This window comes from Colletotrichum lupini, chromosome 3 (assembly GCF_023278565.1).
Source record: "Colletotrichum lupini chromosome 3, complete sequence".
Classification (NCBI taxonomy): domain Eukaryota; kingdom Fungi; phylum Ascomycota; class Sordariomycetes; order Glomerellales; family Glomerellaceae; genus Colletotrichum; species Colletotrichum lupini.
This window is the reverse complement of record NC_064676.1, coordinates 5,517,102-5,976,557: the sequence shown is the minus strand read 5'-3', so window position 1 is coordinate 5,976,557 and position 459,456 is coordinate 5,517,102. Positions and strand designations below refer to the sequence as shown.

Below are 459,456 nucleotides of genomic sequence, written 5' to 3'. Positions count from 1 at the left end.
GTTGTATTTTACTCAGTTGAACCGAGACATCGGGCCCACGGTAATGAATATCTACACAAGGTGCTATCAAATCGATCGAAGCCAAGTATGCTTCTGTTCGCATGGCCCGATGGAAGAACTTCTGATATCATGGCTTTCTGAAAATATTTTGGTGATGCTCATTCCACGGGCACCCTCGGAGATTAATGATGTAGCAATGTCTGTATGAAAAGCTGAATTTCGGGGGCAATGCAATCGTATGAGTTGAGGAGGTTGTGTCGGTTTCTATTTCCCTGTAGTATTCACCTGCAATGCGCCGACACGAGTCTTGGAATACGTAGACCCACTGCATCGGTAACCTTTGTGCCTATATACCAGTTCTAGACTCAATCTACTCAGCCGCCCATGTTTCTCGTTCATCTCTCAGTGTCCAATCAAACCGTGCGCGCACGTATGCAGTCGTTGCCCCAAAACTCGACCTCCGCAACGCTGCCGATCAGAGTCACCAATGTGCGCGGTTGACAGTTGCCACCATCTCCGTTCGGATGGTGGGGAAGGGGGACTTGGACAGCAAGTAAATGAACTACTGAGAACTGAGATCGCTACCGGGATCTTAGATCTCGGGTCCGAGACGATCGTGGTCTAGGAAGCGGGAGCATAAGGGGTCGTCGCACCGAGCCTCTCCTCAGTCTCTCGCCACCAACGCTTGTTGGACAAGAATCAGGAGAGCGCCACAATTTGTCGTTCGTGGCGGCCGCGCCCGGGACGCCGTCTCTTCCCCACCGAGTAGTAACTTCGGGGGAAGCGTTGCGGCACGGTAGCACCAGGTCCTCCCTCCCCCCAGCAATGTCCGATCTCCCGAGAGTCCTCAGTGGTCAATGAGCACTAATCAGATACCCGAAGAAAAGAAGATGGGCGGCAAAACTGAGATTAGGTTGGGAAACAAAGCTTCTTCTTAGCGCGCTCCCTGTATCTCTGCAGTGAATCCGAACAAGCGGTCTTCTACATAGGTAGTATGCTTTCTCTGCCTCGTTTGTGGGCAGTTACCCAGATGATTTGGGGGGGGGGGTAAAGGCAATGCGACAGCCGACTGAGTTTAGCAACGCCGATCTCAAGATCGGGCTTACTTGCTTGTGTGTGCTTGGCAGCTTTGACCAGGGGAAGGCTATGGGGTCGGCCCTGGCAGCCCATGTGATATGAATACCACTGTTTGCCGGATCTGCAAACTTCCAGTTCGTCTCCTCCTACAAAGAGGGGATCCCGGCCAACAAACGACGTTTGCCATGTTTGTTCTCTGGTGGGGGCCTTTGGGCTAGATGGATGGTTCCAAGAGCACAATCCAAAGCGATTGCAACAGGTGATTGGTCGCGACTTGTCGACGTGAGTGTGCCAGGACAACCCTAAGCTCCATTCGCGTCGGGAAGAGCCCGCAGTGCAGACAAGCCACAGCAAGAAGTCGTAGTGCCCCGATTGGGCCACGACCGTTGCTTCGCCACTGGGCCAACGGGAAGATTGCCTCGATCCTGGTCCATCCGTGAGATCAAACTTTTGATCTGTCACAAAACTGACGGGTGCCCTTGGTGCCTGTCAAGTTTGCTCCGACCCCAATCTCCAGTTTCTCCCCCAATCGAATAGAGGGTGGGGAATGGCGCAAGCAAGGCCGTAAATAGTCTGGTCCAGTAGAGAATGACGAGTAACCTCGTTACTCGCTCCGCATAGGTGAAAACCAGTCGCCTGCAACAGATTAGCTACCAAGCGCCATGCGAGAGCTCCTCACGTTCTTGCGAGGGACAGACGTTCGCGGAGCAGAAGCACCGGGGCAAGTGAAGGGCCACATGGGCAACAGGGGGGTAAGTCTTGTTGGCACGCGACAGCTCGAGTTCACCAGCAGACAATACTGTCTGTGTCGCCAGGGGATGGCTTCGCCTCCGGTCCAATGGTCTAGGTCTTGGTGGGTTTACTGCTTTTCGAATTACACTCCCCTCCATGTCGTGCGCGTGGTGCCCGAGGCGAGGGTCTAGGCGGGTAGATCCACATCGATGGTGAATCGAGGCATTGTGAAGGGTATCGAATGAGATTCTGCTAGATCTGCATAAACTGTGAGATGCGGAAAGATGGTGTTGGGAATGGGAATTTGACAGGTTTCCAGGCTTCGCTATGGTTTTGGACCGCGAATTTGATCGAGGATACCATCTCCCCTTTGTTTGTGGCAACTTCCAAGTGGCTGGAATGGGCGATCAAGGTGCGGTCGGGAGTTGCGACGGGCGAGAAAGGGGCGGCGACCCTGCACGAAGGGTCCTTGTGTGCTCCCGATCCACGCTAGCGATGCGGCTCGCGACGGTCGGGGACTCGAAGCTTATTCCACAGTCGACTGGTGGCGTTACTGATTGGCTGTGGGTTTCCGGGTAGCGCCGGTGAAGTAGAGGTGTCCAGAAGCCGGTGTCCGGTGCTCAAGACGGAGCTGCCGGTGTGGATCGCTCCGTGCTATGGCCCGTCCTTGTAGTGTTTTCCCCGTCGACGATGCCCGGCTGCGCCGCTTGACGGCCGGCCGACCCCATCCAAAACGACGACTGTCTTACAACTCTGGAAGAATGCTGTGTTTCGCCGTCGGCACTTCGAGGCACAACTGCTGAGGGCCAACTAACGTCATACCGCTGCAAAAAGGTCGAGGACCGGCGAGGGGTTTTTGCAAAGAAGAATCAGGGTTGCATATGGCAATGCGAGTCTGCCTTGATTTCCGTCATAATCGTGGGTCGTGGGATTTGTGTAGGTGGACTTCTATGATCGCCGGACCCTGAATTCCGAGGAAAGAGACGCAGCGGCATCCTGCGCCATGGACAGGCGTGCCTGGCTGACATGCGGAGTCTGTGTCCGAAAATCGATAATGATCTTCGAACAAGGTAGCGACACCTGCAAATCTGGCCAGACCAGTCGTGAGCGTCGGTGGCGACTTTGAGCAATGGACAGCTGAACAACTAGCTACCTACCAACTATATACTGTGTAAGAGAGAGTCAGGTCAGCAAAGAGTGTCACACAGTGTCGGGCTGTCCTTGTCCTCGAACCACCTCCAGGCTCCGAGGGGGGCGTGAAGCAGTCAGGGGTGACGTGCCCTTGGTGTCAGGGTTGCCCTGCGTGTAGCTCGGGAATGACGGAAGAGGGGAGTGTCTATGACCAATGAGCAGCCATCAAGTGGGGACGGATGCACTTCCAGCGGTTCTGACTGGTCAGGGCAATTACACCTCCGAACCTGGCCCAACGGGCGACTGGATGTGAATGTGAAATGTGAAGGGTACCCGTACATACTACGGAGTACTGCGAGAGGTATGCACAGTGGGCAGTAGGTTTTGAGGGGTCGGGGGGTGATCCAAGGAAAATGGAAGAAGGAAATAGAACTTGCGGGATTGATAACTGATGATCGTGTCCGACGTCTCTTTTCGGAATGAAGACGGCCTTGTCCACAGCGGTGAGCTGATCCTGATGCGACAGGCCAATAGATTCTTGTTCGAGCATCGAGTTTGCAATTGTGGTTGGCTGATCCAAGACCATGGCCGTATGTGGTTGTAAGTGTGCGAATCTATCCCTATGCTAGACAATACTGCGCCGCAAGGTATGTTGTTAGGCGAAGCCGTTTCCGTTGAAGAACACTGTGAATCGGCGATGAAGAATTGTAAGGGAGGTCATGCATTCGCGCGCCATGATGAAAAAATTGAGCCGAGAATTTTGGATTTGCGTAGTTGGAATTTTGGGAGGGAAACGGTCAGATAATACGGTAAGCTGGCATAGTCGGGCTGGTGCCCGTGGCCACCGACTGCGTCGATGACACAGCAAAAGCAAGATCGCGGCTTCATGATAATGCGGACTCCCCTTGACATGACTGGTCGTCTGGCGGCCCGTGTGCTGCATGAGTATTGGCTGCCGTATCTCACTCGCGAACTCGTGGATTTCATTTTGACGAATGAGAGCGAGCTTTTGCGATATTCGAATGGATCATGATGGCCCTTCGTTGCTCTACCACAGTATTGTCCCGACTTGTTCGTTGCCCAAGGTGGACGCGGACCGGGATGACGAACACGCCCTCAATCGCGCTGTCCTTTTGTCCAAAGCGCGAAATATGTTTTGGCCGAAATACCCTTCAAGGTTGTATACACATTTATCTGTGTGAGGGTTTGATGCTTCTATGCCGTTCATCTTCAGTTGGATCGTTCTACTCGGCTCGAGATTCGTGGGGTGGTGGTTGTGGTTGTAGGAAGTCCAGCGTTGTGAATCGCATTTGAACCTCAAGCGCAACGAGACACGCCCAAGGGAGTGGGTGTGGCGTGACGTAAGCGGTGCCTTCTCAATCCGTCTTGGCCTAAAAAAGTGACATGGTGGCTGGGGATGAATGTCACTCGTTGCTGCCTCGGCCACGAGCATGGCATGTCACTCGCTGCGCTGTGCTCGGTCCCAGTTGTAGAAGCTCCATGAAATTTCTGTGGGGGTACCTACCAGTAGGTGCCACGGTGTGCAGCTGTGCACGGATGGCTGCAACCGCTGTCAATAATCTACGGAGTACGGAGTACGTGGAAGGAGAAAAAAGCCTTCACTACCTTATGGAACGCTGGATGCATGCTACCTATCGGAACCATGATGCTGGTGTCGCTCTGCAGTTCAAAAGCCACTGAAATGATTAGGAGGACGTAGCTGAGTCTACCCGTCCTCTCGTCCTTTTGATTCTAGTCTACAAGAGCGATTTGGAAGTTGAAAGAACCTAGGTAGGTGGGTAGGTAGCCTGTAACGGCCGGGATCTTACCTTACTCTTGCTGTGGTAAAATGCAAGGTAGGGAGGTACCTGCCACCGCCTTCAAACCAAGGGTCTCGACAGGGGGCCAGGCGCGACCAGCGACCTGTCTGGTAATGTACCCGGGCAACGAGGAGAGAACCAAGGTAGAAAGAAGGTTTTTTTTCTCATGTCCCGACTTTATCTGCTCGACCTAATTGTTATGGCTGTCGGCGTTTACATACTGGCGATTGCCACCCAAGTTGACGATGCACATGGAGATCCACGTGACTAGGATGGCGGGCAATGTGTGTTCGGAACAACAAGGTCTTGAAGATGAAGGCTCGGACTAATGCAGAGGAAGGAATGAAGCGCCGGTGGCAGTCTGAATTCTCGAAGGGGGTGCGGAGCCGGAGGACCTTCCCACGCTTCCTTACTTGTAAGGTGCACCACCATCCAAAGTTGCCCAAAGGCCCAGGTGCGTCCATCGCCCTTTCCAGCCCTGCGGTGGCCTGCCACCATTGTCTGGATTGTGTCTGGACTCTGCAGGCAGTGTCGGGGGCCGGCACACACCACAACCACCAACCCACTGAGACGACACCAGTGACCAGCGACCAGGGCAGCAAGAGCAACTGTCCTCGGGTCTCGTTATTGGCACACCCCCCTTCCCCTCTGCCAAAAAGACGCTGGGAAGCCACACCCCTACTCTCCGCGGTAACTAGCGCCCCACTTGCCTCTTCGATTGACTCTGATCCCGAGAACCCTGTCAGGTCCTGGAGATCAGACCAAGCAGCTTGCGAGCTGCTGTGGGTCCATACCTTGTCCGCCCCGCACCATTCAACCAGCGACCCGACCGACGTGAACGTGCCCTCACCCCATACATTTTGGCTCTTATCCCGGCGACAGACATGTTTTTCTTCCTCGAGCCCTGGGCTCTGCATTTGCCATTACCCACAAGTCAGACGCCTGCCCTGCCCTGCGTTGCCAACAAGAGATACTTAGCCGTCCTGCGAAACGAATCGTCTCTTCAAGTTTCTTCCCAACAAGACCGCTGTCCTTCGAGGAACAAAGTCGCGGCCTCGGTGACAAAAGGTCACGAGAGCGGGCTGCTCCTCTCGAACCACCAACACCAACACCACTTACTCTCTTCAACCCTCACTCAGAGCTGAGCTTCTCAGCTTTCGCGACACATCGCGAACTGCGCGGCAGAACGACAAACGGGCCGTGGAAACACATTGCTCCTCAGGATTGAAATTAGCTGCAGTCTTACACTGTGCGTGTTTCTCCTCTTAACGTGAGTGCTACCCTCTCACCGTGTCGGCTTCTGACGGAGGTTGTCGTCATACCTTTTTCCCAGCATTCGATCGATCGATCGATGCCTCGACCAATCACAGCCTACCTGCCCACTTGACATATACACTCTTGTACCTACACAATTTCAGGGTCCAACACTGGAGCGACTATCCAACACCAACTAATACACAGCCTACAAACAGTATCCTCCCGAAATCCAGCATCAACATTCCCCCCATCATCCACTTCATCGAAGTGGTCACTACCGACAAAACGGCTTGCACAACGACAACCCGAACTCCGACTCCATGTCGCCTGAATACTTCGCATAGCAACGCGAGCACCGACGCAGAATCTGCCAATTCAGCTAGGCGTCTTGAGGTGCCCAAGATGCCCGACGCCCAGTTTACGTCTGAAGGCGGGCGCCCACCGAAGTCGCCGAAGGGACACCCGCTACCACGCCGAAGTTCGCCTGAGCATTCAATCACACTGCGCAACCACCGATTAGCACACGAAGCAACTGAGAAAGCTGCGTTGACGCGAGCCCTGGCCGCTGCCAGCCCGGAGTCGTCATCATCACCTAACAGACAGTCTTCTGGCGAGAGCCACAATACCGGCCCTAGCGACCCGGAGAAATGGTTCGATCAAAATAATGAGAATCCCACGACAACGTATGCTGGCGCAATGGACGGTAAGCGCCCTTGAGCCGCCTTTTTGGGAGAAGGTCTAACTCAAGATTCAGTCGATCCCCCGTTCTTTCAGAAAGAGAGCGATTCCTCCAACGACGACGCGAAACCCTCCGCCTACCCGACGCATCTGAGACCACCGATGAACGGAATGATGATTGGGGCCAACAAGCCGAGTGCCACGCACAGTAGCAGCGCTGACGATTATCGAAGCGTAATCGACGATTTGACGGTTGAGATCAAGAGGCTGAGGGACGAATTGAAGCGTTACAAGCAAAAAGGACCAGAATTGATGAAGAGAGACAAGTTGTTCGAAATCAAAGTCCATGGGCTTCCCAAGCGGAAGAAGAGAGAACTGGAGAGTACATTACGCGAGTTTGCATCTGGCTTGGAGAGCAGTACCCCCAGCGCCGAAGCTTCATCGTCTCGAAAGAAGTCGAGGCACAACACTCATTTGCATTCAGGTTCTGGTTACGTTTCGAAGCATGCATCGTCTTCTTCAGGCTCTCACTCGAGACCGGTTGACAGTGCATATGCCTCGATGTCAACTGGGGCAAACTCATCTGGCACACACCTCGCCCGGCCATCCATTAGCTCCAGAACCAAGACATCGGACCAGAAGGTGGAGAATTACCTGAAGGACATTCCGGAGGGATTATACCCGCGACATATGGTTTTGACGGAAAAAGACCGGAAGAAGTTGATTGTTCGTCGGCTGGAGCAGATCTTCACGGGTAGAATCAGCGGACGCAATCTCGCTCGTCCGCAGCCCATGTCCGCAGCAAACATCGCCTCATACGCCCCGATTATGGTGGAGCCGACAACCGGCAACACCACCACTCATCACGGGCCCTCTAATGTGCCCGCCGGATACCTCGAGCCTTCCCGCGAGGCTCCCATACTTGCATCCGACGGGAAGAAGAATGTCGCCAAAGATGGTGAATCATCAAACTCGAATGGCGATCAACGGGATTCTGGTGGCAATTGGGCGACCGCGGCAGATGCAAGCAGCACTTCGCCGCCGGATCCGCCGCCGCCAGAGCAGCGTCCCACCAGACCGCTCGATCTCGACCCGGATCGCATGCAAAACCCAACCGCCAATATGGACTACATTCGCCACTTGGGCCTCGCCCCTCCCCATCTTACGGCGCTGATGAGCGATGGCGATGTGTCTCCGGATGCTGATGGCTGGGTTTACTTGAACCTGCTTTGCAATATGGCTCAATTGCACATGCTCAACGTTGCCCCCGATTACATCAGGAGTGCAGTGTCTGAGAAGAGCACGAAATTTCAACTTTCACATGATGGTCGGAAAATCAGATGGCGCGGTGGTACTGAGGGAACCAAGTTCAGTAGCGACAGCTCAGGTAATACCTCTCAGCTCAGTCGCTCCGACGAGTCCGACGAGGCACAACTAGACAACCAGAGCAAGAAGCGCAAACAACGCTCGGGGAAGAATGGTTCTTATTCCACTTCATATGGTAAGAACTCGTCCGACCAGTCGAAACCGGAGTATCCAATCCCATCGGCGGATACTTTCCACTACAAGCCAATGTTCGTGCACCAATCGTCGTCTGCCGAACAGACTTCACTGGATGATGTTGGCTCGTCATATGGAGTTGTTGAAGATAGCAACAACGGAGAGTCGCGATGGGATGGATCGGGATCCTCGCGCCGCAAGAGACGTCGTTTGGATGGTGCCATCATTTACTACAGCGGTGCTCCATTCTGTACCGATCTCTCTGGCGATCCTGGCGATGCGTCCCCCGCGTCATACATGACCTCATCTGGCCAGGACCAACAGCTTTCCTCTAGTGCTGGATTCCTCAGACCTGATCTCCCTCGTCGCACTGAGTCAGGCTCGGCGCTCCCGTACCGGCCGCTCGTTGAAGGCCGTAAAGCCCCAAGTGTGGCTGTCACAACAGAAAATGGTTCAGACGAGAGTGATGGTGGCATCGAGGCCGATTTCCCCTGGTCTAACGTCCCTCAAGATGCTGTGAGCAGCAAGCTGGACGCTTGCGGTCTGGGTGGTGTTATTCCCGATGACCACTTTGTTGTGGTCGCCACCACGAAGAGGCCGAAGGTGGATGTGAAGCAGGAAACGACGATCAGCTTAGAGTCTGAGGAGTTTTCCAAGTTAATGAGCAGAATCACATCGCCGCTTGGGTCTTCCGGGTCCCAGGCACAATCAGCAAAGTCCGAGGGTCTCAAGAAATCACCGATCAACATCGAATACACGTCTAAATCTATTCGGAAGCTTAACCCTACGCCTCTGCCGCCGCCGGGTCTCTACTTCGACTTCGACAGCGACAGCTCTGGCAGCTCCGACGATGATGATGACGAGTCCAACTCGGACGATGATTCAAAGGTAGGGGGCGTTGTAAAAGCTCACGCCCCTACTTTTGACAGACAGTATCCTGACGATGCACAGATGTCGAGCGGCGACGAGGGCGACAGCGAGCCGGAAAATGGAGATGAGATGGCAGGCGTTGTAGAAGATGAAGATAGCGGAGCCGACTTTAAGATTCCAATTCCCCCTCGGGATCTCCGTCGCACCAGTAGCAGCAGTGCGGTTGCGGCCGCCGGAACTGCCAGAGGTCGCAGCAATAGTGCTGAACTTCCGGTTGCCGCGGGCAGTTCAGCCGCCACTGCAGGTGGGGCGGAGAGTGGCTACAGCAGTGGCCGGGAGGAGAGCGGTTCAAGTTGAGGAGAAGGTGCGTTGAGCGAGCTGAGCAGAAATGGCTTGTGTTTGGAAGAACAAGCCGGACTGCTGTCGGAAGTGCATCGCGTGGCGCTTGGTTCATTGGGATAAATTGGCACGATATATCCCTCATCATGTTGGAAACCATTGTTTCATCCTTCGTCCGTTGAGGTTTTTGAAAAACAGCGAACACAGCCAGTAGCAGGCACCTTCGAGGCGTTTTTCTCTTCAGCGATTTAGTTAGGAAACCAACTCAAATGATACCCGAATTCACTTAAATACCTGGCCTCGCTTCGTTGACTTTGCGAATGCTGGAATGGACTCAAGTCTGGACCATTCTCGTCTTCGGCCCGTGTATAACTCAACTAAGGGTCTACTCAGGACGCTTCTAAGGGAGTAGTCCTACGAAGTCAGGCTAATTGATACATTTCATCAATGTTCTATTTTACTTGCGCATTCGCCATCTTCTTGAACCACATGTCGATGCCCTGCCCCGGATGATACGGGTTTGGCTACCAATGCGTTCGAGGTTCTGGACCCCAGCCTACTAAGGAGAGCATGAAGACTTCCTAGGGCTTGGGGAACAAGAAACTTTCTGGGGCTCAGCTTGTGGTGTTTCTCTAGTGGCGAAATATGCAAGTTCTGTAGGATCACGGATTTGATCTGCTGAGCGTCGATCCAGGTCGGTGGGATGGGCTTGGTTTCGTCATGCGGTGTAACCCGACGCAGCCTACAGCCTTTCACGTTTGCGCGGTGATGGTATGATGGAGCGCGAACTGCGGCCTAGAGAACGCCCGGAACCCAAGGGCCCAGGACTTGATAGGCAGCGAAGTGTCTGAAACTCTTTGGTGTGTTGTTTCCTTGAAGGTGGCTGTGGGTTTTGGAAGGAATATGGCAACAATGCCACGCTGTCTGACGACTCTTCCCTTCCCCGGATCCCCCAGAACGGCGCGTCTTGCCGCACCCGCAACGCTGTATTTCTAACTTTGTCTTCCCCCACAAGGCCTCTGTGATAGTTTTATCTCGATAAGCGATGAACTGGACTTACCTTGTAGCAAGCCAGAAAAAAGTCCCATTCGCAATCATGACGCAACGACAGCAGCAAGTCGCTCAAAACGTCACCAGTCGGTACTTGAAGAAGGCTAGACTCCAGCAGCTCCTTGAGAAGATCTTCCCGGGGCACACTGATTTTGAGATTGAGGTATGTATGCCTTGCCTTGCCTTGCCTCGCCGCGGGGTGCGTTCGATCGAGAATGAGATTTACTGAGACTTTGCTCTGCCACAGATGAGGGATGACGTTTGGCATTTCAAGGCGCCGAAGGAAGTTGATGCCGTATGTCTTTTCTTGCTCGAAGCCCCCCTTCAACGGGGAAAGTCTTGTTTCGGGAGTCCGATGCTGACGAGAATTACAGGACACGATAGAGTAGGAATCTGCCGGATACTTTCGAAATTGGAAAAAAAAGAAAACATGCTGACGAGAGTTGAAAGTGCGGTTCGAGATCAATGACTTTGACCGATGGGGGGGAGTGAGGGGATGGTGGTCCAGGGGATGGATGGGCTGTGCAAGCATAGTGACATGCCAGCAAGCGTCAGCATTGGCTAGAACTCAGGAGGAACAGGCAGGCAGGCGGCTGATCGCCCTTGGGGTAGACAGTTCTCATAGCCTCACAGTGGAAGCAGATCAAAGTACATGATAAGCAGCAGAAAGCAGCATACCGCCAACATCCTTTCCTCCTTACATGTGCATCCTTACCTCAGCCTTACCTGCTACACCGGCGTTGGCCTGCGACGTCCATGGCGCCGACGCAACAAGAGTGCTTCGTCGAAGATGTCATCGAGCCCATCCGCATCTGCGGCGTAACGCGCCTGCCAGCGGAGGGCGGTAGTGATGGTGAGGAGGAGAGGGTCGCCAAAGTCAAGCACCAGCAGCGTGCCATCGCCAACTTCGACGAGCTGAGCATATGCCTAGACGACATACAGAGCCGCAGCGAGGAGCATGTCCATCATTTCATGTACGTTTTCATTCTAGGCCGTCATCGTTATCGTTGCGGGAGCCCTCTGAACTTCCTAGCCTTGCTAACGTCATGCAAAAGCTCAATCTGCCAGCGCAACTCATGGAGGCCTCTACAGATCACCCTCCCCATGTTCGAGCTCGTCATGGAGAAACTCAGCTTGAACAGCTCGTTGCGGGATATCGTCTCGTGCTTCTACACGCGGAACATGAACGTGGAAGAGGTGTTTTGTATGCCGTATACCGAGCGGCGAAAGGGGTCCGTGGTCGGTGTGTACATGCTTTCGAGTTCCCCAAGACCCATCTTACCGGAAACATGACGCGGGACTGATAATCTGACAGAAGTATCGTACACAATTCGATACCCCGAGTACAAACCCGAAGAGGATACGTGGGTGATTCGTCAGACGGGTGTATACCACCGCTGCGACGCTGCGTCCCGTCAGAGTCTCTTCGTCATGATCAACCCGACGCCGAACTCACAAGCCAGCGACCGAGCCATCGAATGGCTCTCGGGCAGGAATAGCGCAGCAGGCTCCGAGACCGAGACACACGATCATGTCTGGCTGCATAAACTCGTCTTCGAGACATATCTGCCCGCGTGGAGGTTCTACATTGCTTCAATGGAGCGGCAGTTTCTACCGTTGGTGAGAGATTCGATTCCATGAAACGCGCCTTCAAGTTAACTCTACGAGTCTAATATTTGATGCTACAAAACAGTCATACAAAACACTAATCAACTTCATCGACGAACCTACCACAATGAAACCAAGCCATCTCACAAAGCTAGCCAGCCTCGCGAACCGGTTCCAGACAATCTCATCAATCTTGGAATCGTCCGAGGAGACGCTGTCGGAGCTATCTGCCCTCTGCACCCACCGTCTGCTGCTGCCAAAGGGATCACCCGTGAAGAATGCAGACAACGAAGTAGTACAAGAATCAGCATCAGAGTTTGAAAACTTCCGCCGCCAGTGCAGAGCCTTCTCGCGGACGGCGACGGACCTGCACCACCGCGCGCAAACGACGTCGCAGCTGCTGGCCAACACGCTCTCATTCCGGGAACAGCTCGATTCCAGGAAGCAGAATGAGAACATGTTGAGATTGAATAAGTCGGTGGTGTTTATTACTACACTGACGCTGCTTTACTTGCCGCCTTCGTTTATAGCTGTGAGTGTTTGCTTGCCTGCCTGATCACCCATCCCTCCCTTCTCTCCGTTGCCCGGACGCTCATGGTAGCTTGCTAAACCCTTTACGTGACAGACATTCTTTGGAATGAACTTTTTTAACATGGACACTGTGACTGGCAAGATTGTCGGCAGTCCGATGATTTGGATATATGCGCTCTGCTCTGTAGCGCTCACGACGCTAACCTTTGCGACGTACTACACGATGCGTGAAGGAAGCTACCTCAACGCTAAGATATTGGAGATGAGAGACCTGGACTGGCGCAGGTTGTTGTATCGTAGGCAGCACGACGACAAGGACGTCGAGTTAAATAGCCTGGAGGTTTAATCAGGTGGAAGACCCCGGGCCTGCGGATGTAGCGTGGCTGCCAGGGAGGTTGATCTCGAAGACGGCGTGCCGACTGGGTCCCACAAGGGCAGTGACGAGGATATGTCTGCTGCCGTCATCGCCAACGATGTTGCCGGTGAACTCGTCGTCTTCAGATAGACTGGGTAGCTGAGCCAATTCGCGAACAGACACCGGGCGTCCCATCTCGGGTATTACGATCTCAAGCAGACGAATCCGACCACCATCTCGTTTGATTCCCAGTGCGAAAATGGCATCGTTGTTCTGGTTGACCATGACTCTGAGGATGCGGTAACCTTCAATGTTGTTGGGGTATCGGGATCGCCTCGTCGGTGAGTTAGATGAGTTCGCTAGCAGATCAACGGTGAAAAGACGGGTTTCTCGGGACACGATAATACAAGCTGCCTGTTGGTGTAGACCAGCAAATGTCGTGAATAGACTTGAGCCGTTGCTCTCTTGGCTCTTGCGAGACGGAATTGGGTCAGTAATATGGCTTCCCTGGTGATATAGATACAAACAACTGGGGGACTCACCCGCGGCTCGATGGATACTTCCTCTATATCTCGTGTTGTCAGAGAATATGAAACAACAGGCATGTGATGTATGTCGTCGTCTCTAAGGTATGGGCGAATCGCCGCGTAGCAGCGGTTCTGGCTGGTGAGTGATAAAGACATCACGTCTTCGGCAGGCCAGTCGAGTGCGACGAAGCGGCCCAAAAAGTTTCTGCCACTCTGTTCTATCTCATATCCCTCTGAGATAGATCCCATCCTGATCTCGCGGTCAGCCACCTGATTACGAATACTGGCAAGTCAGACGCAAGTAGATAAGCGTAGGAGACTCACTCTATCAGATCCTCGATTCTCACATGGAATATGGATCCCGATAGGCTCTCGTCTTCCTGGTTCTCCACTACGAAGACCAAGTTCTGTTGATCGGTTGACATCGCCATGATGTATACTTCCGGAACGGTTGGAAGCCGAATGTGCCAATGGTTCTGTGGGCTTGAGTCGGCTGGAGCCCCTTGCCCTAGATCGAATATGTAACACTGCCAAATCGAAGGTCAGCGGCATGGATAGGAACTCTAAAATTGAAACCTACGTTGAAGATGTTACCCGTGGTTGTGGCAATCAGATATCTGTTAGTCAAGCAAACAGCTTTCCAAAAACGGCTCGTCGATCCCAAAGACTCCAAAGAGTGATCCCCGAGTACCTTTAGGAATTCTCCATCTTCGTTCTCGGCAGAACTTGGGGCAAAGAGTGAAATCTTGCTGTCGCTCCAGTACGCGATCATACTTCCATCCGGTGACACCTTGCAACCCTTGAACACATCAGAATTGTCTCGCGGGATGCGCCATCTTTGCACAATCTGCTCCATAGAGGATTTGGGCCTGGAAATCGGTTAGCACTCTGTTTCGAGTGACTTCAATGATGCTCATAGCTCTACGTACGGTCTCAAAGACTCTGAGGAAGATTCGAGCCGATCAATCTCCTCATACGCGTCGAGCGTGCGTCGCAGCATATTTTCGACCTCTTTTGCGCTGCATCTCTTGTTCTGATTAATCTTCAATACTTTGGACCCGAGGAAACTGAGCATGCTCCGGACTGCATGATGTTCTTTCACGCTTCTCGCGGCAGCTTTGTGAATTAGTTGCTTGTGAACATTCTTTACAGCCGAATGCACAGAAGTGCGTCCGAATGATTTGACGTGGAAGAAGACGTCGTAGCTTGCATCGATGCCTCTACGGTTTTTGAGACGGTTCGTCTCGTAATTGTCGATGGCGCTCTTTCCGCCCTCGAGATAAACGAAGAGGACGCTCAGAATGCAGCCCAGTGACCACACGTCGCTTCTCGTATTCATGACTTTACCCTCACGGAACGACTCGGGTGGTAGATACGTCCCCTGGCCGCGTCGATTCTGTGTTCCTGACATTGTCCTCTGCTGCATATCGCGTCGTTTGGTGAACCATTTGGCGATATCCTTTTCTTCCTCACGGCTGGTGTGATGTCGAATTTTGACCCTTGACATGCCAAAGTCACTCAACTTCCAGATATAGCGGGGCCCGGTCCCATCGCCATTGCCGCTTTCTCGAAAAATGAGGACGTTGCTCGGTTTCAGATCCATGTGGTAACAGACGATCCTGTCGAGGCCGGGCGTCTGCATTTCTTCGTGAAGAAACTTGAGACCGTTGGCGAGACCGATTGCGGACCGGATGAAGCCTGCCCTGTTGATCGCTGTCTTTGGAGCGTTCGAACCGTCTTTTTTCATGTACGCTCCCAGGTCGCAGACCGCGAGCGGCATGAAGAGGCTGTACGGCGCCGGGCTGGCGCCCGTTGGGTACTCGATGTTCAACGTCCCTAGATTCTCCATAATGTTCTCGCAAGTCTTTGACAAGCTGAGAATCATCTTCATGATCTCGCCTTCCTCCCTACTTTCAACATCGGAATCCGAAGACGACCTGACAATGTAGTCTTTCCGAGCCACCCATCGTTCCCTGTTGTCATTTCTGCGGCGGTCTTCGAAATGCCCCTTGGCAATCTTCACCTTGTACACTCTTCCAAATGAGCCCGAGCCCAGAAGCTCCTCTTCCACGTACGGTAGGCGCTGGGTATCACCGTCTTGTATCGTAGTCTCCTCTCGTTGCCGAAGCACCACCGTACAGAATAGGGCCTGCGATCCATAGAACTTATCGGCTGTCGCCTCGTCCCCGTCAAAGAACTCCGTCAAGCTTTGACGGTCGGCTGGTAACGAACAGACGCGCCTAGAGATCTCACAGCCCTCGGGCGGCGGCCACTCGAGAACAGCAGCTAGCTTCTCTGTGAAGTTCCTGGCTGCCTCTATACGACAGCCGGCGAAGACTAGTATCGCGAGGAATTTGTGTAACTCCCTACCCTGTACATTCTCAACAAATTGGTTCTCTGTAATGGAAAATCGGCGTTCATTGGGAGTCTCTCCGCCGATCAGGCTGCGGAAAAAGAGTTGGAGATAGTGCGGGCTCAAGACACTTTTCGGTGTCTCGCGGGTGGCGAAACGTAGACTCTCGCTGTTTTTCCGCTTCAGGTGCCCCAAAAATAAATTGTGAACCTCGTGGCACAAGTCAAGGTACTCATGAGAAGACATGGTTTGTACCACAAGTGTCTTATCGTCATAGAGGCGGCGTTTGCATGTTCGCGGATCCCCCCTCCCGGAATTCTGAATGAACGAGGAACTTGGTGAGTAGAATCGGTCAAGGAACGAGAAAAGTCAAGAGTGATCCTCGAGTGAACTGCCGTGTTGGATCGAGGAGGGTGACATTTCAAGTGGTGCGGCAAGAACACACATCATCTGCAGACTGCAGCCGGTTCATCAGGCGGCATGCAGAACGAGGCAACTGCTGACTGCGCCCAGGTTGGCGCTGACCGCGTGCCGCACCCCAACATCGGTGCTTGCTTATGGCTTTAACACTCAATGTTCCGCTGTTCCGGACGTGAGGTGCAGCATTGAAAGCTAGCTGGGGTCATGGAGGTTGGGCACTTAGAACCGAGAAAAATGATAGCCTGCCATCTGAAGTTCAATGCTCTCTACGAAGATACTCATGAGATGAAATATTGTCAAATGTGAGAATCCTGAGACCAAGCAACATGTGAATATGGCATTTCACCAGGTGTCTCATTTCACTCTCGACCATACGTACCTCTGTTAAGTACGGTCATCGATAAACCCGTCAGTACCTTCTAATTCCCTTCTTTTCCTCTTGCGCCTTCTCCTGCGCCTGCGCATTAATCTCAATCGCCTCCTTCAGCTTCGCAATCACCTCGGGCTGATTGCTAAAAGCCCTCAACAGCACCTCATCCAGCTCCTTTTCGACCTTGCCAATGGGCTTGACACCAGGTTTCCTAGCCCTTGCATCGTTCGTCAGTCCGCCCCAGCGCTGCGTGAAGGCGACAATAGACTGCCTCAGCAGCTCGTCCAGCTGCTCGCTCATGTCCTCGACCGTCAACGTCTTGGCGGTGACAGTCGCCGCGCCTGCCGTCGCTCCTCGGGACCAAAGGGAGCCGCCAATGATGTTGCTGACGAAACCCACCCAGTTCTGGGGGCTGAGGTTGTCCCAGATGTGACCGAAATGTTGCATGGCGGCCGTGTCGCCTCGGATGTCTCCGATTTCTAGAGAGACGAGCTCGTTTTTGATGATGAGGAGGTTCTTCACCATGAACAGATCGGCGTCCGTGCCTGCCTTGATGGATTTGATCCGCGCCTCGGCGCGTTGTAGTATCTGGATAGTTTCCCGGACGATCTTGAAGATGACCTGGCTGTTCTTTTGCTGTGGGATGATTAATTTCACTCGAAATAGTCGATATCCGGGGGCTGTAAACTTACACTTCGTTCCTTGGGCATGGCTTGGTCATACTTGGCCAAAAGCTTGAGCGCTTGCTTAACTGGGGGGAAGGCATTTGAAGAAGAAACGCCGCCGACCGCTGGGCCGATAGTAAGAGACTCATCCTTAACCGTGGCCTTGGCGATCGTCTTTGTGATCTCCGCCTCAAATGCGTTGTCTGTGAAGACCCATAAATGTTCGGTCAAGAGTCTGGCACTGAGTTCACGGCATTGACGCGCGAAGGGAGATTCTTCCTCGTCGTAGTCGAGAACCAGATACTCATTGGTCAGCCAGCCGACCACACTACAGATCGTGTCGAGATCCGCAGTCTGTAGTGCAGCATTGAGATTGGCGGCCAACTGGACGAGATTCGCGGGGTTGACGAGCGACCTCTGGTTAGACTTGAGAACCCCATATGCCGACTCCGGGTCGGAGCTCCACTGTAGATCCAGACCGAAGATTTTGGCGAATAGATTGGCTTCATTGAACGCGCGTTCGAAGCTCTGCTTGATGTAATTCCTCGAAGCTGTCTCGACGGAAAGATCTTTGATCTCCTTTTTGAACTCGTCCTGGTCGTGCTGCACTATGGGCTTCAAGTCGCGGTCTCGAACAGCCAGGTAAGAGCTGAAGAGATTGCTCGTGGTATTCGAGTAGATGTCCTTGGCAACGCCAGTGATCGGAAGCCCGTATTCGTCGTATACGCTGTTGATCACTTTGTGGATATTAGGGATTAGAGAGTAAGAATCAAGAATCATCTCCTCAAAACGCCCGTATGCCAAAGCATGACGGGTGGCCTCGGACTTGGTGCCAACAATCTGGCTTGCGATCTCGGAGGAGATGCTCTCCAGTCTATTGGTGAAACCGACTTCGAGAAGATGGAGTGCCTTGGTCAGCAAAGCCTCGTATCGAGCCAGATAGGACTCGGCGTCACGGTACGTCGTCTAGATTTGTCAATCAACCTCGATTCGCGAATACCCTTCATCGCAGAAATACTCACGTGTTTCGACATGAAGCCGATACAAGAATCTAGGTTCCTCAAGATCTCGCCGAAAGATTCATCATCAACCAGACGTCCAGCGCCAGGAGCATTGAGTCTCCTAGAGACATTATCGAGGTATGCGTAGAAGTGAAGATCAGTGCCGACCTCGTCTGCAAGTTTCTCGAGCCTGTGCTGTTCCGACAATAGGTCCTCGCACTGCGACTGGAACGAACTCGTCTGTGCTTCGACGGATTGGAACGATTCAGACAATGTTGTCAACAGCTTGAGCGCTTGGTTGGTATCGTCGATGAGCATGTCGAGATGCCGTTCGGTGAGCGTCAGTTGGTCCTTGTATAGTCTGCTCTAGTGATCAACAAGGGCAAGTTTCGTGCGTAGCTGGTCCCTACTCACAGGTATTCTTGCTGACTAGCCTCAAGCAGTTCCCCCTCGTACTGGCGATGAACCGGGCGAGGTTCGGTCTTGGATTCGGCAACGTCTGTCGCAATATCTAGCGCATCCCATGTCTTTTCCTTCTTCCGCCTGCGCCTCTTGTGTTGCTCATCCTTAGCTAATTGGGCCCGAACGACGTGGTAGAAGTCCGAATAGGACTTTGCGCGGCGCAAGACCTCGGCTTCCGGGGGTGTGTTTCGGTCTTCAATCTCTTCGAAGATTTCGTCGAGAGCCTCTGGCGCATTAGAAGCTTGGGAAATACCCTTATGGTAACATCAAGTGTCAGCACGCCGTTGCGGTGGTGATGGTTATAGTGACGGTAGTGGGGTTTGGGAGCTAACATTGGACTGTTGCAACAGTGACTCTTTGCGACGATGGCCTGGTCCTTGGGCAGCCGTGCTAGCTTTCTTGGCCACCTCCGGCACGAAGCTGTACCAAGAATCGTCGTACATCGTAGCTTCGCCTCAAAGTCGTGGAGGGGCTTCCGGGACTGGGGTTGAGAGTGAAGGGAAGCTCTGGCGTGAAGAGGGCCCCGATATGGCGCCGGGTCGGTGGCTCCCACCACCGCTCCAAACGGGACAGCTCAGCTCCCTTGGGCGTAGACTGGGCGGAAAATCATTGGCCCCAATTGCGAGCGGTTGGAGCTCAGAGGTACAAAGTGGGGCCCGCATGCTCACCCGCAGCGGGGCGCACGGTCCCTGCACTGGCAAGGGTCCGGGAAAGTCTACTGAGCAGATTAAGCTAAGTGCTGGGCGAATCGAAGTTTTAGTTTTCGTTGATGACCTCACGACCTGTAAGCGACTACACCTCACCTCACCTCACTTCACTTCCTCACCCAGGAAGAGCCTATCTTTCTCATCTCACTGGAATCCTTTACTTAATGCTCTCATCATCCCAAAAATAATTGCACTGATACCATTCTGTCCAATCAACTCTCGTGAGCCCGAAAATGAAGGCTTACAGGGCAGCTGCACGCAACGCAGGCACTTCTCTTACAGCTCAGAGATGCGCTGCTGTAGCTCGTCGCTACGCCAGCTCCGGGCCTCGCCGGGCTGGTGATAGGTCGGGCATGGGCAAGGGAAAGGCATTGCTTCTGACCGCAGGAACTGCTGGTGTCCTGTACTACGCCGACGACTACTTCAACGGACCCCTGAAGCAATACTTTGGCTCCGAGGTTGAAAAGGAATCACCCGACGTGCGGAAGCCAAAGTACCAAAAGGCCGAGATCAAGTTTGAGGAGGCGAGGAAGGCGGCCCAGTCAAAGGAGGAAAACCGCGATCTCATTAGCTCGCAGCATCTCCAGGTCAAGCAGAGCTGGGAGAACCCGGGCGTGTATGCCTGGGGAAGCAACGTTGGCAAAGTGATTGACCCACAATCCAAGGAGACTCTCGTCAAGCTCCCGAGACGGATCAAGTATTTCGACGGCCAGCTGCTGAGGGACATCAAACTGTGTCAAGATTTTGGCGCTGCTGTCACGGAGAAGGGCGATCTCGTCCAATGGGGCCTGGGCTTCTCGAATACTGATCCTTCGCCCGTCGAGACGCTCAAGGGCAAAGACATTTCCAAGATTTCCATCTCCAACGACCGCATCATCGCACTCACCTCCAGCGGATCAGTATACTCGGTCCCGGCATCAAAGACCGGCCTCGCAGCAGGAAAGCAGTTACAGCAGCCTCAGCAGTCATCATCATCCTGGATCCCCTTTTGGAGCTCGCCCGAATCTCAGTCCGTCAAGGCCAGAGACCTGACCCCCAAGAACCTCGCCTGGGGTGAGAAAGTAACAGACATCAGCAGCGGTCTCCAGCACAGCCTCCTCCTCACCTCAAAGGGCCGCGTCTTCTCCGCGGCCTCGAGCACGGCAGAGTACCCCTCCAAGGGCCAGATGGGCATCCCCGGCCTGAGCTGGACGTCCCGCCCGGCCGGCCCCTTTGACCAACCCCAGGAGATCACCGGCCTCTCGGGCTTCTCCATCGCCAAGATCGCCGCCGGCGACTTCCATTCCGCCGCCCTTGACAAGGACGGCAAACTCTTCACATTCGGCGACAACACGTACGGCCAGCTCGGCCTGCCGGCGGACCAGGGCTACCAGAGAGTCGACGTCCCTTCCCTCCTCCCCACCGCCAAACTCTACGTCAACACGGGCCTCGTCCCTACCATCACTTCCATCTCTGCCGGCGGCAACAACACCTTCTTCACCGTAGACGCCACCGAAGCCGTCAACGAGAACCCCTTCGCACCAGCAGCGTCCGTCACCGGCGACATCGCCCCCGCCCGCCGCATGCCGCGCGTCACGGCCGACTTCTGGGCCTGCGGTCAGGGCGTCTACGGATCCCTAGGCACCGGCAAGTGGACGCACGTTACCCCGGGGCCAGCAAAAGTGAAGGCCCTCTCCTCGCTCTTCGAGTTCGACGAAAAGGCCAACCGCATGGCCCCCATCCGCCTCGCCAACGTCTCTGTCGGCGCGACGCACGTCTCGGCGACCATGGACAACGTCACGCGGACGGGCGCGACAACGCGGTCCTCGGACAATGACACCAACTGGGGCGCCGACGTGCTCTTCTGGGGCGGCAACGAGCACTACCAGCTCGGCACGGGTAAGCGCAGCAACCTCAATGCGCCGGCGTACATTGGCGCCCTGGACGGTGGGGCAGGGGACGCCGTCAACGGTCGCGGGGGCGAGGTGCACCGGTTCCAGCTCACGCCGCGGCAGACGGTCCGGCTGGGTAAGGACGGCAAGGGCAGGAAGGTTAGTCTGGAGCAGAGGGTGGAGTGTGGGCGGTTCGTGACGGCCGCGTACTCTGCTGTTTGAAGAGGCTCTTTGGGGTGGGTAGAACGACGAAATGGGCTTCAAATGGGCGGCTATTGTGGCATGTTTCATGACTTTTGGCCGGGCATCGTCGTCGTCGTCGTCGTCGTCGTCGTCGTCGTCGTCTCTTGATTCGGCTACCAACGCACGAATGAGAGGGGCGCGATGAACTGTACTATTAGGTATCGGGTGGCTATCACAGCTTGTAAGGATATAAAACCTTGTAATTACAACTATAGGAAGAGGGGAGATACAGGGAGAAAGCTCCAAGGCTTCCTCGGAGACCTTCTCAGAAACCATACTCGGGTCATCCGCGGAGCATCTCGTCGATATATCGGAGAGACTCTATATTCCCCGCATCGAAACGCGCCAGAAATCTTGGCAAGGAAATTCAACTCACACTTTATCGCAATCTTTTGACAAGCTACCTACATGTACCTCGATCCGTGTGTTGGACCCGGGGTTTTGCCGTTTATCGGCGTTTATGCTGCTTCTTTTTGTCTAGCGCAGGATGGTGAATCATCTGAAGTCTGGTCTATGGCTTGGCAGGTGGCTTCGAACCACGGAGAGAAGGGGGAAAAGGGGGGGGGACCGCTGTTCAGATTTCCGTTCCATCGAATGATGTCTATCTATCTACCTGTCCGGTTCAGAAGAGAGAAATCTTCGGGTTTGCTGGTCAGACGCTGTGGACAGGTATTGAGTCTGGGTTATCCGAGAATCCGTATCCATGTCATATTCACACAGTCATAGTCATATTCATTGTAGCCGTCGACCCTTTGTCCTTTTGACGCGCGTTACCTGTCAGAAATGGAGTGGGTGGTCTATCGGATACACTCTGGCGGCGCAAGAGAAACTCTGCCGGAAAGCTGAGATGACGGCGGTCCCAAGCAGGTGTGTTGTAGGTAGTGGTGTACTACACTTACCTCAATAGCCGGGTCTTGGCAACGCCGGCTTGAAGAAGTGACAGGTTCTCTCCCATCAGTCGCGGAGGAAGTTCTACCCGAACGAGACTTCTTCCAGAAGGTCTTAGTTGCATTCCAGGTTTATGACTCGATGGAGGACATACTCAACGTAAGCCAGTCAGCTACTCAGCTGAACAAGAGCGATACTCAATACGTCGACAAGTTGAAAGAATCAACAACGTTTTAAGTTGTAGGGATGAATGCTCGCAGCTAAACTTGGCACCTTGCCTTCCCTTTCCCTTCCCCTCGTACGGGCCAATAACCCGGATGCGACGCGACGACATGACTCTCTCGCACCCTCCCCCAACAGCTGAACACGAAAGGTCGGCAAACCCCCGAACCAACACGATCCCGCATACGCACAGCGGGAGAGACGGGAGCGGGGAGGGTGCGCGTTAGTCGTCAGCTGAGGCGGGCGGGCGGCGGGCCATTAGGATCTATTATCCCGTAGGTAGCGCCACCCAGAACAACGCTAGAGAGAAATGCGACGTGCCTGACTCTGACATGCCCAACGGCCAAGAGGGGGGCACGGGGGGCTAGGCTACTAAGTTGCTGCAGCTGGCCTGCAGTAGCAAGCGTGGCGAGCAACGGTTTCCTGGTGCTACTCGGTATCCGTACTCCGTACAGACTTTATTCAACGAACTTGCGTTAGCCGGTGGAGAGAGAGTTGGCCAACGCATTGAGAGGTAGGTATGTATGTATGTATGTATGTGTTTCCGTACAGATACGTATGCACATCGGGCATCTACCTTATCTGTAAGGTACGGGCGGCTGATTCGATAGCGCGTCCAGGTGATCGGCAGACTCTCAAACTCTAGAAACCAGATATCGTCGGGCGCAGGCCGGACAAATGGGACGATCCGAGAATGGGACCCGATATTTCCAATAAGCGCGCCTCTTACACTACAACCAAGTTCTGCAAGAGAGGTAAGGTTTTACCTAGTCGCCTAGGTTTTTAGCGGCAGCGGCCGTCAGCCGTCATGGGGGAAAGGTAGACTCGCTGGCTCGAAGCTTGATTCTCTGCCGTGTTAGAGCTTCACTCAGCTGGAAATTCTAGCACAAACGCGGAGGGTGACAAGAATACGGTAGGTATGCATCCGTCTTCCTTCATGAACCGTGGTAGACGGAAATGCCGACGGTGTAACCGTTCAAAACTTGCGTGGCCCCCTTTCCGTTTCGAAGCGCGGTTCGAACCTGACAGAAACCTTGAATCAAAGGCAAGAACCTGCTGGGTTCCTCGCCTTGCCTTCCATTGCCTGGGAAGGTGGTACGGTGGAACGGTGGAACGGTGGCAGCAGCCTCAACAGCGGGCAGGCACGCACGCAGTGCAGCGGTGCTTCCAGTTCCTCGGGACGCGGCGGCAGGGCGGGAGGCTAAGGCAAAAGAAAACAGTGGGCCGTTCCCAGGTCTCTCTTTCCATTTACACAGCAGTGTACTTTCGCAGGCGGAAGGGGCAGGGACAAGGGACCCCCCCCCCACCCCGCCTTCCAGAATGACTACCTCAGTATAGCCTGTAAGGTAGGTACGTATCCGTTAGAATTCATTGGTCTCCCGAGGATTCGGCGGACCAAGAAGCCGTGCACTGGCTGCCCTGCCCGAGATTGCAGAACATGGGCAAACGTTCCAATGTTCGATCCAGATGTCGTTCATCCCCCTGCTCTGCTGCCACCCCCTGTTACAATGGCGACTTTGCATCGCCGGTTCGACCTTTGATCCATGGAACGCTGATTCGGCTTCGATTCTTCTCGCCCAATCGATGTCCTCCCCCCGTCGGTTGCCTTCCTTCGGCGCGGAAACAGGGCGTTGCAACGGGGGGAGTGGACTTTTACCTACCTTTCTTTCTTTTTCCTTACGCAGGAGGACTCCAGGGAATCACCCAACATCTGGACCGTCTTACCGCGACCTCCTATTCTTTCTGTCAAGGACGGTGTGTTTGCGAGTCTGTATGTACGCCTCATGTTGACACCTCTTCCCATCGTCTCCCACTTCTCTGCTACTCTGCTTAGCTGCTAGCCTTAGCCGTCTGCCGCTCCCAGGTTGCTAATTCGCGTTCCGCCGTGGGGTGGGACACTTGGACTAGGTTCGCTCCCAGTTCCCGGGGAACCGACAAGGGGAGAAATAAAGAGAGAGAGGGAGGAAGAGAGCATCTTCGTTGGAGTACCCGTAATCCGAACGGATACCCGCCTTTTTTATTATTACAATCAAAATTTCTACCTTCTTCTCATCGTGGCAATTTCCTCTTCGGAGCCCTCCTCGGGTAACGGGTTCTCTTGTTTCCATCTACTGCTCTGTATCTCTCTTCTCTTCATCTTTCCTTCCTTCTTTCTCGTCTCTCTCAAGTCTTTTCAAGAGATACTACTATCCGCGTAGCACTACTACACCTTGGTCACCCATAACAGCAACAAAAGACCACGCTACCCTGCATTTCTGCCCATCTGGCATCTCCTGACGGGCATCCTTCGGCACGTGCCTCCCGAGTGACACAACCACACAACCAAACTCGGACTCGTGACGCACGAACTTTCCCACTCCCCCTCAGAGGTCCATCCATGCGACCACTTTAGATCGCCAGGAACGACACTTTTCATCTTTAGTTTCGTTCCGTTCCGTTCTCTCCTTACCACCACCCACCACTACTACTTTATTATTACTACGGACCACTCTTCTTCTTCTTCTTCTTTAGCTCCATACTCCGTACTTGCTGTTTAATTATCACGACGCCCAACGCACGACTCTTCCTCACAACAAAACTTCATCCTTCAGCCACCCCTCTCTCTCACGCTCTCACACAGTCTCTCTGACTCTAACTCTCTCACACGTGCATAAACACACCTTACACACACACGCACACACGTCCATCCCCTTTTGGACGACACAAGCCAACCAACAAGAAGGACGAAATTCCCCTTAATACTCCGAACGTCTTACCCCAACCCGCGCTTAAAGCTGCTGCTGGGCCGCTTGCTTGTTGCTCGTTAAGGTACCTCACGGAGTACTTGCTGCAGCTGCCCGACCTGCTGGGCCGCCCCCGAATTCCAAAAAAAGTAAGACTTTCCTGTAGGGTGCCCGCCGTGTGCCGCCCTTCGCCCGCGCCCTGCCTGCCAAAAAAAACCCTGACGACATTCCTGCCTACCTCACAGGCTCACGGCCATAGTACATAACCAACCCGAACCCTTCGCGCCACGCCCCCAGCCAGCCGCTGCAAAACCACAACTTCACGCTCGTCAGCCTCACTGTTGAGCAAACGTACTCCCTTCTCGTTGCCTTGCGTCTCGTCGCTTTCCCACCGCTCCATCCGACTCGTCCACTTCGCTTCACCCGACGCTCCTTCGCCACGTCTCGTACTACGGTAGCTGGGTTCAAAATGGACCACCTCCCCAAGTTTCGCAGAAAACCAAAGATCCCGACAATCTCCACCACAGACGTAAAGACCTCTCCGTCCCGAAACGGCATCGACGAACAACAGCCGCCTCAGCAAATATACCCTTCCACAACCGTCACCGTCACTGGCGGCCGGTCCCCGACCCCGACCAAGCCCGGCCTGCGCAAGTCCGCTTTCCGCGGTCTGCACCTGCGCAGCTCCGGCAAGCGCTTACGATCCCCTCCTCCGGCCTCCCTGCCGCAGTCGCCGCCCCCCGCGATCGTCTCCCACGACGGCATCACCTCGTCCCCGAGGCCAAAAGATAAGGATGGCAGTGGTGGTGGTGTTGGCGCTGGCAGCAAAGACGACTCGGCCTCGTCCGGGAAGAGCAGCCACGAAAGCTTCAGGCCCAAGCCGAGAATACCGGCCTTCTTGAACCTTTCCGTACCAGGTACGAAACCTCCGTCTCGTCGCAGACTGGGAGGCGCCGGTCGGGAACTAACTGCTGGGATCCCTGCAGATTTAGACAATAAGTTCCAGGAGCTAGTATGGCAGGAACGCATCCGTCTGGCTGCCGGCATGGCTCCCAATGCTGACGAGACCACGAAATGGGGCTCTTACAAGCAGGTTGACATGCGCAGAGGCCTGCAAGATCGTTACTTCAACATCAAGCCCTGGAACCACAACCGCATAAAACTGCGCGTGCCTGCAGAAGAGCTCGACTACGTCAACGCCTCGACGATATCCCTCTCTTCTCCCTCGAATAAGGAGCTCCCTCCCTTGCGCTACATTGCGATGCAGGGTCCGACAGAGAACTCCCTAGACTTTGTCTGGCGCATGATTGCGGAGCAACTCACAGATCCCGTCGTCATCGTACAGCTCACCAGCTTCTACGAGAACAACCAGGTGAAATGCTACCCTTACCTGCCAATGGACGAAGAGCACGAACCCTGGGTCATCAACGAGATGGACGGCTGGAGCGATGGCTGGAGCGCTACGCTGACCTTTGACTCTCTCCTGTCCCTCGAGAACGGCGCCATTGAGGTGCGCAAGCTCCTGCTGCGCGTAGGCGACGAGGAAGAGGACCGCATAGTCTGGCACCTACTCTACACCAAATGGCCCGACTTTGGCGTCCCCGCCGTCGACGACTTGTCCAGTTTCTTCACGCTCATGCGGCTGTCGCGCGAGTACAACACGACCTCGGAGAACCCGCGCATCATCCACTGCAGCGCGGGTGTAGGACGAACGGGCACTTTCATCACTCTGGAGCACTTGATGCGCGAGCTCGACGAGGGCGCGCTTGACGACTACGATGGTGCCGGCGAGGGCGACGACCTTATTTTTGCGACCGTCGATGCCCTCCGCGAGCAGCGCCGCAGCATGGTCCAGGCTGAGTCGCAGTACTTGTTCCTGTACCAGGTGCTGCGCAAATTGTGGCAGGAAAAGTACGATGTCGAGGACAGTGACGGGGACAGCGAACCCGCAGCTAAGAGGCTGGAGGTTGAGGACTCGTCGACCGATTGAGTGACGCATGCCGGGTTTACTTCACTTGACGGAAGAGGAAGACGACTGGATTAACGGCCGGGGATGAAGCACGGAGATACCCCTTTTTTTCTTCTTATGGAAAGGTTGAAAGGACATAAACAATTATGATTTAATCGGCAGACTGTGGCGGCATAGCATGTGTAATTTCGATAACTTGTATACCAAAGCAAGCAACAGCATTACCAGGCGTTATGATTTGGGAGAAAGGGGGAAAGGGGGGGCCAGCATTGACTGAGCAGGAGGAAGCAAGCGTATATGGCCCGGTGATGGAAATTGTAGGAGTATTCTGAGGCGATGAGGGAGGTTCAATGATTCCGGGTCATAACCAACGGCTCCAGGTCGACGAAGCCTCGAGGGCAGAAGAGAGTCCAAGAAGGACTTCGAGTTATGATGGTATTTTCGTGACGAGAAGGAAAGAGATATCATAGGAGTAGTTGCGGTTTACGTGAGCCCCCCGTCCGCCTAGAGCGGACCAGATGGCTACCTATGAAGTACATATATACCCTTCCTCTATAAGAGCAAGAAAAAGGAGCATCACCATGAGAACGCAGTCTGTTGCGAAAGTGTGTGCAGAGGTTGCGCTGATAATGGTCCCAACAAAGTTAGGTTAGCTTTTTCCCCCTTTTACCATTGGACTGCTTTTACTATTATCGCGCGTTTGTTCCAATGAAGCTCAGCATAATCTGCAAATGTGTAGAGGCAAGCAATGGGACGGACGAAACGCCATGGCCCCAATGCGGTCCAAGAAAAAAACCACACTCAACCTAAGTCAGCGCCTTGATATTCTGACGTCCCAAGGTACTGTATGTAGTTTGACCCGACCGGACATCATCTCACATAACTTGGCCCATCTTCCCCCAATAGCTGGAGTAGAGAAGGGATCAAGTTTATTCAGCTCGAGCGGCCTCCCTCTCATGATACCCGGCTTACAGCTGAAATCTAGTAAACTGGGCCACGCTTCGTTCCATTCATTCCAATTATTTCTTACGTTCCTTACCTCACCTCACCTAATCCTATGGACCAACCACAAAAAGGCAACTCTCACTAACCGGTAGGATCCGGATAGAAGGGACAGGGTCAAAGAAAAGAGGCAAGGGGGAAAGGGGGAGGGGAAAACATTGAATTCTTCAGCGAAAAAAAGCGGGCGATCGGCTTCGATTCCTGGCGCTTCTGGTGTTCCCTGATTTATGATAGCTCGTATTTCCACGGAATCGGCCGTTTTCTTTCGCAAGAGAGAGGCGATGGACGGATGTGATGTGATGGGATGGGCCAGGCTTGGGGGGGATGGAGTGATTAGTAGTAACGACAACGACGGATTCACATAACTTGTCCCCGGGTTGGCGGGTTGTCGCCATGTCGCCGAATCCGAGGCATGGAGGAAGACATCGTCTAGCATGGCTGCTACATCTCGAAGGCGAGAGGGAAGAGGAAGCCAACATGATGATGTCGGACCGACTTCAGACGTACCAACCCTCGGCCGGCAAGAGACCTCGGGATGCGATGGAAATCCTGCCCCCCCAGTCTGCGCCTCTGTGCCCCTGAAGGGCAGTGAAGAAGCGACTACTGCAAACGGTCAAACCCCAAAATCACGTTTCCCCTTGTCCCCGGCGTCGATAGCGAGGCGCTTTGCGCCCGTTTCACGCCTTCATCGACAACTCGACATGGCATGTCACCGTCACATGGGGGGGAAGGGAGAGCGGGCGGGAATGACATCCTTCCTCCATAGCGCTGACCGGTTCCGGGGACTCCCGTCTCGGTGTGAGATTTCGAACCGGGGTTGTTGGTCAGCAGCCCTCCTCTTTTCTGCGTCCGGGGTTGGGGGTCGTGGGACGGCACAGCGGTAAGGGAGGGTGGAGGGGGCGGCGGCCGTCTCTGCGTCTCTGGGGTATCTGTATGGAGTTTTTCGCGAAGAAAAAGGATGAGCGTGGCCCAACCCACAGCATTCTCCTGCGAAAGTTGCCGTCGTATTGTGTGATACGGAGTACAGAGTACAGGCATTAAAGATGACAGCGCGCTCAGCGGGCGGGCGAGGCCGCGCAGTATCTTTACCTCATGCTACCATGTGATGGTGACGGGAGAAATTAAGACTATGCCAGGCAGTCAGAGTGTAATGGCCCATGGGATCGCCATGACAGCATACTGAAGTACCTAGCCAGCAACATCAGCCAAAAATCAGTATCCACGGTTGATGTTTCGATGCTGGCAGAACACGAATGCTCGGCCGTCTGGGAACTTCAGTGAGCATGATCAATGGTCCGAACTTTCTCCTTGTGATCAATCCCAAGAGAAAAGAGTGGCCGGGTAAATCGAGGCCCATGAACCCAGCCAGCTCGCTGGGATTGCGAATCCTTGTCTTTTGCAACGGCGGATGATGAGACCCTTGCTAGACTTATTTCAACCAACGTTCCGGTCACCGGAAATGAAGCAGAAAACAAACTCTGGTGTGGACATGCTCGGTGAACATACGCCGAAGACTTTCTACTGAGCATTGGGTATTATCCTCCCCATCGTGTGTTGGCTTTGGTGGAGACCATTTCTAGCGCCCGGCTGGTGGTCAATTGTAGGTGTCTCTTGGCCGGTTTTAATGGACACAAGTGGAAAAGATGAGATGAAAGATGCCTTGATGGTCCGATGTGGACCTCGGGAGTGCGGACGATGGAGGCATTTCGGACCGGCGCGGCTAATTGAGGGCCGGTTTGTCTTGGTATTTCCAGGGTGTCGTTGTGACCGTGCCGCCGTGCTTGTTGGAGGCTGCGAAAACATCGATTACTTTGAGACTTTCCGCTGTCAATTATTGGCACTAAAGAATAGAAAACCACTTGTTTCTCGAAGCGTAAGACTGCGACTTTCAGAAAATGCGTATGCTGCTCTGGCCCGGTAGTTGTGTGACCGTCGTTGGAACCCTCGCTTCTTCTCGAAAAGGTGGTGAAAGTTGGCGCGTTCCTTCAGCCTTCGGAAGTGACCAATGTTGAGAAAGGCTCGAAGAAGATGAGCTATACTGTAGTGACATCCTGTGCCGTTGTTACACGGCAGAAAGCACGGAGCATGTCGGGCTACTTGATGCGAGGTGCAGCGCAACTCATCACAAGTTACAAGTTACAGCGGTAGGGGGGTGGGCAGACGAGACGAACCAGCAAATGAGTGGTCCTTTGGAAAACCCCAGATAATAATATGCAGCTGGCGCACGGAAGCACGAGTTGGAGGGGGCAGCCGGCTGTTTCCTTTTGCTCGCTGCGGTTCAGCCAGCGCATGTGTAAGACAGTCGGCCAGCTTCCTTCAGCTTGCGTGCAACGCCTTGGAGGTCCAGTTCTGGGAATGATGATGTAGAGAATGCTACCGTCATGTGTAGGTTGACGTCCAGTCGCATGCGCCGTCAATTCCAGCGTGGTATGGGCCATCCAGAGATGTCTGTGCGTTTTCCTTCCCTCATGACTGGCATAGAACGGCGCCGGTACGCTCACCGAAGCGTGGGCCTGACACATGGTAGCGGCGCATTGAGAGCTGCAAGGTTGGACGGCCATACCGGCCAGAACGAGCATTTTTCCCGTTGAGGACCGAGAGCGAGTCGATCTCCTAGACCCCGGGCTGCCCAAATGCTGCCACGCGTGGTGGCTTACGCTACATCCCGCTACCGGCTGCTGCTCTGAAAAGCGAGTCTTTTCTAAGTCAATCATCATCGTGAGGGACTGGGGCCTGCTAGAAGATGGGCGAGCGCAAAAAAGGCCAAAGCGAGAGATGAGAGTAGAGCGGATTCCGATTGAAGCAGTGTTTGCGTGTGTATCCAAATTCTGTACCTGCTTGAAGTGTCCTGGTAGTGTAGACAATGGCAGTCTTTCGATGCCTACCATAAGTCTTTCTGGATTCTTAATTCCGGATCACGGACGACACTTTCCGCGAGGGCCGGATCATACAGCTTGAGCTCAGTCAGGCTAAGCGCTTAAGCGTCGCGCAGGTTTTGTAACTTAGCCCTCGCCGCGGCGGGGCCACGGAAGCTTTCCCCAGACAACTATAAGGACGAAAATCAAGGTCGGCGGAAGATTGGAGCGGTGGACATGACAGCAGAGGCGTGTGAGTGAATGTGTGTGTGTGTGTGTGTGTGTGTGTGTGTGTGTGTGTGTGTGTGCGTGTGGATGCAGGCTGAGGATGGTGTGGGTGAGATGAGTTGGCCCAACGGGCGGCAGTTGGGACCAGAAGCGAGGCTGTATTGGGACAAGAGGAGGGCAAGGCTCCATACGGCAGGGGTGTTCGGTCGTCAGGAGAGAGGCCACGATCCGTGATGCAGGTTGCGAGGTGTCTTGGATGGGTGGTGTTGAGGTGAGGTCAAGTTGAGCGGTGAGACGACGTGTAATGAGGGAGCGTAGAAGCATGCCAGAGAGACATTGGGGTGAGATCGAGTCGGGACAATTCCTGTCAATTGTCTGATGTTCTGATTTGTGGATAAGAGAAAGCATGAAGTCGAGATAAGCAGTCCAACTGTGACTTGTCCGGCAGCGCAGGTAAGGGGATCCGGGGAAAGGTAATTGCAGTGGACTGACAGCTGCGAAAGGCTTGTGTCGAGTCTGAGCGTTGCTTTCCGACCAAGCGTAAGACTTCCTACGGTACATCTCTCGAGTGTTGCTGAATCTACCAAACTTTCGCAGCGGTCTCTATTGTAATAGCCGGCAGTCGCGTGTGGATAAGATTTGGAGTAGTAGAATGATTTGTGAAGAACCGGAAAATGGTGATGTTGGAAAGACTAGAGAGAGTCCGGCCCGAAGCGACGGCGCAGCTCAGCTGAGCTGATGGATTGTCTGCCATGTAAGCCCGCCCCAAAGTAAGCGGTGACGAGGGGAATGAGGCTCCAATGCACGTCTACACCGCCGTAGCAGTATGCAGTATGACGGAGACTGCCAATATACGTAGAAAATGTGTCGTTTACTCTCCTAAGCTCAACGACACCACAAGTTTTCTTTTGTTCCCATGGGTGGCCCAAGTCTTGGTCCATGTTTGGCACGGTGAGAGACAGAGTCAGTCGGGACCAAGGACCAGGATACCGGTTCAACAATCACATGCTTGGCGTGGGTATTATATTCATACCCCAAAGATGATAGAGGGTCTTTGCCAAACAGGGGTTGATACTGGGATCAAATGACAGGTCCGGATCTGAGCGTGATGAATGGAAACACAAAGAATCGCTATGCCGCCGTGCTGGCGAAAAGACTTGGGATGGCTGGATTGAGTTTGCAGGCCCCGGCGGAATCTTGTCGAGTTTCCGCAGTGTGTACGTAGACTACGAATGTGTCGGACATGTTTTCGTCTGGTGTTTTTGATACGTGAAATCTCAATGTCCTTTTGCGGCCGAACGAGTCAAGGAAGAGGGCGCTAGTACATAATGCCGCCGGTAATGTTTCCGGAGCTGCGTAATGAGCCAGGAAGAGACTCAGGAGAGACAAACGCTGCCCGTTGGGTCTTTGCTGGTTAGGGTTAGCGCCAGCCGCGTTGCAAGTTTGTAAGTGAAGAGTGAAAGGAAGACTTGCATGGCAGGCCGCAGACCAGCTTTGCGTTTCCTCCCTTATCCAAAATACGGGTACCTAGCTAAGATCACGATGACAAGGCGATGCGGTCAGTCGTGCAAGTCGAGAGGCAGCAGTGACAACTGACAGCTTGGGGCTAAGCAGGGCTAAGGTAGGTCGAAGGGAATCAGGAAGTGCTAACCCGAGTGCTAGACCACCTTGGGCACATGTAGCTAAGGTAGGTAGTCTGGCTGTCATTCTCTGGCATTGGGTAAGGTGGATGTATCAAGGATCAGGATGAGGTATGGACCGAGAGACGGAGAGGCCAAGACAAGCTTGGCCGGTTCCCGGTCCCGAGGCGAGTTGTGACCGAAACACTTGAGTTTGGATAACTGAGATGTGCAGCGTGTAATGGAATGGAGCTGCAAGGTGAAGTCCTGTACAGTACCTAGTAAGGTAAGGTAAGGTATGGAAGGTAGCCGGACATCTGGGACCCTGCGTGCCTACCTTACATTACGCCTGCGCCTGCCGAACTTTGCTGCACCTGCTCGTTTGCATTCGCACCACGGCACCGCTCTTGCACTTTGCACCGATGAAGCGGTGCTGGCGATCCGGTGGCGTCCAATGGCAGGCCCCAGTTGGGTCCATCAGGTTAAGATTGAGAATTTAGGAATGTGCAGATGCAAAGCTGTACCTTCCACGTGAGCTCTGAACCTGTCAGGTCTGGCTGAACGGAAGGGGCGAGTGACGAGGTCCTGGACCGCAGTCCGCAACTCCCTCCACCCCGTACCTTACCCAAGGTACGGACCTGAGGTACCTTGAGGTAGGTAAGTCTGTGCGAGAAAGAGCCCCGCATTACCTCATCCCCTCCTTCCCGACTCTCACTCGTGCGAAACCAAACCCCAGACTGATGCGCAAACTCGACACTCGAGAGGGAAGGAGCCCTTTTGGGTGAGATGGGATCCAAATTTTCCATCGCGACGACAAGACAAAATTGACAAGGTCTCCCATTCTCTTCTCCTCACTTGCCCCGTTCATCTACCAAGACCCCTACGATATGCCGGAAGCAACTTTTGTGACTTGGGTTGTCTGGGGGCGGTCAGCAACTCAGCGTGCGCCTACGCCTGCCGCCTGCCTCGGTCGACGCCCAAGTACCCTGCATCTGAACACCCAGAAAGGGAAAAAGAAGGAAGAAAAAGAAAAAGTCCACCAGGAAACGACAGAAACACCGAGAGCCCAAACGGAACAAGCACCACAAGCCTCGATCCCCCTTTTCTGTGCCTGCGAAGTACACTACTCGGCCGATGCCCGTGGCAGGACACCAAAGTTATTGGAGGTACTCCGTACTCCGTACCTCAACTCGTGTACGGATACAGCTCACGTTCGTTTTGCCAAGCAGCTATTTTCATCCACTTCACTCACTGCCGTCCTCGGTCCCGTCATCACCAAGTATCCACGGGGTATCCTCGCCCGCAAACCCCAAGCCAAATCGACTTTGTCTTCACCTCCATCTCCATCTTGAAAACAACTCTGCGAGCCATTCCGACCCTGTAGTGGAGCAGACCAGGACCTTGCCCGAAGCTCGAGAACTTTCAACTGCCTGCCTACATGGGGACGCAATTGACAACGTCACCAGAAAACCCGCCTTTTTTCGTTGCCCGTGCCATCGTCCTGCACCACTGCTTTGCACCTCACTCGCGGCCGTGCACCGTCCCTGGGCCCCCAGTCGAAAGTTCCAGCCCACCCGCTGGAATGCTTCTGGAAGATGTGGACAATTCTACCCCTCGTTTGAATTCCTTCCACTGCGCCAAGTCACATCCTAGCAAGCCTGCCACTCGCGGTCCAACGGGGTCTTTGCTTGCAGCCCTCCTGTCCGCTATCCACATCCGGCCGACAGGGATACTGCTTCTTTCCGATCAGGGGGGACACTGAGAGACTGGACTGCTACGGTGCTTCTCAGTCCAGTCAGCTGCTTGCGGTTGCGTCGGGTTTTGGCCCCCCCCCCCCCCCCCCGATTTTGTCGAGAAAGGAAGAGGAGAACAACAAGACAACCCCGGTTTCCCACCGTCGGGTCGGGCAACAATAGACAAGAGGAAAAAGAAAGCTGAACCAGGTCAGGGATATTGGGCTCGGGATTTCTTGGAACGTCGAGAATCCCGAATACCTGCTCAGGAACCCGGGACGCAGAGAAAGCACTGTTCCCTACGAGGCTACAACCACCCATGGCCGCAACGGAGAACGTGCGGAGTTTATTTGGCTCTGTTATGTATGCTCTGCCCTACTATTGCTCGCCGCTCGTGGGGAGGTTTGCCCGACTTATTCGCGAATAGCTACGCCGTGAATTACTCCGGTACGGTACTCGGGATCCGTACACTGGGGACGGGGTTATTGTTGAATTTCTTTCTCAAACCGCCTTGCGATTCATAATCGCGATTTTCGGAACTTGACCCTACCCTAGCGCCTGCAACCCCATTACCTTGCGGCCCGTATAATGCCTCAGTCAGTTTTGTCCCCTCCCCTCTCATTTTTGGATCAGAGACGTTTGACGGAGCAGTTGCACCACAACGGCGCATCTACCTACATGAGCGTCCGCAGCAGCTAACGTGCGGTCAAACCATGCTGGACATGCCTAGAAACGAATCAACCACTCGCAATTCCCGGCATGCCTTGGCCTCTGCGACCCCTACTCCGCCGCGAATCTCTTTTGGATGTTAGCGCACGGCTATAGAGCAACGCTTTACATACGAAGAATTCATTGTCTCCATTGAAACGTCCCCATTTCCCAGCAAGGCTTCAGAGTCCGTCCCCACTGGCACGCGACGATAAGACGGCTCAGACTTACTACACACAAAGTAAAGTGAGAAACAATGAACAGCAAACCATAGGAATTCGTCAAAGACTCAAAAAAGACTCAAGAATAGCTCAGATAGGCCGAGATTCCGTTGGCCACGGTGGGTCTTCCGAGTTCTAGAGCGAGTCAACAGCCCGGCCCCATTGTCCAGGTCGTCCCACGTCTTGGTCTTCTGGGCCCGGGTCTCTCGTCCATGGTATGGTGGTGTTTCCTCGTTGCCATGTCTTGGAGTCCCTGGTCGTCGCGAGTACTCCATAGCAGTTGTGTCTGAGGTCCCAGTCCCGAGCTGTCGGCAGCGACCCAAGGCCAGGTACCGATCAACTACGGAAGACCATCTGAGTGGATGAAGCCCACGATAATCGTAGGAAAATATTCATCATCTACCTTGTTGTGTACTGCGTATGCCACGGGGGTTGTTTATTTTCCCTGACGTGCCCCGCACATGAAGAATCGCCTTGACTTTTTCTCCCCCTCCCCCCTCCACAGGGCCACATCCATCCCACTCGATGAATGAAGAAGTAGGTGATGTGGTAATAACTAGACTGAGATTGCCGTGGCCGCCGACCCGTTGAGGTTCTCGTCCTCGTCTTTTTCTGGTGTCCAAAAACCATCTTCAGCCACTCAGCATTGAGTCATTACTAGTGCGCGTGTCATTGTCAACCACCATTCTCAAACCCCCCATCGTTGATTAGACGTGTCGAGATTCCATCGTCTCTGTCAGGAATATTGGGGTACCACTGCTAGCATATGGGACTACGCAGTAGCTCAAGACGTCGTTCACCATCTCCCGTCAGTCCCGCCGTTGGTTCCCATCGAGTCTGGCCACCAACCTCAGACTCAGACTGGGTTGCTTTACTGGCTGGCATCACCAACGACCAACCATACCAACTGTGAGCCGTCCCATCATTCTAGCCCGGCGGGCAAGACTCCAGAAGTCGCTAACACGTCCATCAGCATCGAAATCGCCCTGCATCGCGTCCCGCCGGGACTTCCCACCCTTCTCATACGACAACGAACCTGCGCTTTCCGGGAACCCCGCCCATCGTTGCTCCTTAGTCTGGGTCTGCGTCTTCTTAGCGTTCGCAGCAACAGCTCTTTGAGAGGAGAGTAAGCAGATCGATCACTTGTTGTCCTCGTCCTCATCCTCACCAGTGAATAAAGGTACCTTACCACCACCGTGTATGAGGTAGCAAGCGAAGTAAGTACCTTACCCTCCGGTGGTCGCTCGCTCTTTTCATCTCGGCACCTCATCGCAGTCGCACTTGCACTTACTTGCCTTTACCTTGGGGATCGTGGCTACTGCATCCGCACCGCACACCTCTCTCACACCCACTTATTCACACACCCACTTTGGACTCGCCTCTGTCTCTCTTACACACTCATTCTCGTTTACTCTTTCAACTCACTCCTCACTTGCTATTCTTTTTCCTCACACGCATACACACACACACATACACACACATACAGAGGAGGCACAAGGTGTGCGCCCACACACACGCAACTTATTATTGCCGTCTCATCCATACACCTTTTTTTCGAGAACCACCACTTTGCTTTTCATTTTCCTGCTCCGACTCGCCGTCTTCAAGGCTTCCTCTTTCTAATCACTTCTCATTCTCTCAGCCTGCGATCCCTCCATCCCGCGTGGCACCCAAAAAAAATCGCCCCCAAACGGAAGACCAAAGTGCAACAACCGACCCTTGCTGGGGTTCCTTACGACTTCTTACAACAGACGACACAGCCTTTTTTTTCTCTTCCCCCCCCCTTCTGGGCCTGGGCGTTGATTGCGCTCATCTCTTCATTGGCGAAACACAAACACGACCCGGATTCGGCCTGGGGAGAGGGAGTACGTCATGACATCCATAGTAAGTTGGTCTTCTCTCAGTGTCTCTCCTTATTGCTGCGTTACGCTGCCTCTTTATCTTTTCCCACCACCAAAAAAAGGGCCGGCCTACCCATTTCCCATGGACCATGACCACACACCTCGGCCAATCTGGATTGCAGCATTTCCTGCTGTCCCTGGCCGTCAAACCTGACCGACCGTCGTCATGTTATTGGAGAGAGCCGCTCGTTCACCGCCTCACCGCTTCCCGCATATCAGTGCACATCCCCATCCTCCTCGTCTTCCCCGTCGCTCCCAGACACTCAGACAAGCCCGACACGAGACACCGGCAATCAGGATAACATCCCCCACGACCGGGGCCCTGCCTGTTGCAACCGGCCTCACCTTGCCCAACTTCTCTACTCATCTCATCCCATCCTATCTACTCCCATGTCTCCATACGCCTCTACGGAGTACGGATACTCGTCCCCTAATTAGCCACCCCTCCATCTTGTCCTCCCCCATCATTTCCAATGCCCAATTCTTATTCACCACCACCCAGACCCCCTTTGAACTTCCCATAAGAAAGGGAGACTGCGCCGCCATGGCCTCTCCCATGCACCCTCGCCCTACTTTGCCTCTCACACGTATAACTCTACCCTCGGGCGCATGACACGACTCGCTCTCATATTCTTTCGTCTTCTCTCACCTCTACGGCTGATATAAGCTGTTCCTATACCTCCTCGCCCCTTTCCTGGCATTGGCATGGCTACACTTCTTGCTTGATATTCCTTCCCCCTCCACCTTTGGCAGAGTATCTCTCTGTTGCCAAACACACCCAACTCTCAAGGCTGTTGTACTCTCACGATGCGTGTCCCGTCGTTTGAGCACACCTTCGCCACTCCTCGCGAACATCCTGCAACCATGAACCAACAACCACCAGAGTCGCTGTCGCTAATGACCGGCCTCCAGCTATGTCTCGCTCACTACTGTGACCAACATGGTCCGACCCCGCTTATGGTCACCGAGGGCCTGCCAGTCCCATGCACAACATGCTTCGATGATGGCGCCGCTGGTTATGCCGATCAAGATCAGCTCCGACCCCGGACCAGCGCCCCAGCACCGGCTGGCTCTCTCAACCAGACCGTGGCCATGTCGGATGCGCTGCGCAAGATGCACCTCAACTCGCACCGCAGTTCGTCTCTACCTGCTTCCGAAGCTGAAAACCAGATCCCGCGCGCCGCCATGCTTCGCGCCTCTTCAGCAAACTCTACCACGAACTCGCCAGCTTCCCCTCTGTCGCCCTCCGCAATCGAGACCCCACCCGAAAGCCCCCGCCGGATATCGGAGCAGCAGCAGCCACGACGAGATTCGAGTTTTCGCCGAACCTACGACGACTACGTTACGAAGCGCGCCGGCCCTTGCGAGAATTGCGCGCTGACGCTGCCGCAACGACAGGGCGGCAAGGATAAGAACGACTTGAAGGCCGAGCGTGGTCCCACATTGCGCACTCGCGCTCCTTACGCCAGGGTATACGGACAGGCATCGCCGCCTACTTCTCAAGCATCTTCTGCTAGTGACACAGATGGAGAAAGCCAACCCGAACGAATGCACCGAAGGGCAACGGGCTCTACAACAACGCGATCGAGCATGTCATCGGGCAGGCATGTCGGCCACACACATTACCTCGACTACACCTCGACCCACGAACCTCTCATCCCAGCTTCCTTCTCGATAGTGCGATCCTCGTGTCTGCGAACCCTTTCACTGGAGACACTACCCCGCGCCCCAGCAAACCCAACCCCTAGTGCATCGCCGCAGTCAAGCAACATGCCAGCCTTTGTCACGACACACAGCGCTGGGGCAGCAGCTTCTGGTGGTCCCATATTCTTCGGCGACCCAGTCAACGGCTACACAACAGCCTACATCTTTCGCATTCCAGATATGCATGCTCGCGGCCACAAGCGTGTGTATGCATTTCTGGCTCTTAGCACACACAAGGAGAGACTGGCGATGAAAACATTTGGTTTCATGGCTGCCGCTTTCCGTGATCTTGCTTCATGGATTCAGCAGTTGGCGGAAGCTGAGGCAGAGAAAGCTGCCGAAGCCAGCCCCCTTGGAGGCCCGCAACACCACAGCTCGTATCCGACGATGATCAAGCCTGAACGCGAAGGACAAGACCGTGGTGGCAGCAGCTTCCTCACGGGAGGTGGCGGCTTCTCAAGGAGAATGGGCGGTGGTCCCGGCGGTGTCTCACTCAAAGCTCGAGGCCTTGCTGAACTTGTCGGCATGCCCGACTTCTTTATTGAGCTGCATGCCAAGTTTGTGAAGCTTATGCTCGAACTTGGCGTTGCGCTGAGCTCTTAGGAGCTGTAACAGTTGCAGCACATATACGTTCACAACACAGAATCGCTGCCTTTGTCATTGACTTGGGCAGTAGAAGACGCGATTCGTACGAAACATACCAACATACAAATCACATACAACTATGATGCGGCGGGCTTAGGCCGGACCTCAGACACGGTAGCCAGAACCAAAGCAGTAATGGGTAATGATAATTCTAATTACCTTGCCCACTACTCGAAGAGAGAGGAGAGGAGGGGAGGAGAGTGATTGCAGCGGGACGACGGATATACCCCACAAATGAGATGGTTGGCATCTCATTTGCATTAGGACTTTTTGCATTAGCGAACGGCAGCATCGCTTCCTTATCCTTTTTCAAGCGGTTTTCACGACTAAGCAGGCAGGCTGGGCATGATTTTCATAGACATTGGGATCCCTACTTTTTTTTCACTTTCTAGCCATGGCTTCATGATTCACGGGTTTTTCTTCATGTTCTTCCTTTCCCCAGATTCCCCTCGAGAGTAGCGACATTAGACTTCACAACGGAAGCTTCCAGGCTCACGTCTGTGGCAAAAACAGGCAACAGAGGGAAGGAAAAGAAAAAGGATAATGGGAAAAGGACAAACGGCAAACAAGGGGAAGAAGGGAAAAGATTTCCAATCAATAGATGGGGATTATCGGATCCGGAAAAGTATTGGGGAAAAGGGGTTAAGCAAAATTCAGAATTATCACCCTGATGAATTTACCATACTCTATTGACGATATCGTAATCCATTCTGACCTTGTTCATACTTGGTTTGCGACCTGTTTCATGAGAACAGTAACTCTAGAGAGGACTTCAATATATAACGGCAATCAAAGTAAGGTAAGTAGTTGCAGTATACTTTATACATAATTCATAATGGGGGGCAAAAAATTTACATGTAGGCCGACTGATACGGCAACAAGATCGAGAAGGAAAGGTGATATGTGATGTAATGCTTTGTTCCTATCAAGTTACTTTTATCGAGTGGACCCTCCTCTCCCTCCCCTTCCTCCTTTCGATAAGGTAGGTTCTGTTCCAGCCGGCCAGCCATCCGATTTGAAGGAAACCTGACGTTCTCGGCTGATACCGAGTGGAGTCCCGGTGTGTGTGTGTGTGTTTGACGTTTCGCACCGCTCGCCCGCCGACCAATAACCAACGACCGGCCCTCTGATTTCTTCGTCTGGGGACAGTTCACATGGGCAAGTTCAGTTTTGAACACTTTTTTCCATTGTTCAATGTGTCGGTTTTATGAATTTCTCTCCTTTTTTTCTCTTTTGCGCGTTTTCGTACCTCTCCCATAGACGTAGACACACACCTATTTCTTCATTTTTGAAACAGTATGAGCTAGGTAATCAAGTCATCGACACCAAACTTGTAGTATGGCGCTTATATATATTCCCCTTTGTATACCATGCCAGACGGCTCACACTCTGGGTTACGTCTGAGATAGGGTCTGTTGAATCTCACTCCAGCTTTTGTTTAATGAAACGTTCAGGTGCTATTTGAACTTCCGCTCTTCTGCTTCCAACAATCGTCGCAAGGGGTCGGAGGCAGCTAGCTAAATGTCGGTGTTGGGAGAGGCACATGTAGTTGAGATTCATGTCTTACAAACCCTGATTTATGAGATCCGTAGAGCTGCACCGCATACTCAGGGGCCTCTGGTGATACTGGCGGAAATTCATAGACAAAGGGAAGCACTCCTTTAGGTCACAGTCACGAGCACGCATTTCCCAGCACACGAGTGAAATGGGTTTGAAAACCAGGTTGAAACATAGTGGCGGCAACGCAACTTCTTTATCGAGTGTATTGTATTGTACAACGCGACGCCAAGTCTCGCTCCCCGAAGCCTTGTAAAGTCTATCCCTTGCCTTCCCAGCCGTGCCCTTCGTGACATTACATTGCCAGCCTGGCAGCGAGCTCTGTTCGTTCCCCCCACGATGCGCCGTTTCCGCCTGCGCCTTCTGCCTCGGAGAGAGCAGTCGCTTATTTGTAGAAATCAAACTTGTTCTCGTCGCTCGTGCCCTTGACCTGGCTTGAGTAGGCATCCTCCAAATCGCTCTGGATGATGTTGTAGCGGTTCTTCCGCACGGCACGAAGACCGGCCTCCTGCATGATGGCAGCGATGACGGCACCACTGAGAGGATCGTTGCGAACAATCAGGGAGTCCATGTCGACCTCGGGGGCCAAGCTCATCTTGCTGGCAATGGTGGAAAAAATAAGACGACGCTCGCGTCTGTCTCTCAAGCTAGGGAACTCGATCTTTCGGTCCAGCCGACCGGGACGGAGAAGGGCGGGGTCGAGGGTGTCGGCTCTGTTCGTGGCCATGATGACCTTGACGTTGGCGGTCTGGTCGAAACCGTCCATCTGGTTCAGAAGCTCGAGCAAAATACGCTGAACTTCACGATCGGCACCAGTCTGCGCATCGAAACGTTTCGTCGCAATGGCGTCAATCTCGTCAATGAAGATGATGGCGGGGGCGTTCTCGCGGGCCATGCGGAAGACATCGCGAACCATACGAGGACCCTCACCGAGGTACTTCTGAACAAACTCGGAGCCAACAACACGAATGAAGTTCGCCGTCGTGGAGTTCGCCACAGCCTTTACCAGCATCGTCTTTCCCGTTCCCGGAGGACCGTAGAGCAAGACACCGCGAGGGGGATCGATACCAATCTGCTTGTAGAGGTCGAAGTGCGTCAATGGCAGCTCGACAGCCTCGCGGATCTCCTGCTTCTGCATGTCCAGACCACCAACATCGGCGTACGTCACATCGGGCTTCTCGTCGGCGCCAAGCATGGCAATGGACGAGTCGGCTTCGGGGGGGAGGATGTCGACGAGGGCGTTGGAGTGGCGGTGGAGGGCGACGGAGGAAGAGGGCTTGAGCTTCTCGCGGTCGAGGGTGGAAAGGATGCGGACGACATAATTCGAACCCGTGGATGACTGTACGATTCCGGTGCTATGATGAGTTAGCATTGTTGAGCTCGAAGCGGGAGCTGTCTGCGGGGGTCTGCATACTTCTGGTCGATGGCCTCCATAAACTGCCCAATCACCAAAGGAACACTCTGGATTCGCTTGATCTCCTCTTGAGCCCGGACAAGCTCGCGCTTCAAACTCCTACGCCAGCGGGTCAGCAAACCAGATGACACGCAGTGATCGTGCGAGTATCGAACCTCTGCTCATCCTTGATATACTCCTCCTGCAACTGGATATACTCCAGTTGTCTCTGCAGCTTCTTCAATGTGGCATAGTCGTCACCTCCCTCCGTCGCGATGCCCTCAAAGTTCTCAATACTAGGGATTGTTGAGGGAGCTGTCTTCTTGTGAGGGGCGACTTGGTTGGCCGGGTTTTCCACCAAGACGTCACCCATTGTGTCGGATATTTGATGGGTGTTGAAGGCGTGGAATAAGGGGTTTCGTTACTCGAGATGCCTCGAAGTTCGTAGAGGATGTGAGTTCGCGGACAATAGGCGGTGTCGTTGATGATGGCAAGGTTGTTGATTTCAAGCTGGGTGGTGGTGGTGCTTGCTTGCTCGAGCTTGGCTGTAGGCGTCAATCGGATACGCATGCAGCGCAGCCTCTCAGCCCAGCCCAGCTTAGTCAGGAACCTGGTCGAAGCTCCAAGGTCACGTGCTGGTGGGATACCAGGCAGGCCCCCACTGGACACTCTCTGGTTGATTGATTGGCTCAGCAGATGACTTGGAGCAAGGCGAAGTGCCTGCAGCACGTTGCCCAGACTGGAGGCAGCGACGACCTCCGATTGGCCTCGAGTGGGGACGCCTGCCCCCATGTACTGTGGAGACGGCACAAGATCCCTGCCATGATGATGTGAGGGTCTCTCCCGCAATTCCACTGTTAGAGTCGTCGGTGAGTGTCACCGTCGGTCCTTAGCACGGCCTGCTACTCCGGCACCTATCTCTTATCAACCCCCCCATGGGATGATGTGTTCACCGGCCGGGTGCCCCGTTGGGCCTTCGTCCAGCAAGCCGACCTAGCACTGTACAGTCACAGGCACTCCTTCTCTCCATTCTCGTACCTTTAATCCGACTTCTGACTCCTTCAACATCTGCTTCACTTTGACGCTGCACTGCTTCTCTACCATACATGACCTGCCTTCCGGTGTGCGTTCTCTCGTGCTTCTCCTTGATCTCTCTGACTGCTTTCAATCACTCTTGAACTTTATCGTCTCATCTTACTTGGGGTCTTCCCGCTGTTCCCCTCCGAAACTACATACATCATGTCGTCGTCAATTGCAATCCCGATGACCCCGTCGTCGGCCAACACATATCACCACCACCAGTCACCCCAGGTCCGGGGTGCTGCTAGCTCTTCCTCGTCGACATACTCCAGTTCACCTCAAACATCTTCCCCGACTTCCGTTCAGAAGCGAAAGATGGTCCATGAACGTCGTCCTAGCCTTCTCAGTAAGTTATCCCACTTTACTCTGAAGCTACACAGCCCGGGCCTGCAGCCTTGCCCGACATGCCTGTCTCGGACTCTGTACATGTCAACTTGGGACCTTTGCTCACATCACGGACAGGCTCCGCCTTGTCGAAGCAGGAAAGCACCGTTATCAACATCGGCGAACCAAACGGAACTCCCCGCCTTGTAAGACCACTATAGTCCTCCTCAGGGAACGAATGCTAACAGGCCATCCAGATCACCTACCTCTCCTCGAGCCAGGGCTTTGCGTGGAACCCAGGTGAGTAAAGGTTGTCCCGGCCTCTCCTCCCATTACTTGCTGACCACTTTGTTCAGAGATCTTCCTGCCGTCGTATGTCGATTGTGACTACACCCCGCTCGAGAACCGACGGGAGCCCGTACACGAGATTGTCCTTAGCGACGAGGAGATCAACAACATGTTTCCCCAATAACGGCGTCCCTCAGAGACGGCCATGACGCTACACATGAACATCTACGTCCTGAGCGCTTAGACCGACGATTCTCACGAGATACATTTTCTTTCCACATCACGGCGTCCGGCCACGACCTGTACCCCCTCGGACTCTTTTATATCATTTTATCAGACTGCTTTACGAACGAACCACCAAGGCAAATGGGCCCATGTTCGATCCGGATACGAACGTGCATGGGAGTACACCAAGTGGAAACACAGTACAAGTCGCATTTCCTTCTCGACGTCGAGGAGCTATTAGTGACACCGGCCTTTGGGAATCATCGGGGGAGTTGGGATCGTTTTGGCGAGACGGGTTTCATTGTCTCAAGTTACATTTCTTATCTGTTTGTTGCCGTTTGCTTTTCTTTTGGATTGGGGCGTTCCATGGGATTGCAAGCACATACCCTCCTCGATCGTGTACTATGCCGCCTTTACCGCCTCTACCGCGGTTTTCCCTTTTCATTGATTTTCCACCAGTTCCATAGTTCAATAAGGTAGTGTCACATGGACACTATACAAGTCAAAAGCCGTCCGCCACCGTGATCTACACAATGTCCTGATTTATGGCGTACATTTGAGCCTATCAAGCATGTTCCTGTCTCTCTTTCTACGAGAGTTTGGGCAGTAGGGTAGCGCAAGCCGGCCAGGTACCACGTCAGGGTCCACGGGTACCGTCGGAGTAATTGGGCAGACCAGCCGATAACCAACCACCTGCCTTGCAGTCACTCCATACGTGCATGCCTTACTGAGAGCCCAGTAGTCGCAATCATTGAATAAGTGCAAACAGTATCATGTTGATCTTCGAAAATCGCTGAAACGGGCCCTCTTCAGCTTCTGACTCGAAACCTCAGGTCTCTGGTCACCGTTAGCCCCCCTTCTCCCGGCGCACTGTCGTCGGTGTGGCCTGTTTGGACGCCATTCCGTCCCAGATGGCGTTCTGGGAAAGAGGGTCCAGTTACCTTGGGTTGGCTCCAGACCAGCGGAAGACCGCCAGTACCGCAGGCCCGGCGCTACTGTGCTGTACCTTCACCGCACGCACCCGAGGACCGACAACGCCATGGCACCTAAACCCCTTCCAAGCAAAGCAAGCTCCGCTTTCGCCGTGGGCTTTGCCCATCTTGGGAAGGGGGGGAACCCCACGTTTGTGACATGGGAGTATGGGTGGTGTAAGTGCGATGATGGTCTTTGGTCCTTTGGCTTTTCCCCGTTGCTTGTCGGTAACACTCAGAACCATGAGGAGATAAGTGAGACGTGATGTACACTCTGCGAAAGAAGAACAGCAAGGTAAGGTAAGGAAGGTCTGGGACAGATGTCCCGATTCTTTCCCTTGCTGAGCACCAAGGTGTGCCGCACCGTGCCGGTTATTTATTTCTCACCTTGATAGGTGACGCAAAACAGCGTTTACCCCAGCTGCATCAACCAGCTGAACCATCCCGTAAACCACCGCCCCGCAATTTTCTCATTGTAAGTGTCCGGCGTACCTCCATATGTACGGGATAAGAAACGCAGTCTTGAAAGACCTCGAAACTACCCCTTTGGTTTTGATTTCGATGGTGCGGTAAAATTGTCTACCCTCTGTGCTCCTCCCCCCATGCAGGTCCGTCCCAGTTTCGCAGTCATAGCGTCGAGATGCATCAACCCAGACAGACGGACAAGGGGACGGACGTCCAGCAAGAATGCCAAGTTTTGAGAGTACCTACCGCCGTTCAAAGTCGGAAAAAGAGTTTGGGCCATTTTGCCTGCGTTGTGCCACCTATATAGACAGGCGCTCCTCAGTCTGTACGACATAGCATATCCGGTTCGGCCGGGAAGCATAAGTTGTTGGATGAATGTGTATGGGCAGAGAAAGTTTGTGATGCTATTTTGAAGATGGTAGCCCGGCTGATGCCGCAAACACACACACCGTCCCGACACCGAACCGGTCGTCATTCTTCATGTCTCTCATATATTGACTATCGACGTCGATCCCTTCTCGCCCATCCCTCTGAACAAGATCCGAACCGTGGGACTGCTGCACCTCGTGACCTTGGCGGATGATCCCATACTCTCTTTTCTCCCCTTACAGCATTCATGCAATGCATGAGGGTAAAGCTGTACGTAGGTAAAACTAAAATTGGGGAGGGTTTCTTTTCTGGTGATGCTTGTCCCGCACAGTGCCACCGCCCATCATTCCCTCTCAAAGGTGAACGGAACAGGTCTACCTTACTGGTCTGTGTTCCACACCGAACCATTCGCTGAACCTCTTCGGAGCGACTGTCCGATCTCGGCAGTTCTCGGGGTTGGGTCGCTGGCGTTGCATTGGGATCGATTCGGTCATTCAAGGTCGGTACCTAAGGTAGTCTGGGCAGCGTCACATGCTGATAAGAAGATAAGATAGAGACGCACTAGCCTCTGATAAGCCCAGCTGGATGGTGGGAGGAGCACAGGTCAGATCGGAAGACGGGCTCGACGCGCACCGATGGGGCGACCGCTGACCGGGGTGAGGTGGTGTCGAATGGAACTGGACCGTCCCGTCGTCAAGCAAACCAGGCGCAAGTAAACATCCACACCGAGGACAAACACATCCCACCACGACTCAACACCCCACCACCCACGACGCGCCAACACGCGAGACCAATCGAACTCGAGCAGTCTCCCCCTCCGAAAGGAGCAATTAAGAACTCTCAATACAGACCGCCCTCCCCAAACCCACTAGGATCCCACTCGAATGTGTTAGTGAAGAAGGAAGAAAAAGAGTGAAAGAAATCTAAGGCCCAAAAAGGAAGAAGGGGATAGGAAACGGAAACGAGGAGACAACTATGGAGGACGCACATAGGAAAATCGAACTGCAATCCCGCGACGACCTCGCGTACCTGCTCACCAACGTCCGGCGCGCCGCGCAGGAACAGCTCGACAATGCGTTTCCGCACATCGAGGGCAGCAACGCGCAAGAGGACGAGCTGCGGGCGCCTATTGAGCGTCTGGTCAACGAGGTGAGGCTACTACCCCAGACTCTCCCCTTTCTCTTGTCTTGTCTCGGCGAAATCTTGCACGACCCTCATGTTCTTGCTTCGAGATTGCCCCTCCAAGGCACGAGAAAGCAAAGGCAGAAGAAAGCGAGCCACACCAACCCCCAAGAATCTCGCTAACGCAAAACTCCCCCCCGAAAACACAGTACATCAACAAAACATTCACCTACGCAGCCCCGAACCTCTCCATAAACGGCATGGATACCGACCCGTCAACCTTCCTCTCCAACAACACGCCCTCAGACGAACCAGAAGAAGCCTACGAACCCTGGGACGCCCGCCTCCGCCAGCGCGTCGAAGACCTCGCGCGCGAAGAAGAAGACCTCCTCAACGAAATCGCCGCCCTCAAAAAATCCGTCCCCGGCGCCATCGCTACCGCGACGACAAACGAGTTCAGAGCCGCCGCGGCCGCAGACGAGGCCGCTTTCGAGGCTGTCAAGAAGGCGAAAGAGGACGAGGCGAGGGAGATGGAGGCCGAGGTGCTCCCGCTCGAGGCGATGGAGAGGAGGGGCGAGGTGAAGGAGGCGTTTGGGGGCGCGGTGGGCGGGTTGGGGAGGTTGAAGAAGACGATGCCTGCTACCGTTGCCAAGATGGAGAGGGCGAGGGTTGCTGGGGAGTATACCGTTACGGAACGGTCGTGAGGCAATTTTGACGAGGGGGTGATTCTTTTACTTTATGGGAGTTGAGGCGTTGGGAACTTATACCACAACAGTGGGCATCCTGCCAGACGGCCGATGACCCATGGACAGTGCTTTTTACATGTGCTGATTGCAGTCTAATAAAGTCTGGAAAGCATAAAGACGATGGTCTCTCTTTTTGCGAAAATGCCATTCAATGGGGTCCACTGATCAAAATGAAAGTATGTATAATGTGAAATAGCAAAGGTTGCCAGGATCAACACGTGTATGAGCGGTTCTAAGAAAAGATGCTCTTGTTTTTAGGTAGCCACCCCCATCTCCCACCCAACCCAGTGTCTTTCTTCACCTCAGGACACAACACCACATTTGTCAACGCCTTCTCTCTAACTGCTCATCCGGCAGCGCCACTCTCAAATGAACAACCTCAATTCCAATGCACGCAATTTCCTAAAACGGCAACATTTATGCCGCAGCAGGAGCCTTGGCGTCAGCAGTAGCAGCAGCCGCAGGAGCAGCACCGCCGGCAGCCGGAGCAGTAACGGTCTCACCGCCCTTGTTCTCAATGACGTCGCCGCCGGCAGCAGCAGCGGCCTTGGCCTCGGGCTTCTGCCACCAGGGCTCCTTGGTCCACTCGGCCTCGTGCCACGGGCCGGCGTCGCTGAGCTGGCAGCCACCCTGGCACTCGCACTTGCCACCGAGGGACTTGGGGAGGTTCTCGGCGGGAATCTGGTTCAAAAGCTCCTTCTGGTAGCCGGAGCCAAGGATGTTGATCTTGGAGACGGTGACGGGGTCGAGCCAGCCCTTGACGACGGACCAGACGGTGGAGAAGCCCCAGGGAGCGTTGATCATGTAGAGCTTGCCGAGACGCTCGGGGTAGTAGTTCTGGGAGACGACGGAGGCCTGCTTGACGTAGCTGTAGACCTGGGGGACACGGGTGATGGTGACGCCCTTGAGGTCCATGATGGTGCAGCACGTCTCGACGAGGTGGTTGGACTTGCGGGAGCAGGCGGGGAAGCGGGGGTCGGCGCACTTCTCGTACTCGACGGCCAGATTGGTCAACATGCGCTCGGCGGTGGTGATCTTGTACATGGCGTTCAGGTCGATGCCACCAAGCTGCTCAACGTAGACGGGGCGGCCATCCTGTGAAGCAGTGCGTTAGTGAGTGACTTCACCGAGCAAGTTGTCTCTTTCTTATGGCGGCGTACCTTGTCGGTCTTGTGGTAGTACTGGGGGTAGAACTTGAACACCTCCTCCTTCTCGGGGTATTCCCAGGTCGGCACGGTGTTGTCAAGCTTGGTCGTTTTCCGCCAGGTCTCGAAGTCGACGAACCTAAATCATACCCGTCAGCTACATGTTGCACGATCTGATGTGGAAGACAAGACACCGCTTACATCTGCTTGGCGAGGTTGACATCGAACTTGCGGGCGCGGAGGAAGCGCAGCTATAATTCGGCTGTTAGTAAGGTGCTCTGGATGTGGAATTCGCAGGCCTCCGAGTATTGGGTGTCTGCCACAGGATGGGAGGGAATACCAGAGTCAGGGTGTCGAGGCGCTTGTCGTAGCCATCCGACTCAAGCATCAGGCGCAGCTGGGCAACCTGAGCCTTCTGCTCGGGGGTGAGGTGGCCAGGGTGACCGTTGGCCGCCGTCGGGGCGACGGTCGGGTAGTCGTACTGGTCGTACTTGGGATCGAGTTCTTGCTGGGACATGGTGGGGGTTTTGTTCTAGGGTCTTCTCGTTGACGAGGAAAGAAGATCGGTGTAGCTAGAGGGATTTTGCAGAGCCCTCCAAAGAAAAAAAAGAAAAGAGAGAGGGAAAAGGCGGGGTGGAGGAGAGGTAATGGGATTCGGAGACAATAGGACAACAGTAACAAGTTATTTGTCCTGAAGAAAGTTGCCAACCAGGATTGTAGGTGTTTAGGAGAGAAGAGCTGGTTGTGGGGAAAGGTAAGGGAAAGGAAGATCTCTAGCGGGAAAGTAGGGGAGGCTTGGGAAGTCGAATTAAAGTGAACCTGCTGGCAGAATGCCAAAAATCGTCATAGCGACCGGTCCCGCACCGCTGTTGCCCCTGGCTGCCCCTCACGAATTGGGCTCTCCCGTCGAACCTAGCCGGCCGTCTACACCGCACTTACGCAGCTACGGATACGCACCCACGGTGCCACGCCTGCCACGGCACCCGCATCTTATTAAGATAACAGCCCGGCCTTACGTAATGATCTGGATTCCCACCCACGAGCAACCGGAGCCGCTGTAGATTGGTGCAGTCTGCCACCTCATGCCCAACATCGTCTCAGATCTTAGCTTGCGGGCGTTGTTCTCGATTGTCATGATTCGGTCACGGTCAGCTGCACCGGGCCAGCACCAGTAATATCGAGATGGCGGCTGATCCAATGGCTAAAACTTTCCTTACTAAGTTTAGCTAACCTCGGACGGATTTCTGACAGGTTGGCCTCCAGTGATTAAACATCATACGTGCATAGCTATGCTGTGACGCTGTATTGGTAGTCTGCGATCTTGCACAGCACTAACAAAAACCTCCTAGTTCGCCTTCGTGATCGTTACCATGGCATAAAGGGGTATCGACAATCGAAAGCCTTCAGCCACGACCTCGAAATTAAATCATCTACGGTTGCGTGACCCTGGTCGGGATTCGTAAGCCTACAGGGCCATCGCTTGAACCAACGGCCCAATGATCCGGATCGTGTTGTGTAAAAACATAGCTGCGGGTTTATGCTGTGCTGTGAAATTGCGGTTGTGCAAGAAATGGCAGAACATCAAGTTGTTTTTGGTTTGGTATCGAGCTTTTCGCCTTTCAACTGCCAGCCTTGTCCTCGTCCTTTTCCTTCTTGATATCCTTTCCTTCTTCCTTGTCTTTCCGCTTTTGAACCACCTCCCAGTTGTATACTCTCGCGATGGCGACTTCCATAGTCTGTGATTGATTAGTATGCGCGGCCAAGCCCGTCTCGACTGGGTGCCAAATGTTACCGTGATCTGCTCTCTCAGGAAATCCAGGTCCTCCTCGCAGTTTGATAAGCTCGTTTTCGCCGTTGATAGCTTGGACTCGAGTAGAGTCTCGGCTTCGTCGACGGGATACGACAACATAACATTTGCCTGCTGTACAGTCAGCCAGCTTTTCAAACCCATAGCATCGTCTACTGCGGAGCAGTCATTGTCATACGCCTAGCCAAATGTACACCTCTTCGGTGGGCGGGATCTTTGCTTTGGAGTAAAGCGTGTCGTTCAGCTCGAACGTCGTCTCGATCGGTTCATCGTCGTCCTATCTCTTTTGTCAGCGCCTCCTGTCGATAGATGCATCCGTGAGCGGCTAGTCACCTGTCTGAGCTTCAGAAACCGTACAGAGTCAAGCGTCTTCTGTATATCGGGAATCTTGTCGTTCAGTCCAGCCATCCTCTTCTGAAGATTCAGCTCCATGAACTGGTATTTCCTGCGCAAAAGAATGATGTGTTACCAGCTGTTCCCCATGTGCCTAACCTGGCCCTGCCCTTCCCGGTAGCCTCGTTCGATGCGTCGGACTGAAGTTCTGGTGTGGCATGACCAGCCCACCTGGCGGGCGGGTGAGCGGGCACGTGAGCGACTCACGAAATCATCTCCTGGAAGTTGCGCATCGTCGGTTCGACATCTTCGCGGGTGGTGACGTAGTCCTCGACCTTGTCGACGAACGGCGCTTTGGGGATACCTCGAGGGTTGCTGGGCGTGGCGTCCTTGCTGTGGAGGTGGTTGAAAAAATATGGTCAGCTTTGTGCGCGGCAACGAACGAGTTCGGGTAGACATACACAGCCGTCTCCGGCTTCTTTCCCGCTGCCGACATTGTGAAATTGAGCTGATGTTTGCCTTCAGCGCATCTCTCCGATGTTGGTAGGAACTCGCGATTTTTCGTAACGGTGTGGAGGGGGAGCTGCAGTGACGGTACTGCCCAATCTACGGTGGCCTGTTCACCGAGGTGAGGGGTCAAGGTACATGTTTGGTGGGGTAGCTACCTCACCTGAGCCAGCTCAACCTTGGGCCAGGTAGCTGTCACCGCTGACTACTTTCCCTTATTACAGCAATCGCCAGCCAACTATTTGGCATTCATTATAACGGTATTCCAAAATTTGGCAACAAATGACAGACGAAGACGAATGCAGGACTCCCACGCATGGTAGGAGTTGAGTACGAGTTTAAGGCATGCTTCAGTACTGACACTCGACACTAGCCCCTAGCATGGACTAACTTAGAACATTAAACAGCACATGAGGAATTGGCGAACCAATTTACATCTCGACAACGGAGCTGATCTCACAAAGATCACGCAGGCTTTGGAGGATGGCGGAAGGCCTCGCCGACCTCATAACCGCGCTGTCGCGCTTAACCAGCTTACTCATCAAGGTGAACCCTCACCACCGCCGTAAACAGCTTAGCAACAGCACGCCATGACCGCCCTGCATGTCCCCACAGACAGCTCGCCTTATCTGTGTCTGGGGGGTGGCTTGATAAATAGTCTCATTGAGCTTAAACCGGGACAAGTGGTCGCCGATTTCCCTCTCAACCCTCACCGACGAACTTCACCTCCTACGCATTCCCCGAGACCAATTGTCTTCGGTACGCCCTCTAGTCGGTCGACTCAATCTCGAGCTGTGAGATTCACTATCGTTGACAGTCGGAGTTTCCCCAACGGACCTTTTCAGGGCGCGCACCGATCAACGGTAGCGGGGCACAGGCATAGAGAGTGAAGCTCGGCAAACAGACCGAACAAACGAAAAGGCTAGACACGATGGCGGACGCGGCGGTTGAGCCCGAGGTTGTGGGCGGTGCTCTCCAGACGGCCAAGGACCTCTTTTCTGGCGCCGCGGGCGGTGTTGCCCAGGTCTTGCTCGGTACGTTTTTCAATTGCGCGGAACAACTAGAGGGAGAGGGTTGGCGATGAGATGAGCTTGAGATGCCTTTTTTTTGGAGCCGACTTCGGAATCACAGCCGAACCTCGCACAATGGCGACCTCAAGCATTCACCACCTCATTCTCACTCACTTCGCCTTCATAGAACTTTCATGAAGCTCTGGAAACGATCAGAGTTCCAGAAACGTGAAATCAATTGAGAAAAAAGCTAACACCCCGCAGGCCAACCCTTCGACATCGTAAAAGTCCGCCTCCAAACCTCAACAACCCCGACAACGGCCCTCAACGCCGCAACCCAAATCTACAAAAACGAAGGCGCCCTCGCCTTCTACAAGGGAACCCTCACCCCGCTCCTCGGCATCGGCGCCTGCGTCTCCATCCAGTTCGCAGGCTTCCACCAGGCCCGCCGCTTCTTCGAGTCCCGCAACGGCTCCACGGGTCCCCTCTCCTACGCCCAGTACTACGCCTCGGGCGCCTTCGCCGGCGTCGCAAACTCGGTGATCTCAGGTCCCATCGAGCACGTCCGCATCAGGCTGCAAACCCAACCCCACGGCGCCGCCCGGCTCTACTCTGGCCCCCTGGACTGCGTCCGCAAACTCGCCTCCCACGGCGGTGTGTTGAACAACGGCCTCTACCGCGGCGAAGCCGTCACGATCCTCCGCGAGGCGCAGGCCTACGGCGTGTGGTTCCTGGCGTTCGAGTGGATGATGAACGCCGACGCGCGGCGCAACAACATGGACCGCAAGGACATTGCGCCGTACAAGATTGCTTTCTACGGCGGTCTTGCCGGTGAGGCGCTCTGGCTGAGCAGTTATCCCTTCGACGTGATCAAGAGCAAGATGCAGACGGACGGGTTCGGCAAGGAGCAGCGGTACAGGTCGATGCGGGACTGCTTCGCGCAGACGTACCGCGGCGAGGGGCTTCGCGGGTTCTGGAGGGGTATTGTGCCGACGCTGTTGAGGGCTATGCCTGTCAGTGCTGGCACGTTTGCCACGGTCGAGTTGACCATGCGTGCTATTAGCTGAGCATCTCTCTATTTGGAATGAAACAAAAAAAGGTGGGAGACGGAATGGGTGAAATAGGGTCATCTATCTTGAGATTCATTTACTAGAATATGCACACGCTGGGGTTTTGGCAAAATAGAATCAATCAGGGTCATGAATTGTCAAGGATCTAGCATAACAACTTGCGACGGTATGGCATCTGTAATATATCAGTGCCTAGCATCATTTTTGTCTGTGTAGATCTGAGTCTGCCTGCTGCAAGGAAATTTCAGACTATTCCTTGTTTTCCACCCTGCGCTGCAAAATATGCCTAGCATTCGCGGGCGTGAGCGTGTCAATGTCCAGCTCTTCCAACAACTTCTTGGCCTCCGTGTTATCGGTAAACACCCGATCCGTAGCGTCCTTGAGCGACAAAGTGCCCTCCTGGGGTTCGTTCGGGAGGTTGAGCAATTTCAGCGCGTCAAACAGACTACCCAATGATCCTACACCATTCTGGATATATCTCTCCACAAGGGAGGAGATGGCATTGACGTCACGCGTGAACTGGGCCGCACCAAACGCGGTGAAGCTCTGCCTCATCAAGACCTCGCCCCAAAGCAGGTCTTGGAGTTTGTCCAGTGCGGAGCGCCATGTGCGTCGGAACGCTGCCGTGCCAATAGCCTTGAGTAGGAAATCAAAGTTGCGCTTGAGGATCTGGTCAAGGTTAGGAGGGACGTTGGGAGTTGGGCTGTGGGGAGACGTACTCTCAAGGGCTCGTCGAGCTCTGGTGTAACAGCCAATTGCGACGGATCGACTGGTAAATGGTTAGTATCATGCACGGTAATGCTTTTAAGATGAGACAACTCACTCTCGGAACCACTGTCACTAATGGTTGTCCAGTGTGTCCGTGTCGCATATGCTCTAAAGGCTTTGTGATGAGAGTCTGCAAGCGCGCTCACCAAAAACTCCTGCGCCGTCTTGCGTCTAAGGCTGTACGCAGCGATTGTCTCATCAAAGAGGACGCCGTCATTAGCCTCGGAGCCGACGGCAGCAGAGGTGCGATCCTTGACCTCTTCGTAACTCATCTCGCCAGACATCCTCGACGTCTCGCCTTCCTTGGTCGCGCGACCCTGCAATTGATCCCATAACGTGACAAAGAATTCCTCGTTACCCCAGTCCTTGAGCGTGTTGACAATGTGGTCTGCACTGCCGTAAACCTTGCACAGAGACTCGAAACTACCGGTGCCTTCGAGAGCCGCAAGCTGTTCTTTCGTGACACCGTGCAAAGTCCTGCCGACTGTCGATGTGAGAGCTTGATAGGCCTCGAGAGAGCCACGCAGACGGTCATGGAACTCGTCGAGAATATCGAGTTGAATTCCAATCAAGAACCGAATCTTGTGCTTGAAGGCGCGTACTCTCTCATATTGGGTTGTAATAGACCTCAACAAGTCAGTGACGCGCACTGCGCCGAAAGTCGGCTTTGTCTTTCCCGTTATAGCGTAATCGTAGTCGATAATTCGTGCATCGGAGCTATCCATGATAGCTTGAAAGCGCTCGAGAGCAAACTCCTTTTCTGCCTGGAACCAAGGCTCGAACCACTGCTCCAAGACCTCAGTAGCCAGGCCGGGCCAACCTTGGTCTGGATCCCCGCCGTCATAGTTGAACTTTGTCCGAATACTCTCGTCGAATGTCATCAACTGCCCCATGAAGCTGCTCAAGAAGGCAGGGTTCTTGGCCGTTTCGGCAACCACATTCTGGACCTTCTCTCTCATGACGGGCAGCATGCTGGTGATGAAAGCACAGACCGGATCAACGTATACTAGACTGTTACCCGCGGAGGTATCGCGGAACTTGGCAGCCAGCAGGTAACCCAAGTTGTCTCTATAGAAGTCTTCCCATTTTTCAATGGTTGCCAAGAACCAGGGGAAGCAGTGCGATCCAATGGCATCGGGTTTGCTCGTCGGCTTGTCGCTGAGAAAGTGGAAGCGGAACTCAGAGATGAAGATTCGTGACATGACATCGAACGAGAGAAGGCTGACGGTGGACTTGCTCAGGATGACCTCGGGAATCTGAAGGTCCAGCAACTTTTCAAAGCAGGCGAGCCACTCGTCGTCCATTTCAGAGCTAGGTTCCACCATGGGCCATGACCTCTTGCTGAGAACAGTCTCCAGCTCGCTGGACATTGTCTTCTTCATCTCGTCCCACAGCGCATCGGCAACACTCCGCACGTGATTGACGAGATGTACTGCCGCATCATCAGCCGGCCCTGAGAGTTCCTCCAGGCGCCTCGACAATTGCTTGAGCTTCGAGTACGGCTCCAAAGCGGCCTTTGGGCTGTCGGGGAGGTGCGAGCGAGCTTCGGTCCGCAGGTTTTCGACGTCTTGTAGCAGCGTCAGGTATTTCTGGGCAAGTTCGATTGTCTGCAGCTTCTTCATAGGTTGTTGCAGCCTTGCGATGGCCTGGTTCGGGGCGTCGGATGCGGCCGCTATCTTGACTCGGACATCGATGCTGTGCTGGAGCTCCTGGAAGTCTTGGATACGCTGCGCGAGGGAGGATTGGCGATCGCCGGCTGTCTGGCGAGCTTCGTCGAGCTGTTTGATGGCGTTGTCGAGCTGGGTCTGGAGCTGGCTGCGCTGGACCTCCACGTTGGCGATGAGGGAGTCGAGGTTCTCGAGATCAGTGGTGGACTGAAGCTTGTCGTCGAGGAAATCTTCGACGCGGATATCCAGAGCGCCCGCCTGAGCGCGGTCTCCAAACGTCGTGCTCATGTCGGGCCAGTCTTTGTTGCGGCTGTTTGCGCACCAAGTGTCATTCTTGAACCTTCACTTTGCGACTGTGGTCTGAACAATGACGTGGAGCTGAGGGAGGCCAGCAAGTGGTGGGACACATGCAATTACACGGATACGGAGTTTCTACATGGTAGAGGCATATTTGGCGACACCATGATGGATACCTAATCTGGTATATGCACGTATCCATACATGATTGGAAATCGCTGCTGTGTAGTTTATGGATATCCATGAGCGTCTTGCGATTCTCACATGAACTAGGAAATTCTTTCATGTTGGATGTCAAGATCATTGGGGAACCCATCAACGTTGTGGTCTTTCGGATAACAGGGCACCGACTCAAGCAATGGATGCACCTGAGTCTTGGCCATGGCGCAATGACCTCTGTTTACCAGCCACATATTATTCAGGGTCGACGAGGCCGGAGGCCGGCTTCTGCGGTTCCCGAGTAAAGCGACCATTTCAGGACTTCTCGTGTGGCTGAGATACCTGTCATCATCAAGGGATTACGGAGTACTGCGAGGCTTGACCATGTTGTCAGTGAGTCATCACGGGTTATTCGCTGGCAATTCTTAAGAGGATGTGATTCCTTCTCTGAGAACAACCGTCTGGCGTTCAGTCCGTGTAATCGGTGACTGGCTCGACGAGGCAGGCGAAATCGCATATAGATTGCGTCAATGGCTTGCCAGGCGTGTTCCTTCGCGAACAGATCCAGATGATGACAGTTTTCCAACGCCGTCGAAGAAAGTTCTCCCCAAGGATGGCAGTGTTGATAGTCGCTGCGCTGGGCGAAGGCAAACACATAGACTCCCGTGATCTGCGCATTTCCGGCAACTCGGGCACCGCAGGCAGACGGCGCTAACATCCGGCGGCGAAGACGGTCAATGCGGACCCGTGAGAGAGACAGAGACAGGAGGAATGGCTGACACTCGACAGCCGTGACAGGTGTCTAAACGACAGTCTTGTAGCCACAAGAGGATGGTCATTCATAGGCTGACGATTTCGAGCTGAAGAGTGAGATTGACCGCCAAATCGAGCGGTGTGTTGGTGTAGCTTACCGCTGCAGAGGCGAAGAAGATGGGACTTTGCATGGTGGGGGTGAGAAGTCGATGGGTCTCGATGGGAAACACGGAGACGCCTGGGGTTCCTGCAGTAGATGTATCCGCAGAGCAGGGGAGTTCGACTTCGAATAGCCTCAGCTGTTGTGTAAGAGAGCAGGCGAGCTGACCGGTGTAGGAATGTGGCAGGGCGCCGAGTGATTGCATCCGTAAAGAACCCGAGGATGATTCTTGGCTGTCATTCGGGACTTTGTGTTTCTCATGCTGTCGCCATGCCAACTGGGGCAAAGGGCTAGAAGCCGTACTTCGTACGGAGTTTTGGTGCGCCGTAACAACGCATCACCAAGACTCGACACGAGCGAATGGACAAAATCAAGGAACCAACGCGATGTGCCGGACCCCGGCTTCGGGTCTCATCTCCAATGCAGGAACCGCCGAGCTGCCGTCTCGAGTCGAGTCGTGTGCCTGTTGGATTGGGTATGGCGAGGGGCAAGCTTGAGGCAAGCGAAGGACAAACAGGGAAAGCCGCGAGATACAAGAGGAAGCGCGAGCGTTAGAACAGCCCACTTAAGGAAGTTTCGACAAGGGGTCTTTGAAGAGAGCTCTGGACTTTTGGAGTATGCGTGTTGCTCTGCTTGGAGCTCAGCTCAGCAGCTAAGATCATAACTGGATAAGGTAAAAGAGAAGCTGAGAATTGGTAGGACCTGACGAGGCTAAGGTAGACAGACACGCGCAGAGGTTTGGGCTAAAGATGCGGCCTTAGATTTGACGGGGGACACGGGACGGGGGACCCCTGAAAAGACGTCACCCAGCCACCGGGCTTTTTTTCGAACCTCTCAGGCCTGTTTCCCGCGCTGGTGGGACCCGTTCTTTTCCCACTAAAGCCACTAAAAGCCACAGAATACGCAGCGAAGGGGCCTCCCCCAGACAACTCTAGCGGGTACGTACCGGACCTCTTAAAGGTGTGGCCCCACTCTTCCGCCCTGCTCGCCCAGGAACCGCTGCGACGCTGCGAATCGCCCGGACAACGGCCGCAGTACCAAGAGTAAATAGAGGAGGTTGGCGTAGCTACGTAGCTTCCTAACGTACGGATGCTCTTCCCAGTGACCTAGACACCAAGCATCGCAACCGCCGCACAGCCTTTTTGACCAAAAAGTGGATGGCAGGACCAATTGCGCATCCTCGTCGACGTCTCTTTTTCCCAAACTTGTCACTGCTCCTCTTCTCCAGTCTCCAGAACATCCATCCATACATCCATCGACCTTTTTCTTCCCTCCCAGCCATCTGAATATTTCATTCTGCAGACGTACAAACCTCTCCCGCTCGCCCCGAACCTGCGGGCTTCCCGCTTTCAATTCTGCTTCTGGATCATCGTCAGGCAGAGAGACAAAACTAAGTTCACCCTTCCAACCCTCCTTCTCTCCTCTCCCAGCCATCTCAATATCCGCACCTGCATCTGCATCAAACCACTTCTTTTCCCACCCTTCGAAGACTCGACCCGCACTTTCACTTTGACACCTTTACACACTCTCTCACTTTTGCATTCAACTCAAGAAGTATCAAAAGTGGAAGTCTGTTTTTGCGTCTGACAGTAATCGGAAAGGCTTCACTCTAATCGCAGGTTCCGACACCGTCCCGCATTCCTCGCGGTGTTCTCCAGCAACCCACTACCCACGATTCTTCAACCAGAACCAAGCAACCTTATCGTCTACATTCCATCGACCCACGAGTTTCCCTCGCTCCGCATTCCCTCCCCGCTCGCGCGATCACCTCCCGCCGACGATAGGGAAAGACACCAAGCGTGCCAGCGCTGAGGTGCCAGGACTAGAACCCCTCCGTCGCTCCGCTACAACGGAGGACGGCGTGGGTCACCAACAAGAGAGCCATTCCTCTCGAGGACTGGAGTAGTATTACACAGTCAAAATGCCGAAATTCCAAGTAGGCTGGTATCGTGAGTTATCCCAGCTTATCTCCCTGCAAAGCTCAAAGACCAGAGCCCCGGCTAACATTGCGCCATCACAGGGTTCGTGCCATTCCTAGGATACCACCATGTCTTGATGATCTTGATTGCAGTCGCCATCATCCTTTTATGTGAGTTTCTCAGACCTGCCATACGAACTCATGAACCACATCCTAACGTCCTTCGTAGCTCTACTTTTGGCAGGCTGCTCGTCATCATCACCTCTGATCCCCGACATCTTCCTCTTGTCGCTGTACTATGACCATTACACGGCAGTTCCTTCTACAGCCCAAGTTGATTACAACGTCCACACCGCTATTGAGAACATTGCTGGTGACGCCCGCCTTGCCTGCCGCGTTGGATACTTTGGTATCTGCATCAGCCCGGATGGAGGCAGTTGGCTTTGCAGCAACAATGCCACCGCTCTCGCCAACGAGGTGTCGGTCGATCAGGACCCTCTGAACCTGATTTGGCTTGCCGCTCAGTTCAAGGATATGATTGTCTTCCCCTATCTCATGTGAGTTGACCCACCCGACCTTTCAGCACAGAGTAGATACTGATAGTTTCTCAGCATCATTGCCATCATCTTCGCCTTCGTCTGCTTCCTTCTGCTCGCCACCTTCCCGGGTTGGCACGAGGAGGAGGACTCCGAGGGTTCCGACCGCGAAGTCAAGCCCTTCCCCTCGCGTCCCGTTTCCCAGATTTCGCTGGCCATCATCTTCATCGCCTCCATCTTCGTGCTGGTTTCTGTGCTATGGCAGCACACCGCATCCGTCGCCGCGTCGATCATCGCCCAAGACTTCGGTAACGGCGCTGTCCGCTCTGGTGTCGGTACTTCCGCCATGGTCCTCGGTTGGTTCAGCTTCACCTTGCTCATCATCGTCACCATCGGCTTGTTGGTCATGATTCTCAGCATTCGCGTTCTGAGCCAGATGGTTGACTAAGGGGCCGACGACGGAGAAGATTGAATGAGACGAAAGATTTGACGACGATACATGTGTGAAGAAGACGAACAACAGAGTCCCAAGCAAGAGTCGAAGGGGAAAACTTGTACATGGAGGGCTTCTCGAGGAGGGGACATCATTTGAACCCCTGCCGCCATCAGCACATTCATCGTCCAGCACAAAAAAACCATCAGCATCTGGGACATCGGCGTTGTATATCGAGTTTTGCGTTTTTGATTTTCCTCTCTTTCTGGCTTTCATCCTGGGCCGGCATGGGGCGGCAAGACATTTCGAAGTCTTGCCACAAAGAACCCCTCGTCATTTTAAATGTTGGTTTGCTCACGCGAGCAAAGACGAATATAGATGAGCTCCTTCTCTTCTCTAAGAGCAGTGGATGACGCAGCATGCTCGCAATGGAGATGAAACAACACCGAGCAATACGAAAGGAGGAAAATGGGGGAAACGAAGTCGGACGCATGGGAAATGGGAAATGTGTAGGAGTATGTCATCCGCTGTAGATGACGATGAGCAAAGGCGTCCTCGAAGAGACGACACAGATAAGACGAAATGGAAATGAAATTGAACATGACAAACAAACCACAAAGCGTACTACTTACGTCCAAGAGAATGAAGTGACATGGCAACTGACTCATGTGGCCCTTGCATCGTGTTTGAGAGACCCTGTGACGAGGATAGGAGGGAGGGGCTGTGTAGTGGGAAATACAATCTCGTTGAGTAGCGTCAACGATTTTTTTCTTCATCAGAGGGTAAGTTTAGGTAGATAGAGCAAGGCAGGCTTGGCCACTCTCATCGCTCATCATTATGCTGCAGACTAGCATTCGGCTAGCAGACCTTTTTTTAACTTTATACAATGAACAATCCTTAGCCCCAGCAAATCGTGCAACGCAAATCAACACAAGCACGCCGCAACGCCATGGTAGCCACCACCCGTGATATCTTATGCCAAAAAGTCATGCTCTCTGCACCTTGCCCTCGTACACACACACTCGAATTCACACCTTCATCCCGCCTCAAACAGGACGCTTGAACGGATGCGCCTCGGTGTTGAGGACCCAGTCGTCTAAGCTGACGACATCGGGAGTTGAGAACAAGAGGTAAAAGTACTTCAGCGTCTCGGCGATCCAGAAGCTCTCCATCTCGTCTACAGGTTGAGGATCTTCAGACAGGACGTCGTCGATGGCGCTGTTGCCGTGCTCGGTACGAGTCGCCTTGATGATGGCCTCCCACATTTTCCATCCCTTCTCTTGCCATACAGGGTCTCCAGTGATGCGATACATGTACCACACGGACTCGATAGCCTCTGGACTGTAGGAGTGTTAGCCATGCTCAAATCTTGAACGAGGATCAGTGATAGCTTACCGAAGAATGTAGCGCCTGGCGTTGATGTTGACGAAGCCAGGCGGGATCTTCTCGAGCTCTAACTTGTCTTTGACCCACTCCTCATGCGAGAGCGGCTTCGGATCGGGAACCTCTCCCTCCTCCTCGAACGCGATCTTGCCCACGATGCCACCGCTGACGGGTGCATCGTTGGGGACACTGCCGGTGATATCGTCGGTGGCACTTCCAGGGTTGTTCAGGTCGAGCTTGTCCTTTAGAGTGTTGCTGGCGGCCTCCTGAGCAGTGCCCTTACGAGGGTCTTGAGACACTGGCGGAGCAGGATCTCTCTTCTTCAAAAGGTGCTCATCAACGTTGGAAGGGGACTTGTTCAGGCCAGGCTCAGGCGCCGGGTACTCGGTTTTCTCAGCTGAGCCCAGCTTCTTCGGCTCATCCTTGGGAACGTGAATATCGTCGAGGGGGTCCTTCTTTTCGACGGGTGACTCGGACTGGACTGTCTCTTCGGTTGACTTCTCAACAGGCTTGTTGCCTCGTTCAGTGGTTTGCTTACGGAGGGCGTCCTGCTGCTTTTGCTGCTTCTTCTCACGTTGCCTATCCTCCCACGCCTTGACCTGTGCCTCACGCCAGTCAGCTGACGGGTCGAGGTGCTCCCACCAAAGAGTCTCGTTCCACGGGCAGCTCTTGGTAGACGCGCAGGGCACGACAGAGGCTCCTTCAGGCATGATACCGGAGGGCATAGTCTCGTACGCCCAGACGCATCCGTCAGTGAGCTTCTTGGCGATCTCAATATCATCGGGTCTGTCAAAAATCTTGCCTCCCAGACCAAACATGCCACCAATGAAGCAGGTGAGGTGAGTAACTTCATACTCAGTTCGCAGATCGTTTTCGGGGTCGCCAGATGTCGAAACCTTTGCCGAGAAGAGGATATCCCTTTCTTTGGGAACCATAGGCCTGTAGAGAAGCCACTTCTTCACAGCCTCGACCGTCTTGATGTGCATCGTCTTGTACTTTTGCTCCAGACCGCCAAGGACGAGATATTCCTACGCGAGTTAGTTTCTTTTTCAGTACAACTCCTCAAGGTGAACTAACCTTGGGGAAATACTCGTAGGTGGAATCTTGGCTACCACCCATGCTATACTGCTGGTATCCCCAACCACCAGGGGCAAGCCCTTGCTTGATGCATTCCCATGAAGATTTGTCAGGTGTCGTAGGAGTAGATGGCCTCCGACCACTGTTACCGGGGTACAAGGGCTGTTCGTTGACCTTGGGTGCCGGGAAAGCCTGCTTGTTATCGATGTTTGCATTCTCAACCACAGACTCGCCATTCTTGTCGACACCAACAGCCCGCCTCGCGAGTGGGTTGCTTTCCGGCTCACTGCCGTTGCCCTTGGCCACAGCAGTTTCCTGCGGCAAAATCGGACCAGTTTCGTCGCGCTTGGCCTCAGCAGCCGCAGGCTCGTGGCCCTGGGGCTCGCTCAACCGAGCAGCGGCCGCACTCGCACTAGCAGCCGCAGCTTGTTCCTCTTGGTAAATAATGGCTTCGGCGGTCCTGTTGCAGCCAGAGGCGTCCAGCTGTTCAGGGAAGATGCCATCAATAGTAGTGCCACGGTTCTGGAGGTCCTCGAAAGCGTCGGTAATTCTAGCGATGGCATCGTAGTACTTGTCTTTACCGGTCAACTGGGCAAGGCGTGTGAACTCCATGCTTAGCGAACCCAGTTCGGCCACGCCAACGGTCGTAGCTCGGTGTGGCTGGGAAGCATACTCGGGCATCCAGTTGTAGTACAAGATAGGCATGCGATTGGGGGTGTCGAAAATGCCCATCAAGATTTCGGCGAGTTCAACGGCCTTGTCCAGCAGGACAGTGTAGCCGCCCTCTTTACCGCCGCTCACATCGTAAGCAGCGAGGAGGCCGCCCAAGTATCTGATAGTGGTCTCGAAGACCGGGATGTCACGGCGTGTCGGGCTGTAGGTGAAGTCGATCTCCTTGACGGCCTTGACGGCCTCGGCAAACTCTTCCTTCATGCCCATGATCCAGAGCGTATCAAGACCGTCTACGAGAGTAGCGGCCCAGCCACAAAAGGGGTCGCGGTTACGACCGCTGACAGGCGAAAGTTCGTCGTGCATCCAAGCGTACTTGCGGTATCCGCCCCAGGACCGTAGCATTTCAGCCTTGATCAGGGCTAGGCGCCTTTCGCGCTTGTCCTTGGTAGCCTCGGACTCCGGCTTGAAGTCGTATTGGATCTTGGGAATGTCTTTGGGCTTGCCGGTGGGGAGGGGAATAATCTCGTCCGTTGGAACGGGGAAGTGCTCGGAGACCTTGTGCCAGTGGATCTGTGATGTCGAGGTCGACAGGCTCTCGGCGATATCAAAGTTGGGTCGGCCGGGAGGCTTCTTGGCATGGAGGTCCTCTTCCAACTCTAGAGGCTTTGTGGGCGCCTTGGTGACCTCGGGCGACTTGGTGGCCTCTACCTCGTCATTGTAGGCGTGGATGGAAAGGGTAGGGCCAGAGAGAGTGTTGGTGGGCGCCTTGGCCTTCTCCGTCTTGAGCTGAGGAATCTTGACAGTGGGCTTGGCCGTCTGCTTCTGAGGGTTCTGCTCAGGCTCGTCTTCCTCTTGGTCGTGGGGATGTTCGCTATCGGGGGGCGGCTGGTTGTTGAGGTGCTTGTTGGAAGCGGGATCGTTGGCCGGGGGTGGCTTCGAGGAATCCTTATGGACGTTTTGGCCCTTTTCGGGTTCGCTGGGCTTGATGCTGCTGGATTGACCTGTGGAATCCCATTCAGGATTTTTGAAGACCTGATACAGCATAAAGACCATCACAACAGCGACAAGAATCACATAACGGCTCCGTCGGCGGGGCATCATGTTTGCGGGCTCGCCGGAGCGAGGCTCTCGTCGCGCGGTGGACGAGAAGTTGTATTGCTGTCGCGTGCTACTCTGCAGGTAGCGCTAGACAGTCGAGTCGAAGGATGGAGGACCCTGGGGTCTAAAGAATTCGAGAAGCAGCAAGGATGATGCGTATGCTAATTCGATGTCATTTCTCGGTTTCCGTCGTTGTCGTTGTCGGAAGGAAAAGCTAAAGGTAAGGCCAGAGCCAGAGCCAGAGCCACGAAGGAAGCTGGGACGACAGGCAAGGGGGACAAGGAGCGGAGGAACGAATGAGAAAGGAAGGGAAGGATAAAAGGCCACGGATTGGAACTCGGGCGCAGATGAGGTAAGGTTGGAAGGCACGAAGGCACTTTGTAAGGCACGTAAGACGGCAGGAGAAGAAGAAAAGTGAAGGTACGTAGAGAATGGATTGAAAAGGCAAGGAAGGTGAGGTAGGGCGAAGTAAGGCAGGTGGCATGTACAGATTGGCGTTAAGGGGGGTGGGACGTGGCAGTAAGGTAGGAAGCAGCAGCACACACCGGGGAGCTTGGCCCAGGTCCAAAAAAATCCAGTACCTCGGAGGGGAGGAACTTGTGCTTGGGAAGGAAACACCCCGGATCTCTTAGGTAAGACGGGAAAGATGATCCACGAGGCCACCGGTCACTAATTACCTACCTAGGTAGGCACCTTAGGTTGATATACCTTAGGTACGGAGTACTTCGTACTTGCCTGTGTAAGGAACGAAAATTCCATTGTCCAGCTGTCCATCTGCCACCTCAATTACACATCACCAGAAACATCAGTACTCGTACAAATGCTCTCGACTCAATACTCACCCATTATGCCGTTCTGCAGGATCCCTGAACGGTGGACCTACACACCCTGCACAGAAGGTGCCCTGTCACCTCTGTGTCCAAGACGCAAGATCTGAGGTTTCCCTGTGTCGGATTGATCAACGAAATGGTTGGTCCAGGGGTTTAACACGCTCTTCGGTTGTGTTTCGAGGTCCACATGCTAACACTTGCCATTCATCTGCTAGTAAATCCTTGGTAAAGGTACCATGATCGCTATCGGACCCGGCTTCTCCTTAACGATGGATAGCCGTCGCGTAATCCAAGATTACCATACCCCATGTCTAAAGATGGCCTCTCGCGTTCTATCAAAAACGTTTCAACCCCAACTCAGCGGTACTGGCTAACCGTACCATTGCCACGTTACATATACTTCCTACTGTACAGGTAGCTCATCGGTCGACAGTTGCAACCTCAGCAGCATTCCACAAGGTGTCTCGAGCTTACCCGCCCCCTCATCCTCCGTACCGTACCACCAAGAAAATGCGTTGTCTCTACCAGTCTCTTCATGCCACGGACCGGACACTAACTGGCACCGAACCCCCAACCTAACGCCCGGCTCACCTGAGATAAAGAGAAGCTCCCAGCGCAATTGGCTCCCGAGGCGGGTCGCACCTTAACTCTTGGAAGAGCATTCTTGCTGCACCAAATCCAGGGGCCGGGGACCGACGCAACCTAACAGCGGGGCGGGAACGGGACCAGATGGACCTTATTTTCCCAGGGGAATGGTGGTTCGCTGCTCGCCTGCTGGCTTGCTCCAATGTCGTATCCGGAAAAGGGTCGTCCGCTCCATTCACGATCTTCCATCATTTCCCGTTCCCTGAGAGGAGGACAAACTCTGGCTAAAAAGACAAGACGAGGCAACACACGACCAGAAAGAGGAGCCCACATCGTCTTAGATCGTAAGGTGGCATCGAACAATTCCCAACTCCAGTATAGTGTCTTTGGCGATGCAGCTATTCCCGAAACCGTCGCCTCGACTCTCGAATCCAGTCACCCGACTTGAGCCAAGCCGGATCTTGGTTGCGCCTCTGCCTTTTGACCCGTCTATTGTCTTGGCAGAAGACACCCACCTCGACTCCGCTGAACCTGCCTGAGTGGCCTGTCAAAGCAGCCCGTCTCCAGATACTTTCGGCTCCTCTCCCAGCTCCAGCTTGATCTCCAGCTCTAGACTAGCGCCGACTTTTCCTTGTCTGCGACCGATCCACAGGGCAAAGCTCCTTTGCAGCCCCTTGGCAATAAAACATCCAAAGACAACGATCTCAAGGGCGAGGGAGTGTTTATCAGCCACGCAGCATACGGCAATTTCCCGACCTTCTGCTGTTTGAAAGGATCTATCCGTATGAAGGCCTCTTCTCTCTGGCCCTTTCATTCTGACATCTTTTGTTCTGACATCACAAGTAACAATCGTCCATCCTCTCAGTGTTGGCCCCTACGAAATAACCACCAATTCAAGACTCCTGAGAACCCACACGGGTCCGCTGATGAGAAACACAATCTTGAAGCCGAAACACTCCGAGCTCTAGATGACTTCAGTAGAGCTCCATCTTGGATACCATAGAGATAAGGCCACAGTAAATAGGTCGTCACGGTTTGTGGCGTGGCTGTCTACTGGCACGCTGGCCGCCGACAGAACATGGCATTCATCAGAAAAGGTTGGTGGGTGTCTCAAGCTGAGGGCAACTTTCGACGGACTTATGCAAGGGGTTGCCTGCCTCTGCTAGGTCCTGTACATGACGATGCTTAGAGTTCAACATTTCGTATCGGTCAATTTTGCAATCGGCCGAATGGACACTGGCCTGACTATGTTCCTCATTTTGATCTCCCTTTGAAAAAGCCACTGCACCTGTAAAAACTACATCAAATGTCTCTTAACCGCACAATTACTGGCACCGTGCCTGTCAGCACAGACTTAATGGTCTCTCTTGACGCCAGTGGATCCACCGGCTCCGTCGTTGGGATTCTCCTCTCGGGCGCGGCGGCAATGTCGGAAACGGCGGCCAAGCCGGCGCCCGGCTATAGCACCCGGGGCGGATCACGACTTCAAGTTGGAACCCATCGACCGGCCGGCGAGTAAGTAGAATGATCAGCAACAAGAGTCCGAATCTTATAACAAGGTTTCGCAACCGTGATATGGCGTGGGAGCTGTTCGATATCCCCACCTATGGGGTCTACAACAACTGAGGGAAGGGGAGAAAGCAAAATAAAAAATAAAAAACAACAATGAGACGACCGATCGAGGAATCGAACTTGGATCCCGAAATAAGCAGGAGTCTTCACTGCCTAACCGGGACCTCTGCAGTCCGATTAACCCCTCGACCATACGGCCCAGATGCTTGCTGTTAGAATGGTGACGATGATTCATTGGCTAAGTAGTGACCCTCGCGGTCTATCCTGCTCGTATTCTCGAGTACCTTCTTCACAGTCAAGCAGTTCATCCTTCAGGCGTCCTGACAAGAAGTGGCCCGCCTTAATTGTCCGCAAAAGGCTAAAGTGAGCATCACTGCAAGGTTGATAGAGGCCGTGATTGCGTACAACATCGTCTCTACTGAGTGACCCTTGCAGCGCCATTTGCGACTTTATGAGAAACCTTGTTCTAACAACTACCTTACCATTTACGCAGCCCGATAAGGCCCGTACAGCTCCAATGCTTGAACGCAAGCTTGTTATTCTCCACCTCGTCAACGATGGCAACCGCCATATCCTCATTATAGATTCCATTCTCCGCTGCCTCTGCCGCCGGGTTCTCGGGCGTGTCGATGAAGATCTTGTACTCTCCAGTCCGCACACCTATAAATTGTCCTTAGAGTCAACTGCTCGAGTCTGCCAGTCTTTAAATCGGAAGACAAACAGTTGAGGAGAAGAGACTGACCTTTATCACGCAAGAGACCTGGAGGTGAGAGGAAGGTCCACGACTTCTCAGTGACGCCGTTCCACATCGTGAAGGCCACCCGACACATGGTGATTAGAGCGATGGTCTTCCTGTCCGTCATGCAGCGTTTGAGCCAGCGTTGGACTAGATACGTGACCGGTCTCAGAAGCCAGGAGTAGGCTGAGAAGAGAAAACACTGTCTTTAGCAACGAGACGCTGCGTATTCTCTTCCAGCCGCGGCGAACCAACTAAGAGTGAGAGAGACTTACACCTGGGTTGCTGGATGTGACTTCTACTCCACTTCATCAAGACGGCAACTAAGCTTATGAACTGGCTTCCGTGATCCAGGCCTCGCGCGGTCATGTAGTCGAGGTGCTCGTCGGGCCATGCCCACCTAGTCAACCAGCGCTATTAGTTCCAAGTTCTCTTCCATATGTGAGCTGAGGGGTTCGCATACCACCAGCTATACGCAAAGTCCTTCTGATCTGTAAGTTGAAGACGGTTTGCGACGTGAATAGATCCCGCTCCACCTAGTATCCTCAAAACTTCAGCAACAAACCCCTCCCATACATACTGAATCCCGTCACCGGCCTTGAAATCACATACCAACAATAATAAAAGGGCCCTCGTGCGTCGAAGCCAACAGTACAGTCTTTATCCTCCCATGCGCCTCGACGCCGTCCTCGTATACGGTATCCAGGTTCGCCAAGCTGGGCCCATAGGCGCACACGATGGCGTCAAAGTCTGACGAGAAGATGTCGATGACTTTCTTCTGCTCGGTGTAGATGTCGACAGAGGTCGAGGTGTATGATCCGTCGCCGGTGCCGGGGTTCCATTGATTTGGGGGGTTGCGGGAGACGCCGACGACGGCGTGGCCTCGCGTGAGGAGCTCGTCGACAACGCATCTTCCTGCTTGACCTTTGGGGCCTATCACTGCGACACGGAGTTTTTTGGAGCGCATTATTCCGAGTGAGAGGACTGATAGTAGGATGAAGGTGGTGAGGAGCGGAAGGTTTGCAGGCAATCTTGAGAAATTTATACAATGCTAAGGCAGTATGCATATTTGTGGCCGTAAAGAACTCGAGCGTTGGTGTAAGCATCGTGCCTCGGCGGGTTGACGCCCCTCCTTCAAGCGACCACCACTAGATCGTAAATCCGTAATACCGTTACAGAAAACCGATTCAAACCTCTCAGATGGTGTCGCATGTTGCTGAGGGTCGAGTACGAGCCACTCATAAGATACCTCACTCGGACCGGGCCAAGAGTCCGAGTGGCCGGCGTCGGGGGCTACCCCACCCCCGCAAACGGGCTGAGGGGCATGTCCGAGCCGCGAAGTGACGGGGACAACTGCCGTTCACTAATGCCGGGTTGTATGTGTATTCTCCTCCATGTTCATGTAAGTTGAGCCGCCTGAGATTGAAACAACCTGGCGACGAACACTACTCAGATATAGTTGGATCTCTATGCTTGATATATGTAGATTGCTGGGGTTGTATGACGGTATATCCGCCTGAAAGCTAATGGTGATTGCTTCAGCCTTGGACGAATGACTGCAGTTAGTGCCTACTTTCACAGAAAGGCGAGTTCAGATCAAGGCATCCGTCGTCATCATTGAATCACTCCCAGGTGGATCGTCCGGATACTTGAAGGAATATACAGTATACGTACGCGGGAACTTGTAATAGCAGCCAAAGGTACATAACCCCCCGTCAATTCCATTCCCGTCACCAGCCAGCAGGCGCCCGTCTAGGTCGACGGGTCAGACCAAACTGGCTGGGTGGTGGAGTAGTCTAAGGTCAACAATCAACACGCCAACCAGCCTACTCGACGACAGGCTTAGCGAGTACCCGAGTTCGAATCACAGTAAGAGAACCAAGAGATGTAGCCTACCGAGGTGAACTCTTTTTTTGATTATCTTGAATGATTTCTATGTGGTCCTTCAGATGCTTTTTGGCTGTTGGATCAAAGATACCTTCACTTCAACATTCTCACAATCGAGATCCGATCAATCAGATCCTGACTCATAACTAAACCATTCTTTTGTCGCGCTAAGCGCAACAGTCTACCACTTGCGAAGCTGAGGCTGCTCCTCTCACTTCTGCCTCATAGTAGCCAACGCATACGCCCCGGCAGGCCCCCGGATCTGGAAGGGCCTATCCGCGGCCATGCACTGGCCCTTAACCAAGTCCCACACCGATCCCGGAAGCCTCTCAGTGTCCGAATGGTGATTGATGAGAACCTTGAGGACGAAGTCGCCAAAGCCATCCTCGGCGAGGCCCCGATAGTCCGAATTCGTGGAGAGATTAGCGAAGCCTTCGTCATCTGCGGTGCGGATCGTACTGATTCCTGTCTCAAAGGCATCGGCTTCGAAGACGACTGCCTTGACGCCTAGATCAACGGCTTCTTTCTGCAAGCTCTCGTCTAAGACTACGTGTACAGTCATTTTGTGGTCAGTCTGCCGGAGCCTTGGTGCGAACCGCTCGCCGAAACCGAAAGCGGCATTTGTGGGGCCAGAAACATCGGGTCCGGGCCGACGACGCAGGGACCGGAGCAACAACGGGCTTTTTCGGAGAGAGGGAAGTTCGCCATGCAAGCCCATCAAGAAGACACATTTTTTTAAGCTCTGTAGACATGCTACTACTGAAGATACCGGTTGCCATTATTCAATATTCAACAATCAATTATGGCAATCTTTGATGGCCTGAACTTCATAACCATTTTGAGAATTCTAAAACAAATGAAGGCGAGCCACACCACCAAAATCGCAATCCTACCGAACTCTATACGAATCTAACAAGAAAGCCTATTTGCGAGACAGGCCGGTCGGCGGGATAACCTCCAAATGGAACGGAAGTCCGATCAAAGAGGGTGAGACTGTTGTGACGGTGCTGATAAGACTAGTGGCAGTAGACGGTAACAAGCTGTCTGCACTGCCAGTCGAAGGGAGAGTGAAGGTTCGAGTGGTGGAGATCGTAGTGTTGGAGAAAGGTGGATCACTTGCGGTGATAACTGTGGTAGACGAAGAGAGCCCGTCCCTCGATGAGGTATCCGACAAAGTGGTGGCTGTTGCGCTACTGCTCGTCGTACCACTAATTGTTGTCCTAGAGGAAGAACTGGCTGTAGTACTCGTAGTCGAGGCTGGGCTGGTAGGAGTTGGTTCACTTGTCGTCGAGGGCGTGCTGGTCGAAGCCAGGCTAGAAGCGGACGTTTTCGTCGGACTATTGTCGGCACTGGTGAGATTAACGGAGGGTGTTGTAATGCTGCTTCCTGATGAAAAGGAAGTTGTACCCAGCGTACTGTAGGTATCACTAGAAATTGTAGAGGATGATGGTGTAGAGAAGTTTGAAGACAATGTCGAAGAAGGAGAATTCGAGAACAACAATGAGGTAGAAGATAGGGTGGAAGTTGACGTCAACGAAGAAGAATCTAAGGGTAACGCTGTTGTAGAAGAGAAGGTTGAAGGTAACGCCGATGAAGTTGTATCTGAGAATGAAGACGTGGAAGAGGAGGTTACAGATGATGTCGAGGAAGGAGAGTCCGGGGATGATGATGAAGTGGAGGAGAAAGTTGAAGAGGTTGATGTGGGGGAAGTTGAAGGGCTGATAGACGTGGAAGTCGTGTCAGATGTCGTTTGAAAGGTTGTTGTCACAACCGGGGATGATGCAGAAGTAATCGTGGAGGTTGGCGACGCACTCGACGAGGTGCTACTCGCTGTTGGTGCCGTGGACACTGTTGAAATGGCATAGACAATATATACTGGAACTCCATTGTCATAGCCACCACACGGGAGACTGATAGGGGGAAGCCCAGAAATAATCGGCGGTAGTACTTCGCTACATGAGATGGTGCAAAGTTGTTCGTCTGGGGGAGGATCGGCGGCAAACTCGATGCTGGTTATACCGTCCTTGGAGCAGTAGCATTTCCCATCGAGTAGTAGTGCCGCAGCACGCGAGTTAGCGATGCATGTATCCTGGCACTCTGTAGGGCCGTTATTTGTCGGATCGTCATACTGAAGGTCTAGAATATTGGCCGCGTCGGTGACCGCACCGCAGCCTTGATAGGAGTAGGGCTGTTTGGAGACAAAGGCACCCATTATTGCAGGTATCGGCCTCAACACTTGAAGGAAAAGACATTAGAACATGATTTCCGATGCTAGAGAAAGAAGCTCTGGATTTTGTAGACTTGCGACCGTCTGAAATAGCAAGGCGTCTTTGCAATAGCAGGCAGGGGGAAACAGGGAGGTTTATGGAATTGACTACCAAGCCACATCATTTTCTATAGGAACTTTGTGCGACGACAAGGAAATTGACACGGCAGAAGACGAAATAGGCTACTTGAAACGTAATTCGGAATCTAAGACATGCATGTCTCTGATTTATTTATTGCCTGATTCTGTCGAGAATGCCAACTCGAGCTGTGGTGTCACCAGCACGATGGTCGTGTCTTGTACCCATGTTCGGATACCAATTGCCGAGATAGTCTCTCCTCAATGACTGCCGGCGTGCCTATTCACGGAGCCGTCTTTGAGGGAAGGCACGGAAAGACAGTGAGTTCCGTCGTTGACTCCCTCAAGTAGATGCTCTAAGAAAAATTTGAGCTACTTTATTCCTTCAGCCGATCGGTTACCCTGCTAGCATATATCAACGCCCACCTCATTATCACCATGTCCGTTAGAAAGGTTGGCTATGAACTTTCCCTAAGTGTCAACCGCTGACAATCAGATTGCCAGGTCCATCACATAGAACCTCACAATTAACAACACATAGGAGGAAACATCCAGATGAATGGCGGATTTCGTCTCCGGAGCCCAGTGATCAATCAGATAATAGTCGACCGATAAGTGATTTATCCCGGGCTAACTTTCCTACTCTTTATGATCACATGCCTTGGTTTTAATAGCCCGTACCATCATTCTGGAAATACAAAGAGCTCATACCCCTATTTGCGTCTCTAACACCTCGATCCTTTGGAGTAGCCGTTTGTTAAATCGATGGCTGGGGCCTAGCCCATGCCCACCAACAGTCTGAATGTTTGCCTCAAGCTCTCGGCACAGCTCCAATGCCTCATTCAGGTTTCCCTTGCGCTCGAGGAGTTGCACAAGTTCCCAGACGTGCCATATCCTGTCCGGATGCTCACCATCCATATCGCTAGCATCGGCGTATTTCTCTTTGTCACAAGCCTTGCGCAGGTAATCTTCCGCCTCATCCAAGCGTCCCTGTTGTATCAGCACCTCGGCGTACCACTTTTGACCGGCCAAGACGCCGAGATGACTATCTCCGAGATTCTTCTGCGCGATCTCAAGCGTCTCGAACATCATCTTCGCGATCTCAGCCAGTTTATCTGGGTTCTGGTGATAACGAGCCGCTAGGACCCGGCCCTGTTGAGCTCGGCCATAGAGGGTCAATGGATGGGACCGGCTAAACATGCGTTCACGCCGTTTGACAACATTGTTACACAACTGGTCTGCTTCAGCCAAGTATCTCTCACGCTGTGGCTCTGGTTTACTTCGAGAAACAGTCATGAGAGCACCTGCGAGATGCTCCTGATACACGAGTGTCTCTAACTCAGAGACAGACCCATCTCTCGGCTTCTCGTTGGCGTTCTGCTTGACGAGCTGCATGACCTTGCGGTGTTGCGTAAGACAGGCCTCAAAATCGTTGTAGAAGAAATGAACATGCCCTATAAGATGGGCACAGTGAATCGTTTTTCGGTGGCAAACTCCGTATGCTTGCTCGAGGCCAGTGAGGGCCTGCTTACAAAGACCAAAGGATTCCGAAATGCGGCCCAAAGCAAGTACGCTTTCGGCGAGCTCCGTCGTAATCTCTAACGTTTGGGGGTGCTTGTCCCCTAGTGTCTTACGGCGTGAAGAATGTACTTGCCGCAACAATTCAGTAGATGCTTTCCGTCGTGTCTGGAGGAGCAATGCTTTAGCTAACCCTAATTTCGCGAGGTTCGTAAGTTGATGATCAGGTCCAAGACGCTGTATGAGATAATTGTGCACGATAGACAATCGGCCCTCTCCTTCTTTAAAGGCACCACTCTCCAGGAACACCTTGCCAAATCTAGCATTCTGGCTCATCTGCATCTGAGTCTCCCAGGGCCCAGAAAATAGCTGTGTCGCCCGTCGTGTCCATCTTTTGTACCACCAGTCGTTTTTCCCCCGGGTTAAATTCGTCTCTAATCGTTCCTTGATCGGATTTGAAAGACTCAAGGCCATTTCGATGTGCGGCTTCAAGGCAACCCGAAAAACCGTGTCTGCATCCTCATTTCCGCCGACTATGCGGACTGAATTCGAAAGAATGCTCAAAGCGTATTGGCAAAATAGAGCTTGCTCAGCAACTGAAAGGCTCGGTCGTTCACGAATCCACTCGTGCACAAGAGGATGCATATAGTATTCGACAGCCGAATTTTCCTCTTCATTTTCATCACCGGTATAAGTCATCTCGCCGTCCCTGGTTGATTTGTTGTCTCTGGTCGCTCTCATGATAAGTGATCGGGATGCTAGGAGGCGCACAGCATTATCAACTCGGTATTTGACTTGGTCTCTCAAGTCATCCACGTCCAGATTTCGCGGGTTCTTCAAGGCCTCCGGTAAAACAGGTGGGAAATTCGAAAGGCTAGACGCGGCTTGGATGGCTCGCTGTACGACTTCAGTCCAAGAAGTGCGGTTCTTGAGACCAAGGCGTTGCAGAATCTCGGCCTCCTGCTTCTGGCCCTCGCTTCTTTCAGTAACTTCTCGAAGGGGATTCAGAGCCGCTTGTACGAGGAGCTCGACCTTGATGTTCTGGGGGTCTAAGAATGAAAAGATTTGAAGAAGCTGGATAGCATCAGTGAAGCTTTCGTCACTGGACGTATTAAGTTGACTAAAGGTCAGGAGCTCAAAGCTGGCAAAAACAGACATATTGTCGTTGTCATCGAAGATTTTGGCGCCTGATGGAATGTTCTGAGGATCGAGATCTTGGTGTATGCCGCGCTGCCTCCATCGTTCGCGGATGATATTGGCTTCCTTCCTAAAATAACCCATATACTCCCGCATCTTCAAGGCATGATGACGAATAGCCTTTCCCGCATGGACAAGCGCCAAGGGAAGGTAATGCAGCTGTTGGCATATGTTCGCGACCTCTTCCAAAATTCCTTGACCATAATTCTTCTTTTTGTAATCCGCGGCGACGAGAAGCAGCTCGCTGGCATCGTCCTTCCGCATGGAACTCAGCTGCAGGTATTTTTGACCAGCGGTCCCAAAGACGGTCTTCTCTGGATTTCGTGTGGTGACGAGAATATAGCCGTTCTTCCCAGATGGCGCCAGTGTATCAAGCGATATCTTGTCGTCATCGGCATTGTCGATGATCAGAAGCCAAGGACGACACGGGTGTCGGGTGCTCAAGTGTTGTTTTGCTGCCTGCTCTGTCGAGTTGACACCAAACACTTTGGCCATCTCGAGGTATGATGCCTTTGCGTTGGTCTCGCTGCTGGCATCGACCCAAAATACACCCCAAAACTGCCCTCGATACTCAGTAGCAAACTTGAGAGCCATCTCTGACTTCCCCGACCCAGGCAGGCCTTGGATAACGAAGCGCTTCTGCTCAGACACGGGAGCATCAGGCTGCTCCGGCTCTAGAGCCTTCCTGATCTCCTCTAATTTGTCCTTTTGCCCAATATAGTGATTATTTCCTGGTGCTCGTTCTGTGAAATGCACGTTTCTCGAGAGTAAACGCCAGGCCTTGCGTACATCTTCTGTTGTTTCAATCACTTGCTTGACATCGGGGGCTTTCTGTAAGCTTCCATAACGAAGCTGGTCCGTGTGTCTCTTGAGAAGACCTGATGCTTCATAAGCCCTTTGCAAGTGATGTCGGGTGTCGTCTGAGTCTTGTGAATTGTTCTCTTGGAGAGCCATCTCTATCTCATGGGTGCTTTTAGCGAGTTCGAGTGCAATCCGCAGGGCACATAAGAGCTCTCTGTGATTATCCAGCGTGCGGATCATGCTTTCATACTGTTGTAATAAATGGAGAAACCGACTGCCGCTGGATGACTGTGCTTCATCGCGGGCGAGTAGTTGATGAAGATATCCCTTCAAGGGATTAGCAGCTTCGTTCTGGCAACGGTTCACCAGAGTGTAGACCAAATTCCAGATGGCAAGCCAGCCGTGGCAGTGGCCGTAAGTAGCATGCTGAAGTGTTTGGAGCTTCTCACACTCGCCAGAGAGCAAATGGGCTGCCCCCTCCAATCCATAGGACTCGCTTCTCGAGGAATTATCTGACCAGTGATCTTTGATGTCAAACAAGTAGCCCAAGATCTTTTCGAGAGTCCTGTGTAGTTGTTGGATGACAAAGTAAACCTCAGGCTGGATCAGATATCCTTCGGCAGAAGCAATAGAAGCGGTGGATGGGCCCGCCGACAACATAGTTGTAGCAGACGAAGAAAAAGAACATGTGTCATCTGCCATATTGTCGTGACTGCCTGTCTAAATCAAATCATGGAGTAAACTGAAAGAAATTGAAGTAGGTGAATTATTTGGGGGTTGCCTTCGCTCTGGGAACGAAGAGCGGCCGTCGGTCATGCATCCATCTGGACTGGGAGGCTCGGCGCGAGAGGGGAACCAACGAAATTCTACTATAAATAGAAGGTGCTTCCGATAAGCCGAACGAAAAGCAGGCTGTCACTGATTGCCATTTGCCCCGGGCTGACATCCGCGTTAGATGTCCTTTTCCGACAATGTGACATAATATTGGAAAACCATGCGGTAACACAGCTTGACCACCCAAGACCTAGAAAATCAAGAAATGCAGGAATAATCACCTTGAAGGTTGTCATCGTCATCTACTAAGGTGAAAGGAGACGGGGGATGGTGGCCCGGCTGCAAGACTGGTTCGGTGGTTGGCTTCCTGGCTGTGAAGACTACTCCGCGTCTCGGCGTCTTGGGGCAACCGAGGCAACTGGCACACCTGTTTCGATAGCCTGCTCATCCAATGCTTTATTATCCTGAAGAGATGTACGTAAGCTAAAGTACCTACCTTGTAGCTTGTCAGCACATGGACTTCATGTGCCGGACTTAGGACGCGGGCACGTGGTACAGCTCAACGGTGATGTGGCTACGGGCTTCTGTCTCTCACTTGGCCACGCCCATTAATTGACACGGTGCAGAAGGTACCATCGAATCTTTCATAGAGAAGAAGAGTTGAGTGAGTAACCAGCATAAAATATCACAAACAGGTATTTGATGATAGCCACCATGACTGGGCACCCGATCATTCCCCGCTGAAGTAAAGAGGCGTGAAATTGTTCTCCAACCTCATGTTATTCGAGCAAGACCTTGGTTCCTTCCGCGCTAGTCAAAACGATGCCCAGGTTCTGCTTCTCCCCTCCAACAGGCTCATTAGGTACACCGGGAGGAAGTCGAATGTTAGGATATCTTTGCAGGATCTTGACGATTGCATAGCTCGACTCCATTATTGCATAGTCCTCTGTCCAAGAAGTCAACATTACTCTGATAATTTGGGAGAACCGATATTAGTACGGAAGCAATCGCACTCACTGCCGAGACATACGCGTGGTCCACCATGAAAATCTAAGAAGCCACCGAGCCCAGCTTTGCGGATCAAGTCACCATCTTCCCACCGACTCGGTCGGTATACGCAAGCATCAGGACCATATATAGCTTCGTTTCGATGCAGATGATATGTGGACCACCCGAGGCCAACGCCTTTGCGGAGTAAGACGGGTGATTCGCCATCTGGCCCACCGCCGCGGGGCAAGATGGTAGTACGGATTGCGAAGCGGACATTGACAGGAAGTTGCGGGTACAGACGAAGTGCTGGTAAAACGTGAGTCAATCAAATTGTCGAGGCAAGTAAAATAGGCTATTCATGACGTACTCTCATTGAGGCAACACCTCAGGAATGGAAGTTGTTGAATATGTTTCCGCGTAAGAATGCCACTGTTGGGGGTTGCTGCGCTCGCCATCTCGGATCTCAGACGATTTATCAAGTCAGGATTGCGGACGAGGTGGAAACTGTTTCTTGCTTAGCATGCAAGCCAAAAATTGCTTGAAACATGAGTGTGCGAACTGACAATGTCCAGCTGAGAAGACAGGCAGTAGTGTCTCTACCGGCTATGAGAACGTGCAACAACTGATCCCGAACAATGTTTCGATCATGCGTATCACGCCAGAGGTCTACAATGAAAGAGTATTTATTCATGGCAGCTTCTTCGCCATGTTCCTCCATGAAGTCCAGTGCTTTATCGGAGAAGAAGGTGGCCCAGTCCCGAACGCCCTTGCAAGCGTCTCGGAATTTCCTTGGCGTATAGAGCCAGGAAAGATCGGCTAGACGGAGTCTTATAGCTGAAATCAACGTCGCATAGTCGAAATTGTCGCGGAGAGCAAGCCTTTCATGTTCGGGAAGGCTGTGATGTGGCTCACCGAAAAGAAGATGCGTAGTGGTACCCAATGTGTACTCAAAAAAGTGAGGCTGCATATCCACAACAGTAGACGTCTGTGACTCGTGCTCAAGAGCGCGGACAAGTATGTCTGTATGCTCTTCAAATGCCGTGAGCTCGGAGTCTCTGATGCGTGAAAACTGACGACGTAATAGCTCCCGAGAGTGGCGCCAAGCTGGCCCGTCTTGCGTGAAAATACCTTCACCTAGCAGGGGCATGAGCCCTATCCGGCGGGAACCTAAGCCGAAGTCCTCGAAACGAGTGCTCAAGATTGCTTCGATGTTAACAGGATCGGTTATGATATAGCCTTCTCCGAGAATATCAATCCTCAGAGTCGGAGCAATCTTCATATACCGTGTCTGGAACTCTAGCAAACGGCCGCTAGGCAACGCATCGTACTGGCGCTTGAGAAGATCAAGCGCAAAAGGCCATCTATATGGTAGAGTGGCCTGTACCGGCTTGCAACCGTGTTGAGCTCCGATAGCTTCCTCTTCCAGCTGAACTTTTCTATATTGCAAATACCATCTGACGCAATATGCCAGTGTTCCTGCGAGAAAAAAGCTGCGCAGAAGGAGGAATGGCCAACCGCTGTGTGCAGTAGGGCCTATAAGAGGTGTGGACGACATCCTCGTGGAGATATGGTCAAGGTGTTACCCGCAATAGAACACAAGATTGAAGGTCGGTATTCAAGAAGGTAACAGTAATAGCAGACACAGAATCGTAGAAGTAGGCCGGGTGATGTAAAGCCTGGAATTTCATGTTCGTGCTAGAGCTACATCACGAATATGTTGGTGTGAGGATGTTGGCTTCCGGCTGACCGGCTTTACCGGCTTTGGAAAACAACATCGGGATACATGCTATTCTTGGTCAATTGCATGCTTTATTGGTTTTGGAATATGTATGCCATGCACCCAGCCTTGGTATGATATATAATGATGATAATCGCAGCCACCCGATTGGATGCCTGATTTCTCTACAGCACTCCAACAGTAGCCGGGCAGATTCGTGTCGTTACACAAGCGAAACCAATCCAATCAACTTTTTCAGATCCGGGATAACAATGTGTTTGTAGCACCCAGCTTTGCGGCAGGCTGGCACGGCTGGTTGGCGCTAATATCCTTTATCACACCAATGAATTTGCCAAACATCACAAGCCGGCCGGTAATCTAGTTGGTAGACTCGGCTTGGCTTTTTTTTGGGTCCATTTGATAGCCCGGGTTTGCACCCTCTGCTTCCCTGGCTCAAACTTGTCGGTCGTTCACAGGATCCGCGTTCATTGCATCGAGATGTCCTCTGGGGATTCTGGTTTGCCTTCAGCCTCCGATCTCATCACCTACATTGGCGTCCCGCTGACGGTTATTGGATTGCTTCCAATCATTTACAATGTTGTTGCCACTCTGATCCATCTGCACAAGATCAAGCGGGTGCTACGCCGCAACGGAATTTCTCCACCACTCCGCTCAGATATCTTCAACCGCATTGTTGAAGTGGAGTTTCCCAGGTACCGTATTCAATCACCGCAGAGACAACCCAGTGATGATACCACAGAACATCAACCAATTGTTTCAAATGACGATATTCCTCTAAGAAATCTGAGCCCAACGACATCGACATTGAGAGAAGAATACCTTCCACCGCTACAAGGCGGTGATATTCCCGGAGGTAGTTGGTCATTCTTGAAATGGAAAGGGCACCAAATTGGGACCAGAACCCAAAGAACGCAACCTGGAGACAATCTCCGACAACCGCGGGCTCAAATACGTTTCTGGGATCTGATCCTTCGACTTTACCGGTCGGCTCGTGTGACAGTCGCAGCGCTTATACCCATACAAACAAATCAAATATGAACCTCATATTTGATTGTTTGGCTGATTTCTCGCGCTATATTTGATTGTTTGACTTATTTGATGAATATTTGATTAATTTGCTAGAAATTTCTATAGCCCGTTTAGAGGTGTAAATAATGCAGTGGATTCTGCGCCGGAGCCGCCGAAATTTTTTCGGCGGGCCCACTTTAATACCGGAGGTCCGGTGTTCGAATCCGGGTCCGGGCGGCCCCTTTTTTACCGTATTTTCTCGGTATATTATTATTATATTCGGGCCCACCCTTAGATTCTAGATTTGATCAAATATACTAAATATATGGGCTAGAATATTTGATTGTTTGACTTACTGAAATTCCTATATTTGACTGTTTGTTTGACTTATTTGTTTGATTGATTTGAATGGGTATAAGCGCTGGACAGTCGATACAACGGGGTGGTGTGAGCTCCAAGAAAGGCCACTTTGGGTGCGAGGTCGTCACTTGATGACTCTGAGTGACACTCCGCAGGAGTCGACTTTGATACTTCAGGTGGCCTCCTACCATGACTCTGAAAGCTCAATTTCCCTTGAGTTCGTTCGGTCAGGTTCGAGGAGCGACTGGTCGTCTTTCCTCAGAGATGGACCAGTGAGATTCACTACGCATGGATCTATCACTCTCCCGTGTCACCACCACCGGGATCACAGACACCGGGAGCCAGCGGATGAAGTAAAGAGTGACTCTGGTTCAATAACTTGCGATGTGACAAATAATGGGTTGGTAGCTGCGTATCCAAGCTCCAGAAAATGTGACTCGTTCAACATCGAACATCTGCGGACCGATAATGACCTCAGTCACCAGGGGATTTGGTTCGCCAGCTGCGCAATGGCACTGTACGCGGAAAGCTCAACCCCAATTTTGCATTACAGAGTTCCAACCAATATACGCCGACTCGCAAAGCCAGATTCCATTCCGGAAGGCGTTATCAGGTTACTGTATGGCAAGGGAATCGAAGAAATATCGCCCATATTTACCCGCAAATACCTCAAATCGGAGGGAAGTAGCCAGGAAGAGCAAATACATACATCACCAATAGACAACAACATTTGGAAAGAGAGAGAGATAGAAAGTCAGTGTTATATGCACGTCTAGAAAGGTGAATTTCGAATATCGTGGCTAATCATGATAGCAGTACGCAAGAAACGCCGCGCTGAATTCGATAGCGACGTCAAACGCATAGAAAAAGCTCTTCACACGCCTGCTATGACAGGTACGGAGCTTCGTGAGGCCACCCTCGGTTGGTTGCGCTCCCGAGATCACATCCCAGCCATGCAGACGATGGAGGAAGCCACAAAGACTATATTGTTTCGTATGGTGACTGAACAAGCTTTTGCTAAGTCTCTGTGCCAAGTACTAGATGATTGGAATAAATGGGCGGACAAAGGTGAAATGAGCGTGAAGCACTTTTGCATCATCAATCAAATCAAAGTCACCTTTGCCCAGGCGAGCCTGGTGATTGTAGTTCTTGCTGGTCTCGAGAATGGGCCAGCTTCCGAATTGAACATTATGCAGGAATGCGCAGAAAAATGGGAGTATGTGGAACTAGGGTAGTCAGTCGAGCGTCGCGTAGCTGAGAGTCGTAAAATAACATGATTTGAGTTCCGTCTTCCTGCTTTGTTACTATCCGCCCGTTGGTACCATTACGAATCAATTCTCGTCAATTCCTGAGATACAACCCGTTTCGGTCTCTTACAAATAATTATAATGAGAGAGGAGAAAACTATTCATGGAACGCCTTCAAAGAAAGCGATTCAACCCTGAAAAAGATGGTGGGCAATGTCAAACTTTCTGACACCCTTCACAGCATCGAAAATTTGATCGGTTCCAGAAGGTTCCTCGAACTGAAGCCAACATGGAGTTGAAAATCTCCTACGGGAATGCGCCAAGTCTGAGCATCAGTGTCCCAGTAGCTGAAGTCTCAACGATTCAACTCGAAAGCAACCTCGCGGGTCTCCCCTGGACCTAGCTCAACCTTTGAGAAGCCTCGAAGGACCTGGACAGGTGTGCCAGAGGGAGCCGAATCAGTAGGCAGTGACAAGTAGAGTTGAACAACGGTTGCGCCGCTTCGATCGCCGGTGTTCGCCACTTGAATCGTCGCGTTCGCCACGGGAAGGAATAGGTCGCTCAGAGGTACTGAAGACTCATTCGCAGCGCGAGCCAAAGGTGCCATGTTTGCTGTCAAAGCCTTGACTGAGAGGTCGGACGACAGGTCGAAAGTTGTGTAGCTTAGACCAAATCCAAACTCGTACAGCGGCTCGATTCCCTCGGCGTCGAAATGACGATAGTCGATATTTAGACCCTCGGTAAAGTTGGCTTGCCACGCACCAGGAGAAGAAACCTCATCGCTTGTCAGGTTCGTAACCGGGATGTCATAGCCCGCTTCAGTCTTTGGAATGGTGTAAGGCAGTCTACCAGATGGGTTGACGTCGCCCCAGAGGACGTCAGCGATGGAATTACCAGTCTGTTCGCCAGGCAGGTGAGCGGCGATGATGGCGCGAACATTAGGATGGCTAGCCCATGGCATGGTGTTGACACCAACGGAATGGGTGATCACAACAGTATTGTTGCACATATTCGCAACCTGGGTGACCACTGTTGTGGAGTTCCAATCTGCCTCAAAGGAGACGCGGTCGAATCCCTCTGCGGCAAAGGTCTTGAGGAAGACGATGCATACATCGGGCACGGGGTAAATGCTATGGAAGTCCCCAGCTGCGAGACGTTCATTGTTGAGGATGTACTGCAGGCGAGCCCCAAAGCCCTTGGCTCGCTCCTTGATGGCGTCCAGCGGGGTAACCACGTACGTATGGCGAACGCTACTAGAGCCCCCGCCAATGTCTAAAGTTCCGTACTCGAACCCGACGTTCGTTGCAGGAGGGTCTTGGTAGATCAAGCCGTCCGTCAAGTCGCCAGCATCATTGCCAAAGACACCAATGTTCATAGGAGTCATGAGAGGCAGCGTGTCATTGTTTTTGAGCAGGACAACACCGGCGGCCCCTATTTCTCGGATGAGCTTCGCGTGGTCACCACGTACATCTCTGGCAGGAGTGTTGCTGACAAGATCTCCTAAATTTTGTTGATACTGGGTTGCGATGACTGAGAGAGTTGAAGGATCCAGGCTCGGGAAGCTGCTATCATCTTGGCCTAGGAGGTAGTACTGCGTCAAAATACGACGAACCATCTCATCTAAGCGATTTGTAGAAACGCTGCCATCTTGAACGGCATCTTTGACGTGGCTTCCGAACCATGAAGTACCCTGTCCGGGTACAGTTGTGCCAGGCATTTCCATATCCAGGCCAGCGTTGATAGAGGCCGCAGTTGAGTGTGTGGCATACCAATCAGACACGGTGTACCCCTCAAAACCGAGCTCATCCCGCAGAATACCAGTCAGCAGCTTCGAGTGCTCGCAAGTGTATGTCTGGTTGAAACGATTGTAACTACACATGACTGCGGCAGGCTTCGCGTTGATGGCATCCATGAAAGGCCAGAGGTAGAGCTCGTGAAGGGTGCGGTCGTCCATGTTGGTAGATACGGCGTCGATGTTGGATCCATCAGGAAGGGTGACATTAGTGCGTTGCGTTTCTTGCTCGTTGCCGATGAAGTGTTTCGTGATTGACTGAACACCCACGCTTTGGAGGCCTCGAATAGAGCGATCCATCGCGATGCCGGTGGGGTAGGGATCGGGAGAAAACCCCTCCCAGACACGACCTCCAAGCGGATGACGGGCGAGTGGCCCTGCCACGGGACTTGAATTCAATATGTTAGCACAAGAACGCTTTATTCCATGAGAACGATAAGGTTTACCCTAAGCAAGCATGCATGCCCTTTGCTCGAAATTCTTCGCCGATGGCCACCGCACGACGGTACATCAAGTCCGCATCCCAAGTTGCAGCAGCTGTCAAACCCGCTGGAAACACACTTGTAAGATCGGCACGGTTCACGCCAGACCAACCGTCTGAGTAACAGATGCCAGAGAAGTTGAGACGCGGGATTGCACCAATGCTGCCGATGCAACCAAGGCCGGTCAGCGGGTTCGCACCGGTGACGATTGCCGTTTTCTCTTCGAGGGTAAGTTCTGCTAGAATTGCATTGGCCTTCGAAACGGCGGTGTCCCAGTTAACTTCATGATTGTTAGCTGCCACTTCCACCGCCTGTTTGGAATACGATCATTAGCTTACCAAACGTGTTAGCTACAGCGGAGGCAAGGCCAGCGCAAAGCAACGCAGAAAAGACAGTCGAACGCATCTCAGTGTTCTCAATGGCTCTGAGTGTAAGAAGTAGGTAAATTATGGATTGAGATCGGACAGAAAGTGCCATGAATTGGAAGGAGGTCACTCTTATAAACATTAAACACTAACATTATAAGCCTCTGCATAGGTGCATCGGTGTCAGGCCTCGCCGGTCAGGCCTCGTTAGTTAAGGGATAGCTTAGGGGGTATAAAGAGGGGGACTAAGTAATAAAGGAGTAGCTTAGGTATATATAGAGCGCTAGTAATATACCTTAAAAAAAGGGTAGATTTTAATAATTTATTTTTTAGACCTTAATAATAATTAACCTCTATAAACTTCTTTTTTATATTATATACTTATTAATAATTTAAAATCTCTATTTATAAAAGGGACTAGGTTAGAAATTTAAAATATTAATAAAAACGAGATATAATAAGAGAGCGTAGTCGGTATTATAATAATAATAAAAAAACGACTTTTTTTTATTAAACCCCCTAGAGTTACTTTCTCTTTAATAAATAATATAAAAACGAAGCGTAATAAGATAAATAATATAATAATAATATAAAAGGACCGTATTACTGAAAATATTAATAAATTTTAAATAAAATAACGAACCTCCTACCCTTATTTATTAATACTTAAACCGAATAATAAGTAATAAGTTAGTAAAGTTATAAGAATAAGAACAATAATTAAAAAAAAAAATCTTATTATAACGTATAAAGAGCGCTTATATAAAAAATAAGTAGATGTAGAATACTTATAAAGCTCTTTAAATAGCCCGGCCCTCGTATTAAGAGCTACGGTCTTAGCTATAATAACCTTAAATATTAGCTTTAATATAAATAAGAACGTAAACCTCCGGATTAAAAATAGTTTAATAAGCGAAGCTATACTTAAAGCGCTACTTAAGTAATAATAAAATAACGAGTTTATACTACCTAAGCCCCTATTTACTAACTCCTTTTTAACTTAAATAAATATTATAAATAGAACGTTTATATTTAGACAGCTATCCCTCTTTAACTTATTATATATTAATAAATCGGTATAGGATTTATAAAGCTTTTTTTTTAATTATTATTATTATTTTAACTTATAGGCTTAATAAATAAGAATAAATTATAATAAAGTAATATATATAGTTAACTACTTAAGTAGTAATATAAAGACTTTTTAAATATACTATATTTTTAATTATTAAAGGACCCCTGGGTTTATAATAAACTAAGTTATATAAGAAGAACTAAAGACCTTTTTATAAAATAACCTATTTAATCTCGCTAATTAAGGAATAGTAGTAAATATATAACTAAATAGTACTTCGTAAAGTTAAAAAAAAAGAGTTAACGAGTTCGTTAGTTATATTAATAAGCTCAAGATAAAATTAGAATATATTTTAATAAAAAAATAGAGGATTTTTATATTAATAAGTAAGCTACGGCCCGAATTATACTTCGTAATAGTATTATAAATAGAACTTCTATAAACTCGCTTATAGTTAATATTACTAATAAAACGTATTAAATAATCCTTATTATTAATAAGGAGCTTATAAACGTCCCCTAAGTAATATTCTAACTTAAACTCGAACGAATTAATAAGAAAATACCGGGGTATTAATAAGTTAAATACGTAAAAAATATACTATAACTTACTTAATAAAAATACTACGTACTATAATTATAAAGAGACTAGCTATATTATAAAGAATTATTTATAATTATAAGAGTAATATTAGTAATATTATAATTATAATAAAACCGGGTACTTTATTAATAACTACCCGAGCGTTATATACTATAAATATAACTAAAAGGAGTATAAGGCTATTAGTTATTAATTAGACCTCGCTTTAACTAAATAGCGCGGATTAATAATAAGCTTAAATACTATTTTAATAAAAAAAGTAGTTAGTAATTAATAAGGGCGGCGCTTAAATATCTTAACTTATATATACCTAAACTACGTATAAAAAAAGCTAAGCGCCCTTATTAATTTAGGAATAAAAGGGAACGTAGTTAGTATTAGGCTATTTAATAACTTTAATACTAATTTACGAATTTACTTATTATTATAGTTAGTAAACATTAAGAATAAATAAATAGAGACGCTAAGAAGCTACTACTTATAACTTCGAATTATTAATAATAATTACGTAACGGAGATATAGTTATATCGCTTCGTAATAGCTAATATTATAATACTTATACTTATTTTCGGTTTTCCCTAACTAGAGGATATTAACTTACTAATTAGTTAGAAATAAAAAAAGTAGTAATATCTAATTTATAAATAATATATCCGCTTAAACGCCCTAAAAAAGGGGTTACTAAACGACTTAGTTTTAGTAATACTCGTATATATTATAATTAACTTAGTTATAAATAGTAATATAGTATTAGCGAGCGTAATTAAGGATTAAAAGCTACGTTACTAAGACTTTAATAACTTATTCTTAAAAAAAAGGCTATTTTATTACTAAATAAAGTACTATACGACTACTATATTGAACTAAATAACGTAGCGCTTATTTCCTAAGGACCTATTTACTTATTATTAAACTATAAGCTCGAGATCTTATATAATTATTTAATAAAAATAAAAGCTAGGGGCTAGATACGCCCCTCTATAAACCTGGCTAAAATACTTATTTCTTTTATATTTAAAAAAAGAGGAGAGCTACGACTTTACGTTAATTATAGAGCGATTAATAAGATTATATAAAAAGATAGAACGCTACTACTACTAATTAAAGAGATATTAAATAGACTATTTAATACTTCTATTTTTATAAAGCTAGACCTTAAAAATATATATTATTATATATATATAGCTAAGAGCGATGAATAAAAAACGGCTTTTTATACTAAATATAAATAGTTCAAATACTTAGTTATACTTTTTAAGCTAACTAACGCGCCCGTAACTTTTTAAGTATATATTAATAACGTTCTAAGCGGCTTAGTTAATACTATCTATATTATATATTTAAATAATATTTTAATATATAGTAATAACTACGTAGTATATAAGGAGTACGTATAGAGCGTACTATAAAAATTATAATAATAGAACTTATATTTAAATAGTAGTAAATATAAGTTCTATATATTACGTATAGGATTTTTAGAGTATATTATATTTAATAAAAGCGTAGAAATAGAACCCGCGCGTACTAAAGCTATAACGAATTAGTTATTTTTAAAAAGCGTTAAAAATATATAAATATTCTTTAGATTTACGGGGTTTTATTATAAATTTATTAGTAACTACGCTAAGATAATAGTACTTTTAATAGACTTATTAAAGAAAGTAAAACTAGGATAGTTAGAGCTATTAATACTTATTATAAAGTTATTTAAAAGGCTATTAATAGTATTTATTAACGTACTAATATTATAATATTTTAACCTTATTTTATTTATATAATTATAAATAAATACTTTAGCTCGAGCTATTAGCTTAGTAATTACGTAATTATTTAAGGGTAATTAGTACTTAATTACTTATAAATTAAGGAAATTAATAAATACGGAGAGTTATTATAATACGGGAAATACGGAGCTATTAGTTATTATAAACGTACTAAGGAACTAGTAATACTACTTTGCTTATAGCTAAAATTAAGTTATAATATTTATAAATTATTTTAATTTATAGTTTTTAAATATAAAAAAGAGGCTAAACGGGAGATAGTTACGCTAGCTAAATAAACTCGTAGTGTTTAATATTAAAATTAGGTTTAAGCTAAGTATAAAGAACTTAGTAAATAAATTATTATAAAGACCTAATTATAATAAAAGTAATAATAATAATAGAGCGGAAAAGCTATTATTAAAAATAAAAGAAGACTTTTATAATATTAAAAACTTATAAAAGCTTTTTAGAATTATAATAATAAAGTATATAAAAACGAGCTATAAGAATAGCTCTTAAATAAAAAAGATAATAAGTATTTTAGAAATAGAATTAGTAATAATACAGAGAAATAAATAAAAAAAGTTAAGAGCTCTAGTTTAAGGGAACTCTAAAGAGTACTTCGAGAGGTATAACAGGGCTACGAGCCTAGGGTATTAAAGTTATAGTATAGTACTTAAAAAGCTATTTAAGCTTATTATTAAAACTATAAATTATAAACTACTCGTTTTATAAAACTCTAATATAATAAGAGTACTTAAAATAGTATTTAATAAGGAGGGGTTATTAATAATAAGTTAATTACGGGCTACTTAATAAGAGGATACTTTTATAAAAGATAAGTAATAAACTAAAAAAAACTAACGGCCTCGCTTAGTTAAGAAGAAGTAATAATAGAGCTAAGTATATAACTCGAGAGGGTTATTATATTATAGTAACTGCGCCTATATATTATTATATAAGGGGTTAAAAAGAGAAGTTATTAAAGTATATTATAATATACCTATAGCGGAATATTATAATATAAAGCGGACGATAGTATTATAACTTAATATATATAACTAAAACTAGGGCCCGCCCCGTAAGCTTATGGTAGTTATAGTATATTATATATATAAGAATACGGGAATATAAAGTAATTCTTATAGAACAGAAGAACTATAAATAAGTTATATATAAATAAGAAGTAATAATTACATAATAAAATAATTACTATAATTATTTTAAATAATCGCTTACTAATATTTACTAAGTAATTACTTAACAAATAAGAGTAATTATTAATAAAAAATATATTTATAAGCGGACTTATATATAGTATAGATTTAAGCCGGGCCTAAAGATAGACTTTTTATAGCTTTTTTAGTAATTAACTTAGTATTAAATCTTACGATCGCTTTTAGCTATTTTTATTAAAAACCCCTTTTAATAAGACTACGATTAATTACTAAAACCTTATTTATTTTATAACTTATAAATATAGTTTTAAAAAAGCTATTATAATTATAAAACTATTTACTTAGTATTCGTAGCCTTAACTTTTACTAATATACTTATTATAACTAGCTAGTCGTAATACTTTAATTACTCTTATTTAATAAGTTTATTTTATAAAAAACTAACTAAATAATACGAATATATTAACCGTTAATAATAATAGTACGGCGTAGCTTATTAAAATAATTATACTTACTATTTAATAATTATATAATATAATATTTAAACTTAAAAATAAGAATAAATAACTTTATATTTAGCTTATAGCGCCCCGACCTCCCTTAGTACTTAGAGCTAAGTACTCTAAATTAGAACCCTACGACGGGTCCCCGGATACTTTTTAAGGATTCTTTATTTAAACTAGAGCTTATTTATACTATTATAAGACCTTTTTTATTACTAAAGCTAATAAAGTCTATTACGTAGTTTTATTTTTTAAAAAGGATGCCCTTATTTAGTTCGAACCTTTTATAAAAAACTACTTTAAGAACGAATGTAATATTCAAAATAAAATATTTAAAAAAATCTTTAATAATTATAACGAGTTTAAAAAAAAACTTAAGGAGACTTTTAATAATCCCGATAAAGAACGAATTACTAAACGAAGGCTTATAACCCTTATATAAAAAGGGTTAATAAGTAAGTATATATTTAAATTTAAATAAATTATTTCTAAGCTCGATTAGGGTAACGAAGTACTTATAGTAGCCTTTTATTACGGCCTAAAAAGAAAATTTAAAAAACCTTTTTTTATTAAGACCGACTTAATAAACTTTATAATTATATCGATATAATAATTAAAATTAATAATTAACTTTACGAACGACGCCTCGAATATAAAAAATAAAACGCTTAGAATAACTAATCTAAGCTTAATAATAAACGTAAGTATAGATTAATAACTATTATAACCGGGTATTATAGCGGATTAATAGACCTTAGTATTACTAAAAAAAAATATTTCGATAAAAAAAGGACCTTAAATACTATAATTATAATAAACTAAGATATATAGCTAGAGATTATTAATAACCTAAGCGTATTTAATACTAACTTATTTTAAAAAAGCGAGCTAATATTATAAGTAAAGAAGTTCCTTATAAATAACTCTTATAAATAGCTTATTATAATAATAACTACTTTACTTATTAAAATAATAAAAAATAAATAGGATAGTACTTTAAATAACTTAAAAATAATAAACGATTTACCTTATTATTTATTAAAACTTTAATAATAATAATAAGAAAAGAAGAGATACTTACTTATTAACCCTATACTCTTAAAAAGAATATTGAATACTTTATTATACTTTCTTAAATTTATAAAAATATAAAAAAAAAAAGGGTAAAACGGACCCTATTATAAAGAATACTTAACTTTTTTAAAAAATAAATTAAGTAAAGACTCCTAGCTAATATAAAAGAGTAGCTCCTTAAGTTTTAAAAAAGAGGACCCGATATAGAAAAGATTATAAGTAACCTCGTATATATAATATAACGAAACTATATAAACTAAAAATAATTTATTAAGTTTAAAAAAGGACTCGATTTAGATAAAATCCTAACTAAGTTTATTTATATAATATAAAAAATAGACGGTAACAAAAGATTTATTTATAAAGTTAAAGAATAGTTTAAGGACCTTATATATAAAGATAAGATCGAAGTATTTAAGAGACCGACTCTTAATTTCGGAATTATTAATAAAAAAAGAATCGATTTTAAAATTAAAAAGAAGATATTAAAATAGGAACTAGTTCTTTTTATTTTAATAAAGTAAAATTATTTTATAATTCGGACGAACTTCGTAACGTTACTTAACGACATATTTAAATAGAGATTGAGTATAAAGTATTATTTAATATTAATAATACTAGTTTTAAAAAGAACGACGATAAACTACAATATAAATATATTTATTTATTTAAAAATAACTAAATTATTTAGTTTTATAAAACTAGAGAACGTAAAAAGGTTATAATAACCCCTTATATAAATAAAAATTACTCTTTACTTAACCCCAAGGACCCCTTTTATAAAGAATTATTTTAAGTAGAATGCTTAGATAATAAATATTTTTAGTACCTCGTATATAAATAAAATAGTCGTTTTTATTTACGAAAATATAATAATAAATATATTAGGGATATTTACGTAGAAGACTAACTATTTAGTTAAATATTACTAAGCTTTAATAATAACAATAAAGTAATATTTAGCCTAAACCCTAACTTCTTTATAAAGTACTTTAATAATAAATATATAAATTAAGAAGACTATAAATACGACTAATACTAAATTTATTATATTAGAAAAACTAAGGTATAGAGGGAATACTAAGAAAAATACGAATAAAGGAACTATTTAAAGAGATAAATAATAAAAAATTAAAAAAGCTAATTATAAAAGAACGACGAAAGGCAAAAAAGGAAGAAAAGTTCTTATATATAACTAAATAACGTAACGACGCATACTTACGAGTTAACTTTAATATTTATAAACGAGGATTAAACGTTATTATTAATAATAGCGTATAAAAAACCTATATCTTACTAAAAGTAATAAATAAACTTAATTTATTATAAGTATAAAAGGATAACTTATATTAACTATAAATAGTAAAAGGAGAACGAGTTAATTATAATTACGGATATATTAATTAAGAGACCGTATACTTCTTAATATATATTAATAATTAATAAAAATAACTATAGTATAATATTATAAAAATCGGAGATATTAACGTTATTTTAAGGATCTCGTAGTTATGAAAATATAACTTATAAATAAATTAGACTATTAGCTAGGTCTTCTAAGAAAGTTTAGTTATTAAACGACTTGAAGAAAAAGGGTTTAAACGGATTTCTAAGAACTCTTAAAAAACGAAAATAAATATAATATATAGCTTTTATTAAAATAATAAAAAGCTTTAAAAAGTTTATAACTAGTACTAACGATTAGGGATCGTAACGATTCTAAACTATACTTAAAGAGTATTAAATATATATAAAACTATTTATAAAACTTAAAGAAATAGGATTATTAGAATATAGTAACTAGGATATAGAAATCGAACTTAAAGAAGGGATATAACCTAGGTTCTATTTAATACACTTAATAAATTAAGAAAAATAAGAGTACTTTAACGACTATATTAATAAGAAACTCGAAAAAGGATATATTTAACTATTAAATTCTCTAGCCGGATTCCCTTTATTTTTTATATTAAAAAAAGATAAAAAAATAAGACTTATTATTAATTATAAAAGACTTAACGAAATTACGAAAAAGAATTACTACCCCTTACTACTTATTACTAAGCTTAGAAATCTATTTTATAGAGCTAACTAGTTTACTATTATAGATCTCAAAAAAGTATTTAATTAAATTCGGATTAAAAAAGGAAATAAATAGAAAACGGTATTTTAAACTTATAGAGGACCTTTTAAGTACTTTATTATACTTTTCGGATTTATTAATATTTTAGTAACTTTTTAAATAATAGTTAACTACGTACTCCGGGAGTACGTTAATATTTTTATTATTATTTATATTAATAATATCCTTATTTTCTCCCCCGACTTTAAAATATATAAAAAGTATATTTATATAGTATTCTAAAAGCTCTAAGATACTAAGCTATATACCGAACTTTCTAAGTACGAGTTTTATATATAAAAAGTAGACTTCTTTAAATATACTATTATACTAAGATAAATTTATATATAAGTATTAAAAATAAAAGTAGTTGGGGATTAGCTTATATTATAAAACGTTAAAGACGTATAAGGATTTTTAGGATTCGTTAACTTTTATTAACGATTTTTTAAAAACTATATTAATATAATTAGACTTTTTAATAATTTAATATAAAAAGATAACCTATTTATTTAGGACCCTAAGTATAAAAAACTATTTATTAAAGTTAAGAATATAGTCGTTTTTAAACTAATTATTATAATCCTAGACCCCTAAAAACCTTTTAAAATCGAGACTAATATTTTAAATTTTATTATAAGAGCGGTCTTAAGATAATAAGATAAGTAAAAGAAGCTTTATTTATATTATTCTTACTCTAAAGTATTTTACGGAATAAAATTAAATTAATAAATTTATAATAAAGAACTAATAGTAATTATTAAAGTATTTTAGAAATAAAAACTATAGTTATTTAGAACTAAATACGAAGTTATAGTTTATATAAACTATAAGAACTTCATAAACTTTATAATAAATAAAAACCTAAATAAACGATAAGTTAAATAGAGCGAATTCTTATTTAAGTATAATTTCTAAATTATTTATTAAAAAGGTTTAGAAAATAGTAAAGTAAATACTCTTAATAAAAGACCTAATTACGAAGTTACGGTCCCTACAGAAATATAAGTTATTTTTAAGTAAGAGAAAGACGGTAGCCTTATACTAATTACGAAGCTCTTTATAATAACTAAAAAAATTAATACTAGCCTAATTAAAAAAATAACCCCTAAACTTATTATAGAAATTTATAGCGTACCGGTATACGGTTATTAAGGAGTTATTAAAACTTAAAAACGGATTTATTAATATTATAATAAATCCGCTATACGTACTAAAATTATAAAAATAATTAAAAACTATATAACTTATAAAAAAAGTAAGAATAGCCCGTATAAGCTTTATAATAAGCTATAACTATTATAATTATTAATAAAAGTATAGTAATTAATTATATAGGACTTTATTATTAAATTACTAAAGTTTAGAGAACTATTTATTAAAGTATAGTACGATAATATCTTAGTTATAGTCGATCGACTTACTAAGTTCGTATATTTTATTTTTTATAAGGAATTAAGTATTATAAAAAACTTAGTATACGTATTTACTAAGGTTATACTTTTAAACTATAGTTTATTAAAAGAAATTATTTTTAATAGAAATAAGCTATTTATTTTAAAGTTTTAGAAATCCCTAATTTTATAACTTAGTATAGATTATAAACTATTAATATTATTTTATTTATAAACTGATAGATAGATAGAAAGGATTAATTAGATTTTCGAAATATACCTTCGTTATTATATAAACTACCACTAGGATAATTAGGTAGTACTTTTATTAATAGCTTAGTTTATATATAATAATATAGTTAGCGAAAGTATAAAAGAATTTCCGTTTTATTTTAATTACGGATTCTAGTTAATAGCGTATAAAAAAGTATAATAAGGATTATAAACTATAAAAACTATAATAAACGTAAATAAACTTAAAGAGATTTATAAATAAGCTTTACTAGACCTTAAGTTTATATAATAATATATAAAAAAGAACGCGGATAAATTAAAAATTAAAGGACTATTTTAAAAAAAGGGGGATAGTACCTATCTCCTTTATTATAATATTAAAACGAAATAACTAAGTAATAAACTAAACTATGAAAAACTTAGACCTTTCGAAATTATTAAAAAAGTCTTACTAATTAATTACGAATTAAAATTATTAAATACGATACGATACTATCCTATTTTTTATATTTTATTACTTAAACTTATATTAAGAGGTTTATATATAGAAGATTATATTATTATTAAACTAAACTAATTACAGTAAGAAGTTAAATAAATTATTAATTATAGAATTAGGAATAAAATATAGGAATTTTTAATTAAATAGAAAAACTACGGATATAAGGAAAATATATAAGAACTTATTATAAACCTCTAGAACTTTTAAGAATCCCTTTTAAAATACTAAAATTAAAATTAAAACTAGGATTCCTAGTTATTATAGTATCCTAGTTAATTATTTTAAAAGTATTATTAAACTATACTTCTCGCGTAATAACCGACTTATTTTCGTTAATAATATTAAAAAGATTAGGGATCGCTTTTCTTTTTTTAAATACTATTCTTTTTTTTTAAAAAAACGATTTAATTTTGATAAAGATTAATCTATTTTAACTTATATATAACGTAAGGCCTCTGCCCGTTTTTTAAAAAAAAGCTCCTTTATTTCTTTTTTACGTTCTAATTTATTAGTTTTAAATAAAAAACGATCTATTATAAATATAATTAATATAAAAAATACTAATAAGAAAAAAAAGAAACTTATAATCGTATATAATATTAGTAGTTATATTATAAGAACGACTATAACGTATATACTTATAATACTTTAATTTACTTTCTAATATTTTATATTTTTACCCTAACGAACGATAAAATAAGTAAAGTATTTCGATCTCGAATCCTCGCTCTTTAATTTTAAACATAAGCTTTAGTTAACGATATATCGAAAATCTAGCGGATATTTTAGTATTTTTAAAAAAACTACTTAATAAGCCCTAACCTAAGCTATAATAACTTATTTATAAGTTTATAAAAATAAGACCTTTTAAAAGGAGACCTAATATTATAACTTAATATATATAACTAAGACTAGGGCCCGCCCCGTAAGCTTATAGCGGCTATAATATATTATATATATAAAAGTATAAGAACATAGGGTAACTCTTATAAAATAAAAAAATTATAAATAAGTTACGTATAAATAAGAAGTAGTAATTATACGATAAAGTAATTATTATAATTATTTTAAGTAATTACTTATTAATATTTACTAAGTAATTATTTAATAAATAAGAGTAATTATTAATAAAAGATATATTTATACGTAGACTTATATATAGTATAAACTTAAGCTAGGCCTAAAAATAGACTTTTTATAGCTTTTTTAGTAATTAACTTAGTATTAAATTTTATAATCGCTTTTAACTATTTTTATTAAGAACCCTTTTTAATAAGACTACGATTAATTACCGAAGCCTTACTTATTTTACGACTTATAGATATAGCTTTAGGGAAGCTATTATAACTATAATATTATTTACTTAGTACTCGTAGCTTTAACTTTTACTAATATACTTACTATAACTAGCTAGCTATAATAAATAGTATTATTAAAACGCTACTATTATTAAAATAAAGTAAATAAGGATATAAAAAGTTATATTAATATTTATATAGTATACTAGCGGATAAAGCCTCGTTATTATAAGCCGTATAGCTTATTATACCCCCTACTTACCCTAATTAGGCTATAGTAGGAAATATTACTAAACTTTATTACGGGCTTACTTATATTAACTACGCTAATCGGGAGGCGCCCCTACGACGTAGTACTCATTATAATAAACTAATTTACGAAATATAGTGTTTATATTATTATAAGGACGACCCTTATAACCTAGGGATTTATAGACCTTTTATTTATAAAAATCTTTATTAAATTTAAAATACTTAAAAAGATCGTCTTTAATAAAAGGTTATTATTTATAAATAAGTTTTAAACTTATTTCTATTACTTTTTAATAATAAAGAGGTATCTTAGTACTACGTTTTATTTACAAACGGATAGTTAAATAGAACGATAGAACTAATATTTAGAATAATACTTTTACTATTTTTATATTTAGAACTAATTAAATTAAGTATAATATCTTTATTTAGCTAAGTTTATATATAATAACGCTTAGTACTTAGTAATTTATAAAGCGCTTATTAAGGCCTTATTTAGGTTCTTACTTACGTACCCTATATCGATTTTAATAAGGACTTAAGATAGTATATAAAATATTTTAACTAAGGAGCGTACGGCCCGACTACGAGCTAACTAAGAAGTTTTATAACCCCTTATATAAAAAGTATATAAAATATATAAATAATAAGTTAATAAAGCTAAGATAAATATATTATATAAAATAAGTAACTAAGTATTATTATTAAAAAAGAATATTAAGAGGTAGCGTCCTAGTTAGAAATTAGTTAATAAGTATTTAGGCCTATTCGAAGTTAAATTAATAGTTAGAACGGCGGGGGTTACTTACTAACTAAACGTATTAACGTAATATAAAATATACGATATATTCTATATATCCCTACTTAAGCCGTATTAATATTACGAAAAAGCCCCTTAGAAGCCCTTATTTATTAAGGATATAGATAGGGAGCTATTTTATAAAATAAGAAATATTATATAATATAGAGGGCTAAAGAGGAGGTAATAATACTTAATCCGATAAAAAAGATATAATAATAACGAAAATATATAAAAGCTAGCTAAGTATATTAAAAATATAGTATTAATTAGTATATATAAAGAACGAATTTTAATTAGGTAGCGCGCCCTAGCTCTTAATAAGCTTAATAACGTAGCGAATTAGTTATTAATAAAAAGAAAAAGGGGGCTATATAGCTATAATTAAGTAGTATAAATACGCTAATTATAAACCGTTTTTTTAATTTTTATAATACGTAAGAGGACCGCTTTTATTTATAAAAGGACTACCCTTATATATAAAAAGGCCGTCTTAGTTATTATCTTCGGGGTTATTATAAAAAGAATTTCCTTCTTATTAACGAATTTATAAATAATTAGTTACGAATACGGAGCGTAAATAGGGCGATTATATATTAGTTAGAATATTATTTAAACGGCGCACTTCGTTACGAATAGTACGAAGTAATATAATTATAATATTATTATAAAATAAAGACGTAACATAAGAGGAGCTTATAGCTACTTTATTATTATTATTATTAATAATAGGGGTCGAGCGGGCCTTTTTATTAGCGCGCTTAAGTACCCTTTACGTATTATTAATAACGATTTAATCAGTTTATTAGAGCTATAAAATAATATTAATAACCTAAATAATAATAATAATAGAGTAATAATAAAACGATAAACTTCTAAATCGTAGACGTTATTATTCGAGGCGAGTACAGTATTTTAAAAGGTTCGTACTATAAATTCCGCAGACTTAAGGATTTAAAATATTATTAATATAATATTTAAAAAAAAAAGTAATAGAATAGTAATAGCGCTAAGTACTTATTATATTTTTATAAAAATAGTTCTGCGTAGTATACTTTATATAATATATACTAAATTTTAAAAACGTATTAAATAAAAGAGCGAACTAGGGGCTATAAATTACTAACTTAGTTAATTATAGTACTTAGTTTTTAAATTAAGCACCTTATATATAACGTAAGCGGGGTAGGGGAGCGGGCGTACCTAGCTAACCCCGATTTTCTTAGCGTTTACTTTTTTTTTTTTTAATAAGAGTTTATAATAGTTAATATAAGTAGTATATAAATAGCGATATATATATAAAATTAGAGTAAGTAAAGGGAATATTAGGTTTTTTAAGTAGACCGCTATTATTACTATTACTAAGTATACTTATAGTACTAACGACCGTTTTATTATTAATAATAGCGACGCTATAATTAGGAGCTATATTTATATTAAAACGAGTTAGTAATAACTATAAAATAACTTTAGAAAAGACTTATTTAAGTATGGGAAGTATACGAGAATAGGGATTTAGGAAATATTCGTTAGTTATAATATTTACGTAATAAAAGAGTAGCGCAAACGCTAATAAAAATAAAAGACTATATATAAAAAAGATAACTATAAAAAAAGAAAAAAGGAATTTAGAATTATAATAGCTTAGAAAGGGGTTAATATTAGTAAATAAAAGTAGGGTAACGACTATTTAAGTACTAGTAGTTATAAAAACGGCTTATAAATAAGAGCGACCTAGATATAGAATTATAAGGTTATTATTTAGAATAAGGGGTCTATATTTAGACTAATAAGCGCTATTTATACCCGCCCTTATATTATATATTTAAGGACTTTTTAAATAAGGGATTAATATAATATATACGAACTATAAATAAGCTTTAGAATAAAGCTTAGAGGAGAGAGTACTTTATTAAGCTTTATTAATTAGGCCTTATTAATTAAAAAATAGCTTAGGAAGTATAAAAAGGGGGACTAAGTAATAAAAGAGTAGTTTAAGTATATATAGAGCGCTAATAATATACTTTGAGAAAAGAGTAGATTTTTGTTACGAAGGTAACTTTGTTTACCTTATTATTCGCCTTATTATCAATATTACGTAAGCAAACTATATACCATATTAATCTACGATTTCTGTAGATTATTATAGGTATTGATTATGTAAGCAATACTGCTTATATAAGCTTACGTGAGCAATAGAAAGTACTGGAAGGTAACTGAATAATCTGGAATTTACTCGAGGCGGAATTACGTACTACGATTACGCATTCACTTACGTATGCGCTTATTAATTATATCATAATTAATAAGCAATGGAATATTCTAGTAGGAGGTTTTTATGCCTATATATAGGCGTATATTTGCCTACCTAGACCTTTCGTTAAGCAAGCAACTTCTCATATAGTAATTCAACTATATTACTCTCTTTACTACAAAAACCTCTTTTATATACGCTTATTTCCCCTATATTCATATATTCTTGCTTCTATATGAATATTCACTTTTTATATTCTGTATAAGAATATCCCGCATTACCTCGTTAAAGCTATACGTGCTAGAATTTTATTAATTTATCTTTTAAACCCTAATAGTAGTTAGCCTCTATAAGCTTCTTTTCTATGTTATATACTTATTAATAATCGGTTCTAAGTCGGTAAGCTAGGCTTAAAGTCTCTTCCTTTTTCTAAGTTTACCTCTCTAAAATAGTAAATACCGATCGTTAACCTAAAGGATCTCGAGATTAGGGAACTAAATATACGTATTTACGAAAGTCGATCTATACTTCTCGAAATAGAAATATTTCGGCGCGGGTCGTAAAGTCTAGGCCCAGTATATACGTATTTTCTATACTACTACATTCGGGCCGGTGTTAAGCTTAAGAAATTACGACTCTCTAATATTCTCTATCAAATAGGTATCAACATAGGATATTAGCTAATTAAAGATTATAACGCTTACTTACCTATATATTATTGCTATTATTCTTCTTATTCCCTTTATTTTTATCATTTCCACTCTTACTCTTATTTCTTGAAAATTCATTAGAGAACACTCTTCAAACAAAGAATAAAATAAGGGGTGGTAGAAAAACCAGAGGAACAGAACTAAGGGGGTTACCTATTGAGCGGCAAACGATTTTGTGACCCCCTGGCTTGCTCCTGTCTTGAGTTTCGGGTGCCGGGAATTGATCTTGTTCCGTCAAGACTACACAGTATTCTTGATGTCAAAAAGAAGAAGAAGAAAAAGGAAAAGGAACAGAAAATGGAGGTGTCTGTGTAGAGTGGGCCTTGTAGGCAATCAGCTCCACTTACACACCCATCTACCTTGCATCATACTTGATGATGATGCTGATGGTGGGTGTTGTGGACAGTCAATATCCCTCAGGAGATCGCTATCTAGTGCCCTAAGTTTTTGGAAGCTAGTGAGATACACGTATTTCGGAAGGTAGTATTCTCTGGCTTGTTGCCTATCAAGCGTATGCAAATCGCTTGTTTTATGCACCGCCAATGGCCGGTCTTTTTGACCTCACGATCGGAATCAACTTAAGAACTCGCCTCGCCTACTCCGAGAACCTAAGATTGTTTTCTGCAAACCACCGTTTCGAACTGTTCCTGCTTTGATTACATCTCTTTAACCAAACGTCTGCCTTTTTCAATCATGTTCTCAAGCTTACTTCTCGCTGCCCTATCAGGAGCGGTAGCTGCAACCTCCTTTGCCAACCCGGGAAACCTAACTCTCGAGTACTTGGAATCCCTGCCAACCTTGAGTTCTGGTGCAGAATGTGCCTGCAACCAGCTGTTTAAGAGATTTGGAAATGCCCTCCTGAGCATGAACTCAACTGACTATACGACTCAAGCCCAAGACTTTTACGACATCCGGGCAGTCCTTGAACCAAGATGCATTTTCATGCCGACGGATGCGCTACAGGTAGCCTCAGGCATGTCGATCCTCGCATCCTGTGGTGCACAGTTCGCCATTCGTGGGGGCGGTCACATGAATGTAAGCAATCATTGTCGTTGCTGCTGCTGTTCTCTTGCTCTCGTGGGGTGCTGACGAGACTTCATGTCCAGTTTCCGGGATCCAATGACATAGACAACGGCGTCTTACTTGCGCTTAACCTCCTGAACGACATTGAGATAAGCCCCGACAACTCGACTGTCAGTGTCGGACCCGGCAACAGATGGGTAGATGTCTACGAAGCCCTTGCACCGTATGGTCTCTACTGCATCGGAGGTCGCATGAAGACAATTGGGGTCTCTGGACTTTCGCTGATTGGAGGCTTCCACTACTTGACGAATAAATATGGGTTTGCAATGGACAACGTCGTGAGCTACGACGTTGTACTCGGCAACGGAACTCAGGTAGTCGCGAGTACAACCTCTAACGTTGACTTGTTCTGGGCATTGAAGGGTGGCGCGAACAACTTTGGAGCTGTGACAAAGTTTGTCATCAAGACTTTGCCTATTCCAAAGATTAGCACCACTCTGCAGGTCTTTGACGAGTCTGTGGTCCGAGAGTTCATCGACGCTACAGTTGATTTGGCGAAAAACCAAAACCCCGAGGTCGGCGCCGGTTCCATCATCACCATCACATACAACACCACTACCAAAGGCATTTCTGCCGTAGTTCGAGGTGTGCAAGAAGGCATCGAGTCACCACCCTCGAGCTTTCATAAGTTTTCAGACCTTCCGTCTGTCTTGACTGAGAATGTGGTCCAACGCCCCCTTGATTGGCATGCGCAGTTGGATAGCCCGTTCCAAATGTTCAGGTACGATCTCGCCGTCCTGAAAACGCAAAGAGTCAGATCCGGGTGATGCCTTCATTCAATACTAATGTCAAATTGCCGCAGAATTCAATTCGGTCACAAAACGATGAAAGCAGATGCAGATCAACTCTACCGTATCTATGAGGCCTGGAAAGCTGCCGTTGAGGACATCAGTGACGTGGAAGGTCTGATCGCGACTCTTGTTCTGAATACAATGGCGGCGAGCGCAATGAGAGTAGCCAAGAACAATGGGATTGGTAACACCTGGGGCCTGGACGATACCGAGCCATTGATCAGTAAGTTTCAAAGAGACCTGATTAGACGTATATCGCTAATGCTACAACACTTAGTTTGGCAAACATCTACCGCATGGGACAGTGAGGAGAGCGACTTACGTGTGACGAACTTTGCTCGCGGGGTTCTTGACGATATGCATGCTGAAAATCAGGCGAAGGGTCTTGCCTCAGAGTTCATCTACATGGGTGACGCAGCCGAGTTCCAGAATCCGTTTCTTGGGTTTCCTGCCGAGAACCTCGTGAGGATGAGAGACGTAAGGGCGGCTTATGACCCATTGGAGGTTTTCACGCGACAGAATTGGGGAGGATTCAAGCTTCCCAGGACTTGAAAGCACACTCCATGAGCCAGTAGTGTTGTGACTGTCGTGTGTAGATTCTAAACCTTCGTCTCATGCTGTGCCTCGAGCGCTTGCTGGAAGTCTTGCCGCTAACATTGCCGTCGATCGGCTACTTGATCTTCTGCCTACAATTTTTCGGTAAAGCTACTCGATGAAGGACAAAATTCCAATCGTATTTCTTTATCTTCGTGTAACTCATAAAGTTCAACCTCAGAAAAAACTGTAACATAATAGCTCCTCAGGGCATTTCTCAATTCTTGAGAAAATTGCAACATCCAAGTGCGTGGAGGAAATTATGAACGCCATGGGCTCCTTGAACCGGTTGGTCTATGAATGGATCTCGCATTAACACTGAAAGGTGCATTCTGACATAGGCAGAATGTGGTAGACAGGGCATAGGCCTCATAACTCAGGACTTGCTGCCAAACTTTGAGATCTCATAATTTCCCATTATTAGAACGGAGTCTAATATTCGCCCAAATTCTTGATTCCTCGACTCTAAGGCCGTTTCCCGTTCATTTGATGAAGCGTATGTGTTCAAGTCACCTCGCAATGCATAAGCGATATCGTCGTCATCTGAATTGGAGGTTTTAGGTTGGCCGAAGATATTAACATTGCTAAGACATCTAAGATGAACAAAAGAAACACGACATCAGATAAAGTGACTCGTTCTAGAAAAATTCCCACGGAGTTCATTCCATAGACTTCTTGGATGCCAGAGACAAAGGCATTTCCACAGTTTAGAAGCCTCGACTCAGTGACCACCATATTCTCTCTCATGAGTACTCTTGGGAGCCCACCTTGCACTCAGATCTTGAGCGCTGGAGGTTCCCAATGACACGAAACTTCTCAACTCCTGTGATCCTTCGGCGGAAATGACGTTTCCGTCTTCACCCACGGTCATTACCTTGCTGGGATGGAACACAGCTAGTATGAAAGTGACGAGAAAGATAAGAGCCGCGTCGAAGACGTAGAGGAACACCTCTGTGGTTTGCAAGCTGATAATATGAGTAATTAGTGACTAGAAAAGTAAGCAGAAGACGTGACAAAACTCACTATCCATTATAGCCTTGGATGTACTCAATGACGCGGAAAAGCGAACGGATCAAGACCAGTACACTAACGCCGTATAAGACCCAAAGAAACTTCTCCCATGAGGCAGCGTATCTCAGATTCTGACCTCTGTCTTGAGAAACGCGCCAATGAAAATTTGCTGTGACGGCAATGAAAAGAGCAAAGCCAACGAGCTGGATGAAAAGACCAACAATGATGACGTTTTCTCCCAGTTGAATCTTGCTCGGCGACTTGGCATTGGTGAGAATACCCCCACCTCCGCTCTGTACCAGAAAGGAGAGGATATCACTCGTGATGAAAACTTTCGTAAGAATCGTCGGCTTGACCGGGCTGTAGTCTTGGCCGTTTGATAGAATGATGAGGCGACCTAGCATGCCATAGATAGAAGCTGCGAGCAACGACGGGGCGATGAGCAGCATGAGAGACTGCAGTGCGTATGGCATTACCTGCCAATTCGGGGTTTGAGCTGCCGATATGGCACGTGCAACGTAACCAAGGATTTCGCAGATGATGCCGACGATGAATGGGATGAAGAAGCGGGTTCGTTTCTTGCAAAGGAAAATCGCGTGAGCGGCAAGAGTTGAAGAGAATAGGACGATGAAGACGCAGGCGGCAGCCAGTGAAGGGTCGTATAAGTAAAGAGATGCCATGACCTGGCTGTCGCTTCGCTGATGTATCGATGTCATGGTGGTTCGGGTATCGATAGGAAATGATAGATCTTTGATTGCGGTCCAAGCCAAGCTTTTATGGTTCAATTTAGAAAGGTGGTAGCTTCTGAGAAATTCGTTTTGCAACTTCTTGAATCGTCTGTCATTGGCATTGGCTTTTATACGGATGAAAGATTTTGGCCGACGAGAAGCTCGGTCTCAAACACGAATAATTCACTAGCATGTATCCCCTCGGTCTCAATCTTTTCCTTGAGATATTCAACTCAGCCTCTACCCTAAAATAGCATCTTTGTGGATTGTACGTATGGAGTGACTGCCGTATGGAAGTTGTGCCCCCTGAGCTACTAATCGCGACAGTCACTCTGTCTGTATCAGCATTCATTGTGGTGGCTTAGCGACTGTATGACGATCTCACGCTACCGGTACGGCGAGAAATTTGCTATGTTGCTGCCTGGGAGGACAGTTGACCAATCTTGTCGGTATCAGAAGATGCGTTGCTCCTCTTAACATCAGACTAGAGAACTTCGATCTCGGCCCTAAAAAGATGGATCCTGGTTTGCAAGAGGGCCGAGGACCCGAGATACACATAAATGCTTGTCTTATGGAGAATTGTGGAGATACGCGTATTCAATCCTAGCCATCAGGGGTACGGATGTAACATCAACGAACGCTCAGCCAACTAATTAAATACTTGGACCCTGCTTTGTGCTACCTAGCGATGTTGTCAGCTGCTGACCGGACTTAATGCATTTCATACCGTCAAGTTCAGAGGGAGAGTCGAATCATGACATGAAGAGCTTTATCCTTTCCCATGGCCGGCAGTTCATCCTTTGAAAGCAGAGGAGCAACAAACTCGAAAGAAAAGTTCCAAAGGATATCCAATCGCCATGTTACGTCGTCAACACAAGAAAAGTCGTAAAGGCTGCACTGAGTGTAAGCGGCGACATATGCGAGTAAGCTGTTTCTCGAACCAGCATTACCATTGGCTCTTTCCCTTCTCAAGATTTCTCTCGTGCGTAGCATCTGATAGACTGACATTCTTTGCTTTTGAATAGTGCGATGAACAACGGCCCACATGTTTCAACTGCATCAAGGCCGACCGCCTCTGTTCTTTTGGCGAGGAGCCATACATACGGGTAAGTCAGCCACGCCCATTTGCGAAGGCAAATACGTGTAATTGACCAAACCAAACAAGGGCCATGATGTGTCCCCTCGGTCGAATCATCACTCTGCTAGGACATCACCAGATTTCCAGCCAAACGGAGACCCCGACGCCGTCAACATGCTTCACATGGAATTACTTCTCCACTTCAGCTTCGACGTCTACGTTCCCGAATTCGATGACAACCTGGGGAGACCTGCAACCGAGCTGGTTCTGGACATCGCCCAGGAGGCACCTTTCTTGATGCAGGGGGTCCTGGCCATGTCTGCACGCCATCTTTCCATTATTCGGCCCGAGAAGTCGGCGCTTTACCTCGATCAAGCAGTCAGGTTGCAAACCAGAGCGATCGAAATGTTCAACATGACGCACCATGAAGAAGGCAGGAGCACATGCGTAGCCCGACTGTTGTTTTCTTCTGTCCTTGGCCGCCACATCTTGGCTGATGTGCTTCGTGATGATGGCCTGGACTTCCCTAGTTTCTTGAACCGCTTCACTCACGGCGTTAGGATTCATGGCGGAGTCAAAGCCGTCGCCGCTCAACAAGATTGGGTTTCTCTTTTGGAGACTGAATTCGGCCCGCTGATGACCAGGGGATTGGCGGCGGACATGTACGATAAAACCATTGAGCCAAACGAGACTCTGCAGTCTCTCATAGCTCACTCATCCAACTTGGATGAAGAGGAAAGATCAGCATGTGAGATGGCACTTCGACTGGTGGATACCGGCCTCCATGACCTAAGGGATCCAACCAGGGTGGAGTGCGGACGACGGATGATGTTTACCTGGTCGATCATGCTGTCTGATCTTTACATCTGCCTTTTGGAGCGCCAGGCCCCGGAGGCGTTGGTGATTTTAGCACGATACAGCATGTTTCTTCACTTCGGTAGGAGCTTTTGGCAGATCGGAGAGGCCGGGCCGCACCTTCTACATGCCATCAGTGCTCACCTGGGACCGATGTGGCAGCCCTGGCTATCATGGCCGGAAGAGATTCACGATGTTGAGCATGGGACATTTTCTCGGACACAAGGAAATGTTCTTGCGTAATCATCTGGAGGGTCAAAGGAGGAAGCATTAGGTATTGGAGACTCTCAATTACTAATACATGTTTAATCGCATGGCCCCCAACAAGTCTTGTTATGAACAAAGACGGGAAACCTTTACAACTTGGAGTTGAATCTGCCCCGTATGCGCTCCCCGAAGACGTAGAATGATACCAGGATTGGAACAAGACTCAATGCAATGAACCCCAACAAGCTATTCCCCCAACCCAGGCCCAAAGCGTCATACATTTCCAGTCCAGACAAGGGCAATAGAGCACCAAGGAGCGACCTCAAAATTGTCAGTGCCGCTGTCACTGAGGCGGCATATTGCGGATAGGCATCAATGAGATAGTTTTGAATACATGTCTGCCCTGTTGTTAGTAAATGTAAGCAAGATCTACTAAGTGTTTTCGAACTTACCATTGTACCCATCAATCCAATACACATAACCATGACGCCCAACATCGGAACAATCCAGTGGACCCCATTCTGTACCGTCCAGCCGTAGAGAAACAAGCCGAATGGTAAAGCCAACGCACAAGGAACAGTCATGATTGGTTTCAATCGGTCTTCGGGCTTGTGCTCTAAGCCTCTGGCTTTCGTCCGCTTCACAATCAAGTCGGTCAACTGCCCAAAACCGATCACGCCAACGACCATGCCAATGCCGGCGGGAAGGAAAGAGAGACCGCTCGAACCCTCGTCAAATCCATAGTATTCTGTGTAGACAAAAGTGAAAGTTGCTACCAGGAGGTACAGGATGCCGTAAGAAATAGCGATGTAGAGGGCGTTGAGAGTGACCACAGGAGTGGCTACCAAGAGCTTGATCGGGCGCATGGCGGCAAGACGGAGTTTCTCTGACATACGGGTCTGTTGTTCGAGTCTGCTTCGTATCTCTTGGTTTCCAGTCTTCTTCCGAAGACGGCTGGCTTTGTGCTCTAGAATAGCAGGGGGGTACGTTTCCCGTAATACAAGAATTGAGACTGGAATGAATAGTCCTGCCTGAAAGAGCGCCGTCAGTCTTGGAAGTTCCTAACGACATATCGTAAGACCGAGAAACATGAACTTACTAGAATACTGATAAGCCAAAACACCCACCTCCATCCAGCGGCGCGAATGAGATAACCGCCGGCGACCGGCCCAACACATGGGCCCAACAAGGGACCCAGCGCCCAGATTGAAACGGCTCTACCTCGCTTCTCGGGCGGCATCATATCTGCGATGCTTCCGCTCCCAATAGTGAGGGGAACAACGCCAGATAGACCCATCAAGAGGCGAAAAGCAAGCAACATTCCGATGCTACTGCTCAGCGCTGTCCCGATTGTGGATCCTGTGAAGAGGATATTCCCAAAGATGTAGAGGTATCTGCGGCCGTATAGTTCGCTGATCGGGGCTACAAACAGAGGTCCAAGGGCGAATCCGAGGACGTAGATCGAGAGCAGAAAGGTTGCAGTAACGGAGCTGTCATCGTGAAATTCTTCCACGATAAGGGGAATGCCAGGCGCGAACATTGAGGAGCCCAGAGGTCTGGAAATGTCAGCACCAACCAAGAGATATTTCAAGAAGCCAAGAGCCTGAGAATTACTGACGTAACTACGCTGAGAAGAGACAGTATGGCGATGTTCAGCCCCTTCTTTTCATCTGACCAATTCAAGGGGTGCTCAGGGTCGCATTGCCCGTCCCAATCGATGATGAGAGCTTCTGCGTCCACTGCATGGACAGCTTCAGGATCATGATTCTGTATGGGGGCCTTCGAGGCAAGGTTCTGAGCTTGTGGCTCTGGCATATCTGGTAGGATTATGTTGGGAGCTTCAGGAGCAGCTTTCGAATCCGATGTTCCTTCCATAACTGCAAACGAGATCAAAATTCTCACTCGAAAGAATTCGAGGACCATTCTGCACATATGGACTTTTAGTATCAGACAGCCCCTGTTATCGGCCGTGGTAAACCGCATGGTATCAGAAGACGCACAATCCCTGAAACACGCGTATTTGATGTGGGAACGTTTAGTTCCCGTGGTCATTACAGGCATTCAGCAACAACTCCGAACCGAGCAATGATGGAATCATGCGGAATGTGTCCAACAAGCTTCTAGCGGCGTGTTGGTTGCATTCCGGTATTTTCTGGCCCAGCTCCAGGAGGATCCGGGACTCCGCGCCGTCTGTGGGTAGGCGGAGCTGTTCAGTAATTTTCAACCTCGGCTGATTGGAAGTCTCTTGAGGATTTTCTGGAAGTTGAGGCCAAGTGCGGAAGTCTCAAAAGACGTCATCGATAGACAGAATAAGAAGATCGGTCGATATGCTATGATGTAAGTCGGCACGCTTGACCCTTGCATTCCATTTTGTCACGAGATATGGATGTGGTTAATGCTGCCCACATGGAGTGGGCCCGCTTTTTGTGACAGTTATGAGCCCAGCTCCTATCCGCTATTACCACAATAGTTAAGTACCGCATTATCTACAGGTCGTGCACCTAAAAAGCGAGAGGCGACCGTTCGAGTCTCCGTATAGGTAGGGTTTTTTTAACTAGTCTACTACCTTTGGGGCTAAGGCATAGTATAAACGCCTATTTCTAACTAGTTTGCTACCTTCGGGGCTAAGGCGTAATATAGACGCCTATTGTACGGATGATAGCTCTAGGCGTCTGGGGGGTGTGTCACGAGATATGGATGTGGTTAATGCTGCCCACATTGAGTGGGCCCGCTTTTTGTGACACATTTTGACGTCGCTCCTACACCACATCACACCAAAAGCCCTGCTTCTACACACAGTGTAAAGGAGTCGATTATTTTTCATCAAAATTCGTCCATGATCACACTCAATTCAGCAATGACTGAAGGTCATTTGCGTTGCAGGCATGATGGATGGTAGACCCAAGATTGAACTCAAAGAGACACTGCCAAGGACGATCACCCAAAATCAGTGATATCACATCACTTTTTCAATTGCGAATATTACTCAGCTGTTCAATAATCATTTAGACTGTCTCTGTTTGTCTTCATTGATGTATCTAATTATCAACAGGAGGCAGAGGAATTGCAATAGGCTCTTGCTCGCCAGGTGCCAAGTCAGGACCATCAGGGTCCGGGATGTCTTTGGTACAGTCCTGCCCGTCCTTCAAACCGTTGTAGAATATCTGTTGATAAGCCCCATCGAGGGATCCTTGGATATTGGCATCGTTAAACGGCACTTGGGTCTTTTCGTATTTGACGTCAGTCAAGGCCTGCCTCGCTGGGCTAGGTAACGAGCTCCACGCGATAAGAGTGCGATTGGAAGCCGCGGATATGTCTGTATCTTGAAAAGGTGCCATGGCGTTATCGTGGATTGAGACAATCGGGTTCGTGGGTGAGGTTCTGAATTTGAGGTCACCGACAGCCGTAGTACCCCATCTCAAGTGGTCGACCGTGTATGAGATGCCAACGACCCGGTATGAGGAGGGTTTCTCGGCGTTGCAACCCCATCGATTTATCCAGACCACAACGCTGGCCCAGTAGTGGCGGTGCCCCTCATCGTTTCCCTTGCCCCACCGAACCTTGGGGAAGTAGTAGCTGTAAATGATGGCATCACGTCCGTGACTGCTTCCGTGGCGAGCGTAGACTTGGCCGGCGCCGCCGTTGCCGCAGCCTGATCTCCCGCCGCCTGTAGGCTTCAGACCTGCTCTATTTTATTCCATTAGATATGATTTTGTTTTTATGATGAACAACGTGGAGGCTTACCCAAGAGCCCCGCTGGCATCAACTGCAGGATACGGATCACAACCTCCAGTGACGGCAAGGAACGGGTTAAATCTACGTTCCAGACGACCGTCTGTCCCGGGAGAGGAGTCCTGTTTGAAAGGTGTGATCATATCATGATTGGCCCATGGATGACCACCTGAATCATCGCCTCCGCGAGGCAAGATGGCAGCTACGGCAGCCTCCGAGAAGAGGAGGCATACTGTAAGAAGGTGCTGAACTCTCACAAACATGTTGTCAGTGGATGTATAAGTTGAGCTGAGACAGAGGTTATAACACTAGCGAGTCGCTGATGGGATATCTCGAGAGGTGCGTATACTTAAGAGATAATGATAACGATGTTGATATGGGCATTAGTGGTTGACTCCGATAAATTCTGCCCGCCCTGCTTCAAGTTCTCAGTCGTCGTCCATTTGAGTTTGATTAGACGGCTTCGCCGGCCGCCGCACGGCACGGCACAGTGGCCAGTGCCCCCAGAAGCTTCTTGGTCATGGCGAATAAAATAACGAGAATTAGACTGTAGACTGCCAAACTTGGGCAATTACATGACTATCTGCCTTCGGCAATATCGACGGTGTTTGCGTTCATCTCATCCGCAAGAGCTAGCTCAAATACCTCCAAGATATACGCGCCGATTCATCGAAGCTTTTTTACCAGTGGAGTCATTGCTCATTGTAAGTTTCCTAATATCATTGAACTGGATAAAATTAGTGTTCTTGCTAGGAGCCAGCAACTCCCCGTTGTGCCATTCCCGCATTGAATTACTCCCGCCAAGAATGAGGCTATAGCTGACTTTTCAGGAACGAGGCACTTCATATATTACCGAACGCCAGGAAAACTTAAAGCCAATGGTCATTTCCGCAATATGCTCACTCATTCTGGATGCGCTGGAAGATGTGATTTAGGTAATGCTTCTTTACATTATCTAAACGACATCCGGCTTACGTCCAATTTTTTCCCTCCGAAGCTTTCATTTCTGCTTGCCCATTGTGTCTCTTAAAGCCATCAAGACTTCTAACTTACAATGTCAAGCACGTCAAACTCTTTCGGGGCAAGCGGTCTTCGCCTCCTCTTGTCATGGGCAGTCCTCCAAGTAGCCCTCGTTGGCGCATCCCCCACACCAGTCGCAAGACCCGACACTCTTCCCTACCCTGACCACGAACCTCTCGCCAAGCGAGTCGTAGGACAGTTCCCCAGCTTTCCAAATGATTACGGTGGTCGCGTCCAAAAGGGTGTCTACCTCCGTACGCTCATGCCGCTGAGCGACGCGGAGGCGACGCGCCATAACCGCGGGGTCAGCGTTGCGAGCCCATGGCAGAACCAGGCCGCCGTCGAACAGTGGGGGTGGACGCGCGAAATTAACTGGGCGCCGTTCAACACTAACGGCGGCGACGAGTTCAGTGACGGCGATGACTTTGACCAGTTTGAGACCTCACCTGGTTTCGGTAATCTCATGGACGATGTCTTCGCAGACCCGAGTCATCCAGTAGACCCGATGGAGAATGGGCTGTCTACATTCCTGCATGCAAATGACTTCACACTCCGGGATGGCTCGTGGGGAGAGGTCAGTTCTGAATTTCGGCTCCTACGAAGCCGTCAATTTTGGCCTTCAATATTCTGGATCTCTTACTAACATGTTACTCTCTTCCTCCAGCCATCACAAGCCTCCTACCAAAACGTCTTCAACCCTCGCTCAGGAGCAATCATCTTTGACAGAGACTTCAGCCCCCGATATCAAATAGCCGAAAGCGGCGCCGGCGACGTCCCAGAACTTGAACAGCTCTCCGACCTCGCCTACTTCCAATGGCTCGATGCCTGCGCAGCAAAGCGTGTCCGTCCTAACAACATTAACCTCATCTTCCAGTCTCACATCACCTATGTCCCCAGCTTTAACCTCATTGCGCAGGCTCTGTATGACGCCGGGTACCGCAGGGTGCCAGGTTGGGGCGAGAGGGCGACATTTTCAATGGATTCTCGGCCGGGATTGGCCATTCTCGGGAGCACGCACGGCGCCGCTCCGGCCTTGTTCCTCATCCAGCACAAAGCGACATTTGGCCGGAAAGTAATTACGGAAGTGACAGTATGGGGAGGCGCGAGCGGTTTCAGTTTCAGAGCGAACCCAGAAGTTGAGACTCTGAACTTGAGATTCACCGTGAGGGACGCCTGAGCAATTTCTCCACGACATCAAGGAGGCTCTAGAATACGAATAGAGAACGTAAAGTGGTTATCTGGACTGCATGGATTCGACGTTCTTTCAAGTGAGCTAGATCAAACGACCTTAATTATGTGCTCTTCGAGACAACTTTGGTTTCGCCTTCATATCCTGCATAAGTTTCGGCACAGAGTTGCGATAGGTTTTAGAGACTGAGGCAAGTTGTTCGCTGCTCCACCTTGTACATCATATTGCCTCAGATCCTGAATCGCACATGCAAAATCCTTGCTTGGGTTCGCATACTTCGTCCCACTTCGACTACCAGAACTCAGATTATCTAGAGCATTTTGCATGCCCTCGTAAGTTGCGATCTGATCGACAAATTGCTGCGTGATGGTCTCTTTTCGGCGAGTATCGGGTCCTTTCCATGCATTGGTATAGTAGTGTCCCAACTTGGTGCAGTGAATAAGAAGCGCTGCGAGGCCAGCTGCAGGAGCCGTAGCAACTGCTGAGCCAGTACGTCCATTTCTAGTGACAAGATCACTGATTTGAGACCCCAAAGCCTCTGATATGGTGTCGGAATCATGGTTGTCATCTTCAAAAAACGTCCTTGATATCTTCGCCTGGGGAAAGGCTGACATCTTGCTCATTGCAAGCCTCGTATGCGATTGCAAGGACGTCCTTGCACTTATGAGCCGGCTCAGATTAGATATCTCGTCCCGATCTTTGCGAGCCCTTCTTTACTCGGGTAATCATAGTGCTGTGGAGAAGCTGCTGGTGAGCCAGTCTCAGAACGGGTATTTCTCCAGTGTAGGACTCAAGGAGAGTCTCTACATGGCCGTGGATCACTCGTCACTGGAAAATTTGAGAGTATTCCTCAGCCATGCTGATGTTGTCCGAGACAATGAGATCCTTATGGATTGCTTGACTCATGCTATTTAGAAAATAGCATCCGAGGAAGTCTGTCTCTTGCTTCTAGACATGGGCGTTGAGATTGATTACGGGCGTCAAGAGCAATACTTGAGTGACGCTGTGAAGCAAGATAACACGGAGCTGACTTAAGTGTTCTTGGATTACGGGGTTAGTATCAACGCTCAAGAATCCGCAGGCTAACCGCCTCTTTACGTGGCCGCGAAAGAGGGCACGCTGTCCATGGTGGAGTTCCTCGTGAAACGAGGCGCCGATGTCAACGTTCGAACCGATGCCAAGGGGCTGACGCCGCTGTACGAAGCGACACTTCAATCGAGACCAGAAGTCGTCGAATATCTGCGGGGCAAGAGAACCGACGTGACTATTCCTTCAAAGGCGCGAAACTGGTCTCCTTTGGAGGGGACATATGACTATCCGGCCGTCGTGGCACATTTGGTCACCAAGGCGTGGCCACCGCCCGACTATCACTGCGTGGCATAGTTCGGCGACACCCAATGTACAGCCTTTTTCCTCGCAGCGACGTACGGCAAGACGGAAAGTGCCAGGTTGTTGTTGAAGCACAGCGACCCGGACATCGAATTCACGCCATCCTCGGATATCGAAAAAGAAAAGGCGGATACGAGGGGATATACTGCTCTAGCTGTTGCGAGTCTATACTCGCACACGGATATCGTGAGGCTGTTACTAGAGCACGGGGCCAACGTCAACCATAGAATCCCGGGGACTGGTCAGACACCGCTCCATCTCGCACACAGCGGCGATACGCTCGCGGTATTGCTGGAATACGGAGCCGACAAGGAGGCCAAAGATGACAACGACTACACGCCTCTCTTTCACGCCGTGACGAAGCAAGATTACAGTCTTACCCGGCGTTTGGTTAACGCCGGCGCCAGCTTTGAGGCCGCCGATAACTGGGGTCATACCGCTCTACTGAACGCTCTGATCTATGGCGAGCAGAAGAGCCGCGAAGATAGCTGCAGATACTTCATTTCCAAAGGTACTCCGGTCAACGAAAGGGGTCCAGACAGGTACGGGTCCACCGTGCACAGGTGTTGCAGGTTCGGTGAAGTAGGAGAAGTAGAAATGGTCTTGGAGCTGGGCGGTGATGCGGGCCCGTGGTATGGAATGCAGGGCACCCTTCTCGACGCGGCATGCAACAACGTAAACAAGAACGACTTGGGATGAGTGAGATATCTTGTCGAGCAAAGGGGGATCGACATCGACGGTCCAGGAAGCTACCTCCGCAGTGCCATGGGAGAGACGTTCCGGTCTGGCGACGAATCACTCATACGATACCTGCTTGAGAAGGGTGGGAGTTTCAACACCTCAGACGGCAACGGACAACCGGCGTGGCTCAAAATTTGTGCCAGAAAGGACTTCGCCTTGGAGATGTTTGACATGCTACTAGACGACTACGGAGCGGACGACTTCTTGGCCTCGTTATGGGACAAGGACAGAATATCACGGGATATTCTGCACTGCGCAGCACATTCGGGGCATCTGGGACTTGTTGAGAGACTCGTCGACCTGGATCCAAACCTAGTTGACGGCCGTGACGTCGACGGGTGGTCGGCCCTCCAATGGGCAGCGCGAATGGCCTCCATCGGAGGTCTCGGACACGAAGATATCCCTCAGAAATGGGAAGAGAAGGCTGAAATCATCAAGTTCCCAGCTCGGAAGAGATGTCCTGGTCTGACAGAATGTGTGACCGATAGCAACCAACGTACGTGGGACGTACTGGAAATTGCGGAGCACCACGGCGCGCCTGAGACTGTCATCGCTGCGTTCAAGGACATGATGGAGGACAGACAAATTCAGGTCGAATCCACCAAAGCGTTTTCCAAGCACGCTGGAAGACGGATTTGCGATGGTTGCAATACTGTGAGTTTCCCTGTCCCGATATAGCACCAATCTTGAGCTGATTCAGGCAATAAATCCAGCTGATTTGGGGTGCTTTACTCATTTGCGATGACGATGATTGTTACAAAAACTTTGGGCTCTGCTTCAAGTGCGCGTCTCACAGAGATAAGCTTCACGACCCGAAGCACGTTTTCGTCATTAATGAACGAGGGATCCCAGAATGCTCAAGTCTGAAAGGAGCACCGTAGAAGTCTGACCTAGCAGTGAATCAGATTTCGGGCTGAAAAGGGGTTTGGAGCGGTCGGGTGAAGGTGATCCTGAGGTGAATATGATGTTGGGGCGTGGAATCTAAGTTAAGTAGATAGCACATGTGATAGACTCAACTTCTCACATTCTGAACGACTTTTAGATACGACTTCCATCAAATCTCGATATTGGACCAAGTCACCACGGATGCCATACAGCCGTCTCGGTCCGCTCAGCGATACCCTATTCCTCCCCCCCTTAGAACGCGAACAAGTCACATTCACAGTCACAGGGATTGCATCCATATCCTGAATTAAGTATTCGTATTCAAGCACGTAAACCACAGCCTCCCATGCTTTTTCAAAGGGCTATCTAGTATATCATCCCTCCCACAAGTCTCACATCCCCAATAACGCCGTCAAATGCAACCCAAACGCGCCTACCCATGCCCATTCCCACCTCCCTCTTCCCTCAACGAGGCCTCAAAGACCCTTCCTCAACCCCTCCGTAACCTCCAACAACATCCTCAACCCATAGAACTTGGCCACGCTCCAATACACACTCAGCCTTCTCACAATATCCGCCCTCTTGACACTCTCAACCCACGTCCCGCTGCACGTACAATGCTCCATAAACTCGTTCATCCTCAACGCACCACACTTGCCGCATTTGAGATCTTGCGTAGTCCACTCCACCACAAACGCCTCCACGCTCGCCAACAACGTCTCCTCGATCGCATTCCGATCATACTCGGCCTCGCAAAACGTACACCGCCAAGGCCTCGTCTCCGGTCCCAGCCGCCGCCCGTCGGGCCCAATCTCCGGCAACAGGTCCTCGTCGCGGCAGAAGTCGAGGTCGCGCGCCATGGTGCAGCTGTCGCAGCTGAGCTGGATCACCTTCAGGCTCTCGCTCGGGTTCTGGAAGGCGCCTTCTTTGCTGAACTCGCGCACGTCGAACATGGCGAGCAGCTCTTTGCGCAGGAGGCGCGCTTCGAGGGTGATGTTCTTGTCGAGGGAGAGGACCTGCATCAGGGACTTTACGAGCTCGAGGACGGCGTTGCGCGAGGAGAGGTGGGCGAGGTGCGAGCCGGGGAGCTTGGGGAAGGAGTAGTCTTCCGCGAGCTCCGGGTGGAGCAGCTCGCGCTTCTGTAGGTTGACGAGGTTGGCAATGTCCTTCTTCAGGGGCTTCTCAAAGACTTTGCCTAGGATAATTTGTCCCTGGGCGCCCTCCGCAAGGGCCTTTTGCGGGAGTTGTGTAAGGCGCGGCGTCGAGGAGAAGTCTCCGTCTTGAGGGCGCTTGAGGTTGTGCATGAGTTGGATGAACTCAATGACCCAGTCCTGGAAAGTGGGCTGCAGGCGGATAGGGAGGAATGTCGCCATTTGCCAGTGCATGACGGTGTCGAGAGTCTGCTGCTCTGCCTCCACCACCTCCTGACAGGCTTTGCCGCCGTAGTTGAACTCATCGTACCATACTAGGTAATCCCAATATTCCTTGATCTCAAGATCGATGAAGTGGAAGAGGGGCTTGCTCTTGATCGACTTGATAATGTACTGACTGTAGGCATACGCGGTACCGACCTCGGCCTTGGTCGTCTGAAGCAAAAGGCGGTTCGAGTTGGCAAAGATGACCTGAGAGCCGACTCGGCGGAAGTCGGCCATGAGCTGTTGGAAGGCCTTCTTGGACATCATCTGCACGTAATAGTGCAGAGCACGGTCATACAGGAAGGAATCGGGATTCTCGACCCAACGGACCAGGTGCTGAACCATGACATCGGCCATGGTGTTGCCCTTGCAGGCCTCCTGCCACCAACTCTTCACCATCTCTCGGAGAACCAACACACCAGCGTTGGCAAACGTGCCTTCTGACGAGATGACTTCGTCGCCAGCCGCGTTACCATCTCCGGCGGGATTGAAAGAAATAGACTCGGAGCCTTCCAGCTCATTGATAAGAGAGGATGTGAGTATGGTGTTGATGGCTAGGTTTCTGACCTCCAAGTCGATGCAGACCGAGGAGAAGGTGCCGGGGTTGTTGATCGAGGGCATCTGGACAGTTTCGAGCGGGCCGATAATGTCATCTTTCTCGTGACCGGCATGGTCGGGACGAGGGCTTGCGGACCACCACAGGACAACATTGTTGTTCTGCAACCTTCTAGCATAGGCAATATCGATGAGGAAGCGCGGGTCCTCTCGCTCGAGATTACAGAGAGGAACCTCTCCGTACCGTGCGAGTGTTGTAAGATGCAAGATCCAGGAGCCAAGACCAAGATAATGCCCAACAAGCCGTCTAGCAACGACTGCTTGCCAGCCAAGTGGCGGCAGGGAGCTATCCGCAGCATCATACTTAAGCGGCAGTACTGGAAACTCGCCGAGAATCGGAACGTCATTGATGAGCATGTTGCGCTGGGATGATTGGATAACCATCATGAGTGGTCGCAGCTCGTCCTTTCTCATCTTCTTGACGACGTCGCTGAGTTCCAAATGCGCCTTTCGCCTTGTCGTGACCTGGGTGATTTTGAAGTTGAGCTTCTCCTGGTAGGTAAAGCAATCCTGCCAATTCGTGCCTTCCGCCTCTTCTCCTCGCCGAGCAAGTAGCTCGGTGTAGATTCGGGAGATGTTGGGGAGGTCCTGGCCCGAGTCTCTGCCCTTCTGCAGAATGATCACATGTGCCTCGTCCTTCAGTGTAGAAAAGACTCCAAAGATTTGTTTGTCGCCAGCAGTGACGTGAGAAACGTAGATGTATGCCAGGGGTGAAGTTTCAAGATAGGTCTTCGCCTTCAGGGGACGCTTGAGACCACTTAGATCGAAGCCTTGCTCCAGGCCCTTTCCGAGGACTGCATGTTGCTGTTCGTCAATGGTGCAGAGATTACCCAGTTGAAGCACAGCCCGAATATTCAGCGGCAAATGCTTCTCGTACACGCCTTCGACACTGGGGTGGTTGAACAGCAGCGAGAACTTGTCCGCCTCATTGAAGTAGACGTCCTCAGGAACCGTAAGCTTGAAGAGGTGAACGGAAGAGTGACCATTCGGAAGCGTGTGGTTGACCTGCTCGACCTCACAGCCAGGGATATCAACGTCGGGCATTTCGCCACTTCTCAAGTTCAAGAACACCTGTCGCGGGACCTTGATCTTGAGCGAGTGGATCTTTGCATCAATAAGAACGTGAGCGTTGACGATACCAGGAGTTTCCGTCGGCTTGAGATGCAACAGCTGCCAATTGCTCATGTAAGTCATATGGGCTTGCTTCATGAACGTGTTTTGGATGTTATTCTGGTTGTTGCCGCGTCGGTCTCCAAAAAGCTGTCGTCTTCGAATGCGAGCCTGCTTTTGAATCTTCCACTTTTGCTTCTGGTATTGCAAGAAGCCAATGTAGTCGTCTGAGGGGGAGGGCATAACCATGGGCAGTGCGGCGAAGGGATCAGTGCTCTCAGCAGCTTCGGGAGACTTTCTCTTCTGGGCAGTAGGCTGTGAAGCGGCCACCACAGACGTCACGGGCTTTGGCTTGAGTAGCTGTGTGCCGAAGTCCTCCATGTCGGTTGCGGACCGACCGTTGCGGTTGGTGATGTCTTCCAGTGGCCCCTTGGTGAAAAGGTCGGTGAGCTTCTTCTGCTTCATCTTATCGTCCTTGATGTTGATCCGGCGTTGCAGCCAGTCGGGGTGAGCCACACGAGGAACCGGGTTCCTGACTTTCTGGAGCGCAGCAGGGATGGTGATGAGCTTCTGGATAACGGATCCCAGGCGCTCGAGGTAGTAGTCCCAGTCCAATAGAGCTCTCGGGTCGGTGTCCGCAGGTTCCTCCTTGAGCCATTTCTTGAGGTAGAAACGCTTCGTCGTCTCTTCAGCAGAGAAGATGGCAACCGGGATGGCTCGCTCGGTGACGGGCGCGTTCTTGGGTCTGGCGCAGATAATGAACTTGCAATTCAATCCCTTGTCCTTGACCATCTGTTCACCCAAGAAGTCTGCCAAACGCTTCGCCGTGGTGATTGAAGTTGACTTTTGCGAACCGTACTCCTCCAAGGTCTTGGACATGCTTCTGTTCTCCGAAATAAGCTCCATGAGTTCCTCGTCCGCTAGCGTTGCACCCTTGCTGTGCAATACATCAAGCCATTGGTTGGCAACCTTGGCAACGGCAGCATAGCACTCGGCAAGAGTTTCTCCTTCAAGAAAAAACTTGAAGATTTGCTGCTGGAAGATCTTGATGAGCTTCAGCTCACCTCTGCGCTTCACTTCGAAACCCTTCAACTCGGCCAAACTGCCGTCGTCGTTGAAGACTGCATAACGCTTCTTCAAATTCTTGTCCTCCTCCTTGGAAGTCGGCAAGACCATGGCCTTGTAAGGGCCGTCGACTTCGAAGAAGATGGAGTTGTCGCTGTGCGTCTCGTACTTGAGAGTCTTGGGGTCTGTGAGCGTCTGGTACTGGTGGTTGGTGAACTTTGCGTGAACCAAATGGTTCAACATGGTACAGGGGTACGAGATGGTGACCTTCTTGCCTCCCTTGGTCTTGAAGGCGAAGTTTTCCGGGAACGTGGCGGGAAGCATACACCAGATACCGTCCGTATCCAATTCTAAGGGACGACCCAATCGCTCAACGAGCGACCTGGCCAGCTGAATAATTGTCGCTCCCGTCAGACACGTAACACCAGCCATTTCCATGGAATACCATCTGGATCCCTTTCTCATGACATAGCCATAGAAGGAATTCAAAATAACCTTGTGAGCAAGCTGCAGCGAGTCGAAGAGAATAATCATCTTCTTAGCCGCATCAACTTCGCTGGAGGTTGCGCCAGAGGACTTCAGGGCTTCCGTTTTGCCCTTCCAGACCTTGGCTTTACCCTTGTAATCGTATCGACGATCACGGAAGTCTCGTACGGTGTTGATGTAGAACGGATTCTCTCGCTGGCAGATGATGGCCTCCTTGACAGTCGTTGTCGAGTCGTGGATCTTGTGGTAAACCTTTTGCGAAAAGATCTGCAACCGCTTCCGCAGGAGAGCAGTCTGCTCGTCGGGAGACAAATCCTGAAACGTCCTCTGAGGCGAATTCGGCCACTTGCCGGGGAACTTTTCATTCTCCAGAGCATTTCTGATCATGTTGTACTCGTCCCGCTTTGCCGGCAAGTACTCTCCTCTCCACGCCCACGGCATGCGTCTATCGCACGTCTTGCCTGGGCGGTTGAAGTCGCATGCCGCACAGTCCGACTCTTGGATCATGGAGTCCGGTTGCAGACGGTTCGTCGTCATGATATTGGGGTACATGGACGCAACGTCGAGATGGTAGATTAGGGGTCGCTCGCTGCGGTTCGGTGTCTCCTTCAATGCGCGCAACCGAGAAGCGATTTGCTCCCTGATCTCGTCATAGTTTTCAATATCGTCCATGGACTTCTTTTCCTCCACCGTAATACTGAATTTCAGCGCGGCGTCCAAATCATTCAACAGCTCATCAACTGCACCCGTGTCAACCGCAAAATTTACGGGAATATCCGCGCGGAAGACACCTGCTTCAATACTTTCGACGTGGCCACCGACATACGTCTCTGAGTCAAGCAAGTGTCCTTCGTAGAACGCTTCTCTTGGCGACACATGCTTGTTTGGTAACACAATCTCTTGTTGGTAGGCCTGCACCATCAACAACATCTCGCAAAGGGTACCGGTACCCTTTCGCAACGTGTCGTCACCACCAAGCGGCAGAATCGTGCATAGAGAGAAAATGAAGGGATGGACGTATTTCATGTACAGGTAGTACGTCGCCACAGCATCGGAAACTGAGTACTCGGCCAGGGTCTGGGGGCGTTCCTGGGCATATGGCGTCATGAGTTCGGGGTCGAGCTCGTCGGGGTCGTAACCGAGCTTGGCGACGGTGACGGCTTTCAGACCTCGGGATCCCTGAGGCAGGTAGGAGTCACGATTCACCCAGTGGAAACAATCCATGTGCACGCTGTAGCTGCACTTGTACTGGTCCTCGCTGTCCTTCTTCCAACCAATCTCCTGGTACATGTCGATGCCGTTGATGCTAGCTCGGGCGTCCACAAAGGGCCAATCGAAAAAGTCACCGTTGTACGTCGCAATGACTGTCGGTCTCGCCTCCTTGATGTGTAGGAAGAACCTCTCCAGCACGGCCTTCTCGTCCGGTTCGTTGAAAATCATAAAGGGTCCTGGGTATTCCGGCTTGGGGGTGTAGTCAAAGTCGCCAATGTCCTCGGAGATGATTTCCCTGTTCGTGATCAGGAAACCCTGCCCGTCAATCATGTACGAAATCATCATGACCTGGTCGATGGCGGCGTCGGGGAATTTGAGGGGCAGTTTCGTCGTCTCGATATCGTAGGCCATGACTACCGGGTCTGCCATGGCCAGGCGGTCCTCATTGGTTGTGATTTTTGTGACGCCGTGCTTAACGTCGATGAAGTACCATTTTCCCACCCGAATATCTGCAATCAGGACTGGTTAGTCGTGGCTGGTTCCGAGCTCCGAAGGACCCAAACCTACCCATATCTATCATTACTCTTACATGGTACGGCACGTCGTACTCTCTAATATCGACAATGAAGTCGCTGGCGTCGGCAAAAGAAGCATTCGTTCGTCTATCGTCATCTCGTGAATCGTCAAAAAGGTCAAAGTCGCCATTCATCCTGCAAGCATGTCAGTCAACCCACTTCATAAACCCCAGAACATGGCAACGACTTACGTTGAAACCTCGGCATATGCGTCCAAAGCATCCACATTCTTCCTGTTCTTCGCCGCAATGGGCATGATATCCTTCCTCGCCGCCATCAAATCCGCCACATTCGTAAACCTCAGCTCCAGAAACGTGCGGCGGTACCCTAGCAGATGATTCGGCATCTTCAAATCCTCCTTGTCCACCCTCTTAATCGTCTTGACGACGCCGTCGCCAGGCACGCGCTTCAGCCACTCCTCGACCTCGCTCTCGCGGCCCTTCTTCACGGCAATCAAAAAGTAGGGGTCGTACTCGACCGTCGCCTTGAAGTGCGCGCCGTCGTCCTCGATAAAGTAACAGTCGAGCGCCGCCCGCCCGTTGGGGTTCCTGTCGTCCTCGACCGAGGTGGGCTGCACGTTGACGAGCCAGCCCTCCTTGCGCTTGCCGCCCTCGTAGCGGGCGAAACCCATATTCTCGTCGATTTGGTGCGCCAGCCGGGTGCGCTCCCACTTCTCGTCGGCCGAGGTGGCCTCGTTGCGGCCCGAGGCGGCGAAGGTGCGTGTCGTTCGTGAGGGGCCGTGGTAGGCTTGCTTGCCGCCGCGGCGGTAGCCCTTTTGCGGGCGCCGTAGGCTCGTGTTGGGCATTGTGGGCGGCTGTTATGTGGTTGAGGTTTCGGTAGGAAGGGGATGTCTCGAGGGATCTTGTTGATCGGTGTAGATCTCCGTCGAGGGACTCTAGGTAACGGAGGTCTCTCGAGGAAATCGCAGCCTCTATGGAGTCATGAGACAAGACCACAGAGACAAACGGCTAGGTTCGTAGCAGTGGGGAAGACTTGACAATGAGGGACTGGTGGTGGGTATCAAGAAGGCTCTCTCTCTCTCTCCGTCTCTGTCAAGACCAATAAACAAAGGCAAGTCTGTCTTGGTGACGAAAAAAACCAAGAACAACCGAGAGAAAACGGGGTATTGACGATCCTAGGAATAGGAATTGGACGAGTGGGAGAGTGGGATTTGTCACTCTAGTATTCAAGAACGAAAGGCATTGAGCTTTTGCGCATTGAGGACGGGAGTGGAGGGCCACTATCCAATTACTCGTTGTCCAGGGCACAAAAAGGATGGTGCCAAAGACGCGTCGTCCCCGTCGCGACTTTACGCGAAATCTGCACGTTCTGCAGGCCAGAACAGGAGACCGGGGGACCCACTTCAATTAAGCCCAACATCCCGCGCGACAGCTGCGCAGCGCCTGTGCAGCGCACACTCAGTCTGCAGGGGAACTTAAACGCAGAGGCACGGACCATGGACACCGGCCCAGCAACGAACCGTCGACGGGGGGGAGTGGAGGTCCAAATTCGGTGGACGTCATCTCAGGCCACGGGCAGACTTTGAGAGCTTTACCGGGGGACCGAAAATCAAGCGTCGGGATTCACAAGAACCAGCATCGGATGCGCTCCATCTCATTCACACTAGACAAATATAAAAGCTAGACCTTCGCACGTAATGGCAGACTCACCAAACATCCCGGGCCCCAAGAAAGAAGGCCAGAAGCTATACCTCTGGTCCCGTTCAAGCCAAGGCCCAGTCGGGGAGGGAGCTCCCGGTTCAACAACACCTACAACGGCATCACCAACATCACCATCACCGGAGCAGGCGTCCGACCCTAAGCTCAACCCGACCGACTTCCAGAAGAACTTCCCGACGCAGGACGGTGCCGCCGCGCCGGGGTACCCGTCTATCGGCGAGGCCGTCAAGACCATCAAATCGGACGACTTCCTCTCCGTCACGCAGACGCCTTGCGCGCGGGACGGGTTTCTCACCGGTATCGCCAGCGGTGCTGGTGTTGGAGGATTCAGATATGTCTTCGGAGGTAGATCTCCCCTGATTATTCCTATTCTACCTTGTCTCAATTTGGGAATCCCCCTCTCACATCATCTCACCTTCACACTCACACTCACCTTCACACTCACACTCACACTCACACTCATACTCACACTCACACTCGCACTTATATTTCCTCCCCTTTTCCTACGCTGTACTCATCCTCATCCATACCAAAAGCCAGCCACTAAAACTCTCGACCAGGCTCACCCATCAAGGCGGCAAACTGGGCCGTAGGCAGCTTCCTCATCGGCTGCATCGGCTCCTACGAGTACTGCCAGATGAAGCGGCGGCAGGAGCGCGTCAAGATGAAGCGCACCGTCGAGGTCTACCAGGAGACCATGATCGACAAGCGCCGCCGCGAGATCGAGCAGCTCAAGCAGCAGGCTGAGCAGAAAAAGGCAGAGGAGGAGGCCAAGGCCGCCGGCCAGAAGTCTTGGTACAAGTTCTGGTGAAAGGAACTCGTTCGTGGTGTAGAGGAAGAAAGGTCGGCATCTCCAAAGGGATCCTTTGCCGGGCCACGCCTTGTATGAATAGCATTCCGCAAAGGGCGAAAGAGAAGGGCATCTGCGAGTGGCTTTGGCCCGCGATGCACGCGTGTTGAAATAACTGTATCATCATCCATTCGATTTGGGGGTATAAAAGAAAGACTATTTGTATCATTCCATCCATTCTTCCTTGTTCCCCTGTTTCCTATAATTCCTGTCGCAGTCTTTGCTGCGTGATGTGAAGGGGATATCGTGCTGGCCATCATCCAAGTGATGAACCGCAATCCAGAAAAAAGTCCATTCGTACATAGACGCACCCATATGGTTCATAAACGCCCCTTATCCCTAACGCCATACGAAGCCTTTCGTGGCCATTCCTTCAGCCTAGGCCATACCAAAGCCAAACGACAAGGCCCAATACTACCAGGCCTCATCGCAGAAAAATTTCGCTGCTTGCACCCCTTTTGCGACTGTCCTTAGACGTTCGTCACGACTGTGCTGGCTTCCGATTCGGTGAAGCGCACCTTTCGCACGCCGCCGCCGCTGCCACCAGCAGAAGGCTTGGAAGGAAGACCAGCACCGCTCCCTCGTCTCCGCTGACTTCTTCTAGCCCTCGCCTCGCTCTCTTCTCTCTTCTTGTACTCGGCCAGCTGCAGGCGGCGCTTCTGCGTCCGTGCATATGCCATCGCGGCTGTAGGCATGAACCCGACACCATTGATGCCTGTGCCGTCGTCGTCCTTGTCTTCTGGATCGTAAATCGTAATCTCCTCCTCCTTCCAGGTAAGCGCAGCCCTGACTGGGTCGACAATCGTCTTCATCTCCTGGTCTTCTTGTTGTTGCTGCAGTCCAGCAGCGGCAGAGGCTATGATGGCAGGGTTGGTCTTGTTGGTCCCCTTGCGGCCCTTGAGCGGTGGTGTGCCCGCGCGTCTCCGTCCTCGGGCTTTCGGATCTTGTAGTTTGTCGAAGGAAGGATGCGTGCGTGGTTGTTGTGTGCTCGTGAGTAGTGTTGTGGCGGTAGCAGTGGGAGCGTCTTCTTCTGTGAATTTCGATTTCGGGATAGACACCGGATCGCTCTTGACATCGGGGTCCGGAATGACGACCAGTGCGTCTGCAGCAGTGGTAGCAGTAGTGGTAGCGACGGCAGTGTTGTCGCCCTCAACGTCCGTCATCTCCAGCTCAGGAACCTTGACTCTCTTGCGGCTCGCAAACGGGTCGTCGTCAGAATATCCGTACCCGCTGCCGTCCTTGTGCTCGTTGCGCGTCGGATCATATGCGGTGCTGCCGGGTCCAGCAGCAGCAGCTCGGTTCTGTTGCTGGGCTACCCCGCCCCCACCACTATTCCCACCTAACGCCAGACCACGGAACTTGTGGACGACCTTGCTGTGGGGGCTTGCGCTGCCGTCTTCTGCGTCGCTGCTCTTGGGGTGGTCGGCAGGCAGCTGGAAGTTGAATCTGGAGGTTGTGTATATCGGCGACACCGGCGGGGCGTCCTCGTCTCTCTTGCGCTTCGGCGTCGTCGTCGGGGTTGGGAAGGGTTCAGCCATAATGCTGTGCAGTATGTGGTAAGGTATATTGCGCAGGTAGCGCCGCACTTAAGGCAGTTGATGGTGTGGGCTGATTTAGGGAGGTATCTGACTCGTTCGGGATATTGTTGGCAAATAGGAATGAGTCGGACGATGCAATAAGGCGAAGGACCGTAATTGTCGGTTGGTAGAATGTTGTCTCGGTTAGGTAAGTTGAAGCTTGTAAGCTTTTGATTCTCGAGGATATTGGGTATCGTGAATCAGTGGCGGTCAAGAAGCGTAAGTTATCTAGGTAAGGAAGGTACGGTGAGGTAGTTGTTGAAAAGAAAGGCTCTAACTTGGTCAAGTGATTGAATATTTTTAGTCTTGGGAGGCAGATCCGGCAGTTACCCTTTGGATCTGGGCTGGTCCTTCCTTTCCTGAGTACAAACTTGCAAAATGCCCACCAAATGACCGTTACGTGGGCGCGATAAGCTAAACACACCCACGCTAAAACAAAGCTAGAGCCCCTCGGTGAGCTGCGTACGCCGTGTACATGTACGCCGTGGGAACCTCTCTCATCTTCATCCCATGTTTTTGTGACACCCCCCCCCCCCCCCAAGCTTCGTCAGAAAATTCAGCCAAATCGGGATATTTCCATCCTAAACGGACGTTAATGGCTGAAATGTATCCGTATCTCCCGGCTCTCAAAGCTTGAAGCGCTGTTCAGGAATACCGTAGCCGGATGCAGTCTCTGCCTTAGGAGGTTATCACGAGAAATACTGGTCGACTTGTGAACCCAAAAGCCAAGTTAAATCAGTTACCAGATTTTTTAACTAACAAGCAGAAGCAGATTCATTATCCATTCTAGATACTCATTGATATCGTCATATCCACCCCTCAGTACCAATAACTTCCAAAGTCTCTCTACTCGCTCCAAGCCTTGTACACAATCCTCGTACCATACGTCTCCCCCTTCTTCAACAACATCTGGCCCTTCCACTCATCCACATTAACCGCATTCACCCACCGACTCGGCTCGACACAGAACCCGCTCCTCTTGCCCCGCGCCGCAACCCCTCCCACGGCGGGCACATCGATCCCCTCGCCCGTGTAAAACTGGAACGCCGGCTCCGTGCTGAGAACCTCGAGGTTGACCTCGTTCTTGGGGTGCTTCGCGTGCACGTGCAGCTTCAGCGGCGCTTGGCGGGTATCGATCGGCACCGCGCCAGCCTCCTTCTCCTCGACGACGACAAAGCAGTCGTCCACCGCGGGGGCCTCGACGCCGAGCTCAAACGGCTTACCGCCCTCGATGCCCGGAAAGGGCGCCGGCCCGCCGGTGGGAATACCGTCCTCGCGGGGAAGGTACGCGTTCGTCGCCAGCGTCGCGACGGTGCCAGCAAAGGTCTCGTCGCCCGTGAGATTAAAGTACGAGTGGTTCGTCATGTTGATAGCCGTCTCCTCGGCGCCGTCGACGAGCTGCGCCTCGTACTCCATGCCCAGCACCGAGACCTCCTTGCCGTCCACCTGCTGCGTGCCGGCCGTGTAGATGACCTTTACCTGAACCTTTCCGGGGAACCCTTCGTCGCCGTCCTCGCTGGTGAGCGAGAACTGGACGCTCTCGCCACCCTGGAGACCCTCGACGCCCGGGATCGCGCGGACGCCGACGGGCTTGGGACCCTCCCAGACCTTGGAGCTCCAGGGCTTGGCGCCGCCGTGCAGGTTGTTGTTGCCGTCGTTGGCGGCGAGCTTGTACGTCTTCCCCCCGTTGAGGGATTTGATCTGCGCCGAGGCGAGGCGGTTCGCGACGCGGCCGACGGTGACGCCAAAGTAAGGCGAGTTGTGCTTCTCGTAGAGGTCCTGGGTCGGGAAGCCTTGGACGATGTTGACGCCCTTGACCTTGAAGGACTGCAGGATGGCGCCCAGGGGCAGGAACTCGAAGGTAGCGTCCGACATTGTGCGAAAGGTATGTGTGGCCTTTTGGGGAAACGGGCTTGGTGATGCGGACAGGTAAGGTAGTCGATCGAAGTGTTGAATCACGGAATTGTCAGTCCAAAGTGAAAGAGGGCTACGACAGATACCTGGAATCACGCAGAGCTGTATTTTTGGGCAAGGGGACGGCAACCCTTTATGGAGTGCGACCAAGAGTCCCGTCACTGGTTGACATGGCGAAACATGCAATTCAGGCTATTATTGCTTGTATCTGCGCTTGTTGGCCGATGTAGCGGGGTGTTTGGACGAGGATGGCCGATGGAGGAGGGGGTGGAAACAGTTGAAGAGAAATGACGGCGTCTGCGGGGACGCACGCCCGCGGCGGGGTAAATTGGAGACACAAAAGACGTCCAGTATTCGTACGGACCACCTGGCGGGGAAGCTTTCCCCTCTGTTTGGCCGGTGCTCTCACTCCTCAACACCGAACCAGGAGGTTCCCAGCCCCATTTCGAGCGGCCATGCTGTCGTCTAACTGGTGCGTCTAAAACAACACGAGCAGCTTTGCGCCTTGTCTTCGCGTCTCCGGCTTTTTGGGGAAATGGATGGATCCAAAGCTGCCAAGTTCCCAGACGACCAGAGGGATGCTGGCGGATGGCGGATACACACGACAGTCAATTTGAGAGGCCCGCTTGAGCTGGGTAAGAAACTAAGACTGAAGTGAAAGTTTGCTCCATCCGCGAGCTGTGAGTGGATGTACAAGTTGTCAATTGTCCCGAATTCCTGAGAAACCCACCGTGGTCCGAAAATTAGTGCATTAAGATCGTGTACAACCTTTTGGTGACCCCTTGTCCTCTTCGGGCGACACTCCGCGATGTAGCGCCACCAAAAAACCAGAGGCCTCATGCTTCCAAGCTACATATGATACAATGAGCAACAATCACACTCATATGAATGATGGACCGCCAACACATAATGCAATGTCCCATCCCAATATTCGTTACATCAATCCGATTCTTCGTCGTCGTCGCCGAGGAACGCCAGGTCCGCTCGCGCCTTGCCTCGTGCACGCGACGGGACGTGTGACGCTTGGTCCTCGTCATCTTCGTCGTCTTCATTGTCTTTGACGTTCTCGTCGTCAGAAACATCATCCTTCACAGCCTTTTTGGGCGTTGGTTGGCCACGCGCCTTGCTTCGAGACGATCTGCCTTCTGCGCCCCAATTGGCATTCATCTCCTGAACTGCTTCCAAGTCCGCCTCCAATTCTCTGCGCTCCTTGATCTCTTTTGCCTTTGCTTCTGAAAAGCGACCATCCATTCCAATGTCTTTGAGCATGCCTCTGAGGTGCCTAATCTTGGCCTTGGTATCGTCTCCGTATTGCTTCAACTCGAAGCCCCAGATTTTGCGAATACCACACTTGACCAGATGAGATTGTAGCTTTTTGATTTCCGCATCGTCAGGGTTCTCTGAGGCTGCCGGTGCCTTCTTCTGCTTGGTGGCCTTAGCCTTGGTCTTGGGGCCCGCTCCAGCTTCCTTCTTCTTGCGTTTCGGCTTGGGTGGCTCGTCTATCACGTCCGATAGCTCGCTGGTCGTGTCGTCTGCTGGCGCCTCGGCCTTCTTCTCGTTCGAAGCTTCGGGGTGCTTCTCGATTGACTCCTCATCCTTTTTTGCCTCGACCTTCTTCTCTTGTGACTTTTCCTCCTTGTCCTCGACCTTGTCGTCCTCGCTGTCAGGTGGGGAGCTCAAGGCATCTGAACCACTCTCTTCAGCCTTGCCCGCACGTCCGTTGGTGGATTTAGACGCCTTCGGCTTGGCAGGGCTCGCTTCGTCAGAATCAGAGTCGATCACAGGAGTTTCCTCCTTCTTCTTCCGCGGGGCTGCTTTCTTCTTCGGCTTCGCCTTTGGCTTCTCCTCCTCGGAGGCGCTCGCCTCAGATTCTTCTACTTTGGCAGAGGCGCGCTTTCTGCGCTTAGCAGGCGGTGATTTTTCGGCTGCTTGACGCTTGCCCGACTTCTTTGGCTTCACATCTTCTTCATCTTCGTTAGGTTCGACTTCTTCATCGGGGTCTGCGTTGCCCTCCACGAGGTCGGTCTAGTATGATGTCAGAAAGACAAACTCCGACACTGTTGGCGGTGCTCGTGCCTATGCCAGTGCCAGGGAGGGGCTAGGTAATTACAGCGAGTTCCTTGATGAGCTTTTTGCTCTTCTCCTTCCATTTTCCTGAAGACAGCATTTCATCTTCGAGCTCGAGATCTGATTCGACGCGCCTTCGGATGGAGTTCACGTTGAGGTTATCGATGTCCGTCTTGAAGACCTCGCGGACTTTGGCGAGGATCGTCGCCTCGATCTCCTTGTCTGAAGGGGCCATGCTTGTAAGATTGGCCGGGATGAATGGAGTCAATGGTGCAATTGAACGTTGATGCCGTCGATAAGGAAATTTACAGCTTCACTGGACATTTGGCGCGGAATGGGGTAGAATGCAGGAGCTTCGGGGCTCTGTCGCGCAGGAAGTCGCGTCGAGGGACGGTGTCTGAGCGCAGCAGGTGGACGGCGACGCGGGCAGGCGCAGATCAAGCGCAACCGGGGTAAGCTGCAACTGATTCGACCGGAGTGGGGCGGCAGTCATCCGACGTCAATATCGGGCCTGGTCCGAGCTTTTTACATAGAAGGCAGGATGCAACGGCGCCGGGAGGAAGGAGAGATGGCAGTATTGTGCGCGTGTTCGAATCAGCCATTCCTTTCTTGATAGGTACAACGCAACTATCAATCATGATAAAGTAAGGCTGCTACCTTTACAGTTCTCCTAAATATCACTCGCCGGCCAGGAACAATGACGTATTGTCGAAAGTGGGCTTACTTGATGTGATTTGCGACATTGTGTAGTTATGTAAAACATAAGTGCTGAGGTTTGGTCTCGAAAGCAGCTTGATGATTGAGTACAAGGTGTCCGACGAAAGCTCGGAGAGTGAATGTGAGAAAGGTATGGAGTCCCTCAATGCCGCCGTTTGTTCTATGTCCATGATACATCTCTCGATCATTTGAAAGTGTGCAAATCCGAGCCCGAAATGATTGTAAGCCGGTTCATGATGGGCGGGCCGAGGAATAACACCGCAGTCAACCTCGCAAACTTGAATTTGCGGGTGTCAGGACATTTTGGTCCGAAAGTTATGGGGCCGTCGATGTCAGTCCGCGGTAGCCAAACAGGGAGCCTGGTCGACCTTGTGGGTTGGATGATTGGGCTAGATCGTTCTCTAAGCACCTAGCGTATGTCATTGGTTACGAAATGGTCGAAATGCCCAGCAATCGGGGCCGAAGCTCCTGCACAGCTACAATGACAGAGGGTAAGCATGTTGATGATGATGCTGGATAGTATTTGATACTAGGATGGTGACAGCACATTTGCGTTGCGGGACCGATCACCACTTAATGTGTGCCCAGCTATAAAAGCGAAGCCCCACTAGCTTCGAAAGCCTCGGGATTTAGCGAAAAGATGCAAGGTACTCTTCTCTCCAAAGAGTAAAGAGGCAGCTGGAGAAGCGCAGTTGAGGGGGGAAGGAAGGCTCTTGTGTGGCAGCGACAAGCTCACATTGTCGCCGGGAAGCCAGCTGAAGCCTGGAGGCTCGATTTGCAGGACAGACCGGATATCATTACGATGGGTGGATGCAGGGAAATTTTCAAGAGACATCGTGAACATTCTCTCCTCTACCGCCGATAAAGTACCCACATCTCGGCGCCGGATTCTCCACCATCTGGCGGAAGGTGCCCAGGTCTCATGTACATCTACTTGACACCTCAAGCTCTGGATGTCTTTTGGGCTCGTCCTGCGAGAGGAACGGATGGCAGAAGACGCAGGTGAGATAGATTCGGCTGGACGGACCTGTTGAAAAAATATCGCTCATATTGCCTCTCAGTCGGATTGTCTATCTGCCCGAGCCAGAAAGACAGTGCTAGGCGAGACGGCCTGTACATAGGTAGAGAGAGGTTGGAGGGGTGGCAGAGAAAAGAGTGACAGGGCCGGGAATTCCTCGCAGTGATTTGACAAGGATCTCTACCCAAAATTACGTAGATGGCACCGCAGCAGGTATCTGTACGAAGTACCAGCAGCGCCCAAAATCAAACACCATCCTCTGTACAGGACCTTGCTCTCTAAGTAGGTATGCTCCGGCTTTGACCTCACCTCAGTTTAACAGGTCATTGGATGCTTACCTTGGGTAGCCATGTTTCGTCTGCCGCGTTTGGTGCTCTTCTCTTATCTTGAAATGTTGCCAACCGAATAAGACCAAATATGTAGACTAAGAAAGGCGTCAAATCCATTCGTACTTTTCTCCATTGCCTTTACCCAGAGTGCCCCACAAACCAAGTACCTCTACTTCTGGGGAAACGCAAGCTCTGCCTTACAGTAGTGCGCCAGTGTTGCATCAGGTCGAGCTTTCTCCGTTGTGCAGCTGCTGCCCGTCTAGTTTGGATTGCACTGAACCGGATTGGCACTTTCTTGCTTCTTCTCAACACCCTCTCGTCTGCCCTCTCACCCGCCAGGACCTCACTCAGTCAACAAACGCAACCTGACAAGCCAACCACTGGCTAGCCGCCGTCTTCCTTCCCTTTCCACCTCACCCTATCTTCACGCACCTGAGGTTCTCTTCTCTCTCCATCCACCCAGACCAAGCTTGTCCTACATTGCCCTGCTTGTTTTTGTGCGTTACGTTTCCACGTAGCTTGCGTCCGACAGCCCAGCTTCTTCCGATACCGCTGCATCCTTACCGTCCCGTCAACATACCTTATACATACACTAGTCGCCGTCGCCCTTGTTTGAAGCTTTTCTGCGAACCACGACTCACTCCCACCTCTCTCGGCAACTCAAGAAGCTTACGACTTTTGCGACGGAGCTGTGTCCAGCACCAATCTGCCTATTTCGATCTCCTTCAGAGAATCAAACAAACACCAGCCCACCCCTGTGTGCTTTTTCCGTCGCCGTCACTTGAGTTTTGGGTACTTGATCTTCCTGGAATTTACCCCTCCATCATCCCCGCAAGCTCATCCCAGCCAGTCTCAGCTAACACCTTACCCTGCCGCCACAGGACACCCCAGCATACCTTAGCTACTGCTGTTCCCTAATTACCTGCCACCCATCGAACGAACCCTCCACGAAATCTTTCGCACCACCATCTTCCACCGAACACCTTCAGCACCAAGCAAATCGCCCAAGATGCCTTCGCTCGTCCCCGACGAAGAGACTGCGCCTGGTCGCCTACTACTGCTCTCCAACCGACTGCCCATCACTATCAAGCGTTCCGACGATGGCAGTTACTCCTTCTCCATGTCCTCTGGTGGTCTCGTCACCGGCCTCAGTGGTCTGTCCAAAACCACCAGCTTTCAATGGTACGGATGGCCAGGCCTCGAAGTTCCCGAGAACGAGATTGCCGGCATGAAGCAGCGTCTCAAGGACGAATACGATGCTCATCCTGTCTTCATTGACGACGAGCTCGCTGACAAGCACTACAACGGCTTCTCTAGTATGGACGACCCTCCCTTGCCTCTATATTTCCTAGCTTGACTAACAACCAAACCTTTTCCGCAGACTCTATTCTCTGGCCGCTTTTCCACTACCACCCCGGCGAAATCACATTTGACGAGAGCGCATGGGCCGCTTACCGCGAAGTCAACCGCTTGTTTGCCAAGGCTGTCGTCCAGGACGTTCAGGATGGCGATCTGATCTGGGTTCACGACTACCATCTGATGTTGCTGCCTGAGATGCTTCGCGAGGAAATCGGCGACTCCAAGAAGAACGTCAAGATTGGCTTCTTCCTGCACACGCCTTTCCCTTCTTCTGAAATTTACCGCATCCTTCCCGTTCGCGAAGCCCTCCTGACGGGCGTCCTCGACTGCGATCTAATCGGATTCCACACCTACGACTACGCTCGTCACTTCTTGAGCAGTTGCTCTCGCATTCTGTAAGACGCAATCGAAAAGCGAAAGCTTGTTCTCTTAGACAAAAACTGACGTCACATGTAGTGGAACTCCTACGACCCCCAATGGTGTTGATTACAATGGCAAATTCGTCACCGTTGGCGCATTCCCCATCGGTATTGATCCTGAGAAGTTCGTCGAAGGCCTCAAGAAACCCAAGGTCCAGGAGCGCATTGACGCTCTTACGCGCAAGTTCAATGGAGTGAAACTCATTGTCGGTGTCGATCGCCTCGACTACATCAAGGGTGTCCCTCAGAAGCTCCACGCATTGGAGGTCTTCTTGACAGAACACCCCGAGTGGATCGGGAAAATTGTGCTGGTTCAGGTCGCCGTGCCTTCAAGGCAGGACGTTGAGGAGTATCAGAATCTGCGTGCCGTGGTCAATGAGCTTGTCGGCCGTATCAACGGCAAGTTTGGCACCATCGAGTTCATGCCCATTCACTTCCTCCACCAGAGCGTCTCCTTCGACGAGCTCACAGCTCTGTACGCCGTTTCCGACGTCTGCCTTGTTTCCTCTACACGCGATGGCATGAACCTGGTCTCGTACGAGTATATCGCTACTCAGCGCGAGCGTCACGGTGTCATGATTCTGTCCGAGTTCACCGGCGCCGCCCAGTCCCTCAATGGCTCTCTCATCGTCAACCCATGGAACACTGAAGAGCTAGCAAACGCCATCCACGATGCCGTGACCATGTCCCCGGAGCAGCGCGAGACCAACTACAAGAAGCTCGAGCGCTACGTTTTCAAGTACACGTCATCCTGGTGGGGACAGTCCTTCGTCGCCGAGATGACTCGCCTCTCCCAGGAGGCGACGCAGTCCAAGACGTTGAAGAACATTGGCGGCAACGTGGTTGGTCAGGTCACCAAGGCGATTCAGGGCGCCGTCGATAGCGTCACCGGTAGCAAGGATGGCGCGGAAGATGCAAAGGAGACGAAGGCGGTAAAGCAAGAAGCATAACGGCCAATTGTACATCCAACAAAACTTGCAAACCAGGTTATTTACTTTTCCACTGGACAAGAGGCCGCCTGACCCATTTTAACGAAAGCATGATTGAAAGAGAGAAAAGAAGAAGACCTTGCCCTTTTCGGGCAAATTTTAGCTGGGCGAGGAAGCATACATGATCGGGAACAATGGCATCGAGCCGAGCGGAGTTTTTTAGGACCTTTTTTTGTCATATGCTGTTGTTTCATTCCTGATGGTGGAGAGGGCAATATGGATGGACGGGTCGCATTGAGAGGGAAATGTGTCGTACATGAGGTCTTTCCAATGCATTTGTTTTGATTTGATTTCTCTAGGGGGCATAACCGTAATAGACTATCTACTATCTACTTGTTTCACGAGAGCTGTGGACCATTGCAAACCAGCCCACTATGTGAACGACCAAACGCACAGTATCAAAGGCAAGCAACGAAGAGCAATCAGAGTTCATGGGAATTCAAAATTGTATGAATTTGAGAAAAACCGGCTAATTTCGCATTTGCCTGAACAAGAAATGCAGTGAGGAACAAACCACCAAAGCTTGCTCACTCGCGGAGCTCTTCAAAAGGTATCTAGAAAAGTACCCCTTCTTCTCGTCATGGTGAAATATCAAGAGAGAGAGGAGGCAACGAAGTGAAAAAGCAAGCAAGAGTGAAGATACCCGGCGGCACAGAGCAAGAAGAAGAAGAAATAATAGAAAAGAGGTAAACGTGTTGTGCCGTAAGTCCGTCCCGTAAAGCCCCCGTCATCCTCCCTCATCACACACCCGTCCCTTTGCGCTACGCAAATTCAGCGTACTCTCAACCTTGGAAACGCCATCGTGGGGATCAAATAGTCCAACATGAACGCATCACACATAACACACAAAGAAGACCACTCTCTCGCCTAACTCAGTACGGCGACGCGACGATATCCTCCTTGCCCAACTTGTACCGACCGCTCTTGGGCGTCGTGATCCGTCCAGAATCCCTGCGGCCCATGCTGAGCTGTGCAAAGTTGCCGGCGATGCTCTCGCGAGTAGGGCGCTTGAGACCCTGCTTGCCGACCATGTTGACCTCGTTGGGGAGGGCGACGATGACGTTCTTGTCCGTTCCGAACTTGAAGTCGTCGGCCTTGACCTCTTCAGCGTAGCGCTTGATGCGGTAGGCGGCCTTGGCTCCGCGCAGGACCTTCTTCAGGCTCCACTCCACAATGTACGGGCCGGTGGCGGTGATGATGCTCGTCTCCTCGACGCCCTCGCCGGCGTTGAAGCGCGCAGGTGTGAATGACACAGGCTTGCCGGTCTCGTGGGCGAACTGGGCAACGTGCTCGGGTGTCAGAGCCAGGCGGCGAGGTTGAGGCTTGTCGGAAGCCGCGAAAGACTTTTCGAAACCAAGCTTGCCCTCGTTCTTGCCAGACTTTTGCATCGCGTCGATGAGCAGGATGTACGTTCGGCAGGTGGCGAGGACCCAGCGACCGTCGGCGGATGTGTCGAGACCGAGAATGGCTTCACCGAGAGCGGGGATGTGGGTTTTGGCGTTGATTCCTAGGCGATCGAAGAGGCGTACATCGCCCTTGTTGGAAGCGACGGCGATGTATCCCTTCTCCGTAGTAGAGATAGCCGAGAAGTCGTTCTTGGAAACGTACTGCTTCAGCTGAGAATCAACCAGCTTGGTGCCGGATAAACGGGGGTCGACGCGGTAGAGGGCATTTTTCGAGATACCAAGGAAGGTCGGCTCGTGAGTCATCTGGGCAAACTTGTTCTCGGGAGCAAAGTTGAGAACAGGAATGTCCTCATGAACATTCCACTCGTCAACGACCTTGCCGTACTCGAGATCCATACGATACAGCTTATTGGGATCCGACTCGTTCTGAAGAATCATGTTGCGATCCTCGTTGTGAAGCATGACCTTCTTGGGGCTGAACAGTGTGCCCTTGGGAGTCTCGACCTTGGAAATGTTGGTGGAGAACTCGAGATTGTTGTTCGCCGTGTGCTTGAAGACGCCGATCTTGGATCCGCGCACGACGAAGGACCGGTCATGCTTGTAGCCAACAGCAAGCTGAGAGTTAACGTTGCCATCTTCGTCCTTGGTCTCAACATCGTCATCCTCCTCGTCGCTGTCGTAATGCTCGCTACGCTGCGCATCATCCTCTGCATCTTCGTACTCCTCTTCCTCTTCCTCCTCCTCCTGCTCTTCGGGTGTATCTTCCATAACCAAATCATTGAAAGCGGAGGTAATGTACTCCTGCTCTCTGTCCGTCTTCTTTTCCCACTTGACCTCGTTCAGCTGCTCCCACAAAGCTCGGAGAAGAGCTTCTTGGAAACGTTCCAAAGTCGGCTGGTCCTTGAAACGGAGCAGCCAAGAGTATGCTGAGCCATCGGCAGAGAAGTGGTTGAAGATGAAGGACAAGAACTCAAAGTTGAAGACAGGGTTGATATCTGCGATAATCGGGATGCCCAACCAAGCGCGGTCCTCGCTTTCGATTTGCAGCCAGTACTCCCACTTTCCAACTTCGGTGACGGTGGCAGTGACAGCGGCAGCTTGCTGGATAAAGGAGCCAGAGGGATGGTCGTAGAAGTGAAGCTCACAGCTCTCTGTAGCGTACGTGTCGAGAGCCTCTGGGGCCTCCGCTGACTTCGGAGGGCCAGTCGGCTTGGACTTCTTCTCCGGTGTGATAGGCATCTTCGCCGGCGTCTTCGTAGGGGTCTGGACAAGTGATTGCTCTTCCTTCTTTGTGGGTGTGATCGGGTCTTGCGGCACAAACAGACTGTCGGCAGACTCGATTGATCTAACGAGAGTAGGGCTGTGGATGGGACTTGCGGGAGGAATCGGCTGCTCGTCCTCAAATTCGAATTGCTTCAGGTCGACTTCGGATGCTGTTGTATGCGGCTTGCGGTATTTACGCTCGTACTGGCACTCCTTGGCGACCCGCTCGAATTGCGCGACTTGACCAGGAGACACAACGTTGTCGCAGACGAACTCGTAGACGTCACCAGTATCACCACTCAGGTCTCTCCAGGCCAGAATCTTCTCCTTGCCTTCCCGAATCTCGATGCGGAAGTGGAGGGCCTCGTCAAGCAGGAAGGTCTTTTCGTCTCTTTCGGCGGCGGCAAGTGCGTCGATCTCGGCGTCCTCTCCTTCCTCCTCGGCTAGAAGTTCGGCCTCGCCTTCCTCGTAGACTCTCTGTACCACGAGCTGGTATTGGAAATCCTGCGCAGTTCGTCGGATGCGGGCAGCTGCGTCCTTGAAGATGAGTTCGGAGTAGCCCTTTGGCGAGAGGGGGCGAACGAGGTAGAGTTGTCCTTGGGGGAGCTCGATGAGAGATTCTTGGTTGCTAGATCCAAAGATAAGTTTGCCAACTGGAAAAGAGAAAAGTTGTTAGCATGTACTTGAGGGCTCTGAGAAATCGCAAACGGGCGCGGCAGTAAGAAGGTGGAAAGGCGTTGATCGCGAAATGGTAACAGAAAATGACGCCCAACGAACGCTTCACATGCGCCTCGCCGTCGGTCGCGGGATAAGGCTAAGCGGCGCGGCGAACGCTCCGAGTGATAGGTGAGTAGCGGGGTAAACTTACCGTTTCTGAGGACAAACATCTTGAAGTTTGGGTCTTGTTTGGAAAGCTGTGTTGATCGTGGGCAGAGAGCTCTTGCGACGTGGTTTTGTATTTCTGCAAAGCAAGCCCGGCCGCTGGGTTGATCAAAAGGACAAAGAGACGGAAAGTCCCAGACCTTGGCCACGAAACAAAAGTGATCAGGCACTAGGGAAGAAAATGCGTCATAAGAGGGAGCTTTTGAGTTGGGGTTCAGATGATGGAGGGGTGAAATGGCCTGTGGCTGTGCACGTCCCTTTTTCCTTCCAATTTTTTTGCCACGGCAACACAAGGTCCCTGAGCCACGGTGCCACGGGACCGGGGTATCACGTGGGGCCCCCCGGCAGCGGCCGATCCAGACCCACCCGGACCCTTCTATCCTGCTAGGCAGTACCCTTCCAGCTTCTTTGCCATTGCTTCACAGACATATCGCCACTGCGAGACAAGAGAATCAAGGTGTTGGAGGCCTCAGATTTGTCTTCAATAACGACACTCAGACTTGTGGCAGTAATTCTTGCGCTTCAACAAACGACAAGAAGGCTATACATCATTTGTTGGCACGTCTAACAGGTGTCACCGGCTTACACGTGTGTAGACGCCGGCACCCGGAGGGTGATGGGTGACAAGGATCGTTTGGTGAAATCCCATCCTCAATTTTTCATCAAAGTAGAAATCAGTATTCTGCGCTCGGAATACAATGTTTCCAGACATATCAGGTGTCCCCAGAAACAATCTGCTGCCTTAAGAGTTGAGTAGTACTCCAAAAGACATGGTGCTTTGGCCACTGAGGAAACCCCGAACCATTTACGAGGCAGCTAGCTCAGTGAGTGACGTTTTGAAACATCTTTCACTTGAAGAAAATCGAATAAGGGAACGCAATCTGGTGCAGAATGCCCAACAACAACTATCATTCTATACAGTTCTTTGAGATCACTACGTCCTACGCATGTTTCAATAGTGAGTAGAGCCCGATGCTGAAAGATATCAAATGAACAGAAGGAAACAAAACTCTTCAACCCAGAGTAATCACAGCTCCTCAGCCACGGGCGCCTCCTTCTCAATTTGGCCCAGTACCTCCTGCGCACCATCGACCTCGATCTTCTCCTCGAGTGTCTCCTTGGCCTCTGAGAAATCGTCGGCAATCAACTTTGCAATGTTCATCCCCATCAAGGCGCTGGTCTCCATACACGAGATGAAGCTTTCGACGCCCGAAAGATAATAAAGTCCGTCCCTCAGGATGGGGTCTTGGAAAGTGACACGCGGGTATTCAATGGGGTACGAGTTGAACACATGCGGGTAATACCAAGAGATGGGTTCAACAGTGCGCTGGCCAGCTTCCTCTGACTTTTTGCCCGCAACAATGGACGCCGGCACTTCAACGCCAAGCAGCTTTGACAGGAACTCTGCCGTCACCTTCTTAGGAGAGAAGATCTTGTAGAGAAACTCGTCCTTGAGAGTGTCGGGGTTTGTAACGGTTCTGAGGGTGCTGACAGAGTAGAAGCCAGCCTTGCCAGCACCTTCAGAGCCAGCTTTTGCCTCGTCATCAGGCCCGAGCGTTGTCAAGACTGAGTCGGGTGCCTTGGAACCAGGCTCGAGACCAAAGTACTCTGGGGAGAGGTGGAACGGTGAGGCGAAAAGGGTAACGTGAAGCTTGGTGTAAGGAACCTCATCAATCTTGTGCTGGAAAAGATCCTCTGAGACACTGATATCTCCATACTGCCAAGGAGTCGCAATGACGACGTTGTCGAAAGCAATCGGGTACTGGTTCGACTCTGCCTCGGCTTCAGCACGAGCGTCTTTGGTTGAAAGTAGATACTTGGAGCTAGAAGGGCCAGACTTCACGGCGATTGATGTCACCGAAGTGTTGCGATGCAATGTTGCGTTACTCCTTTGAAGCATTGCCTGGAAAACCTGCCAGTTGCCTCCAATGACTTGCCGAGCGCCTTCAGGGGCAAGAGAGACCATGGTCTCAAGGCCATGGATATACTTCAGGTTTGACGCATAGTTGACTCTGGTGGCTGCCTGGATGATATCGTGGGAGAAGAGCTCACTGATCTATCACAAATCGATTAGTATACGAAAAATCAGGCAGGATCATGTTGTGCTTACATCGTTGTTGGCGAGAAACTGCTCCCCGGTAACGGAAGTTGCCTTCAAAAGATCCAGCTCGAATACTCTTTGCGTGAGCGATCGGAAAGGAAAGTGAGGTTTCTCATAGAGCTGCAAAAAGGTCGCAACGGTCGACTGCACGAGCTTCTGCGCCTTGTACGGGGCGGTGCCGTACTTCCAGAAGAGCTTGGCCAAGTTCCACCAATTCCAGGAACTATCATCTTGGGAAAAGACAAATTTCTCACCGTCCCAAATGCCCAGGAAGCCATCACTGCCAGACTCTGGCTCTTTCAGGGGAAGACCAAAGTTGATACTGGCATTATAGATGATGTGATTGGCCTCGATGAAGATGGAAGCGCCCAGCTCAACTGGTTCGAGCGGGTTGCCGTAAGCGTCGACGGTCAACGTCCGGCCTCCTACTCGATCGGTCTTTTCAAACACAGTAATGTTGACGGGAAGACCTTCGGCTTCGGCGAACTTTTGGAGGTAGTAGGCCGCGGAGGAACCACCGGCACCCGCTCCTACATACCGTGTAAGTACTGGGTTGAACGGCGACGCGCTAAGGTCATGGACAAATCGTCGGAGCTTCAAAGGTTTTCATGAAGCAGGGTTCACGTACCAATGATGGCCACTTGCTTCACGCCATTCTCGGTGACAACCTGCTCAAGCTCAGTCGCAGGAACGGATTGTGTCAAGCTGAGCGCGGACAGCACAGCTGAGAGCTTGGACCCCCACATGATGTCGCGTAGATTGAAGACTACAAGTAGCGAATCACAGAACTAGATGAAGACGATGAAAGAAGGGAGAGATAGGAATGACTGGTCAGGAACAACTGTGTCAGCGATACGTTTGAGTACGCTTGGAAGATGAACAGGATGAAAGGAGAGCATGAAATAGATTCGTCATTTGTGAGGTGTCTCCGGCGTGTCTCCGGGAGGTCCCCAAATGAATTAAACTCAGGGTGAGTAAACAAACCGCTGCTTTACTTTGGTAGCTCTGGAATTTAGTCCAGTTGAAGCTCGCCTTTGGTACGACCAACGGAGATGATGCAGCAAGAAACTGAACGGGAGGCGGTAAATGGGCCGTCTATAATACTCTCCTTTATTCTATACATGAGGTTATTCAGTAAAGGACGGTCTAAGTATGAATTCTGGATCTTGGTAGATAGCCACTTGGCCTTCGCAACCAAAGAAAAGATGTCACCGGCACAAGCTTGGGGTAAAGCAGCGGTGTATTCTTGGGGCGAAAGTTTCATTGCAGTGGTCCTCTGGCGGACCCCTAAGTCCCCACGTCCCGGTCTCCCGTTCTCAGCTTGCATTCGCCCCATCAGGAGGCTCTAACGACGCACGGTTCATAGAACGGCGGGATTGCTGACAGATGCGGCAGCCATTCACACCTCACTAAATACATATTCCCCTACGCATGCAGCTATGCTTATAGAGAGAATTAGTCAAGAATGGACCACTGTAGGTGCCAGGCACCCACCACCACCAAGCTGGCAATTAGGTAGTGAGCCAGCACCTTCTACCAGCGTCTGACCGCCTGCCACCTCGAGGCAGAAAAAAAGTCACCAGCAGAGTCCCGCATCTGAAGCTCCCGGGGCCAGGTCAATCTCGAGAACACTCCACGTCAGGTCGCTAATCCAATAACTTTACCGACTGATACCCCCTCACGAACCCCTCGACGACCTCAAGCCAACATGTCTGCGGCGCAACTGCTCAACCCCAAGGCCGAATCGAGGGTGCGCGACCCTTGTCCTGACGATATTTGTTTGTATGCTAACGGCTAGTGCAGCGGCGGGGTGAAGCCCTGAAGGTCAACATCAGCGCTGGTGAAGGCCTCCAGGATGTCCTCAAGTCCAACCTCGGCCCTTTGGGCACTATCAAGATGTTAGTCTGTCGCTGTTTATGTCTTCAAATTAGATGCTAACATTAATAGGCTTGTCGATGGCTCCGGTCAAGTGCGAATAACTACCCCTCTTCCCCTGAATCCCCACCGCTAATGCGCCGCCGAACAGATCAAGTTGACAAAAGATGGAAACGTCCTCCTCCGCGAGATGCAAATTCAAAATCCTACCGCAGTCATGATTGCTAGAGCTGCGACGGCACAAGATGATATTTGCGGAGACGGCACGACATCAGCTGTCCTGTTGATCGGAGAGCTCCTCAAGCAGGCGGATCGTTATATCTCAGAAGGACTGCATCCTAGAATTATTACGGATGGTTTCGAGATCGCCAAGAACGAGGCGTTGAAGGTGGGCATCTATCGAACACGGATACTTGGATAGCGGTGCTGACGGACGAATAGTTCCTTGACGGCTTCAAGCTCGAGAAGGAGGTCGACCGCGAGTTGCTTCTCTCCGTGGCCCGCACGTCGCTTTCCACGAAGCTTAACTCCAACCTTGCGGCCAAGCTCACCCCCGATATCGTCGATGCTGTTCTCGCCATCTACCAGGCACCTGCCAAGCCGGACCTGCACATGGTCGAGATCATGAAGATGCAGCACCGGACCGCCTCCGACACCCAGTTGATCAAAGGTCTTGCCCTCGACCACGGCGCCCGCCACCCCGATATGCCCAAGCGCCTTGAGAACGCCTACATCCTGACGATGAACGTCAGCTTGGAGTACGAGAAGTCTGAGATCAACTCTGGATTCTTCTACTCTAGCGCAGAGCAGAGAGACAAGCTGGTGGAGAGCGAGCGTCGTTTCGTTGATGCTAAGTTGAAGAAGATTGTCGAGCTGAAGAAGGAGGTTTGCGGAAACGACCCCACCAAGAACTTCGTCATCATCAACCAGAAGGGCATTGACCCTCTTTCTCTCGACGTACTGGCCAAGAACGGCATTCTCGCCCTCCGCCGTGCCAAGAGAAGAAACATGGAGAGACTGCAGCTCATCTGTGGTGGTGTTGCACAGAACAGTGTTGACGACCTGTCACCCGAGTCTCTGGGATGGGCTGGTCTTGTCTACGAGCAAACTCTGGGCGAGGAGAAGTACACCTTCATCGAGGAGGTTAAGGAGCCCAAGTCCGTCACCCTGTTGATCAAGGGACCCAATGCACACACCATTACTCAGGTTACGGACGCTGTCCGTGACGGTCTGCGCAGTGTCTACAACATGATTGTGGACAAGAGCGTTGTCCCGGGTGCTGGTGCTTTCCAGGTTGCCTGCGCAGCACACCTCAAGAGCGACGCCTTCTCCAAGACGGTGAAGGGCAAGGCCAAGTGGGGTGTCGAGGCCTTCGCCGATGCTCTGCTGATTATTCCCAAGACTCTCGCTGCCAACGCCGGTCTTGACATCCAGGATGCTCGTAAGTGCACAGTACGCTTGCCTTTTGAAGAAGATTCACTAACATGTCACAGTTGCTGCTATGCAGGATGAGCACGCGGATGGCAACATCGTTGGCTTGGACCTGGCAACGGGCGAGCCGATGGACGCAGAGCTCGAGGGTATCTTCGACTCCTTCAGAGTACTCAGAAACTGCATCGCCTCAAGTTCGAGCATTGCATCCAACCTGCTTCTGTGCGACGAACTCTTGAAGGCGAGACAGATGGGCAGAGCGGGAGGCCCTGGCCCTGGTATGGACGGCCCTGAGGAGTAAAGAGTTTGATGGATTCCAATATTAAAAGTGTTGGCACGGTAGACAAAAGGCGTTGATCTTAGATCTGTCAAAGCTGAGAGCCGGAATGATATCCAACTATGAAGACAATTCCTGCATTCCATTTCGTGAAGTGTGTTAATTCAAAGTGGTTGGGGCATGTCAGTCAGGGGCAGCCTTCATCGTTTGCTACCCCTCGCTGGAGGAGGGCAAGTGAGGAGCGATAAGATAAGCCCCGCATCGAAATATTTCGAGAGCCAAAAAATCTTGACCCCACGTAGCCAGCCCAACCCGTCAATCTGGCAGCCCATACCGATTTACACAACCATGGCAGATTACGACAGTGATTCCTCCGAGCAGGAGTTCACCGAGACCAACGTGTTGCTCGGTTACGCCAGCAAAGACGCCGACGATGACACCATCAGTCGTCTTGGTGGTCAACCAGTAAGTTCTCCTTTGCCGCCGCGCATCGACAAACAGAGATGACAGCCCCCCAAATTGACTGACACACGGTTGTTTTCACTTGTAGGAATGGTTGAACCCCGAACAACCAGCCTCAGCAGCCCTGGCGCGGTGTCAAGTGTGCAACGAGATCATGGTCCAGCTTCTCCAACTCAACGGCGAGCTCCCCGAGAAGTTCCCCGGCCACGAGCGCCGCCTGTACGTCTTCGCCTGCCGCAAATCCACCTGCCGGCGCAAGCAGGGCAGCATCCGCGCTGTGAGAGGTGTCAAGGTATCCAAGGAAGCGCAAGCAGCGGCAGCAAAGAAGGCGGAAGCGAAGCCTCAGAAGAAGGTGGAGGAGAAGGAAGAGCCCAAGAAAGACGTCAGCTCGGGACTGGGAACCGCGCTTTTTGGCGGCGGTTCCGGTGCAGCGAACCCATTCGGAGGCAACGCGAACCCGTTCAGCACGGGCGCCTCTTCAAGCAGCAGCCCCTTTGGCACCGCCGCCCCGTCGAACCCGTTTTCTACCCCCGCCGCCGCCGACGAGCCCACGCAGAAGAAGGAGGTGGCCAAGGACCCGGCCGAGTCCCTCCCCAAGACCTTTGCCGAGACGCTGAACCTCAACAACCCGCAAACGCCTTCCGGGCCGCCCCCACCGCCAGAGCCGTGTCCCGCGGCCGACGCCCTGCCTAAGCCGTACCCGATTTCCTACCTCGCGGACGCCGAGTTCGAGACGCTCGACCCGGAACCTATGCCCGTGCCGCAGAACGCGCGGATGGAGGTGGACACCGAGGGTGGTAGCGGCGCTGGTGGGGGAGGCGACATGAAGGACGTCTTCGAGTCGTCCATGGACGCGGCGTTTCAAAAGTTTGCGGACCGCATGGAGCAGAACCCGGAACAGTGTATCCGCTACGAGTTCAACGGCACGCCGCTGCTGTACTCCAAGGCGGATGCCGTGGGCGCGAAGCTGGGCGCCGCTGCCGGCAGTGGTGGAATGACGCGGTGCGGAAACTGTGGTGCCAGGCGCGTGTTTGAGGTGCAGATGACGCCGCATGCCATCACCGAGCTCGAGGCGGAGGAGCTGTCGCTTGAGGGTATGGACTGGGGTACCATCATTGTCGGCGTTTGCGAGGCGGATTGTCAGCAGCGCGGTGTCGAGGTTGGTGAGGCAGGGTATCTTGAGGAATGGTGTGGTGTTCAGTGGGAGGAGCTTTCAAAGCGATGAGAAAATTATGTGCTACACGACGATGATAAAAAAGGGGACAGGCAGGGACAAAGATTTTGCAGCACATCAAAATAATGAGAAGAAAAAGAAGCGTTTTACACGACATTTCAAACATTGTGGCATGTCTCATATTCAGGGATATACTCTATGGCCCCCGATTCCAAAGTCAAAAGTGAACGCCGGTAATTTTTGCCGCCATGCTCTCTTCCAGCCCTAACTCCATGTACGGAGCTATTAGCAGCCAAGGGTTGTGATATCAACCCTTGCGTCCCCTTCTTCTGTTCATCCTCACACCGAAGCCCAAGTCTGCGATTTCTCTTCTTATTTTTCAGAAAAGTACTTCTTTTACGCAGTCTCCTCCCATGATCTGCGAAGAATCCTCGAAAACATGTCGACGTTGACGTCCTCCCTGATCTCAGACTTCTTGGCCTCGTTCTCGGCGTTCTTGGGGATAGTAACGACGCCATTGTCGCCAACGGTCCAGCCGGCAACCTCGGTGACGAACTTTGCGGTGGCGTCGCCGTCGAGGCCGAGCCACGACTCGAGCTGGGACAGGCTGACCTCGCGGAAGGCCTGGGCGATCGAGTTGGCAATGTTGCTGCGGATGAGGTCCTCGAAGCCTGAGATGTCGGCAATGAGGTCGGCGCAGAGGTCATCGCCGTCAATGGTGTTCCAGAAGCGGGCGTACTGGGAGCCCTCGAGCTGGCTGTTGAGGGTGCGCAGCTTGGCGACGGCCTCGTGGAGCTCGCCCTGGGCGATGGTGGAGGGGTTGATGAGGTGCAGGGCGAGGGTGAACTGCGGCGAGGGGAACTGGGTCATGGCCTTGACGAGGATGTTGGTGACGACCTCATCCTTGAGACGGTCGGGGTTAAGCTGGTACCTGGAAGGAGAGAGAAGACAAAGTGGTCAGCTGTCGAGTTCCATGATGATGTAGGCTCGTATCCAAATTGTGTCTCAATATTGAGTTCCGGTATCGTTCAGTTAACACCATGTGCTGACTTCAGTTGCGACTGAGGGGTTCATGACGGAACAACCAGTGCATGTCAGGTAATAGGAAACGTTTACACGATCATCATATAAACCGGCGCAAGACCAAGCAAAGGGGTCCGATGCCACCGACGTGTACAAAAAAGACGCGTGGTGGTGGTCGAGTAGGCATGTTGGAGATTGCGACTCACAGCTTCAGGAGTGTCCGGTTCGCATTGCAATCGCAGTACTTCTGCTCGCACTGCTCCTGCAGGTAGGACTCGAGGTTGACGACAGCCTCAGGGTTGTACCGCTCGAGGCCATTGATGATGTTGACAATGTAGTCGGGCCGCTCGGGCGGATCTTCGCCGTTCAACATGATTGCTGGTTTTATGTGCGGCGTGGGGGGGTGTGAGAGGGTGGTTTTCGAGGTTCGGCGGGTTAGGAGAGGTATCGTGGAGGGGAAGGAAGAAATCGGTGCCGCTGGTGGGGCTTGGGCCGCCCTGGCGAAAGATTTCCAAAAGTTCGAGTGTGTTGTTGTGTGGAAGTCGCTTGGGTCGTCAAATGAGGTTTAGCGCCGGAGCAAGGGGAAAGGTGTGGCCGTTTCTCCTTCGAAGGTAAACCAGGACACCTTACCTAAGACGATGGATCCAAGGGTTCTGCTGACTAAGGGAGCAAGCTACCGGTACAGGGGTGGCTGGGAAGGTGCACGTACCCTCTTGTTCGGTTCGCAGGCAGCGGCGTCATTGACTGAGACTGTTACAGGGTTGAGCTAAGGTACCTCAGCGGACAGCTCAGTGATGAACTAACAACATTGAGCAGATGGAAAGAGAAGGAAGTAAAATTCCACTGGGCAGTTCGTGATGATAACACGAAGTTTCATTTGCATCTGTTCTCACTAGAATCATCATCCGAAGCTTTCCACGCACTAAGTTCCTGCATTGAACATCATCATCACCATGCCCAGCCCAAGTAAGAAGAGGAAACTGAACGATCAGTCGTCAACCGGAGTACCTTCGAGAGGTCTGGAATACTTCTTCTCTAAGCAGAAGCAGAACGGCACATCGTCACTGAAACCCACAACGGAACCTGCTCCTGAAGCCATATCGAATGGCACGGGATCCGCCGACCAGCAGCCGGAGTTGACGGATGAGGAGCTTGCCAGGAAGCTGCAAGCGGAATGGGATGCCGAGGTGCAGAATGAAAGAGCAGAATCTACGCCATGTCCTGAGCCAGTAAATGACCCAAGTTTACGGTTGAATGAGACTAATGGAGAGGAACCTATCGAGGCAAAGTCTGGACTGAAAGGGTCGCCGACATCCTCGGTTCTGCCAATTGTTACGCCAAAGACGAAGACGCTGTCACTATCTTCCGTGGCAAATGCTGAAGACACGGTTTCAGCAACCATTCCTCTGGACCAAAGCCCACTGATATTTGATCCTTCGGAATATGTCCCTCGGCTGAAGGAATCATGGGCAGCTGAGGGAGGGCACGCTTCATACGCATTCCTCACCCGATGCTTCATTTTGGTATCCGCTACACAAAGTCGGATTAAGATTGTGGATACTCTAGTCAACTGTATCAGAGTACTGATTGAAGCTGACCCGGAGAGCCTACTGCCCGCGGTCTGGCTTGCAACAAATTCCATCTCGCCCCCTTACATCTCCTTAGAGCTCGGTTTGGGGGGGTCAGCGATTTCCAAGGCACTGAAGCAGGTGTGTGGATTAGACGGTCGCTCCCTAAAGACACTTTACGACAAGCACGGTGATGCCGGGGACGTTGCATTCGAGGCCAAGAAGAAGCAAAGCTTTACTCTGCGGAAACCGAAGCCCTTGACCATCAAGGCTGTCTACCAATCACTAGTCAAAATTGCTAATAGCCAAGGTAACGGAAGCGGCGAAGCAAAGCAGAGAATTGTCGATCGACTTCTACAAGATGCCCGCGGTGGTGAAGAGAGCAGGTTCATTGTACGAACATTGTGTCAACATGTAGGTTTTGATTTTGTAACAGCCTTTTTATCAAATGTCTAACGTCGGTAGCTACGTATTGGTGCTGTCAAAACCACCATGTTGATTGCTCTCTCAAGAGCCTTATTCCTTTCTAGACCTCCGGGAGCTGAGTTCCCACTACGATCAGTCAAGGACCTCCAAAAACTAAAGAAGGAAGAGCTCGCTGAAGTATGGAGCAGGCCAGAGGAAATACTAAAGGCCTGCTTCGCGCGGCGCCCCAACTACAACGATCTTGTACCCGTCTTATTGGAAATTGGCGTCTGCGACGAGCTGTTACTTCGTTGTGATTTAACGCTGCACATACCACTCCGGCCCATGTTGGGAAGCATCACGAGAGACCTTTCCGAGATGCTCACGAAACTCCAGGGCAGAGACTTTGCTTGCGAGTTCAAGTATGACGGCCAAAGAGCTCAGATTCACTGCGATGAAAGCGGCAAAATTTCCATCTTCTCAAGACACCTCGAGCTGATGACGGACAAGTACCCCGACTTAGTCGCATTGATGCCCAAGGTTCGCGGCGAAGGCGTCAACAGCTTTATTATGGAAGGCGAAGTGGTGGCCGTGGACAGCGAGACGGGAGATTTGAAGAACTTCCAGACGCTGAGCAATCGCGCGCGGAAGGATGTCGCTATTGGCAGCGTGCAAGTCAACGTTTGCATGTTCGCATTTGACCTCATGTTTCTCAACGGACAACCCCTACTGAACCGGCCCTTTCGAGAAAGAAGGGAGCTCCTGCGATCGATGTTTATCGAAGTTCCCCGCCAATTCACCTGGGTGAAGAGCCTGGATGCTACGTCGCAAGACTCGGATGCTGTATTGGAGTTTTTTAAGGCGGCAACCAATATCAAGTGTGAAGGCATTATGGTCAAAATCTTGGACAACTTGACAGATGTCCCCTACCATGGTGACGGCGCAGTAGATGCCGATGGCGAGGTTGCCGAGGAACCCAGAACGCCTTCAAAGTCAAAATCACGAAGCAAAGGCACCAAGGGCGAGGAGGGCGCTCCGAAGAAGAAGGGCAGACGCAAGCCTCTCTTGGCCACATACGAGCCCGATAAGCGACTAGACTCGTGGCTAAAGGTCAAGAAGGACTACAACTCAAGCTTTGAGACGTTGGACATGATTCCGGTAGCCGCCTGGCACGGACAAGGCCGGAAGTCCAAATGGTGGTCGCCAATCCTCATGGCCGTCCGCAACGAGGACAGCGGCGCCCTCGAGGTCGTGTGCAAGTGCATGTCGGGCTTTACAGACGCCTTCTATAAGGCGAACAGGGAACACTACGACGACGGCGAGCTAAGCGAGAGGCAGAACACGCGCACCCAGAAGCCCGCGTTTGTCGAGTACTCTGGTCCCGAGCCTGACGTGTGGTTCGAGCCTCAGGAGGTGTGGGAGATGGCGTTTGCGGACATCACTCTGAGTCCGACGTACACGGCCGCCATTGGGCTCGTCAGCGACGAACGAGGGTTGAGCCTGCGATTCCCTCGATTTTTGAAGAAGCGCGAGGATAAGAGCATGGACGAGGCGAGTACGAATGAGTTTCTTGCTGGTTTGTGGAGGAAGCAGGAGGCGAAGGCGCCGACGAAGGAAGGGCAGGGCGATGTTTTGGACGAATTTGAAGAGTAATACTGGATAATCAGTCGAGATGTTGATCTGTAAGCTTGCGTTGATGTTATGACAGAGTTGAGGATATCATTGTGCTTCAGTGGCCACGGGATCGGCAGGAATGCACGATATGGAGGGGTCCTCGGAGCCGATGTCTTCTCCTGGTGACGTTCGGAGATAACTCCAGCAGCTTGCCTCTTTGCCTTTCTGGCTGCTTGGCACTGTCAAATGACCAGAGAATCCGGGGTTAGAGGAGTAGGTGTTGTTGACAGCGACAGAAAGTTAATATGAACAAACACACCACAAACATTATTTTTCAAAATACCCAATAGCTCGTGGCCATACTCGGGCGTGAGAACTCTGTAACACATCGAATCATAAACGAGTCTTCTCGAGTCCATCCCGCATGGGCCGGTGAAATAATGTCTTCATATGAGAAGGTCGTGCAGCCCGAGGCGTACCCGTTGAAGAGGACTGCTCATTGTCCGAATAATGATCTTCCAGTCCTCATATATCGTGATGTTCTCCAGTCACTTAACGAGGAGAGCGCATCAGAAAGACTTCAGCGTCACGGCTGGGAGAAGAAGGTAAGAATTCTGGCTTACTAAGTCTCCGTATACTCATTTGACGTCGTTATTAAAGAGTCTTTTACCTATAGGGAACTTGGGGGACTATCAGCCTGAAGCACTTTCACCCAAACACTCACGAGTGTTACGGCAGGTCCATCGATCCCCTTGAATCATTCAACTCCGTTAACCCATGAAGCAGGCGTCTTTCAAGGCAGCTCCGAGCTAGTCTTTGGCGAAGGGGTCTCGGATGACGTTGGCAGCGGAGTACGATGTATAGTGCGAGCCGGCGATGTCGTCGTCGTCCCAGCAGGCGTAGGGCATGCCTCTGTCTCAAAGGCGGAGGGAGCAGCAGATCCTGTTGAGGGAGAGCCCGAGTATCGATATGTTGGAGTGTATCCCAAAGGTTCACCTCATTATAAATACGAAATCGGCAAGAAGAAGTTGGAGGAGAAGAGCGGGCTGATAGAAGAGGTTTCCGCTGTTCCCGTACCGCCCAATGATCCCTTGTACGGGATTGATGGGCCGTTGGTGAGGATTTGGAATAACTCAAGAGGAATATTCGCGTCTGTTGGGGAGGCACCCAAAGAGAATAACTTATGATGGCGTACAGTAGTTACGATTTGAGACGGACGTGGAGACGGAGGTCTCCGCATTGGCCAGGGGTAGTATCAGCAGCCGTCGCCTGCAAAGCAAAGGATCAAACAATGTTCATTGATATCAGGGCCTGTGTCAAGGAGCCTGGCGCGGTGCTTTTTCGTATCGCATTGCCTACGACTATAGTAGTCCTTGCACATCTTCCACATCTTCTTTGTGCCTTCAGGTGACTCATTAATCTGATATCATGCTCGTATACTCGTTGCAGCAACGGCTATGAGTCTCAGTAAGTCGTGAATCGGCGGTACCAGGGCCTGACCCTGTCCTCAACGAGCACCACTCTCCCAGTTGCCGGTGGAAGAGGTCGCCCGCATATGTTCAACTTCGTCCTTGCAAGCGCGAATTCCCTGTCATGCTGCGGGATGTGTCTCGCACGACTAATTTCTTCGCCTGCCTATGACTCTGCTGCGGATGGTGTTGTTGCGGGGCGCATCATCTTGGACCGCAGAGCCCTGAAGCAGGCTTTGCGAACCTCTGGATACCCAACGCGGCGGGCATTCATCGAGAAGCTCGACATCTGTGGTTCAACCTAACGAACACTATTGGTCGACTGTGTTGATTCATTTCACGGCATTCATCCTCTGAGCAATCAAGCTGAAGATAGTCACAGAGCTCATGAAGAGGACTGCGTTATAAAACTGCATGACTGGTAAGTTTAGGGACACCATGGAGCTGTTTGACACCGACTCACTGCTTTCCTAGACACTTCCCGCTCTTCATCATCCGTTCTTGCCTCGATGAACAAACGACGCAGGTTGGGCAATGTGGCCTTAAAGAGACTTGTCAGATGCCTTCATTCACTAGATGAACGGAAATGGCTTACCATGGTGATTTATTTAGTGGTTGGTATTATTGGCAGTGTTTCAGATCGCGGGCCTGGGCCGAATTTCTTAGCAAATTTTGTTTGCTGAAAGGGATAAAAGCTCCGTAATGCCGTGGAGGAGCCGGAGAAGTATAACAAAAAGTGAGGTCAAGGGCAGCAGATGGAAATGGCGATGTTGCAATGAGCTCATCAATGTTTACTTGCCTTAGAGCTTGGTACCTTGTACCTCTGTAAAAGAGTTTCCGATAAAACAACAGGCCCGATAGTTGCATGTGCATCGCTGTGGAGTCGCCAAGGAGGATGGAGCGACATTCATTTAGCGAATCGGAGCAGTGCAGCGCCCAGCACTGCTGCCAGGCTGGCCAGGCTGGGATTAAGGTTAGGGGTGCATTCCACTGCCAGGTACTTCTTCGACCACCTCATCCTCTTGGCGACTACCGACGAGGTGCATTCACTGCATCCCCCGGACACCTACGACGAGCAAAAGCAAGCGGACTGCTGTTGAATACCGAGACTTTACCTTTGGATGAGCTTGTCCAGGTCCTGATCGGACTGGCTATCTCTCTCATCTGCCAGATCGCCTCTAGCCCCCTCCGACAACACACCCTAAATCACCATACCCCCTACCTCGAGCACCTCCCGACACCATGGCGGTCAATCGGATTCGTGGGGCCTTTGCTGTCCCGAGGAAGGGAGAGACCTTTGAGCTGCGGGCAGGCCTTGTCTCTCAATATGCCTACGAGCGCAAGGAATCCATCCAGAAGACGATTATGGCGATGACGTTGGGCAAGGACGTGTCTGCTTTGTTCCCCGATGTCCTGAAGAACATTGCGACAGGCGACCTGGACCAGAAGAAGCTGGTTTACTTATACTTGATGTTAGTCCGCAGTCGAAACCGATCTGCTGCCTAGGCGAGGCATCTAAAGCGACTACTGACAGCATACAACAGGAACTACGCGAAATCGCATCCAGATCTCTGTATTCTTGCCGTTAATACTTTCGTACAAGATTCCGAAGACCCGAATCCCCTCATCCGTGCGCTAGCGATCCGAACGATGGGCTGTATTAGAGTCGACAAGATGGTGGATTACATGGAAGAGCCGCTGCGGAAGACACTACGAGACGAGTCGCCATACGTTCGAAAGACGGCCGCGATTTGTGTCGCCAAACTCTTCGATCTCAACCCATCAATGTGCATAGAGAACGGCTTTTTGGAGTCACTGCAGGAGTTGATTGGGGACCCGAATCCTATGGTTGTCGCAAACTCGGTCCAGGCGCTTTCAGAGATCACCGAAACCGCACCAGAGACTCGAGCACTTGTAGTGACACCGGCCACACTGAAGAAGCTGTTGATGGCTCTCAACGAGTGCACGGAATGGGGTCGCGTCACTATCCTGACCACACTGGCCGACTATCCTGCTGCGGATACCAAGGAGTCTGAGCACATTTGTGAAAGAGTTGCGCCACAGTTCCAACACGTCAACCCCAGCGTGGTCTTGGCCGCCGTGAAGGTGGTCTTCATCCACATGAAGGCAGTTAGCCCGGAGCTTGTGCGATCATACCTAAAGAAGATGGCGCCGCCTCTTGTCACGCTTGTGGCGTCTGCTCCTGAGGTGCAGTATGTTGCTCTGCGCAATATTGACCTCCTCCTGCAGGCTAAGCCCGATATTCTTAGCAAAGAGCTGCGAGTCTTCTTCTGCAAATATAACGATCCCCCCTACGTCAAACTTCAGAAGCTCGAGATCATGGTTCGGATAGCCAACGAGAAGAACTTTGACCAACTCCTCGCAGAATTGAAAGAGTACGCTTTGGAGGTCGATATGGACTTTGTCAAGCGCGCCGTCAAGGCCATTGGCCAGGTTGCGATCAAGCTCGAGAGTGCCAGTCAGAAGTGCGTCAACGCATTGTTGGACTTGATTGCCACCAAGGTCAACTACGTTGTGCAGGAGGTTGTGGTGGTTATCAAGGATATTCTCCGCAAATACCCTGGTTACGAGGGCGTCATCCCCACGCTCTGCAAGTATATCGACGAGCTGGACGAGCCAACGGCAAGAGGATCGCTGATTTGGATTGTGGGAGAGTACGCTGAGAAGATCAACAACGCCGACGACATTCTGGAAAGTTTCGTGGAGGGTTTCATGGAGGAGTTCACACAGGTTTGTCGATTCATTCCAGATATTCAAAGACACCGCTAACTTTCAGCAGACTCAACTCCAGATCCTGACTGCTGTGGTCAAACTCTTCCTCAAGAAGCCCGGCAGCAACCAGGGACTGGTCCAAAAGGTGCTTCAGCAGGCTACGACAGACAACGACAACCCAGATATCAGAGACAGAGCTTACGTCTACTGGCGTCTATTGTCAGGCGATTTGGATGTCGCCAAGAATATTGTCCTGTCTCAGAAGCCCGCCATTACCACAACAATGACCAGCCTTCCCCCTGCTCTCCTCGAGCAACTTCTCGCAGAGCTTTCTACTCTGGCGTCGGTGTACCACAAGCCACCAGAATCATTTGTCGGCAAGGGTCGCTATGGAGCAGACGAGATTCAGCGTGCGGCCATCCGCGAACAACGGCAAGAGGCGGCCGAAAACCCCATTGCTGCGTCAGTGGCAGCTGTGGCCAACGGCAACGCCAACTCACAAAACAACATCGAAAACCTTCTCGATATCGACTTTGACGGTGCTGCCCCTGCATCAGCCGAGCAGCAGAGCAACATCAACACCCCAGACAGAGTGGCCAGCCCTGCGGGAGGTGGTAACTCGAGTGCCATGGCTGACATGATGGGTTTGTTTGATGCTCCTCCGCCGCAGCAACAGCAGGCGGCCAACCCGATGAGCCCTGGAGCAGGTGGTGGCGGCATGAATGACATGATGAACGGCTTCGCTGGGCTCGACTTTGGCAACACAGGGTCCGGGCAGCCCTTGCCGGCGGGCATGCAGTTACACCAGCCTGCACAACCTCAAGGTGGCGAAGGAAACGGGAAGAAGACGAATGAGGACTTGCTTGGGTTGTTCTAGATCTCTTGCTCATGGAGCTGGTTCATTGGGGAGTCCAGGCATGCTGTTAGGAGTAGGTTGATAAATGACAAAGAACGAAGCCACGAAAAGCCTGCTTCTGCTTTTCTGCTTTCCGCGAAAACCTCATGTATATACTCGAAAAGGGGGGCGTCTAGACCAAACACTTATCGCGCCATCCTCCCAAGATGCCTCCATGTTCTTCTTTTTGGATCTCATGCGTGGCGTCTCTTTTCCCGCCTTGTATAGGGACGTATCGCCCTGTGTATATGTCCATGTCGCCCCAAGCGGCCCAGTCATCTCCGTGTTCGGCGCGAAGTGACAACTGATGATGCATAATGCTCCCCTCTCCCCAACCGGGGCGGCCAGTCCAGTCCAGCTCCAATTCCGGTGCGATGTGTCTTGTCCCATTTTCCCTTTTTCTTCACTGCGCAACACCCTCCACCCTGCCGCCGACAGTCCCGTCCATCGGCGGGCCGTCGCTGCCTCCGCCGGCGGCGGCTCTATCGCGCTCCCACTCGGCGGGCGTCTGGCACTTTGCGCTCCAGGCGTGGATCTGGGCGATCTCGTCCTTGAGGGCGGCGTTGACGAGGCGGTGGCGCTTCAGGGAGGTTTGTTTCTCGAAGGCGGGGGAGACGATCGTCGAGGTGAAGGCTTGTCCGCAGCCGCCTGTTTGATAGAATGTTTTAGTTAGGAGGAAGCCCAGAATGTCGCATAATGGTGGTTTCGCATGGGTCGGTGAGGTGTGCTGGGCGCGACAGACGATGCGCGGGCGAGTACATTGATTTCTAACATGGCGGGGCATGACGTGGGGGGGTTTTCGGTTGAGGGAGTGCATGCTGGCGACGAGCGAAGACATACCTGACATATCCGAGATCTCGACGTGAATTGCCTGCAGACGCTCGGTGAGGGCCTGCTTTAGCGAGGCCTCTGTTATTTGGTTTGCCATCTTGTATGTGATTGTGAGGGTATCTAGTGGTTTTCGGGAAAGAGTGACGATCGGGTTCCGGGGGGTGGCAGCTTTGGGTTGGGAGATTGTCGAAAATCAGAGGTGCTTGGTTCTGCGGTGGGTTTCCTGTGGTGGGCGGCGTGGCTTGGGTCGGCGATTAGATTGATTAGATGGTGGGGTTCTTTTTTTTGAAAGTGTCAGGCGGAGTGGTTCCGTCATTGGGGATCTAAGGTAAGTTTGGTGGCTTCCATTCGTCTTGGGGACTTTGTTGGAGATGCTGCACTTCCTTATGGATTGCTGTACTGCCATGGCCCTTTGATCCGAGCGCATCGAACTTGGATTGCCCTGTTTATCTTGTTTGATCTCACAATTTCCTTTGCATCCTTTCCGTGTGAAGCAAAGCGTCATCTAACGTCCACTACGGTCTTAGGCATTCCGATCAACGAGATGGAGGTGGTCTCACCACGGGCAAAGAAAGACCTTTACTGATATAAAGTACTTCAACGCATTAACCGCTGCTTTGAGCTTTGAATCACGCACCATGAGCAGGTCCCCATGCTCACGTCCACGGGTCATTGTATGCAATTCAGAGAGTCGTAGATCCGAATCTGTACATCTCCAGTTCGTGATTCTGCCAATCTGATGCTCGCCAGTGCCTCTTCTTTCTCGCGTTGCATTGTGACATGGGATAGATTGCAACCGATGAGGTGATGCAGTCTTCTCGCCAGTACTGGATGTCCCTTGTACTTCAACCTCACACCATGATGGGATACAGCAAAGAATACTGGGTTTATCAGTAGAAACTACCATTGTAGGACCAAAAGCCTGGAACCAATCAACCCGCTGCATGCTGCTCGCATTCGTGATCGAACATTGCCAGAGGCGTTATAGATAAACAAGAACGGGTGACCAGTCCATGCGCCCCAGGATTACGCCGACTTGCCCTGTGCACAAGTTTAAACCGGTTCATTCCAATAGATATAGCCATTGGAATTAGCGACTATCATCGCCTCTATTACGATGTACACGATCCGACAGACCTACGCAAGCGTGCACTCCTGACGCTTAGATTTGATGAGTAAGGAAGTATTTAAAGGCGAGTTTGGGTCGGGCTCTGCTCTAGCTCAGAACATATGAGAAGATATCATATCTGAAAGTTCTTTTGTGTAGTTGAAGCCCTCTCTTTCACAAGCTATAGGTACTGTAAAAGTCATTCAGGAGAAAGAACCCTCAGCAAGAACCATAGATAGATAGGTTTCATGCTCTACAACTAGAAATTTGAGTACCTTTTTTTTTTTTTACCTCAACAGTTTTCGATTTAGATTTAGGAGTTAGTACTAATCTCGAAGTTCTTTTCATGTCATAGACACTGAGTCCCATACCTTAGAGAGAGAAGGGACATAAATCATCAATATATCAACAATATATCACCCAACTGCATCATAAACATGCAAAAATGGCAAAACAATTAGATAATTCCGAAACCGAGAATCGAACTCGGGGCTATGCCTAACCTCTCACTGAGGATGAGAGGGCATCATGTTGGCCACTACACCATATCGGATTGATGGTTGTTGACAGACCGGCGAAGACTTTGCACCAAGTACTGTGGGTGGATTGGCGGTCTCCGCTTTCGGATACTTACTCGCTCCTTCACCATGCGCGTACCCATGCAAGGCAGTCAGCCACTGCATGCGCGCCCGTGGTAGACGTGGAGTCTCATCGTGACAGAGAAGCTTGAGGATGAGATTTGGCTGAGTTGATGATGAAAAAACAGGTCTGTCTCAATGTTGACGAAAGAAGAGTCAAGCAAGAGAGGTTTAGTTGACGACACGCAGGTCAACACTGAAGCAACTCGGAAGGCACGACTTGGAGGGAAGTGGGGGTATGTGTCATTGCGGGGCTTATGTCATTCAGTCAAAACACTAATGACAGAAGACATCTTCGTATGCATTTAATGGATATTTGAATGAAGCTCGAGCTCTGCAACCCCTCTACAACATTACCTCATACCACGACACCCAATTTCAAGGCTTAGAGAATTTAGGAACTTGAGCGTGTTGTATGTCAATCGATTTCGAAAGAAGCAAGAGTCTGTTTGATCCTTTTCTATCTGAACTCTACAAGAGAAGCTATGCTCACTGGTTTCAGGACGCCCATCCAGTCAATGAGCTTCAAGCTTGCTAGGGCATCAGCGCATATAAGTCGACGGTCTTGCGGGTCTACAGCTTCACTTCGGCTTCAGTCCTTGAACATCTCCACGACAGTCCACAACTCTGCTTCTCATTTCTCGACAGCATCTTGCCTTCATCAGACTCATCTTGCCACAACGAATATCAAAATGGCGGCTAGCAACAAGTACTCCTCTGCAGGCTTCACCGCCCAAGTGGTGGCTGCCATGCGCAAGCAGTAAGTCTCACCATCACCTCTCAGCCAAACACAGACCAATTAAAACTAAATCGTCTCACACAGCTACCCTGAAGAGATTGCCGACAGGAGATGGGACAATGTCGGTCTTCTCCTGGATAACATCGTGACCACCACAACCGCCACGCAAAAAAGCCCAGTCGTCCTCCTCACTAACGACCTCACCTACGCCGTCGCCGAAGAGGCAGTTCAGAAGAAAGCGAGCGTCATCGTGAGCTATCGTAAGCTCCGCCCCCGAACTGACTTATAACCCACTATTCCCCTCCATCATCTGACAATCTCCCTAGACCCCTTCATCTTCTCGGGCCTCAAGTCTATCACAACAAAGGACCCCCAGCAAGCAACTCTCCTGCTCCTCGCCTCCAACGGCATCGCAGTCTACTGCCCCCATACCGCAGTCGACGCTGCCCCCAACGGTCTCAACACCTGGCTCGGCGACATCGTCTCCGGCGGGCCCGCCTCCTCCTCCTCGACCGCGGCCCCCTCCGACCGCACCGTCATTACTCCTCACGCCTCGCCCCCAGCCGGCTTCGAGGGCTCAGGCTACGGCCTTCTCTGCACCTTCCGCCAGCCCGAGTCCCTCGCTGACATCATCCGGCGCGTAGCCTCCCGCGTAGGCATGCGCCGCGTCATGGTCGCCTCGCCGGACCCGTCGACAATCTCGATGGCGCGCGTGGGCGCCGTGGCCGTGTGCGCGGGCAGCGGGTGGGACGTTGTGAAGAGTGCGGCCGCGGACGTGGTTGTCACGGGCGAGATGAGCCATCACAATGCGCTTAAGGCCGTGCAGGAGGGCAAGACGGTTGTTGCTGTGTTCCACAGCAATTCGGAGAGGGGGTACCTTACCGAGGTGATGAAGCCCCTGTTGGAAGGAGAGCTGAAGCAGCAGGAGCATGATGTGCAGGTCCTCGTCAGCACGGCTGACCGGGATCCGTTTGACATTGTGGACGTTTCCGAACTGTAAGTCGATCTGTGAATCGAACGTTCGAGAGGGAAAACGATGTCTTCAAATGCTTAGGAGAGAATTGAGCTCACACTCGGGGGTCGAAGACAAGCTCGAAGCAGCCATCTCTAGATAGCTGACGACGTTACCTTCCTTTCGAACGATTCGAGTCCCGTGTCGACATCGCTGCGATGGCTAAGCCATACCGCCGAGGACAGATATGCCTTATTTGTGCACGTAAGGTCCGACTTGATCCGTGAAGATGCTGTTACGTGGACTGAAGTGATGAAGTAAATCTGTGAAATCTATGATTTTTGTCCAAATCTATTTGGCGAATCTATCTCTTTTGCTCAAACCATAAAAGTTGCGCCAAGCCCCAACACCAAATAACTCCATCGCTATGCCCGCAAACCCCAAACACGACACCAAGAACAAGACACCTCACGATCTCACGCTATCCTTTGAAGCCCTCACGCTGCTCTCCCCAGAACCACCAACCCTCAACGCCGCATCCCCCTCTTCAAGACACTCAGCAACATCCTTCCCGCCGACGCCCTTCTCCTTCCAGACCTCCAGCAGCCGCCTCGGCATCTCCCACGCACTCCTCGCCTCCTCAACCTTGCCCTCCTTCATCAGCCTTCGCAGCTTCTCAGGCGTTCCCAACACCTCCCTCGCGAGCTCCCGCGTCCTCCGCCGCGTCGCTACCGCCGCCTCATCCTCGCGCTCCTTCGACGTCGGCGGCACAACCGTCTTACGCAGCGCTTCGCGGATCGAGCTCGCCTGGGCGTAGATACCCGCGATCGCGGGGTCGAGGGTCGAGGCCATGGGGTTCAGGGGGTCCATATTTGCGCGCATCTATTTTCACATGCCCCAAAGGGTTCCGTTTAGCTTTTATCGTTCTTTCTGATCTTTTCTTGTCTGTATTTCGCTTGGGGACTTGACTCTCTCTGGGATTCTTGAAATAGCCAAAGACTACAAATGAGACTCTGTTCTCTTGCTTACCTTGCGAATCGTCTCCGTCGCGGATATAAGCTTGGAGTAATTATCATACACCAGCGCCTTCTTCTCCGCGTCCAGCGCCCGGATCTCGCCCAGCACGCGGGTATACACCCTCAACAAATCGTCAAGCGTGTTATCCGCCAGCGCCTTGCGCACGTAGGCCTCGGCGTCAAATGACGGGCTGTCGAGCTCGCTGGGCGGGACCTCGGAGTGCTCCGCGTGGCGCTCGTGGTCTTCTGTGATTTCTAGCGAAGGGGGCGTGCCGTTCCCGCCGGCTGCGGCAGCCTTCTTGAGGTTGTAGTACTCGCGGAGGGCGGCTCGGTTCGCGCGCTTGGAGGGCGCTGGCGCGGCGCCCCCGGGCCCGGTTCCGTTGCCGAAGGTCGCGGAGGAGCCTGGGTTCGGGGAGCTTGTGAGGGAGCGGGGGGTGTCGAGGGAGGGTCTGGTTGAGGATGTCGGGGTGTGTGGTTGTGCTGAGACGCGGCGGGTGAGGGCTGGCGGTTCGCGGGGGGATGCGATTGTGGACATCTTGGTGTGATACAGGCGGCCTTGCCTAAGAGACCTTCTTTCGATCGTTGCAAAATCAAAAAGCACGGGAAGCCAATTGAGGGATTGGTCGGAGGTGTTCTGTTCTAGGTGTTTGCGTAGAGTTGGATGGTAGTGACAGATCGAAGGAAGCGAGGCTGACCTTGGGAGGACGACGGGGATGCAGGCGATAGGTCCGCGACAGAGCTCCTGTGGGGAAGCGCCCCCTGAACTTCAGCTGCACAGCGAGGCTGCGCTAATTGACACATGCTAAACGCCCAGGATCTGCAGTGGGGGGGTGCGCGCCCAGGGTTTTAGAGATTTTGGGGTAGCTTACCCCACTGAAGCTTTATTCTTCTCCATCTCCAACCTAAACTCATTCGAAAGCAAACAACAAACTTCCCTCTCGATAGGCTCAGGATGTAGACACTCACCAAACCTGAACCGGCACATGAAAGATAACATGGACTGCACATCCAAGATACGCTCCGCTCTCCAAACCCAATCCTTCCCGACCCCCTCCCTACCCTGGACCACAACCCTGACCTCGCGCGTCCCGACCCCCCCTCTCCCCTCCCTCATCGCGACCGCCAAAGCCCGCCTCCTCGCCTCGGACCTCACGACGCCGGGCCTCCTCGACCCCTCCGCCACCGCGAGTCTCCCCACGACAACCACCGATCAACCCGAGTTGACTCTGCAACGAGACGTCCCCTGTCAGGTTCTCGACGTCGAGAACCTGAGCCTCTCGCGCTGGGAACAGGTCGAGGAGCTCGAGGCAGTCGCGAGGGGGGAGCAGACGACGGGGCGGAGGGTGGTGAGACTTGTTGCTGCCACTGAGGAGCCCGAGTATGATAATATCGACGAGGGCACCGGCGGCGGTGGGAATGCTGTTAGGGCGGGTAGTAGAGCCATCCAACCACAACAGCAGCAGAGACGGAACGCTACCCACAGGCTGATATTGCAAGACTTCAAGGGCAACAAGATTTACGCGCTGGAGCTCAGAAGGATAGACAAGATTGGGATCGGGAGCACAAATATCGGCGAGAAGATTGTGCTCAAGAAGGGGACGGTCGTGGCGAGGGGCACGGTGTTGCTAGAGCCGGATAAGTGCGCGATGCTTGGGGGCAAGGTCGATGCGTGGCAGAAGGCTTGGATCGAGGGGCGGATGGCGAGGTTGAAGGAGATTGTCAAGGGGGAAAGGTGATATGGCTTGAGGAAATCGGTGTGAGTGTGGCATCACTTGGAGTTTGGCATTGATACCCCCTTGCTTTATTTGCTCATGGGAAATCGGGCAGGACAAATTCCCTTTTATTCTGTTTTTTTATTCGTAGGCTAGCTTGCAGCAAACTCTAACAGGTCTCATGAAGAGCCGCTTTCTGATCCATATCTGGTCAAAATTGACCCTGTACATGGACCCTTCACCTATCTTGTTCGGTTCAGCAGCAATAACGGTAATATCAGCGCTTCATTTGGACTAGCTGCCGTAAACAGCCTCTCGCAAAGAGTTCCAACCATCAGGCTTCCAAGGAGCCAAGAAGATGGCCGTCTGCGCATCTGCCGCGACTCCCGTCCCAGCATACGCCTTTGCCAAACTCTCCGCCTCAAGCGTACCCCTAGGCGGCGCTGCCTTCTTAGCCACAGTCAACGCCATCGCCGCCGCATGTTGCTCCCCGCTAAACTCGGCCAGGTTCGACCAGCCGTGAGGCAGGTGAGGATAGAGCATGATATCCGTCTGGATCTGCGTCATGACATCTTCCTCCGTGCTCGAATCCCCGAGCTTCGCGATAGCGTTGAGAACCTCGCCGATCTGCGACTGCTCCGCGTCTCCGACGTTGTGGCTCGTCCGCAGCCCCTGCAGCTCCGACACGACGGCCTCGACCGACTCCTCGTCGTTGTCCAGGATGGCGATGACGCCGAGCAGGAGGACGGACTGGACGTGGTCGGGCTGTTTCTCAATGACCTCGAATAGCGCGACACGAGCCTTTTCGCGGGACTCTTCGGCGCCCGTGGCCCAGAGCACCTGCGCGAGGAGACAGACCGCATCGGGGTTGTTGTCGGACTCCTCGAGCGCCGACTCGAAGCACAGGAGCGCCTCGTTAACATCCTCGCTGTAGTACTGCGCCAGCCCGACGGTCAAGTGCGCCGAAAGTCGCGCCTTCTTGCGCTCTTCCCTGCTCAGCTCGTTGTCGGACTCGTCGGCGCTCAGCTGGATGGCCATCTCGCCGCACTCGATAGCCTGCTCGAACGCGCCTGCGGCAAGGTAGGACCTCGCCAGGTCGGTCTTGGCCAGCGCGAAATGCGCGAGGGACTGCGGGGACTCAGTGACCTCGTAGTCGGACTCGAGAATGCCGCAGATCTTCTCCAGCGTCTCCACCGCCTTTCCCGTATCATGGGTCCGCTCCAGGAACATGGCCGACAGGTGTCCGTACGCGAGGTCCTGTGGCTTCAGGCTGTTGAGCTGGCCGAGGCCGAAGATGGGCTGAATCAGGGAGGCGATGTTGGCAGACGTCGTGCCCAGGATGAAGTCGAACACGGCCACCGAGTACTGGCGTCTGGTGAGCACCGACGATGCCTCGGCGATCTCCATGGCGTGCGTGAACAGGCCCCTGGCCTCCTTGACCTTTCCGTACAAGAGTGCCACAAAACCCTGGCCGAGCCACGCGTGCGCGTAGTCGGGATCAGTTGACTGCGCCCGGTTAAAGGCTTCGTTCGCGAGCTGCACGTCGTTCTGGAGAAGGGCGAGGGTGCCGAGGTTGGTCCAGGCTGCCGGGCTTCTCTCGTTCAGGTGTAAGCTGCGAACGAACGAGTGCTGCGAGACGGCCGGGTTGACCTCGCTCGTGACGACACCCAAAGAGTTCCAGAAGTCCGGGTTACCGGCTTCCAGTTCAATGGCTCGCTTGAAGCACTTCATGGCCGTCTTCAAGTAGACGCTCGACTTCTTTCTGATGCTCGAGGGCAGGCAAATGTGAGCCCGGTGCTCGGCCCAGCCAAGGTTGTAATATGCGACTGCTTGGGCATGCAAGTCGTTTGCAGAGACGTGGATTGCCCGCTTATGACACAAAATGGTTGCGTGGATGCATCTTGTCAGATCAACACCAAGTCTCTCATCTTCAGAGAACAAGCCCTTTGCAGATATGACACCGGTTCCGACGTTATCCACGTCGGCAAAGAGGTCATATGCCTCCTTGTCGCCACTGTCGATTAGTGTCATGATTACATCTGCTGGGAAGTCAACCGCTCGGCTTTGTACCGCGGAAAAGACGGAGCAAGCATCCGCGAGCGACTTCCAGAAGTTGAAGGTCTCGGTGACGCTAGGAGCGGCCTTTGATGCAAAGTCTATCGTGTCGATGGCGAGGTGCACCGCCTTGCCAAACAGGCCCTTTTCCACACTGTCGAGAGCACTGTCAACCATGGTCTGTATTAGGGCAATGGCAACTCCGTCCTCATCAGGGCGGCCCTCAATGACATCCTGGTACAGAGCGACGGCCTCATCGAATTCAGCTAGCTCACGCTTGACATTAGCAAGCATGTACTTGGTGAACCAAGTGTCGCCCAGAGTCTCGGCAGGCGCAGTCTCCTCCAGCTTCTGGGCGTTGAGAATCGCCTTGGTGGCTGCGATGTATCGGCCGGAAGAGTAGTAGCTTTCGCCCAGGCCGACCCACGAGTGGTAGTCCTCTGGGTGGATTCTCAGTGCAGACTGGAAAGACACGATAGACTTGTGGAAATCCTGCTTGTTCAGCTCTGCCACGCCAAGGGCAGAGAAGGGCCAGCTGATGCCCTTCCTCTTCGAGCCCGGGGGCGGCTTGACCTTTCCAGAGTCAACCACACGCTGCGCCACAAGCTCGACTCTGTCCCAGTCGCCCTCGTCAGCAAAAGACTCAGCAAGACGCTTGGCGGCTTCGACCTCGGAGGCAGAGAGCTCTACAGCCTTTTGGAAGCAGCGTCTGGCTCTCTTCTTGTCTTTGGCGTAGTCGGCGTAGTAGACACCGAGACTCGTGTAGGCTGGCGCAAAGTTGAGATTGTTCTTTAGGGCGTCCAAGAAGTACAAGTAAGCGCCGGTGCGGCTTTTGCGTGCTGCCTTTGATGTGTCAATGTTCCAGATGCATGAACCTAGTCGATACTGTGTCTGCGCGAGAAGCTCCTTCGAAGGCGTAGGCATCTCCTCGATGAGAGGCAGCGAATCCTCCAGCTCTGCCTTTGCAGTCTCAAAGTCTCCTTTGAGCGCCTGGACCCAGGCAGATTCGGTCTTGACCCGTAGGTTGGAGGGGTCTCTCTCCAGAGCACGCCCAAAGAAATCTATGGCGTCGTCGTAATCCTCCTCCTCTTCGTAGATGAGACCGACACCAATCAAGGCTGGAGTAGACGACGGATCATGTGATAGAACCCCTTCAAACAGCGACTTGGCCTCAGTGTGATGTCTCGGTGACTGGAAGAACACCAACCCTGTTGCCAAGTACAAAGAGAAGGCATCGTGGGTATTCTGGAACGACATGCCGGTCTTGTTTCTCTCCGTTTTGATGTGTCCCATCGACTTTCGCATCAGTTCAACCGTCGTTTCGTATTCCTCTAAATGCTGGTAGTACTCTCCCATCAATCGGTGAGCGAATAGTGAGTTCGACGTAGTGATGCCCTCAGTCATCATAAGGATTCTATCCTGTTCTGTGAGAGGCACCATGGAAACGCCGCCTCCCTCGTCGTCCTCGCTCTCCTCCTCGGTTTCCTCCGCTTCGAGAGCCGCCGGTGTTGGCTTAGGGAAGGGAGAGATGCTACTCGTAAGAAAGCCGGTAATGACTTTGTAGAGATCGGTCTCGGGGAAGAACGTGCAATAGTCTCTCAGCATATTGACGTCCCATTCCTTGATCTCTTTGGCGTCCTTGTAGTCAATGGCAATCTCCCAGGCAAGCCGGAAGGGGTGCTTGATGATGACCATGTCAAGCGCCAGTTTCAGGACAGCTTGAAGAGCCTGACCCTTTTCCGGGCCGTGTGGTGCGACCAGGAGCCGGTCGTAGCAGTACTGGAGAAGCTTTTCTTCATATTTCCGCCGGAGATCGTCATCGTTCGTCCAGTTGATCAGCTGGTGGTAGACGAACTCGAGCTTGCTCTGAGCTATGACTTCACGCTTGACCTCGAGAGTGACCTCAGTCAGGCGCGCGCCGATCCTTGTCCGTCGTTCGCCAATGAGTGTATTTATGCGCTTCTTCTCGTCTGTCTCAATCATCTGCGCCATGGTCTCGTAGGTTTTGGCTGGGTGTGGAACGCGACCCTCGAGAGCAGGGTAAATCGGACTCCCGGGCAAGATGACACTGAGAGCTTCGATGTATTGCGAAGTATCCCCTTGAGATCTTGCAAAGTCAATGAACTTATCAATGACATCTTGACACTTGTACATGTCTTCTGCATCACGGTAAATCTCAGCCAAGCTGATGGCAGCCTGCTGGTAGGCGGCTAAGCGTTTGCGGTCTTGCTTCTCGTAGAGCTTGATGAGACCTTGCCATGCCTGGCTGTCCTTTGGTCGTAGGGAAGCCGCAGACTTGTAAGCCTTCTCCGCGTCATCGACACGGCTCTTCTTGTCGAGGGCAAAAGCGAGGAAGATGGTCCTGCGAGCAGTGTCAGCAGCTGCCTTCGGTGTAGAGACGCAAGAAATCCAACGAGCCCTTACGCTTGGTAGTTCTTTGGCTCCCGCTCAAGAAAGTCAGTCGCCTTCTGAATAGCATCATCCCATTTTTGCTGCTTCACGGAGTCGCCAATGGCCTTCAGCACAGCATTGGCCCCGGACATCGTGGCTAGTGACAGATGTCGTGAATCATGAACGTGAGGTATTCTTCCAAAGGTGGGGCATCACCGTGGTGCTGGAAGGCCGCGAGTGAGAGGAAGAGAGAACGTGAAGGAAAATAAGAGACCGAGAACAGAGGTTCGGGATTTACAGTGTGTTGATCCAGCCCTGGTGTGTGTTGGCGGATGAAGTGAGATTCCCGTTGGTGCCTTCTCTTGCAGTAAACCCTCGCATGAGAGGCTCAGTGAGGCATGAGCTGTGGTGAGCGCTACAGAGGGCAGTGCCCCACCATCAACACCTCCCTTATTACATCATGCCCCGCTTTGAGCATAGCAGCTCCCCGACGTGGCACCTACCTTAGCACTGGGTAGGTAGGTAGCCATAAGCTTTACATCACCACTATTCGATAAGATAAGGAATTCCAATCCATCTGATAAGGTACCTTACCTACGATAGGTACCTATGAATAGGTACCTTAGTTACCTCAACGTACCACTCTGACTGCGACTGACAACTAACGGATTATAGTAGTTAATCAATTAGAAGTAGAATAACAACAATAACCAGCGACTTCAAGCATAATAGAACAGTCGCTCCGTGGAGGGTTGCTTTGAGGGGATTCTTTTGCCCTTTCCATATAATTACTGGCCGCCTCGATATGTACTACGCCAGCCCCGAGTTCTGGGCGGAGTTCGGGCCGCCCAGCAGAGGCGCACTCTACTTAAATAAATATTCAAGAAGCAGACGAGCACCAAAAAAGTACACGCTTTGCGAGACAAAACCAGTGATCCGAATGCGACCCCCCTTGCGCCATCGCTGCAACGATCAACGAGCGTCTTAAAACAGGCATTTTCACGACGAGTCCGCCCAAAATCTACCGCCATGACGCGGTCTCCGCTACACACGCATCCTGTTTCTTTTCTCACAGAGCCCACAGTGAACTCTCCAAGGCCTCTCCCCCCTAGACGTCTTTCCCGCGAATCTTGGAGTACAACACCGTATCGAAAAAGTTGTAATTAGGGTCCAGCTCGCAGAACGGGTGCTGCGAAAGCAGGACATCTGCTGTAGGTCGCTCCAGCGGGTTTCTGTCGAAAGTTAGTAGTGGACTAGTGACCATATGGGATCAGACTTACACAGTGAAACAGTCCAGCATGAAAGCGATGGCCAGTGGACTGATTGTTTCCCGAACTTCATCAGGGATAGGCGGCGTCTCTCCATTGGCGATCTTGTAGATGGCTCCGACGGCTTCCTCTTTGGACCAAGGTCGTCGACCAGCGAACATCTCCAGGACAACGCAGCCCAAACTCCAGATGTCGACCTTGGCGCTGTAGCCCTTGCCTTCAGAGCGGATAACCTCTGGTGCCATCCAGAACACTGAGCCCTGCATCGAGTTGGACTTGTCGTTGCCGTAAATGTTGTCCGTCTTCTTTGAGATACCGAAATCTGAAATCTTGCAAGTTCCGTCGAGATCTAGCAGGATGTTGTCCGCCTTGAGGTCGCGATGCAAAATACCCTCTCTGTGAAGGTACGCAAGACCAGAAAGCATCTGCCGAGTGAGTGATGAGACGACAGACTCCTCAAACTTGCCGTGCTTGCGCAGGCAAGATCCGATACTGCCACCAGAAATGTACTCGAGGAAAATACTGATAGAGGTCTCCTTACGCTCGCATCCAAGGTATTGCACAATGTTTACGTGGTCAAGATGCTGCATTGTCTCGATCTCCTGATCGAGAGCTGCCACCAGCTCACGCATCTTTGCCTTGTCGCCCTGCGCAGCCTTGGGGTTGACCTCGACTTCCTTGACAGCCAAGAATTCTCCGGTCGTAGCATTCATACCGAGATAGACACGGCCATATGTACCCTTGCCGATAAGTTGGCCCTTGAACCACCGGAATGTGGTTTGGCGTTTGGGGATGGTGTCCTGGGGAATCTGCGGCATGACCATGCTGCCTCGCTGATCGGGCCGAATTTGTACAATATTGGCATTGAACATCTTTGTGCTCTTTCTCCTCATCAGTACTGATGTGTTCTGGGTAGCCTGGCCAGGTTGTGTAGTTGTCGTCGTGGTGAACCGCTTATTAGCCTCATGAGCGCCACGGGCAACCTCACGAATGGACTTCATCCGGCCTAGGCCGCCTGAGCGTCGAACACTCCTTTGTGCAACCGACGCGACCGACGCAGGACGCTCAAGTGCCTTGAGAGTAGACTCATCCGATCCAAGCGTATCGTTGTCGTTGTAAAATGATCGATTATTGGAAATGGCCGCACGAAGACTTGGTGGTGACTGGGGTGGCGCCGGACGTTTAGAGGCTTCCTTCTCCTCTCCCTCAGCGATGGGAGACGGTGGGTTGGCCTCTGCCTCGCCTTCTTCCAGTACGGGTTGATCAAGATCCAGGTTGGGGAAGAAGTCATCGAGGTTGTTAATAAGGGCGTCGGTGGTCGGGCGGTTGGCCCAGACATCCTTCTCTACAAAAGACTTCCTCCTGCCCAGCTTACTATCCTCAGACTCCGACTGAGGCGTGTTTGGAGTTCTGCGTGAACTCTTACCGCTCCTGGCACTCATGAGAGCGTCATCTTCTTCGCCTTCGGGGGTTCTATTGCTTGCACTGCCCAAGGACTTGGGAGACGTGAATGACACTGAAAGCTGCTTTCCCTTAGATCTAGACGTATTCACCGTCAAGTTTGGCCGCTTGTCAGTCGATTCATCAGGCGAATCGTCGCCGTCAAAAATACGAGTGATCTTTGTCGGCTTGGGCTTGGCAGCAGCGATGGGAATTGCAAACAGGCCATCATCTGAGTCATCCCCTGAATCATCGCCACGCTCTGGAGCAGGTGGCGGAGCAGGCTTCTCAAAGCTGACTTCGGATTCGAGGAAGTCAAAGTCCGGCCCGTGAGACTTGCGACGGTGAGGCTGGGGTGGTGCACTCTGGGGAAATGGTGGGGGGTTCATGGAGCTGGGGCTGATCTCGCGCGAGGCAACTCTGTGTACTGTTTGGTTTGTTTTAGCTGCCATTCCTTTCTTAGATTGCCTCCGCGGGATCGGAGTACCCTCGGGAGAGTAGTCCGGCACAAAGAAGGGCATGTTCCCACGACTCCATGTCAGAGTGCCGGGCGAGCCAGACAACGCTGATTGAGGGCTGTCTCGGCCCGAAAACGACTTCGCAAAGTCAACAGATGAAATAGCTCCCTTACCTCGGTCTGAGTATTCGTTGCCTAAAGCCGGTTGCGATGACACTCGGTTGGGCGACTTGGATCTCCGGTTAGCGTTAACGCCAACTGCCCCAAGGCCTCTGCCCATGCCCACAAGTGCTGCACCAATTCCGGCGACAGGCTGGCTCGAAGTCTTCTTTTTACGGTCTCCGTTCTGGCCGGGGAGCTCCATATCCTCGAACAGAGTCGAGGGCCGTCGCGGCGTAGGAGCTCCATCGGCAGACGACCGCATCGCATGCCCCGTCTTCCGACTCAATGAGTTGGCTTTGAGTAAGGTAGCTGATGGGTCACTCGGCGGCGCAGGAGGCTTCCGTACGGGGAACAGCACTTCCGGCTTCTTGTCCTCGTAAGGTGATTGGCGTGGCTGGTCGAAATCGACGGTCCTGCCGTGAATACCATACGGCGTAGTAGCACTCTCTGGCGTGTTGCCGGAACCAGCAGCTTTACGTCTCTTTTCGAGGTACTCACGCTGCTTACGCTCCATCTCGGCACGATACTCGCTTGCTTCTTGAGCAAGCATCTTGTCATCTACCCTTTCGCCGGTCATGGTGTTTTGCCTCGATGTTGGGGGAGAAGAGCTGGATCTTGTCCGCGACAACCCGTTCAGTCGGTTGTATGCCTCCTCGTCAAGGGATGTATGCGTTGGGTTGCCATTGGCGTGGCTAGAGCCTTGAGGCGCATTTCCACCTTGACGGATGAAGAACTTGAGAGTCCCTGTTGCATCGGCCCTATGCTTGCGATTGTTGAGGAGTTTCTGGTCGTCCAGAGGGTTCTCATGGTTAAATTTGCCAAGCTCGGTAAGGTAAATTTGAGATGTCGTGGCATCCATCAGACCCAAGTTGCTACAAATGACGAGACGAAGGTCCATGGCCGATTCGGCCTCGGTGATGTCGCACATGCGATAATTGTATCCGTCCAAGGTAGCCAGCGCAAACACTCTGTTAGGGCCAGGACGTCTAGACTTGGCCGAGTCCTTTTCGTGAACATCAAAACTGGATCCAGGTCGAATGTCCAAAGAGGTTTCGCTGTTGTTTCCAAAGCGTGAGCCAAAAGAATGAGGCTTGAAGCTGAGAGCTGGAGACGTCGGCGATTCCATGTCGTCGGGGCTTGGAAAGCCGTCTTCTTTCTTTTGCTTGTTCTTTCTCGACAAGAAGCTGAGACTGAGGAAACTCTTAGAATCCTTAGCAGAGGACGGAGGCTCGGTGCCGGCTGAACGATCGCCAGTAGAATCCTGCGGCGATGGACGCCCTCCGTCTTGCCCGAGCCGCCGAGGCTCGCCGTTTCGAGTGGCTTGAATGATGTCTGCAATGTTCATCCCACTACGCAGCATTTGAGTAGCTTCAGGTGGGATGCCTGACCCGTAAATAGCGGCGTTGGAAGAGACAGAATCTGTGCTATTTCTCGACCTGTGTCCAAACTTGGTCGAATGAGGAGACGCTGACATGTTGCCAGCGGAGGAGGGGAACAGCGAAGCGCTCTGAGGATTTGGACTGCCGTTCGGGCTGTCTGTCCGCAAGGGGGGTGGACGGAATGTGCCCTCGCCGGACTCGCTGGCATTTGGACTTTGCCGGCGGACCCCATCCCCATCAATCTGCTTCATGATGTTTCTGTGGCTTGAATCCGAACTCATGGTGCTGTTTAGAGTTGGCATGGTCGTCGATCTCGTTTGCGAAAATCGACGGCCGCCAAAACCAGGCCCCGGCGCTTTGATAGGCGTCTGCCGTCCATCAGTCTTTGGGTGTTCACCCACACGGGTAATCATACTCACGTTGGGAGACTCTGCCATATCCGTCCCAGCGCTAGGTAAGTTATTGCCGTGGTTGACCGACTCTTTTCGGCCATGCGACGAGACTTTGGAAGGGTCAGCCGGCCGGCCGGTCACGATGCTTCTGATGAGACGTCGCATTCTTTTGCCTTCTTCTCGCTCCCGCGGCTGATCCCAGCCCGTCCCGCTGTTTGTGCACTCGACAGCCAATCTTGGGTACACTTGCTGGTGCATCATGCCAAAGTTACCCCGACCACCGTGCATACTACCGAGCTCAAGGAAGTGAGCACCATGCAGATTAAGCCCCTTGAAAGTCTCCTGCCAATCCTTGGAGAATTGATTCGTAGCCAGCCACAGCAGCACCTTTTCCAACGGCCATTGCGCCGCCAGCTCTGGGTGGATGCTGGAGGTGCTAATTGACGTGGCATTGGAGGTCGTTGACATCCCACGGCTGTGCATTGCTTGAGCGTACATTCTGTCCCTCCCTCCTGACACATCGTCTTGCGGCGTGGTCATTGCCGTATCACCGCTGGTCTGACTGTTGGTAGGCCATGAGCTCTGAGAGGTTGCCGAGAATGTGGCATTTTCGTCAAAGCCGCCTAGACCAGGTATCCCAACGCCTTCGCCATACGTGTCGCCTTGCGGTATGTAGGTTGCCGACATAACATGTTCGTTCGGTGGAGGTGGCGGCGGTATCGATAGTGTCGTTCCCGTCGCAACCTGCGCGTGTAACTTTGGATTGTAGGCCTGGTGTTGTCCCGGTGGGGGAGGTGGCATATTGAAGCCGCCACGACCGTCGTACATGCGCCCAAAGGCGCCGTGCCATGGTGCTTGGCCTGCCATTGCGCTTCCAGGCGGTGGCCCTGGAGGCGGCGGAAGCATCATTCCACTTCCTCCCGTTGCGCCAGGAGCAGAAGGGAATCTCGGGGGCGGAGGAGGTATCGACATCATGTTGCTCATCTGGCCTTGCACGGGCGGCGACATAGGCGGCGGTGGAGGGGGGACCTGGAAGGGTCTCGAGGGGTCGGTCGAAGAGGCATGTCGCTGGGTGTTTTGATACATGGCCGGCGGGGGAGGCGGGCCAGCTCTGGTGGCTGGCCTCGCGGGATCGAGCCCGAGTAGAGGTGTTGTCGGAACGGAGCTCGCAGTCGAGGCCCTCGGGCGAAGACCGCCGGCAGAAAGAAAGTTGGAGTTCCTCGGCTGAGGATACGGCGAGAGAGCGCCGTTACCGTTGATGTTCGGAGACAGGATCTTTGGTGTTGTCGAGCTCGTCGTCGAGGTATGGGTGGGTAAGTCGTTGACGTTGAAGACGAAACCGTCGAGATTGTGTATCTCGTCTCTGGATCGAGGCACAGATGGGAATGGGCTCGAATTTCGGTCGTGGGTATCAGATCGGGTCGCAGAGCGTTGGCGCGAGCTGGTGCTCATGGTATGCCAGGTATGGATGGTATGGGTACGCGGCACATGGCAGGGGTGGTGGTGTGGGCTGGTGGGCGCGAGCGGGCCTTCAGACCGTAGTCATGTTGCGGTAAGGCGGCGACCGTCGCTGTATTGGCACCAGGGCGTTATGCCTAATTATCGTAGATCGTGTTGGTGGTCTTGGCGAGCAGCTGCTTGGAGTTTGACTCTCTCGGGCGCGCTAGGTACTTCTGGAGGAATTCGTCAGGTTGTAGGAATGTTGAAGAGAAGAAGACGAGAACCGAATGGGGACTTTGGACGGGAGAGAGGGGTGGGTGGTATGTGAATGTAAGGTAGCAGCCGTTCAATGTCTTTCAGCTTACGGATGTGGATAGGTAGTGGCAGACTGGCAGGGTACTGGTATGTTGTGCAAAGGCGGGCAGATAGAGGCAGAACAGAAGACAAGCCCACAGAAAGTACAGTACCTACACTCCGTACCCTGAGTGCGTGAGTACTTTGTAGCGCGCTTAGAGAATGGCGGATGCGTGTGAATGCTGGAGGCTGGGCCGCGACGAGGTGCGTCTACACTAACTCTTTGGGCTAGTTTTGGCAGGCTATCTCCAAGACTGCAGCGAGTGGCGGCAGAGCATTCGTAGATGGGATGAGACTGTTCGAAACTGGCGTGGGAAGTGGACGTTGGCTTCGGCTCTGGCGTGCGTTATCCCACGCACACGCAGCTTTTGGCGGGGGGCGGATGTGCCGTGCAGATCTCCGGGCCAATGAAGGCACCGTGAGGGTGTGACGAGGGGCTATTCGTACAGCCTATCCGTACGGCAACGACCTCTTGCGCTGGTCGTAGGATGGAAGAGTGCGACTCGTGGGTTTCTGGCTGGTAAAGGATCCTGTGTGGGCTTCGGCGCAGACGATACAAAGGCGCAATTACGGGTACTTTTAAGAACGATGTCAGGACTCGGTGATGGTCAGTGACTCGTTTTGGGTATACCGTATGAATCGTCGTCGGTAACAGCTTGTACAGATAGAGCGCGATCAAAGACAATGCTCATGTGTCGTCGTGTTTCCGTGTTCGTGGTGTTTTGTTCAAGTCCAAGATGTTGCCGTCTTGTTCTCGGTAGCAGAGGCCAGTGGAAGCCAGGCGCGCGCAGTGCAACCAACAAATGGAAAGGACCTGCCTGCTTGGTTGATTCCTTGCATGAGCACACAGCACCTCATCCCAAAGGTACGTCCTCGCAACCATTACATCGGCTTACTCAGCTGGGAAAGGTCTCGCGAGGTACGAACATCGTACAGATACCGGTACCTTCAGGATTATCTGTTTCATCCCCAAATCCCAATGTCCGCTAAATCCAATTCCAGCCTCATCTCAAGATCCAAGAGTAAGACACACCTACTCCAGAAAGCAGCTAGGCCCAGATCAATGAATCCACCCGCGACCCGACGCAAGGCCCCGTCTGTTTCATTTGGGCCTTTCCAGGCTTGCATGAGGGACCGGGTAGCGGGTGCCCACCTCGCGCTACCTTATTAACCTGCCGCTCTAACACGAACAATTCATTTCAACTCGACCCCCTTTGCTCGATATTTTCAAATTGAACGAGGTGCCATCACTCGTTTTTGATACCGATGGAGATGAACAGTCATTTGCAAGTCGCAAAGTAAGGGGTTTGCAGTTCAGATGCACAGCTACCAGATGCAGCACACTGCATGAGAATAAGTGCTCATCGGCGTGCACAAATTGAGGTACATGGCTGGGTATCATCGAAAGCGTATTGAAAGCATCAGCGAATACCAACGAGAACCAATCACTCCTCTTAAAGCAGCAAGGCACACAAGCGCTCCTCCAAACCTCCCCGCCACCAGACCGACGAACCGGTGAGCCGCGATCCTCGCAAAATGCAGCCAACCGCCAGCATGGCTCTCGACGTCTCATTCGCCAAATTCCGACAAGCGCCATCTTGAATGTCTCCGGCTCCCCTTGTGCCCTCCTCGTCCTCCAACTTGTATCCTTTACTGTCCTCTTTCGTCCTTGAGAGAATCAGGAATCAAGGCCCAAAGTTCTTTCAGGTTCCAACCGTGCGACGTTTGAAGTACCCGTACCGCATTATGGTCTACCCCAGACCCGGCCGCCGGCCGTAGTCCCCGCCCCCGGTCCCGCAGGATCTTCTTCACCTTGGAGCATTTTCAGCCTCAACCTCAAGACGCAGCTGCGAGTTCTCAGCTCATGGGTTTCACTCAACCTTCACTTTGGAAGAAAAAAGATGTTCTGCTCTGGAGATCTTTGTGTCTCGCCAAAAATGGTTTCTCGCAAAATATACCTACTCTTCGGCGCAATCGCCATGCATCGCTACTCTCTCCCTCTCGAGGCCCAAACACCTCCATATCGCATATCAACCACATATAGAACACACACTTATAGCATCATCTACTACTACCCCATTCCCAGCAACAGTTCGTTCATTACCGGGCAAGAGGCCCAGCTGGCCGACGTCATCCCCCACCACTGAAACCAATATCCACAACCGTACAGATCATCGACGACACAGATTTCCATTCCACCTGACGTTGGCTTTCCAGTATAATGCTATTGACCTCACTGAACAAGCACATACGACCACACCCATCGGACAATTCGGGATCCCGTCCGCTCTCCCATAGACAAGCCGATGAGGGCCAGATCAGTAGTTGAGTCGGTGACGATCAGCGAATAACTGGTGTTGTATGTTTTTGGCCTTTCTTTTTTTTTTTGACCGACCAAGGTGTGTTATATGTCGCTAGCCATATCTCATCCCGCAAACTGAACCGTCGTGTCCCTAACAACTCGCGGATGTGCCATGTATGATGATGTTGCAGCCGAGCCGCCGCCGGGGCCGGGAGTGCATGAACCACACCACCCGAGCAGCCGACACAAACGCACGTCAACGCTGCATCAGAGAAGCATGAGACAAGTTGCCCGGTGGACCACCAAGGACAAGAAAAGTTTAATCGTAGACTGCAGAAGAAGGGGGAAGGGGTGAAAAAAAGACTGCCGCTTGACCATTCCTGTCCGAATAACCGATGTAGGAGGACTACTACTAATGAGAATCGGGTAGGTACCTTAGTCAAGTCAGCTAAGCGCAAAACTTAGCCCATCATCGACATGCGTGTCATCGCGGACTAATGTACCTAATCTTACTAAGGTGATGTTGAAACATCGGATGGATTTGCAGGGTCTCTCGGTTTGTCTTAGTTGCTTGCTGGATATGAAATGATTAAGAGGCGATTAAGGACACGCTCCACTCGACATGACGTTCAAACATCACGAACAATTACGGGAGGTCATCATAAGCCAACAAGTATGCTCCCCATTAACTCCCTGATAGCCAGAGGTGTGCCTTGAAAGCCGCCAAAAATTCTTTCCCCTCTTCATTGCTCTAAATGTAAGAAAAAACAATGCCTGCAATAACCACCTCTTGACCATCACATCATGGGCGGGCCGTGTGGCGGACCCTGTTCGTATCTCTGGAGAACCTCGCCTGGCAACTCTTCTCATCCCAATCCTGATCATAACACACTCTTTACATCACGCTGCACCTAGCGTAGTTCTGCTGGCACTGCTCCAGGTACCCCATGTCCTCCTCGGATCCTTCGACGATGTTATGCTGCCTCACCAAGCCCGTAACCTTGAGCGTCTGCTCCCCGTCCGCGTGCCACCACTTGAGCTTCTGCAGCAGCGGGCCCTCGTCATCATCCATGCTGATCGCCCACTTGCCCGACGACACCTCGACCGTGCAGTTATCCTGTGGGTAGTGAAACTCGGGCAAGAACACCACCGTCGGCGCCGTCTCGGATGGAGGCGCGGTGGCCTTGAGCTTGAGCGTAAAGGTGCAGCTGCGCAGGTCGAAGCCGTACTCGAGGACGTCGCCCGCCACGACGACGGGGGTCGGCCGCACAAAGGCCTCGGCGGCGCGGAGGCCCGGCGCGTTGGTCAGCTCTGGGTCCTTGGAGGGGGCGGATGATATCGACGGGTTCGTGATTGTGCTTTGCAGGTTTTCCGGCGTGACGGTCGATTCGTCCGGAACGTCTCTGCTCATGGAGTTGCGCTTGAGGTCTGACGACGGGTTGGGTGATGGGCTGCGGGGGAGAGGCGACATGGGTAGTGTCTTGTCGTCTAGTGAGAAGACTGACAGATCCTCGCCGTTCCAGAGATCACCGTGCTCGTGAGTGTTCTTTAACGTGTGTTAGCTAGGGTGACATCGCGCATGAGAGAGGCTGCTTACCTTTGCAACGTAAACCCACAAACAGTGGCCTTCCATACCCGAGCCTTCGGCACCAAAATAGTTGGCATCCAAGGCAGCTGACTGATCCGAGTAATCTCCCGTCTTATACGCTTTCTTGTCGCCCATATCGTATGGGATACCGAATTCCGTCATAACACATGGGTGATTACCCATTCTATCCAGGCCTTCTTGCCGCAATGACGCAAGCTGGTCTTTGAAGCAGTTCCGAATAGCAGTCTCCCCGACCTTAACAGAGAGTGCCTCGTGCCAGTATCGCCCGCGCAACACGCCAACAACGTCCACGTTCCATACTCTGTTCCATCGTTTCGTCATGAGTGTAATACCATCGTACCAATGCGGTGAAAAGGCCATCATCGGATCGTCGTCGGCGGTGCCTTTGATCTGAGGTGGTAGCTCTAGTGTCGGGTATTGCATCAGCATAATGCAGTTCTTGTGAATGGGGCGGATAGCGTCTCTGTATAACCGGTAAGAGTCCATGAAATACGTATTAGTAAACTCTGGGTGGTCGATCGTTTTCCCGGTCCTAGGGTTTTTGGAAAAGTAGTCCTTCTTGACCAGGGTATCCGTCTTCGTATCCCAGATACCGTGCTGAGCCCAGATGCACTCGCCGAGCTTCCAACCCTCGTCTCGCTTCCAGCCGTATCTCGAGTCGTCATAGTCGGCGGGCAGCCAAGCCATCTCACCGTGGGGGTCAATCAGTGAACGACCGACCTTGTACGGGCCCATGCCACCCATGTCCCACGTTTCCACCTCGCAGGCGCGGCCAGATCCCGTGAGGAGCGTCTGCCAGATCGTCGGGCACGAGCCCTTCTTCAGCTTCTGCGCATTGGGGATGACGGCGATATCCTGGTAGCCGACCAGACCGCAGCCCGGCTCGTTCATGCTCTCCCACCCGATGACAACCTCGTTCTCGAGGTCGCCGGCCTCGTGTATGCGCTTCGCGAGGTGCGCGCAGGCGGCGACGAAGTGGCCCTGCAAAAAGTCCTGAATGTTTATGCCGTTAATGATGCACTTTGGCGCAAAATCCCTGCCGCCAAAATACATGGTGAAGATTGTCGCGGCGGCGAGACGCCAGTAGTTTGTCGACCAGATCATCTTGGGGAACTCTTCGGGCTTCGGGTATGTGTTGTGCACGATCGCGGCCTCGGTGGCGGAGAAGCTCTGCGGGTTGAGGCCGCAGGCGTAGATTGTCCACATTGGGGCGCCAGAACCACCACAGTACCTCGACCACTGTAGGATTGGTTTGTTAGCCTTGGGAACCACATGATGGGGGAGAGAACAGTCAGACATACCACGTCCTGGTGAGGGTCCATGAAGATGTAAAAGCCATATTCTTTAGCTATCCTCAGAATCTCAATCGTATGCTGGATCCATTCTTCATCGTAACGTCCTGGGCCAGCGGCTTCGATGGCCTCCCAGGTGAAGACGTAACGGATGGTGTTGTATCCGTAGCGCTTTATCCTCGAGAAATGAACGTGAGCCTCGTCCTTGGGAAAAGGACGGTTGTGAAACTTGACATTGTCGCCATCGAAGAAGCCGTCGCCAATGTGCGAGGGTTGATCTGGCTCGCTGGGGAGCTTGGCGTCGGCGGCGACATTGAGGCCTCGAAGCACAACTTGTCTACCGTAGCCGTCGCGGAACTGGCCGTCTTCGATAGTCAATCGAAATGTGGACATGGCGAGGGCTTGTGTTGTCGAGATCTGGCAGTGCTTCTCGTTCGCTATGCCGCCAAGGTGCAATGACGACGTCCTGGAGCTTGGAGAAGGAAGAGACAAATTCAACTTTGCGGTTTCGAGATAGGAGAGCAGCAGGACACACGCGCAGCGCGCAGCGACTGACGACGGCGGACTGAACGGGTCACGAAAGGTCCGAGATTGGAATAATTGGGACGGTTCGATGACGTCCTGACGGGGTGCCCTGATTAGCGGGATGCGCAATGTCAGTCGACGGGTGGAGGTACCTTATCGGGCCCAGCGTACGGCTTGAGCGACCGCCAAGCGCTAAATCCTTCGGGGGCCTTTACCTTAAGCGAGTACAAATGGTCTACCCCCCTGCCGAGCAGTTCATTACTTTGACCTTGAACAATGGAACCGTTTTGTTTCCGTGGCTACGGGTTGAGTTGAAGAACAAAGCAAGCAACCCAAGGTAAAGTAAGTCAAAAAAAAGAGAAGAGAGAGAAAAGGCTTGGCTCAACAACTAGGTATGGGAAGTAGACCATCCTGGACTTTTAAGGAAAGACACAATCGTCACGCCTGCCATAGCGCAGCGTCGCAGCCCTCATCCAAACGCCCTGCAGAGTCCCGGACAATGCAGCGCGAGGAAGGAAAAAGCGTCTGCGTGACTGCACCTGCCACCCTCGCTCGTTTTCGTGTTCCACCTGTGACCCTCGGAGCCAATGGGAGCCCTTCCCAAGGGACTCTAGCGGGGTCAGGCGGAGGGGCCGCGGCGTTGGCTCTCGCTTGAACTCCGGGCTGACGCCGCCAAATAATCGGGGATTTGACGGGATGGAGGTGGGTCTGACCGGCCCGCTGGCTCCGGAGTAAGCTTCAGCTCCTTCCACGAGCAGCTCCAACATAGGTACACGGACACACAACTACCTACCCTGGGTACCAAAAGGTACAATCCAACAACGAATGCTGGGTGCATCACGCCTCCAAATAACTTTTTAAATCCAGCCATTGTAACAATTCCTCCTAAGCTTCAACAAGTCTGACATTCCTATTTTTGACCCAAAGCCAAGTATCATTGCCACCAAATAATTCCAATAATCCTTGACTCGTATACGCGTAAAGCCAACGAGTAATTTGCGGACCAGTTTCACGCCAAAAGGACTAATAGGTAAATCATCAATTCGCTTTCTCGCTTTCGTGAACTCAGCCACAACGCTGTTGCAATCACCTGAATTCATCGTCCATTCACGCAGCCCGGTCCTCAACCTATTTACGCGTGAGTGCTGTCTCTGTCCGACTCGGAACTATCTCTCCTCCCGTCCATCCGCCGCGCATCCCTCGCCCGTGTCCGCTCGTCTTCGTCGTCTCTGGACCCCCAGATCAGATCAATATACAGACTCGGCTTGTACTCGTGCTTCCGCAGGACATAACGCCTAAAGAACCACGGCAAGTACTCGACAACCTGGTGCTTGACGAACTGTCGCTTCGACACAGCAAACACGAGGTCCAGGTCTTCTAGGCTGCGCCTCTTGGTCTCCTCCAACAGTAAAAAGACCATGACCAGGGCCAAGACATTCAGTCCCGCAAAGAGGTATAGCGAGCCGCCGTCGCCCAGCCCGGAATTGATACGCGGGAAGAAGACGGAGAGCAGACCGGCAAAGCCCAGATTCACCGCGATGGCGACTGCGGCCCCAGCTTCGCGGTGAGATAGCGGGAAGCTCTCTGACGCGTAGGTGAACGGGATAGGCCCCAGACCAGGCGAATACGCGGCCGCAAACAGGAGGATGAACAGTGCCACCACTGGGACCTTGGCATTCAGGTTGTGGATGTTGAAGGAGACGCCCGCGAGGAGCATGAAGAGTGCCATCACGGGGAGTGTCAATATCAGCCATTTCCGTCTGCCCAACGTATCGATCGTTCGGATGGCGGGTAGCCCAAAGATGAAGTTGACAGCTCCATAGCCTAGACTGAAGAACATGGCATCTCGCTTCTCCGCACCGGCGCGGCTGAACAGCGTGCCCGAGTAGAAGGCCAGCACGTTGATTCCTGTTTCGTCAAGTCAGCACGGCTCTCATCTACGTCTAATCACACTTCAGAGAGTTCGCGTCTTACCACACAGTTGCTGGGCAAGCGCCACAGTCGAGCTACTAATCAATGCGTTCCTCAACCGCCTCTCAAGAAACAGCTGCCTCCACTGCCGCAGGAATCCCACCACGGTTGACACAAATCCCGGAATGTACTTGAGATTCGCGACCCCGCCCGGCACTTCCTCCTGCTCTATAGACTTGTGCACGAGGTAGATGTCCCGGAGAGCCTGCAGCTCAGTGTTCCTCAGCTTCTTGAGGATCTCGTAGGCCCGCTGCGGGTCGTACCGCGGACTCGACACGCGCATCAGGTAGCGCGGGCTTTCTTCGCAGAAGCAGATGACCAGGACGAGCAGCGCGAGGGCGGGGACCATGGGCGCGCCCACCATGAGTTGGAAGGTCAGCCGCTTGTTGGCCGCTGTGTCGAAGATCAGGTTGAAGGCGAAGCCGACCATCAGGCCCGCGGCTACCCACAGCTGCCATGCGAGAATGGAGGTGCCACGCCAGAAACCAACCGCGGTCTCACTGGCTAGGATTGGAGTGCTGACGGCCTTGAGTCCCATACCTGATCCCATCATTAGCATCGTGATATCTTTGAAAAAGGCAGGTGTGTACACTAACCTATACCATTCACCAGCCGAATACCAAAAAGATGCACCCAATTTGTCGCAAAGGCTGAAGCAATCGAGCTGACCAGGATAAGAAAAGCAGCCACCACCATCCCCCCTTTACGACCGAGATAATGGTTTACGGGCAGCGCAAGAGGACAGCCCAGCAGCGCAGCGAACAAGAAAGGAGACGCATTTGCGGCTCCCAGCTTCCAGTCATCGATTCCTAACTCAGCATGGCTACCCGTCGCACTGTTGTCGTCTTTCTTGGCCGTCGTGTTCAGCCCGAACTCGGTGTCATACAGAGAGGAGCCGTTGAATGACGCTTGCACGTGGCCTAGGGAGCTCGGTGAGCCCGTGAACCGATATTGAGCCAAAGACAAGAAGATGATTTGCCTACCTTGCAAGAATGCTGCGAGGGACACAGTAATGATGATGGTCCACATCCCCTTTTCGCTGAACGGGACATCGCGTTCCCGAACAAGTGCCCGCTTCTCCTCTGCCGTCAGCTGGACCGGAAGCTCCTTTCCTGCCGCATCGCTTGGGTTTCTCGCAACTTCGTCGTATAGCTTGATATCCTTTGCCACACGCGCAGCTCGTATCAAAGCTCCCTTATCGACGTTCAGATACCTCTCCGCGAATGACGTGACATCTGCCTCTAGCTGTTCGTCGGTATAGTGAGCTAAATGGAGAGATTTGAGTCAGCGAAAGAAGCGGTCTTTAGAAGGGAAGGGGATTTTGAGTAGTAGAGTTGAATATTTGGAGTCCTTGGAGATGGAGCTTACAGAGAGGGTTCTCGATTACCGCCCGGTCGTTGATATGCCGGTGGCGGGCTTGTTGTTTTGTCACCCTGTCATGGCCAGAATGAGACTCGGCCTGGCCGAGAGTGTCGATATCAGACATGCCGTTGTCAATATGATCGTTCTGAGAGATTATGGACTTAATTGGCACTTATCAGCAATACCACGATAAGTAGCATCACGAGCAGCCAATATAGGGCTGAAATCGATCGCGAGCCAGGCCTATCCTGGGTATTAAGTGAACGGAAGCCAGGCCGCTCAGTCATATAGGTAAGGCACTGTCGTTATGGTCACCTATGCGAGCGCGAAACGGCACGAACCATGGCCCAGGAAGTGAGACCTCATGGCCCCCAATAGGATTGAGTGACGGCGTCCCGCGTCCCGCGTCTCACTGAGACTTTGTCTCGCAGGCTTTCCTCGGCTGGCGTTGTACAATCAGATGGCAGCCCATGCACAGGCCCGTCATTTTCATCCTTCGAGCCAGCGATCGTCGTCCCGTTTACTTGTCTACTCGTATATACCAGATGCGGAGTAGAGGGAAGCGAGGGGCATCTGGTCACCCCCCCCCCCCCCCCCCCCCCCCCCCCCCCCCCGCGGCGGGGGCGGGGCGCGCCCCCCCCCCCCCCCCCCCCCCCCCCCCCCCCCCCCCCCCCGCAGCCGACCCCCGCACGAGTCCGCAACGGACGCCACTGCGCTCGCGTTCCGCCCCCTCCCGCCCCCCCCCCCATGTAGGGCTGTGAGTGTGGAGGCGAAGCCAAACCTTTCCGCCTCCCTGCCATCCACCATCCCATCTGGCAATGGAGGGAGCCTTGAGTGACAGATTCCAGATTGACCGCAGTGTTGCCCTTTGTACCACCGGGAAACGTGCTAAACTATTGAGGTATCGGGGGGTTACATTGACCAACGAGACGAACTCTTGGGATTTTGATGTGTCATTCCAGAAGTCCTTAAGTCCTAGAGAAGCCTCATCTCGGGCACTCGCAACTGACTTCACCCGCAGACGCTGAGTTTCTTGTACTCGATCCCGAACACGGGAGGAAGCTGCAGATGTACGGCGCCAGGCAGCACTTGAACTGTGGCTTTGCCCAAGCCAATCGACGTTCACAAGATGAGTTTGGGGCTGCAAGGTGCAGATCGCCCAGCTCTCCTGCTGTCATCGCTATGTCTTGCTTATGAATAATATGCATATTGTTCATCGCCTGGTATCCTGCTGCGCCACAGACCCAGAGGACATAGTCGGGGTGAAGCTTGGCAACTGGGGTTCAAGTGGAATAAGGCTACTGCATCAACTCCCACGCCACGGAGTAGACCCCGGTCCTGCGAGGTTCCCCGCGGGGGCCCGTTGTATAGAGTCACGGCTACCTACTCAAGTGGGCAGAAAGAAGCTCTAAGGTCGGGGTCGATTACGGAGTGAGATCATTTGCTTGGAAGTGAGACAATGACATCCAAGGAGTACCTACTCACTGAGGAGCCCGCAGTGCAGGGCCAGCTGAACTCTGCGTTACACCGACTGCGGCAGCAGCCTGCCCTACGCTCGTGATGTGTTCCTTCGTGGCTATGCCCCCCAGATTGACGGCAGCGATTTTTTGTCTCGGCGAGTAAGACTCATTTGGGAGGGTAACATCTGTCGATCGCGGGGACCACAGGTGTACTTGCCTCATCGATAGATGGAGGAGGGTGTCCAATGTCTGCCCCTTCACTGCCCGCCCGTCCTCTACTGTGTGTTCTTTTCTACCCGAGTGCTTGTTGACTTTGCACATTGCATCGAGCCCATCCACGACTCCCTAACATGTTCATCGTTCAACGCCCGAGGACTCTTTGCATCGATTATCGCGAAGTCAATGGACGCGGCCGCCGTTCAGGAGACTGAGGAGAGCCAGAGACTCGGATAACAGCGCTGCACAAACAACTCAGATTGAGATGGATCCTCTTTCGATTGCCGCCTTTGCTCTGCAGATGGTCGGAATAGCCGGCAAGATCGTAGAAGGCACGGGCAAGTTTGTCCAAGAGAGCAAAGCCATTTCCTCGAGCATCTGCGAATTCCACGAGACCATCCGGAATCTACACGCCGCGCTGCGCAATGTGGCTCGAATCCTGAAGCAGCACCCGCATCAGCTTTCCTTTGAGAGAGAGCATCACCAAGATATTTACCAAATCCTCAAATCATGCCGCTCCTCGCTTGACAGGCTGCAGAAAGAGCTACCAGAACTTGACGACAAGCCGGGTCCGATTGATAAAGCTAGAGCGAGCTTTACCATGACGTTGAAGTCGGTTGTGATTCGCGATCTGGTCTCTCACATTACGTCGTATACACAAGTACTCCAACTCAGTCTGATAACCCTGTCTCTGTACGTGAAACCCTTCAAGCAGAACCCTTTGGTGGATCGGATGACTGACTTTAGAAGCGGCTCATTATGGACTCAACAAAAGTCTCAAGACCAGGTCCATGCCGCAATCAGAAACTTGACCGACGAAATTCGAGCCGCGAACCTCATCTCACGTACGGGCAAGGGTCAACGACGACCATCAACGGAATGGGACGACGAAAGTGACACAAGAATGGATGAATCTATGTCTGTCACAAGAGAGATCCAAGCCTGGCGAATGTCGGCCGACGAAGTAGCAGCCGCAGTCACTTTGCAAAATGCAGACCAACACCACTCGTTCTTGTCGTTCAACTCATCGTACACTAAGTTGGCATCGGGAAAGGACCAGGACTCTAAACAAACATCAGGAGACGTTGACTCAGACGACTGGGACCCAGAGCCCGAACATCCAGACGGACCAAGCAAAGACATCCTCAGTCACCAGTACGACGCGAACCAAGAAATAGTCGACCGCCTGGTAGACTGCGGAATATTTCTCCGGGCTTCGCTATATCAGAAGCGGGGCATCGAGATCCGAGAACAGCTTAGCCAGCCAGGATACGACGTTGACTTTAGCTTTGCCGAGCAAGCTGTCATGAAAGAGCGACTCGCCGATATCCTTTTAAGAAGTGAAACAGAAGAGGAAATCACCGAGGCGAAAGGGATTCTGCAGGACTTACTCCAAGAAGAGGTGAAGCAACCCGAGGAGTTTCGGAACAACGAACGGCGAAGTCGGCTATACCATGACCTGGGGAGCCTATACATCCGACTCGGTAATCTAAGGCAGGCAAAGACGTTCCTAAGCCGAGCTCTTGAAGGCCGGAAGAACCAAGAACCCATCCCGGTTGAACTGGTACAAGAGACGGCAGATTTGTACATCAAGGCTCTGCAACTCGACGGGGCATTTGACGAAGCGCGCGGTGTGGAAGTCTGGGTCAACACCGTCATCATCCCGCTGACAAGCCGTCCTGCGTCGCCCCCTGATCCAGACTCTGTACCAGACGCCAGGAGACCGTCCTCCATGGGCGAGCTCTCTCAAGCCTTTCAGTGGTGTCGCGAGAACGGATTCGACATTGATGTCCCGACCGGCTTCCGCTTCGACACCTGCGACTTCATGACACGAACCTCGCCGCTCCATAAGGCCATCCAAGACGAAAACCTCGAGGTATTGAGGCAAATGGTGGGACATGTGGTCAGTCTCGAGAACGGGGGCAACGTTGGTCTACCGACGCCCTTGCTGCTTGCCGCGTCGACCAGGAACCGCGACAGCGTTGGGCTGTTGTTGCAGACGGGCGCGCGGGCCGACGTTCGTGATAGTGCAGGTCTGAGTCCCCTACACCGATGTCAGAACAAATCCGGCGGCGTCAATGTTGCCCGACTTCTCCTCAAAGACACGCCTAACCTTTTGGATCTCATCGACAATTCGGGAAAGACGGCGCTGTACATGGCTTGCGAGATGGGGAACGAGGCAATGGTCCGGTTCTTGCTGGGCGAAGGAGCCGATCCCAATATCTGCCATCAGACGAAGAGATCGCAGACGTCGTCCCCCTATCTCAGCAACAACAATGTGTGCACTCCCCTGATTGCCGCGATCCAGGTTGTAGCAACAAAAAGCTCCCGCAAAATCGGCATGATCGAAGTGCTCCTTTCCCACGGCGCGGATCCTCGCTTGACCGATGCAAATGGCCGGAACGCTTTCCAGGCCGCTTCCAACTGTGGACTGGCCGGATCGGAGATCAAGCGACTCCTTCAGCAGTATTCGCAGACGTCGACTCGAAAGTCTAGCGACGCATCCACGTCGACCATCTTCACTAGGTCTTCAACTTCCAGTGACCACGCGTCTCATGAATCAGGCCGGCGGAGTACCCTTATGAGATTTTGGAGCAAGTCAGAGTCTTCTCATTCAGGTGTTGGCTCAGTTCCGGAGGGGGGATAATCTTGTTTGTCTGGAGCAGGCTTTTGTGTTGGATATGTTCTTTTAGATACCCTTGCTTCAGAATTGTACGTGTACATCTTCATCGCGAATTAATTGGAAATTCCGAAATTGCAAAGCGAACAATGTGAAGGAGAAGACTCTAGGGCTACCAGTCCGTGACTATATAAGTTGAGGTGAAGATAGACACCTTATATACTCAATCTCGTGAACGTATGAGAGCGAGCGATGAAGCTTACTCACCGCTGCTCTCCATACTTGACAATCTTCGGCAGCATCCGTGTCGATAGATCAACAGAGACGTTTCAAGCGAAAGAGGATGCCTACCGCAGCCCAAAGTAATGCCAGTCTGGGGTATGGTATACGTTAAGCCCATAATGAAATGAGAACGATGGCGTATGTATGGCGTATGAACAGGGCATGTCTTTCTTCTGACGTTACCATGCCATGGTGGTGTTGTCCTGACACCACCGTCTCGGCTGCCTCATATAAGAATGCCATCTCACCACTCAACGATCAACTATATGGACGTAATTGACAGTATCGTTCTACTTCAATCTCTAAGCAGCCTTGGCCGTTCAGCGTTCCCATCCAAATGCGGCAATAATCCAAGGTCATATTGAACACCCCGGCAAGAGAAGGCGGGAGAGGCTCACACCTTCCCATGGTCTCATGAGACGGGAAGGAAGGCGCTCAAGGTATCCCACCCACCTTCTCTCTGAATACACGAGAAAGGTATATACCCCTCCTCAATCTAATTCCTGTCACCAGCACAGCAGGCGCCCCCTAGGTCGGGGGTCAGGTCAAACTGTGGCGTGGGTGGTGGAATGGTTAATGGTCAAGAATCAACTATCTACACCAACCAGCCTACTCGACGACAGGCTAAGCGCATACGAGAGTACCCGAGTTCGAATCCCAGCATGAGCACCAAGAGATGTAGCCCCCAATTCAGCACCGGGGGGGTGAACTCTTTTTAGTCCGTGGTGGTAATTAATTTGATTGCCTAGGGGTTTCTTCTGCCTCTAAGATGGAGTTCATATAGAATATATATAATTATCCTGCTAGGTAATACTATGCCGTCGTTTCTCAGAGAAGTCTGATAAAAAAATATGTATTTACCTATATGCATCTGTACACACATGAATAGTATACCTAGCAGTAAAAACACGCCATTACCTGTCCATGGAAATCCTGTTCCATTCCACCTCTACTCGGAAATGATCTGTGTTGGAGTCAACTTATTCAGTCGACAGACTACGACCTTATGGTAAGCTGCCAATCAGCTGCTGAGGCTATGCGTACCTCTTGCAGGATTAGCCGCCGGAACTCACATCTGACATGCAGCCAACGTACCGCCTATTTCCACTTACTTGCTCACTTGAATCTTGCAACAATCTCATGACACTTAGAACCATCATTCTCATTAGAACTTAGGTTTTCACTAAAGCGTTGAGGAGGAGCTACACTGCATTCGTCATGGAAGAATGGCATGACCCGTCATGCCGGCGCCTAGACGTCTTCACCAGCGGCGGCATCTCCAGTTGTCTAAGCTGCGGCTCCATCCAGCTCGATCTCGATACACCACAGTCAGAAACGAATGATGAGGATGAAAATACAACAGACACCGCCGTCTACAGGCCCCTAGAATCCCAAACAGACATCCGCCTCCTCACCCTAGAGCCGGGGGAATTCGCAGACCCCATCAGATGCACCCTCGCCCTGAGCAGCACCGCCAGCATGATAGACTACGACGCGATCTCCTACACCGGGGCGAGCGAGGACGGCGCCATGGCCTGGACGCAGCCCATCACCCTCGACGGTCGCGCCTTCCTCGTCACGGCCAACTGCGAGATGGCGCTGCGGCGCGTCCGAAGCCGCGGCGCGCAGAGAGTTGTCTGGATCGACGCCGTCTGCATGAACCAGCAGGACGTCGAGGAGAGGGGCCACCAGGTGCGCTTGATGCCGCAAATCTACTCCCGCGCGCAGCGCGTCCTCGTCTACGTCGGGGAACCGGTGCCCGAGGAAGAGGCGCTCTTCCGCTTCTTGAATGATCGGGACACGACGACCCCGGATCTGCCCCGGCGGCTGTCGCTCCAGCAGGCGTTGGAGACGTTGCTCACGCGGCGGTACTTTTCGCGGGCATGGATTCTTCAAGAGGTGGCGCTGGCTAGGCAGGCGACGTTGATCTGCGGGCAGTACGAGATGCCCTGGTCACGGCTCCAGATCCCCTGGCTGGCGGACCGATGCTTGCTCATCAACACGAAAGAGAAGCCGCGGCTGCTGAACATGCTGCAGCTGCCGTCCGTTCTGCAGTTTCGGGCGCCTGCGTACAGGGACTCGAGTGACCTGCTCCGGCTCCTGGACCTGGCGCGCAACAGTCATGCCTCAGATCCCAGGGACAAGCTTTTCGCCGTGTATGGGCTTATATCTTGCGCGCAGAGCGATGGGATTGTAGCGGACTACACGATGTCGACGAGGGAGGCGTATATGCAGATGGCCAGGTGGATTGCGCAGAGGTTTGGAATCCCGGCGTTACTGCTCAGGTCGTTTCACGTCGGCGAGGTCGGCGAGGAAGCGGATGAAGGTGATGAAATGGTCCAACAGGAGAAACCTGAGAAATTCAGGATACCGTCATGGACGCCGAATTGGACGCATAAGCCCTCTTCGCGAGTTATGCCATTGCTTACGGAGATGTATGACGAGACTGCAGCAGGATTTGGTCCAGTCGGCCTCCCAATCAGTCTGAAGGTGGCTGAAGACTCCCTCGGGTTTCCAGCTTTCAAGCTGGGAAAACTATGTGATGTCCTGAGCGAGTACGATGCCCAAGCAAGAAGGGCAAGTCCTCCGGGATCAGTCGTTGCAGCAAAGCCATGGCCGTATACGGTCTTCGAAATGTCACATCTGGGCAGGAATAAGTCGTGCGATCAGGTGGCATTTGTTTTCTGGACGCAAGACCCAACGAACCCTCAGCGACCTCAGTTTCCCGAGGTCGAACAATTGTTTAGGAAGCTTCCAGGCTATGATATCACGGCTTACGATGCGGGGCGCAGAGAAGAGTACCAGGACCTTTACGTATATCTAGCTCCCAAGGCGGATAAGTACGATGGATTTTCCTTCGAGGAGCCGGGTACCGTCGCAGTTTGTGTTGACAATCTTTCATGCGTGTGGATTCACGATGGCCTCGACAAACGGGTGACTGAGGGCCGGTTTAGCAACTACGCGATCTGCGCCAGAGATCTGGGTCGTGGGGATATCCGCATCGCCGGGTTGTTGCACATGGATGGGCTCGTGCATGAAGGCGTTTGGAAGAGTGGCCAGTTTGAAAATGTGAGCCTCGTCGGCGAGGATCTTGGAGCTTACCCAGCGCGAGGTAACAAGCCCAGGCGCAGCGCGTACTACTGGGAACGTGAACAGGAGCGCGCACAGTCAGCCCGAACCGGACAACTTGAAGGTGCGGACGCGGCAACTGTCACAAATGGCCCCTAGTTAGGTAAAGGGATTCGTGGAAAGTTTCAAGCAGACGGAAGGATTCGATGCCCTAGAAGTGAGGTTTAAGAACATCATCGCCATTCTCGTTGGAATGAAACAATACGACCCGACGGAAGTTATCGGAAGGCTGAGAGCCGCCAATTCGCAAAAGGGAGTAGCAATTATCGCCATAAGTCGAATCGGGAAAGGAGCTTGGGCCAGTCGCAGAGAGCTCTGGACTGTCACAGTGACGCCAACCGAAATGACAGATTGAAAATTTTTTCCTCCTTTGTTGAACTGTTGAACGCCTTGACAGCCTCGCTCGGACGGTTATGTGGTTCGGGGGTTGCAATGGCAAACGAGGTTGATGCAGTGATGCCTGGGGGTTCGTTCGACTCGGTATTGGAGCAACTACAAAAGGGGCTCCAAGGGGAGAAACGAATAGTCGCAGGGAAATCGTATGCGCGTTGGGCTTCGTGTCTGCGTACGTTCCGAATGGCTGGTAGAGAAGCCTGGGTTTTGCGTAAGGAATGGAACGTCGTAGCCAGCCTAGCGAATTACTAGAAGCCTTCCAAATGCAACTCATTCCCGGCCGAAAAATCGCACAGCCATGGACGTTCTTTCGGGCGGATGTATTTCTTCGGGGTCGCCTGTACGTAGGTAGTCGCCTGCAGTCTGCTCCTTGTCGCGCTCGGTGGTTATTTCCGCAGTTGCTTCAAGTGTTGGTGCCTCAATCCAATCCCGGAAGGGGCCCCCGGGACTTGCAGCTGTGGCGTGTGTGTGTGCAACAGTGCAACCTCTTGGGCATGTGGCGTCTCAAGTCGATCCCGTTCCTGCCCGTTCATCGATTCTCGGCGCGCTGGGCGGCATCGGGTGTTTCGGTTGATGATGCAGCCACCGCGGAATAAGCATGGAAGCATGAGCCTAAGGCGACGACATGCCGCCGGACGGCGCCTGCTTCTTACCTAAGGCACTTTAGGCCGGCAAGAGACATGGAAAGGGAAGGGAAGGAAATAGCCATGACAAGAGCCACCCGCAAGACAGGAAGGAGAGAAGGAAGAAAGAGCCTAGACTACTAGGACAATGAAAAGGAAGGAATGACAACAGTAAGAGTAACTCTAGCAGCTGCCCTCGGAAGGGAAGATACCCAAGGTAAGGTACCTAAGGTAGGGTAAGAACCTACTCCGTGTACGTATCCGTACTTGCCTGAGGTGAAGAACCTCTGGACTCTCGTGACGCTGGAGGAAGCGAAAGACTTTTTGGGCCTTTTTGGCTTCATGGTCATCTGTCCCGTTATCGCACATGACACCATCAGCTTCCATCATCCATCATCCCGAATACCACCATCATCCCGAATACCACCATCATTGAGCAATCAATTGACGCCACACGGCCCAATGGCTCAACAATCTCCCGCGTCTTATCAGTCGGCATCATCAAAGATGGTCGGTACAAGCAAACACCATTGCTTTTTGTTCGAGAGTTCCAATTTCAGATACGATCGGAATGTCAGACTCGGACACATGATTCAGAAGCACAAGCTCTAGCTCAACCACTGGCTTCCAGGCCCTCGACGGCGCCATTGGCATTGACGCAGGAGACACTCACACCCTGACAGAGACAGAGACAACAATGATGCGTCATTTTTGAGGCTCTGTAGCCTCAGGCATGCACCACAAGACAATGGCAGCGAAGCGGAATGGCGAGCGCCAACGGTGCGTTTCGGCGTTTCTTCTCCCTCAAAGCTTGCGCTTGCACTAGCAAGAGCAGCTTGGCTGGGAGTCAAATTTTTCTCCCGGCGTCGGCCTCACCCCCAGTGGTTGGACGGAGGGCGGTACCTCACAGGCTCATCCTGGACGCCTCACGGGTGAAGCCCAACCGTAAAAGGTACATGGCCTCCGAGACATGGCAGACCCACGCATCATTTCGAGCGACCTGCGTATCGCGTACCGACAGCTGGGATTGACAAACGCTAGATTTACGTTTGACGCTGAATCAATCTCGCAGATACTCCTTTTGTGGATCCCGACATTACGGTTACGGCGCTGCGGTTGCACCCATCTCGGCCATCTCAGACACTGGAACCTCGGACGTCGGCTCAATGGAGCGAACCTGCCTGCCATTGGCAGATGAATCGCCACGTCCGTCGGCCATCGGTAGGGCCAAGCTGTCCAGCAACGAGAACACTGCAGCGTCCCTCGGAGCGCTGCCAGTGCAAGTGTACGCCAGCCAGGTTTCTGGGTGCTGCCGGGATCTCACGTAACACTCGTCTACTTGCAGTCGGGGGTGTAGGGAAGGGGCGTGTGTGCAGTCAGACGGCAAGCGTCCCTGACAGGAAACTGGGCTGGCCAAGGCATGTGTGCGTGCTTCGATTGACTTCATCCCATCTTCGCTGATGGCTTGGCGGCGGCATCGACTCGAACGAAAAAAACGAAAAAGTTTGATAAGAAGATGGGAAGAACAGGAAAGGGAACGAGGAATGGTTGAGAAGTGAAGGGAGGGAGCACGACATGAAATGCAAATCGACGCAAGCGACAAAACGGAAGTAGACCTTGGGCCAATTCTCTATCTCCCCTTCAAACCACGATCCGTCTCACCGCGTCCCTTTTTATCTCTGGGACCAACGTTCCAACTCGGTCATTGTGTCCACTTCTTTTCTGGTGTTGACGCCTTTTTTTCTTGAGCTATTTTGTCGGGTCCACCCACGTGTGAGTGCAAGGCTGCGGCTGATTGGACCCGGCCGCCTCAGAGTGGGGGCCTTCGACGGTATCGGGTGGGGGTCACCGCAAGCCATGACCGGGCTGATATCAAAGCTGACATTTGGCGGCTTTTTCTCTCTCTCTTTTTTTGCGCTGTGTGCCTGAGGGAATGTTTTTTTGAGAAAATTTTCTCTCGCCATGGGACTCCCATCCAGGCTCGATCCGTGTGTTTCCGGCACCAACAGCCTCTTATCTAGAATGCTTCAGTGAGCTTGAGGTGGTCTCTCTCCATTAAGCCAAGATACTTTGGAACATGGACATTGCGTGCTCATGCCATCTCAAAGACTGAGTTGACACACGCTGGACCTACATGTTGATTATCGATTAGCCGGCCGTAACGGACTCAACCTTGCGGATTCTCCTTAGCCTTGATACCGCAACCCACTTCTCATGATTCGTGTTCCTGGCCAAGGGGGCATATCCAGCAAGTACACACTCCGTACGCCTCAGGCACGGTCAAAGGGCCCCAAGATCAACCATCTCTCAGACTCTCCCTCTCTCCGTTCAGGGATCCCCTTCGCCGTCCAGCCTCCCGACAATGCCCGAGATCGGTGCGAGGGCGTGTGTGTTGGATCTCTTTGGTGGATGAAGGTCCACGATATGTCAACGACCGCACATGTCTAAACCTGATTGGGACGCCTCGTTCATTGCGAATCCGTCCCCAGCGCCGGGCCCACCGATGTCTAGTGAATACACAAACGGTACGGATACTCACCAGTTTCTGCCGTCTCCTGTTTGATCCGATCCCACACACATCCTGAAGAAGCCTCAGGCTCATCATCTCCAGCGTGGAACCTGAGGCCTGGCTGGCGAGCCATCTGGATCAACTTCCGCCGTCCCGTTGCCCGGGCCCCTGCCCTCCTCTCTCTACCGAGCTTGCCCGTCACCTGAGCGAGAGCTTTTCCCTTCCGAACCTGCTTTTGAGCTTTTTCTCTCTCCTCCTTCTTCCTTCCACTTTACCTACCTCCATCCCAATCTGTCCTTGTTTCCTATCTTCTCTTCCTCCCAGTCCATCACCGTCTATCCCACAATCTCCCCTCACATCAGTCACAATGGCCTCCACTCGTGTCCTCGCCTCCAGACTCGCCACTCAGATGGCCACCAAGGCCGCCCGCCCTGCGGTGCGCGTCTCTGCCATGCCCAAGCGCACCATCACTGGTAAGTCTTGAAAAATTAGTTCCCGTCGAGAGAACGGAGACGAAGGGAGGAAATGGGAAAGGCATCGAACAAGAAAAAAAAGAATAAGACCGACGCCGACATCGAAGCCAATGAGCAATCATATCAATTGGCCTCGCGGCACCGATCCGATATCAACGATGAGTTCGATATCGTCGCCTTCCCACCTCCCCGTCGAGAAAACCAGAAAATAATGAGAGAACCACGATTGTTCTGACATTCGATTTGCGAAATTTTCAGGCTTCTCCAGCCCCCTCCAGGCTGTCAAGCGCCAGCAGGCTACCACCATCAAGTCCTCCAAGGTCTTCACCCAGGTCCAGGCCAAGCGCGCCTACTCTTCTGAGATCGCCCAGGCCATGGTCGAGGTCTCCAAGAACTTGGGTATGGGTTCCGCCGCCATCGGTCTTACCGGTGCTGGTATCGGTATCGGTCTGGTCTTCGCCGCCCTCCTCAACGGTGTTGCCCGCAACCCTGCCCTCCGTGGCCAGCTCTTCTCCTACGCCATTCTTGGTTTCGCTTTCGTCGAGGCCATCGGTCTTTTCGATCTCATGGTTGCCCTCATGGCCAAGTTCGTGCGTCATCACCAATCCATTCTCATCTCATCGAGACTCATCAAAGCTAACAACCACGATAGACGTAAGCGATTCATTTCGCACTGGCGAGCTGGGGAGAGGCAAGGAGACAGTTTTCGGACGGAGCTGTGCTCTCTTGACCGCCATCTCCTCTTGGGACAGGTTCGCCTATGGTCACGCAATGGAGCATCATCCACTCCGTACTGCGTGACGAGCTAGAGTTAATAGACGGGATAGACAGCATGGTGGGCATTTTAGACGATTAGAGGTCATAGACCGCACGGCTCTGCTGTGTTGTATAGATGGAAATTGGTCTGTGGCAGGGACGAGGTAAAGCACTACTCTTACCAGCGAAAAAGTTTTGCATCTCCCCATCTTTTGCTTCAGCCAGCCTACCCCCGTGGCTCCTGGCCCTGATACAATTTTTTCTGTAAAAATACTACAAACCTCAAACTGATGATCACTGACTTTGATGACTTTTGTGAGGCAATTGATGAAATTCTGAGCATTGGGCATGAGATCGTGAGATGAGGTCAAAATTCTCCGTACAACCCGACAACCAGCACAATCTCACCGCCCGAGTTCAGGCACTTCATATCCACTCTGGGGAAGGGACCAGTTCTACCGAGTGCCAGAGCTTGAAGCTTCCCGAGATCTTTCGAGGTCGAATTGGCCAATGTGAGATGAGAATTGGGCGAGCTTCACTCGAGCTACCTAGGTAGACTTTTTTTTTGCGGGTGTCTTCCCGGGCCTGGCGGCGGGAAGCCAGCATGCCATCCCCACGGGGTTGTTTGCACACGAGCAATCACGCACCATGCCATGCCCTACGCCTCTCTCTCCTCTCACTTATCAATCTGCTGGCTTGTTCACCACTAGGTTCGATTCAGTGACTTCACTTTCGGGAGTCTCTCTCCTTTGAATGCCGTGTGGATATCCTACCTGCTCATCTGATTCTTGGTCTTGAAGGCGCTGCAGTAGAAGACCACGATGATGATGATGCCACAGGCAAAGGAGAGGTACTACCGCTGGAGGCACACCTCTTGATGTGCCAATTGAAGAGCCAGGCCGGTCGCCGCCATTTTCCCATCACTCTTCCTCTCACTCGAGCAGCTTGAACCATCAATCAAGACTACTATTCCCGTCGTAACTGTCATTGACGCCGCCAACGATAGTCTGGTCCCCCCCCCCCCCCTAAAAAATCCCTGACCCAAGCCCGGAAGGACAACAAGCTCGGTTTCCGAGTGCTCCGCTCGACCTCGACGTATGTCCTTATCGTCGAAGCCTGGCTCCGAGTCGTGCGTCCGACAGCGCTGTATCCGCAGGCTGCCAGACAAGTAGACTGAGGAACACCGTCACGGAGACGCTCACACACCCCCCTCGGGTCTCTTACACACCTGTCCTTTCCAGACGACGAACGGCCGTTTGTTTTGGTGGTCTCTGAGTTCTTTCCCCCACTCCCATCCCCTTCAAACCCGCGACGAAAACTTTCGCCGTCGTAAGCTTGAGCGAGCTTGAGCTTTGAAGAAAAAGCTTCGGGAAAAAGCTAGAAAAGTCCAGATGAAATCAGACAAGACACGTGATGGTCATTGACAACGGCGATGAGAATCTTGAAGTTCGCGATCGACTTTCTTCCATCCTCCTCATGTGCTCCTCTAGATCTCGATCGTATGTCCTGGGTGGCAAGGCACCCAACCTGACCTGTCGGCTCCCGCAGGACCATTGTCGTCTCCCTCTCACTTGAGAGACGAGACAAGCGCGAATATCCATCCGTACGCTGTAATTATCCATTTCCGTACTGATCACCGTTTCATCGCAGCAGTACAAAGAGGAAAAGAAAAAAGTGTACTTAGTCTCTTGCTGCTCTTATCGCAGGTACCTCTTTCGTGCGCGTGTTCCCACCCGTGGCACCCCCTTCCTTTCCCCCTTTACCCCGAGCCACGATCATCCCCCCCCCCCCCCCCCGTTTTCTTTGCCCCCTTTTGGGATCAGCTTTGCGGGTCCCAACGTAAAGGTTTCGACGGTCAGGCGGCGCTGCGGGATTGGACTTTCGACTTGCTAGAGGGGCTCCACAGAACAGTATTGGCATCATGGACTTCTGTCCCATCCAAGACCAACTCCCATTCTTGTCACCGTTTTCGTTCGTATCCACCGTATTTTGCGAGGTCAGCGGGCAATGTGGTCGCCCGGTCGGTGATGTCGTGATGTTGCGTTAATGTGGGCTTGCAGTCTTTGGCACCACCCGACGTTGATTTTGAGATGGGATGTCGTTGGAGAGATTAAGTAATCCTTCCAACCCTTTTTTTTTTTTTTTTGGTATTTTTTTCTATTCATGACGAACCCGGCTGTAGGGTAATGGCAGGTTTCCCCTCACGCGAACCTCGTTCGACTTTTTTGAGACCTGGGCTCATTTTTTGGGCAGTGTTCTCCAATTCGGAGAACCGAGGGATTGGCGAGTGCAACGGCGTCGCGAAGAGCCGAACTGCTGCAGGACCAAGCGAGGGTGCAGGAAAAACAGGGCAGACACGGTACCTGATAATCTGACCCACTCTTTGCCTTTTATGGATTGGGAGGGAACGGACGTGGGGGGGAACGGAAACGACGTCTGTCCCTCGGCTGCTGGGATTCTGGGAGATGTTGATGGGATGTGGTTTGTTTTGATGAGATGATCATGGTGATATGTTAAGGAATGGGAAGGAAATGGAAGTAGAAGGTCGTCTCCCAAAAGTGCAGTAAGATCTTGAAAATCTAGTAAGGGTATTCAAGCAACAACCACGATCAAACCTCGAGAGCTTCCTGGAGTAACGCGTGGGAATCTGGCGAAATGTTACACAGGACACGACTAATGCGCCATGAAGTCTGTTGATCCAACAAACCAACAACGGCAACGGTGTTATCTCACCACGTTGTTCCGTTGCCAGTTGCCAGTTGCCCACCAGGAAACGGAAGACTCGAGGTCATCGTATCGAAGGCCCCCGCCCCCCATGGGGAAGCAGGTCCCGCAAGTTCACTCAGCTGATGTGGATGCCCCTGCTAAGGGATTTAGCTTATCGGTCATTGAGCCATTCGTATGAGATGACTCGAGCTCGGGCTGCCAGTGGAGAGATTCGTCGGCCGTCGTATGCGGTGACACTGCTTTGCTATAGCTGACCGACAGAGAGCAAACTCTTTCGGTCTGGATTGCTCATCCACTTTCTTGAGTCATGGTGAGAGGACGTCGAGTGAATACCGAATAGAGACTTGTTACAATCTCTGTGCTCTTACCAGTGCCAAAGTCTTGACATACGGCCGTACAATCATCCAGACTCAGCCTTGTCATTTCGACCAAGGGAAAGATGGCCCTGGGCTGTAAGCGATGAGGACGTGGACAGATCTAGGCGTCAGGCCATTCACGTCTATCGCTAAGGAGAAGCAAGGCTTCAATACGCTCCACGCATGTCTGATGGTATGCTTCTCCTTTGAACGTTGTCTTCGCTGTTGCAGACTCGGTTCGTGAAACATGGCATATAGAGGTAGTCAACGAATTTCCAAAAAAATAGAGCCGAATGTGAAGCGATAACTGGAAGGCTATCAATCCCCACATATGAGTTTGGTATGCATTCTGGAACTAGAGTTTCGCAATCGGTTCTCCCAATGGAATACGTATGCCGGGGACAACTCTAGGGATATGTCTGAGCCATCAATCTCGTCTACTGGAGAGCAAGCTTGATAAGCTGCAAGCTCTATGAGATTTCTCGGTGATATGTATTGCACAACACAGGGCTGGCGCATAAGCATGACCGTGTAACCGGCTCCGGGTCCATGACACAAGCCTCGCGATGAGCTTAGCGACCTATGTGATAGACATCGCCGTGATAAGAACCCCCGTAGTAGAAAGGCCGGACTCTTTCACCAAGGGGTTCTCGCCCGGCACTTGGGTTGTGGTCATAATTAGTTTCAGCCCCCTGGAAGCACGTATTTATCCATCTCTATATATGTGCGCCTGCTGGATGACAAACAACCTCTGCAACAAAGTGCAGAGAGATGGTTCTGAAGGTAAAGCTGGGATTGAGTTGACGAGACTGTGTCATACAATACAGGGGCTTTGGAGTGCTTTCTTCGTCTACCCATCAAGTCTCTCCTTTTGAAGCGCGGTCGAGCGCTTGGACCAAATTGCATATCTCAAGAGAGAAAAAAAGCCTCTGCTGCCCCCAAGCCTTCATGCCGCTATGCTATAAAAGCCTATTGAGAGAAAGAGCTCCTATGGAAATGAGAAGAATCCGGGCACATCGGATTGGCGGCCTTCTCGACAAGCATGTAAGACACCTCTACTCGGTGACTTATCTTGCATGTATTCCGCCATGATGAGCTGTTGTCTGTTCATTCACTCATCTAGATCCCCAACACTTACCAAACTTCCTCAGATACGATCTATCACTCAATTCTCATCATCAACCTACAAAGACGTATACACTGTTGAATAAGACCGAAGTGCAGAGAGAGACAGGGCAAGTACGCTCTGTCATCTTGCGTATCCAACATAGGGGTCTAATTCCGTACCCGCGACTCAATGACCGCAATCACAGCTACGGGCTTCAACCTCACTTCGAGATCATCGTACAATTCGTCGACAATGAAATGGATTTCCTCGCTCGTGCCAGACAGAAGACTCAGGAAGACTGCAGCATGCTGGAGTTTGACTTCTAATATCGAGAGACACCACAACGAACGGACGTGACTTCGAAGACGAAGACCAACCCTACGAGAATGGACGCAGGACCAAGTAACCAGGACAACGCGGCCAACATTAAACCTCAACTTGGAGCTCAAGACCAGACTAGTCTCTACTGCGAGCTTGTCCTCTCCATCTTCAAAATCTATACCCTTGAGCCCTGAGCACGAGAAGGGAAGAGCTCGGAGGGGTTTGAAGGCTCACGACAGCGACTCCAATACGATCCCCTCTAGCCAAACTACGCGGCGGGTTCGAGGATATAATCTCACCGACGCTAAATGAATGGCATGAAGGTCGTGCATATGTCTAATATCTAGCACGTATATGACGGCCGCGCCATGTGACCTACCTCGCACGTTTCAATCTAATCACCGACCTCGTAGATATACCCCAAATGCCGACGTCAAGGACGATGCGCGGTTGAGTTACATCTTTGGGTCGTGAGAGGACCCGTGAATTAGTTGGTGGCTTCACAGAGGCCAGAGGGCCGAGGTCATCGATGTAGGAAAAACCAATCGACGGTACACACATCACAAGGAAGCAACATCAACGCAACAAGCCATCATTCTCGCCAAAGAACTAGAACGTAAGAATTTCATTAATCTAGTGATGATACCTGGTCCTCCCCCCGCCCCCGATCCCCGTGGGATACCTTTTCCCATTCATCACAAACGGCACGGGCTTCCTGCTGGGCTGCACCGTCGTGATGGCGTCCCACATCTGGCGGAAGCTCGCGCGGCGCGCGGGGAGCATGCTGTACTGCAGGCTGTACAGGTTCTTGCGGTTGAGCGGCGGGACGAACTTGCCCGTCACCAGGCAGAGTACCACCGTGGGCGAGAGGTAGTGCTTGCGGATGCGGTTGCCCATCTGGAAGTACTGGTGGAACATGGCGCGGAAGGTGAGGGGGATGGACTGGTGAGGCGTGTTAGAAGCGATTTCTCTATAAACACACGGTGGTGACAAGGGAGGAATGATATACCTTGAGGTAGATGACGGAGGTCGGTGGCTCGTTGGAAGTATTATTAAGTCTATAGTCAAGGGTATCTCGAAGTTCAAAACGGATGCCGCCTGCTTCGTGTTAGTCAGGTTCTTCGCATTGATGTGGAGTGATGTATACCTGGTAGTCGTCTCGGGTCTTTGACCCGCAACATCAGCGCAAAAAGGGGAAAGTGATTTAGACAAGAGAGAAGTGTATCAAAAACAGCCTTTAGTGAAATAATGACCATTCGTGCGACGGCGAAGTTCAAGTAGAACACCACCACGGTCGGGAGGAGGAAGAAGAGTAGGGTGAAGAGGATGGTGCCCACAAGAAGCTGGTCCAGGTCGTAGTCGCACGAGTCGATACGATTGCGGAGGACATTGTGCTTCTTGCCACGGAACAGGTGAAAGAGGGAGATGAGAATTGTGAGCTGCCAATGGTAGATCCGGGCAGATGCCAGATAAAAGGAGTAAATGTGGACGGTCAAGCTGGAAAGCAGGTCGGAGAACATGGCAATGGGCATGCTGGCTCCGGCGAAGCTGGAAAAGCCAATGAACCAGATGATATGTGGCAATAACGGCTGAAGCGTCGCGATACAGTCTATTCAAGTCAGTAATCTTTCACTCCTGAATTCTGAATGCAGACGAACTCACTTGACCAGTAGTCAATGACCCAGAGGAAAAGATCTCCTAGGAAGAGAGCCAGCTCGCTGTTCAGCTTCAAACCCGCAGGCCATCCCATTAGCCACGATATACTTCTTTGAAGCGCCTCGACCGTGTACACCCTCAGAAGCTCGCTGATTGCGTTGGCGGCCCACTCCGCGTTGTCAATGATGTAGGAGCCCAACGCAATACCAATGATGACATCGTTGGCGACGAGCCATAGGCTATTGTAGAACCGTATGTAGTCAGGGTGACTGGTCGTGACGCTCTCCCAGTCATTCTTGCGCTGTCGCAAAGTGGTGTACTGCATGGGCCAGTAGCAAAACTGCTGCAATCGGATCTCTACTTGTTGCGCCGTTGCCGATATGTCCTTCAAAGCTAGGTAGTCGTCCCTCAATCGGAATTCCAAAATTTGGAGGAGCAACTCGGCGACCGCCCTGTGACCCATGAGCATATACACAAACCCCCACTGTATCAGCGGAAGCAGGTAGAAGATCAAGAGGTCCCAGACGAAATTCCGCATTGATGTCGCATGCTCCACCACTCGCTCCGAGACGCTGAGAGATCGCTTGGGTCGGGTGCCGATCCGGGAGATGTTCTTCTGCAACAGCTGCTCCAGCTCCCACGACCAGTTGATTTGATTCACAGTTTTTGGTAGTGCTCTCTCTTTTGGTGACGGAGACCGCTTGATGATGGTGTGTTGTTTAAGCTTTTCCACCAACTTTCTCTTTTCCTCCTTCACCTTCAGCTCCTGCCTCTCTTCTTCAGCCATGTGTTCTGTCGGCGGTAGGCCCGGTGCCTCCTTATTCCCAAGCGCGAGCGAGATGGGGTTCAGCGAGATGTACTGCATTCTGCTGGGGCGCGGTCGGTCGTAGAGTATGATCTGTATGCTGAGAGCCTTTGCGCACGCGATTCGGGGCGATTTTGCGCCGGCTGGTGTTGTCGCGATGAAGAGGGAGGGATCGAGTACGACGGCTTCGCTAGGGTTCGTCAGACCGAGGACGTGCATCGCATTGTGGCCGCATCGTTCGTAGATGCTATTGACGGGGTGAGGGGAGTTTCGGAAGAGGGTGCCGATTTTGAGGGCGAATTCGACATGGCCGGCCTGTAGATTGGTCAATTGGTGAAAGAGCTGGTGGTCTAGGGGGGCTGCTGACATCGACATCGTCAAGAATGGCTACGACGAAGACATCCAGGCTCGAGTTCCTCCATCCCACGACGACGCCAGGCAGGTCGGAGCGCTGGATGTCCGTCGGCCAGAATATCCTCATTAAACCGTCATTTTCTGGCATGTCAGCCGAGGGCAGCGCGGGAGACGGCGCTCAGAAGGAGCCTCTCCGTCGCAACTGTTCCCTGGCCGAGACGCCAGCTCCGGTGGATCGGGGATGCTGCGGTCGAGTCCGTCATTAGCCAGATGCTTCTCCCAGTTGCGCAACCAGACATGTCTCAGCGAGGGGGTCGAAAGGGTTTGTCGTACCAGGTTCGCCTCCTTGGTGGCCAATCGTTCCACGGGGATGAATATGACGAGGTAGACGAAGGTCAAGAGCGCGAAACCTTTGGCGGCGCGTGTCTAGACATGGATGTTAGGGTTGATAACGAGGCAGCGCATAGGTAGCTGGGCCCGAGGGAGGGAGGGAGGATCATCATACAATAACTCCGTAGTCCCAGGCGAAAATGGCAAGCTCATAGAGACGTGTGACCAGATCCCATCGAGCGGTGATGTAGCCAGCTACGAAGATCCCAAGGCTGAGAACCGAGAGGGGGTGCATAGAATCGTTATTCCCTTGGATAGTGCATGCCGAGGCTTGTCGCCAAGGAGAGGTACTGGTATGTCGGGGCGGAAAGGACCTAGATTGAGCGTCGGACTGCGGACTCGGCGGCGGTGATTGCGGGACAAGCGCGGGGGGGAAGAGGGGGGTGAAAGCTTGGAAAGGATCGTGGGATCGCAAGCTTGATTCGACGTGTCTTGGAGAGCTTTCGGAGGAGGAGGAGGGTCGGGCGAGGACTGGCTTGGTGCGATGATTCGAATACGTTGATGTAGCACCGCAGTTGGTGTTGTGTTGCTTTGCGCAGAGATGTTCTAGAGGGGAGGAGAAGAAGAAGAAGAAGAAGAAGGGACGTGGAGTCGTGGAGGGATGTGGGCGTGGATACCTTACTCTCGAGTCTCTGCAGTCTGGACGGCCGATGGAGTAAAGGTACTCGACGCGGACCTTGGAAAAGGGCACAAGACAAGATGGGACTAGAAACAACTATGTAGAGAGCCAGGGACAAGCTTCACGCGCGCGTAGAGGGATGCGGTAGATCTGGGAATTTGCCATGTAATTATTGGAGGGACAGAACGGGGGGTACAAGAGGTTTGGCAGCTTTGGGGTTAGCTTAGGTGGAGGACGTCAGGACATCAGGTTCTTCCTCTACCGGTAAGGTACACTGTACCTTGGGGAGTTAGTCCCTGTTGGTTTCTCTGCCGTCCAGCCTCCAGCCTACCTAGGAAAGGTACATATGCGCGTACAAGTCGCTCTGCCGCTAGCGAAATGTCTCGCTAGCGGGTCTCGCGTCCACTAAAGGAGACGGGAGATCTGGACATTTTCCAGGTTTGGCTGAATGCTGCACTTTGCAGGAGTTCTACAAGTAGGAGTTCCTGCTGACCAGTGACCCGCGGGACGCACTCAGAGGGTCTACGGGGATGTGGGCGGTCTGGAACCTGGAACGAGCCCCCACCCTGCTTGAGCTTGGCTTTCTCATAGCTGGGACTGGCCCGCCTCTGGTCCATGCTTCCATTTTTTGCTAGGTTTTTTCCATAGTGACCCGGCGCGATCTGGTGAAAGTAAATCTACCAACATCACGTGGGCTGATGCATCACATCAAGGTACTTACCTAAAAGTACTCGGATAGTTCTATTCGCGTTTTGTACATGTTCGTTAGACTTCATATGTCATATAGTTACGCTCATATGTTGGGACAAAAGGCTTTCCGTGTCCATCATGCAACTTGGGAGCCTCCTTGGTCGTGCATCAAGTCGATGGAGACTTGGCGGTGATCTCAATATTGACACATGTCCAGCAATGAACCCACGTTACACCGTTTACCTGCACAGTCATCCAGGATTCCTTTCTTTGCCTTTGCTGTCTTGTTGGCACCCCACTACCTAGGTACGCAGTAAGTTGCTCTATGAGCCTGTGAGGTACCTTAGGTATCACTTGTTGTCTGCATCCCGGGAGTCTCCCTCGGAGAAATTCAAGCTTACCTGAGAGTCTACTCAGTCTAGACGTTGGTGTCCACATCCGAGTCACCAGAGGAACAGGTAGCCGGCGCGCGGACGCGTCATGGAAAAGCCAGGGAAAAAACACATCATATTGGGAGATTGCCGTCTCTAAACACTGCCACATTGTGCCCGACAAATGCAACCTGGAAAAACGCCAAAGGAAACTAGCTAGCGAGATATCTTGTCCGGAATTGAAATGCCTCCTGCACAAGTGGTCAGATTCTCATCTCCACGAACACATTGCAGCAATGGGGAGGGTGCATGCTGATGCGGCACTCACATTTACGTCCCATGTATGTCGCATCGTTGTCTTTCTGGTCTTCCCGCGCCTCATCCAGCAGCTTGTCTATGCCGCGTTCCTTGAGGGCGACCTACCTGCCAGTCAGTCATTGTGCTCTTCCTCGCCGCTCACCCGAAAGCTTGGTTGTGAGAGCAGTCGTCGTCGTTGAGACGTCACCTACCGTCAAACACTTTTGGTAGTTCTTGAATAGATCGGCACACTCATTGTTATCTGTTCCGGTGCCTCTGAGGTACTCTTCAGCCCGTCGTTAGAAGCCTCCTTCGCCATCCATGTCGTGTGCAGGGAACCAACTTACTCTCACTGTACCATTTCAAGAAGCATGTATCGTAGCGCCTACCCCAGCAGTATTAGCAGCCCGTTCATTCGTCTCTTTACGAGATCAACTACTTACTCCTTGACTTCATTGCATTCGGGGGCTAAAGACGCAGACATGATGGATGCTTCTCTGTTGACGGAACTCACGGAGGACTGAGAGGTGAAGTTCCAGGTTGCGGCTAGAAATGGAGACAAAATCATCACAGGGGCCTGAGTGCCTAAGGTCAGCGGCGTCATCCGCTGTAAGTGGAAGGGCTTGGCCAAGGCTCTTGCCTTCCCTTTTACTGGCATCCACCTCACACTCACCAGCTTCATCCTCTGTGTAATCAATTGCAACTTCTCAATTTCAGACATTCTGAACACCAACAATGGTTTTGTGAAATTACTGTCAGCATCGACTGAAACTAGACTCTCCATCATCCCAATACGAATACATCTTTCATTCCTCGAAGTGTAAGGTATCCTGCGCCAAGCATCGAAGTCGCTTATCCAGGTGCTTATCGATTAGATAGCGCCTCTAATCTTATCGACCGGGGCCTTTCATGGTGGGCTCTTTTTTTTTGTTCAATCGTCAAACTTCGCAGCGAAACCGCGACAGCCTCCACCGAGAACCACACCCCTTGCGCCGATACGATGGCGTCCCCCCAGGACTTCAAGTCTCTTCAGGACAAGATCCAGGCCGCGCTCGTGGCCACTGTCAAGTCGGTCAACCGTGTCTCCGCCGAGGACCTGCCCTTCCAGCGCGCTGTCAACCCCAGCGTCGGCGACGATCTCGACGCCAAAACCACACGGATTCTCGAGCTCTCGACCACACTGCTCAAGTCAGCTGCAGAGGTCTGCGGACTAAATGCGCCCGATCTCGAAGATCCCGACGACGTGGATATGCGCTGGCGAAGCATCGTGGACGTTGTCGACTCAGTCTTGGAGAAAGCCGACACATCCATTGACGAGTACACCGGAGCTTTGAAGAGGAAGGATGCGCCTGCTACTGATGCCGTAAGCGCGCTTCATTGTTGACACGGAATACCATGTATACTAACGCTACATAGGCTCCCCAATCGAAGAAGCCCAAGACGGCTGGAGGCGTTGTCCGCAGCGCCAACATCACTAAACCCCAACTCCACTTCGATCAGCCGGTCGACAACAGCGCTCAATGGAAGCCCCTCATTACCGAAAAGCCTCATGCTACGGTGCCTTTGGAGAAAAGCCTGATAACTAGCGAAACAGAAGAGGGTTTTGTTCAGTATGACTACCAAGCTTTCTTACCGTTGATGTTTCCTAGAGTGCCTAGTTCCGACAAGGTCGCATACAAGGCTGCAGCCAACTCGCGCAGGAGACCGGAGAAGTTACTATTTCTCAGTGATACTGACAGAAAGATCAGATACAAGCATCCGTACGAAGCCGAAATCCTCGAGGCGAAATACCCCGACCGAGTCTACGAACAAGCCGAGCCGATTCCATGGCAGCCCGTCGAAGGTACGGAAGCTATTTACGTCGACACATACGAAGGGGTCCTGAAGATGCTGAAGGACCTCAAGAAGGCCAAGGAAATTGCCGTCGACCTGGAACATCACGACTTCAGAACATATGTCGGACTCACCTCGTTGATGCAGATAAGCACAAGAGAACAGGACTGGATTGTAGACACTCTGAAGCCATGGAGACAGCAGCTCCAGGTACTCAACGAAGTCTTTGCCGACCCTAGTATAATCAAGGTTAGTGCTGCTAAGCTCACTGACGATGCCTCGACAAAACTAACAATTCTAGGTCTTCCACGGCCCATTTATGGACATGGTCTGGCTGCAGCGCGATCTCGGTCTGTATGTCAACGGTCTGTTCGATACCGGAAGTGCATGCGAAGCGCTACACTACCCCCAAAAAAGCTTGGCATTTCTTCTCAAGAAGTTTGTCAACTTTGACGCCGACAAGAAGTACCAACTTGCCGACTGGAGAGTGCGGTAAGCAAACCCCTGAAGCGACCTCTCTGAGATACTAATACTGTGTAGCCCCCTTTCTGACGAGATGCTGTACTATGCCCGTTCTGATACCCACTTCCTGCTTTATATCTACGACAAGATGCGCAACGAGCTCGTGATGAAGTCGGACAGGGGCAACCCCAGCACCGACTACATCGAAATGACGCTCCAGAAATCCAAAACTCTCTCATTGAGTCGGTATGGTGGTGAGACGTTCGACCCCAAGTCTGGCAAGGGAAGCAAGGGCTGGTACAACACTCTTCTGAAGCACCCTATGCCCTTTTCGGGCCAGCAATTTGCCGTATATAGAGCCATCTGGGAATGGAGAGACGAGGTGGCACGGAAAGAGGACGAAAGTACAGCCTTTGTTATGCCCAATGGTATCGTTGGCGATATCGCAAAACACATGCCACCCGACGCCAAGGCTCTACATGCACTGATACCGAACCACGCCTTCATCGCACGGAAAAATGTTACGGAGATATGGACGCGCTACCAGGAGGCACGTGAAAGGGGCATCAACGAACCGCGTCTGCTGGACTTTTTCAAGTCGGAGCTTCCAAGGGCCGCTGCTAAGCCTTTGGCAGTGGCTGCGAGCGAGGATACGGTCGAGGGAGCGCTGGAACCTGCCCTCCTGTCAGAGTCACAGCTGTTCGGCCGCATGGCTCTGAGCTCGGCCTGGGAACAACCAGCCTCTGCAGCTAATGGCCTTGGAGAGTATGTCATGCTCCCGTGGCAGAAGTTTGTGCAAAATGCGAAAACGGTCGAGGTCGCTCCCGAGGAAGATGTTGCTATGGAGGGAGGCGTCGAGGAGGAAGCCAAGGCTGCTGCGGCCGCTCAGCCCGCTGAGCCTGAGGTGGAGGAGGAATTCACCCTCAAGGCTGGCACGAAACGGAAAGCCCCTGCAGCAGACGCTTCTGATGTTAGCGACAACGAGTCAGAATCCGGCGAGAGCTCCATCGACATCGTTTTGGAGCGGCCAGAGTCCGAGAGGAAGTCAAAGAAGCACGGCAAGACGGATGCTGGCGAGCGCGAGGCAAAGGTGGCTGCGAAGAGAGCAGACAAGGTGGCGCGCTACACGGAAGATTACGACAAGGCCGCGGCCGAGGTACAACGCTTGGAGAAGGAAGTCGCCAAGAAGAAGGCCGAGCCGGCTCAATTGGAGGAGGCGAAGGAGACGGCCGCGGAGAAGCAGAGAAAACTGCAAGGATACCTGACGGCGATCAACAACCGCAAGTCCAAGACGGAGAAGAAGGCGGCGAAGAAGGCCGAGAAGGCTCAAAAGGAGGCGGAGAAGAAGGCGAAGAAGGAACAGAAGCGTGCCGCGAAGAAGGCCAAGAAGGAGGCGAAGAAAGCCGAGCAGCAGGAGGCTGACGGTGTGGACTCGAGCGACAGCGACGAGGAGGAGGAGACGTTTGACTACAGCAAGGCCACATCGGTGCTCCATGCGGCGAGGACAGGCAACCGCGGCAAGACACACGTCAAGCCGACGTTTGATCCGTATGCGAAGACGGGCGATGAGCCGCTCAAGGGCGCGAGAAAGGCGCCGCCTCCCAGAGGTGAGAGGAGCGCTACGTTTAGGAAATAGGATGGGCGAGGTTCGTGTTGAGTTTTGCTGTCAAGGGGTTTGCAGCTTGATGGGAGTAGGATAATTGGAACGTGAGTGGATGAACCAGTAGCAATACTGCCCCGGGCGAGAGAAGTCCTCGGGCAGATGGTCCCGTCTAGAGTTAGGAACAGGACTAGGACATTTTACCAAAAGAGAGAAATGATGCCATCATTGCATGCATGTCTTGGAGCAGTGGCAGAGCTTGTCAAATTGATTTGTGAGAGATGTTATTCCGTTCTACGTGTTGCACGAAAAGACGAGCGCCTTTCGTGAGGGTCTCTCAGACATTGTAAGCCGCATGGTAAGCACGGAATTCCTTCCGCGGTTGTCACACCCCTCTTGCGGCTCCCCGCGTTTGAGTTGAGGGTGAGGGCGTCGAGGGGCTTGGGGTTTGTGGTTGTGTGGATGGATCATGGATATGTGGATGTCAAAAATCAAAGCCGCGCCATCTCCACACCGCGCCCTTCCATCGAGTAGCAAACACACGGCATGTCATATTACATGATGTGCCGATCTTATCGCGTCCCGGAAGTGGGAAAATGCGGAGCGCGGAGAAAGTAGCATGGCACTAGCGAGGTTGGGAACTTTGGAAGGGAGCAGCAGAGTGTTATGTCCGGAGCTGTGGCACCCCTGAGGCTCCTTTTTTCCTGGCCTTTTTCTGGTGTTTTGATAAGATAAGTAGCCAGCCGTACACAAATACTTGTATCGTCGCTCGTTTCTTGGGATTGAGGTTTGGGATCTGAGTTTACAGCTGTGGCTTGCATATATCAAGTTGAGACGAGATCTTTTAGACTTTTGAAACTAAACAAGACATCGACTGCGCGACTTTAACACGGGTTCCATCTGTAGGGCGTGCTTGTCACCGTAGGCATAGGACACTCCCTTAATATCATCTATCATGCTCACATCTTTAGAGACTCACCGTCCTTGAAACACCTACTTCAAGCCTACAAAGACCACAGCAGACAACACACCTTTACAAAAAGGGAACACAACCAACGAAGGAAGCAATGGCCGACCCCGCGACAGAAGTAAAGAAGCCCGCCCGCCCGCCCTCGGCTACGCACCACGTCATCGTCAAGCTCGAGACGATCCACGTGCCGCCTCCGGAGGTCAATGATGGTGACCTGGGACCGGGAGTGACGCATGAAGTTATTGGGTACGAGTATACCCGGCCCTCGGAGAGCGCCGTCGCGGCGGCGAGGGCGTGGCCTGCGAGCGTGCTGATTACGACAACTGTGCCTATTCATAAGGAGACGCTTGGGGAGGCGCCGTATTTGTGAGTTTTGGGTTGAATTTTCTTCAATTTTGGGGGAGTTCGGTTTGGGTTGTGGATGTGGTGGCTAAGGGTTGAGAGCGAGGAGGGGGTGGGGGTTGAAGTGAGGATGAGTTGAGGAGAGGATCTCAGGGGGAAAGGGGCTGTTGCTTCTAAGAGTAATGAGGTCAATGGCCGGGCAAGGTGGTCTGGCGCAGGATCGAGTGATTCCTACCTACCAGACCACGAGATTGAGAGGGTACGGTGTACCGGGCAGGGCCGATGACTTTGGAAGTCTTCCCTCTAGGACCCCTGTAAGACAAGTGTCTACTTGAGCTGGGAAACGACCGCCGCCAATCTGCCTACATTACCGTGCCCAGAAGCAAACTCGACATAGCTAGCTGGTTTGAAGGCGAGTAATGGCTGACGACGTGGACGACGCAGAAAGTGTATCATCACAGAGACGGTGGGAACAGATCACATCGATCTAGAGGAGTGCAGGCGTCGCGGCGTGACCGTGATATACTCACCCAACGCGACAGTCGAAGCCGTCTCCGAGCACGCCCTCGGCTTGGTGAGTCCTTCCGCTCTCTAATTTGAGATGAATCTTCGACGTCTCAAGTCATGAGCCATTATCGACTAGGGGTGGAAAGAGAGAGAAAGCTGTTCACTGACCTTGGATGCCGGGGAACTCTAGTACTTCTCATCCCGCCGACGCTTCGTGACGCTCCACAACACGATGATGGACCACGCTGAGGGCCGTCCGAACCCCTGGCGCGCAAAGGGGAGCATGTCCTCCCTCCTCCTCGACAGCGAGGGCCGCCCGCCGCATACGTGCGGCAACGAGGTGGTGGGGATGGTCGGCTACGGGCCCATAGGGCAGCGCGTCGCCAAGATGTGTCGCTCGCTGGGCATGAAGGTCCTCGTCGCTGCGAGGAAGAACGATGCCGCGCCTGCTGTGAACGGTAACGGGGTGACTCCCGCTGCCGCCGCTCGGCCGAATGGCAACGGAGACGTCCACCGCACGCCCTTCGCAGAGGTCATCTGTCGCGCAACGACACTCTTCCTCATCGTGCCCCTCACGGCGGAGACCAAAAACCTCGTCGGCGAGGCTGAGATGGCGACGATGAGGCCTGACGCCGTGATTATCAACGTCGGGCGGGGCGGGACCGTGAATGAGGCTGCGCTGGTGGCAGCGTTGCGGGAGGGTAGGATCTCGGGGGCGGCGACGGATGTTTATGAGGTTGAGCCGGCGGGGAGTGGGCAGGATAGTGTGTTACTGGGGCAGGAGGCAAAGGGCTTAAACTTGACGCTGACGCCGCATTTGGCGTGGTGCGCTGATCAGACGAGGGTGAATATCCGGAGGGCTGTCGGAGAGAATGTGAGGTTGTTTTTCGGGGGCGGGAAGGGTAGTAATGTTGTGCTTGATATGCGGTGAAAAACTTAGATTATTCGGATCGAGGGAATGGGATAGATTCATCTCATTGAAGCCGGATGGCTATTGTTGAAATACTATGTCGACGTCTGAGTAGATGTCGATGAGATTGAGTACGAGCCAAAAGACTGATGAGGTTATTCTCACCAGAGATCACAAGCTTCCACCCCAGATTAGAACGCCCGCTCGCTGCAACACCCCACACTTTGCGCCTTTTAAATGCCCGAAGACGACCTCGCGTCTCATTGGTGCTTTAGACGGCTTCCAAGTGATGCCAAGACATCTGCTTGATCCCGGCGAGCCTCAAAGGTTAATCGAGCAATGATCGATCTCAATTATCAGCCTTCATGAGAATCCCGTATGCTGAAGCTCGGGCCAGCGACTGGATCGACGCGAATCACACAGAGAAGGCCCTCGTGCGAGGGAGAGCAATTCCGACGAAACCTACTCAGTAGAGATCAGGACGTTCAAAGAACGAGCAAGTTTGAAGTAAGCATTAGATCAAAAGATGATCGTCTCGAGGATTGACGCGCCGCGTAAGCCTCACTTCTATCTCATCTGTCGTACCAAGCTCCTGAAAATGTCGCGCATAGAGTGGCTAGCAACAACACGACTCACGCGAGTTCCGTCGCTCGAAATCATTCGAGCTTTGTTATGCTTGAAACATCTAAACTTCTCCCACTTGTGCCGTCCGCCGTGCCCACAGTGACACAGTTTTGGCGAGATTTGCTTCTTTTTTCGCGACTCGACCTAAGCAACAATTTCTCACAAACATGCAAGAGCCTGCAATTCGCGGGTTTTTAGAGAGCGTCGTCATCAAAAATAAGTTAGTACATTTGAACGATATTTTGTCTAAGCCACAGTGATGCGTTCATCCGTTCAGTGAATGAGTTAGTGAACGGCATCGTTCGCCGTGCGCTGGAAATGCAGGACGCGGGAGTCCCCACTGATCGCCTTTAATTTCCTCGACCCCTGGGCTCTGCTCTGGGCTGAGTTGAGCTCACCTGTCCGGATGAAACGTCAGCTGCTTCCGAGCGTCTTACCTCAAGTAGGGATACTGACTGAGTGAGCTCCTGTATCCAAATGTGAACGGCGGGCTGCAGCTCTGCCTATTTACTTGATGTGCTGGTTCGTCTGATGAACTCTCATGTTGAGTTCTGAGAGACATGAGATGTGGGTGAGTGGAGGTCTGTCATGTCATAAAAACAACAGAACACGATGTATTAGCTGGCCAAGGCAGTGCCGCGGGATCCACCGCGGGAAATGTCAGATTGTGTGGGATTTTGGGACGATGGGTAAGGGGTGTCAGCAGAAACTCTCACTCAGGAGAGCCAAGCCTTTCTTGTTCTCCCAGGTTGATGACTTGGCATCGAACAAGCTCTCGACGTCCGTCAGGCACCGTCGATTCTCAAATGGCCTCTTGATTTGAGGTGAACGGGTCTGTCTGATGGAAATAGAAACCCAAAAGGTCTAGAACCCGATTTCGAGCGGGAGACTGGGATGCTTCCCGCCCCGCCGAGACCGGGTGCCGCGCGCTCAGGGGCCGGCCGGCCTCCAGGCGCTCGTAATGCGTTCGTTTGTTCGAAACGCGGGCCCCAGAATCAATTTACATTGGACATACGCTACCACCCACAGAGAACACCAGACCAAGATGAAGGGAAACAAGTCCCAGGGATGGGTCGACTTTGAGCAATCTATATATGAACTTGACACGACTTTCCCTTTTTCCTCCGAAAGTCTCTTTTTGATCTTGCTCTCCATTCTCACACACCACCATTCATTCGTGCTTCAATTCTTTGCAACTCCTTGGGCTGGACTCGGATAACTCTCATTTACAACACAACCGGAAACACATCACACTCGTTCTTACCCATTTTCCGACCTCTAACCGCCTCAAGATGCAGCTCTCCGCCCTCTTCCTCCTCGCCCCCGCCCTCGTGGCCGCGACCCTCGACCCGGCCACCTCCAACACCAAGGGCAAGTGTCCCTCGAGCTACAACTGCAGCGCCACAAAGGTCTCAAAGGCCATCCAGGCCGCCGAGTGCTCCCACAACACCCGCACCAGCAAGACCCAGACGTTCGCCGTCTTCGAGACCGACCACCAGTACGACGGCAACAACGGGTACCCCTACGGTACCTGCTCCGCGTACACCTGCGAGTCCCCCACCGAGATGATCACCGACGACGACTGCTGGACTTTCTTCTGGAGGTGAGTTGCGAAAAGATGAACCAGTGATGTTCTTTTTGTTTTGCTAGTAATGGACTGGTGGCTGACGGGTTTACGATGTATAGCGGCACCGGTGAAGAGGACGGTGTTGGCACCGGCTGCATCAAGGACCCCAACACGGGCGTCTGCGGCTGCGAGAATTCTGACGGCACCTTCATCTCCGGCGCCAGCGACTGCACGTAAAGAACGTCTGACTCATAGGAGACGTTCGTGGTGGTTGATGGGAGATGTGGTCATGCTTGACATGAGCCAACGGTGTGTGCTATTCATGTACATATACGATACAAAAAAAAACATTTTGTACAAAAATGATCAAATATTCATTCACCACGTGGCCTAGATGGGGCGTGGTCATCATCCCGGCACAGAGTTTGCTGCTCTATAACGCTTAGTATATCGTTCTCCATCTTGGTTAAGACTCGGGTCTCGATGTGGCCCGAGCCATCCTTTTCATTGAAATGAGGCTGAACCTAAATAACCTTTGGAATTTTATCCCGCATCTTGGAATCATCTCATGATGTAATCATTTGCCTGCCATTGGTAGTCGCGAAATTTGCACTCAAACATGGAGTTAGGCCCCTCAATATTACTACCAAGCATCCCAGATCGAAGCAAAACACCTGCCAGCCTAATTGCTGGTATCTATGCTCAATGATCTGAGCTCGATATCCACACCTCTACATCGGTATCCTTTCGTCCCCGTTGTTTATCTCATATGCATTGTATCTCGGTTGCCAGATGCGGAGCTGTCAGACTGTCATAATTGATGACACCGCCAGGCAGTTATGGGACACCGCCGTCACCTTATTCGCCGCTATTTTGTGCAAAGTTTTACTTTTTAAAACTCATCAATGTGCTAGTGAGTCCATGAGAATCCTGGCATTGAGCTGAAAGGTTGGTGTATAGAGTCGACCGTGCTTGCTAGGCTGAATCGCTTCGCCTCTCAACAGAAAACCTCCAACCAGCAGCCAGCCATCGTTGCCACACTGTGTTACAGAATTGTTGCATCCCACTTATAGAACCGCCTTGATCTGATACGTGGACTGGATCCCTGTTTCGGGACCATCAACCGAAAATGGCAGACTACCAAGGGTCTGTATGCAGGTTTCGTGTTGGTTGAACCAACAACACTGCCCGAGGCCAAGAAGAGGGGTAATCAGGCGAGACTGTCTCTTTGTCTTTCAAAACTCTTGAGCTTCCATTAGAGTAGTGTTCGACGGGCTTCGGCTGAAATTTTGTGGCCGTCAAACTTTGCAAAATGTGTGCAGATAACAACACGAACCCGGTGGCTCAACCGTCAACGGCGACGGCTCAGGCAACGCAACCCAACGACACGACCGATCATGAAGTTGTGCTCATTGCTGAGGACCACGACGAGAGCGACGCTGAATCGAACCTTGGCAGCGTGAGCAACTCGCCATCTAAATTCTCATCTTTGATGTTGACTACTTGAACCAGAGCGTTGCATCCTCGAGTACGAGTGTCAGCAGTTCTATCTTGGAATACAGGATAGAGAACGGGAGAACGTATCACGCGTATAAAGACGGCAGTACGTTGGAATCCTTAAGTCACTCACGCATGTGTCGCAGTTATTAAATGAAGCTGACTCATGTTTTCGTCAGAATACTTCTTCCCGAATGATGAGAGGGAAAATGACCGGCTTGGTAAGATCATCAGTATTCACTTGAAGCCTAGGATGTTGACCTTGCGCCACTGCGGTAGATCTCCAGCACAACCTCTTCATCTTGACTTTTGATAACAAGCTCGCAACTGCTCCACCCAATGATCCAAGATCGAAGGTTGGCAATGTTCTCGACGTTGGAACTGGTAGCGGTATCTGGGCTATCGACTTTGGGGAAGAGCACCCTGATGCTGAGGTTTGCGGAGTCGATCTTTCAGCTGTCCAGCCTGAATTGTGAGTGAATAGTGAAATTCAGGGCCCAGGCGGGATGCTAAAAACTAACGCGAGCATCCAGTGTGCCACCAAATGTCAAGTTTGAGATAGACGATATCGATCAGCCTTGGACATTCTCGAAACCATTTGACTACATTCATAGTCGGATGATGAATTCGTCCATCAAAGACTGGAAGGCCTACATACAGACGTGCTTCGAGTAAGTAGCAAGATTTCCGTTTTAAGAAGGCGGAGCGGATTCAGTGTCAGGAGGTGGCTAAGCTAGACTGCAGCAATCTGAGTCCCGGAGGGTACTTGGAGCTGATTGAATTCGATGCCGTGCCAACATCAGATGATGGCACCCTGAAGCCCGACTCAGCAATCACGAAGTCCGCCACCCTACTCTTCGATGCGGCAGCCATCATTGGTCAACCGTTCGAGGACATCAGCAGGATGAAAGATGTCCTGATCGAGACCGGGTTCGAGGACGTACACAAACAGCTCTACAAGTGGCCGACAAACTCTTGGCCCAAGAATCCGAAGTACAAGGAGTTGGGAATCTGGAATCATGAGAATGCCATCGCTGGCTGGGAGGGCTTCTGCATGGCTCCGTGCACTCGGGTCCATGGGTGGAGCAGGGAAGAAGTGCTTGTTCTCATGGCTGAGGCCCGCAAAGAGTTCAAGGATAGGACTATCCATGCGTATTTCAACATGTGAGCTTATTGAACTCCGTTCCTACTGGTCGCGGTTACTAACTATTCTCAGCTGGTCCATCTATGGAAGGAAGCCTCTCGTCTCTGAGTCTTCCACCTAGTTTTCGGAAATCGGATTTGTTAGCCCGACAGGGATCATTGATAAGCCACGTTTGAGCAGGGAACCAACGATTAGATTCAACATGGAGTTTCGGCTCTAATGGCGAAAGATCAACGAGTTCCACATCAAGATCCAGGGCGTAGACTGGAGAGTATTTAGCACAACCAGAGTTTAACAATTGGCTTGCTTTGCTTCAACTTATGAAGGAGAATACTGAGAGACTCAATACACGAGAACATGACCCACTCCCTCCGACTATGATCTGTTCTCGATATACCACACCAGCCATGATAGACCGAAGTTTGTGACGGGAAGCCAATACGGCATATCTGCTCGCATCTGGCTCCAGTATCCAGAAGATGTCAAAAAGCATCCGAGGAAGAGGGCGAAAGCCCCCCCTCGGGTTTGTGGCAGCGCGAGTAGGAAGCCTTCCGTGACCATTAGCGCTCCGATGTATTGCATATGAAGCTTGATCTTGCGTTGATCAGTGAAAGGGTAGAGTGGGTGGAGGAACGGCGCAGTCTTCTGAGACTTTCGGTAGATTCTCTCGTGAAGCGTCTTGAAAGGCCAAGGGCCGAGTCTAGGAATACCGCCGACGAAGTATTCGAACGCGAGAATAATGCGCGGGATGGCGAGGAGAATGGAGGCCATGATAAAGGATGTTGTGGTGCCAAGGCGGAAACTGAAGCCTTTCCTCAGGAAATAAGTAAAGTGGGCTCTTGAATCAAGCCATGCGACTAGTAATCAGGCAACAATATCTAAGAGGTAGAGTGAATATGGTTATTCCGAGGCGTCCGGGGAAATGGTTGTGTTCAAGAATCGTTCAACGGCGATGATGTAATGGTGGCGCTCACCACCCAAGTCCTGAGACATAACCGCTGCACGTGAGCAGAATAGCCCAAATCCAAGATCATGAACACCAACAACAGACCCGAGGATTTCGTGCATAGGATAAAGTTGCAATGTGTCTCGGATGACTGGAAATTGGTTTTTGACGATGTTAGGCCTTGATCATTTGAATATTTGGAGATTACTTCTGCACTTTCGCGATCTCCGCCATTGTTTCTGCAGCTCCCCGGGCTAGTATCGCAGAGTCTTGTCCTCCAAGGAGAAAGCGGACGCCTAGTTCATTAATCGCCCAGTCATGCAGCTCATGGTTATTGTAGATACCAGCCAAGCCCATGATCTTGCCGTGTTTTTTGCATGCCCGGCTTACGATCTCCATAGCTTCCCGGAAAACTGGACTCTTGAATTGGCCCGGCGCGCCTAACTCGATAGCGAGGTCATTCGACCCGACGAGGAGAACGTCGGCGCCTTCAACAGAAGCGATCTCGTCGATGTTCTCAATACTCTCCTTCGTCTCGATCATCAGGAATACAGTTGAGCCGTTGGCGTTCGTCTCTGAGATTATGGTGCTCTGTGGCACAGCCTTTAATGAGAATACGGGCAGTTGGCCAGTGATGGACCTCTTTCCTTGCGGCGGATATTTGCAGATCGAGACAGCAGCCATGGCATCAACTGCAAGGACTTTGTAAGTTCCTCTTGCCAACCGAATGGACGCGGAAATCCAGGTAGGAATCTCTTGTGGTACTTACCGCGGCCGTGAATGTGAGGAAATACAACTCCCATGGCTCCTCCATCGAGAACCTTTTGAACAAAGCCATTGCCGCACTGATAAGGTACTCTGACAAAGGGCGTCATACCCAACTGAAGACCAACGATACAGTGCTGACTGGCATCATGAATGGATAATGTCGAATGTTCGAGGTCAATGAAAAGAGCATCAAACCCTCCGTTTGCCGCCAAATGGACAATTTGTGTATTTGCCACAAGGCGAATGCCCATTGCCTATATCGTTATGTCAGTAGGAGGAGTAATACTATGGCTCTCTTCTGAAGCATACCGTGCATAGCTTTCCCGACGCGCTTAGGCGAGTCAAGCTGTTGGAAAGGAGAGAGGCCATTTTAGATGAACGAAAAGATTACTGAATTGTCAACGTGCAGTACTTTATCATGAGGTATCAAGGAGATATTATTTAGTGTTCATTGCTTCCTTGGGCCGAGGATAGGGGTCAGCTTACTTGTTGATGGTTCGGCTCCTCTTCCCGCCAATCTGAGTGATTCGGCCAGCCTTCCCGATAGCGTGCAAGTGTCAAGTGGAGACTCGGTAGCCCGCGCCGCCGCCAACTCGGCGATGGATGCTAGTTAGCCGGGGAATTTGAGTCGCCATTTGCTCGCTAATATCTGAGTGGTCAATTCAAAAGATTACGAGAAAGCTCGAAGGCTTACTTGCAAAAGCCTTCAGCGTTTCTTCATTCCAGCTTTGGCATTCCAGCTTTGCCACGATGTTTGGACACGTACAGCCCGGCCCTCCGGACCCCATGTTCTCCCTCAAAAGGGATGCAGACAACGACACAAGCCCAGAAAAGGTCGACTTGGGTGTTGGCATCTATCGTAACGAAGAGGGTAGTTACCAAGAGCTGGAGGTTGTCAAAAAGGTATCGTCAAAAGTTTCTGCCCCAGTACTAGAGACAAGAAAGGGCAAGCTTCGATTGGAGTCAGAACTGATCAAAACGTAGGCCAAATTAGAACTAGATGAGCTGGACCTAGGGCATGATGTAGGAGTCTAAAACCCAACGTTTTGGAAAGTTAGTAGGCTGAGACCTTTGTCTAGTATGAGTTGACGATAGGAAATGCGGATTTTCTCCGACTTGCCGCCGAAGTCATGTTTGGCGCGCACAGCGATGCCCTTCAAACTGGCAGAGTATGTGGTTGGCTTCGTAGTCTTCTGAGATCAAATGATATCCGAATAGATTCAAATCACTTCTCAGGTTAAATACACTAACTTCAACACCCAGATTTCTTCAGTTCAGACCATCTCCGGGACAGGGGCCAACTCTCTGGGAGCCCTCTTCATTTCAAAAGTTATGGAACCGAAACCCAGAGTCTACATCGGAGTTCCCACATGGGGAAACCACATTCCGATTTTCCAAGATACCAGTCTGAAAACCACCACCTACCCCTATCTCGAAGCGTCAAAACATGCTGTCAACTTTACCGCTCTCCTCGATACTGTACGATCGGCTGCGCGAGGCAGCATTTTTGTATTGCAAGGTTGCTGCCATAATCCTACAGGAGTCGATCTAAGCCTAAAACAATGGAAGGAGTTAGCTTGTGAGATGAAACATTACGGGCACTTGCCGTTCTTTGATATAGCGTATCAAGGCCTGGGTGACGGGCTTGACGAAGATGCCGCGAGTGTACGCGTTTTCGTAGATGCGGGGATTGAGATGATGGTTTGCCAGTCATTCTCAAAGAACTTTGCATTGTATGGGGAGCGTTGTGGCGCCCTTCATTTTGTTGGCAACTCGCAGGAGGTAGCTGCAAATGTTCAAGATAGGCTTCGAAGTTTGATCAGGCACACGTACTCATCAGCTCCGGCCTACGGTAGCCGTCTTGTCAAGATCGTACTCAACGATGCCGACTTGCGAAAAGAGTGGTAAGTCGGTGTTCGAGAAGTCCCTGTTTCTCATCCGCTAACAACATGCTTTAGGACTTCAGAGACCGATGGCATGAGGGAACGTCTGAAGAGAAACCGCCAAGCTCTGTATGATGAGCTTGCGATACGTCTCAAGGTACTTTGCTCCGAAAGCAGATATACGTGCCAGGATTGACTTCAAGTAGACACCCGGAAATTGGTCATATCTGGTGAAGGAAAAGGGGCTGTTCTCGTCAGTAGTGCTGTGTTCTTAACGGTGGATGGTTACATCGCTAATCTTGTGTATAGGTGCCTGGCGCTGTCACCATCTCAGTGCAGGGAGCTAGTTGAGGCGTATCATGTTCATCTCCCAGGGTCCGGAAGGATCAATCTTGCTGGCTTGAGCGAGGAGAATGTGAAGCGCGCAGCACAGGCCATTGACAAGGTCACTAGGACAAATGTGAACGGGAAGCTCTGAGTCTGCCAAAGGTTCGAAGTGGTTCTAAAGAATAGGTGACTCTAGCACTTGATGCACGATTCTGTACTTCGTCTTTATCGATATAAATGACAACCACGACGTACAAGTACAATAGGTAGAAAATTCAGGAGGTTTAGGGAAGCTCAACCTCGATCAGACTCTCAACACCTTTGCCACCACCCCAAATCTTGACAATCTTCAGTCCTGCGATGATCTCCAACAAGTGGTACCAGTCACCCTCAGTACGCTCCTTTGAGCAAAAAAGCGTTAGCATGACCATGTCAAGAGCCGACGTCTCCCACCATGCTCCTGTTGAGGGAATGACATTCTCATTGATCAACAACTTGCTGTACCCAGGCTTCATAGCAGCCTTGATCTGCTTCAGGATAGTCTCACAGACGTTATCCGGCCAGTCATGTAGACATGAGTGCATGTAGTAGGCGCGAGCTCCCTTCACTGGCTGCTCTGTCAGAAAGTCATGGCCCATTAGCGTGATTGCTGGCGTGAGCTCTTGGATCTGGCCAATAACGACTGGAAGATCCTGCAGGATCAGCTTGCCTGGCGCCTCAGGGAAGTACGAGTGGAACTCAGCCAAGTCGTGACCGATGCTGCCGCCAATGTCCACCAAGAAGGGCGCGTCGGCGTCCGTGCTAGCGCCCTCGATAAGCCTCTCCTTCACGGGGAAAAAGCCGGGGGCCATCCAAGGATTACGACCCTGGCGGTAGCCGGACATGTGATGGTTGAAGTGAGTACCGTCTATGTAAATTGCATGTTAGTGCCCATCTGTCACCAAAGTATGTTGGTAATTGTACTTACATCCAAGGTCCTGCTGCCACGCAAACATATCCTTGTCAGTGTTGTATGCGTACATCATAGGTGTGTCCTTGGCATCAGTGGGGTTCTTGAAGCCCCTCTTGCGAGAGTACTCGTGGAATCTCAAGGGCCCAGCGCCAGTGCAAGATGTCCTTGGGTTTCCAAGAAGTTAGCAAAGGCATTGATAAAATGCAATAGAGCAACTAAGTATGCGAGGGCAAGGAGCCCAATAGCGAGCTAAATAGTTCGACTTACATCGCGATATACCCATCTCCAATCATGGGGAGGCTCAATGACTTTGAGAAGTTGGTAGGTTGGTACTCATCAAGGCTCGTCTCCTTGATATAGCCCATGGCACCAAGATGGCGCATGAGGCGGCCTGTAGAAATTATGAGCCATGTGAGTAGTATAAGAAGGGAGCTCACTAACTGAGCAGGGTCGGGTCGACGCCGAGAGCTTCAGCAAGCTCCTTCACCGTCTGTGGCCTGTCGCCGTTCTTGGCCATGAGCTTCCACAGACCCGTATCTACGCCAAAGTTGATACCAGCAATTGCACCGGTCTTTGATGAAAGTCAGTCATATCAAGTAACATGTATATCAGCTGACCACCTGAGGCTTACCTGTGCCCAGCAGTGCTTGATCATGGTCTCTCTTGGGGCCTCGAGGGCTTGTACTATAGACCGAGCCTTAAGGAGCAGCTCGTGACGCGCATGGTGGTCATCAGCAGACAAAGAGCCAATGTTTTCGTTGAGATCCTTGAGCAGACGAGGAACCGCTTCCAAGTCGTTCGGACGAGTGGCGATTGCTGCATCAACAAAGGAGGCTCCTTTGGTGCCGTTCAAGCCGTTTGTGGAAGACATTATAAATTTGAGTGATATATCACAGTGAAATGAATGACAGATGAGTGAGAACTCGGGGGTAGTCAGGCACAGAGTTTCCAAGACGTGTGGTTTATATCTGCCTCAATCATTTCAGCGGAATCGGATCTTGGCAGAAGTCAGGGGAGACGACGCGCAGACATCCCTCACATCCTGCAACCTTCTGTCCGACAACTACGCACACTTACGATAAGAGATAGAATCCTCAAGGATATCAGTAGGAAAGAGAGGTGGAGGAAACGGCGCCTATCCGTCAAACTGCAGGGTTCAGAAAAAACCTGTCGAGTCTCGATTGCTCGAATCCTCCACCAACCGTGCCGTTCGCATTCGAGCCACTTTGCGCAGCCAGACGAGGTTTCACTCCTGCGTGCTCGCCAAATTCCTTGTCACTGATACGTATGCTGAAGAAGTTTTACACCGGAAACTCGCAAGAGGCCGAACCGCTCACAAAGTACCCTGGCCTGGGAGGACCGGGGCCCCGGGTCGCCGGGCCCAACAGGAGGAGTCTTCCGGACTAGGTATGCTCTGGGCAAATGTTTGTTGGTTTGCGCCAACATGAAATCCGTTGGAAGCCAACCATACAGAAGACCAACACCCTAGTATCTATGCGAATAGAAAGCCAATTTCGTCAAGTCCATGCTGATCGCCCCGTCCAACGGCCGTTTGCTTCATCCGTTCATCATATCTCGGCCCACATTTGCCTTTGAAGCATGAAAGAACTCTAGGTCCCTGTCACAGTCTCTCAAGAAAGCGAATCCCGTTGAATGTCCCCTAAGAGATTTTTCTATCACTACAAGCGCTACTGCATAGCTCTTTTGGTCTGGGTTTTGTCTCAACACATTATTGCTATCATCTATTCTCGTGGCGGTATGGTTGAGATAAATCGAGGGCCGAAGATACATTAGCGGCGAGTGCTTTTGTCCTCCATTCGACGAGGTGTGATTCTCGACACTTGGCTGTTGGTGCTCAACCAGGGTCTTTACATAACGGGAGCCGTTCCACGCCATCAAACACCCCATGTTGCTCCTGCATCCGCCGATTTTAAAGTTCCACCTGAACTAAAGGAGCCGCCAAGACGACTACTTCCAACGTGATGAGAACTGCGATCTCCTTTCCAAACGGGTCAATGAGCTGCGGGCCGCGCGCCGCGGCTCACGTCGAACATGTCACGCCGTATTCACAAGTACCCAAGCGACTCAAGATTTCCAAGCCGATTCTTCATTCTGCACGTACGCCGTATATCCCCTGACATGTTTGCTTGTTGGTGCAGGGTTTGATACATCCTTGGACTTTATGTGCCCATGGTCTCGCAGTTTTACCCCTCAGCCGATGCTCTTTTTGTCAATGGAATCCAGATCTTCAGGGGCGAGATATGGAATGATTGCAAAACCGGCAATGCTACATGAAAATTTGAGCAAGACCCTTGAGTTGCAAGCTGGCTTTTTCTTTTCTTCCGAAGGAAAGGTCGAATAGGAGATCGCTCCGTCTCCAGCTACCTAACGACACGACACCTGATCACCCCGAGCACCCCAATACCTGGTAAAAATCCCAGGTTGCGCAAGATCTGCACGTCTTCGGCCAATTTCTTGGTCGACGCTGAAGAATCGCTCTGCAAGGCATTATGCCGCAGTCTGCTTTGCATTTATTCAACAGAGTCTTGGTTGCGCCTAGATCAGCTCTTGTCTCCTGTGTCACATTTCTCGTGATCGATATATTCCCATTCGTTGCTTACTACAAATCCAATATGTCGGCTTCGCCAGCGGAGGGATCAGATGAGTGGAAGGCCCAGGACAAAGGGCCAATCATCGTTATCGTCTGCTGGATTGTCACGGCCATCAGCACTTGCTTCGTCTTCGGTCGTGTCTACGTGAGGGGGAAGATAATGAAAAAGTTCCAGAGCGATGATTGGTTCATCATATTAGGATTGGTACGTGTCTATGGTTGTCTGTGAAGTTCCTGTCACGAATTGCACTCTCTTCGCTTGCCTCTTTCGCGTCAGCAACTCAGTCTAATTTAAGAATTTGCCCAGTTCTGCGGTTACATCTCAACGGCTTTGTCTACGATCGCAGTCACCTACGGAAACGGAAGGCATATGTCCCTATTATCGACCGAGCAGCAGCAGGGAGCCATTCTCTGGACTACGGCAGCTTTCTGCCCTGGTATCATGTCCTTCGGTCTCCCCAAACTAGCTGTTGTCTCCTTGTTGGTTCGACTGATGAACCCTGACAGATATCATAAGTGGTTTTTATGGTGGCTGGGGATTTGGTGCCAGTTGACGCTGTTCGTGACGGCTGGTCTCCTACTTGGACGTTGCATGCCGGCCAGGTCCTTGTGGGACTTTTCTGTCAAAGGCACCTGCTTTGATGTCAATATTCTGGTGGCCTATTGCATTTATGCGGGATGTGAGGCAACCCTTTTCCATAAGTACTCAGAAAGGTTCTTGAGTTTTGCTAATACTGTTCTACGACACAGCTTTTTCGGCCTTTGTCGATGTATACCTCGCTGTTTACCCGGCAATTGTACTATTCCGCCTTCAGATGGCCACAAAAAAGAAAATTGCGCTTTCTTGTGCGCTAGGCATCGGGTCAATGTAAGACTCTTCTTTTTTTCGGCCAGTTTGCAGCTTCAACACATGATTCATACAACTAATAACTTGAAGATCTGGTATCGTTGCTATTTACAAGACGACTCGCATCCCGTCCCTTGCGAGCAAGGATTTCTCATGTGGGGCCCCGCATTTCCTGTTGAATAAGTTAATAGATCTTACTGATCTTTTCCGCATAGACGATACCTCTGATCTGGTGATCTGGACAGTGTAAGTCTAGCCCCTTCTTTACAACGTACAATCCGTTTCAGGAGGCTCACGGGAAGAAACACCTTACTGAATTTGGATTCCGGTAGTGTCGAGGGCAGCACTATCATTATCGCAAGCTCAATACCTGTCATGCAGCCGCTTCTTGAGCTCATTCTTCGACGCAACCCCTTCAGCTCGGCTAAGGGATCCGGGCGGACGCCGCAATATTATGAGGACTACGGCTCTCAGAGCAAGTTAAAATCTCGGGGAGGAGGAGGTATTGAGCTGGGACAGCGCAAGCCAAAAATCAAACCCAAAGATGAACTTGGTCTCACCATTGTCGAGGGCGACAGCCAGGAGAATATCCTTACGCCAGCAACCGACTCAAACTAGGGCATATCGGCTTCTTTAAATGCCCCAACTCTCACATCCAGACAAAGTGACTCAAGTCAGCGTCCCTCTGACGGAAAGATTATTCGGACCGACTTCGTGAGCGTTACTTACGAGGAACAAGGTCCGGTTCGCGATGTATCGGCTTCGAGCCGATGGAGAGCCGTCTAGAAGACCAATTGGTCATGGCAAAATTGAACGATAGATCCTTTCTGGGCGCAAGCTGGAGCCCTTGGTTGAACTTATGAACTAAGACTTTGTGGTAAATACTGCGGTAGGATGGCAGGAAGAGCAAGAACTATAATCTCATCGTCTTACCTAACCAAACAGTTTAGCATTACGTGATGTTAATAAATGACTACTCCAATGATCTTTCCATTTCTTCTATGACCAGAGCATGTCATCTTATGTCTTCTTTCTTGAACAGTGTTTGTTTCCCAGCCAGTCAGTTTCGACCGGCGAAGATGCGCCACACCTCGCCGAGGTCGCCGAGGCTAGGTACCGTCTTGGAACAGGAGTCTGAAAACCCCCATGGTTGCTCTGCGCCGGAAGAAAAAGAGACACATCATATAATCTAGGTATAGTAAAGGATCGATGGCTAGATGAGCAACTGTTACCGGGTGCCGGAAGGGCGTGAGGGAAGGGCCAATCGTAAGTTCGAATTGTCGGATCGCGGCAGGCCGTTTTCGTCAAAGGCGAGCACAAAGTGGTGCGGGCAAACCGAGCTTACGTTAGATGATTCGTACAGAAACGTTTCCTGTGTCTTCGATTTCCGCCACCCTTATTCGCCTTGTCTCACCCATGCCCGGATCCGATGGTTTCGGAAACGCGGCGAAGTGGGGCCGTCCCGGCGGAGGCCCCGAGTGAACATGCGGCCCGGACACCGGGGTCCCTTCAGAAGCAGCTTGTTCACTAGGTACCGAGATTTGATACATGGAAAATTATGGATGAATATTAGAGTCAGTCAACATCAGCTCTCAAAATCCAACCTCGGGATGGGTGAAGGTGATTTGACTTCTGACCTATATGTCTCTGGCGAGCCGCGAAGATCATGGAGTAAGGTATCTACCTAAGTAGATTCATCTCATCATGCTAAATATTTCCACGCGTTTCTCTCCGTGAAGTCTCCAATTCACTCGACGCAAATGTTCAAAATACATCTAGAAGGGTCATTGTTGGAATTCAAATCGATCGGCGTGTCGTCAAAGCGAAAGAATCCGTCTAGAATACTGTGTTGACTGTATAATGGCGTGCTCTTGAAACGTACCTTTAGGTCTCTTGCCCAATGATTGCTATCTGATGGGGGAAGATCATACGTCCGTACTCATCAAAACATCGGAAAGTGCTGGTCTAGAACGGCTACGCAGCGAGTGGGCCACTCTTCGGGTTCTCCCAGAAGCTAGTTCCCGTTTCGAAAGGCCGAAGCCTATAAACAACCTGATTATTCCACGTGCTGCCCCGGGTCTAGTTCACCACATTGGTCTCGGCGCGGCTAGTCTACATAGATTAGGACTGCAGCCAAATGGTAGCGTGAGTGATCAGGATAGAGCGGCTTAGTCTACGTGTCGGATTGGAAGTCCAATTCGACCGCGGCATACAGCCGACTGCGCAGGGGCCAATTGGGGGCCCTATTTACGATTATCGTAGCCAGCCCAACCTACGGTTGGAACCTCCTTTTTACACCTACTACGCAGATATTCAGATAGTTCAATTGATCTCTTCGTCAACTACGGTTCGAACCAACTACCCTGTAATAGGGATACCAACACTACGTAACCATGTGCTGCGATGTGGCGCGGATCGCACAGACTGGTTCCATGGGCACCGTTCCGGCCCGTCAAATCAGCTGCACGGGTACGGACGAAACGGAGTGCGCGAAACGTATGCGCGGAGTTTGGCTGTTTTGAACCCTTTACTACCTGTAGATAGGCTCACAGTGGCACCAAACTAAGGCTCGTAAGGGCTCAACGCATCTTGTGTTTTATTTGAAGAATTCTGCGGGCCGTTGTCTTTTCGGCTTCCCGAACTCGATCCCGATCGAGGAAGGGCCGCAAATGAGAGGCATCCGATGATATACTTTACCGGCGCTCTTTGAATCTAAGAATGAATTCGGCGAGCGGGGTGTCAGATCTTGAAGCAGGCGGTGACACGGGTGATCTTTTGCATCCAAGACAATACTCCACGTTGCAGGGGAAACAGCATGTCAGCCGACCAAGACACTCATCTCAGACCCTTCATGCAATGAATATGCAGAACCCGCTTGAATGGTCCACTTCGATTCAATTGATGTTCTCTCTATAATAATTGGCATCGGCATTATCTTCACAATGAGTTCATGCAAGCCATGTCCACATCGTTATGCATCCCTTTGGAGGACGCCTGCCTTGCTGTATCTGTGTTCTTGCAGCGCTTTCACGCATGTGCAAGAGGATCTAGGGTCGGCCGATGGGCGCGACTTTCAAGGATAAAGTTGGAGCACTTCCGAATCCGGACGATGAATTCGGTATCGTACGTATGTCTAGTTCGAAATCGGATAACGGAACCAGGGCTAGTATGGTTCTCATCTCACGCTAGGAGTCAGTCTGTCTCAACTAGCCCACGCAGGAATTCAGCTCTTTTTCCATCCTCTTTTATAATTCCAGACGCCCACTTTCTTGACGGGGCTCAACAACGTGTGTGAAGATGTGACGATGGATAATGGCTCACTTTCCGACCCCAAAGGCGGTAACAATCATTGTATGTCAGATCTCAGATTCTGAATGTCGGGACCTTGGAAATCGGAACATGATCGCTGACCTTTCTGGCACGAACTTAGACGACGGGATGGGTCACCATCTTGACCGCCGGCGCAGTACTAGCTGCTTCTCTTCATCTCCGAATCAACATCCAAGGGAGGAAATTACAAATTAGCGATTACTTCCTATGCCTAGCATGGTGCTCTGCAGTTGTAACTGCCTCATTCGATATACAGTTCACAGTCATGGGCGCTTTGCATCAAAATATCAAAATCAATCTCGATGGATTCGACGGAAACGACGACGAAGTCATGCTAATTATGAGGGTAAGAAAGAACACCTTCTTCATGATCAATTTAGTTGTACTGACACTCCGTGCCTGAAAGTTGTTTTGGGCCAGCAGCATACCATTCTTCACAACATTCTACCTCTGCAAAGGTGCCCTTCTCGCCGTCTACGTTCAGATATTCCCCATTTTTATGTACTATCGACGAATGATGTTATGGACTGCTATAATATACGTTGGGCTGGCGTACTTGGTCAGCATGATTTTGCTTTTCACTATTTGCCTGCCCCTTAGTAAGAATTGGTCAGTTAATCCGACAGCGAGAAATCCCGTTTTCAGGCATTGAAACTGACTTCAGCTCTCGGTCAGGTCTGTCGAAGATCGGGTCGTAGGAACAGAAAATGTTATGTGCTCGGCTTCGTCTCCCGCAATTGTCTTCCAAGTCGGCTGGGCATTGCATTTCTTCGGGGATATTCTGAGTAAGTAAACAGAGACCTTGGTCTTTCAACTCAAAGATTTCCTGACTTTCTACAAAGTTTTCTGCCTTCCTTGGCTCATCTTACCTGATTTGAAGATCAAGAGAGCCCTCAAAATCGGCGTTTATTGTACCTTTGGTCTCGGCATCATCAACATGACCTTCTCTCTCGTTCGCTTCATTACGATTCAGACAGCATCGGTCGAGGCCTTGCCTTTCGGTTTAGTTGGTGAGTATTTGAACATGCTGCATGTCTCTATAGGCTCTTTGATACGTGTGCTGACGGCTGAGCCGCAGAACTTTGGAGCGAGCTAGACGTCAATATTGGTCTTTTAGTCGCGACATTACCATGCCTAAGACCATACTTCCGATCGAACCGAAACGCTGGCTATTCGGACAAGTCTAACGCTTACAAATACAAATCAACCGTCAAGACGCTGCAAATAACACGCATGAGCAGATTTGATGTCGTCAGCGAGCCAGCGTACGACCTCAATGTCGACCTTGAGCATGTTGCGGCTTGCTCAACCACTACGCAATCACAGAAGTCCAGCGAGACGGTGTAGAATCCTGGAGATGCAGAGATTCAGAAGATAGCTTGATGATACCCCAGTGCCACCAGAAGGTAGGCCAGCATTTGAATAAGCGTGGTTAGGTAACGAGCATGAGGCTATATCAATTGAAATACACCATCGAGGTGCTGATAGAGATAATAAATGTTTTATGACCAGCAATACCCAAGAATCCTTCATATTCCTGTGCATACATTCAGCTGATATGCTCCTTCTCTTCACTCCTTGGTATTCCGACGAAGAAACCACATATCAAAGCGCCTGTCAGAGCGGTCGCCAGGCTCAGCCACCAGATGGAACGCAGGGCCATTAAGTCTAGGGAACCCCCCGGCTGCCCTGTGATCTTCTCCCCAATAGTGTCTCCCAATGCCGCGAGTACAGCGGTGGACAGGTTTTGCGCAGTGATGACCAAGCTTCCTGCAGCACCTTGGTACGATCTGGGCACGTTCGACGTGATGAACACGGAGACAGCTGCGAACGACATATCCGGCCCAAATGTGCTTACGATGAAGCAGGGAAATGAGAGCGCCCAATAAAGTGTACCCGCTTGTTGAGGTAAGAAGAAAGCAGGGCCTGTGGCAAATGCAAGCATACTTCCCATCATGATAACGTGTCCCGGTATTATATGAAGCGTCCTGGATACAATCCACGACGCAAGGGTTCCGCTTACACCGATAGGGAGAAGATAACATGCGACAATGATGGGTGGCTTTTGCTGGATGGTAAGCAGAAAGCGCACCGCATAGAATTGCCAGGCTCCGGCATAAGCACCGTATCCTAGGAAATAGGACGAGATCAAAGGAAAGAATCCAGGAGTCTTCCAAAGGCGATTGTCGATCAGCGGCCGCCGTACGCGGCTCTCAATGAGACCGAAGCTGGCTAAACAGGCAACTCCGATGATGACAAGGGTGTAAGTGTATGGAGTCCACTGCGCAGGCGATCCTTGAGTGAGACCAAAGATGAGCAATCCGCATCCAAGAATTGCTGCTGCAGCTCCGATGTAGTCAAAGTCCTTCAAAGACAATGATTCATTGGGGAGAGAAGGAATACACCAGATAGCGGCGACGAGGCATGCCAGAGACAAGATGGATGTTGACCCGAATATCCAAGGCAAATGTGTACTTAACGCACCGCCCTGTATGAACCCGATGGCAAACCCGAGGGGAATCATGGCACCCATCAAAGAAAATACTCGGTTCTTCCGTAGACCGGGATTGTAAACCCTCCCGAGCATGCTCATTGCCGCGGAGCAAAGGGTTCCAACGGCCAAGCCAGACATTGCTCGAGCGACGAAGAATAGTATTATTCTCTTAGGTATGACAGAGAACGCACCGATAAGATTCCAAAGAGTAAGCCAGATGAAGGCCGCACAGGTGAAATGTTTCGGACTAATAAGATCTGCCAAGGAGCCCGAGATCACAACGGAAACTCCGTTAGCGACGAGATATGAACCGATAAGCCATGGTGTATTGAGCGAAGTCGTTTTCAGAGCGTCGATTAAAGTGATTTGATTGACAAAGGTATGCGAAAGATGTATTGCAAACAGCAGCTGGCCCATAGAGCATATGCAGACGAACCCGATTTCTTCCGCGAAGGAGGCGAACTCTCGAGGGATGGCAGAGGCTTCTAGTCGACGGGTGATAGCTGATACTCGAGTTTCCGTCTCCATGCCATCGTCTATTGGAGCCGAGCCAAGTTCCATTGCTTGGGGTTGAGTGGTTGTTACTGTGGTCGACATGACCAAGGAAGCGTAATCAAAAGAGGAAGTTCCTAGTCAAAATTGGCAGCGAAGAGCTTTGGATGTATCTCCAGGCAGGCTGGGATTCTTCAATGGATTGATGCCTTTCTTATTGGAGATCATGTCCCTGAGATTCTGAATGTGATTTATCAGCCATGATACATTACAAATCGTGTTTTCTATTAAACAATCCGGGGGGGGAAAAACTCAGGTGACGTAGAGATGGGGCTCAAAAGCCGAAATCGCGGCCGGCTACTCGGTTTCTTGAGTACGGGCTTTGGAACACCACTATAAAGCCGAAGTCATTTTAGACAAAGAAATTTGTCAAATAGAGTTCGATTCGTTCGAAAAGCTATAAATACGGTAGGATATTAAGTTAATACGAATGGTTTGTATTAGTATATACGTAGGCAGGTCAGACCTTTTGGTCGTAACTGGGTTAATAAGTTAATATAGGTCTATTACGTATATATAAGAGGGGAAGATCGTAAGTAGAGCCCGCGGTCCCTTAGTAAATATAAGTAAGTAAAAGGGTCCGTCTATATAAGCCTAAACTACCTACTTACTACCCCTACCTTAACTACTTAATAAGGCCCCTTTTTTACCTCGTAATTTAATATTAATAATCTTCTATTTTTATAATAAAAAAGGCTAGAATAGGGGCTAGGTCCCTCGCTAATAAGAACTAGTAATAGAATTTATAATTAATCCCCTATTTAAAAATACCTAAAGCCGTATATTAAAATTTTAATATAACTTCTATTATAATTATTTATATAGAAATTTTAGTATCCCCTCTTTTTAATTACTTTTTAATCTTCTAATATATATAATCTATATACTTAAACTTTTTAAAAATTATTAAATTTAGTATAATTAAAAAAGAGCTTTTTATTAATCTAACTACGCTCTAAATACGTATATTTCTTTTTAAACTAAAGCTTAAGAAGTATATACGTTCGCTAAACGACTTACTACTTATAGTATATTACTATTTTAACTACGTATTACTTATCCTTTTATTTTAATTATAATAATTCCTTTACTAACGAATCGTTCGAGGGACTTATTTAGTATACTCTTTATAAACCCGTTAGCTAAGTTATTATTATTACTAATTTAATAAATCTTATAAAACTCGCGGCGTTTATATAATTATTTAAATATTATAATATTTATTATAAGGCGCTTTTCTTTCGTAATACCTAGCTTAACGAGGTATTTATATAATAAATATAAATTTATATAAATTATAATAAGGATCTTTAGAACGTTAAGTTATTTAGTAATAAGGTTTAAAATAATTAAAATAGTATAAGTAACGTTAATACTTATAACTATTTTATAAACCTTTAATACTAATACGCTCTAAATAATCTTTTTACTTTTTATAGAGCTATAGTAAATAATATTATTATTAATTATAAAGCTCTCGTTAGTCTATTTTTTATTTATAAGGATAATAATATAACTTAGCTATAAGGTATAATTAGCGTTATTTATAAATAACCTATTTATAAAAACGAAGAGTTTAGCTATAATTAGATTTAATAGTACGAATATAAGCCCTCGGTCTAAGTAATTTATTTACTATTTAATATAATAATTTAGCATAATATAGTTAGTAAATAACGGATCTATTTAATATTAAGTAATAAACGACGTATTAAAAGCTATTTCTAATTAATAAATTAATACGATATAAATACTTCGAGCTCGTTACTTAATAAATTATTATTTAGTATTTAATACTAAGGGGTTAACTTACTTAAGCTTCTTCTTTTAGTTCTTTTATTTAAGTATTATATTAATACTTTTTAATAAGATAATCTTATTATTAAAGATAAGCGGCTCGTTAGTTAATAATTATTATTTTAGTTTAGCTAATAACTTAGCGTACTTAAGCTCGGTTTTTTCTTTTTAACTAAAAGTCTTATTTAATAATCTAATAGTATTATTAATCTATATATTAATAATACTAAATAATCCGCTTTTTTTTATTAAGATTAGTAAGTATAGATCGAACGTAGATATTATTATTTAGAGTATTTTTAAATAATACTTATTATATATTACTTATTAATAAATACTAGATTTTATAAAATTATATAATAGCTATATAACGTATAGAATAGTACCCTTAGGGTATAAATAACGGATCCGAGCTAGTAATTAAGTAAAAACCTTATAATAAAAAGATTAGCTCGATTATATATATATTTAAATAATATTTTATAACTAAATAACGTAGCCTTTTTAAATTAGGGTCGGGGCTAGGGTAAGGATTAGTTATTAACTAGTTTTTTAAATTATTAATAATTATATAAAGATCTCTTTTTTCTCTTTATTATTATATTTTTATATAACTAAGTAAGACTTTTTAATAGGGTTAAGTCCTAAGTTCTTAATCTCGTTAATAAATCGAGATTTAAATATCCTTATATCCTTATATTTAGGGCTAAGTTAAACGAATTTAATTACCCCTCTTTTTATTAATCCTAAAAGCTCTTTATTAATAAATTTTATAAAAAGTACTCTTAAAATAATAATAATACTTTTATTATATAGCTTAGTAATTAGCTTAAAATTTACCTCTTTTTTAAATATAAAGTAGGTTATAATTATAAAAGTATTACTATAGCCGCGCTATATTAATATTTTTTAATTCTTTTACTTTATAATAAAGGGTTATTATTAATTATAATAACGATCTCGTTAAGGATTTTATTTATAGCGGTACTATTATTAATTAGCTAGTTAATTACGGGGATTAGTAAGTAGTTAATATATTTTATTATTATAGCTAGCGGCTCGGGGTCGACCTTTTTTAAGTACTAAGGTTTAATTATAATAGCTTAGAAGTTTATTAGGCCGTAAGGTAATTTTATTACGTAAGTAGTACTATTTATTAAGACGAGCTTAAATAAGCCTTTTTATCCCTTACCTTTTTATTAAATTTTAATATCTAACTATAATAATAGATTAATAATATAAGAAATATTTAGTCTATTTTAAATAGCTAGTACCTCGCTTATTTATTTATTAATATAAAATCTACGGATTTCCTTTATTATTTTCCTAACTACTTCTATACGTTAAGTAATATTTAGTAACGGTAGAGATTTATTAAAAATATATAAAAAAGCTTTAAAAACGAGGAGTATAAGAACGAGGCTATTCGGGCTAATTATATTATTAATTACCTTAATTATAGCTTAAAATATAGCCTCTACACTTATCAATAAGTACTTATTTTAAATAATATTATATACCCTTTTAAGTACTACGTAGTATCTCTTAACTTTACTAATATTATTATAAGCTTCGATAAGTACTTCTTTAACCTTAATAAATATAGATTTAATAAAAGATTTAAACTTTATAGTACTAAAGTTCTTATTAATATTTATAATAATCTAGTTTAGTAGACCGAGGTAGATATTAATTTAATATAGCTAAAGAGCTTCTTAAGTATATTTCGTAATTATATCCGCGAGGAACCTTACTATTTAAAAAGAAGTAGTAATATTAATAACGTAAAGTACTAGTCGGTTAGTACTTTTATAATCTATTAAGTATATTACGTTAATTACGACTTTATAATTAAAATCGTAATTATTTTATAGGGTAAATTTAAATTAACTAGGGGTAGTAGCGTTAAGTTAGTATTATTAATAAATCTTTATAAGCTTCTCGAGGGCTAAGATTTCTATATTATTATTAAATTACTAGAGTAGCTTTAGGAAACGAGGAACTAAAAAGTAGCTAAAGCGCCGATATAAGTAGCGTAATTTACTTTTTATTAAGTAGTTAATAATAGCTTTTTTATTATTAAAAATAAAAGCTAAGGGTATTTCTATTTATAAATAATAAGTACTATAATATCTCTTTTAATTAATAAGTTATTAATATTATTAAAATATACTCCTAGCTTATCTATATCCCTTAAGTAATATAAAAAAGGAGTATTAGTTAATAAAATATAAAAAGTAATATTACTAAATAGGGTACTAATAACCGTAGATCTTAATAACTTTATAAGTTTATTATTATTAAATTAAATACTTATTTTACTAACTTTAAAAATATTAAGAGTAATTTTAGGTCGTTATTATTATAATACGAGGAGTTAAGGGTAGCCCGTAATTAAGAATTCCGTAATATTAATATTAAGTATAATACTTTAGAAGTCCCCTAACGAGTACTTTTTATTTAATAAAAAAGAGGTCGCTAGTTCTATAAGCTTAATTAACTTATTAATAAAAGTAGTATTAATAAGGCTATGCTCTATTACCTAAGTAATAAGGATATTTATAAAGGTTTTATTATTAATAGTAGTTATAAAGTATATTATTAAGATCTAGACTTCGTCCTTATAATTATCTTTATAATTAAAATCGAGGCTATTAAAATATTAAATTATAATATTATTATCGTCGTCGTTATTAATAAGGGTAGTTCTTTTATAAAAAGCGAGGAACTATAAGTATAAGCTCGGTATAAATTTCTTATTTTTTTTTTACTATTTTTATATTTCTTATATACTTAACGTCGCTCTTTTTCTAAGTATTTAGTTAATTAATAGCCGGTTTTATAATAAATAAAATACTTTTTATTAATAATACTACGGCTACGTTAATTCTACTTATTAAATTAGGTTTCTTTATTAAAACTACTATAGGTACGGTCGGTTTAGTAAGTAGCGGGGACCTCTTCATTATAAGTACTATTTTAGAGATATTATTATTACTTATTATAGTTACGCTCTCTCTTTATAGTATTAATCGAGGTACTAAGTTAGTAATAAATACTAATAAATATAGGTACCGGGTTAAGTATAGTAAGTCTATATTCTAATATATTACTTATATAGTAAAGGAGTTAGTTACTTATATTAAAAATAAATCCCTAAGTAGCTAGTACTTCGTAAAGGATTATAATATAGTTAATTAGTATTTATAAAATCTATTAGTTTAACTTACTTAGGTTCTTATAAATTATAGAATATTAATAAAAGTTATAAAGCTTAGTAAAATAGTTCTAACGGCTTATAAACGGCTCGAAGTATTCTTAAGTCCTTTAGTATATTATATTAAAACTAAGCGGGTTAGAAATATTACTAAGTTAGTTAAAATAAAAAGTTAACGCCCTTCCCTTAAGTATATTTAAAAAAGTACTAAAATAATATTATTTACTAATTCCCGCTTATTAATATAGTACTTTAAAAATCCAAAACTTCTTATTAAAAATATCGTACTTCTTATTACTATACTTATTCTTATTATTATAAAGCTTAGTAAGATTAATTAATTAGTAAGTATTAAATATAATATCGTTTTTAGTTTTTATATTAAAGTATAATATTTAATAAAATAGATTTTGTTATTAAGTAATAATAACTTTATTTTTTAATTCTTTCTCCTCTTTTTTTTAAAAAGGTAGTAAGTTAGTTAATTAATAACGAGGCTAAGGTTAGAATTTTAATTATTCAGATTAAGTAAGTTAGGGTTATATAAATTCCCTTATTATCTCTCTAGCTTATTAAATAAAATCGTTAATATTTATAAACTATAAAAATAATAAATAAAAAAAATAAGAATCGTAATATAATATATTAAAATATTTAATATAACTACGGTAAGTTACGATCTTTTTAAAAGTCTAAATAAAGAAGTATTAAGTATTAAGGGCATTAATAATCTTTTTTATTATTTAATTACGATTTTTAATTATTAAATTAATACTATTATTTATAAAAAAGTCTCTTAGTTTCTTAAGAATTATACTTTTTATTCTTAAGAAGTCCCTTACTTCTTAGCTTTAAAAGTTAGTTTTAAAGTCCTTTTATAACTTCTCGCTCGTTAAGCCGTCTTAATAATAATATCTTATTATATAAAGGATAAAAATATTAAGCTTTTTATCGTTTATAAGGGTAAGTATAATATTAAATAAACCTTATTAAGTTAAGTTAACGTAGTTTTATTAATAAATTAGAATTAAGTATAGTTTCGTAATTTAAGAATATAAGTAGGCTAGAGGTAATATTAACTAATTATTAGACCTTTTTTACTTATTACTAGGGCTAGTAGTTATTATAATATATTTATAAAATAAGTTATATAATAAAAAATTACTATAAGAAGTAATCGTCGTATTATAATTATAATATAACGTTAATTAAGTTAAAAAGAGTAATAAGTCGGTTATAGTAATCGTTTTAATAATAATAAGCGGGCTATTATTACTAATTAAAAAAATTTGCTCTTTTAACGAGGTATATAAATAAAAAGTTATTAAAGTTAATAAAAGGTTATAAAAAGGGAAAAAAGGCCTTTTATAACCGTATTTTTAATAATAAATAGAGGATTCCGTTAGTTACTAATTAGTAATTTTTTTTAGTACTTTTCGTACTTTATTTTTATTAGTCTAGTCTCGGAGCTTCTATTAAGTTAAAAAGAGGTAGATTTATTAATAATATAAAATAGATCCCTATTACTATTACTATTAAGATCTTTTCTTTTCTTTAATATCTTAGAACACTTTATTATTAATAAGAAATTCGCTATTAACACATTTATAATTTTAAAAGTTTTGTTATTACTAAGCGCTAGTACGCTAGCGATTATTAAATTAATTTCTTAATAATTAATCTCTTTTTATTTATTACTAATTTAAAGTAGTACTTAGTTATAATATATTTAAAATAGATTTTTTTATAAGCGGCTTAATTAAAGGGAAATTAATAATAATAATAAGGCTAGCAAAGATAATATTAATAATAAAAGCGAGGTTAATAATAATAATAAAATAATTAATTTTTTTATGATAGTAGTTTTAATAAAAAAAATTATATATAATAGAGCGCGCTTTTAACGGCCCGTAATTAGTTAATTAGTTATTAATTAGTAGTAGTAAAAGAGAGTTAAGGTAATATAAACTAGGCTACTTATTATTAATTAATTAAATAAAACTAAGTTAATAAGTTAGAATAATTAGCGAGGTAAGTTAAGGCTATTTCTTTTATAGTTATATCCTTATTAACTTATAATAAAAATATATATATAATTTAATTACTAATTAGTATTAGTATATATATAAATAGGTTAGACCTTTTGGTTATAATTAGGTTAATAAGTTAATATAGGTCTATTGCGTATATATAAGAGGGGAAGATCGTGGGTAGAGCCCGCGGTCCCTTAGTAAGTATAGGTAGGTAGAAGGGTCCGTCTACACGGGCCCAGACTGCCTACCTACTACCCCTACCTTAACTACCTAATAGGGCCCCTTTTCTGCCTCGTAATCCAACAGTTTGGAATAGATTTTGATCAAACTTGGTCACCGGTAAGAGCGAGACAAACGCGCCCAGGAAGAATTGCTGTTAAGGTAAGATGCAAGAAATTCTTTGGATCTCTAGACGCTAATCAAATGATTCTATACTTGAGGTCAATTGACCCCGGGCCCTCAGACTCTCGGCTCTTCTTTCATATAGCTCAGATGCGAATGCATGACCCTGCCATCCTTCACAACAGCCAATATAGACTCCTGAGACTTATCCAGGATTGTGATATCATCCAGAGGGTTACGATCTAGAATCAATAAATCTGCCATGAATCCTTCCTTGACCTGGCCAAGCTTGTTTTCTTGGCCAAGCAGCTTGGCGGCATTGATAGTGGCGCTTTGCAGAATCTGAAGAGATGTCTGGACTTGACTGCGAATAGAGAACTCTTTCGACTGAGCGAAGTGAGTTGGACCCAGCAGATCTGTTCCGAAACATACTGTGACACCGACCTCAGTTGCCATTTTGAGTGTAACTAAGCCCTGTTCAAGTACAGTGGTGACTTTGGCCTCTGACTCAGCATCTAGGAAATGTGACTCCTTTGATACGAAGTGAGTGACAAGCGTCGGCGTGAGAAAGGTCCCTGTATCCGCCATCAATTTTGCAGTTTCGAGATCGATCAGGTTGCCGTGCTCAATACCCCTGACGCCCTGGTTTATGGCCTGTGTCACTGCCTCTGTGGTATAGCAGTGACTCGTGACATATGTCTTTGCATTGTTTGCGACGGTGACTATAGCCTTGATTTCGTCGTCAGAGAACTGGAGCTGATCGATGCGGTCAGTTGGACTGGCAACGCCACCACCGCCCATGATCTTGATGAAGTCTGCACCTTGGCGCAGCTCGTCTCTAGCAACACGGTAGCATTCCGGCACCCCATCTACGATTCGACTGATGCCCGAAACAGCGCCGCCGCAGCAAGGGATGGTGTCGTGTCGCCCTCTCATGTCGCCGTGGCCGCCAGTCTGGGACAGAGCCTTTCCAGAGATGAAGAGGCGCGGACCGGGATAGATGCCCTCTTCAACGGCCTCTTTCATGGCGAGAGTTGCACCACCGCAGTCTCTGACAGTAGTGAACCCGCGCTGGAGCATTGACTTCAGAACACTAGGCTGCCGCAGAAGGCTTTTGGTTTCAGTCATATCTCGGTACGACGCCAGACTGGCTGCGCCTGGTGTAACTGCGATGTGGACATGGCAGTCGATCAGACCGGGGCAGACATATTTTCCCTCAAGATCGATAATGTTCTCTGTCTTGATCTCAAGACTATCCGACTTTGCTGGCTCGCCTGCTTCAACGGAAATAATCTTGCCGGCGGACAGGGAGATAGTGGCATTGCTGCTGATCGATCCATGAACAGGGTCAACAATTCTGCAGTTTTTCAGGAGGTATGGTTGCTGCGGATCAAGCTTCCACGGAGTGATGTACTTCGACATGTCCAGACCAGAAGACTCGGGCTTTGATTGTGTGGTGACCATTGTGGTGTGAGAATCACCGGACAGTTTTTGACTAGGTTAATGCATGCCCATGTCTGACGATAAGTCACGCATGGAGAGACTTAGATATACATTTTGACGCGCTTGCCATCCACCACCGACACATGATACCAAGAAAACATGAGACGAACCAAAGTATGAAAACGTCACAGGCAGTCGGAACAGAAATGATTTGGGGCGTTTAAATGATGTGACTTCCGGTGAGCAGACGATGTTGAAGAATCCGGAAGTAATTCAGGCAGGGCGGATGTTGAGACATTCCGTCTGCGGCTTGAGAAGTTCGTGGTGTGGACCCTTCCTCACCGGTGAACATCGGACGCATGCGGCGACACACATGGTCTAACTTCAAGACCCGCTCGCCGAATGCCATCTTCAGTTAGCGTGTTATATGCGAGAATACGAAAGCGTTCTCGTTCAGCTTGAATCTCGAGTCATATCCTCGGCTATCAGTCCTACATTGGTGAGTGGTCGTTTTTCAAGCACCGGTTCGGCCAGATCGTTGGGGCTGGACCATGGTGCTGATTCAGTGATTCCGATCTTCCAGGTACATTTTCGTAACCCGTGGGTGAGAGGCTGTTGGGCGAGTGCCAATTGGATGTGACTACAACTTGACCGAAGATGCATCGTTACCTACCTTGTCGTGTGAGATGTGGTGTATGCTCCAAACTGCCTTGTTCAGTCTAAGCGGGGCGATGGCGGACTTCTGACGGGTCAGCGCACCCGGGCATTCATCAGCTTAGGTCTCTGACGGCTCACGTGCAGAGGAATCAGTCTTTTCACTAAAAGAGTTCAGATGCGTTCGAAAAAGCTCGTCAATAGCGAGGGTATGGTCTGACTGAAGGACGTTGCTGGCAATTTGAATGTCAATTTGTCATGGTTGCAAATGACAATATGTACAAATTAGTGGGCTTATATGATGGCCTAGATTAAATCTCGAGAGACAAACAACAGGACGTTTTGTTTCGAAAGAATGCAAACAAAAATCTATGCGTCAATGCCATTCGCCAGAACGGCCGTCTGTAATCTATCTGAGCAACTCGGCAATAGCCAAGCAACTTGTTGTGCGGCAAGATAATCGAAGGGATGTACAAAAGAAATGTGATCGTCACTATGACATCGCTTTTACTAATTACAAGCGAACACCGGCTTGACCGATGACAGCCTGACAGGGCCATCAACCACCTGCACGGAATACCGGCATGGAGGAGAAGAATAGGCTAGACCCGAAGACATGGCATTTGAAGCAGACCTGTCTCTTTTCACAATAGATTCCCACAACGCGATCCGTCCACGTGGGATCCGAAGTGGAATTCTGCTCACGAACAGGCCGTGCAATCTGAAATACGGCACCGCCCGCAATATCGCGACTCATGTCCACTATCCACTCCGGTCCAGACTCGCGGCCAGTAACCATCCCTTTGGGTTAGCATTGACTATTTAGTGAAACGTTGAACTTTAAAGCTCCCAATTGGCACGCTCCTCCACCAAGGGATAAACCCAAAGTCGGCAACAAACCGTACGACGCGGATACAAGCCCCCTTGACAGGATGACACCTATAAATTAATGCAGGTAGCCGGGGAGCCGACGAAGCACAGTCCGCTGCTAGTATAGAGTAGGAGGCAGAACAGGCCCATTGTGAACCTCTGTGGCTCCGTTTCCCGATCGCGTTTCCGCTTGCTCCGCGCTCCTAGCGCTACTTTGACAAATTAGAGGGCAGAATTCCCCCATGTAGTCTCACATGGCAGAGAAAGGGGGGCTGTTATTGCTGAGTGGCGGGTTTCTGATAAGTTGCAAGAGCTATTAGTCTTTAGGGATGATACCCCAAAGAGTTTGTCATTCGGGTGAAATAGATTAATTAATTGAGTATTGTTTCTTCTGTGGGATGCCGCATGGCTGACAGTATGTCAGCCCGTCCCTTGAGACCTTCTTCATTTGGTTGCGTGCTTTAAAGTGATTGGGACAAGCATCGTGGGCTTCCTGGTATAAATCGAGCTGGCTTTCCTGCGATCTCTTCCCAACCAGCCTTCCATTCAGTTCATTCTCACTTGACTTCCAGGATCATCCCCTCCATCCATCAAGATGCACGGTCTTATTTCTCTCGGTGCGGCCCTTGCCGTCATGGTTCAAGGCACCACCGCTGCCACGAGCGCTGTTGCAACTTGGTATGGTGGAAACCTGAACGGAGGTAACTGCCTGTTTTCCGGTTACACGTTGCCATCAAGCGTCTTGGGTACTGCCTTGTCCTATACCAACTACAACGGAAACTGCGGTACTTGCCTCAATGTGAAGGGATCCAAGGGTAACACCATCAAGGTTATGGTGAGTATCAATAATCTCTTTCAATTACATCTACGAGCCATTTTAACTCGGTATCAGGTCGTCGATAAGTGCCCCTCAGGTTGCGGAAACGGCCAACTCGATCTCTCTCCCGATGCTTTCGCCAAGCTCGACGATCCCAATAAGGGACAGATCAGCGTCTCATGGGAACAGGTTCCTTGCGGCATCACCTCACCCTTGATCGTCCGAAACAAGGAAGGAACTTCGAAATATTGGTATGTGTCTTTTATCACGGCAGTGACCCAGATAGTCTGACTTACATAACTCCTAGGTTCTCCATGCAAGTTGTGAACCACAACTACCCAGTCACCAAGTTCGAAGTCAGTACCGACAGCGGCAAGAGCTGGCAGCCCACCGTCCGTCAGGACTACAACTACTGGCAGAAGAGCAGTGGTGACGGCTTCCTTGTGGACACAGTCAGCGTCCGCGTCACCTGCTCCAACGGTAAGCAGGTCGTCGTAAACAAAGTTGGTACCAAGGAGAAGGCCTCCTTCACTGCATCGGGCAACTGTTAGAAAGGGATCATTGAGCAGCCTGCCTCAGGGAACATCCGATTTTCGTACCCCTGGGCTCGGCGTGTTTCTTTAATTGACGCACCACGACTCCTCAGTGGGAAAATTTGTACATAGCCTTTACTTCTTGCACATAATTTGACAGTACATACCTTTCGAATGGCACCATGAATCTGGGAATGACTGGTGATTTGGATCCCTTTTGGGTACTGCGTCTTCTTATATCTTCACGCGATCTCTGCTCCCGATGCATGTGTAGCATTCACTCGCGTGGATAGCGGTAGACCAACTCTGAAGGCCTCGTAAGCAATGTAAGCGGTACACCATACTTACTGTTACATCGAGTGCTTTGTCCTGTTAAAACACCAATCAAACAAGGACAAATGCTCTATAAATTTGTAGGTTCCTGTTTACCAAAATCCTTTGCCCTAGGTAAGAGATTCAGTTTTAGAAGATATCGCGTAGACATAGACGAGAGCTTTTGTTTTTAGACTCCAAGCTGTCAACGAGAGCGACTCTGAGGCAGGAGGTAGTCCATTGCAACGTCCTACTCGCAACTCAACAATACCAAACAGAGGCCACGGCAAATGGTCATTTGTTGCTGCGTTTTCAGTGCTTGCAAGCCTTTACAGTGCAGTCAAAAGCATGTTCAGTAAGGTAGGTAGTCTATGCTGCCTTGCTTTAGCAAACAGGTGACTAGAATTTGCATCCTCGTGAATGGAGAGACCCTGATGCCGTGACTTTGCTCCGAGCCATGGCATCGGTAGAGTGTCCCGTTACAGTAATTTGTGGCTAGAGTGCAGGCGGGCCAGTAAGCCGAGTCAAGGAGCAATCTTCGGCCCAATGAACCGAGCTGAGGGGCCCTACTGCTCCGCGCTATCGGGTTATCAAGCAGTAGGAAGAAGACAAAGGTCTAGTATTAGTCAATGCCGAAAAGAAATTAAAAGATATTTAAGAAGAAAACAGAATGCCACGTTCAATTAAGGACAGAGTAAACTCAAGCCTGAGTTGAGCGGAGATACTGACTTTGGGAGACTGGCTTCTGACTTGTTCAAAGCACGCTAAGGTGCGCCACAATCATCACTGTGGCTGGAGTTGGAGACGCAATCAACATGTCTCCGCACCTCATTCCATCTCGAGATTGACAATTACGAGACTTCAACGAGAGAAACTAGACAACATAGGGCAAATGCACCCATGAGACCTTTTTGTGAATAATTGAAAATACTGATGTGATGGCTGGCGAAGGCGAGAGTCCAAGCAGCTCAGCCGAGCAAGAAGCTGAGATGGCAAACTCTGTCCCGCGCGGCAAGCGAGCGAGCAACGCGTGAGTGCAGCAACCTCCAGGCTCGGCATCCTCGGATGTGAGAGCAGGTATCAGTCAATCGGATTCTAATGATAATTCAAGTTGTACGCGGTGCCGTGAACGGAAGGTAAAGTGTTCGGGCTCATTACCTTGTGCGAATTGCCTGCGCAAGTCGGTGGAGTGTGTCACAAAAAGCGGGCCCACTCAATGTGGGCAGCATTAACCACATCCATATCTCGTAACATACCCCCTAGATGCCTAGAGCTATTATCTATATAATAGGTATCTATACTACGCCTTAGCCCCGAAAGTAGTAAACTAGTTAAAAATAGGTATTTATATTATACTTTAGCCCCGAAGGTAGTAAACTAGTTAGAAAAACCCTACTTATATAGAGACTCGAACGGTTACCTCTCGCTTTTTAGGTACACGACCTATAGATAATACGGTACTTAACTATTATAATAATAGTAGATAGGAGCTGGGCTCATAACTGTCACAAAAAGCGGGCCCACTCAATGTGGGCAGCATTAACCACATCCATATCTCGTGACAGAGTGCGTCTTTGATAAAGAAGATCGGAAGGTTGTCGTATCCGAGAGGTAATCCAGACCCGCTTTTACGTGTCTTTTGTTTTTCTTTGAAGCCCAAGATCTAACTATCTAAAGGTTTCTTAACGAGTTGAAACGCAAGTCGGGATATGGCGTCGAAGGGGAAATATCGACTTTACCGACAGCGAAACGATCTCGACGTCATCGGTCCACGTCGCCCGCTGATGCTGGCCTTCGTGATGGTAAGCCTTCATCTTGTATCGCGTTACTTAGTGGGATTTCACTTATCATAATAATTGCTACATGTAGTGGTTGATGAAACAACAGCACCAGTGTTGATAGAGGTCGGCCACGGAGCCTCGCCGCCGGCACGTAGTTTCAGTCTCGGCGACGGCACGACTATCGTCGGCGGTGAGGATGGCCCGGAAGAACGCCGTGGTTTCTCGAACATGCGGAATCCATTAGCGAGCGGACCATCAAAGTTCCTCACGGATGCAACAGGTAGAAGGAGTGAGTAACTACTTGGCGTCATCGTTGCTTCTTTCAATCTAAGCGGCTTACAGGATGGCTTGGGCCTTCATCAACTTGGGCATACAGCCGACAGGTACTAAACATGATCCAGGGTCATCTCGGCCAACACGAATCTCCAGAGGTTCCTCTCAATGTTGATGCTGAAGCATTCAAGTTGGACTGGCCCTCGTCTAGAGACATCACCCCGCAAGTCACAGTTGACATTCCCTCCCTAGACTATGCTCTCTATCTCACGAATACGGTCAAGTTTCATCTCGGGCAGACATACCATCTCTTTGACGAGGAAAGCTTCATGACTGGGCTTTACGATCTCTACAGAACAGGACCGAAGCTGGAACCGACGGTAGATTCCAGATTGTGGTATATCCAATTCCTCATCATCATGGCTTTCGGGAAGGCTCTTTTAGTCCCTGGAAACCCAAATCAGACCCCTCCTGGAAGTGGTTTGGTGACGAGGGCTCTCGAGCTGCTTCCTGATGTTCATGGACTATATCAAGACCCTGTGCTATCCGTAGAGACACTATGCGGTCTTGCTCTATACTTGCAGTCGGTAGACCACAGAAACAGTGCTTATACCTACGTGAGTTGATGGCCAGCCTTAGTCACTTGCCGAGCCTTGTCGCTGATTCTAGCAGATTGGTCAAGCATTTCGGATTGCCATTTCGCAAGGGTTACATCGAGAACCACTAAGAAACCAACTCAACGACAGCGAGGCTAACAGACTCCGCTGCGTCTGGTGGACCCTGTATATCTTAGACCGCAAGATGTCATCCCTTATGGGCGCTCCCAATTCGATACAAGATAGCGACATCACCGTTCAACTGCCAAGATCAGACCCGGTTGTTCACAAGTATAAGGCACTCGGAATCCACGTTGTCCTGTCTCAGCTGCTTGCCAAGGTTTTGAATAGTGAGCTTAGAGAGCCCACATACAGGACTGGAACTCTCTAACCGAAACATAGCTGTATACGGCGTAGACGGAAAACTCGATCCTTCCTTTCTGAAGAGTGTCCAGGAAGTTTTAAGAGACATGGCAAGGCTAGCACCTCAGCTTACGGCGGGGTTCGAGTTCAAGTTCAACAACTCTGAGCCTGCGTCCAGGGTTTCCGCTACACTGAACTTATGTTATCACCAAGTAAGTGAATTTCGAGAACCTTACTAAGTGTCTGGAAGCTGACTATCTCAAGTGTGTCGTTCTTGCCACACGCCCAATCCTCATGTGCCTCTTACAAGATGTTCTAGGAAGGCGAGGAAATTTGAACAGAGGCCTAGCGAGCCCAATCAAAGCACTCTTGAAGACATCATCAGATTCGGCAAACAAATCGCTTCGGATTCTGTCAACATTACAGTCTCAGCACCTACTAGGTAGGCATACATATGATCTACGAGCGGTCCTTACATGAACTGATGTGCTAGTCAGAATCTTTCCTCCCCTTTGACTTGGAGCAGGCGTTCTCATCAGCTTTCGTTCTTACTTTGATGACCTCCATGCCAAGTCTTTCCGAGCGAGATAACCGCTATATGCAAACTACGACTGATATCCTTGATACCATGATTGCGCGCGGTAACGTTGTGGCCCGGTGCCGGAAGGAAGAGCTCGAAAAGCTCCAAGAGATGCTGTGTCTCGCTCAACGTCAGCTCCATGCTCCACCGTCAGTTGCAGGTGACGGCAGCAGCGGTATGCAGGCTGAGAATCAGTCTTCACTGCGCATAAACGCCGGTAACCTTTCATTATCAACCGAGCAACCCACAGAAGCCGGCCCGGCTACTGGCAGCACAACAAATGGGCTCGCTTCAGAACAGATGCTGTCCATAGCGGGCTTGCTCGATTGGGAACCGAATATGGCCGCTTTCGACGACGATCAGCTCGCGGGGAGTTGGTTATGGACTGAGGCGATTGCCCCGGATTTTGATTTTAGCGGGGGCTTGCTATGATTGACTAACAGGATACTAGACTGACCCTCGGATGTGTGCTTCCGAAATCAGGTCTGGAGGAATCAAGACAGCTTACGAAACTAGGCTCGCTGAAGAAAGACACGCCTCAGAGATAGGGTCGGATTTGCAGATAGAGACAATCTAATCCCGCGGGGTAATCGTCCCATCGACGACGGCCAACAACCGGCTTCAACACGTAGCTCCATATGCAGGTGCTAAGTGTTGGTATCCCTATTATAAGGTAGTTAGTTCAAACCGTAGTTGACGAAGAGATTAATTAAACTATATAAATATCTACGTAGTAAGTATAAAAAAGAGGTTCTAACCGTAGGTTAGGCTAGCTACGATAATCGTAAATAAGGCCCCTAATTAGCCCCTGCGTAGTTAGCTATATACTGCGGTCAAATTAGACTTCTAATCCGATACTAACTTTCTTTTTTTTTTTATTAATTTAACCGCTACGGTTAGAGGTATAATTTAACCTCGGGCCCGTTTACTAAGTCGTCTCCTTTTCCCCCTTTTCTCTACTCTTTTTATATAACCTATCCCTTTATTTATATAATAACTTTTCTACTACTTATAAATTACTCTAATCCCTTATTTAGTACTATTTTTATAAAAACGTTTACGAGGTTATTTTTATTATTAATTTAACGGATCTTAAGTATTTCGCGCCTTTTATATAATTATCTAAGGGCTATAATATTAATTATAAGCCTCCTTTTTTTTTTTTTCAATTTAACGAGGTATTTATATAGCGAGTAGGAATCGGTATAAATAACCGTTAGAATAGGTAGAAGGCTAATTTAATTAATAATCTTCCTTAGCGTCGTTAAAATTATATAAGAGAGGTTAACGCTATTAACTATGCCGTAGACCTCCGACGCTAGTATACTTCTCGTTATTTACTTATTTTTAGTTAATAAGTAATAGATTATATTGCTATGTATAGTGAATTCGCTCTCGCCTATACTCTCGTTAACTAGGATAATAATATACCCTAATTACGAAGTAAGGTCGTTATTATTTATAAATGACTTATTAACGAAGACGTAAAGCTTATTAGTTATAAGGTCGATCGGGTAGTAGACGAGACCTCGATTGAGATTCGTTTACTACTACTTAAGCCGCTTATTAAGTACTTTAATATCTCGTTTAGTTAGATTTATAACCTATACTATTTTAGTATAATTAAAAGTTACTTTAAACTAATAAATACTTATAATATATACCCCTTGCGCAAGCTTAGCTTTATACCGCTTTTTAATATCGGTTATATTTAGATTAACGAGGTTAATTTTCTTATTCTACCTTTTTTATTAAAAAACGACGGTTTCCCTTTTAATTATAAGAATCCTATTATTAAATACTAGGGGGGTATTTATTATAAGGACCTCTTTTAGCTTTATTACGAAGCCCGCTTTTTAGAGCTCCTTATCCTCCTTTTTTATAAAGTTAATATTAAATAGGCCTAATATATCGTCGGTTTATATTTTAATAATCTTAAATTAGTCGCCTTCGTATTCTGCGACTAGTAGGTATAGGTCGTACATAAAGGTAACTATTAATAGTTAATTAATATAAAAATCGTAGTAAGTAGCCTATTAATAGGTGCCCGATTTTGCGAGCCTATATAGTGGCTTAAGTATTTTAATAATCGTACCTTCTGGGTACTTGCTAGCTATTTCTTTCGGTAGATAGGCTAGGATTTTCTTTATAAGCCCTGTGGCTGATTAGGTATATACTTAGGTAATATTACGGCTCTAAATCTCGTATCCCTTCTTCCGTAGTAATACTATTAGTGCTATTATTAATCGTTAGCTATAGCGTTATATAGTAAGCGATTATATAAGTAGCGTTACTTTTTTAATATTACTATACCCCTAAATTATATATCTAGACTTCTCGTACGGCTAGGGTATTCCTTTCCCTTTAATCTTACGAACTATTCGTAATTTAAATATACGGAGGTTTATATATTTTTCTAAATTATATAGGATAAATTAATAAACCCCTTAATTACGAAGAGTGTCTACTTCGATAAGATCTAATCCCTTATATAGCTTTTTAATAGTTATAATTATACTTTCTTTACGTAGTTTAACCGCTAATTCGAAATCGGCTTTTTTTTTTATTATATAAAAGGTATTAATTATTTCGTTATTAGTAATGAATTGCTACGTTGGGGCTTGCCGTCGTAGTCTTTTGCGACGTCTTATTAGTAGTATTAGTACCCTTTTAATAATTTCCTTTTCCTCGTTATTTATTAGTATTATTATAACGATTTTGTTAAGGATAATTTCCTGTGCCTCTGCTACGGGTTATATAGTTTTTCTTAGCTCTTTTTCTTTTTATAAGTTAGAAATTACCTCGTTAAGATTTATATAGTACGGTCTAACTATTATAATTAAAACTTCGAAAGGCTAGTCGCGATCTCTTATAACTATATAAGAGCGCTTATTAACGGAAATTAACTTATATAGCCTAGCCTATTATTAAGTAATTTTGCACTATACTCGTATATCCGAATTTAGTAATATATTTAGATTATTCCCTATATCGGGCCCATTGTGTATAGTAATTACCTTATTAATTTACCTTTTTATATTTACCTCGCGTAGTGCTTATATTACTTTTTTAACTACTTAGGCTCGTTAGCTTATACTTAGTAACGGTAGCGAGGCTAAGGTTATTTTTAAATATACTCTAAATACTAATAGTATTAATATAAGTCCGTTAGGCTTTATAGTATCGTTATAGTATTTAAGTACTATTTAGAGGTATTTGTTATTAATAGAATTTGGATTTTCCTTTTTGATAATTCTAAACGCCCTTTTTAACTACTAGTATACCCTTTTTACTTTTCTAATACTATAGTACGCTTTAACGGGTACGACTTTTAGCTATATACCGTAAGCCGTCGTATTATCCCTAAATTTTGCTAACTTAAAGCTAGTACTAGCGTCGGTTTTAATACTATCTAGCGGTCCTTAGTATATATCGATCTAGCTTTTTTATAGGGCTACTTATACTATTTTTATTTATAAATCCCGGAGGAATTGCCCTGCTTAAAAGGATATAGCTACGTCGATTATATATAGTACTAGCCGACTATTTAAATAGAAAATATTAACGACGATTTCTTAGTTAAAGTTAAGCTTATTATATAATTTAAATTTAAATCTACGTAGGCTCTGCGTATTTATTTAGTATTAGTAATATACTTTTATTAACTACTTTAGCGCCCCTATTTCGATATTATTATTACTTAATTACTTTAGGAGGTTATATAGCCTCGTAACTAACGGGTACCCAAATCTCTAGTATAGTCTTCTAAGCTTATTTTTTATTAGGTAATTAATCGACTTCGTATCGTTAGTAAGCTTTATAAATATATACCCTTATCGTTGTTTAACTATTTCGAAGTGCTTATTACTAGAGATTCTGTTCTTCGTATTATTAAATATAATGCCTAGTCGATTTATATTTTTTAAATATAGGAAAAATAGGGTATTAATAGGTAAAATATAAAAAGTTATTATTCCGAAGTATGTCTCTATTTCTATTATACTTAGGGCGACGATTTCCTTACCTAGGCCGAAACTAATTTTTATAATACCCGCTATTAACGTATTAAGTATTATTAGTGCGATCTTTTATAGCGCCTAGAATTACCCTTTTTTTTTAATTAATTATTACGATACCTTAGTATTTAGGATAATCCTATAGAAATCGTTTAGGCCGTACCTTTTACTTACGTAAAATACTTATATAAGCTTAGTATTTAAGGGATCTAAGTAGTATAAAAAGGACCCCTATAGCTACCCCTAGATTTACTTAGTACTATGTTCCTTTTTTTTAAATATTAAGAAAGATAGCGTCTTTTTTTTAATCGTTAAGAGAATAGGCTTTAGCCCTATTAGATTTGCCCTTTTAGCCGCCTCCGTATCCGTTATTTAAGGGACCTTCTTTTACTATCCGTAAATAAAAGCCTACTTATTAAGAGCTTCTACTACCCTCTATTTATTTAGCTTCGTATATCTTTTAGAAGCTAACGGGGCGAAAAAAGAGTAGTTAATATCGTCGATTTCGTTATAATTTAATTTATTAATATAAGGGGTAAGATCTTCTTTATTTTCTAAATCTTTTATAGGGGGTATATACTTTAAGCCGCTACTTTAGCTATTATTATTAAGTTCCGTACCCCCAGATCTACCCTTATATATAATAAGGAATTAGTTAAACTAACGAGGGCTAGTTTTACCGTTTACTACCCTCGACTTTTTATACTATTTATACGATTTAGTACGCTCCTCTTTAAAGTAATTATTTAATTAATATTTATCTTTTTTATAAATATAGTATTACTTCTTTTATTACCCTGCCCGTAAGTTAAATCTCTGCCTATTTAACGAGTCTAGGCCTCTTTACTAGCGATTGCCGTATTTAGCCTCTTTTCTTTTTTTATTATACGTTCGATCGACTTAATATTATTAATAAGGGCCGTTATATACTTAGAAATAAGTTTAGCGCGGTATTCTCGCTTTAATATTAAAGCTAAATCTTAGCCTCGAGTAGAGCGTTTCGTAGTTTTTAGGTATTTAATATAGTATTATTTTTATTTTTAATATACGCTAAACTACGGTATAAAAATATCTAACTTTTCGCTCGTTTATCCCCTTATTTAGCTAGGTTTTTACTAGCTTATCGATTCGATTAATAAGCTCTTCGAGGATCTTTACTTATAATTTACCCTCTATTATCCTAGTTATAAATACGAAAGAAATTGCTCGTAGCTTAGATAAGAGCTCTAAGTTCTTATTATAAGTCTCGAAGCGGCTTTGGATTATATTAATTATACTAAGAAAGTCGTTTTAATTAAAATTACGTACTACTTCGTAGTAATAATTAGAGGCTTTACTTATAAGTACGATATTAATTACCGAATAGTACTAATATTCCCTAATTCCGACTTTTTCGTAATAATCGTAAAATATCGTTAGGGTTTCTTATAAAACCTCATATTTCCCCCCAGAATATAATTTCTCTTTCGGGAAGATCTTTTTAAGGTTTATAAATTACTTTATATTCGCTACTAGATTTTTAGTATTTATATACGATCCCTGCGTTACTACGTATTATTAATAACTTCGGGTCGTTTACCTCTTTTTTTATTAACTAATCGGTACCGAATTTTATATTAGTAATAGTAATAAGTTATAGATCGAAATAAGCGGAATTATTAATTATTATACTTTTAGTACTATATTTTGCCCTAGTATATCTTTTTATAACGATAGATTTTTATTAGTAATTATAAAGAGGAAATCTAGGTCGTTTACCCTTTTTCTAAATTCGTTAAAACGATTATACGCTTTATCGACCTATACCTAGTTCTATAGTACGAATTCCTCCTCTATAATTATTATTATTAGTATTTTATATAGTTCTTACGATTATAATTACGCTAATAATACCCATTACTTATAAAAGAATTTATTAATTACTTTTATAATTCTTAGGCTTGCGCTTACGAACTATTCGTTTAGTTAATAGCTAAGGTCGTTTACGATCTCGTAGAATAGGGGTTACCCCTATAGCCCCTTTTTTTTATAAACCTTAGTTAAATAGATTAATACTATATTAATTTACTCGCTATTAGGCTAATCCGCGATTTTATATATTTACGTCCCCTAATAGTCTAGGTTAATATTTACCTATTTATAAGGGATTAGGATTCTATTTAAGATTAGGTTTTATCCTCTTCTTCCTTACCTTAACTCGCTAAGGGTCGTGCTCTAGCTTATACCCGTATTAATAGTCGCTAGCGTATTTAATTTTAATAAGGATACGTCTAATTTGCGCGCTAGTCGTAGTAAATCCGTACTTTTATTACCTAACGAATTTATTAGGGTCTAGGAAATTCCCGCTTCTTTTTACCGTTTTATTACTACTCTCGTTTTTACTATTTTTAATAATTACTATTACCCTTTTAAATCGCTAGCTATCGTACTTATTAAGATCCTCTTTTTTATTTAATATAAAAGGGTAGGTTTTAGTAGTTCTGTTTAATAATAATAGTAGTAAACGTTTATATTATTATAAGAAGATATAGTAATTAGTCTCGGGATCTTTATTAGTTACTAATTTTTATTATCCCGTATACTTCTAACTTCCTAAGCCTTATACTCTCTATAATCTCTAAATAGCTTCTTTAATTAATTTCTTAAAATTAGTAATCTTACGCCGGGAGCTAGTATAAAAAAAAAGCTTTTTAGTAGCTTTTTAAAAAATTCTTTTCTTTTCCCCTTAAATCCTCGTTTTTTTAGCCTTTTCTTAAGCTAGTAATAACTCTAGCGGGAGGTCGCAGGACTACTTTAGAATAGCCGCCTTTTTTTTAAGTTAATATCTAAGATCTATAATACTCTTAACTCGATACTATTAGGACCTCTAAATCCTTTCCTCTTTCGTTAAACCGTCCTTTATATTATATTTTTAAGTAATACCTAGGGGGTAGTTAAAAGAGCTATAAAGAGGTTATTTAGATCGCGGGCTTAAAGTTATATTTATAAGATCTTTATAATAATAAACTTTTCTATATACTATAGATCTCTTAGCTTAATAACTCTTATAGGGTTACTTTTATTACTAAATAAAAATATTTACGTTTAGAGATCCCCTTTTTTAATTACGCAGTGCTCTTTTATATTATATTATTAAGCTCGTTTATTATATTAATTAATTAAGTAAGTAGTCGTTACGTAGGTATTTCCTTTTATTAATTTAATTAATTAATTTCGAATTGCGGGCCGGCTATAGAAAAGTTATTTAATAAAAAAGCTACTCGGGGCGATAGTAAAAGGCTAGTTATTTAAGCAGTTCTATTAATTAACGTAATTTAATATAATAAACGTTAACCTCTCGTAAGTAGTAAAAGGCTATGATTATTTAATTCCGTGCGGTATTTAAGAATTACCCCCTTTTTCGTTTATTTTTATAAGGTTAATTAGTATAAATTTCTTATCCCGTATAATATTAAGAGGTCGTCTTTTTTACGTAGCGAGATACCTTACCGATTTATAATAATAGAATTTAATTACTAATTAGTATTAGTATCCTTATTATAAAGTAGTTAGTTCGAACCGTAGTTAACGAAGAGATTAATTAAACTATATAAATATTTGCGTAGTAGGTATAAAAAGGAGGTTCTAACCGTAGGTTAGGCTGGCTATGATAATCGTAAATAGGGCCCCTAATTGGCCCCTGCGCAGTCGGCTATATGCCGCGGTCGAATTAGACTTCTAATCCGACACTAAGGTAGTGAAGGCGCCAGGAGAAACCTTGCAACAAGCCCAAGTTAAATGGCGAGACTCTTATCAACTAAACTTGAACAAGACTCCGCGACATTGCAGTTCTCCAGATAGGGGCTTGTCCGAGTCAGTTGACTATCTGATACCAACTTGCGGGTTGACAATCCGAGGATTTCTCCCCGCGTTTTCGACGTCTCGGGACCCACTCCCGAATCGCTTCCCCGGACCCACGGACTCGAGATAGTGACCAAGGCTGGGGTGTCAAGGACTTATCTGGCAATTGACTAAAGTGAAGGCCCCGATTATAAGACTTTGATATAACACTGGCTGTTCCGGCCTGGTGCTTCTGGGTTCATAGAGACACAGGAACTGGTCAACTTGGGTAAACTCTTCGAGTTTCTGTCGAGAAACAACACTCCAAAAATTTGGATGTTGCCATTTTTGCAGCAGTAGACACGCCAACTCTAACAGTCCAACTTCAGACAAGTCAACGATGGACCAAGAGAAGATGGAACCTGCGGGCTTGGAGAACCTGTGCCATCAACAAAGTGCGAAGATCGGCCAAGTCGAAGATCCATACATCCAGCCCGGCTATGACCTTCACAAACGTCTCGAAACGCGCCATGTCACGATGATTGCGCTTGGCGGTGCGCTTGGAACAGGATTGCTGATTGGAACGTAAGCTGTCTCCCCTTACGAAAAATCACCGCCCTGGCGTTCGTTCTAACTCACCAATTTACAGAGGCTCGGCTCTAGTCAAGGCAGGCCCAGCCGGCATCCTTATCGACTACTCCATCGTCGGCTGCATCGTCTTCCTCGTCATGGCCGCCCTCGGCGAAATCATTTCCTACATGCCCCTCTCCCACGGCTTCGGCGGCTACGCGACACGCTTCGTCGACCCGGCTCTCGGCTTCGCGACGGGCTACTGCTACTTCTTCAAGTACCTCCTCGCCACGCCTAACCAACTCTCTGCCTTTGCCCTGATCATGAAGTTCTGGGTAGGGGACCGCATCAGCCCGGCCGTCTTCATCACCATCGCCCTGGTCCTGATTCTCCTGATCAACAGTATCAGCGTCAAGGCCTTTGGCGAGTTCGAGTTTTGGCTCTCATCTCTGAAAGTGGTCATCATGATTGGCGTCATCCTGCTGCTCTTCATCCTCGCCGTGGGCGGCGGTCCCACCGGCGACCGTCCCGGCTTCAGGTACTGGTCCGACCCGGGTGCTTTCGCCGAGTACAAGGTCGATGGTGCCCAGGGCCGTCTTCTCGGGGTCTGGAGCGCCATGGTGGCCGCCGTATACGCCTTCTCCGGCACGGAACTCGTCGGCGTCACAGTCGGCGAGGCCAAGAACCCGCGTCTGTGCATGCCAAAGGCTGTTCGCCTGACCTTCATGCGCATCGTCTTCTTCTACATCATCTCCGTCTTCCTGCTGGGCATGGTTGTCCCTTATAACAGCGCCGAGCTCGTCTTCGCAGCTAAGGCCAAGACCAGTGCTGCGGCCTCGCCGTTTGTGGTGGCCATCACCATTGCCAAGATTAAGGGGCTCGATCACGTCATCAACGGTTGTCTTGTAGTGTTTGTCTTCTCGGCTGCGAACTCGGACATTTACATCTCGTCTCGCACGCTGTATGGCATCGCTGTCGATGGCAAAGCCCCTCGTATCTTTTCCAAGACTACCAAGGCCGGCGTGCCCTTCGTGGCTTTGGGTCTATGTGGTGTCTTCTGCTGTCTGGCGTACATGTCTGTCAGCTCCGGTGCCGCAACCGTCTTTGGCTACTTGACGAACGTCGTCACTGTCTTTGGTAAGTCTGTCTTGATGCTTGAATGAAAAGACCAACACTAACGCGTAATGTACCATAGGTCTGCTTACATGGATGTCCATTCTCGTCTCCCACATCTTCTTCTGCCGCGCCCGCACCGCCCAACGAATCGATGCTGCCTATATTCCGTATCGCGCTCCTCTGGGCTCTTGGGGCTCCTATGCCGCCCTTGGCTTCCTCATTGTCCTGACCTTGACCAAAGGTATCGAAGTGTTCGTCGGCACTTTCGACTACAAGAACTTCATCGTTCAGTACATTGGGATCCCTGTCTACCTGATCTGCATTTTTGGGTACAAGATCTTCAAAAAGTCCCATCGCGTTCGGGCTGAGACAGCTGACTTGGTCACGGGCGTGCCAGCAGAGACTGTTGCCGAGGAGAGAGCAGCGGTCGAGGCAGAAAGAAGGGAAAAGGAGGTAGCGATGGGGAAGAAGAGCGCATTTGCTAAGGTTTACCGGAAGGGGTTCTCATGGCTATTCTAAGACGAGTTGAAAACATGTAACACTCCCATGCGAAACCTAAGGCTATACGCATTACACATAGTCAGTAGCATTATTTGGGCAAGTCGGATCTTTCAAAGCGATCAGTTCGTTCCGTGTATGGGACATTTATGTGTGCAAGTTCCCCCATCGATCTCTCGACCCATTCAGATCGGGTGCTCAATCACAACTTTCTCCAACGAAGCACCGCCATAGGCCACTCTCTGGATCTCCCGTAACCCGGCTTCGCCACCCTTGACAACAGTAATATTGGGGTGCTTCGGAGCCCTTTCGGCAGAGCCCAGAACATGTTCCATGACCCTACGCAAGCGAACCGGAAATTCAGGGTCTTGCGGGTGACCCATGGCACCGACGCTACCAACGGGCCGGTAGCACGTGCAGAAACCAAAAGCCGGATCATGGGGCACGGGTTGCGTGCACACAAGCTTGACAGACTTTTCCTCGACGCCTCCAGACAAGCTCCTGCGGAGAAGCGTCGGCGTAGACGTCTCAGGGTCGGCGTTGGGGCCATGCAGACCGCTGCCAATAGTATCGATGCCGGTAGTTAGGCTCACGCCGATATCCTTGGCAGCAGCGCGGATATCGCCAGTCACATCGGGGCTCTTATAGTCGAAGCAATGTGTAGCCCCGAGCAGCTGTAGCGCGGCGTGGTTCTTGACGGACGCAGTCGCGAAGATGGGATTGAATCCTGCCGCCTTTGCGAGCTGAATGGCCGCGACGCCGACGCTGCTGGCCCCGCCCCAAATCAGTATCGGCTTGTCGGTGCCATCAGTCCCGGTGACGCCCGCGGCGGGGAAGGCGAAACCGAGAATGTTGAAGATGGCGTCGGCGGCGGTCTGCGTCGTGAGAGCCAGGCCCCCGGCGTCTTTGAGAGCGAGGCCGGGAGGCAGCTTGAAGGTAAGATTACTTTCGACGATGGCCTTGTCTTGATGTGTGCAAGCCGAAGATCTTTGGGGAAACCCGACAGGCGAGATACCGAGAACGGCGTCGCCGATTTGCAGGGTGGATTCGGGCCCGACTGCCTCGACGATGCCGGCGAACTCGAAGCCGGTGACGAAGGAGTTGAGGCCTACGTGAAAGAAGTTGAGGTCGCAGGGGTTGATGCCCGAGTACTTTATTGAGACGAGGGCTTGAAGTTTTTGAGGTGTGTAGTCATCCGTGACTTGCTTGATGGTGAGTTGGCCATCGGCACCTAAGTAAATTGAGCGAGACATTTTTTGTAAGTTGTTGTTCTTGATGATGCTGGTAACTTAGCTCATCTTAACATAAACCTCTCGCAAAATTGTGAGGCTTTATATCTGACTATTCAATAATCAAACGATATACAAAGAGCTCGTATGGCTCGGCCTGGACATCACAATGGGCCGCGACCATCGGCGGTTCCCACTGTTAATGTCCGCTTCTCTCGGGATTATGAAAGAATACTGTCGTTGCGCCGAACGCCCCATGGCACCGGACTTAAGAACGTGCCGAGGTTGTCTAAAACGGTGGGAAATAGATTGGGTTTGTCTATGTGATCGATCAGTCGAAAATGATGAACCTTGGACAAGGCCGGAAGACAGACGATACTGCGGCCGACCGGAGCTACCCGGGAAGCTCATCCGGAGTAGCCCTTCGGTTCAACGCCGGTACTTTCGGAGTCCGTGGCTAAAGATAGGCTAGAGGGCTTGCGCACAGCATGATCAGACTCAGCTTGACGTTTAGGTTTCAGTCAACTCTGCAATTTGTTCGTTGATGATTTCTTTTCTTTTTAACTGTAAAAAACCTCCGCATCAGTATATCGTGGTCTACTACGTACACCCGGTTGGCAATCACCAAGAAGATAGATTTTTTAGCCCATGCAATTATACAATACCTGTCGTGATGGCTTCAACCATCCATGGCCTTACCGCACGTCACGTGACCTCGGTTACATAATCACCGAGGCCCACTTCGCTCGCACCCTCTATATCAGAGCGAGCTTCGTGCCTATTTCCTATTTCCAATAGACAACCGTTCTCTTTATATACGTCGATGCCCCTACAGTGACTCTACGACAATACCTAATGGAGAGAACTTTTCCTCGAAACGACAACCCTTAGTTGTTGCTGAACGTCGGCTTCTTCAACAAGTTGCATCGAGCAACCGACGAGCTTTACAAGCTGAAAGAGCTCAGGTTTGCATACAAGAGGCAAAGTCGATCTTATCATCAGAAAGGGGAAGAAGCCCCTACTTTCGCGGATTGAGCTATAGGATGTTTAGTTTCGTGCAATTATTTAGCTAGGGTATCTACGGGGTTGCATAATTATCACCGATATGGCAATTCCAACTTGTAAGTTCTTCATCTCCATCACCAAAGTTCAACAGACCAAATCAAATTCCCCTCACCCCTCCAGACTCCGTGGTTTGACATCCACAACCTTGTAGATCGAGCTGGATGCCTGGAGCACAACCCACGTTCGAGTTCTACACACTTTGCAGATCTGGATCAAGCACCCGAAGTCTGTTGCTTTTCCGCGACAGGCGGTGCAACAGGCGCATACTGCGACGGCACGAGACCGCCTCCAGGCTGCGGCGAGAAGACCTGGATCGTACCGTCGTATGGCCTCGTGGCGACCTTGCTCTCGCAGTTTGAGCAAGTGTAGTGCATGTCCTCACACCACCCCGCGATGCAGGGCACGCATGTGAGGCAGATGCAGAGGAGGCAGCACAGAGCACCGGCAACCCTGAGGAAGTCCGCGTATTAGCTAAACTGGTTCATGAAATACTCCCATATGATCAAAATTAACTTACATTTGCATGGCAGTACCCTCTTTTGCAATGACCGTCTGCGTCCGCTGTTTGCAAAAGGGGCAGTCGATCCATTGCGGCTCGTCGCCCAGCATGTGCAACGGCGTGACGGTCGCTGGGTTGGCGAGGGGGGTAATGGTCGGACCGCCCTTTTGTTGAGCGGGCATTGGTGTTGCTGGTTGTCTGCCCAATTTATCAGTATTTTCTAAGAAGATGACGGTGCTCTAGGAGACACTTACTCAAGCTGCACTAGGTTCGCTGGCATCTCTCTGGCAGGGGCAGGACCGCTTCCTTGCACAGTAGATGTCACTGGTGATTCTCTCTCATAGGCTGGCGCCGGCTCTTGAATGTCGATCGCCGGGGGAGGAGCAGTCTTTTGTTCCGACATCTTTGATTTTGAGGTCTGGTTAGTGGTGTAAGATGACAAAATTGCTGAATTGTTGGATATCACGGCTGTACGGTCTGTAAGTCACTACAAATGACTTGGATAATTGAGGAAAAGTTGAAGGAAGATAGATCAATGTTGAAGAGAGAGACTAAAGGAAGAAGATGATAAAATACAGACTTTTGAGATGACGAGCACTTGTTCCTTTTCCACTTCATGTAAAACTCTCCCTCCAGGTAAGATTGCCTCCAGTGCGCGTGAGCACTACCAAGGTGGCACTAACAGCGGCACAGCATCACAGGAATCCACAATCAGGCAGAACCGTAACATCGACAACGATCGCCATTGGTGCTTACGGGAATAGACTCGCTTGGCAGGGGACAGATGTCTCTCCCGGGTCGCCCCCCCAAGGCTCTACGAGTTGGTGTGGGCGGCGCAGCCCTACAACGAGGGCGATTGCGCCTCGTGTATGAAATGTGAGGGTTGTGCCGTTGTGGTAACCAGGGCCAGAGCTGAGAGACACCCCGGGAATCTTACACCCACGCGCTTGGGATGACCAGATGATAGGTGGTCTTACCTGCCTAATGCAGTTTCAATGGCGAAGCAATATCCGATGTTACACCACTTGCTCCCGTCCTCCATAATAATAGTGCAGGGGGAGCAGACATGACGATCGGATAGCGCAGCCTTACTTCGACTTCACGAATCCAATGACTTTTCTGACACAGCCTCTTTCTTATGCAGTAGCGCTCCTTTGAACTTCATCACCACTCTAATTCAATGATCAAAAGTCGGTCCGTTGATGCAGCTGGGAGTCCACGTTCAGGACATGTTGATGTAGTCTCACCAACCCACTGGCCTCTTTGAAAGTCACCCCAGATGGACTGAGCATCCACAATTCCAACATCGAATTGCCATCGCAACCTCAAGATGCGCTTAATTAAAGCTTCATCCATACACAGCAGCAACCTCCAGCTCGTCGACTTCAACCCCGATCAGCTCCCCCGGTACGCCATTCTCTCGCACACCTGGGGCGACAACGAAGTCATCTACGCCGATATTAGAAACGAAAATGCCGCCACCAAGCCAGCTTTCCAAAAGGTCCGCTATAGCTGCATTCAAACCCTAGCAGACGGCCTCGAATACGTCTGGATCGACTCATGCTGCATCGACAAAAGCAGCAGCGCGGAGCTCTCCGAGGCCATCAATTCCATGTACGAGTGGTACATGAAGTCAGAAGTCTGCTACACTTACCTCTCTGGCGTCCCCGCCACCGTCGACCCTGTCAAGACGGACGGCGCGTTTGCCTCGTGCCGGTGGTTCACGCGCGGCTGGACGCTTCAGGAACTAATCGCCCCGGCCGAGATGGTCTTCTTCTCCGAGGACTGGGTGAAAGTCGGAGAGAAGACGACGCTGAGCAGGCCTCTATCCGTCATCACAGGCATAGACGAAGACATCCTCACGGGCCTCAGACCCCTCGAATCAGCGAGCCTCGCCAAGCGAATGTCCTGGGCCGCGCACCGGCAGACGACGAGGCCAGAGGATGTGGCCTACTGCCTGATGGGCCTCTTTGGCGTCAATATGCCCATGCTCTACGGCGAAGGCGACCGCGCCTTCCTCCGCCTCCAAGAGGAAATCATGAAGCAGTCCGACGACCAGTCTCTCTTCGCCTGGGTCGACCTCTCCGCCTCAACCGAGACCTACCACGGCCTGCTGGCCAAGTCGCCGGCCAACTTCGCCTACTCCAACTCCATCATGCCTTACCAGGACTGGGAGCCGCGGCCGCCGTACTTCATGAGCAACCGCGGCCTGCGCATCGATCTACCCCTGACGCGACGCGACCAAGATATCTTCGTCGCCGCGCTCGACTGTCCCGCGCCGCCGGACTACGAAGACTCTACCTTCCTAGCAATCTACCTCAAAAAGATTTCGAGCGGCGGAGATCAGCAATTCGCCCGCGTGCGGGTGAACCAGTTCGCCAAGGTCCAGGAGCGGGGGAACAAGCAGACGCTCTACGTGCGGCAGACGTTCAACGGCGTCGCGGACGCGGAAGGTGTGTTTCCGCAGCACATCATCCAGCTCCGAAAGGGTCCGCCGCGTGACCAGTACTCGGTGCTGAATCTCGTGCACTCCAAGGAGGCCGACAGAGGGGACCGGCCGGCGGCGTGCACGTCGAGCAGGGGTTCCGGAAGGGACTTGATCCACACGGCGACGGGGAAGACGATTGCTTTCCGCATCCCGAAGGCGGCGGGCCAGCTCGCCGGGGCCGTCACATTCGCGCGGACGGACGGGTCCCGGCTGCTCATCATGTTCGGGTCCACGGACGGCATCCGAGCCGGGTTCCACGCCCGCGAGCTACCGCCTCGTTTCCCGGGCATGAACCAGAACCAGAACCAGAACCAAGCAAAGAGTACGAGCTCATCAAAAGCAAAGGAGAACCAACAACAAGAACTACCAGAAGTCACCTTCTCATTCGACGACTTGCAGACGATGTTCCGGCCGACCCCTGCGGGCGTCGACGTGGAGCTGGAGCGGTTCCGGGTGCGCGTCGACGTGGAGACGGTGATTGCGAACGCGAGCAAGTACCTCATGGCCGACGTGCTCATCGAACCCGTCAACCGGCCGTGGGACCCGTTTGAGCCGCTGGACGCGGCTCTCGGGTGGTACGAGGGGGCGACGGGGCGGCAGAATCGGGGGCAGGCTGCCGCAGCTCAAGCGGCGACGGCGCAAGCGACGGCGACTACGAGTACTAGTGTGAAGACGAAGAGAGCCTCTTCTGGGTGGAGGAGGTTGATATCGTGAGTTATGTCTGGCTTCGATGAGATTGCATGTTGCGATAGCTAGGACACAAGAGGACTTGGATATGAAGGAGGGAAAGTGAGCACATGAATCGAGGGAGATACTACATGGCTGAAGAGAGTATACTGGCGTTCAAGGTGTACATGCTAGCATTCTATAGGTGATTGAATTTCAAGAACTAAGATAGGGCAATATGCCCCCTTTGATGTCATAAAGTCCAGTATCATGTTCAGTTAACAACGGTATCAAGAGTCAAGCTCCGAAATCTCTCCCTCTTTCCTTGCTTCAGAGGCCAACCTAAAAGGCACCAGCGACTTACAGGTAGAAGTCCCCTTATCCCCTCTCAGAGCCCTTTCCACGACTACCATCACCACGTGCCGGCAGCAACGGCGTACCAGTGCCGCCAGAGATGGTAGAAAGGTCAAGATCAGTATGTGCTGACCTTGCGGCTGCTGACATTGCACGCGCTGACGATGCGCGTGGCTGGTCCGCAACAGGTGCAATGATCAAGGTCCGACTTTTTCAATGCCGAGGCATGGAAGAGATAAGAACTAAAACTTGACCATGGTAAATTAAAAAAGAGGTAATCCTGGACAGCTCCCTCGTGAACTCGGTGGTGATAGATATTGCTATCGCAATGTACCGGGTGACTTTCGTCGACTCATACCATCACGTGACCCTGAATGACTCACCAATACAGAGCTCTATCACTTCTTAGGTAATCGGACATAAATTGGAATTCCCTCCGATACGGAGCAGCTCTTAGCTAACTTTTTTGAAGTTACTCAATTCAACCCCTCTAGATACCCCATATACCCCCCCCCCCCCGCCAGATACCAACGCAGTCATCATGGCACCCGGAAAGACGCCTGCAGAGAACATGCTTTGGGGCGGCCGCTTCACAGGTAAGCTGTTTTCCCTCCCAATAAGTTCAATTGGCAAGTTCAATTGCAGTTGTGCTAACCCCAGAAATGAACAGGCGGCCTCGATCCCCTCATGCTCAAGTACAATGCGAGTATAGGATACGACAAGCTCCTGTTCAAGGAGGATATCCTCGGCAGCATCGCGTTTGCGCGCGCCAACGCAAAGTCCGGCATCATCACCAACGACGAGTTTTCCGAAATCGAGAGGGGACTCCGGGAGGTGCAGAAGGAGTGGGAGGCTGATACCTTTGTCATCATGCCCAACGACGAAGATATCCACACTGCCAACGAGCGCCGGCTCGGCGAGATCATCGGCAAGGACATCGCCGGCAAGCTGCACACCGGTCGCAGTCGCAATGAGCAGGTCGCCTGTGACATGCGCCTGTGGCTGAACAACCAGATCAAGGAGATTGAGAGCCACCTGGTCGCCTTTATCGAGGTGATTGCCGCCCGCGCCGAGGCGGAGGTGTAAGTCTGAGCATCACCCCGCAAATCCGGCAACCTCCCCTTGCTGATCTTTCAAATAGTGGCATTCTCATGCCTGGGTATACCCATCTCCAGCGCGCCATGCCGGTCCGGTGGTCGCAGCACCTGCTGTCGTACGGCTTCGCCTTCCAGAGTGATCTCGACCGTCTGCGCGAGGTTTCCAAGCGCGTGAACAGGAGCCCGCTCGGCGCTGGTGCTCTCGCCGGCAACGGCTTCAACATCGACCGCGATATGATGGCCGAGGAGCTGGGCTTCACAGGCCTCCTGTGGAACTCCATGGGCGCCGTCGGCGACAGAGACTTCGTCACTGAGTTCCTGCAATGGGGTAGCATGTTCATGCAACATACTTCTCGATGGGCCGAGGATCTCATCCTGTACTCCTCTTCAGAATTCGGCTTCATTTCCATCGCCGATGCGTACTCCACTGGAAGTTCGTTGATGCCGAACAAGAAGAACCCGGATGGCCTGGAGTTGTTGCGCGGAAAGGCTGGTCGAACCTTTGGCCACATGGCCGGCCTGATGATGACCCAGAAGGGTCTCCCCAGCACATACCAAAAGGATTTGCAGGAGAGTTGGGAGCCCATGTTGGACCACGTCAAGACCATCTCCGATAGTCTTCAGATCGCACAGGGCATTCTCGTCACTCTGACCGTCAGGCCAGAGCGCATGAAGGCTGCCCTGGACCCTTTCATGCTGGCTACCGATCTGGCTGATTACCTCGTGCGAAAGGGCGTCCCCTTCCGCGAGACGCACCACATTTCTGGCCGATGCGTCGCCGAGAGCGAGAAGCGCGGTATCCCGATGAACGAGCTCTCGCTGGAGCAATTGCAGGCTATTGACAGCCGATTTGGGGAGGATGTTGCGCAGACGTTTGACTATGAGAGGAGCGTCGAGATGAGGGCGTCCAAGGGTGGTACGAGCCGAGCCAAGGTTCTGGAGCAGGTCCAGGTTCTTAAGGGCATGCTTGCTTAGAGAGGTGATTGATGGCTGGGACTCAAAAGGGCAGGTTCTAGAGGGATTAAAAAAAGGCGTATTGGTAGAACGGTGTTAGGTTCCGAAGTAGCCCGTCGGAGGGACTAGAAGGTTGAGGTGGTTTATTAAGGCGATTTTGAGCAAACGTGATCAAACACTGAGCGAGAGCGGCTTCACCTGCTTGGCTGACCTGGGCCAACCCTCGTCCAGTTTTCTTCTGGCTCTCAACGGATAGAAAAATAAAACAGAATCACATACTTATCAAACAATCACACTGTTCAAGTATACACCAATTGCTATTAACACCGTCATTTTTGAGATAAACTTCGAGATCTCAGTGTTATAGAATAGCCTTTCTCTTCCTCGACCAGGTTCATAGTCAAGCTCAATGGCCTCAAGATGAGAAAAGCTTAGTAGACACAACCTCGTCCAGATCTCGTGGTAGACTACCCGCCAACTAGCCCAAGGTAAGTATTAGCGTACCAGTATGTGAAAGACGAAGAGAAAAGACCCGACCCACACAGCCACTCACTGACCGCCGTTTCCCACGGTCCCCCTTCCCCGCCCCTCCTTCCGGCCCCAGAACCCGGCCGGGTGCTTTCCCACCCCCGTCCTCTGCGCAGCGTAGCGCCGTAGCCTCCCTCACAGGCTCACAAGCTCACAGCTATACGTGAGAAGTCCAATCGGTTCCAGTCGGGTAGAAAAGTCGGGCAGAAGAAGGAAAAATCGGCTCAAACTCGCAACTCTCTAATTTTTGAGGTACAGGAAATGTACCCGACCTATCCTTCGAGCTACATCGCTCGTCACCAAAGATTCTTAGGGACGAAAAATGCACCGAAAAAGCTGAACTACCCGCTAATTATCGCGCCTTGCTGCAAGGTATCATTGTGCCATTCAGTCGTTGGAGGAAGGCTCGCACTCTTGGGAGTCAAGTGTCATACCTGAACCGCTATAAGCGAATGCGCTTGCTGACCCTGCCTATTCACCATCATTCGTTTCTTTAGTATAGTTATACATATGCAATTCGCAGACGCATAGACTCAGCGTGGAAGAAAAAACACGTGCAAATCCCACCCCGTCTCGTAAATTCGGCCGGCGAATCGGTGCCCCCCCGCCTCCAAATCACCCGGAGACTCGACCCGGGCCTCCCCCCACTTTCTTCCTTCCCCGAATCCAATGACGAGGGAAAAGCAAAGTACCCGACCTCACCTATGATCCTCTGTACCTAAGGTACTCCTCCGCACTCCGTACTCCGTCTCGTACTCTCGCAAACGAAAAAAGACAGAGGTGCTGATAATCCAATGAAAACCCCGCTGCTCACCGAAAAATAAAGAGGCAAAGTGATGTCGCCTCCCGAACACGCTGCTCAATGTCATTCGCTCATGGCCTGCCTCACGATTTTGGCATTGCCAATCCCCCCGTTCCCGCCGTGAAGGTGGTGGTTCCCAAAGTCCCCCTTCCGGACCCTTCTTGCCTTCCACCCCCTCCCCGAGTATCCGCGCCATCCTCCAACCCAGCGCCAGCCCAAGGTAGGGTAGTTGGGTAGGCACGCTGGCGCGGTAGCGTAGCCTCCCATCCGTAGGTCGCCCGCCCATTTCATCCCGCTGATCCGCTGCACGTCATCACCCATCGCTCCCGGTGCCGTCGCCATCGCCATTATCAAACACACCGCCCTTGGGGTACGGTAGGCATGAGTCCCGGCCCATGGTTGAACATGAAAAGTTTCGCCCCCCCTCCCCGCTCGGCAGAAACGCCTCCCTACCAGCGGCATTGGCTTGGTGCGGCGTATGACTTGTGATGGCAGTGGTGTCCTGCCGTCTAGGTTGGCGAGCGGTTGCCACAGGCAGGTCAAATCCAGGAAGTACTCTGGTCTGACACTAGACACGTGGGAATGGCTTGGGAACACTGGCATGTTGGCCCGGGAGCGTAATGGGTAATGGCGCAAGTAAACATTTCATTAGAGCTGCGAGGCTCTTCTATGGAAACCCAATCTATCATAGGAAACCAAAACACACACGCACCAAATCATCCATCACTCGTGCTGCTCCGTAACAGAAATGTAAAAAACAAGATGCTGGTCGTCAATCCGTCATCATCGTCAATCTATGCCATCATCCCTGTATGCTCGTCGTGAAACATCAGTGTGCGCCGATAAGAGGCCTCGTACTGCGGCGAAGAGACGAGACCAGACGCTGTATATCGTTGTGGTTATTATTCATGGTTGTTGTAAAACGTATAATGAGTGCCTTGAAATCGACAGGCAATCATGGCCCGCTCATGGGCTAGGACTAGGGCTGGGACTCTCGTACTCCATAATCTCGATGGAGTAGTAGGGAAGCTCTCGCGCCAGCGTGCCGCTGTCACAAAAGAATAAAGTGCCTTCAACCTCACTCTCGGGCTCCTCGACTTCGTCGATACGAGGCGGAGGTGGGTCTTGGAATAGGATAAAGCTGTGCCTGTGGCTGTCCCCGTAGCGTCGCCGGAGTCTGCGTGCGCTGGAGCCAACATCGTCTGCGTCGAGGGGTGTCATATCTTCGTGGTCAGAGTCGCTACGTTCTGATATGGTGCGCTTGCCAATGCTAGATCCGTGGGTCCGCCGCTTGCGCATCTTCAGCTCCCGTTGCATACGCACAAACTCGCGGTGAGCCTCATCGGCATCTAGGTCGTTATCCGAGCCTTCAGAGCTGCTTCCATCGAATCCGAGATTCCTCATCTCCTGAGTGAAGCCAGGAGGGAGCCCTTTAGGTGGTGGTGCCCGTGAGCGAGAGCGAGCAGATGACGGGGAGGAGAAGCCGGAGGGGGCAATGGTGCCGCTGCGGTCTTGATCCATTGGGTCAAAGTCGGAAAGCTCTTCCAGTGTAAAATTGGCCTTGACAGTCGAGGTGGTGGTAGCGGTGACAATGTGGTGAATCTCTTGGATAGGAGGGGTGGCCAGAGACTCTGATTCCGAATCAGAGTCAGACTCCTCGTCTTCGTCTTCATCTTCTTCCTCCTCATCCGATTCTTCTCCAGAACTGCTGTCGACGGCCATACGGGAGGCCGGCATCGGCACAGACCTCGGAGCGAACATGGAAGCGGACACGGATGCTGGCACCGGGGTAGGCGTTGGAGCCGGGGCCGGAGGAGCGAAGCGCATAGGCGTATCGTCGTCCGAGTCTTCCGATTCTTCGTCGTCTGAATCTTCATCTTCGTCTTCATCATCGCTGTCTTCATCTTCGTCGTCTTCTCCCTCATCGTTGGTCCTAGGTCTTACGTGAGGTACCTGGCGTTGTTTAGATTCGGGTTCGGACTCGGATTCATCCTCTTCGTTAGACTCAGAGGAGTCTTCGGAAGAAGTGCGGGGTGACAAGTGAGCAAAGCGATTAGAGGGCGTGAAACTGAATTCGTGGCCATTGCCAGTAGGCTGAATGCTGGAGTCATCCAGTATAATTTGATGATGCCATTGCGGCAAGTGTCGTGCAGCGAACTTACGATTCGCCATTGGCGCGGTGGTGGTAGGGGTATGAGGGGGTGAGTTTGGTCCTCCAAGAGGGCCCAGCATCATGCTGGGCGTCGCCGGCCGCGACTTGCGAGGCATGCTTAATGGCGCCTGCGATACGGCAATTGAGGTGCTGCCTCTCTGATGCGCCTCAAGGGCCGATTTTTTTGTATCTGTGGCTCGAGTCTCCTTTGTGTGTTGGTGATTTATCGATCGTGTCTTTATTGCGGAACTCGGGTTTTTTTTCTCTCTTCTGTATCCCTCGAACTTGCGGGGAAGATAAAGTTGAGCGGGCAAATGAGATCAGATCAGCTCCAACGAGCGACAGCCAGTAGATCGGCTTGGTTATGTGATTGGTTCCGATGAAGGTGGTATATCAAGTGAAGTAGCAAAAGTCAAGGCGTCAACACCCAGAGTAAGAACCTCCGACAAGGAGAAGAGGATATTCGGCTGAAGCTGTAGGTTGTCATGATAGATCTGGCGGGAAATGCTTGAGATTGAGCGAAAGCGCGCGGGAGGAAGCGGACCAGTTCGAATGCACTCAAGGAGCAGCACAAGCCAGGGTCTCTTCTAGGAATGGAAGCACAGTTCAGGCCACTGGTAAGTGACGGAAAGTCCCCAATGTTCGTTCTCTTTCGAAAGAGAAATCGGGGTTTCCAACCAGCTGGGTGTCACTGACCCGACACTGACAAGAGAGACAGCGGGGAGGAATGTTTCGGGGGAGACACCGTGGGATGTGCGGGATCCCGGGTGTGGGGTCGACGAAAATCGGGCGGGCGGTGACGATAGGACCACGGGCTTTGTCCAGGGTGACCAGGGACTGCCTTGTTGAGGGGCTGCGGGTAGCAGTACGAAATGGCTGATTGAGAAGAAGAAGAAAGGCCACAGGGTGGTGCAGTGCGCACGCGAGCAGGAATAGTACCAGTGAGGTGACTTCGGCTGCTGGCCTAGGGGAATGTATTGGACGGAAGAGAGTTGGGGAAAGTCGAAGACAAGCGTGGGGGACCTGGGTCAAGAAGAAAGGCTCAGGAATTTGTCGGGCAAGAGGTGCGTGGGATGAATACCGTGGAAGAACACCAGAGGAACGACAACAACAGATTGCCGGAGCAAGCAATTCCGAGTCTGAATCCGAATCTGAGTCTGGCTGGGTTTGTTGTGATGCGTTGTCGTCTTAAGTGGAATGGCAAGCCAAAAGAACGGACTGCCGATTGTATAATTCCTCGCTGGATTCTGGATTTGTGGATGTCCGAGCTGTCGGCGGTAATGGTGGTGGTGAGCAAGTCTCACGGTGTTGCTTGAATTAACCGTCCAAAATGTGTACTAAATGACTCCCGTGATAGGCCGAGAGCGGGTCGTTGGCACGGCCAGACAGTCCCGGTCTTATAGGTGTGGCTGCTATAATGCTTGAATTCCCACCGATCGACCCTTTGCGCTGACTAGCAGAGGGGATGGGAATCGAACGTGATATGACGGCCAGACGGTTGATGGTCGAGCGAAAGGTAGACCCAAGTCAACCACAAGAAGAGAAGAGGGGAGAGGGGAAACGAGAAAAAAGATTTTCTAATAGTCTGTGGGATGGGGAGAGAATTAAGAATTAAAAGAAGTCATTGCACATGTGCGCTGCAGCTCTGCGGCATGCCCATGCCCATGCCATTCCATGCAGCAAAGAAACTCCATCCCTTGGTCACCTAAGGTAAGGTAGAGAAGGAGGGAGAGCCTCTTCTCGCCCACTTGCTGCAAGTTGCAACTGGTGCTGCTAGAGCCGTGTGGGTGCCCGCCAGCTGCTTTACTGCGGTGTAATCTCATTGCTGGCGCGAGTGCTCCTGCGAAGGACTCCATAGTGCCACTGCTGGATACTGTAACCCTCGTGGGATTCTTCCTATCAGAAGTAAAAGTCTGGTCTAGCCAGCGGTTGGGGTTGGTTGCGGTTCCTCTTTTGCGCATTCTCGCGGGGCGCAAAGTTGGACTTTGGGCAGCAATGCTCCAGGACTCCCCCGGTCTAACCGTGTGTCCCGCAGCGGCGTCGAGAGAATTTCATGTGTGTGTGTGTGTGCTCGCGCGTTTGCGGATACCGCAGCAGCGTACGGGCTGACTGGACCGGGGCCGCCATGGCTTGACTGGTTGCTCGGCTGGAATGGGCTGGAATGGGGGTTCTGAACGGTATCAAGCGAAGGAGGACGTCCAATGCGCGAGAGTTGAGAGGGCGTGATGCGAAGGAGGGGTAATGGAGGGGTGTGGCTGTGGATAGGCGCCAGATCGCCGACTATTGGCGATTCTTGGTCGGCCTCTTTTTTTCTTAGCTGGAGCCCTATTTGGCCTGTCAAGCCTTTCTCCCACAGCCTGTTGGATAATAACACTTCATTCACCCTTTGGTGGGGTTTTGGTCTCGGTTTAGGTCTAGAGTCTAGACTGATTGTTGTCCTCGCCGTTGACTGTGCCTGGTCCTTGCGAAGCTTGATGGTCAGTTCAACGTCTGTTCTGTGGTGTAATATGGAAGTCTGACACCGTGAGAGGGCATGTTTCGTCAACGTCCACGGAGCATGACGCTGTCCCTTCTTGGGACGATGCTGCGCGTGTCTGTCAGAGACTGGCTGATGCATACGATCGGTAAAAATACGTGCCTCTCGCTGAAGACGATGGCAAGGTATCGAGCATCAGTACCTAGGCTCTGGCCATAGGCACCCGTCCAGTAGCAGAAGGAGACCCGATAGGCGTGGAAAAATTCATCAGACTGCTGTGAACGATTAGAAGATTGCAAGAATTAGAAGAGGGATGGCTGTGTGACAGCACTTGTGCCCAATCATCGAGGGCCGAAATTGCCTAGACGAAAGGCTTTTCAACGACTTGCATTCTTTTCTGCAGCATGGCGCCACGAGAAGTTCCCTCTTCCTCGAGCCACCGCATAGCTGCAGCAAAGAGCCTAAGAGCCTCAAGGATTACGTGTGAGACAGAAAAAAACGAAAGGGAAAAAAACACGGCGGAATTGATTGACTGAGAGGAATGACTTCTTGTGTACTGTATTCGTAGGTAGTCTGAGCCTCTCTGAGGTGTAATGGAGGGGTGAATGTGACGAGGGGCAGGATGCATCATGCTCGTGGCCGGGTCAGATTTGTGGAGAGGAAGAAAAAGAAGGCGGTCAGAATGCACACGCCCGCCGCCCCCAGACTCTGAGCCATAGACGGAAGGACCAGAAACGAAAACTGGCAGGAGCAAGAGTAACAACGTAAGGTAGGAGAAAGAGCAGGAGCGGCCACCACAGTCATCAGTGCCTTCCTGCTTCTTTCCGTCTCTTTCCAATTCCATGGTATTAACACAACAACGCACATGTCGCAGGGTGGGAAGGTGGGAAGATGCCGCCGTGACTGGAAGTCGCGATTTTGCAAATTACAATTCCATTTCCCTGCGGTGAATTTCTAGAAGGCAAGCCAACAAGGCCAAGTGCATGAAACGGCAGCTTTGCGTCGGGCCTCGACGTTGTGTCACTCATATTCCGTCCAAAACGGCACTTGCACCCAGCTCTGGGGGTTTTGTTAGTCAAGTCCAGCCTGCCGCCCTGCCCACATCATTGGGAATATCATCGCCGATACAGCCAGCCACCTGGCACTGCCATCATCCATCACTATCGTCATCTCGGAACGCCTGCGCGAATCACCGAATTGTTGCAGTCGGGTTTTCTCCGTCCACAGTAGACCTACGTAGTAGACCACAGCACCCTTGAAGAGACTGGGATGCGTAGGTGGGCACTGGGCAGTTCCTAGACTGGTATGGTTCCCTGCAGCCCAACGCTGACGGACCCTCTTCTTAGCCTTTCTTCCATTCCTTGCTCGATGAGAAGAACCCTCATCCCCAGCGGCAAGGCCCGATTACACATGATTTGTTTGCTTCGCTGACAACAGCCGGTTCTTTCTTACCCCAGTAGTCTTGTTGCTACTCGGCTCTGCTGAGAAACGTGGGATCAAGTAGACTGTGTATTCTATCATTCCATTGGTGAGATGTGATATACCCTAAAGACTCTCAGTGTCCAGACTGATACCCAAGATCCTCAAGGAGTTTCTTCCAGGAGCACAAAAAAGGCATCGTCGTTCTTCCTTCCGCGTTAGGGCATGACCCCCCTTCTTCCCACCTCTTCGTCTATGCACTGCATCGTCAACTTGCGCAAGTATGCATTTGGGAGTTCGCGCCAGAGTGGGCAACCCAACGACCCAAAGGCCCCCGTTCATCTGCAGGTCCGACGGGCCTTTCCCGCAGGAAGACCGACCTGAGAGCAACTCCACGTGTGGCTGTCGATGGTGGGCTGGTGGTGTGCGTGCGAGGGCCCCATGTCTTGTTCGAGAAGCCTGCTTTTTGTGGAAGAACAAGGAACCTTTGCCTTGCTAATTGAGGCTCTGCGATTCTGCAACCAAATTGGTGTCTTTTGGGTCCCAGCGGAGCAGAGGGATATTTGCAATTTGCGTCCATCGGACAAGAATGAGACCTGGTGGTGATGCTTACATTTTGAGATTCGTAAAGGGCACTTTCCCGCCAACAAACGAGTTGCCCCCATCGACCTGCTTAATATACGTAGACTTTTGCTACATATGGGTAGCTTTTCAAGACTTTGAAAGGGGCTGGGTGAATTTATGAGGCAGGCCGGGAGCTCTTCAAGAGATCTTCAAAGCGAGATATTACTTCTGTTGATAGGCACTTGCATAGCAAGGTACTTACTTACCTTAGCCGCGCACCTACAAGAGACTCTTTTTGTGTTCTAATCATCTGCTTCAAGGAATTCAGCCATCACACGGACAGTAAGATTCGTCAAAAAAGAAAAAAAAAAGATTAACCTCGAGACCTTGATAATGTTTGCAATATCCAGTCATTTTATACCTTGCAACCCTGTGGGAAGCTCCCAAGGTCGACCAGGTTTGTCACGAGGTAAGGCAGCTGGTGTTGGTGGAAGGAGGCGCCTGCCACCTGTTTGAGCCTTGAGCTCCAAAGTCAGAGCGCGTCGATGCAACATCCAATCATCGCTCTCCTCTCAGCCCCACACGGAACTTTCCAGCTACGCGTGCTTCGACGCAACTACACTTCTTAACCATCCGTCAGAAACATTAACGCTCTCTTGGTCGACACATCTTCCGTCACCAACAGGGTGTAGAACATTAGTTGTATCATTCAAACTTTTTCTCCGATCGAATACTAAACTCTCGAATACTGTCCAAGTTGTCCCCATCTTACCGCCGAATCCGATAACCGTAAGAACCGCGACGATGAACAATCAAGGCCAGCCTGGCCAGGCCGCCGCCGGTCAAACTGTGCCTAGTGCGCGACAGCCACCCATGTATCGACCCGAGATGATGCGAAACCTTCCCATTCTGAACGACGAAGAGAAGCAGAAGTATGAGAGGGGTTTGCGCCAATTGTGGAATCATTATGAAACGCATCCTGAGGAGTCCGCTCAACATCAAGACGCCAAGAAGAAAATCCAGGACTTTACCAAGATGCTGCTTAACAAGCTCCAGCAACGCCGCATGCAGGTTCAGCAACAGCAACAGGCTCAGCAGCAAGCCGCTCAACAACAGCAACAGGGTGGTCAACAGGCTCAACAGCAACAGAGTCAGCCAGCGCAGTCAGCTGCCCCCGCGCAACAAGCCCAGCCGGCTCAGCAACAAGCACCGGCGGCCGCCGCCAGCCAAGCGAACGTCGGAGGCGTCACTATAAAGACCGAACCGAAGACCGAGAACACGGCGACGACGACGGCGGAGCCTGCGCATGCTCCCACGCCCGCGCCCGCTCCAGCGGCGGCAGCACCGACTCCCACTGCGCCGCAGCAGGCGCCGCAGGCGACACAGTTTCCAGATCACATCCTAGCCCATATTCGACAGATGACATTCAACCCGCCTCAGGGCATCCTAGATAAAGGCCAGGAGGCGGCTGCTCGGTGGTCCAATGACTTCAAAGCGAAATATTTGAGGGCCTTGATGCAGATGGATCAGCAGGGAATCCAGATAAGGCGGATCGATGCACACGTCAAGAATCAACAGGAGAAGGGCGCATTGGGTGCAGATGAAGCAAAGCAATTGCAAATTAGAAGGGATCATGCGCAAAAGATGCACACTGAGGCCCAGACCTTCGTCCAAAATTTCAGGAAGTCCCAGGAGGGCATCAATAAGGCGAGAGCGGCGGTGGCAGCTGCTGCCGCGGCGGGACAGACTGCGGCAAGTGCGAGCGCGGCTGCACAACAACGGCCGCCTTCTCAACAACAGCAAAACAGCCCAGCCGTCGCAGCGTCGCAACCGCCCTCGACTCAGCCTGGTGGTGCTCAAGCAAGCCCGGCACCGACCGCTCAAGGCACTCCGGCCACGCAAAACGCGCAGAACCCTACCACGGCAGTGAATGCCGCGATCGAGGCAGCGAAAACCCAGCAAATGACCGGCACAGCCGCCGCAGGTCAAGGCACCCCCACTCAGCAGCAACAGCAGCTGCCTCAACAACAAGTGCAACAGCAACAGCTACAGCAACAACAGCAGTTGCAGCAACAACAGCAGCAGCTCCGACAGCAACAACTCCAGCAACAGCAGGCTCAGGCTGCCGCTCAAGCTGCGGCTTCCTCTGCCGCGACACCAACTATATCCCAAGCTCCTCAAGCTCAACAACCCATGGCTTCTGCGCCGCAGCAAACTATGAATCAGGGCCAACATCACCCCCCGCCAGTCAATACTGCCATCGCGTCGGTTTCCGCAGGCGGTGGACTCCCTGCGGCAGGCACACCCACCCAGCGCGTGGCGACTCCCCAGTCTGCTGCTCCTGCCGGTCCTGGTCAAGCTCTCAGCCACTCAGCCGCCGTCTCCCGCGCGAACCAGCGCAACGTCCAGACATCGGCTCCCATTCAGCAGGCCACCGGTACTCCTGGCTCGGCCGGCGCACACGCTCAGGGTGTCATGGGATCTGGAGCAGTTCCGCAACAACAACACGCGCATCCGACACAGCCAACTCAGACGTTGCAGTCTAAACTTCCGATCCCTAAGCAACTTCCAGAAAAGGCTACTTCCGTGCCTCAACCCGTTGCGATGGCGGGCGGTGCTGGCGCTGGTAGGCCTACTTACACGGGAGGTGGCGGCATTGCTGGAGGTGTCATGGGCCAGCCCGCGATTTCCAAGATCCCTGCATACGTCCATGAGGCCGAGGGCGATCACGTACTCAGCAAGAAGAAATTGGACGAGCTCGTGCGACAAGTTTGCGGCGGAAATGCCGAGGGCCAGGAGATCAACATGTTGACTCCCGAGGTCGAAGAGGTACGTGACTTATCACTGACGACCCGATGATGACAAACGTTTGCTAACTCCATTGCAGAGTGTCTTGGCCATGGCAGACAGCTTTGTCGATAACGTCCTGGAGACGGCTTGCCGCAACGCCAAAGAGCGAGGCTCAAAGGTCCTTGAGATTCGCGACATCCAGCTTGTCCTTGAACGCACTTACAATATCCGCGTCCCTGGCTACTCGTCTGACGAGCTTCGCACCGTGCGCAAGATCCAGCCCTCGACTGCCTGGATCACTAAGATGAGCGCCATCCAAGCAGCCAAGGTGACCTCGGGTAAGGGCGAGTAGTACGAACCCACCGAGAAACCGCGGCATGCTGCTGCTGCTAGAAATCGAAGCACTGCTAGGAGAAGCACGACAAAGAGCGTCCGGTTCAATCAGGATGACGTCGGAGCACGTGCGACATCGCCGGTCAAGGCCGCCTCGTCCAAGGCGAGGTCTCGTAAATCTACATCACTGGCCAAGAAGGCTTCAACCTCGAGATCTGCTCCGACTCAGACTACTGGTCCTCCCCTCAGGCAGTTTTCGGTTGATAGCAATACCCAGCAGGCGGACTTGTCCATGGCGACACGTATGGAGGTCAACTTTCTCCCAGCAAAGAAGTAGGCTCCTCTTCAGGAGTAAGGATGATTTGACAATGGCAAATGGATTGGTTTTTATGGGCATAACGGTATGGTCTGGGAGACATGGGAAAAGGCGTTTGGGATGAACAGCAATTGCTAGTTGACTAGCAATATCTGGTGCTGCGGTGGTCATCCATCATGGCTTTCATAGTTATGGTATACCCAAATTGTTACTCGAGTCCATTCACAGTGTTCATCTAGGTCCGTCTCAGTGTTGTGGTGTCGTTAATTATGCCACAAGGAGGTAGGCCACCAAGGTCCTCACGATGAAGGAGCGCAGCTGGAGCCAGGTGGTGCAAAGGCGCCTCCGGTCCGATAAGACAACAGCAAGAGTAGGCACCCAGAAGCAACAGTCTGCATTCAGCTGAGCAAAAGACTCAAATATGAAGGTGGCGTTGACATTCTGACGAACCTAGCGCGTGATATAGATTCAGAGGCAGAATGGTATTTGACGGCAACAAATCAGGAGGTTGCGTGCAATGCCAATTCAGGTGATATGCCATATTGATCAGGTACTACCTATGCCTACAGCTTCGATGGCGGGATTGGGAGCTTCGGCTACGGACCCTGAATAATTACATAATTCAGGTAGCTGGGGCGTGCATAGGTGTGGCACAAAAAAAAAGGCACCACGACGACGCAGCTGAGGCAGGCAGCATCGACAACGTCACTCCCGCTTTGGACCTGGTGGCCTTTGCCTCGTTCGGTGTTGGGGGGGTTGCTCCACGCTTTCAGCAGGCCCGGCAATCTCACTCGCTAAGTGATATCAGGTAGAGTGTACAAACTACGGTAGCTGAGTCCCCGCAAAGATGGCTGTTTCTGCCTCGCGTTGGGTCCACAATCTTGTACCCGCTACCGAGCACCGGCTAGTGTGGTGGGTGAGGTGCTTGCCCGGTCTGTGTCGTTCCCCCCCCGGCCTGGAAGCAGCAACCTAAGCCTCAGGTATTCAATCTTTGAGCTTCCATCCATCGGACCTTCCTGCATCACGAGCCAAACAGCCAAACAGCAACCACGCAATCCCATCAACGACAACCGACTCTCACAGAGCTCCGAGATCGACTCCCGCTTGTCCTGACGCTTTTTCAACCTGTGTCACCTGACTTTCTCTCCCTCAATACATTGCTTTCAGACGAAGCATCCGACGGGACGCCATATCTAAGCAAAACAACCCGCCCACACTCTCCTCCCCGGGCGCGACTCCACGATCATATCCGACTGCTGCCATCCCAAGCAGCACTCAACACACTGCCCACAGCATATCCACGCACACCCGGTTGAGCAAAGATGCCGGGCAAAACGCCTTCACGCAGCGGGAAGGATCCCCTCGAGAACGGGGTTCGTAAGAACAACAAGGATGCCGACTCAAAGAGCAAGGGCAAGAAGGGAGCAAAGGACGGCGACGAAGAGATGACTGTTGTTGTCCCTCCGTCCAAGAAGGCGGCTGCTCCCCCGGCGGATGCTGACGGAGACGTTGCGATGGGTGACGAGGCTGGAGCAGATGAAGCAGAGGTCAAGGTTGACCCCGTGGTGCAGGCTGTAGCAGGTACGTCATGCTTTATCAGTTCTGAAGCTCTTGATCTGCCCGCAAACAAACCAGAAAGCTGACAGATGTCAATTCTACAGACATCAAGAGCAATTTCGCTCTGCTGGACCGCGCAGTCGCGCTCTTCGATGCCAGATTCTCCCTCCGAGCCCTGCGGTCAATTTCCACCATCCGCAAGCGCCTGACACCCGATATCATCGCCCAGGCCATTGCCGAGAGCTTCCCCGCGACCGTTGCCTCCGGAAATGTTGCCAAGCAGCTTCTGATTGCCATCGGTCGCGAGAACGTACCCCTCGGCCGCTCCAGCGGACCGGAGATGGAGGTAGACAGCGAGCCTGCGAAGACGAAGAACGGCCAGAAGAAGGAGGTGAAGGAGATCATCCCCGAGATTGACATCTTCCTCGGCATCCTGATTCAGGTCCACCTCTACGACACCAAGCAGTTCCAACACGGAGCCGAGTTCTCTAAGCAGCTCACTGACCGTATCCACACGCTTAACCGCCGTACACTAGACTCCCTTTCCGCCAAGGTCTACTTCTACTACTCAATGTTCTGCGAAAGCCTCGCTCCTCAGCCTCCTTCTCCCCAGTCTCCGGTCGTCGCTATTCGACCCACTCTCCTGGCTGCTCTGCGGACCGCCGTTCTCCGCAAGGATATCGACACGCAAGCCTCGGTCATTGTGCTTTTGCTTCGCAGCTATTTGTTGACGTCTCACATTGCGCAAGCCGACCTTCTCGTATCCCATACCCAGTTCCCCGAGAACGCGGCCAACAACCAGGTCGCACGCTTCCTGTACTACCTTGGACGCATCCGCGCCATTCAGCTGAGATACACCGAGGCACACGAGCACCTCACAGCTGCGACAAGAAAGGCTCCCTCAAGCGCCTGCGCGGTGGGCTTCTCACAGACGGCGACTAAGCTTCTGTTGGTGGTTGAATTGTTGATGGGTGATATTCCCGAGAGATCTACTTTCCGCCAGCCCACTTTGGAGCTCTCTCTGCACCCTTATTTCCTCCTTGTCCAGGCCGTCCGGGTTGGCAAGGTCCAGAACTTCGAGACCATCATTGCGGATCACGCCGACACCTTCCGCCGCGACGGCACCTACAGCCTGATCCTCCGCCTGCGCCAGAACGTTATCAAGACTGGCATCCGCATGATGTCTTTGTCGTATTCTCGCATTTCCCTGCGCGATATCTGCATCCGCCTCGACCTTGGTAGCGAAGAGTCGGCCGAGTACATTGTTGCCAAGGCCATCCGCGATGGTGTTATCGAAGCTACCTTAGATCGCGAGCATGGATACATGAAGAGCAAGGAAGTCGGCGACGTCTACGCTACGCGGGAGCCTGGTGAAGCCTTCCACGACAGAATTCGCGCATGCTTGGCTCTCCACGATGAGAGCGTCAAGGTGAGTTTTCCAGCACACTTCCATCTGAAAATACACGCTAACAATACCGTGTTTTAGGCCATGCGATTCCCCATGAACCAGCACCGCTTGGAGTTGAAGAATGCCCAGGAGGCGCGCGAACGCGAGCGTGAGATGGCCAAGGAGATACAGGAGGGAGATCTGGACGAGGACGACCTTGGCGGCGACTTTGATGGCATGTAACAACGCTATGTCTACTTGTTGTGTTATCCAAACTTCCCCACCCGGTGTGCCGACGTGCCGACCCGCAACTACAAATCCAACCAGTGGTTTAGAGACACTGTGGGCAACTTGATTTTACTGATTCATTAATGGACGGGGGGACGGCGCTAGGGGGGCGGAAGAAGGGAGGGCCTTTTTAGCAATGATTCCGGATGCGATAGACAAGTTTCTCTTACGCTGGTCATGTTCTTGAAGGGTGCCTGCTGGTGCGGTAGAAAGGGGGCCCCAGCTCGGCTACGGTAATTAGCCACCCGGCGTGTATGTGTGAGCTGAGTTGCAGTGCATGCCATGCCATGCCATGCCATGCCATGCGGCTCTGTGTATTAAGTAACGCAAGACATGGAAGAGGTTGCCAATTATTCGATGTCGCTTTCGAGGATGTTATGCTCGTGAGTTTATTGTCAAGTTTGCGCGCTTGATGCGCTCTGTTGAAGCCATCACGACGAGGAAGACTTAGCGTGTGCTGCTCTTCTTTTCTTAATCGAGTGTCGTGTAGAGAGAGAGAGAGAGAGAGAGAGAGAGAGAGAGTTATCGAGGCTACTCGCACGGCAAAGTATTCCTCTCTCTCAAGTGTCCCGTCTCAGTCTCTTGGGTCCTTATGTGCTTTGTGCTTTTGGATAGCTCATGTTACCTTACGCCTCGTAAGTTCTCATCTTGAAGCCTGTTGATTACCTATGTAGTAAGTATCTAAGCACATAAAATGTGGAGCAACTAATATGTCCCAAGAGAATCTGAGATGAATAGATATACGAGAATTCACAAAAAGAACACTCGATCACAAAGGCTGTCCTTCTCGAGAACCACTAGTACGCCGAGCGATTCGGATCAGTCTTCCACCTAAGGCAGTTGTTACTCCCATAACCGCCCTGCTTACCATTCTCCCCGCCGCAATTACAGCTATCGACGGGCGTCTTGAAGTAGCGCGTACACTCGTCCATGCTGAACGTCCACGAGCAGCCGTCGAGCACCTCGAAGCTGAAGCTAATCTCCTCCTGTCCAGAAAAGGGCTTGATGGACTCCTTCTTGTATCTGCCCATGAGCTGCTGCTGCCCGGCGGCGGCCCTGCCATCTAGGTCGCGGGCCTGGACGCCAACGTCGGAGCCAATGTTCTTGCAGAAGGAGTTGATGCCGTTCTGCAGCCGGATGTTGCTCATCTTGCGCCCCTCGCCGTAGCATTTCACATTGTTGTGCTTGGCGTCGGCCTGCTTGAGCGGCTTTGCTGTGGGCTGGGAAGGCTGAGTCGTCTGCGCCCTGGTGGTGGTGGTCTTCGATTCAAGCGGCTGTTCGCACATGCGCCCAAGCTCACTCAACATTGAGCCCCAGGGGAAAAACCCAGGCAGGCTCATGGTGCCGTTGTTTGAAATCTTGGGGACGTTCCATCCAGTGCCGTCACCCATCGGCATCTGTCCCGAGTCGTTGTTGTTTCCACCCCTTCCCGGGCAGTCTAACATGTCCATGTCGTAGTAACTGGGCGACTCGGCAGCCTGCCGGCACATCCAGTCCTTGAGACGATCGTCCAGCTCTTTGTTGGGGTCTACAGCGGCGGCCATGCGCGGCCGGAGGGCTTTTGCTGGCCAGGCGCCGTTTTGCGGCGGTGGCGAGCCAGGCTCGATGGACGGAGGCTGCGTCGGATAAGGCGCTTTAGGGCTCGCCGTTGACTCTTTACCATTCGGGCCGTTGTAAATAACGACGGGCCAAGCGGCAGTCGTAGCGGGAACGGGCCAGAAGTCCTCAAAGGCTCGGCGGTTCAGGCTGCCACTGTCCCTCTTCACGTTGGAACCCCCGATGGTCATTACCTCGAAGCCCAACTTGGATAGCGTCATGGGCCGCACCGTAATTGTACTCGTCCACGCGTCCTGGCTGACGGTCATGAGTGGGTAATTGACGGTAGTAGTCGCCCCTGTATATGGCGGAATCTTGACACGACAGGGTGGCTCGCAAGAGAATTCAGGTTGTTCCATATCCCAAATAGACGGGTCAAGCCAGAGGATGTCGTTATACTGCTCTCCGTCGCTAGTGACGTCGAGCAGCGATATCTGCGACCAGAAGGGGTGCGCATCGATGTTGAGGTTGTCCTTGGCCGCAATGCCCTTGCCGTCCATAATGACCATATACTTGGCGCCTATCGTAACGAGATGCTCCCATCGCACGCTAGCATGGTTTCCCTTAAGAAGAACCAGTGCCTTCTGGCACAGCTGTCCGCCAATACAATCTTGGGCGTAGGCCGAGAACCACGAATACAGGCCAGCGCCAGCAATGACGATATCCTCGCAGCCGCGCATCACAACGGCCCACGATTCATCGCAACCACTGAACTCGTCGCCAACGGCGCAGGAGTAGTCCGGGTCACCAGGGAAGAGGCCGACGGAGCTAGTGAAAGGGGCAGGCGGGTTTGGGGTTGGCTGGTAGTACGGTGACTCTGTTTGGATCATGGCGGCGAAGACACTCGCGGCATTGTGGAAGTTGTATTGGTACATGATCGCGTGCTCCGATGCCGTGCCGTAGAGCCATGTGGGCTCGGTGCTCTCGATAAGCAGGCCGCGAGCAACGTATATCGAGTTCTGTACCATGGTGTTGTTGGCGTCTTCCAGGTCTGGGTCATCAATTAGATGGTCAGCCACCCACAGCCACATGTTCTCGAAGTATCCCGATGCGCCTGGCTTAATGTGCATCATCAGACTAGCAGCATTGCAGCCCGGGGCGATGCCAGAAGCCAGAGCTGGGCACTCCGTAGGCGTCAGATCGGTGCCCGTCGCACCGCCGATCCGGACGTGGCAGTCCCAAAGGGCCGCTGATCCCTTTGCATCAGCAGCCATATTCCACTCAATGAGCACGGCGCCAGCTGTCGGGCCCTTTGTAGTAAAAATAAGGTCCTGCATCTCGACGTTGCCGACCTGGCCAGGGCGACCCACGCGAAGCATTGGGGTAGGCTTACTCTCGTCGGAGAAGGCCGGACCTTGGGCCACGATCTGCGACCACGTCTCGCCGACCATCTTGACGCCGGCTGGTACTGTCACGGTCCCCGTCAAAATATACGAGCCGGCATCGACGAATCAGATGCTGCCCTGGCTTGAATCGACGGCCAGCTGGAAGGCAGCCGTGTCGTCCGTTATGCCGTCGCCCATAGCGCCAAAGTCCCTAACGTGAAGGAAGTCGCCCACGCCGCGGTCCTCGTATTGCGGCTTGGGACGCTCATAATAGGCATCCTGAGCGTCCAGAAGCGCGCTATCTCTGCGATACTTGCCGACCTTGCCACCAGATGAGAATGAGCGTGTACCATCATCGGCTGAGCTCGAATATACGGGGCCCAGTACCCACTCGTCAAGCCTCGTAGACGCGGCCAGCAGGGTGCGGCCATTCGTGTCAGCGACGGCGGTGGTGACACCCGACATGGCGATGTTCTCGAGTACGAGACCAGTGCTTCCGGAACCTGGTTTGGATGACGGCGGCTGAATAACGACGACGGTACCGACGTTCGTGAAGGACGAATCCATAATCAGCGATGACCCTATGCTGCCGTCGGGATAATCAGGCACAAACTTGAAGCCTGTCTTCACGTCGGTCATGGTTATTGACTTCCACACCCAACCCCAGTCCCAGATAACCTGAACGCCGACGTCACAACCACTGAAGACAAGCCGCTGGGCGGTAAATTGCTGCTCGCCGCCGTACAGACAGACGTCGCCACCTACAAATGTGACGTCGGAGATGCCGCCGCCGCTGCCATTTTCGGCAAAGAGGCCCTTCTGTCCTGCACCGGCCCGCAGCTCGACGTTCTGCATACTAGTAGCCTGGGCCACCTGGTAGTGTAGGCATGCCGCCTCCTCAGAGGGCGGTGCTGGGCGGACGTCGATAATGACGTTGCGGATCTGACGATAGAAATTGGCCGTATTTACATACCACTGCTGGTCGTGCCCGTCGGCGCCAGTCCCGCCGCCTGTGTATTCGTCTGTGGAAAGCACCCCGAGACCAATGAAGGTCTTGGAGGCGACCAGCACTGGTCGGTTGATGGCATCACCGATGACCTGCGTGCCGAAGGGAAGAGGCACCGTGCTGGATATGAGATACGTGCCGGGTGGGAAGTAGACGATGGCATTCTTGACCGTCGACCCGTTGCATTTCTCACCACAACGCCGGCCATCGTTCATGGCCCGCTTGATGGCGGCAGTATCGTCAGTCACGCCGTTGCCCGTGGCGCCATAGTCGAGCACGTTGCGGAACACAGCGTACGAGGGTTCATCGCCCCAGGGGACAATGCCCTTGCGAGCGATAGACTCCATCCAGTACGAGCCGGCGGCCGCGCGGCGTGTGATGTTGCGGCTGGGAACCTTAACACCGTCCTGGGGCATATCAGCCTCGGCCTCGGCCAGGAGTGCGGCGGCCCAGGCAATCTCGTCAGTAATCTCGAGGAGCGGGGGTGGTTCGGGGTCGTCGCGGCGGGTGCGGCGGGTCTCGTTCACAATTGCTCCGCCGATGACAGTACCGGGCTTGAGTCTGTATTGATTTCGCAGTGGGCTATTCAGACGGGCCTTGTTGAGCTTGGACGAGGCCGCGATGGCGATTGTCACGATGCCACGGGCTTTTTCGAGATCACTTGACGAAGCCGCGTTTAGGAGAGGCTTTGCGCGTTCATGAATGGCTGCCGGTACCTTTTCCCCCTGCCGTTTCGGCTTCTCGAAGCGTCGCGACGTTTTATTGTTGGTGTGTAGGTCGCCTGAGCCAGCCGACCGCATCCGCAAATCAGTCATGTCCCTAAAAGTCGGCTCAGCTGTCACAGAGGAGTCGTTGAATTCGGCCGGGATATATTCGACGACACGATAATGGCCGGCGCGCATGCGCCTCAATGCCTCCTCAAAGCTGGGGCCGTACCGTGAATGGGGCACCCGCGTCGGCTCGTTCGGGTTCCCATCTTCGTCCGGGTTGGTGATATTGAGCCCGCGCTTCCTTGCTTGAGAAATGAATTCATGGTTACTATCCATGCCAGTAGTAGTATCTGTCTTGAAGACCACGGCTGCGTTGCCGTCGGGCCCCATGTCCATGGCAGCGAAGCGGAAGAAGGCAGTATCCCTCTGCGGGTTGCGGGGATCGTGCCACGTAAACTCATTGTTGCGGGCTTCGATTCTGCTGAGAAGGACGTCGCGGAGCGTCTTGTGCGATCTAGCCTGCCAGTCCTGCTCGGCCTTTACGGAAACGCGGTTACCGTTGACGACAACAGCGAAGGGGTCAAGACAGGCATGACCAGCGCACCGAGTGTTGGCAGGTTGGTTGTTAGCCCAGCCGCTGCCACCCTCGACCCAGGTAGCAGGGGGGAACTCATCGCAGGTATAGCGCATCCCGGACCTCTTGATGATGTTTTTGGTCTGACTGTCGCGTTCATGTTTGAGCATGTTTGTGTTGCCGACGGCCTCGACATCCTTGGTCCACCAGGGGCCGTCGTGGCGGAAGGGAACCTTCGTGCTCGGCTCGGGGCAGTTCCGCGCTTTACCCCAACTTTTGGGGCAAGACTTCTCCCTGCGGCCGGACTGGTGAGTCCAGCTTTCTTCACCGGTATCAAAGTCGTAGGTGAACTGGTCAGCGGGGATGGTCGTGCCAGGGTGGAGGTTCTGGCCGCGGGGGGAGCTCAGGAAGGTGTCAACGTTGTCGCAGATGTTGTTCATGTAGTAGCAATTGTAATAGAGATAGATGATTTCGGTGCGGCCAAGGTCGATAACATTACGCCAGGCGGCCCGGTTGTCAGGGACGGCCTTGCTGAGAAATTGTGAGCATGCCGTCTACCATGAGTATACTGCGGAATAGAAGGCACAGAAACAGAAGACGGAGAGAGACTCACTATCTGTAGCCATCGTATTGGATGTTGGTCGCAGGATTAGTGATACGGGTGCGGTCCAAATTCTGCAAGTACTGTGCATTTGCCTGGCTAGAGTTTTGATCTAAAGCGAGCAGAACCGAGAGGCACACAGCGAGGGCGGAATGCCGCAAAACCATGGCGATGGATGTATTTGATACTGTAGCAATCTTCGGGTGGAAGCACTAGGCGTTGCTAGATGACGGGCTTTCTGATCTTGCTCGTTCCTTGTCAGCCACGAGCTGTCGAGACGTCCAGCCTGATACCGATAACGAGACGGATGCTGGTCCTGGCTTCCTGGCCAGCCGTACCGAGATCGAGGACATTCGCCGATATAAGTAAGCCTCCTTTTGCACATGCGCGTCTCAGCTCGGCCTTGGTTTAGGGTAGCTGAATACCTCACATCGTGTAAGTCCGGAGAGGGGAGAAATGATACTGCTGTGCCCTGTTCATTTTGCCTCCCCTCCACCTTCCAATGTCGGATTCTGCAGAGCAACCCATGTTGCGGTGCGTCCGGATAATCTTCAATCACCAACGGCGGTTGAGGCGACTGGGCAAGGGTCTTTGTCATTTCCTCGAATGCAAGGGGGAGGGGCGGGAAGGAACTTTCACAGGACATGCTTAAATTATGGCCCCATTGCTGTCCGTGCCTAGGTAGGTACCTCACTCGGCCATCCTGTTCCGCGCAAGACCCACCACTAACAGTCCTATCCGCAAGCCGGGGCAGTCTTGCCTGGTTGGCAACAACTTTGGTTGGCGGGCAGACTCGGGATAGCTACGTACATTTTAGATTGCTTCTTGGAAGTCGCGGTCCGTCCCGCTCTTTAACGGCACAAAATGAGCCTATTGCCTAAACTGTGCCACACGAATCATCCGATTTCACCGTTTTCAACTGTAACTCCACAAGGAAGTAGTCACCCGATCAGTACTGTGCCTCATGGTTACATACTTTTATCATGACTCACCTGCTACTTATGACAAGTTCGTGCTGGACTAAGATGATGAACCGTGGCACTGTCTTAAAAAGGTAGGTACGATGTTGCCTGCCCCGCCGATTCGTTGAAAGGACTGTTCAGGTGCTCCGTCGTCGAGAAGCAAAGCGGGCTCTAGGCTCTCGACTCAACACCACCAACGCCAAGATCCAAATTGCCCACAACACAAGCCAATCAACAGAGAATTGCGGAAATCTCTTCATATCTGTCGCAGGGGAGCTCTCAGCCGTGCCGCTCGTACAGGAAATGAAGATATGCAGTGGCGGTACCGAGCGGCGCAGGGCAATGGGAGCGCGGCAAGAATGGAGGTCCTTGAGGCCGATCGAGCCCTTTTAACTATCAATCCGAACCCCCGAGGTCGAATAGGGCTCCGTTAGAACCTCCTTCTGCAGACAGACCGTTCGTACAAGCTGCAAGCACGAGAGGATACCATGGAGTCGTTCAATTTCGGTGCTACAATCTCGCGCCCCGGTGCCGTCCTTTCGCTGGCCATGGCCTCCTCTCTTGTCTTGTCACATCTCTCCTCAGCTCAAGATGGGAAGTCATGCCAGCCTTATACTTGGGATTCCCTTTCTCAGATGCGCATTGCCGCGGCCGATGACGACTCCGGGCCAACTGAAGGTACCCTTATCATCGTTAACCCGGGCGAGGTCAACTGCCGGTACTGGACCGATACCCCAAAAGATGTTAGCTATTACACATGTTCGGAGCTTGCTCAGCGCTACGATATGCCCAGCGACCTTTTCTTCACTTTGAACCCAAGTCTTGATAGGGACTGCGGTAACATCAAGCCCCAAACCGAGTACTGCGTCTCAGGATGTGAGTGCCTACTACCACTAGGCGCGAATATGCGTTTCATGATATCGACTAACTATTTGACCTAGTTATTGAGCCCATTAGGGCTGTTGATGGTCTCTGCGGTCCTCGTCATAACAACGCTACCTGACTCGGAACCGACAAGCAGTGCTGCAACTCGGAGACGTGGACCTGCGGCGATTCGACGTATGTGGCCGTACCCCAATGTGATGAATTACCTTAGCTACAAGAGATTAACACGACATATTGACCCCTAGCGAGGACTGCGCCCCTGGAACCTGCTACGAGGGCGACTGCGTGGGCGATACTGTCTATAGCACCGACGGTACATGTGGACAGGACTACGGCTTCCGCGTCTGCGCTGGCCGCTGGGGAAGTTGCTGCAGCCTAGACGGTCGATGCGGCACGGGCGACGCTTTCTGTGGTCTCTTTGCCTGCCCGGATGGGGACTGCGACATTTGGAAGCAGGACGAACAGCCGGCCGGCACAAAGTGGACGAAAGACGGTACCTGCGGTGGCGCGGAGGGAATGAGGTGCTCGGCCGAGTGGGGGAGGTGCTGCAACGTGAACGGTATTTGCGGTGAGAAGCCTGCCGACTGTCATATTGAGAGAGGGTGGTGAGTCTCGAATTCCATCTTTGGCCAATGTGGTAAAACTGACGTCCACGCAGCCAGGACGGGTTTGGAATCTGTGCCTCGACTTCGACATCTCCCGTGTCCACACTCACATCCGCTTCGTCCACGCCTGCGGTCATTTCGACGTCCACGGTCCCAGGAACCTCGACTCTGGGGACCACCGGGACCTCTGTGACAACCACAGGCACCTCCACAGCGGCTCCCTTTCCTGCCTGTACCGGCGGCTCGAACGCGATAGGTATCACAGAAAACCTCAAGGGCCTGTGTTCATACAGCTGTGACTTCAATCACTGTCCTGCTGGTGCATGCGTCTGCACGGGGCCCGCCTCAGAGCTGGCTGACGGTATACCGGAACTGACAGGGCGCCACGGCTGTCCAGATGATAATGTCACTGAGAATCTAGCCTATTATGAGGACCTCTGCGAGTTTACTTGTAGCCACGGATATTGCCCGTCCGGTGCCTGCGAGTACTGTTGAGACAGGTTATTGAAGCGATTGCTTGATGCCCTTCGGTAGTAAGGCTCTGGAGTTGTGGGGAGCTGGACCTTCTAGACCTTCTACACAAGCTGTGAGCCATCGCAGTAAATGAGCAAGTATCACACATTTGTGCTGGAACTCTCATCTTTCAATATTTTAGTTATCGTGGGCTAGGAAAATGGGAAAAGTGCGATGAATAATGGAATACACATGTACACAGCAGATGAACCAGCCTATCTCAATTTCCCCCTTCTTGGCGGAGCCTTTCCAGCTCACGTATTCGAGCCGCAGATCTCGCCTTCATTCTCTCCATGACTTGTCGCGAGGCCTCCTGGTCCTCAGCTAAGGTCATTTCGACCGCTCGCGGTGGGCTGGGCTTTCTGTGCCATTGAGCCCACCCGTCTTCAGTCCCGATTCTAATCGGCCCACCGAACAAATGGACGGCCAAACTGGTTTCGGACGTCCACAAAACCTTCCCCGCCTGGCGTTCGAGCTTTCCCAAGGCGTCTAGAATCCTCTCGCGCATGCCCATGAGCCACGGGTGCACGACAGAGATGTACTCGTGTATCGTGAGAAAGGTACCCGCCGTCGTCACCTCAAGCTGAACGTCTTTAGCCCGGGGCCGGTTGGGATCCGTCAAGGTATCTGCAACGCAGTAGCGATTCAACTCGACCCAGAGCTCTTCCCATGAGTCGAGTGCCTCGACTCGGACGGTGACGGTTGTGACGGGGGGCGCCATGAGAGACTCTTGCGATACAGGGTGCCAGCTCGGCTCGAGACCGCTCGCAGATTCTTCGGCAGATATAGGGCGAAAGTAGGGCTCCATCACGTCCCCTGGCTCGTAATAGTGGTTTGGCGTGACCTGAATTGCGCTCTCGAGAGGGCCATTGAGCGTCCAGAAAAGTCGCTTGGTGGCTGGTGTGAGCATTTTGAAGTCCGGGTACTCAGGGAGGATTCTCTCCAGCAGGGTGGCGACGGAGGGCTCTGTCCATTCCTCCATGGTTTAGTTTCGCGTACGTTTGTGTGAGTGTGTGAGTGTGTGTGAATATTTGTGTATGATCTGAAGCGAGTTGGTTTACAGATGAACAGGAAGGGAAGTGGTGTAAACGGACCGTTTTGTATTAGGTAAAAGTCCGCTAGCCTTCTTGGGACACCGTTATGCGAAGCGCCAAGCACGATACATACTGCGAGAAACGGTGGAAACAGAATCTGGCATTAACAACTTACAAGTGATTTGGCCGCCCCTCAACGCGCAAATCAGCGTTTAAAGTCTTGTATTACTGCTTGATGTATTGCCTGCCAATTCTTGAAATGCGAATTGACGGCGTAGCCTTTAGATACCTGAAGCGATGCAATTTGCAGGCATTCGACTTTTTACAATATTGAGGGCTACCAACATAACGATGGTCCTTCATAAGCTAGTTTTCAAGAGCAGAGCCATTGCGGTTCAGTTACTAATCAGGCATTTTAGTGTGCTGCATCGTCCGCGGTCTTGACCTGGTACACAAAGTTGGAGGATGAAGACAACCCCTTTGCCATGATAGGTTCCATATCAAGGCCTGGTGACAATTCAGTTGCCTACAAAATCTGAATCAGTACAGTCTTGTGAGGGATTTCCGGGTGGGGGGAAAAGGGCTTTGCGAATACTTACCTTGTCAACTACCTCGGATTCGAGACCTCGCTGTCGCATATCCACCGCGAGCTGAACTGCTGTAGACTTCGTGACGGGATCATTCCACGCCTTGGCGGCTAGTATGATGATGCGAAGGATAAAATCAAGGTTATCCTGCCGTCGATAGTCTTGAGCGGACGTATCCCAGTTTTCGAGGAACACGAGAGAGGCTGTGTATATGGAGAAGGTCATCATGGGATTCTTGAGCGTCTGCGTGATATCAGGCATCATTCGGATGATGTTCAGAATCTCTTCGGCGGCGCAAATCAATCTCGCCTGGCTCTGCTTCGCCATGTGCTCCGGCAGTCCGGACGACTCTATCCTGGCGAGAGCTGCTCTATGTAGCAAAATGACCGACGTGTGGATGATGGCGTTGACAAAGGTGGCGTTGCGGCTTTGGATATTCCGGGGGAGCGTCAGGTCGTCCGGGAGGGCGGCAAGGAGACCTACTAGGTCGTTGTCGATCTCACGGTGGCGTTTCCAGTTCCGACTTGTACGTGGGTCGGTGAGGCCATCGTCTGGTAATGTCCGTGTCGAGTGCTGAAAGGCTTGGAAGAAGCATGCCGCGGCCAGGACCCGTCCTGCAAAGGCGGAGAAGTCGCGGCCTTCTTGTAGGAGAATGCTCGTCAGAGGGCTCGTCTGCTCCTCGACGCCTGTTTCAAATGCCGTTTCTGACGCAGGGAGATGTGTAGTAATCTGCAAAAAGTTATGTGAGCACGAACGGTCAGACCTTAGGTATCATGTCTTCTCCAACGAGGTAGGTACGGTACGGCGTTAGATGCTGTTTACTTACATCTTGCTGGTTGATCATTACCGGCCAGCCCGTGCTACCGCTAACCAACCGATCCGAGCAGTAAATTACCCACCATGTCCTCCGCCTCTCCTCTGCCTCAGACCAGTCCTGTGGAGGTGGAAGCAAAGACATCGCATCGACGCCTTCCCCGTCAACCCGGTGAAGGCCGAGCATCTGACCGATCCTAATGGCTCGACAAAGACTCATTGAAGCCTGCGCAAAGTAGAGTTGCTGGGCTTCAAAGTTGGCGATCAGTGTCCAGCACTGAGCATGTGCTACAGTAGCAAAGAACTGTCCATCACCCTTTTTTTGGGTTGTGTCAGCAACACGGTCAAGCTATAATTCGCCGATACCTCGGTAAAAAAGGGCCGCACAACTCACTCTCATTTCATCGGCTTCTACATATGCCTTTGCGCGATGGTAGAACGGCATGGCGAGCTGCCTGTGAGTCTTGGTTACTTCTGCGCCGGAGGCCATGACGATGTATTGTAGGCACATTGGAGGCTGCATATGAGGCGGCAAGTACAATGACATGGTATACCGAGTTGGGTGCAGCATTGGCGCAGCGTATTGCCATTTTTCAAAGTAGGTCCTCGTTCTGCCGGTAGAGTTAGAAACGTGATGACTTCAATCATCTCAAACCAATTAGTGACAGTTCTCACAGAAACTCAATGACGTCTTGAGACGGTGATTTCTCAAAAAGCCCGAGGGAGAGTAAATCTGTGAAAGACGTCTTGTCGTTTAGTGGGGGTTGATTTTGATCTGGAGTACCGCTGGTAGATGTCGTCGCATACGGCAAATCTCTCGTCAAGCAATCGGCAATCTCGCCGGCAATTTGCTGAGGCGGACTTTCGTCATTTTCAGAGGCAGAAGGGTTGTCTCCGGTCTTTGCCAGTCGCTCAAGTTGCTCTATAAGAATAAGAGTGTAAGACTAACTGGTTCCAAGGAACATCATTGCCACAAATCCAGTGTGATTGTACGCGGTAAAAACAGAACTGACGTACCTAATTTAGCCTCTAGCTCATGCACGCGTTTCCTCCTGCCGACATTCGCTCTTCTCGACTGTGGATAGTCGCAGCTGTCCCCAAGCCTCGCGCACCGTCCACAGCGCGGGTGGGCGCGATCGCACCTGAGTTTTCGTGTTCGACATTGCGTGCATGAGAATTGGTTGGCGGGAGCATCATTCCCCTTCTGCGATTGCATATTTTCCCTTAGGGTGTCGAAAGATACAGCGCCAAAGAAGAGCGGCGGCTCTCAACCGGTAGACCATCGCCATTATGTTCATCGTGGCAGATTTGCAAGAGTCCAACAAAAGGTTACACTGCTTACATAATTACTCTACCACACGAGTAATGCACAAGATTAGGTTCCTCTACGTAAGGGGGACTGCCTATTTGAAGGTGGAATGTCATTCGACGTTTGCGTACGGCCGGTCTCCGATCAAGTGCGAGCCGCTAAGGGCCCCATATTTCCCGCTGTATTCGACCAATCTTTACGGAATACGAGAGCGAGGAGGAGCCCCGTCCGGGACCGAAGTTTTGCCCTGTACCCGGGCAGCGCCCCGGACTTGATAATTAGCACTCTCGGCGGATGCCGTTCTTATCATGAGGTCGTAGCAGTGCAGCGTTTGCAGACGTTGTATCTATACCATGGCCAACATGTGGAACGATCGCACCCCATCATGGTGCGAGCGTTTACCCTTGTTCTGAATATTTTGGCGCCTACGATGTTATTTCTGGCTTCATCCAGGTCTGCTAGATGATGCACAAGTGCAAAGGCGCTCACATTGGCCTTTGACCGACGCAAAACATTGTTTTGTAGAATGTCAGCCATCATATCCCCATTGAAGGGCAGGCAGGGTCGTCAAGATGGTGTAAGTGTCATGGAGAGCGAGCGATTGATGGTTTTCCCGTAGAGTATCGTTCTGGGGTTCCCTTCACGTGGGTCTATAATTTGCGAAGTATTATAGGTAGCGTGGCAAACTTATGTACAGGCTGAGACTAGAAATCGAGGAGACGAATTAAGGCAGTTAGCATCAAGAAATCTTCAGACCGGTAGAGTCAAGACCATAGATAATCTAATGAACGCTTTCATCCAACAAGGACCCGCTATTGTAAACAGTAGAGATTTTTCACTCACTTCTGTTCGAGATGAACTTCCTGATCTCCCCGCAACGGCCTCTTACGGATAATCAGCTTGAGAAAATGCTCCTTGTTTTTCCCCCTTAAAACCATCATGGCACTCTTGAATGAGTTTGGAAGCTGCGAGTAAGCAGCCTTTTGTTCCATGGCTCAAGGCTTTTTCCTCTTCCAGGCAGTTTAACAGTGCACTCGCACGATTGACATCTTCGGAAAAGATGATATGAATGGCCAATTGGAGGAGGTCGAGTAAGAAATGACAAATTCTCGCTTTCGACTAGCGCCACACAATGGCAACCTGTTTGAAAATCCGTAGCTTGAGTAAAAGCAGACTGGCGGGTTTGAGATCCTTGCAACATATGGCCATTTCAGAGTACCTGAAGTTGCACGTAATTGTCACGAAGTGGGGGCGGGGATCGCCGCAACATGGCATATCAAGTTGCCAAACTAACTTTTGGTGCGAAAGAAAATACACGTAAGAAGAAAAGGCCTCAAATTTGGATCCAGCAATTGAGAAAGACCGCACTTTGCAGCGTGTATCGTTTCTGGTAGACAGTCGGAAAATTCATGTTTCTGGTATTGTTTGAGTCCCATGTCAAGTCTTGCGTAACTACAACCCCTTGGAACCCATTGTCAGCCATACGAATCCTCAATGTTCGGACGAGACTTTTAGAGGAATGGAAAAATTCCTCTGATGCCGACTCATCCGCAAAGAACCAATTGCTGTCGCATTAATTTATCGGCGCGAGTATCTCTTCTCTCGCGATATGTCGTGGGGGTGCATCGGCTCTGGGTCCCATTCTGTCATCTTGTGCCTTTTCCAGGAGTCCCACTTGGCGTTCAACGACAACGGTCTCTGGCAAAAAGGCTGTTTCAAACCACCAGAAAAATGTCACAAGTGACAGACACGAAACCTCTATCTAAATAAAAAGGCGGGGTAGATTTTTTTGAGCCTAAGATGCATTCAAAAAGTCTTGGAAAGTCAGTAGAGTTTATAAAATCATCCGCTTGCTTTCGTTTTCGTTCTCGACGGGATGCCTGGCGGTCACCGCGCGCAGCAACGCAGCCATCTCGACAAATAGCCACATTTCTTGGCTCTGCGAACAGCCACGGTGGTTCTGCACTCGTCATCCTTGTGAAGGACAGTCAATATTGCCAGCCCAGGTTTCTTCAATATGACTCCGGAACGAAAATTCGCCATTCCAAAGGGCTCAATGGTCCTGGTGACGGGTGCAAACGGTTTCATCGGCTCCCATGTCTGCAATGAACTGCTGCAGCTGGGATTTAACGTCCGCGGAACGGTTCGCGACGTTACTAAATGCGCCTGGCTACCAGAAGCGCTGAAGCGACAGAGACCAAAGGGTGACTTCATGTTGGTTTCATTGCCGGACATGGAGAAGGAGGGCGCCTTTGACGCTGCGGTTGAAGGTGAATGTGTCGAAGCTCTTACTTATACCTCAGGGAGGCTAACACCCTTACAGGCGTCTCTGCTGTGATCCATGCTGCTTCCCCGGTGTCTTTTAGCCCAAATCCCGAGAGCGTCATTCCTCGCAGCATCACTGTGGCTCTCAATGCTCTGAAGGCCGCCAACAAAGCGGCGAGTGTGAAGCGGTTCATTTTCACCAGCTCTTCCGTTGCTGCAGCTCTCCCTCAACCCGAGAAGAAGGGAATCGAGGTGAACTCCGACAGTTGGAACACTGAGTCGGTGGAAATAGCATGGAGGGAGGCTCCGTACCACCCTCAGCGAGCGTGGCATATATATGCCGCTAGCAAGGTGGAAGCTGAGATGGCAGTGTGGAAGTTTTATCACGAAAATATTCGGCGACTTTATGACTTGATAGTCAGCAGCGGTAAGCAATCTGCAGTTCTATCGATACTTGGATTGTGCAATGAGGCTGATTGGGTGTTAGTGCTTCCCGGAACCAACTTTGGAAGAGCTCTGGATGCGGCCAATCAGGGCCATTCGTCAACCTCATCCTTCATCGAGAGTCTATGGAACGGAACGCACGTGGACCGTCTAGCAAGCATTCCACCACGTAAGCGCATAGGAAAATGTTCACTCTTTGCTTATACGAGAAGCTAATACAGACTGCAGAGTATTTCGTCGACGTGGAAGACAACGCTCGACTTCACGTAGCTGCTGCAGTGCTCCCAAACGTTCGCAGCGAGAGAATTTTTGCTTGGGCTGAGCCCTTCAACTTTGATACCGTCCTCGACATTTTGCGCACGCACTTCCCGGAGAAGACTTTCGTGGATAACTTCCATCACTATCGCGAGCTTTCTGTTGTCTCGCAACCCCAATCGCGGGCGGTTGAGCTGCTGAGGCAACTCGGAAGAGAAGGCTTTGTTCCTTTGAAGCAGAGCGTTCTTCTCAATGTTGAAGATCTATCATGAGACGAATACGAGAACGACGAACGAGAGATATGAATCGAGAGCAAGCAGTCTTGAGGATGCGACGATAACGGGCAGACGCCAACAACTAGGGCTCACGATTCTTTCTGAACCCAATTTCTTTGACAACGTCACCTAAGTGTGGCAACATTTTGTTCTTCAATTCCTTTACATGTACATACTTGATCTACATATTCGGTGTCCTTGTCTAGCTTCAACACAAGGCCGGGTCATAGTGTCACTCCTTAAGTAGATCCTCTCAGGGGTGCCGATCGCGCGACAGGGGAAAGGGGTAGCTTGACGAGCATCAACCCTGTCGGCGAGAATGGCCATGGTCTATAAATATCACAATGCACAGAGCACGAGAAAAGGTATCACTTGGTTCATCGTGAAAAATGTAAATGCCGTTCGATGTCTCTTGGTTTCTAAACACCCTCAGTCATTTTGCAGACCAAGTGCATTGGCAGCTATTTGCCTGTGGAGGTGGCACAAAGTGTACAATCCACGTATTCGTACTCGCCATCTCAGGCGCCGTGCACAGAATTGGGACGACTGCGGGACGTGGAACCATCAACCCCGCCTGACTCCTGTCAGTTTGTCACACCCGCGCGTTTGTCCAAGCTTTCAGCGCCATGCTGCCACGCCGATCCCAGACGCACGTTTTGGAGATCCCTGAGCATCCGTGTCAGTTGGCTTTCACTGCTAGAAACGTTTAGCTAGTCAGAACCTACCTTTTTACTGGGACCACACTTGAAGTCCCAGAGCGGTCGAGTCGGACGACTATGTCAGGCCTCGCCGGTCAGGCCTCGTTAATTAAGGGATAGCTTAGGGGGCATAAAAAGGGGGACTAAGTAACAAAGGAGTAGCTTAAGTATATATAGAGCGCTAATAATATACCTTAAGAAAAGGGTAGATTTTAATAATTTATTTTTTAAACTTTAATAATAATTAGTCTTTATAAGCTTTTTTTTTATATTATATACTTATTAATAATTTAAAATCTTTATTTATAAAAAGGACTAAGTTAAAAATTTAAAATATTAATAAGAACGAGACGTAGTAAAAGAGCATAGTTAGTATTATAATAATAATAAAAAAAAACTTTTTTTTTATTAAACCCCTTAAAGTTACTTCTTTTTTAATAAATAATATAAAAACGAAATATAATAAGATAAATAATATAATAGTAACGTAAAAGGACTATATTATTAAAAATATTAATAAATTTTAAATAAAATAGTAAACTTCTTACCCTTATTTATTAATACCTAAACTAAATAATAAGTAATAAGTTAGTAAAACTATAAAAATAAGAACGATAATTAAAAAAAAAAATCTTTATTATAATATATAAAAAGTGCTTATATAAAAAATAAATAAATTTAAAACGCTTATAAAGCTCTTTAAATAGCCTAGCCCCCGCGCTAAGGGCTACGGTTTTAATTATAATAACTTTAAATATTAATTTTAATATAAATAAAAACGTAAACCCTTAGACTAAAAATAGTTTAATAAATAAAGCCGTATTTAAAGCGCTATTTAAGTAATAATAAAATAATAAGTTCGTACTACTTAAGCTCCTATTTATTAGCTCCTTTTTAACTTAAATAAGTATTATAAATAAAACGTTTATATTTAAACTACTATCCTTCCTTAATTTATTATATATTAATAAATTAATACGGGATTTATAAAACTTCTTTTTTAATTATTATTATTACTTCGATTTATAAGCTTAATAAATAAAAATAGACTATAATAAAATAGTATATATAGTTAGCTACTTAAATAATAATATAAAGACCTCTTAAATATATTATATTTTTAATTACCAAAGGACCCCTAGGTTTATAATAAATTAGGTTATATAAGAAAAACTAAAGACCTTTTTATAAAACAACTTATTTAATTTTATTAACTAAGGAATAGTAATAAGTATATAATTAAATAGTACCTCGTAAAGTTAAAAAAAAAAGTTAATAAGTTCGTTAGTTATATTAATAAGCTCGAAATAAAATTAAAATATATCCTAATAAAAAAGTAAAAGATCTTTATATTAATAAATAAACTACGGCCCGAACTATATTTTATAATAATATTATAAATAGAACTTTTACGGACTTACTTATAACTAATATTATTAATAAGACGTATTAAATAATCCTCGTTATTAATAAGGAGCTTATAAACGTTCTCTAAGTAATATTTTAATTTAAACTCGAACGAACTAATAAAAAAATATTAGGGCGTTAATAAGTTAAATATATAAAAAATATATTATAACTCGCTTAATAAGGATATTACGTATTATAATTATAAAAAAACTAATTATATTATAAAGGATTATTTATAATTACGGGAGTAATATTAATAATATTATAATTATAATAAAACTAAGTACCTCGCTAATAACTACACGAGTATTATATATTATAAATATAATTAAAAGGGGTATAAAGCTACTAATTATTAATTAAACCTTACCCTAGCTAAGTAATATAAATTAATAACGAGCTCGAATATTATCTTAATAAAGAGAGTAATTAATAATTAATAAGAGTAGTACTTAAACGTCCCGACTTATATATATTTAAATTATATATAAAAAAAGCTAAGCGCCCTTATTAATTTAAAAATAAAAGAGAATATAGTTAGTATCGGGCTATTTAATAGTTTTAATACTAATTTATAAATTTATTTATTATTATAATTAGTAAATATCGAAAGTAAATAAATAGAGACGTTAAGAAGCTACTACTTATAGCTTTAAATTACTAATAGTAACTACGTAATAGAAATATAGCTATATTATTTTATAATAACTAATATTATAATACTTATACTTATCCTTAGTTTTCCCTAGCTAGAGGATATTAACTTATTAATTAGTTAAAAATAAAAAAAGTAGTAATATTTAATTTATAAACGATATATTTACTTAGATATTTTAAAAAAGGGGCTACTAAACGACTTAGTTTTAGTAATACTTATATATATTATAATTAACTTAGTTATAAATAATAATATAGTACTAGCGAGCATAACTAAGGACTAAAAACTATATTATTAAGATTTTAATAACTTATTTTTTAAAAAAGGCTATTTTACTACTAAATAGAGTATTATATAACTACTATATTAAACTAAATAATACGGCACTTATTCCCTAAGGACTTATTTACTTATTATTAAACTATAAGCTCGAGATTTTATATAATTATTTAATAAAAATAGAGGTTAGGGGCTAGATATACTTATTTATAAGCTTAGTAGGAGTACTTATCTTTTTTATACTTAAGAAAGAAGGAGAGCTACGACTTTGCGTTAATTATAAAATAATTAATAAGATTATATAAAAAAATAGAACGTTATTATTACTAATTAGAGAGATATTAAATAGATTATTTAATACTTCTATTTTTATAAAACTAGACCTTAAGAACGCGTATTATTATATATATATAACTAAGGGTAATAAGTAGAAAACGGCTTTTTATATTAAATATAAGTAGTTTAAGTACTTAATTATACTTTTTAAGCTAATTAACGCGCTTACTACTTTTTAAGTATATATTAATAACGTTTTAAACGGCCTAGTTAATACTATTTATATTATATACTTAAATAATATCTTAATATATAGTAATAATTACGTAGTATATAAAGAGTATATATATAGCGTATTATAAAGACTATAGTAATAAAACTTATATTTAAATAGTAATAAATATAAGTTTTATATATTATATATAAGATTCCTAGGGTATATCGTATTTAATAAAGGTATAAAGATAGAACTTATATATACCGAAGCTATAGCGAATTAGCTATTTTTAAAGAGCGTTAAAAATATATAAACGTTTTTTAGATTTATAGGGTTCTATTATAGATTTATTAATAATTATATTAAAATAATAGTACTTTTAATAGACTTATTAAAAAAGGTAAAACTAGGATAATTAGAGCTATTAATACTTATTATAAAGTTATTTAAGAGACTATTAATAATATTTATTAATATATTAATATTACGATATTTTAACCTTATTTTATTTATATAATTATAAATAAATACTTTAGCTCGAGCTATTAGTTTAATAATTATATAATTATTTAAAAGTAATTAGTATTTAATTATTTATAAGTTAAGGAAATTAATAAATACGGAGAGCTATTATAATATAAAGAATATAAAACTATTAGTTATTATAAACGCATTAAAGAACTAATAATACTACTTTACTTATAACTAAGATTAAGTTATAATATTTATAAATTATTTTAATTTATAGTTTTTAAATATAAAAAAGAGACTAAATAAGAAATAACTACGCTAACTAAACGAACTCGTAGTATTTAATATTAAAATTAAGTTTAAGCTAAGTATAAAGAACTTAGTAAATAGATTATTATAAAGACTTAATTATAATAAAAGTAATAATAATAATAAAGTAAAGGAGCTATTATTAAAAATAAAAAAAGACTTTTATAACGCTAAAAATATATAAAAACTTTTTAAAATTATAATAATAAGGTATATAAAAATAAACTATAAAAGTAGCTTTTAAATAAAAAAGATAATAAGTATTTTAAAAACGGAATTAATAATAATATAAAAAAATAAGTAAAAGAAGTTAAGAGCTCTAGCTTAAGGGAACTCTGAGGAGTACTTCGAGAGGTATAATAAAATTATAAGCTTAGGGTATTAAAATTATAATATAATACTTAAAGAGCTATTTAAACTTATTATTAAAATTATAAATTATAAGCTACTCGTTTCATAAAACTTTAATATAATAAAAACATTTAAAATAATATTTAGTAAGGAGGGGTTATTAATAATAAGTTAACTACGGGCTATTTAATAAAAGGATATTTTTATAAAAAATAAATAGTAAATTAAAAAGAATTAATAGCTTTACTTAGTTAAGAAAAAGTAATAATAAAGCTAAGTATACGACTTAAGAGGGTTATTATATTATAATAACTATATTTACATATTATTATATAAGGGGCTAAAAAGGGAGGTTATTAAAATATATTAAGATATATTTATAATAAAATATTATAATATAAAGCGAATAATAGTATTATTAAAACGTTATTATTATTAAAATAGAGTAAATAGGGATATAAAAAGTTATATTAATATTTATATAGTATATTAGTAAATAAAGCCTTATTATTATAAGCTATATAGCTTATTATACTCCCTATTTACCCTAGTTAAGTTATAATAAGAGATATTACTAGATTTTATTATAGGCTTATTTATATTAATTATACTAATTAAGAAGTACCCCTACGACGTAGTACTTATTATAATAAACTAATTTATAAAATATAGTATTTATATTATTATAAGGACGACTTTCATAACCTAAGGATTTATAAACTTCTTATTTATAAAGATCTTTACTAAGTTCGGAATACTTAAAAAAATCGTTTTTAATAGGGGGTCGTTATTTATAAATAAGTTTTAAACTTATTTTTATTACTTTTTAATAATAAAGAGGCGTCTTAATATTACGTTTTATTTATAAATAGATAGTTAAATAGAATAATAGAACTAATACTTAGAGTAGTACTTTTATTATTTTTATATTTAAAATTAATTAAATTAAATATAGCGTTTTTACTTAGCTAAGTTTATATATAATAACGCTTAGTACTTAGTAATTTATAAAGCGCTTATTAAGGCCCTATTTAAGTTCTTATTTACGTATTTTATATTAATTTTAATAAGGGCTCGAGATAGTATATAAAATATCTTAATTAAGGAGCGTATAACTTAATTATAAGCTAATTAAAAAGCTTTATAACCTCTTATATAAAAAATATATAAAATATATAAATAATAAGCTAATAAAGCTAAGATAAATATATTATATAAAGTAAGTAACTAGGTACTATTATTAAAAAAGAATATTAAGAAGTAGCGTTTTAATTAGAAATTAGTTAATGACTATCTAAGCTTATTTAAAATTAAATTAATAATTAGAATAGTAGGGGTTGCTTATTAACTAAATATATTAACGTAATATAAAATATATAATATATTTTATATATCTCTACTTAAGCCGTATTAATATTATAAAAAAGCCCCTTAAAAGCCCTTATTTATTAAAAATATAAACGAGGAGCTATTTTATAAAATAAAAAATATTATATAATATAGAGGGCTAAAAAGGAAGTAATAATACTTAATTTAGTAAAAGGGATATAGTAGTAATAAAGATATATAAGAACTAGCTAAGTATATTAAAAATATAATATTAATTAATATATATAAAAACGAGTTTTAATTAAGTAGCGCGCTCTAACTCTTAATAAGCTTAATAACATAATAAACTAATTATTAATAAAAGAAAAAGGGGGTTATATAATTATAACTAAGTAATATAAACGTATTAATTACGAACCGTTTTTTAATTTTTATAATATATAAGAGGACTACTTTTATTTATAAAAGAACTACTCTTATATATAAAAGGGCTACTTTAGTTATTATTTTAGGGGTTATTATAAAAGAAATAATCTCTTTATTATTAACGAATTTATAAATAATTAATTACGAATACGGAGCGTAAGCGGGGCGACTATATATTAATTAAAATATTATTTAAGTAGTATATTTTATTATAAATAGTACGAAATAATATAATTATAGTGTTATTATACCCCCCGACGGAGCAATCCGCCGGGGCTATACTATATATTACGTATTAAGGAAAACTAAGTATATTACGCTCTATACCTAACTACTAATTAAAACTCCTAACCTTCCGCTACCCGCTTATAGGGCGAGCTTTACTTACTCTAACGCGCACAGGACCTCCTAGTACTAGCCTGCGTAAGTAACTAGGTCTAATATAATCTATTCTTTTATATAAGTATTATCGTTACCCGGGGGGTCCTATAAGAGCCGTTTAAAGTACTAGCTTATCGCCCTAACCCTATATACCTCTAGCCCGTTTATCGTAGCTATTATAGCTAAGCTAGCGTTAATATACCGGATCTTAATATCCGTATTAGCCCGGCTATTTATAGCACTTATAATATTACTTAGCCGAATTCTATACTACTAGAAGGTACTTCGCTACTTCTTAGGCGTACCTACGTTAGCTACGATAGCTATAGCGTCGAGCTAGCCGAAGAGGGCGCCCAGCCCGAGAGGGGCAGACTTATCGACGGGCATCTTTAGCCCACTAATTACTAACTATATGCTAGGAGTAGAGTAGTAGTTTATGTATTAATAGGTTTATTTAGTAGATTTATTTAGTAGATTTGTTTAGTTTAAATAGAGAGCAGCTTTGGGCGATGTTAGAAGCGATGAGGATAGAAAGAATCTTTACGAGCTCTAAAGAGTAGTAAATATTAGCCCATTTAGCCTTTTCTCTAAAAACCTCTACGTCGCTATTAAAGTTTAGAACCTCTGCGGTTAAGGGCCGCCTCTAACTATTATAGCTAACTATAGCGGCCGACTATTACGGCTAACTATTACGGCCGACCTCTACTATCGACCTTTTTAGCCGGCGCCGCCGCGTGAGTATATTACTTAGCCTATCGTTAATAAGCAGCAGGGCAGCTTGCCCATCCCGAATTAAATAGCAGTTTTCGTATCGAAATTACTATATTACGTTAAGCGCATACTTAGGATATATTGCGCGTATTATATAATTAAAAAGTATACTATATCGTATAATTTCCCTTAAAAGCGTAATCCCGTTAAGGTCGATCTTTTGTGCTTATAAAGCCGGAAAAAAAACCACTACATAGTATTATTATAAGATAAAAACGTAATATAAAAAGAGCTTATAACTATTTTATTATTATTATTATTAATAATAGGGGTTAAGTAAGCCTTTTTATTAGCGCGCTTAAGTACTTTTTACGTATTATTAATAGTAATTTAATAAGTTTATTAGAGCTATAAAGTAATATTAATAACCTAAGTAGTAATAATAATAGAGTAATAATAGAGTAATAAACCTTTAAATTATAAACGTTATTATTTAAAACGAGAATAGTATTTTATAAAGTTTAGACTATAGATTTTATAAACTTAGGGACTTAAAATATTATTAATATAATACGTAAAAGAAGTAATAAAGTAATAATAATACTAAGTACTTATTATATTTTTATAAAAATAGTTCTATATAGTATATTTAATATAACGTATATTAGATTTTAAAGAAGTATTAAATAAAAGAGCGAATTAGGGGTTATAAATTATTAATTTAGTTAATTATAATACTTAGCTTTTAAATTAAGTATTTTATATATAATATAAGTAAAGTAGAGGAGCGGGTATACTTAGCTAACCCTAATCTTTTTAGTATTTACTTTTTTTTTTTGATAAGAGTTTATAATAGTTAATATAAATAATATATAAATAATAATATATATACGAGGTTAGGGTAAATAAAAGGGATATTAAACTTCTTAAGTAGACTATTATTATTATTATTACTAAGTATACTTATAATATTAATAACCGTTCTATTATTAATAATAATAATTTTATAATTAAGAGCTATATTTATATTAAAACGAGTTAATAATAAATATAGAACGACTTTATAAAAGACTTATTTAAATATAAAAAGTATATAAGAATAGGGATTTAAGAAATATTCGTTAGCCGTAATATTTATATAACGAGGGAGTAGCGTAAATATTAATAAAAATAAAAAACTATATATAAAAAAGATAATTATAAATAAAAAAAAAAGAATTCAAAATCGTAATAACTTAAAAAGGGGTTAATATTAATAAATAAAAATAAAATAACGACTACTTAGGTATTAATAATTATAAAGACGGCTTATAAATAAGAATAACCTAGGGATAGAATTATAAAACTAATTAAATTTATTATTTAAAATAAGGGGCCTATACTTAGGCTAACGAGCGCTACTTATACTTACTCTTATATTATATATTTAAAAACTTTTTAAATAAAGGATTAATATAATATATATAAACTATAAATAAGCTTTAAAATAAAGCCTAGGGGAGGGAGTACTTTATTAAGCTTTATTAATTAGGCCTTATTAATTAAAAAATAGCTTAGGGAGTATAAAAAAGAGGATTAAGTAATAAAAGAGTAGTTTAGGTATATATAGAGTACTAATAGTATACCTCGAGGGAAGGGTAGATTTTAGTAATTTATCTTTTAGACCCTAATAGTAGTTAGCCTCTGTGAGCTTCTTCCCTGTGTCACACACCTATTAACAGACTGCCGGGTGGAGGTATAAGTATCGCCGGCCTTAACGGGGAAGCAGGCCGAGCCGTAGTTGCAGAACAACAGCCATTTCTTGGACGTGTTCTTGACAGTAATAGTGGTGTCGGAGAAGGTGACGGAGCCGTAGGAGGCAGCCGTAGCGGTGGAGGTGCTTCCGTCTTGGACGTAGCTGACGCTGGCAACCTGACCACAACCGGGACAGCCGCCGTCGCGAATGCACTCTCCGGCCAAAGCGGCGGGGATGAGAGGGAGGAAGACAGCAGCGAACTTCATTTTGGTAGCGATTGTTGAGATTTGTTGACCGAGAAAGAATGTGTGAACGAAGTTAAGCTGACAATGCTGCGCTGGTGGGCTGGAGAGTCAAGATGGGATGAACTACCAGGAACTGATGCATCGAAGGCCAGGGAGGAACTAGGCGGCTTATATCTTACTTACCATGTTGCATTCTCATCGAGTCTAGAAGGTAGCATCTAGCAGTAGACACCCATGATCTTACGATGTCCGATATTCTGCTTTCGCTTTCGTTAACCACTATGCGCCACTATTGCAGGCCAATCGCACGAGAGCCCCTGGCCGATGACGATCGGTCCTCAGAAATAGAGTTGTCTTATTGAGGGCAGTCGGCTTAAGTCTCCCGAAGTACTGTACAATTACTGTAGAGTTGTATACATGCGACATTATCCCCGCAATGAACCGCCCAACTATCCATATTTCAGTCAGACCACATGACTCGATTCAGAAGCGTGCCCCGAGAACCCCCTGAAGTTTATTTGTAAGAACTGTCAACCAACCCGTTGATCAGCATAACTCCTTCTATAAACCGGTTTTGTTGTTTGTCGGTAAGTCCGGAGTTGGAAGGTTAAGTTATAAGGTTGTACTGAAAAATGCAGGATGCCTTCTACGGCTAGTCCGGTGCGGGCGCGATGTTGCAATGCACTTTCGAAGAACCAGAGAACCAACTATAGGGGAACAGCCTCATTTTTTCCAAACAGTGTTACCGAGCATTGGAGAAGCATAGAGTTCTCTTAAAAATCTTAAGATCGGCAGCAATTCGCTGGGTGTCGCAACTTGTTAGGATTGTGCGTGGAGTTGCTGCCCGCGCTTTGAGATCAGTAATTCTTTCCGCTGGCCAACTCATGGAATACACCATAAAGATGGCGAGGTATGATTGAAGACCCCAGAGTTGTATTCCCGCGCGGGTCGGACTTTTGTATGCAAGGTTGAGGCAGGGGCTAGCAAGCTCTCATTAGCTGCAATCGGCCCATCTCACCGGCAGATCGTCCTGGAGTCGATTGAGTTGCCTGATGTGTGCAGGTGACGTCACTGGACCAGGTGGTTCTGTGGGTGTTCAACTTCAGCCGTTGATGCAATGAGTGGTCTTTTATGTTGCATTCGGGCTTCGCAACTCTCTGCAAAGCACTTAACGATATGATATATCACGTGCAACTACTGATTGGCCGCTGGGTTCAAAGAAGAGTATCTTGCTTCTACATTAATCCTACCATTACCTAGTCTAAGTGTTCTTACTATAGTAGTCATGCAAGAGAATCCCCTCCTGAATCCTTAGCCTGGATTTTTTCACTTCTTTACAAAGGCACTCTCCTTCAACCAAGCTCCCATAGTCAGAATATCTGGATGGACTTTCTTGACCTGTGACAAATTCGCCTTGTAGCCTTCATCCTTGAACCAGTTGACCATGATACCAATCTCAGAGACTCCATGCTTCAAAGCTTTGCCGAGCAATCCAAACGTGGTCCCGACGGGTGCGCCAGTCGCCTTCTCGAAAGTCTGGTTCATTTGCGAGAAGGTAAGCTCGTCACCAGCCAGACCGACCGCCTTCTTGTTCCAGGTAGCCGGGTCATGGAATGCCTCAGCCGCGAAGAAGCCAATGTCCTTGGTCGCGATCCACTGCAAAGGCTTCTCCTTCATGGTGTCGCGGAGCATGGTGAAGAACACCTTGCCGAAAAAACCTGGCATGAGGTTGTCCATGAAGATGACAGGACGCAGGATCGTCCAGCCCATGTCGGTCTTGCTATTGACGGCGCTGTCGCGGAGGTGGTGTTCAATTTGATGCTTCGTGATGAAATGTGGTACCGGCGTAGGGTTGCTCCAAGACCGTTCGTCACCGCCTCGCTCGACGCTGCTGTAGACAAAGTGCCGCACCCCTGCCTTAATGGATTCATCCACCAACGCCTTGCCTTGCTTTGTCTCACTATCTGACTTCTGGTCGCCCATTGCCTGAACAGAATACACGCCCCATAGAGGAACGGTTCCGGCAACGGCCTTTGCGGAAGCAAATAACGCCGGGGTTGCATCAAGGTCTCCCTCAACGAGTTTGATGTTCGAGGACTTTGCTGCAAGTCGTTTGGCAGATGTCGACTGCGCATTTCTCGTTACTGCAAGAAGCAGAAAGTCCGATGGCTGTCTGGCTAGAAGAGCACTGATAACGGCACCGCCTTGTTTGCCTGTGGCGCCAGTGATGAGAATCGCGCGTGACATGTTGTTCTGAATTGTCTTGGTAGGTTTGAATAAAAAGTTGTCGTAGAACTTCGGTGTAAGTTGAGATGCAGGCCAGAGGCGTTTGTTGGGTTCTTGTCTGTCGCTAATCGGCAACAAAACTTCAGAAGACAAATCAGTCAAGGAGGAAACACCTCTTTTTGTACTCGTCCTCAGGAACGGTGCGATGTGAGAGAAACTTCCATCGTCTAAGCTTCGCTCCTTAGTCATTCAATCCCTGATTGATAAGTGAGAAGCTCGATTACCAACGGCCCGCTCGCGAATCGTCGCCGTCTCGGGCCTCTTAAAATTCGGACCTCATCGGAGGCCGGCGCTGATTCGAGGCGACGTCAATTGACCCCACCTAGCGCCATTGAAGTTGGCCGGTCTGGCTATGAGTTTCACTCGCATTTTATTGACGAAGATTGTTCGTTCTCCCAAATTGCACCGCTCACTCCGAGTCGTTAAGCAACATAGTTCTTTGCATTCCAGGCAAAGTTTGCATCAGTAAAAAACGTGCTCATAAGGTACTTCAAAGTAACTATCATTTCACACTCAGAATACAGGCAGAATTGGCCTCAATAGATGTGAAATGACAAATGCTCGCTTGTTGTTCTATTTTTGAACTTGCACGCTCAGTTCTCCGTGCAAGAAGAGGGCCATCCCGACTCGTCAACAGCTCCTTGCGCCGAGCAGAAGTAGTATGTATCCTTCGCCTTATCGTAAGCGAAGTAGATGCTTCCCTTGCCAGAAACGCCGCCCTGTGAGAAGAGTCTGATTAGCACATGAAAGTTCCAGAGGTAAATATGCGGAAGATATCCCATGCTGTTACTTACTCCGTAGAAGGGTATGCCAGAGAGGCTGACGCACTTGCCAGAAGCAACATTGGCGGCAGAGTCGTCCTGTTTAGTTCCGTTGGGGCCCTTCACGGCATCCTGGGCTTCGATCTTTGAAATGGTGGCAGTTTCTTTGCCGCCAGCGCCAGTCTTGCAGGTCAAGCTGGTGGGGAAGTCCACGAACTTCTGGGCGGAGGCGACGGCGCCAAGGGCAAGAATGAGAACGTTGCGGGCGTGCATTTTGACGAGTTGTTAATGATGCGAATTGATTGAGCACGATTTTTGGGTATCAGAAGTACAGAGATGCAGTGGCAATGTTGCTGTAAAATGTAGAGACTGTAGAGAAGCGACTGGTTTGTGAGGTAAGAGAGTGCGGTGAGGATAATGGAAAGGTTCTGGGCAGAGGGTAGAGAAGCCGCAACTTATACTTAAGAAATCCGACTTTCAAAACCTTTTCAATTTTCATAATTGAGGTTGAGTGATCAAAAGACTCGCCGTTTAGTCTGCGACAACCCCTTGCGGAGGCTGCCTGCCGGCCCTGGGCCTTGGAATGGAGTCCTGCTTTCAAATGCGCGACAGGTATTGGCAGGGAAAGACCACACAGCCGCGCGCAAGTAATATGAGCGTCAAACTATGTCAACTGCCGCATCTCTCTAAGGTGAGTTGTGGGGGCCTTAGCCTAGGTAGTTGTAAGGCGAGCATTGCCCAGTTCCTCGGAAGATGTGGAGGCGGCCGCTGTCAGGTGGTGTATTTTAAGGTAAGCTATGGTCTTAAAGTTCTTAATAGGCGTTTGGTGTAAATGGAATTTGCTTGGTCAGCTCGGTTCGGTTGCCGACGTCGCTTTTTCCGAAACAGCGCTTCAAGGTCACGACTCGAGCATGTTAGTGTCGCCATCAATAGCCTTTTTCGAAGGACTCAGCCCCTAATATTTGACGAGACGGCTCATTACGGTTTCTTCGCTATAAAAGACTTCATTTGCACGATAATAATCTTCAACTTGAGTCATGTTGCGTTGATCTCGCAAAATTGCGCCGGTGGGATAGCAGGCTAGAAACAAATAGTCTGATCAAGAACAACACAACAATCAGATTCAAGTTGTAAACCTCTTTTATAGTCCCACAGCTCTACATATTGCGCCAAGGCTTCACTTGTATTTAAATTGCCAGTCTCCTATTCCCCTATGGTACCTGGTCTTGCCTTCGAGGAATTCAAGTTGACAGCAAACAGCTCATCTTCACGCACATCAATGTGGTCTCAATTCATTGCTATATCGCTCGTATACTCATGCGTGGAATCTGATACTTGACGGCATTAGAAATCACAAACTCCAGCTCCTTTGTTCCTCTGAGTCTATTTTGGGCACAGCAAGTCCTGAAGCAAGGAATATTTCATCGCTGTCTTGGAGGAAAACCCCGTTCAAAAGCCCAGAGCATACGGACTCATGCCTTCTCATTCTCTATCATCACTAAGCGAAGCTTGTTACGAGGCTCTTGTTCTCGCTGATGCAAATATGATCAAAATATCTAACATGTAGTGACCACAAGGCTCGTCTCCGTTGACGAAATAAGGCCCCAGATATTGGACTGAGTCTCACTCAAGTCTAGAACAAGGTCTTGGGATTCCAACCACAAGCTACGCCTCTAGCAACGGCAAAAGCGCAGAACGACAAGATGTATAGACCACCCGCAAAGAGTATAAGGCCGTCATAAGTGCCACCTGACCATTGCAGAATAGCTCCAGCGAAGGGCACACCGACAAGGGCACCAAAACTGCAGACAAAGAACGCCGTGCCACTCCTTTTCCCATAGTCTTCGATTTTGCACACCTGTCCAATGCAGACTGGCGTCAAGCTGATGGCAGCTCCGGACCAGAATCCAAACATGACCGCAAAGGCAGTCGTAGCAGCTTCTCCGCCATGCGCTGTCAACCAGAGCGCGAAGATGAATGCCGAGCACACCAAGGCAGTGACGCACATGACATTGAAGGGACCAAATCGGTCTGCGACGTAGCCCGGTAGGGCACGGCCTGGGATCGCTCCAGCGTTGAGCAGTGCACTTAGGAGGAGAGACTTCTGGAGATCGATGCCCTCATGGATAGCGTACAAGCAAATGTAAGTGTACGGGATGAAGACTGCGAACTCGATCAGGAAGACGGCCAATGTTGCGAGACCGAATTTTGTCTCTTTCAGCGCCTTGAGGTCGATTGCGCCACTGGATGTCTTGCTTGGTGGAAGCCTCTTCTTCAAGAGCGTGCATGCCAAAACAGACGCGGCAGCACAGATAAACCCAACCGTCCTGATGGCCCATGGAAAACCAACCCTGGGAGCCATGTAGAGAATGATGAGAGGAAAGACAACGCCGCCGACGCCTCCAGCCGTGCAGGCTATTCCTGTAGCTAGAGCACGACGTTCCGAGAACCAGTGCCCGACTGCAGCGATGCTCGGGTTGAAAAGAAGCGAAGCTGATACGCCGCCGAGGACACCAAAGGTGAGCAAAAACTGGTAGAACTCTGGCACAGATTTAAGGTTTAGCAATGTTTGAGACTTTGGCCATTTAGGAGGGAAAATGATGGCCCTTACCTTTACAGAGACTCATCAGCATCATAGACGCCACAGATCCTACGCATCCGGGTATCACCAGGAACCTCACATCATGAGCGTCAAAGATGGGGCCTTGTAGATTTATCAGCTTGAGTCATTACTTTGATTGAGATGTGTCTCATACCAACTTGAGCGCCGCAAAAGTAGAGGAAGAAGGCGTAAGTGCTAAACATCCAGCCTATTGTCGACTCCGGGAGCCCATGAAGTTCATTCTGTGAAACCCAGGCCTGCAGAACTGCAAGAGTATTGAGAAGACCCATGGATGGTATCATGGCGCACCATGCACCAGCCACAACAAGCCATGCATCTTTGCCGCCCTCAGGGTACTTGTGGGACTCTTGTGCTACGTCCAGAGCTGTCAAGGTTCTAAGATCAGCATATTGTACCTTCGCGATACGAGAGTATTAACGGCAAGTCAAAAACTTACTTTCCGTAGGTTGCCCACGCTCAAGTGCGGCTTCCTGGCGCTCGGCGAGTTGCATCCTGATGGCACTGGGAGATGATATTGAGAAAAAGTCTTTTACCCGCTTCAGACGACCTCTAGACGGCCTTTTAACTAGGCTAATAGAACGAATGTCAAGTAAGGGCGCAAGATTTCTGTAGCCAAGTTGTTCTCAAGACGAACTCGACATCTACAGGGTGAAGTTTTCCAACCAATCAAAGCTAGCGTTGACACAAAAACCTCCCAACCGAGATGTTGTGCCGGGAAGTTGATACACAAAAACGGTGAGGCGGGTAATTGTCCGGCGCCTATGTGGAGCTGAGCGACATCGGGAAGACTAAAGCCGGATGGCGTGGTCTCCACCGACTTAAACCTCATCTCTTCAAGTACTCGGCGCTTACAAATACACGCTTAATAGCTTTGACTTTCAATCTTGAACAACCTGAGGACTGAATCGGTGGCATAAGAAACACCGCCCTGGCTACTCAGATAAATAGAGGTGTGTATGGCACCAGACAATGGAACAATAACAAGAATTCCATGAGCTAATCTTCATGCCCCTTGATAGATCTGAAAAATGTTGGATTCTCTTCAGAACATACAAGGAATTTAGTTTCCGTGATAGGCGTGATAATAAAGCAGAAAGGTCTCTAGCGGCAAGACCGTGTTTCTTGAAAGCAGGGAGTCGGCTTCTGCTAATGACTTTTCGCCAACGAGCCTGTGGATATTGGAAGTCTTTAGTCATTAGAAAATGGACATGTGTTCTACTGATAACTATGCTACCATAAGTTCTCTCTAATCCCAGGTAGAAGTCATTTGAGTTTTGCAAGGCGCTGGCAACGCTCGATGAAGGTTCGAGGCTTCCCGCAACCTTAAAAAGAGAACAGCGCAGTTTGCGGAGGGTCAGACCATAAAGGTTGGTTCGTAGCCACTTTGATCTAGCCCTGGTGATACATCTTCCGGAGATACGTCGATTAATTCACTTAATTTCCTCTTTATGTATCATCGCATTCTCGATGACTTACTCACTCACACTTCATCACCACGGCCCAATCCGAAAATTGGAACATCATCAAAGCTAAAATACTTGCAACACGCACAACACAAGACAATGGCAAGCTGCACTTCCGCCAATTTCCCAACAGCAGAGTCTTATCCCTTCGGCGGAAACGGCGCCCGGCGGCCTCTCATGGACAGTCGTGCCTGGAATTTGATCTTTCACGAGTCGCAAACGAACACTCCCCGCAAAGCCGTTTCGATCATGACTCTTATCTGCCTCAGCACGGTGATGGGATTCATTACGGCGGTTGCCATCGTCATGGGATCATTCTCCTACGCTGCACACTGGGATGTTATCCCTGAGGATATCTGGGACTACTATGAGAACTACGATTTTTCCTGGTCTTTTCGCAACCAGGTGATTTGGCTGGATGCACACGATATCTTCTGGTGGTTAGTCTTCACGGCGGTATGGATGCTGTCGACGATGATCATGTATCGTGTGTTTTTGTACGTGAGGTTTGCCCCGTTTCGCGAGGCGAAGCACAGGGGGTACCAAGATTGATCATGGGATCAAATTTGCGAGCGGTCCCAGTTAGGTACCGCGATCATTACAGCCACTATAGGCTGTCTCAATTCATCACATTGGGCAACTTTTGAATGAGCGGAACAGCTTTTGGCCTTGACGTGGTGATCTCAACCCTTGCCAAGATAGATAGTGTCTACGGGTGATCGGAACATCCGTAGCTCACTTCATACCTGCCTCGGCCTCGAGGGCATCTTCGGGACAAAACATCCAGGAACCAGTCATAGAGCTTCTGTACATGATGCCTTGGGAGGCAGTCGGAGAAGAAGACGAGAAAGAGAGCTGATGGTCATGGAGTCATAAGCCTGGACCGGTCAATCATCCCTCCGGGAAATGAACGTACGGTTCGATGTTGATGGAACAGACTCTACGCCACTGAGATTACTCGAGAAGACGTGGACAGAAATATAATAAGATATACCTAGAGATAGAGGTTGTTACATGCGTCGCCAAGACGTAGTCGAAGTTTGGTATCGCCATTGACTATAATGAATATTGCACGTTCGAGCAATACTTACAGGCATGCCTTGAATACATGTATAATCAGGTCTTGAAAAAAACCAAAAGAGTTCGCCCCCCAGATGCTGAATTGGGGGCTACATCTCTGCTGGGATTCGAACTCGGGTACTCTCGTATACGCTGAGCCTGTCGTCGAGTAGGCTGTGGGCGTACTTGAATGCTGACCATGAACCATTCCACCACCCACGCCACAGTTTGACCTGACCCCCGACCTAGAGGGCGCCTGCTGTGCTGGTGACAGGAATGGAGTTGAGGGGGTTTTTATACCTAAGCCATTCCGTCTCGTAGTCACGTGTGGAAGGTACGGACAAGACCGCTTGCTGCTATCATTCATAATCCAATCACAATAGCGACATATAGGGTATGGAATACAGGTACGTTGAAGGTCTCACTTTTGAATTGACCTAGGCAATCAGCCGCAAGAGTTACAGCCTGTGGGCAAGAAAGCAAGAGTTCGAGGCCTTTCAACAACCCGAAAGTGCCGAGCGGATATGGCATTTTACAAAGGATTTGAAAGATATGAAGGCTTGTTGACTATTTACGTATCGTTTCGTCTATGTACAGGGCCTTGGCTAGTTTTTTTTGAACTATGTACAGTGAACTTCGAGCAATCAAGTCATCAGAGGCCAAGCTCCTCGACAAGAAGACGACATCAACCTCCCCGCATCCCAGGTTCCGCCACCGGAACCTTCCCTTATCCTCGCATATGAGACTTGAAATTCCAACTAGTAGACGGTCTTGATAGGCGTCTTGACGTGGGCGGCAAGGCTGGTTGTGCCGTTCATCTTTTGGTAGATGGCCTGGACGAAAGCCTGGGAGCTGAGGTCGGCACCCGCGGCGCTGGTGTGCGTGTTGTCCTTGATGTACAGGGCCTTGACGGCCGACGATCCAAGCTTGAGGTACATGTTGCTGACGGCCTGGTGGTGGTCGACGAAGGTGACGGCCGCGTCGTTGATGGTCGCGGCGGCCTTCTTCTGCATGGCGACGAAGCGGGACGGGGTGCCAACCCAGGTGCCCGTGGCCCACTGGTTCTTAGGGGTTTGCGAGCTGAGGATGACGGTGGCGCCCTTGGCGGTCATGAGCTTGGCGGCCTGGATGACGTAAAAGATGTATGTGTAGACGGTCTCGCCCGTCGTGTCCGAGACGCACGTCTCGGTGCCCTCGCCCGGGCAGACGGAGCGGCCGTTGTCGTTGGAGCGCGGGGAGCCAACGTCGTTGTGGCCGAACTCGATGACGACGATGTCGCCGGCCTTGACCTCGTTGGCGACATTTTGGAAGCGGCCTTCGTTCCAGAAAGAGCGAGATGAGCGGCCGCCGATGGCGCGGTTGACGACGGCGATGTTGAGGTACTTTGAGACGTACTGACCCCAGCCGTCCATCTGGGAGTCGCTGCTCCTGGCCATGGTGCTGTCACCGCAGAGGTAGAGTGTAGGGGCGCGGGCCGCGAGCTGGGCAGGCTCGGGAGAGGCGGCGGGTGCGGCGGAGGTGAGGGCGCTCAGCGCCAAGGAGGCGAGGATAGAAGTGAACTTCATGATGTTGATGGTATGGTGTACTAAGAGGTATCCTAAGAAGCAAAAACAAGACGGCAGAGCAAAGGCAGAGAGGCTGAGGTATCAAAGACCATGTCCATAATGAAACAGGACAAACCACGCTCTACTTATGGGAACCTAGATCCAAAGTCTCTTGTCTCTCAACAATACCATCTCCTTGCCCGGTAATGAGCTTCAGAGGCAGTGGACGTCCAGGTTCCACTCCGCTCGGCCGAGACTCCCAAGTTCGTATCTTTTATACTTGCCAAGACGCCCAAGAGAAGCAAAAGCTATTGTTCCGCCAGTCGGGATACCTGCAAGACGAACTAAAGGGTTAGTCAATCTACTACGTAGTTGTGCCAATACGACATTGAAAAGTCTTGGGCTTGTCAGCTCAACTTTACTTGAGACTATGCATCATCCCCGGTTGGATTGGACCGAATGACAAGGGGGTCCTCGCCGCTCTCTTGCAAACACCGGATCTGTCTGCCCCCTTTCGGAGGATTCCATCGGTCAAGAACATTAAAGAACCTCCGTCTAGCGTTTGGAGTTGAGCACAAAAGTATGCTTCTTTGCTAGCGAGGCCGGGGTTCATGAGTTTATTCCTCTTAGGCCCTTGTGCCCGAGTCTCCGAGTGGCTACCACACGTGCACCCTAGCGGCTTGGCCCGTTGCATCGGTCCCCGGCAGACCAGGCACCTTCCCTCTTGGAAGGCCGCCTTGAAGAAATGTCAATGGTCCGCCTAAGGGAACTGCGGGGAACTGCCGATCCTTGACTGAAATTGGCTCCGAGTTGGGACGAACCAGCAGTTGTTCGGCTGATGTTTGGTGCGAGACTCTCAATAAATCACGTCAAGTGACTTGAGACCGCCATAATTTAAAGGCGAGTTGATGGCTACTTCTGTTGAGACTCCTCTCTTGGCATCAATCAAAGGCCATGTAAGCATAAAGCATAGACATAGTGTTGGGGGCTGTTGACTAATTGTTTGGCTAGTTGGTTCATTACGGAGTAGCGAAAGCTGAGTCGCGGGGTTGAGAAGTCCCGTCCGCTTACACACACGCATCCGACTCCTGGCACAAATAGGCCGATCAACCCAGCGCTGGTGCATGAAGGTATTCGTCCTATGTCAAGAGGTGGATTAGATCCAGTAAAAAGTTGAAAGGAATCTGAACTTCCGAACTATGGGCAAGGGCATGTATATTTACAAAAAGTGCTCTGAACACGTTCAGTTGGTAACCTTCCCAAGAGTAAGAGCTTCCAAGATCCATAGTGACATTGGGAACATGTTAAACCACCAATGAACCCAGATATCGCTCTCTTCTCGGCAAAATACCCACAAAAGTCATAACAACAAATGCGGAAGGATCTTTGGAGAGTCTCAAAATGATTGCTCGTCAAGTCTACCTTGAGTATTCGACACGAGACGATGTGCAGTCACCCTATCTCGTTCTTTCACAGTGCCGATGTCATTTCTGAAAAATACATCCCAGATACGTACAACCAGTTGTCATAATAGTAGATACTGCTCCTACATGAGTTGCACCTCTTATTGCAGATACATACCTCAACTTTGAATTTCAGAGGGCTGGCTTACAGATGTAGGCAGGGATGACAACGTGGCTCGCTGAAGACACCTTACTGCAAGTTCGTGCTGTATGGCCGAGTTGCAGCCAAGTAGCAAGATGCGCGCAGGCTCTACAGTTTCAAGAGCATGCTTCAAGAGAAATAGTATTCGTTTCCTAACCCCAAACTCTATGAACTCGTTCTCTAGTTCGTTTGCCGAAGGCCTACGCCTTAATCGACTGCAGGCTCTGTCGGGTCAAGGCCATGAATGATGAGAACATCCTTATGAGCAGTGAAAGTCACGGTCCTTCGGGGTCGGATTGTGCCGATACCAGAGCATACATATCAAGCTAATCACCACCTTCGGGGAATAACAGCCACGTGAGACGTGTATTCATCCCAACTCCCACAATACACACAGGAGGAAAGCCCATGTATACGCTTTCAACTCTTTTCCTGCCACCAGTACAGCAGGCGCCCGTCTAGGTCGGCGGGTCAGGTCAAACTAACTGGGTGGTAGAGTAGTCTTAGGTCAGCATTTAACTATATCATGCCCAATAGCCTACTCAACGACAGGCTCCGAGTTCGAGTTCGATTCCCAGCATAAGCACCAAGAGATGTAGCCTACCGAGGTAAACTCTTTTTTCTTCTTCTCTTTCCGATTTATACTCAGATATCTTTGCATAGAATTGTTTTGATATACGGAAGGGAAGAAATTACATATCTTGTGGGTGAGCGCATTGCACTTATCCCAAGACATTTCTTATCCTCCATCCTACTACCTGGGCTTCAATAAAGCAAGACCTACCAGCTCCCAACTTCTGTCTCTTGCGCTTCAAGATATTGATCGAAATCGCTGCTGTAATGAACCAACAGAGATGGAGAGGGAGTCAATGCATATCATGTCCAAAGACCATGGGGGCTATCAGGGGAAGAAAACCAACAATGGAGAAAACATGAAGGAGCATTTGAGTATGTCTAGCACCTTTTAGTCTTCCTGATACGATACGATACGATACGATACACAAGGCATCTGACGCCGGGGTTTTCTTCTGTTACACTGATTGTAACATTACTGATCGTGTTCGCAGGCTGAAGAGACGCGAACCTAGGCCGGGAGGCTAGATCTACGTCTACGCATATAAAGAATACACAACCGGCCAAGCCCACGTACCTATATCTCGCGTCAAGACCAGTGCCTCCAAGTCCCGGTCGTCCCTGAACATACGTTACGAGTGTAAGTCCCAGCTATTTCAAGCCAACCACCTCCTTCCCCCCTTCCACCACCCCATGATCCACCTCCCTCCCAACCGTCTAAATCAAACCGCGATCAACCCCTCCTCAAAGCCTCATTCCTCGCCTCCAAAGCCCTCTTCACCCACCCAATCCCCGGCGCACTCTCAAACCCATGCGGCAACCCAGGCCACAAGTGAAACTCAACCTCCACCTCAGCCTCACAAAGCCTCCTCACGAAGTCGACACACTCGTCCCGGAACAAATCCAACCCGCCCACATCAATATACGTCCTCGGCAGTCCCCTCAACTCCTCCACCGAAGCCCTACCCGGCGCAGCATACAACGAGACACCCGCCTCCGCGTGAGGCCTCGGGTCCCCAGCCTTATCCCCCAACACCGCCCGCCACGCGAGCACGCTGTCGTGCGCCTTCCACGCCAGAAAGGGGTACATCGCCGCATTCTCCGGCACCGTGGTCCGGTCGTCGAGCATCGGGTACACGAGCACCTGCTTCCGCAGCGGCGGCGTCAGACCCCTATCGCGCGCCATCAACGTCGCGCCCGCCGCGAGCCCGCCGCCCGCCGAGTCGCCCATGATGACGACGTTGCCGCTATCCACGTTCCAGCGCGCAGCGTTCTCCGAGAGGTACTTTAACCCGTAATACACGTCTTCGGCGCCCAGCCCGTCAGGAAACTCTGGCGCGAGCCTGTAATCCACCGCGAAGAACGGCATCCCCACCATCTCGACGAACCGCTTAATCTGCGGGCTGAAGATGTCGACATCGCACGAGACCATCCCGCCGCCGTGGACGTATACCACGGCGGCCAGGGGCTCGGAGCTGTCAATCATCTCCCGCGTCGCGAAGCGGTAGAGCCCGACCTCCTGTCCGTCGTGCGAGGTGAACGGGATACGCGTCTCGAGGACGTTGTCCGGCGTCGGCTGCGCGCGGAGGACGGTGCGGAGCAAGGGCTCAGAGAAGGCGCGGAGTTCAAGGGCGTCCTTGAACGGTGCCGCCGGCGGGGCGGGACCTCCGCCGCCGCTGTCTCTGGCGGCGATGGCGGCTTGGTACTCTGGGTCGAATCGCAGGGTCATGGCTGCGGGAGTTTTGTCTTTTGCGTTGTTGCGCTGTCTATGGCAAGATGTGGAAGAAAATGCAAAGGCACCCACGTCGAACGTGAGAATTTCTGGAATAGTATGCTTCTGGATCGTGACTGGAAAGATGATTGAGAAGGTGCTGTCCCGAGATGTGTGCCCTTTTTAACCGCCAGACGGGATATCCGACGTCGTGAAACTCGACGGGTGCCTGCCCGTATTCCCGAAAGGAGGGGTTCTCGAGCGTCCTTCGCTTTCCGTCCTGTTGTCTTGATGCAGCCATATCTCCTCTCACATGAAAAAACATTAGATCGCGACATCGTGAGGATTCCACGGAGCTTTGCATTTCGGTCGAATGGACCGTCCCCTAGACGCCAGCAGAAGCCGCCTCAGCGTGGTCTCCATGCCTCAAAATTGTCCGAAGCCCATCAAAAGTTGATATGTTCGCCATCATCTGTTCGACTCTGGCAGCATCCCGCCCAACTTTATCCATTGAAGCTTGATAATCACAGCCGACGCGACGGGCAACCGCCTCTTCGCTTTTAACTCGCTTTTTTGGAAAGATTCAGATTGGCTCGACTCAGTCATGATAAAGGAATCCGATCCCTACTCAGCAGTCACAATCCTTCCACATATCCCAGTCTCGAGACAATAGCAACATAGAAAACGCGAGCCGACAGGCCAGTCCACTTGACTTGAATTTATCAGCCGTCAACGGTGCCATATCGGAATAGAGGTTTGAATGATATTGCCGGGCGCCAGTTGCGAGAAGAATGTTTATGCGACCAGCCTCTTTCCCGACAGATCAACATGCTAATTTCAATCGAGCGAACCATTTCTGAGCTTTCAGAGAGGATTGGTTCATTGGCGGACCGAACAGTGTCCCATTTCCAGTAAATGTAGAATGGCCCGGAAAGCTTTCCTTGGGAATCTATGCGCAGCTCAAACGTTGACGAGAGCCTCCATTTCGGCGGAACGTACCAAAACACCCGAGAACCGCAATGTCTCCTACCAGTCTTGGCCGAGGCACCCATGGCACTGACGACATGTCAGTGCTGGCTGTCAATTGAACGGAGTTTTTCGCGCACATTGCCCGTCATGGCTCAGTTTCGTCATCTCCTCGTCGCGCTTGGATTCGAAAACAGTCCTTGCTGCGTTCCAATGGCGATCAAAGTCTTCCCAAGCAAAGTGAAGCATCGCGCAACAACGAGGGCATCGCGGACAGCGTGGGGCCGATCGCCTAGTAACCGCTGCTACATCTGAGCGCTTACACAAGGACGTTCTGCTTCTTGTTTGCGCTTGCACCAGAATTCGACTTCAACTATGAAGTGTATGGCGTCAGTAGTCGAGCCTAAGAGAAAATCCTGTTGAAGGCGTTGAAAGCACATGATTTGGGCAGATATCATCTCCACTTGGAGTGTTGGTAAGGAAAAGTGTCGCAGCGCAGTAGGCGCGATCCAGAGTACTGTCGCATCGAGGAGTTCAACACAATCGGGGTCCTGAAACGCGGCATGACCCAATACCCTTACCCTCTCGAGCCTCTGCGATGGAGACAGGAACTCCCGCTGCAGGTTGACCCATCGTTAGTGGGAACCCCAAGCGGTGATAGTTAGCGGCAGCGGATCGAAATGGCACCGCCGAGAAAACACGATGCAGACCGTTGGTGATAATTTCCCATGAGATCGTGAACTCTGATAGACGGTCAATCGTTCGTCTGGTAGGTGCAGGGCTGACGGGGGGGTGTTCGGCTGGCTAGATTAAAGAATCGTTGCTCCCGATCCAGAAGAAAGTAGCTGGCCCACGTCCCAGAGCGTTGGAATCGGGGCTGTGAATGTTCCGATGGCACGTTGGCTGCTTCGATCGCTCCAACAAAGGAACCAGTTCGAGGGGCCAGGGAGCCCTGTTTTTGACCATGCCACGATGCGGACTGCCCTGCAGAACTTGAGGGGATCGCGAAATCCGGGGCCCGCCGTCCGATCTGCGAACACGTCGTGTGAATCGGAAACAGGGATCCAGAGAGACCATTTGGGCACTGCCGCCCGATTCTCGTGGATTTCTCTGGAAATCGGGGCGGAACGGCTCAGGGCTCACTTAGGCCGTGCGCTCACCTCATCATGGTCAGGAAATCTGCGGAATCTGTAAAGCGACAGGACAAACGATGAAGAACTAGGACTGACTTAGAACAGTTTGAATGAGAAATGGGGCCGAGAATTTGAAATCCGCAGTCCTTGCGGATGCTATCAATGTTGATTGAAGCCTCAGAAGCGTCAACCTTACCGTAACACCGCTGGGATGTTTGAAAGCGGGCGAAAGAGACACCACGCATTCCACTAAGGCTTGGCCGGTATCAGCAGAGTCCTGGAAGCATTTTGGCTTCCACAGGCTGTCCGGCCGCAAGGTGGGATATCAGAACCAGGGCCGAACGAAAGTCCAGCCACCACACCAATTCGTCCCGGCGGCCCGATGAGTCTACAGGACTGCTAGTAAATTCTCCCACCCGGCTCCTCGGGCTGCTTGCGCATGTAGCACAGCATAAGCAGAACCTCCTCCCAGTGTTTCCCCAAGCCGGGCATCTCACATGGCACCAAGTATTGACAGATGGTGGACGAGCAATACGGACTACTCTGGCCGGATTGTTGAAATGGCACGATGTCTCTAGTTTGAGTACACAGTGTCTCCCTAACGACAGGGGCTCAGGTAGTGGCTGGTGGGTAATTGAGCGAGCGTCTGGAACGCTGGTTTCCTATCCCGGTGGAAGGCCCTTTTGACTTATCCCAGCCCGACTTGCTTTTGGATAAACCGGCGTGCCAAAGAGACAAGCTGGAACGGATTTTGGGCAGGCGGCCATCGGCTGTCTGAGCCACCATCGAGATTTCTGAGTAGTTGTGTAGGCTTCCTTATTCTCTTCGAGCACTAGCGGCTGAGCCAGCCTGTCGGTTAAGGTCCCCCTCTCACTAGGTGCGTTGAATAGTACCACAAGCCTCCCGAAGCCAGCCAAGTGAGGAAGCTCTGGTGTGGTAGCGCGTCCAGACATCACGATCAATCTTCCATTGCAGCTTATATCCGCGGGCCCGGACGCTCTCTAGAGCACCAGAGCGAGTAGGTACGTTTGAGCTGTTGTCTTCGCGATAGTGTCTTTGTCGAGTTGCAAAACCACGTGGTGGGGGATCGAGATGCGATGGATGTCGTGCATCGTCGGAACACTGGCTGTGACCGGTGTTATGCTGATGCAGAAATAGATTATTGCCGCTAACGCAGCTTAAATGCTCTCTGGCTGAAAGAGTGCCATCTCTGAACGAATTGATCAAAATCTTGAGTTGTATCCGGTATGCCAGTTTCCAGGGTTCTCTCGTCGGCGCTGCACATCGCATTCTTCCATGGAGATTGCAATGCCAATCCAACGTAGCTGTAATAGGGCACCAGCAACTGCATTCCCACTTTCCCAGTGAACCGTCTCCGTGGGCGTCCTTGGTGCCCGCTCCTTGCGCATCCAGCCTCCAGGCGACCCGTGAGACTTTACGTCAGGGTTCAGGAACGTGGCGCTCCTCCCCGCTGTTTAAGAATATTCCAGTCACCCCTCGGCGTGCGTCTTTGACCAGTGCCATCTGCCGACGTCTATCAACGATCGCCTGATCGCCTGGCTTTGGCCTCCTAGCCTTGCCCAGCAGAGACTATAGGCGGGGCGTCCCCAACGTCGCTGGTGGCCGTTTCTGATTTATGCTGACTCACAAGAAGGAGCAAGGGGCATTTGGAATCAAATTGATGAGATCAGGATCCGGGGTAGGAGGCGAAAAGGTCGATTGGCCGTCACGGCTCCGAACATGAGATGTCAGCGCGCGATCTCTCGCTTATCTAGAAACGAACGTCGACATGATTTTCCATCTTCAACGTCGACTTGTGGCTCCATTAAGAAGCTCTTCTGCAAATTTGGATGGAACACCTGCACCGCTGTATCGAGCCATATATTTTGCGCACACTTCGCCGAGATCGCCGAGATGGCCGAGAATACTCCTCATGGAAATGCCGTAAATTTTATGTTCCTGTGACATGCGGCGAGCAAAGTGAGCGGTGGTGCTCCTTGCAATGACGAGGAGCCGAGGGTCGCAACATAATAAACGGGGGAAGCAAAATCCCATGCTCCAAACCATGGCAATTTGCGGGGTATGGATGTGCCCGAAAACCTCGATCGCCCTCTTGCGTATCGCAAGTTTGAAAAGGGGCGACAGCTCACTGGGCGTGTGCGTCTGTGGTAGCCAGATGGGACGGAGTCGAGTGTCTGTCGTTGTTTCGCCACAAACCACAGGAAACAGGCAATTGGGGAAACGGGGAAGGGTGTGGTTCAAAGGCTTGTTCGCAGGCTCGGCAGGTTGTACATAGCATCTGCTTCACCAGCCGAATAGACTTTCTGGGGTTCCGAGATGCAGCAACGGCACTGTCGACATGGGAAGTTCGTTGGTTAGCATGGTTCCACAGCTAGTAAGCAACGTGCAGCCAGCAGAATCATGAGAGATGAGTGGACAGTGTCGGCTGAACCTCGATGGCTGACGACAAAGATATGTCATTTCTCATGGTTGATTCCCATACGGGAAGTAGGCAGGCGGGTCGACATACCTACTACCCGCTGCCCCACGGTGGCAGAAGGTCGATCAGAGTAGACTGCCCGGCGTTGGTGCCCCTGTGTCTGTATGCCGTGGTTCTTCGCAGTCCCTTTGATTATGTGATTATCGAACTTGATCAAAGCACGGATAGGCGTAAGCTGGCGCTTAAGCCAGAGCTAACCCGCGGGCGAGCAGAATTCACCAAAAACGGAACGTAACTACTATTCTCAGCCCAGTATCATCCACTGAATGTTTGAAGCAGCTGATCCATCTTGAGGTGACGTCAAATTTCTTTAGATCTCTAGGAGCAACTCACCAAGTCGACTTCAGTCTGGCGGGGAGAAATTCCAGAGGACTAGGCAAAAATGGATTCTCCTGGGCTTAGGTGACACCCGCAAGATTGGACGATTAGTACTTGGTAGCCGTGGTAGCGTGTACATCCTCGAGACTGATACCTACTCGACCTGATCAACATCGTCGTTAGGCTTGTCTAATCTAGCGAACCAGCTGAAAGCCATCCGCTGAGGTTGCAACCAACAATTCGGTACGCGAGGGGCAGTGCACAGCCATACAACCGTGACGACGAATTCTTGGAGAAGCAACCACCACCATCCCTCGCGTTGGCCACGGCGGCGGCGGGGTAAGAACATTCCGCTCGCGGCTCTTGTCAACTGGAGTGTTATCGCTCTGATCATGGCCTGTGTCCAGTTGGTCTTTTCAGTTGGCCCTTGCTTGTTGTGCAACTCTGCTAGGCGTATGCTGTAAATACTTGAGTGCCCAAAGCTGTATCCAGCATGTGATGCCCACTGAGACCATTCGAGCAGAAGGCGACATGATCCAAGGTTGAGAATGTGCGAAAGTAGGTTTCTTCTAACCCTTGGCTCGTAAATGAGTGTTGTCACTCTTGAGCTTCTGAAGCAAGAGTCGGAGAACTTGTCGAAAGGTACCTAAGCTGATGTTGTGCCTGGAGGTAATTGGCAAACTTTTGGCTGCCGCCGACGAGAGTCTAGGCCCTCTCGAAGAATCTGCGTGCGCATCACGGCTTCCTCGAGTTAGACTGAGCGGGCCATGGCTGGTCGGATTTAACGCAGCTTTGTGCCACAATTACCGCCTGCGAACAAGGCACCTGCAAATGCCACGTTCCCAGAGCGTAGGCTGGGGGCAGCCATCCCGTCTGTTGGCGTTACCCTGGTGGCACATCTTCCGTAAAGGGTCGGTCTTGCGAAACCTGCGAAGCGCGAGGTGAACCGATATTGATCTGGGAGATTAGGACGATAATCCCCCCACCGGCTTGGTTGAATGTGTCAGAAGGTATACTGTTTCAACCATCGCACAGCCTGCAATTCTTGCAGAAGACCTTATCGCAAGTGGTTTCGTCCTGCATCGGCATTCGCTTGCAAGGCAGGATGACCTCCTGGACTGTCGACTAATGAACAAAGAATGAATTGGCACTGTCGGCACGGCTTGGCTCCTTACTCGCTCGCGAATCTGTTGTTTCTGAAGAGGGCACCCGCCCTCTGGAAGTTCGTAGGTAATAATGGTGCTAGAATATTCCGATCAGTGTCTCGAAGCGTGGCAGCGTGTCAATTCTCATCGCCATCTTGCTAGGGGCCCCTAATAGTCAGCATCGGACCCTGGGGATCGATCGTCGCTGTCGCCAGTCGCCCCATGCTACCGGATCCACCCTTCTTTCCGAATTGCGGACGCGGAGAGATTCTAGCACCGAGTGTCGAGGTATTCGGATCAATAGCGCGTGGTGCTATACCGCTGGAGCAACCAAACGCTAAGGTACAGCCCTAGCACAACAGCAAGGTACGGTATCTCATGCCACAGATGACAGGATTGGGAACCGCGAACCAAGCATCAGTAAGTTAACCTATCCGTAGTGAGATCGGATGTAATCGGTTTGAGACTCTGGTGCAGTCGATGGCATCGGCTTCATCAGAGCCACCCATACGCAGTACGTCTATTGCCATAGCCACAGAGACTTGGCGAGACTATTCGATTGATTGGTGATGCATTTGGGTTCCATGACATGCCAGCTGCATCTTGCTGAGAAGACCAGTGGTAGCGACCTCTCCATTAGATTGGGAGGAAAATCGACTGGGACGACTCGAGGAAGGAGTAGTTTCGAGATCGCTATGGTCGTACTGATACAGGTCTAGCAAGCTATCACCTCGTAGCGAAGCTGTTTTGTCTCAACTGCATTGGGCTTATTGGCGGTGAGGCCTCGGAGTGTACTCCTGGCAAAAATTCCGTCGCCAACCGCTCCGTACAGATTTGTTCAGGTCAAGGGTTGAAGTACGCGGCCTGTCAGCGGGGTAGCGAAATGTTCAAAGTTGTGGGTGTGCCGTGTCTCGAAGCAATGTGCTCCGTAGGATACATGCATGGATGCAGAGCAAAGCACCGCAGGGCTCGTGGAACATTGACCGGTCCCTGCCTCTCTTGTCTTAAGCTCACGCATGTTTGCGGAATGGAGTTTGCCATAGAGGCGCTACACCGTATGGCATGGTGCAATCGCCCACGCATATCAGAACGATGTCAGGTCTACAACTGTGATGTGATATGTCAGAGTGTAGCCGTATACCTAGGACTCGGGCATCCGTAGCGAGCGAGCCATTCGAAGTGAGTGAATCACTCACATGGGATTGGCTGAGGCGTGTCAAGACACCCAAGAGATAGTTGGGATCCAACTCTTGGGATGGACCTAAGAGATACCGGACAGAAATGCAGCCGATGGGCAACATCCAATGTCTCGAATAAGACACTATGCAGTCGGACATGGCCAGCAGCGGGCTGCAGCATTGCTAAGCGTCTTTAGACTTTAGCATGACAAGAGAGTTTGACGAGTTGGGGATGCTGGTACGACTGGCACCCCAAAGGTTCCGCCCGAGCGATAACTCTGGGCCCGCCACCCACCACAGCGAACGCAGGTATCTCACGGAGGGGAACAGCACATCTGCAGGTAGAGATTGCACAAATCGAGGGACGAAATGAAGCCGGTCGATGTGGTTGTGTGGTTGTGTGGTTGTCAAGGTTGTCGTTGTTAGTCAGTGATGGTTGCAGCAGGCCACCTTGAATCCCCCCGGGCCTCCCGTCTGTCGATTCTCTTCTCGTGTCCAAGGTACGAAGTGCAGGTAGTTCTCTCCTACCAAATTCCCGTGTAAAATTTGCACCCACCCTCCGACCTTCTCTTTCTGTCCGCCAACGCGGTTGCTCGTTTACTACCCGCTTGTAAACAATCCTCGTAAAAGGCAGGAAGGAAAAGAAAGTGTACTGTGTAAATACGTGGACAATGTCTCTTGCCGTAATGGCGAATGTAGGCAAGGGGAAGACAGGAAGGAGCAGGGTGCATGGAATCATAGGTTTTTAGGGAAAGGACGGAGTTTCGTGGAGGGACGCTCCCGCCTCCCTCTGTAAAGCACCTTCTTTGTGCGAAACCCACTCCGAACAGCTTACGAACATATGGGACACCCGAATATGTACTATATTACTATGAATTAGTTGTGTGCTGAGAGTAAGTAGTCGTATTAGCGCGTCGTCCCAGTTACCACTTGTTTCGATAACTATTGCGTAGCTGCGAGTGTATTGACATTATTTCGATGCAGCAAGAGGAATCGATGCGGAACTGCCCAAAATGACAGTGGAAAATTGGACCACTGGGAAGAAGCTCTCTGTCTCTGAGTCTCACAGGACGTGACTGGGATAAGGCCTGGAGCATATGGCCCGGGGATTGATCCCGCCCTGTCGGTTGCACTTGGGTGCATTCGGGTGGGGATGTGGCACAGGCGAGAGCCCGAGCTTGGGATCGCCCCACTCAGGCCAAAGCTCCACCACATGCAGCAGCTGCTGCTGCATCTGCACCTGCCCTGCGGCCCTCGAGACATTTGGTGCTCCTGCCTCTCTGTCTGTCCGTACACGTCCCGCTGCGATCTTGAGCTTGGCAAAAGTATCTAACAACAGAACATACGGGAAGACACAAATCTGTGAGGTGTAGGTATTACGAATGAAAGACTGTGGTGAGAAGACAGATTGAGAGTCGAAAGGAGCAAGAATGATTGACATGAGGGAAAAGCTAGGTATGCCTTCCCAAAAAGCTACAATACCTACCTATCACTGGCGACTGCCTTAGCCGTGAACCCAGCCCCTGCCAACACAACCACGACGACCAAACCGTGGTTGCCATCTTCCCAAACGACCCGGCGCTAATCTAAAAGAAGTAGAGTACGAGGGCGGGCGGCAGGAGACAGCCAGTCCAGAGATCAGAAGAGAGGGGGGGAATAGAAGGAGAAGCAGAGAGAGTGGGCAGCCCTTTCCTTCCATTCGATGGAGTGAAGAGTGACTACTGGGGTACTTTGCTCCACGGGCGTCGGCCTAGCACACAGTCCCTTCTCATCGAGATCGATCAACAGAGCGTAACCCGATCAAACCCTCCAAGATCGTCTAGCGATCGAAAGCAGTCGAAATGCCACTTTCCCTTTCCCCTCTCACTCTGCCGTCCCTCGCCGTCTCTCTTTCTGCCAATTATGCTGGACTGCCCCAGTTGCGGCACAGCCAGCAACACCGCATTTCCCAGCGCCCAATGTATCCTTAGCGTACCTAGTCAAGCTCCCATCTCGCTCTCTCGCGCACTGCAACTGCATCAGGTCGACCAAACAGAACAACGAACCTAACCCCTTCCCCATGTACTATGTCCCCGGTCACATCTATCCGGCCGCCATCTGTCTGGTCAATCCCCGAACCAGTACTCCGTAACCCAGCATCAGATGTACCCCCAGCAGTACCTCCTCACGCTCTCACTCTCACTCTCTCTCTCACTTCGCCCGCCCATGGTAGACTGAACCCTCTCCCATGCTTTCGCATGGAACATTGCTCCGGGTTGTCCTCTGTTCCACCGCACGTCCAGCCAGTTCACTGCCTTTTTCTTCCTCTCCACGCTGCTCCGCACCTCGAGACTAATACCCAGTCGTTTCTCCCGAGCACGTACCCTTGGATTGTATAAGACTTAGATACCGCCCTGTTCCACACTTTGCCTCCCCAACTTCCACACACCTTTTTGGACCCTCGACCGACGAGCTCCTTCAGAAAACGCAACCGTCTTAGGACACCACGATAAACCCGTACGACTCATACGTCTCTATATCCCCGAGTTAAACACTAGGTTTCGACCAACCTCATCGCGATACCAGGTGGTTCCGGCTTCAAGGTTCTAGCCACAACGAAGCCCATCACCGCAAGTGAATAGAAGCTTCCAATATATTCCTGCACCCCGCATCAGCTACCTCTCTGGCCAAGCCACCTTTGACCCCATTACCACTCAACCATCTATAATACTCGTCGATCTCCGAATCCTCGACGTCAACGAAAATGCCGAAGCGCTCCTTGGACGCCAGCAACCTGTCGCCTACGATGCAGACTGAACGGGCACAGAAGAAGGTACGTTCAAGCCGTGATAATCGAGTCAAATCATCCTGCCCGCATTAGTACCCATTCCTTGACTATCAAATTATCCTCGAACGTCTTTCCCCCCAATTTGGCTGTACTTGCCACACTTGTACAAAATTGTTTGCCATGGTGGTTTATTTGACTTGCCAGAAGAAAGTTTCCATTCCCCCGGATCCAAATGCTGACCATTCACACGTAGACGGAGAGATCTCATGAAGAGAACCAAGAGCGCGCTTACATTGCCGCCTCGCGGCGGGCGGACCGTAGTATCGAAGCCCGTGTGCAGTCCGCCAAGATGGCGAGCGAGATCCACAAGAAGCGCACCGGCAAGGGATTCAAGATCTCTGAAGCGATTGTGCAGGCGGAGGAAATGTACGAAGAGGAGGAGGACGACATGCCTCGCTCCTATCGCATGCTGGCTGCTCACCTTCAGACCGGTTCCCCAGAGTTCGACTACCGTGTCAATGCCTTTTTGGCTAACAGAGTAGCCATGGCGAGCATGGTGGCCGGGCTCCGCAACGAGGAATGGGCTCAAAACCCAATCAATAAGATGTTTGCCGAGCAGTTCCCAAACGCCAACAAGCAAGCACAGGCATTGTCTCGTAACATTACGAACTCAATGTACTCCGTTCCCGGGCAACGTTCAATGTCTTTGTCGCAGCCCGCTCAGTCCGAAAACGCGGTCACCAGCCCCATGTCACCAACCTTCTCGTCGGTAAACTTCCAGCCCGAGACCCAGCGATACCAACGCCAGAGAACACAGTCAGTGGCGTCGCCCATGGACATGGCCACACCGGTAGCGCGTGATCATCCTCAGTCGCCGCCAGCTTTGTCGCCGTCATCAGACGCTGCTGCTGGCACCCCCTCGACGCGAACAGCTTCGGCTTTCCCTTCACCCATGACGACAATCGATCACAGCCTCTTTTCTCCTGAGTCATCCTTTACCGCTGAGCTGCCTATGGATGCGAAGATGATGGTACCCAACTTGGACATGAGCGACCCGATGGCTCAAATGTTTATGGGCAACCCGCTACAGCAGCAGATGTACTACCCAGACACTCATTCGATGGCCGACCTGAAACATGAGCAGCACCTGAATGAGCTTACGCTTTCTTCGCACGAGTACTTCAACGGACACGTGAACCCTTATGCGTCTCGGTTTGAAGAGCCCAGAAGCGATGATGCGACCCCAGGCCCCGTTAATGACAACTGGGACGCCTTCCTAGACTTTGGCGAGCAGTCCGACACTGGCGCCATTGATCCGACATTGTAGTCGGCATACCACACCGTGTAATTTGACACGAAGCATTGATGGAAGTAATGAGGAAGAAGCGTCCAAAAGGGACGACAAGCAGAAGTGGTATGATATGATGAAGGGACCCTGGCTGGTTCATGAGCATGACTTTTTAGAGTACGCATTGCATCGGTCGGGCCACAAAAGGAGGCATGGAATACCCATGGGAAAGGCACTTGGTTACTTCTTTGGCGTTATGGTACGGGAAATCTCCCCGATTTTGCTTTTTTGTCGTCTTCCTTTTTCCTGTTCACAATGTCCGCTATTTTATGGACGAAAGGGGCCTGTATGTCCTCAAAACATGTTTTTCTTATGTCGGGAGCCGTCAATGTTTGGAACTTACACGCCAGGAATTTGGCCTCTGTATGTTCGCTTGGGAACGGGAACACAGGATTTGCGAGAGAGCACCAAAGATGGAAGAATTTGGGAAGGAAGATGATATCCAGGGAGGCGTGGACGGCGAGGGAAGACACGCCGAGAAAAGAGGAAGATGGGTACGAAAACTTTGAAGTTGACGAAATAGTCGTTGGCAGGCCTCGCCTTACGGTGGTTCAGCGGAAGCAAGTGCTGGTAAGAGGCACGAATCTGACCAGGGTTTGGTTCAGCCGAGACTGCAAAAAAATAAGAAAATGAGAGAAACTGTTATCTGTCAATTAGTGTCTCCTTCGTGAACCCATTTGTTTTACATGTTGAGTGGGCAAGCCATTGCAAGCTGGAGGCAGTATTGCCGCACGACTCCTACCGTGGTACTTAGGTTAACATTACACCACGAACTAACGGCCACACTCGACCCCCAGTCATGAAGTTCTTCTCTTGATGGAAATTAAGCACCGTACTCATTCAGCTCGAACGGCATCTTTCGAGAGAAAAGCAGAGTTGTTGCATTAAACGACAAGTGCACTACTTAGCAGCAACAGCTTCCACCATAGCGCTTACCCTTCTGGTTCAATCACACAATCTCAGGTACCTTTCCATCATAACTCTTTTCCAGAAACTTGCCGTCAGACTGGGAAAGGAGGCGAAACTGCCTTGACCGAGGGAAGTACCGAACCGTTCACCGGCTTTGATATCTCCACTTCGCCACACTTCGGAACCGAATGTGGGGCGGGAGGACGGTATTGGTAGCCACGCGTGCCACGGTACGGAGTACGTAGAGCAAGACGTCCAGGTGCACCTTTAGTGACACTGACCTTCGCTCCCTGACCTTGGTGAGTATTCGTCGAAAGGAGATATCCCTATCATCTACCATATGACGGCCTGCTCTAAATCTAATTTAATCTTTGTTAATTGTTTACATGATGCTGATTGGAAGCCGTCAACACCGCGGTTCTCATCCAGAGTCGTGGAGTTTGCTTATCTAATCGGCCCATCCCCTAATGACATAAGCAGTGGCTGCTTAATGACGGGAGCTGCCACAGAAAGCCCAGCCGGTCAGCAGCGCTCTCCAGGGACTTGCCTCCCATAATGACGGGCCAGCCCCACAGAGCCAACGGCTGGGAAAACTTCCTACTGGCACAAGCCGCGGTCGCACCTACCACTGTAGCAAAGCTCGAGTCCCCTAGCCACTGCCCTGGTTCTGCGCGCTCGCGAATCTATCGACGACCCGCTCTTTGAACAATTCCCACCTCTCTCGGAATTTCGAAGTCTGGTCAACATTCATGTTGGCAGCTTCCAGATTCACCCGCCGAGTCATGACGTCCGCATACGCCAATGGCTCTGCTAAGGCGGCCTACTCGACATCCTCTGCGACGACTACTGCATTGAGCAGATGGAGCATCGCGACGGCACAGCTGCCTGCCGTCGATAAGATCAAGGCTCTGCACATCTACGACTTTGACAACACACGTAAGTATACCTTCTCTATGCTGCCGCGTTGCGTGATTCCTTCGCCAATCTTCTGAACCCAAAGCTAACGTCGTCTGACATCCATAGTCTTCAAAACTCCCTTGCCGAACCCCGCATTATGGAGCGGCCCTACGATCGGCGTGCTGTCAAGTCAAGACGTCATCTGCAACGGCGGCTGGTGGCACGACTCCCGAATCCTCTCAGCGACGGGTGAGGGCGCCGACACGGAAGAGAAGCGCGCGTGGGAAGGCTGGTGGAATGAAAAGATTGTCGAGCTGGTGAAGCTGAGCGTCAAGCAAAAGGACGCTCTGTGCGTGCTGCTGACGGGCCGCTCCGAGCGAGGCTTCGGGGAGCTCATCAAGAGGATGATTCACAGTAAGGGACTCGAATTCGACATGGTCGGGCTCAAACCTGCAGTCAGCCCGACGAACCAGAACTTTTCAAGCACGATGCACTTCAAGCAGCTCTTTCTCACCGCGGTCATGGAGACGTACAAGAACGCCGAAGAGATTCGCATCTACGAGGACCGTCCGAAACACGTCAAGGGATTCAGAGATTTCATGACCGAGTATAACCGCAAGCAGAACATCAATGCTACTCGCACACGCGGCCCCATCACGGCGGAGGTCGTTCAGGTCGCGGACATGTCAACGACCCTGGACCCCGTGGTTGAGGTTGCTGAGGTGCAGCATATGATCAACCTTCACAACGAGGAGATTGGCAAACACTCGTCTGACGTTCGCCCGCAACGACTGAGGATCAAGAAGACTGTCTATTTCACAGGCTATTTGATCAGCAAGGAAGACACGGCGCAATTGATGAAGATGGCCCAGATCCCCTCCGGATTGCCCGAGCAGGAGCTCAAGTTCCACGCCAACAATATTCTCATCTGCCCTCGTCCTTGCCCGGCCAGCATCCTGGAAAAGGTTGGAGGTATGGGCAGCAAGATGAAGTGGGAGGTCACAGGCACAGCGTGCTTTGAAAATAGCATCTGGGCAGCGAGCCTCCGACCCGTTCCCGCCACCGCGAAGTTCCACACGGATAACCCGTCGCCTCTCGTTGTGCTCGCCCTCCGCAAGGGTGCCCGCCCCGTAGATGCCGGCAAGATCCAGAACTGGAAACCGATTCCCGCCGATAAGGCAATGACCTTCGAGACAACAGTTGGAGAGAAGATGATCCTGCGCATCGAGCCAGAGGACCCCCGCGAAGACGAGTATGAATCGCTCTTCGCCAACAAGTCTTCTAAGCGGAAACATGATGGCGGCGACTACTCACGCGACCACCACCGACACAACCCCTTTAACGGCCGCAATGAGCGCCGCGATTTCCATTCTGGGCGAGGAGGCGGTGGCCGTGGTGGTGGTGGTGGTGGTGGTGGCTTCCGCGGCGGTGGAGGAAGAGGTGGCAGAGGCCGCGGCAATGGTAAGGGCGGCCGTGGCGGACGTGGCATGCACGGCTACCGCTCCCTCGACGACGTCGAGCCCCGAAACCAGCAGGGAGGGTACGGACAGACTGTCGAGTATGACGACAACAGCTATCCATCCCTCCCAGGGCAGCAGCAAGGCGGCTTCCAGGGGGGTCAACAGCAACAGTACCAACCTCCGCTTAGCGCGTGGAGCTCGGGTCCTCCGCCGAACGCCCCCACGGGCCCAGCTGGTCGTCCCATGGGCGGCGGCGGCGGTGGCGGTAACTACGGAGGTGGTGGAAACGCTGGCAACAGCAACGATCTCCAGAGCTATTACTAGAAGGAATGCTCTCGGAAATGAGTCCGCTAAGCAATTGTTTTGGGGCGGCGGTTCAAGAACAAGCTTCTATCCAGTTGTTGGGGATCATAAGCTTTGCCAGTCGTCGCGTAAATGGGGATGGCCAACCTTCTGAGTTCTGCCCTATGTTCGAGAAAACACAAAAAGTCGGGGGTATCACAGGGTGATGGATGGGGCCGGAGTTTTCACATCTTTCTGGGCCAGGTTTCAGCTCGGCGTTTTTGGAGGGCTTTATGCTTTTTGATATGATACCTTTTTAGTCGCCTTGCAATACAAGCAGGTCATCTCATGCTCTTTTCGCCATCTCTGACGTGCCCGTGATGCTTGGTCTATGAGACACTGGTAGGTCCACTTTGTTGTTTAACGTATTCTTTGATTCTTATTCTACCATAACTTTTTGACCAAGTCCTGGACCCTGCTTACGAGTCCGCTGCAGTGTACAACTGTGCTATGCAAGCCATCCACTCTCTACGCCAGGCATATAACACTCGTTGATGGTTCGAGTCCGTTTTCTTCCTCTGTCTCTCTCTCCTCTCTCTCCCCCTCCTGCACTTGCCTAATCACAACTCCCGAGACGCAGTCCGAGATGCCAACACCTAGTCGTCATCCTCTTCCGAATCATCGTCGTCCTCCTCATCAGCATCCTCCAACCACTCGACGAGAACCCGGCACTTCTCCTTGAGCGCCGCCATGCCCTCGCCCCCGCCCTCCTCGGCGCGCTCATCCTCCCACCAGGCCAGGATGCCGTCCTCCTCGAGAACGTCCAAGCCATACAGCTGCTGCAGCATGGCGGCGAGCAGCACGCCGGCGCGCGCGTGCTCGAGGTTCCGGCACCCGAGCAGAGCGCGCTGCAGCGCGAGGACGAACTCGACCTGCTCCGTCTCGCCGCCGCCGACGCCGACCTCGGATACGAATTTTGAGGCACCCTTGTTGGAGTTGAAGGTCTTGTCGGCGGCCTTTGCGGGCTCGAGACCGCCGTGCTCGGGGTCGAGGAGCTCTGCGGCGCGGCGGGCAAAGGCGATGGCAACAGCCTTACGCATGGCCACGTCCGAAGCGTCGTTGGCGAGGCGGAGACCCATGAATTCGAGCTTGGCGGAGTCAAAGTCGCCTGATTCGACGCGGAGGGCGTCGAGGAGGCCGTGGACGGCGTCGTGGTGGAAGCCTGATTTGCCTTGGGAGTCGTCTGAGACGAACGAGTCTGCGCGGTTGCGGGAGTCGGCGGAGAATTGGGTGATGCCGTCGCCGGCTTCCGAGTCGTCATCGTCGATGTCGGACGAAAGGGTTGAGACTGTCGAGGTGGAGAGGTTGAGGTGGGCGAGGTTGTAGAGGAGAGAGCGCTGGAGGGTGGAAGGGTCCTCGTCGTCCATGTCCTCGGCCTCTGGGTCGACGTAAGGGGCGCCCTTACCTGAGGGCCCAACGAGTGACTTGTCGGGATTGACGGGCGTGCCGTTGTGTGTGGTGACTGCGAGGACTGTGGCCTCGGGAATCTTGCTGTTGTCGCTGAGGACAACGCCAAAGGAGAGGAGGGAGCCGGCAGCGACGACCGAGCCCTTGCCCACGATGCTTGAGTCGGCTAGGATGGAGCGCGTGATGACCGCATCATCTTCGATTACGGCGTCGTCCCAGATGAAGCTGTTTTCGATGCGAACGTTATTGCCGATCTTGCACCGCCTGCCGATGATGCTGTTTGATACCGTGCTGCCGGCGCCCACGGTGGCTCCCTGGCCGAGGATTGACCTGGTAATCTTGCTGGTGGGCGCCATCACCGTTCCGTCCTCAACGCAGACTGCACCGCTGGTCATCCTGTACGTCTGACCGGGAATGACGTTGCAGTCGGGAACGAACGGGAATGTCCAACGGCCGAGGACATCTTTGCTGATTGACTCGTACATTTGGAGGTTGCTCGCGCGCGCTGCGTAGCCGTCATCGAGGACCTCTGCGTAGATCGCCTTGCCGTTCAGCTCCCAATCTTTTAGGACACCATGCAGAAAGTTTCGCCTCGGAAGCTCGTAGTCGAAACTCTCGGACCACAGCGCCAGCACTTCGGGAGTACAGATATCGATACCCGCATCGATCAGGTCGCCCCGCATCTCAAAATCGGTCGAGAGCTCGTCAATCACGGCCGGGTCGAGGGTGAGGTAGTGGTCGCTCTGGAGGGGATGTATCTCGTCGTAGTGTAGGCACCGCTTTGTCTTTGAGTCGATCACGAAGACGGGGTTGATTCCGTTGGGCTTCGTTCTGTGCTCCTCCGCGCCGCCTGATCGCAGGACCACTGTCATGATGTTCGTCGCCGCGGCCTCCTTGCGCGCCTTGTGTGCCGCCAGCGCGCCGTCAAGTGAGATGTTGGATACCACGTCGCCGTGGACCACAATGAAGTCGCCGTCCATAATGCCACGTCCGTCGAGGTCACGGAGGAAGTCGCCGATTGAGCGGGCGTCGGATACGCGGATGAACTGCAGGCTCGTGAATGGAGTTCGAATGGACATGGGGGACCATCTTGATGTGTTGATATAGTTCTCGATCTGTTCGGAGTGGGAGCCGCAGTAGATGTAGACCTCCTGGACGCCGTTCATGGCGAGGAACTCGAGGGTATACTCGATGAGGGGCGTGTTTGCAAGGGGTAGAAGGCACTGCGGGCGGGCGGTCAGTCGTCGTCGCATAGCTCCGGGACATATATCATGACTTACTCTTGGCTTCTCTGCTGAAAAGGGAGCAAACCTATCTTGAAAGGAGTCGGCGATGAGCTACAATGGGCGAAAGAAAAGCCACCAGGTTAGCCAATTCAACACCCATCACCGTGCCTGCCCCACCATGACGCTTCAGACTTACCACAGCCTGCAGGACATCCTCGCGCTTGCCCTCACCTCCAGCCTTGCCGGACTTTTTGCCTTTGCCAGCGGCGGCCTTTCCCTTTTGCTGCGACATCGTGTGCTAAGGTGGATCGCAAGGGCGTGGGTGGGCGCTTTGGGGGATTTATTGTGTTGGTCGCGGGGTGGTGAGTCAAAGCCCGGTCGCAAGCTTGGGAGTTGGAAATTTAAGGTGAGTGACTCAACGGCTCCGAGGCGGGGTGGGCCGTGCGGTAACCCTCTGTCGGTCTGTCTCGGTGAAGAGCTTCACCGAATGAATATTCCGCTACAACAAGCTCCTCTTTAGACTACAACATTACCCGACAATACAGTGGCGTATGGCTAAATGATTCAGCCGATTTCTGAGTTTATATCCATCACTAATCTTCAAAATCTCCCAGAGATCAAAGCCTTCTCATCAGAAAGATTGAATCCGAATTTCTAAACACCGGAACAAAGGATTCATGTCATATCTGCTGTCCATGATGCACATACGTCTTCCAAGTAATTTTTCAATAATTCGTCAGAGGCAAAGCAAGAAAGGCATCTCCGATCAATCACATATGACTTTATCTTAAGCTCAAGTACATAGGTATTGAAGTATGGTCTCACAAAGTTCTCTTTAAGAAAATGAAACCTTGAGGGACAGCATCGACCGTCGATACGTAGAAGTTTACTGGCCTGAGCCGTTTCTAGCCACAAATCTCCCCCGTCTGCTGTCTTCTCGCCTACAAAAACCCCCTAGTTCATCTGGAAGCCAAAAGGGATCTCCGATTCTCTACCAACTTGCTATCATCTGACTCGGCCTCTCAATCCAATTTTGAAATCTCAATAAATATAATGACGAGCCGACCTTCATCTCCCAGTCCGTAATTATCTTCCAACACCACAATGATGAAATCCAACATTCGCTTTCTTATTCTGTCGGATACCCACGACTCTGCCTTCCCATCAGAGCTCCCTCCCGCAGATGTCGTCATCCACTGCGGAGATCTCACTATGATCGGTGGCATGTCGAACTACAAAGCTGCGATCGAAAGCCTTTCAGATTGTGACGCTGAACTCAAGCTCGTGATACCCGGAAACCACGATGTATCTCTCGATCCCACGTGGTGGGCCAACAATGCAGATGAAGACGACGACCTCGAGGAGCCAAAGAAAGCGATCAATTTGTTCAACCAATCCGAAATTAACCTCTTGAGCGAAGGATACCATTCATTCACTCTTCAGGACGGGCGTTCCTTCACTCTATATGCCTCGCCATACACACCCGAGTTCCATGGATATGCGTTCTCATACGGTCCGCACGAAGACAGATTCAACCCGGCCGACACAGCACTCTCAGACCTAGACCAAAATGTGGCCCGCGGTCCGATGCCAATCTCCTCGGAAGTCGATATCTTGATTACACACGGACCGCCACAGGTCCCATGCGAAGACTACCGCCTCGATCTCGACGGCAAAGGCGCCCATTGCGGCTGCCCAAAGTTATGGCAAGCGGTTCAACGCATTCGCCCACGACTCCACTGCTTCGGCCACCTCCACGAAGGCTACGGATCCCAAGTGGTCGAATGGCGTGCTAACGGGACAAAAAGCGTTGCAGATCCAGTCGTCAAGGAGGGGAACATCATCATGGCGCCAGAGAGGGAGTCATGCAAGACGTTGCTCGTCAATGCAGCAATCATGGATCACCACGGTGACAACAACGTGCCCTGGTTGGTAGACTACTAGACATGCGGTGGCCTTGGTTTTTTCTGTGTGGTCTGCAAAGACAAGCAGCTTCAGAAATAACTGGGGGAGGCAAGCAAAGGATGCTAATGCAGTTTATGGTCTCTGGGATTATCTCACTTAGACTACGTATGAAGAAACGACTCATTTCGACATCGAAAATTCTAGCCTTGCTGAATACTAGCTCATGGATGATTCACGTGGACTTTCTGACTACCAAGACCGTGATTGATAACCGACAAGTGTTGAGAGTTGTTCGGTGTTTAGGTTTGAGTCATCCGAACACTTCTAGGGTGGTTCTTGGGTGGTGTTCAGTAACCAGACGAAGTTGATCTGGCCGTTCGGGGCCCTGAGCTGAAAGAACGACTTGCCATGTTTATCACTAACGGCGTGAACTCGTAGGATGAGATCTATTCCATAAATGGCTTGAGTCGTCACAGAAATGTAAGATTTCAACCTGAACAAGGGCGTTCTCTTTCGTCTATTCTCATCTAGGCATACTGCGCTGTCATTGTGGACACAGCATGCATTTGCCGGGAACCTCTGTTCATGCGCAAGCCTCCGGTGGCCGGCCACTTCACCCCCTGAGATCGCAGCAAGCAACTCCAAAGGAAAATGCGCAGGGGCTGCTTCTTATTACAGACCTCACTCATTGTCCCCAACATCTGCTCAGCCATCAAGTTTGTCCCGTACTCACACCGACGAAAATTAGAGTCATGTTTTTGCTTTTGGTCAAGCAAACTTCAGTAGGCATGTGTTAGTTCGATCAGCAGACATCAGGGGAAGCTGATGATTGGTCTCACATAGATTTAGAGCCTGACAGATTCATCAAAGGAAAGCTTAACACATGTATCAAATATCAAGTGATTGACAGAAATTTCTGCGTGATCTGTAGAAGGCTAGAGCCCCTTGGATAGGGTCTGGTGACTGATGTAACATGGATTTGCAATCAACCCAAAATTCAGACATCAAGCTGTCAACGTCGACCAGCTAGCGCATGATGACTCACAGGAATGCCTTCCTAGATGACCAGAACAGACGCAACACCACGTCCAAGAAGATGCCGCCGCTTGCTTTAGAGTCAACGCCTACAGACGAGAGGCAGCTGGCAGCCAGCATTCTCACCCGAACCCCTTTCAAAATTTCCATAGTCATCTGAAGTTTACGATGGTATCCAGACATGAGAATTGCTGAGAGGCGCATTTAGGAAATCTTGATGTGATACAGATGAGGTAAAAGCATATACACCCTATACAGGCCTGAGAAACTTAGGACCAAGGGCGCAATCATGGTCCCTTTATTCAATATTAAGACAGCCACGCCGTGAGAATCTGCCAGAAGTTGTGGAAAGGCTTCAAACTGCATTCCAGGCAGCTGTACTTTGAATAGGAGAGAATTTGAGAAATCTGAAAAACTTGATACAGCTAGCCACTTTCCCGGCGCCGCAAGGCCTAGACTGCATCCAACAAGATAGGTAGAAGGCCGTCCGATGAAATTTGGCCCGTCATTTTCAAATATTTCATCCCTCTTCATACTACCTCCGTCACGCACGGGTTATCCTCGTATCCAAAAATCAGACCACTTACACGGGATTTAAAACCCCAGATCCCGGAGTAAACCACCCGAAGGTCAAGATCGAACCCCTTGGCCCAGCACGTCAACATACCAAACAAAGTAAAACGCCACAGCATGCCGAGGCCTACTTACCTTTTGCGGCTGATGCATGCAGTATGGTAAGAAAGGGAAATGGTCCACGGCAATGGCACGTTGAAACGGCTGACAAGTTTCGTTTCCCAATCATCAATCATCAGGGTTGGTCCGGTTGGTGGTCCAGACCGTTACACCAAAGGGAGGAAGTTGATTGGAACTAAGCGGCTTTGTATGATTGGCTCTAGTTACGCCCATCTCACCTCCGAAGACGTGCATGATACTGCATGCTTGCTTTGTGTACGAGGCTAGTCTGGTTTTTGACTGGAGTCCTCCCTTTTGTTTTCCCCCTATGGGTATGTTACCCGTATTTATTCGCTCTAGCCGAGAATTTAGGCTCTATGACCGTCGGATGATATGGGAAACCCCCAAAGCAGGTCGGAGAATCGCATGTTCTCCAATTGGGTTTTTCTTCTTTCTTCAGGCTTGATGGAGACGTCGATGGTTAAATTATCATGAATTTCCAGACCCTGGATCGATGGCTTGCCATAGTCTCATATCTGGAAGAATGAGAATCTGCATGACGGCAAGACTTAAATTCCTTACATGCAGAACCAGAAGAGAGTTCGGGGTCGCATTGAGACATACTGATACGAGTAACAGACTAGAGGAAGCATCACAAACTCGGAGGGTCGCTAGCAAGTCATCCGAAGCGCCAAAAGATCAAGAGTTGCCCACAGGTGTGTATCCATGATATAAGATCTAGAGCGGTTTATGCAGTCTGACTTTGATACGGCCGTGTGACAAGCGACCTGCATATGACCTGGTCTATCCTCGTGTTGTCTTTTTCGAGCAACTTCCTTTCGATGCAAAAGTTGTACAGCAGATGTCAAAGTGGAGGTCCTCTACAATGGTCCTCTCGAGTCCTGACTCCGGAGAGAAAGGTTTGGACTACCTACCTTGGCGCAACCCAGAGGCAGGCGGCCAGCATTCAAAATGTGAAACTTGATCCAATCGCATGCTTCTCTGCCGGAACTCCATGGTTTTCTGCTTGCCGAATAAACCAGTTGATGGCGAAGCATCCCCAAGACGTTACACAACATGCCTCTGATTAGACGAAAACGGCCCTCTTCACTATGATCGAATACCAAACGTCCACACCACGTTTACACGTGCAGGTGCAGAACGGAAGACGGTATGTTTCCGATACCTTTCTACTAATAGGTACCCAGGCGTTTGGGGAGGTAGGCAGTGACAATACACGATTTATGGCGAGTGACTGACACCTGTCTCGTAAACTGTCACCGAGAGACCCGTATGGCTTGGAAAATGCCATCCTCATTTAGGCTAGACGATCAGGTCATCGATGAATCTTTCATCATTAGGGTATCTATCTCTTTGCTTTTTTCTTGCTTATTATTTCGTAACGGATTACCTATCTTTTGTTTCTTTGAACTAGGTTATCGCACTCTCTGAACCCTTACGTGGCTAGCGGAAGACTTGGGAGAAGTCCGTTGGAAGACCCAGATGGCAATAGGTACCGAGGTAAGCAGGCAAGACACAAGCCATCAATTTCCAGGGCCGAAATGTGTTTTGATGATACGGAGGGATATTGACTGTATGTGACAAAGGGGATGCTGTACCATAGTACCGAATCTCCCCCTTCCTCAACACTGCTATTCGCATGGGTGGAATTCTTAGCCACACAGAACGCACAGAAATTGTTTTGTGAGTTCGAGCAAGCAGATTTGCCCTCACAAATCCAAGAAGGGAGTGAAAGAGGCCAGCAAGAGATTACCACGGAGATTTCTCCGGCTCTCCAGGGGCAAAACCAGCTGGGCTATCCAGCCAGCCTCAAACACAAGACACTTGAGTGATCACCCAAGACCCACCCCCCACGAGCTTGTTTTTGGGTGGGACAGAAAAAGGGCAGCAACCGGCGGGCTGGTATTCGGAGTGAATCTGCGGCTGGGTACGTTTTCTTGGCTGGAACATGCTCACCCCTTTTATTGATGAGAGCCTGAGAGGTACAAGAACCCCGAACAGACCTGAACTAAGTAGGTAGAGAGAGGGATTTCGACATTGCTACTTTCAAGGAGCTGACCCCGGCCCGAGGCCCACTACATAAGCATTTTGTAATCCTCCATCACATCTCAGAAAACCATCGCCAGTATGCTACATCAGCGCCAAGACGATGAACGACGGCAAAGGTTCTGTGTCTTAGTCTATCCAATCTTGTTCCCTCTGATCGGCATCGAATTTTCCAATAAACCGGTTCTCTTGGTTTTGCCGCCTTTTTTTTTTTCTGTCGCGCTCTCTCTACCTGCAGTACGAGCCCCCTGACCATATCCAGCACTCCAACATAACCCCGGCCTCAGAAAAACTACAAGAAGCAACAGTGAGAAACAAATCCTCCGCCCCGAATCAGAAAAAAAGAACAAGAAGAAAAGGTCTAGACCGGTCCGACAAGAAAAAGGGCTGGGCCCAGGCCGCTGCAAGTTCCCGTGGAAGGCGGTTCGCATACATCTGTAAGTGCCTTTGTGCGTGTAAGTGTGTGTCTGCGTGTCTGCATATGTGTGTGTGTGTGTGTGTAACAACCCAGAAACTCACACCACCTCCGTCACATGGACCGCAATCTCGCCCACACTTAGCCGCACCCTGCAGGAAGCAGCCTCCCCCCCTCCACTGCCTCCAGGTTGGCCCCCCTCCCTTGTAACGAAACCATTCTTTTCTTCCTTGTGCCCTGCCCCCTCCCCATCCCCATGCCTTTGCAGGATGTAGAAAAAAAAACTTAACAGTAGCACAGTATAGACACGATGCCCAGCCGTGGGGTTTACCGGATTACGGTGGTTTGTTCATTGCAATGAACCGTTTGCTGCGGTCGCCTTGCCTCTCATCGCCTGCTGTTGATCACCTAGAATCCCGTTTAATTAATACGCTAGGTTATCCACGCTTGTCTGTTCAATCGGTAAGAAATCCCACTTCCAGAAATTTGAGACCAGACTAGCCTCGAAACTTCATCGTTCTTCCCGCTAACCGCAAGTCACAAAACCATAGTTCGTACCAGCGCAAGTCTCACGTATCAATCTACCTTGTACGAAGTTCACAAACGGAAACTTCCCGTTCTGGTTCCATGTCAAATTTCCTTCATTCGAGCAACATGCCAAGACCTGGCGCTACCCTTTCACCCACCTGCTTACCTTGCTCTAGGTTCGTTTCCCTGAATCCCCATCCTTTCTCGAAGAGTCTTGGTCTCGTCTCATCTCGTCTGGTCGGGTTCCGGCTCGCAGCCAAACGAGTAAACCTACCTTACCTTAGCGGCCAAAGGCAATTCAACGTCAGCAAAGCATCACCTTCGTGGGAAAGTCTGGGCTCGTCATGGACCCCGTCGTGGGCTGGTTCTGGCCAGGACTCTCCCATCAACGGGCCTCGGACGCTCGAAAAAGCACAAGCCCGCTTACACAAACAAGAGGTCCAGTCTGGCCCATGCTGCCGGCCAGCCAGCGAGCGCCAGCCCCCCCCCCCTCCCGTCCCATCCCATCCCATCCCATCTTGCCGTCCAAGTTACGATGGGCTGGATGGTACGGATAGAACCTGCAGGAGACATAAACTCTCGTAGCTTCCCACATCAGACGCATCGCTTTATCTCGCACACCTACCTTTTTTCCCCTTCTGTTTCCTCTTTTCAACCTTCCATCGACGTCAAACCCCAGAAGACGATCACTGGTCGATGATCCTTTTCCCCGCCGCCCCCAACGTCCGCCGATCTCCCGGGTCATCTCTCCAGATGTCTTCCCTCTTTTGTGCTGAGATCCACCATGGAATCGCCTTCTCCCACGCGTCATCTCTTCAGAAGTTCAGAGTCATGATGCGAGGTTGATGGAACATCACAGTGGACAAATCGACAACCCCCCCGTGGAGCTCAGAGAACCCCATCCCAACCAGCCCTACGAACCGACGACTTCCACCATCAATGACCACCACCACCACTACCCCCGGCCGAATCTCCGGAAACCCGCCCACCCCAAAAAACCACATAAGAAAGAGGAGCAAAGAACCCCAACGGTCACAGTGTGGGCCAGCCAGAAAGGCGCAGCAGCAGCATCGGACAGCGGTAACCCTTCAGACGAAACTCATCTAGGCCCCCTCGGTCCCTCGTGGATAGTGGATTCGCGGGAATACGCAGTGCTATTGCGGCGGATACGCAGACAAAAAAAAAAGGTTCCAGACCGTTCCGGACCTCCTTGGCAGGGACCCCAGCACATCAGACCACCCGGGCGCCACACGGCTGGGCCTAGACCTCGCCCATCGACCATCCCATCCCGTCTGCCCCCCTTCCCCCCCAACCCATGCGGGGTGTACCGCCGTACCGTCCCGTAACTGCAACACCACACACAGACACCACCATCCCCAAGCTTCCCGCCTGCAAACTGCAAACTGCGCGCCTATCCCGTACCCGTACCCGCATGGATCGGGGGGGTCCTGCACCCTTAAGATCTGGCGTGAACCTGAGCCTGGGCTCCGTCTCTGGCCAAGAGTTTTCAGTCTTGGTACCCCGTAGAGGCAGCAGCACCCTCTATACAGTGGAGGCTTACGGAAGGATCAAGCATCTTGCTTATCCATAGGGCACTGTGTTCGCCGCAGCAGGTCCGAGTATCCCGTGCTGCTGCTGTCACCAAAAGCATGACGTCCCGCAACTTTTCGACTCGTCCTTGTTCATTCAGCATCACTTTCAAAAAGTCCTTTCTCAAGTATGAGCAAAACAGCAAGGTATATCTATGAAGATGGGTAACATATACCCCGTGTAGCTGACAGCAGATACCTGTTCAAATTCGCCTTCAACCACCTGCGGTTCAGAAATGCGAACCATGATACTCCACCAACTCCGATCACCAAATCTCTCTTCTCAAGGTCGGATAGTTGTCACCGATTCCGCCCCATTCGTCCAACCCATGCCGATACCCAATTGGCGACATGTCCTTTCTTGGGACATCATCAGTCGCTCTTCCTGAGGGGTATATGTTCGGAATGCAATATCGACTGCTTTGCAACCGTCCTACTCTTTCTGAGACAAGACAGTTGTCGTGGGCCAATCCCCGAGCATTCAAAGACGACAATGAGAAATTCACGCGCAAGGGAGGCTGGCGTTCTTCCTCTTCAACTTCATACGATGTTCAGCACCTGCTCGAGGACACCCCGTCATCACACCGTTGTGCACGATGGAAGGAAAGACTGCTTAGTGGCACCCACAAATCCCGTCTAGGCGTATCCACCTTGCGGTCCGTATAACCTTTGGCGCTTCTCCGGTCGGTCATCGCCGACAATATGATCCGGCACACGCATTTGTTGCATCCCAGGAGGCATGTTATGGAACGTCGGTCGCTGAGCGGACGTTGGCGTCATCACCATTTGCGCCGTGTTTGCCATCGGGTAGCCTGTCTCGATGTTTGCCACGTTCGGTGATGGCTGATGCATCTGTGCAGGCGAATGCCACGACGCGGTTGTCGCTGGTGACTGGCCAGGCGTGGAGTCGAACTTGACTTGGGGGTTTATCGGTGGCGCCGTCATGTTGTTGGCGTGAAGCTGAGCAGCGCCGTGGCCTACGGCGAGCTCGTCTGGTGGCGCGTTCTTGAGGAGGTGCGGCACATGCTTTCGGAGAATGCGCAGCATGCCTTCCTTGGTAAATGGTTTGGCCAACACATCGTTCAAGCCTGATGAACGCAAAGATTAGTATATGTCGTTGGCGTGTGCAAGTGCTATTTATAACAACTTACTCCAGTTGAAGTAGTGGCTGATGTCTTCGGGGCGGATATTCGAGGTCATGGCGACAACAGGGACGTCGGGGTGAACCTCGCGGATGAGCTGTGTTGCGGAGACACCATCCATCTGCGGCATGACAATGTCCATGAAGATGAGATCGAAATGACCAGATGGAACCTCTTTGCATCTGTTGACGGCGTCGATACCATTTTCCTATCACGAATCAGTATCCCAAACCATGGGTACCACCGCCAGGACTGGCCGGCAAAGCAAAGGTAAGAGACTCACGGCAAGCTCGACAATGCACTCCATCTGTGTCAGGAATTTGGAACCGATCCTCGAACACGTCCTGTCATCCTCGACCAAGTATACTCGCGGTTTCTTGTTGCCCCACAGACCCTTATCGTTCGTCGACGGCGGCCGTGCTGGCGCAGCAGCGGCAGGAGCTGGCGTTGCCGGCCCGGGTTCCGGCTTAACGACGGGTGGAGCCTGGAAGTCGTTCATTGGCAAAGAATTCAGCGTGTATGGGATATTGTTGAAGTGATCCTGGGACAATGGGTCGATGCCTACGTTCTCACCTACAGGATAGACGAGGTGGCGCATGTTCATGTGCTCAGGAAGCATAGGTGGCATTCCAGCATTGCCAGGCTGGAACATGAGAGACGATGCGGAATCAGGCGGAGAGCTTTGCGCGTATATGCCGTTGAGCCTCTCGAGCTCTCGATCGTAACCGCTGTTGGTTGTTACGCTGGAAAGAAGCTCTCTCGCGCGTCGAAGCTCGGGGGGCTGATCGTCCATGGCACCTCCGTTCATCTGCGGGTTTTGTCCAGGGTACCGTTGTCCCCTCATCCTGTCTTCGGCATGCGACATGAAGTTGAGCATCTCGTGTTGCGATTGTCGCTGGGCGTCGATGATCTTGTGCATGGTGTGGACTTCATGGACAAGCGTCTTGTTGGTCCGCGCCATCTCGGCAACTTGTTCTTGCAGTGCCTGCACCTGCTGTTGTTGCGCAAATAGCGTCTCTTGGAGCAGATTGATGGACTGGTTAGTAGTGAACTGGTCCTCCGTCTGCTGTGTTTTCCTTTGAGCTGGAGCCTTTCGTCTGATATTATCCAGATTGTCTTTTCTATCAGCACGGAAAGCCGAGTGCTTGAACTCCCACGCCTGCCTGCGGTGTCAGCGATATAGGGTCGGCCTACGGTGTTTCGTCCCTTACCTGCTTCCCATAAGGCGATTCGTTGTTTTCGTCGTTGCGACGTAGCTTGTGGAAGTCATACTTGTTTAGCTGTCGGACGAAGCTTGAGAAGTTGCTGTGCTTGAAGTGCTTTGGGAGGATGTCATTGGTGAATTTGTCAGTCTAGCAGTAGCATGTCAGCTTCCGATGCTTTATTTCACCGCGATGTTTCAAGCTCAGCGCACCTCCAGAATGACGAAAGTGTCACCCTCGTTTCCCCATCTAACAATGTTCGCATAGGCTGGGTCCTCCAACATTCTATCGCAACTGTTAGCAGGCAGTGAATAGCCAATATCGAGGGGTATTCGAACTTGTAGAGTTTGCGAACCTGTGCACAGAAAGTCAGTAAAATATTTACAGCATTTCGATGGAGCTCAAACATGGCTTGCGGGCTTACAAAATCGCTCGAGTTGCTGCCACCACCTTGGGCGGCGACATTATCGGGCTCGGGCATGATGGGCGCCGAGATCGAGGAAGAGAGATTGATAGACGATGCGCGCCTGTTGCGTCAATCGGGGCGATGTAGACGACGATGAGTAGGTCGTTGAGTCGTTCGATGGGCGATCTCGACAGGACTACAGGTCGGTTCAAAGCGGTTTCCAAGTTGCTGAACAGGCCAACCGTTGCTTCAGAAAGAATTCTTCGTGTACAAGTCGTTGCAGAACGGATTGAGAGTCTAGACGAGTCCAAGGATTTGGAATAGGAGCGGGCGTGAGGTGAGAATAGGCCAATCTCCACCGAAGCTTTCGTAGCAATGTGAGGGTATCCGGATGCGGTCGCCTGAGGGAATGGGGGCTAAAGTAGATAGTAAGGGACCTAAGACAGCAGAGCGTCCTCGAGGAGGATATGCGGCCGAAGTGTATCCAAAAGGCTTTGTTCGGTATGGTGCGCTGGAATCGAGGGAGGGCGCAGTCGTGAGAGACGTTGGAACGGGTCGCCGGCCTCGATTGAGCAGAGGTTGAGGTTTCGCAGAGTCGAAAAGACGAGATCTAGGAAACTGGGAACTGGCGCAGGGCACCAGATGGATGGATGGATGGATGGCAGGCCCCGACGTGGAGCAGGACCTGGCTGGTGCGTCTTTGGTGCTCGTTCTGGTTTTTTGGCGCTGCTGGTACTTCGTACTGCTGGTTCGTACTCGACTGGGACCCGGCCGGCGAGGGAGAGGGAGGTACGGGGACGGACGGGGGTGTGGGAAGGGGGCAAGGATGAGGGGGTGTGGACGTGTGGTGGACTTGGGTGCGGCGACAGGGAATGGGGGTGAGCTGGATATGCTTGGTTTCTGACTGCTCTGCTTGCCCTGCTTCTGCGTCTGTCGCCTGCGGCCTGCGTGTGTGCGTGTGTGCGTCTGGGGGTCCGAAAGTGGGAGAGATTCAGATGGGAAGAGTCGACTCAGTCGAGAGGTGCAGCGCCGCGGCCACGGTGGGATGGTATTGGGATGCGCGGTGCAGCACCGCACTGGTGCTGGCCTGACGTGCGAGCGAGATTGCGGTGGTGGTGTTGGGTGTCCACGAGTGATTAGCGCGCTGCCTCATATGCAAGTCGCTGTTCAAAGGGACGAATAGGTTATCCGGTATGGATTGCTATGTGGTGCTGGCGTTCGCGCTCGTGCTGCCGCTGCCACTGCCGCCGCCGTCTTCGATGGCTTGTACCCTTCTTTTCCTATTTCAACCAGCTACCTTATCGCAAGTTAGAAACCCAGAGCGCCATGGGAAAGAGGAAAGACTCGGCTTGAACTGTACAAAGAAGCACTCACTCACTGGGAGGGCGGCTCGATAAGATCACGGCGATGAGAGATGCGAGTGAGGTGATGCCTTAAACAAGAGAAAGCCGCGGGAGCAGACTGACAGGGGTAGCCTGAGGTACTAAGGTAGTGTTGAGATTGAGCCTGGCAGGATCCGATATTGAGGTTGATGAAAAAGGGAAACTTTGGCCTGTGCTAATCCTTCCAACGTCCGCGCACGAAGTATCAGAGAGAGACGGCGCCGACTCCTCAGTGCCAAAGAGAGTGTTCTGTTCCTGATCTGTCTGTTGATTCTTCTCGAGTCTGAGTTTCTGAGTCCTGGGAATGGTGGATGATACCCTCGAGCCAAATGGGTCGAACTGGAGATGTTGGGTGGAGAGAAGAGGCGAGCACGAGGACGGTGACCATGTGCCTGTGTCCACTGCCCGTACCTTACGGATACCTCGTTCGAGTCGTTCCAGTGGGTATGGGTACCGTAAAAAGAACGGGAACAAGCGGACGAGTTGTCTCAATCTCAATCGGCTGGTCCTGCTGCATTTCCTGCGCGGCGCGGAAGGGAAGGAAACGCGGGTGCGGTGCGGGCGGCAGGTTCCAGGAGCAGAAAAGCGACCTGGGCCGTGGGGCGGCGGGCAACGGACGGGGGAGAAGCCTGACGCCTGAAGCCCCCGAATCTTGAATCTCAAAGGCTGAAGCAGCGCGTGGGAAGCGGGAAATGTGAATGTGATTTTAGTGCCGTATTGCTGTGTATGCGAATTTGCGACCCAGGAAACCTCATTAAACACGGTAAAAGGACCTTTCGGAGGGGAGAGGGGGGCGGGGGGGGCAACTGGCAATCTGGCAGCCCTGGACTGTCAATGGACCCCGGCCCTGGTCGACGAGTCGCGAATTGTCGAATTCGAGGTCCCAGTTCGCGCAGCTCGTGGCCCTTGTGCCAACTGCGGTTGCATTGGAAGTGGTTAAGCTGCGATGGGGACAAGAGACATGCGAATCGTGGATCAGCCCTTGTTCACAGTGTAACAGTGTGTCCTTTTTCTCCTCTCGTGGGATTCGTCCATTTCGGGTCCACAGCCGACCCCACACCAGGGACGTCTCCAGTTGCTGCCGGCTGCGCGGGCCCACTGATGATCCGTGTCGGAAACAATGACCTCATACTGTCCTCAGAACATGGCAAGACGTCTGACGGTGTGATCAGTACGTAGCTACGTACCTCGACAAGCCCTGCATGCACGCTTTTTTCCCAACCCGGGAGTACCTCGGTACACTAACAGAACAGGCACCACCACCACCACCACCACTACCTCAACTTGCCCTTCTCGTCGCCCGATGGTTCATCAAGCCAATTTCAACATGCAGACGACCTCAGTGCTCACAAACAGGTGGTCCAAAGATAGCTACGGCTCGCCACCGACCAGACCGAACATTTCGACAGCATCCCTAAAGGCTCCAATAAGTATACCGTCCTTGCCACCTGTCCCCTATGTGCCTCAGGTTGGCATAGGGTACTAACTACCAACTTCAACCTCATCTACCGTCTCCACCACACTCTCACCATCCGCGTCTCTCTGACCGTGTCGTGTGTTGCACCTGTCAGGACTTCCCCGGTTCGACTAGCCGACAAAATTCGGGCTAATAGGCGACATGCAACCCAGACAAGCCAGATTCCGACACTCAATCTTCTCGATAGATCAAAATCATCGGAGCTAAGAGCAAGTCTACCACAGCAGAGTCACTCGTCCCAACTTGCGAGGTACGGTACACGCGCCTTACGTAGACGACATGCACTCACAGAGCTTGTCAGTGCACTTTGCAAAGTCATCTGGCCAAGGTTTGGTCTGACCTGCTGGTCTATGCAAGCACTGGCAAGCTGCCTACGCGGGGAACTAACTTTTACCACGGGCTGATAATTCGTTAGTAGGGGAATGGCATCCTAGCTCTGAACTGCTGCTCTGGACCCTTGCTCTTTGTGTCGTGTTGACCTGAAAACACCTCGCACCCTGACTCTCCAACTCCTGGTCTGAACCCACAAGGCGATCCAGATGAATACCTACCTAGCGTGTGAAGACACAGATGCTCGCACGCACACAGTGGTCATCCTTCACACCACGAATAGGGAGTCCGAGACAATAAGTTAGTTCAGATGGGCACACGGCATTGTGCTTTCCAACCGTACCTTGCGGTGCATTCCCCTCCATCTGGCCCATGCAAGGGGTCCCAGCGAAGGACGTGTCGGCCGATTGGACTGCTCAGTCCCCGGAATACTTCAGCGTGCGGACACAAATAATTGAATTAGCTCAGCGGTCCCAGGCCGATTCCGAAACGGACAGCATTCCATCCGGCGCCAAGATCGGCAAACCAAGAAGTTGGACGGAGCCACGGCGTCGCCAAGGGTTCAACATCGCCAAACGGACAACTAGGATGCTGTCAAAGCATGCGGCCGGCGGAGGTGACGCAGCTCGCGCCGAACTTGCCCTTCTCAGGTTGCCAACTAAAATTAAGGTACACGAAGCTTTCAATCAACCTTGAAGTTATCATCATCAACATCATCATCATGGACGTCCGAGCGGCAACATGGCCAAACATGGCACACTTGCTGATGGAGGCTGAAGTTAGCAGACAACTCCAAGCCAGCCTGTCCCATCTACACAGCGACGCTAGCCCCATTATGACGCAACTGAGGGGACGCTGCCAGTTCTGCACGGGTCACACCATCCACACCGTGACCTTGGCGCCCAGGACCAGGATCCATGAGATCTCCCGACCGATGGGATAGGGAAAATGATGAGGCGGGACGGTAAGATTTTTCACAGCGTCAGGTGAGGGAGGTCACCGTCAAACCCCTTGGCCCAATCCACTGTCCGCCACTGGTGCTGGGGGGGTTGGCCCCAATTGGCGAAACCATCCGGATTCCTACCACGACGCAGGATGCAAATTGCAGAGCAGTATCCAGGGGACCAGCAGCACGTTTTGACGGCACGACGGCTACCCGCTTCACCGTAAATACCTACTCTATTCGAACACTGTGCAGCCAACCACAGAGTCGGATATTTCCCGGCTGCCTCTCACTCTTGCCGTACGGTACCGCACTTCTGGCTGAAGGGTCTCAGACCGAGCAGTGCGAGCCTGAGATCCTCCTCTCCTTGTCAGACGTCTCCATTCGTTGGATGCCTGCGGCGGGGATTACGAGCAGGGGATCGACATTGGCGTTTCCGAAAACATTTTACACCCGCCGGATCCGAAGTCGAACACACACCCGTTACAGCCGCCCTGTCAGTTGCTGGTTGGTGATCGCGTCTCGAGGCGCAGAGAGCCGCTGGCGCGGTGAGCCTCCAACCGCATCCGATGTTTCTGAAGATGCAGATGCCGTTAAGCCGAGGACACCAGCAACGTTCCCGCAGTGACCAGCAGATTCAATGTTTTCTGATGAAATGTAATACTGTTACAAGGTGAGATGACTCTAGGACATCCAAGATGGGCTTGGATCCATCTAATCAGATTACCTTTCCACGCCTTCGTCCAAAACCGGCTCAATTCTTGAACAAGAAGTCAGCAATGGGCTCAGACAACATGTTTCTAGAGACACCGGACGGCACATGCTGGACAAGTCCTCTTCCCCTCAAGGGATCATCAAGCGGCCCTCAGGATTATTGATCTGAATCCCTCTCCAGTCGATCATCCCATCTGCCAGACCCAAGTGCCTGGGACGATATCGAATCAGGCTATATCGCCGAGCTCTACGAGTGCAGGGAGATTGGGTTCAAAGACATCGTGGCCGAGCATTCCACGGCGGGGGACCAGGCGCCGAGACACAATGTCTCGAGCTAGAGGGCGGGCGAGCGCCCGGCTCCGCGTTGTTGATGGCTTTTGCTCCCGTCCTGCCAGCCGGACGTAGCGCCGTAGACCAGCAGGTGCCGGCCATGGCCTCCTCCCTTGAACCCTTTATAGCCCTATCGCGTGGCATGTGTGGCATATATCGCCCGCATGGAAGTCCACCAATCATCTATGATCCTTCTTCCAGATTGGCCTGTTTTTTTCGAGACAGTGATTGACTGGACAACTTGAATACTGAAGACCCTTTTTGATTCCACATCACTGGCATGGAGGCGACTTTCGCACGTCGGCATCGTGTCGAGAATTACCTGGCGATCGCCAGCTGAGATACGTATTCTTCACGCTCCTGTCAATTACACAGAAAGGAGATCCCTTTGAAACGTAATCCAGACCTGTCTGAGGTGAGCTTGAAGCACTGCGGGTGTTCTCATTTCGAAATAGCTGGGAAAATTCCGCAAACCAACCAGCCAATGAGATTCCACTTCGGGCGAGATGCCGCTCCAAGGTTTGAAATCATCAAGAACTTGAATCTATTGGTTGTTTGATATCCTAGTTCTGGAGGCTCTGCTATTTGACGGGCGTAGCCGGCCAAATCATCTCGTCGCTGGAGAGCCTCCAGATGCTTACTGGAGGGATAGAGCATCCGGCGAGGGACACCTGATGTCCGAAGATCTGCCAACGAGGTCATTATCACTCGAGGCTGAGATTTTCCGGCACGGGGCTACCGAGTCCATATGGTGGGGAACCAAGAGCCTGCAATTTCGCCGACTGAACGGGATCACGCTTAGAGTTCAAGATGAATCACAACAATGATTTCAAACTTCATCATCCCCTCTACCGGACCCTCGTGCTGAGGATGTTGAAATGTTTGCTCTCTGTGGCGTTGATAGCTTTCCCCTGTGTAAGCAAAGGCAGCGATATCTAAGTGAGAGCGACAGTCATGTTCTCCAGGTAAAGTAGGCTTGCAAGTACAGGCCACAACTTGGCCCTGCTTTATGAGCACGAGAAGCCAGCGGCTGATCATATCTAGTAGCGTATGCAGCAGACTAGCTTGCGGGATTCGAGATTTTCGGATAGCTTCACGGCCAACTTTTATGGGACGAGGAGAGCGCGACGAAGCAAGTCGAATAGAGGATACTTCTGACGCCGGTGCTGACCATGATTGCTCCTGGCCCTCCGTGTTACACGGCTATTGGTGGATTCTTGTCACCGACATGGAGTTCTTGCTGCTTGAGCGAGCTCTACCGGCGTACCTCCTCACTTTCTCGTCATCATATTGATGAGACTTCAAGCCTCCCATCTGGACCTCCATTTTACTTCTCAAGTCTACGGTAAAACGAGCGTGCCTTCCAGTAGACTCTGAACACATATGAAAATGATGTTGTATTCCGTGGCCACTGGCCTCCACCAGAAATCTCTTTCGAGCTGCCAGCATCCTTCCCAGTCACCAAGTCTCACGCTCATCCTTCCTGTGTTTGTTCACGAAGGGATGAAAGCGATGGATCATGAAACCCGTACGAGGCAATTTTGCAACGGCAGCTTCTCGTCAAAGTCATGCACCGATGATATCCTAATAAGAAAACGGTTTCTTTTGCACCGTAGATGTTACGAATTCTCCATCGAAGGAGGCACCAAAACTCAAGAGATCCTACGGGATGAGGTATGGGGCCTCATGCATTCTCTTCGGCATCTGCAGCATTGATATTGCCCACGAATGGATTGAAGAAATTCCGTCATCTGGAACCACGTTGCACTGCTGATCATGGAACGAACTACCACGGGGGCGCCTCGACCGAGTGAGCACCTCGTGGTCGAGTATACATGGGGTTGACCTTCAGTGCTAGATCCGATACTGTGCGATGTATTCCCGCAACCACCTGTGAGGCTTTCCCAGAGATGGCGATCCAATTAAGAAAGTGCTTGGTGTCAGGGCCTCTGGTTCAGTCTTTCATGAATTTGTAGTGAACTATTACGATGAAGTCAGTCGATAAGTGAGGGTCATTAGAATTATACGTTTAAGTGAGAGGATAGCCTGGACCGGTGCCTCGTACAATTCGCCGTGGACTCTCACTCCATATGAGGAAGCAGTCGATTAGCGGAACGGGAGTTAGCCTGATGGGTATTGCCAACCCTGTTTCGGATCTCAAAATCCTGTGGGAGCCGTCAATGAGGATGAGTTTGCGGCAATCTGAGATCTATCCTGCCGAGTGAAAATCAGAGGCTCAGATAAGGAAGCAAAGAGGGATCGGATCAGGCGGAAAGAGCCAGAAAACCGGACGGTTCACGGATGGCATTGCTCTGGTAGGTGGTCTTTTACGTCAACTATTGCCATGGTGTATAGCGCCTGAATGAGTTTATGATAGACGAACGATGGGCATCATCTGAAACGGGACCATTGAATTTTGAGCTAGAAATATAGGGAAATAATACAATCCGACTCAGAATGTGAGGAACGTTGCATTAACTATGTCCCTTCGAGGAGTTAGAGTAGTAGAGCACGGAGTAGGGTAGACGGAAGGAAGGAGGTGAAGTCGAGATGGTTCCGCTAATGACTAAGCCATTCAGCAGGGGACGGGGCCCATCCCAGCTCTTTACGCGAGAAAACGCGTCCCTGACGCGCCCCTGTCCAGCAACGCCCGCCCGCAAAGTTGCCCCGGCAAATTGCCCACCAAGACAAAGTGACCGATACCAGCAGAGCGATACTTGAAGTTGTCACCTTCAATCATCCACCCTCACAGACATAGCGATGCCTCATTCCGTGTCACCAGAAGCAAACTCACCTCAGACCACCGCCATGACTGACGACGCAATGGTCGATTCCACCGTTCCCGAAGATGTCGCCCAGGTAACGGATGGCGACGTAGCGATGGAGGAGGCCGAGGCGCCTGCGCCTGCGCCGGCCGCCGAAGAGAAGAGCGAGGTCAAGCTGGACGACCTGTTTGCAGACGCCGACTCAGACGATGAATTCCCCAGTTCAAGACCACAAGACGCTCCCTCATCGAGTCCAGATGGGGTCTTGACACCCCCTTCTCCAACGTGGGTTATCCGACATGGAATGGAGGGGCAATTGCTAATACCAGGTGTAGAGATGTTGCAGACCTCAAGGCTTCAGATCCTGAGGTGATGCGCAGTTTTTATCAGCGTCTATTCCCTTGGAGATACCTCTTCCAATGGCTGAATCACAGCCCATCACCGACCAACGACTTTGGCCATAGAGAATTCGCTTTCACGCTGCAGAACGACGCATACCTACGATACCAGTCCTTTGCGAGCCACGATCTGTGAGTCTACTATGACCTTTTTACTTCACTCCTGGGAGTACGACAGAAACTAACCCCTCACACCCCAGCCTGCGAAAAGACGTTCTTCGCCTCATGCCCTCCCGTTTCGAGATCGGTCCCGTCTACACCACGAACCCGCGCGACCGCAAGACCCTCCGTAACGCCAGCGCATTCAAGCCGCTCGCCAAGGAGCTGTGCTTCGATATCGATTTGACAGATTACGACGACATCAGAACGTGTTGTGACAAGGCGAATATCTGCAATAAGTGTTGGCAGTTCATCACGATGGCGATCAAGGTCGTCGACGTTGCGCTGCGGGACGACTTTGGATTCAAGCACATAATGTGGGTGTACTCTGGTCGAAGAGGTGCCCACGCGTGGGTTTGCGACAAGAAGGCGCGCACGATGGGCGACCAGATGCGTAGGTCTATCGCGGGGTACTTGGAGGTTCTCAAGGGTGGCGCGCAGAGCGGGAAGAAGGTCAACCTGTGGCGACCGCTGCATCCTCACGTTTCGTAAGTGATGTTTGCACAACTGAGCAAGGCGTTGGAATAACTAACATGGCCGTAGACGGAGTCTGGATACCCTCAAATCACACTTCCAAGAAGATGTCCTCGAGGCTCAAGACCCCTGGGCCTCCAACGAGCGCGCGGAGCGTCTGCTCCAGCTCCTCCCGGACAAGGACCTCAACGAATCCCTTCGCAAGAAGTGGGACGCGGCGCCGGGTCGGTCATCCATTGCCAAGTGGGCCGACATCGACACCGTGGCCAAGAGCGGCGCGAGCAAGAAGCTCGATGCCAAGGCGCTGCTGGAGGCCAAGCAGGATATTGTGCTCGAGTACACGTACCCGCGCCTCGATATCGAGGTCAGCAAGAAGCTGAACCATTTGCTCAAATCGCCCTTTGTTGTCCACCCCGGCACCGGCAGGGTGTGCGTGCCGATCGACACCAAGAGGCTCGAGGACTTTGACCCGCTGGCCGTGCCGACAGTGCAGAGCCTGCTGGCGGAGATTGATGCGTGGAAGGGCGGCGGCGAGGACGCCGAGGGGGCCGGGTCGCAGCAGAAGAGCGTGCAGGATTGGGAGAAGACGAGCTTGAAGCCGTACGTGGAGCAGTTCCGGTCGTTTGTGATTGGCTTGATGAAGGATGAGAGGGACGTCAAGGTCAAGAGGGAAAGGGAGGAGGACAGCATGGAATTTTGAAAGCAAATCGACACGACTCTTGTATGATTGGGGGCCTTTTGGTTAATGGGTTGGTGTTTGTGGTCTGTTTTGTCCCTTTGATTCCAGACAACAAAGGGAGGGGGTATTCTATCAACTTTTGAAATCGCCTGCCATGCCTGGCTATGATGTACTCACTTCCGTCTTGCCACTCTCCTGAGCCGCCTCCGTTGATTCAGGTGCCGCCACGGTCTCCGTGATGGTCTGGTTCTCATCCACATCCTCATCATTCTCTTCCTCAAACCTGCTATCCTCAACATTATCACCCTCGCCCTCGCCCTCCTCCTGAGCAGCCGGCGTACCACTGGCACTGCCCGCGCCCTCCTCCTTCAGCTTCGCCTCCTTGCGCTTGGGGATGATCTTAAGGAACGCCTCGGCCCAGCTGCCCGTCTCGAGCCAGTTGAGCATAATCTCCACAACGTGGTTCGTCGCGAGGACCCTCCGGCTCGACAGATTCATGTATTCCCCGATGGGCAACTTGGCCGTCCGGATGCCCATCTCGCGCGCGCGGCGGTGGCACAGGCCCTTTTCCCTGTTCCTGTCCACGAGGCCGCCAATGACATAGCTCGTGTTGGGCTCGAGGCGGTCGAGGGTGTTGACCGAGTCGGAGGAGAGGTAGACAATGCTCTTGAGCTCGTCCGCGGGTTCGGGTTCGGGATCCGGGTTCGGCGAGTCGTGGATGACGTCTCTAAACACGGCGGGCTTCTTCGCGGGCGTGCCGTCCTCCTCGGTGGGATTCAGCACGTCAATGATCTTTCCGCCGCGCGGGCCCTTCATCAGCTCGTCCGCGTCCTTGGCCGCCGCGACAAAGTCACCCTCGACGAGCTTCACGCCCTTCCAGTGCACGTGCTGGCTGCCCAGCGTACCCTCGAAGCGCTCCCTGAGCTGGCCCCCGTACGAGCTGACGTACAGGTGCGCGCGGTACCGCGACTGGCGGTTGTCCGAGTAGGAGCGGGTGATCTGGCTCGCGAGCGAGACCTGCTCCTTTTCGAGCATGTACTTTTCGAACGCGCAGTCGAGGATCAGGGTGATGGGCACCTGCGTCGGGGGCACGCGGGGCACCTTGCGGCGCGGCGGGATGGTGACGGTGGACGGGTCGATACCTTTTGCTTCGGCTTCGGCCACGGCGGCGGCGAGCTCTTCGCGGCGGGCGACTTGTCTGTCGTGGCGCTTGTCTTTGCGTTTGCGCTTGCGGTCTTCGCGGCCGTCTTCCCACGCGGCTTTGCGCTTCATCTTGCGGAGCTGGTTCTTTGAGATTTTGGGTTCTTCGGAGGCGACGCCGTCGCCGTCTGCGGCTGGACCGGATGATTCCACGTCGGCTTCCTCGCCTTCCTTTTCCTCAGCGGCTTGCGCTCCTCCTTCTGCCGTGGCGATCGACGGTGCTGCTGCTGCGGGACCCTCTGCGACACCACCATTGGGGGCTGAAGATGCGACGGCGGTAGTTTCTGGAGTGGTTTCGGACATCTCGAGGTCCTTTGCTGGCTGATTGACGGGTTCTGCTGCGGATGTGTCCATTGCTGCGGTGGTCGAGCTGGACGTCGATGCAAACTTTAGGTAGCGAAGTGGGGGACTTTTGCGAAATTTTGGCGATGACCACCTGCGATGGTCGTTGCCCAGCTGGTGGTGTGCGGAAAGGTTGGAGAAATACGCTAAACCGTTTGGAGCGTAATGCGGGGCAGTTGTTGGAGCTTTGCAGCTCTCCCTTGCAACGGCACCGGCGCGACAGAGAACTCGCGTTCTGAGCTGCAGTTCTCTCAAGTTCCTGAACAGCATCAACGCGGGGGCTGGGTTCCGAATGATGAGTGGACAGTTATATCTATGAGAGCGTGGATAGTGTGTTTGGCAAGGTGTGAGATCAGATGTCGAAAATGACCGGCTGGTTTGCTGTTCCGTAGCCAGAGCCAAAGTCTTGATACGCAGATTACCAGAATTGTAGCTAGTCACCTACAACGGCGTTTTGCTGTGAAAGTGAGCAAACTTCTAAAAAGCGTCAACTATGGACTGATGAGATTGAAATTTTGAGCCGTAAGTAAGCTCGCTGAATTGCATTCACAGTCTCAGCATCTTCGGCAGTGGTGGCTAGCACGGAGTAATTGAGGTGCGAATACCTAGTTAGTTAGTCCCGGCAGATTGGAGGGCGGTCAGCACTTTTGGCACCGAAATTGAACTAGCGCCAGCGCGTCGCGTCTCCCGCCAGGTAGATTTCCAGACGCGCCACACTCGGAAACCACTTTAACTTCGCTCACTCGGGAGAAGCACAGCACCTGGTGTCACGCACGGTTTACACCACCTACATTGTCCAACTTGATTTTGCTTTCCGTTTTACCGTTCGCTATTCAATCCTTTACGATACCCTCCTCACCATGTCTTCCCGGCCGGAATTGAAGGTTTGTTTTCCAATCAATACCGACTAGACGCCTCGCTGATACGTCATTGCCATAGGTCGACGATGAACACGGCTTCATTCGCTTCTTCAAGTCGCTCCCGGCCGTCCACGAGGATACAGTTCGCATATTCGACCGAGGCGACTGGTACACATCACATGGCGAAGATGCCAACTTCATTGCCCGCACAGTACGTCTGGTCCTACATCACCTATTCACCACCATGAGCTGAGCGGTCTGACAATTCCCAGGTCTACAAGACAACGTCCGTCGTAAGGACACTCGGCCGAGATGAGAAGACGGGGCTCGCCTCAGTGACAATGACCGTCACGGTATTTCGACAATTCCTCCGAGAAGCACTGTTCAAGCTCGGCAAGAGAATCGAGATATGGGAGAGCACCGGCGGTCGCATGAACTGGAAAGTTGTCAAGCAAGCTTCGCCTGGCAACCTGCAGGATGTGGAGGAGGACCTCGGTGGCCAAATTGAAGCAGCACCGATGATGCTTGCCGTCAAGATCTCAACAAAAGCCTCGGAGGCCCGGAGTGTGGGCGTCTGCTTCGCCGATGCCAGTGTGCGAGAATTGGGTGTCAGCGAGTTCCTTGACAACGACCTTTTCTCCAACTTCGAGGCCCTCCTCATTCAGCTCGGTGTCAGGGAGTGTCTTGTTCAGACAGACAAGGCGGATAAGAACAAGGATCCCGACCTGACAAAGCTCAAGCAGATCATCGTCAACTGCGGCGTAGCCGTCTCGGAGCGGTCTGCCAGCGAGTTCGGTACCAAGGATATCGAGCAGGACCTGGCACGTCTTTTGAAGGACGAACGCGCCACCACTCTCCTCCCACAAACCGACCTCAAGTTGGCCATGGGCTCGGCCGCGGCGCTTATCAAGTACCTCGGCGTTCTCCACGATTCGTCCAACTTTGGGCAGTACCAGCTGTACCAGCATGACCTCTCACAGTTCATGAAGCTGGATGCGGCGGCGCTTAAGGCTCTCAACTTGATGCCCGGCGCCCGCGACGGTGCCAAGTCTATGAGTTTGTACGGTCTGCTGAACCACTGCAAGACACCTGTCGGTAGCAGACTGCTGTCGCAATGGCTCAAGCAACCACTCATGAACAAAGAGGAAATCGAGAAGCGCCAACAGCTTGTTGAGGCATTCGTCAATGATACTGAGCTGCGGCAGACTATGCAAGAGGAGCACCTTCGCTCAGTCCCGGATCTATACCGCCTCGCCAAGCGGTTCCAAAGGGGCAAGGCAAACCTCGAGGACGTTGTTCGTGCGTATCAGGTCATCATTCGTCTGCCCGGGTTCTTGGGAACCCTGGAGGGCGTCATGGACGAAGCCTACAGAGACCCTCTCGATGAAGCATACACCACCCCTCTCCGTGAGCTATCCAATAGTCTTGCAAAGCTCTCGGAGATGGTTGAAACCACGGTTGACTTGGACGCGCTCGACAATCATGAGTACATCATTAAGCCAGAGTTCGACGACAGCTTGAGGATCATCAGAAAGAAGCTCGACAAGCTCAAGAGGGATATTGAGCAGCAATTTTCGGATGCCGCTCGCGACCTGAAGCAGGAAGTCGGCAAGAAGATCTTCCTCGAGAACCACAAAGTCCATGGCTACTGCATGAGACTCACGAGACAAGAAGCCGGCGCAATCCGTAATAAGTCGGGCTACCAGGAATGCTCAACGCAGAAGAACGGTGTATACTTCACGACGAAGACCCTACAAAGTCTCCGCCGCGAGTTCGATCAGCTGTCGCAGAACTACAACAGAACCCAGAGCAGTTTGGTCAACGAGGTCGTCGGCGTAGCTGCGTCGTACTGCCCAGTCTTGGAGAGACTCGCTGGTGTCCTGGCACACCTGGACGTCATCGTTTCCCTCGCACACTGCTCGGTCCATGCACCTTCGGAATACGTCCGACCCAAGATTCACAAGCGGGGTGAAGGCCAGACAATCCTGAAGGAGGCTCGACACCCATGTCTGGAAATGCAAGACGACGTGCAGTTCATCACGAACGACGTCTCTTTGACTCGCGACAAGTCTTCATTCCTCATCATCACTGGCCCCAACATGGGCGGAAAGTCAACATACATTCGTCAGATTGGCGTCATCGCCCTCATGGCCCAGATTGGCTGCTTCGTTCCCTGCAGTGAGGCCGAGCTAACCATCTTCGACTCCATCCTGGCGCGTGTCGGAGCCAGCGACTCTCAGCTCAAGGGCGTGTCAACCTTCATGGCGGAAATGCTCGAGACGGCCAACATTCTCAAATCGGCCACGGCCGAATCGCTCATCATCATTGACGAGCTTGGTCGCGGCACATCAACATACGACGGCTTCGGCCTCGCGTGGGCCATTTCCGAACACATTGTCAAGGAGATTGGCTGCTTCGCCATGTTCGCGACGCATTTTCACGAGCTGACGGCCCTGGCGGACGACCATCCGCAGGTGCACAACCTGCACGTCACCGCGCACATTGGCGGCGGCGGCGGCGAAAACAGCAAGCGCGAGGTGACGTTGCTGTACAAGGTCGACGACGGCGTGTGCGATCAGAGCTTCGGTATCCACGTGGCAGAGCTGGTCCGCTTCCCCGACAAGGTCGTGCGGATGGCGAAGCGCAAGGCTGACGAGCTGGAGGACTTTACGTCCAAGCACGAGGACCTGGGTCTCAAGTACAGCAAGACCGATATCGAGGAGGGCAGCGCGCTGCTCAAGGAGGTGCTGCTCAAGTGGAAGGAAGAGGTCGCCGCTGGGCAGATGAGTAAGGAAGAGATGGTTTCTAAGCTCAAGGGGCTCGTCATGGCGGACGAGAAGTTGCTTGCGAACCCCTTTTTCCAGTCTGTCAAGACTTTGTGAGGGCAACCCCAATGATGGCTGCCCTCGTTTGATAACTTTGCGCAAGGCGTTGGGGGTCTAGGTCACTGGTGTACAATATTACGATCAATATGCTGGCTTTTGAAGAAGAATGGCTTTTATTAAGGACGGCAGAACTACAATAGGAGGCATGTAGCAAAACAACACCGGGTCACTCTATGCGACGTTCTTGATTAATAGTGCCAGCGCAAAGTGCAATGCATACCTAGAGACTTGGGATTGTTAGCACCTTGTACGACGCATCCCGTGAGGGTATCAAGAAAGAGTTGTTGTCGTGGAACAAATCAGACAAATGATAGAACGGTAAAAGTTTGAATCACAAATAACATTCATAAACAGCCTCTGAAGTTGAATATCATCATAGTAACAGGGGAGAGATGTGAAAGGGGCAGAGAAGAGGACGACGTACCATGGATAAAGCGCTGCACAGCACTGTGGAACTGCTAGAGATGAGCATTAATGACGAAGGATGTTCATCATAATGAGTCCAGGACATGTTGGAACGTGCTGCTGAAGAGATCTGGCATCGAAGTTAGCCACCTGCAATTTTTGTGTACGAATGATGTCTGAACGTGAGTAAGGTTGTGGCGTCGTAGCGGGTGTCAGAAAGTGATAGAACGGTGATGTTTCGAATCATGTTGATTGTAATCATAAACAGCCTCTGAAGCTGAGTCTCATCATGTAGTGGGGGTTTGATTCGGTGATGCGAGTTGTGAGAAGAGTGCTTACCAAGACTTCAACATTGCGACTGTGAAAGCGTCTCGATTAACTGAACAGAAGCCCTTTGACCCAGAAAGATCCTGTCAGAAGGGTGATTAGCCGATGCCGGACCTCGACGGATACGAAAAGCCAAGACATTGTGGTTTAAGAAGGATCAGAAAATTGATAGAACGGTGATGGGTCGAATCATGAAATAATTCATAAACAGCCTCTGAAGCTAGTGATTCATCATGCTAGAGAAAGGGGGTAACGAGAGAAAATCCAAGCTTACCAAAGTCGGGGACGAGAACCCGCGTGTCCGCCGTTCCATCACGGCGTTTACTGCAACTAAAGTCTGTCCACACTATAGCGGGATATTGCACCCTGATCCCTTGATCTGACAAGTGAAAGAGTCTTCGCGTAGATCTGATGGCACACCGAGCGTCCATCCATGGCTTCTGTTCTCTGCTTTTCTCTTGTAGTTCCAAATGCCTAGACGTCGCGGTCAGTACATTTGAAAGATGAACAAGTATGCAATGTTGACAGGAAAGATGAGTGTAGTCAGACAAATGATAGAACGGTGATGGGTCTAATCATGAAGATCATAAACAGCCTCTGAAGCTAGTGTATCATCATACAGAAAATGTGTAGTGAATGAAAATAAAGGCTGGACTTACTCTGAAAACATCAAGTTGGGCTTGGCCCGAAGGTTAGATCATGCCGGCCTGAAAGCTATGTCAGTATTCGTGAAAAGCTGGCAGACGCAGAAAATCGGAAATTTGAATCGCAGATCAGACAAAAAGATAGAACGGTGATGTGTTGAATCATGTAGATCATAAACAGCCTCTGAAGCTTGAGTATCATCAAGAGAGATGGGGTAGAGACAAAGAACTTGCCAAGACTTACCTTAACATATGTGGATGGTGTGTATCGGAGGCTCAGCATAGCACACTGACGTCAGGTCTGGATTTGGATGTCAGTTTCAGTCACAGATAATGTAACACGAGATCATGAGTATTGAAAACCAAGTCAGACGAATGATAGAACGGTGATGGGTCGAATCATGAAGTGATTTCATAAACAGCCTCTGAAGCTACTGTATCATCATAAGGAGGGAAAGGGTAAACAAAATAAACTGACCATTAGTAGATGAGGTTGCGGCGGTGATAACGAAACACTTGGTGTTGTTGGTTGCTGCTAGAAATCGACTTCTTGTTAGCTAATGTCGAGAACAGCAAGATGCAAAAGTTTCCAAAAAACAAACTCATAATCAGATAAATGATAGAACGGTGATTGGTCGAATCATAAAATAATTCATAAACAGCCTCTGAAGCTAATGTATCATCATTGAAGTTGGCAAATGCCGACATTACGCAAGAACGTACCATTGTTGAGACGCAGTCGGCGGTGCGTCATTGGAGACAGGCACACATCACGCGGAAGCTCAGAGAGCATGAGAAAAAAATAGTACAATTCTCCATTTCCTCTAGCCGATGAGACTCCTCTTCATGTGCCCACGTGTTTCGCAGGCTGTGTATATGTACAAGCAACGGGAAATAAAAGAGCATGCCTCGCTGGGCTGGGTGGTGGATTGGTGGTGGCGATGGTTTTGATGTTTCGTTTGACTTTGTTTTACTCGACAGTTGCCTTGACGGGGTTGATCTCAACACCGTACTTCTCCTTAAGCCGCTCACGTCTCCGCTCCTCGTAGCCCGGCGGCCGGATACCTGTAACGCGTCAGCCCTCTGTGGGATATCGAGCCCCGTACTCCAAAAGTTAAACATACCACGGCCCTCGCCAAGCTCTGCAATCGTCTCCTCGATCGGGCGTCTCTTGGCCGCGCGCTGAGCAATCTTGCCCTCGAAATCGGCTTCGTCAACTTCGGCCGTGTTCCATCCTCTGAGGCGTCCGCCGGTGACCTCAAAGACTCCTTGCCATGCGCCGAAGGCAGCACCCAGGCCGAGCACAACGGGCATTCTTCTGGCTGTATGAGGCGCGACTTGTAAGTATCCTGTCTTGATTGCTTCTTCCCAGGCTCGGGGTTTGTATCCCTACTTGTCATTCCGAGGATTGAACCGGCAATGAAGCCGGCAGTCGCGGTGTTCCACGGGTCGTCCTTTTCTCTCAGGTTGGCCATTGCCGACTTGGTGAAGCCGTATGCGCCACCACCAATCGCTGCGCACATTCGTTAGTATTAAAAACGTTCAATTGGACTTGGCGAAAGGCAATTGGGCGACGTACCCATCACGGCGATGATGCCGCCGCTGCGGGTGAAGACGGACATGGCGCCAACATTCTGCTTCTGGAGGGCATTGTGAACAGCGGCAATAAAGAAGCCGGCACCACCGAGGGCGGCAGAGGAGGAGATGGCCGCCTTGATGGCGTCCTTGGAGTGGTACGTATCGTGGTCGCCGGCCATGGTTGCGGGGTGGTTCGGAGTCGCGGGCCAGACACTCAATTGGAAAAGGAGTTGGTGAGGGATGTTGCGGAAGTTTGAGGTCAGGTTGAAGCTCCACGACAGGTGCTCCACCTCCGGGTCAGTCACGTGCCACTTCGGTGTAGAGCCAATCAGACTACGTGCAAAGGTCAACTGTGTATGCCCTCGGTGAGGTGTGTTTCCGCCTTTGGCTTTGGCTCATAAAGTAAGGTACTTGAAATTAATTTCTGTATCGAATTAGAAACAATCGACTCATATCTTACATGAAAGTCCAGGCTAAGATGACCTGAGACCAATTCGCATCTGTTTCAACCAGTCTTTTCTCGGTCGAGGTAAGTAGGCACCTTGGTTGCTTGGGAAGAAGAATTAGGTGATGCAGTTTTCTTGATGACTCAGCTTTCCTCCAACGAGCTTGGGTCCGCTTGCCAGGTCACCTGATCTTGGTCCCGACGACGGTTCATGGAAGCCATATCCCTGCATTCCATGTGATTCTAGCCACAGGCGCCGTGCCTTAATCGCCCCATGCCGAGCCGGGGGTTGACCTGAAAGAACTCGGCAGGCGGTGACGAGGTTAGCGGCTACATACCTACCTAAACCTCACCAGGGAAGCTTCCTCTCGCTGGCAAAGTACCTTGCAGGTGATCTAAGCTCCTTCAACTGCGACGGCTTAGTGCGAGGCTACCAGCTGCGTCAGCCTGTCTACGTCTCGATCCCCGCCACACACCACACTACCTGCCCACCTTGAGGTCGCATGAGGTAGCTCTTGCCCGTACGTACGTCCCTGTCCTTAACGCATTGAAGCTGCGTAATTGTTTACCATCCTCTTTTTCAGACACTTTTCACGTCGTCGTCTTTTCCTGGAGTCTACAGTCTTCTTATCTGTTTACACATGCATTTAGATACCCCAAGCTCTGCTTGCGTTCTCCTCCACGTCGCTGTTTCTGCCACTCTCCCCCGCATGCATACCGCACCGCACGATTTAGGCGTGGCCTCCGTTTGAGGCCGGCACGACAAACACTCTCGGCCACAAAGCCAAACCAACCGGCCTCGACAAAAGAAGCCCCTTCGCTGTTCGTTCTCTCTCTTCAATGCAACTTGGTCTCGCTTTCTTGAACTAACAGTTATTCAGTGCCCCGCGTCTAACAAAACCTACCCTGCCGTTCGCGATCGAGCGATCCTCCGCCGAACATACATCGAGTTGCGCATCTCCAATACGGACATAGATATTCTCGCCGACGGCTGCGATAGTCTTTGACGGGCATACATCAGTAGAGGGACGAGGAATAACTACGGCTGCCCGTCGATCCGCCCGAAGCACTACTGACTACGTTGAGCTACTAGCTGGGCCGAGCACTTACAGCGAAACTCTACATATTCGTAGACGACCACCAACCTGTGACTCGAGGTCCCGAACGGGAAGCTGATGACGATTCGGGAGTCGTATGCGAGGCATTAATCGACCAGTCTACCCACACTGAAGCGTCCAGTCAAAAGTTTAGCGCGAGCTTCGATTCATCATTGAGCATACCATATCGAAAGAGGCAGTAACGCATGGCCATCACGGACCATTACTCCATCATGTCACCAAGCGATTCACCGACTACCCAGCACTGGGAAGGCAGCCCTGCGCCGGTCAAAGAGAATATGGTTGGAAAGACTGGTACGTTGGATATTCCAAATGAGCACGGATTGCGTGTCTGGTCTTCGCGACACTATGGCTCACCCGAATTTGTCCATCGACCGTTGATATTGAATGCTTACATTTCTCTAGGACGCCTTGCCCCAAGATGGATCCAAGACTTGCTCAACTCTGACCTTGATTCCGGATCCTTCGCAAGAATCGAATGGGACCAACAGGCGCGCTGCAGCAAACCAGGAGTACCGCATCGACTCGTCCTGGTGGGCAACCAGAGCACATCAGATACTCGCAACCCTGGCTTGCTGTCTTCTGTCTGCGCGATCTGCGACTTCCACTTCTTGATCAGGACCTGTTGGGACCCAGATCAGCTTGTCTGTCTGTGTCGCCCTAATGCTCTCCACTTCCCTCCAAAAGACACAGATTTCTACCTCCATCATCTCGTCAACATCAAGCAGCCAGTTCGACCGACCAAGTCGACGTCAAACTATCATCCTCTCATTCGCGAGACTATACTCGCTGTTGAGCACTTCGCCTGCTCCGCTCCTCGCTGCACACTGCAAGTTACAGTCGAAATATCACGGCCTCGGCTCAAGCGCGAATGGCTACACCTCCTTCTCAATGAACAGCGCATTCTAGACAATCTGGCAAAAGCCAGGAAGCAGTCGCCGGAACGATTCGCGGACGCAAGAGACGATTGGTGCACAAGCGCTCCAGTCACCCTAAACACCTATCTCAGAGACTTGCTGGATAGGCCCAATCCACGCAACATATCTCAGCGTAATAAGCGCTTCCAGGTCGTATTTGGCGAAGAATGCTATGTCATTTTCAGAGCCATCATGTTCACAGAGGAAAACCTGGACAAGGACGGGGTTCTTGAGCCTTACTTCATCCCGCCCACTCTCGAACCTGGCACCCCCGGCATACCAACGGAGCTCAGCGCATTGCGGGCATTTGTTGAGGATATGCAGGCCGAGACGGAGAGTGTCATAATAAGAGGCGGAAAGACTGGCGAGAATCGGCCCTATGTCGGCAACAGGCTCTTCAAAGAGCTACAATGTCTTGACTACCCCCAGAACAAGATTGCACAAACAGCAACGGAAGCGCATCGGATTCTTGGAGTGCTTCCGGACTTCGACAAGGCACTCATCTTTTTTGCTTACACCCGGCAGTCGGCCCTTTGTGAGAAGCGACGTCCTACGTTTGTCGAGGCCCTCAAGGATATCGCTCTCCTTACAAACGACGACGATTTCCAAACCCGAGCGATCCAAGAGCTCACCATCATGGACGGGATGCCCGCTCCGGATAGCATTGGCGCAGGCGACGAGTTGCAAACACAGGCGTACCAATTTTTTAGCCTTAAATACACCGCCAGCGACGATAATGTAGTTTCTGCCTTCAATACCAAGATCGAACACTCACCCTCTCAAGCTGACTCTGCCCGAGAAATGCTACAGATCATTGGGCGCCACAGGAACAGCGATCGCATTCTTACCCACGCAAACGGCCCAATGGACGTCGCCTCAGCCTATCGCATTCTTGAGGTAGATCCTCAATGGCCTGACAGCACCATTGTGATGATGTCCAGTGTCAAGGTGAGTTATTTAGCCGGAACTGCGACCATCTGACCCCGCTAACAATCCCTCTAGCTGAACAAGGATCCGAAAAGCAAAGCTACAGAGGAAGTCGCGATCAAGGCGATGGAAGCTATCGCCGAGGATAGGAATAGCGACGAAATCCGCGAAGCGGCAAGAACTTTATCTCTATTGGCTCAAGCTCCGGATCAGTCCGCACAAGCTGTGGAGATGGACGCCAGACCTTCCAGCTCAGCCAACTTACCTGTCGGTCTCGAGAACATCGGCAATACTTGCTACTTGAACAGCATTCTTCAGTATCTCAACACTGTCATTCCCATCAAAGACTTGCTTGCCCATTACCCAGACTATGAGCTAGGCCTGGATGATTCGCATATCCAACGCCGGCTTGTCGGCGGCAACAAGCTCAAAATCGATCGTGCCGAGGCGGTTGTTGCCCGCGCTTGTAAGTACTTTTCTAGCATGATAGGCACAGGGAGCCATTGCTAACACCCCATAGTCGTCGATGAGTTGAGCAAACTCTTGGACAATCTAAGTGGCTCTCAGGCTAGTGCGATCCGACCATCCCAACGTCTGGCCAATGCCGTGCTGTTGCCGACCTCGAACTTGACTGAAGATCCTGCTAAGCAACCGAGCAAGACTGCGGAGGAGCCGAAGACTCTGGAAGTCATGGGCACCCAGTTTCCCGCCCCTCCGCCACTCCCTGCCAGGCCTGCTCCTGGGCCTCCTACACATACGGCAGAACACGTCGAGGACGTTGACATGGTTAACGTCACTGTGGACCCGATCTCTGAGTCTGCTAGCAGCGTCAGCTCGCAGACTCTGGTCAACCTTTCCGATGTTGACCACGAGAAGAAGGATTACGTGCCCGAGGATAAAACCGACATCAGAATCGTTTCTCAACCAGTCGAGGTGTCCTCGGCCCGATCCACGAACGATAACGATGTCAAAATGACGGGGTTCGATACAGCCGTTCTCAACGTGGAACAACGAGTACTCAAGGCCTTGGAAACACAGACCCGAGACTCAGGTACCGATCAACAAGACGTTGAAGAGGTCATGGGCAGCATCATCAACCGTCTGCAGGCTGCCATTAAGCCTACAAGGGTAGATACCACCGATGAGGTCCAGTGGGAGCCGATCATGGACACGTTCTATGTTGAGTTGACCAACCACACGAAGTTCCCCAATCAGGACAAGTACAAATCAGACTCAACTCTGGAGCGTGCCATCACGGCATATCCTGCTGAAGGTGGGCCGACGAACATTCATGACGGCCTTAGTCGCAATTTTGATCTCCAACGCGTCGCTGCCGGAGAAGCAGATATCATGCGATACACGTCGATCAAGAAGCTCCCTCCGATCTTACATGTCCTTATCCAGAGAACGAAAGGCGATGGCCACAAGAACATGAACCCGGTTGAGGTATTCGAAACATTGTATCTCGACCGGTATATGGACACCCCGGACGACCCTCAGTTCTTCAAGTTGCGGCAGAAAGGCTGGGCTCTTCAACAGCGCCTAGACCAGCTGAACAACATGCCCAAGACTGCGGTCGAGGATACTCAACTCATCGACAGTTTCATCAGTGACTTTGTACACGTTGACAAGACTGATGCTGAGGAGACATCGTCGCTTCTCAACGACATGCCTACGTCGTCCCTTAGCTTTGCGGGGCAAGAGCTGACATTCCCTATCTACCCTCCACAGTCGGATGAGACATTTGAAAAAGTGGAACCGCCTGAGCCTACAGGCTTCACGGTGGAAGGACGCCAGCAGATCAGCAACATGCGCGAGGATGAACTGAAGTCCCACAAAGCGGAGCTTGATCAGCTATTCGCACAACACAAGAAGCATGCTTATCGTTTGCATGCAGTGATCTGCCACAGTGGTCAGCTCAGAGCTGGTCATTATTGGGTCTGGATTCACGATTTTGAGGCTGGAGTGTGGCGCAAATACAATGACAGGGTCGTCACAGAAAACGCCGACACGAAGGAGGTCATGAAGACTCTCAACAGCAACGGCGATCCTTACTACCTCTGTTACGTGGAAGATGGCAAAGAAGGCGACTTGGTCAAAGTCCCCAAACGCCAGCAAGAAAACCCTAACTCTGCTGTCAAGGACGGGGATCGGGATGCTGATGGGGACATCGAACTCATTGACGTAGAGAACAAATGGCCGCAGGGCTCAGGCATTCTGTCACTAAAGGAGTAGAACGCCCTGCCGAAGAATGTCATTCTCAACTTATTCGGAAGTTACACCAAAGAAACAGACGCAGGAGATGAAAATCCAAAGGAGGAAAGGGGTCGCGCATTAAGGAGACGAAGTGCAAGTAAGTCAGGGCTTGGCTCAAACCATCATCAGGCTTTCACTAATTGTCTCTAGTGAAGAGGACTCCGCCGAACTTTCAGAGGGCATCACGTCCGCTGTCAACACGCCCATCCAAGCTACGTTTCCAGCTTGACTGAACCACGAAATAACGATAGAATGGCGACACGGTGATTCGCATCAACTTACTGAGAGATTGGCTTTGGACTTTGTCAAATGAAAGGTGTAGAATACGCGCTTGGGCCCTCGTAGATAGCTCATTGGGGTTCGAGTTATAAAGGCACGAGCGGGCATGGCTTTAGTGAAGGCATCATCATTTCTGACTGGGAGACCACCGCCAATACCCTCTTGCTTAATGATAGAAACGATTTAGACGTTACATTTCTCCCTGTTCGCATTCCTGTCTTGCTTCTTCTCCTCGTTGTACTCGCTGAATGTCCCTCTTCACAGTCACCAGTGATACCTCCACACAGTCTGCCGGCATCGCTGTGGAGATGTCTCGCTCGCCGACCCAACCAGGACGACGATGTCGGCTCCGCCCCGCCCCTTTAGCTCAATGGTAGAGCGTCGCACGCGTAAGCTGTGATATGCGAAGGTCCACGATTCAATCCCGTGAGGGGGCATTCCATTTTGCCTGTGCTGGCTCTTTATGGCCTCGTACAGCAGATTTGAGCAGGTTTCTCGAAGGAGAGGCCCTTGAGGAGTTGGTTGTGAGACGGGAACGTGGAGGAGTTTGGTGGATATGTTGGATGGATCACGAGTAGGAATAGTAGCTTGGGATAGTGTGAATAGTTCTCGCGGCTGTGAAGGCCGTGTTCTTGGGGGCGGGTGTGGTTCAAATGTAGTTGATGACGTCGTCTATTGCTCAGAATCTGAAGGTGAGGTGTAGGAGACTCAGGTCTTGCTCAGATGCGTAGCAATTCAACGAAATCTCCTGTGGCATGTTCTCTTCATTGTATCTTTGTGCGTGGGTCTCTCGGAAAAAGCCTCGAGCTATTCCAATTTTTGGGCTATGGAGCCAGAAGAAACTGCTTTCTCAGAGCCTATCCTTCTCATCGAAGGGACGTCTATTACACTGGGATTGGTGTAAGCCTCAAAAAGAAAGCCGATGTATATGCAGGGGAGTCATCACCTGATGTCTTCAACATTGACACCGGTCCCGCTTACTGCGAGATCCAGGGAACCAGGGGTAAGATGAGACACTACGCAGGATCTATCAATTACTATGAAGCTTTCTGCTAGATCAAGAAACATGTTTCAATCTTTCTCCCTGCAAGATATCTTAGATATCATATGTGGCTTGTTGGCGTGATAATCAAGACACTGCCCTGCGAGATCCAGGTGAGCTAGGAAGGATCGTCCAAAGGGGACAGACCATAGGGCGGGGTAGGTATTGCGAGCAGGAAAGGAGGCTAGTCATGCCCGCTAGATGCAATCATCACGTCAAGATGCGCAGCCGTAGGCGTTCGTACCCCGTGGGGAGAGCTAGGGGGAGGGGAAGAGGCGTGGTCTGATGAGGCCTGGAACCTTGGAATGGCGGCACCGGCTTGAAGACCGGGGTAGCTGGAATGGGGGAATAGATATGCAGGGGCCCAGAATCAATGAGGGAAGATGAGAACAGGTTTGCTGGGAGTCTGCAGTAGGTGAAGCGGACTGCCGGCATACCTAAGTGATTTCTTCGCGTGATGGGGGTCTTAGAAAGCAAAGGTTCAATCAGAAAGTAGTTCGAATTGCATAACATCGTACAAGCTTGCAGTCTCAGTAGTTCCAACATTAGCCTACCTTCCTTTGCCCTCACGTCTCAGCTCGTGTGTAATCTTATCACAGTCTCAGTGTTCCTTGCCTCTTCCAAGCTTTGTGTGTGTGTCGGCCCGAACCCATTCAACTTCCATCAAAGCCAGTTTCCTGTCGCTCCCCCAAAGTTGCCCTCTTCCATCTTAGTAGTCTCTCATCACATCGCCCTGGTCTTCGTCGCCGTCCTTGATGGGGATAGGCGCAGGAGGCTGTGAGGTTTGAGGTTTGTGACTTGGGTAGGATGCCATTACAAGGGTGTGGAAAGGTTTCTTTTCTTCTGCGTACAATCGTATAATCAATCGAAATGCTCATTCGACTCTCCTTATGGATGGGATGATAATGTTCGACGTAAGAGAATCACTCACGAGGCGGTTTATGATAGTCAGTCAAGGAAGAGGGTGGAAGAAAGTTTTCACCATTGGTCGCAATTTGAGAGCGGACGGAGCAGAGTATATACGCAAATAACTTCTATACTTCCCCTCTCTTGACCTTTTCTTTTCTGTCTGAACCAAACTATTGGGGACCATAGAACGCGGGGGGGACGGCGTGACGTCAGGCCACCGTGATGTCCAAGTGTGTCGACTCTCCCCTTCACTTGGCTGTTCTCTACTATGAAGGTGGTCACGGGCGTTCCGCTCGGACGGTTCGTGAGATAAGTCAATTAAATGAGTTTACGCGGTCTCGCAACCCTTTCGGGTAAATGGGGCATATGGCAAAGGGAGTAAAGTGGTCATCGAGAGAGTTCAGTCCGTCGGTGCGGGGGATGGACTTGCAACTCGTCGTCCACCGGGAGTGAATGAAGTCTACAATTAGGAGTCTCGCATTATGGAACAACGACTTTTTGTTTTAAGGGTCGCAATCTCGCATGGGGACATTATCTTTGTGCTGTCAGTTTGATATCAGACCAGGATGGGGTCCGGGATTGGATGTCATCGTAAGTCAATGGTCATTGAGATGGGACGTAAGTGACGAGGATCAAGGCCACGTTGTATAAACCCCAACTTCTATGGCTAATCATAGCTAAAAAATGGTCATCCGTATGATAGTTTGCCTTCACTGCGGTCAGTATCTCCTATAAATAATGCGTACCCATGTCGAGAAAGGAGCAACTCATCATACTTAGATGTGGACATCCTGACTTGCGAGTAGGCACGATAGCAGTGACTCTGCGCCCAGAGCAAAGGCAAATCGGCGCAAACTCCTAGGCAGCTGAACCAAAGCTCTTTGCAAGTGCCTAGTGCCCCTGAGTGCTGCTGGTAAACGGTTAGTTCCCGCGTGTCGGCGGCTGATCCCCCACCAACCCCGCCGCAGCCGCAGGACAGCAGCCCCCGGTCGGCTCGGAGGACCTGGCTTGGTGACCCGCATACGAAGTACCTGCGGCACAGCGTGGAGCGCAGCTGTCAGACTCCCCGTACCCATAAATTATCAGATCAGGGCATGAGAATGTGAAAACCCCACCATCCACCTCGCTGAACAACTTCTCGCGAGGGGTCCCGCTCATCGAGATCCAAGGAAAGCCGGAACCTGTTTCTAGTCCGAGATTGCGGTGAAGAAGAAATGCGTGAAATCTCTCAAGGTTGCGCAAACGTTGAGGCAATGAGACAATTCATACCTAACTCAGAATAAGTCGGGACGATTCAGATGACAGGTGGGAATCCACTCTCCGGGTCAAGGAGGTTAGCGTTTTATGGTGATAAAATTGTCGCAGATGTCTTGTCTTTGAACGTCTGCCAGATCCCCGGATTGTTCGACTTGCAGAGCCTCGAGACCATGGATGCAATGTCACATTTAAATCCCGTGTCTAGTCCAATAGACGCTTGGCTTTGCCTAGTGCTGTCACACAAAACAAGGTGAATACGGTGCATAGCGAGGAAGGCTGTACCCGCCGAAAGACGAGCCTATTCATCACCCGCAGGGTGGAACATTTTATCATATTGATAAGCGTATGTCGTTGCGTTCCCATATCGTCGTCTCAAGCAGATCGCCGGCGTTGTTGGTTGGCATAAGTCCTGACCCAATGCGGAACACCGGATGACTTGGAACCCAACGGCATTCCGTGAACATTCCTTCAAGCGCACATTGTGGGCTTTCCCCTCATCTGGCAGGGTTTCGCCAAGAGGCTACCCCTCCATCGGCGAGGTCTCATCACTAGCTGACTTGCCGGTTGCCGCTGCAATTGCTCTGAGTCTCTCAAGACGCAAGACACTGAATGTCAATCGATAATCAGCGGATGGCGTGGTCTCTGGGGGGCAAGATACTTGTTGTAGGCAGAAGAAACGCTGATGCTGAAGAGAAAAATGACCTGGGCGAGAAATTCCCAGAAAAACAATATAAATGGCGATTCAAAACAGCGCGTTGTTTCTGCGGAAGTGGCACCAAGGGCGAGCACCGAGCCCAAGCTCAAGCTCCAGCTCCCCTCCACTTTGTCCTCGTCTTCTCGGGGCTGGGGTCCTAGCTCCCGCCGTGGAAGGTGGTGGGGTGATGTCTGCAGGATTGACACTTGGCGGGGTGTGTCAGGCCCCCAGTGAACCGGGGTTGCCAGGCTTATTGTGGCACGTAAGGCAAGTCGTGGATGAGCGGTGCCATGATCTGCGTGCATATGCCATGATCCAGACTCGCCATGAATCAGCTGCTTCTGGATCTGGGCGAGGAGCCGGCCGGGTTCCGCACCGTCAGTTGTTTTCCGTCGTCTAGTTCGTGCCTTATGCCAGCCTGCCCAGTTGCCTGCAGAAGAAGGCCAAGTACCAAGGCACCTCTCTGCAATGGCGGGATATTTGCTGCATGCCTAGCTAGATTGGCCAAGGGCAGAAGGCATCCGGGTTCACTGCTAGGCTTGCCGGGCCTGTCATTCATACCCCTTGCCGGCTAACTGACGACGTCCTTGTTTCGATATTCGTCTGGCTCCTCCGGGACAGCATTGTCATTACCAACGCCGTTGGTGCAGCTAATGATCGGGCTATCAGTGGACTGGTCGACCAGACAAGCGAATCGAGAGAAAAGGCTGGTCGTTCTAAGCCGGTTGCACGGGGACACCGGCACTGGTTGCGATAGGGCGTTGATACGAGTAAACGGTCCGAAACGGTGGTGCCGTAGAGCATGCCTAACCCGGGATGGAGACTCTGTTGGCTTTCTCTGGAGGCGAGGTAGAACGGATTCTGCTGTTTTCTCGATGGAAGGATGCCACTGTCCCGTGATGGTAGGGAGATATCTTGGGTGTGCCATTTCGGTTGACGCCACGCCAAGAAGGGGATCGTATCTGGCGATTAGCCGTTGTCCTGGGAGTTGACTATCTCATTCCCGAAGATCGGGTAGTGAGACCACCTAGCCAAAAGGTGATTGAGGCTTTTTGATGCAGGCATGGATGGGTTGGATTGGGTCAGAATCGTGTTGGTGTAACAGAGATTGGCCCGGCAGCACGGACTGGGCAGAGCTGCCGATAATGCCAATGTAGTTGCAGGCGTTACGTTGCAAATTGGAATGAAGATGTGTGCATCAGCACCTTCCTCACCTTGCTAGTCACCGTCTTCACCTTGGCTCGCCATAGACACCGTAGATACGTAGCCCGGGCCGGCAAACGGCAGCTGCCGACGGTGCCGAATACGTACCTTGAAGGTACCGTACCATGTCCCGAAGCGGCGATTCTGCTCGGCCCGCTGCTGCCCCGACTCTGAAATCTGAGCAGCAGTTTTTCTCCGTACTTCCTCCGCTGACTGAGACCTCTCGACCACCAAGGTGCAAGCGTTCCTGACCCAAAAAGCCATTGAATCCTGAACATCCTTCCCCAATCTCCTGAAAACGGACTGACAGGGCAAACCAAGCACTATGACGCGGACAGGATCACAACCGATACCGACGTGGGGCGTAAGGTGACGTCGGCTACATGTCGCCTGGTGCCATGGCCGCAGTTGAGTTGCGTTCAGAAAATCAGACCACCTCTTCTCCCCACGCACAATCACCAGCACCACCCACCGATCAACCTCTCGTCGCCAAAAGAACATGCAAGGAAAACCCGCAGTTCCTCAGCTCATCTGCAGCCGCCGTCTTAGTTTTCGTCCCGTCACCCTGTCATAGGCAGCTTCCGGACCGCCCAGAAGGAAACTTCGCCATATGCCACTAACGGCAACCCACGCCAGAAGTCCACGTTGCCAGGATGCCATGACACCTGACATCTCTTTCTCTTTTCCTCTTTCCCCCACGTTGCCAGCCCATTGGAGCCTTTCATTGTGGAATGAATGAGAGTCCCGCACCTGGGGTTACCACTTCTCCAACTCCCCAGGCTAAAAGTCCCAAAAAGATGCTTCACCTGGAGCCCCATCAAGGAACGTGTTACATGCCACAAGGTTCCGTTCCGTATCTTCGTATACCCCACCCCTGCTTGTATGCCCTTGTTCTCTCAACGTTCGCAACCTTCGCCTCCAACCCAGGTTGGTAGCCGTCAACATCGGCTGATAGCTCCCGGACCTGCGTTTACGCTACTCAGTCGATGCCCGCCGGCCTCCAACCGGGGATCAGCACCATAGACGTGAGCATCAAACTCCAGCCTGGGCAGAGCTACCCGCCTGCCGCCCGACCTTTGAGCGAAATGACCGCAACATATCTTGCTCTCTCTCTGTCTCTCCTCTGACCTCTTCCGGCCTGACTAGTAGGTATAAAGACCAAGCCCTCTCAGACTTCAGTCAGCTCTTGCCTTTCCTTTTCTAAACCACCCCTTTCAAGGCATCTTGGCCTGAACACACCTACGATAAACATCACCAGCACTTACGTACCTACCTCCCGTCACCATCAACATGGCCGACAAGGAGGTCGAGTCCATCAGCCCCTATGGCCCAGCCCGGTCAACAGTAAAGGGCGAGCCCCTCTCCAAGGAGGACATTGTAAAGTACAATGACTTCTTCAAGGCCAGCTTGTACCTGTCTTTGGGAATGATCTTCCTCAAAGAAAACCCCCTCCTCAGGGAGCCCCTCAAGAAGGAGCACATGAAGCTGAGGTTACTCGGTCACTTCGGATCAGCTCCGGGTCAAATCTTTACCTGGATGCACTTCAACCGTCTTATCAAGAAGTACGACCTCGACTCCATCTTCATCTCCGGCCCGGGCCATGGAGCCCCCGCCGTGCTCTCCCAGTCGTACCTCGAGGGTGTCTACTCCGAGGTCTACCCAGAGAAGTCGGAAGACGTTGAAGGCATGCAGAAGTTCTTCAAGTCCTTCTCCTTCCCCGGTGGCATCGGTTCCCACGCTACCCCGGAGACCCCGGGCTCCATCCACGAGGGTGGAGAGCTTGGCTACTCCGTCTCGCATGCGTTCGGTGCCGTCTACGACCACCCCGATCTCATTGCCCTGACCATGGTCGGCGATGGTGAGGCCGAGACTGGCCCGCTGGCAACTGCATGGCACAGCACCAAGTTCCTCAACCCCATTGTGGATGGCGCCGTATTGCCTGTCCTGCACCTGAACGGTTACAAGATCAACAACCCCACGATCCTGGCCAGAATCTCCCACAAGGAGCTGGAGAACCTCTTCCTCGGCTACGGTTGGCAGCCGTACTTTGTCGAGGGCGACGATGTCGATACCATGCACCAGGCCATGGCCGCCACTCTGGAACACTGCGTCCTCGAGATCCGCAAGTTCCAGAAGCAGGCCCGCGACTCCGGCAAGGCCTTCCGCCCCATCTGGCCCTTGATTGTCCTTCGCAGTCCCAAGGGCTGGACTGGCCCCCGCAAGATTGACGACAACTACTTGGAGGGCTACTGGAGAGCCCATCAAGTCCCCATCCCCAACGCCGCCACCAACCCCGAGCACATGAAGCTCCTCGAGCAGTGGATGCGCAGCTACGAGCCCGAGCGTCTCTTCAAGGACGGCCGTATCTCGGATGAGCTCAAGTCCCTCTGCCCTACCGGTAATCGCCGCATGAGTGCCAACCCCGTGGCTAACGGTGGCGTTCTTAGGAAGCCTCTCAAGCTTCCCGACTTCAAGGAGTACGCTATCAAGGTTGACAAGTCTGGCGGCACCATGGCTGCCAGCATGAACAACATGGCCACCTATCTTCGGGATGTCATGGCCCAGAACATGCAGAGCTTCCGTCTGTTCGGACCCGACGAGACCGAGTCCAACAAGCTTGGTGCCGTCTACGAGGCCGGCAAGAAGGTCTGGATGGGCGAGTACTTTGAAGAGGATGCCAACGGCGGCAACCTGGCCCCCGAGGGACGTGTCATGGAGATGCTTTCCGAGCACACCTGTGAGGGTTGGCTCGAGGGTTACATCCTGACCGGACGTCACGGTCTCCTCAACAGCTACGAGCCATTCAGTAAGTTCACCTCTCTCTCACGTATTGAACAAACATGATGCTAACAAATTGTGCAGTCCACGTCATCGACTCCATGGTCAACCAGCACTGCAAGTGGATCGAAAAGGCCCTCGAAGTCGAGTGGCGCAACAAGATCGCCTCCCTCAACATCCTCCTCACCGCCGTCGTCTGGCGCCAGGACCACAACGGCTTCACGCACCAGGACCCGGGCTTCCTCGACGTCGTCGCCAATAAGAGCCCCGAGGTCGTCCGCATCTACCTCCCGCCCGACGGTAACTGCCTCCTCTCTACAATGGACCACTGCCTCGCCTCCTCAAACTACGTCAACGTCATCGTCGCCGACAAGCAGGAGCACCTGCAGTACCTCACCATGGAGAAGGCCGTCGAGCACTGCACAAAGGGCATCGGCATCTGGCCCCAGTTCAGCACCGACCAGGGCGAGGAGCCCGACCTCGTCATGGCCTCGTGCGGCGACATCTCCACTCACGAGTCCCTCGCCGCCATCGACCTCCTGCTGCAACACTTCCCCGAGCTCAAGATCCGCTGCGTCAACTGCGTCGACCTCTTCAAGCTCATCTCCCACGAAGACCACCCCCACGGCCTCACAAACGCCGAATGGGTCTCCCTCTTCACGGACGACAAGCCCGTCATTTTCAACTTCCACTCCTACCCCTGGCTCGTCCACCGCCTCACCTACAAGCGCCCGGGCAACATGAACCTCCACGTGCGCGGCTACAAGGAAAAGGGCAACATCGACACGCCCCTCGAGCTCGCCATCCGCAACCAGACGGACCGCTTCAGCCTCGCCATGGACGCCATCGACCGCATGCCACAGCTCCACAACCGCGGCGCCGCCGCCCGCGAGACGCTGCGCAACCAGCAGATCGCCGCCCGCATCGAGGCGTTCGAGACGGGCATGGACCCGCCCTTCCTCAAGAACTGGACCTGGTCTCACAACGGCCTGTGGCAAAAGGTCGCCAAGATCACCACCTAAGACTTTTGATAGATGGGGATTAGCAAAGCTCTAGATGGAAGAAACGACTAGATGAAATGTTTGGACAGGTTTCACAGACAGTAACGTTTTTTCGGAAAGAGTTTGTTTGATGCTACGGCGTTGTGGTATACTCGGGATAAGAGGAGAAGATATCAGGGCAGTTTTTTGCGAGTTTGAGAATGAGGTTTTTGTCGCGGCGGTGGCACATGTGCTCTAAAGTTGAATGAAAAACAAAATATATGACTAGTTTTTTTCATTAGATTTACATTCATCTTAACAAGATCTCACACTGAAAAGAACATGACCAGTCTGCTTCACCTTGAATATGCTTGATAATTCACACGCATCATTGGTATCTAAACGAAAGCAAAAAACACAAGAAAACGCAAAAGTTGAGATACAGCCTAGGCTATATCGGTGGTGTTTTGCCCAACCCCCCCCCTGGGTACAATCCCTCGCCCTTCACGACCCGTACAACAGGCGGTGAGGAACTTGCGCTCGAGACTCCCAAACGCCCCCATTTGATAATGCTACACTTGCGTGTAAGTCCCAATCTCTCTGAAATCCCAATGTGCAAAAACGACAATGTACCGGCTGTCAAAGCTGCCTCTGCTACCGTGGATGATGGCATGCTTCATCGCCATGGCGCTTGATGCAGACCCTTTCCTTGCGCAACGGCCTGCAATGACTTTGGTTGTCACACTCGTCCCTGGGTCTCTCTAGAGATAGGCTTGGACCTCCTCGTCAGCCCCCCCATCTCAGCCACAGGTCGACAGGCGAAGCCGCTCATGGTCTCATTTGATGGCCTCACTTTTGAGTAGCAACCCCGCCGTAACAGCTTTAGATGCAACATCGACATTCGAAAGCCATCTTGGCTTAGGGGCCCATCAAGTCAAAGCCTCACCAGCACCGGAGCTTCCTCCATATCGATGCCTTGCCAACCTTGCCTTCGATGTTCGGACCCCGAACACCGGGGCCGCGTTTCTCATTCTGCTCGCTGCCTGCCGGAAGGGGACTTAGCGGCTTGGTCATTCCTCTCCGATCCATTTCCATGTTTTCGTTGACGCCCAGCTCCGCCATGCGCCTAGCCTCAACAACGCGACGAACAATGAGCGCAAACGTCTCCTCGATATTGACCTCGAGCCGTGCACTCGTCTCCATGAAACCGCACCCCCGGCGACGCGCCCAGTCTAGGCCCATGGCCGCAGGAACGGCGCGGGACTCTTGAAGGTCACATTTGTTGCCGGCGACAATCTTAACGGGAGGAACGGTTTTAGCGCCCGGCGTGGCAGATACGGTATCGCGGTAGGAGGAGGGTGAGAGGCCGGCACGTTTTGCGCGCTCAGCATTATCGAGGCGAGTCTCTGCCTCCATGTCGATGAGGTCGTTAAAGTACTGGAGGGCGTCGATGGAATCGCGGGAGGTGATGTCGTACACGAGCAAGAAAGCATCCGCGCCGAGGTTCGATGATGCCCACATGCCGCGGTACTCCTCTTGCCCGGCCGTATCCGTAAGAGAAAGGTGGTAGTTTTGTCCATCGATCTTGCGGGTGATGGAGTAGGAGTCCTCAATAGTGGGGTCGTATTCGGAGGTCCATTGCGAACGCACGAGACGGAGAGTTATAGAGGATTTTCCGCAGCCGCCGTCGCCGCAAATGGTAATCGAGATTGGCGTCGGGGCTTGTTGTGAGATTGACATTGTGGTAGTTGATTTTCGTTCCGAAAGACCAGAGATGTGGTGGTTGTGGTGGTCCAGTGTCGGCCGCCTTGGATTGCGGGGACAGCTCCGAGGTTGTGTCGTCACACGTCGCGTGCGCCGTTGGAAGTCGCGAGTAGAGGACGCTTGATGACGGTGGACTTGGCGTCGCAAATGCGCTGTTTGCTGCGTTACGCGTTGAATTGAGCTTTCGAAGAAAGGTCGAGTGCGATCTCGTGGTGATATTTCGGGAGGGAACTCTGGTTCGGGAGATTCAGTCGAGAAGTTTTGTGGGAAAGAGTCGCTAGTACAATAAGTGGTGGTGGGTGAGGTGAGATAAGAAGAGGTCCGACTCTCTATTAGTGGCGGCGGTAGGGCAGGTAAGGTATTCGTAGGCTCGTGGGAGCAAGGTAGTCGGACGGCAGTGCAGCAGCTCTTGTGCTTCTTAGCTTCGTTTCGGCTCTCAGACCGCGCGCGCGGTTCGACCGTTTTTCTTCTTTTAGTTAGGATCGAGTAAGAGGCAAAAGGCTGTGGCGTAATCGTTCACGGGAGCGGCCCCCAAACAGGGTTCGTTCGTTTGGGACCGTGGGCTTTTTCTGGGCAAGGTGGGGGAAGCGAAGACGAGAAGGAGAGTGGAAGACACCGGAAGTTAAGAAAGGTGTGCGTCTGTGTGGTTTGCGTCGCCTCTCTTCGCCTCGTGGTTGTTATTTTGGTTGATCTCGTTGCTTTGGTGCGGGTAGCAGGTGTCGTTCGTCGCCTTTTCTACGTGCCCACCAAGAGGGATGTGGATGGGATGATGGAGGTGTCGTTGGGGTTAGTCCGTATCGTGTGGCGCGCGCGCGCGAGACAGAGAGTGTAGACCGTTGAGGTTGCAATGAGCGAGGAGTGAATCGGTGGGAATGGATTGACTGGACGTAAATAGAACCCGTTCGTATTCTTCGCCCTCAAAGGTGAGACAAGATGTTTCTTTTGTCGCGAGTGGGAGCTTGAGCGATGCGGGGAGCAGAAGACGTCGTTGGTCAATTGGGCGCCGCCGCAGATGCAGTCAACAGGTGAAAATTGATGGTAAGCTGCGGGATGGGATATTGGTGTGAAATCCGAAAGTGTGACGAGGCTGTTGGTAGGCCTGCCGATGGTTGGGTGGTGTGTCTCTGGGATGGCCCGAATATCGCAGCGTTAATGCGGGATGGTGGTGGGTGGACTGTATTCGGTATGGATGAATGGCTGGAGAGATGACAGAATGAGCGAGGGGATGCGCTTGCTTTTGATAGCGATCCTTGGCGGCGGTGCTACGGTACGCTCTTCCTTGGACCTTGAGTTGTGTTGCGTCGTATTGTATTGCGTTGCGTTGCAATGAATCGATGGAAGGGAAGGATTGACGGATGCACTCGGTCTTTGGGGGCCGAAACTTGAAAGTCAAGAACCTACGAGACTGGGAAGTTAACCACCCAAGGTAGGTACACAAGGATGTCGGTAGAATACGAATTGAGTACAATCGGAACCCAAAGCTCAAAGATGGGTGCGGATTAAGGGCAAAAGCAACGAGCAGACCAAGGACCGGGCCCCTGACTCTATTCTTCCTCGTTCCGCCCTCCTATTATGTATTTGTTTTCCTTGTCGTGCTCGTATGAGATGTCTGTGGTGGTCGTGGAAGAGAAAAAGAGTGGTCACTGGAGTGCTCGAGCGTCGCCCCGTCCGAGGGTGAGGTGGAAGAAACAAGAGGGATGAGGCCTGCTCGATGGGGGAGCTCTGATGGGGAACCTCCAGCTCTGACCCGGTGAGGTACTGGTATTCAAATAAAGAGTCTATCCCGGGCGCTGTTTGGCTGCAAGACGGGATGCGACTGCGCGGCTCTGTCTCGGTGATTGTGGGATCGCACGAGGGGTGGGCGCAAGCTCCAGGAGGGGAGCTCCCTGCAGCGATGGTGTTTCTATCGTGCCTACAGTTCCGATGAGTGGTGTTGCTGGTCACTGGTGTGTGTTGCTCAAACCGTGCGTAGCTAAACCTGACGGATCACGGGTAGCGTTGGGTTTTGGATGCCGGGGCGCCGGACGAGGATGGGATGTCGTCACTGAGGGATGAAGAGGGGGGGTTATTGATGGCTTTGATTTGTGATTTGTGTTTGGTCTTGGTGACGAAGAAAGCGTTTGGAGGAGGGGAGGGGACCCTGATCACCCTGATCCAAGATGTGACGATGTGACGATGGAACAAATGGAGAGGCAACGAGCAGCATGAAGTATCAAGTATTCCTAACTTCTTAGGTACCTACCTAGGTAGGTATTTCGTATTGTGTATGTATACGTACCTGTCACTCGGCCTCGGGGAAGAAGGTGCAGACAAACCTGCCTGCCTCCTTCCCTCCTTCCTGCCTTCCTTCCCTCCGTGTTGATTTCCCCCTTTCCGCCCCTTCCTGATGCGTCTCTGATTGTTTCGTCAATATCAAGTAAAAAACTGCTCTCCCTTTTTTTTTTTCCCGCTCCTTGACCCTTTTCAATAAACAAGAATGGAAATGTCGTCTGTTTCTGGAGATGCCCGTGCTGCGCAGAAAGAAGAAAAAAACCACAATATCTGCAGGGTACCACTGCTGCTGCCCTGCTACTGCAAATGTCAAAGATGCTGCTGGCCCGCTAGGTGCTCCGTCCACCGTCCGGGATCTTTGTCAGTGCAGAGGCCGGAGGAGACCCGGGGGGGGGGGCCTTCACAGCAATACCGCGTAGGTGGGTTGAAATGAGATTGCGGACAACTCAACACTAAAACAGCGAAATAATATTGCATGTTTATTTATTGGACATGCCATGTTACGGACCCGTACTCCATTCCGATGCAGAATAATTGCAAGACGGCGCTTGTTTTTTTGAAAGGAGAATGGATCCGAGAGCCGCGGTCAGTGGTCCACATTCGAATCTCGAATCTATTATTCTTCCACTCCTTCTTTCCTTCTTATTCTCCGAATCCTCTCTGCTTTCTCACTGCGATAAATGAACGTGGAGACTTGTGCAATCTGCTTGTGAAGATTTTCACCCTTGCATATCGGGCTGTCCGAGATGTCTGTCAACTTTTTACAATGTCTTCATGTTCGTCATGGGGGCCGACCTCTTTTTTTTCCCCTTTCGCCTTGCAGCGGCTGAGCGGAGGACGTTTGTTGTAAACGTGTGTCGTATTGCGTCGCATTGGCTGCTCGTCTATCCGTAAAGTACAACTTGAAAAACGTTGATAGTTGCAGCCACCTATTTCTTTTCGGCCTAACGCCCGCTTCCCACCACCACCACCACCACCTCTCACCCAGTAGGCTGGGCCGCAATCAATCAATCGATCCAAGATGGTGTTTGCTCTTCGAGAAGCGACGCTGGCAACCCGTAAACTGTGGTTGGCTGCCCCTGTTTGGCGACAGTTGATCGTCCTCTAAGCGACCAAACACCAACCCCAGGAACCAGGAATAGGTTCCAGGAACAAGGACTCATAACGCCCGCAACGGCGCAAAGCTGCAAAAAGATTTTCCTCGCCTTCTTCCTATTTTGTCTAGTTCTGCGTCAAACTCGTAACCCGTCTTGGGATGGTGAATTTCAATTGATGCCTTACGACAACGTTTTTCTTGGTGCATGGTGTCTCACTGTGCGGAGAGCGAGTGAGACTCACACATTTTTACTCTGCAACAGTTTCCCGATTCCAGAGTGAAAGCCCAAAGACTCAAGACATGGAGACTTCCAGCGACGCTTCACGCTTCACGCTACTTAGGCAAAGCATGCCTGGCAAATGGAACCAAGTGCATCCGGTCTGGCGGGTTCAAGTTCAACACCAAGCGATGACGCTATCCCCGTCGCATCGCCCACTCGGCCCTGATTCCCGGTTCCATGGTCAGGCTGGTACGTAGTACTTCGTAGTCCGTACACCATCCACCAGAAGCAGCAAGCAAGCAAGCACTTCTTCCCCCCATCCCCTCTGAGACCGTTTTCTCATCCGGTGTTTTGGGTTTGGGGCGTTCCTGAATCTCATACCACGTGTGTCTCTGGGATCATTCTCTTTGTTCGCCTTGTTGTGCCACGCGATCACTCCAATTCCTGTTTGCAGGCGGGCAATCCCCTTCGATCGAACAATGTTTGTTCTATGCATTCCCGCTTCCCTCCCCCTGCGTCGAAGGTGCATCATGCACATGGCAAAATAGAACGCCTTACGATCTCGGGCGTCAATCAGGCGGACTGCATGCAGATTCGTCCCTGGGCGGCTGATGGCGGCGCAATCCGATGCAGGTCAGCCCAGCGGGTATTAATAATTAGCTGCATGTTTTCCGCCCGAATACTTCGTACTCTGCAGTGTAGAGGAAACATCATGGTACAATCAGGTGTACGGATTTCTATCCTCCAATGACGATGGTGAACCTGCGTTTCAACATCTTGTCAAATGCCACCTCACCCGCATTGGTCACAGGTATGCCCCTTCTTCCTGGAAAGGTCGTGGGGTGACAGGGGCCCGGGGGTTCCAGCTTTCAATCCTGTGAAACTTTCTCCGTGGCATCTCAAACAAATGTCGTCTGTTGATTCTGCGTGTTCATGCTCCGTCCCCTCGGGACTCTTTGGAGAAGCAAGCTGGACGCCGACTAATGCCCGGGTTGCATCGCTAGAGGGTTTGTCACGGTGTCAGAACCGATTGATCGGGTTCGTGAAAGCTGAGCGGGGATGACTCCTAGTCTATGGGAGACAATAGGTTGGCTTGACATCGCATGATCCCTATTGTGTGCTACCAGTGTACTGTACCTCAGAGACGGGCAATCTTCCAACAAGTAGTCACGGTGCTCGACTGTATCCCTGATTCGGCTCCCTCGAATAGTATTTTGAAAGGTCGGTCGATAAGGACTGTGCCAGTCGCAAGTCGTTAGGTCGCTAAGTCGCTGGCTAGTATAATGTCGGGACGGATTGTTAGAAAGGCGTTGATATTTAGATGTAGGCCACTCTACATCACCGGGATCCGGAGCAGGGCCGAACAAAAATCGGCCACCTTAATTTAGACTCTGGGTACCCGGTGAGACATTCCGGGTGGGACACCTTTAAACCACTTGCTTGATACGGCGGTTCAGTGGGACGAATCCGGGTCGGTGGGAGAGATCTGACTGTGCCGCATCCTATCCGACCGGAGGTCCTCTACTTGCAAGCGGTCCTCGGGAGTACGTATTAGGTACGTTGGCCAGGCTTGATCTGGTGATTGCTTGTCCTCTTGGAGAACTCAAATGCGAGCAACAGAATAACGCGTCTGTCTACAAAATCCAGGACGACAATTGAGCCGTTTAGAATGAACCCAATCAACGTGATTCGTCGAAAGAAGATGCTGATCTAGATATTATTATTAGGTTACAATGTTACTGAATGTATCGCTGCCCACTGCAGCTCACTATCCGAGAACCATGGGAATTGTTCTTAACTCGTTCTATCAAATTGTTTTGGCTCCTAAATGTTCATGAGAACAATACCAAATCTAGAGTTAAGTATTCTACAGGACAGTTCTTTCTCAAACAGATTAGAAAGTGATGGCTTTGATAGAGACTTTGGCTCCATATTTACTGCGAATCTCATTCAAACCAGAAATTGAGTATGCGATGTCTGTGGCAGCATCAGGGCCATTGGCAAAAGGTATCATCTTCCAAATGCCACTCTTGGGATCAGGAGTCTTGATCCTCCAAACGCCATAATTGGGATCGAAGAAGCTTTTGGTTCCCAGATTCCAGCCAACTGCATGGGCAGAGCCATCCACGAACCCAAGGATGAGGAAAAGCTTGAACTTTGTGTTGATTTTACCCGAGTTGTCAAGCAAATAGTTGATAAAAGTTTGCATGATGTTGAGATCTAAGCCCTTGCTGTCTTTGACAGGTTCCTTGAGGTTCTTGGAAGATTTTGATAGGTTGCTGCACAATTTCCAGTAATCCCGCTCAGTGTCAGCCTCAAAGGAGCCTTGAACTCGGGCTAGCCCTGCAGCCATTTCCTCGGTGGGAGGAGGGACGGCGCCGGTATCAAGCCAGTGCATCACCGCAGCCGAGCAGACTCCTTCAGCTGCCCCTTCTGCATGGTGATCCTCAAGCAAAGGTTTGCTCAACTTGTTCGGCAGAGACTTGGGGTTCAGACATTTCTTGAGAAATTCCTCTTGCTTGAACTCGGTGAGGAGCTCAAGGACGGTAGGGCCAGGAACTATACTCGCATATTTGTCTGCAATATCGAAGCTTGCATTCGACTGCATCTTGCCTATAGCCGCTTAGCCCCCATTTAATAAACACTAGGATATCAATGCCTTAAAACACTTACGAGATCGTTCGAGGTGGAGTTTGTTATCTCGACAGGGCTGCTACAACCCGAAAGCGGCGGAAGGCACAAAGGTCTGAGGCGGCCTCTTGTGGAGAGAATCTGATTTACTTGAAGTTGTCAGCCAGACATAAGATTTGGACCAAAATCGTAGTCTGCGTACCAAGTTCTATATCCGAGAGAGGTAAATGAAAAGGCGTTTTAGCACTTTTGGTTGTACAATAGGAAAGGGTGAGCTACTTCACTTATAATGCTGACTTTCGTGTCCGGGTTTGGAATTGTGTTGCTAATTAATCGTTTTTTCTCAGTACAGACTACGTACTCTGCAACCCTTGAATTATTTGGTAGCGTTTTGTGTGCAAACGTCGGTACTTCGTCTCGTGCCGTCTCTGCAGATTCTAAACGGGGAAAGGCGTCTGAGTCTGCCCGACCTGAAGATACGGCGTGGCTCAAATCGTAACACTTCTGGACCACGGCTGAGCAAGTTGGCCCGGGATCGAGAGTGTGATGGTTGATGAAGTGACTGGTCCAGTGACGGTTCTACATAGCATTATCCCAAAGAAGGAGACATACAGTCATGGGTTCGTGAAGGCGATCAGCTGACGAAATAGAAATATCTGGGTATTGTTTCCAATCAGCCAGCCACACCGAACCTTACACCAGGCTGCTGGTTTCGGTGACTTTGTGCGGCTGAAGAATCCGTCGTAACCTAGACCGAGGCCAATAGATGTGATAGTGATATTAGTTCAGTTGAGACTACTCTACCCGATGCAAACCATATGTGGCGTGCTGCTTGTCAAGGTGAATTGCTTGGTTAAGCTGAGTGCATTGTAATGTTTCTGTTGGTATCCCTATTACAGGGTAGTTAGTTCGAACCGTAGTTGACAAAGAGATTAATTAAATTATATAAATATCTACGTAATAAGTATAAAAAGGAGGTTCTAACCGTAAGTTAAGCTAGCTATAATAATTATAAATAGGGCCCCTAATTAGCCCTTATATAGTCGGCTATATATTATAATTAAATTAAATTTCTAATTTAATACTAACTTTCTCTTTTTTTTATTAATTTAGCTACTATAGTTAGAGGTATAATCTAACCTCGGGCCCGTTTACTAAGTCGTCTCCTTTTCCCCTTTTTCTCTACTCTTTTTATATAACCTATCCCTCTATTCGTATAATAACTTTTTTATTATTTACGAATTACTCTAATCCCTTATTTAGTACTACGTTTATAAAAGTGTTTACGAGGTTATTTTTATTATTAATTTAATAAATCTTAAGTATTTCGCGCCTTTTATACGATTACCTAAGGGCTATAATATTAATTATAAGCCTCTTTTCCTTTATTATTCTTAATTTAATAAAGTATTCGTATAACGAGTAAGAATCGGTATAAATAACTATTAAAATAAGTAAAAAGCTAATTCAATTAGTAATCTTTTTTAATATTATTAAAATTATATAGGAGAGGTTAACGCCGTTAATTATATTATAAACCTCTAATATTAATATACTTCTCGTTACTTACTTATTTTTAGTTAATAAGTAGTAAATTATATTACTATATATAGTAAATTCGCTCTTACCTATACTCTCGTTAACTAGGATAATAATATACCTTAATTACGAAATAAGGTTATTATTATTCGTAAATAACTTATTAACGAAAACGTAGAGCTTACTAATTATAAGGTTAATTAAGTAGTAAACGAGACCTCGATTAAGATTTATTTATTATTACTTAAGCTATTTATTAAGTACTTTAATATCTCGTTTAGTTAAATTTATAATTTATGCTACCCTAGCGTAATTAAACGTTATTTCGGGCTAATAAATACTTATAATATATACCCCTCGCGCAAGCTTAACTTTATATTATTTCTTAATATTAGTTATATTTAGATTAACGAGGTTGATTTTCTTACCTTACCCCTTTTATTAAAAAACGACGGTTTCCTTTTTAATTATAAGAATCTTATTATTAAATACTAAGGGAGTATTTATTATAAGGACCTTTTTTAGTTTTATTACGAAGCCCGCTTTCTAAAGCTCCTTATCCTCTTTCTTTATAAAATTAATATTAAATAGGCCTAATATATCGTTAATCTATATTCTAATAATCCTAAATTAGTTACCTTCGTACTCTATAACTAGTAAGCACGGGTTATACGTAAAAGTAATTATTAATAATTAATTAATATAAAAATCGTAATAAGTAGCTTACTAATAGGTACCCGATTTTACGAGCCTATATAGTGGCTTAAGTACTTTAATAATTATACTTTTTAAGTATTTACTAGCTATTTTTTTTAGTAAATAGGCTAGGATTTTCCTTATAAGCCCTATGGCTAATTAGGTATAGGCCTAGGTAATATTATAGCTCTAAATCTTATATCCCTTTTTTTATAACGATACTATTAGTATTATTATTAATCGTTAGCTATAGCGCTATATAATAAGCGATTATATAAATAGCGTCGCCTTTTTAACGTTACTATATCCCTAAATTACGTATTTAAACTTTTCGTACAGCTAGGGTATTCTTTTCTTTTTAATCTTACGAACTATTTATAATTTAAATATATAGAGGTTTATATATTTTTCTAAGTCGTATAAGATAAATTAATAGACCCTTTGATTACGAAAAGTGTTTACTTCAATACGATCTAATCCTTTATACGGTTTTTTAATAATTATAATTATACCTTTTTTATATAGTTTAACTACTAGTTCGAAATTAGCTTTCTCTTTTACTATATAAAAAGTATTAATTACCTCGTTACTAGTAATAAATTACTACGTTAGGGCTTACTATCGTAGTTTTTTATAACGTCTTACTAGTAGTATTAGTACCCTTTTAGTAATTTCCTTTTCCTCGTTATCTATTAGTATTACTACGACGATTTTATTAAGGATAATTTCCTATACCTCTACTACGGGTTATATAGTTTCCCCTAGCTCTTCTTTTTTTTATAAGTTAGAAATTACCTCGTTAGGATTTATATAATACGGTCTAACTACTATAATTAATACTTCGAGTAGCTAGTTACGATCTTTTATAACTATATAAGAGCGCTCGTTAATAAAAATTAACTTATATAGCTTAGCCTATTATTAAGTAATTTCGTACTATACTTATATATCCGAATTTAGTAATATATCTAGATTATCCCCTATATCGGGCCTATTATATATAGTAATTACTTTATTAACTTATTTTTTTATATTTACTTCGCGCAGTACCTATATTACTTTTTTAATTACTTAGGCTCGTTAGCTTATACTTAGTAATAGTAATAAAGTTAAAGTCGTTTTTAAATATACTCTAAATATTAATAACGTTAGTATAAGTCCGTTAGGCCCTATAGTATCGTTATAGTATTTAAGTACTATTTAGAGGTATTTGTTATTAATAAAATCCGGATTTTCCTCTTTAATAATTTTAAACGCCCTTTTTAACTACTAGTATACCCTTTTTACTTTTTTAATACTATAGTACGCTTTAATAAGTACGACTTTTAGCTATATACTATAAGCTATCGTATTATCTCTAAATTTTACTAACTTAAAGCTAGTATTAACGTTAGTTCTAATACCGTCTAGCGGTCCTTAATATATATTAATTTAGCTTTTTTATAGGGCTACTTATACTATCTTTACTTATAAATCCTAAAGGAATTACCCTACTTAGAAAGATATAGCTACGTTGATTATATATAGTACTAACTAACTATTTAAATAGAAAATATTAACAACGATTTCTTAATTAAAGTTAAGCTTATTACGTAATTTAAACTTAAATCTGCGTGGGCTCTGCGCATTTATTTAATATTAATAATATACTTTCGTTAACTACTCTAGCGCCCCTATTTTAATATTATTATTATTTAATTACTTTAAGAGGTTATATAGCCTCGTAACTAACGGGTACCTAAATCTTTAGTATAGTCTTCTAAACTTACTTTTTATTAAGTAATTAATTAACTTCGTATTATTAATAAGCTTTATAAATATATACCCCTATTATTGTTTAACTATTTTAAAGTGCTTATTACTAGAGATTTTATTCCTTATATTATTAAATATAATACTTAGTTAATCTATATCTTTTAAATATAAGAGAAATAGGGTATTAACGAGTAAAATATAGAAAGTTATTATTCTAAAGTGCGTTTTTATTTTTATTATACCTAGGGCGACGATTTCCTTACCTAGGCCGAAACTAATTTTTATAATACCCGCTATTAATATATTAAGTATTATTAGTACAATCTTTTATAGCGCTTAAAATTACCCTTTTCCTTTAGTTAACTATTACGATACTCTAGTATTTAAAATAATCTTATAGAAATTATCTAGGCCGTACTTTTTATTCGTATAAAATACTTATATAAGCTTAATATTTGAGGGATTTAAGTAGTATAAAAAGGACCCCTCTAGCTACCCCTAGATATACTTAGTACTATATTTTTTTTTTTAAATATTAAGAGAGATAGTATCTTTTTTTTAATTATTAAGAGAATAGGCTTTAGCCTTATTAAATTTACCCTTTTAACTACCTCTATATCCGTTATCTAAAGGACCTTCCCTTACTATTTATAAATAAAAGCTTACTTATTAAGAGCTTTTACTACCCTTTATTCGTTTAGCCTTATATATCCTTTAGAGGCTAACGGGGTAAAAAAAGAGTAGTTAATATTATTAATTTCGTTATAATTTAATTCGTTAGTATAGGGGGTAAGATTTTTTTTATTTTTTAAATTTCTTATAGGGGGTATATACTTTAAGCTATTACTTTAGCTACCGTTACTAGGTTCTGTACCCCCGGATCTACCCTTATATATAATAAAGAATTAGTTAAACTAATAAAGGCTAGTTTTATTATTTATTACCCTCGACTTTTTATACTATTTATACGATTTAGTACGCTCTTTTTCAGAGTAGTTACTTAATTAATATTTATCCTTTTTATAAATATAGTATTACTTCTTTTATTACCCTACCTGTAAGTTAAATCTTTACTTATTTAATAAATCTAGGCCTCTTTACTAGCGATTATTATATCTAGCCTCTTTTTTTTTTTTTTTATACGTTTAATTAACTTAATATTACTAATAAGGGCTATTATACGCTTAGAAATAAGTTTAGCGCAGTATTTTCGTTTTAATATTAAAACTAGATCTTAGCCTCGAGTAAAGCGTTTTATAATTTTCAAGTGCCTAGTATAAGGTTATTTTTACCTCTAATATATACTAGATTACGGTATAAAAATATCCGACTTTCCGCTTATTTATCCCCTTATTTAGCTAGGTTTTCGTTAGTTTATTAATTTAATTAATAAGCCCTTTAAGGATCTTTACTTATAATTTACTTTCTATTATCCTAGCTATAAATATAAAAGAAATCGCTCATAACTTAAATAGGAGCTCTAAGTTCTTATTATAAGTCTCGAAATAGCTTCGGATTGCGTTAATTATATTAAAAAAGTTATTTCGATCGAGATTATATACCGCTTTGTAATAATAATTAAAGGCTTTTTTTATAAGTACGATATTAATTAATAAATAGTACTAATATTCCCTAATTCCGACTTTTTCGTAATAATTATAAAATATTATTAGGGTTTTTTATAAGACCTTATACTTCCCCTTAGAGTATAATTTCTTTTTTAGGAAGATCTTTTTAAGGTCTATAAATTGCCTCGTATTTACTATTAAATTTTTAGTATTTATATACGATCCTTATGTTATTACGTATTGTTAGTAACTTTAGGTCGTTTACCTCTTTTCTTATTAGCTAATTAGTACCGAATTTTATATTAGTAATAGTAACGAGTTATAGATTAAAATAAGTAGAATTATTAATTATCGTACTTCTAGTACTATATTTTACCCCAGTATATCTTTTTATAATAATAGATTTCTATTAGTAATTATAGGGAAGAAATCTAAGTCGTTTACCCTTTTTTTAAATTTATTAAAGTAATTATACGCTTTATTAACCTATATTTAGTTTTATAATACGAATTCCTCTTCTATAATTATCGTTACTAGTATTTTATATAGCTCTTACGATTATAATTACGCTAATAATACCCCTCGCCCGTAAAGGAATTTATTAACTACTTTTATAATTCCTAGGCTTACGCTTACGAACTATTTATCTAGCTAATAGCTAAGGTTATCTATAATTTTATAAAATAGGGGTTACCCCTATAGCCCCTTTTTTTTATAAACCTTAGTTAAATAGATTAATACTACGTTAATTTACTTATTATTAAGCTAATTTATAATTCTATATATTTACGTCCCCTAATAGTCCGGGTTAATATTTACTTATTTATAAAGGATTAGGATTCTATTTAAAATCGGGTTTCGTCCTTTTTTTTTTTACCCTAACTTATTAAAAGTCGTGCTCTAGCTTATACCCGTATTAGCGGTTATTAACGTATTTAATCTTAATAAAAATATATTTAATCCGCGCACTAGTCGTAATATATCTATACTTTTACTACTTAACGAATTTATTAAGGTCTAAGAGATTCCCGCTTCTTCTTACTATCTCGCTGCTACTCTCGTTTTTATTATTTCTAGCGATTATTACTACCCTTTTAAATTACTAACTATTATACTTACTAAGATCCTCCTTTTTATTTAGTATAAAAGGGTAGGTTTTAGTAATTCTTTTTTATAATAGTAGTAGTAAACGTTTATATTACTATAAAAAGATATAGTAATTAGTCTTAAGATCTTTATTAGTTATTAATTTTTATTATTCCGTATATTTCTAGCCTCTTAAGCCTCGTGCTCTTTATAATCTCTAAATAGCTTCTTTCTTTAACTTACCTTTTTTAAGGTAGTATTTTATAAGAATAGTTAAAAGTAAATACTAAGTAGTTTATAGAGGAGCTATATAGGCTATTAAGAACTGTATAGGCCGTTAAGTACGGTTAATAAAGTTAAGCCCTCTTTTTTATAAAATCGTAGATTTTAAGGATTTACTAAAAATACCTACTTATTACTTATACGTAGTAGGGTTAAATACTTTAGAGATCTTATTTTTTACGGCCTCTTAGTACCCTATTTTATATCTTTTAGGTAGTCTTTTTTATAGCTTAATTATAGTTAAGTAATTATCGCTTATTAATAATCCTTTCTATTACTTAGTTAATTTCTAATCGCGGGCCGGCTATAGAAAAGTCGTTTAATAAAAAAGCTACTCGGGGTAATAGCAAAAGGCTAGTTACTTAAGCGGGTTTATTAATTAACGTAGTTTAATATAATAAACGTTAACTTTTTATAAGTAGTAAAGGGCTACGATTACTCGATTTTATATAGTATTTAAAAATTACCTCTTTTTTTATTTACTTTTATAAGGTTAATTAGTATAAATCTCTTATCTCGTACAGTATTAAGAAATCGTCTCTTTTATATAACGAAATACTTTACTAATCTATAATAATAAAATTTAATTACTAATTAGTATTAGTATCCCTATTATAGGGTAATTAGTTCGAACCGTAGTTAATAAAAAGATTAATTAAACTATATAAATATCTACGTAATAAGTATAAAAAAGAGGTTCTAACTATAGGTTAGGCTGGCTACGATAATCGTAAATAGGGCCCCTAATTAGCCCCTGCGCAGTCGGCCGTACGCCGCGGTTGAATTAGACTTCCAATCCGACAGTTTCACAATCAGTGCCGTGATTTACTAGCCATGCGAACTACGCCTTGCCCCTTTTCTACCACCTGACCGCTCACACTCTACCGGGCCGCCAATAAGAGTATTTACGTGTGGGAGCTCGGCCTCTTCAGCCAGTGTATCAATCAACAAAGCCCTTGGGGCGGCCTGGGTGTGGGTTTTGCTGAGTCTGGGCCAGCCTGTCTCAAATCATCTCGACCGAAGGTCTGCTCTTCCAGCCCTCTAAGGTTGACGGGCAAACATCTCCGGAATAGTCTCGGAGATCTATACTGTGTACATTTGATTGACTTGACATTATTGACCAGAAATTTATCCGTACTGCTTCGAGATATGTATCCAACCCCGCTTGAAGCAACACCTCGGCACCTTTACGCGCCGGCGTTCTCCGTCCTGTGGCTGGCTGACCGTTGGCACGCACGATACTAGCTCAGGAAGCAACACCACTTCCGCATACCCGGCCCCTCCACGTCAGCCAGCCTAGTTTCCTTTCTAACTGCAAACATATCTTGGATACAACTCGCAGTTCTCTCACTCGACATATTCCATCAATCGCGGATCGACTTGAGTACAATGGGGCGCGATGATATGGGGGGTATTGGCGAGTTATATGACCATCCGACCCTATATCCCTTATTCCCGCACATCGAAAATTGATGATCATTTCTAAGTTGGAGAATGACTAGAGGTTCATGCGCTGGGGTCGACCCGCCACACGTGTGATATCTACCAGGCAGGGTTTTGTTCGTAGCTCTGGCAGCCACCAACAGACAGTTTGAAATTTCAGCTTATCCATCTGCTGCCAGTTCTTCGTGCGTGGATTCTCCCGTAAACCGCCCCGAGCGTCGACGGCCGAGCCGCGGATGCCTAGACACTGTATTAAATCTGCACTTTGACTTATGGCACTAGCCTCACCTGCCTTACTCCTACACATTTGAAGCCCTTGAATTATAGTGGTGGCAGCCGCTCATTCTTTCGTCTCAGAGGCGAGAATCAAGCAAGGCACAGATTCCGAATTGAAACTAGCACAAATAGACTAAAAGTCGACATCTTCCATTAGGAGGAATTTCCTCTCCTGGTGGAGCTCTTCCACCAGAGCCTCGCCCAGTGCTTCACGCATCCGTCTCTCGATGTTCTCTTTGAAACGCTGGACATCCGGATCCTTATCCACTTGTTCCACTCTCATGTGAATCAACTGAACCACATGGCGTAGAATGTCATCGCGAGAGGTGTCGACATCGTTGGTGCTGACGTGGTAGTCAAGCGTTCTAATAGCCACCCAAGTCCGTTCGATGATCTTCCTATCCTTGACGATCTTCTCGTACTCAGCATTCATCTGCCAGAAGAGATCATCCAGGAGTCTGGTAAGCTCCTGTACCCTTGGGACCAAGCTCTGCAGATTTGGAAGGTTATTCTTGCAGTCATTCTCATCCTGTTGGTATCCCTATCACAGGGATATTGGTCGATTGGTTCGAACCGTGGTTTTGACGAAGTAGGTCAATTGACTATATATTCTGCTGCGTAGGTGTAGAAAGGAGGTTCCAACCGTAGGTTGGGCAGGCTGCGATAATCTGAAATAGGGCCTGTAATTGGCCCCTGCGCGGGCTGCCGTACGTCGAGGTCGAATTGGACTTCCAATCCGACACATCCGTCTCGGCATCGTCCAAATTTCGTTGGCAGATTTTGACGTTTTGCTCGTTCACTCGGATTTGGTTACCGATGTCTCCGCCCCCTCCAAGAAAAGAAGATATTTCGTACCAGTCCTACACATGACGTTTAGAAGATAGCGCAATGATTTTACGATAAATGAAGCTCGCTTACATCTTTCTCATATTCCGCATCTTTCAAATTGCGTCTAGCTGTCGTCAGACGCTCAAAGGAGCTCCTTGACGAGTCTTGAGCCCTTTGAAGCGCGCCTTCTGCGCTACGGATCTCTCTAGTAATGTCGACGAGGAGTTTCTGGATGTTATCTTGAAGTTGCTTGTTTTCCCCACCATACTGAGTCGTATCTATGAATTCCTGACCGATATGGTCAACAGAACCTTCACAGGACTTGGCCAACTTGTGGAAGAGTTCGATAGCATTGGGTAGCTGTGGTACAGCATCTTTACCGACAGGTGAACCCCCATCTGCTATCTGCAGAAGCTGAACAACTAAGGTCTCAAGTCCTTCAAAGGCGGCATCATTGGTCTTGTCTAGTAAGGCGGCAGCTTCACTGAAAAGCGTGCCATCTTCAGCACGCTACTCTACAAGACGTTGCTGAAACTGGTTCGACTTGGACTGAATTCCGTGGAATGAGTCAAGATATATGTGGTACATTATGACAGAAAAGAAAAAGAAAACTCTGAAGCATAAATCTGTTCAATATCAAGAATGTAGAGTGATGGCACCTGGCTATCCCACTGAGCGATGATCCCCTATAAAGATTCTAGGGGTGGAATCCTGTTTAAGCAAAGGGCTTTCAGACCAAACACCACCTCTTGCGATTGGTTCATTCTCCGAATACCTCCTCCAGATAGTGATACCTTCTTGGCAAGTCAGTGGCATGATAGAGAACTGTTGGATTACGAGGCAGAAAAGGGGCCCTATTAGGTAGTTAGGTAGGGGTGGTAGGTAGGCAGTCTGGGCCCGTGTAGACGGACCCTTCTACCTACCTATACTTACTAAGGGACTGCGGGCTCTGCCTACGATCTTCCCCTCCTATATATACGTAATAGACCTATACTAACCTATTAACCTAGTTATAACTAAAAGGTCTAACCTATTTATATATATATTAATACTAATTAGTAGTTGAATTATATATATATTTCTATTATAAGTTAATAAGGATATAATTATAGAAGAGATAGCTTTAACTTATTTTATTAACTATTCTAACTTATTAACTTAGTTTTATCTATTTAACTAACGATAAGTAGCTTAGTTTATATTACCTTAGCTCTCTTCTATTATTACTAACTAACGACTAATTAACTAGTTATGGGCCGTTAAGAGCGCGCTCTATTACGTACGATTTTTTTTATTAAGACTATTATTACGGAAGGATTAATTATTTTATTATTATTATTAACCTCGCTTTTATTATTAATATTATTTTTATTAGCTTTATTATTATTACTAACTTCCCTCTAATCGAACTACTTATAAAAGAATTTATTTTAAATATATTATAACTAAGCGCTACTTTAAATTAATAATAAGTAAGAGGAGATTAATTACTAAGAGATTAATTTAATAATTATTAGCGTACTAATACTTAGTAATAGTAAGACCTTTAGAATTATAAGTACGTTAATAATAAATCTCTTATTAATAGCGAAGTATTCTAAGATATTAAGGAAAGGAAAAGATTTTAATAATAGTAGTAGTAGGGATCTATTTTATATTATTAATAAATTTACCTCTTTCTAACTTAATAAAAGCTCTGAGACTAGACTAATAAAACAAAGTACGAGAAGTACTAAAAGAAATTACTAATTAGTAGCTAACGGAATCCTCTATTTATTATTAAAAATACGGTTATAAAAGGCCTTTCTTCCCTTTTTATAACCTTCTACTAACTTTAGTAACCTTCTATTTATATACCTCGTTAAAGGAGTAGAATTTTCTAATTAGTAATAGTAGCCCGCTTATTATTATTAAAATAATTATTACAACCGACTTACTACTCTTTTTAACCTAACTAACGTTATATTATAATTATAATACGATAATTATATCTTATAATAATCTTTTATTATATAACTTACCTCGTAAATATATTATAGTAACCGTTAGCCCTAATAATAAGTAAAAAGGGTCTAACGATTAGTTAATATTACCTCTAGCTTATTTATACTTTTAAATTATAGAACTATGCTTAATTCTAATTTATTAATAAGACTACGTTAACCTAACTTAATAGGGCTTATTTAATATTATACCCGCCCTTATAAACGATAGAAAACTTAATACTTTTATTCTTTATATAATAAAATACTATTATTAAGACGGCCTAATAAGCGAGGAACTATAAAAAGACTTTAAAACTAATTTTTAAAGCTAGGAAGTAGGGGACTTTTTAAGAATAAAAAGTACGATTCTTAAGAAGCTAAGAGACTTCTTTATAAATAATAGTATTAATCTCACGATTAGAAATTATAATTAAATAATAAAAAAGATTATTAGCGCCCTTAATATTTAATACTTCTTTACCTAGACTTTTAAGGAGATCGTAGCTTATTATAACCGTATTAAATATTTTAATATATTATATTACGATCCTTACTTCCTCTATTTATTACTCTTATAATTAATAAATACTAACGATCTTATTTAGTAAGCTAGAGAGATAGTAAGGGAATTTATATAACCCTAACTTACTTAATCTTAGTAATTAAGATTCTAACCTTAGCCTTATTATTAACTAACCGACCTATTACCTTTTTAAAAAGAGAAGGAGGAAGAATTAGAGAATAAAGTTATTATTACTTAATAACGAAATCTACCCCGTTAAATATTATACTTTAATATAAAAACTAAAAACGATATTATACTTAATACTTATTAATTAATTAACCTTACTAAGCTTTATAATAATAAGAATAAGTATAGTAATAAGAAGTACGATATTTTTAATAAAAAGCTTTAGATTTTTAAAGTACTATACTAACGGGTAAGAATTAATAAACGATACTATTCTAATACTTTCCTAAATATACTTAAGGGAAGGGCGTTAACCTTTTATTTTAACTAACTTAGTAATATTTCTAACCCGCTTAGCTTTAATATAATATACTAAAGGACTTAGGAATATTTTAAACTATTTATAAACTATTAGAACTACCTTGCTAAGCTCTATAACCTCTATTAATACTCTATAATTTATAAGAACTTAAGTAAGTCGAATTAATAAATTCTATAAGTACTAATTAACTATATTATAATCTTTTATAAAGCACTAGCTACTTAGGGATCTATTTTTAATATAAGTAACTAACTCCTTTACTACGTAAGTAGTATATTAGAATATAAACTTATTATACTTAACTTAGTACTTATATTTATTAATATCTATTACTAGCTTAGTACTTTAATTAATATTATAAAGAGAGAGCGCGATTATAGTAAGTAGTAATAATATTTCTAAAATAGTATTATAATAAAAAGGTCCTTACTACTTATTAAACTAACCGTACTTATAATAGCTTTAGTAAAAAGACCCGATTTAATAAATAGAATTAACGCGGCCGCGGTACTACTAATAAAAAGTATTTTATTTATTATAAGACCGGTTATTAGTTAACTAAGTATTTAAAAAAAGAGCGACGTTAAGTATATAAGAAGTATAAAAATAGTAAGGAAAGAAATAAGAGATCTATACTAAGCTTATACTTATAGTTCTTCGCTTTTTATAAAAGAACCGCTCTTATTAATAACGACGACGATAATAATACTATAATTTAATATTTTAATAGCTTCGACTTTAACTATAAAGATAACTACGAGGACGAAGTCTAAATCTTAATAATATACTTTATGACTACTATAAGTAGTAGAACCTTTATAAATATCCTCGCTACTTAGGTAATAGAGCATAGCCTTATTAATATTACTTTTATTAACGAGTTAACTAAGCTTATGGAATTAGCGACTTTTTTCTTATTAAATAGGAGGTACTCGTTAGGGGACTTTTAAAGTATTATACTTAATACTAGCGCTACGGAATTCTTAACTACGGGCTACCCTTAACTTTTTATATTATAATAATAACGACCCGAAATTACTTTTAATACTTTTAAAGCTAGCGAAGTAAGTATTTAATTTAGTAATAGTAAACTTATAAAATTATTAAGATCTATAATTATTAGTACCTTATTTAATAATATTACTTTTTACGTTTTACTAACTAATACTCCTTTTTTATACTACTTAAGGGATATAAATAAGCTAAGAGTATACTTTAATAATATTAATAACTTACTAATTAAGGGAGATATTATAATACTTATTATTTATAAATAGGGATACCCTTAGCTTCTACTCCTTAATAATAAAAAAGCTATTACTAACTACTTAACGGAGGGCGAATTACGCCGCCTATATTAGTACTTTAGCTACCCTTTAGTTCCTCGTTTTTTAAAACTACTTTAGTAATTTAGTAATAATATAGAGATCGTAGCCCTTAAGAAACTTACGAAAATTTATTAATAATACTAACTTAACGCTACTACCCCTAGCTAATTTAAATTTACCTTACGAAATAATTACGATTTTAATTATAAAGTCGTAATTAATATAATATACTTAATAAATTATAAGGGTACTAACTAACTAGTACTTTACGTCGTTAATACTACTATTTCTTTTTAAGTAGTAAGGTTCCTTGCGGATATAACTACGAAGTATATATAAGAGGCTTTTTAACTATATTAAATTAACGTTTACCTCGGTTTACTAAACTAAATTATTATAAATACTAATAAGAACTTTAGCGCTATAGAGTTTAAATTTTTTACTAAATCTATATTTATTAAAGTTAAAAAAGTACCTATCAAAGCTTATAATAGTATTAATAAGGCTAAGAAATATTACGTAGTATTTAAAAAGGTATACGATATTATTTAAAATAAGTGCTTATTAATAAGCGCAGAGGCTATACTTTAGGCCGTAATTAAAATAGTTAATAATATAATTAGTTTAAATAGCCTCGTTCTTATACTCCTCGTTTTTAGAGCTTTTCTACGCACTTTTAATAAATCTCTACTATTACTAAATATTACTTAACGTATAGAAGTAATTAAGAAAGTAATAAAGGAAGTCCGTAAACTTTATATTAATAAGTAAGTAAGCGAGGTACTAGCTACTTAAAACGGACTAAATATTTTTTATATTATTAATTTATTATTATAATTAGATATTAAAGTTTAGTAAGAAGGTAAGGGATAGAAAGGCCTATTTAAGCTCGTTTTAATAAATAGTACTACTTATATAATAGAATTACTTTATAGCTTAATAAGCTTTTAAACTACTATAGTTAAACCTTAGTACTTAAAAAAGGTCGACCCCGAGCCGCTAGTTATAATAATAAAATATATCGACCGCTTACTAATCCCTATAATTAACTAGCTAACTAATAATAGCGCTATTATAAATAAAGTTTTTAATAAGATCGTTATTATAATTAACGACGACTTTTTATTATAAAGTAAGAGGACTAAAAGAATATTAATACGGCGCGGCCGTAGTAATACTTTTATAACTACGACTTATTTTATATTTAAAAAAGAGGTAAATTTTAAATTAATTACTAAGCTCCGTAATAAGGGTATTATTATTACTTTAAGAATACTTTTTATAAAATTTATTAATAAAAAGCTTTTAAGATTAGTAAAGAGAGGGGTAATTAAATTTATTTAACTTAGCCCTAAATATAGGGATATAAGAATATTTAAATCTCGATTCGTTAATAAGATTAAGAACCTAGGACTTAACCTTATTAAAAAGTCTTATTTAGTTATATAAGAGTATAATAATAAAAGGAAGAAGGAGATCTTTATATAGTCGTTAATAATTTAAAAAACTAATTAATATTTAATCCTTACTCTAGCCCCGACCTTAATTTAAGAAGGTTATGTTATTTAGTTACGAGATATTATTTAAGTATATATATAATCGAGCTAACCTCTTTATTATAAGGTTTTTACTTAATTACTAGCTCCGATCCGTTATTTATACCCTAAGGGTACTATTTTATACGTCGTATAGTTATTATACGGTTTTATAAAATCTAATACTTATTAATAAATAATATATAATAAGTATTATTTAAAAATGCTCTAAATAATAATATTTACGTTCGATTTATACTTATTAATCTTAATAAGAAAAAGCGGATTATTTAGTATTATTAGTATATAGACCGATAATATTATTAGATTATTAAATAAGACTTTTAGTTAAAAAGAAAAAACCGAGCTTAAGCGCGCTAAGCTACTAACTAAATTAAAGTAGTAACTATTAGCTAACGAGTTACTTATTTTTAATAATAAGATTATTTTATTAAAAAGTATTAATATAGTACTTAAATAGAAGAACTAAAAAAAGAAGCTTAAGTAAGTTAACCCCTCGGTATTAAACGTTAAATAATAATTTATTAAGTAGCGAGCTCGAGGTACTTATATCATATTAATTTACTAACTAGAGATAGCTTTTAATACGTCGTTTATTACTTAATATTAAATAGATCTATTATTTATTAACTACGCTATACTAAACTATTATATTAAATAGTAAATAGATTACTTAGACCGAGGGCTTATATTCGTACTATTAGATTTAATTATAACTAAACTCTTCGTTTTCGTAAATAGGATATTTATAAATAACGCTAATTATACTTTATAACTAAGTTATATTATTATTTTTATAAATAAAAAATAGACTAACGAGAGCTTTATAATTAATAATAATATTATTTACTATAGCTCTACGAAAAGTAAAAGAATTACCTAGAGCGTACTAATATTAGAGGTTTATAAAATAGTTATAGGCGTTAACGTTACTTATACTATTTTAATTACCCTAGACCTTATTACTAAATAACTCGACGTTTTAAAGATTTTTATTATAGTTTATATAGATTTATATTTATTATATAAATACCTTATTAAGCTAAATATTACGAAGGAAAAGCGCCTTATAATAAATATTATAGTACTTAGGTAATTATATAAACGCCGCGAACTTTACGAAATCCGTTAGATTAATAATAATAATAACCTAGCCGACGGGTTTATAAAGAGTATACTAAATAAGTCTTTCGAACGATTTATTAATAAAGGAATTATTATAATTAAAATAGAAGGATAAGTAATATATAATTAAAATAGTAATATATTATAAATAGTAAGTCGTTTAGCGAATATATACGCCTCTTAGGCTTTAGCTTAGAGAGAAACGTACGTATTTAGGGCGTAATTAAACTAATAAAAAGCTCTTTTTTAATTATACTAAATTTAACGATTTCTAAGGAGTTTAGGTATATAAATTATATATATTAAAGGATTAAGAAGTAATCGGAAAGAGGGGATACTAAAAATTTTATATAAATAATTATAATAGAAGCTATACTAAAATTTTAGTATACGGCTTTAGGTACTTCTAAATAGGGGATTAACTATAGATTTTATTACTAGTTCTTATTAGTAGGGGACCTAGCCCCTATTCTAGCCTTTTTTATTATAAAAATAGAAGACTACTAATATTAGATTACGAGGTAGAAAAGGGGCCTTATTAGGTAGTTAGGTAGGGGTAGTAAGTAGGCAGTCTGGGCCCGTGCAGACGGACCCTTCTACCTACTTATACCTACTAAGGGACCGCGGGCTCTGCCTACGATCTTCCCCTCCTATACACACGCAATAGACCTATACTGACCTATTGACCTAGTCGCGACCAAAAGGTCTGACCTGCCTACGTGTATACCAACAAGAACCCTTCCTTCAGCTTTGGTCTGTCGAGCCAATGGTACATCGCAACGCTGAAAATATTGAATCCAGAGCACGGAAGGCGCCGAAAGGGATGCTCTCCTACAATGATGTCTTGAACTTTCCCATTCGGTAGTTTTTGCCCCCAGCCGCAAGCATTGTCTCACTTTGTTGTTTCGCGGCCGCTAACCTTCACTCTCCGCTGTCATCGGCCTCAGCCGCATGAACCCGGAGAGAGGTGCCGTCTGTCTCAATTGCGCTACCTATCTGAAAGTCTCTTTGACAAAATTGCATTCAAGAATTGTTCACGGAGAGGCTTTGAGAAAAACCACTTCATATGATATTCTCTGGCTGGCTGAAGATTTATTTAGCGTATAGTGACCACTATCGCAGCGTGAAAAGAAGTGCGGGCGAACTGTTTCCAGAGACGCTTTCGGCGAACTCACTCCCTGAGATGTTCTCTGGCTGGCTGAAAAGTCATTCAAGTAAAGCAACCACACAGTGACGCGGGAAAAGAGCCAATGAACAGCAGTTGCATGAGCGTAGACCAGTGGCTGCGTGCATGTGGGAAGACAGATCCTATACTACTGCACCAATAGTGAGGATCGGCGAGGGATGTTGAGTCTGTAAAGCCTGGTGCGTCTACAGACAAAACTCAAGATACAGGAAGTATTCGAAATCTGCACCGCAAGCTGCGAAGGTCTCAGCTTCCGTAATGCCATAGTGATCAGCTTTCCAGAGGCTTAGCTGAGCATGATAGTTCTGTACAACTGGAGCTCCTAAAGCAGGAAATGAAAAACTGGCTCGTTATCTTGTATAAAGAAGCCGTTTTCCCTCATCGAATTCACTCCAAATGGGCTTTTGAATAACCATTACTATCCATCACTTTGCTCTAGCACAAATTACCATTACCCCTCAAGAAATCTGATTTCCTCGTTCAATTATTGTTAAAATGTCTGTTGATAATCTCGCCAAGGTTGAAGCCGCTCAACAGGCCGTCTTGAGGAAGACTCATGGAGGCAAGGCGGGAGCCCAGTTTGTTCAGGAGGTCAAGGAATCCCTTCTTTTTCAATACAACTGGAATGAGCTTCTTTCCGCAGCTCCAACTGCCATTACATTAGTTGGTTCCTGCCATGTTGCCACGGCCTCACCCGATGCTGCAAGGATTAGCTTGAAAGACTCTGTCCCAGTTGGGGGATTCAAGTATCTGCGGTTCGTTCCCCCTCATTAATTCTCCAGGCATTCCAAGGGGACAGTAATCTAAATCTTTCCAGTGTCGCCCAAAATCCAACCCTCAGAGCGTGGCGTGTCTGGTATTTGTTGCCGGCTAGGGTGACAAGGCATTTCGCGTTGCGGGAAGCAACATGTCATCCATTGCTAGCCAGTCTTCCAACATCATAGAGACCATCGCTCGCACTGTCAGGGCCATCCAGGGTCTCCCAGACACTCAGCGCAACTTAACGAACGAGCTTGTAAAGTTGCGAAGGTTGTCCACCTTTTGCCTCACCTATGCCCAAGAAACCGAAAAGGCCTTTGATACCTGGCTTCTGGCTGTTTCCGAGTTCCATCAGGCCTCTGTTCAGGAACACGGGAAGACTGAGAAGCAGTCTCAAACGAACCTAAGCGCTATGTTACGGGCCGAGATCGAGGCAAGTTACAAAAACAAGGAACTCGAGAGGGCCGACAAGGCTTCTGAAGAGATGAAGGAGTCGCTCCAGAAGCAGGAGAAGGCATTCCAAACCGCTAACGATGCTGTGCCATCTGGTAACTTGACTTGGTCTCACCTATTATAATATCATAAATCACTAACAAAGTCTTTTCGCAGCTTGGGAGACCTGCGCTATGGGTGCTCTGACCTCTATTACTTCGGCAGGACCCGTGCTTATTGCCCAGGCACTGCCTGCCATTATCAGTGCCGCCAATCCCATGACTGGAGTCAATGGACTTGTAAATGGGCTAACTCAAATTGGTCGCCAAGGTGCGCTCAACGCTGCGGGTGCACCGCCCTTTGCCCGGGCTCTTCTCGGTGCCCATCAAGGCGGTCAGCCTGGGGGCGCAACCCTCCAGTTCAACGACGCAACTCCTGAGACCGATCCTGCCTATGTCGCAGCCCCTCTTCTTGCCCCCTTCATCACCACGCTCTTGACTTATCTTACTGCTGGTGAGGGCAATACCCCCGACTGGTCAAAGTTCAAGGATCAGGCGTCTAAGAACGGAGCCGGTACTGAGGGCCTGACTTGGCTCCTCACCAACCTCGAGATGCAACAGAAGTCTGCAAAGCTGGGTACCGGTCAACCTAGCGTTGAGCTGACCGCTGTCTTTGACTCCAGTATTGCTATCGTCGAGGATATCAAAAAAGAGGTCGCCAATCAGCAAAGTTTTACTTCCGCCAAGACTGACCCGGCCTCCATTAAGAAGTGGCAAGATGCCATCACCAAGGCGAAGCTTGCCGTCACAAAGCTTGAAGCTACAGCAAAGTCGTTCCCTGGATCCTCCTCGAATGCACCAAAGTTGAATAACATCTCTGTGGACAAGAAGGACAATAGTGCCGTCACTGCCGCCCTTAGCACGGCCACCGAGAAACTTGCCCTTAATCAAAGAGCCCTCGAGACTGCCCAGACCAACTATACTAATGCTGTAGCAGCTGCCGCGGAAGTTCAGAAGAGGCTGACTGGGATTCAGACTAAACTTAAGGGCATTGAGATTACTGGAAAAGCCCTTGAGCGCGTCAAAGAGATCTTGATTGAATGCATCGCCATTCTGGTTGAGCTTAAGGTGCAGATCAGCAAGCTAACCACCTTCTTCAACGCTCTTTCTACCATGGTCAAGGTCATTATTGATACCAAGGTGAAGAACTTTGACACTGACGCCACCGCTGTTGGTGAGGAGGCGTCTCAGAAGGGCATGCTGAAGCTTAATGATCTCGACATCGAGACCATCTACATGTCGACTCTGCAGATCAAAGCATACTTTGATCTTCTACAGATGACCTGCCAGATGTATACCAATGTGCATGCCAAATACGTCAATCCGGGCCTTCACCTTCTCACGGAACTAAGCAAGGTCTCAAAGACTGCTGAGGAGATCGCTCCCAAGCGCGACCAGCTTAATAACTTCACAGATGCTGCTAACAAGGCTATAAATGAGCTTGTTGCTCAGGTGAGTCCTTGTGTCTTTTCGGGCTGAGGGACTTTCTGCGTTAATGAACATCACTAACATTGATATCTTTCTCATTTTAGAAGCAGCAGGAAATCTCCGACGGCCTTCAATCCCGCATCGATGCAATCGCAGAGCAAACAGACATTTTACACAAGGTCGGCGTTCCCATGCCTGCGGCTGGCATCATTCAGGCTATGAGGACTGGCGGTGAGGTAATCAAGGATGCGGTCAAGGACAATCTGCCCAGCGGTATGCGTGTGGAGCAGAACGTAGATGCTGCGTCTGATTTTTGAGTGGAATATTGAGGAGTTTGAATATGTTGGGGGTAAATCCAAATCCAGACATTCCTTAAAAATTGGTTAATCACATACGTGAGATTTCGAAACGTGATCGCGGCGACGCTGTTAACCCCACCACTCGATCTTCAAGCTGGAAACACTAGATCCTTGTCAAGCCGTACACGGCACAGACTCGGCGAGTGCGGCTAGTTTCCCAGCCGGGTGGGTAAAGGTGGGCTCGCGCCACTTTGCTCCGATGTGCCGTCATCGGGGAATAAACGCCGGCTGTTGAAGAATTTCTCCAAACGTTATTACTCATTCTGGTTGGAGACGACATTGGAGAAACATAGAGTGGACCGAGCAAGCGATTCGAAAACTTGGATATACCAATAATCCATTCCGTTCTGCCCAGTTTGAGTGGTAATTTTGACGAAACTTTCAGTGTCTGAGCTTCTGGCATTTTTGAAAGAATTTTTGAAACTTTCTCAGACTTCCGGTGAAAGAAAGTTTCAATCTCTCAGCACAACAACGATGAACGGCACCAACGGCACAAATGGGCACCATGCAATCCCGCAGACGCTCAAAAGAGCCGAGGAAGTAGAGGATGTAAGTGTCTCAGCATCGTCAGCTAGGCTGGGTGCGACATGCTGCCCGGACATCCCGACTGATCTGCCTGCTCCCTGTTCAATAGCTGCTCGATGCCGTCAAGGGTCTGATCGTCCCGTACATCAGAGCAGCCGATGAGGCAGCTGGCCAAAAGGCCAACGGCTTCACATCCGTTGACATTGAAGGCGTCCCCAGCAATGTCTTGGTCGACACCCAGAAGCCTGAGGCGTTGGTCGAAAAGTTGAAGCTCTCTCTTCCCGAGGGCGATGGGCTCGGTAAGGAGGGCTTGCTCGATGTCGTGCAAAAGATCCTTAGGTACAGCGTCAACACCTGGGATCAGGGCTTCATGGATAAGTTGTATGCAAGCAATACTCCGGTATGTTCGCAACCCTTCTGATACATGCGCGATGCGCTGGATGAAGCTCTGACTTTTCACAGGTTGGCGTCGTCTCCGATCTCGTTCTATCTGTCCTAAACACAAATGTAAGTTCACCTGTCCCCTGGTCTTGCGGCATTGTCTTTGCTAAGTAAACCAAGCTCCACGTCTACCAAGTCTCGCCTGCACTGAGCATAATCGAAAAGATCACGGCACGAAAGTTTGCAAACCTCTTCGGCTTCAACGGCCCCCGCGCCGGCGGCGTCACCTGCCAGGGCGGCAGCGCCTCCAACCTGACCTCCCTCGTCGTGGCGCGGAGCGCTCTCTACCCCGAGACAAAGGCATCCGGCAACGGCTCGCACGACTTTGTCATCTTCACCAGCGCCCACGGCCACTACTCTGTCGAGAAGAGCGCTCTCGCCTGCGGCCTCGGCGCGTCGAGCGTGTGGGCCGTGCCCATCGACGACGCCGGACGCATGATCCCCGAAGCCCTCCGCGAGCTCGTCGTCCGCGCCAAAGCCGAGGGCAAGACGCCCTTGTACGTCAACTCGACCGCCGGAACGACAGTCATGGGCTCCTACGACCCCTTTGAGGAGATTTCGAGCATCTGCAAGGAGTTTGGCCTGTGGTTCCACATCGACGCCAGCTGGGGAGGGTCTGCCATCTTCTCGGGGAAGCAAAAGGCAAAGCTCAAGGGCTCCCATCTAGCCGACTCGTTGACGGTCAACCCACACAAGATGATGAACGTGCCCGTGACGTGCTCGTTCCTGCTGACGCCGGACGAGAAGGTATTTCACAAGGCAAACACCTTGCCTGCCGGGTACTTGTTCCACAACGTGGACGAGGCCGAGGACGTGTGGGATCTGGCGGACCTGACCCTCCAGTGCGGACGTAGGGGCGACAGTCTGAAGCTGGCGCTGGCCTGGATCTACTATGGCGCCGGCGGCTTTGAGCAGCAGATTGATCATGCGTTTTCCCTGGCGGAGCACCTCGCGACGTTGGTGCAGAAGAGCGACAACTTTGTCCTGGTCTCGTCGAACCCGCCACCTTGCTTGCAGGTCTGCTTCTACTATGCGCCAAACGGCCAGCTTGCAGAGGAACCCGAGGCGAACACGAGACGGACCAGCGAAATGGTCCACAAGCTGATACAGCGCGGCTTCATGATCGACTATGCTCCTGGGGAACGAGGTAGCTTCTTCCGGGTTGTCGTCAACTGTCAGACCCTACAGGGAACCGTCGAGGGCTTGGTCAAGGCGCTAGAAGAAGTCGGCAAGGAGATTGCGGCGTAAGTGCGAGAGAATCATGTGGTAAAATGGTGCAATTCGATATAAATACATCGAAGAATGATGTCTTAGATGTCAGACTCGGCCGAACCAATGCCAGCAGAAGGTTCATAGACGAGATGCTGCGTGCGCAATGTGTTTGGGCGTTGATGGCGCTACCTGTGACCGAGACAAGCTTGGATGACAGAAGAATCAAATAAGAAGAGATCTTACAAGTGAGAAGAGCTAGAAGCATCTTTCAGGCATGAAATTAGACCAGGAGATGAGAAGAATCGAAGCGAACCTAGATGGAAGACGGAGGAGACATTTCTGGGGGAGCATGGATGATGAGCCTGGTTGAGGGACAGTAAGGTAGGAGTGGGTGGTGGGGTGGCCCCAGATAAGATAAGAGATTAGATAAGGGAGCCCAAAAGTTTTTCTTCTTGAGGTACTCGTCTCTCCAGTGTTCGGTACGACGAACCCGCCCAGTTCCCCAGCAAAATACTTTTCGCCTTGCAATCTCCAGCCCTCAATCACAATGCCGAAGCCGAGAACGAAACGTCAAGCGATCCGCGACGAGCGGAAGAAGAAGAGGAGGGAGGTGGATGAAGAGAATTACGAGGCGAACAAACAGGAACGATCGTCGAAGCGCAGGCGGGTCGAGGACGAGGAACAGCATGGCGAACAACAGCCCGCCTTCGACGATGCGGCGAACGAGCAGGAGCAGTCATTCCGTGGCAATGGGCCCGAGGTGGAGTTCTTCGGAATGCTTGCCGACGAGGAACAGGAATACTTCCGCCGCGCCGACGAGCTGCTCGAATTGAACCAGTTTCCCTCCTCCGAGGAGCGCGACGTCTTCCTGCAAAACGTGTACAAGGAGGCGCGGGGCAAGGAATTGAAGTTGGCCAGCAGTCAATCGCTTTCACGACTCATGGAGCGCCTCATTATCCTTTCGAACACAAGACAGAAGAAGCAGATCTTCAACGCTTTTGCTACTCATTTCCTGTCACTGGTACAGCATCGATTTGCCAGTCACTGCTGCGAGAAGCTATTCCTCGAATCGGCACCCGTTGTGACACAAGAGTTGGGAGGTATCGTGCCGGAACCAAAGGCGGACGACGAGATGGATACTGAGGAGGACGGCGAGCCGACGCCTGAGAACACCATGGAGGATCTCTTCCTTATGACCCTCGATGAGTTCGAACAGCACATGGGATTCCTCCTGACGGACAGATTCGGGTCTCATACCCTGCGCGTGCTCCTGGTCGTTCTGTCTGGAAGACCACTGGACGACGCAGCTACCAAGTCGATGCTGAAGAGCAAGAAGAAGGAGTACATTTCCGTCCAGGGAGCCACAGCAACCGCAGACGAACTCACCCACCAGCTGAGGGCCGTTCCCGAATCCTTCACCATGGCCACCAAGAAGATCATCCAGGATGCTGTTTCTGGTATGGACTTTACCGCGCTGCGCGTGCTCGCCAAGCACCCCACGGGCAACCCTCTCCTCCAGCTCCTGCTCGAACTCGACATCTCCCTCAACCACAAGAAGGAATCCGCAGCATCAACAAAGGACACCCTGCTGTACAGGCTGTTGCCCGACGCACCTAAATCTCTGAGCGACGAGTCATCGCAGGCGGCAGACTTTGTCAACAGCATGGTGTACGACCAGATCGGATCTCGCCTTCTCGAAACGCTCCTCACAAACTGCCCCGGCAAGATCTTCAAGGCGCTCTCTCGCAACTTCTTCGGCGAGCGCATCGCAACCTATGTCCGCAACGACATTGCCTCGTACCCCGCCCTCCGCGTTCTGAACCGTGCCAGCAAGGACGACCTTGTCGAGGCCGTCAAGAAGATTGTCCCCGCCGTGCCCCTCTTGGTGACCAAGGCTCGGTACAACGTGCTCAAGACTCTCTTTGAGCGCTGCGAGGCCCGTGGCGCATATGAGGAGAAGAGTGCGCTCACAAGAGCCCTCACCGACGCGCTCGGCTCCAACCCCAAGGACGTAGTGCCGAAGCTGTGCCATCTCGTCGAGGAAGAGCCTGCCGCAGACGACAAGAAGTTCCAGCAGGATGGTCCGCAGAACAAGACCGCCGTTGCCAACCACGGCTGTCAACTCGTAACAGCTATGCTCAAGACCTCAGGCAATCCCGTCAAGGTCGCCCAGAAATCCCTCCTCGCCACGCCCCCAGACCTCCTCGTCAAGCTCGCAACCACGTCAATGGCATCAATGACCGTCCTGACGACAGCCCTCGCCACCCCGGCAGCCCCCCAAAACGAGTTTTTCCACAAGGCGCTCGTCGGTGCGATTGCCCCGCACGCGGCCGAGCTCGCCCAGTCGCAGTTTGGCCACAACATCGTGCTCGCCATCATCGAGGTGCCCTCGCGCGGCACAGACCGGTCGATCCCGTTTCACGTCAAGCAGACCATCATCGGCGCGCTGGCGGAGCACGAGAGGGCCCTGCGTGACTCCTGGATGGGCCGCAGCGTCTGGCGCACGTGGAAGGGTGACATGTGGAAGACGAGGCGTTCCGACTGGGTCAAGTGGGCCAAGGAGGTGGATGGGCCGGCCGAGGAGACCAAGTTGAAGCCGTGGGAGAGGAGGAAGTTGGACCAGCAAAGGGGGCTTCAGCCGAGACCAGCGGCCGCCGCCCCGGCGAGAGGGAAGGTTGATGCGGAGGAGCAGCAGGAGGAGTGAGACGTGGCATGTGTATGATACCCGGCACCAAATCATTCATCGAATGTAATCCAAATATTGAACTGCCTAAACCTCAAAGCCCAGAGAGACAGGCCTCTAAGGTGCTTAGTTCGCGACATATGACTTGCACGCCCCTAGTATAGATCAAGGCAAGTTGATAGGAAACGACGACACTGTTCTCGATATCGGATGCCAAAGGAGGACCGGGGCTGCTTCGACCACTCGGGAAAGAGCGGGGCGCCGAGACTGCCGAGCCGGGCCCGGCCTTCTCAATCTGTCGATCCAGACGGGGTTCCGGCTTGGCTTCTTCGATGCCCACGACGACAAGTCTGTTGGATGAAACTCACGTATACAGTCTTTTCTTCCAACGAGGTCTTTCTTTGGACCTAGGAATTTTTTGTAAAAAAAAGTCGAGAACCTCGAAATCGAGACTTTCTGAACAATCACTTGCCGTCTGTACCATTGAGTTTCCATATATCAGACCGACAAAGTGACAACGGCACGTAACTAATCCTGGTCTGCCCGCTGGCCGCTGACAGATAATACTGGAGTGCTGCTCATCTGAGATCTCGTGGCATCCATGCAAGCTCAAATTCAAAATATAGACTGCGTCCCAAAGCTTAGCCGGAAATTGCTCCTTGAGATGGCACAAGGTTTGATTAATTCACCCTGTCTTAGATTGACAAGGTGCGTAGGGCTGTGTCTTTGATATGACTTGTCGCACCACGCAAATTGACAAGCAATGTCATTTTATCAGACCAGCTTTAAATTCTGCCAGCGAAAATCTTCTCGTCTCTTCTCAACTGACATTGCCTCTCTGTTCCTGATCCAACGCCAAGTCTTCACCTCGCAGAACATGAGAAAAAGAGCCGCAGGGTAGTGTGCCGCACATCCGGCCCTGGTCCTAGTCAAGCGCAAGTTCAAGCGCGGGGATCACTACTACCAACTGGTAAAGGGACCAAGTTTCAACACGTGCGGATGATCTCTTTCTGCAGCTTGCAAGGACTCAGATCCATAGCGCAACTCGCAAGGTCAGTCGAGGAAACGGGGAATTATTTTCCATCCAATCACCCGCAACGGTGGATCGTCTGAACTCGCGTTCGTTTGCCTATCCCCCTTTTGGGACCCCCTGACTCCTACACTCCCCTCCCCCTCCGCAATTGAGGCTGCTTCTGCCCACCGGGACCAACGTCAGTAAGCCGTTAAGATTCGGCCTCTCCTTACCTGATACTAGTCTCATCTCCGCAAAAAACCACCACTAACCCGGGAATCCCAACCCAACTCAAAAAAATTCCCAAGAAAATCTGCGGGTGTACCATTTTCGATATGCTCTGACCCGGGAGACCGATGTTACCCTTCCTCTCCATTGTGGACCCCTCATTATGAGAGGGTCCCACGACTCGGGGGCGAAGCTTTGAGATATTTATAACAACCCGGCTTAGCCGCCGTGATAGCTTATGAACATAGGTAAACTAACCTATGGGGGGGGGGGTTAGCTAACTACCTTATATATTTTTAACTTTTTATCCGTATACTATAGGTCAGGTTACGGGCTATATACTAAAATAAAAAAAATTTAACTTCTCTTTTTATATACTTCGAATAAAAATTATAATTATACTAAAATAGTTCTAAATTAGTTTAGGACCGATTCGGAACCTATTTAAAATAGCTTTAATAAATTCGCTAAACGATATAGGTATTTTTTCTAAACTTAAATTATTAATACTACTTTTTAACCCTTATTATTTTAATTAATAAGTACGAAATAATCTTAATATATTTTAAGAATTTTATAAAAGTAATAGTTTATTTAAATAAAAAGAGGTAAGACTTTTTTTAAACTATTTTTAAACTTATTTTAAATAAGTTTAGAACCTTTTTAATAAAACTTTTAAAATATTACTTATTTTAATCTTTATTAAAACTATTATAAGCGGGTATTAGAACTAACGAAATAATTACCGAATTATAATATAAAAGATTATATATTATAATTAATTAATACGGTATTTAAAGATAAGTAAAGAAGGTATTATATATTATATTAATATATATAATTTATATTTAAAGGATATTAAAGTATTATAGGGAACGGTATATAATACTTTCTAAGGTCGCTCTAAACTATTTTTAAACTAATTTCGAACTTAATAGTTTTAATATAATAATACTCGTTTAGTACCTCTAAAAACTACTATATATACCTTTTTATAAAATTAAGTTTATAAATACTTTACGTATTATTATATTAATAATAAAGCGTATTTATATTTTAACTAAACTTTACTTTATTAAAACTATACTCGAGTTATAAAAGATATAGCTAAGGATATTACTTTTATATATAAACGTATTTATAGGATATTACTAAAAAAAAGAGTAATTATATAAGTTTTTTAAATCGATTCCGAATTAGTTTAAAAATAGTCCTTATTAATTATTTTTATAAATAAGTAAAAACATAGCTTAAATAATTCGAAATAAGTACTTCTTATACCCTATTTTATAAAGATTATAGTATAGAGGTTATTAATAACTAATATAGCATATATATATTATTTTAAACCGATTCATAACTTATTTAGAACTAATTCCGAATCTTTTTAGTATATTCCTAGTACTTAATTACTTATTATATAGTATATTTATAACAATTTATATAATAATAATAAAAACTATTATATTAAATTTCTTTTGATTAAATACTAAGCCTATTTATTTTTAATATACTTTATATTATAAGGAGAAGAGGTTAATATAATAAGAGGAGATAAGTATTACTTTTTTATAAATAATAAGTAGAAATTATAATATTATAATAAGCTAGTTCTAAATCTATTCTAAATATATTCCGAAGTAATTCTAATATAATTTAAATATAAATTATATTATCCTAGAAAAAATTCTCTAAATATTATGTTTAGTAAAATAGAACTATTAGGTACTAATTAATATTATTATAAAACTAGTAATTATTTTAACTTCTTATAGTATTTATAAGTACCCCCCTCTACTACCTATTTAAATACCTAAGAGTATTTATTTAGAACTTCGGAATATTATAAAAAAGATTAGTTAACTAAGAAGCGGATTAAGTAAGGAAAACGTTCTAAATATATTTAGAATTAGTTCTTAACTACTTTTAAATATATTTTTATAATTAAAGGAGCTTATTAAGCTCTATAATAAAATTTTATAATCGGATTATTATAAAGATTTGCAATACCCTTAGTAATACCGATTAGCTTATAAATATTATATAAATATAAAAAGCTCTTTATTTTCTAACTAGGTTATTTCGCTTAGTTATATAAAACGAGTATTAATATATATAAGCCTATTATTATATTAACGTAAGTATTTTATAAAGCGTTAAGAACTATTTCTAAATTAACTCCGAATCTATTTTAACTTCTTTTTAATATATTTAATATTTTAATAATAATAGCTATAATTATATTTATATTACTTTTTATTTAGAATAAGCTAAACTTTAGAAAAAGAATGCTTTTTTAACTTTTTAATTAAATACGAATTATAAATATATTAAGGGCTATAATAAAGTTAAGGTTATTTAGGGCTAGTATAACGAAGTTTTTTAAAAAGGTTTTAAAGCGATTTTAAATCTATTCCGAAGTATTTTTAAACTATTTACTAACTTTTTAAATAGCTATTCTACTCTTCTAAGTCTTTATAAATATAGAGAGTACTAAGATATATTAAAAAATATACTAACTCGTTTTTTAAATTTTTAAAGAGCGTTTTAGGTATATTATTTAATAAAAATATCTTTTTAAATATAACTAGGGGTTATTAGGTATTATTATTAACTAAGATTATAAGAACTTAATAAGTAAGTTTATAAAATCTTTTTATATAAGGTTTAGAATCGGTTTAGAACTAATTTAAAAAGGGTTCGGTTAATATTTATTTTTTAATTACGATCTATATAGTGGTTTTTTTCCGGCTTTATAAATACAAAACATCGACCTTAATAGAATTATACTTTTAAAAGAAATTATATAATATAATATACTTTTTAACTATATAATACGTATAATATATCCTAAGTACGCGCTTAACGTAATATAGTAATTTTAATACGAAAATTACTATTTAATTTAGGATAAGTAAGCTATCCTATAGTAGCGCCGGCTAGAAAGGTTAATAATAGAGGTCGGTTATAATAGTTAATTATAAGAGTTAGCTATAATAGTTAGAAACGGCCCTTAACTATAGAGGTTCTGAACTTTAATAGCGACGTAGAGGTTTTTAGAAAAAGGGCTAAATAGGTTAATATTTATTACTCTTTTATTATATTAAAGCTTATAAAAATTCTTTCTATCCTTATTACTTCTAATATTACCTAAAACTACTCTCTATTTAAACTAAATAAATTTACTAAATGAATCTACTAAACAAATCCACTAAACAAATTTACTAAATAAATTTACTAAATAAACTTATTAATATATAAACTATTACTCTAAAAATACTTATTAATAAGTCTACCCCTCTTAAGCTAGGCGCCCTTAGCTAGCTCGACGCTATAATTATCGTAACTAACGTAAATACGCCCGAGGATTAATAAAGTACTTTTTAATAGTACGGAATTCGGCTAGGTAATAATATAAACGCCGTAAATAGCTAGGCTAATATAAACGTTAAGATTTAGTATATTAACATTAACTTAATTATAATAACTATAATAAACGGGCTAAAAGTATATAAAGTTAGGATAATAAGCTAGCGCTTTAAATAACTCTTATAAGACCCCCTAGGTAATAATAATACTTATATAAAAGAATAGATTATATTAGACCTAGCTACTTACGTAGGCTAGTATTAAGAGGTCCTATACGTATTAAAATAAGTAAAGCTCGCCCTATAAGCGGCTAGAAGCGGTAAAAGGTTAGGAGTTTTAGTTAGTAATTAGGTATAGAGCGTATTATACCTAGTTTTCCTTAATACGTAATATACGGTACGGCCCCGGCAAATTGCTCCGTCGGGGGGTAATTACGATCTATAATATTACCCTTAGGAATAATAAGTTAAAAAATATATTCGATTTTACTTAGTCTATTTTTATTATAATATTAAGGAATACGTTCTAAAAGATCGCTCCCTAAACTTAAAATAGAATTAAATAAGGAGTATTTTACTTTATTAATTAAAAAAAGACTACTTTTTATTATATAGTTAATTACGAAGTAAAGTAATTCGGAACTTATTTAAAAGAGGTTTATAACTAATTTAAAATTAATATTAAGTAATCTATCGATCTTACCTTAGGCTTAATATAAATCCTAGAGAAATATTATAGCTAGACTTAACTAGACCTATTTATAAATACTTCTTAAAAATTAGGATAAGTTTTATACTTATATTAATACTATAAAAACCTTTTATTAAGCTTCGTATATATAAAATAATCGTTTCGTTCCGTTATTAATTTATATTTAGAAATAAGTCGGAATCTTTTTAGACCTAATTTAAAACTAATCATTATATTTAGATCTAGGGAATATAATAAATACTTTTTTTAAATAAAATACCCTTTTCTAAAAATTAAGTATTTACTTTATTTAGCGGGATATATTTATTATTAAAAATATTATACTTTAGCTAGTTATTTAAATATAAACCCCTTAAAACTATTTATAACTAAATTTAGAACTAATTCTAAACTAGTTTAGGAGTAAAACGTTAACGTTGTTTAAAATAACGAGAACTAGCTCTATATAAATAAGATATAGGGGCTTATTAATAATTTATTAAATTATTACTTCGTAATTCTTTAAGCTTAGTACTTTTTAATATAAGTTTACGTAGCTAGTTAAGGTCTCGGAATTAGTTATAGTTATAATAAAAGGTATAAAATTTATTCCTAAGCCCTTTAGAACTCCTTTTAAATAAATTACGAGGTCTTTCTTAAGTAACTTTTTTTAGTATTATTTATTAAGATTTACGTTATATATTTATTATAAATTTACGAAGCGAGGTTATTTAAAGTTAAAATAAGGATATTACTAAGCGTTATATTTTTATTAAATATTTAAAAAAGGGAGCTATATTTAAAAATAAGCCGATTAGAGCTTAAGGAAAAGAGATTATAGTTATAAGAACTATAGTAAAGACTTTAGAGATAGTTTAGAATTGATTCCGAATTATTCTAAACCCTATTCCTCCTTATTTTATAATAATTCTTAATAATAATATAATATAAAAACTAAAAACTAAAGTTTAAATATATAATATATATATTATATATATTATATATATTAAATAAAGTTATAGTTATTTAATAATATAATATATTTTATAATTATATATTAAATATTTCGCTTATAATACTTTTTATTAATATACTTAATAAAGATAATTAAATAATAATATAATATAATATAATTATTACTTTAGTTATGTTTTTAAGTTTTAAATAATTTAATATTATTTTAATATATATTGGATTTAGTATTTAGTATACGTATTACGATTCAAATAATATTCTAGTATTATTATTTAAAACTATTTAGTTTATAATATTATAAAGAAATTAAGACCTATATATTATTATATTTTTATTTCTATTATTTTAATTACTTATATTATTAAGTATTATTTAATATAAAGTAAATAGTATTATATAAATAATATATAATTACTTATAATAGTAAATAGGTTTTATAATAATAATAAAGATAAATAAATATATATATATATATATATATATATTAATACTATATAATCAATATTAAGAGCTGCCCGAGTAGTTAGTAAAAGTAGTATATATATATAAATATATATAATAATACAAATATAAATAATAAATATAATAATTATAATTTTAATTATATTATATAGTAGTTTTTTTCTAGCTTTATAAGCGTAAAAAATCGACCTTAATAAGATTACGTTTTTAAAAGAAATTATATAATACGGTATACTTTTTAATTATATAATACGCATAATATACCCTAAGTACGCGCTTAATATAACATAATAATTTCGATATAAAAACTACTATATAATTTAGGATAAGTAAGCTACCCTTTTTAGTAATAATATTAATTAGAAATGTCGATAATAAAAGTCGGCCGTAATAATTAGCTATAATAATTAGCTATAATAATTAAAAGCGGCCTTCTTTAACTATAGAAGTTCTAAACTTTAATAATAACGTAGAGGTTTTTAGAAAAAGGGCTAAATAGGCTAATATTTATTACTTAGAGCTCGTAAAAATTCTTTTTATCCTTATTATTTCTAATATTACCTAAAGCTACTCTCTATTTAAACTAAATAAATCTACTAAACAAATCTACTAAATAAACCTATTAATATATAAACTACTACCTAAATAGCTAGTTAAATAACTAGTTAAGAGGTTAGCTAGTTAAAATACTACTTTAATAAGAACTTATTTTACTAAAGATGCCCGTTAATAAGTCTACCCCTCTCGGGCTAGGCGCCCTCGGCTAGTTTAATATTATAGCTATTATAGCTAACGTAAGTACGCCCGAGGATTAGCGAAGTACTTTTTAATAGTACGGAATTTAGCTAAGTAATAATACGAACGCTATAAATAACCGGGTTAATATAGACGTTAAGATTTAGTATATTAACGCTAGTTTAGAAATTATACTTTATAAAGCTAGAAATCCCTTTAATACGGGCTATATTATAAATATAAAAGAATATATAAGGGGCCCCCTAACCCTTAATAAAAAGGAGTATATAATATAAGATTTAGTTACTTACGTAAGTTAGTATTAAGAGGTTTTATATATATTAAAATAAGTATAGCTTATTTTCTAAATAGTTAGAAATAAGGGAAGGTCGGGAGCTATTTTAATTAGTAATTAAGTATAGAGCGTAATATACTTAGTTTTTTTTAATACGTAATATATAGTACGGCCCTAGCGGATTACTCCGTCGGGGGGTTTAATTATATTATATTTCGTAAAATACTTTAAAAAATAAAAAATAAAAATAATACTAATTTAAAATAAGTAAATATATATTTAATAATAATATAACTATAAATGATACCTATATTTTAATATAAGAATTCTATATTTAATAATATTAATAAAGAGTAAAATAATAATAATTTTATATAGAATAATATATTATTCTTTAATAATAATATAAATAGATATATTCCATGATCCGTGGTTGTGAACTTTATAGGAGGGAAAGTTAAAAAGTTGGAAAATCTAAAAAAATAGTCTAGCGAGACAGTGTGAGTATCTACTGATACCGTGTATTAATACCGTATAACCGATATTAAAAATCGCCCGAGTAGCTAGTAAAGGCAGAATACCAAAACAAATAAATAGATATATAAATATTACTTATTATTAAAATATTCTTTATTATATTAGTCTTATTTTAAAACTTAGTTAATTAAAATAAAGATTATAAATATATATATTATATATAAAGTTTATATTTTAATTAAAATAAAATAGAAAATAAACTAATATTAGTTATATATTAAAACTTTAATTTTATAATATAATAATAAAATATAGAAGTAGTTTTAAACCCGGTTTATATTAGTTCTAAATTAATACTAAGAAACTACTTATAATAAGTATTTTTTAAAAGAACGAAAACATAAACTACTAAACTCCCCCTAACGGAGCAATTTACTAGGGCCGTATTATATATTACGTATTAAAAAAAACTAAGTATATTACGCTCTATACTTAATTATTAATTAAAATAGCTCCTAACCTTCCCCCGCTTTTAGCTATTTAGAGGGCGAGTTATATTTATTTTAATATATATAAAACTTTTTAATACTAGCTTATATAAGTAACTAAATTTTATATTATATACTCTTTTTTATTAAGGGTTAAGGGGCCCTTTATATATTTTTTTATATTTATAATATAGCCCGTATTAGAGGGATATTTAGCTTTATAAAATATAATTTTTAAATTAGTATTAATATACTAAATCTTAATATCTATATTAGCCCGGCTATTTACGGCGTTTATATTATTACTTAGCTAAATTCCGTATTATTAAAAAGTACTTTACTAATCCTCGGGCGTATTTATATTAGTTATAATAGTTATAATATTAAGCTAGCTAAAGAGGGCGCCTAGCCCAAGAGGGGTAGACTTATTAATAAGTATTTTTAAAAAGTTCTAGCTTACTAATTACTAATTATATACTAAGAGAGTAGTAGTTTATATATTAATAAGTTTATTTAGTAAATTTATTTAATAAATTTGTTTGGTTTAAATAGAGAGTAGCTTTAGGTAATATTAGAAATAATAAGGATAAAAAGAATCTTTACGAGCTTTAATATGAGTAATAAATATTAACTTATTTAGCCCTTTTTTTAAAAACCTCTACGTTACTATTAAAGTTTAGAACTTTTATAATTAAGGGCCGCTTTTAACTATTATAGCTAATTATTATAGTTAATTATTACGGCCGACCTTTATTATTAACTTTTTTAACTAGCGCTACTACGTAAAAGGTAGCTTATTTATCCTAAATTATATAGCGGTTTTTATATTAAAATTATTATATTACGTTAAGCGCGTACTTAGGGTATATTGCGCGTATTATATAATTAAAAAATATACCGTATTATATAATTTCTTTTAAAAACGTAATCCTATTAAGGTCGATCTTTTGTGCTTATAAAGCCGGAAAAAAACCACTATATAAACTACTAAACTAATTTTAAACTATTCCTAAAACGATATTAAATCGGTTCTAAATTACTTATTATTATTTTTATTTTTATTATTATCCTTATCCTTAATATTACCCTTAACCTTAGTATTTTCTATATTACTATCTTTATTTTTATTTATAATATTGTTAGAATCGATTATAATAGGATTTTTTTAAATAGAAATATTTTTAAAAAAAGAGGTAATAATTTTTTTTTTTTTACTTCTTCTTTGACCTAAGAGAACTTTTATTAAAGCTAATAAAAACTATTAAGCTAAGAGGGGGAGTAAGCTAAATAGTTTAGAATTAGTTTATAATTAATTCTAAATTAGTTTTAAAATAACTTATACTTTTTTTAAGAACTATAAGAGGTATATTTAAACTTAATATTTATATTAATAATACGACGTATAATAACTATATTAAGTTAGATAAAAAGTAAGAATTAGTTTAAAATAAGCTAGGAATTACTCTAAAATTATTTATAACTTTTTTACTTCCCTTATTATATATAGGGACTTTTAAAAAGGGAATAAGAGATCTAGCCTTTTTTTTTTAAAAAAGAGTAAAGAGGGGGCTATGGACTTTATAGTTTTTATAAACTTTTTTTAACTTATTATAAAAAGCTAAATAAATAATTAGTTAACTAATTTTAAACTAGTTCTTAATTAGTTTTAAAATAGTTCTAAATGACTTATTTAAAGCCTTATTATTTATATTAACCGACTTAGTACTTATTTTATAGCTCTTAATACGTATTAAGATATTATTAACCTTATACTTATAAATATAAGTATAAAAATTACTTTTAAAAATAAATTAAGTTTTTTAAGAATTTAGAATTAGTTTAGGATTAGTTCCGAATTACTTAGGAATTGCTTATAATTATATAAGTAACCTTTTTATTATTAACTAAGAATTTATAATATACTTTATTAAGTATAAACTTAATCTTATTATCCTAAATAATTATAAATTAGTTCTAAACTAATCCTAAACTAGTTCTTAATTATATATTTTATTATATTTAAAAAGGGGTAGGTTTTTATAATAAATAAGATTACCCTTAGGGCTAAGAATATTTAAATAGTAATCTTAGTACGCTTTTTATTTAAAATTAGTTGTAAACTAGTTTAAAAATAATTCTAAAATACTTTTAAAAAATATAACTTACTAAATACTTATAGGAGATTATAATAAGTAGAATTAATTTAGAACCGGTTATAAATTAATTAGGGAGTAAAAAAATAAATTAATAACCCCCTTTATAAAGGGCTTAATATAAATAAATAATAAATAGGATACGAAGTTAATAGGGGTATAATAGGGGCTATTTATATAATAAGGTAAGAGGTATATAATTAGTAATATAAGTTATAATTAATAAAAATAGTCTATACTTAGCTAAGGATTTTTTAGTTAATTAAAAATCCGCTTAGTTAGTCCTATAGTAATTAAACTAGCTAATTAGAAAATTAGTTAGGTTACGTCCTTTTTCCTATGGTCAGGTTAGGTAACCGGGGGGGCCATAGGTTAGTTTACCTGTGTTTACGATTGCTTGAGTCGCTACTGAGCTGCTCACCCTCTCTCCCAACGTCAACCCACGGTCTCTACATTCTTCGCCGCCGTCATGCTGTACCGCAACCTGCTGCCAGTGGCATTCTCTCTCGCGGCCCCCGCGCTCGCGCAGACGACCAAATGCGTTATTTCGCCCTCCAGCAATGCGACATCGGACGCGGCTGCCATCGCCGAGGCGTTCACCAAGTGCGCTAGCAATGCCGAGATCATCTTCCGTGAGGGCGTCGAGTACAAGGCCTACGAGCCGATTGTCGCCACCAAGCTTTCCAACGTCGTCATCACCGTCAACGGCAACATCACTCTGCCCGAGGACATCCCCACCGTTCAGGCTCTTGTTTCTGCCAAGGGCGGCACGCTCACATGGTTCCAAATCGGCGGCACCAACGTCCAATGGATTGCCTCGACTGATGTATGTTTTCTGACTGTAATACCCTGACAAAATCTCATTCATACTCACAATACCCTTCTACAGCCTCACGCCGGATGGATCAAGTCCCATGGACAAGCCTGGTGGGACGCCAACAAGCCCGGCGAGGCCGGCACGCCCAACCGGCCCCATCTCATGCAGTTCAGCGTCACCAACGGCATCATGAAGAACATGAAGTCCCTCAAGCCCATCGGCTGGAACTTCTCCATCAAGGGCAAGAACATCACAATCTCTGACACCGTCATCGACGCCCGCTCCGAGACGAGCAGTTTCCCCTTCAACACAGACGGCTTCGACGTCGGTGCAACGGACGTGACCATCACAAACAGCAACATCTTCAACGGCGACGACGCCATCGCCATCAACGACGGCGCCAACAACGTCCTCTTCAAGCACGCCACCATCGGCTTCGAGACCCACGGCATGAGCGTCGGCTCGCTGGGCTCAAAGGTCGCCTCTGTAGCTGATGTGAAGAACATCCGCTTCGAGGACGTGGATGTCCACGGCGGGCTGTATGCTGCGCGCTTCAAGAGCTGGATTGGTGGGCAGGGGTTGGCGAAGAATATCACCTGGAGCAACATCCGCCTCGACAACGTTACCTTCCCCATCTTTGTTACACAGACCTACTTCAACCAGGCGAGCGCTGGCGGCGACAGGCCCAACAACTCGTCCGTCATGATGGAGGACTTCACCTGGGAGCACTTCTCCGGCAGCATCAACACCAACAACCCTGGTGACGGATCCTGCACCACAAACGTAAGTCTTTTCTCTCACACCTCACACGTCTTAAGATGTTCGATTTGCGACGAGTGCATCGATGCTGACAATGATACGCAGCCTTGCTGGTACAACGCTGGACTGCCCAACCTCACCCACACCGAGGCCGTCATCATTGAGTGCAACACCCAGACGTCTTGCAAGAACTTCCAGACCAGAGACATCAAGATCCACCCCCAGAGCTGCGGCGCCCCCAAGCTCATCTGCATGAACGCGATGCCGACGCTCAACCCTAACCTCGGCTTCGAGTGCGCCAACGGCACATTCGCGCCCACCGCATGAATGGAGTTTGCGTGTGTGTTATAGCATAGTAATAGTAATCAACCTTCAAGTACATTGATCAGTCTTTCGATTCCTTCTCATGAACGCAAGATGAGTGTGATATTCGCCCACGTTTAATTTGACAGCCTCTAGCGTCATACCGCCTCATGCCTTTGCGGTTCTGCGCTTCAAGTGACAGACCACCCCTTTCGTCCGGTAAAACCACCGCGAACTAGTCCACCACTTCTCATTCGGATCCACAAGCTCAATCTCGAATCTCGAAATCAGCGATGGAACAACCTTGTACACCTCCATCTGACTCAAATTCCTTCCAAGACAAATACGCGACCCCCCGCCAAACGTAATATCCGCCGCGTTCCACTGCCTCATCCGCAGCTTGTACGCCTCCTCGCCCTCAGCCTCCTGCCGCAGCCAGCGCTCGGGGCGGAACTCGTCGGCGTCCTCCCCGTAGACGCTCTTGTTGCGGCCCACAATGTACGGGTTCATGCCGACGAGGGAGCCGCCGGGCACGACGGAGCCGTCGGGGAGCGCAAGGCCGCCCTCGGGGACGATGCGCTCCATCGTCATGGATACGGCTGGGTGGTAGCGGGTCGTTTCACGGCAGACTGCTTCGAGGTAGGGGAGGGCGCGGGCGGCGGAGTGGGATGCCGGCTTGTCACTGGGGATGTTGGCTACGACTTCGGCTTCGAGGCGCTTCCAGATGCGGGGGTTCTTGAGGCAGTAGTAGAATAGGGCGCGCATGGTGATGGCTGTTGTGTCAGCGCCGGCGATTACTGTAATCTTGCATCAGCCCTGTTCCCATCGAACACAATCTTGACAGACGGGGTAAGTGTAGAACTCACAGTTCAACAGGAGGTACCCAATGATTGTACCCTCATTGACAATTTCAGGATGCGTTCCCTTGGAATCGATGAAATACTGCAGGAAGTCCGGCTTCTCGGGCGTAAAGTTTGTATCTTCGCCTTTGAGGCGCTCAGTCATGTTCTCAACAGCGATTCTGGTCACGTTGGAGATATTTGGTGGGCCGAGAGGATAGACCGGGTTCTTGTCGAGCCAGTAGTCCATCCACGGCATCTGACCGCAGAGGCCCAGGTAGTCGATCGACTGGTCTCCGATGGCTAGAGTGCCGTCAAAGTCGCGGCCTGCGTCCATGTAGCCAAACTTCTTGCTGAATGTGACGTAGCCGAGGAAGTCCCATGCATCTGCGATCCGAATGTCAGAGGAAGGGTACAAGACTAGGTAGTAGGCCCAAGAAAGGTGCGATGGCAGTTGTGCTTACAGTATGCTAACCAGTCACCAAAGTCGCAAGTCTTGCCAGTGTCGACGAATCGGCTTCGAAGATGATCGCAAAACTCGTCAATGACCTGATCCATGTGTGGCTCCATTGCGAGCACGCTGGGAACGGAGTAGTGTCGGACCACCGGCCTCTTCAATCTGGCGTGCTCGACATTGTCGACTTCGCTGAACATGTGATATGTGATCTTGCCATTGATTATGGAACTGCTGTTCTGGTAAAAGTTTGACTGGAAACGATTGATAAGTTTTTGAGTGTTCTGGAAGTCGTTTGGCGAACCTACCTTTGTCCATTTTCCGTCGGTGCTGTAGATGACCTTGACCAACTCTGGTATATCAATGTCTAGGAGATTCGGGCCCAGTCGTACTACGGGCCCGTACTTCTCATGGAGCTTCTTCATTCGAGGGGCATAGTCGGCTGAGATGACTTGCCAAAGACGCCATAGGTTAGTCCATCCTAGGGCACGGTAAGTATTATTCGCATCCCAGACAGTCTCTTCTGTTCTGTGGATAGACGGAAGTCTGTAGGTAAAAACTTTTGTGACTGGACTGACCTGCTAGGAAAGGACCAGGGTATCTTTTCAGTGAAGAAGTCTGCCAGGAGGCGAAGAACCAGAGAACGATGCCGATAGTAGGAGTGAGCAACACGATGCTCGCCTTATGGGATTGAGCATTCGTCAAGACGGACTCCCACGAGGACGATGTCCCGTTAGTAGACGAAGGCAGAGAATCCATAGCAATGAGTGGGAGCTGCTGCAACCACGAACATGAGTCGAGAAGGCCCGGTATGTGTTATGATTGAAGAAAGAGAGGAACAAATGACAGTCAGGGTATTGAGAATCAACGCGCCCTCGGGTTCTATAAGCGGGTCAGCAGAAACGACGAGGGAGGCAGCGACACGAATTGTTTGTGATACCCTGCGTAGAGATAGATCCGCAGTAAGCTGTTAGTTGCAAGTGCAACGCTCCATGTTTTCCTGTGTCATCCCATCCGACTTATTTGCAACTTTGTAGAAATGATATGCGGGGACCCTTGCTCTTGGCGGAGGGGCCATGCCGCCATACAGCTGTCTGATGTTGGGTCGAGATGCAATGGCACGATTGCTAGCAAGCACTTTTGCTCCATAACTGTGAGGAGAGTTGGGCTTCTTACATGTGATAAAATGAGCTCAGGTCTCCGAGGCTGGGCACGTTCTCAAACCCAGCCACTCAAGTGTCCCATCAATTTTCTTCCCCAAAATCGGTCGCAACAATGATCTCAGCGTTCGTGTTGCTGGCTTACTAGTTGATATTTCTTGCATTAGACCTCAATCAGTCAGGATGGTGACCGGTGTACATTGAATGACAGATCGCTTGTACGGGTAGCAGCGCGGTGTTACGTTCGACCATCACACTCATGCATAACTGCATAGCAACGATTGAACGCACGATACACCAATAGAAGGGCTATGATTGGCCATGGCCAAAATCTTGGCAACGGCCAGGGCCTTCTCGAGGATCTATACTCAATCTAGACTCCAGGATTCGGAACATAACATTACAACTGACGTGTGAGTTCCAACGGGCGTGGCGACGGGTGAACGGGAGGCTGATTCCGCGACTTTTGAGCAAACTTGGCGGATCTTTTGGACTTTGCCAACCGGGGACCTGGTTCTCCAGTGGGTATCTTTCTACACCGGGATTGAAATTGGTGTGCTCCGGTTCGCTTGAGAAGCTCGGTTGCTTTTTGAGTAGGGATCTAGATTGTGGAGCCCAAACGCAGTTTGCTGGAGAACGTGTTGGTTCACGAGCAGAGCCAAGGAACAAAATACCAACCAACCTAGTGAATTTGGTTACAGACGAGGAAGTCATTACGTGTCCCTCCGCCGAGCTCGTCTAAGACTAGGATAATTCCACAGGGAGCAACCAACACGAGAGTCTGCGTAGCTTTGCTTGAATGTCTCACGCTACTAATGGCGACATAGACTGAAGGACGTCTGGTGTTTAGACGTCGCTAACTCCGTCTTTTGTTGATGATCTAGACTAACACTATTTGATGTCTTGCAGAAACACCTATGGATCAAGGCTGTGTTTTCCGTATCGGAAACCCCCAAGATCGATCTGTGCAATTAGATTCCCCAAATCCACCATGAAAATTTCGTCTCAGAAGAAAAACGACATCTGGGCCCTTGGGATGCCGGAAATGCACCAAGGACCTCCTTCTACCTTGGCAAACAAGGCCCCTGGTGACAGAAAATCAACACCCTTATGTGTTTGCCAGAGATCGGTTGTAGGAACATGCGGCAGGGTCACAAGTCCCGGACACCAGCAGAGTCGAAGAAGCGTCCCCGGTCTTATGTTGGAGCTCATGGCTGGCAGTGTTGATTGATACGTACCAGCCGTTAAAGCTTGTGTGTATCCCAGTGCCCCTATAATACCGTGAGAGAATGTTTGGACATGCTGTACCTCTCAAATCAACTGTGTGGAGTTGAATTGACCAACTGTTGGATTGTGATGTGATAACCGTCCGCAAATTCCCGGCAGATCTTTGTAGATATCTATCTGGTGCATCTCCACGAGCTATGGACGGAACTTATTGCCAAAGGTTTCCAGCTGATGAAAGTTGTGGCCTCTCCGTACTGTAACATACTCTGCAAGCTATCAATCTCATCACCAAGATCGAGGCCATTCACAACACGTCTTCCCCGACAGAGTTCACTCTGTTTCTAGAGACTTAGGTAGTTTTTCTGACTTTGTCGCCAATCTAAACCATGGCGATGGACGGTGAGGCCTTGTGGGCTCTGCCTGTTATGTGGTCTATGACGGGACTCGTTTTTCTGTTTCTTCTTCTACGTATTTATACGCGCGTAGTGTGCCTTTCATCATATGGTCTCGATGACCAAATCTACATCGCCGCATTTGTAAGTTCCCTTTCTCTTCGCGCATGGCTCGCCCTAGGCTTTGTCCAGCCCAAGACTGACATTTGACGCATCAGGTTTTTCTTCTTATCTTCAACATGTTCACGCATCTAGCAGCCAACCATGGTTTCGGACAAACACCGGACGAGATCGGGAACATGGAGGAAGTAGTTCGTGCCACTCTGTTTGAATGTATTGGCCAAGGATTCGCCATTGTGGGGATGGCCATTGCGAAGTGGTCCATGGGCTTTTTCCTGCTACGAATAGTTACACTCGGATGGCACAAGATAGCTATCTGGACAGCAATGGTTCTTGTGGGACTCGCCTCTATTGGTAAGTACCTATTAAGACTAATGGCTTTACTGCCCATGTCTCTATCAGTAGTCTCAGCTTTGGATGTTCCTCGAACAAAAATTGCCCACTGCCCAGTTTTTCAGTCCCGCTGACATTTGCAACCAATAGCACAGGTCCTTTGTTTTTGGCTGTCATGCGTGCCCTTTGACTACGTGTACGATCGCAGAATTGAGGGAGGATACTGCCCCATTGATACGAGGCCGACTTCGTACATTCTATGTGGTGAGCTACATCTCTGCCGAGACAATATGAAGAGTCAACACATGCTGACCGTACCTTCAGTGTCTACAATTCTTGTCGATACGTTCTTCGCTATATTTCCTTGGGTGTTTATCTGGAAGCTACAGATGCCAAAACGCGACAAGATCACTATCGCGGCGAGTATGAGCTTCGGACTTATGTGCGTTGACCAGCCGCTTCTCTCTGCACCGCTCAGGGCTTCATATGGCTAACATTTCGATCAAATAGTGCTGCAGCAGCAGGTATCAAGCGTACTGTCGAAGTAGAGGGCCTCTATACGGAGAACTACCTGAGTACATCCACCTTAAACACCTAAACTCAACAATTGTAACGAATACTGACCCATCCTCAACAGGAGACAGTGTGGGTTTGATTGTTTGGTCAGCTGCTGAGATGGCTATTACAATGGTAATTCCTACAAAGCAAGACCCGAGACTCCAATTACCTTACAGAAACTGACCGTCGCAGATCTGTGTCGGCATCCCCGTTTGCCGGCCGCTTTACAAGCGTCTCTTTCATCGATTCACGTCCGAGAATGCCAGTTCGGGGTACCAAAAACAAAATGAAGAACGATCCTCTTCGGTCCCTCTCCGCACGATTGGCGGTGGAATGGTCGGCGGAGGCGGTCGCCCACTGCCTCAGAGCAAGACAGACACCACCAACAAGTCGGACACTGATGATCTAAGCTTCAAAGATGCTGCGCTTGGTATTAAAGGATCTTCCACTCGCACACAAGTCAGCAGGGGAGACATACCGATGGACAACACTTCGGATGAAGAGATTTTGGGGGAGGAGTTCCGGAAAAGCCAAGTCAGGCAGACTGAGGGACGTGACTGTAACAGGTATGGCGAACAAGAACCCAGACTTGGCGGCATACTCGTGACAGAGACTTACAACGTTGATCGGTCGTAAGCTACGCTGGAACATGTATAGATGGAAAGAGGACACGGCGCAGCAGCTGGCTGAACAACGAATCTTGCCATGTCTTTCATTGAGCAATATCGAACTAGAAATTGTATAACTCATTCTTCTAGCGCACTGAAGCATACTTTATAGATGCCTTTGATGCCTCTCGCTGTGGAACAAACGGCCCGCTGTCACAATTATTTTAACGCCATTCTATGTACCCTCATCAACCATCCTCCACGGCCTTCTCGAGCTGCTCCCTTATCTTAGCCATACTCGACTCTCCGTCTTGAATGTTGCCTACTGCGACAGTTTTTTCTCTTGACTTGAGCCCTTGGGTGATTGTGAGGTCTGATTTGGGGATGCCCAAAACCTGTACTTGAGTTAGCAACCAGTAACTAAGGAAAACCGCGAATGATGGGCTCCTGCCGCTTAGTTCGGAAATGCTACAGAGCGGAAAATAAACTAGACTAGGATACATACCCCACTGAGCAATTTCACAACAGCTTCATTTGCTTCGCCTTCCTTCGCCTGCGCTGAAACGCACAGCTCAACGGTCGCATCTGTGACGGCGGTGACCCCCTCACGAACTCGGGAAGCGCCAGGTTTTACATGGCACTGTAAATATAGGGTACCTAAGGGGGATTTCTTGGTACCTGACACAAATCGAATTGCTGTTGACGCCATGTCAGATTGCTCGATCGTAGTGTTGAAGATGGTGAGAGACGAGAAGTTTAAGTATGGTGGTGTGGGCGGGCTTTTGAGTTGTTGTGGAGAGCGAGGTTCGGATGAGGATGCCTGATTGGTCCCTTAAAAGCATGCCACGAGATACTGTCATATGTGACTTCCAACCTAAATTTGCCTTCCAAGCTTGTGTTCGTCCTAGTTGGAGCAGAATTTCGAACAGGGCAACAGAGAACTTATCATCGAAACCCAGTCTGCAGAACATGATATAGTCGGTACTTGCATAATTGAAGTGGCAATGCGCTGAAGCCCGGGCTATTTTGAGTCCAGAGGCGGGTATTCAGCACGACTACGATTGACAACTGACACAAAGGGATAACGCTAGAACATGATTTCGAGATGAATTCAAACCGTAGAATTGTTGCCAAACTTTTTGTTTTCTGTTACCAGAAGTTTTGTCTAATGATCTAATGAAATTCTGCTTGAAGGAGTCCTGATCAATTTGATTTCCCCCCATCGCTTTCTTCTTACGCCGTCAGGCCAGTGAATCCAAGACAATTTTGTGTCGCTTGCTTATTGAGTATCGTTAGCTTACAAAGAAGCCTGTTGAGTCTGCTGTACGACATTTGTAATAACTCTGCCCGCCTTATTTGATTGAGAAGAATGGGCTCGGAGCTCCTCCTTCTCGAGGAGGGCAAGACGATTCTCCGCATGCATTCTCTTAGTGGTGATTCTCTCAGGGTAATTCCTCAGGAACATGTTGGTAAAGTGACTGCCGTAGTGGATCCCCTCCTCGGGAGACTGGCCGACGTCGTAGCCTGGCAGAGGTTTGGCAACGGCCTGAAAGCTGGGCTCATGAAAGTAGGCGAAGGCGAAACGATCGCGGGTGTTCAAGCCGACCTTATGGGGAGTAGAGGGCAGGTAGGAGTCGGTGATGTACTGCATGATATCACCGGGGAAGACTGTGAAGACGTTGGGAACAGGGGGTACGTAGTGCCAGCGGTCGTCCTCCTCCGCCATTCCAGCTGAGCTCTTTTCCCAGTTTGCGTAGTGCTCACCGTCATAGGGGGGACGGATGAAGAGGCCTGTATCTATGTGTTAGTTTCCGCTAAGTCTGACTCGCTCATGATCTCGACTTACCGCCAACATCATCTTGAGCAGCAATAACCAACAGGCCATAGTCCGTGTGAGAGCCAATACCACGTCCAGCCTTGCCCTTGCCGTTTGTGTTATGGGTGGGAGGAAATCTAGTAGAATAGGTGTTAGTTGATAGGCGCCTGAGAAGACTTGACTGCTACTGCGACTGTGACTGTGACTTACCTGAGAATACGCATGTGATGCCATCCGTCCTGAGTCAGATTTGTGAGGGAGCCAGCGGGGACATTCAAGCCCAACTCAGCAAGCTGGAGCAACTTCTCTCCACTTTCTCCAAGGTAGTCCATATATATAGTCATAGGCTGTTTCATTTCGTAGTCGGGCTACGGGGCCGGGCCGTGGCAGGGCCACTTTGCGCAAACGCGGGGTTCAGCAAGTATTAGTATCCCTATTATAAGGTAGTTAGTTCGAACCGTAGTTAATAAAGAGATTAATTAAACTATATAAATATCTACGTAATAAGTATAAAAAGGAGGTTTTAATTATAAGTTAGGCTAATTATAATAATTATAAATAAGGCCCCTAATTAGCCCCTATATAGTCGGCTATATATTATAATTAAATTACATTTCTAATCTAATACTAACTTTTTCTTTTTTTTATTAATTTACTTATTATAATTAGAAATATAATTTAACCTCGGGTCCGTTTATTAAATTATCTCTTTTTATTTCCTTTTTTTATTCTTTTTATATAACCTATTTTTTTATTTATATATTAACTTTTTTATTATTTATAAATTACTTTAACTTCTTATTAAGTATTACTTTTATAAAAGTATTAGCGAAGTTATTATTATTATTAATTTAATAGATTTTAAATATCTCGCGCCTTTTATACGATTACTTAAGGGCTATAATATCGATTATAAGCCTTTTTTCCTTTATTATCCCTAATTTAATAAGGTATTTATATAATAAATAAGAATCCGTATAAATAACCGTTAGGATTAGTAAAAGGCTAAGTTAATTAGTAATTTTTTTTAGTGTTATTAAAATTATATAAGAGAGGTTAATATTATTAACTATATTATAAACCTTTAATACTAATATACTTCTTATTATTTACTTATTTTTAGGGCGATGATATTCTGCTAGCACTTGCCGATATCCCGCCCCTAAGTGTGGCTGCGACTGCCCCTGCCTCCGAGCCCGGAGGCTAGCTGCCACTTACTTACTTACCTACTTACCTACTTACTTATAACTACTACTTCGTTAACCTTGCCGTCGCTATTACTATTACTATTACTAATTAAAGCTATTCTTAACGTTAATATGCTATAAAAAGAGAATAATTGCGAAGTTAATAATCCTTTTATTTACTAATATACCGTTAATTATAACGAATACGGTTATATAAAGTATAACTACTTATTTTATAACTAGCGCTTTTTTAGCTTACTTAAGGCTAGAGTAGTATTTAACGAGGCTACTTACGAGGCTAGCTTTATAATTACGATCGAAAGTAATAACGCCTCGTAGAGTTAATTTATTTAAATAAGCGTCGCAAATCCTCGACTTCGTTTATAAACTACTGCTAGTAAATCGCTACTAGCCTTTCGAGCGAGTTAATTAGGCAGCTGGGTAGCTAGGGAATTAGGCTAATTAGGCTAATTTAACGGAATCGTCGACTTAGGCTAATACGTCGACTTAGGCTTACGCGTCGATTGCTATACTTTTTATTAAAATAATTTAAGTTAATTGCCGGCTTCTAATTAGCCTAGCCTATTTAAATACTAACTATGTAGAGCTTAGCTTACGTATATACCCGAGACCGGCGATTATATAGCGGCCGTAGCTATACTTAGTAGCAGAATAGCGGTAGCTAGTAATAGAATATTATCGCCCTATTTTTAATTAATAAGTAATAAATTATATTACTATATGTAATAAATTCGCTCTCGCTTATACTCTTATTAATTAGGATAATAATATACCCTAATTACGAAATAAGGTTATTATTATTTATAAATAACTTATTAATAAAAACGTAAAGCTTATTAATTATAAAATCGATTAAGTAATAAATAAGGCCTCGATCGAAATTCGTTTATTATTATATAGGTTACTTATTAAGTACCTCGACGTCTTATTTAATTAGATCTATAACTTATATTACCCTAACGTAGTTAAAAGTCGCCTTAGGCTAATATATATTTATAATATATACTCCTTATATAAGCTTAGTTTTATATTACTTTTTAACGTTAGTTATATTTAAATTAATAAAATTAATCTTCTTACCCTACCCCTTTTATTAAAAAACGACGGTTCTCTTTTTAATTATAATAATCTTATTATTAAATATTAGGGGGGTATTTATTATAAGGACCTCTTTTAGCTTTATTATAAAGCCCGCTTTTTAAAGCTCCTTATTTTCTTTTATAAAATTAATATTAAATAAGCTTAATATATTATTAGTTTATATTCTAACGATCCTAAATTAGTTACTTTTATATTTACAAATTAATAAGTATAGGTCGTACGTAAATATAACTATTAATAATTAATTAATATAAAAGTTATAGTATATAGCTTATTAATCCCCCCGACGGAGCAATCTGCCGGGGCCGTACTGTGTATTACGTATTAAGTAAAACTAAGTATATTACGCTCTATACCTAACTACTAATTAAAATAGCTCCTAACCTTCCGCCGCTTTTAGCCGCCTATAGGGCGAGCTTTACCTACTCTAACGTACATAGGACCTCCTAGTACTAGCCTACGTAAGTAGCTAGGTTTAGTATAATTTATTCTTTTATATAAGTATTATTATTACCTAGGGGGTCCCGTAAGAGCTATTTAAGGCGCCGGCTTATCGCCCTAACCCTATATACCTCTAGCCCGTCTATCGTAACTATTATAACTAGGCCGGTATTAATATACTAGATCTTAGTATTCGTACTAACCTAGCTATTTACGGCGCTTATAATATTACTTAGCTAAATTCCGTACTACTAAAAAGTACTTTACTACTTCTTAAGCGTACTTACGTTAGTTACGATAGCTATAGCGTCGAGCTAGCCGAGGGCGCCTAGCCCGAGAGGGGTAAACTTATTAATAGGCATTTTTAGAGAGTTCTAGCCTACTAATTACTAACTATATACTAGGAGTAGACTATCTAGGTAGTAGTTTATATATTAATAGGTTTATTTAGTAGATTTATTTAGTGGATTTATTTAGTAGATTTGTTTAGTAGATTTGCTTAGTTTAAATAGAGAGTAGCTTTGGGTAATGTTAGAAGCGATGAGGATAAAAAGAATCTTTACGAGCTTTAGTACGTAAATATTAGCCTATTTAGCCCTTTCTTTAGAAACCTTTATATTACTATTAAAGTTTAGAACCTCTATAGTTAAGGAAGGCCGCCTCTAACTATTGCGGCTAACTATAGCGGCCAACTATTATAACTAACTATTACGGCTAACTTCTACTATCGACCTTTCTAGCCGGCGCCGCTGCGTAACGAAGAGGGTAGCTTACCTATCCCGAATTAAATAGTAGTTTTTATATTAAAATTATTATATTACGTTAAGCGCGTACTTAGGATACATTGCGCGTATTATATAATTAAAAAGTATACTATATTATATAATTTCTTTTAAAAGCGTGATCCCGTTAAGGTTGATCTTTTGTGCCTATAAAGCCAGAAAAAAAAAACCACTACATAGCTTATTAATAAGTACCCAATTCTACGAGCTTATATAGTAATTTAAGTACTTTAATAATCGTACTTTTTAAGTACTTATTAGCTATTTCCTTTAGTAAATAGGCTAGGACTTTCCTTATAAGCCCTATAGCCGATTAAATATAGGCCTAAGTAATATTACGGCTCTAAATCTTATATCCCTTTTTTCGTAATAATATTATTAATACCATTATTAATCGTTAGTTATAGCGCTATATAATAAGCGATTATATAAGTAGCGTTACCTTTTTAATATTACTATACCCTTAGATTATATACTTAAACTTCTTATATAACTAGGGTATTCCTTTCTTTTTAATTTTACGAACTATTTATAATTTAAATATATAGAGGTTTATATATTTTTTTAAGTCGTAGAGGATAAATTAATAAACTTTTTAATCACGAAGAGTATTTATTTTAATAAGATTTAATCCCTTATATAGCTTTTTAGTAGTTATAATTATGCTTTTTTTACGTAGTTTAATTACTAGCTCGAAATCGTTTTTTTTTATTATATAAAAAGTATTAATTACCTCGTTATTAGTAATAAATTATTATATTAGGGCTTATTATTATAGCTTTTTATAACGTCTTATTAATAAGATTAGTACTCTTTTAATAATTTCCTTTTCTTTATTATTTATTAATATTATTATAACAATTTCGTTAAAGATAATTTCCTATACCTCTATTACGGGTTATATATTTTCCTTTAGCTTTTCTTTTTTAATAAATTAGAAATTACTTCGCTAAGATCTATATAATATAGTCTAATTATCGTAATTAATACCTCAAAAGGTTAGTTATAATCCCTCGTAACTATATAAAATCGCTCGTTAATAAAAATTAATTAATATAGCCCAGCCTATTATTAAATAATTTCGTACTATACTTATATATCTAAATTTAGTAATATATTTAAATTACTTCTTATATCGGGCCTATTTTACGTAATAATTACCTCGTTAACTTACCTTTTTATATTTATTTTACGTAATACTTATATTATTTTTTTAATTACTTAGGCTTATTAACTTATATTTAGTAATAATAATAAGGCTAAGGTCGTTTTTAAATATACTCTAAATATTAATAATATTAGTATAAGCCCGTTAGGCCCTATAATATCGTTATAGTATTTAAGTACTATTTAGAAGTATTCGTCGTTAGTAAAATCGGGATTTTCTTTTTTAATAATTCTAAATACCCTTTTTAATTATTAATATACCCTTTTTATTTTTTTAATACTATAATACGCTTTAATAAGTACGACTTTTAGCTATATACTATAAGCCGTCGTATTTTTTTAAATTTTACTAATTTAAGATTAGTATTAATATTAGTTTTAATACCGTTTAGCGGTCCCTAGTATATATCGATCTATTCCTTTTATAGGGCTATTTATACTATTTTTACTTATAGATTTTAAAAAAATTACCTTATTTAAAAAAATATAACTACGTTAATTATATATAGGACTAGCTAACTATTTAAATAGAAAATATTAACGACGATTTCTTAATTAAAGTTAAGCTTATTACGTAATTTAAATTTAAATTTACGTAAGCTCTGCGTATTTATTTAGTATTAATAATATACTTTTATTAACTACTTTAGCGCCCCTATTTCGATATTATTATTACTTAATTATTTTAAAAAGTTATATAGCTTCGTAACTAATAAGTACCTAAATCTCTAATATAGCTATCTAAGCTTATTTTTCGTTAGGTAATTAATTAACCTTATATTATTAATAAGCCTTATAAACGTATACCCCTATTATTATTTAATTATTTCGAAATACTTATTACTAAAGATTCTATTCTTTATATTATTAAATATAATACTTAGTTAATTTATATTTTTTAAATATAAAAGAAATAGGGTATTAATAAATAAAATATAAAGAATTATCGTTCTGAAGTACGTCTTTATTTTTATCGTACTTAGAGTAATAATTTCTTTATTTAGGCCGAAGCTAATTTTTATAATACCCGCCGTTAACGTATTAAATATTACTAATATAATCTTTTATAATACTTAAAATTACCCTTTTCCTTTTATTAACTATTATAATATCCTAGTATTTAGGATAATCCTATAGAAATTATTTAGGCCGTACCTTTTACTTATATAGAATACTTATACGAGCTTAGTATTTAAAGGATCTAAGTAATATAAAAAGGACCTTTTTAACTATTTTTAAATTTACTTAGTACTATATTCTTTTTTAAAATATTAAAAAAAGTAACGTCCTCTTTTTAAATATTAAGAAAATAGGCTTTAGCCCTATTAAATTTACCCTTTTAGCTATTTTTATATCTATTATCTAAAGGACCTTCTCTTACTATTTATAAATAAAAGCCTACTTATTAAGAGCTTTTATTACCCTCTATTTATTTAGCCTTATATTTTTTTTAAAAACTAATAGGGTAAAAAAAGAGTAGTTAACGTCGTTAATTTTATTATAATCTAATTTATTAATATAAAGCGTAAGATCTTTTTTATTTTTTAAATTTCTTATAGGGAGCGGATACTCTAAGCCGCTACTTTAATTATTATTATTAAGTTCCGTATTCTTAAATCTACTTTTATATATAATAAAAAATTAATTAAACTAACGAGGGTTAGTTTTATTATTTATTACCCTCGACTTTTTATACTATTTATATAATTTTATACGCTCTTTTTTAAAATAGTTATTTAACTAATATCTATCCTTTTTATAAATATAATATTACTTTTTTTATTACCCTATTTATAAGTTAAATCTTTACTTATTTAACGAATTTAAGCCTCCTTATTAATAATTACTATATTTAGCCTTTTTTCTTTTTTTATTATACGTTTAATTAACTTAATATTATTAATAAGGGCCGTCGTATACTTAGAAATAGGTTTAGTATAATATTCTTACTTTAATATTAAAACTAGATCTTAGCTTTAAATAGAGCGTTTTATAATTTTTAAATACTTAATAAAGGGTTATTTTTACTTTTAATACGTACTAAACTATAATATAAAAATACCTAACTTTTTATTCGTTAATTCCCTTATTTAGCTAAGTTTTTATTAGCTTATTAATTCGATTAATAAGCTCTTTAAAAATCTCTATTTATAATTTACTTTTTATTATTTTAGTTATAAATATAAAAAAGATCGCTCGTAGTTTAAATAAGAGCTTTAGGTTCTTATTATAAGTTTTAAAGCGGCTTCGGATTACGTTAATAATACTAAAAAAGTCGTTTTAATCGAGATTACGTACCGCTTCGTAATAATAATTAAAAACTTTACTTACGAAGACGATATTAATTACTAAATAGTACTAATATTCCCTAATTCCGACTTTTTTATAATAATTATAAAATATCGTTAAGGTTTTTTATAAAACCTTATACTTCTCCCTAAAATATAATTTCTTTTTTAAAAAGATCTTTTTAAGGTTTATAAATTACTTCGTATTTATTATTATATTTTTAATATTTATATACGATCCTTACGTTATTACGTATTATTAATAACTTCGGGTTATTTCCTTTTTCTTATATTAACCGATTGGTACTAAATTTTATATTAATAATAGTAATAAGTTATAAATTAAAATAGGTAGAATGGTTAATTATTATATTTTTAGTACTATATTTTATTTTTATATATCCTTTTATAATAATAAATTATTATTCATAATTATAAAAAAGAAATCTGCGTCGTTTACCCTTTTTTTTAAATTCGTTAAAATAATTATACGCCCTATTAACTTATACTTAATTCTATAATACGAATTCCTCTTTTATAATTATTATTATTAAGATCTTATATAGTTTTTATAATTATAACTACGTTAATAATACCCCCTATTTATAAAAGAATTTATTAATTATTTTTATAATTCCTAAGCTTATATTTATAAACTATTCGTTTAGTTAGTAACTAAGGTCGTTTACGATTTTATAAAATAGGGGTTACCTCTATAGCCCCTTTTTTTATAAACTTTAATTAAATAAATTAATACTATATTAATTTACTTATTATTAAGCTAATATATAATTCTATACATTTACATCCCTTAATAATCCAAGTTAATATTTATTTATTTATAAAGGATTAGGATTCTATTTAAAATCGGGTTCTTTTCTTTTCTTTTTTATTCTAACTCGCTAAGGGTCGTATTCTAACTCGTATTTATATTAATAATCGCTAGCGTATTTAATTTTAATAAAAATATATTTAATCCGCATACTAACTATAATAAATCCGTACTTTTATTACTTAACGAATTTATTAAAGTTTAAAAAATTCCCGCTTCCTTTTACTATCTTATTACTACTTTTATTTTTACTATTTTTAATAATTATTACTACTTTTTTAAATTACTAGCTATTATACTTACTAAGATCCTCCTTTTTATTTAGTATAAAAAAGTCGGTTTTAGTAATTCCTTTTTTTAATAATAATAGTAAACGTTTATATTATTATAAAAAAATATAATAATTAATCTCGGGATCTTTATTAATAACCGATTTTTTATTATTCTATACATTCTTAGCTTTTTAAGCCTCGTACTTTCCGTAATTTCTAAATAGCTTCTTTTTTTAACCTACCTCTTTTAGGGTAGTATTTTATAAAAATAGTTAAAAATAAATACTAAGTAGCTTATAAAAGAGCTATATAAGTTATTAAATACGATTAGCGAAGTTAAGCCCTTTTTTTTATAAAATTATAAATATTAAGGACTTATTAAAAATACTTATTTATTACTTATACTTAGTAAGGGTAAATACTTTAGAGATCCTTTTTTTTATAGCTTCTTAGTATCCTATTTTATATTTTTAAGTAGTTTTTTTTATAGCTTAACTATACTTAAGTACTTATTACTTATTAATAATCCCTTTTATTACTTAGTTAATCTTTTAAAATTAGTAATCTCGTATTAAGAATTAATATAAAAAAAAGCCTTTTAGTAGTATTTTAGGGGATTTCTTTTTTCTTTAGATCCTCGTCTTTTTAGCCTTTTTTTAAGTTAATAATAATTATAGTAGGAGGTTATAAAATTATTTTAGAATAGCCGCTTTTTTTTTAAATTAATTTTTAAAATCCGTAATACTCTTAACTTAATATTATTAAGATTTTTATATCCCCTCTTCCTTTATTAAACCGTCCCCTATATTATATTTTTAAATAATACTCGGGGAGTAGTTAAGGGGGTTATAAAGAAATTATTTATATTATAAATTTTAAAATTATATTTATAAAATCTTTATAATACTAAACCTTTTTATATATTATAAATCTCTTAGCTTTATAACTCTTATATAAGTTCTTATTACGTTTATTAAAAATATTTATATTTAGAGATCCCTTTTTTTAATTATATAATACTTTTTTATATTATATTAACGAGCTCGTCCGTTATACTAATTGATTAAGTAAGTAGTTACTTTATAAGTATTTTTTTTTACTAATTTAACTAGTTAATTTTTAATTACGGGCCGGCTATAGAATAGTTATTTAATAAAATAGCTACTTAAAATAACGATAAAAAGCTAATTACTTAAGTAGTTTTATTAATTAACGTAATTTAATATAATAAACGTTAATTTCTTATAAATAATAAAAAGCTACGATTACTTAATTCCGTACGGTATTTAAAAATCGCCCCTTTTTATTTATTTTTATAAAGTTAATTAGTATAAATCTCCTATCTTATATAATATTAAAAAGTCGTTTTTTTTACGTAACGAGATACCTTATTAATTTATAATAATAGAATTTAATTACTAATTAATATTAGTATTTCTATTATAGGGTAATTAATTCGAACTATAGTTAATAAAAAGATTAATTAAACTATATAAATATTTACGTAATAAGTATAAAAAAGAGGTTCTAACTATAGGTTAGGCTAGTTATAATAATTGTAAATAGGGCCCCTAATTAGCCCCTATGTAGTCGGCTATATGCTACGGTCGAATTAGACTTCTAATCTAATAGTAAGATCCAAGTCTTTAGTAATAATAAAGATCTCGGAGTAGTTAGCGATGCCATCGGTAATTTCCTCGCCGGAGGCGATGTAACCCGAGTAGCTCTGAGAGTCAACACAAGCAGCCTTTTCGTCATGGGGTTTAGCAAAGAATGCCTTGCTTGAGGCTGTGGCTTCGTTGAAGATATGCTGCTGCTTGTCGTTCATAGAGACTTAGAGGATACCATCTCGGCGCCAGGCATTAACTAAAGCTTTTCCCATGGCGCGATCTCCAGGGCTACCTGTGACACGCTCAGGAAGTGTGAATGTCTCAAGCTGAGCTACTGTGGCTCTGTGCCCCGGAGGCATTGTGGCAGCCATCCGCGCGAGGTTGTGGTCTGTGACGGTTGCTAAGTCACGACGGTGGTGGCCAAGGGCTGACTTTCGTGCGCCGCAGCGAGCGAGTGCGCTCAAAGGCTTCGTGATGGCTGACATATTTGTGATGGAGCTCCGAATACAAATTATTTCCAAGAAAATTTGGTGAAAGACAATATGCTGAAAGAGGAGTGGTGAAAGACTTGAGTTTCTCGATCTTTACAGCTTACTTCTGCTCTCTTTATACTTGGCACTTCGCTCTCTGGGCCTCATCATAGCTTCTGCCAAACGGCATAGGGTTGCAATTCACATGCCGGAGGCACGTTTTCATTGTCTCAAGGACTACAGAAACAAGTTTAAGTTTCCTTCGGTATTGACGAGGTCTCGTTCATAACATATACTTGAACTTAAATCTATACCATTTAGCAACAGAGGGGCGGTGCTTCAGACCTCAGGAGGTATCAAGCCATGCCTGGTCGGCATCGATTTTCCGTTTTAGCTGGTGTATCCCGCAGACGCCCAGGAAGCTATCAACGATGCTTGGCATCTTCATGGGTCGGGGCACAATGTCTTCGGCGGAATAGAGGTGGAACCCGAGTCGAGGTCTCCAGAAGACCCACTGAGTAACCAGGAGGAGTTGTCGAGTCAAGAAGATCAGATTTCGCAATATCCCTTGCAATTTGGCAATTGGGCATCTCCACGATGGCCTGTATCTTCGATAGATGCCAAGAAGCCCACCGGCAGCTAGCTTCAGTAACTAGGGCTTCGTTGTCCTTTAAATCGGTCCTGAAGATTAGCAAAAACAGTTGCAATAAGTAAGGCCCCTCTTCAAGTAATTAAAGAGACGATTGCCAAGTCTGAAGTCCATCAGAATGAATTGACAACCTGACCAAGAAATGTATGAGCCAATCAAGATCTTGTGAACTTGTGCGATACAGACAAATTGTGATCAAAGCTTTGGTTGCATTGAGCCGTAAGTCTAGGGTAGCGTGTACAGGATGATTGGACAGACTGGTTTGTGCACTCCTGCAACAATAATTGTTGAATTCACCGCTCTCGCCGCTCTGCAACAAGTTACCCAGGAGCCTGCTCTTGCTCAGCCGCCAAGAGTTACCTTCCATGGGATCCACGTAGGTTTAGACTTTCTTTTCTGCCCACGGCTAAATGAGGCTCGCCCCAGGTGACACGAAACCTTGACTGATGCTTTGGTACCGGATTGGCTGCTTACGGATCAAGAGAGTTTCGCGCGCGTTACCAGACGAGCGGTTTAACGGTGTCGAGGCTCGGCAGCGGCTCAAACGTTCTTTGATGAGTGAGAGGCGCGAGTCATAACGGGATCTCTTCTCTCCCTGGCTATGAGATGTCCAAGCCTCAACTTTCGCATCTGGCCCGTCCCCAAGACGCCAGGCCCTTTCTGAGGCCGTCATCTCCGGACAATTACCCCGGACACGGACTTTAGTCATCCTGCGTGGACGTTCCAAAGTGGGAGCTGGCCGCAAACCATGATTCGTGGACCTCATACCTTCACCCCTTTCAAAGGAAACCTTGCCTTTTCTGGAACTACTGTGCGGCACAGCCGAGGCCGCCAAGTTGTCCCCATCGATGCGTCTCCGTATGATCCGTGACTCTAGTGTACGAACGGACAAGATTCCGGGGATCAGCTTGGAGAAAGGCGGCCCAATTATGGAAGGGCAATGTTGATTCTTTTAATTTTTTTTAAATGGGATTATTCGAGTCTCAGCGCAACATAACAACCCGATAAGCTCGGAGGTTGACCAGAGTTACGATAACTGCTGAATGAGTCTCCCTCGTGTAAAACTGCAACGTCTCCAGATAATATGTGAGAGCTTCATCAACCCTCTCATTGGAGGTATGTATGCACAACCACAAAGTCTCTCGGTGTAGGGCTTCCTTCAAAGTCCGAGTTCCCATCCATGAATTCCTGTCAACAGGGATAATGCCAGTCCAAATCTACACGAGACGTTCAGGATCGTCAAAAGCTTGGATTCCCTGGGACCAAGACTTAAGATGACAGATCTTTTCCGCCAGTAATCTGATTTTGGCGGATTTTGATGTGCTCGTCACCCAAGGTTTGCTCGAAAATAGATTAGCTAATGACAAGTCCGCAATGTCTTGTCCCCAACCAATTTGGCATAAAAGTCTAGTATGCCCATGAAATGAGAATGGCTCAGGTTGCCGGATGTTCTGCTTGCTACATTTCGACGTTTCTCTTGAGTCGGATGGCTAGCAGAAGCCACGTAGTAGACGAATGCAGTCTGAGGCAATACTTTATGCATGAACTACAACGCGAGAGGTGGTCAGGAGTCCCGATGAAGATATTTTGGGCGCCAGAACTGCAAAAGTCGTCGTTGGATCCGATCCAGAGAGTACTGATACCCGACAAGTTCTTGAACACAAGTTCGCTCGTCGTACAAAGTAAAATGCAACACCTCAATGATGTTCACGCCCCTCCTCGAAAAGACAAAGACACATTCCCAGGCATCCTTCAATCCAAACTTTCTAGATAGCTCTATGGCTTCAACAACTCATACGCCGACGTCCATGCTTTCTTCACATATCTGATCTCGGGCTGAACTGACTGAAACTGGAAAATCTTTTACGAGATTGAGATGCTAGCCGAGAGAAATCCAGATTGCTTGAAGGAGCGTAAAAAAACATGATTGCAGGTCTGAAAAATATAAGCAGCTTCTGGAGGCTCGACAGGGGCCTTGGCTGAAAGGAACAGTTGTCGAGGTTGAGACAAATCTTGAATCTGACTACATATGTCCAGAATATACCGGCTGTGAAGTTAAAGCGTCGGAATTGCCTCCGCATCGCCCCTGATTCCTATATATAGCATTCGGCCGGTTATAGAAACGCTCTCTATCGGATTAGAAGTCTAATTCAACTATAGCATATAGCCGACTACGTAAGGGCTAATTAGGGGCCCTATTTAAAATTATTATAGCTAGCCTAACTTATAATTAGAACCTCTTTTTTATACTTATTATATAAATATTTATATAATTTAATTAATCTTTTTATTAATTACGGTTTAAACTAATTACTTTATAATAAAAATACTAATACTAATTAATAATTAAATTTTATTATTATAAATTAGTAAGGTATTTTATTATATAAAAGAGACGATTTCTTAATGCTATATATAGTGGTTTTTTTCCGGCTTTATAGGCGCAAAAGATCGACCTTAACGGGATTACGTTTTTAAAGGAAATTATATAATATGGTATACTTTTTAATTATATAATATACATAATGTGCCCTAAGTATGCGCTTAACGTAATATAGTAATTTTAATACGAAAACTACTATATAATTTGGGATAGGTAAGGATAGGCTAAGTAATATACTCACGTAGCGGCGCTGGCTAGAAAGGTTAACGGTAGAGGTCGGCTATAATAATTAATTATAATAGTTAGCCATAATAATCAGAGGCGGCCTTCCTTAACCGTAGAGGTTCTAAACTTTAATAATAATATAGAGGTTTTTAGAAAAAGGGCTAAATAGGCTAACATTTACTACTTTTTTACCGTACTAAAGCTTATAAAGATTTTTTTTATCTTTATTATTTTTAATATTACCTAAAGCTGCTCTATTTAAACTAAATAAATCTATTAAACAAATTTACTAAATAAACTTATTAATATATAAACTACTACTTAGATAGCTAGTTAGATAACTAGTTAAGAGGTTAGCTAGTTAAAATATTATTTCGATAAGAACCTACTCTCTTAGTATATAGTTAGTAATTAGTAAGCTAAAGATGCCCGTTAATAAGTCTACCCCTCTTAGGCTAGGCGCCCTCTTTAGCTAGCTCGACGCTATAACTATCGTAGCTAACGTAAGTACGCCCGAGGATTAGTAAAGTACTTTTTAATAATACGGAATTTAGCTAAATAATAATATAAACGCCGTAAATAGCCGGGCTAATACGGATATTAAGATTTAATATATTAACGCTAGCTTAGAAATTATACTTTATAGAGCTAGAAATCCCTTTAATATAGGCTATATTATAGACGTAAGGGAATATATAAGGGGCCCCCTAACCCTTAACGAGAAGGAGTATATAATATAAGATCTGGCCGCCTACGCGGGCTAGTACTAGGAGGTCTTATATACGTTAGAATAGGTATAGCTCGCCCTTTAAACGGGCGGGGGAAGGTCGGGAGTTAATAAAAAGAAGATAACGGTCGAGTCGGTTAATTACTATTTTAATTAGTAATTAGGTATAGAGCGTAATATACCCAGTTTTCCTTAATACGTAATATACGGTACGGCCCCGGCGGATTGCTCCGTCGGGGGGATAGAATAAGAGATTTATATTAATTAACTTTATAAAAATAAATAAAAAGGGGCGATCTTTAAATACTATATAAAATTAAGTAATCGTAGCCCTTTATTATTTATAAAAAGTCGACGTTTATTATATTAAATTACGTTAATTAATAAAACTACTTAAGTAACTAGCTTTTTATTATTATTTTAAGTAGCTTTTTTACTAAATAACTTTTTTATAACCGGCCCGTAATTAGAAATTAACTAATTAAATTAATAAAAGAAAATACTTATAAAGTAACTACTTACCTAATTAATTAGTATAACGGACGAGCTTATTAATATAGTATAAAAGAGTACTATATAATTAAAAAAAAGGATTTTTAAATATAAATATTCTTAATAAGTATAATAAGAACCCGTATAAAAAGTATAAAATTAAAAGATCTATAATATATAAAAAGGTCTATTATTATAAGGATTTTATAAATATAACCTTAAGCTTATAATTTAAATAATCTCTTTATAGCCCCCTTAACTACCCCCTAAGTATTACTTAAAAATATAATATAAAGAACGGTTTAATAAAGGAGAAGGGAATTTAGAGGTCCTAATAATATTGAGTTAAGAAAATTATAAATCTTAAAAATTAATTTAAAAAGAAAGTGGCTATTTTAAAGTAATTCTATAACTTTTTATTATAATGACTATTAGCCTAAGAAAAAGCTAAGAGGATAAGGATTTAAAAAGAAAAAAGAAATCCTTTAAAATACTATTAAAAAGCTTCTTTTTATACTAGCTTTTAGTACGAGATTACTAATTTTAAAGAATTAACTAAGTAATAAAAGGGATCGCTAGTAAATAATAATTACCTAATTATAATTAAGCTATAAAAAAGACTACTTAAAAAATATAAAATAGGGTATAAAAAAGTAATAAAAAAAAGATCTCTAAAGTATTTAGCCTTATTAAGTACGAGTAATAAGAGGGTATTTTTAATAAGTCCTTAACGTTTACGATTTTATAAAAAAAAGGGCTTAATTTTATTAACTATACTTAATAACCTATCCGGCTTATTTACGAGCCGCTTAGCGTTTATTTTTAACTATTTTTACGAAATATTACTTTAAAAAAAGTAGGCTAAAAAAAGAAGCTATTTAAAGATTATAAAGAGTACGAGGCTTAAAAAACTAAGAATATATAAAATAATAGAAAATTAGTAACTAATAAAAATCCTAAGACTAATTATTATATTTTTTATAGTAATATAAACGTTTACCGCTATTATTAAAAAAAGAATTATTAAAACTTACTTTTTTATATTAAATAAAAAAGAGGATCTTAATAAGTATAATAGTTAGCGATTTAAAAAGGTAGTAGTAATTACTAAAAATAATAAAAACGAGAGTAGTAATAAAATAGTAAGAAAAAACGGGAATTTCTTAAACTTTAATAAATTCGTTAAGTAATAAAAGTACGGATTTATTATAACTAGCGCACGGATTAAATATATCCTTATTAAAGTTAAATACGTTAGTAATTATTAATATAAATACGAGTTAGAATACGACCCTTAGTAAGTTAAAAAAAAAAAAAAACCCCGATTTTAAATAAAATCCTAATCCTTTATAAATAAGTAAATATTAACCCGGACTATTAAAAGATATAAATATATAAAATTACGGATTAGTTTAATAATAAGTAAATTAATATAGTATTAATTTATTTAATTAAAGTTTATAAACAAAAGGGGCTATAAGGGTAACTTCTATTTTATAAAATTATAAACGACTTTAGTTATTAACTAAACGAATAGTTTATAAGTATAAGCCTAGGACCCCCCGATAGAGCAATCCGCTAGGGCCGTACTATATATTACGTATTAGAGAAAACTAGGTATATTACGCTCTATACCTAATTACTAATTAAAACTCCTAACCTTCTACCGCCCGCTTATAGGGTAAGCTTTACCTATTCTAACGCGCATAGGACTTCTTAATACTAGCCTGCGTAAGTAGTTAGGTTTAATATAATCTATTCTTTTATATAAGTATTATTATTATTTAGGGGGTCCCGTAGGAGCTATCTAAGGCGCCGGCTTATTACCCTAACCTTATATACTTCTAGCCCGTTTATCGTAGCTATTATAACTAGGCTAGCGTTAATATACCGGATCTTAATATCCGTACCGGCCTAGCTATTTATAGCGCTTATAATATTACCTAGCTAAATTCCGTACTATTAAAAAGTACTTCGCTACTTCTTAAGCGTACTTACGTTAGTTACGATAGCTATAGTATCGAGCTAGCTAAAGAGGGTGCCTAGCCTAAGAGGGGTAGACTTATCGACGGGTATCTTTAGAGTTCTAGCTTACTAATTACTAACTATATACTAAGAGAGTAGTGGTTTATATATTAATAGGTTTATTTAGTAAATTTATTTAGTAGATTTGTTTAGTAGATTTGTTTAGTAAATTTGTTTAGTAAATTTGTTTAGTTTAAATAGAGAGTAGCTTTAGGCAATATTAGAAGCAATAAGGATAGAAAGAATCTTTACGAGCTTTAGTACGAGTAGTAAATATTAGCCTATTTAGCCCTTTCTCTAGAAACCTCTACGTTACTATTAAAGTTTAGAACCTCTGCGGTTAAGGAAGGCCGCCTCTAACTATTGCGGCCGACTATAGTAGCCGATTATTATAGCTAATTATTACGGCCGACCTCTACCGTTAACCTTTTTAGCTAGCGCCGCTGCGTAAAGGGTAGCTTACTTATCCCGAATTAAATAGTAGTTTTCGTATTAAAATTACTATATTACGTTAAGCGCGTATTTAGGATATATTGCGCGTATTATATAATTAAAAAGTATATTATATCGTGTAATTTCCCTTAAAAGCGTGATCTTATTAAGGTCGATCTTTTATGCCTATAAAGCCGGAAAAAAAACCACTATATAAGCCTAGGAATTATAAAAGTAGTTAATAAATTCCTTTATAAACGAGAAGTATTATTAATATAGTTATAATTATAAAAACTATACGAAGTCCTAATAATAATAATTATAGAAAAGGAATTCGTATTATAAAACTAAGTATAAGTTAATAGGGCGTATAATCGCTTTAACGAATTTAAAAAAAGGGTAAACGACGTAGATTTCTTCCTTATAATTACTAATAATAATTTATTATTATAAAGAAATATATAAAAATAAAATATAATACTAAAAGTATAATAATTAATAATTCTACTTATTTTGATTTATAATTTATTGCTATTACTAATATAAAATTTAGCGCTAATTAGTTAATATAAAAAGAAGTAAATAACCCGAAGTTATTAATAATACGTAACGACATAGGGATTATATATAAATACTAAAAATATAGTAATAAATACGAAGTAATTTATAAACTTTAAAAAGATCTTTTTAAAAGAAATTATATTTTAAAGAGAAGTATAAGGTTTTATAAAAAAACCCTAACGATATTTTATAATTATTATAAAAAGGTTAAGATTAGGGAATATTAGTACTAATTAGTAATTAATATTATCCTTATAAATAAAGCCTCTAATTACTTTTACGAAGTAGTACGTAATCTCGATTAAAACGACTTTTTTAGTATTATTAATATAATCTAAAGCCGCTTTAAGACTTATAATAAAAGCCTAGAGCTCCTATCTAAGCTACGAATAATTTTTTTTATATTTATAATTAGAATAATAGAGGGTAAATTATAAATAAAGATCCTCGAAGAGCTTATTAATTAAATTAATAAGCTAATAAAGACCTAGTTAAATAAAAGAATTAATAAGTAAAAAGTTAAATATCTCTATACTATAATCTAGCGCATATTAAAAATAAAAATAACCCTATATTAAGTACCTAAAAACTACGAAATACTCTACTTAAGGCTAAGATTTAGTTTTAATATTAAAATAAAAATACCGCGCTAAACCTACTTCTAAATATATAACGGCCCTTATTAATAATATTAAGTTAATCGAACGTGTAAAAAAAAGAAAAGAGGCTAAATATAGTAATTATTAATAAAGAGGCTTAGATTTATTAAATAAGTAAAGATTTAACTCATAAGTAGGGTAATAGAAGAAGTAATATTATATTTATAAAAAGAATAAATATTAATTAAGTAATTACTTTAAAAAAGAGTATATAAAATTATATAAATAATATAAAAAGTCGAGGGTAGTAGATAGTAAAACTAGTTCTTATTAATTTAACTAATTTTTTATTATATATAAAAATAGATCTAAGGATATAGAACTTAGTAATAATAATTAAAGTAGCGGCTTAGAATATCCGTTCTTTATAAGAAATTCGGAAAATAAGGAAGATCTTATCCCTTATATTAATAAATTAAATTATAATAAAATTAACGACGTTAATTACTCTTTTTTTACTTTATTAACTTTTAGAGAATATATAAAACTAAATAAATAGAGAGTAGTAAAAGCTTTTAATAAATAAGCTTTTATTTATAAATAATAATAAAAAGTCCTTTAAATAACGGATACGGAAGCGGTTAAAAAAGTAAATTTAATAAGATAGAAGCCTATTCTCTTAATACTTAAAAAGAAAACGCTACCTCTCTTAATATTTAAAAAAAAAGAATATAGTACTAAGTAAATTTAGGGGTAGCTAAAGGGGTCTTTTTTATATTACTTAAATCCTTCGAATACTAAGCTCGTATAAGCATTCTATATAAGCAAAAAGTACGGCCTAAATAATTTTTATAAAATTATTTTAAATACTAGGGCATCGTAATAATTAATAAAAAAAAAAAGTAATTCTAAGTATTATAAAAAATCGTATTAGTAATACTTAATACGTTAATAATAAGTATTATAAGGATTAGCTTCGGCCTAAGTAAGGAAATTATTACTTTAAGTATAATAAAAATAAAAACGTACTTCGGAATAATAACTTTTTATATTTTACTTATTAATACCCCATTTCTTTTATATTTAAAAAACATAAATTGACTAGGTATTATATTTAATAATACGAGGAATAAAATCTTTAGTAATAAGTATTTCGAAATAGTTAAATAATCTAGCACGTATAGCTTTAACGAGGTAATGCGAGATATTCTTATAAAGAATATGAGAAGTGAATATTCATATAGAAGCAAGAATATATGAATATAGGGGATATAAGCGTATATAAAAGAGGTTTTTGTAGTAAAGAGAGTAATATAGTTGAATTACTATATAAGAAGTTGCTTGCTTAACGAAAGGTCTAGGTAGGCAAATACACGCCTACATATAGGCATAAAAACCTCCTACTAGAATATTCCATTGCTTATTAATTATGATATAATTAATAAGCGTATACGTAAGTGAATGCGTAATCGTAGTACGTAATTCCGCCTCGAGTAAATTCCAGATTATTCAGTTACCTTCTAGTACTTTCCATTGCTCACGTAAGCTTATATAAGCAGTATTGCTTACATAATCAATACCTATAATAATCTACAGAAATCGTAGATTAATATGGTATATAGTTTGCTTACGTAATATTGATAATAAGGCGAATAATAAGGTAAACAAAGTTACCTTCGTAACAAATAATAATAAGGGTATATATTTATAAGGCTTATTAATAATACGAAGTTAATTAATTACTTAATAAAAAGTAAGCTTAAATAGCTATACTAAAGATTGAGGTACTCGTTAGTTACGAGGCTATATAACCTCTTAAAATAATTATATAATAATAATATCGAAATAGGGGCGCTAGAGTAGTTAATAAAAGTAAACTACTAATACTAAATAAATATACAGAGCCTACGCAAATTTAAATTTAAATTACGTAATAAGCTTAACTTTAATTAAGAAATTGTTATTAATATTTCTATTTAAATAGTTAGCTAGTACTATATATAATCGACGTAGTTATATCTTTTTAAATAGGGTAATTCCTTTGGGATTTATAAATAAAAATAATATAAGTAGCCCTATAAAAGGGATAAATCGATATATATTAAGAACCGCTAAATAGTATTAAAACCAACGCTAACATTAGTTTTAAGTTAGTAAAATTTAAAGAAAATATAACGGCTTATAGTATATAACTAAAAGTCGTACTTATTAAAATATATTATAATATTAAAAAAGTAAAAAGGGTATATTAATAATTAAAAAGGGCGTTTAGAATTATTAAAAAAAAATCCCGATTTTATTAATAACAAATACCTCCAAATAGTACTTAAATACTATAATAATACTATAGGGCCTAACAGGCTTATACTAACGCTATTAATATTTAAAATATATTTAAAAAGGACCTTAGCCTTATTACCGTCACTAAACGTAAGCTAACGAGCCTAAGTAATTAAAAAAGTAATATAAGTACTACGTAAGGTAAATATAAAAAAGTAAATTAACGAGGTAATTATTATACATAATAAGCCTAATATAAGAGGTAATTTAAATATATTACTAAATTTAGATATATAAGTATAGTATAAAATTACTTAATAATAAGCTAGGCTATATAAATTAATTTTTATTAACGAGCGATTTTACGTAATTATAAGGGATCGTAACTAGCTTTTTAAAATATTAATTATAATAATTAAACTATATTATATCAATCCTAGCGAGGTAATTTCTAATTTATAAAAAGAAAAAGAATTAGGGGAAACTATATAACTTATAATAGAGGTATAAGAAATTATCTTTAATAAAATCGTTATAATAATACTAATAAATAATAAAGAAAAGGAAATTATTAAAAGAGTATTAATATTATTAATAAGACGTTATAAAAAGATACGACGGTAAGCCCTAATATAATAATTTATTACTAATAACGAGGTAATTAATACTTTTTATATAATAATAAAAAAAGCCAATTTCGAGCTAGTAATTAAACTACGTAAAGAAGGCGTAATTATAATTATTAAAAAGCCGTTTAAAGAATTAAATTTTATTAAAATAAATACTCTTCGTAATCGAGGGGTCTATCGATTTATTTTTTATAACTTAAAAAAGTATACAAACCTCTATATATTTAAATTACGAATAGTTCGTAAGATTAAAAAAGAAAAGAATACTTTAATTATATAAGAAATTTAGGTATATAATCTAAGGATACGGCAACGTTAAAAAAGCGATATTACTTATATAATTACTTATTATATAGTACTATAGCTAACGGTTAATAATAATATTAATAGTATTATTATAAGAAAAAGGATACGAAATTTAGAGCCGTAATATTACCTAGGCCTATACCTAATTAGCTATAGGGCTTATAAAGAAAATCCTAGCCTATTTACTAAAAAGAATAGTTAATAAGTACTTAGAAAGTACGATTATTAAAGTGCTTAAGCTACTATATAGGCTCGTAAAATCGGGTACTTATTAATAAACTATATACTACGATTTTTATATTAATTAATTATTAATAATTATATTTATATATAACCCGTACTTACTAATCTTTAAGTACGAAAGCGACTAATTTAAGATCGTTAGAATATAAACTAACGATATATTAGGCCTATTTAATATTAACTTTATAAAAAAAGAGGATAAGGAGCTTTAAAAAGCGGGCTTTATAACAAAGCTAAAAGAGGTCCTTATAATAAATACCCCCTTAGTATTTAATAATAGGATTCTTATTATTAAAAAAATTATTATTATTTTTTAATAAAAGGGGTAGGGCGAGAAGATTAATTTTATCGATCTAAATATAATTAATATTAAAAAGTAATATAAGGCTAAGCTTATATAAGGGGTATATATTATAAGTATATATTAGCTTAAGATAATTTTCAACTATATTAAAGTAATATAGGCTATAAATTTAATTAAACGAGACGTTAAAATACTTAATAAGTAACTTAAATAGTAATAAACGAATCTCGATCGAAGCCTCGTTTACTACTTAATTAATTTTATAATTAATAAGCTCTACGTTTTCATTAATAAGTTATTTATAAATAATAACGACCTTACTTCGTAATTAGGGTATATCATTATCCTAGTTAACGAGAGTATAAGTAAGAGCGAATTTACTATATATAATAATATAATTTATTACTTATTAACTAAAAATAAGTAAGTAATAAGAAGTATATTAGCGTTAAAGGTCTATAATATAATTAATAATATTAACCTCTTTTACGTAATTTTAATAACGCTAAAAAAGATTACTAATCGACTTAGCTTTTTATTAATTCTAACGGTTATTTATATAAATTCTTATTTACTATATAAATACCTCGTTAAATTAAAAACAACGAAAAAAAAAAGCTTATAATTAATATTATAGCCCTTAGGTAATTATATAAAAAGCGTAAAATACTTAAAGTCCGTTAGATTAATAATAATAATAATAACTTTACTAACGCTTTTATAAAAATAATACTTAATAAGGGGTTAGAGTAATTTATAAGTAGTAAAAAAGTTAATATACGAATAAAAGGATAGGTTATATAAAAAAAAATAGAAAAAAGGAGTAAAAGGAGATAACTTAGTAAACGGACCTAAGGTTAAATTATATTTCTAACTATAATAAGTAAATTAAAAAAAAAATTAAAAATTAGTATTAGATTAGAAATTTAATTTAATTATAATATATAGCTAATTATATAAGGGCTAATTAGGGGCCCTATTTAGGATTATTATAACTAACCTAATTTATAATTAAAACCTCCTTTTTATACTTACTACGTAAATATTTATATAGTTTAATTAATCTCTTCGTTAACTACGGTTCGAACTAACTACCCTATAATAGGGATACTAATACTCTTAAACACGACTTATCCGGGGTTTGGATTATCCTCTGGAGAGTTAATACATCCATAATCAGGCTATTAAGGAGCTTATAAACCTAGAAGAGTAATCCCCTCGACGCGTTTTAATGGTTTCGTCGCTTTGCCGTTTTGCTGAATCCAGTGTGAGACATGTGAGTCTTGGGGCTTAGATCGGAGTCATGGGTGATATTGTGATCTAGCAGTCTTCTTATGATATCGTACTCACGCTGGATCGAAGGTAGTAGCGGGGAATAAGGTTTCTCAAATGTGCCCCAGCTGAGATGTACCATATTTAGACATCCACGGCGGATACAAACCACTCTTCCCGCTTGGCGATCTGAAGAGGCCGGAATATTACGGGAGCGCGAGAGGTACTCTTATGCTGATTCTTGGCCTCTTTTGGGAATTCGAGGTATGACTATGGCCTGAGAGTTCATTTCAGGAAACCTGAGGTGGTATAGGGATTCACTGATACAGTACGACGTCAAATGGGGGGTTGTATCAGATATGACAAGTCGGCGATGCCCGTGAGAAGACCCTGATGCTCGCCAGTGTGCTAGGTATGAGCAGGATTCTGTTGACATGAACCTTTACGACGGACAATTTTTCTTCCACGGTGTCCCTTTTTCCAACCTCTAGTTACATTCTGTTAAGGGGGGAAGGAGAGTTTGGCCAGTTGGAGCGGAAAAGACACTTGGCGGTGTAGATCACTTTGAAACAGCCTATGATTCATGAAGCTTCAGAAATTGCCTAACGTCCCTGAATTCATGACTCTGGAGGCTACTTCGCAAAGCAGGACATTCCGTACTGTTTGTAGAAATTAGGGCACGACTCGACGTGAAAATTTGGGTTGGTACATGACAGAAGAGACGCTGCTCTGTTAGGAATTCGGCAACGTTTCTATTCTATTGGCTTCGTAGGCTCCTGAATTCGGCACCCGGGAATTTGAACTGCAGATTGACTCAAACGCGTTTTTGGCAAAATCACCAATAAGTTCACAGCGGTGGAGAATTTGACAAGTCAAACTTTAGCGCTAATGAGAGAGAACTTGGCTTCTACTCTCAAGGACACCGGCTGATTTCTTCTGATGCTGACGTTTTCATAGTAGTACTTGTATGGCGGTAACAGCTCACACGCAGTTGCAAATGACTTTTCGAAGGAGTATCTTCATGTGCATTTACCAAGAGAACGAAGGCTGGAGAGTGGCCATGCTTGTTGTGGAGGCTATGAACCCGATACACACACTTTGATCACCCACCGAAAGCTCTGAGAACAGAAATTCCGAGATTTGGTTGTTTGACACGATTCGTGCTTCTTGTAGTAATTGCCACGTTGATGTTAGCATACTCTGAGTCTGGGTTGCAATCATGCTATATGCACCAGGACTGGCGTGATTGTATGCTATGGTTTTGAGAATGAGACTGAGTATTGTCAGAATAGACTGAAGAATTCAGGGG

The 459,456-nt window shown here is 47.7% G+C and overlaps 142 protein-coding genes and 2 non-coding genes across 144 annotated transcripts; 68 read left to right on the top strand and 76 right to left on the bottom strand.

Annotated features, from left to right (window-relative positions):
* Positions 1-5,644: 5,644 nt before the first annotated feature.
* On the top strand, positions 5,645-9,422 carry CLUP02_06553 (uncharacterized protein; the record flags this gene model as incomplete). The annotated part of the gene is made up of 4 exons (XM_049285552.1): positions 5,645-5,828; positions 5,907-6,030; positions 6,131-6,720; positions 6,772-9,422. The coding sequence occupies 4 exons, from the start codon at positions 5,645-5,647 to the stop codon at positions 9,420-9,422; spliced, it is 3,549 nt and encodes a 1,182-aa protein (XP_049142695.1).
* A 1,078-nt stretch (positions 9,423-10,500) lies between these two features.
* On the top strand, positions 10,501-13,098 carry CLUP02_06552 (uncharacterized protein; the record flags this gene model as incomplete). Its single annotated transcript, XM_049285551.1, has 8 exons — positions 10,501-10,617; positions 10,702-10,839; positions 11,175-11,428; positions 11,510-11,697; positions 11,770-12,074; positions 12,148-12,594; positions 12,688-12,878; positions 12,972-13,098. The coding sequence occupies 8 exons, from the start codon at positions 10,501-10,503 to the stop codon at positions 13,096-13,098; spliced, it is 1,767 nt and encodes a 588-aa protein (XP_049142694.1).
* Positions 12,940-19,189, bottom strand: CLUP02_06551 (Sec34-like family protein; the record flags this gene model as incomplete). Its single annotated transcript, XM_049285550.1, has 10 exons — positions 12,940-13,419; positions 13,491-13,725; positions 13,800-14,002; positions 14,167-14,344; positions 14,405-15,997; positions 16,665-17,254; positions 17,311-18,249; positions 18,306-18,645; positions 18,699-18,970; positions 19,079-19,189. 10 exons carry the CDS (start codon positions 19,187-19,189, stop codon positions 12,940-12,942), a joined length of 4,941 nt encoding a protein of 1,646 aa, XP_049142693.1.
* Positions 19,190-19,686: 497 nt separating this feature from the next.
* CLUP02_06550 (uncharacterized protein) lies at positions 19,687-21,546 on the top strand (the record flags this gene model as incomplete). The annotated part of the gene is made up of 1 exon (XM_049285549.1): positions 19,687-21,546. The coding sequence occupies one exon, from the start codon at positions 19,687-19,689 to the stop codon at positions 21,544-21,546; it is 1,860 nt and encodes a 619-aa protein (XP_049142692.1).
* A 2,598-nt stretch (positions 21,547-24,144) lies between these two features.
* Positions 24,145-24,468, top strand: CLUP02_06549 (uncharacterized protein; the record flags this gene model as incomplete). The annotated part of the gene is made up of 1 exon (XM_049285548.1): positions 24,145-24,468. The coding sequence occupies one exon, from the start codon at positions 24,145-24,147 to the stop codon at positions 24,466-24,468; it is 324 nt and encodes a 107-aa protein (XP_049142691.1).
* A 1,401-nt stretch (positions 24,469-25,869) lies between these two features.
* Positions 25,870-27,390, top strand: CLUP02_06548 (protein-tyrosine phosphatase; the record flags this gene model as incomplete). The annotated part of the gene is made up of 1 exon (XM_049285547.1): positions 25,870-27,390. One exon carries the CDS (start codon positions 25,870-25,872, stop codon positions 27,388-27,390), a length of 1,521 nt encoding a protein of 506 aa, XP_049142690.1.
* Positions 27,391-27,520: 130 nt separating this feature from the next.
* On the bottom strand, positions 27,521-33,551 carry CLUP02_06547 (uncharacterized protein; the record flags this gene model as incomplete). Its single annotated transcript, XM_049285546.1, has 23 exons — positions 27,521-27,697; positions 27,950-27,992; positions 28,040-28,094; positions 28,249-28,358; positions 28,419-28,812; positions 28,879-28,949; positions 28,976-29,066; positions 29,145-29,466; positions 29,545-29,559; positions 29,621-29,744; positions 29,815-29,849; positions 29,943-30,354; positions 30,438-30,467; positions 30,598-31,219; positions 31,291-31,324; positions 31,584-31,980; positions 32,039-32,184; positions 32,261-32,385; positions 32,488-32,680; positions 32,724-32,922; positions 33,052-33,121; positions 33,214-33,325; positions 33,468-33,551. 23 exons carry the CDS (start codon positions 33,549-33,551, stop codon positions 27,521-27,523), a joined length of 3,861 nt encoding a protein of 1,286 aa, XP_049142689.1.
* A 32-nt stretch (positions 33,552-33,583) lies between these two features.
* Positions 33,584-37,938, top strand: CLUP02_06546 (uncharacterized protein; the record flags this gene model as incomplete). The annotated part of the gene is made up of 19 exons (XM_049285545.1): positions 33,584-33,604; positions 33,670-33,854; positions 33,906-34,400; positions 34,466-34,670; positions 34,727-34,881; positions 35,022-35,208; positions 35,362-35,490; positions 35,537-35,613; positions 35,694-35,760; positions 35,834-35,976; positions 36,034-36,141; positions 36,203-36,272; positions 36,328-36,385; positions 36,447-36,861; positions 36,916-36,952; positions 37,011-37,118; positions 37,222-37,233; positions 37,295-37,600; positions 37,699-37,938. 19 exons carry the CDS (start codon positions 33,584-33,586, stop codon positions 37,936-37,938), a joined length of 3,018 nt encoding a protein of 1,005 aa, XP_049142688.1.
* Positions 37,939-38,443: 505 nt separating this feature from the next.
* On the top strand, positions 38,444-39,943 carry CLUP02_06545 (uncharacterized protein; the record flags this gene model as incomplete). The annotated part of the gene is made up of 1 exon (XM_049285544.1): positions 38,444-39,943. The coding sequence occupies one exon, from the start codon at positions 38,444-38,446 to the stop codon at positions 39,941-39,943; it is 1,500 nt and encodes a 499-aa protein (XP_049142687.1).
* An 893-nt stretch (positions 39,944-40,836) lies between these two features.
* CLUP02_06544 (26S proteasome subunit P45 family protein) lies at positions 40,837-44,173 on the bottom strand (the record flags this gene model as incomplete). Its single annotated transcript, XM_049285543.1, has 12 exons — positions 40,837-41,124; positions 41,355-41,385; positions 41,412-41,498; positions 41,553-41,909; positions 41,947-42,897; positions 42,957-43,055; positions 43,112-43,231; positions 43,294-43,752; positions 43,816-43,849; positions 43,889-43,928; positions 43,993-44,093; positions 44,134-44,173. 12 exons carry the CDS (start codon positions 44,171-44,173, stop codon positions 40,837-40,839), a joined length of 2,607 nt encoding a protein of 868 aa, XP_049142686.1.
* Position 44,174: 1 nt separating this feature from the next.
* Positions 44,175-44,811, top strand: CLUP02_06543 (uncharacterized protein; the record flags this gene model as incomplete). The annotated part of the gene is made up of 4 exons (XM_049285542.1): positions 44,175-44,361; positions 44,478-44,545; positions 44,597-44,639; positions 44,696-44,811. The coding sequence occupies 4 exons, from the start codon at positions 44,175-44,177 to the stop codon at positions 44,809-44,811; spliced, it is 414 nt and encodes a 137-aa protein (XP_049142685.1).
* Positions 44,812-47,632: 2,821 nt separating this feature from the next.
* CLUP02_06542 (uncharacterized protein) lies at positions 47,633-48,483 on the top strand (the record flags this gene model as incomplete). Its single annotated transcript, XM_049285541.1, has 2 exons — positions 47,633-47,806; positions 47,989-48,483. The coding sequence occupies 2 exons, from the start codon at positions 47,633-47,635 to the stop codon at positions 48,481-48,483; spliced, it is 669 nt and encodes a 222-aa protein (XP_049142684.1).
* Positions 48,484-48,942: 459 nt separating this feature from the next.
* CLUP02_06541 (CRAL/TRIO domain-containing protein) lies at positions 48,943-50,187 on the bottom strand (the record flags this gene model as incomplete). The annotated part of the gene is made up of 4 exons (XM_049285540.1): positions 48,943-49,620; positions 49,686-49,809; positions 49,872-49,921; positions 50,011-50,187. 4 exons carry the CDS (start codon positions 50,185-50,187, stop codon positions 48,943-48,945), a joined length of 1,029 nt encoding a protein of 342 aa, XP_049142683.1.
* Positions 50,188-51,135: 948 nt separating this feature from the next.
* On the bottom strand, positions 51,136-52,635 carry CLUP02_06540 (prefoldin subunit; the record flags this gene model as incomplete). Its single annotated transcript, XM_049285539.1, has 10 exons — positions 51,136-51,215; positions 51,295-51,406; positions 51,463-51,588; positions 51,656-51,754; positions 51,811-51,922; positions 51,947-52,018; positions 52,078-52,203; positions 52,272-52,426; positions 52,481-52,522; positions 52,609-52,635. The coding sequence occupies 10 exons, from the start codon at positions 52,633-52,635 to the stop codon at positions 51,136-51,138; spliced, it is 951 nt and encodes a 316-aa protein (XP_049142682.1).
* Positions 52,636-53,248: 613 nt separating this feature from the next.
* CLUP02_06539 (uncharacterized protein) lies at positions 53,249-54,394 on the top strand (the record flags this gene model as incomplete). Its single annotated transcript, XM_049285538.1, has 2 exons — positions 53,249-53,351; positions 53,592-54,394. 2 exons carry the CDS (start codon positions 53,249-53,251, stop codon positions 54,392-54,394), a joined length of 906 nt encoding a protein of 301 aa, XP_049142681.1.
* A 252-nt stretch (positions 54,395-54,646) lies between these two features.
* Positions 54,647-57,120, bottom strand: CLUP02_06538 (RINT-1 family protein; the record flags this gene model as incomplete). Its single annotated transcript, XM_049285537.1, has 3 exons — positions 54,647-55,066; positions 55,117-55,166; positions 55,221-57,120. The coding sequence occupies 3 exons, from the start codon at positions 57,118-57,120 to the stop codon at positions 54,647-54,649; spliced, it is 2,370 nt and encodes a 789-aa protein (XP_049142680.1).
* Positions 57,121-60,122: 3,002 nt separating this feature from the next.
* On the top strand, positions 60,123-61,103 carry CLUP02_06537 (uncharacterized protein; the record flags this gene model as incomplete). Its single annotated transcript, XM_049285536.1, has 4 exons — positions 60,123-60,150; positions 60,222-60,290; positions 60,349-60,676; positions 60,731-61,103. The coding sequence occupies 4 exons, from the start codon at positions 60,123-60,125 to the stop codon at positions 61,101-61,103; spliced, it is 798 nt and encodes a 265-aa protein (XP_049142679.1).
* A 1,031-nt stretch (positions 61,104-62,134) lies between these two features.
* On the bottom strand, positions 62,135-65,321 carry CLUP02_06536 (glycosyl hydrolase family 47; the record flags this gene model as incomplete). Its single annotated transcript, XM_049285535.1, has 3 exons — positions 62,135-62,429; positions 62,484-63,499; positions 63,549-65,321. 3 exons carry the CDS (start codon positions 65,319-65,321, stop codon positions 62,135-62,137), a joined length of 3,084 nt encoding a protein of 1,027 aa, XP_049142678.1.
* A 2,718-nt stretch (positions 65,322-68,039) lies between these two features.
* Positions 68,040-68,252, top strand: CLUP02_06535 (uncharacterized protein; the record flags this gene model as incomplete). Its single annotated transcript, XM_049285534.1, has 1 exon — positions 68,040-68,252. The coding sequence occupies one exon, from the start codon at positions 68,040-68,042 to the stop codon at positions 68,250-68,252; it is 213 nt and encodes a 70-aa protein (XP_049142677.1).
* A 531-nt stretch (positions 68,253-68,783) lies between these two features.
* On the bottom strand, positions 68,784-70,008 carry CLUP02_06534 (uncharacterized protein; the record flags this gene model as incomplete). The annotated part of the gene is made up of 5 exons (XM_049285533.1): positions 68,784-68,965; positions 69,048-69,227; positions 69,317-69,441; positions 69,505-69,532; positions 69,654-70,008. 5 exons carry the CDS (start codon positions 70,006-70,008, stop codon positions 68,784-68,786), a joined length of 870 nt encoding a protein of 289 aa, XP_049142676.1.
* Positions 70,009-71,139: 1,131 nt separating this feature from the next.
* CLUP02_06533 (uncharacterized protein) lies at positions 71,140-71,490 on the bottom strand (the record flags this gene model as incomplete). Its single annotated transcript, XM_049285532.1, has 1 exon — positions 71,140-71,490. The coding sequence occupies one exon, from the start codon at positions 71,488-71,490 to the stop codon at positions 71,140-71,142; it is 351 nt and encodes a 116-aa protein (XP_049142675.1).
* Positions 71,491-71,850: 360 nt separating this feature from the next.
* On the bottom strand, positions 71,851-73,140 carry CLUP02_06532 (uncharacterized protein; the record flags this gene model as incomplete). The annotated part of the gene is made up of 3 exons (XM_049285531.1): positions 71,851-72,277; positions 72,357-72,646; positions 72,805-73,140. 3 exons carry the CDS (start codon positions 73,138-73,140, stop codon positions 71,851-71,853), a joined length of 1,053 nt encoding a protein of 350 aa, XP_049142674.1.
* Positions 73,141-73,977: 837 nt separating this feature from the next.
* Positions 73,978-77,490, bottom strand: CLUP02_06531 (uncharacterized protein; the record flags this gene model as incomplete). The annotated part of the gene is made up of 1 exon (XM_049285530.1): positions 73,978-77,490. The coding sequence occupies one exon, from the start codon at positions 77,488-77,490 to the stop codon at positions 73,978-73,980; it is 3,513 nt and encodes a 1,170-aa protein (XP_049142673.1).
* A 370-nt stretch (positions 77,491-77,860) lies between these two features.
* Positions 77,861-78,278, bottom strand: CLUP02_06530 (uncharacterized protein; the record flags this gene model as incomplete). The annotated part of the gene is made up of 3 exons (XM_049285529.1): positions 77,861-77,980; positions 78,112-78,136; positions 78,256-78,278. The coding sequence occupies 3 exons, from the start codon at positions 78,276-78,278 to the stop codon at positions 77,861-77,863; spliced, it is 168 nt and encodes a 55-aa protein (XP_049142672.1).
* A 63-nt stretch (positions 78,279-78,341) lies between these two features.
* Positions 78,342-80,240, bottom strand: CLUP02_06529 (cytochrome P450 CYP4/CYP19/CYP26 subfamilies; the record flags this gene model as incomplete). Its single annotated transcript, XM_049285528.1, has 5 exons — positions 78,342-78,508; positions 78,580-78,858; positions 78,920-79,056; positions 79,116-80,085; positions 80,150-80,240. The coding sequence occupies 5 exons, from the start codon at positions 80,238-80,240 to the stop codon at positions 78,342-78,344; spliced, it is 1,644 nt and encodes a 547-aa protein (XP_049142671.1).
* A 137-nt stretch (positions 80,241-80,377) lies between these two features.
* CLUP02_06528 (uncharacterized protein) lies at positions 80,378-83,204 on the top strand (the record flags this gene model as incomplete). Its single annotated transcript, XM_049285527.1, has 6 exons — positions 80,378-80,401; positions 80,461-80,486; positions 80,554-81,283; positions 81,814-82,411; positions 82,475-82,874; positions 83,147-83,204. The coding sequence occupies 6 exons, from the start codon at positions 80,378-80,380 to the stop codon at positions 83,202-83,204; spliced, it is 1,836 nt and encodes a 611-aa protein (XP_049142670.1).
* Positions 83,205-83,260: 56 nt separating this feature from the next.
* On the bottom strand, positions 83,261-85,656 carry CLUP02_06527 (glycosyl hydrolase family 3 N terminal domain-containing protein; the record flags this gene model as incomplete). Its single annotated transcript, XM_049285526.1, has 3 exons — positions 83,261-85,085; positions 85,144-85,459; positions 85,518-85,656. The coding sequence occupies 3 exons, from the start codon at positions 85,654-85,656 to the stop codon at positions 83,261-83,263; spliced, it is 2,280 nt and encodes a 759-aa protein (XP_049142669.1).
* Positions 85,657-93,686: 8,030 nt separating this feature from the next.
* On the top strand, positions 93,687-93,842 carry CLUP02_06526 (uncharacterized protein; the record flags this gene model as incomplete). Its single annotated transcript, XM_049285525.1, has 1 exon — positions 93,687-93,842. A coding segment is annotated over one exon (156 nt), but the record flags the coding sequence as incomplete, so codon positions are not given.
* Positions 93,843-102,005: 8,163 nt separating this feature from the next.
* CLUP02_06525 (FAD binding domain-containing protein) lies at positions 102,006-103,738 on the top strand (the record flags this gene model as incomplete). The annotated part of the gene is made up of 4 exons (XM_049285524.1): positions 102,006-102,347; positions 102,419-103,116; positions 103,198-103,409; positions 103,464-103,738. The coding sequence occupies 4 exons, from the start codon at positions 102,006-102,008 to the stop codon at positions 103,736-103,738; spliced, it is 1,527 nt and encodes a 508-aa protein (XP_049142667.1).
* Positions 103,739-104,501: 763 nt separating this feature from the next.
* CLUP02_06524 (uncharacterized protein) lies at positions 104,502-105,507 on the bottom strand (the record flags this gene model as incomplete). Its single annotated transcript, XM_049285523.1, has 2 exons — positions 104,502-104,745; positions 104,804-105,507. The coding sequence occupies 2 exons, from the start codon at positions 105,505-105,507 to the stop codon at positions 104,502-104,504; spliced, it is 948 nt and encodes a 315-aa protein (XP_049142666.1).
* Positions 105,508-106,376: 869 nt separating this feature from the next.
* On the top strand, positions 106,377-107,695 carry CLUP02_06523 (uncharacterized protein; the record flags this gene model as incomplete). The annotated part of the gene is made up of 3 exons (XM_049285522.1): positions 106,377-106,442; positions 106,545-106,625; positions 106,685-107,695. The coding sequence occupies 3 exons, from the start codon at positions 106,377-106,379 to the stop codon at positions 107,693-107,695; spliced, it is 1,158 nt and encodes a 385-aa protein (XP_049142665.1).
* A 113-nt stretch (positions 107,696-107,808) lies between these two features.
* On the bottom strand, positions 107,809-110,028 carry CLUP02_06522 (uncharacterized protein; the record flags this gene model as incomplete). The annotated part of the gene is made up of 6 exons (XM_049285521.1): positions 107,809-108,057; positions 108,112-108,690; positions 108,759-109,215; positions 109,278-109,664; positions 109,729-109,942; positions 110,016-110,028. The coding sequence occupies 6 exons, from the start codon at positions 110,026-110,028 to the stop codon at positions 107,809-107,811; spliced, it is 1,899 nt and encodes a 632-aa protein (XP_049142664.1).
* A 286-nt stretch (positions 110,029-110,314) lies between these two features.
* On the top strand, positions 110,315-110,410 carry CLUP02_06521 (uncharacterized protein; the record flags this gene model as incomplete). The annotated part of the gene is made up of 1 exon (XM_049285520.1): positions 110,315-110,410. The coding sequence occupies one exon, from the start codon at positions 110,315-110,317 to the stop codon at positions 110,408-110,410; it is 96 nt and encodes a 31-aa protein (XP_049142663.1).
* A 287-nt stretch (positions 110,411-110,697) lies between these two features.
* On the bottom strand, positions 110,698-111,654 carry CLUP02_06520 (NPP1 domain-containing protein; the record flags this gene model as incomplete). Its single annotated transcript, XM_049285519.1, has 2 exons — positions 110,698-111,346; positions 111,404-111,654. 2 exons carry the CDS (start codon positions 111,652-111,654, stop codon positions 110,698-110,700), a joined length of 900 nt encoding a protein of 299 aa, XP_049142662.1.
* A 791-nt stretch (positions 111,655-112,445) lies between these two features.
* CLUP02_06519 (uncharacterized protein) lies at positions 112,446-113,588 on the top strand (the record flags this gene model as incomplete). The annotated part of the gene is made up of 2 exons (XM_049285518.1): positions 112,446-112,985; positions 113,076-113,588. The coding sequence occupies 2 exons, from the start codon at positions 112,446-112,448 to the stop codon at positions 113,586-113,588; spliced, it is 1,053 nt and encodes a 350-aa protein (XP_049142661.1).
* A 149-nt stretch (positions 113,589-113,737) lies between these two features.
* On the bottom strand, positions 113,738-114,214 carry CLUP02_06518 (uncharacterized protein; the record flags this gene model as incomplete). The annotated part of the gene is made up of 1 exon (XM_049285517.1): positions 113,738-114,214. The coding sequence occupies one exon, from the start codon at positions 114,212-114,214 to the stop codon at positions 113,738-113,740; it is 477 nt and encodes a 158-aa protein (XP_049142660.1).
* A 49-nt stretch (positions 114,215-114,263) lies between these two features.
* On the top strand, positions 114,264-116,611 carry CLUP02_06517 (uncharacterized protein; the record flags this gene model as incomplete). The annotated part of the gene is made up of 6 exons (XM_049285516.1): positions 114,264-114,467; positions 114,516-114,605; positions 114,735-114,926; positions 114,984-115,664; positions 115,707-116,384; positions 116,444-116,611. The coding sequence occupies 6 exons, from the start codon at positions 114,264-114,266 to the stop codon at positions 116,609-116,611; spliced, it is 2,013 nt and encodes a 670-aa protein (XP_049142659.1).
* A 480-nt stretch (positions 116,612-117,091) lies between these two features.
* CLUP02_06516 (DNA polymerase family B) lies at positions 117,092-123,898 on the bottom strand (the record flags this gene model as incomplete). Its single annotated transcript, XM_049285515.1, has 3 exons — positions 117,092-123,027; positions 123,086-123,228; positions 123,285-123,898. 3 exons carry the CDS (start codon positions 123,896-123,898, stop codon positions 117,092-117,094), a joined length of 6,693 nt encoding a protein of 2,230 aa, XP_049142658.1.
* An 852-nt stretch (positions 123,899-124,750) lies between these two features.
* On the top strand, positions 124,751-125,583 carry CLUP02_06515 (uncharacterized protein; the record flags this gene model as incomplete). Its single annotated transcript, XM_049285514.1, has 2 exons — positions 124,751-125,117; positions 125,333-125,583. The coding sequence occupies 2 exons, from the start codon at positions 124,751-124,753 to the stop codon at positions 125,581-125,583; spliced, it is 618 nt and encodes a 205-aa protein (XP_049142657.1).
* Positions 125,584-126,092: 509 nt separating this feature from the next.
* CLUP02_06514 (uncharacterized protein) lies at positions 126,093-127,160 on the bottom strand (the record flags this gene model as incomplete). The annotated part of the gene is made up of 1 exon (XM_049285513.1): positions 126,093-127,160. One exon carries the CDS (start codon positions 127,158-127,160, stop codon positions 126,093-126,095), a length of 1,068 nt encoding a protein of 355 aa, XP_049142656.1.
* Positions 127,161-128,045: 885 nt separating this feature from the next.
* CLUP02_06513 (aldose 1-epimerase) lies at positions 128,046-129,074 on the bottom strand (the record flags this gene model as incomplete). The annotated part of the gene is made up of 1 exon (XM_049285512.1): positions 128,046-129,074. The coding sequence occupies one exon, from the start codon at positions 129,072-129,074 to the stop codon at positions 128,046-128,048; it is 1,029 nt and encodes a 342-aa protein (XP_049142655.1).
* A 978-nt stretch (positions 129,075-130,052) lies between these two features.
* Positions 130,053-131,415, bottom strand: CLUP02_06512 (transcriptional regulator; the record flags this gene model as incomplete). The annotated part of the gene is made up of 2 exons (XM_049285511.1): positions 130,053-131,138; positions 131,224-131,415. The coding sequence occupies 2 exons, from the start codon at positions 131,413-131,415 to the stop codon at positions 130,053-130,055; spliced, it is 1,278 nt and encodes a 425-aa protein (XP_049142654.1).
* A 2,838-nt stretch (positions 131,416-134,253) lies between these two features.
* On the top strand, positions 134,254-135,972 carry CLUP02_06511 (alpha,alpha-trehalose-phosphate synthase 1; the record flags this gene model as incomplete). Its single annotated transcript, XM_049285510.1, has 4 exons — positions 134,254-134,560; positions 134,626-134,998; positions 135,060-135,228; positions 135,763-135,972. 4 exons carry the CDS (start codon positions 134,254-134,256, stop codon positions 135,970-135,972), a joined length of 1,059 nt encoding a protein of 352 aa, XP_049142653.1.
* Positions 135,973-136,883: 911 nt separating this feature from the next.
* Positions 136,884-139,567, bottom strand: CLUP02_06510 (VID27 cytoplasmic protein; the record flags this gene model as incomplete). The annotated part of the gene is made up of 2 exons (XM_049285509.1): positions 136,884-139,333; positions 139,549-139,567. The coding sequence occupies 2 exons, from the start codon at positions 139,565-139,567 to the stop codon at positions 136,884-136,886; spliced, it is 2,469 nt and encodes an 822-aa protein (XP_049142652.1).
* Positions 139,568-140,589: 1,022 nt separating this feature from the next.
* CLUP02_06509 (prenylcysteine oxidase) lies at positions 140,590-142,409 on the bottom strand (the record flags this gene model as incomplete). Its single annotated transcript, XM_049285508.1, has 3 exons — positions 140,590-141,618; positions 141,673-142,193; positions 142,292-142,409. 3 exons carry the CDS (start codon positions 142,407-142,409, stop codon positions 140,590-140,592), a joined length of 1,668 nt encoding a protein of 555 aa, XP_049142651.1.
* Positions 142,410-143,102: 693 nt separating this feature from the next.
* CLUP02_06508 (T-complex protein 1) lies at positions 143,103-147,150 on the top strand (the record flags this gene model as incomplete). Its single annotated transcript, XM_049285507.1, has 12 exons — positions 143,103-143,204; positions 143,279-143,413; positions 143,467-143,561; positions 143,611-143,632; positions 143,690-143,926; positions 143,980-144,979; positions 145,032-145,266; positions 145,313-145,395; positions 145,444-145,480; positions 145,549-145,711; positions 145,797-146,871; positions 146,996-147,150. The coding sequence occupies 12 exons, from the start codon at positions 143,103-143,105 to the stop codon at positions 147,148-147,150; spliced, it is 3,339 nt and encodes a 1,112-aa protein (XP_049142650.1).
* Positions 147,151-147,278: 128 nt separating this feature from the next.
* CLUP02_06507 (eukaryotic translation initiation factor 3 subunit K) lies at positions 147,279-148,278 on the bottom strand (the record flags this gene model as incomplete). Its single annotated transcript, XM_049285506.1, has 2 exons — positions 147,279-147,813; positions 148,112-148,278. The coding sequence occupies 2 exons, from the start codon at positions 148,276-148,278 to the stop codon at positions 147,279-147,281; spliced, it is 702 nt and encodes a 233-aa protein (XP_049142649.1).
* A 580-nt stretch (positions 148,279-148,858) lies between these two features.
* CLUP02_06506 (DNA ligase I) lies at positions 148,859-151,531 on the top strand (the record flags this gene model as incomplete). The annotated part of the gene is made up of 2 exons (XM_049285505.1): positions 148,859-149,887; positions 149,939-151,531. 2 exons carry the CDS (start codon positions 148,859-148,861, stop codon positions 151,529-151,531), a joined length of 2,622 nt encoding a protein of 873 aa, XP_049142648.1.
* A 401-nt stretch (positions 151,532-151,932) lies between these two features.
* CLUP02_06505 (uncharacterized protein) lies at positions 151,933-153,266 on the top strand (the record flags this gene model as incomplete). The annotated part of the gene is made up of 4 exons (XM_049285504.1): positions 151,933-152,077; positions 152,279-152,585; positions 152,942-152,959; positions 153,182-153,266. 4 exons carry the CDS (start codon positions 151,933-151,935, stop codon positions 153,264-153,266), a joined length of 555 nt encoding a protein of 184 aa, XP_049142647.1.
* A 937-nt stretch (positions 153,267-154,203) lies between these two features.
* Positions 154,204-156,571, top strand: CLUP02_06504 (uncharacterized protein; the record flags this gene model as incomplete). The annotated part of the gene is made up of 3 exons (XM_049285503.1): positions 154,204-154,433; positions 154,506-155,712; positions 155,762-156,571. 3 exons carry the CDS (start codon positions 154,204-154,206, stop codon positions 156,569-156,571), a joined length of 2,247 nt encoding a protein of 748 aa, XP_049142646.1.
* Positions 156,572-156,992: 421 nt separating this feature from the next.
* On the bottom strand, positions 156,993-157,517 carry CLUP02_06503 (BolA-like protein; the record flags this gene model as incomplete). Its single annotated transcript, XM_049285502.1, has 2 exons — positions 156,993-157,237; positions 157,430-157,517. The coding sequence occupies 2 exons, from the start codon at positions 157,515-157,517 to the stop codon at positions 156,993-156,995; spliced, it is 333 nt and encodes a 110-aa protein (XP_049142645.1).
* Positions 157,518-158,993: 1,476 nt separating this feature from the next.
* On the bottom strand, positions 158,994-159,081 carry CLUP02_tRNA086. Its single transcript has one exon. It is a non-coding gene; the product is annotated as a tRNA-Glu (tRNA).
* Positions 159,082-159,581: 500 nt separating this feature from the next.
* Positions 159,582-160,905, top strand: CLUP02_06502 (uncharacterized protein; the record flags this gene model as incomplete). Its single annotated transcript, XM_049285501.1, has 4 exons — positions 159,582-159,613; positions 159,669-159,926; positions 159,990-160,165; positions 160,232-160,905. 4 exons carry the CDS (start codon positions 159,582-159,584, stop codon positions 160,903-160,905), a joined length of 1,140 nt encoding a protein of 379 aa, XP_049142644.1.
* Positions 160,906-161,325: 420 nt separating this feature from the next.
* On the bottom strand, positions 161,326-162,408 carry CLUP02_06501 (uncharacterized protein; the record flags this gene model as incomplete). The annotated part of the gene is made up of 2 exons (XM_049285500.1): positions 161,326-161,739; positions 161,887-162,408. The coding sequence occupies 2 exons, from the start codon at positions 162,406-162,408 to the stop codon at positions 161,326-161,328; spliced, it is 936 nt and encodes a 311-aa protein (XP_049142643.1).
* Positions 162,409-162,856: 448 nt separating this feature from the next.
* Positions 162,857-163,609, top strand: CLUP02_06500 (RecQ mediated genome instability protein Rmi1; the record flags this gene model as incomplete). The annotated part of the gene is made up of 1 exon (XM_049285499.1): positions 162,857-163,609. One exon carries the CDS (start codon positions 162,857-162,859, stop codon positions 163,607-163,609), a length of 753 nt encoding a protein of 250 aa, XP_049142642.1.
* Positions 163,610-163,879: 270 nt separating this feature from the next.
* CLUP02_06499 (tetratricopeptide) lies at positions 163,880-168,183 on the bottom strand (the record flags this gene model as incomplete). Its single annotated transcript, XM_049285498.1, has 2 exons — positions 163,880-168,002; positions 168,065-168,183. The coding sequence occupies 2 exons, from the start codon at positions 168,181-168,183 to the stop codon at positions 163,880-163,882; spliced, it is 4,242 nt and encodes a 1,413-aa protein (XP_049142641.1).
* Positions 168,184-169,139: 956 nt separating this feature from the next.
* On the bottom strand, positions 169,140-174,581 carry CLUP02_06498 (uncharacterized protein; the record flags this gene model as incomplete). Its single annotated transcript, XM_049285497.1, has 2 exons — positions 169,140-169,263; positions 169,312-174,581. The coding sequence occupies 2 exons, from the start codon at positions 174,579-174,581 to the stop codon at positions 169,140-169,142; spliced, it is 5,394 nt and encodes a 1,797-aa protein (XP_049142640.1).
* Positions 174,582-178,120: 3,539 nt separating this feature from the next.
* On the bottom strand, positions 178,121-184,108 carry CLUP02_06497 (glycoside hydrolase family 5; the record flags this gene model as incomplete). The annotated part of the gene is made up of 8 exons (XM_049285496.1): positions 178,121-178,771; positions 178,823-180,073; positions 180,136-180,760; positions 181,228-181,371; positions 181,788-182,559; positions 182,626-183,162; positions 183,219-183,887; positions 183,991-184,108. 8 exons carry the CDS (start codon positions 184,106-184,108, stop codon positions 178,121-178,123), a joined length of 4,767 nt encoding a protein of 1,588 aa, XP_049142639.1.
* A 1,817-nt stretch (positions 184,109-185,925) lies between these two features.
* Positions 185,926-188,307, top strand: CLUP02_06496 (uncharacterized protein; the record flags this gene model as incomplete). Its single annotated transcript, XM_049285495.1, has 1 exon — positions 185,926-188,307. One exon carries the CDS (start codon positions 185,926-185,928, stop codon positions 188,305-188,307), a length of 2,382 nt encoding a protein of 793 aa, XP_049142638.1.
* Positions 188,308-189,780: 1,473 nt separating this feature from the next.
* On the top strand, positions 189,781-191,790 carry CLUP02_06495 (heterokaryon incompatibility protein; the record flags this gene model as incomplete). The annotated part of the gene is made up of 1 exon (XM_049285494.1): positions 189,781-191,790. The coding sequence occupies one exon, from the start codon at positions 189,781-189,783 to the stop codon at positions 191,788-191,790; it is 2,010 nt and encodes a 669-aa protein (XP_049142637.1).
* A 1,665-nt stretch (positions 191,791-193,455) lies between these two features.
* CLUP02_06494 (uncharacterized protein) lies at positions 193,456-194,035 on the top strand (the record flags this gene model as incomplete). Its single annotated transcript, XM_049285493.1, has 2 exons — positions 193,456-193,487; positions 193,780-194,035. 2 exons carry the CDS (start codon positions 193,456-193,458, stop codon positions 194,033-194,035), a joined length of 288 nt encoding a protein of 95 aa, XP_049142636.1.
* Positions 194,036-195,583: 1,548 nt separating this feature from the next.
* On the top strand, positions 195,584-196,545 carry CLUP02_06493 (ATP synthase subunit C; the record flags this gene model as incomplete). Its single annotated transcript, XM_049285492.1, has 3 exons — positions 195,584-195,689; positions 195,948-196,343; positions 196,442-196,545. 3 exons carry the CDS (start codon positions 195,584-195,586, stop codon positions 196,543-196,545), a joined length of 606 nt encoding a protein of 201 aa, XP_049142635.1.
* A 5,045-nt stretch (positions 196,546-201,590) lies between these two features.
* Positions 201,591-204,877, bottom strand: CLUP02_06492 (N-acetylglucosaminyl transferase component; the record flags this gene model as incomplete). The annotated part of the gene is made up of 6 exons (XM_049285491.1): positions 201,591-202,055; positions 202,211-202,566; positions 202,620-203,733; positions 203,786-203,869; positions 204,106-204,198; positions 204,278-204,877. Coding segments are annotated over 6 exons (2,712 nt in total), but the record flags the coding sequence as incomplete, so codon positions are not given.
* A 1,228-nt stretch (positions 204,878-206,105) lies between these two features.
* CLUP02_06491 (uncharacterized protein) lies at positions 206,106-206,743 on the bottom strand (the record flags this gene model as incomplete). Its single annotated transcript, XM_049285490.1, has 4 exons — positions 206,106-206,261; positions 206,352-206,425; positions 206,487-206,524; positions 206,583-206,743. The coding sequence occupies 4 exons, from the start codon at positions 206,741-206,743 to the stop codon at positions 206,106-206,108; spliced, it is 429 nt and encodes a 142-aa protein (XP_049142633.1).
* A 396-nt stretch (positions 206,744-207,139) lies between these two features.
* CLUP02_06490 (3'-5' exonuclease) lies at positions 207,140-210,070 on the top strand (the record flags this gene model as incomplete). Its single annotated transcript, XM_049285489.1, has 4 exons — positions 207,140-207,502; positions 207,556-208,221; positions 208,274-208,464; positions 208,513-210,070. The coding sequence occupies 4 exons, from the start codon at positions 207,140-207,142 to the stop codon at positions 210,068-210,070; spliced, it is 2,778 nt and encodes a 925-aa protein (XP_049142632.1).
* A 1,031-nt stretch (positions 210,071-211,101) lies between these two features.
* Positions 211,102-212,784, top strand: CLUP02_06489 (D-isomer specific 2-hydroxyacid dehydrogenase; the record flags this gene model as incomplete). Its single annotated transcript, XM_049285488.1, has 3 exons — positions 211,102-211,370; positions 211,791-211,920; positions 212,044-212,784. The coding sequence occupies 3 exons, from the start codon at positions 211,102-211,104 to the stop codon at positions 212,782-212,784; spliced, it is 1,140 nt and encodes a 379-aa protein (XP_049142631.1).
* Positions 212,785-214,679: 1,895 nt separating this feature from the next.
* On the top strand, positions 214,680-215,191 carry CLUP02_06488 (uncharacterized protein; the record flags this gene model as incomplete). The annotated part of the gene is made up of 2 exons (XM_049285487.1): positions 214,680-214,990; positions 215,074-215,191. 2 exons carry the CDS (start codon positions 214,680-214,682, stop codon positions 215,189-215,191), a joined length of 429 nt encoding a protein of 142 aa, XP_049142630.1.
* Positions 215,192-216,266: 1,075 nt separating this feature from the next.
* On the top strand, positions 216,267-217,619 carry CLUP02_06487 (TAM domain methyltransferase; the record flags this gene model as incomplete). Its single annotated transcript, XM_049285486.1, has 6 exons — positions 216,267-216,413; positions 216,467-216,557; positions 216,631-216,672; positions 216,731-216,923; positions 216,985-217,122; positions 217,196-217,619. 6 exons carry the CDS (start codon positions 216,267-216,269, stop codon positions 217,617-217,619), a joined length of 1,035 nt encoding a protein of 344 aa, XP_049142629.1.
* A 351-nt stretch (positions 217,620-217,970) lies between these two features.
* On the bottom strand, positions 217,971-218,366 carry CLUP02_06486 (uncharacterized protein; the record flags this gene model as incomplete). The annotated part of the gene is made up of 1 exon (XM_049285485.1): positions 217,971-218,366. The coding sequence occupies one exon, from the start codon at positions 218,364-218,366 to the stop codon at positions 217,971-217,973; it is 396 nt and encodes a 131-aa protein (XP_049142628.1).
* A 379-nt stretch (positions 218,367-218,745) lies between these two features.
* On the bottom strand, positions 218,746-219,678 carry CLUP02_06485 (HpcH/HpaI aldolase; the record flags this gene model as incomplete). The annotated part of the gene is made up of 3 exons (XM_049285484.1): positions 218,746-219,233; positions 219,311-219,563; positions 219,619-219,678. The coding sequence occupies 3 exons, from the start codon at positions 219,676-219,678 to the stop codon at positions 218,746-218,748; spliced, it is 801 nt and encodes a 266-aa protein (XP_049142627.1).
* Positions 219,679-220,059: 381 nt separating this feature from the next.
* CLUP02_06484 (aspartate aminotransferase) lies at positions 220,060-221,670 on the top strand (the record flags this gene model as incomplete). The annotated part of the gene is made up of 7 exons (XM_049285483.1): positions 220,060-220,212; positions 220,294-220,332; positions 220,389-220,478; positions 220,573-221,213; positions 221,268-221,349; positions 221,399-221,445; positions 221,502-221,670. The coding sequence occupies 7 exons, from the start codon at positions 220,060-220,062 to the stop codon at positions 221,668-221,670; spliced, it is 1,221 nt and encodes a 406-aa protein (XP_049142626.1).
* Positions 221,671-221,803: 133 nt separating this feature from the next.
* Positions 221,804-223,342, bottom strand: CLUP02_06483 (uncharacterized protein; the record flags this gene model as incomplete). The annotated part of the gene is made up of 5 exons (XM_049285482.1): positions 221,804-222,426; positions 222,487-222,635; positions 222,739-222,862; positions 222,913-223,042; positions 223,103-223,342. The coding sequence occupies 5 exons, from the start codon at positions 223,340-223,342 to the stop codon at positions 221,804-221,806; spliced, it is 1,266 nt and encodes a 421-aa protein (XP_049142625.1).
* Positions 223,343-225,104: 1,762 nt separating this feature from the next.
* Positions 225,105-226,547, top strand: CLUP02_06482 (uncharacterized protein; the record flags this gene model as incomplete). Its single annotated transcript, XM_049285481.1, has 5 exons — positions 225,105-225,287; positions 225,390-225,762; positions 225,833-225,950; positions 226,020-226,175; positions 226,262-226,547. The coding sequence occupies 5 exons, from the start codon at positions 225,105-225,107 to the stop codon at positions 226,545-226,547; spliced, it is 1,116 nt and encodes a 371-aa protein (XP_049142624.1).
* A 394-nt stretch (positions 226,548-226,941) lies between these two features.
* On the top strand, positions 226,942-229,139 carry CLUP02_06481 (uncharacterized protein; the record flags this gene model as incomplete). Its single annotated transcript, XM_049285480.1, has 10 exons — positions 226,942-227,061; positions 227,293-227,451; positions 227,519-227,600; positions 227,669-227,740; positions 227,818-228,074; positions 228,302-228,425; positions 228,685-228,811; positions 228,887-228,941; positions 228,981-229,052; positions 229,119-229,139. The coding sequence occupies 10 exons, from the start codon at positions 226,942-226,944 to the stop codon at positions 229,137-229,139; spliced, it is 1,089 nt and encodes a 362-aa protein (XP_049142623.1).
* Positions 229,140-229,241: 102 nt separating this feature from the next.
* CLUP02_06480 (uncharacterized protein) lies at positions 229,242-230,606 on the top strand (the record flags this gene model as incomplete). The annotated part of the gene is made up of 6 exons (XM_049285479.1): positions 229,242-229,280; positions 229,360-229,605; positions 229,666-229,868; positions 229,935-230,044; positions 230,102-230,269; positions 230,338-230,606. The coding sequence occupies 6 exons, from the start codon at positions 229,242-229,244 to the stop codon at positions 230,604-230,606; spliced, it is 1,035 nt and encodes a 344-aa protein (XP_049142622.1).
* Positions 230,607-230,808: 202 nt separating this feature from the next.
* CLUP02_06479 (uncharacterized protein) lies at positions 230,809-232,350 on the bottom strand (the record flags this gene model as incomplete). The annotated part of the gene is made up of 1 exon (XM_049285478.1): positions 230,809-232,350. One exon carries the CDS (start codon positions 232,348-232,350, stop codon positions 230,809-230,811), a length of 1,542 nt encoding a protein of 513 aa, XP_049142621.1.
* A 7,461-nt stretch (positions 232,351-239,811) lies between these two features.
* On the bottom strand, positions 239,812-241,158 carry CLUP02_06478 (amidohydrolase; the record flags this gene model as incomplete). The annotated part of the gene is made up of 1 exon (XM_049285477.1): positions 239,812-241,158. One exon carries the CDS (start codon positions 241,156-241,158, stop codon positions 239,812-239,814), a length of 1,347 nt encoding a protein of 448 aa, XP_049142620.1.
* Positions 241,159-241,357: 199 nt separating this feature from the next.
* CLUP02_06477 (uncharacterized protein) lies at positions 241,358-241,546 on the bottom strand (the record flags this gene model as incomplete). The annotated part of the gene is made up of 2 exons (XM_049285476.1): positions 241,358-241,446; positions 241,480-241,546. The coding sequence occupies 2 exons, from the start codon at positions 241,544-241,546 to the stop codon at positions 241,358-241,360; spliced, it is 156 nt and encodes a 51-aa protein (XP_049142619.1).
* Positions 241,547-241,590: 44 nt separating this feature from the next.
* CLUP02_06476 (uncharacterized protein) lies at positions 241,591-242,590 on the bottom strand (the record flags this gene model as incomplete). The annotated part of the gene is made up of 5 exons (XM_049285475.1): positions 241,591-241,749; positions 241,811-241,876; positions 241,933-241,955; positions 242,310-242,358; positions 242,426-242,590. 5 exons carry the CDS (start codon positions 242,588-242,590, stop codon positions 241,591-241,593), a joined length of 462 nt encoding a protein of 153 aa, XP_049142618.1.
* Positions 242,591-243,078: 488 nt separating this feature from the next.
* On the top strand, positions 243,079-244,029 carry CLUP02_06475 (rare lipoprotein A; the record flags this gene model as incomplete). Its single annotated transcript, XM_049285474.1, has 4 exons — positions 243,079-243,112; positions 243,234-243,496; positions 243,554-243,729; positions 243,786-244,029. The coding sequence occupies 4 exons, from the start codon at positions 243,079-243,081 to the stop codon at positions 244,027-244,029; spliced, it is 717 nt and encodes a 238-aa protein (XP_049142617.1).
* A 1,821-nt stretch (positions 244,030-245,850) lies between these two features.
* Positions 245,851-248,348, top strand: CLUP02_06474 (uncharacterized protein; the record flags this gene model as incomplete). Its single annotated transcript, XM_049285473.1, has 8 exons — positions 245,851-245,889; positions 246,014-246,125; positions 246,193-246,393; positions 246,447-246,994; positions 247,050-247,323; positions 247,376-247,548; positions 247,601-247,778; positions 247,834-248,348. 8 exons carry the CDS (start codon positions 245,851-245,853, stop codon positions 248,346-248,348), a joined length of 2,040 nt encoding a protein of 679 aa, XP_049142616.1.
* Positions 248,349-251,749: 3,401 nt separating this feature from the next.
* CLUP02_06473 (uncharacterized protein) lies at positions 251,750-251,983 on the bottom strand (the record flags this gene model as incomplete). The annotated part of the gene is made up of 1 exon (XM_049285472.1): positions 251,750-251,983. A coding segment is annotated over one exon (234 nt), but the record flags the coding sequence as incomplete, so codon positions are not given.
* Positions 251,984-256,151: 4,168 nt separating this feature from the next.
* On the top strand, positions 256,152-257,956 carry CLUP02_06472 (amino acid permease; the record flags this gene model as incomplete). The annotated part of the gene is made up of 3 exons (XM_049285471.1): positions 256,152-256,336; positions 256,401-257,458; positions 257,517-257,956. 3 exons carry the CDS (start codon positions 256,152-256,154, stop codon positions 257,954-257,956), a joined length of 1,683 nt encoding a protein of 560 aa, XP_049142614.1.
* A 164-nt stretch (positions 257,957-258,120) lies between these two features.
* CLUP02_06471 (uncharacterized protein) lies at positions 258,121-259,188 on the bottom strand (the record flags this gene model as incomplete). Its single annotated transcript, XM_049285470.1, has 1 exon — positions 258,121-259,188. One exon carries the CDS (start codon positions 259,186-259,188, stop codon positions 258,121-258,123), a length of 1,068 nt encoding a protein of 355 aa, XP_049142613.1.
* Positions 259,189-260,441: 1,253 nt separating this feature from the next.
* On the bottom strand, positions 260,442-261,131 carry CLUP02_06470 (uncharacterized protein; the record flags this gene model as incomplete). The annotated part of the gene is made up of 3 exons (XM_049285469.1): positions 260,442-260,679; positions 260,747-260,926; positions 260,983-261,131. The coding sequence occupies 3 exons, from the start codon at positions 261,129-261,131 to the stop codon at positions 260,442-260,444; spliced, it is 567 nt and encodes a 188-aa protein (XP_049142612.1).
* A 927-nt stretch (positions 261,132-262,058) lies between these two features.
* CLUP02_06469 (argininosuccinate lyase) lies at positions 262,059-266,308 on the top strand (the record flags this gene model as incomplete). The annotated part of the gene is made up of 6 exons (XM_049285468.1): positions 262,059-263,926; positions 264,275-264,357; positions 264,628-264,645; positions 264,761-264,832; positions 264,907-265,318; positions 265,378-266,308. The coding sequence occupies 6 exons, from the start codon at positions 262,059-262,061 to the stop codon at positions 266,306-266,308; spliced, it is 3,384 nt and encodes a 1,127-aa protein (XP_049142611.1).
* A 2,275-nt stretch (positions 266,309-268,583) lies between these two features.
* CLUP02_06468 (uncharacterized protein) lies at positions 268,584-269,885 on the bottom strand (the record flags this gene model as incomplete). Its single annotated transcript, XM_049285467.1, has 1 exon — positions 268,584-269,885. One exon carries the CDS (start codon positions 269,883-269,885, stop codon positions 268,584-268,586), a length of 1,302 nt encoding a protein of 433 aa, XP_049142610.1.
* Positions 269,886-271,687: 1,802 nt separating this feature from the next.
* CLUP02_06467 (uncharacterized protein) lies at positions 271,688-272,386 on the bottom strand (the record flags this gene model as incomplete). Its single annotated transcript, XM_049285466.1, has 1 exon — positions 271,688-272,386. One exon carries the CDS (start codon positions 272,384-272,386, stop codon positions 271,688-271,690), a length of 699 nt encoding a protein of 232 aa, XP_049142609.1.
* Positions 272,387-275,032: 2,646 nt separating this feature from the next.
* CLUP02_06466 (transcription initiation factor TFIID subunit A) lies at positions 275,033-277,688 on the top strand (the record flags this gene model as incomplete). Its single annotated transcript, XM_049285465.1, has 5 exons — positions 275,033-275,160; positions 275,455-276,080; positions 276,477-277,057; positions 277,116-277,369; positions 277,421-277,688. The coding sequence occupies 5 exons, from the start codon at positions 275,033-275,035 to the stop codon at positions 277,686-277,688; spliced, it is 1,857 nt and encodes a 618-aa protein (XP_049142608.1).
* Positions 277,689-278,514: 826 nt separating this feature from the next.
* Positions 278,515-280,983, top strand: CLUP02_06465 (uncharacterized protein; the record flags this gene model as incomplete). Its single annotated transcript, XM_049285464.1, has 7 exons — positions 278,515-278,579; positions 278,648-278,773; positions 278,835-278,978; positions 279,016-279,248; positions 279,329-280,653; positions 280,711-280,850; positions 280,947-280,983. The coding sequence occupies 7 exons, from the start codon at positions 278,515-278,517 to the stop codon at positions 280,981-280,983; spliced, it is 2,070 nt and encodes a 689-aa protein (XP_049142607.1).
* Positions 280,984-281,696: 713 nt separating this feature from the next.
* On the bottom strand, positions 281,697-283,886 carry CLUP02_06464 (LysM domain-containing protein; the record flags this gene model as incomplete). Its single annotated transcript, XM_049285463.1, has 1 exon — positions 281,697-283,886. One exon carries the CDS (start codon positions 283,884-283,886, stop codon positions 281,697-281,699), a length of 2,190 nt encoding a protein of 729 aa, XP_049142606.1.
* Positions 283,887-283,946: 60 nt separating this feature from the next.
* CLUP02_06463 (LysM domain-containing protein) lies at positions 283,947-287,357 on the bottom strand (the record flags this gene model as incomplete). Its single annotated transcript, XM_049285462.1, has 4 exons — positions 283,947-286,641; positions 286,724-286,923; positions 286,991-287,027; positions 287,095-287,357. 4 exons carry the CDS (start codon positions 287,355-287,357, stop codon positions 283,947-283,949), a joined length of 3,195 nt encoding a protein of 1,064 aa, XP_049142605.1.
* A 218-nt stretch (positions 287,358-287,575) lies between these two features.
* CLUP02_06462 (uncharacterized protein) lies at positions 287,576-289,858 on the top strand (the record flags this gene model as incomplete). Its single annotated transcript, XM_049285461.1, has 7 exons — positions 287,576-287,663; positions 287,878-288,038; positions 288,123-288,549; positions 288,631-288,736; positions 288,804-289,163; positions 289,217-289,653; positions 289,755-289,858. The coding sequence occupies 7 exons, from the start codon at positions 287,576-287,578 to the stop codon at positions 289,856-289,858; spliced, it is 1,683 nt and encodes a 560-aa protein (XP_049142604.1).
* Positions 289,859-289,896: 38 nt separating this feature from the next.
* CLUP02_06461 (uncharacterized protein) lies at positions 289,897-290,658 on the bottom strand (the record flags this gene model as incomplete). Its single annotated transcript, XM_049285460.1, has 1 exon — positions 289,897-290,658. The coding sequence occupies one exon, from the start codon at positions 290,656-290,658 to the stop codon at positions 289,897-289,899; it is 762 nt and encodes a 253-aa protein (XP_049142603.1).
* A 467-nt stretch (positions 290,659-291,125) lies between these two features.
* Positions 291,126-293,273, bottom strand: CLUP02_06460 (binuclear zinc transcription factor; the record flags this gene model as incomplete). The annotated part of the gene is made up of 6 exons (XM_049285459.1): positions 291,126-291,236; positions 291,310-292,026; positions 292,124-292,426; positions 292,505-292,721; positions 292,786-293,054; positions 293,223-293,273. 6 exons carry the CDS (start codon positions 293,271-293,273, stop codon positions 291,126-291,128), a joined length of 1,668 nt encoding a protein of 555 aa, XP_049142602.1.
* Positions 293,274-293,615: 342 nt separating this feature from the next.
* CLUP02_06459 (uncharacterized protein) lies at positions 293,616-294,411 on the bottom strand (the record flags this gene model as incomplete). The annotated part of the gene is made up of 4 exons (XM_049285458.1): positions 293,616-293,765; positions 293,822-293,914; positions 294,176-294,200; positions 294,263-294,411. The coding sequence occupies 4 exons, from the start codon at positions 294,409-294,411 to the stop codon at positions 293,616-293,618; spliced, it is 417 nt and encodes a 138-aa protein (XP_049142601.1).
* A 73-nt stretch (positions 294,412-294,484) lies between these two features.
* CLUP02_06458 (uncharacterized protein) lies at positions 294,485-294,813 on the top strand (the record flags this gene model as incomplete). The annotated part of the gene is made up of 3 exons (XM_049285457.1): positions 294,485-294,510; positions 294,578-294,634; positions 294,666-294,813. 3 exons carry the CDS (start codon positions 294,485-294,487, stop codon positions 294,811-294,813), a joined length of 231 nt encoding a protein of 76 aa, XP_049142600.1.
* Positions 294,814-295,436: 623 nt separating this feature from the next.
* Positions 295,437-296,655, top strand: CLUP02_06457 (NAD dependent epimerase/dehydratase; the record flags this gene model as incomplete). Its single annotated transcript, XM_049285456.1, has 4 exons — positions 295,437-295,689; positions 295,743-296,111; positions 296,172-296,297; positions 296,357-296,655. 4 exons carry the CDS (start codon positions 295,437-295,439, stop codon positions 296,653-296,655), a joined length of 1,047 nt encoding a protein of 348 aa, XP_049142599.1.
* A 9,171-nt stretch (positions 296,656-305,826) lies between these two features.
* CLUP02_06456 (uncharacterized protein) lies at positions 305,827-306,175 on the bottom strand (the record flags this gene model as incomplete). The annotated part of the gene is made up of 2 exons (XM_049285455.1): positions 305,827-305,830; positions 305,886-306,175. 2 exons carry the CDS (start codon positions 306,173-306,175, stop codon positions 305,827-305,829), a joined length of 294 nt encoding a protein of 97 aa, XP_049142598.1.
* Positions 306,176-307,480: 1,305 nt separating this feature from the next.
* CLUP02_06455 (nucleoside-diphosphate-sugar epimerase family protein) lies at positions 307,481-308,401 on the bottom strand (the record flags this gene model as incomplete). Its single annotated transcript, XM_049285454.1, has 1 exon — positions 307,481-308,401. The coding sequence occupies one exon, from the start codon at positions 308,399-308,401 to the stop codon at positions 307,481-307,483; it is 921 nt and encodes a 306-aa protein (XP_049142597.1).
* A 632-nt stretch (positions 308,402-309,033) lies between these two features.
* CLUP02_06454 (uncharacterized protein) lies at positions 309,034-309,474 on the bottom strand (the record flags this gene model as incomplete). Its single annotated transcript, XM_049285453.1, has 2 exons — positions 309,034-309,159; positions 309,235-309,474. The coding sequence occupies 2 exons, from the start codon at positions 309,472-309,474 to the stop codon at positions 309,034-309,036; spliced, it is 366 nt and encodes a 121-aa protein (XP_049142596.1).
* Positions 309,475-310,834: 1,360 nt separating this feature from the next.
* Positions 310,835-312,315, bottom strand: CLUP02_06453 (major facilitator superfamily transporter; the record flags this gene model as incomplete). The annotated part of the gene is made up of 3 exons (XM_049285452.1): positions 310,835-311,742; positions 311,958-312,188; positions 312,261-312,315. 3 exons carry the CDS (start codon positions 312,313-312,315, stop codon positions 310,835-310,837), a joined length of 1,194 nt encoding a protein of 397 aa, XP_049142595.1.
* Positions 312,316-313,386: 1,071 nt separating this feature from the next.
* Positions 313,387-313,839, top strand: CLUP02_06452 (uncharacterized protein; the record flags this gene model as incomplete). Its single annotated transcript, XM_049285451.1, has 1 exon — positions 313,387-313,839. The coding sequence occupies one exon, from the start codon at positions 313,387-313,389 to the stop codon at positions 313,837-313,839; it is 453 nt and encodes a 150-aa protein (XP_049142594.1).
* A 75-nt stretch (positions 313,840-313,914) lies between these two features.
* Positions 313,915-314,877, bottom strand: CLUP02_06451 (uncharacterized protein; the record flags this gene model as incomplete). Its single annotated transcript, XM_049285450.1, has 6 exons — positions 313,915-313,955; positions 314,034-314,142; positions 314,204-314,227; positions 314,302-314,343; positions 314,396-314,605; positions 314,752-314,877. 6 exons carry the CDS (start codon positions 314,875-314,877, stop codon positions 313,915-313,917), a joined length of 552 nt encoding a protein of 183 aa, XP_049142593.1.
* Positions 314,878-315,104: 227 nt separating this feature from the next.
* Positions 315,105-315,911, bottom strand: CLUP02_06450 (GDSL-like Lipase/Acylhydrolase; the record flags this gene model as incomplete). The annotated part of the gene is made up of 1 exon (XM_049285449.1): positions 315,105-315,911. One exon carries the CDS (start codon positions 315,909-315,911, stop codon positions 315,105-315,107), a length of 807 nt encoding a protein of 268 aa, XP_049142592.1.
* A 2,890-nt stretch (positions 315,912-318,801) lies between these two features.
* On the bottom strand, positions 318,802-319,797 carry CLUP02_06449 (uncharacterized protein; the record flags this gene model as incomplete). The annotated part of the gene is made up of 1 exon (XM_049285448.1): positions 318,802-319,797. The coding sequence occupies one exon, from the start codon at positions 319,795-319,797 to the stop codon at positions 318,802-318,804; it is 996 nt and encodes a 331-aa protein (XP_049142591.1).
* Positions 319,798-320,730: 933 nt separating this feature from the next.
* CLUP02_06448 (uncharacterized protein) lies at positions 320,731-321,060 on the top strand (the record flags this gene model as incomplete). Its single annotated transcript, XM_049285447.1, has 2 exons — positions 320,731-320,908; positions 320,963-321,060. 2 exons carry the CDS (start codon positions 320,731-320,733, stop codon positions 321,058-321,060), a joined length of 276 nt encoding a protein of 91 aa, XP_049142590.1.
* Positions 321,061-321,064: 4 nt separating this feature from the next.
* CLUP02_06447 (uncharacterized protein) lies at positions 321,065-324,260 on the bottom strand (the record flags this gene model as incomplete). The annotated part of the gene is made up of 15 exons (XM_049285446.1): positions 321,065-321,118; positions 321,184-321,262; positions 321,314-321,549; positions 321,600-321,883; positions 321,975-322,180; positions 322,239-322,266; positions 322,295-322,452; positions 322,567-322,689; positions 322,753-323,155; positions 323,218-323,349; positions 323,411-323,448; positions 323,527-323,610; positions 323,658-323,716; positions 323,775-324,155; positions 324,231-324,260. 15 exons carry the CDS (start codon positions 324,258-324,260, stop codon positions 321,065-321,067), a joined length of 2,295 nt encoding a protein of 764 aa, XP_049142589.1.
* A 74-nt stretch (positions 324,261-324,334) lies between these two features.
* CLUP02_06446 (uncharacterized protein) lies at positions 324,335-326,849 on the top strand (the record flags this gene model as incomplete). Its single annotated transcript, XM_049285445.1, has 14 exons — positions 324,335-324,609; positions 324,701-324,813; positions 324,903-325,035; positions 325,104-325,237; positions 325,305-325,330; positions 325,366-325,424; positions 325,487-325,600; positions 325,732-325,816; positions 325,899-325,918; positions 325,975-326,121; positions 326,236-326,261; positions 326,319-326,355; positions 326,565-326,736; positions 326,793-326,849. The coding sequence occupies 14 exons, from the start codon at positions 324,335-324,337 to the stop codon at positions 326,847-326,849; spliced, it is 1,398 nt and encodes a 465-aa protein (XP_049142588.1).
* Positions 326,850-326,925: 76 nt separating this feature from the next.
* Positions 326,926-327,750, bottom strand: CLUP02_06445 (uncharacterized protein; the record flags this gene model as incomplete). Its single annotated transcript, XM_049285444.1, has 4 exons — positions 326,926-326,982; positions 327,038-327,191; positions 327,271-327,504; positions 327,572-327,750. The coding sequence occupies 4 exons, from the start codon at positions 327,748-327,750 to the stop codon at positions 326,926-326,928; spliced, it is 624 nt and encodes a 207-aa protein (XP_049142587.1).
* Positions 327,751-327,942: 192 nt separating this feature from the next.
* Positions 327,943-328,460, bottom strand: CLUP02_06444 (uncharacterized protein; the record flags this gene model as incomplete). The annotated part of the gene is made up of 2 exons (XM_049285443.1): positions 327,943-328,075; positions 328,153-328,460. 2 exons carry the CDS (start codon positions 328,458-328,460, stop codon positions 327,943-327,945), a joined length of 441 nt encoding a protein of 146 aa, XP_049142586.1.
* Positions 328,461-329,762: 1,302 nt separating this feature from the next.
* CLUP02_06443 (uncharacterized protein) lies at positions 329,763-331,113 on the top strand (the record flags this gene model as incomplete). The annotated part of the gene is made up of 2 exons (XM_049285442.1): positions 329,763-329,831; positions 330,040-331,113. The coding sequence occupies 2 exons, from the start codon at positions 329,763-329,765 to the stop codon at positions 331,111-331,113; spliced, it is 1,143 nt and encodes a 380-aa protein (XP_049142585.1).
* A 1,485-nt stretch (positions 331,114-332,598) lies between these two features.
* CLUP02_06442 (tat pathway signal sequence) lies at positions 332,599-334,724 on the top strand (the record flags this gene model as incomplete). The annotated part of the gene is made up of 3 exons (XM_049285441.1): positions 332,599-332,707; positions 332,779-332,979; positions 333,067-334,724. 3 exons carry the CDS (start codon positions 332,599-332,601, stop codon positions 334,722-334,724), a joined length of 1,968 nt encoding a protein of 655 aa, XP_049142584.1.
* Positions 334,725-335,338: 614 nt separating this feature from the next.
* CLUP02_06441 (eIF4-gamma/eIF5/eIF2-epsilon) lies at positions 335,339-337,667 on the bottom strand (the record flags this gene model as incomplete). Its single annotated transcript, XM_049285440.1, has 3 exons — positions 335,339-337,372; positions 337,430-337,486; positions 337,572-337,667. The coding sequence occupies 3 exons, from the start codon at positions 337,665-337,667 to the stop codon at positions 335,339-335,341; spliced, it is 2,187 nt and encodes a 728-aa protein (XP_049142583.1).
* An 812-nt stretch (positions 337,668-338,479) lies between these two features.
* Positions 338,480-339,319, top strand: CLUP02_06440 (uncharacterized protein; the record flags this gene model as incomplete). The annotated part of the gene is made up of 1 exon (XM_049285439.1): positions 338,480-339,319. The coding sequence occupies one exon, from the start codon at positions 338,480-338,482 to the stop codon at positions 339,317-339,319; it is 840 nt and encodes a 279-aa protein (XP_049142582.1).
* Positions 339,320-341,868: 2,549 nt separating this feature from the next.
* CLUP02_06439 (uncharacterized protein) lies at positions 341,869-342,066 on the bottom strand (the record flags this gene model as incomplete). The annotated part of the gene is made up of 1 exon (XM_049285438.1): positions 341,869-342,066. One exon carries the CDS (start codon positions 342,064-342,066, stop codon positions 341,869-341,871), a length of 198 nt encoding a protein of 65 aa, XP_049142581.1.
* A 1,069-nt stretch (positions 342,067-343,135) lies between these two features.
* Positions 343,136-346,083, top strand: CLUP02_06438 (uncharacterized protein; the record flags this gene model as incomplete). The annotated part of the gene is made up of 12 exons (XM_049285437.1): positions 343,136-343,237; positions 343,293-343,361; positions 343,420-343,509; positions 343,566-343,675; positions 343,745-343,868; positions 343,971-344,544; positions 344,677-344,803; positions 344,857-345,287; positions 345,362-345,546; positions 345,608-345,714; positions 345,782-345,984; positions 346,043-346,083. 12 exons carry the CDS (start codon positions 343,136-343,138, stop codon positions 346,081-346,083), a joined length of 2,163 nt encoding a protein of 720 aa, XP_049142580.1.
* A 139-nt stretch (positions 346,084-346,222) lies between these two features.
* CLUP02_06437 (HSF-type DNA-binding protein) lies at positions 346,223-348,411 on the bottom strand (the record flags this gene model as incomplete). Its single annotated transcript, XM_049285436.1, has 7 exons — positions 346,223-346,674; positions 346,738-346,936; positions 347,012-347,887; positions 347,940-348,080; positions 348,143-348,215; positions 348,269-348,285; positions 348,355-348,411. The coding sequence occupies 7 exons, from the start codon at positions 348,409-348,411 to the stop codon at positions 346,223-346,225; spliced, it is 1,815 nt and encodes a 604-aa protein (XP_049142579.1).
* A 2,509-nt stretch (positions 348,412-350,920) lies between these two features.
* Positions 350,921-353,520, top strand: CLUP02_06436 (uncharacterized protein; the record flags this gene model as incomplete). The annotated part of the gene is made up of 12 exons (XM_049285435.1): positions 350,921-351,060; positions 351,128-351,271; positions 351,353-351,445; positions 351,511-351,605; positions 351,784-351,825; positions 351,905-352,141; positions 352,224-352,414; positions 352,506-352,691; positions 352,734-353,092; positions 353,157-353,240; positions 353,273-353,299; positions 353,364-353,520. The coding sequence occupies 12 exons, from the start codon at positions 350,921-350,923 to the stop codon at positions 353,518-353,520; spliced, it is 1,755 nt and encodes a 584-aa protein (XP_049142578.1).
* A 1,375-nt stretch (positions 353,521-354,895) lies between these two features.
* Positions 354,896-355,737, top strand: CLUP02_06435 (uncharacterized protein; the record flags this gene model as incomplete). The annotated part of the gene is made up of 5 exons (XM_049285434.1): positions 354,896-355,077; positions 355,129-355,186; positions 355,252-355,322; positions 355,371-355,484; positions 355,608-355,737. 5 exons carry the CDS (start codon positions 354,896-354,898, stop codon positions 355,735-355,737), a joined length of 555 nt encoding a protein of 184 aa, XP_049142577.1.
* A 583-nt stretch (positions 355,738-356,320) lies between these two features.
* CLUP02_06434 (eukaryotic and archaeal DNA primase small subunit) lies at positions 356,321-358,008 on the top strand (the record flags this gene model as incomplete). The annotated part of the gene is made up of 4 exons (XM_049285433.1): positions 356,321-356,562; positions 356,613-356,807; positions 356,876-357,322; positions 357,378-358,008. 4 exons carry the CDS (start codon positions 356,321-356,323, stop codon positions 358,006-358,008), a joined length of 1,515 nt encoding a protein of 504 aa, XP_049142576.1.
* Positions 358,009-358,149: 141 nt separating this feature from the next.
* On the bottom strand, positions 358,150-359,541 carry CLUP02_06433 (uncharacterized protein; the record flags this gene model as incomplete). The annotated part of the gene is made up of 1 exon (XM_049285432.1): positions 358,150-359,541. One exon carries the CDS (start codon positions 359,539-359,541, stop codon positions 358,150-358,152), a length of 1,392 nt encoding a protein of 463 aa, XP_049142575.1.
* Positions 359,542-360,389: 848 nt separating this feature from the next.
* CLUP02_06432 (DNA mismatch repair protein msh-2) lies at positions 360,390-363,271 on the top strand (the record flags this gene model as incomplete). Its single annotated transcript, XM_049285431.1, has 3 exons — positions 360,390-360,413; positions 360,469-360,600; positions 360,662-363,271. 3 exons carry the CDS (start codon positions 360,390-360,392, stop codon positions 363,269-363,271), a joined length of 2,766 nt encoding a protein of 921 aa, XP_049142574.1.
* A 474-nt stretch (positions 363,272-363,745) lies between these two features.
* CLUP02_06431 (uncharacterized protein) lies at positions 363,746-365,376 on the bottom strand (the record flags this gene model as incomplete). The annotated part of the gene is made up of 12 exons (XM_049285430.1): positions 363,746-363,809; positions 363,862-364,023; positions 364,121-364,226; positions 364,281-364,330; positions 364,372-364,463; positions 364,556-364,609; positions 364,666-364,685; positions 364,786-364,840; positions 364,895-364,925; positions 365,014-365,075; positions 365,129-365,165; positions 365,222-365,376. 12 exons carry the CDS (start codon positions 365,374-365,376, stop codon positions 363,746-363,748), a joined length of 888 nt encoding a protein of 295 aa, XP_049142573.1.
* A 244-nt stretch (positions 365,377-365,620) lies between these two features.
* CLUP02_06430 (Tim17/Tim22/Tim23 family protein) lies at positions 365,621-366,407 on the bottom strand (the record flags this gene model as incomplete). The annotated part of the gene is made up of 4 exons (XM_049285429.1): positions 365,621-365,715; positions 365,775-365,972; positions 366,044-366,163; positions 366,230-366,407. 4 exons carry the CDS (start codon positions 366,405-366,407, stop codon positions 365,621-365,623), a joined length of 591 nt encoding a protein of 196 aa, XP_049142572.1.
* Positions 366,408-366,947: 540 nt separating this feature from the next.
* Positions 366,948-367,973, top strand: CLUP02_06429 (uncharacterized protein; the record flags this gene model as incomplete). Its single annotated transcript, XM_049285428.1, has 5 exons — positions 366,948-366,961; positions 367,035-367,063; positions 367,120-367,499; positions 367,555-367,672; positions 367,786-367,973. The coding sequence occupies 5 exons, from the start codon at positions 366,948-366,950 to the stop codon at positions 367,971-367,973; spliced, it is 729 nt and encodes a 242-aa protein (XP_049142571.1).
* Positions 367,974-368,003: 30 nt separating this feature from the next.
* On the top strand, positions 368,004-372,536 carry CLUP02_06428 (ubiquitin carboxyl-terminal hydrolase; the record flags this gene model as incomplete). The annotated part of the gene is made up of 7 exons (XM_049285427.1): positions 368,004-369,656; positions 369,711-370,101; positions 370,156-371,819; positions 371,871-371,992; positions 372,042-372,084; positions 372,143-372,207; positions 372,287-372,536. 7 exons carry the CDS (start codon positions 368,004-368,006, stop codon positions 372,534-372,536), a joined length of 4,188 nt encoding a protein of 1,395 aa, XP_049142570.1.
* On the top strand, positions 372,527-372,607 carry CLUP02_tRNA097. The gene has a single exon. It is a non-coding gene; the product is annotated as a tRNA-Thr (tRNA).
* A 24-nt stretch (positions 372,608-372,631) lies between these two features.
* On the bottom strand, positions 372,632-373,238 carry CLUP02_06427 (uncharacterized protein; the record flags this gene model as incomplete). The annotated part of the gene is made up of 2 exons (XM_049285426.1): positions 372,632-372,884; positions 373,117-373,238. 2 exons carry the CDS (start codon positions 373,236-373,238, stop codon positions 372,632-372,634), a joined length of 375 nt encoding a protein of 124 aa, XP_049142569.1.
* Positions 373,239-373,422: 184 nt separating this feature from the next.
* On the bottom strand, positions 373,423-375,279 carry CLUP02_06426 (uncharacterized protein; the record flags this gene model as incomplete). Its single annotated transcript, XM_049285425.1, has 8 exons — positions 373,423-373,660; positions 373,767-373,801; positions 373,940-373,987; positions 374,293-374,413; positions 374,467-374,615; positions 374,740-374,788; positions 374,868-375,152; positions 375,194-375,279. The coding sequence occupies 8 exons, from the start codon at positions 375,277-375,279 to the stop codon at positions 373,423-373,425; spliced, it is 1,011 nt and encodes a 336-aa protein (XP_049142568.1).
* A 796-nt stretch (positions 375,280-376,075) lies between these two features.
* CLUP02_06425 (uncharacterized protein) lies at positions 376,076-376,829 on the top strand (the record flags this gene model as incomplete). Its single annotated transcript, XM_049285424.1, has 3 exons — positions 376,076-376,302; positions 376,392-376,449; positions 376,572-376,829. 3 exons carry the CDS (start codon positions 376,076-376,078, stop codon positions 376,827-376,829), a joined length of 543 nt encoding a protein of 180 aa, XP_049142567.1.
* Positions 376,644-377,935, bottom strand: CLUP02_06424 (uncharacterized protein; the record flags this gene model as incomplete). Its single annotated transcript, XM_049285423.1, has 6 exons — positions 376,644-376,734; positions 376,812-377,034; positions 377,097-377,120; positions 377,200-377,290; positions 377,384-377,665; positions 377,840-377,935. 6 exons carry the CDS (start codon positions 377,933-377,935, stop codon positions 376,644-376,646), a joined length of 807 nt encoding a protein of 268 aa, XP_049142566.1.
* A 630-nt stretch (positions 377,936-378,565) lies between these two features.
* Positions 378,566-381,075, top strand: CLUP02_06423 (phosphoketolase; the record flags this gene model as incomplete). Its single annotated transcript, XM_049285422.1, has 2 exons — positions 378,566-380,081; positions 380,138-381,075. The coding sequence occupies 2 exons, from the start codon at positions 378,566-378,568 to the stop codon at positions 381,073-381,075; spliced, it is 2,454 nt and encodes an 817-aa protein (XP_049142565.1).
* A 900-nt stretch (positions 381,076-381,975) lies between these two features.
* Positions 381,976-382,773, bottom strand: CLUP02_06422 (Ras family protein; the record flags this gene model as incomplete). Its single annotated transcript, XM_049285421.1, has 1 exon — positions 381,976-382,773. One exon carries the CDS (start codon positions 382,771-382,773, stop codon positions 381,976-381,978), a length of 798 nt encoding a protein of 265 aa, XP_049142564.1.
* Positions 382,774-388,278: 5,505 nt separating this feature from the next.
* On the bottom strand, positions 388,279-388,992 carry CLUP02_06421 (uncharacterized protein; the record flags this gene model as incomplete). The annotated part of the gene is made up of 1 exon (XM_049285420.1): positions 388,279-388,992. One exon carries the CDS (start codon positions 388,990-388,992, stop codon positions 388,279-388,281), a length of 714 nt encoding a protein of 237 aa, XP_049142563.1.
* A 4,160-nt stretch (positions 388,993-393,152) lies between these two features.
* On the bottom strand, positions 393,153-393,311 carry CLUP02_06420 (uncharacterized protein; the record flags this gene model as incomplete). The annotated part of the gene is made up of 1 exon (XM_049285419.1): positions 393,153-393,311. A coding segment is annotated over one exon (159 nt), but the record flags the coding sequence as incomplete, so codon positions are not given.
* A 4,482-nt stretch (positions 393,312-397,793) lies between these two features.
* Positions 397,794-398,886, bottom strand: CLUP02_06419 (uncharacterized protein; the record flags this gene model as incomplete). The annotated part of the gene is made up of 3 exons (XM_049285418.1): positions 397,794-398,201; positions 398,579-398,716; positions 398,869-398,886. 3 exons carry the CDS (start codon positions 398,884-398,886, stop codon positions 397,794-397,796), a joined length of 564 nt encoding a protein of 187 aa, XP_049142561.1.
* Positions 398,887-402,562: 3,676 nt separating this feature from the next.
* Positions 402,563-402,763, top strand: CLUP02_06418 (uncharacterized protein; the record flags this gene model as incomplete). Its single annotated transcript, XM_049285417.1, has 1 exon — positions 402,563-402,763. A coding segment is annotated over one exon (201 nt), but the record flags the coding sequence as incomplete, so codon positions are not given.
* A 4,413-nt stretch (positions 402,764-407,176) lies between these two features.
* CLUP02_06417 (pumilio-family RNA binding repeat domain-containing protein) lies at positions 407,177-427,366 on the top strand (the record flags this gene model as incomplete). The annotated part of the gene is made up of 23 exons (XM_049285416.1): positions 407,177-407,436; positions 407,499-407,543; positions 407,606-407,988; positions 408,050-409,383; positions 409,464-409,652; positions 409,813-409,893; positions 410,012-410,072; positions 410,104-410,267; positions 410,353-410,643; positions 410,706-410,750; positions 410,805-411,928; positions 411,999-412,087; positions 412,169-412,261; positions 412,370-414,596; positions 414,739-414,927; positions 415,068-415,090; positions 415,167-415,287; positions 415,440-415,572; positions 415,619-415,790; positions 415,900-415,968; positions 425,877-426,289; positions 426,353-427,063; positions 427,145-427,366. 23 exons carry the CDS (start codon positions 407,177-407,179, stop codon positions 427,364-427,366), a joined length of 8,439 nt encoding a protein of 2,812 aa, XP_049142559.1.
* A 144-nt stretch (positions 427,367-427,510) lies between these two features.
* On the bottom strand, positions 427,511-429,394 carry CLUP02_06416 (benzoate 4-monooxygenase cytochrome P450; the record flags this gene model as incomplete). Its single annotated transcript, XM_049285415.1, has 5 exons — positions 427,511-428,139; positions 428,209-428,568; positions 428,646-428,889; positions 428,944-429,086; positions 429,214-429,394. The coding sequence occupies 5 exons, from the start codon at positions 429,392-429,394 to the stop codon at positions 427,511-427,513; spliced, it is 1,557 nt and encodes a 518-aa protein (XP_049142558.1).
* An 801-nt stretch (positions 429,395-430,195) lies between these two features.
* CLUP02_06415 (uncharacterized protein) lies at positions 430,196-431,007 on the bottom strand (the record flags this gene model as incomplete). Its single annotated transcript, XM_049285414.1, has 3 exons — positions 430,196-430,396; positions 430,604-430,623; positions 430,854-431,007. 3 exons carry the CDS (start codon positions 431,005-431,007, stop codon positions 430,196-430,198), a joined length of 375 nt encoding a protein of 124 aa, XP_049142557.1.
* A 401-nt stretch (positions 431,008-431,408) lies between these two features.
* On the top strand, positions 431,409-433,061 carry CLUP02_06414 (uncharacterized protein; the record flags this gene model as incomplete). The annotated part of the gene is made up of 7 exons (XM_049285413.1): positions 431,409-431,558; positions 431,633-431,888; positions 432,018-432,131; positions 432,192-432,309; positions 432,378-432,442; positions 432,505-432,557; positions 432,618-433,061. The coding sequence occupies 7 exons, from the start codon at positions 431,409-431,411 to the stop codon at positions 433,059-433,061; spliced, it is 1,200 nt and encodes a 399-aa protein (XP_049142556.1).
* Positions 433,062-433,281: 220 nt separating this feature from the next.
* CLUP02_06413 (2OG-Fe(II)oxygenase superfamily protein) lies at positions 433,282-445,035 on the bottom strand (the record flags this gene model as incomplete). Its single annotated transcript, XM_049285412.1, has 9 exons — positions 433,282-433,428; positions 433,539-433,645; positions 433,712-433,812; positions 433,901-434,017; positions 434,335-434,824; positions 434,880-434,986; positions 435,060-435,196; positions 444,679-444,773; positions 444,843-445,035. The coding sequence occupies 9 exons, from the start codon at positions 445,033-445,035 to the stop codon at positions 433,282-433,284; spliced, it is 1,494 nt and encodes a 497-aa protein (XP_049142555.1).
* Positions 445,036-445,913: 878 nt separating this feature from the next.
* CLUP02_06412 (uncharacterized protein) lies at positions 445,914-446,967 on the top strand (the record flags this gene model as incomplete). The annotated part of the gene is made up of 7 exons (XM_049285411.1): positions 445,914-446,045; positions 446,152-446,227; positions 446,285-446,383; positions 446,492-446,611; positions 446,657-446,685; positions 446,749-446,789; positions 446,868-446,967. 7 exons carry the CDS (start codon positions 445,914-445,916, stop codon positions 446,965-446,967), a joined length of 597 nt encoding a protein of 198 aa, XP_049142554.1.
* Between the last annotated feature and the right edge of the window lie 12,489 nt (positions 446,968-459,456).